This window comes from Marmota flaviventris, chromosome X (assembly GCF_047511675.1).
Source record: "Marmota flaviventris isolate mMarFla1 chromosome X, mMarFla1.hap1, whole genome shotgun sequence".
Taxonomy (NCBI): domain Eukaryota; kingdom Metazoa; phylum Chordata; class Mammalia; order Rodentia; family Sciuridae; genus Marmota; species Marmota flaviventris.
The window spans coordinates 121,217,080-121,793,795 of NC_092518.1; the positions used below are offsets into that span (position 1 = coordinate 121,217,080).

At 37.4% G+C, this 576,716-nt stretch overlaps 5 protein-coding genes, 1 non-coding gene and 2 pseudogenes across 10 annotated transcripts; 4 read left to right on the forward strand and 4 right to left on the reverse strand.

Moving 5' to 3' along the window:
* The first annotated feature begins 1,838 nt into the window (after positions 1-1,838).
* On the forward strand, positions 1,839-31,823 carry F9 (coagulation factor IX). Its single transcript, XM_027940182.2, has 8 exons — positions 1,839-1,926; positions 6,960-7,123; positions 7,324-7,348; positions 11,599-11,712; positions 19,213-19,341; positions 21,396-21,604; positions 30,804-30,918; positions 31,276-31,823. The coding sequence occupies exons 1-8, from the start codon at positions 1,839-1,841 to the stop codon at positions 31,821-31,823; spliced, it is 1,392 nt and encodes a 463-aa protein (XP_027795983.1).
* Positions 31,824-51,263: 19,440 nt separating this feature from the next.
* On the reverse strand, positions 51,264-189,042 carry Mcf2 (MCF.2 cell line derived transforming sequence). Its single transcript, XM_027940171.2, has 29 exons — positions 188,978-189,042; positions 126,416-126,484; positions 120,260-120,374; positions 119,114-119,204; positions 103,480-103,599; positions 102,574-102,690; positions 100,841-100,990; positions 98,928-99,061; positions 98,508-98,622; positions 94,700-94,819; positions 85,628-85,819; positions 84,414-84,605; positions 83,029-83,200; positions 81,195-81,242; positions 78,087-78,124; positions 74,729-74,817; positions 72,509-72,575; positions 71,711-71,826; positions 71,544-71,613; positions 69,279-69,371; positions 66,126-66,218; positions 65,204-65,329; positions 64,307-64,528; positions 59,978-60,070; positions 58,299-58,377; positions 57,524-57,590; positions 55,776-55,885; positions 54,103-54,215; positions 51,264-51,966 (listed from the first exon to the last, which is right to left on the reverse strand). Exons 2-29 carry the CDS (start codon positions 126,438-126,440, stop codon positions 51,934-51,936), a joined length of 3,000 nt encoding a protein of 999 aa, XP_027795972.1. The 5' UTR covers positions 126,441-126,484; positions 188,978-189,042; the 3' UTR covers positions 51,264-51,933.
* Positions 189,043-201,222: 12,180 nt separating this feature from the next.
* Positions 201,223-385,856, reverse strand: Atp11c (ATPase phospholipid transporting 11C). Of its 5 annotated transcripts, none has more exons than XM_071606840.1 (30): positions 385,683-385,856; positions 296,752-296,871; positions 290,494-290,583; positions 288,128-288,208; positions 285,583-285,690; positions 276,369-276,497; positions 274,528-274,631; positions 272,173-272,223; positions 271,164-271,228; positions 270,766-270,847; positions 269,696-269,846; positions 268,557-268,754; positions 260,022-260,183; positions 258,991-259,142; positions 258,289-258,360; positions 256,025-256,098; positions 254,263-254,366; positions 253,343-253,524; positions 251,320-251,583; positions 245,773-245,947; positions 241,281-241,383; positions 239,763-239,908; positions 233,374-233,433; positions 228,424-228,551; positions 221,630-221,765; positions 219,219-219,284; positions 216,869-216,972; positions 212,846-212,999; positions 206,506-206,610; positions 201,223-203,847 (listed from the first exon to the last, which is right to left on the reverse strand). In XM_071606840.1, the coding sequence occupies exons 1-29, from the start codon at positions 385,707-385,709 to the stop codon at positions 206,509-206,511; spliced, it is 3,390 nt and encodes a 1,129-aa protein (XP_071462941.1). In that variant the 5' UTR covers positions 385,710-385,856; the 3' UTR covers positions 201,223-203,847; positions 206,506-206,508. The 5 variants fall into 5 exon arrangements, with proteins under 5 accessions (XP_071462941.1, XP_071462942.1, XP_027795966.1 ...); XM_071606841.1 differs by lacking the exon at positions 206,506-206,610 and adding an exon at positions 212,663-212,728; XM_071606842.1 differs by lacking the exon at positions 201,223-203,847 and adding an exon at positions 212,663-212,728 and having other exon boundaries at positions 206,527-206,610.
* LOC114096662 (U6atac minor spliceosomal RNA) lies at positions 345,055-345,179 on the forward strand. Its single transcript, XR_003583467.1, has one exon. It is a non-coding gene; the product is annotated as a U6atac minor spliceosomal RNA (small nuclear RNA).
* On the forward strand, positions 351,626-352,398 carry LOC114096625 (small ribosomal subunit protein eS6-like; annotated as a pseudogene).
* Positions 385,857-421,844: 35,988 nt separating the features above from the next.
* Positions 421,845-425,948, reverse strand: CXHXorf66 (chromosome X CXorf66 homolog). Its single transcript, XM_071606098.1, has 4 exons — positions 425,861-425,948; positions 424,302-424,458; positions 422,552-422,788; positions 421,845-422,499 (listed from the first exon to the last, which is right to left on the reverse strand). Exons 1-4 carry the CDS (start codon positions 425,946-425,948, stop codon positions 421,845-421,847), a joined length of 1,137 nt encoding a protein of 378 aa, XP_071462199.1.
* A 37,927-nt stretch (positions 425,949-463,875) lies between these two features.
* Positions 463,876-466,287, reverse strand: LOC114096660 (NTF2-related export protein 2-like; annotated as a pseudogene).
* Positions 466,288-546,971: 80,684 nt separating this feature from the next.
* On the forward strand, positions 546,972-547,802 carry Hapstr2 (HUWE1 associated protein modifying stress responses 2). The gene has a single exon (XM_027940160.2). The coding sequence runs from the start codon at positions 546,972-546,974 to the stop codon at positions 547,800-547,802; it is 831 nt and encodes a 276-aa protein (XP_027795961.1).
* The last annotated feature ends 28,914 nt before the right edge of the window (positions 547,803-576,716 follow it).

Genomic DNA, 576,716 nt, shown 5'->3' on the forward strand with positions numbered 1-576,716 from the left:
GCACTATGCTGGATGAAAAAATCCACCTCAAGAAGCATTCATATACTGATTCCATTCACATAGCATTCTCATGGAGATGATAAGAGATTAGTGGTGCCAGGAGTTAGGGATAATTGCAGGGGAGAGGGGAGTATAGTAGCACAAGCCATATCTTTGTAATGGTGGTTATAATAACCTAAACATGTAATAAAATGACTTGGAAATACATATATATATATATATATATATATATATATATATATATAATATCAATGTCCATTATCTTTTTTTAATATTGTGCCATATGTATATAATATGTGAACATTAGGAGTAACTGGGTGAAAGGTACATGGATTCTTTGTGCTGTTTTTTTTTTTTTTTTTTTTTTTTTTTTTTTTTTTTTTTGCAATTTCCTGCAACTCTAAAATTATTTTAAAACTCAATGATAAGGGCCAGGTGAGTTGCACATGTGTATAAGCCTAGCAGCTCAGGAGGCTGAGGCAGGAGTATCATAGTTCAAAGCCAGCCTCAGCAATGTAGCAAGGCCATAAGCAACATAGCAAGACCCTGTCTCTAAATAAAATATAAAAAGGGACTGGGGGTGTTGCTCAGTGGTTAAGTGCCCCTGGGTTCAACCCCCATTACCCCTCCAAAAAAATCAATGGTAAGAATATTTACTGACTCCTAGTTGGAAACAATCAATGCCAGAAGAGAATGGGATGGTGTCTTTAATATGTCCCCCAGAAAAATGCACAACCTAATATTCTCTATTCAACCAGATTGTTTTTTTTTTTAAATGAAAGTAAAATGGAGACATTTTCAAATAAACCCAAATTGAGAAAATGTATCATGAGATCTACACTGTCAAAATTGTTAATAAAGCCAAGTGCAATGGTGCATGCCTGTAATCCCAGCAGCTCAGGAGTCTGAGGCAGGAAGATCACAAGTTCAAAGCCAGCCTCAGCAACTTAGCAAGACCTTGTCTCAAAATAAAAAGTATTGGGGATGTGGCTCAGTGGTTAAGCATTTCAGAGTTCAATCCTTTGCATTGTAATAGATAGAAACCTGGATCTACACAAAGAAATGAAGGGTATTAGAATGATAATAAATGATTCCAATATAATAGATATTGCCTCCTTTTTAAATTTCTCTCAAACATTGTTGATTGCTTAAAGCAAAAGGAATAACAATATAGGATTTATAACATATGTAAAAGTAAAATGTATCACAACAATATCACAAAGAATAACAGGTAAATGGTAGCATACTTTTATATATTTTTAATACTATGTGCAGTGGTATAACACCATATATGAATATATACTATTATATATAATATTCACAGATTTACTTGTATATATTAACATATGTTTGTATGTGTATATGCATGAATATGTGTATGTATGTAGACAGGCATACATATGTGTATATATGCACATATGTATAGACATATGCACATATGTATAGACATGTGCACATATGTACATATACATGCATACATATATTCTGAGACAAGGTCCATATGTTTCACCATACAGATACTTGACAAAGATAAAATGGGTCCTACTGATGGAATTTGCTCCCATAGCAGTTGTACCACGGCACCTATCCCTACTCTGAAGATGTGTCACTTTCTGCTTCAGCCTCTAGTCAGCCACTCTTGCAAAAGGTATGAAACCAGAGTTGAATTTGAATGGTGACCACTGCCCATTCTCTTCACTTGACCCTTGAGGCCACTGGAAAAAGCCCAAAGACCCACCAAGGGAGATGAACATTATTCCCAGAAGTCAATAGAGCACTGCTTGTACTTTGGAACAATTGATCAACCTTGCCACTTGCACAATCTACTAGCAAAGGTTATGCAGTGCCTGAACACGATCATGGCAGAATCACCGGGCCTCATCGCCATCTGCCTTTTTGGATATCTACTCAATGCTGAATGTACAGGTATGTTTCCTTTTTAAAAATACTTGGAATACACTTGTATTTTAGATTTAAAAATGTCTGGTGCTGTCTTCTTCGTTAAATAATGATTATATGATTTGATAGATTTAACATTCTAGCAGCCAACATATGGATTGATAAGTGCTGGCTCTCTGCTAGCTGGGTCTTCATTTTTAAAACTAAATAGTCTTACAATGCTTTTGATGCACTTTTATTTAGTGGACACTCTTGAGCTTATGATTTTATGATGTAATTCCTCTTAGAAAATGTTTGTCTCCTTGGTTTAAAAAAAATTGGAAGTAGGAAGATATCTTAACAAAGAAACATCAGAATATGCAAAAAAGTTACTTTTTTATTCACCATTTTAAACCAAAATGGAAAACATCAAAACTACAAATGATTTTATTTACAAAAAAGTCTTATCTGAAGATACACGATGAGTTTCAAAATTTTAAAACTATATAATGAGGTATATCTTGAATTGTAAAAGTTATACACCATCCATTTAAAGCTTTAGTTAATACCAAAAGATTAACCTTTCATTAGTAAGTTGTTATTTGCCATGAAAGTATTTTTTTTCATGGATTAGGAATAAATCATATTTTGTTTCTGATTTCATAATGTCTCAGAGTTGATATCTGATACTCAGATAAGCTCCCTAGGAGACAAAACAAATCCACAAATTGATGAAAAGAGTAGGAACTTAGTTAATGCAATATATATCACTTCGTTTTTTCACAACTACAGTTTCTTTATATACACTCTAGGGGATGGTACACAGGGAATAACTTATTCCATTTAAGCAAATGGCATGTTTTCACAGGAAGCATTTATCACACTTACTTGTCAACCTACTAGAATCAACACTAGTAGCTGACAGTGCCAGGATCAGGGGTGCCAACCCTAAAGCATCACCAGAAAGCAGACTGGTCTTCTGGTTCCTATTCTAGACATGATGTCAGCTAGGGAATCAGACTAAAATACAGAAATAATGATATGAGAATGCAAAGGTTAAATTGAACTAGCAAAGGGGGTAGAATTAAATAAAAAATATGTTGGAAAACTCACAAAGCAGGACATAAAGCCAAGTCATTAGACATATCTCATCAGTGAGACATATGGGAGGACAAAGGATTCAAACCCTTCCTTTGAAATAAATGGTGAGATGATGGAGGTTATAAGAGAGCTGTTGACTCCCTGAAAACCTCAGGGAGTTGGGAAAAAATGATAGAAAAAAAGAGAGAAACCAGGGTTTCAGAACTGGGAAAGCAATGACTAGAGATAATCCTGAAAGGGGGTTTAAATAAGCAATCCCCAGACAACACTAAGAGAAAGTCAGTGGGATTCTGGAGTCACTGTTGTAAAAATTAAAAGGCCCTTGAGGAAAGGACTAGGATAACTTCCCTAACTATGGACAACATTGGTGCAGTACTCTCTTCTGTTAAACTGTTACTGGCTTCTGAAAGGAGGAGATATTGTGTTTTCATAGCTGATGCTCTTAAGTATTATTGCATCAATCTGGAATTTGAAAATCAAAATCATTCTATGAAATCAGTTCAGTTTTGAAAAGTATATGGATTGAAACTGTCTTTCATTCATTCAGACATTACTGAGTTACTGTTATGGTTCTAGGTACTATGGCATGGTACCAGGGGCATGGGCATAAATCAGACTCTCTCTTTGACCTAAAGCACCATGAGATTGGGTGAGATATTTTCATATAGTATTATAAAATGTGTAACACATGCTAAGGGAGTACAGAGTAAGGGACACAATAAATGGGGAAATACCTGAGAAACAGACAATATTTGGAGCTGGGTCTTAAGAGATGAATAGGAGTTCACTGTCCTTAAATGTCTGATCTGGGGTGTTCTATGCAGAGGGGATCCCTCACATGCAAAAATCCAGATTCACAACAATGTGAGGTATTTCAAGAGCTCCATCTTGACTATGACAAGTGAGACAGGAACTAGGCAGGACCAGGTCATCAGATAATAAAGACCCTAAACTAAGAAGACTGGACAAATAGAACATAATATGAAGGTATCATAAGTGTAAACATAAAGAGTAACACTAATGGCTGAGTTCAGATGCTTCATCTGATAACACTCTAATGAACTAGTGTGAGGGTAAGACTGTGAGACCAGTCCTAAGATTACTGTAATTATTCATTAATTGAGACACAAGGGCTGGAATCTGGATAATAGCTGTATAGAGAAGAGAGAATTTGCAGATTTTAAGGAAGTAGAACTGATATGATTTAATAACTACAGGGTTATGGAAAGTTCTGGGGAAGTGTATAGAGCATATCTTGGGCATTTTGAGTTTGATGTGATCACAGAAAGAACACAGTGCCTAAGAGCACAGATTCTGTAGTCTGACTGCCAGAGTCTAAATCCTAGCTCTGATGCTTTAGTGTGGTACCTTGAGCAAATTACTTAATCTCTTAGAACCTTGGTTTTCCTCACTTACAAAAATGAGATGACAGTACCTAGCTCATGGGACTGTTGTGAGGATGAAGTGAGATAATGAATGCAAAGTACTGAGAAGTATCCAGCACAACAGAAGCACTGCATAAACATCAGCTATCACCAGCCACATTATAGTGTACAGTTAGGAAGCTTGAAAGATGATCTGGGATTCAGAAGATATATCTGCCTAGAGATGGATATTCAGGAATCAGTGTGGTGTAAGCAGCAGTTATAGCTACATGTATGTAAGAAGCTAGGGAGTCAGAGAGTGAGTGTGGACATTGTGGCACCTATCCAGTGTCTAGAAGTACTGATTGGGTACTCAATAAATTTTGTTGAAAAGGTTAGAGCCAAACTAAGGCACAGCAAATGAAGCCTATAGGCCACAAATGCACTTGTATATCTAGAGGTGTGGGAGTGGATTCCTTCAATGTTGTACACTACACATCTTGTAAACCTTACTCTAGCCCCAGCCCTGGCAACAATGTATGAAGTTAAGTTAAAAAGCTAAAATCCTGCAGCTGAAGCCTGGAGCAGCCCTGAACATTTAAGGACCAGTCAGAGGAAGGAAAGTCAATTGCTTCAAGAGGTAGATGGATAACAAGAATTAGAGTAAAGACAAGAACCAGAATAGAGGGCTTTCATGGAAAGAGTTTCCTGAAAAGGGAGAGATCAACAGTTAGAAACGTTTTAGAGTAGTCAGGAAATACATAAGTTAAAAATTATCCTTTATAAGGTCATTACTGATTGTGACAGTCTTTTCATTATATGGATGGGAACATGGAAGGAAAAGAGCTGCCAAAGTGCATTAGAGCTAAAGAGAACTGAGAAAATTAAGAAGGAAAGGAGGGCCAGATGAGAGAAATAGGAGAAAGAGAGACAACCAACATACACTGGTCTACATGCTATCTAACTGATCCTGTCAACAATATGGTAAGGCAGATACTCTTTTTTTAATAACTTTACTTAATTTATTTATTTTTTATATGTTGCTGAGGATCAAACCAGGTGCCTCATACATGTTAGGCAAGCACTCTACCACTGAGCTACAACCCCAGCCTGGTAAATACTCTTATTACATAGCTATTAATCCCATTTTACATTTCTGAAAGTTAAGGTACAGAGATCATGTGACTTGTCTATAGGAGTCAGATATGTGATTCAAAACCAGGTCCGTCTGATCTGATTCCAAACTGTTTTTTCACTCAACCACACTATAAATGAATGCAGAAATGGATTCTATTTACCAGTACCTAGGGCCAAGTAAATGAATTACTGAGCAAAGAGATGGACCTGGAGGCGTTGTGAGGCAGCAGTATGTGATGGTACCCATGTGCAATTTGGTGATCCATAGCCCTAAGTACTCAGCTGCCTCAGAAAAAGAAAAAGGCAAATGGCTACACTGTTCTAGGATATGGGATTGCAAGGATGGTGCAGCAGTTACAAGGAGTGAAGGGAATTTGAGAAAGTTGGCAAATGTAATGGGGAGGAGAAAAACCTAGGCTAAATTCAGAAAAAAAAAAAAGTGAGCCTAAAAGGGACAAGGGTATCAAGACATTACGTTATGAAAATAAGGTACTTTAGTTCATTTCTTTTTCTTCCCTTTGATCTTCCCCTTTCCTTCCTTCTTCCCTTCATTCTTTCTTTTCCTTTTCCTTCCTTCCTTCATGATCTCCTAAAGAAAGAAACAACTACAGGCAGATTCTTGAGTTACTAGTATTAATTACATACATGCACACATACACATACGAGAGTGTATGTGTATATATATATATATATATATATATATATATATATATGTGTGTGTGTGTGTGTGTGTATATACGTGTGGGGGTGAGAAAGAGAGAGAAAAAGACAGACACAGAGACAGAGACAAAGGCAGGGAAAGAAGGAGGGAAAGGATTTGGAGGCCTCAATCCTTCAGAGTTTATGAGTGTCCCTATAGACTAGGCAATCACAGTTAAAATAAACCACATCCTGAAATCCAAATGCTTACAGCACTGGAATTTCTATAACATATGCCAACTGAAGGTGTAATGTATCTGAAGATTAAAAAATAATAATGATTCACTGGTTTTATTTTAACATCAAATGAGAGGCATTGGGGTCATATTTGCAGCTGAACCCACAATTAGGCTCCTGCTCTTCAAGAGATATTTGTTGCAAAGTCACTGGGCAACTGCATCCTGAAAACACAGCCCAGCCAGGGTGATGGATCACCTTGCAAGGATCTGCAATGAGCTATTTTCAAGTGATGACAAAGTGTGAAGTTAACTGCTTATTTGAGAACTTTCTTTTTCATCCAAAGTAAATTCAAATATGGTTGGAAATCTGACCTTTTATTATTGGAGCTCTCTTAACTAAAAGTAAAATTGAATTTTAATTCCTAAATCTCCATGTTTATATAATACTGTGGGAGCATCACAGATTTTGGCTCCATGCCCCAAAGAGAAATTGGCTTTGGGATTACTTGGATTAAAAACAAAGCCTTTCTTAAGAGATGTATTTAATTTTCATGATGTTTTCTTTTTTTTAAAGCTAAACAATAGTTCTTTTAAATTTCAGTGTTTCTTGATCGTGAAAATGCCACCAAAATTCTGAGCCGGCCAAAGAGGTATAATTCAGGAAAATTGGAAGAGTTTGTTCGAGGGAATCTTGAGAGAGAATGCATAGAAGAAAAGTGTAGTTTTGAAGAAGCCCGAGAAGTTTTTGAAAATACTGAAAAAACTGTGAGTATTTCCATATAATATCCTTCAGTTGCAGACCAAAGACAGAATACCTTTTAAAAAGAAAAAAGGCAAAAACTTTTCTTTGGAATTTTATGACATTCATGCATATATTTACATTATAAATGTTATATAAGAGAAGGAATCAACATCAAAGCACTTTAAATACTACTATTAACTTGTCCTCTTTTTATTCTTTATAGACTGAATTTTGGAAGCAATATGTTGGTAAGTAATTCATTTTATTCTCAATTATGCATTTTTTCTCTGAATAAAGAGATCATATAGTAAACTCTGTCAAAACAACTCAGAAAAATAAATCCAACTCTTTAACCCAAGATTGAATAGTGATATCCTACAGGGTTATGCCAGTGTGGGAGGGATCAGCTGGAAGATAAGTAAACTCTCTGCAGGGCTTCACAAAGATCAGCATTCCACCCCAGGAAGCTGGAAGGAAGAAACTCAAGTGATTGGATCTTGGGACTGAATAATATTTTATAATCCTCAGTAGAGATTCAGAGAATGCTAATTGAAAAGTCTTAAAAGTCTTCCTTGTAGCAGGGTACCGTAGTGCATGCCTGTAATCCCAGAAGCTCAGGAGGCTGAGGCAGGAGGACTGAAAGTTCAAAGCCAGCCTCAGCAAAAGCAAGGTGTTAAACAACTCAGTGAAACCCCATCTATAAATAAAATACAAAATAGGGCTGGGGATGTGGCTCAGTGGTTGAGTGCCCCAGAGTTCAATCCCCAGTACAAAAAAAAAAAGTCTTCCTCGTTATGATGGCCTACAAAGTTCCTCCACCATCACCCTTTTTTAAAAAATATTTTTCAGTTGTTGATGGACCTTTATTTTATTCATTTATATGCAATGCTGAGAATAGAATCCAGTGCCTCACATATGCTAGGCAAACACTCTACCACTGAGTTACAACCTCAGCCCCCTACCATCACCCTTGTGTGCGTGCCCCTCTAACATCCTCTCCACCTTGCACACTGGGCTCCTTTTTCACTCTATGATGCTCCCACACTAGAGACTTTACCTGGCTATTTTAGCTGGCTTGTCCTAGCTTGCCCTCGGCTCACTCCCTAGTCTCCTTCAGGTCTTTGCCCCAATGTCACCATCTCAATGAGGCCTACTTTAATCATCTATTAATACTTCAACCTACCCCCAAGAATCCCACCACTCCAGACAATAATATCCTGTTATATTTTTAGTACTAAAGGTTGAATAATCCTTATCCAAAATGTTTGTTTCAGATTCAGGATTTTTTTTCAGATTGTAGAATATTTGCTTATATGTAATGAGATATCTCAGGGGTAGAACCCAACTCTAAACACAGGACTCATTTATGTTTCATATACCATTATACACATAGCCTGAAGGTAATCTCATACAACATTTTTAACCATTTTGTGCATGAAATAAAGTTTTATGGGGTAGAATTTTCCACTTGTGGTGTTATGTTGGTACTCAAGAAATTTTGGATTTTGAAGCAATTTCGATTTTAGATTTTCAGATTAGGGATACTCATCCTGGAACACTTTTTGCCATGTGATGTATCATTTTCTTACTTATACTATTTATCCTTGATTTCCTCCACTCCCCTCCCACCCCATCCAAAAATGCAAGCTTCATTTTGGCAGGGATTCAATTGTTTCATTTATTTATATATTCCTAGCACCTAGAACAATATCTTGAACAGAGGCACTCAGTAAATATTTGTCTACAAAATTGAAGAAAAGGAGTAAAAGATATACCTTAATAACAACTCATTTTAAAACTAACTTAAAAGCCAGCAGGATTTTGAGGCAAGGGAAGCCTCACAGATTGACTTACCTAAAACCATCTTCATGGTCAGGAACAAATTAGCCTGAATCACAAATTCACTGAGGTCCATTAATTCAAGTCCCTTTCTATTTGCTACAGTTCCCATTCTGAAGACATTATTAGATATTTTTATACCTTCCTAACTCATAATTTCCCTGTTTTTGTTTTCAAGTCATGAGCAAAGACAACATTCACTCTGTTACATTGCTTTATCTATCTTGCCTTATTCTTAGGGATGAATGCTACCATGACTGTTTCTATGAAATATTCCCCATAACATTCATCCAAATAAGTCTTTTTAATGCTTTACTCCTAATGAATTTAAAACTTTGACTCTTGGGACATATTTTTAAAAGCAAATCAACATCTGTTTTTCCAAAAAACAATATTCTTAGTTGTATTTAAATCCCCGTGATTCCTTCATTGCCCACCCCACATATACCACAGTTTCAGTAGCATATTTTGAAGTTGGGTGCCTGCCTTCTAGGTCACACAGGTACATTGTTTGCTATACCTCAGGCTTAGATACCTGGGAAACATCAAGGATATGCTTCTGTCACTAATACTTTGTCTACCAAAAAACAAAACAAAAACAAGAACTAAAAGGAAACAAACTCCATGTCTCTTTTCACATGCAGCTGGGATTCCAAACCACCACTAAAGTAGCCTATGCTGTTTCTCATATATAGCAAGAATCCAGGCTCCTCACTGCTGTCCTGTTCTCTGCCTTTAACTCATCATGCACAGACTTGGTTGAAGAAGAATCACCACCCAATCACATTAATTGGCATCTGTCAGAAACTTTACAGAATGCTATTTTCAGAAGCAATTTATAGCATTCCTATAACATTTAACCCTCACACCATCCCTGTGAGCAAAGCATTATGAATTCCATTCTGCATAGAAGGATACTGAGGCTTAAGGAGGTAAAGGGACTTGCCAAAGGTCACCCAGCTAGAAGTCATGAAGCACAGAAAAGAACCCAATCCCTTGCTTTCTATTATACTTCATGGCCTTCAAATCTAAACACAGTTATTCATTAAACAAGAACCTAGTAGTCTTAAATGGGAATCTGTCACTTGGCAAGGCCTTGTCTCTTGTTGTCTTTGACCCCTACTGACCGTGGCTTTGTCTAGGCCCAAAGTACACACAGACAAGGACCTAAAAGAGGACCAAATGCAGGATAAAATGACACTCATTTTAAAGATATGTCTCAGCAAACAAGTTCCTGTGTAGCTGGCTGCAAGCCCAGACCCTTTCAGTGAAACATCCTAAATAATTCAGATTTGTTGGTCTATAATATAAAGTGCAAATGTAGCTCGTTTTTTAGACCAGTTCTGAACATTAATAATAATAAACCAGAGATAACATATTTTGTTTTCATAGAATTGGAACAAGTTGAAGTATCCACGCAAGAGCACATTGGATCAAGGGGCAGAGGGGACAAGGTCTCATTTTTACAGCAAGCAGATTTTCCAAAGTGACTACTTCTGAGAAAGGGATATTAGTCCCTTAATTAATGGAACCTGAATACATGCTTCATCAGAGAGGAGGGAGAATGGGCAGGCATCCACACATTGGATGTCAGAGAGTTTTGCTTTGAAGTATAATTAATAATTAGAAGTTTCTCTTTGATTTTCCCTTTTTTTGGCTCTTATTGTCATCATTGTCTCTTACTCTTTTCTTACTCATATATCGAGTCTTACTGATCTAGCTCCTATTTTTTCCTCAGGGCTATTTTTCCTGAGCTCAAAGTGCGCACCCACTCTCCCTTCTGTTTGTATTCATTCTTTTCTCCTGAAGCTTCCTTGGAAGTATGCACTGAGACAGAGAATGAAGAAATCAGACTCACAGAGTCCCTTCTCATCCTGATCCTTCCCCTCTTGCTTATGCCTTCCTCCTACTTTCTTAGTACCAGTGTCTTCAAAGACTTTCAAGAAACTTCAGAAAAGGTATAATGGAAGTAACTAATCTATGCATAAATAAAGTACCTTGCAGAATCTTTTTAAAATTCCATATGATATACTGAAAATTGTTTTTCACTTTACCTAAATCATTTGGAACCTAACTTGTAAGACGGTAAACTATCTTTAAGTAGTAAGAGATGCTTCCCGCATCTTTTCTATTGTCTTGAACCCTTACTATATATGATACTTAAAGGTTAAATGATAATACATTTGTTCCATGCCTAGGTCACCAGTTCCTTGAGTGCAAGCACCGTTTATTATCTAGCTCAGCTTGCTCAGCAAGACCTGCAATAAATCAGACTTTGTATGATATGTAGCTAATATTCATTGAAATGATTTGCTTTGATGTAGAATTAACTGCTGTAATTCTATAAGAAAGGACTGAAAATTCTTCTCATCCTATGCTGATATGGTACATTTCTTATACAAAGATATTCCTCTACCTCTTTCCTTGGATTGCATAAACTATGTACATGCCTTCGTTGGGGCATTTTCCTGGGACAGTATTAACCTGAAAACCTTTGCTGGAGTGTGCTTTAGAAACCAAGTAAGACAGAAGCATCAACTGGCTTCCAAGTCAGTAATCCTGCTCTAGTCCAAAAATCAGACTCTTATCTCCATAGGGGAGGACTGGACACTCTAAGCAATTTATCTGATAATTTTCCATTTCTTAACCTGTCTCAAAGATGGAGATCAGTGTGAGTCCAATCCATGTTTAAATGGTGGCAGTTGCAAGGATGACATTAATTCCTATGAATGTTGGTGTCGACTTGGATTTGAAGGGAAGAACTGTGAATTAGGTGAGTAATTATTTTTTGATTATTCGTGGTTCAAAGTTTCCTTTTGAAACCAGATAAAACTGGAAAATGCAATGGTTATGTATCATAAGCTTCTCTTAAAAACATACTTTCAGGCTCAGTACAGTGGCATATACCTGTAATACCAGCAACTCAGGAGACTGAGGCAGGAGGATCACAAGGCCAGCCTGGGCAATTTAACAGGACCCTGTCTCAAAATTAAAAAAAAAAATAAAAAATAAAAAGGGCTGAGGATGCAGCTCAGTGTCAAAGTGCTACTAAGTTCAACCCCCAGTACAAAAAAAAACTTTCAAAGATTATAAATATTTACTTCATCTGTAGTCACAGTTTTCAGGATATAAGCTCAAGCAATTATATTCAGAGCAGTAACACTATCTGGTCACTAACATTAGATGATAATATTGTTTCACTCACTTTATTTATTAATCCTCAATACAACCATACGTGGTTAGTACCATTATTATCCTCACTGTTGCACATGAGAAAACTACAGCTCCAAGAGCTCAAGTGGTTCAGCATAAGTGGTTGAGCTTGACTTGAATTTCAGTTTGATTAAAATCTGTGCTTCTGACAACTATGCTCGAAACTCAAAGAAAATTGAACCCATAAAATTGTTTGAACTCATGACTAAATTGCTATCAGCCTAGGCAGTAGAAGTCAATTACATACAAAACTAGTGGTATGATAGGCCAAGTATTCCATACAATAGGAACTGCTCTACACATACAGACCACTTCACATATTAAACTTGTTGACAAAAATTACAGGTCATTCACAAGTTTGACCATACTAGTCACATAAAAAAATCTAGGATTATTATATACTTATACCCTAGAATATTTTTCAGGTTTTGGTAACTGGAACAAAGCCCTTTACCTAATTGATTATTAGCTCTGGATGCAATAATACTGGTATTGTGACCATGATTGGCACACAATTCTGCAAAAGAATACTCTTTCTACTCTAAAACTCTAGAAGAATAGAGATGCAATCCCAGGGAAAGAATCTGATACCACAAGCTACATGACTACTGTCAAAGAGTAGAAAATTAGCAGGACACTGTTAAGGCATCATAGCCAGCCACCTGACAGATGAAAAAGGAATAAAATGAAATGAAATGCACTTGTCCTATTGAGAAAGGTGGAAAAAGTCACCTGAAATGTTGTTCAGAAATCCTTTCAGTACTAAGGAGAAATTGATTGATCATCTTCCTTTAAGATCTAAAAGATCTTAGAAGAAAAGAAAAATGTAACAGGGAAAAAGCAGGTAAAATGAAAGAAAATAGCAAATGCAGGTGGATGAATTAGTATAAACTGTGGTGGACTCCCATTCCCTTAGGTTTCCCAGTGTGGAGACAAGCCAATTTCTGGGTTAACTTTCCTGTGGTGTGTTCATGGGTTTAACATATCTAAAGTGCTATTTTCATCTGAAAGATTATAATTTCAAATTCAGATTTATCTAGATAAATTTGATCCTGCTATTATGGAAACCTACAGAAATCTTTAGAGTAGTCATTCATTATCAGCTTAAATAAAAAAAAACTATTAGAGCTGAGGGAATGAATAACTCAATTAGTCTCAGGTACTATGTGGTAGTAGACTATCTTGAAAACATAAATGTCTATATCTAGCTTAAATATACAGATGTTTTTAAAAAAGAAAGAGAATCACTTCAAGCAATGTAAGTAAATCTAAGCACAAAATTTCTGTAAACGTATTTACTATATGTGTGAGGTCATGGCCCACAGAGAAAAAATGCTAAGTCTACAACTGGCACTGTCTCAATACTTTCAAGTTCCCACATTTCCGCAGCCAACACAACACTTGGCCTCTATGGTATATTGATTTCACCCAATCAATCTGATCAAGGTTTAGAAAAATCTTTTCAGCTCTTTTAGTTCACAAACAAATTGGGAATTCTTTCAAAATGTTCTTTATCTCAGACACTCTAAGAAAGCAACAACAAAAGTATATACAAACTCCCATTTTAGCTTGTTGCCTCCAGCTGAACTAAAGACTAATCTCAAAAGCCACTAGATAGCACAGTTTATAGAGTATCTGTGCCCCAAGTGTCTTGCTTTACCCTGTCTTGGAAAAGAAAAGGAGATTTCCATTGTCAAGACCTTTTTGTTTTCTTTTTCCCTTGCAATCAAGATCTTCGTCAGGGGAGAAAAGTACAAACATTGAGGGCATGATTTCTAGTTAGAAGAATAGCAATTAATTGGTTACTGGGTCCTTTTGACTAGAATAAAGACCTCCATATGTTCCCAGCTGCACATCAAATCCAAATCTCTTTCAAAGAGATCAAGGTCCATAAGAATTCAGTCATCTCTGCCACTTCTAAAGAATACAAGAAGCATTTTCCCACAGTAAGATAGGGATTAAAAGAAAAAACTCACAAGCAATAAATATTTGGTTTTGGGTTTTTTTTCACTTTTGCAGCACATCACAGACACTTCTTATTTACTGTGTATTTCTGTGCGGTGGTAGGGATGTTGAATTTAACTGAAGAATGTTGAATTTAACCATTTTGTGGTAAACGTGTTAAATAGAAAATCTTTTGTTCAAGTTTTTCTTGGCACATCAGTAGATATACCAGGGAAGGTGAAAGCAGGGTAAAATAAAACAGAATGTGATAACTTTTATCAGTAGGCACAAAAGGAATTAGAAAGTGTTCATGGTAATATGCTTGTACTGTAGTGATGAGCTTGATGCTCTTCAACAGAATGTCTAGGCACAGAGACCAACTTCAAGATCAGAGAGAACCCATGCTCAACATAGTATGTGACATCTAAGTGCTCAATAACTGATGAATGAGTGCCATTCTGATTGTTTCTTAGGTCCTACCTTATTGACTCTTTATTGATCCAGAATTCCTTATGCTATTGTTCTGTTTCTAGAATCCTGAGCCTTTTACCTGAAGGTTAAAAAAATGCTGAATAGGCAGCAATATTTCCCATCACATGCACAAACCAAGTCAGAGATCAAGAGAGGCAGTAACATTCAGGTTCACAAAGGGCAATGACAAATGTTCCTCATTTTTCCAATGATCAAGAGGTCTGGTTACTTAGTCAAGGACACAGAATGGGAATTGGGAAAAAAAAAAAACACACCACATTTATTCATTCCCATTGTGCATTCCCTGGGACAAAACAAGGCTACTCCTACCACCCACCTCTGTTAACTTATCACAATCTCATATTGACTGAACACTTTCCACAGGTGGTATTTGATTTGGCTGAACACCTTAGCATTTCTTGTAGCAGCAATATGATAGCCAGAAACAAGCAAAGAGCTAGGGATATTATCAGCATTTGTTAAGAAAAATAGTCCTAAAAATAAGTAAATAAAAAAGACAAAATGTCATCTTTTTGGATCACACACTTGGTGGATTATTGGTAGCAAAGATTAAAGCTCAGACTGGTACCTTTGTTCACCTGATGAGAGCTGATTTGCCTCCCTTTATTTCCTAAAGTATCAGTAAGGACTATGAATTAATTATTAATTTAGCTGTGTGCTAGCATATATAAATGAGAGTTTTAAAATTTAGATTTACCACTTAAAATTCATGATATTCTCCAATACCATATAGTCACTCTGCTAGCTTGAGTTCCCCCATAATAAAGGACCTCTTAACATAAATTTATTTACTAGAATGTGAAGTCCTAGGGGGAAAGTGTTAGGGACAGGAGAGTGAGTCTGTGAGGAAAGGAGAACCAATAAGAGAATCAGTAATACGATTACTTGCCTATAACTGTAGCTGTCTGCTGGATCTCCTGGGATTATCTTCAAAAGCCAGGTGCACTGATCTCAGGATAGTCCACCTGAAAGACAAGAAGAGGTGAAATAATTTATCCATCAGCATCTCTCCCATTGGTCAAAAGTTCAGCCTATAGGACATTACCATTTCCCAACTGGGTATGCTTGGGCACCCAGAGAGTCATATAGCATCCCACACCTCATCAGGGAAGCCCCAAGGCAAGATGTGAAAGGCACCTAGACCAGATATAAGCCAAGATGATTCAAAGCTGCTCTCATGTGAAGTCAGTAGAAGTACATGTAGAGCTCATCACTACAGTACTAGTAAAAGACAGATAAGGTTGAGAGGTGGTAATAAAGGTGGTACACGGAGGCATCTAATATAGTCACTCATTGTCAAACTGTCCATGATAACTGCACCAAGCATTTCTAAGCATTTCTATTGAAAGGTGTACAGTAGTTGAGTATATAAGTAGAAGGTGTCTTATATTCACTGGATTCTGATACTGTGCTAGAGATAGAGGCCTAAGGGCAGAGCCTACTTTTCTTAACTCAGCAGGTCTCACTAGTAAGCCCTGAACCATGCTACTTTCTGTTATTGAGATGGCATAGGAGAAACAAAAGAAAGCACAATAATCTGAAAATGCAAAATAAGATGGCAGGAATAAACTGACTATACTAAGAATCACAATTAATGTGAATTGGGGTTCAACTAAACTATTAATGACAATGTTCAGTATGGAGTTAAAATTTAATTGCATATTGTTGACAAAAGAGATCCCTAAAATAAAATTACACCAGGAGACTAAAAGAAATGGATATAAAAAGAATTATCAGGTAAATGTTAACAGAAAGAAAACCAGCAAAGCAATTCTAACATCAGACAAAATAGAATCCAAGATGAAAAGCTTTACAGGAGACAAAGAAAGATATTTCATATTAATATGGGAGATTTCACAGGAGAGTAAGAATGGAATGCTTAGCACTGTCAACACATAATATCTTTAGCATTTAAAAAGATCCTATTTTGTCCCCTTGTGTTTTATACTTATCTTCACGTTGCTTATAGGCCCTTATGGACTCCCCAACACTGCTATTTCTAGAGATCTCCAGCTTCTACTTCTGGAGGTAACTTGTCAAACTGGCTAGCTCTGGAAGCCAAGCAACTTCTAGAATAACTAAGCAACAAATACTACACCTCAGTGTAGACGGCAGTATCTACAGAAAATTAAGAGATTGTTGCTGCTTTTCTTGTTTGCTAAAAGTAATAAAAGTGTAATTTTCAGAAAAATGATCGCACATATAGAAAACCCAAAGCACCTAAATAATTCAAAGAAATATATAGAAAGGCTGCTGGACATATAGTCAACATACAAATATTGATTATGTGCCTATATACAGCAAGAATTTAAAAAGAAGTTTGTTTTTTTATTTGCCTGATATATTTTATTTTCTGTAGTATGCAATACAAATTTACATGTGTATGCAATATAATTGTCACCAACAAATTTAAATAATATTTTTAAAAGCACTGAGTACATGATTACATGTTAGTAAATATCAGTTTCCAGGTATTTATGGGAGAAGATTGAATGTTAATGTATGCACATGTAGCTTTCTTATACTGATATTTTGCGTTTCAATGTGGAGCTAGTAAAAATGATTCTGTTGACAAAATGGATCAAACAAACAATAAATAACAAAATAAAGGCGATATCACAGAGTATTGGTTAAGGTCACTAGCTTTTAAATCTGGATGGAACTGCATATCAATTTAACTCTCTGAACTTTTAATTTTCCTTATTTGTAAAATATGGATATGTTCTGACTAGATTTTTTTTGAAACTTAGGCAAAAAATAAATATATTGGAAGGAGAATTTACAGAATTTATGAGAAGTCTGGAGAACTGTGCTCAGAAAATAGTATAGAACAATGTTAAAATGAAGGAAAGAAATACAATGAAGTCATACACAGGACAGTTGGATTAGGGGTGTCCCTTCTGCCCTGGGTTTGAGCTCTATGATGTGTCAGCTTCTTTGATCATACACTCCAAATTCAGAGGCTCAGATGGGAGCATCCAGTTGTCCAAGCTTGGTTACATGGTCAAACCAAGACTAAAAAGAAGTTTTATAATAGAATAAAAAATTAATGCTTAGGAATGAAAGTAATACATATGTGAAAAAATTCTACACAAAAATATGGAACATTTTGAGAAAATTAAGGAAGATCTAAATAAATGAATGGATAGGCTATCTTCATGGATTAGTGGATACAATACAGTAAATATAACAATTATCTCCTAATGGATTCAGTGCAACACCAATCAAAATTCCAGCAGGCATATTTTTTGTATACATGGAGTAGGACTACCAAGCTAGTTCTAAAATGTAAATACATGGAAATACAAAGGGCCAAGACAATTTTGAGAAAGAATAAAATTGTAGTAGTAAAAGTACTACTACAAGAGTTAGAGAGACATGTTAATTAAGATGGTGTAGTATTAACACAAGGGTAGACAATAGATCAATGGAACACCAGAGAGTACAGAAACATACATACACTCATATGGAAACTTGATTTATGACAGAGGTGCCACTGTAGGGAATGATTGCTCTTTTAACAAATAGTGAGGGATCAATTATATATCCATAGAAGGGCAAATACATCCCTACAACATACCATGTATCATAATCAAATACAAGTGGATTCAAGATCTATATGTGAACCATAAAACACTAAGCTTTTAAATTCATGAACTTGGGATAAGCAAAAAGTCTCTTAAATAGCATATAAAAAGTATGCACCACAAAGGAAAAAAATGATAAAATGACACTAGAGAGAAAAGTCAAGTCACAGAGTGAAAGAAGATATTTGCGCCCCCCCCCCCCGCCCCGCCACACACACACTGGAACTCTTATACACTGATGGTAGAAATTTAAATTTATACAATTGCTTCAGAAAATTGTTTGGCAGTATCTACTAAACCTAAACATATGATCCAATAATTTGACTGATACACATAAATCCAGTAAAATCACATTCTTATATTACCAAATATATGTACAAAATGTTGATTAAACCATTATATATAAAAGCCAAAAACTGAAAACAACACAAATATCTATTAATAGTAGAATGGCTGAATAAAGTTGTAATAGTAATGATGGAATACTACACAACAATGTGAATAAACTGTAGCAATACAAAATCACATAGATGAATCTATAGTTAAAATGTTAAATGAAAGATACAGAAGAGTACATATTGTGAGTATTTATATGAAGTTCAGGAACTGGTAACTTTTGAAAAGGAAGAAAGATGGAGTGATTAGGAGGGAGTGTCAGGAGAATTTGGGGGGTTTTGATAATGTCCTATGTATTGATCTGTGCAGCATTTAAACAGATTCATTTGCTGTGTGAAAATTCATACAAAAGTTTTATATTCTTTTCTGAATTTGTGTTACATTTCAGTAAGTAGGATTTTAATTGCAGTCCATGATTTAATGAAAATAGAATATCTAGTCATTTAGCTTTACACCAAATCTAAATACTACTGCCACTATTTTATGCCTGAAAATATTATTTTTCTTCCCGTTATTTACTCCAGGCTCCCAAGCTTCTCACCATAAATACTCCCAGCTTACATTTGACCCATATGTGAGTCAGTAGTTCCATGTACTTTTCAGAAAGGCGTGTTAAATAGTGCTATTTTGCTTTCTTCCAGATGCAACATGCAACATCAAGAATGGCAGATGCAAGCAGTTTTGTAAAACAGGCACTGATAGTAAGGTGGTTTGTTCCTGTACTGAGGGATACCGACTTGCAGAAAACCAAAAGTCATGTGAACCAGCAGGTCAAAATCTAAATAAGTTTTTTTTTTTTTTTTTAAGAAAACATATACTTTAACCTTTGGCATTTTAACTCCCTAATTTTAATCACTACTTGCACGTACTTCCTTTGAAATCAAACAAAAGATCAATAGCATGAAATGGACAAATTATTTTTCAAAATTATATCATCAATTTAAATATAAATTTTGTTATTATCCACAGTCTTTTTTGTGTCAATTTTTTTTCTCTGACCTTTAAATCACAAAGCAATTGATTTGTGAGATTTCTGTATATATTTGTAATTCATCAAGTCAAATTAATGTAGTAATATAGTACTGTACCAGAAAAGATTCACAAATAATTGAGTGATGGACTTCTAGTAGAAGGCTGGTGAATTTTAAGCATGAGACTGTCAGGGCCTGACTAGTGTATTCTAAGAAAGTTATTTTCTGACTTTGAGCCTTAAGCTGAGTTTATACAGAGTGTCAGAATGTTTCCAGCAACTAACTGTTTAAGTTCTGCTAGGCTGATCAGCACTATGTTACAGAAGGAATAAAGCAATGTTTCTCAGTCATGCTGACCATGCCACCACGTTGACAGTTGATTGGTATATTCAGCACATCTGTACTCCACTCTCATGCTGCTCTTCTCTGAAGACAAAGGCAGTAGAAACTTTGTTCTGAAAAACATTAGGCTTTGCATGATTAATTATATTTGATGAATGAGACACTTTTTTGAAGCAAGCTACATATAATTTCTTTTGCATTTCTAAAGCCTGCTATTTTATTAAATTGGTGCATTAAATCATGCACCATTCCTATGTAATTGGGTTCAATACCTAATTCAGCAATGCATCAGGCAGAGGAAATTAAAGTAAAGACCAGAATCCAGGAATATACATACTGCAACTAAAATAAAGAATCTCTAATGCTTTAGGGCTTGTCCACCTAATCTTCTGCCTGGTTCTTCACATATACTGCCTTAAAGCTTTCCTTCCTGGGAGGAGTGTGTGTATATATATGAGTGTACACACACACTTGTGTATTTAACTTTAAAAAGCTACTTTCCAGTGTAGACAAATGGCATAGTAGCTAAGCCCTTATAAGCCCTTCTATAAGAGAGAAAAAGAATTGAGAGCCACCTCCAACTATTATGAGTTATATTTGAATGTAGCCTTTGCTTTAGCAGAATAAGTAGGCCAAACCTAAAATAAGCTTTTCTGCCTTTTCAAAGATAATGGTCCCTTTTCTCTCACCATTGTTGATCATGTATATTTATACATAAGTATTTTGAAACTAATTTCCTGTTTTCTCAACCACATGCTGCCTTCATGATACTTTCCCACAGCTGGTTGCTATAGAAATGTCTGTTATAAGGAAAGTGGCTAGGAGGAAAGTGAGAAATGAAAATGAAGTATAAGGTGACTTTGTTTGACTACAAATTTCCATTTTGGTAGTCCCCAGTGTAGCTGTAGATGATTGGGGGCCAGGGGACAGGGAATAAACCAACTCAAAGAGGTGTTCAGGTTCCAGGTAAATACAGCTGTGATAATCATATTAGTAAACTTTTTGGTTAATAATTGACAGCCAGGTAATTGAACCAAAATGATCTCACTTCAACAAACACATGAAATCCACCTTGGATACTAGAGGGCATTCTAGTCAAGAAATCCTGTTAATGATAACCAGCAGAAGTGCCATTCACTAATTAGTCCCATTAATCTAATGGCACAAAGCACTCAACTTCCATTCAGGGACAGCACCTGGAAGTACAACGTTAGTAAAGAAACTAAACAAAGTCATTAGACTTTTTATAAAGTCCTACCAAATTTGATTCCAGAACACCTATTTCCATCAAGATGATGGATTCTGGAGCCAAATGTTCTTTCCATGAAGGTTTTGAAAACTTTCCATGAAAATAATGCAATCAACTATATTCATTGATTAGATTTTTTAATGTTGATGGGCCTGCTTCTCAGAAGTGACAGGGATCGGCCTCATTCTCCATTTTCATAATATATCTTCCATTAGCCAATGAAAAATATTGGAATACTAATATTTTTTTTCTATTTTTCTAGTGCCATTTCCATGTGGAAGAATTTCTGTGTCATACACTTCTAAGAAGCTCACCCGTGCTGAGACTATTTTTTCTAATATGGACTATGAGAATTCTACTGAAGCTGAAGAAGGCATTTTGGATAACATCACTCAAAGCACCGAGCCATCTAATGACTTCACTCGGGTTGTTGGTGGAGAAAACGCCAAACCAGGTCAATTCCCTTGGCAGGTACTCTATACTGATAGTGTGTCAAAACTGGAGTTCAGCTGGCAAAAGACAGGCCAGGTGGGAAGCTGAAGCTAGGCCACTGGCAAGACCTGTGAGGGTGAGACAAGTATTTAGTTAAGTTTCAGCAGTAAGCAACATGACAGTCCTGATAGATGAGCATCTGGGGAAAGAGAAGTCCAGGGACAGCTACCATTAAAGGTCAAGAAGAATTTGGCACCAAAGAAAGAACACAGCAAGATTCCAGCAAGCAATTAACTGGTCAACAATAGGGAGGTCTGGAAGAGAGGTCACAGGTACTAGAGTTCAAGGTACTGCTCCAGCTCAGCCCCTGGGGAAACTGGTGAGAGTCAAAAAGTTTCTTGGCCCAGAGAAACTGGATTATTTTTAAGGGAGCAAAGGACTCGTGTAGGAAGGATTAAGGCAAGAATAGTTCTTAGAGTCAGGACATGAAATGGGGGCTTGATCCAATACTCACCTGGTTTTCAGTGTGGTAGCAGTAGAGTCACCTGGGAACTTATTAAGAATGCAATTTCTCATGCTCCACCACAGATCTACTGAATCAGAATCACTTGTGTGGGGCCCAGCATCTGTGTATAAGCAAGCCCTCCAGGTGATTCTGAGGCACACTTACAATTTGCAAAGGAAACAAACATATTACATAATCCAGCATTCAAAACACCAAACAGTAGACTCTTTCTACCTAGTTTCTTCCAGGGTGTTCTACAGACAACCTACATAAACAGAACTACCTATGCACATTTTTATGTAACTACCAACAGCTAGATTTGTAGCAAAACCAGGGTTGTAACTATGCCTATAGCTAAAGCCTAAGTGATTCCATCTGTGAGAAGGGATAAGCCACCTCCTCCCCACCTCAAGGCAAGGAGCCAGGCTGGTCCTTATGGAAAGTTGTGCTGTCCAAATGGTAACCACTAGCCACATGTGGTTACTTAAATTAATTATGAGTAAGTAAACTTACAAATTCAATTCTTTAATTACACCCACCACATTTCCAGTGCATAATAGCCACATGTAGTGAGTGCTACTATACTGACCAGGGCAGGTGTAAATAGAATACTTACATCACTGCGTAAATTTCTATTGGAGAGTGCATATATATATTAGTTTAGTCTAATTTAAAACTCCCTAGTGGCCACGATCATATTTGGTAGTTATTTCAAGGATGCTTCACTCCAAAATATTTTCTCTACTGAGGTTTGAAATTCTGCCATCACAGAGTGGTAGCTTTAAAGACTTTGCAATCATCAAATGGGTAACAATTAAAGCCAGATAAATGTCTCCAGGTTTAACACCACTGAAATTTTCTTAGACTAGCTATGTATCTATCCATTCTTCAGAATACTTGCCATTTTCCAACATAATAAATGAAAGATATTAAACATAGACCTCAGGACATGGGGACATTGTAGAGAAAGGTACCACAGGGTAATACAACATTACAACCAAGACATATTTTCCTTCCTTTTGTCTTTGCTTTTTTTAAAAAAACAGTATTTTGTTGGACCTGATCTTCTAGCCAATAAATTACACTGTATGTCCCTGTGTCCCCACTTAAAGGCACCCTACCAGTGCCCTTTCCCTCACCTACCATACCGCCCTCCCTTTACTCATCCACGTCTTTACCATTCTTTGTAGTCCTGCTAAAATTGACCTTGTCCACTCACCTTTCTTTGAACAACCTCTTTTTGGTACACTCTGATTATATTTTCATTCTACTTAACATCCACATATCTCATTCTCTTTTTCTTATTTGCACTTTCATTCGTTAAGTATGTGATTTACATGAATAAGGTGGTTATAGGGCTGGGATGTAGCTCAGTGGCAAAGCGTCTGCCTTGCATTCGCAAAGCCCTGGGTTCGACCCCCAGTTCCAAAAAAGACAAAAAAAAGAACCCCACCAAAAAAAAATAAGATTAAAAAAAAAAAACCTTAAAAAAAAAAAAAAGAATAAGGTGGTTATAACAAAAGATCCTACTTTATGACAATTATCCTCCTTGGGCTTGTGGGACATAAAGCAGTGTTTATAGTAGAGAAGCCAGGGGGCCTGTGTTATTAGTTCAGAACATCACTTCCTTTTTTTTTTTTTTTTGGAGTGCTCTACCACTGAGCTACATACCTAGCCCCATTGCTTTCCCGTTTAAAAAATCCAACTTCTTTTTAAATCCCAGGATGCATGCATTGTGAGTTTAGCATTGCCCCCTTGTCATCCCAGAAATGAAATGGCTAATATAATTAAATGAGAACCAAAACAGGAGAAGGGGTGGATAAAGTCTCTATTTAGTCACATAATGTCTATTTCCCACCAATCCTCTTTAAACCAGATGCTTGGCAGTGTTTTAACAAATACAATGCCTTTCCTAAAAGAAAGCAACTTGGGCAGACATTTTATTTCCTTTTTAAGTAGAAAAGACTAATAGATTGTGGTTGCAGTTCTGTGAGAAGATATGATACACATCATTCCAAATCTTTTCGTATTCTTCTCACTGCACACTTACAAAAGACCTGTGGTCTTTTCCTGTCCTGCCTAGCTAAGATCATTTGGAATGTTCATGATTACTCACAAATTCATGTGTGCACACATGTTCACTCCCTATTTCTCCCATATGCACTAAGACTACTGACTATGGGTGTACCAAGCACTAGATTTTCTTCTTTTCTAAAGGCAAAGTACTAAGCTTTTTCTAGTATACTTGAGAAAGACTCTACACTGTTTCCTTCCTCAACAGAGAATGTTCTCTCCACACCTACCCAGTTCCCCAGGAAAGGTTATTGGTTTTCAAAACTTGGAGATTACCTGAATGTCCAAAAGGCACTTTTAGACAAAGATGAACAGTAAATAAAACAAGCCAGAATCTTTCCTCCTTGGTGGAAAGGCCATCTCGGCCACACCATGGTTAATGTATAGAATGGGAAATACTAGATGTGTTGCAGACAAGATTGCAACCAGGGTCTGGGGTTGTAGCACTGTGATAGAGCACTTGGGTAGCTTGTGTGAGGCACTAGGTTCAATTTTCAGCACCAGAAATAAATAAATGAATAAAATAATCAACATCTAAAAAAATTTTTTTAAAGACCAAGAGAAAGGAAACAACAACTGAGGTTTCAGTGGCCACCATATTATACTTCTGGCTCTGAAATATGAAATACTACTTAGAATATCATCTGGAAAAGAGTGTGTTTGGAAGTGCTCATGTTTCATACAAGCCTTTCTATTCAGAATTGATTCTTTCATCTTTCAAATTGGCAGGGGTGAGGGATAAAGTGATCACTCAGGGTGAAGAAATCCCACAAAGAAGGACATAGAGTTCACTTTCACCAGGAGTAATGAACAGTTTGAATGGACTGAGAAAGCTTTTTTTAGTCTGTCAAAAGAAAAAGGTGTTGGTGAGCTGTCAGCGAGACCCACGGGGGGCGGGGGGGGGGGGGGGGGGCGGGTTCACCCTGCGGTCTTAGCGGGAAGTTTGCAGGCAGATTCCGGCCAGTGCTGGGTGCTAGGCTGGGTGGCTTTGGGAGGAAACGTGGGTAGAACAAATATTTGTGGAACTGCCTACGGGAAAAGGTGTTCTGTTCCTGGGAACAGACAGCAGAGGCTGCGTGGCCCCGGGAGGAGTTCATAGGACTTGGTTCACCCGGCTGGAGACGAGAGCAGGCTGAGGGACAGCAGGGACGCCGTCCCAACCGTAGCCTCATTTTTTTACCTCACTCTCCGGCTTCCACCTCAGTCTGCTGGGCCAGAGGAAAGGGCTAACCCAGCCGCATCGCAGGAGATGGTTGCCTCCCAGCAGCCCCCAACGGTTCTAGAGCGGTGCAGCCCGCCCCGTTCTGGGCTCGAGCCCGAATGCCAGAGGCGCAAGTGCTTCGGGCGCTTCCCCCTCGGAGAGTTGTTAGGCTGGGAGGGGTGGGCTGGGGGGGAGGAGTCACAGCTGGGGTCTTCTTCCATCTCTCTCCTCCGCCCCCAGCTGGCTTGGGCTGGGAGGGGCAGGATGCAGGCCCCAGAAGGGACACTTAAGAAGAAGAAAGAAAGTAAAAGGTTAAGTGCCCTACATGGAAACAGAAAGGAGATTTTCTTAGAGTTACCATATCTCGTGGAATGGGAAACTGAAACAAGACTTGAATTTCCCAAGTTACAAAGGGAAGAAAACCTTTGAACATTATAGAGAACAGGGAAATTACAACGCCTATATTACCAGATTGGTTTCATCAACAGCGCAAAACTGAGACGTTTGAGCCGAATGCGGCTGTGCACGCCACTAATCCCAGTGTCTCAGGAGGCTGAGTAGGTGGATCGCGAGTTCGAAGCCAGCCTCCGAAAATTACCGAGACCCCTTCTCTAAAAATATCTGGGGTTGTGGCTCAGTGGTTAAGTGCCTCTAGGTTCAACCTCTTGTAACAAACAAACAAAAAAGGTTAGAGGTTTGAGGCAGGAGATGTGGCTCAGCGGTAGGGCACTTGCCTAGCATGTTAGAGACCCTGGATTTTATCCCCAGCACTGCAAAACACATACATATGTGTATATATTTCATATATACACATGTGCTTATATAAGTGTGTATATACATACAGACGGAGAGACGACAGGTTTGAAAGAGTGATATGTTTTTCAGGGATTCTAGAGCTTTAATTTGGTTTTGGTCCCAAGCCCATGATCCTGCCATCTGACAATTCTGAGCATGCACAAACTGACCCAAGAACTGCTTTGGGTTAAGATCTGATTAGCTCTGTAGGTGAAGTACCTACTCTATTTTCTGTCTTATCATAAGTCTCAGTTCTGTATGAAGCATATTTATTCCACATTTAATAGTCTGAAGATCATTCTACCACATTGAAAAAAAGGAATAATATGGAAGCCAAGTGTAAGCTGTCCTCATATTATGTTGTATCATATGCATTTCCTAATATTTAACTATTTTAACCTATAGAAAATGTCTGAAGAAGCAGTTTGTCCATTCTTTATTCTATTCTTGGCCTAAATCTTTAAAGTATCTTAACATTTTCCCCAGTCTCAGCTTCCCTCAGCTCTGGCTTTCAGCTATCTTTAAATTTGCCTGCACTCTTGCCCTATACTGCTAGCTACAATGATTCAAATAGGACACATGTCAATGGCAGATAGCGGGTGGAGTTACCATTTGTATAAATCACAGCTTTTTGTGTGGAGGGGTATCTTACATGAAAACAGAAAGATAGTCTCTTGAAAAAAAGATAACCCTGTATTATTCCTAGCTCAGGTGATAAATAGGAACATGATATATATAATCACACCAGGCCCCACAAAGCTAGTTGGGACAGAATATTTAGACTATTATACTCTAAGATTGTTTGATGAAATATATTTCAATATTAACTAATTGAAATAATGGTATATTTGAAATAATGTCATATTTCAAGTTAACCACTAAAAACCAAAGTGAGTATCCCCTCTATGCCCAGCAAAATGACATAGGGCCATGGGCTGACTGAATCATGCCTGTGGGCATAGCAAGTTATAGGTCATGTAGAAATGGTTTTACTTTGTATATGAGAGAGTAAAGATACAGAAAAAAAGTGTTATTGAAAAGTTGGAGTGAGTGACAGAAGGAGAATAAAAGTTTTGCTGAAATCACAGGGAAAGGCTAGGTTGGAATTAACACTTGGAAAGAGAACAACAGGGCAACCACTGGTACTCTGGACTGGCATTTTCAGGAAGAGTATAAGTGCAATTTTGTGAGTATGTATTTTGTAGATGAATGTATTTGTGTTTGATGTGTATGTGTGTGTGTGTCCAAAAGAGGAAAAACAGGCTCCTGTTAGGCTGTGGCTACCATGAAAATGTTTAACAGATCAGAACTCAGGTATCTTGCTCACAACATATGCCTTCCCATTTCCTCCATCATTCTCTGAAGTGGTGTCTTAACATGAACTTGTCCTTGGCCAAGTACAAAGCTCATCCCCCAAATATCTAATATTTATATAGATTTGGTCCAGAGGTAGCCAAGAAAGCATTCCAAAACCATACCAATTGTAATATCTTTAAATGCAAAATAATATATTTGAGGTCTTTTTTTTGGCAAAGATGTTTGCTAAAATTTCTAACACCCATCAGGGATTGGCAAAGAATTCTCTTTGGGCTTAAAAGAACAACCGTATTTCTCAAACATCCACTGGAAAGCAATAGAAACATCAGGCAGCGAGTCTTTGGCAGGAGTCAGACAAACTACATCACAGTCTCTGTGCCCAGAGGCTGTGGATTCATTCAGTCTGACCTAAGTAGCCCACTAAACTGAGAGATTCCCAGCTTCCACAAACAAACCTCTGCCCTGCCTCAAATAGTGGCTGGAGGGGAAACAATGTGATATCCAGGCTGGTAAACTCTTATTTCCACCTGCTTGAACAGATGCATTCAGTTGTAATCATCATGTCCATTATAGAATCATGTTGCCCACATTTTCTTGGTGATAATAATCACTTGGGGTCAGAGTTCACACATGGTCTTATAACCAGTATGCTTACAGAAGGCTCTATACTGAGAAGGGTGGCATATCTAGAGTTTAATACATTGCATTTGTGCTGTGTAACTGAAGTCTGATGAGACAACAGAGCATGCACTGGGGCCTTGGAACCTGGGATTACTGCAGTTCCACCTCTCACCACTTCCTAGAAAGTTTCTTCACCTCCTTCTCCTCTACCCCTGGTGCCTTAGCCAGCCCTGCCTCTCCCTTCCACACCTGCCCAATGACCACTGCCACCCCCAACCCCTGGTGCCCAGACATACATCTCCTCCTTGTCTCTACCCAACTACTGTTGCCACCCTTCTCCCCTGGCAAGGACCTGGGCCCAGACACAAGGAGGATTGAGGTCAGGTGCACACACTCTGTGCTATCTGGGGAAGGGACATGGCCATAGGCATCTCTGGACCAGGAATGGGCTACAGAACAATTAAAGGATTAATGCTAGGGGCAAGCCTCTTGCCAGTTTCCCTTTTGGGTACATCCTGACATGAATGTTGCAATCCCTTGGGAATTATCTCTCTGCCTTGATTGCTGCAATAGGAATACCAGTAGTACCGTAGGCCCCCTGGCAAAGAAAGATTGACTTACCCTCCCATGATAGAGTCCAGTGACCTGTGGCTGGCAGACAGGGAGTGTGTGTGCTGAACGTAGAGTGCCACCCCTGGGCACCTGTAAAGGTCTACACTCTCCTAGCAAATATCCCCATGCCAAAGGGAGCATGATATTAAATATCAAGCTAAAAAAAGAAAAATAAACAAACATTTCAAGAAACATCACTGAAGAAAAGAAAAAAAATTGTATTTTAGTATCTTCAGTGACACTTTTTTTTCCTGGCTTTGGAACAAAAGACTTCACATTTCTGTTTCTCATACCCCTCCCCCCACAAAAAGTATGTTGATACAATGGGGTGAGCATTATTAAAACAAAGATTACCAAGCCTTGGGAATTCTGATCCAGTAGTGCAATACACTTGTCTAACTTAATCATACGTAAGAATATTCTAGAGAGCTTCATTTTCCCCAGCCCCTAGCAGTAAATATTTTAAGTCTCAATAAGCTCGCAAATCTGCACTTTACAAGCACTCCAGGTGATTCTCCTGCCTTGGTCCATAGACCATATTTAAAGAGATACTGGAGGTACAAATACTGGAGTCAGGCAGACTTGGTTCTATATCCTGCTAGCTAACTTGAGGGGAATTAATATATATCTCTAAACCTTAGTTTGAACATCTATGGATGGATATATTACTATCACTCCATAAGGATATTATGTTTTTTTTCAATAAAGATAGTTAACATGTATTATCTATATACTGGCCAAAGTGCTGGGCAATTTACACAACTTATCTCCTTTAATCTTCAAAATAACCCTGTGAGATAGCATTTTTTTTATTACTGCCTTTCTTTGAGGATGTTATGTTTTGATATAAAATGTATACAAAACAGTACAAGGATTGGCCCCAAATAAGCACTCAATATATATTCAAAAAATTAGAATAATTGTTAAATCTGGGTGGTGGACACACTGATGTTTATTATATTATTATTTGAGGTTTTTCAGTAGTTTTACAGCTTTTTTAAGATAAAAAGCAACGGAAAGGGAGAGCCAGAGTTTGGAAAAGATCATGAAGCCTGTTATGAGCTGTGCTTCAGTGCTAGCACATAGTAGGTGTTCAGTACGCTGAATTCAGGACTGGAAGAACTTTCAAAAGAACATGCCCCAGGGACTATCTCTGACCAACACATAAAGGAGTTGACCATCTGCTTTCCCTTGTTTATGAATGACTTTATGCCTAGGGCTACCAGTGCCTTAGGAATAGTGCATCCGTTCACAAAGAGCTCATGGGCTCCTGAAGAGTTTACTGAATGTTGAGTGTGCCCTCTAGTGTTCACATATCTCAGCTTTATTTGGGAAAATTTAGATGGAGAAAGGCCCTCACTTACATTGGACCTGAAATTCTCTAACTTGATCTAGACCTTAAGGTGCTGGAAATATTCGTTGTCCTCTGTGATTGTGCAGCAAATATACAGATGAATGAATGGACATCTTTGCCCAGCTAAAATAAAGCACAGCTAACTAGACCTTTTAAGACAAAGGCAGATTACATATTCAGCCAGGTAGGGTGGGGTATGGATAGGAGAGAATGGAAGGAGCTTGCGAGTCCTGCTGTGCCCCACCGCTTGGGTGGCTTTATGCACAGCCCTGATAGAGGCATTAAGTCTAGTTCATACTATTCCAGTTTGGAAGGGGCTTGAAAGTACTCCTGGAAGAATATATCATCTTTTCTTTTTCAAATTATCTATAGCAAAGAGATCTCCACACACACAGAGACAGGAGACTCAATATCCCTATTCATCTGGAGGAGTTGTCAGTGTGTTTCCTAAAATACATGCTGTATCCCATGAAGCAATTGTGCCATCCGAAAATCTGACTCACCTGGGAAAGGAACTCGAAGGCCCCAAATCTCTCCTGTCTCTCAGTGTGCATTTTCCTCAAGATAGTTACAGAAATGGCTTTTTGGTTTGAGTTTCAGAAACACTAATTCATCCACAAAGGTGACACCTTGCAGAAATTCGCCATTTCTGCCAGTGCCTACAAGCCAACTTTCTGCCTACTCCTGTTAATAGCACATGTATTTATTTTGTTCTGGAACAAATATATTGTGCAGTAAGATTCTTAATTTGTTTCCACAGGTCCTTTTGAATGGTAAAATCAATGCCTTCTGTGGTGGCTCCATCATCAATGAAAAATGGGTTGTAACTGCTGCCCACTGTATTGAGCCTGGTGTTAAAATCGAGGTTGTTGCAGGTAAATAAACAAAAGGATAATAATCTATGCAATTGCTAAACCTTCTATGTGATTGATACATCATATTTTACTAAGATCCAATAGGATTGTTACTAATTAAGTTGGGCCAGTGGTAGAGGGGATATAATTTCAAAACTTGCTCCATCCTTCAAGCCCCATAGTTCTTTTGATGAATACTTAAAGCACTCATCTCAATAGGATACAATTATTTATTGTGGTATCAATTTCCCCATCAAACATGTAAGATTTGGTAACATTTTGAGACTTGGTTGCCAGTTTTCAGTGATACCAAGTAGACACATGGAAAATCTGTTTCTATGAAAAATCTGTGACTGAAAATGAAATTTATTTCAATAGGTGAATATAACATCGAAGAGAAAGAAGATACAGAGCAAAAGCGAAATGTGATTCGAGTTATTCCTCACCACAACTACAATGCAACTATTAATAAGTACAACCATGACATTGCCCTTCTGGAACTGGATGAACCCTTAATACTAAACAGCTATGTAACACCTATTTGCATTGCCAACAGGGAATACACAAATATCTTCCTCAAATTTGGATCTGGCTACGTGAGTGGCTGGGGAAGAATCTTCAATAGAGGGAGATCAGCTTCAATTCTTCAATATCTTAGAGTTCCACTTGTTGACCGAGCCACATGCCTTCGGTCCACAAAGTTCACCATCTATAATAACATGTTCTGTGCTGGCTTCCATGATGGAGGTAGAGATTCATGTCAAGGAGATAGTGGGGGACCCCATGTTACTGAAGTGGAAGGGACCAGTTTCTTAACTGGCATTATTAGCTGGGGTGAAGAATGTGCAATGAAAGGCAAATATGGAATATATACCAAGGTATCCCGGTATGTCAATTGGATTAAGGAAAAGACAAAGCTCGCTTAATGAAAAATGCATTTCCACGGTTGATTCATTGGGATTGGAACTGGATTGGGCCCTTTAACTTCCTTGTGTCTTGTTGAATTTAAATATATACTTCTATAAACATTGCCTTTTCTCTTTGCAGGGGAGAATTCCATCTAGAATTTATATTTTACTAGAAGAAGTAGATTAGAAAATGTAATCACTAGAGAAATGCAGTGTGGTAGGAAATCATCACCATTTTCAAAGGGCTCAGCCCTTACCAAAATTGTGAAGTTCTCCACCCTGCCCAGCAGGTTCTATGGTTCTCCATTGTGGTAACTCACCTGATTCTCCCTCCTTAACAGCATTCCATGTTCTAAATCTTCCATGCCTCTCTCATCAAAACATCAACATTCATTAGGTCAGTATCCAGGATCTTTACTTGAGTCCAACACAAGGCCAACACCACATTCATAAAGAGAACATAGGAATAGTTAACAGGTCAAAACTTGTTGGAAGCACTTCTTATTTTTCTCTGTCTTTATTCCTGAATCCTTTATCTTTTCTGACTCCCAATCTCCAAATCAACTTTTCTCTTTCTTACTCCCTCTCGGTCATTTCCCCTCCACAGTCATTAAAGGTGGTAAGGGGAGCATTCTGTTTCACTGCTGTATATAGGTGTATGTGTCTATTAAAACCTGGCTTTCTTTTATTTTAGTCTCAGATTGACTTTTATAACATAGGGATGAAGGAAGGTGACTGCAGAACATGTGGGGAAAGTTCCTTTCAGAGCATTAAGCTAGTGTGTGTATCTCAATGAGCCATCCAGAACAGTTCTCTAAGAGTTTGTCACTAGGTGATTATGGCAGTCTGGCTGGGGATGGTTCCATCAAGGCAAGGCTGGCAGGTCACTAACTAAAAAAGCTGACATCAACCAAGGTATTTTATCCCCTGTCTGAAAAAAATAATGCTAACAGAAAGAACATTCCATTTGCAACCAAGAACTAGCAGAGTCTTTAAGGAAGAAACTAGCAGCATATCTCCAACATTACCTGGAGCCAAGCAAGAAGTTTCCTAGACCAGAGACCATGAGCATCATCTTCTTGGCTAATATATACATCAGTGGAGAAGGGCACACAGGCTCAAAGAGCTGAGTCATTACACCCAGATAACCAACTCCCCCTTTTTTGATTCCATGTTTACCAAGGAACTTTGTGATTATGATTAATCTTTCTCTACTGAATTTCCTAGAGGGCTGCTGACCAACCAACATGTCATTCTACTTATGAATTAATAAACTGGTGTTCTAGTTCCTACTGAGTTTTTGTGAGTTTATTTGATGTGACTCAGTCACTCTGGATTGATGTGGAACTACTGACAAAATCATGTTTGGAACCCACCCCCTGCCCCCGCCATACTCTCAGACACACCTCACTCATTGATTTATTTAAAGTCCTCCTACTTTAGTCTTGTAAACATAAGTATCAATAAAATTTGAAATATTTTCAAATGTCTCCATGTTTCTTGTTAAATAGTTCACATAGAGGTATCCCAAATGCTACATTCAGCAAAACACTCGGAACAATGTGTCTGAATGCAATACACCTAGGATGGCATGGGTTCTAATTAGCTGTGAATATCACCTGGGAAAAGTCACAACCCCTTATGGAATTTGATTTCTCCATTTGTATAGAGAGTTTAACAGGATACTCTCCAAAAGCCTTTGTGACCTTGAAAGTCTGTGATTTGTTTTTTTTTTTTTTTTTTTTTGAGTCTTTGTGTATGTATGTGTGTGAGAATGCTCACATGTGTAGTACTGAGGATTGAACCCAGGGGTTCTCTACCTCTGAGCTATATCCCCAATCCTTTTTATTATTTTGAGACAAGGTCCCCCCCCTAAATTGCCCAGATTGGCTTCAAACTTGTAATCCTCCTGCCTCAGCCTCTTGAGTCGCTGGGATTACAGGCATATCCTGCCATGCCTGGCTTTTTTCAGTCTTTTACTCAACAAATGACAGTGGATACTATGTGCCAAACACCAATAATGTTGATTAAATGTGAGTTAACATGGATATATTTGGGGACTTAAATAATGTATGTGAATTATTTTATGAAATGCCTAACACATTAATAAACAGTAGGTGCTCAAGAAATCCACAGTATCTGAATCCATGTTTATTGCAGAGTAGTGATTAGTCTTACATTGAGTATCACAAAAAGAGAACATATTTAAATGAAAACAATGCCTGAGATTTAGGTTTCAGGAACACATGAAAGAAATTACTTATGTTATTAATGGTTAAAGGAAAGAGGAGACACTACAATTGTCAACCTTATGTTTAAAGAGGATGCCAGTAGATGTGTGAAATATTTTACTTCAAATCTAAATAACTAAAGCTCTACAGCCCCAGGGCTCTGCAATTGGGAAAGAGACGCTCTGGCCTTGTTGCCATGGAGACCACCCCTTACAAAGAGAGCAGTGGGGAACTGGCCTCATACCTCCTGTGATTGGCCTTCCCTGTGGCAGAGGGAGGAGCTTTTGGGCCCACAAATTACTGAGCCACGGTTATCCCTTTTCCTATGAGCTCAAAAATGACTGAATTCATCATAAGTCTCCTGTGGCATGCCATCACCACTAAACATGTGGGAGCTGTAAGCCCACCTAAAAGAAGCAGCAGTCTCTGAGCCAGGACCTGGCTGGGCTCTGCCTAGCTAGGGCATTTGCAGATGCCGTATAGGGATCATTAGTGCTTTCAAAATCGCTGTAGCTACTTAACCTAAATAGACTGAGACATGCTGCTATAATATTATAAGTGACAGATTAAAATAGAACCCTTGCTGTGGGAAGAAAAGTGTGTTAATATAGTGCAGTCATTGTGTTTAACTATGATTGGTTTTAGTTTCTTTTTTTTTAATATTAGGTACTTTATGGTGACAGAAGTAAATTTCCTTCTGATTTTCTTTCAATTCCCTTACTCTCCTGGATCGTGACATGCCAGTTTACAAAATTGCTTAATTACAAATTCTAAACAATTTCTGAATGCTTACAATCTAAGAATGTTAAAGAGGAAAGGTCCATTAAACAGTATCCAATTCACTCCACCCTTATAGATGTGGAAATTAAGGCCAAGATAAAGCCAAGGTAACACAATTGCCATTGTGTTACCAGGAATAGAACTCATCTTCCAACCTGTGCTAAGAAAGTGAAGTGCTTTCAACTTGAGTACATTAACTCTGTCTTTATTTTTAGGGCAGCTGGGACTTTCTGCATTGATGGCAATGCATTCAGCAGGGGACTGAAAACTGCCTGGAATTCTTACTAGGTGCTCTAATTGATAAATAAGTGATAAAATCAAGAAGACCAACAGGTTCCTGGAATGCAGAGTGGCAGCAAACTGAATCACAGCAGGTACTCAGTAAACACATGTAGCATGAACATGTGACTCTGATGTCTGGTGTTTATTCTGGCTGTGAGAACTGGGCTTTCCAGATGTGACATTTGACTTCTAGAGCATATCCATACTTATCATCTGGCAAACAACCATTCCAGCAACATTTCAACTTTATTCTTTGCAACCATGCTGAGGAAGACATGTGCAGCTCACCAAGACTGCAGGATACTCCAGGAGCTGTAGTTGGAGGGTTGAAGGAAGCCATCAAAGGCCTACTGAAAGACAGGTATGGTCCCAAACATTTGAAATCCCAGCAGGTTGAGAGGCTTAGGCAAAAGGATTACCAGTTTGAGGCCAGCCTCAACAATTTAGTGAGGCCCAAAGCAACTAAGTGAGACCCTGTTTCAAAATAAAAATATAAAGAGCTGGGGATGTTTCTCAGTGGTTAAGCACCCCTGATTTCAATCTCCAGTACAAAAAAAAAAAAAAAAAACTAAAAAAGGTTCACTGAATCTAGTACAGTACTCACTGAGTCTAGTACAGCTGTGCATGAGTTAGAAACATACTACAGCTGGTGACAGGCTTGAGTAAAGCAATCAGAATCAGGGCTCTTTCTTAAATGTGAGGTGTGTAAGATTTAGAACTCTTCAGGTTGCAGCCACAGACATCTACATGTTCTGCAAACTATGGAGACTGGTGAAGGAGTCACAACAGGCAAAGGACTATTGGAACCCACTCATTTCAACCATCCAGGTCCACAGATCACTCTCCTCCTTTTCTCCTATAGTAGTTTCAAGGCAGACCTTTTTCATCCTCTCCATGGGGCCACGGATAACTGCCTTGAAATTCCCAAATTAATCTCAATTTCTAATAAGGATAAAGGTATCAATGGGAAAGACCAGCAGACAGACAGACGACACACACACACACACACACACATATATGAAAGTGATAGAGAGACAAATGTTTCTGCAATAGGGTAAAACATTTTCTCCATACTCTCACAAAATATGACAGAGCTATTTCAAAGTCTTGGTCAGATCATTTCATTCTAGTAGGAAAGCCACCTTTTTGGGTAAGAGAAGGTGGAGATAAGAAACAGAGATATTCCTGATTCCAAAGACTTCATTCAAAAACTTGCTTTGTGTTAAATACGAGATCCTAATCTCTAAAAACATACCAACATAGTGAACCTCCCCACAGCTGTCACTCTTAATCTTTTAGAATGGTTATAGTATTCAACTTCTCTAGCTCAATAACTGTGACATGGCTTACGTGCTGAACTCAGAAAGATAAATGGGTCCCGTGATGTACATATTATCTGCTTTAGTAAAGATCTATATATAAAACCATATTTTCCTCCTGGATTATATTACCAAAAAAAAGCATACATTTTCATGAGATTAAAAACCAGTTCTAAAAGAAACCAATTAGGAATGCAAAAACTCTCTGAGAAATTCAGTGCATGTTTGTTAGATGAAGAAACCAATGTATGAATGAAATGGAAGGGGGGAAAATCTATTAGTAACCACAATACTGCACAAAACTCCCTCCCAGTCTTCTAAAATAGGCATATTTGTCTTGAACATATAAGGGATAAACCATAGAAAGGAAGGCATATATAAAAAGAACTCCTACCTTCACTTTCTTCCCAGGATGTAAGGAATGATCACAAATTTGTAGGAAATACAAATGAGCCTAGAAGACTGTGGTCCCATCCCCGTCCTTTGCATCTGTTGTTCTTGTGCTTATGATCTCCAGCAGCTGTATTTGCCTCTCTCGTTTGTGCTTTCTGTCTTCATTAGGTAGCTGTTTTGTTGTTGTATCTTATTTTTAAGGATTTGGTTCTTGGCATTTTTCAGATTTCATTCTCCCTAGAGTTATCACCCAACAAATTACCTTTCAATGACGTTGAATATCTCCAACGGTTGTTCTTGGCCACAGGAATGTAATGTTTTCTAATATGCCTCCCCCACTTTTCATTGTCCCTGCTCTCTTCCATATGCTGTTTTTAGTCCTAGATGATCATACCTAAGATTAGCATCTCTGTGTCCTTTATATAATGCAAATTGAATCATAGATATGCTAACAATACGGTTGCACATTACCTAGTGGTTGAATTTTTATAATTTCAAAATCACAGCACACATGTAATGAAGAGTTTTACTGAACATTTACTATGGGCCTACTGTATGCATTTCATCAGATACAACCAACGGCATGCTAGAATTGGCATGTACTAACTCACAAAAGCCAATGTCAATTGAAAAACCTTAAACAAAATAAATTTAATAGTTTACTTGAGCAAAGAGTGATTCATGAATAGGGCAGTGCCTGGAACCAAAAGGCTTTGAGAGTCCTGCTGCAGTACCAGGAAGACACAAAGGAAGATAAAAAAATATATTTCACTGGTTAGAGTGAAAGACACTGTTAGATGTTAGTGGGTGGCTCTGATGGGAAAGTCCTCAATTTCATTTTACTGTTTATGTTGGGCTTCAGTTTCCTTATGAGGGAACTTAAAAAGTTAGAGCAACCTAATCCAGTGGCCCCAAATTCACTTTTAACAACAACTGGGTACATCTCTTCCCAACTCCCACTTCACCAACTTCATGCTAATAGCTTAAAATCCATCATGATCAGGGTAGTTACACTACAGAAATCAGAATGATACTAACAAGGCTTCGGGATGTTTTTATAAGAGTCTCCATTGTTTAAATATTTATCAACACACCATTGGACACTATGTAATTATTTGACTAAAAACTCACCATTTTTGCAGTCCAGCTACCCAATTATTGCTAAGAACAAGCACTAAATGAATACTCTAAATTAAAATAGGTTCAAGAAGCAGAATGTTCATGAAATAGAAATATTGAGATAGCACAGCTTTAAAGATGTTCTCAGATGGTACAGGTAATCTTTTTGACATAAAAAGCATGATATTTCTTCAGTACAAATATTTCTCCTACAATAAATCTTTATAAGATTTATTTTATGGTAGTTTTCAGCTGTGCCAATGTTACTTCATAGCAATTTGTAGATATTTTATAAATATTGTGGAGAAGAGTTTTTGACTGTTATTTTCAGTGAGCATGTAAGAGAACTTAAAAAAATAAAACCCCACAGGGATATATGGAAGGTAAATTTGATGCAGTTTTGCTACATTTCAATCACCAGGAGATGAGACATTTTATTCCACTTTTCCAGTACTGAATTAAAGTGAGCAGAATGTTTTGCAGCATGAAATATTACAAACATAAAATGTACAGAGAATAACATGAATTTCCATGTGCTGACATCCATCCATTTCTCATCATGTCTCCAGCTGCCTGTCCATTTTCAGAGGTAGTTACCATTCTTCATTTAGTGCTCATCATTATCCAGAAGGTCCATATTCTTTTGCTCTAAATTTCCACTGAAATATACATTGTTCTACATATTTTATAACTTTGTACAAATGCTTCCATATTATTTCTGCCTGACATTTTGTCTTGTGAGATTCGTTGATGACATTGTGTTTGACTCTAGGTCATTCATTTTCTTTTCTATATAGATTTTTATTGTATGACCTTCCATAATCAAATTATATGAACTCATGATCATGATGTTTCCAAATATTTTTCTCTCCCAAACAATGCTGCTATAACTATTCTGGCACCTATGTGTTTATCTGGGTCACATACTTAGGAGTGGAATTGCTAAGCCATAGAGCATTTATTTCAATGTTACTTGGTATTACCAAATGGCTCACCAAAGGATTTTACCAATTTATGCTCCCAGTAGTAGGGCATGAGAGCGTCTTCTTTCATGCCCTTGCCAAAACTTGGATTTTTAGAAATACATATAGACTTTTACAATACTAACACTCACATGTAGAATGCTATTTTTCATTGAGTCCAGGTATTTTAGAACCAACTACAATTGTTAAAATACATGTCCTTCTTGGGTATAATTCCACATCCTTCCCAGGGTCAGGAGGAAATTATTTTGGTGTCTAATATTAGAATCCAAAATGTCAGGTCACCAATAAATAGTGGTGGGTAGACCCTCATCAAAAGCAAGGAAAAGTTCAAGACTTGAATATGCCATGAACTTTCAAAAAATGCATTTCAACTTAAATATCAATTAAGTAGGTTACTTTTTTCTTTTCTTTTTTAGTGGGGGCCTGTTATGATGAAACCCAGAATCTTATACTTGCTAAGCACACATTCTAACACTGAGCTACGTCCCCAGCCCTAAAAAAGGAATTAATTTTTAAAAAACTTTTTAAAAATACATTTATTTATTTATTTTTATGTGGTGCTGAGGATCAAACCCAGGGCCTTGCACGTGCTAGGTGAACGCTCTACCGCTAAGCCACAACCCCAGCGCCAGGAATTAAATTTTTTAATGAAAAAAAAAAAAAAAAAAAAACTACTAAATGCTACTTCTCTTAATTTCCTTTTCAGCAATATAAAGGGTTTAGGTCTTAACACTGGGTTTCTTCCTAAGCATTTTGCCCCATAACTGACCATTCCAAATTAATGTGGAAATGTGTACTGAAATGCAATTAAAATGATGTGTTTTGCTACTTAATTGCTGAGACTTGGCTCATTAAGCACTGTAGTCTGCTTCCCCTTGGTAGAAGAAGGTTCCTGGGTATCACAGTACCTATTTTATAATAAGCATTTTTCTTAAAGAAAGTCTGTAACACTAATTTCTGACTAAACCCAAAACAAAAGCAGACTTAATTTTTACTTCAAGTAGACTATTTCTTCTGCTCCCTCACAAACTTTACAAAACATAATTGAGATTTTTTTCTCTTAAGAAAATATTGTAGTCCAGATATTGGGGGGCTTTAAGAACAACTGTGAATTCTCTAATGTGAGAATTACACATAATTTCGGAAATATCAACAGTAACATTGCTACTCAGCCAATATGGTAATAAAAATTGAACACAGGTTTTAATTTTCAGGGAGGTGGATTGACTTACTGATTTAGTGTTTTACTGATGGTGCTTCCTCAAAAGAGCTCAAAATTGATGGGCTACTCACTAAGACATCAAAAACAATCTCAGATTTAATTAAAAAAGGAAGATTCAATGAAACCAACATACTTCAAACCAATGTTTGCACACCCCCCCCCCAGTATTAAACCCTAAGTTCTAGCTGCCAAATGAGCTATGAAGGAGACCAATAGGTCTGGCACTCTGAACTAAAGAGCCCTTTGCAAAGCAAGTGATAGTTTAGAAAACAACTGCAAATATCTAGGTGTTCTTTGGGCTCCATTATATGGAAACAGACCTTTCCACTGTGTGGAAATATCCACTCACAGACATGGCTATCAAAGTCCTGAAACTTCTTTTATTAATATCTTATAGATTTAAGCAAAGAGCCTTTTCTAAAAATATTTTTTTAGTTGTAGATGTACATAACTTTAATTAATTATTTATTTTTATGTGGTGCTGAGGATCGAACCCAGTGCCTCACACATGCTAGGCAAGCACTCTACCACTGAGCCACAGCCCCAACCCCGTAAAGAAACTTTTGAGCAAAACATTTTACTCTGGCTCTGGCCAGATCAATCCCCTCTCTCCCCCTCCCTCCCCCACCCCTCTCTCAGAATCATGAAGCAAGGCTGAAGGTAAACATTTAACTGAAAATACATTTGATCCCTTTAGGAGTTTATCACTAATACATGAGAGGAAAGGGATTTTCAACTACAAATGATACTACACTAAACTGAAAAAATACATGAAGAATTTAAGGCTGGATACTTTTAATGTAGAATTAATGTGACTACATTTACATTGTAAGTACATTTACAAAGTAATTAAATTTTGAAGACTTAAAGGGAAATTGCTGCTATGTTTTATAGAAATACACATTTATAGCCTAATAAAATTAACAAAGTGCAGTTACATTTGTATATACATTCAAATATGGCATTCATTGTACAGTGTTTAAAACAGTCAAGACTATAACTATACATTTGGATCTACAGAACTCAGTATCATCTTAAAGTGACTAAAATCCTCTAGTTTAATACCATGAAATTAAACATTTTGTGCAGAGGAGCTCCATTATTTTAAAATTATATCTCCTAATTCGGTTTCCTAATCACAGGATCAGTACATAAAAGAAATGTATTGTGACTTCAATTTATTGTTGCAAAGCAATAAGTGGATTATCAAACATATAAACATTTCCATGAATAACTTATAAATCCACCATAGTGAATTCCAGCCATTGGATATGAGAAGATTTACCGTTGATAGGTAGCTTTAAATAAAATACAATTGATTTGTAATACAAATTGTTACAACAAATGATACTATTGGCATAATCTGTTACCTTGATATAATACATAAACCTATTTGAAAGATAAATGATATATTACATATACTTACTGTGTTTATTGTTCATCACAAAGACAAACACAGGAAAATATGCACCTATAATATGCCACCTTGATAGTCCAAACAGCAAACCATGATTCCAAAGGCAGAAATCTCAAACTGTTGTCTTCAGTGGTCTAGAACATAAATACTCCAAGCATACATTGAACAGTAACCGAAACAAATGACCATGTGCTTCAAAAGAGTGATTATAGCATTTACATATCTAAAAGAAAGCCGTCAATTCATGCATTATTTTTAAACCCTAAAGACTTATGACATAATTTAAGAAAACCTATACTAGCATAGTTTTTTCTAAAAAATTCAAAAAGAAGACACTTGAAAAGTAGACCTTTGTTACAAGAACGTATCTATTGCAACTATGAATATTTAACTTAGTTGGTAGGCTTTTGACAGCCTCTTCAATTTCAGGCAATGAAATTCATTGCCAGAAATTGATCTATTTAAATTTTCTATGTCCTCCTGGATCAATTTGGATAGTTCAAATGTTTCTAGAAATCTGCCAATGTCTTCAAGGTTTTCTATTTTGTTGGAGTATAAGTTTTCAAAATAGTATCTAATTATCTTCTATATTTCAGTGGTATCTGTGATGATATTTCCTTTTTCATCACAAATGTTAGAGATTTGAGTTTTTTCCCTCTTTCTCTTGGTTAGCTTGGCTAAGTGTTTCTCAATTTTATCAATTTTTTTTCAGAGAACCAAGTTTTTGTTTCATGATTTCTTTGTTTTTGTTGTTGTTGTTCTTTCAATTTCATTGATTTAGGCTCTGATTTTAATTATTTCCTGTCTTCTACTGCTTTTAGTGCTGATTTGTTCTTCTTTTTCCAGGACCTTGAGATGTAATGTTAAGTTATTTATTTGGTGAATTTCTATTCTTTTAATTAATGAACTACTACAAGAAAATGTAGGCACAACACTCTATCATGTCATCTTAGGAACTGAATTCTTCTACAAGATTCCTAAATTGCAAAGAAAAAAAATAAATGGGATAGTATAACTAAAAACCTTCTTCACAGTAAATGAAACAATCAAGAGCACAAAAAAGAGAGCCTACAGAATAGGAGAAAATCTTTGCCACCTGCACCTCAGATACAGTGTTAATTTCCAGTATATATAAAGAACTCCAAAAAAAAACGTATCACCAAAAATATATATATATAATCAATAAATGGGCAAAGGAACTGAACAGGCACTTCACAGAAGAAATACAAATGGTCAACAAATATATGAAAAAAATTGTTCAACATTTCTATTAATTACATAAATCCAAATTAAAACTACATTGAGAATCCATCTCACTCCAGTCATAATGGCAATTATCAAGAATACAAGTAACAATAAATGTTGGCAAGGATGTGGGGATAAGGGTATACCCACACATTGCTGGCAGGACTGCAAATTGGTATAACCACTATGGAAAGCAATATGGAGATTTCTCAAAAACTTGAAATGGAACCACCACTTAACCCAGTTATCCTACTCCTTGGTCTACACCCAAAGGAATTAAAATCAGCATACTATAGTGATGCAGCCACATTAACATTTATAGCAGCTCAATTCACAATAGATAAACTATGGAATCAACCTAGATGCACTTCAACAGATGAAAAAAAAATCATTAAAGGGGCTGGGATTGTGGCTCTTTGGTAGAGCATTTGCCGCACATACATGAGGCGCTGAGTTCAATCCTTAGCACCACATATAAATAAATAAACAAAATAAAGGCACTGTGTTCATCTACAACTAAAAAAATATTTAAAAGAAAAAAATCAATAAAGAAAATGTTGTATATATACACAATGGAATATTACTCAGCCATAAAAAAGAATGACTTTATGACATTTACTGGAAAATGGATGGATCTGGAGACTATTATATTAAGCAAAATAAGCCAATCCCAAAAAACAAAGGTCGAATGTTCTCTCTGATATGTGAATGTTAACACACAATAAGGCAGGTAGAGGAAAAATAAAAGTTCAGTAGATTAGACAAAGAGGAATGAAGGGAAGGGAGGGGGACATAAAATAAAAGAAAGTGGAATGAATTAACTTTCCATATTTTTATAAATATGTCAAAATATAATGTCATGTATAACTAAAAAGAACAAATTTTTATAATAAATTTTTAATTAAAAAAACAAAAATATTTAACAATGCTGTGACATGTATCTAGATTTCAGTGCATAAATTGTATACTTCAGGGCTGGGGTTGTGGCTCAGTGGTAGAGTGCTTGCCTCACACATGTGAGGCCTGGGTTCGATCCTCAGCACCACATAAAAATAAATAAATAAAAATAAAGATATTGTGTTCATCTACAACTAAAATTTTTTTAATGTAAACTTCAACACATCAAAACTACAGAGTTTCATTGATTTTTTTAAAATAAATGACAGCAGAATGCATTACAATTCATATTACACATATAGAGCACAATTTTTCATACCTCTGGTTGTATATGAAGTATGTTCACACCAATTCGTGTCTTCATACATGTACTTTGGATAATGATGTCCATCACATTCCACCATCACTGCTAACTCACTGCCAAAACTACAGAGTTTTTTTAGCTTTGGATCTTTTTAGAATAAGACAACTCTAAAGACCCCAAGTATCAATGTGTAAGAGTTCCTTCAGACTGTATCTTTTTGGTACATTATAGTCATAGCTAACAGAATTATTAACAAATTATCAACAAAAAAGTTTAAAATCTCTGATTATGTTTCCTTTCTCTTTGAAGTTTTATTGTTTTGTACTGAAAAATTACCAAAAGAATACAGGTAAAGCCGGGTGCAATGGCTCATGCCTATAATCCCAGCGGCTCAGGAGGCTGAGGCAGGAGGATCACGAGTTCAAAGTCAGCCTCAGCAACTTAGCAAGGTGCTACGCAACTCAGTGAGACCCTGTCTCTAAATAAAATACAAAATAGGGCTGCGGATGGGACTCAGTGGTCTAGTGCCCCTGAGTTCAATCCCTGATACCAAAAAAGGAAATAAAAAGAAAGAAAGAAAAAAAATACAGGTAAAACATTTTATTTGTAAATGTTCTAAAGATTTGAATTCAGATTTTCAGATGGAATCTCACTAGATGTCATGAAAACATTTTAATTTCACCTGGAGAAAATGGAAGTTGTGAAGATGGCTTCTCGGGAAGACCAAGACAGCTATGAAGGATAAAGTCCAACTCTGTGCTAAAAACATTCTGTTTATCTATAACACATTTAGGAAATATAACCTACCTCACACCTCCTAAAGGAAATCTTTATTTTAAAAAGTCTATTCTGTCCTTTATTCAAGGGGAACTTAGTTTCCTTATGTTAGAGTAGTGTCTACAAAGTAATATGATGTTAATACTCAATTAAGGCCAAAAATGTTGTCTGTGCTATAACTTCTAAAAGTCAATGTGAGGATTCAAAAGGTCCAACGTAAATTCCAGACAGTACCTTCTGGTTGTTTATTTTAATGTAAAAGTCATTATTCAGTTCAACAATTATTTGTCAAGGCATCTATTTTATAAGACAGCTTCTCTGTCAGCAAAATAATCCGAATTTACATCTATGATCACATTTCATAAGTATTCTATGAATTATGCTTTGTGCATAAAGGTAGTATGAAATATGTTAACTGTATAAGTAGCAGGGAGATGTTTAGATTCAATTTGCTCAATTACAAATGAAGTACTCTATTTTTTAAACTAAATGCTGTTGACAGTTGCATGTATACTCCAATGTTGTTTTCTAATCCACTAATTGACAAACATTACAATGATTGTTTTTGTAGTTATAGATGAACAGAATGCCTTTACTTTGTTTATTTTTATGTGGTGCTAAGGATTGAACCCAGTGCCTCACCCCTGCTAGGCAAAAACTCTGCCACTGAGCTACAGTCCCAGACCTACAATTATTTTTATAAACTACAATATACTATTTTGCTCTAAACAATGTAATATCAAGACCATGGGATGTTAGAGGATTCAACCAATCTGTCACAAAGTATTGATTTATCATTTCAACATTAATTATAAATGCACATTATTAAAAGTATTATTGTTGTGGGATTTTTGTTTGCTTTAGATTTTTGTACTAAGGATTGAACCCAGGGATGCTCTACCACTGAGCTCCTCCTGAGCCACTGGGATTACAGGTATGCACCACCATGCCCCGCTTACAGTGCTGTTTATTTTAATAATATTTAACTCAGAAGCTTCTGAGAATAGGGACCAATAGAGAGACCTTGCCCTCTTATGTAGCAGCATGTCATACTAAGAAGAGAGAAATAAATGCTCTAAGTGATGTTGATAATATCGATATATTTTAGATTACATTTCAATTCCCCTAACAGTAATGCAAAAAATGGAGGGCTAGGGTTGTGGCTCAGTGGTACAGCGTTTGCCTAACATATGTAAGGCCCTGGGTTCGATCCTCAGCACCACATAAAAATAAATAAATAAAACATAGGTATTATGTCCAACTAAAACTAAAATATTTAAAAAATGGATATTGAAAATGTACACTCATAGAAAATAATGTGATTTCCCCCCACCCCAAAGTGTATGCATGTTAACAAACATATAGATTAGCTCTACACTGCCTGAAAAATGTGCACAGGCCAAAAGTAGATAAAAGTTGTTGTTTTGCCATGTATTTTTCAAACAATGTTAATATGCCCTAAGCCTACTGGGGTTACAGTAATGAAGTCATCTCCAATTAAAACTAATCAAATATGTAATTTTATATGTCCTTCATTAGTTAGAAAAAAAATTCATGTAATTAACTTTGTCCTGAATTAAGTATGAGGACATCTGGCTCTACATTTAAAATGATGATATGTTATGGGAAAAACTATACTAGGCCTTCTTAATGTTGAACAAAAATGACAATATTATATGGAAGCTAGATATATACCTATAGTGTTTCCACTTTAAAATCTAGGAGACACAAAAAGATCATTAATTTCTAGTAAACACATTATAGTGTTATTTCATGGATTTTTAAAATTGCTTTTTAAAACCTGATGTATAAATGTTAAACAGTTCTTGGAGCATGAATTTTAAGTGAGTTGTGTTTCTTCTCTTTCTTGTTAACCATTTCAAGTAAGCACAAAGTAGTTAGAATACTGCACATATTTATTTTGAAACTTAACTCTTCAATGTGTTAACATGGAACAAGTTAAATTGGGGGGAACGTGAGTTATTAGAATCAATTAGCTTTTGAAAGTGTTCAAAATGTCACTGTCTTATTTATCCTATACTAACAGGCATACATTTGTTAAGTTGTAAAGTGCTCAATTCAGCACATGTAATGTTTGTTTGTATTTGTCTAATACTCTTCTTTTATGGTTGGTGCTTTTTGTGTTGTATAAGACATATTAACTATGCAAATTTAGGAACATATTGTCCTGTGTTTGCCTTAAGATGCTTTATGATTCTAGCCTTTATGTTTAGATCTATTATTCAACTCAAATTCATGTAAGGAGTGAGGTATATGATGTAGGTTCATTTTATCTTCTATATGAATACCCAGTTGTTCAGGATCATTTGTAAAAACATCCTTCTTTTCCCATAGTTGATGTGGAATTTGATTACAAATTAATTTTTTAGGTTCCACATATGAGTGAGATCATGTAGAATTTTATTTCTGTGCCTGGTTACCAGGGGCTAGAGCAGTTGTGGGACTGGGCTGATGTTAGTCAAAGGATATAAAATTTCAGTTAGATAGGAGGAATGCATTCAAGAGAGCTTTTGTACAACATGATGACAATAATAGCAATATACTGTATTCTTGAAAACAATGAGAGTGAATGTTAAGCATTCTCACCATAAAAATAAAATAATTGAGGTAATATTTATGTGAATTAGCCAAATTTAGTTATTCTACAAACTTCAAATGTTGTACACAGTATAAAATTTAATCTTTCAATTTAAAAAAAAATTAAAAATTAAATATACACATGTCCATTTCCAAAATCTCTATTTTTCAACATATTATTGATAAATTATACTCATTAGTGTAGTATACATTAAGTTTTGAAATCAGATATGTAAGTCCTCCAATTTTCACAATAATTCTTGCCTTTTAATATGCAATTTAAAATAAACACATCTTTTTAAAATTTTTCAAAAGAGCTTGCTGAGATTTTGATATTTTTATTTTTTCTAATTAGTTACACATGAGATTTTGATTTTGATTTGCATTGAATCTACAAGCCAATTTGTGGAAGATAGATTACTTAACATTGATATTTCTAATCTATGGACTTGGTATTTGTGCCCATTTTTCTTAAGGTCATCTTAAATATATCTTAGCAAAGGTCTGTAGTTGTCTGTAGAAAAGCCTTTCACATCTGTTGTTAGAGGCATTCCTATTTACTTTGTTTTACATCTCTAACATTAATTTTTGAAATTTCATTTGTTCAATTCTTTGTTGCTAGGATAATTATAATTTATTTTGTATATAATTTTATATACCATGGCCTTGTAAAATTCACTTATTAGTTCTAGTCGGGGCTTCTTATGTGTAGATTCCTTATAGTTTTGTAATACATATAAACTGCTAATCATGATACTTTTGTCTCTTCTTTTTATCTTTTCATTCACTTAGGGCATTGGCTAGGAATTCCAGTATAATATTGACTGTCAGAATATACATCCTTGGCTCATTTCCAATTATGGGGGGAAACTTCTAATATTTCCCTATTAAGATGTCAGCTATGGGATTTTTTTCTAAGTGTACATGATCACATTGACGAATTTCCCTTTTTTTCTACTTTGCTGTGAATTTTCATAATGATAGAGTATGAGGTTTGTCAATTACTTTTCTGCATCTGTTGAACTGATTATATGTAATTTCCCCTTTCATTATGTTAATGTGGTGAATCACTCTGATTTTTAAGTGTCTAATGCAGGTATTTAAAGCTATGGGTTTTCTTCCATTTCCCTCCTCTTTAACTGCAGCCACAACTTTGGTATGTTACATTTCCTTTTTCATTCAATTTGGAATGTTTCTAGTTTCCCTTGTGCTTTCTTTTTTATCCTATGTGTTGTTTAGGTGTCTATTGTTTAATATTCAAATAATTTGAGGTATTGGTTTCTAATATAATATCTTGAGACTTTATATGATTCCAATATTTATAAACTTATTAAGACTTTTTAAAAGTTTTTTTTTTTTTTTTTCATTTTTGGACCTTTATTTTATATGCAGTGCTGAGAATTGAACCCAGTGCCTCACGCGTGCTAGGCAAGTGCTATGCCACTGACCCACAACCCCAGCCCCTTATTAGGACTTTTTTTTATGAAACAGTATATGGTCTATCTTGATGAATACTCCTTTCAGTCCTAAAAATAATGGTGCGTTTTGCAGTCGTTGGATATAGATTTTAAATATCTGTCAATCAGTTCTATTTTAACATTACAGATTCTTCAGGTTATTAATTATCTAAATCATTAAACAATTATCTAAATAACCCAACAATTAGTGCTAAGAACCTTTCAGAAGTGACTCGGATTAGAGTACTTAGGGTTTCCCATGTGACCCAATATTTACATTGAGCCTTATCATCCTTCAATTGGGTTTCATGTCATAAATGAAACTTGAGACCAAATAAATTACCCCTAGTCTATTAGATTCAATTGGAAACAGTATACCATTACCTGGAATTCAAACACAAAGCCAAACTAACATTTCAGAATTATGTATATATAACAATAATAATCTTTCTTTTTTGTTCTTTTTTATATATAGGTAAATATCACAAGAAAATCTGTAAGCACACTGGTCTGTAAGGGGACCAGGTGGAGGGAGGGAGGGAAAGGGGAAGTACTAGGGAAGGAAATTGACCAATGTTATGTACATGTACAAATATGTTACAATAAATCCCACTATTATATATAATTATAATGTGCCAATAAAAAAGAATACCGATTTGTATATAGATTATTTTTTCCTGAAGTTGAGTTACTAGAAACCAACATCAGGTTATTTCTCATTACTTCCTACTACCTTCACACCTAAGTCTTAGGTGTAGACACAGGTATATGTGTGTTCACATTCATGTAGCAGAAACCTACCATAGAGAAATAACATATTCCTAGGTCAAAGTAAAAAATACACACTGGTAAAGAATTCTTGTCCAGTAAGGCTGGAAGCTTAAAAGCATAACATCAGCATTTAACTCTGAAGGATCTCTTAAGACGCCACAGTATCTGAAATCTCTCTCAGGCTTATCAATGTTGTAGAGAAAGGTTTAGTATGTTTTAAAAAACTATTCACGAATATAAATCTATTGAAGGAAAAAAATTAAATCCTAGTTAAAACAATAAGTTGGCAGCTATATTTCTAAGTGCAGAGAGGTTCTTACTCTATGCCAGTGTCACATTTGACAAGGATTTAGAAATTTTAACCTTCAAACAAACATACTGTGTGTTCATATTATATTTATAAACTTTGGCATTCTAAAACCTATAGTCATAGATTAAAATCTGTACACTGTTCACTAGAATCAGATCTTGACTTCTGCTTAGATTTTTCACCAACCTAAATAATAAATGAATTAGTAGCCAACAATGGTGAGGTAAAAACAGATTGCAGTGCAGCTCAAATTTTCTTAAAGCTCTTGCATATGTTCAAAAAGACTTCCATTTCACTATGTTTGAGTTCTTTGAGTAACTTATAAAGGACTTAGAGTAATAACCAATTTTCTCTAGTAACCTAATGATCCATCATTCATTTCTACCATTGTGCATATGCTCTTTCACTTTTACAGTTAGAGAACAGTCAGTGTAGCATCTTAGTTCAAGTTATTGACACCGTAGATACAGAATTGTTTTATTTCTTCCTGCTTTGGATTCTCTCATAATTAAACAGTATATTAGGCAGACCCATCTTTACAATGGATGCTATAAAAAGTCAAATGCAAAAGAAGAGTATGACAAAGCTCAAAAGTTAATATTTGAACCAAGAAGAGAATTGTGGCTATGTTGTAAAGTAGGAAAGCATGGTCCCTGACACTTCATGGGCATTTATTAGATATGTGATTATGAATGACTTAATCAAATGTAATGTGATCTGTAGCCATTACAATGGCCAGATATATCAGCTAAATTTTCTGAGCCAAAGGCAAACCACAAAAGAACATGTAGACTCATTTGATTCTTTTGAAGCATCTTTCACTCACCAAAGGTTAACATTCCCTTCAATAAGCTATATAGGCATGGCTGAAGCAACAAAAATGTGATCGCTCTGCTATTGTAGGCTGTATAACAAAAATACAGATAAAGCATACCTTTTGATTAGCTGCCCCCATCTGCATCAGCCAGAAGTCATCAATGGCATTATAAACGCACCTATCATTGACCCACAGCATCTTCATGGAGAAGCTGAATGACATCTCCATTTCTAATTAGGAGGTCTTCTGAACCTCTCTTCCTGCAGTCTGCTAGGGCTTTATGTTTGCCTAGAGATTGTAATGGTGTTTTGAAAAATTATATTACAAACTTGATTGCAAAACTCCTTCAAGAACTGCCTGCTCTCTGTAACAAAGAATTCAGTCTTTACTTCAATGATAAATGGGGTAGCTGCAGTAGCTTTGCAGGAACCAAGTGGAGCAGTTTGTGATAGGGAAAAAAAAAAACAAAACATGTATTTATATAACCTGAAGAATTCTTTTTTTATTTGGAAAAAGAATTACAGCGTGAAATGTACAGAAAATAATAGAGCACAACTAATTTGTTACATGAATTATAAGCATAAACCCAGAAAAGAAAACAAGCATGAAAATATTAAATTTTAAATACAATTATTTGTAAACTACTGTCAGGAAAATTTTATCTTGGCACATACAAAAGGCAATAGCCCTGAACAAAATTTACTAACACCCCCCCAAAGGATTTATGAACTCTACCATTTTGCACAGGTTAAAGTAAGAGGCACCAAAGCTCTAGGTTCAATAAAAGCATATTAAATCATAATGTTGTGCTTCACTTGACTGTAATCATTTTGCAGCCATAATTTTAACTTAGTTCATAATAAGCTAAATAATCCAAGGCACACTGATTGCATTTGGTTACAAAGTAGATAGAGAAGAAGTGATTTTTCAAGTCCAAAAGTATTCCGAGATGAGAATTTTTGCAGCACAATATTTTACATGTTGAAATGCATGATTTTAGAAATAAAGAGTATCATAATTAAAATGTTGTAAATGAAAGTAAGGAAATAGTTATGTGCTGTTGATTCTTTGCATGTCCAAAGGAATCAACCTGAAAACAATATCCACATCATTTGGGCTGAATGTCTTTTGAGCAGTATTTTTTCCAAATGAGCTGAGGAGCGGGCAGGAAAGAGCTACTTGCTATTTGACATAGCAGCTTCATCAAAATAGGAGAGCCATCTCTGACACCGGTCTCTACAAGGGAAGTGGAACCCATTATTTCTCAATCATTTGACTTGATAAAGTGAAGCCAGAAGAACAGCTTATCCCAGCTTCTCTGGGGAGATGTATAGAATGCACAGTATTGCTCTTCCCCATGTTTTCCTTAGCACAACTCAGAAAATTATTTAGAGAAGAGAGGAAAACCAATAGGTTTTTCTGTATTCCTATCCACTGTGATTAAAGCATTAATCAATTTTGCATATTTACTTTATTTTTTGACTTCATAACTGGAAAAATGGCTACTTAAGACAGTTCCTGACAATCCTTTCATAAATCTGTAGCAAATGTTTAAACACAAATTGGGTTCCTCTAAAGGAAGATGCCTCTCACATCTGAACAACTACCTTGATCCACTTCATTCTCAGTATTAATTATGGAAATTAAACTTCTTTGTGTTATTAGTCTAAACCAGTGGTCCTCAAAGTGTAGGAGGCAGACCACTGGGGGTTCCTGAGACCTTTTTTGAAGGGTCTGACAGGTTAAGCATACATTAAGACAGCATTTTTTTTCACTCTCAGCCTCTCACAGTGGAGTCTTCTAAAGGCCACCAAGTACAATAGGTTAAACACAAGAGCAGATATGCAAATCCAGCTGTCTTTTACTAAGCCGCATGTTAAAGTAATTTACAAAAGTAAAACACCAGTCTTCTTGCCAATTGTTTTGCTTTGAAAAATATGACTCTTAAATAAAAATGTTGTTTATACACATTTAAAATGGGTTTATTAATTTAAAATAAATCTTATTTCTCAGTTTTAATTTATAGTAAGGTAAATATGAATAGATATAACTTCCATAAATAAGAGTTCTTTGGAGTGGTGTATTTTCTAAGAATGTAAAGGATTCCTTCATTCATGATTTGAGAACTGCTGGTCTAGACAATCAACTCTAAGCAAATCTTTTACTCACCGCAGTTTCTGCCTCTGTAAATTAGAGGTAATAAAGCTTGGCCTTTTTCACACTAATACTGGTAATATTAATTGATAAATCATTTAATAAATGTAAGCTACCATGCAAATATGTATAATGGTCATCATATCATTACAAGAAAAAAAAACATCTACTACTTTTTTAAAAAACAAGCATTTCAGAGTCAATGCTGTGCAGCTTTGTGATTACCAACGCCATTAATCTCTGACACCAACATTCAGCCTTCCAAAATGAATTGGTTCCTCTGAAGGGCACCAAGGAGCAGTCCACTGCAAAGCATCATTTCCACCCTCCAAGTTAATGACTTCAGAGAAGCAGGATTCACCCTAAGCAGTCAGTTCTAATGCCCCTCTACTAACTTGGTAGGATCCTAACAACTTGGAAACTATTTCTTCTATGAAATACTTCCACCCCAAACCCTTTCACTTTATGGGGTACACCCTTGCTCTAGCATGCTGACGTTTGATATCATGAGCACATTTTTTGAGAACCCACTAAAATATATTCCCCCCCAGGTATTATTAAATAGTTTTTAGCATGGAATTTTTACTTCCTATATTTTCTGATCTGGATTATAAATTGATTTCTAAAGTTTGTCTGAAGCTCCTTTATTCTCTAATTCTATCTTATACGCATAAATGGAAAACTCAGTGGTGGATAAAATTATACAGAACTATATATACACATAAATAGATGCATGGAAAATTGATGAAGTATAAACAAGGTCTGTGGATAGTACTAATTTCCATTTCCAGATGATATTACAGTATAATTATGTAACATATTACCATTGGGAAGCCTGGGTAAAGAATAAACAGGACTTTAATACTATTTTTGTTAACTTCCTATGGATTTATAATTATTTCAAAATAAAAACTTAAAGAAATTCTATATAATGGGGGAGAAAAATAATGAAAATAATTTTTTAAAAAAGATAAAATTGGTAAATTTGTAGAGATTTTGAAAGATTGACTATTCAATCAACTTCAGTAGGAACTCAAACAAATTCTACATAAAAAGAGAAGTACTTACTGAATGTTCATATGATTTGCTTCAAATCTTCTGGCTATGGAAAGTACCTAATGACTTTAAGGATGCTGACAAAAGATTGTCCCTATGGGCTCCATCTATTTCATCAGTGAAACTGCCTAAAGAATTTCAATTGAATATGCCATTACTAACCATTAGGGGCCTATCTTCTTCTTCATGGTCATCATAAGTAGAGTAGAAATAGTTGCTTGACCATTCCTCAGGCTCTTCAGAGATTCCTGCAGATTGTGACATCTCAGTCCAAACTATAAGAAAAATGTTGAGTGTAGCAGTTACTTATCAGTGCTGGTTCACTGCAAGGTGAGAAGTAAACTACCTGTGATATTCAAGGTTTTAACCTTCAATGGACCAAGATTTGTATCTTCATCTGTATTATAATTGTAGATTAGACCACACTCTTTTATAATTTTTGACGTTTCACAAAGGGGCCAGTTGTATACTTCTTTAATTTTTAGAATGGTCACAAGGTGAGATTGGTTGTAAGTTGTTAAAAGTAATAAGTTAAATATCATTTTAGAAAATATTTACCCTCTCTTAGAAAGTCACCTGTTATAAAAAATTCTTTCTACAGCATTTTTTAATTGGTTCCACTCAAATAGTACCTATCAGATTCTACTTGATATTATTATTTTGGGTTGGCTTGTCTCTCTCACTAGGCAGAGACTTTGTGTTATACACTGCATGTCTTGTAAGAGCCTGTATGTAGGAGGTGCTTAACTTAAAAAATGAATTTATTTAGATTAAGTAATCTAAGTCTTAAATTAACAAAATCTAATCTTGGCCATAGTAAACTATGGTATTCATGTGACATTGGAAATCACGTCAACCTTCTCTGACTTGGTTTTCTTACCTATCAAAAGAAGTCATTGATACTAGCTCCTCTCTTTACTGCTCCAGGGCCATGACATAACAACCTGAGTGAAGTGACATTTAAATAAAAACTGAACTAGGTTATGATTACTTGTTTCTCCTAAACTAGTGGATTACCCTTCCATCTAAGGACTATCAGATTAAAATACTGAGTCAGACACCCTAATTGGCATCTCTCTAGTGGTGTCCAAGTTGTTTAGGTAATACTGCTGTGCGCTTCTATAGCACCTTGTACCTCCCTGTTGTAACACTTGCCACATATAATTTTAATTGCTTGTTAAATTATCTCTATACCCTCCCAGCTATGTGAGAATGCAGCTGAGTGCATTTTAATTATACTTTAGGCCCAAACTTTTGCACAATTCCTGGCACACAGGTCATATTATATTATAACATTTGTTGAACTAAATAAACTATTTAAAATCATTTCATATAACACAATTTCCATAAGGACAATAAATATTCCATCTGTAAGTGATCCTTCCCTATTCATCAAACCATGGTAAGTGAAGGGTGCACTGGCACCAGTAGATGCATTTCATTCATCACTGCATCCTCTAATGCAGGGATTTCCAAACTTGAGCAGGGATCCGAATCATAGAGAGCTGCTCAAAATTTCAGTGGCTAAGCTTCACACCTGGAGTTTCTGATTCAGAATGTCTGAGACAGAGCCGAGAAATGTGCCTTCCATATAACAAGTCCCCAGGTGATACTAATGTTCCTGGGTCCAGGGACCATACTTTGACAACCACTGCTCTGTAGTGCCCAACAGAATGATTTGCATATGCAAGACAGGAGAGCCTGATAAAAATGGGTTGGCTTTATTTTCTTTAGACAAAAATAACAGACATAGATTTTCCAAATTAACAACAGGAGATTAAAAAAAAGAACTTGCACAGCCATGAATCTCATCTGAGGATGACCATGACACATACCTGCATTTGCTTCTGCCTGAACTGACACAACTGCCTCACTGACCGCCACCATAGCACTGGGTTGTTCCGATTCAGTCTCCTGGATACTTAGAAAAGCTCCCTGTTGCTTTCTGAAATAATAATGTATAAAAATAAGTGAGCTTTCACATAGTCTAAGAAATAGTAATAATTTAGAAATGGTATTTCTTCCATTCTCAGAGAATTCAAAGAGCAGATATTCCCCCCTTTTGAGATCTGTGTGATAGTATGCAAAAGCCTAAATCATAGGATTCAATCCAACAGGTTCTCTGTTTTGCAAAGCAAAAACTAATCCTGTCTAGATCCAAGGTAGGTACACTGTGTACAATCCCTGTTGCTCTGTGAGCTTCTAATCTCAGTGAATCAGATAAGTTTTGTATAAATGAAGATAAAAATTTAATTGAGCACACCCCTGAAATCCCAGTATCTTGGGAAGTCGAGACAGGATGATCACAAGGTGAAAGCCAGCCTCGCTAAAGTGAGCTGCTAAGCAACTCAGTGAGACTCTGTCTCTAAATAAAATACAAAATAGGGCTGGGGATGTGGCTCAGTGGTTAAGTGCCCCTGAGTTTAATCCCTGGTATCAAAAAAAGAAAAAAAAAAATAAATTCATTTGTATTGTCACATTTGTACCAGCTACTATTAAGTCAACTACTGCATAAAGCTAAAGTCTTTATTTCTCTAATATATGATAAAAAGACTGGGTATTGTAAACCCTAGAAGATAAAAGACTTTTATGATTTGTTATCCTAAAGCCTCAAATGAAACACCATGTGTTGCTTCTGATTTTATCTACTTCTAAAAATGATGTGCAACAAAAGAAAAAGAATCTAATAAGTCATTCAGAATGATCCCACTATCATGCAGATACTGCATGGTCAATCTCTGTGCCAGGGTTTTGGAATCAGTGTGGGAATTCTTACTGTGTACATGCGAATGTTCTGTGGACAGTCTACCCTTTAGAATTACTAGATGCAGGACATACCATCTCTCTTAAATCAGTAGCAGTGTGCTGTCATATAAGACTGCCACTTTCCTTAAAGACTTCCTGGCTACATCTAAGTTCAGTTCCTTGCCAGTATCCATACCTTCTTACTTATACAAAGAAAGAACAAATCACAAACAAGTGGCCTCCATTCAAGAGATTACAAAGCTAGCTGGGTACAATGGCAATCCCAGCAGCTTAGGAGGCTGAAACAGGAGGATCACAAGTTCAAAGCCAACCTCAACAAGTTAGAAAGGACCTAAGCAACTTAGTGAGACCCTGCCTGACTCAAAATAAAAAAAAAAAAAAAAAAAAAAAAAAAAGGCCAAGGATGAAGCCCAGTGGTTAAGCACCCCTGGATTCAATCCTGGGTACCAAAAAGAGAGAGGGGGTGGGAGAGGGAGAGAAGGAAGGACAGAGAAAGATTACAAAGCTTACAAAGCTATGAGCCAGTTCTTCATCTGCTTTGTTCCTATATTCTTACAACTCTGTCTCCAATTATCATGATATACTGAAAACAAAGCATTTTAATGTGTTCTAAATCCAGCCTGAGATATAACTGTTAGGGACTATTAGACTCCAATACAAGATTAGAACTGAGAAAATGATGTTTGTGGAATTTGATGAGTTATTGCTAAAATGATGGGTTGGTTCTTGTCTGAGATACCTTAATTGCATTGCTTCACATTACCTATGGAAAACAGAAGATTGCAGAAGTGATAGTTCTTAAAGAATTATCACTTACTCATCACTCTGCTGAGGAGAAAGCCGTTCCTGTTCTGTAATCGGATCTTGTTGCTTCCGTTTTTTAACTGTAAATAAAACAAACCTTATATAAGCATCATTTAGAAGCTGTACTTCCTACTTAAAGGCCAACAATTTTTTTTAACTTTTTTTTTAGTCATAGTTGGATACAATACCTTTATTTTATTTATTTATTTTATCTGGTGCTGAGGATCAAGCCCAGGGCCTCTCACGTGCTAGGTAAGCACTCTACCACTGAGACACAACCCCAGCCCTAGAAGGCCAACAACTTTTACAAACATACTCGCACACTTACACACAAATCTTTCAGAGACCTGAAATAACCAGAGGAAAGGCCAGTATGAAGGTAGAATTTGGAAAAGTCCAAATCATGTAATATTTTATTCAAGGAGTTCACATTTTGAACAAGTGTCTGTCCCCTATCCCATCTTCACCAGGTACAAATTACTTGAGGTCCTAAAATGAATCATCTCCTGGGAAAGACTAGGAATTAACACAGTCAGATCTCTGTGCTGCTTTTAAACAGCTTCTCAAGCAGAGGTTCATTTTGTAGTGTTTGAATTCTCTTGCTGTTTAATAAACCATTTCATTTTAAACAGAATAAAGTAAATATCAGCCCCATTCTCTGAAAAAAAAATTCACAAAATCTGAGCCAATGAGCTGTTACTATGCTTGTTCTAAAGAATATATGTTTGGAAAAAAATTTAAAAAAAAACAGAGAATGGAAAAAAAAAAGAATATATGTTTGAATTTACCTGTCATAAGTTCCTGTTGCTTCAACAAAATATTTCTTATTTCTTTTAACCATGACATCTTCACATCTACATTCGGAGCCTAAAGATTAAAAAGGGTGGAGGGTATATTTCTTCTAAAAAGAATGCTTTTATAATAAAACAAATGCAATTAAGTATATCAAACATGATCTACTCCTTAAAATACCATATTCAAATTCTAGTATTTTGATTCTTAAAACTTGTAGGGAAGGAGTAAATCATTAGCCATCAGATAGATGAAATAATGCAGTTCAAGCCATTATAAAATTGCCCTTAATTAATAACTGAATAATAACAAATGGATAGAATGCAAAGTATAAGTTCATACATTTTAAGTTTTTTTTTTTTTTTTTTTTTTTGGTAACAGGGATTGAATCCCATGGGGGTGCTTAACCACTGAGCCACATCACCAGCCCTGTTTATATTTTATTTAGATACAGGGTCTCTCTGAGTTGCTTAGTACTTGCTAAGTTGCTGAGGCTGGCTTTGAACTCATGATCCTCCTGCCTTTGCCTCTTGAGCTGCTGGGATTACAGGTGTGTGCCACCATGCCTGGCAAGGAGGGAGGTTCTTTTAAAAATATATATTTTTTATGTTTAGTTTTGGTAAAATAATGCTCTAATACTTCCAGAATTAAAATTGTTTGGAGAATGATCTTAGTGACTGGTAACATGAAAGCTTCCCTACATATCCTCCCATTACTCACAAGATACATTTGTTAAATGATTCCAAGCTTTGTTTGGTACTAGGGATTAAACACAGGGATGCTTACCTACTGAGCCACATCCCCCACCCTTTTTTTTTTTTTTGAGAAAGGGTTTCACTAAGTTGTGGAGGCTGGCCTTGACCTTGCCATCCTCCTGTATTAGCTTCCTGACTCACTGGGATTACAGATGTGCATCACTGTGCGTGGCCAAATACTATATCTTTAAGCATTTTTATGAACTGCAAACAGTACAGAATTAAAATAAACAAAAATTGCTGAGCACTTGCAACAGATTCAGTCACAAGTCAGGATACAAAGATTTATTAAATATTTGATAACATCATCTTGAAAGGATCTGCTTCCTGTCCCCTTCCGTAATGTAAGATGGACCTTATATCACATCTGGCCAGGGCTTTAACAATATTCTTTAGAAGCAGGGAGCAAACCTTAACTGTTGCATCTTGTAATCATGTACACTTCAAATAATGACAACAAGAGAACTCGGAACTATTACAATCTCTAACTCTAGAAACTTGATGAGGCAGGGAAGTACCTCCCAAACCATCAGCTACAGCTGATAAATCTCCTTGTGTAGTGGTAAAAACTTAAAGCCCTAAAAAACACCCAAGTTTACCTCAATTTAAAGAAATCATGTGCTACTGCACAAAAATGTTTAAATATACCTTAAAGAATACTCAAATAATAACAGTTGAGAGTGGGGCCTTTTAAAATGTGACCAAAATTATTTCCTGTGCCACTCAGACTTCTTCCTTTCATTCTTTCTTTCTCCCCACCCTCTTTCTGACAGGGTCTCACTATGCTGTCAAGGCTGGCCATGAATTTATGATCCTCCTGCTTCAGCATCCTATATCACTGGGATTACAGGCCCATGCCACTACTCAGATTTTATGTTAATGCAAATTACAGTTTCTAGAATAATTTTAAAATGACCAACCTGTATAATATAAACTTCTTCCTTCCCACCATACCAGATTTCAAACTTGCGGTTGTCACCTTTTACATATTCTGTGATTCCAACTTCATCCATCTATAAGAAATAAAATTTTCATGAGCATTTTATTTTGAATATACAATTACATTAAATATACCCAATCATATTCTTAGTTAAAGAGAATGTTTTATTTGGGCAAAATAAAAACAATCATAGGCACGAGTATTTGTTTTCATGGAACTATGCACTTTTGGTGTTCAGACTGAAAGCTCCATTCCAGTGATTGACACAAATGTTATAAATCTAAACATCCACACAGCCCATCTATGATTCAATTCTTTTATAAATTATCTGTGTGCTATTCAAGAAAATTATCAGTGAAATCTAATTAAACATTAGTGAGAAAAGCCACCTGAAATTAATGAAATTTAGTTTTTGAAATTATTATCTGTCAGATAAGTAATAAACTTACAAGATTAACTAATCTCTATAGTATCCCTACAAGTTATAAACATCCAATTTATAAGGCAAGGAAGAACTAGCTAGGAATCTCTCTACTTCCACCAATCCTTCAGACTCTATAGAAACCAAAATCTCTATCATAAGACAGTGATATCTTCCTATAGTCAGTAAAACTTTTGTACACAGTATCTTTTCCTTACCACAGCTTTTCTCCTCCTCTAAATGTCTGTACTTTGCACAATTTTCTTTCATCCTTTGCTGCTAATACCTCGGTTAATTACATTTGGGGCAATTTCACTCCCTTGTATGCACATTCTCTTTTAGCTCTTTTCTCCCTTTCCTCTTTTCTTTCAATTCCTACCTAATTACCTGAAAGACTATCTCATACTGTTCCACTTATGAGCCCCCCAAATGGCCCTAATTAAAACCGAGAATCATTAAGGGTAGTGCTAGTGAGACTCCCAAATCAAGGAAAAGGAAAGCAATTACGCTTAGAAATGAAATGCAACCTAATGAAAGAGCCTCTAACTCCACCCTGAATGTAGGTGGAAGTTACTTTCAAAATTTATATTTATATTCTTACTACATGACTGTAACCTACTTTTGCTCAAATATTAAGATGTAAGATGAATAATAATCTCACTCTGTATTTATAATGTGTCAAAATACACTCTACTGTCATGTATATCTTCAAAGAATAAAAATAATAATCTCACATTCAATCTTTTTTTTAAATTAATTTTGTTTCAACACACCATCTTCCCTTAATAATATGATAAGAAAGCAAATGGGCTTTGAAGTCAGAGAAGGCTGGGTTGGAAGTCCATCTCTACCATTCACTAGTGTTTCCTGGTGCTAGTTGCTGAACTTTTCTAAAATTCCATTTCCCTAACTATGCAATGGGAAGAACACCTATTTCAAGGAGCTCATTTAAGAATTAAATAGTGTACATTAAATGCTGATTACAAAATGAACTATTTAAAAAATGAATTCTTATGTTACATGCATGTATTAATCCCACTATTATAATGAACCAATAAAAATATGAATTCATTTCCTATTCCTTCTCTTATTTGAATTCCATTAGTTTTGTTATTTGTCATTGCTGGCATAGAGCATATCTCTAGTGACCAAATGAATTTTGGAGTTGGACAACACATTGTAAGAACTATGTGCATGTTTTTTTTTAATTAAAAGAATTGGTGATAATAGTAACACATGAACTGAGGAATCTGAAGAACTCAAATTTCTTCCTCTGGTTAACTGTGATCTTACATAGAGTTTGTCTTTGCATATAAGTGGCTGGCTTAAAATATAGCATGTGTTCATTAGAAAGACATGATCAAGCCATGAGACTCCAGTTTGCTGTGATGCAGTCAAGACAAAGAGTCCATTTAAAGTGAGCGACAAGTTGCTCAGCAGTAGCGTGTCTGTACTGGGCAAGCCCACCAAGGGTAAGACTTTAAATTCAATTACCCTGATGGTTCACTAACAACATGCTGTCTAATAATACTAGCAATTTCTTAATGGTGGAATCTCCATGGTACATGAGCAAGAGGAAGTAAGCATAATAAGACCTAAGAAATACCCTGATTTCTCAGTCTAAAGCATCACCAGTTTACAAGGAATCCTGGTTTAAAAGCTTGCAGCATCAATGTCTCATTTTTTTTTTTTTTTTAATTAAGGATACTTGAAATTGTTGGGGAACCAAAGAAGAATCTGACAGATTTTCTTTCTTCAAATGTCAAGTATTATTTATTTCTTGTATCTAGCAAGTCACTCAGCTCAAGTCTACCTTCCCTTGAAATGTTTCCTTCATCTATCCCATGCCATTTCCATGGTAACTATTGTATTTTCAATTCCCCTGACGTCATTACTTCATATCAATCCCACCTTACTTTAATGTACTTGAAAAATATTATGTTGGCATGCCCATCAGTATGTCAAAATACAAGTAAAGTCAGGCATGGTAGTGCATGCCTGTAATCCCAGCAACTTGGGAAGCTGAGGCAGAAAGATGAAAAGTTTGAGACCAGCCTCAGCAACTTAGTGAGACCCTGTCTCAACATAAAAAATAAAAAGGGCTGGGAATGTGGCATAGTGCTTCAGTACCCCGAGTTCAATCCCCAGTACCAAAAAATTTTTTAAAAAAATTAAAAAACTAAAATAGAAAAATCAATACACATCAGAAGTGCTACGTTAGGTAGTAACTAGGTCACCTTACAACTAAAAAGTGAATCAAATGGATTTGGGTAAAAATATGCCTAGGAAAGCAAAGTACCTTCCCAAGGAATAGGTACACACAGCAAAAGATCTAAACCCTGTCTGAAATAAATTATGACTCCTTGGCTCTCAATCAATGTTCATTAGAGTCATAAAAGACCCTTAGAGATTTGGGGTTTTGGACGTAGACTGCAAGCATCAAAGTAGCATCTGGGCATTTGTGATAATGACAGCTGGAATCCTAAAGAAGCTATGAAGCTGGGCTGGGGCTGTAGCTAAATAGTAGAGTGCTTGCCTAGCTGGGTTTGAGCCTCAGCACCACATAAAAATAAAATAAAGGTATTATGTCCAACTACAACTAAAAAAAATTGGAAAAAAAAGAAGCAGGGCTGGGGTTGTGGCTCAGTGGTAGAGTGCTTGCCTAGCATGCATGAGACACTGGGTTCAAACCTCAGCACCACATATAAATAAATAAATAAAATTAAGATATTGTGTCCATCTACAACTAAAAAAATGATAAAAATTAAACGGTGAAGCTGCTGTGGATACAGAAGTGAAGAAGGGAAAATAGTGGGAAGGGTTCAGAGACCCAACCCTGCACAGGAATCTTGTTTGGAACAGCAAGAGGCAGCTGACCCTATGGGGAGAATCAAAAGCAGACTCTGCTTATCTGGTAGCCTTCTTATATTATTTCCAAAGGCCTATCACAGGACACTGCCTGTCCTCTTTAAAAATGCTGAAAATTCTACTGGTTCTCAAATATACTAGTAATGACAACTATGATAAAACATTTTCATGAAAAATGACTAAATGATAGTGACTGCAGAATAAAGAATAATAGTTTTCTGTATTTTGCAACTTCTATGCAACAGATATCATGTTGCTTTTAGAATTTAGAACTTGAAAAACATGAAGCACAGAGAAATCAAAACCAATTACAGCCTCATGTGAATTGGATATTCCTCCGGTTCTGATAGTAAAACCAGCTGGAAGTATTACTGGGTTGTCAGTGACTTCCTCAAGTAATTTACTGCTCCCACTTTAATACACACTAACATTTTGGCAGAATGAAAACTTGGTTTACAGGAAATAATATATAATTTTAAGGGATACGAAAGAACAGGTATGGAATGGATTCAGCCATAGGTAGCTTTGGACACACAGAAAGCATGATGCTTGGGAATGGAGGAGGAATACAGAAAGGAAAGTATGCTGAGTATGAAAGTCCTTCAATTTTAAACTGCTTTGAGGAAAAGGGAGAAATCCTTTCCTCCTTGCCTCTCCTAAAATATAAAGGTCCCTTGCTAATAAATCAAGAACTGCATCTGGTACCACTGGTAAGAGAGTGCTCATGGGGGAATGTGGATCTCTCCCTGTCATTTCAAACTGTGCTCTGCAGATTGCTAGAGAGCCCCTTGGAGAATACCCGGGAATGCTGCTGAGAGGGAGAAAAGAAGGTATACAAGTTTTGTACTCCCTCACTCTCATTTTGAGCAAAGAAGTTCTGCTTTATTGGACTTCAATAATACTTCTACTGAAGATTCCTTTTAAACAAAGTATAAAACCCACCCACTTGAACCAAAAAAGTGTACAGAATGAAACATATATAGAGAATGCTATTACATTACACAATCCAAATTGTCTTACTTTCAAACAATGCTTAAAACTATATGATGGGTATCTATCAGAGCCTTCTCCAGATTCAGTGCGCCTTTTGCAGAAAACAACAGCTTTCTCATACAAGAAGAGGTGTCGCTGCATTGGTTTGAATCTAGCAAAATCCTTCATTTTTGTAGCACCTTTCTTGTGCCCTATCCAGACACTGAATCCACCGTGCATTATCATCTTGCCAAGCTCATTTAAGTTTCCCTAGAATAGAAAATCAAATCCCATTAGTAGAAGGCAAAGCTACATTCAAATCTCTGACATCAGCATTTAGTGTTTAGCTTGACCTACTAAAACCCTGAAGCATAATTTGTATGTTTTTAAAACTGCATTCATTATAACTTTTTAAATTAAAATGTGCCATGCATCACATCTGTATAAAATTACTGTAGGGGTGGAGGCCAAAAGAAATTTCCTTTTCCCTGGCTTCATATCAATTCCATGAGAGATGACAAGGTAACTCCCATAGATTCCTCAATCCGGTTAGGTACCTGACATACACCAGGTCCAAGTTTCCCCACTGGGTGGAGCTAATTTATTAAAATGCTGCAAGCTCCAAAGATGTCCTCTTTTTATTAAAACCCTATCTTTCCTAGGCTAGGGCAAGCAGCAGTTCTGGGACAATATGACTCTTTTGGTGACCCAAACATTCTTTCAATCGAAATCTCCCTAGGTCTGGACTTGGGAACAGGCTGTTGAAGATAAGAACATTGCAAATCCACTTGATCTGTAATGATGCATAATGAGTAATGATGCTAATATTTTGATATCCATTTATCTACCTCTTCTATTTTCTTTTTCAGGTGATTTCAGAAGGGTAAGAAAGTGATGGTGACAAGCTTACTCCCTAAAAATTCATAGTCTTAAAAGTTTACTTACAATGTAGCCATTTATTGCAATCTGATGCATGGAGTCATTAACTGACTTCAGTAAATCCAGCATTGTGTCAAGGGCCTCCTTTAATTGAGTAGATCCTTCACAGTCCTTGCTATATTTTAATAGCTCCTGTAATTAGAAATCAAGAATTAATCTTAATATTAAGCACATATTAACATAGCTGCAGAAAATGAATAAATTTTTGGCTAACATGCTCTCAAGCAGGAATCAAAGATAATGGCACTTTTGGATAATTTCTTTCATATGCTCTTTGTCACATTTATCTATTTAATCAGTGTCAAAATTGGGAAAGAAGTAGAAGACTGACTGAACTCTATGCAACAAAGACACCCAATGCTTTTGGAGCTGAAAAACAATAGCTATTTAGTCACACTAGATATTATTTTTAAAGCAATTATATATGTGGGTTTTTTCATTCTCTACGTACAATAACTTGTTTTATCCATGATGCATTCAGGACAGCATAGGACATTATGAAAATACATTTTAAAGCAAACTATGTTATATCCATACTTAGCTCAATATTTTAGTAATCTTTTTACTAGAAGAGCAGCATTGGCATTGTTGATTGAGAAAGCAATATGAAGTACAGTTTCAAAGAAATGTTTATTTAGATCTTAATACCAAAAGTTCTTTAGTAAAACACTGTACATAAATTAAGTAACTTGCATGGAGAATTAAATACTTAATCCTCCAGATGTTCTCAGCCTGTTATCTATGCCTGTCCTCTGCACTGCCATCGTGAAGGAGCACACTGCACTGTCTACTGCCAACTACTGCCTACCCACTCAATGAGCCTACCTATTTCTAGCACTTCCTAGTCAGCAACTTCCTTTTTAATGGCTTTTTCATATCTGACCCAAAAATGTGAGTAAAAAAGGAAAGAAATGTTTCATGTAATTACCTTTAAGAGTAACTGATATTTAGTGATTCGCTGTACTGGCTTGAGCAAATAGGAATCCAGACCAAGTCTGTGTTTTAATTTTCTCTGACATTCCTGCCATTAAAAGATAATTATCAATAAATTTAAATTAACACATGTACATGTAAAAATACCAAGTGTTCTTTGATGAGACTCAATGCATGAATGTTGCTTACATCTCAAAGAACATTTATCAGAAAAATTAGTATTACATATGGTACAGAAATTTTAAGACATTATAACTGAGAAACAATAAACAGTATTTCAAGGACTTGGGAGGTAGAAAATTCTAACATTCTGAACAATAAAAAGGTTTGACATGTAAATTCTTATTGATGTGTAATGTTTAAGGTGAGAAAGCAAGGAATGACAATAGATTAGCAGGATAAAAAGTTCTTCAATATATTCAAGAAAATTAACAAAAGACTCAGCTCCACAGGCCAAGGCCCAGAAAAGAAATAGGTTGTGCTAAATCAGACTGGGCATGAGAACAGATTTTTTTAAGATCACAAGAAAAATACAGTCTTTATCAACTGGTGCTATATTTCATTCAGTAATTGGCTCACTGCCACTATAAATATAAGGGTCATGACATTGGGTCCTGGGAATAGTGGAGGGCCCATAATTAGGGCAAGATGGGGATGGTGAGGAATAAATATACATATAGGAAATTCAGAACATAAAATGAACTAAATAAGATCCAGGACCCTCCACTGGATATGGATAAAATATAATATTCAATCTAATTCAAAGAATAATTATTAATAATGTATGGTTAAAGATAGTGGGCTGGTGCATGCATACGCAGCTCCTCATTCCTGAAAGCTAAGTAAAATGATGGAAAAGATACTTTTCAGAAGGCAAAAACCCAAAGATGAGAAACTAGAAAATATTGTCAAATTTGGAAAATGAAAACCACACCAACAAGTGGTAAACAATTGAGCATGCTTGAGAAAAACAAATCTCAAGTTGGCAGAGGAAAAAGCCGAGGAAAGGATCAATCTTTTATAGACCATTTCCCCCGCACCACCCACCACAAACACACACATACCCCCATTACAAAAACTCAAGATTACAGACATGAAGTAACTCTGAAGACACAAAATAAATCTGGGGTTCAAAAAGAATGGTTGTTCAAAGCCCATTTAAGAAATAATTAGATATTAAGGAGTGTTGGTAAGGATGTGGAACAATCAGTACCCTCATACATATTGTTGGCAGGAATGTGAAACAGTGTAGCCAGTTTGGAAAACAGTCCAATATATCCTTTAAAAGGCTGACACAAAGTCACAGTATTATCCAGCAATTTTACTTACATGTATACAGCCAATAGAAATTTTAAAATAAACCACATATTTACACAAAAACTAGTGGAAAAGTTTTCCTAGCAGCATCATTCATACTAATCAAAAGGTGGAAACACCCCAAATGTCCCAGAACTGATGACTGGGTAAATGAAATGTAATATAATCACTCAATGAAATATTATTCTGACATAAAGAAGGAATGAAGAACTGATAAATGGTACAACATAGATGACACCTGCTAACAAGCTAAGTGAAAGAAGCTAAACACAAAGATCATATATTACGGGATTCCATTTACATAAAATGCCCATAACAGGCAAATCCATGAGAGACAGAAAGCAGAATAGGGGTTGCCTAGGGCTGTAGGGATTGGGAGAAATAGGAGGTGACTTGCTAGAAGGTACAGGGTGTTTTCTTTATAAAAGTAAAAATGTTCCTAAATTGACTGCGGCCATGGTTGTACAATCTTGTAAATATAGAAAACCACTGAACTATATATATTTAAACAGTGAATTTTATAGTATTTTCCTTATATTTCAATAAAACTGTTCCCCCCCAAAATTTAAATGGGCACAAAAGGCTAAAAATAAACATGAAAATCAAAATCTCTCAGATAAACATACTATTATGCTCAACTAGGTAGCAAAAATCTGATGCTAGCCGGGTGCAGTGGAACATGCTTGTAATCCCAGCAGCTAAGAAGGCTGAGGCAGGAGGATTACAAGTTCAAAGCCAGCCTTGGCAATGGCAAAGCACTAAGCAATTGAATGAGACCCTGTCTCTAAATAAAATACAAAATAGGAATGAGGATGTGGCTCAGTGGTGGAGTGCCCCTGGGTTCAATCCCTGGTACGACCCCCCCAAAAAATGATGCAATTTAGCAATTCCTTTAAATTTCTGAGGATTATCATTTCTTACCTAGAACTTTATACCCAGTCATGTTAGCAATCAAAGTGTTATGGAAGAAAAAAAAGATATTTGCACACACACACATTCTTAAAAACATTTACCTATATTGCACATTTTCTCAACACATTACTGGAAGATATGTTCTACCAAACAAGGAAATACAACAAGAATGATAAGGTTGTGGCACCTAGGAAACAAGAGAACCTATTCAAGAGACAAGTGAACGGTGTCTCAAAAATGATATTCACCAAGATCCTGAGATGAAAGCTATGCATCAGGCCTAGTGAGTCAAGATTAGCTGGCCAGAAACCCCTAGGAGATACTTCTTCAAGAAGATACAATTTAAAGAAAATCAATGTATATAAATATTGCAAGAGTATATTTTTATAACTCCTAAAACTGGAAGAAGTGTCGGTAGAATTAAGACAAGTATCTAGAAAATTATGTGAGTAAAAAAAACAACTGTAAGAAAAACAAAAAGGGAGGAAAAGCAATCATACTATATCAAATGGATTATTTAAGCAGAGAAATAACAGTCTCAACAATTAAATGCAGTACATAAATCTAACAAAAATTACAATATAACTGTATTGGAAATTTTGGAAGAAAGAACTATATGTGTATATGGTCAAGTGGCAGTGAAAGAGCTAAATCCTCTTTTTACAGGGTAGGAAGGAGGAGGATGAGCATGCTATTTGGAGATATAGAGGTAAATATCAAAAGAAGTAGTTAAAAGCACAGGAAGTGGTTGCTTCTAGGGAACAGAAAGTGTGTGCGTGTGTGTGTATTTTGGAGACAGGAGAATTGCTCTTTAACTTACATGCATATATAATTTACTCAAAGTAGAAATGAACTTATAAATAAGAAGTATCCCACTATCTCCCAGAAAAAAAACATATCCAATACTTAATTATCATACCTGGAAAAAGGCACATTCTGAATACTTCTTCCAAATTATCTCTGATCTAGGCTTATTCTGACAGTATTTTGCATATATCTGAAAATCATCCTTCTGTGATGAGAACAAATTCAAACATATTAACAATTTGCAAATATGAACTTTTCTTACCAAGAAAAGCTGAGTAAGAGTGAGTATGGCAAAGCATAACAGGGACTATGACCAAAAGGAGCCCTCTTCATATTCAAAGATCAGCATATGTGTTGGACCTGATGGTGGGACTTATGATTTTCTGAACTTCCACTTGCCAAGTTTGAGAGTTAAGTGGGGGAAAGGCTTCTCTGTCTGAATAAAAAATATTTTCATAGCCAAGTAATGTGCTCTTTCTACGCTATTAGTCTCTCAGTTCCCTAGTGAATGAATTTGGAGCTAACCTTCAAGTCAGCCTGCAGTCCTTGGTTCATCACTGGGGCATCACCACTGTAGCATAACCCATCTAGGTATCTGCCTATGCAATTTTCTCTCCATAATACTCATTTATGCTATATCCTACTCATTCTTTACCATTCATCTCACGAGTCATCTCTTCTATAAAGCCATTTGCTTATACCCCACAGATGCATAAGATGCCTGTTATGGTTTAGATCTGGAATGACCCCCAAAGGCTCATGTGTTGAAGGCTTAATGCAGCAATGTTCAGAGGTGGGGCTTTTGGGGAAGTAAATGGATTATTGGGGATCTGACCTCATCAGTGGATTAATCCATTGATGATAATAATTTGATATTAGTGGGAAATGGTGGAAACATTAGGAGGTGGGATCTAGCAGAAGGAAGTAAGATCACTGGGTGTGTGCCCTGGAAATGTATTGCTATCATGTCCCTCAAAACCTTCCCACCACACCTTTCTGCCATGATGTTCTACTTGCCTCAGGTCCAAAGCTATGGAGCCAGCTGATCATTAACTGAAACTGCTGAAGCCATGAGCAAAATTAATCTTTCCCTCTCTAAATTGTTTTTCTCAGGCATTTTGTTCCAGCAATGAAAAGCTAACATGATGTTCCTTATTTGGACTCCCACAGGACCCTTTGTTTATCTCTAATATAGGACAACTGGTGCTATATGAAATTAATGGTTTCCATGTTTTTCTACCTGAATAAATAGTCTTTGGCTGGGTATCCACATCACCTAGCACAGCACTTGGTACAAAGCAGATGTTCAGTGGATGGTTGTTTAATGAATAAACATTACCATCAATAATCATTTATTAAACCATTACTAGCTGCCAAGAACTCTACTAACTTCATGAGAGATACATATATAGGATATGGACCCTGTCTCAAAGATTTTCTCATCAAGTTTGTGAGAGAATACGTGTATACATGTAAAGATATACAGTAAATGTAAAATTTCCAGTGAGTAGTGGTCTTATGTAGTAATCCAAAGGGAAGATTCACCACTGTTGGGAAAGAAACTGTCCATAGTTCAAATGAGTTTCAAGTTAGAACACGTTGAGAAAGACAGTGATATGCAGTTCTTTCTTAGCCTTATTCTCTTCTCATTTTATAAACACTTTCTGGGACAAATACTCATTTTAAATGAGTTTCAACAATTATATCTATCAAAAATGACTCCCAAACCAAAGCAGAACTGATCTTTCAGGAAGAGGAGGAACTAGAAAAGCAAAACAGGGTAAGCAAAAATCTATTTCTGAGGGAAAACTCTAATGGAGGAGAACACAATCACTAACCTAGAAAGTCAATTTTACTGAGTGTACTCTTGGGACATGGAATAATGAGCCTCCCTGAATGACTTAGTCAAATTAAAAGAAAAGACAACTTTCTGTTTTGTGAAATTCCTGTGATAAATGCCTTGCTGGCTGAATGCCAGACTAGATCTAATTATAAGATTTTTACATGAATTGCAGGGGAATACCAAGGCATCTTTTAGGTTAAAAATAACCAAGCCCAGGGTGGTTTTGCTAAGACGATCCCAACTCTCACATTTTAACACCCAGAATGATCCCTGAATCCCTAGGATCACCATTCCTAGGAGTTGAGACACTGAAATATTTGCTACTATAGAATATGCAATGCATGCTCTGGATACCCCATTACATCAGTTTCTACAACAAAACTTAGTTTTGCATTAAGTACTTACTGGAGTTGATGTCACTTCTCCAAAAACAAAGATGTTTTAAAAACCTATTTTGACTCTGAATATACTCTCATAAGTGAGTTTTTATTTTGGTGGCCCGTATTTATATAACTTAAAAATAATTAGACTAACCCTTTCCAGGAAGCAAGGTCCCACTCTTTCTGGAGCATCAGAGCAATTTTCCAGACTGCTCATGAAAATGCTGTGAAATTTTCAGAGAAAAAATGTGAAAAATAATAAATTGGTCAATGGCCCTTTCAAAAATATCATGAAAAATATTCATTTTGACAACTACATACTTGTTATGGAATTCATATATTTCTGCCATATTTCCAAAGAGAACATCTTTTTTATTTCTCAGGACAGGTGGCATAAGATCAAACATCTCTGGATTATCCATCTCCGCTCGATAGCCCTATTCAAAATAAATATATTTAGGCTTCTTTATAATATTTACATTAATAGTTGATTGGGCAACTAAAGGTCTAAGTACAGTAGAATATATAGGGATTTGTGGGTAAAGTTGTTTGAATGTTAACTTTGGGATCTAGGATATTTAAATGTTATCTATAACATTTTTCTTTAGAAGGCAACATAGGGAAGTCAAGGATTTCCACTGGATTGGCAGAATAAAATGACCGTCTTTGGCCTTTCAAGATAGCTGCATTGTTGGAAACAAAATAGAAATCAAGTATGAAAAAGTATAGTACAGGTAATCAACTTCTTAAATTGGCAATATGTGTTTAGATTTTTTTCTGACCAAATAAATATTGTGACATTTATGTCAAATGAGTATTTTTATCCTCTTCCCGGTTCTTTTTACCACAATCTCTAAATAGCACCTTGGGATTAATTATAACAATCCACTGTATCCCTGAGAGAATAGCATTTCTCTTCTGTAATAAATTCTGAATCAACCATTCCCAGTACTGAGAGAGAATATAAATATACACATTTTAACATGCAGCCTCAAACAATGGGTGCCATACCCACTATTACCATGTGACAATTGAGGAAGGGGGCAAACTAGAAAATTGCCTTAAACACTTTCTAATGAATGTATCAAGGGACCATTCAGGAAAACGGGAGTCACTTACCAACAGAACAGTAAATAGCTCTCGAACATACACTCTCTCAGTCTGTATCAGCTCATTTAGGACATGGCTAAAATGAAAAGACCATATTTACCAGTTATTCTATTATTTAGAATTGTATAACATTGTTTCAGTTATTATAAGTCTTTGAAGGGAAAAATACTTAAGTCATTGGAACTACCAGTGGTTTGGGTTTTAGCATAAAAATAACGGAAAGTACCACCCACAGGGCTGTTTAAAATATATTCAAAAGAAACAGGGGTACTCAAGGGTTATTATTGACTTACAAAATTATTTCTAATTCACTAAGATTAAGAATCAATTTACTAAAAACTCACAAAATCTATTCCTAAATGTCTGATGTTTATGTATTTATTTTTGGGTGGTATACTTTTCTGAGTTCTTAGTACCCTTTCTCAAAAAAAAAAAAAAAAATAATAAAAGATAGTAGCATTCTTAGCATCATTTTTCCCTGTTCCAGGTAATATTCTGAATTTTTCTAAGACATGCAATAAATGTATTATACTGGTCTTCCCAAGTGTAAATCATACTTAAGTTTCTGTAGTAATTTTGTCTGTCTCTGTAAAGTAAAATACATTTCAACATCAATTGACTTTATATTTAATTTTCCTCTTACCAATATAAGTAATCCATTTAATTTAACTACTCTTTGGTTCTTTTTTACTTTCTTTTTGTCTTCTAACATCTTAAAGCATGTAGCATTTAAAAGTCCACATTCAACTTGCTGCAAAATACTGGCTACTTATTCTGTGACATAAAATTTAAAAGGCAAATATGCAAGTCTAGAATATTAATACAATATTGTAAAAGTTAGCCAAACAATGATTAATGTTAGTGTCTTTAAAACAGTATCTATACAATCCTTTTTCATTTCATTCATTTTCACCTTTTTTAAAAAAGAAGAAATGATGTTGACCAAAGGGTTTGAACTTTCACTTATAAGTTGAATCAGCTCTGGGGACTGAACATCCACATGCTGACTCTAATTTTTATACTGTATCATATACTGGAAATTTGCTTAGAAAATAGATCTTAGCTGTTACACAGCAGATATAGTGATCACTATTGAACTGCACACCCAAAATGGCTCTTAAAAACTTAAAGCAGATATTTTAAGAATGTTCAGTTTATAATGTCAGTTAACTTCAATAAGATATGGATATATGTGACTTTAAGAAGCAATAAAGAGGCTGGGCACAGTGGCACATGCCTGTAATCCCAGTGATACCAGCAACTTGGGAGGCTGAGACACAGGATCATACGTTTGAGGCTAGTCTAAGCAATTTTAGTGAGATGCCGTCTCAAAATAAAAAAAATAAAAACTGGGGATGTAGCTCAATGGCAAAGCATCCCTGGGTTTAGTCCCAGGTACTAAAAAAAAAGTGATAAAGTATACAAACTCCTAAATCAAACTTCTTGGCCTCAAACCCTAGACCTGCTGTTTACTAGTGGGCATGTTATCTAACTGTTCCTCAATGTTCTTCACCTAGCTTTTTATAAGTCCCACTTGGTTGGGGTAATATTTATAAAGCAAGGACATTGTACTAAATAAATGTAATGATCTATCAAAAAAATGAAAGTAGATCTTAGATACTTAGTAGCCTCACCACCAAAAGAAGCAAATTTATCAGGTGACAGATGTGTTAACTAACTCAAGTATGATAATCACTTCATAAAATATGCTTGTATCAAAGTCTCAAAGTATCACATTATATTCTTTAAATATATATAATGATAGTTGTCAATTATACCTCACTAAAGCTAAAAAAACAAATTAAAAAGAAAAACGTTTCATTTTTATTTCCCATCTGGAAAAAAAAAAGAGACATGAAAATTCTGAAAAATTCTAAATAATTTTCCTCAAGTAACATAAACAGACTATAGGTTGGTGAAGCCTAAATTCAAGACTCACACCTCAACTAGCACTCTTTATCACACCCAAGAAGAACCCAATTCTGTGAACACAAAAAAATTATTTTGAGACAGGGTCTTGCTAAGTTTCTCAGGGCCTCACTAAGTTGCTGAGGCTGGCCTTGAACTTGCCATCCTCCTGCATCAGCATCCAAAGCCACTAGGATTACAGTGGGCATGACATGCTGGAAATGTGCTCAAAATTCTAAGCACATTGGCTTTTCAACACTGAACCAAAGAGTCCTACGGGGGTGATGTGTATGTGAGTTTATGTAAATAAATAAAAGATACTTCTTTAAAACATCCAAGCTATTGTCATTGTCCAAACTGGAGGGTTGAGCAGAACTTCTCTTCTCCTGACAATCATGGACTACTTCAATCTGAAATTATGAAAATAAAAGTTATATTAGCATGTATGTGTATAGTTCTTCAAGGACACAGAGCTCAAATTAGGTTTACTTCAGGTCCTAACTGTACATAAACTGAAAAATAACAGATTTTTTAAAAAGTAGTTTTGATATATATTAGTAAAATGAAAGATTTGACTTACTTGGAAAGATAAGATTTAAGATACTAATTTATTTTGTATATTTTCATTTATCTGGCACTTTGGGGAAAGAAAGTCAATTCATAAAAGTATATTTTCCAGATAATTAAAATTTAGTCATTGAAAAACCAAAATGGCTTTTTAGTCTTAGTTTTTTACAGAAAAGCTCCTAGCAAATATTACATGCATCCTTAAGTTTTTTAATCAAAGGCATACAACATAAATGATTCTTTTCTTAATAACTCAGTGGTATCATCAAAAACTTAAATGTGATAAAATCTAATGATGCATTTCCAGGGCTACTGAGACACAGAACTATCCTTTTTCAAAATGGCTATACCTTGTACATCTCTGTCTCTCCTCTCTGTCACATGTTAGTTGTTCCTACAAATGGCTTCCCTGATCCTAAACTGTTGCCTTATTTTGCAGAATCTACAGAACCTGGACTGGTCTACTGAGTCAACTACATGAAATTTGTGATGGTTAACTGCTCTTCAGAAACATTTAAAATATATTCCTGGGATCCCACCTATATTAGACCTTTGAGCTTGCCAAAAACCTGACCTCTAAGTAAATGCAACATTACTTTGTGACAGCTAAAACCTAAAATGAAGTACTGGATTTATCAATTAAATATTTCAAAAAAATGTGGCCTATGCATGGCAATACTTGTGAACAAGAACATTTGTAACAAATTTCTACATATTATGCAGACACAATCCTAAGTGCTTGACATATATCATTGTAATCAATCCTCAGCAATTTAGAAAGCTAAGGCATTCTTTTTTCCATTTTAAAGATGGGGAAAAATGAGGCTCATAGAGGTTTAGTAACATGATCAAAGTCACATGCTTAAGGACTGGGGCTGTAGCTTAGTGGCAGAGGGCTTGCCTAGCATGTGTGAGGCACTGGGTTTGATCCTCAGCACCACATAAAAACAAATAAAATAAAGGCATTCTGTCCATCTATAACTACAAAAAAAATTTTTAAAGAGTAATTATAAGACTAATATTTTAAAAAGTCTCATATTTAATAGATGATGAGACAGTCAAGCCCAAGTGTCAAAGTCTGTGGGTTATCACTTTTATCATATTCCCTCCTGCGAATATGCTTTGTTACACCTGGCAAATGTACCAACTATTATCATCATTTTAATATTATACTTAACACTAAAAATGCTGCATACTACATTTATGAGGTAGGTATGTTCCATTTACTCCTATCAGATTTCTGAAATACATATGTGGAAAGATTTGAAATATAACATTATTTTCAAAACCTAAGGATTTCTAAAATTTACTTGAATCAAAAGAATGCAATTTGGAACTGTGTTTAGCTGGATGCTCCACCAAGAAAATGCACAGAGCCACCATCTCATGATTTTTCCATGGGGATATGGAACTGAATAAATCTAAGAAGAGGTGTCATGAGTTGACACTAGAATGGAAAGACATGGAAGACTACAGAATTTGGCATTCACTTCATTTCCTTCTTGAAACTAGTAAGTTGTGGCCCTACAACATGCTGACCAGGCCTTGTATACATCAATATAGGCCATTCACTAGCTTCACAATATTAAAATAAGAACTTAGAATATTACCATATGCCATACATTGTTCAAGTGCTTCATAAATATTATTTTATCTTTACACTAACTTCATGTCATATATTACTATCCCTATTTTATAAATAAGGTGACTGAGATCCACAGAATTTACCTAAAGTTATATCACTAGTAAGTGATGGAAGTGAAATTAAAAGCAATCTAGTTCTACAATTTGTACACCTATGCCATAAAATACAGCCTCTTGGAGATATGTCCTTATCTTATTTACCATCAAGAACACACAAATAAAATGTAGGCTCTTGTAGCTATCATGAGACTATTCTCTGCAGATCCCAGACTATCATGGAGAACTGAGAAGGGAGGACCATTGTACATATGTATGGCATATGGTAATATTCTAAGTTCTTATATTAATATTGTGAAGCTAGTGAATGGCCTATATTGATGTATTCTTGAGTGTGTACTTATCCACAGAGGATACATTCCAGAACCCCCAGTGGATGCATGAAAGTGAATAGTACTAATTCCTATGATTTTTTCCCCAATACATATGTACCTAGGATAAAATTTAACTTATAAATTAGGCACAGTTAAGAAATTAACAACAACCTAATAAAATGGAACAATTTTAACTATATATTGTATTATGTGCACTCCTCTGCCCCCACCCTGAATCTCCCTTTTTTCTATCTTTCCGTCTCCGTCTTAGATTATTTAATATTTTTTGGAGCACAATTAACCTAGGATAACTGAAACTGTGAAAGTGTGCCGCAGCCCGGCTGGGGGGGGGGGGGTGACGAAGAACTTGTGTAGATTGATACAGCAGGAGTAGGAGCCTTTTATTGTAGGACAGGAGCGGTATTTATACATTCCACACAGCTTATCTAATTAGCATAAACTAGATACAGCAGTCAACCAATCAGGAATCTCCACACTTAATAGCTCGCTTTTGTTACTTCTCAAACCACTCCCTCTGGCATTTTGCCAGGCACCATCCAGACTTGTTTACAGACTCTAACATTTCTCTGGCAAAATGCCAGGAGCCATCCTGACTTGTTTACAGACTCTAACAAAAGTGAAACTGAGGATAAGAGGTGGAGGAATTCTGTATATACGAAGAAATTAATGGATTTCTTTCTGAACCACGGTTAGCCTCTGCATGGTCCATTAGAACTTGGCCCCTGTCCTCCCTTCATACTTGAGGGATTGAAATCCTTCATGAAAGAAGTTCCTTCTGTAGAAAGGTATGATGTTATTTAGGTTTATGGAGGTGCGGTGTAGAGAAGCTGGAACTTAATACTCTACAGAAGTGATTCTGAACATGAGCCAGGACTTGAGAAATTGTTCATACATCTGTGGCTATATCAGTACTGCAATTAGACACAATGCAGCAGCAGCTTTTATCGTTAAGATAAAATCAGCCTTCAGATGCACAATATTGGTCGGTCCAGTGAGTGAAAAATATGGCTTAAGACCCATACCAATTCTGCAACTACAGCAATAAAATGAGTTTTGAATTAATTGATGATATTTACCTTTAAGTTGCTCTGATTTTGTCTCCAAGTCTTCTTCCCTGGTACAAAAATATGAAAGAAGAATTTCAAACCAGAATTAAAGTCAACACTTTTAATGAAAACACATGTAAATTTATTAAATAATTAGAGTTCATAGTCCAACATGTTTGTATTAGTATTTTTAAATCACACTATAGGAGACAGTTATTGGTTAGACATAACATACCATTTCAACTTCTTATTGAGCATGATTTTGCTAAGTACTCACCCATTTCCTCAAACATTCTCTTACTTGCTAAGCACAAAGCTAGGTATTAGTGCTCATAATTATTTGTAGATTTGTAAATATTTTCAGGTTTCATGGTCATTCTAACATGTAAACATTTAATCAGATTGTAAATCATATATGGATCAAAAATTCTCTTAAAAAATTCTAATTTATCCTAGAAATTAGAGAATCTAACATTTATTTGACACTTACTGCACACCAGGTACTGATGTAAGCCCTATGGATACATCCTCTTTTATAATCCTCATATCCTCCCTGGGAGGTAGGTAAGGACTCCTATACTCATTTCATAGATAAGGACTAAGGTCAGTATATTGTTCAAGAAGCAGAGGTAGTTGTTTAAATCCATATAGTCTACAATTAGAGTACATGTTTCTAACCACTATCTAAACTAACATTTCAAAAATATGTAAAAATTCCCCAAATAAAGAAACCCTTCATCAAAATTCAAAACTTTATTATTTTTTAGGTCTCACTTATGGCTTCTTTTATTTATCTCTGGAACATTTTCTGAAGGTGATGGAAGAATTATTCTTGACTGTGTACATAAAAATAAATTTAAAGATCAAGAAATTATTAATTGAGCATGTTTTTTGAAGCACAACTTTTCATTTCTCTGTTTGTACACAATGTAGTGCCATACCACATGTGTATTCATACATGTACCTAGGATAATGATGTCCATCTCATTCCAACATCTTTTCAACATTTTAATTTTTATTTTTAAATAATTTATGATATTTATAAAGGGTGAGCCCCTGTATTATTGAGCAATAAGTTAGATGTTCCTAAAAAGCCAAGGGCATGGTCCAAAGAGTAGACTAAGTTACCAGGGCTGCCAAAAGGCTGTCCCCCATATAAGTTACATGGATTCCCTTCTCAGCAAGAAGAAACACTGTTTATCCTTCAATTCTCAGTGGCAGCCAGGCACACTCAGGAAAAAGATGTAATGTTGTACTCTAGGTTTTGTATACTTCACTTTCGTTTATTAAAATATAAATCTATTGTGCATATGATTTTTATGCATGATTATTACATAATCACATATAAATATATAGCAAACTTGGTGGGAATTACCATGTAAAATCAGTTTCTCAAAAAAAAAAAAATCCACTTTGTGCCCCACTTTAAAGAAACCTGATATACAGAGGTTCAAACTTATTTCTAAAATTAACTTAGGAAATAATCATTGGTTTTACTAATCATTTTTTTGTAAATACATTAAGAGAGGCAAAAGGAATATATACACAACTAACTATAAAAAATATCTTTTGTGAAAATATATTCATTCTTTCAGCAATATAAATATATACAAAATGATGGAGTGCCATATGATACACTTAGCTCTTTGGGGATGCACAAAGATGAAGTGTACACAGTCCATGCCCTTAAAGAGCTTATAGTCTAGCAAGTGAGTCAGAAAACAAGCAATTATACTAAAGCTGAAGAAACTGGGAGGCCTGTTATCACGGCATGAACACCTAGCTCAGGGGAGGAAAGAGATGGAAAGGAAAAGCTTACCTGAAGGAAGAGGCCTAGAAATAAGAAATCTGAAGGAGAATTAGGAGCTAGCAAGGGAAAGGGAGGCAAGAGTGTATGTGTGAGTAAGACATGGAAGAAAAGGAAGGAAAAGCAGGCGGGGGAGTGTGGAGACAGGGAGACTGTTGCAGTTGTTAAGCCACGGATGTTAGCTTGGACTATGAAAGTGGCAGTAAGGAAAGCAATAGGGATGGAAAAGTAGATGGGTAAGAGAGGTACTTAGGGAGTAAAAATCCACAGGATGCACGAGTTTTTGACCAATTAGAGGTGGGGCAGGAGTAAGAAACAAGAACTGAGGTCCTAAGCTTGGGCAACTAGGGAAATCATAGTGCCATTTGCAGAAGAAGAAGAGGTCTGCAGGAGAAAGGCATTCATTTGGAGTGTACTGAGTTCAAGTTTCCTATGAGAAATCCAAGGAAGCAAATTGTAAGCATAAGTCTAAAGCTTATAACAAAGATCTAGACTACAGATACTGACTTAGAAGCTCAAACCACATTTAATGCTTTATCCCTCATTGAAAATGTCCTTCCAAGATTCCTCTCTGTCCTTGCTGATAATTCAACAAATATTTATTATATCCTGCTAGTTGCCAGTCACTGTGCTAGGTACACAATTCAATACAAAGAAAAAAATGAACAAAAACAAAGAACAAAAAAAAACAGTTTGACTCATTTTTATGAAAAATAAACACATTTTGATTTGGTTCAATCTTATATAATTGTCTTTGCAAGTAAAAGTCCTAAAGAACAGCCTGGAATAGATTGTTATAATCCCCATTTACTCACAGAGCAATGTAGTAAAAGGAACAAAGTTTGCAGCATAAATAATGCTTTGATTTCATTTACAAACCATGGTCAATAATGGATAAAATCATTTATGTGTCCATGCCATTTACTCATTAAGCTGCCTTCTTTCTCATAAATACATTAGGCAGTCTTAAATAAAGCAAACCCAAGCTACTTCCAACAAATGGCTAGGTTGTGGAAGGCATGAGAGTCTTTCAAAAAAATGAAAGCCGGATTCACTTTAACACTACCATTTTTTTTTTCTATTTTGAATGGTCATTTTATTACAGATTCTGAGTTTAGGAGCATAAGTTACTTTTTACATGTTCATTTTCAAAGCTAAGTTTAATACTGAGAATAATGGGTAGTCATTATGGAAAAAAAATGGAAAGAAAAAAGTTCCTTGTGGACAGAACTCAAGAATGAATTGCTGCTGAATTTAGATGCCAAACTGGTTTTTCACATGTACACAAACTCAGAAAATGTACTGATAAGTAATATAATAAAAATGGGTACCTTTTGAAAAAAGCTTACATGCTTGAAAGAAAGAGTATCCAATTCCCACTGCAGAAGGAAAGTATAATTAAATAAGAATATGAGAAAGAAAAATGAAACGATACAAAACAAAATTCTCTTTGAATGATTAATGATACCAGTGGGTCCTGGACAATCTATTCACAACCCTGATTTTCAACCTAAGATGCACCACTTCAGAGGACAATTAAGCAAGAAGTCTTAACTAGAGGGAAAGTACAGTTTATTAAATGTCCCTTGAATATTTAACTGAGTACTCTTATAGTCTACAATGTTTTTCACTTTGTCTTCACAATAACCCTTTGAAGTCAGGAGGTTATTATGGTCCTTATTTTACAGACCAAGAAATTAAAGCTAAAAAAGGTTAAGTGAACTGCCCAAGGTCACACAGCCAAAGGAGCCAGAAATCCCTAACAGTATGTCTTTTGCTTAGGAATATCAACCTGTTCTCATAGGTAGTCTCACGGCTCTTGGATTTTATCCACTCCCCCCCCCCATTTTTAATTTTTTTAAATTAGTTTTTTTAAATTTATATATAACAGTGGAATGCATTATAACTCTTATTACATATAAAGAGGTCAATTTTCATATCTCTGGTTGTATACATAGTATATTCACACCAATTTGTGTCTTCATACATGTACTTTGGATAATAATGATCATCACATTCCACTATCATTTCTAACCCCATGCCCCCTCCCTTCCCCTCCAATCCCTCTGCCCTATCTAGAGTTCATCTATTCCTCCCATGCTCCCCCTCCCAATCCCACTATGACCACTCCCCTTTTTTTGGTTGATTTTTTAAAAACTTTTTCCCCCAGTATGTTTGATATTTCTAGCATCTTCAATATAGGCAGCATTATTCATTTCAGGCATTGCTCACAGCTTTATTTTTAATATTTGTCTATTTCATAACTACAACTATTTAACTTTCATTGTCTTATCTTAGTTTACTTGCTTTCATCACCTCTTTTTAATCTGATCCACTTCTGTATTTTTATGTTCATTATCTCTGGCTCAAGCCTTCTCTGAATTTCAAAGCAGTTTCCCTACACTAGTGAAGTCTCTGATTCTACCTACATCAGAGAGACCAATTTTAGTCCATGTTCACCCATTTTACCAATTTAATGCCTCAAACACCAAATAACTTTCCCTGAAGAGGCCCTACAGGCAGCTCAAGGAAGTCCTTGGGGTAGTAGTTTTCATAGTAGTTCAAAACCATTATAAGGATAATTTTTTCTCCCACAGAACTCAGAAAGGAAGTGGATGTTACACAGTTAAATAGACTACAAAGATTAAAACTTGAAAGTGGACTCTATAACAGGAAATCGCCAATAAAATTACTGTTTACCATTACCTATTTAGAAAAGAAAAGCCATCCTATTATCTAAGCCATTCACATATCAGAAACATATAAGAACCAAGTAATAGTTGGACATAATAGTTTAACATAGTAATATTACTTATTCAATAAGTAATATGAACACATATGTATATTAGTTTCATATACCTTCTACCACCTACTGAAGGAAAGTGTCAGCTTGATGCCAATACATTTTCACACTCATTTTTAAGGGTAGAAATAATCACTCCTGAGATGTCCATCATCCTGCACTATTCTGTTACTACATTTTATGATTATACAATAGTCTCAATGTGACTCCTGCCTTTCGCAGTATCATTTAAATATGGCCAAAGATGCTAAAATAAAATTTTAATATATCAGGCCTGAAAAAAGAATTCATCATCAAGAGTAACAAAGTAAATAATAGTAAGACAAGCAGAGATAGATAAGTTGAATATAAGAGATTTTTACCATGTTTAGTTGGAAAAAATGGTGCTCTAGCTCTGATCAAATTTTCAGAGGCAGGTACCACAAATTGGATTGGCCTCACATGCTTATCTCTCAGGTTCCTGAAACCAGCCTGCTGATTCTCAAATATAGTTCTAATATTTTCAAGCTTGAGTTGGACAGTCTGCATTTGAACCTGTAGGTTGCATAAGAATTCTATGAAGTATATTGTGAAATGGGATCAGAACAAAAGCCCTATTACATTTCTCACATTCAGACAAAAACAGTTTAAAATACAACTAGAAGAAATTTAGGAAAATAACAGAAAGTGGATTAATGTATTTTCTTCAAATGGATATAGAGCCAAGACCTCAAAACAACACAAGGAAGAAATCTAACAAGCAGTCATGAAATTGTTTTAAAAACAATCAAATGAACAACATTGTCATAGTACTTTTTTACATCTTAATCTGCTCTTTAGTTCTCAGTGTGTTCCTGGCTCCTCAGAGCCACCAACGGGAAACATATCCTTCTGCCCCTCCTAGATACTTTGAGGCAATTAGAGTTAAGCTTGGTTGCTTCCAGAGAATCTCTTGGTTATTGCCAAAGCATGTTTCTGATCTTCTGGGGCAACCCTAAGGATCTGCAGCTAGGCATGGATTTACATCTTGCTCCAAATTTAGGGTCATTTACACATTTTATCAGCAAATAGTATCACAAATGCTCTTATCTACAACATAAGAGCATTTGTGATATTTCATGTTCTTCATGTTCCAAGGGAACAGTACCAAACCAACCTATAGCTCTCCCCTTTGACCATGCCAACTTCTACTTGCTCCCCCTCCTCCAAGAATACCCAGACCCTTCCTTTAATCCTTCATTTCAAACAGAGTAGGAAAGCCAGATCTGTGTTCATAGAGCACCTGTAGGTGGCCACTATGGCACAAAGATGCTTGAGGTACAGTGCTTCTGACATGGGCCCAACATTTTATATCAGCTTTGGCCCTGTCTGTAAGAGCTCCTAGTATATTTTAAAAGTTTGAAAATAATGAAATTGGAGCTCACAAAAGAAATTAGTCTTCATTATATACTAAGAACATGCCTTTGGATTTTTTTTAATATTTATTTTTTAGTTTTCGGTGGACACAACATCTTTATTTTTATGTGGTGCTGAGGATCGAACCCTGTGCCCCGCACATGCCAGGCCAGCGCTTAAGCCACATCCCCAGCCCCGCCTTTGGATTTTTTGATGCTTGACAGTGGCACTATTATCACCTCTTATTCTCAAAAAGGACTGCACACATTCAAGTTGACAAAGTTAGTTGTAAGATAAAAAAGCGCTTATGGTACAATAACTATGGTTTTCTTATTTGTTTCAAAAACAAAAACAAAACAAAACCACCTCCTACCTTGAGTTCAGGAGATAACATTACATCAAATTCATACTGCAGGGTTTCAGCATCATAATTGATAAAAGGTAGAGCCATTTCAAGAAAATTTTCAATGTCTTGAAGGGCTTTCTGGGCATCTTCTTTAGACTGAAACTTATCCACTTCCTGATTAGCTAAAAGACATTCCCCTTCATCACAGCACTGACGAGCCTAGTGAGAAAATCAAGAAAGCAAATATGAATAAATAAAGAGGAAACAGGTTTGCCGTTAAGAGAGTGGTCATCAGCCCTCACTGTTGTGAATTAGGATTGCTTTCAGAGCTTTTCAAAGATAAAGATATCTGGGTTCTGCCCCCAGAAATTCTAATTCAGCAGCTCTGGGCCATAAGTCAGACATTTATACTTTTACAGAGCTCCGCGGGTATTACTGATGCACAGTCAAGGTTAGGAAGCACTGCATTTATTTCATAACAAGTAATTTATTCTGCAGCAGGGGTCTGGCCATTTTCTCAATACTAACACTTTAGTTGCACACTATTTTCCCAAAGTCAATAACTGAAATATGAAACTTCTAGCAAACTATAAAGTTTAATATAAATGTTTATTGATTGCAAAGGACAAGAATAAATGTTTCCTTACCAGAAAAGATGTACAAATCAAAATGTTTGTGTTCAGATATGATGTCTGTAAGTGATACTCCTATTTTACATTCAATTGACAATGCCAGATCTGTATGGTGACTTTTCAATTCATTGCCTAATCAGAAAAGGGCTCAGATTCACAAACCATGGAGGAATATTTTCCAGTCGCTGTTTAATTTTTTAGAGCTGTACTATAAAATCTGAAAGGAATTTCAAGCTATAGAAAATGCTCCCCAGACTTTTAAAAGTGTTATGAGCATAAACTGTCACTAGCAGAGTCTTCAGAGACATACCCAAAGTAGAAAGGAAGCCATTACCACCACAATCTTGATATTCAGAACAGAGGGCAAAATTTGTACTGTACCAAATCTGCCATGAATACTGTTTCAGTAAATAGATAGACTGAAAAACCATAATCAAACTCAGTCCTTAAGACCCTTTGAAAATTAAATTCACAGCTATACCAGACTCTGATCCTATAGCCTCTGAAAAGATAAAAAGTGTGCCATAAAGGCAATTTATGTCAGGCCAGGAGGACCCAAGAATAAACTTACTCTCTTTTTCAGAAACGGATCATTTCCCATCACACTACCTGTTGTAGGAGTTTATGCATTTTGAAGGTCCTGCTAAGCTGAATCCGTTTTGCCTTGATCTCATTAACCAAAATATCAGAAAGGTAACGTAGCTCATTGCATCTCTGACAGATTAAATCAAGTGCATAATGGTGATTTGCTGCAAGCCTGTGTCCATGTAATATCACAAATCGGGCCTTTGTTAATAGATCCTGGTTTTAAGAAAGAAAGAAAATAATGACTGTATGACCTCTGTTCATACAGAGGAAAAAAAGAAAACAATTTAGAAGCAAATTGTTTGAGCAGAGGAGATACATGGCTAAAAAGATGATTTGATGCCATACTTCTGCAGGCTGCCAAAAAAAAAAAAACTTAGTTATAATAATTAGCTAGAGCAGAAGCTTATGCATTTCTGGTTACAGAAATTGAAAATTAACATCCCATCCCACTGAGAATGTAGAAGAGATTTACTTCTCCTGATATGTACAGATTTAAAACACAAACACATACAGCAATTGAGATACACACCAGCCAAGCAAAAGCTAATGTACTTCATATCATTCCAGGCTTGCAAATCTCCTTATAATCACTATTCACATGATTACTTATTTTTATTGGTGCATTATAATTATACCTAATAGTGGGATCAATCTCATTCCATAGTTACCTCCCCCTTTTTTATAGGCTTCACTGTGGTATATTTAAACTGGACACAGCATAATTTGGTAGACATTGTCGTCCAGTACTTCTCCATGCCCTCCCTTTCTCATTCCCTATTAATCCCCTTCCTCTACTCTGCTGGTCTCCCTTCTATTTCCATTAGATCCTTTTCCTCTCTCTAGCTTCCAAATGAGAGAAAACGCTCACCTGAGCACTTTTTTTTTAAATGTTTTTTTAGTTGTCAATGGACCTTTATTTTATTTATTTATATCTGGTGCTGAGAATTGAACCCAGTGCCTCACCTGTGCTAGGCAAGCACTCTACCACTGAGCCCCAGCCCCTCACCTGAGCACTTTTAACATACCTAATATAAATGTCAAAAGGGAATTTTGCATCATTGCTTCTGCTCTGTCAACTTCTGACTCCCCCAGTATAGTGACTAAATCATGGGAGGAGCTCAGGAAATGCACATCAAGGCAAAATAAAGAAAACTAAAGCAAGAAATGATAAAGGGACTAGCCTGTCTAGCTAGTGGGAAAGCCAAGATTAAAATGGGGAGTTGATGTTTAACGGGTCTAGAAATTCAGTTTCAAAAAATGAAAAAGTTCAGAAGATCTCATGCATAGTGACATGAATTTACCAAGCACTACTGAACTAAACATTTAAAAATGGTTAAGTTAGACAGAGCTTCAAGATGGCAGAACAGCCAGGTGTGGTGGGGCATGCCTATAATCCCTGGGCTGAGGCAGGAGGATGGTGAGTTCAAAGCCAGCCTCAGCAATGGCAAGGCCCTAAGCAACTCAGTGAGACCCTGTCTCTAAATAAAATACAAAATAGGGCTGAGGATGTGGCTCAATGGTTGAATGCCTGAGTTCAATTCCCGGTATCCTGGCCCCAAAAAGATAGCAAAACAGGGACAGTGGACAGTAGTTTGCTGCTGGTGGAGATAAGGAACCATGGATGAGCATTGGAAATTGATGGCACAGAAGACTACCTGATGGCCAGGAGTGTTGGTGCACGCCTGTAATCCCAGCAGCTTGAGAGGCAGAGGCAGGAGGATCCAGAGTTCAAAGCAACTTTAGTTCAATCCCAGTACAAAGAAAGAAAACAACATGGTGGAGTACGGAGAATAGCAAAGCAGGAGAAATGGAATATCCCAGCTCCTGGTACTCAGCAGCTTAGTGGGGAAAGTGTACTGTCCCCTCTGAAGGGACAAAGGTGAAAGAGTCACACAGCGTGGTGCAGAAGGCTGCACCCTGCAAATAAATAGTCTATATAAATAGGTGACCTGCATAAAAAGCTAGCTTTAGAGAAGGGACTCACTGCATCTCTCAGCAAACCCTCAGAATGGCCAAGAGCCATCTTGCAGAGGGTCCTATTGTTAGAGACTAAACTGCTAGGGGGGTCAGAAAACCTAGCAAAATCACATCTCAGGGACCCAGTGAACACCTCATCACATTGGGGAGGCAGCAACCACACAAGACAGGGCTTGAAGGAGTGTCTCTGATAAAAAGCTCACTGAGAGATATGTGCTGCAGGGGGAGCGTGGGCTGGGACTGGGGCAGGGCACACAGACATTCAGCAATCCTGCTCTCTGTGCCATAAAGTGACACTGGTCATGTATTGTTTCACATGGGGACCAAATCTGAAGGCACCAGGATTGAGACTAGCAAAATGCTTGGTTCCCATACCCTTAGAGGTATTCTGTGGATCCACAAAGGCATGGACATTTGCTTCACCTCAGGGAACACAACATAAAAGCCTCCAGAGCAAATATATACCTGTACAGCACCACACTCACCAAAATCCAGTAATGTAAGAAGGGCTCAGCACAGCACCAACATTTACCATTACCAGGGCACACAGTCTATAAAGCCTCCAGAGAGAATCTACTTCAGGTGTGGTGAACATTCCCTTAACTTGTTCATTGGGAAAGACAGAGCACAGCTTGCTTTTCTGCCCAACCTTCTGGGGGGACCTGAGAGGAATTATAACAAGCTGCAGCTGTGACCCATTACCCCCTCCTCCATACCTGGTGGATTTTATTAGAAGTGCCAGAGGGAAAGAAGTGATTCCAAGTGTGTTGCATTACAGAAGCTATTTAAGAGGGGGTTAGGGATGAAGATTAGTGGTATAATGCTTGCCTAGCAGGCATGAAGCCCTGGGTTCAATCCCTAGCACCACAAACAAAAAACCCAAGAAACCAAAAACTTCCTACATCCAAAAATGAAGAATGATAAACACAATCCGGACAGCATGGGAAAAAATAAATCTTGAAATAAGGGTAAAACAAATCTTCAGATAAGCCAATGAGAATTAGGAAAGAATCAAACATTATTAATACAGATAACCTCAAAATCTAGATGAGTAAGAGAACATGAACATAGAATATTCAAAACAAACAGAAGAAAAACAACATAACTGTAACCAACTACACACCACACAACATCTTTCAATAATAATCCTGAAAGCAAATATGTTAATTCTCCAATTAAAAGACACAGATTGGATGTATGATTGGATTAAAATTCAAGATCCAATAATCCATTGCCTGTAAGAAACTCACCTCACTGACAAAGATATGTACAGACTGAAAGTGAAAAGATGAAAAGTGATAATCCATGTAAAGAAAATCCAAAAGCAAGTAGGAATAGTGATTCATATCTGACAAAGTAATCTATGAGCCAAAATAAGTTAGAAATGACAAAGAAGGTCACTACACATTGACAAAGGGAACAATTCATCAACAAGATGATTATAAATATATGCACCAAACATTAGAGCTGACAATTTTATAAGGCAAACTCTATTGGACATAAAGGGAGAATTAACTCCCAGTACAATAATAGCAAGTGATTTTAATACCCTCACTGTCACCAACAGATAGATTACACAGATAAATAACAAAGAAACATCAGTTATATTATACTATAGATCAAATCGATCTATAGTATTATTAACATTTTGTAGATTAACAGAAATCTATAAAATATTTTATTCAACAACTGCAGAATACACATTCTTTTCATCAGTACATGGAACTTTTTCCAAAAATAGTTCACACATTAGACCATAAAGCATGTCTTCACAAATTCAAAAAACTGAACTAATTTCTTGCATCTTATTGGATCATAATGGGATGACACTAGAAGTCAACAGCAAGGGAAATTACACAAACACATGCAAAATGAACAACACACTTTGAAGGAACAGTGGGTCACTGAAAAAATAAGGGGTGAAATTGTAAAATTTCTGAAGTCAAATTAAAATGGAAACACAATGTACTATCAGAGGCAGTTCTTTTATTATTTTTTATTTGTTCTAATTAGTTATACATGACAGCAGAATGCATTTTGACATGTTGCACACAAATGGAACACAACTTCTCATTCCCCTGGCTGTACATGGTGCTAAGTCACACCACTAGTATAATCATACATGTATATAGGGTAATAATGTCCATCTCATTCCACTGTCCTTTCCACGCTCACACCCCTCCCCTTCTCTCCTCTGCCCAATCCAAAGTTCCTCCATTCTTCCCTAGCCACCCCTCATTATGAATCAGCATCTGCATATCAGAAAAAACATTTGGCCTCAAAGGCAGTTCTAAGAGGGAAGTTATAGCTATGAGTCCCTACATTTTAAAAACATCACAAATAAATAATCTAATGATGCATCATCTTTAGACCTTAGGAAAACAAGAACAAATTACTATATTTCACTGCATAAGCATCACCACTATATTAATATGTATTCATGAGTATTCTATGCATCCTAATCTTGCACCAAAGACATTTAGTGATAAATGATATTTAAGTAATACCAGCACATTATTTGTTTGTTTGTTTGTTTTGGTGCTGGGGGTTGAACTGAGGGCCTTGTACATGTGAGGCAAGCACTCTACCAACTGAACTATATCCCCAGCCTTCCAGCACATTTTTAAAAAGCTTTACATAATGGTTGTATCCTACTTTTTTTTTCACAAAAATAGAGCATAAAATCTGCAATGATTATGTAGTGAAATATGGTAAAACAAAAATAAGCAGAAAAAGAAAGATCACGACAAAAATAAAATGAAATAGAGACTAAAAGAACAACATAAAGGATCAGTAAAACAAAGAGCTGGTTCTCTGAAAAGATAAACAAGACTGACAAACCCTTAGACAAACTAACCAAGAGAGAAGACCCAAATACATAAAAATCAGAGACAAAAAACGGGATACTACCACAGATACCACTGAAATCCAGAAAGTCATTAGGAAATATTTTGAAAAATCATATTCCAATAAACTGAAAAGTCTAGAAGAAATGGGCAGATTTCTAAATACATATGACCTATCAAAATTGAACTAAGAGGATATAAAAAACTTAGAACATGAATAACAATGAAGCAATAATAAGAAGTCTCCAAACAAAGAAAAGCCCAGGAGCAGATGATTCACTGCTGAATCTTACCAGACTTATATTAAAGAACCCAGACTTTTATTAAAGAACTATTATCAATGCTCTTCAAATTATTTCATAAAATAGAAAGGCAAGGAACACATACAAACTCATTCTATGAAGCCAGTCTTAGCCTGCTACCAAAACCTCATAAGAATACAACAAAAAACAAAACTACAGACAAATATTCTTAACATATGCCAGTTATTCATCTGATGGAGAATTCATATGCAGAACATATAAGGAACTCAAAAAACTTAATAGTCCAACTTAATAAGTAGTCCAATCAAAAAAATGAACAAATGAGGGGGCTGGAGTTGTAGCTCAGTAATAGAGTGCTTACCCAGCACATATGAGGCACTGGGTTCAATCCTCAGCACATTAATTATATAAACAAATAAAATAAGGTTATTTAAAAAACAGACAGGGGCCAGGGGTTGTGGCTCAGTGGTAGAGCACTTGCCTAGCATGTGTGAGGCACTGGGTTAGATCCCCGGCACCATATAAAAATAAAAATAAAAAAAAACAAATAAAATAAAGGTCTTAAATAAATAGCCAAATGATCTGAACAGATACTTCTCAAAAGAAGAATTATAGATGGCCAAAAATTTATTAAAAACTACTTACAATTATTAGCCATCAGAGAACTGCAAATCAAAAACCACACTGAGATTCCATTTCAACTCAGTCAAAAAAAAAAACCTGTTATAAAAAAATAAGGTGAGAATGCAGGAAGGAATAAAGGAAATGTATACACTGTAAATTTGTATTATGGAAAATAGCATGGAGGTTCTTCAAAATTAGAACTAATATATGATCCAGCTGTACCATGCCTGGGTATTTATTTGAAGGAGATGAAGTGAGTATACTAAAGAGACACCTGCATACCTATGTTTATTGCTGCACTATTCATAATAACCAAGTTACTGAATCAGCCTAGGTGCCTGTCAAGAGAGAGACACATTAAAAAAATATGGTATATATACACAATGGAGTATTATTAAGCAATTAAGAATAATGAAATCTTATCATTTGCAGGAAAATGAATGGAACTCGAGAACATCATGTTAAGCAAAAGAAGCCAGATGCAAAAAGATGAGTATCCCATGTTTTCTCTTATATATGAAAACAAACAAAAAAGATGATCTGAAAATAAAAGAGGGATGACTAGATGGGAAGGGAAAGGAAGTGAAGGGAAAGGGAAAAAGAGAGGAGAGGAGGAGAAGATAGGTGAGGCCAAGAGAGGGTGGAAGGGAAGGTGGACATGATCAAAACACAATATGTACAAAGATGGAAATAGTGCAGTGAATCCCATTAATTTGTTCAATTAATATGCATTAATAGTTGTACTTTATTTTTTTCTGTTCTTTTCTTTTTTAATTGGTTTTATTTTTTTAAAATTCATGACAACAGAATGCATCACAATTCTTATTACACATAAAGAGCACAATTTTTCATACCTCTGTTTGTATATAAGGTATGTTCACACCAATTCATGTCTTCATACCTGTACTTTGGATAATGATGGCCATCACATTCCACCATCCTTGCTAATCCCCTGCCCCTTCCCTTTCCCTCCAACCCCTCTTCCCTATCTAGAATTCATCTATTCCTCCCATGCTCCCCCTCCCTACCCCCCTATGAGTCAGCCTCCTTATATCAGAGAAAACATTCAGCATTTGTTTTTTGGGGATTGGCTAACTTCACTTAGCATTATCTTCTCCAATGCCATCCATTTACCTGCAAATGCTATGATTTTATTCTCTTTTATTGCTGGGTAAAATAGTTGGACTTTAAAAAAAAAAAAGAATACTTTGCTACACACAGCCACTAAGTAATCTAGGCAGATGGAGCCTCACTCTCTTTATTGTTCACTCCATCTGGGATATGTCACATTTTAAGTCATACAGCATTGTATCTTAATTCTTTGGACTAATTGGTCACAAGTAATCACTTAGCCCACCAAAATATATGTGCCTAAATGAGATATAGGCAAGTAGTGCAAATCTCTACCAGAGAATTTATCAAGTCAGTGGTCATTTTTAAAAACTACTTTGAGGGGGCTGGGGTTGTGGCTCAGTGGTAGGGCGTTCACCTAGCACCTGCAAGACCCTGGGTTCAATCCTCAGCACCACATAAAAATAAATAAGTGAAATAAAGGTATTAAAAAGAAAAGAAATTTCTTTCTAAAAAAAATCTACTTTGAGTGTATAGAAGCAGATACTATGTAAACTTCACCTGTATCTTTCATGGTAAAACTTTTCCAGATATATGATTGTTCTTTCCCTTTGGTTTTGCACAATCCTGAACTGAGAACATTGGACTATTATGCTTCAATTGTAGTTAATAGATTTTAACATACTAAAATAAGACTGATGCCATATAAAACATTTACTGACATCTTAAATGGTTTTCCCAGATTAAATTCTAACCAGTTGTCCCTATACCACTTACTGAGTATTCTTTCTCATTGCTGATTTGAATTATCATCTTTGTATAATAAAGTTGCATGTTTTAGGCAACTGGTAAAGCATTACCTTGTTTTCTGAATTTTCCTTACTATTCATATGCATTTAGCCTTCAAGTGAAATTTAGAGTCATTTTATTATCTAATTTAAGATATCTGAAAAGATATATAAAGTGGTATCACCTCATCAATTTTATGCATGATTAATATAAAGCCTAAGAATGAGTCAGATGCTTCTCAATTTTACCAACCAAATGTAGAATGATTGGCAAAACCAGTAGGTCTTGTTTTTCAATTACCTCATCTATAAAATGGGGAGAGTTAAGGCATCTATTTTAGAAGGCTGTCATAAACATGAGACATGTATGTGTAAAGATTTTAGTGTAATGCCTCATATATACTAGGTTTTACATTCATATTCTTAAAATATAAATAATGGTGAATTAAATCATAATACTGTAATATAAAAATGGTTAAAATGGCAAGTTTTATGTTTTTTTATACCACAATTAAAAATGAAAACAAAAATGCAACTAGGGATGCAGTTCAGTGGTAGAGTACCTAGCATGCATGAGGTTCAATCCTTAGTACCACAAAAAAACCCCTAGTTTCCAAGTCAGCTTGCCTTCTTTTTCTACTATGCCAGAGGAAAATGTTAAATTAATACACACTCATGGAGATCTACAATCATAATGCCAGAACTGGTTACTACAATTGCTGTTTCTCAGTTTTTATTTTTACATATGTGTGTTTCACCCACTGATCTGTTTACTAAGAATACATCTTAGAAAGCATGGCCTTGCTCTCACGTCCAAGAGAGGCGAACAAAGAGAATCTGTTAAGTACTAAAGCCATAAATACAAGCTTTAAGACTAGTAGAAATAATGAGAGCTACTTCCTTTAAGTACTTCATAAACATCTCTGGTGCTGCTCTAATTACTTTATATACATCTGAATAAATCCTTATAATCACTCTGCAAAGTAGATCATTTTATTCTCAATTTATAGATGAGGAGGTTAAGTCTTAAAAATTAATATACCCAAGGTCACACAGCTAGTAAGACTCAGTAGACTAATTGTGTGAGTCTGCATTTGGTTCAACTGAATATATCATATGGTGGGCATTCAAGGAATTATGTTTTGGTATGTTTCCATCATTTCTAGGTACCTAATACCATTCTTTTTTTTTTAATTTGTTCTAATTAGTTACACATGCCCAATACCATTCTTGATGACATTTTTCTAGTGTTTCCAAAATGATTTATGCTGTTGTTCCAACTACTGGGGTTGAAACAGTTCAAGCCATTATCTCAGAGGCCTTCCTTTACAACTATATGTCATTCCATCAATGTCACATTGGGGCCAAATTGAACAAAACAAAATTTAGATCAATATCATTGTGCCAATTAAAACAGAATGCTGTTAAAAGATTAAGCACAATAAGGGTTCATATTACTTAGTTCCACCAAAACAAAACTATTATACTCAATAAACACAGTGGATATTTAAAATACAATCTTACCTGAGACTTTTCATCTAAGTTTTCCAATTTTTTAATTTTTTGTTTTACTTGAGCTATATTCCCTGTTACATCATCCAGCTCAGCTTGCTGATTTAATAGAAGTTCAACTTCAGTGACAAGCTAAACATAGGAAATAAAAGAAATTTTTTAAACATACAAATAATTAATCATTCTGAATTTATTTAGACTTATTTATTGGCTGGGGTAACTAGGGATTGAACCCAGGGTGCTCTACCACTGAATTACATTCCACAAACCTTTTCTTATCTTTTTCTTCTGAGACAGTCTCACAAGTTTGCTCAGGCTGGCCTCAAACTTATGATCCTCTTGCCTCGGCCTCTTGAGTCACTATGATTATGGGCCTGCACAACTGCACCCTCCTGGCATTCTGTCTTTATGATCAAGTTTTTTTTAATTTATTTTTATTTATATATGACACTGGAATGCATTGCAGTTCTTATTACATATATAGAACACAATTTTTCATATCTCTGGTTGTATACACAGTTTATTCACATCAATTCGTGTCTTCATATATGTACTTTGAATAATAATGGCCATCACATTCCACCATTTAACCCCATGCCTCCTCCCTTCCCCTCCCACCCCTCTGCCCTATCTAGAGTTTGTCTATTCCTCCCATGCTCCCCCTCCCTACTCCACTATGTATGATCAAGTTTTATAGTAAATGTCATTAAATAAGAATGTCAATATGAAAAACTAAACATATGAAAATATGCTCAGCTATTTTACCTACACAAATAGATGTAATCTGTTAAAATTTAACTTTCCAAGTATACTCATGATTCATACAAGATCACTATGTATGTGTACAGTCATATGTAGACATGTATTTGCATGTATGTATACAAACATATACATATGTATATATACATGCACACAAATTCCCCAGCTTTATGGTGAATAATCCTGCAAACAAAGCCCCTCTTATAGTGATAAGCACACCTGGCAAGTACTTTTTAAAAAAAAATAGTTGTAGTTGGACACAATACCTTTATTTTATTTATTTATTTTTAATGTGGTGCTGAGGATTGAACCCAGAGCCTCACACATGCTAGGTGCTGGTCTACCAAATGGTCTACCACTGAGCCACAACCCCAGCACCCCCGCCCCCAACAACTACATTTTAATCTTTAATGATGTTTCTCAGTAAAGAAAGTAGGGTCCCTAAGAAAATGTTCACTTCCAGGGGTTAATAGGTGCAGAATAGGTGCAAGATAAGTTTGAAATATCTCTTCATGCCAGAAAGTAACAAATGATTTTATTTAAAAAAATATTAGGGAACATCACAAGGATAGAGTAACCAGTTTCAATAATAAATAAAGTAGTGAAGAACAGTAAAAGAAGCAAGGCACATTGGTACACACCTATAAACCCAGCCACTTGGGAGTCTAAGGCAGGAGGACTATAAGTTAGAAGCCAGCCTCAGCAATTTAGACTCGGTCTCAAATTTAAAAAAAAAAAAAAATGAAAAGGAAAAAGAAAAGGACTGGGGATATAGTTCAGCAGTAGACCATTTGCACAGCATATGTGAGGCCCTGAGTTCAATTCACAAAAAAGAAAAAAAAGAAGAAAGAATAGTAATAAATTATAAACCATGATAAATATATGAATCAAATTAATAAACGAGAAAAAGGAAAGACTCTTCTTTTAGCACAGTTCCTACTGTGGATGGATAAGTGTTGGAAAATCATCATTTAACAATTACCATAGTAAAGAGTTGTTCAGGAAAGAAACAGATTGATGCTAAATTTATGGGAAATTTTGATTAGGAGCAAGATAATTGCATTGCTTTAAATTTCCTCTCAACACATATTCTACTAGTTATAGGACAAGGGGTAACTATAGAGAGGAGAAATTCAGTAACATTTTTCTGGTTAATCAAAATCCATATCAACAATGAGAGGCAGGTGTGATACCCTGAGAAGAGCACATCATTTATGTAGTCATCTAGTTGGTCACATAGACTAAAGCTAATCATGAGATGTCAAACTCAAAATGAAGAAATCTTATTTTAAAATAGACTACATTCTTCAAAATATCAATGTCATAAAATACAAAGAAAGGTTGTGGAAATGTTCTAGATTCAAGGAGACTAAAGAGACATGACAATTCAATACTGGACTCTAGATTAGACCCTGTATGGAAAGAACAAGAAATGCTATAAAGGCCATTATTGGGTCAATGGACAGAATTGAAATATTGATGGTAGAAAGTATAAAAGTATTGCATTATTGTTAAATGTACTGAATTTCATAACTGTACTGTGGATATATGAGAATAATTATTAGAAAACAAATGAAATATTTAGGGAGGAAGTTCATAATGTATAAAACTTATTCTCAATGCTCACAAAATTATCTGTATATACATATGAGCAAGGGAATAGAAATAATAGAGCAAATTCGGCAAAATATTATAAATAAGTTAATCTGGGGAGAAGATAAATGGGTGTTTCTACTTTCCTTATGTTTGCAACTTTTCTATAAGTTGAAATTTCCAAATGATTTTTTTCTTTCTTTTTTTCTTGCTTTGTTCTTTGTTTGTTTGTTTTGTTTTTGGTACTGGGGATTGAATCCAGGAGCATTTAACCATTGAGCTACAACCCCAGCCCCAAATAAGTTTTTCTTAAAAAAAAAAAAGAGGAACCTTCTAAACAAAAAAAACTTTCTTCAACTAACTATGAGATACAGACTGTCAATAAGGCACACTGTAAAACAAAAATACTGATTAGAGACAGCAATGACTTGAAGAAACTAACCACAGGACAAGAATGTCGATTGGATGCAAATTCACATACGAGTAGATAACATAGTTGGTACACTCAGGAAAGTCCTATTTTGTGAGTATTGGGTTGGGAATAAATGAGCCCTAAGTCCAGAATGCTGTGCTCCTCCAAAACACCTAATTCTTAGAGAACAAATGAATACCAGGCAAGTAAGCCATTCATGAGCAGAACACAAGCTAGACACACACAGGAGAGAAAAGAAATGGAATTTTCCTTGATGAGCATGACCAAGTACTATGTCTGTGAGGAGCTTCGACAGGGCTGCTACACAGATGGAAGAAACTAAAGTATGGGTATTGGCCACTTATGATGGATTATCCAGGTGGGTGAAACTGGAAAATACTTTCGATCTTTTAAATAATATGTAACTAGGGGCTGGGGATGTGACTCAAGTGGTAGCGTGCTCGCCTGGCATGCACAGGGTGCTGGGTTCGATACTCAGCACCATATAAAAATGAAATAAAAAAGATGTTGATTCCACTGAAAACTAAAAAATAAATATTAAAAAATTCTCTCTCACTCTCTCTAAAAAAAATATGTAACTAAACATGATTTAATTGCATCTGTCAGGCTTTTCATAGAAATCAAGTCCTGGATTAAAAAAAAAAAAAAAAAAAACCCTGGTTAAATCATAAGCTCAGCTCAGGTATATGGTATTTAAACACCAAGTAGGAAGTGGGTATTATTTCCTTGGAATGCTATCACACAGCCTACAAACCCTTAATATCTAAAATGAATAAGAAACCTCAAGGAAGACAGAAACTTTGTCCCTTTCATACATGTTGGCACCTAAGTACCATCTCATAGGAAATGGGTAAGTTGAAGAAGAGAATTCTGAGAATTCTAGTACAGGTTTTGTGCATTCTAAGTCAACGCTCACTTATACATGCTTCACAGTCTTTCTATAGGTATATATGGGCATATTATAAGACTGGATTCTGATGCTCAAGAAGTAAGAACCTCTGGAATAATGAAAAGAAATGCATAACTTTAACTCACCTTTTGAAAATCTTGCTCAAACTTCCACAGTTGCAGATACTGTTCCATTTTTAATTGGTGTTTTTCCCAAAATCCATCAAAAGCTGTTTCCATGTCATGCACTTGAGCCAGCAATCTTAACAAAGAAAAATCAAAGAATTTATTTAAAAAAAACACCTATATCACAGCTACGTCAATGGACATTAAGAATTATAGACAAGGTCACAGTCTGTGGCACTTGGTTAAGACAGAGACAATGTTCACAGAACTTAGTTCTGCAGGCAAGCTAATTTCTGTGGGATGACCCTGGCAAGAAGTTCTCAGATTTTCAGAGCTCCAGAACTACTTTCACACATAATGAATTGTAACAAAAATGTATAATTCCTTCTTGAAAATATAAATAAGTTAACTCTGAAGTAAAAAAAAAAAAAGTATACTTACTTATTAATAGTTTGCCAGTCACCATTTATTTGCTGATGACGTTCAATACTCGAACTGACAGCTTCTCCAGTGTCAGGCACTTCCAGATTTGTTAGAAGAATTTTTCCTTCTTTGGTTACAGCTGTAATATCATTCTGTACAAAGGCACAATGGGATATATCAGCTGATTAGTGATCCAACCTGAACAACCTGAAGGGAAGGCAATATACATTCATGGCATGCAGAATAGAAATAGCAGCTCTAGAATGGGCTTTCCTTGCACAGCTATCTGAAAAATCAAGGATATTTCAATACTACAAAATCCACAAGCTTTGAAGATCCAAGAAGCCCTTGCCTTAGAGATGGATGTTTCAATCACTATTCTACAAAATTGTTACCGGGAGAAGTACCATGTGTTCTCTTTGCTGCCTCCTTCTCTTGCTGGTAGCAAGTTCTAATCTATTCCATTCTGTTCTAGTAATGTTTTAAAGTGTTCAAATAAGGCAGTATTAGCACAATAAAAACTATCAAAATAGAAAACATAGAGTTACAGATGTCAAGTGCATATTCAAGAAGAATCATGTACCTTTCTTACTAATCCTTAATTGTTAGCAATCACTTCCCACCATAAGTCTTATTTTACTTCACATTTGGGGTTAAATAACACCATGAAGCATATATTTCTATTTAGAAGGTCTTATGATTGGAGACTGGTGTAAAAACATAGACTTTCTTCAGACATCAAAAAGTAACATAAGACTTTCTTCAGTAGTTTCAAGGGTCCCCTAAAATTATAAGTAAAAATTTGGGCCTAAGGGGCTGAAGGTATGACTCAGTGGTAGAGCACTTATCCAGCATGTGTGAGTCCCTGGGTTCAATCCCCAGGATTATAAAGAGAAAAAAGGTTGAATTTATAAAGCATGAGCTGTGTGCCAAGCACTGCTATACATACACCACACACTTTACCTCATTTCACCTTCACACAACCATACATAAGATATGCACAATCATCATCACCAACCTCATTACACATATAAAGAAACTGAAACTCAGGAGGGTAAGCAAACTGCCCAACATCACACAGTTTATAAAATACAGTTTTCTTTCCTTGGAAAAAGTTTGGCTTTTAGGTTATAGTTCAAACATTCAGTTTCTCTCCTCTTTTAACTGAAACATGCAACCTGTACACAAAGCTCAAATATGACAGTGTACCCAGTATGACTATTAACATATGAAGAAAACAGTGATAATTGGATATGTGGTATTTGTTGAGAATGTTATTAAACTTTTTGAGGCAAGAGACCCTCAAAGTACTTGCTCATTGTCAAAACTGTGCCTCAGAATCTTTCACAACCCAAACTCTATGATCAGAAATGAGTAGGAAAACTAAATTCATTTGCCACTCCTGGTTTACCAAAGAAAACATTAAGCACTAGTACTCTGTGGAGAAGAAAGCTCATAATCTACTGAGCAACATGGCCTTGGTCACAACACTAGATCATGGCAGAGATGGGAGAAGAAATCAGGCTTTCTGGATCCTCATCAAATGCACCTTCTCCCATTTCACACTGTACCTGTAGTGGAAATTAAAATAGAACACCTGTGAACTGCTGACTCTTAACACTTGCTTTCTGAATGAGAAGGCGTTTCCATAATATAAAGAATATGAGATAAACAAATGCCTGTAGATTTCTTATTCTGTATCATTTATAATATATTCTATTTTCAAATAAACAATTTCCCAAGACAATATACCATTTGCAGAAGGGACTTAAAAGTTCAGCCTATCCAGAACATTCTTCTCTTGTGGAATATTATTTTTATACTTTTAAATATAAATATACAAACATGTAACAATCAGTGTGAAATTGATGTGTCAAACATATTTCTGGAAAAAGACCATGTAAAACTTTTGCTTGTCCATTCAGACATACCTTCAATAAATGATACCTTTCGGCACGAATTGCCAGGATTTCTTCTATTGAAGGAATATCATCTGGTAGTTCTGTCTCAGCGAGTTCAGTTCCAAAGGACTGTAACATCTGAGCCATTTCTTTCACTGTGAGGGCAAAATTTTCTATAGCCTGCAAAGAGCCAGTGATTCTTTTATGGAAACTCTGCCAACATAGCAAAACCTGGACCAATAATTGCATTTATTTTTATTTGGGTATAACATCAAACATGTATGTTGGGAACTCTGGCATTACACTTGGCAATCAACTCTAACTTTGCATCTAAGGCTCTAAGAAACTAAGAGCAAAGTTATGGTTCTTCTTGGATGTCTTTTTTCTAAATTTATGAACTTTTGTCTTAGACACTGATAAAAAATTTGGGGGGGGGGGAGCTAAGAATATAGTTCAGTGATAGAGTACTTGTCTGGCATGCACAAGGCCCTGAGTTCAATCCCCAGCACCACCCCCAAAAATTATTTCTTAAAAGATGCCATGTACTGAATAATCCATTTTATGTCCTTAAAAATCACAGAGCTTTCCTTATTCTACAAACTCTGCAATGGGTAAAAGTGCCATAAGTTTACTGTTAAAGAGATGAGAACAGCAAAGTCACTTTATATTTGTTTATAAACACTTATGAATAGCATTAGCATTCCAAACAAGGTAATGGTCTTAGGAAAGCGGGAGGACAAGTTGTCACAATAATTCATTGCAAGTACTATTGAAGATCTGAAATGCCATACCAAAGGCTCTATTGCCCTAAAATGGCAAATAAGGTTGTGTTGTTAATTTGTTTTTTTTTTTTTTTTTTTTTTTTCACAAAATCCATTTCTTACAGAGAGATGGAAAAAATGTAGAGGTTACATGAACCATCTATCTACCATGCAGCTCAAGGTATCTGCTCCTTTAGTTTGGTTTTGTAGGTTATTAAAGGATAGATATTATTATCTTGACAACACACCTTCATGTGGATGAATGAATTGTTGAATGAATTATTAAATGAACTGTTGGATAAAGAAGCAGGATGAGGAAAATGAAACCCTGATTTAATGAAACATCATTATTTTCTTCAGAAAAATTCCCATATCTCTGGAATTTGAAGTTAAGACATTTAACATGGATTCCGACCTGGGAAGCACATAGCCTTCATTTATTCGAAAATTTCTAAAACAGAAGGACTCTGCTACAAATGTAACTGCCTCAGGAAAATCCCTAGGATAATGAGATTAATATTACTTGACTTGTTGAGGGTTTGTCATATGCTATGCACTGAGCCAATCATTTTGCATTAGGTATATTATTTAATCTCCCCAAGACTCCTATGAGGTAAGGTATTATTATTCCCATTTTATAGCTTGGAAAACTAGGATTAAGAGAGGTTGTGTATATTGTCCAAGGTCATACAGCTAAAAATCAGCAGTGACAGGATCTGAACCCAAACCCTTTGTTTCTTCAAGTTACTACATGACCACAGGCAGGGTTTGGCAGAGTAAGATTTCCTCGTTCTCTAGACCTCTCCTTCAACTGCTATCCCTAGTGACTCTTCATTTCTAGATATTGCCTATGGAAGAAAAATCAAGATGTTGAATTTTAAATGTATTTGAAAAGTAGGAGCCCCGAAAAATCTGTTTTTCTCAAATAGGAAAAAATTCTAGAACTAGATTCAAAGACTAATATGAACTATAGGCTCTACGGTAAGGGCAAAAGCAACATACATTTCTGAAGATGATCCATTCACTGTGGCAGTACTGCAAGGTGCCGCCTAACTCAGGGGTTAATTGCTTGTCATCAATGTATGCCAGCAAATCACTAACTGAGCTCAGCATAACAACCTATATAAATAAGCAAAAAAGATACTGTTAACTGTCCTTCATGACATCCCTCCATTAAACTGTAAAATGAACTTTAGCATACATTTAGCAGAAATTCATCTTCTATAAATGGTTCTAACAGTTCTCTCTTGTACATGAACCCCCACACGTTTGCATTACCTTATTTAGGTAATAAGTCTTTATTTACAAAACATTTCTCTACAGCAAAATTAACCTACATAAAAACCCAAACACTTAATTCTCTTTCATCTAAAAGTTTTCATTGTAAATGGCTCAGCTTGTGAAAGAATACTACACTCACAACAAAGTAAAAGGACAGTATATTGTAAGCTATAATTTATCAGGAGGGACTGATCTTTCCAAAAGTATCAAAATTTATGAACACTGTATTCCTAACAATAAAAAACATATAAAAACATCTTTTCAAAACAAAGAACGTGATACTCTGAACCAGCTCAGGATGTGAGTTCATGGGAGTTCAAATACATAAAACATACTCTTTTTTTACTAAAAATAAAAGTTTCTAATTATGCACACACATACACACATATACACATAAACACATACATATAACATTTATTCTTCAAAGAAATTGGTTTTGTTATAAATTGCTTGATCTATTTCTTAACAGTAGAAGCAGAAGACTTGGGGCCATTTGAAATTTGCATTTTTCAAAGAATTTTTTTTTTATTTTAAAAGCTGTATGTAAGCACATGTAAAAACAAACAGCACGGGACAAAATCTTCATGAGAATTAAAGGGACAAACCATTTAAATAATATATTCTTACTGGTAATTTGAGCATGAAATCCTCCTGACTAAATCGAAATCCAATGTCTGTGAAAGTTCGTTGAAGAAAACTGGTAGGACGTAAAACCAAAACTAAGTGCAAGTTCCCAGGGAAAGAAGCCTGTCGAAAGAAGGAACAAAAGAATGAGACAAAATTGGCAAAACCAAGCACTTGACTGAGCACATGTCAGAAAATATGTAATTGAAGGAATATAATTTAAAGTAATAAAAGTCAGTAAAAGGCCAATTCTTAAAAAAATGGATGCTGATAAAAATCCAAAAACATGAAAATAGAAATAAAAATACTATAAGGTTATTAGGTCAGATCCTTAGTGTTCCTGGTATGAAATTTTCTCACACTAGATAAATAGGTCCCAAGTTTCAAAGAATTATACTCTAACACTTCATTTTAAGTTAGTTTTGTTTTTATATTTTACTTTTTGTTTTTAACTGACAGAAAATTCATACTCATTTATGGGGTACAGTATTATAATTTGATACATATATAAAATGTGTAATGATCAAATCACAGTAATTAGCAGATCCATCTAATATTATCATTTCTGTATGTTATGAAGAATCAAACTACTTCCCCTCCTATGTGATCAACTTTTTTTCATTTCCAGAATTGTCTTCATACAATACTCTATGAGAACATATAATATTTCTTTCTGTCCTTGGCTTACTTCACTTAATATAATATCCTCCAGTTTTATCTACACTGCCAAAAAATGATAGGATTTCACCTTTTTTATGACTGAATCATATTCTACTGTGTATATATGCCACATTTTCTATATCCATTCATCCACTGATGGACACCTTGACTGATTCCACATTTTGGCTATTGTTGTTAGTGCTGTAATAAACATGGGCATACAGATTATCTCTTTGATATAATCATTTCAAGTCATTTGGCTATATACCCAGAAGTGGGATTGCTGAGTCACATGTTTTCAGTTTTTTGAGAAACTTTCATACTGTTTTCTATAATGGCTGTTCTAACTTAATCAAACCAAGAGTGTATAAGAGTTTCCCTTTCTCCACACTTTTGCCACCATTTGTTATTATTGTCTTTTAGATAATAGTCATTCTAGCTAGAGTAAGACAATACCTTATTGTGGTTTTGAATGCATTTCCCTGATGATTAATTTTATTGAACATTTTTTTCAATTATCTTTTGGCCATTTTTATATCTTAAGACATGTCTATTCAGAGGAGTCATCAAGAATACAAGCAATAATAAATGCTGGAGAGGATGTAGAGAAAAAAGAACACTTTTACACTGTCAGAAGAACTGTAAATTAGTACAACCACTATGGAAATCAGTAAAAAGATTTCTCAAAATACTAGGCATGGAACCACCATATGATCCAGCTATACCATTCCTTGGTGCATATCCCATCAAAAATTACAGTCATTATTCTATAGCAATACATGCATACCCATGTTAATAGCAGCACAATTCAAAATAGCCAAACTATAGAAATAGCATGGTTCACTCAACAGATGAATGGATAAAGAAATATGGTATATATACACAATGGAGTTTTATTCAGTCATAAGAAAAATGAAAGTATGTTAGTTTTCAGGAAAATGAATGGAACATAGAACATCACGTTAAGAGAAATAAGCCAAACTCAGAAGATCAAGGATTGTATGTTTTCTTTCATATGTGGAAGCTAGAGAGGAAAAAGTAAAAGAAAGGGATATTAAAAAAAAAAGAAAGGGATATTTTTACCCTACCTAGAATGACTATTATCTAATAGACAATAATAATAATGATAATAATGACTTGAGAAAGGGGAACACTTATACCCTGTTGACGGGGATTACATTACATCAGCCATTACAGAAAACAGTATGAAAGTTTCTCAAAAAACTGATGAAAATCAAAGGGAGATCAATAGAGTCAGGGAAAGGGACCAGGGAGAGGAAGGAAAGGGAAAATACTAGGGAATGATATTGTGCAATTTATATTGTTATATTATTTGCACCTCTGAATATGTAACAACAAATCCCATCATTATGTACATAATACACCAATTAAAAATACAGAAGATGGGAAGAATGGTAGAATGAGATGGACATTATTACCCTGTATACATGTATGATTACACTACCAGTGTGACTCTGCACCACATTCAGACAGAGGCAGGAGAAGTTGTACTCCATATGTGTACAATGTGTCAAAATACATTCTACTGTCATGTATAAATAATTAGAACAAATAATAAATAAGTAAATAAATAAATAAAATATGGAAAAATTAGGGAGAAATGACAATAATATGACCCAATATTAATAAATCACCTGGTATTAAATGCCTACTTTATGCCAAGTATTTGTCATAATTCCTCTTCACAATAATCCTATAAAGGAGTCTCCCCCTTTTACAAACAAAATGTGGCTCAGAGAATTTAAGTATAAATTGCCATAGCTGGCGAAATCTTAAATTGTACCTAGGTCTGTGCTCTTAATAGGTAAACTATCCCAAGTCTTGAAGAGATCACAGTCAAAAAAGCTAGAGGAAAGTGATGCTGGGAGATACAGGAAGATAGTGTTGGAAAGGCAGCCAAGAACCATATCAAGAAAGATCTTGGAGTCTTTCCTAGAAGTAAAGGGAATCTCTAAGAGGTTTCAAGCAACAGAACAACATAATCAGGTTTGCAAATTTTTAAATTTATCATGGTATTAGGAATAGAACCCAGGGCCATAGGCAAGTGCTCTACCAGTGATCTATATCCACAACCCCATCAGATTTGCATTTTAGAAAGATTACTTTGGCTTTAGGAAAGAAGTGGATTTGGAAAGGAATAGACACAGACAGATGCACTAGGAGGGTTAATATAGTAAAATCTAAGCCAGGGATTCTGAACCAGAACAAAAATGGCAGAAATGAGGGTAGAATTTAGGAGGTATAGCCGGGCATGGTAGTGCATGCCTGTAAACCCAGTGGCTCAAGAGACTGAGATAGGAGGATAGTGAGTTCAAAGCCACCCTCAGCAAAAGTGAGGCCCTAAGCAACTCAGTGACACCCCGTCTCTAAATAAAATACCAAATAGGGCTGGGGATGTGGCTCAGTGGTCAAGGGCCCCTGAATTCAATCCCCAGTACCAAAAAAAAAGAATTTAGGAGGTACAATCAGTAAGACATAAATATTGGATGTGTTAGATGAGAAAGGAGGGACTCAATCAAATCAATCTCAAAATCTGGGGCTTCAGTAATGGTGTGAATGGTACCACCCTCACTGAGATGAAGAGAACACGAGAAGCAGGTTTGAAGGAGGGAAGCAAGATTCTAATTCCCCTTTGTAGGCATGCTGAGCTGGAAGGGTTGCAGGACATCCAGATGACGTCCATCAGACAGCTGTTATATAGGAGTAAGTGGGTGGCGAGGGAAAGGTCTAAGCTGAGAGTGTAGAATCAGGAGTCATCAGTCTCAAGAGGGAAGATTAAAGCATAATAAAGCAAAATCTATCAAAAATGTTTCAAATGCACTCATATTCCAGGCATGCTATAATAATAGCAATTGAACAAAGCTATAAAACAAAAGTTAAAAAGATACTGGGGGGACAAGAACTCTATGAGAACTCTCTGTACTTCCTGCTCAATTTTGTTGTGAACCTAAAAACTACTCTCCAAAATAGTCTATTAAAAAAGAAAAGAGGGCTGGGGTTGAGCACTTGCCTAGCACATGTGAGGCACTGGCTTTGATACTCAGCACCACATAAAAATAAATAAAATAAATAAAGTTATTAAAAAAATAAACAGGAAAGCTTGGGTTGTGGCTCAGTAGTAGAGCACTTGCCTAGTATGTGTCAGACACTGGGTTTGATTCTCAGCACCACACAAAAATAAATAAAATAAAGGTCCATCAACAACAACAAAAAATATTTTTGGTAGTGGTGCTGGGGATTGAACCCAGAGCCCTGTGCATGTGAGGCAAGAACTCTACCAACTGAGCTATATCCCCAGCCCCCCCCAAAAAAATATTTTTAAAAAAGGAAAATAATAATTTTCACTAAAGTATAAGATATACTCTTCCAGAAATGTTATCTACAACTGGGGACTTTAAAAACTCAATTTGTGATGGTAATAAAAACCATAAACAATTAGGTAGCAATGAGAACTAGAGTGAGAGAAAGAGAACTGAATAGTCACAAGCACATAATAATTTACACAATAGCATAAATTCACACAAATTGGGATGACTGTTCAACCTACAATTCCCCTCTTCCTTTGAGAAACCACTCCTCCTCTTATTATTCTAAACATTGAGTCCAAATGAATACTGTTATTTTCCTCCATGACCCCACCCCTCCAACACAAAATGATTAGTAGTGTGTTAGTATAAAAATCTGATGTAAGCAGAAGCATAGTCCTGTCCAAGATTTTTAAAAACAGCACTAAGGTAAGGAAACTTTGAAGACATCATTCCAGAGCTACTGGTAGCCATGACCCCTGCTGCTGGAAAGGTCTTATTTCAAATCAACATATATAGAAATATCGATAAGAGAACACTCTAATGATAACGTATATCATACCCTCAATTATGTATATATTTTATGTTATTGCAAGAATTACAATAATGAATTTGCAAAGGTACTTCACAAACCCTAAAACATTAATAAGACAGTTGTTGCTGTTGTTGTTTGATTTACCTTGGATTCTTGGACCTAATGTCAAGCAAGCTTGGGCAGAAGATTTTACAAATATAAATAAAGGCTTGTTTAGAACCTGATGAGGACTTCTGAGAGCTGCAGTACTGATTCAATTTCTAGTCCATTCACTTTGGGTAAGTCAAACCTTTCCTTGTCCTTGTCCTACGTAAATTACCAGTACATTATAATATCTACTTTGAACCAGCTTAATTTTTTTCACTTTTAAACAAAATTTAAAGTGCCCTACCTTTACCAAGATTTAAAGCAAAATTACTTTTATTTGCTTTCAGGGATTCTAGGTTGATCCAGTTTCATTTTCTTTTTCTCTTTCACTTGCCTTAAGTTCATATTCTCTGGTATTGTGGTTTAGAAATTCTCTGGAAGCAAAGCCCTAGAATTGATACTTACCCATGTCCAAAATTGTATGTGGGCAGGAGCGAGTGAGAGGATACTATGGGAAGAGAGAAGACCATGCAGCAATTCTCTGCCTGAGGTAAGGCCCTGGTCTCTACCCTGCCATTCCTAGGAAAGCAAAACTGTCCCAGCACTCAGGTCCAGGTACAACTGGTCACACAGCAGGCAAAATAGCATAAAGAAAATAGAAGCAAAATCACTGTCCATAGAATCAGAAGTGATTTTAGGAAGGGATACGGAGTTTTTCACTGCTCATAATTTAAGGATTTTGTGGTGGATGTTTATTAAATTAGTTATTGCTCTGTTTGATAAAGTGGCTTATCCCCAACACTGACAGCTACATAAATTGCTTCTAAAGATAATTCTACATTCTAATTAGATCATTCTTCAGTAAAACCTTCTTATTATTTTTATTATACATTCTCTTTCCTTAACTCATTCAAAATGTTTTCTGATTTACTTGTCATAAAAAAAGTAGACAAAATTTGCATTTTTAAAGAAAATACACCACCAAAGGATTAAAACCTCATTTATTGCCTGTATATTTAAATTGACAATGCTTTTTATTTTAGGATTATTTAAGAATTCTCTTCCCAAATATTCTGCTAACTAGATAGCTACTCTTAAATTTAATAGCTATTTGGGGGCAATAGCTATACATGTACTAAATAACTGAGTGGCATACAATTCATTTGATTAACCAGTTACAGTTTCTAGCCTTCCTGCCCATATATGAATAGATATACTTGATTTTTCAATCTCACTCCCATTAGCTAATCTCAGACTTTAACAGGTATTTGCCAAACTGTCATAATAAAAGTGAATCTACAACAGTACATATATAACTATCTTTCATAGCTTCTCTCTCTCTCTCTCTCTCTCTCTCTCTCTCTGTGTGTGTGTGTGTGTGTGTGTGTGTGTGTCTGTCTGTCTGTCTCTCTCTCTCACACACACACATCCTGAAAATAAATACACACAATCTCACTCTTGCTCTCTCTCACTCTCACTCTCACTCTTGCTCTTCATTCAGTACTTTCAAAGCCTTAAAGTAGGGAAAGGAGATTGGATAGCAGCACAAGGCAGTGTCACTATTTATTAAATGCTTATTCCAAGAATTGTGCTCATAATGAACATTATTACAACACTGTACCAAGTGTTTGTAAATAGTAGGTTCATGGAAAGATTATTCTGATTTATCAGGGTGGGACCATTGTAATCAAAAGGATCTTTATTAGCAAAAGGGGGGCTAAGAATGTGGTTCAGTGATAGAGCACTTGCCTAGCAAGTTCAAGACCATGGATTTCATCCCAATACCACAGAAAAAGAAAAATAATGAGAAGGAGGCAGGAGAATCAGAAAAGGAGATGCAGTGACAAAAGCAGAGGTCAGAGTGATTGAAGGGCCACAAGCCAGGGAATGTGGAGTCTTTAGAAGCTGAAAAACTCATGGATATGGACTCTCCTCTAGAACCACTAGAAGGAACACAGCCCAGTTGTCTTCCTGGTTTTAGCCCACAATACTAACCTTGGACTTCTGACTTCCAGAACCATAACAATAAACTTTTTTTTTCAGGTCGCCAAGTCTGTAGCAATCTGTTACAGCAACAATAGGAAACCAATACACTGAGGTTTTGTGAGGTAAGAAATTTTTCCAGGCTGGGCATGGTGATTCACGGCTGTAATTCCAGCAACTCAGGAGGCTGAGATGGGAGGATCACAAGTTCAAAGCCAGCCTCAGCAATTTAGTGAGACCCTAAGCAACTCAGGGAGACCTTGTCCCAAAAACAAACAAAAAAAGGCTGGTGATGTGGATCAGTGGTTGGGCGCCACTGAGTTCAATCTCCAGTATTAAAAATAAAAAAAAGAAATTTTTTGAGACCCCCTAGCTTGTAAGAGGCAGCATTAAACCCGGGTTCACCTGATTGTTGAACCACACTCTTGATCAACAGGAATTTGCAGAACCATAGGGGGATAATACAACAATCAGATTCAAGGCTGAAACTCTAAACCTGAAACTAAACAAAGACAAACCCGAATGCCTACCATGTGTTAGGGAAATAATGTAAATGTTATGTAGGCAGGATTTAATTCAAGCAATTGACATGCTTTCCTATATGGTGAGAAACAATAGGAAATGGTGAGAACTGCGATGTACTTGAGAGCATCCAAAAGTGGGGAGGCTCTCTAGTCTGTTACAGCTAAATGTCATGTAGAAAAGTGTGCCCAGCAGGGTCCAATCTTTGCTTTCTCAAGAGAATTCAGAAATCTCTATGTTAAACATTTATTTTTAAAGATGGAAAACAAGTTGAAAGTTTGCTTAAAACTTAACAAGGCCCTGAGTAACTTAGCAAGACCTTGTCTCAAAAATAAAATATAAAAAAGGGTTGTATAGTATGTGATTCCCATTCACAATCTCTCAACAAAAACACCTCACACCTCCGAACATGGGCAAATACACATCCCTTTCTGTGATTGCCACCTATGATATTTGAATGGGACAGAGCATTCTGGAGAAATTTAAACCTGATAGGATACATGGATTTAAAATTAGTTTGCCTACTCAAAAGGCTGAGCAGGAGGATCACATGTTCTAGGCGAGCATGGACAATTCAGCAAGACCTTGTCTAAAAATAAAAAAATAAATAAAAGAGGCTGGGGATATAGTTCAATCTCCAGTAACACAAATAACAAAAGATCATTTTATGCATGTCTAAAGCATTTTCTCTATATACAGATATTTATATAACTAAAATTTTCAAGATAATCCATTTTAAAGCTGGTATTTAAATGAACAACCAAATAGCATATGGTTTCAGATGCCTATTATCACAGCAAATAGAGATCAAGTCAATTGAGCTTTCCCATTATACTTTGAGAATACATTTCTAAATGTTTTGGTATGATGCTTTAAGAATTTCTAATCTGTATGGTTATATAAACATGAAAAGGCATACTTTCTATTTTCTCCAAAATCAAACTCCAGATTCTAAAACCATAAATCATTTTTTGAGAACTTGTCAAAAAAGCAAAGGGATGTGGTCAAGGGTCAGCTTTATTTTATTTTTTTTGCTTTTCATTAAAAAAAAAAAAAGACTTTTCATGAGAGAGGAAACAGCATTGGTTTTAGCTTCTCGTATGCATTTTTTTAGAGTTCCAACATGTGACTGCTTGAAGGCATATCACTAAAAAGGAAAATGTTGCTCATCGTCATAAGGCTCAGAGCCATGTGTCCAATCATTGTACATAGCCCCACCCCAGGCCTCTGCAGCAGCTCTTACTGGTTCTTTAAGGTAACGGGCACAAAACAAGCTTCCTACCACCTTTCCCTCACAGACAACATATTTCTCTCCTTTTAGTTACACCTACCCTGACTGCCTAGGTACATTGTCTTTCAGCAATAATAACAGCAATAACAAGCATGACAGGCATAAACTCTATACATCATTTCACTATTAAACTCCAGAAAGTAACCTTATTTAATATTCTTTTGTGTGATATCTAAGTGAGGCAATTCACCTACCCTATCCAGTTTTTAATTATTCTAGTTATTTCTTTTAAAATATTTAAAATGCCTCATACAACATAAAATTTTGTGTACTTACAATGCAGTTTATATTCCCATATCTTTTGTTTTTTAACCTTCAGGGCAAATACAGGCAGTAAAAATAAGAGGGTCGCTTGACTGAAAGCCATAATATACCTGCAGGGCTTGTTATACACACTGTCCTATTTAGCCTGCATAACACTGCAATGAAGTAGGTATTATTCCCCTTTTACAGATGAGCAAACTGAAGCACAGCTGGTAAGCAGTAGCACTAAGGCCTATCTGGATCTGAAGCAAGCTCTTCCCAGTCACTTAACAGTTTATACACTGAACACTTAGACTTAATATTTTTCATTTATGAATCACTTGAGCTTGACTCTACAAAATAGAACCAATAATAACATTCAAACCAAGTTATGGGAAACAATTTAGCATCATGGCACCCACTGAATGGAAACTATTATAGTTTAATATCATGACAGAATAGAATGTTGAGATGCTGACATGTGATTGACCTTGATAAGATCTAAACCATCTTTATAGAACATGCTGGGGACATCTTATGACCTTAAGCTATAGAACATAGTTTTTAATGGCATGAGCCACTTCTACACTGTTCTCCCATACCCCCACCATTAAAGACTACAGAAATAATGAGTTACCGACATGTTGCCAAACAATTTGCCAAGTGACCTCAGGAGTAGGGCAGCCCCAACCGATATTCCTTCTTTGTGTTTGTCCTTGTTGTCACATATCTATCTCTTCATCCCCTCCCCCTCACTCAGCTACTATAACTGCAATTTCAACCAAGCAACCAGTTCAATCTTTTCATTGGATTTTTAATTTCATTGGACCATCATCCTTCTAGGCCTATCATGGTCCCCAGGATCAGCCCAACTCCAAAGATCCTTCAAGGTCAAACCAGTCTGTCACAAGTCGGGATTCAAATTTTTCACCTTGGTCAAGTCCTATCCATGCAAGTAAAACAAATTTGCCTGCCACTATAGTTCCAGGCTGTGGATTTAATTCAAACAGTTTCATTTCAGGACACCTGTTCCTAGAGGCCACTTAATTCATTTTTGAGGGGAAAAAACACAGATAAGAATCAAGGAAAGATAATAGAAACATATGGTTTTACTTAAGGTCCAAACAAATATCATCTCTTGTATAAGGTCTTCCCCACCAACCAGAAATTCTTCTGAAATAACTATTTATAAACATATTCCCCCTTCTCTACTAGTTGGGAGTTCCTTCAGCCCAGTAGCCATTCTAATATTGACCACTGAAACCCATGGTATATATATAGCACAGTACTAGACACATCTATTCCATAAGTACCTGTGTGCTATATTTATATGTGTATATATTAATATATATATGTATATTTGAAACTAAGCTTGGCATGGAGAAAACATCTATGTACAGAAAGGAATTGGGAACTTTCTGAAAGCTTAAGTCAGTTACCTTTGATAACAAAAGTACTAATATCATTTCCATACAATACTGCAAAACACATACACAGGCATTTCTTATGCACTGCAAATTGTTTGTTAAATGTCTAACAGTATTATTCTCCTACGACAAAATCATTGGTAGAGCTTAATACATAATTTTATCAAAATGAAGAGTCATACCCTAATTTTAAAAACAGCATTCTGTGCTAAGAGCTGTATTAAGAAAAATCATTTACTCGCCCATGATGCTCACTATCATGCAATAACAATGAAATTTATGCTGTCCCTGTCTTACTCTTGATTCAAAATATCATTTTTTTCCTATGGCCAATTTTTATCTTCTTACCTTTTTGTGTGTGCTATCTTGATTTTTTTCAGTAAACAAGTTTATATTTTACACCATAATATCAATAACAGTATCTCAGGTTTGAAAGAAAATGAGTGGCATTTAAAGCCTTGTGGATGACTAGTTTGCTATTAAATTGATTAGTGTTATTTCAACATTTCTCCAAAATATATATCTAAAGATCATGTTAGAAATTTTCTAGGCAATTTAGTATATGAATGAATAAATGAAGGAAAAAATTAGGTAGAAGAGTATTTGAAAAATTATCTAAGGAGAGATTTCCAAATTTTAGTTTATCCTGAATAAAGAGTCACTTTTTTTCCTTAAAAGAAAAAAAGTTGTCAACAGGCTAGAATTTTGCATCTTTAAACTTTAAGTCTGGAGAAGATCTAAAACCATAAAGATTTCAAATAATTACAGAATTTTATATTTTTTCACTTGTACAATAACACCCAAGAAGTCTGCCTTTTTAAGTGCTGATGAAATCACCTCCAACCCTCTCCATGATATCATACTCTACTTGATGATGGGCAAAGAGAGGAGAAAACCTTTTGTTATATATTATTGTAACTCATGATTTAAAGCTATACCGCCAAATGAATCAACATTGTTAATACACTCAAACAAATAACATGACGAACATGCTCCCTTATAAACTTGATGACATTTTGAAATCATATACTACCTCCTCCACTTCCTTAAATTACCCTACGCCACTATCACAGTAATCACATCAATGCAATCCATGCAAATACAAGACATCATTCTCTCTCCATCTGTCCTTAAAAGCCCCACTCAGCAGTTTGTGCTATAGCACCATGCTGCAGCATCCCTGCACTTGAACTTGGGAATAGGCTTTCCAGGACTGCAGGCAGAGTCCTTACCGCATTCCTTCTGAACCTCATCTTGCCTCTTGGGGGATTTGCTTCTGCCATCTCGCCTAGACACAATTACACTCTTCTTTTCCAATTGTCAATGCAACATTGATGAAATGTGAGCTGCTTCTGGGGTAGTATTTAAAAACGGCAGCCAAAAATCTCTATCAAACAAAGCTACCGTAGCTGCTTCCATTACCACCGTGGCAGCGCTGCAAAAAAATCCACTATCCCTGATTAGTCAGCTGACAGATCCTTCCCTGCTGCTCATTGTAATTCAGAGTTGACACATTCCCCCAATTACTTAGCCTGATTGAACCTTGTGGATTAGCTTGTGCTGGACTGCTCAAGAAGATCAGGCATGTCCTAAGAGTGGAGGAAGAAAAAATAATCAGTCTCTCCTCCTAGGAACAGTCTGATGGGACTGGCTTTCTCCCCTCTACGCAGTTGGATTTTTAAGGTGGAATGCTAAGAATCTCTGTGAAGGTAGTATTAACTGATAGATTTTACTCTTGTCCTACCCTGGTCTATGATTTAAATTACAAGCTGCATTGTTTAACTTTTTATTAAATTCTACCCTGGATTGGGAAAGGTTACAGTTTGTGAAATTCTGCCCTGATAGTAATCTAAAAAGAACAGAACATGTAAACTTCTACAATGGATAGGATTCTCACTCAAATTAACCTTTCCCCCAAAGAGCTAGAAGACAGAATTTTTAATTTTCTCACCACAAAGAAATCATAAATGTTTTAGGTGATAGATATGCTAGTTACCCTGAATTGATCATTATACAATGTATATATTAATTAAAACATCATATTGTGCCCCCATTAAAATGTACAATTATTATGTCAATCAACAATAATTTTTTTAAAAATCTCTTCTCATTAATTATAAAGTATAACCTAACTTTTTATTTTGGAATCTGTAAATTAAGGTCTTCAAATTGAATTGTATTATTATTTCATAGACACTTAAAGTAATATGCCATAGTTACACCTGCCTGCATAATTGTAACTTCCACTAAAAATTCTTTAGGAAGGTCAATTTACATTCTTGAAATGAGCTCATATTCAATACTTACCTTTATTTCAAACAGTGCCCAATTGCTACTGATGGTTGAGATATAATTAATGTGCTCTTAAGTATCAGAAACATTTAAAATGGTTGAAAAAATACAAAACAACCTATAGCCACACCATTCATGTCTACTTTGTATACAACAAGAGAAATGAAAAATTGTGCTCCATTTGTGTACTATGAACTGAAATGCATTCTGATGTCATGTATAACAAATTACTACAAATAAATTTTTTAAATAATATAAAAAATAAATATAGTAAGGGAAACTCAAAAACTATTAAAGAATTTCATATGGCTGGTAATAACTGATTCCTAGCAACTCTGGTCTGATAGAAGTGGGCCATATGAAATTTCCAAAACCAGTACCAATGTTGTCAGCTCATGTCACAAGCACCTGTACCCCACCTTACCCCCGTGCCATCAATTTGGCAGTTATGAGAACAAAAGGACCCTGAGCACTGAGCTCTTTACTGAAAATGGTTCATCCTTCCCCACTGAGAGAGCATTCCTAAGAAAACAAAAAGGAGAATATCACTCTTTAGGAATAAGTGGTATCCCTCTATTGGCCTCAAATGGATAGAATCCACATAATCTGTTTCTTTTATGCAAAATGATATATCTGTTCCAACCAACCTATTTGATTAATATAAGTAAAACTTTACCAAAAGACTGATGTCATGTGCCAAACAGATATTGAAAATTTAAATTAAGTATAGTGTTGGCCAAAAGAAAAAGAAAACCAGGCAGTAAAAAAAAAATATTTTATTGCAACAAGTGCTATACTTAGTATAAAAGAATTGATTATTGGCATAAACCAAAGACTATTCCACAAGCTCAAGGAAAATCCAAAAAGGCCACAGCAAGGAAAATTACTTTTACTTCATTTAGCCCCACTGATAGGACTCAATAATATATGGAGGGCAGATTTATCTTCTACAAGGCAAAAAAAGCCACTGAATTTAGTTGTTGTATATCCATATATCATTTGGAAAATGACACAAAGCAGCAAGTAGAAAGGGAACCAACTGAAATTCATGAAATTTCATTTCTTGCTTTAGCTATTTTGGTTACTTAGCTATCTGACCTTGGGTTCAACCTTTTCAAAATATATGTAGCAATGTAATTTCATCATCTATGAGATAATTATGGCAATACCTGCCTATAATACCTGCCAGGAAATAAGAAGAATCAACATTACTTAATAAGTGTGAATGCTTTTTGAAAAAGCAAAAATATACATGAAGGTTCTGCTATTTTATTTTAGTAACTTATTTGAAGCTGGTATTCTCTCCACTGCTTATGATCAAACAACTCTTAAAAAAAAAAAAACTTTGAAAATTAGCCCAAGATGAGGAATAATTCATGCTGGATTGGGAAAGAATAATGATCTCACTCATTTTACCATGTAAATGCTAGTATTTTACTTTCCCTTTGAGACTAGGTCTCACTATGTTGCCCAAGCTGGTCTGGAAATCCTGGGCTCAAGCAAGATCGTGTCTCAGCCTCCCAAGTGGCTGGGATTATAGGGGCATGCCATGCCACTACATTCTGCTTTGAGTGCTAATATATTTTTATACTAATTGGTAAAATAGTATAGCAAAAAGGAGTATTCACTTAGAACTCCAACAACCTATACTTTGGTCTTGTCTTTGCAACTAAATCTACTTCCTCTAGTGGGAGTGGCCTCCTAAATCAGCAAGGAGACAAAATTAGAATTTCTGATAGAACTAAGAAGTTCTTGTTTTCTAGGCATAGTAGGATAACTATAGATAATGATAATGCATATTTCAAAAAGCTAGAAAAAAAAGATGTTTTCACCATAAAGTAGTGATATACATTTAAAGAGATAATCCATTACAAAGTGCTGAGTTTTACATTATATAATGTATGTATGTATCAAAACATCACATGGTACCCTATAAATATGTAAAATGTTTTACAGTACTGGTGATTAACCCAAGGGTATCCTTACCACTAAGCTACATCCTTTAATTATCTCATAGATGATGAAATTACATTGCTACATATATTTTGGAAAGGTTGAACCCAACGTCAGATAGCTACATCCCTTTTTATTTTGAGACAGGGTCTCACTAAGTTGCTTAAGGCTTCACTAAGTTGCTGAGGCTGGCCTAGAACTTGTGATCCTTCTGCCTCAGTTGTCCTTATCTCGCCCCACCCCCATTGCTGGGATTATAGGAATGTACCACCACACTGTGACAATTTTTATATTTTAATGTATCAGCTAAAAATAAATTTAACTCCCCACTATATTATATATTGCTGAGTGTCCTTTTTTTGCAAATAAAGTAATGGATGTACACAAAATAGAGCCACACCATTTGTGTCTACTTTGTATACAACCAGAGAAATGAAAAACTGTGCTCCATTTGTGTACTATGAACTGAAATGCATTCTGATGTCATGTATAACAAATAACTACAAATAAATTTTTTAAATAATATAAAAAATAAACAAAGTAATGGAAACTCAAAAACTGTTAAAGAATTTCAGATGGCTGGTAATAACTGATTCCCAGCAACTCTGGTCTGATAGAAGTGGGCCACATGAAACTTCCAAAAACAGTACCAATCTTGGCAGCTCAGGAGGAGTCTGTGAGTTCCCCCTACTCATGTATGAAAGGAAAGTGTCACACAAAGTCACTATATCCTAGTGAGCCTAATAATGTAAAAGATCATCCTGGCTGTGGGCATGATTGTACTTCTCATATTGTTTCTTTTTGGAAAACTGTTCATTTACTGGGTCTTAGAATACTGGGGACTAGATTCCAATATGGGAGATTTGTTATTTTGTAGGTGACTCATCTCCCTACCTTATCCAAGTCTAGAAAGATGCATACTAAAATGTTATAAAGGGCTTATTTCTGGGTGGCTAGATTTATTCATTACATTTTAAACTTTCTTTATTATACTTTTCTACATACAATGAGTATACATCACAGCTTTTTTTTTTTTAAGTTCCCATAAAAACTTGCTTTGCTCTGAAAGGAATATAGAACCATGTGTCTTTGCTCACTTATAACTTGAACAACCAACTATTCATCCTTTCCCATTAAGATTTGCATTGGGGAGTTGTTTATTTACCTCTGTCTCCTCTACAAATCTTCTTCCTACATTTCCTCCTCATTATCTCATCTGCTTATTGTTTCTGTCAACATCAAAACAATCTACACCCCCAAAACAGAGAGTATAATGTAAACCAAAAAAGAAGTTACTATAGAATACAAAGGTACTTACAGAGATTTTTTGGAGAGATATCTTAAGAGAGGACCATGTATCCAATCTTCGATCCAAAATAATGGTAAACTGGGAATCAGATCCATTTTGCCTGCAAGGTAAGTGGAAATGATAACCTTGTCTTAGTAATTACCCAAATTTTCTCTATATGCCTTTATTTCTGATTATTTCATTTACATTTGATATTTGACTAAAACAGATTTATATTTTGAAATCTATTACAAAGTGCTTATATAAGCAGTTTAATTCTATGTTCCCGTACTCATGATTTAAAATTTCTTCTTCAACACTAATACCAATCTTTTAAATAGGAAAGTGATAGTGCAATGAAGATAGGTCACTAAAGTGGATTTCTTGGGGGTGGGAAAACCCAAAGATAACTGTTCTTCATCACAACCACATTTAACTTTTCATCAACAGCCAATGATCCATTCATTCAGAAAAATACTATTAAATATATTTTGCTACCTCTAGCTTGTTCCTTGAGAAGATAGTTCAGTGGATTATATAACATTTATTTGCCCTAAAAAGACCATTTTTAAGCTTCAACAGTTAAACTACAAATTTGCTCTTCTAGGATTTGATTTTTGCTCACAAGACTCTTCAAATGTTACATTCTAGATTTATGCTCTCTTATTCTTCAGGGTTAGTAAATGGAATATGTTTCCTTTAAAAAGCTGTCTTCAACGTTTAAAAAAATTTCTAAGGAGACTTTTCAATTTTTTATTGTAAAGCATTCTCGTTCCAAATGATTCTAATGTCAATTCATTCCTCCTAGTATCTCCCAATTCCACTACTGAGTCTACTTGAGATGCAGTCTTGTGATCCTTGGAAGAAATGAAGAAAGTCTATCCTCACTCTTAATGTAAATTAAAGTCTTTATGTAAGATTATCATTCTTAGTCTTCATGAGAACAAATACTTCTAGACTGCTAATTTTATTTTCATAGACTCTCAGTATAAGGTTTATAGCAATTAGGTAGCTGTCAGTTTCCTCTTTGGTTATATTTCTTTTCTACTCTGAAGGTAAGTCTGTTTATTATTCACAATAATAATAATAGCTACATTAACAAGCCATTTTCCTGGTATAACATTTGAATGGGTACTTGATATAAAACATATTGAAAAAAATAATAAAATGCTACACCTTGCAATAGATGTCAGGTAAGTGAGGACTTTTGCTATTGCTTCCTCTGGTATACATCTAAAATTACAGTTTTCTGGAAATGTAATGATCCAAGCATTGTCCTTTCCCCGGCCACCTAAAATAGTAAAACAAAATCAACCAAATTAGCAATTTATGTGACAACAATACAAGGAAAAAGATTCTAGATATAAAGGAGGGAAGGGTTTAGAAGACTGAGGTCAACAAAATTTTTTAGGTTATTAGTATCCACATAAACCAAAATGGCAGCAAGCTCCTCATACTTTAAGTTGAAAAAGTGGCAGGATGGCTTCTAAACGAAAAATCAAAGAAAGAAGAATGAATATAACCAGAAGAAAATTTCATGAAATATGTGTAATAAATATAGTTGAAGAAATAGCTGATCTCCCAAGTTGGATAATCAAGGGAGCTTAGGGAATAACTGTTTCTATTTCAGTGTTAAGAGCCTGAAATCCAAATGAGGGATTGACAGCAACTGGAGAACTTGAAAAAATTGACCTCATAGAATCATGGTAAGCATAAAAAGATGGAAGAAACAAACTAGAGGAAGTAAGTGATGGTCTAACGTATTTATGAAAATAACAACAAAATAAATAATAGCAGCAGTAGTATAGAGATTTTATTAACACAAAAAAAAACTCACAAATTCACTGTTAAAATTTAACATGGAGGGCTGGGGTTGTGGCTCAGAGGTAGAGCACTTGCCAAGCATGTGTGAGGCACTGGGTTCGATCCTCAGCACCACATAAAAATAAATAAATAAAATAAAGGTATTGTGTACATCTACAACTAAAAATTTAAAACAATTTAATGTATAGCCTGGATGGTGAATCAAAGTTCAAACAGGGCAAGGGGTTAAGATTCGGCCCCTCCAGGCTCCATCTCTTAGGCCCCCCACCATACTGTGAACCAGGAGAATTTCTATCCAGCAGTACCTCCTCCAGCTGTACCTCGACTAGATGGGTACCATGGGGAAGCTCGGGTCCCAGGAGTTGTAGGTGAGACTTCCCTTGGCCCATTTCCATAAGGACTTGGAGCAGGGATAACTGTCATTGAGATTCCTTGTGGAGAATAACTGGATTGGCACTGGGCTTTCATTTTGAGGTAAACTGCCATCTCTATATGTCCCTCTGCCAAGCCCTATAGCCTCCTATTCAGCCTGGGTGATGAAGTACATTGAGCATGAATGCCATGTAGTGCTGAAATGAGCTTTTACATGTTTAAGGTCCCAAACTGCAGCTGGCCTAAACACCTACACAGAGAATGAGTGATCAATAAAAATTAAGTGCTAAATGGAATTTGAACAATTATTTTAGGAAGAAATCTGCAGGGTGATCTTTTAATTTAGCTTGCTAATAGAAAAAATATAGACACAATTGTGATTCTTATTGGCTGAATCAAAGTGAATATGTAAAAGTATTTTTAAAAATTCAATGTATGATAAAATATGATAATGGCAAAGGAGATAAAATGGAGTGATAAAAATACTCAATCCAAAAAAAGGAAGAAATGGAGGAAAAACAATGAATGGGAGAAATATAAAATAAATAGTAATATGGTAGATTTAAACCCAACTATATGAATAATCACATTACATGAAAATGATCTAGACATTACAATTAAAAGTGAAAGATCATCAAACTAGATAAAAAAAGATCCAACCTGGGGCTGGGGTTGTGGCTCAGTGGTAGAGCACTTGCCTGGCATGTGTGAGGCCCTGGGTTCAACCCTCAGCACCACATAAAAATAAATAAATAAAGTAAAAATCCATTAACAACTAAAAAAAAGTTTAAAAGATCCAACCATATGCTGCCTACAGTAAATAAACTTTAAATATAAAAGAACAAATGTACTGGGGCTGTGATTGTGGCTCAGTGGTAGAGCACTTGCCTGGTAAATGTGAGGCACTGGGTTCAGGTCTCAGCACCATATTTAAATAAATGAATAAAATAAAGGTCTGTCAACAACTATTTTAAAAAAAAAAGAACAAATGTACTAAAAGCAAAAGGATAGAAAAAGATGCACCAGGCTAATAGTAGTCAAAAAGAATCTGTCTAATATTAGACAAAGTAGATTTAAGAGCCAAGAATATTACTAGCTAATAAGAAGTTCATTTGGTAATGATAATGTGATTAATTCATTAAGGGAACATAATCCAAAATACTTATGCACCTTAAAACAGAGCTTTCAAAATATATGAAGCAAAAACTGATAAAGCGGCAAGAAGAAATAGACAAATCTACAATTTTAGTCAGAAATTTCAGCTGGGTTCCATGGTGCATGCCTATAATCCCAGGTGGTTGGTAGGCTAAAACAGGAGGATTGCAAGTTCAAAGCCAACCTCAGCAATTTAGCAAGGACATAAGCAACTTTGTGAGACCCTGTCTCAAAATAAAAAATAGAAAAAAGGGCTGGAGCCAGGCACAGTGGCGCATGCCTATAAACCCAGTGCTAAGGCAGGAGGATCATGAGTTCAAAGCCAGCCTCTGCAACTTAGTGAGGCCTTAAGCAACTCAGTGAGATGCTGTCTCTAAAGAAAATACAAAATAGGGATGGGGATGTGGCTCAGTGATCAAGTGCCCCTGGGTTCAATCCCCGTACCAAAAAAGAAGGGGGTAGTGGAGCTGGGGATATGGCTAAGTGGTTAACCACCCATCTCTCAATAACTAATAGAACATGTAGCAAAACATTTGCAAGGATACTGTATAAATGAACAAACTCTCAACCAACATGACCTAAATGAACTCTATGGAACCCTCTACCAAATGAAAACAAGATACACACTTTTCTCTAGTGCACATGGGAAAAAACCAAATTAATTATTTATCTTAATCTTTACTAAGGGAAATTTGAGGGATAGTTCTCAAATTATCTTTTGAATTAAACAAATCAAGATTATTAAATCAAAAAAGCATTAATCTTTGCTATATGGTATACTAGAATTAAACAGCAAAGTGGAAATAATCAGTAAGAATAATGGAATCCACCTAAGAGTTTTCAAAGAACTCAAAAGAGAAACTGTACAACCCTGAACCAAAAGATTTAGCAAATCATTAAACAAAGGGCTTCTACAGGTAAGGCATGATATAGAACAAAGTATATAAATAATATATAATTGAATATATATCCTATATATAAAAAATATAACTATAATCTTGCCAAGAAAGCTGACGAGTACTCTAGTTTAGGACAGAACAATTTAATACTAATGCAAACTACACCCATCAAAGTAAAGGATATTTGGCTCCTATAGGGGTAAAATATCACTGATTAATCTATAAACTGTTACTACCACTCAGCACCTAACAGTACTATACTAGATGGTAAATTTGTGAGAAAAGAACAAAAGATATTTATACTCTAATCGGGAAGTTTTAATTATTTTTCTCTCTGGGAACATTTTCCTCAAAAGAAACCATAAACATTTTTAAAATAAATACAAAAAGTAGATAAGGGGGCTGGGGGCTGGGTAACGTGATTGCCTAGCATGCAAGAGGCACTGGGTTCGATCCTCAGCACCACATATAAATAAAATAAAGGCATTCTGTCCATCTACAACTACAATTTAAAAAAAAAAAAAGCAGATAAGGAATGAAAAGTGTGGAGAAGGGTAGGGAGCAGCAAACCCTGAGGAAGATTATAATTCAGAATCCTTTAGAAAACACTGAGGGGCAGGCAGTTGTAGCTCTGTGACAGAGCACTTGGCTAGCATTCATGAGGCTCTGGGTTCCATCCCCAGCTCAAAAAAAAAAAAAAAAATCACTGATAATCTTTTGTTTATTTCTTGCAGTGCTGGGGGTCAAACCCAAGGCCTCACATGCTAGCTGAATATTCTACCACTGAGTTACAACTCCAGACTGGAAAACACTGATAATCTTAAGTAAAATCTCTAAATCTTAAAAGTAAACCTAACATACCACTAAATTTACTAAGACAGAACAGTAATCCCCCTTTATCCATGGGGAATGCATTCTAAGACCCTGGGGGTCTAAAACCACAGGGAGTTCCAATCCTACTAAAAACGTTTTTTTGTTTTTTGGTTTTTTTCCTATATGCCCTGCAGGGTTGCTCATAGTCCCCAAGTTAATCTGTCCTTCCATGTTTTATGCCCTGGTATCACCTTTAGCATCATTATTATTTTTTGTTTTGGCGGGGGTTTGCAGTGCTGGGTATGGAACCCAAGGCCTCTACATGCCAAGCAAGCACTCTATCACTGAACTACATCCCAGCCCCAGTATCAGTATTCTTGTGCTTTGGGACTATTCTTAAGAAAAATAAGGGTTACTTAACATAAGCCCTGTAAAACCATGACAGCTGATCTGCCTACAAACATGGTTACTAATTGACTAACAAGCTAGTTACACAGCGAGGAGATACTAGACAAAGGGATGATTCACATCCCAGGTGGGACAGACTGGGACAGTATGAGATTTCAGAATGGTGTACCATTTAAAACTTAGGAATTGCTTATTTCTAGAATTTTTCATTTAATATTTTTAGACCATAGTTGATCACAGGTAACTGAAACTACAAAAAGTAAAATCACAGATAAGGAAGTGCTGTTATATACTTTGTAAAATAAAATATAAAACCACATTAAATAAATCACCCCAAATTCACAATTACAATAATTATGATCATCAAAAAGCAGAAGCCAGACTAAAGTGTCCGATTAGTATTACCTACAAAGTAAATGCTTATTTATTAAAATGAGCATGTAGGAGAAATAAATAAGATAGCTTCTTGTACTATCAATACCTAGAAAATACCATTTTCATAAAAGCAATGCATATTCTGGTAACTTTTTCTTTATCTGTTTAATATAATAAATAAAATGTAGGCCAGGCATGGTGGTATGCACCTATAATCCCAGTGACTTGGGAGGGAGGCTGAGGCAGGAAGATTGCAAGTTCAAGACTAGCCTCCACAAGTTCAAGATTAGCCTCAGCAACTTAGCACAACTCTGTCTCAAAATAAAAATTAAAAAGTGCAGGGGATATGCCTCAGAGGTAAACTGCCCCTGGGTTCAATCCCTAATAGCTAAATAAATAAATAAAATGTATAATGGTATCATTCGAATTACTGTAATATGTAAAAAATAATGTGCTTATTTTTAAGCAAAATTTTCTCTAGAATATGACCAGAAGCAAAAGGGGCAGAGTGGTTTACCATAATTATATCTCTAAAATATATATAATGCTACTTAGAAGCATTAAAAACAATAGTGAAGGCATGTATCCATCAATGGATGAATGAATAAACAAAGTATGGTATATACATACAATGAAATGTAATTCAGCCTTAAAAAAGAAAGAAATTCTGCCAGACATCATAGCACATGCCTGAAATCCCAATGACTTGGGAAGCTGAGGCAGGAGAATCTCAAGTTTGAGGCCAGACTCAGCAAATTAACAAGACCTTAAGCAACTCAGTGAGACCCTGTCTCTAAATAAAATACAAAATAGGGATGGGGATGTGGTTCAGTGGTCAAGTGCCCCTGAGTTCAATCCCCAGTATAAAAAAAATGGGGGGGAGGGTGTTTAAGATGGCAAATTTTATGTTATATGTACTTCACTGCAATATTTAAAAATTATAGAAAAATGCATATACCTATTTGAGAAAAGTAAATTTCATCATATGTAAATGAAAGCCTAAAAATAAACTTAATGCATGCTGCTTAATTAGGATCACCTGTCAACATATGCAGTAACCTTTGAGTAATAGGAGCAACAGTGAAGGAGAAAAACCTCAAAGAAGCTACCTCAGCCGCCACTCTCTCACCCTGTGCCTACCTACAAGATATATTCCCTGTCATGGATGTCTGAAGCCTTGTCTGAAAACCATAAGTATAAGAGTAGTTAAGGTTGGTTCTAATCATACATTTAAACATCTTTAAAACCTCTGATTAGTCTCTAAATGTCCATTTGGTTAGCAACTGGTGTACAATATATTCATATATGTTAAAATAATGCTTTTCAAACATACAGAGACACACACACACACATACACACGGGGAAAGAGAGACAGAGAGACAAAGAGAGGGGGGGGGGGGGAGGGAGGGAATTATAAGTGCCAAACTAACTCTGCTGATCATTTCATACATTTGTCTACACTAAATACATCAGAAAGTTTGCTTACCAGACAGGAAGGCGATGTCTTGCATTAAGAAATGACTGATGTCCTTTACACGGAGGAGCAGCTCTGTTTCTATAACAAATAAGAAATAAGAGGAAATAACATCCATGCTAAAATACAGCTGAAAACATATACATGATTTCTCAATGTGGCCAAAACAACCCTGGAGCTCCAGCAGATCTCCATCCACAGACACACTGCTAATCTTCTCTTTCCTCCTCTCAGCTATAAGGCACGGAAATTATGCTCTTAAAAATATCACCAGGCACGTAGGACACGCGACCTACTTCTCAATCTACGTCCGGGACATAAACTGCTCTCACTCACCAGAAAGCCAAGGGCAAAGATGCAAACTCCAGGACATCTGGAATTATTTCAAGGATGGATAGTCACATTGAGACATTGTAGCACATTGTCTTCTTCTGATAGTGCCTTTCATTCCACAAAGCTTTATTATTAACAACATGGCACCTTTAGGATCCTCAAAATAACCCTGATGTAGATATTTTTATGCATCTTATAAGTCAGGAAGGTGTTTCAGAGAGTACAATGAGGCAATTTACCTTGTGGTCTTCTGAGTCACAAAGGCCTGGATTCAAATTCAGCTTGTTGCATTTACTGGCTATATAACCCTAGGCAAGTTAAAGCCCCCTCTAAGTCTCAATTTCCTCCTCTATAAATCAGGAATAATAACATCTACCTCACAAGGTACTCTGCCAAGGAAATGTGAAATAGCAGGCATAAGAGTAGGTGTTTGATATACAATAGCAGGTTAACTCATTTTTTATCACTATAAATGAAACTATGCCTGTGCATTATTCAATGTATTTTAGTTGTCTCAGATCTTAAGTTCTAACCTGTAATGTTCAAATCTATGAAATTCTACAGGAGCCAAAAATCAAAGTCCATTATCTGCTTCTGGTCCATGAATAAGGATAACATTTTAAAAGAAAACAGGTCATCGAACCAGGCTATTTTGGATTGCTGAGTTTAGTGCCTGTAGTTCCATGTCTCTTACTGAAGCCATATTTTTTCACCTGCTCTCTGATAAAAAGTGTCTTCAAAGTCCTAGACTCTGGTGGTGTGAGACTGATGACACACTACCCTTGCAGTTTTCCTCAAATCATACCATTTGGATGTGGTTTATCAAAGTCAATCCTTCCCAAGGGAATTAAATAAACAGATTATTGATCACACATGAGACAGTGGAATAGGGTCTCTGTTACAGAATGACCACCCCACCCCTTGGTGAAACATAAATTAATTGACAAGAAGCTACAAGCCATTACAAACCTGCAATTGGTCAGAACATACAATCCATTCTTAAAAATGTCTTGTAATATTAGATTCTTGTCATGTCCTAAGCCAAAGCATACACACTGACATATGCAATTATTCTATCAATGTTGCATGTTTCCTCAGGTAAAAGAATGTTTCTAGCAGCCACAAATATGTGTCACACATTGATATTGTTAGGCATGGAGACATGGAGGAAGGATAGTGGAAAAAGGGCTCGAATTCTCCCTGTCCTCATAAGCCTATAAAACTGACAACACTCTAAGGTTTAAATGAAAGATCATTTGACATAAAAATTTGCCTATATAATAAGAGATCCAAATTTCTCCCCTGATTTATCAATAGAAATACCTATAAAGAGCAATTGATGCCAGGTACTCCAGCATGTACTGTAATTCCAACAGCTTGGGAGGGTGAGGCAGGAGGATCACAAGATCAAGACCAGCCTCAGCAACTAAGACAGGCCCTGCCTCAGAAAAACAAAAACAAAAACACCACAACTAGGGGATATAGCTCAGTGTTAACATGACCCTAGATTCAATCCCCAGTACCAAAAACAAAAATATATGAATTTTATGTCAGATGACAGATATGGAAGTACTAATATGTGCAAGTCAAGTCCTCCCATATCATTAGACTCTTGCATAAGTATAGAAACTATATCTATTTACTCTACAATTCAGACATTCATGCAATGAGAGGCCTCAGGGCATAAAATAAAAGGCTGTGGGCTAGGAGTAGGAAGACCAGGACCTTGTGTTATCTCAGCAATTTTGTTGCTCTATAATCTTAAGTAAGTCACTCCCCGCCACTCCCCTTATTATACCCATTCTATGAGATCCAACATGTGAAATCCACAGATATATAAAAAATAATGGTGTTTTCTATATCTCCCAGAATTGTGCCAACAAAATAACATTTCCAGTCAGGCACAGTGGCACATATCTGTAATCCCATCAGCTCATGAGGCTGAAGCAGGAGGATTGCAAGTTCAAAGACAGCCTCAGCAATTTAGAGAGGCCCTAGGCAACTCAGGGAGACCCTGTATCTAAATAAAATATTTTTAAAAAGGGCTGGGGATGTGGCTGAGTGATTGAACGCTGCTGGGTTCAAAAATAAATAAATAACACATTTCCATACTAATGAAAAAAGATGAAATCATGATTAAAAGAGATGTTACTGGCCTGGGGTTGTGGCTCCATGGTAGAGCATTTACCTAGCATGTGTGAGGCACTGGGTTCTATTCTCAGCACCACATAAAAAATAAATTAGGGCTGGGGGTGTGGCTCAAGCGGTAGCGCGCTTGCCTGACATGTGCGAGGTGCTGGGTTTGATCCTCAACACCACATAAAAATAAAATAAAGATATTGTGTCCATGGGCTGGGGATATTGTGTCCATGGGCTGGGGATGTGGCTCAAGCAGTAGCGCGCTCACCTGGCATGCATGTGGCCCGGGTTCGATCCTCAGCACCACATACAAACAAAGATGTCGTGTCCGCTGAAAACTAAAAAATAAATATTAAAATTCTCTCTCTCTCTCTCTAAATTTTTTTTTTAAAAAAAGATATTGTGTCCACCTAAAACTAAAAAAATAAATATTATAAAAAATAAATAAAATAAATTAATAGGACTAGTGTTGTAGCTCAGTGGCAGAAGCTTGCCTAGCATGTGCAAAGCATCGGGTTGGATCCTCAGCACCACATAAAAACAAACAAATAAAATAAAGGAACTCTGTCCATCTACAACTACAAAAAAATTTAAAGAAATTAATTAATTAATAAAAATAAAGTCCATCAACAACTAAAATATATGTGTGTGTATATATATCTATATAAAGAAATAAGTACTTTAAGAAATGATCAGGGGGCTAGGGATGTGGCTCAAGCGGTAGCGCGCTCACCTGGCATGCATGGGGCACTGGGTTCAATCCTCAGCACCACATAAAAATAAAATAAAGATTCTGTGTCCACCGAAAACTAAAAAAAATAAATAAATATTTTTAAAAATTCTCTCTCTCTCTCTCTTAAAAAGAAATGATCAGGTTCTGGGTTGGAAACACTGAACAGAGAGAAAATAACACAGGAGATATGGGGTCATCGCTGAGCAGTCACAGAGGTGACAGTGTTGCTGAAAATAAAGAGAAGTAACGAGTACTGGATTCTGAGAAAGTTATGACACTGAATTCTACCCTGCTTTGTATCTGGCCCTCTTGCATTTCCATGCGATTTCCTCCTGAAATGCAAAACTGAGAACAAATATGATTTATAACGTTTCTCTTGCTGACCCTTTAAACTCTTTTGTTCCAGAGCATGAGAAATAAAAGGCCTAGATCACCAAAGCTGGATCAAGCCACATTACAGCATGTTCCTTGCTGACCAGATGCATGTTTCATAAGAAGTTTGTCAAGCTGCCCCATGTTGAAAGTTCCATTACAAAAAAAAAAAAAAAAAGTGTGTGTTCTCCTTACTTTGCACTAGTTGCTAAGCTGAAATACTGCTGGTTGGGAAGGCAAAAAAAAAAAAGGTGTAACTCAATAAATAATCTTATAAATACCCTTTAATTAAAACACCTTAGTGGAGCAGATCACCATTTAAGAGCTCTGCTAAATAAGAGGTGGGACCTAGAGGGAGCTCCTTAGGTCACTGGGGAAGCTTCCCACTGAAGGGATTAAGGTAATCCTTATGGGACTCCTAAAGCTCTGGCTTCCTGTTTAGCAATACCATCTCTTCCTTCCACAGCCACACTCCTGTTGTGATAGAAACAATCATTAGATCCCCATCCAGAGCCAAAGCATAACCTTGAATCTGTAGAACTATGAGCTTTAATAAAACTCTTTATACTATCAAGTTTTTTTTAAAAAGCTCTGCAGAAGAACTTCATGATTGTACAATCAAACACAATCAAGTACAAACTGAGAACAAAAGATAAGAAAAGCACTTGCCGAATCATTTGTTCTACATGTATGATAAGAAAGCAAGAGTCAGGCTCATATTGTCTTCACCATAAACCGCTACTTGTTTCTTTTCTAATACAAAAGGTAGTTGTGCAAATGAGGATATAAGCTCAGTACTCAAATAAGAATTTTTAAAGTCATACAAGGTATGGAAATTAATATATCTGGAATGGTTCGCAGAGAGAAAGAAGGGATACCCATCCAATCAGTTGCTCCATTTTGCTTGTGTCACTTGCAGATATGCAGAACATGTGTCATAATAATACAGAGTGTACTGAAAATTTCATAAAGATTTATTTTGTATTCACTCACTTTTAAAAAATATTTTTTTTAGTTGTAGCTGGACAATACCTTTATTTTATTTATTTTTATATGGTGCACTGAAGCTCGAACCCAATGCCTCACATGTGTGAGGCAAGCACTCTACCACTGGGCCACAATCATAGGCCTCATTCAATTTTGTTTAAAAACAAGTATTTACTGAGCATCTAATATGTACCAAATATTGTTCTAAACTATTCCTGGATAGATGTTCTGGGCAAAAGTAAAGATTTATAATTAAATAAGTTTATGAAATATTTGAAGATTAAAGATGCTTCAATATGACACATTATGACTTTGGGTATAGGCTCTGTATGCGGTATTTTCCAAACCTATTTGACCAATTATTCTTTTGGTTGATTGGTTGGTTTGTGGGTTGGTTGGTTGGCTGGCTAGTTGGTTCTTCCACTCAAAGAAAGACAAACAGGGGGTTGGAGCTGTGGCTCAGTAGTAGAGCACTTGCCTGGCATGTGTGAGGCACTAGGTTCAATTCTCAGCACTGCATATAAATAAATAAAATAAAGGTCCATCAGCAATTTAAAAAAATTTAAAAAAGAATATTTATTGGGGCTGGGATTATGGCTCAGTGGTAGAGTGCTCGCCTAGCATGTGTGAGACCCTGGATTCGATCCTCAGCACCACATAAAAATAAATAAATAAAATGAAGATATTGTGTTCAACTGCAACTAAAAACTAAATATTTTTTTAAATTATCAATAATCTTTTATGAGAAACTTCATTATTTTTACAGCCTGAAATTCTTTACAGTGATACTTACTTTTAGCAATCATCTCTTTGAAAGTTCCCTACTGCTGATGTGTAAGGCAGATAAAATTAGCTTTGCTTGTGAGTATTACATCCTGCTGCAAAGCAGATGGGATTCTATGAGAGTAATTTCTCCTTTTGATTCTGAACAACAGATACTCTACACCATCTGTAAACAGTAATGACTTAGCACATGCAACAATTTGAAGTGCTGTCTTGACAAATGTTATGCTTTAAAAGGTGGAACAAATAAAAGTGTAATTCTGAAACCATCACAAAATGAATTCCCATTAGACTACAGTAGAACAAACTATGTAGTACTTTGTTCTGCAATAAAGACACATTATGAAAGACTAGCATAATTCTGTACAATATAAAAGCAGGAGTCATGCTAAATCCTTTTGCTAACACCTACTGGGGCCTCTTTCTAATCCATTGTAATTCAATTCAGGAAACATCTACTGAGTTCCTATTTGGCTCCTCTCTTGCTAGGTGCTGTGGCCCATGGAAATATGAAAAGAGTCCCTCATCTTACAAAGCTTAAATATTAACAGAATATATGACACATAAATTACTGGCCACAATTTTAGATACATGCTACAATAGAAATGTATATTACAGACCCAGGAGGGGAGAGATTATTACATCTAAACTGAGACAGGGAGAAAAAGGTTTCATAGATGATGTGACACATGAGCTGGGCCTCCAGAGAAGGAAAGCAGGCTTCTGGATGGCCTCTGATCCACAAGCAACTAGCTTGCACAAAGGTGTTATCCACAAGCATACAACCCTGACAAAAAAAATGGCAGGGATGTAGAAATGGTGGATTCTACACTCAAGTAGCTACTGACTTTTGGTATAAATTCAGGCAATTCACTGATGTCTTCCCCTAATTCAAGTTGTGTAGAAGCATGTATAGAACAACATGGGTAGGAATGGGAAGAGAAAAGCTCTTTTATGAGTTATAAAACTGTAAATAAACTTGGCATAAGTACTATTCTTAGGTGTCCATTTTGTTCAAATATTAACATTTCTGAAATCTGAATGTATCTTAGATCTGAATGTAATCATATTTGATTCAGTTTTTCTTTGCCCAAATCTCTGTACTGAGTTCCACAGAACCAATCAAATACAATAATAAAAAAGGAAATATAGAAATTCCAAAAATAAATAAATGTGCGTATACACACACACACACATATACATTTTTGTGATAAACATCAGGCATGAGTGTGACTATATTCTGAGTCTTCTGAGTCTACCTAGCAAATCATCTAACTTGCTATGGGCTTGGGGAACCCCCAATACATAATTACTTCCCCAAAAGAAAAAGCTAAACTACTTCTACTCACAAATGACATGATCTAGTATGTAGAAAATACTAAGGAATAAACACACACACACACACACACACACACACACACACACACACACACACCTGTAAGAATGAATTAACAAGTTCAGCAAGGATACCAAAAAGATCAATATAAAAAAATCAATTGTCTTTTCATTGTGCAAAGTATAAATGTAAAACATACTCAAATACTACAGAACATTATCAAAAATAATTAAAAATCAAAGAAATGGGAAACTATCCCATGTTCATTAATAAAAAAAAATTACTAAGGTGGTAATATACCCCCAAACTGACAAACAGGTTCAAACTGAAAGCCAGTTTTTTTCTCTTGCAGAAATTAACAAGTGGATCCTAAAACTCACACAAAAATGAAGGGAGCCAGATTAGCCAAAATCATGTTAAAACAAAACTTAGTAAAGAAAATCTTGATTTAAAAACAGTGAAAAGCTACAATAAACAAGATGGTGTGGTGCTAGCATAAGAACAGGCATAAAGATCAAAAGAATAGAGTAAAAGAGTCAAAAAATAGCCTTTATATGAAGGGCCAATTGATTTTTTATAAGGACAAGTTAATTCAATGGATAGCCACATCCATCACAAACAAAAATATAATTAAAAATGAATCAAAGATCTGGATAGGATGGCACATGCCTGTAACCCCAGTGGTTCAAGAGGCTGAGGCAGAAGGATCCCAAGTTCAAGGCCAGCCTCAGTAACAAGACCCTAAGCAACTTAGCAAGACTCTGTCTCAAAATAAAAAATAAAAAGGGCTAGGGATGTGGCTCAGTGATAAAGCCCCCTGGGTTAAATTCCTAGTTCAAAATAAGAAAAAAAGAATAGAAGACCTACGTTCAATTTTTGGAAATGTATGCTAAGGAGAAAACAGCAAAGGTTGTAAAAAAAAAAAAAAAAAAAAAAAAAAACACCATGATATCACAGTACCAATATGTTAACACAGTGGTTATATTTGTATGTTCTTCTCTTGGGTAATATATACACATTAAATTCTGGCTTTTCTGAACAAGTATTTCTTTTTTTCAATATTTTTTGGTTGTAGGTGGATACAGTATCTTTATTTTATTGATTTTCCTTTATGTGGTGCTGAAAATCGAACCCAGTACCTCACACATGCTAGGCAAGCACTCCACCACTGAGCTAAAACCCCAGTCTCGTAAGTATTTCTTATATAACTCAAACAGCATAGTGCTTATAAGTGCATACTCTAGAAACAGACTGCATGAATTTGAATTCCAGCTCTACCTACTGCTAGTTATGTGACCTTGGGCACACAGTTTAAACTCTCTGGTTATTTAGTTGGGGAAATGGTAGTACCTAATTCACAAGGTTATTATGAGTAAACTTTGTAGTATGTACAAAGCATTCATACCAGTGCCTAGTATATGGTAATTGCTCAATAAACGTTCACCACTGTTATAGAATAAAGAAAAACAGCATTATAATTTAAAAGGTTTAGTATAATGTGTGGATTCCTACAGTGTCTGACAATGATGAGCACAACATTATAACTGGGCAAAGACTTGAATTCTGCATCACCTTCCCCAATCACAAACTGCTCCAGACTCAGAACACCACTCCCATCTTTTCCCCATTAAGTCACCTGCAAATAAGGGTAATGGATCATGTTTTCTTATCTGTATCTTAAATCCTGTGTATAAGGAAAAACTCTAACATTGTTATCATATTTGAATATTTTTAAAAAATTGAACTTCAAAGTATGAAAAATAGGGAACTAAAAATCTTAGAAAACCTTCCTACTACAAAACACAAAAATAAGGTGAGAAAAATAAAATTAGATCACTTTTAATGCATACCTGAACTGGCAGGAAAGACAAGGAAATCCTCAGAGGCCAAAACTGTTACTCAGGCTAATATTATGAGGGAGAAGCCAACTAAGAATAGCAGAATGACAGTTGCGTCTAGGGCTTTTGGCAATTCCAGGTGACTGAGCTTGTTTTTCTTAGTCTGTTTGTTTACAGTGCTGGGGATGGTAAGCAGGGGCTCCTGCATGCTAATCAAGTGCCACAGAATTACCCACCTTCAGTCCCCAGACCTTGGTTTTAATGGCCATGCATTGGTAAGGATTCAGATCTTATAGCTCTGAGAGCCAGATGAGAGAAAACACAGAATATTATCTGTATATAAACTGCAAGGAGGATACATTTTTTTAAACAGGATACAAGAAGTACAAACCATAAAAAAAAAGTCTTTCACCAAAAGACATGATTACAAAAAATTGATAAGGGGTTGGAGGTATAGCTCAGTGATAGCGTGCAGGACTCTGTTCAATCTCCAGCAACGGAAAAAAAGGGGATGAAACAAGCCACAATGATAACTGCAACACGTGTACCTGATTAAAAAAAAAAAAAAAGCAACTAAAATCAAGGATATATAACATATTATAAGCGAACAAGAAAAAGGCAAATGACCTGATAGACAAATGGAAAAGAAAAAATAGGAATGGCCAAGAAACATTTGAAAAGATTTTCTGCTACATTCGTAATATATAAAATGTACATTTCAAGGGCAATTTAATAATCTCCTACCTCCATGACGTAAGCAGCATTTTTTAAAAATCTGACATTAGTAAGAACCTATAAATACAACAATATAATTATTATAGATGAGTTTTGGGATTTGGATTTGGCACTTCCCACAGGTTTACTTTTCATTTTTCACAAACCATTCATTTTGAAAGACATCTTAAAAATTCTTTAATAACTGTAAAAAAACGTATCATATACAGTTTCACATTGATAAGAGCTAAAGGATAAACATGGGTGACAACAGTCTAAAATGAAAAAAAAATGTTAGATGTGGCAACTAGGATCAAAGGAACTCTGAGATGGTATTCTAGACATGGGTAGTGTCAAAAACATATTCAGGGGCTGGGATTGTGGCTCAGCGGTAGAGCGCTCTCCTAGTGTGTGCAGGGCCCTGGGTTTGATCCTCAGCATCACATAAAAATAAATGAATGGAATAAAGGTATTGTGTCCAACTACAACTAAAAAAAATAAATATTTTTTTTTTAAAAAAAATATATTCAAAAGTGTTGCCTAGGACCAAATATGCATCCAACCTCATTTTACCACTTGCTTACACAGCACATGATTATGAACAGGTTCAAAATTAGGGAAGAACATCCACAGAGCTAGCTGCTCTCAGATGCTCAGCCTTTCAATTGTGATTTGAAGGAAGGAATCCTGGGATGATTTTATCCCCAGTAGCATGAAGCATAACTGTAGAAGATGAGAAATGCAAAGAAAGTCCAGGAATACAAACAGGAATCGACATTTCAACACAACTTCAAGTGTTTCTTTCATGTATCAGCCACTCAAATTATTCACGTATTTGTTCTTTCAGCAAATCTCTGTTAGGCTCCTATCTTATGCCCTGTGCGGTTCTGGGGTACTGAAACGAGTTACAACACTGGAACAGAACTCACTGGGCTCTTCACCTAGAAGCTGGAGGCAGTTCCAGGCCAGACAGATAAGTGTTACAATAGGATTGAGCCCCGGATGCTGTGAGCACACAGTGAAAAGACATCTAAACTGATAAAATAGATCACAAAGAACAAATGAAAAACAAAAACAGATTTATAGCTTAACCTATCATGAATCCCTCCTGAAATACTTTTGTACATGACTTTCTTTATAATTCCATACTATTCAAAAGTTTTCTGACCTGCTCCCAAAGAAGAGAGTAGTACCATAGCAAGTTTCCTCACCTTTACATGGATCATACATGTTTCCTTATGTTGCAAGTGAAGAAATAACTTTTGTAAACACTGATATCTACATGTTTATATGTATATATATATATAAACCAAAGACATGGAAATATGAAGTACTGTAATTAAAATACAAGATTCTGAAAGTTCATTCTCCACCTTTAAAACCACTTATAAAGTCCGTATACAATGTGAAGAAGCTCACAGATATGAAAATAAAAACCTACACTGTAGAGCCTTTTCTTAGTATTCTCCAGTGCTAAAGCTCTTTTGTGACTTGATCATGTTTTTTTTAAAATGGATACTTCATTGAAAAATGACAAAATCTTTGCTAAATGCCAGACCTATGGTAAAGGGACTTTTTAAACCATGTATTGGCATCATCTCCAAAACTATACATAGACATGAAAAAGACTGTTAATGAGAATTAGTCTCCTTGGGTAATTCTGAAAGCTCAATTTAAAAAAGAAAAAAAAAAAAACTTCATCACACAGTTTTGAAAGTTCCAGATTATTCCTTAACATTAGATGGAGAAAAAGGCATCTGAGGAAGGCATTATAAATCATCCAAATTATCATTCAGAACCCCAAAGTGCAAATGAATAGGTACATGGTTGAGCATGAGCTTAAAGATGTAATGATGGTTCCCAACCACTATAGCCACAGAAACCAACTAAATAATTATTAACATACTATTCAGTTATAGATATTTACATTAGCCTCTTTTTAATTTTTTATTATAATATCAGACCTTTGGAGAGCAGCTATTTAAAGCACAAGCTATAAAAGTAGACAAGATGACCCACTAATGTCAGAACTCACAATATCCATGCAGACATATGACTAAATGCCAGATCTCTTACTCTGTGGCTATTCAATGTCCGCTGGAGTTCAGAAAATCTAATTTTGAAATACCCAGCATCTGCAACAGTAAATCCAATTAAAATGACTTACTTTTTAGTTATAATGAATGCAGAAGAACACACAACACCTGTTAATAGTCCTTCCAACATATTAACAAAGGAAGCAAAACTAGCCCTCTTTTGTAAACTGACAACTGCAAAATGAAAAATAAAAAACAGGGCTGCTGCTCTTTGCTATAACTAATCCGTGATATGGTTTGCAAGTACAAACTCAAAACTGTTCCCAAATATTCCTTCTAAGTGTCATCAAAAAGTCTGAGTACAGGGCTGGGGTTGTGGCTCAGCGGTAGAGAACTTGTCTAGCATGTGCAAGGCCCTGGGTTCCACCCTTAGCACCACAGTAAAATAAAGGTATTGTATCCAACTATAACTAAAAGATTAAAAAAAAGTGTGAGTACAGATACCTAATCACACAATTTCACTTTATTGGGGTAGTGAGGATTGAACCTGGGGAGCTCTACCACTGAGCCACATCCCCAGCCCTTTGTATTTTGTATGTTGAGACAGGCCTCACTAAGTTGCATCCTCCAACCTGCCATCCTCCTGGCTATAATTTCACTTTTAATAGAAGAAATATTATTTTAAACAACTCTGTAAGGTTTTCCATGTCAGATGACTGGATATTCAACAGCTAATGCTTCAACCTAACTAGCAGCGCACAAGTGCACAAATGAAGAATTCACGACCAGCAGGGCATAGTGGCTCACGCCTATAATTCCAATGACTCCAGGATGCTGAGGCAGCAGGATCACGAGTTCAAAGCCAGCCTCAGCAACTTAAGTGAGGCCCTAAGCAACTCAGTGAACTCCTGTCTCTAAATAAAATACAAAAAAGGGGCTGGAAATGTGGCTCAATAGTAACACATTTCTGGATTCAATCCCTAGTACCAAAAAAAAAAGGATTGATGACCAGAGAACTCTCTACATCCTTGAATGTAAAGAACACTCCTGGCTGATAGCAGCAACTGACACTGATCCAGCTAGGTTAAATTTGCAAGTACCACTCAACTTTATCAGATCTTTCAAATACAAACTTTTTCAAAATCTGTGTTCTAGCCAGGTGAATTGGCACATAACTATAATTCTAGCAACTCAGGAAGCTGAGGCAGGAGGATCACAAATTCAAGACCAAACTCATCAACTTAGCAACCCTGTTTCAAAATAAACAAAAAAAAAAAAGTTCTGTGGATGCAGCTCACTGGTAGAACACCCCAGGTTAAATCCCCAGTATCACCAGGAAAAAAAAAAAAATTCTAGTAGCATCTATAAGTTTTCTCTTTCACATAGGATCTTCACAAAAAGAGTCATCAATGTCTTATTAAAAATGAACTGTTAAAATATTACTGAGCCCAGGATGTACTATATATATCATGTAGATCCTATATACACACATATATCCAGTACAGCCTATACACTATATATATATATATATATATATATATATATATATATATATATATATATATATATATATCTCCCAGTTATATAATGAGCTGGGTGCAGAGTTGCACACCTGTAATCCCAGTGACTCTGAGGCCAGCCTCAGAACTCAGTGAGACACTGTTTCAAAATAAAAACTAAAAAGGACTGAGGATGTACTCAGTGAAAAAGCATCCCTGGTTCAATTCCCAGTACAAATTTTAAAAATGAAGTTAGGGGGCTGAGATTGTGGCACAGTGGTAGAGTGCTCGCCTAGTACATGTGAGGCCCTGGGTTTGATCCTCAGTACCACATCAGAAAAATAAATAAAATAAATGTATTGTGTGCAACTATGACTAAAAAATAAATATTTTTTAAATGAAGTTAGTATATGTCATGCATTTTATACATACATCAAATATGTAGATTTTACATATATATATAAAACTTGATTTTAAACCTCAATTTCCAGAACTGAAAGTGTAGTTCAGTGGTAAAACACATGTTAGCATGTATGGGCTCTGGGTTTAATCCCCAGGACCCCCAAAATAACAACAAAAATTCTATTTCCACTGAAGAAAATTACAGACATAATTTTCTTGTTGTTGTTTTGGTATAATTGTTGGAGAGGTAGGAAGTAGACACCTAGATTTTTTTTTTTTTTGAAGTCCAAACTCCTATTTTTTACTAAAATTGAGTAAAAGATCATTGGACTATTAAGGAATTAAAGATTATAATAAGGGTGACACACTATTTTAAAACCACTGGCTCCTTACAATGATTGATATATTTTACACAAGCACTGACTCATTTATTAAATAAAGTACTTGTGAGAATTGCATTTTACCTAATTTTCTGATGGCCGGAAGTAGTCTAAATAGGAAATTCATCCAGCCTACAGCAAAGACAGACCAAAAGTAGCTTTTAAATTTCATCTGCTGATTCAGACAGGAGCAGTGTGGACAACTGCGTACAGAATGAATGTATCATTCTCAAAATGCCCCAGGTTCTCTGTAGGTTTACTGAAACTATAAGCCCACTAAGACAAAACTGGGCAAATAATTCTCTGTGCTAAAAGATTCTTCTCTGTGATCTATGAAAGAAACATTTAAAAATAACATAAGGGATTTTATATTATACATGTCATTTTCCTATAAACTTTTACATATGCCACAAAATTCACAATAAATTTTTTTATAATTTTATTTTATTTTATTTAGTTTTTATTTGGGGGGGGGGTGCTAGGAACTGAACCCAGGGCCTTATGCATGCCAAACCAGTACTCTACCATTGAGCCACATCCCCAGCACTATTTATTTATTTTTTATGTGGTGCTAAGGATCAAACCCAGTGTCTTACACGTGCTACTTAAGATGTGCTCTACCACTGAGCTACAACCCCAGCCCTGAATTTTTTTTTTGAAACAGACTTAAATGCAAGTCTTAGATAAACATGTAGAATATGATCCATTATAGTAAAGTATCTGCATATATGTGAATTCTTTATTATCATTCTCACCAGTTAGAAATAAGTTTCCTGAAGACAGGGATTTCATTTGTTCACTAAAATATTCTAATTGCCGGACATGGTGGCTCAAGCCTGTAATCCCAGCTATATGGGAGGCTGAAGCAGGAGAAGCACAAATTCAAGGCCAGCCTGGGCAATGTAGGGAGACCCCATCTCAAAAAAGAAAAAAAAAAAACAGAATAACCATATAACCATAAAGAGTGAAAGACAAAGAAAAGAGATCAAAAAATTTAAAAAAACTGCACAAGGGAAAATGAAGTGCAACTAGTGGCAAGTTGGAAACCTCCACCCATCAGCTTGGTTGCAACCTCTTGACCCTATCTCTTGCAGGTGTTTAATTAAGAGCAAGCAGTGCCATCTGACCCCCTCCCCCTCCCCCCTCCCCCCACACCCTGCCAGATTCAAAAGCACCAACAGAGATAAGAGATTTTCCCCCAAAAGCAGGAGGAGCTGCCACTGCCTTGGGAATCTGCCTAACAATCACAGTCTAATGAATTCACTACTCAAAACCAAAACAGGTAGTGTAAATTTTGAGAAGGTCTGAAATCATCCTATAAAGAACTACATATGTAAAAAATAGGGATAAGTAAATGATTTTCCTGCTTAAAGAATCAGCAAATCCACTGCAGAGCTCATCCAAGACCATCTGTTTAGCCACTGCAACCTATTTTCCTAAAAGACATTTCCTGCCACAGGGAGAGGGATTACACATTTGATTGACAAATGGTCTTGTCCAGCCTGGAAAGGTCTTTGCAGATTCCTGGTCAGTGTGATATCAAAACATACACTTCCAATTTTCTCTGTTAACTTACCCCCATCCTACACAGACTTGCCTGCCAAATGTTGAATCATAAACACAATGACAACTGAATCAGTGAACATATTTCACTGTTTTTGTTTTCATTTGTGTTTTTGTTTTGTCTTAGGAGAGCTCCGGTTGTTACCTTCTTGCCTCTAAGCCCTAGCAGAGTCTCTAGAATAATTAACATATTGTAATCCTTCTTAATTCATGACAAAAAAAAAAAAAAAGAGAAATAAGTATCCAGTATAAGCATTGGTGGGCAGAATGCAAATATCCATTAAAGAATTTCAAATACCTTAAAGTTAATGCCTCAAAGTTTGGGAACCCCAATTTGTATGACTATAAAACAGGTTCAAATATTTCCTAAACTGATATACAGATTCAACACAATTCCTAGCAAAATCCTAGCTGGATTTTTACATAGTAATTGACAAGCTAATCCTAAAATTCATATGGACATACTGGGGACCTGGAATAGCTAAAGCAATCTTTTTTTTTTTTTTTTCTGTATTCTCAATTTAGTTACCTAATTCTTTTTTAATGTTTTATTTGTTCTTTTTAGATACACATGACAGTAGAGTACATTTTGACATATTATACATACATGGAGTATAACTTCCCATTCTTGTGGTTGTACATGATGTGGAGTTTCACTGGTCGTGTATTCATATGAGAACATAGGAATGTATGTCCGATTCATTCTACTGTCTTTCCCATTCCCATTCCCTAGCTAAAGCAATCTTGAAAAAAAAAACTTAAAAATTCATACTTTTTCAGTACAAAATTTTGTACAAAGCTATAGTAATCATGATAGGTATAACAACTAACAATGGCAGGTGAATGGAATAGAATTTAGAGTCAAGAAATAAACCCTTATATCGAGGGCCAACTGATTTTCAGGATAACAAGATATTTTAATGGGAAAATAATATTCTCTTTAACAAATGATGCTGGGACCCCTGGATATGCACATGCAGAAGAATAAAGATGGAATCCTAACTCACACCATACATAATAGTAAACTCAAAATGGATCAACAACTTAAATGTAAGAATTAAAACTATACAACTCTTAGAGGAACACACAATTATAACTGTTTATGACCTTGGATTAGGCTATGTTTTCTTATATTTGACACCAAAAAGACAAGTAAAAATGAAGGCCTGGGTTGTAGCTCAGTGATAGAGCACTTGCCTAGCATGGGTGAGGCACTGGGTTTGATCCTCAGCACCACATAAACATAAATAAATAAAATAAAAGTATTGTGTTCATTTACAACTAAAACACATTTTTGGAAAAATGAAAAAAAGTTAAATTTGACTTCATCAAAATTAAAAATATTTGTGCTTTAAAGTAACTATCAAGTAAGTAAAAATATAACCCAGAAAATAAAAGCCAATGTTTTCAAAATCAAATATTTGATAAGGATCTCTTTCAAATCAAGAAAACATAAGGAACTTAAAACCCAACACTAAGAGAAGAATAGCCCAACTTTAACTTTGGGGAGGAATCTGCATAGACATTTATCCAAACAAGATATACAAGTGGTCAATAAGCACATGAAAAGATGCTCACTGGGGCTGGGGATGTGGCTCAAGCGCTGGCCTGGCATGCATGCGGCCTGGGTTTGATCCTCAACACCACATACAAACAAAGATGTTGTGTCCGCTGAAAACTAAAAAAAATAAATAAATATTAAAAAAAAAGAAGAAGAAATGATGCTCACTGCCAGTAGTCAGTCGGGAAATGCAAGTCAAAACCCCAAAGAGAAAACATTTCACACCCATTATGATTCCTAGGTTGGAAATCAAAAAGAAAGAGATTAACAAGGAAGGATGCAGAAAAAGTGGAGCCCTCATGCATTGAGAATGGGAATCTAAAATGGTGCAGCTGCTTTGGAGAAGGGTTTAGGAGTTCCTCAAAGAATAAACATGACCCAAAAATTTCCACTCCTAGATATACACCAAAGAGAAATGAAAACATGACCACACAAGAATTTGTATAAGGGGCTGAGGCTGTAGCTCAGTGACAGAGCCCTTGCCTAGCACATGTAAGGCATTGGGTTTGATCCTTAGCACTATATAAAAATAAACAAACAAAATAAAGGCATTCTGTCCATCTACAACTACAAAAATTAAAATAACTTGCATAAGAAAATTTGCATCAACATTATTCATGATAGCCAGAAGGTAGAAACCACCCAAATATCCATCAATTTATGAACAGATAAATAAAATGTGATGTATTTATATATTGCAATAATATTCATTTATATAAAAGAATAATGTGCTGATACCTGCTACAACACAGATGAACCTTGAAATTGCTATGGTCGGTGAAAGAAGTCAGAGATCATATATTACATGATTCTGTTTAAATGAAATGTTCACAATAGGCATTTCTATAGATATATAAGTTATTTCAGTGGCTTCTGGGAGTGGGGGTAAGGAACTATGGGGAAAAAAAGCAGGTGACTACTAATGAGTATGCGGTTTCTTTTTGGGATAATGGGCATATTCAAAACCTAGATTGTGATGGTTGCACAACTTTATGATAATATTAAAAACCATTGAATTCTCATTTTAAATAGGTTAAATGTATTGGAACATAAATTATCTCAATAAAAACCTTTTTAAAAAATAGGCTCATAGACTGGGGATGGAGCTCAGTGGCAGAGCACTTACTTAGCATGCATTGCGTTTGATTCTCAGTACAAAAAAAAAAAAATCAGGGCTCAGGTACAACTAAATTGAGATTCCATTTCTCCCACTTGCCCACTTGCCCTCTTGCTAACAAAACGTTTTTCTACACCCCCCCAGTAGGAATAGCTCTCATTTGCTTTTCAGATAATTGCTTTTCAGATGATGCCAAAAAATTATCTGTAAACAGAGCAGATATCCCTCAACAGGGTTGCTGGCTCATAATTATCCAGAGAGAATGCACACAGATAAATTTCAAAAAGTCTCCTTGTGGGGCTGGGGTTGTGGTTCAGCTGCAGAGTGCTCACCTAGCACTGGGCTAGATCCTCAGCACCACATAAAAATAAATAAATAAAATAAATGTATTGTGTCCAACTACAGCTAACAAAATTTTAAAAAAAAAAGTCTCCTTGTTGCTAAAAGTCTCCTTTCACAGCATCTGCCTGGTTAATAGGTAATTGTTATGCTAACTGTTATGCCTGTGGTGGTGGGGATCATCCCAGGGCCTCACAGAAGCTAAGCACATGCTCTACCAATTACAACCCTAGCACTACAGCTAATTTCTTCAATGATAGAGGTTACAATATCATTAATTTATATTTGAAAGAATATCAGAAGATATTCTGACTTTTTAAAAGTAAATCACTATATTAAAATGTTATTGTATTTGCCATCTAGGGTACCTTAGAAGGCTAAAATTCAACTATTTTACATGCTCAGACTTCACTAGGAGTGTAAAATGCTCCTTTTCAATTTGCCATTAGCCTTTGGCTTTTTCATTAAAATGTGGGGTTCTTTTAGAAAATTGTATCACACATTGAAAATTACAGAGCTATTTAAATAAAGGAGTTGATTGGAAGAAAAATAGAGGCTACTTAATATTTCTGAGGAAAGAATTAGATGGGAAAGGATTCATCTGCAGCATGAACTTAAACCACATGTGACTAAAGTACAGATTTTTCATATCTATAGGAAGGATTAGCTAACATTGAGGTTGTACAGCTTCCCTATTTGGAGAGCTTTAAACATAGACCCCATCTTCATCCTCAGGCGTAGATTAACTTGGTTCCAAATTCTCAGCAACTGAACATGAGTGAAAGTGAACTCTCAACCAATCTGAGAGCACAAATATTTGAAGAACAAACCATAGAAATTATTTGTTTTGGAGCACTGCCTTCTACTTTGTGCTCTCCTCCTTCCCAGGAAAAAAAAATGTTGCTTTGGGGATGTGCCATTGGTCAACCACAAGTCTTCACTGATGGGGCACAAATATGGCTTCTGATTGATTCCTTCTCTGTCTATCCTGTATTCATTTATCCATATTCCAAATGCATGTATAAGGCTGATGACTTCCAAGTCCATATCTCCAGCCCAGACCTCTTCCTTGAATTCTAGACTCTTGTGTGGAACTGCATACTTGTCATCTCCACATGAATATCTATGTAATAAAGACCACAAGTTAAGGGCTGGGGATGTGGCTCAAGCAGTAGTGCGCTCGCCTGGCATCGAACCCGGGTTCGATCCTCAGCACCACATACAAACAAAGATATTGTGTCCACCGAAAACTAAAAATAAATAAATTTTTTTAAAAAAGACCACAAGTTGAAAGGTCCTAAACTACACTTCAGGTCCTCATGTTCATGATTTTCCTCATGAACATGCTCCTCTTGCAGGCACCCCCAAATCTACTAATGAATTTCTGCCATCTGCTTGCTCCATCCAAATATCTTAGCATTGGTTTTTATTCTTCTTCTTTCTCTCCTACCAAACAATTATCAAATTCTTGTGGCTCTGTCTTCAAAATATATGCAGTATCTGATCACTGCACATCACCTCCAAAACCACCTCTCTGGCTCCAGCTATCATCATGGATCCTAAGAGCCACCTCATTGATCTCTGTGCTTCCATCTTTATATCACCATTAGCCTATTCTCCATACAGCATCCAGGGCATCTTCTTGAAACAGAAGTCACTACTTTGTTCAAAACTTTCCCATGGCTTCTTTATCCAATTCATGGTAAAAGCCTAATTCCTTACCAATCCCTATATGATCCAAACACTTTTATATTGGTTTTATGGGAAGGAAGGTTCTGGGACTCTAGACTTCTTGGGAGAAAACTCTTTGCAAAGTGACCTGGCAACAAATGAAAGAAGCCCTGGCCCTGTGGGCAATCAGAAGTGCCTTCTCCTTATGGGGATAGCCCCTGCTTCAGCCTTGGAGCTTGCTAGAGAAGACTCCAACCAGGGAAAGGGACATTTCTTTTCAATCTGGGGCCATGTTCTAAGAATGCACCAGAATTTACTGATAGATACTGAACACAGTTAATCTGTTTTATAAAGAAGTAAAAGATCACAATTTCACATGCTATAATATCTTAATATTACAAAGATTTTACTGATAACTTGTTTAAGAGCATCAACCCTCCAGAACAAAGCCAAGAACTAGGAAGAAAATAAAAAGTTTTTATGCCATCAGCATAGATATCAGAGTCTATGGACTAAAATCACATGTGGTAGTAGAAGTAAACTCTCTTAAGATCTTTTCACATTTGGGGGGGGGGGGTACTGGGGATTGAACCCAGGGAAACTTAACCACTGAGACACACACCCAGCCCATTTTTTTTGTATTTTATTTAGAGACAGGGTATCATTAAATTGCTTAGGGCCTTGTAAATACTGATGCTGGCCTGCCTCAGCCTCCCAAGCCACTGGGATTATGGGTATGAGCCACTGTGCCTGACTACTAACAATCCATTTACTCAAATTTTTCAGACAATTCTAACAAGTTTGCTTATCTTGTTCCCCTAATACATCAAAAGGAGCAATGGAGGTGGGAGCATACAACATGAGGCAATAACAGTTGGTTGGTATGAACAGGTAAAACAAAAGCAGCAAGAAATGAGAGCTAACAGAGAAGGAATAAGTGAAAAAAAATAGAAAAAAAAATAAGTATTACAGATTAAAAGGCAGAACAATCTGTGTCCATTTAACATAGGGACAAAGAGCTCTCCCCTGAAGCCTGTGGGTAGTACTGTATAATGTGCATTAAAACAACTAATACTATTGTAAAGACAATCTGAGTCATCAAAAAGGGTATGATTATTGACAGGTTCAGGAGCTAGGAAGGTAAACAGTGTCTTTGAAAAGCTTTCAGAGATTTTGAAGAGAAAGAAAACCAGGCATTAAAACTACTGAACTTCAATTACCCAGAAAAATCAGTTATGTAGAACAGTCAATATAATGTGGCCTGATAAATGACCCATTGTCACTGGAATACATTTTTATACTATACTGGATATGCACTGAATAGTTAAATACCATTGTGATTTAGAGATCTAAACATGTCTGAATGAGATAAAATCTGATGAAACAAAATTTTTAGTACTGGGGATATAGCTCAGTTGGTAGAATACTTGCCTTGCATGCACAAGGCCCTGGGTACAATCACCAGCACCAGAAAAAAAAAAATTTAGTGACCAGGTTTTCACAACTACTTCTGATTTTTCTGAGGTTAAGTTAGATAAATATGCTACTACATAGCCCATACATAAGTAGGTTTAAGGAAAAAACTCCAGTGCTACAAGTTGCTTAAAGGATCCCATAGATGACAGTAAGAAATAAGATTCACCTCTTACTTCTTCCCAGCTCCAGACCTGTTGATCAGTACTACCTGAAATAACACACTCAAAATTGGACCCCAGGGCTGGATGTAGCTCAGTGGTAAAGTACATGCTTAACAATTGCAAAGCCCTGGGTTCTATCTTCAACACCACAAAAAATAAAAAGAATAAAGTAAATTGAATCCCAAACATGCTTTCCCTCCTTCCTTTCCCTTTTGTAATGGGAATATTTGTAAAAGCATGATGTCCCATCATGTACAGTCACTGTTGACCACTGTGCACTTTGTGCATATACTGTACAGCCCTAGCCAGGGTATCATTTATGGTGTACTGTATATAAATAGAGCCTCTAAAAATGTAAGTCAAGGGCTGGGGATGTGGCTCAAGCAGTAGTGTGCTCGCCTGGCGTGCGCGGGGCACTGGGTTCGATCCTCAATACCACATAAAAATAAAAAATAAAGATATTGTGTCCACCTAAAACTAAAAAATAAATATTTTTTTAAAAATGTAAGTCAAAACTACACCGAGAGGCTGGGATTGTAGCTCAGTGGTAGAGCACTTGCCTAGCACATGTGAAGCACTGGTTTCAATTCTCAACACCACATAAATACATACATAAAACAAAGATATTGTGTCCATCTACAAATTTAAAAAATAACAAAAAATCTACACCAAGATTTTGTCTCACTCCAGTTAGAATGACAGTTATCAAGAATATGAGTAATAGGGGCTGGGGATGTGGCTCAAGCGGTAGCGTTTTCGCCTGGCATGCGTGTGGCCCGGGTTCGATCCTCAGCACCACATACAAACAAAGATGTTGTGTCCGCTGAAAACTAAAAAATAAATATTAAAATTCTCTCTCTCTCTCTCTCTCTCTCTCTCTCTCTCTCTCTCTCTCTCTCTCTTAAAAAAAAAAGAATATGAGTAATAGGCCAGGTGCAGCAGTGCACCCCTGTAATCCCAGTGGCTCTGGAGGCTGAGACAGGAGGATTGGGAGTTCAAAAGCAGCCTCAGCTAAAGCTAGGCACTAAACAACTCAGTGAGACCCTGTCTCTAAATAAAATACAAAATAGGGCTGGGGATGTGGCTCAGTGGTTGAGTGCCCCTGAGTTCAATCCTTGGTAAACCCCCCCAAAAAAATACAAATAATAGGCCAGGCATGGTGGCACATGCCTATAATCTCAGCACCTAAGGGAGGTTGAGGCAGGAGGATTGGGAATTCAAACCCAGTCTCAGCAACTTAGTGAGGCCCTAAGTAATTCAGTGAGATCTGTCTCTAAATAAAATACAAAAGGGCTAGGGATGTGGCTCAATGGTTAAGGGTCCCTGGGTTCAATACCCAGTATCAAAAAAAGAAAGAATACAAATACAAATAGCAAATATAATAAATGCTGGAGAAGAACTGCAGAAAAAAATGAACACTTTTACACTGTTGGTGGGATTGTCAATTAATACAACCACTATGGAAATCAGCATCAAGATCCTGCAAGGACTAGGAATGAAACCACCATATGACCCATCTATCCCATTCCTTGGTATTTATTCTAAAGAATAAAAGCCGTGCTATAGTGATACATGCATACCCATGTTTATCACGTGTAATTCACAGCACTCAAATTATGGAACCAGTCTAGGTGTCCATCAATGCATGAATTAATAAAGAAAATGTGGTATATATACACAATGGAGTTGTATTCAGCCTTAAAGAAAAAATTATGTCATTTGCAGGAAAATGGATGGAACCTCAGAGCATTATGTCAAGTGAAGTAAGCCAAACTCAGTAAGTCAAGGGTCACATGTTTTCTCTCATGTGTGGAAGCTAGAAAGAAAAAAGGGGGAAAAAACGTTTGGGAAATTCTCATGAAAATAAAAGGAAACCCAGTAAAATAGAGGAAGAGAACAAGGGGAAGAGAGAAGAGGAGAAAACAGGGCTATACTGGAGAATGTAATTGACCAAAATATACTATTATATAGTATGCATATACAAATATGTAATAAACATACTATTATGTATAATTATAATGCACTAATTAAAAAATGCTCACCAAAAGTAAATACATACATGGAGCCCCAAAGAATTCTGCAGCACACAACCCACACAACCATCCACAGCAGCCTTGATCTATTCTCCTGCTTAAACATGCTAACATGGGGGCTGGGGCAGTGGCTCAGTGGTAGTCCACTTGTCTGGCATGTGTGAGGCACTGACTTCGATTCTCAGCACCACATATAAACAAATAAAATAAAGATCTATAAACAACTATATATATATAAACTATGCCAACATATTCCCCTGTCCTGGAAATAAGGGAAAACTCTTTAACATGTTTTGCAAGGCCCTGCTTGATATGGCCCCTGCCTACCTCTCCAAATTTATTTCTCTCCTCTACCTTCCATACCTTATACTTCCATAATTTTATACAGTTTTTGTTGTTGTTTTGTTTTGTGGTACTGGAGATTTAACCCAGGGGTGCTCTACCACTGAGCAATACCCGCAGTCCTTTCTTTTTTATTATTTTGAGACAGTGTCTTGTTAAGTTGCTCAGGCTGGTCTCAAATTTGCCATGTTTCTGCCTCAGCCTTCCAGAGTCACTAGGATTACAGACATGCATCACCACATCCAGCTTTTTTTCTTTTTCTTTCTTTTCTTTTCTTTCTTTTTTTTTTTTTAAAGATAGGGTCTTTCTGTTGCCCAGGCTGGTTTCAAACTCATGGGCCCAAATGATACTTTTGCCACAAACTTCCTTCCAAGTAGCTGGGACTACAGGTGAGTGGCACTATGCCCAGCTCCAACTATTTTAAAAGCACCTACAGGTCAGGGGTTCGGGGATAAAGAAAAATAAATAAATAAATGCACCTACAATTCCCCAAATCTACTTATACTCTCCCCTTTCTGCTTGTCTTTGCACATCTTATTTCCTTTGCTAGAATATCCGTGTCCCCATCCCTTGCCCATCTGGAACTTTGTATGCATCCCTCAAGTCTGGACTCAGGCCAGGCATCCCTGTCTCCATGAAGTCTTCTCCTCTCCCTAAGCAAAGCTAATCATTCCTTCATAGCTGAAGTGATTTTTCAGAACTTTCTTTGCCACAATGAAAAGCTTTGTAAACATATTTGATATATAAATATTTTAAAATTTAAAGTTATAGCACATATTATAGTTTCCCATTTAAAGTTATAGTACAAACCAGGCACAGTGGCACATGCCTGTAGTCCCAGCTACTTGGGAGGCTGAGGCAAGAGGATCATCTAAGCATAGGAATTCAACACCAACCTGGACAACATAAAGAGATGATACCTCAAGAATAAACAAAATAACTTATGTACTAAAGTACTACTCAGGTGGGTACAATACCTTCATTAGGGCATGTTGGGAGGTAGAGGTTATGGCTGCAAATGCTGAAAGACAAAAGCACTGCCAGCCCATGCAAAAGCACAACACAGCAACTGGTGTAATTTAGGTGCCATGATGCACTGAAATGACACTGACAGGAAGGAGCCTGATAATATGCAGGAAGCATCAAAAGTTCACAAAGAAGAAACATCACACAACTCTAAAAATGGAGAAATCAGCAAACCAGCGGCAGTAGAAACGTCAGCTTGTGCCAGATGCAGTGGCACGTGCCTGTAATCCCAGCAACTAGGGAAGCTAAGGCAGGAAGATTGCAAATTTGTGGTCAGCCTCAGCAACTGAGTAAGACCTTGTCTCAAATAAATAAATAAAAAGGACTGGGGATGTAGCTCAGTGGTAAAGTGCCCCTAGGATCAATCCCCAGCACCCTCCCCCACCAAAAAAAAGGAAATGCCAACTTGTTTTTCAGTTTTGTGATTAAACATACATTTCTCCCATGAAAATGGCTTTTAGCTTTTGGGATGATGCAGGCAATAAATGAAAAGAAGATATAAAGTATTTTCCACTCCAGTGCACAGAAAGTGTTAGTGAAGTTCTTTTGTAGCCTGTGAAAACCATTTAAATTGTTCTGAAGGAGTTTGTGCCCCTAACCTTGCTCCCCTTAATGATTTATTATTACATACAGAAAATACCATTAACTACCTTAAAAAAAAAAAAACAGGCATAATAATTCTTGGACAAAGCCTTGAACTGTTTCCATGCTTTGACTAAAGAGATTTGCATGAATAGACTTTAATAAGGGGTGATATTTGGGACATATGGTGTGACTACGTGATTTGGGAAAACCTGCTACCATGTCTATTTTTTTTTTTTTAATATTCTTTAGTTGTGAACAGAGCTGTCTTCTATTTATTTATATGCGATGCTGAGAATCAAACCTAGTGCCTCACACATGCCAGGCAAGCACTCTACACTGAGCCACCACTCCAGCCCCCCAAGTCTATTTTTGGAATACCAAAACTTCCACTGCAAGGCATTGCACATGATAAGCTAAAGCTACCAAGGGAGCGCAGGAAGGCATGTCCATCAATTGTAGCACCTTGCAAATGTCCCCCACCCCAAGCCAATCAGAATGGTTCCATATGAACTTCTGGAAGCCACTGCTCCAGCCCTCCGTACCTTTGCAGCCATACCAATCCCAAAGCTGGGCAACTCTAGTTTGGTCAATGGTGTGAACAAGGAGTTCATTCTTACACCACTCTTGCCCCTTAACCAAACCGCAGTAGCGGCAGTGAAGGTTTTGTGAGTCCGTAGCTTTGGTTTTGTTTGTCCTGAAGGACAAACAAGAGCTTCTGCTTTGGTAGTGAGGACTCCGGGAAGCTCACGGAACAAGCTGGAAGGATGCACTTGTCGGAATGAAATGCCCAAATCTTTTGGCAGCAGTTGTTTCCCTACAACTCCTCAACCTGCAGTTCCAGTGGTTTCAGAATCTGGGCCCCCTTTTCACTTGGTTTCCCATAATACACGTGTTTTTTGGTGTGTGTGTGTGTGTGTGTGTGTGTTTAATAGCTTTTCCGCCTTCAAGGAATATTACAAGGGAAGCGCACTCTCAGGGCGCTGGGTTCTGGTGTGCCGGATGCGGAGCTGGAAGACAAGATTTATTCCTACCTCTGAGATGCGAGTGAGAAGCGGATACCAAGACCTGAATCAACCGCAAAGACAGTCCCACATCGCCTCTGGCCTTTCTCACGGTCCGCCTGCGGGGTCCTAGCTGAGACCAGACCTGCACGCCCGCAGCGCGGCGGCTGGCCAGAGGGACAGAGAACGATGGCTCAGCGAGCCCGGAGATGGGAAAGCGACTGCAGTGGGGATTTGCACGCGTGCCTGGTGTGGAGCGAAGACAAAGTGCTTTCTCCATGAGCAGGATGGGGAGGGAGCGGGTGAGGAGTGGAGCAAGCGAGGGAGGAGCCCGAGGCCGCCGCCGGGCGGGGAGTGTTAGGAAGGACAGGGCTTACCTGCGACGAAAACCGCTTGCAGGAGGCAGAGATAGCTCTTGCCATACTTCTCCTCAATTCTCACGCGCTGCAGGGCCATGGCCATGTCCACGTCCACCTGCAGCGGGACAGTCTGCGCTATCTGCATGAAAGTGTAGCCGACCGGGTTCCGCCGGAGGCCTGGAGTCCATAGCGCCGAGGCGGCAGCTTGGGGCAAGTGCCTGACCGCGGGCGCTGGCAAAATCAGGTGGGGCCGGGACCCTGCAGCCGCCATCCTCACGCGGGAGTCCCGGGCGGGCGCCGCTGCCCCAGCCCCCCAGTTTCCGAGCTCCGCCTGGAGCGCCGCCTTTGCGCCCCCGGGTCGCTCAGAGCGCCGCGCCGCCGCCGCCAGCGGCCTGCCGGAGCCCCCTCGCAGGAGCTGTGGGGCCAGCGGCCTGAGAGTGCAGCGCTCCGGGAGCCCAGGAACTTCCTCGGAGTTCGGTGAGCCCGCCCAGCGCTTCGGCCGCAGTCACCGCGAAGGCAACTGTTTCTGGGAGCGTACCCACGCCCCCGCTTAGCTTCGCGGAGGATGAGCTGAGGCGGGAGATGCGGAGGAGGGATGCTAGGAGCCAACAGGGAGAACCCCCGCGGAGACGCCCATTGTCAGGGGAGGGAAGGCCGGGCTAAGCTAGCGCACGTGGTGGGAGGAGACGGCCCGGCCTCGCACTCCCATGGCAACTCGTGCAAGTCTTGGTGGTTCCTTAGCATCCCAGCCGGTGCTGGCCAAGGCAGAGCTCCGCGGCGCGGGGGGTTTGCACAGTAAGGGCGCAGGCAGGTGGCCCTGTCAGGGCTGCCGTCTTTGAAGGCGCCAAGAGGAGAGGAGCCCGGGACAGTCTGAAAGAGCTGTGGCCAAAGCCGGAATGTGCCCTCCCTAACCCCGCCCCCACCAGCGCGCGCGCGCACTCCGCTCTCCGGCTGGGGGCTACAGAGCCCAGCGCCCTCCACATCCCTGATTCCCAAACACTGGGGTCTTAAGAAGCGCCAAGTAACACACACCTGGACTGCCATCTCTTGTGGGCTTGGAACTCTTGACGCGCTTTAGAGAGAGCACAAAAAAGCGGGAAGAGGAGGCGACCACTTAAAAAAAGCCAAATGGGAAAAGATGGGCGCCAGAGCCCTCTCCTCTCCCTGAGCCTAGAGTTCCCCTGGGCCTGGAAGGGAGGGATGGTGGAGGACCTACAGAAACCCAAGACACAGTAGCTGACTGAGAGGTCTGGGGTGTCACTGTAAAAACTAAGTCAGCAATTCGGTCAAACCTTAGGATTCGCCCCAATTTTATTCCAATGCTGGAAGCCCTTGTGGGAATTACAAATGCCACTCTTCTCTTTAATCCTTATTCTTTCCAAAATTTTCTGGCAGGAGAGTGGACTGATATTATATAGGCCAATCATTCGAATTGGATCTCTTAAACACTCTATGGAGGATCACTGATTTATACCTGAAAGAAAGTGAATGCAGCCAAATAAAAAAGATACAGTGAGTGGAGGAGGAAACACACATACATGCATACACACTCACACATAGACACACCTTTAAGTTGTCTAAATGTGTTAACAGGCAGAATGTTTGCAGGAACCTCTCTTGAATATGTGTGCAGTATAGAGGAAGCAGCCACTTATTATTTCCCCACTACTATGGATAGGATGATGTTAATTTTCTTTTACTAAAGCTACTGTTGTAAAAATAGTTAAAAATAAATAAGATACAAATGAGTATAGGAGGATATTATTATAATCTTGGGATGGGAAAGCCATTTCTTAGTGTAACTTTTAAAAAAACTATGAAATTGATATACATGTGGGAAAAATGCCCTGCTGCATTTTCAAGTGAAAGAAAGTAGGTTCTAAACAACATTTATAGTTTTGATCCCACTTTTTATCTTCTGTTCATGTGTATTGCATAGAAAATGTTTGGGAAAGATACACACTTCTAACACTGTGTTCCTTTTTGCAGTGAGCAATTTTTGCTTTTTAACTTTAAAAAAATAGTTGTAGGTGGACACACAACATATTTATTTCATTTTTTTTTAATGTGGTGCTGAGGATGGAACCCAGTGCCTCATGCGTGATAGGCAAGTGTTCTACCACTGACCCACAACCTCAGCCCTGTTTTTTAACTTTTTTTAAGAAGAATAAAACAAGTAGAAAATAAGTTTAAATGTAGAAAGTTATTAGAAAATTAACAACATATTTTTTCCAAATATAAAATAATACAAAAATCAAAAAGGAAAAGATTAATAAAATCAGAAAATTTAAAACTTCTAGGTTGGTATCTTCACAGTTTTGAAGGCTGGAAGAGGGACACCTCCCTACCCTATGATACAATTGATACATAAGAAGGAATTAATGAATGACAATAAATTGATAAAATATCAGTTTAGTTGACCAACAAATAAAGGCCTAGTATGTGGCTCAATATATATCTCCTGTATGCTCAGTAGAATATCTTAAAGTGTCACTATTTTTACATGAGAAGACTTCTAAGAAAAATTACACAAAAGTTGGAAAAAGGCAAAGACTATTGCACATTTTTGTGATTTTAATAAATCTGGTGCCATATTGGAGCATCATCCAACAAATATTCCCAAGGATTACCTAATTTTCTAGAAAAATGCAACTTTGTATATGGTAACTAACATTTATTATTAATTAGGGCACAAATGGTGCAGACTCATACCTTAGCTTGAGAAGGATTGATAACCTAGAAATAATTTTGTTCAACAGAAATGCAAATCATTTTTCTCCAGTAGAAAAGATAGCACTAGTACAGTTATTGCCCTATATGATATTCACCCACTTTTATATGTCACTTGGCAGTTTAATTACAATATTCATTTCCCAGCAAACTAAATATATATTTCTAAATGTCTTCAATAAATGTTTTGAATACTCTGAACTAGCTTTACCATCCTTCCTTCCTGAGTTAAATAAGTCTTTTTTTCATACAAATATGCACTGTATGCCTGTATGTGGTTCATGTTTATTAAAATCACATTTTTACAAGAATTGGAAGGAGTAAAACTTCTGTATAGGAAAAAATTATAAAATCAAATCACAAATAGACATTTATTTGCAAAGATAGTTGGTGATCAAAAGAATAATATCATTCCAAGAATCCAGATAAATCAAAACAACCTTGAGAAAGAATAAAGTCATAGGACTCACTTCCCAATTTCAAAACTTAACAAAGTTGCAATAATCTGATCAGTGTGATACTGAGTAAGAAGATATACTTATAGATCAATGGGATCAAATTGAGAGCCCAGAAACAAACACCTCCATCTAAGATAAATTATTTCTGACCAGAGTGCCAAGACAATTAAATAGAAAAAGAATAGTCTTTTCAAAAAATGATGCTGGCACAACTGGATATCTACGTGTAGAAGAAAACAGGCATGGGTCTTCTTGGTATTGGAATAGGCAGTGGTTTCTTAGATATCACACCAAAAGTACAGTCAACAAAAGAAAAATAGATAAACTAGATATCATCACATTTTTTAAATGTACTTCAAAGGACCCACTGAATGGGAGAAAATATTTAGAAATCATATAGCTGATAAGAGTCTTATATCAAGAATAAATATATAAAGAACTCTTACAACTCTATATTATACTCCCATGGTGCATGCCTATAATACCAGTGATTTAAAAAGCTGAAGCAAGAGGACCACAAGTTAAAGGTCAGCCTCAGCAATTTAGTGAGGCTCTAAGCAACTCAGTGAAACCCTGTCCCAAAATAAAATGTAAAAAACAGGACTGAGGATGTGGCTCAGCAGTTAAGTACCTCTGTACCCACTCCCTAAAACAAAACCCTCTAAATTATAAGGAAACCAAATTATAAAATGAATAAAAAGTCTGGATAGGCAACAATACATGCAAATGGCCAATGAGTACATGGAAAACTGTCCACCATCATCAATACCATCATGAGATACACTTCATATCACTACAATGGCCACAATCAAATCATGGACAACAAAGTTAGGTATCGTATAGATGCCTGTAATCCCAGTGACTCAGTAGGTTGAGGCAGGAGGATGGCCAGTTCAAAGCCAGCCTCAGGAACTTAGCAAGACCCTGTCTTAAAATAATTTTAAAAATGATTGGGGGTGTTTCTCAGTGGTAGAGCACCCCTGGGTTCTATATATATATAAAGATTCTTAATATGTAATGAGTAAGAAAATGCAATGGAAATGGTCAAAAGATCAGAACAGATAACTCTCAGGAGAAAATATGCAAAAATTTAATTTTATATATAACTCTTTTTTTTTTAGATTTATTCTTGAATTCTAATTTCTTCCTTTCTTTTTTTTTTTTTTTTTAGGTGGTGCTAGGAATTGAACCCAGAGCCTTGTGCATGCCAGGCAAGCATTCTACCAACTGAGCTATATCCCCAGCCCTTATATATAACTCTTTACCTCCAATAATTATAAAAAGTAAAAACCCCTGCCATGCATAGTGGCACATGCCTATATTTCCAACAACTCAGGAAGTTGAGGCAAGAGGATCACAAGTTCAAAGTCAGCCTCAGGTCTTAGAGAGACCCTGTCTCAAAATAAAAATTAAAAACGGGCCAGGGCTGTAGCTCAGTGGCAGAGCGCTTACCTCACACATGCAAAGCCTTGGGTTTTGTCCTCAGCACCACATAAAAATAAATAAATAAAATAAAGGCATGCTGCCCATCTACAACTTAAAAAAAAAATTAAAAAGAACTGGGGATGTAGCTCAGTGATAGAGCACCCATGGGTTCAATCCCCAGTGAGAGAGAGAGAGAGAGAGAGAGAGAGAGAGAGAGAGGTGTGCACTGAGGTACTGGGGATGTAGATAAGTAGTAGAGCACTTGCCTAGCATGTGTGAGGCCCTAGATTCAATTCCCTGCCCTGTAAAACAATAAAAACAAAAATCAAATTAAAGAGTATATTAAGTTTCACATTTTATTAGGTTCCCTGCCATGTGCATAGGGGACATCTGTCACTTTTATCCACCTAGTTAACATTGTATTCCTACAGGCAACCTCTGTGCTCACACTAAATCCATGTGATGTAGGACACACTGCCAGCAAACCCTTGCTACAGGGTTGGAAGGTGGCCCAGGCCCAGTACATCAGTACATTCGGTCTCCTTGGCTATTGTGATAGGCTTAAATCAATGAGATATAATCCCATGACTTTCTGAATCCAAGAAAAGGTAAAAATTCTCTTCAATGGATTGTTAGTGATAAGAGAGTATTAAGCCTGAGACTGTAAAGATGGCCTCATTCTTAAAACAAATATGATGGAAAAAGAGCTGACATAGAAAGAGAAAGATTCCTAATGACATTATTTGCATATCTGGATCCAGCCATGCCTGAAGAAATATCCACCACCTAGATTTTTCAGTTATATAGATCAATACATTTTCTTTTGTGCTTGGGGTTCTATCATTTGCAACCAAAAGAATCCCAACAAAAAAATAGAATCTCATTTAATTCCAGATTGGCATCATGGAATCTTCCAGATATATTTATAAATCCTGAAAAACATATTTGGCCATGTTGACACTCCAAGCTAAGTATACCCAGAGAGGTTGATAAACTAATTGGTCATATCAATCCCTGATATTCCCTTCTCAGAAAATTCCTCCGAAACCATATTGTCCTTTGTTTACATTTTGAAACATTTTCTATTTGTTGCTATCTTAAAGTCCAAAATGTTGCTTTTTGAGGAAAACATTGTTTCATAGGTAAATATTTCGATTTCTGTTGTTTATTAAAAGAAACACCTCCTTCAACATTTGCTCTGTTCTGATGGCAAAATACTTTATTCCCAATGCAAACCAGGCATGTAAGTGTATGCCTATAATCCCAGTGACTCAGGAGGCTGACCCAGGAGGATCACAAATTCAAGACCATCCTTGGAAACTTAGGGAGACCCTGTCTCAAAAAAGAAAAAAGAAAGCTGGGGATGTAGCTGAGAGATTAAGTGCCCCTTGGTTCCATCCCCAGAAATTAAAACAATGATAAAGAATATTTCCAATGCAATTACACTTGTAAAAGAAACAAATGCTTCTTCCAAAAATGTTGACATTCCTTTTATGAAATGCTTTGAGTGCTTGATCAACCCATAATAATATATTGGAAATGTAAATATTAACTGCTTGAGGTAAAATTGAGTCTAGAGTAGAAATTTAAAGTCAAAACTTTGCAACTCTTTAATTTTTAGCTAGGATTGCCTCTTTCCACATTAGCCATGAAAGTTTAAGCCTAAACAATGAAATGGAAATTGGAGATTTACAGGTAAATTTCTATACTACACAATAAAATATTTACAAAGCTAAACTGGAATTCAAGACTGTCACCTAAAAACAATTTAATTTAGAAAAATGTCTCACCAGACTGGTTAGAGGTTAAGTGAGCATAAAAGAAGCATAGATAATAGACACAAGCGAAATTCCCTCATTGTACATAATATCTGGAAATCTCTCTCTCTCTCTCTCTCTCTCTCTCTCTCTCTCTATATATATATATATATATATATATATATATATATATATATATATATATATAATCTTTGGTAATAATGACCAATAAAAAATGTACTTAGCTTGTAAAACACATTTTTTTAATTTCTGTAAAGCCAAATTAAAAGAATAAAGTTTTTACAACATTAGCCAGTGACATCTTAATTTGATAGTTATTAATACTGATAATAGCAAAATGAACAAGTGAACCGTATTCATGTGCATAAAACATATAAGCATTTTTTATCTGTCCTTTCATTTTATCCTCCGCAAAAACCTACAAGGGAGGCTGAGTTTATTTATTCTCAATTTCCAAGCAAGGAGACAGGTTTTGAGAGGTTGAGAGAGTTGTTCAAGTTTATGCTGTTAGTCTGTAGCATAACTAGAACTTGACTGTAAATTGACTAACTCTAATCTTTTTTTTTAAAGAGAGAGAGAGAGAGAGAGAGAGAGAGAGAGAGAGAGAGAATTTTTTTAATATTTATTTTTCAGTTTTTGGTGGACACAAAATCTTTATTTTATTTTATGTGGTTCTGAGGTTTGAACCCAGCGCCCCGCGCATGCGCTACCGCTTGAGCCACATCCCCAGCCCAACTAACTGTAATCTTAATTGTTTTTTGTTTGTTTGCTTTCTGTTTGGTGCTGGGGATTGAGCCCAGGACCTCACACATGCTGAGTGCATGTACTAACAATGAGATATACCCCTAGCCCATTAGCATTTTTAAATATTTTTTAATTGTAGGAGGACACAATACTTTTATTTGATTTATTTGTTTGTTTGTTTTTATGCAGTGCTGAGGATCAACACAGTGCCTCACTTATGCCAGGCAAGCACTTTACCACCGAGCTACAATCTCAGCCCCCACTAGCATTTTTGAAGTGAAAACAACCACACCAATGTATTGTGCTGAAGGAATATTATGCCAAACCAAAATTCTATAATTTTCAGACCTCTACTGTCTTAAAGGAACCTTAGTGCTCATAAAGTCTAGGGTCTCAATCCATAAAGAAATTCAACTCTTAGCAATTATAAATTGTAAGAATTCTAGTATTCTAGAATACCACACTTTTTTGAAGTAAAAGCTTTAAAAAAAAAAAAAACTATTTTTTTAGCTGTTGATAGATCTTTATTTTATTTATTTATATGTGGTGCTGAGAATCAAACCCAGTGCCTCACACATGCCAGGCAAGTGCACTACTGTTAAGCCCAACCCCAGCCCAAATAATAGTTTTTTTGAGATATAATTCATATACCATATAATTCTCCCATTAAAAGTGTACATTGCAGGGCTGGGACTGTAGCTTAGTTGGCAGAGTGATAGCCTAGCATGTAGGGCACTGGATTTGATCCTCAGCACCACATAAAAATAATGTGCCCATCTACTATAAAAAATATTGAAAAAAAGTGTACAATTCAATGGTTTTAGTATATTCACAGAGATGCAAAACCATTGCAATCTAATTTTAGAACAAGTCTACCCTCAAAAGAAACCTATACCGTTCAACCATCATCTTCCAAATTTCCCATCACCACCAGTCCCAGGCAACTACTAATCTGCATTCTTTCTCAATGGATTTGCCTATTGTGAGCATTTTGAATAAATAGAATCATTCAATATGTGGCCTTTGTGTCTTGCTTCTTTCACTTAAATCATGTTTGTTTGTTTTTTTTTAAGTCTCTCTGTGTTCAGTAGAGATGCATTCTTTTTTTTTTTTTTAGTTGTTGGTAAACTTTCATTTTATTTATTTACATATGGTGCTGAGAATTGAACCCAGTGCCTCACTCACACCAGGCAAGTGTGCCACCGTTGAGCCCCAGCCCCAGCCCCAGCCCCTAAATCATGTTTTTAAAGCTCATTAAAAGGCAGGGGATATAGCTCAGTGGTAGAGTGCTTGCCTAGCATATGGTAAGGCCCTGGGTTCAACCCTCAGTACCACAAACTAAAAATAAAAAGGTTCATAAGGTTTGTGGCATGTATCAGTACTTAATTTATTTTATGGCTGAATAATATTTCATTGTATGTATATATCACATTTAGTTTATCTGTTAGTTATATAAATATTGAAACCATGATAATTTTTTTTTTGTACCAGGGATTGAACTCAGGGGCACTCAACCACTGAGCCACATCCCCAGCCCTATTTTGTATTTTATTTAGAGACAGGGTCTAACTGAGTTGCTTAGTGCCTCGCCCTTGCTGAGGCTGGCATTTTACTTACAATCCTCCTGCCGCAGCCTCCCTAACCACGAAACCTTGGTAATTTTAAACTAACAAAATGTTTTTTCCCCCCTAAGGCCACTGTCTTTTCTGTCTTTCTTTTTCTTTTTAAAAATTTTACTTGAGATAGGATCTCACTAAATTGCCCAGGCCAACCTTGAACTCACCATTCTCCCGCCTTGACCTACTGAGTAGAGTAGCTTGGATTACAGGTGTGCACCACCATGCCCTGCTTGAACACTGTTGTTTTTTCTGTGAAATATAATCTTGAGATGTGCACAGAGAATATCCTACATTAAAATTTTAAACCAGAGATACACACATTTCCGTGTGTGTGTACTGGCGATTGAACTCAGGGGCACTCAACCACTGAGCCACATTCCCAGCCCTATTTTGTATTTTATTTAGAAACAGGGTCTGAGTTGCTTAGCACCTCACTTTTGCTAAGGCTGACTTTGAACTCATGATCCTCCTGCCTCAACCTCCTGAGCCACTGGGATGACAGGCATGCACCAATGCATCCAGCTGAGATACACATTTAAAAAATATTTGTGGGCTGGGGTTGTGGCTCAGTGGTAGAGTGCTTGCCTAGCATATATAAGGCACTGGGTTCAATTATCAGCATCACATATAAATAATTAGTTAATAAAGTACATCAACAACTAAATAAAACATGTTTTGGACAATGCTTCCAAGGCCTCTTAGTGTTGTTGAAATGGCCAACAATGGGTTCTGGTGGGGCTGAATATCTTTTTTCTGTTTCCTAGTCATCTGTTCTCTCAGAGTCTATTTGTGCCCTTGGTCTGTTTCCAGAAGTCTCTGATACAGTAAACTTAGAATAGAGTGTGTATTAAATTAAAAGGTGATGAAAATGGATTTGTGATAGGGGAATAACCAGAGGCAAAGGATGGGTGCCTGAGATTCTCATGCCCAATTCCCAGTCCTTTTCTCTCAAAGGCTACCACTTCCTTTCCTATGATTTAAATTTCTTCTGCTTCTTTTCCCTTCTTCATCCAGGTCAGATTTCTTTTCTTAGGATCCTATCCATTCTCCTCTATAATAATTCATTCTATTTAGAACCTTATTTTTCATCTTATCTAGAGGCACTCAAGCCAGAAGGACAGAACAACCTCATCTGAGCCTCCCCAAGGAGGAACAGCATGCAGTATTGGGAAGATGATAACTATATCTCAATTTTAATAGAATACTGATATTTTGATGTGAGTTGACATATCTTTGCATCTGAAGGAGAATTTCACCACTGCTACTAGTATTCAGAATAAGCCATAGAGCCAGAGGTCTTGTGCAAGCTCAAACCTGGATGTTCTGCAATCCAACTGAATCTCAGCCATATGCTCTATCACTGTAGCAGACCCCTCCCTGGTGGCTGTGGCACTCTCAGATGCAAATAAAGACACACCATTCCCCACTTTCTCCCCAACATTTAAACAAGGCTATTTCATGTAAAAAACAAACAAAACAAAACAAAAACAAAAAAACAAACGAACAAACAAACTAGCCTGAATGGTTTGAAATGGCAGGTGAAACACACATTAATTCTAGTTTTTTAAAATATTTATTTTTTAGTTGTAGTTGGACACAATACCTTTATTTTATTTATTTATTTTTATGTGGTGCTGAGGATCGAAGCCAGGGCCTTGCATGTGCTAGGTGAGTGCTCTACCACTGAGCCCCACCCCCAGTGCAGTTCCAGTTTTTTGTTTTTTTTTTTTAATGTATGAATAAATCCACAAGAATAATATTTTGGCAGGTCAAATGTGAATAAAGGCATGATGAGATGTTGAGGAGCCACAGCTTAAGTGGAGTGAGGATGAAGTTCACAAAAAGGGCTATGGACCAAAAGGAGCCAGCATGCCCTGCAGAACCCTGGAAGCCGTGGGATTTTGGCAGGAGGAAGACTTGGCCTTAAACACAGTGACACTGGTTGAAAGATTCTGATGTGGGTGAAATCCCAACTGCATCCACAGCCCTGCCCCTTACAGAAGGACTCCCACACACAGCATCCCCCTACTCTTTGCAAGAGAACAGAAACTCCAGATACTTCTCTAGGGAAGCCAAGAGCCTCCAGGGAAAAACTTCCAAATGCTGGTATTTTTAGGGGACTCCCATCATATGTTTCTGTTCCTCCCCTTTATCATACTAAAGCAAAGGCTTCTGGTTGGCAAGACCCTCCTATGAGCTCCCCTATTAGTGCTTCTGGGGCTTAACTTAAATATGAACAGCCAAATGTTTGAGGTAAGTCACTGTGCTGGTTAATTTTCTGTGTCCACTAGGCTAAGCTGAAGTTATTCAGTCAAACACTAATGTGAATGGTGCTGTGAGATTTTTGAAACCATGCTTAACATCCACAATCAGTTCACTTTAGGCAAAGGAGATTATCTTGAAAACCTGGGTGACCTCATTCAATCAGTTGAAAGGACTTTAATAGCAAAGCTGAAATTTTCATGAGGAAGAAGAAATTCTGCATCTTCTCATGCCTCAGAGTTTCCAGCTTACTGGTGGGCTCTCCATGTACACTTGCCTATCCAGCTCTCACTTCTGTGTAAAGTCCTGTCCCCTTACTCCTGCCTGCTCTGCTTCTCGGAGTGTGCTTTCACTCTCTAGCTCTCTGTGTGCCTCTGTCTCCTGTCTCTCAGTCCATAGATTTTGTATATATGCATAGATAGTTAGTTACATATACATATAGCTCAATGGTTCTATTTCTCTGGTAGAACTGTGACTGACATCAGTTACCAAATGGAAAAGGAGACTGAGACACACAGTGAAAATTTCCTGGCCTCTGCTTGTCTTGACAAACTCATCTCCTACCATTGACCTCCCAGTAGGCTTTGCTACAGCCACACTAGCCTCCATGGTATTCCTGGGACCTAGCACATTGGTTGTCTTCTCAGAACCCATAACCCCTGGTGCTGTCTCCCACCCTGATGGTCCACCTGGCCTTCTCCCCCATTATATTCAGGTCTCTGCTCAAATGTAATCCCCATAGAGACACCTTCCCAGACCACTCTAGAAAAAGACATCCCCCTACTTCCACATGCTCCATCCTATCACACTGAATTTCACTCATTAGTACCAATGACAACTTCCTTAGATTATCTTATTTATTTGTACATTTACTGGCTTATTGTCTGAGTGCCTTCACTATCATGGAAGCTTCTCAATGGAAACCTTTTGTGTCTTGTTCACTGTGCTATCACCATCACCGAAAATAGTGCCTGGGTCTCTACAAGTTGAAGAGTTGATGTATGGGCAGATGGGTAAGTGGAAAAATTCCCTGGAGGAAACAGACACAATTTAGGGAACATTAAATTTGGAAAACAATGCTCATTGGCTATACATCGAAAGATCCAAGTCATTTTAACTCTTGCACAATAATGAAATACTATGAATAACTAGAGAAGAAAGAGTTCTGAAGGCTAAAAATGACTGACAAAAATTTTTAAATTCCACAGCAATGTTGATTTAATATTACCAACTTAATGTCACCAAAAGTCAAATTGGAAACAGAGGTGCAGAATTGGCTCTCCCTAGATGGCTTGAGCCAGTTGCTGCACAACACTGACACACTGACAGGTGTGCCATGAGGCTGATATGGTAGAAGCTATGATGTGTCATTCAGACTCTCCTTCAGGAATGAAGGTTCCCCTTCCATCTTTTTGCTCAACACTGGGGATTGAACCCAAGGATGCTCTACTACTGAGCCACATCCCCAGGCCTAATTTTTTGAGAGAGACAGGCTCTTGTTCAGTTGCTGAGGGCCTTGCTAAATTGCTGAGGCTAGCTTTGAGCTTGCAATCTTCCTACCTCAGCCTCTCCATTTGCTGGAATTACAGGTGTGCATCACCACACCTGACACTCTCTTTTGAGAATGCTGCCAGATAAGTCTTCTGCTGTCAGTCCCCTTCAAGGATTGCCTTAGCTGAAGAATGCTGCCTAGTTCAAGGTCACAGCCCCTTCTAAGGGCAGCCCATATCCAATGACATAAGAGGTAAATCCATTAGAAAAGATGAAGAATCAAAATGGCATTCAACTTCTCAGTAGAAATGCTGGATTCTATAAACTAATGGAAAAACATGTTCAAAATCATGAGAGAGGGTGCTGGGTATGTGGCTCAGTGGTAGATTGCTCCTCTAGCATGCATGAGGCACTAGGTTCAATCCTTAGCACCACATAAATGTAAAGTAAAGATATTGTGTTCACCTCGAACTAAAAAAATTTTAAAAATTAATTATCCTTAAAAAAATCACAAGGGAGGGTGGCAATGTGGCTCATTAGTAGAGTACTTACCTACCATACATGAGGCCCTGGGTTCAATCCCCAGCACCACACACACAACAAAAAAACCACAAGGGAAAAGATTTTTAGAGCCAACTTTCAAGTAAAACTAACAGTAGACAAAAAAGTCAATCACTCATGAACATTAGGAAGTTACTAGAGAAATAAAAATGGAGAAATCAATAAAGAAGAAAACAAGGGATCTAGGGAATGATGATCAAACATAGGATCACAAAGGAAATTCCAGAAAGAGATGAGCAGCTATCTTGGAGAAAAACTAGCTCAGATGTGAGAAGGACAGAGAGGCTGTGAGAGGGAACTGCTCCCATACCTTTCTAGCTCTTTCTAGCCAAATTTGATGAGCTTTCATTAGAGCCTTCTTGGTCCACCTAAACAGATTGCAAGAACTTCACAAATCAGAAAAAGAAATAGTTGTAGTTTCGAACTCTCTTGTTCTTAAAAACTAACAAACAAACAAACAAAAACAAAAAAACTTTACAATCTCCTTGCACAAGCATTCCCACTCCCTCCCCAGAAATTTCACAAATTAATACCATGAGGTAAGAGTAAAATGGGAAATTTTGCTCCAAAAAATGTGATAGATGTCACCATACTATATTAGAAGACCACCCTTAAGACTTCCAAGTCTACATTTTCCCAGTTACTTTCTGGGGACCACAGTAGTTTCCTTTGGTATGGAAAAATGGTGTGCCTAAAAAGCACTGGACATAAACAGTAGAAAGGTCTTTTCCTCACCAAAAAATATATAATTTGTTGTCCAAATGTACAAGTCAATGCCATGTATGTATAGGAAGCACAAGGCAGTCTCTGCTGTTCTGATTACTATAGAGCTCAGAGACAGAACAGTAGAGAAATAACTATCAGAGAAACTTAAAGTCTGTTATTGTAGTCTGCATGTAAGGATTCAATTTTACAAGAACTGCATATCATGGGTCCTGGAACAGTAGGACTCTGGGGAAAAGGAGGATTCTACTACAAGAATGGCAATGACCAGCTATGGCAAATACTATTTGATATAGGAATATTCCAATTCAGACGCCATCATGTCTCAATCCATTTCTTACATTAATCTAAGGTAAAGAAACTCTTACCACAAATGTTTGTCCTGGATGATCGTGGTTCATTCTGTTTCCTCAGGCAAAATAAACCACAATACATTACATCTTGTCTCTCAGACGGCTCCAGTTGCTACTCCTCCTCCTCCTCCTCTGCTGAGGGCCATTGCTAAGTAAGAATGACACATGGCAATTTATTTGTCAGCCTACCCAATGTTGCTTAGAGGAAGGACTCTCCATATTGACCCAGGTCATTTGCAGTGTCATTGCATGTAAGGTGACCTTGCTCAAGGATCAGGGCGGATCCGGGTTTAGGGCTGATCCGGGTTTAGGGCATTCCCGGTTTAGGACAATCCGGGTTTAGGGCGGTTCCAGGTTTAAGGTGTACCCTGCTGGGAATAGGGCATATCCTGCTGCCTCAGGCGTGCTTGCTCGTTGAGTTCTCCTTGAGTTCTCGTGGGATTCAGAGAGTATTTGGGATTTTGCCCAGAACGTGGTTTGGGCAGAGAACGTGGATTTCCCCAGAACGTGAATGTAGACGGCTGGTGTGAGTTCGGGAATAAAGAGTTGCTGTTTGAATCTACAAGCTGTGTGGTGGCTCGTGATTTTGTGCCCAGCCAGACTGCGGCATTTGGTGGTCCGTACGCGGAACGTCTGAAACTTGGAGGTAAGTGAAATTGCTCGCCCCTGAGGGAAGGCGAGAGAATGGGTGACCATTTCAAAAAACAGTGCGTTCTTGTTTTGATTTATTTTGTTTTTGTTTCAAGCTGCCTATCCCTAGAAATTTCTCAGGCAAACTGGAAAAAATGGTTGACTAAAGGTTTGAAGTTTGTCGGCCCTGAGGAAGAGAAAATTGATACAACGATTTTTTATTCCGTTTTTGTTTCATTTAGTTTCGGTTTTGTTTTGTGTTATCTTATTGGGTTGCGTTATCTTTATAGTAGATTAGAAATTAGTAAAAAACAAACCGAAAAGATGTTAAGTAAATTGTTAGAGGTTCAGACCATGGAGAAAGACATTTTAGATCAAGCAAAAGAGAAGGTCTCTCGAGCTAGTCAGACAGAGGAAGAAAATTTAAAGGAAAAGGGGTTGTTAGGAAAAAGGCCACAACAGGAGGTTGTTACTAACTCCGTTTTATCACAAGAGGGCGTAATTCAACCAACAGCCCCACCGATGGAGACAGCTGAGTGGCCCTCAAACCCCGTAGTTGATAAATGGGATCCTGAGACAGGACCTCAAAGATTAGCATGCCCTGTACTTGAACAGGTAGGAGGGCAGCGAATTCACCGTGCTTTAGATTTTAAAACAGTGAAGCAGTTAAAGGAGGCTGTAACAACCTATGGTCCCCAAGCTCCCTTCACGGTAAGCATGGTCGAGTCCATTACTAACTTGGACATGACGCCAGCAGATTGGGCTAGCATGTGTAAATCTGTACTAAATGGAGGACAATATTTGTTATGGAAGGTTGCCAATGAGGAATTTTGCGTGGAGACAGCTAGGCGAAATGCAGCAGATGGTTACCCTCAAAGAAATCTAGATATGTTGTTAGGAAAAGGACCTTATGAGGGTCAACGGCAACAAATTGAATATGATCCTGCTATATATACACAAATTGCTGCAGACGCAGTTAGGGCATGGAAGACTTTACAAGGACATGGAGATTTACAAGGTCAGCTATCTAAGGTAATACAGAGAGCTAATGAACCTTACGCTGACTTTGTAGATAGGCTAATTCAAACGGCTGCCAAAATTTTTGGGGATACAGAACAAGCAATGCCATTAATAAAACAACTGGCTTATGACCAAGCAAATCGTTGCTGCAGAGAGGTTATTAGACCATGGAGACATGAAGATTTAAACACATATATTAAATTATGTAGAGATATTAATGAACAAGGGCAAGTCTTGGCAGCTGCAGTACAACAGGCTTTAGATGCCAGGCCAAAAACATGCTATGATTGTGAACAAACAGGACATTTTAAAAGGAGTTTCCCCATAGGAGGAGGGTTTAACAAAACTAGGTATCAAAGAAATAGAAATACCGGGTATTTGCCCACGTTGCCGTAGAGGGAGACATTGGGCAAATGAATGCCATTCTCAAACCACCATAGAGGGTACTACCTTATCAAAAAACGGACAAGGACCAGGTATTTATCCATGATATTGTGGAGAAAGGCATCAGGCTCCATTGCCAAAAAACGGACAGGGGGGCCCAATGCTCCGGGGCCCACAACCACAAATCTACGGGGCAGTGGAGGAACCCAGCAACACCATCAGGGTAGTGCCCAGGACACATTGTCCATTAAATCCCTCATCAGACAAACCCAAGGGAGCGCAGGGTTGGACATCTGCGCCTCTGCCAGAGCAGTATTAACTCCAGAGATGGGAGTTCAAATCATTCCCACAGGAGTAAAAGGACCTCTTCCCCAGGGAACAGTAGGCTTATTATTGGGACGTAGTTCATCTACATTAAAAGGACTTATGATAAGTCCTGGGGTAATTGATCCCGATTATGTAGGTGAAATAAAAATTATAGCTAGTTCTCCAAGAGGTATATCAGTAATTTCACCTGGAGATAGAATAGCACAGTTGTTAATAATACCCAGCCTACATAATAAATTTCCTAGTCGTAGTGTAGAAAGAGGTTCCAGGGAATTAGGCTCCACAGGTGTAGATTGGGCTATGTTGTCTTTAAATTTAGATTCTCGCCCAATGCTAAAACTAAATATTCAAGGACATGAGTTTAATGGCCTACTGGATACAGGTGCTGACCTTAGCATCATATCTCGTTAAGAATACAACAAGCCACTCAAACGCTTCGAGGCCTAGGAGTGGCGACTAATCCCCATAGAAGTTCAATGACATTAGATTGGAAGGATCCTGAAGGATGTGAAGGAACTATACAGCCATATGTATTGGATCATCTTCCTATAAATTTATGGGGACGAGATGTCCTAGATCAATTAGGTTTGACGTTAACAAATAACATCAATCCTAATGCGCCCACTACTAGGGCTAGACAAGGCTTTAGGAAAGAAAAAAGATTAGGAGAACAAGAACAAGGTATAGCAGCACCAATACAAATAGATCAAGGAACAGACAGACATGGGTTGGATTTTCAGAAAGGGCCACTGAGACAATCAAAATTACTTGGAAATCAGAAAGACCAGTGTGGGTTCCTCAGTGGCCCCTCACTAAAGAAAAGATTCAAGTAGCCCATGATCTGGTCAAATAACAATTAGCGGAGGGACATATACAACCTTCCGTATCTCCCCATAATACTCCCATTTTTGTCATCAAAAAGAAATCTGGTAAATGGAGATTATTGCAAGATTTAAGAGCCATTAATAATGAGATGGTTATTATGGGACCTGCTCAATCAGGGATTCCTCAATTGTCTGCTTTTCCAAAAACCTAGCATGTTTTAGCTATAGATATTAAAGATTGGTTTTTTTTCGATTCCAATTCATCCCGAGGATAGTCCACGTTTTGCATTTACTATCCCTGCATTAAATCATGAAGGTCCTGATCAGAGATATGAATGGAAAATACTCCCTCAAGGGATGGCTAACAGTCCAACTATGTGTCAAATCTATGTTAACAAAGCAATCCAGCCACTTAGAAATCAAAATCCTGAACTACAAATATTTCACTATATGGATGATGTGTTATTAGCACATAAAGATAAAAACACATTGCTGGAATGTTATGCCACACTTACAAACTTATTAAAAAATTATAATCTAGAGATAGGAATAGATAAAGTACAATTAAATTTTCCAATTAATTATTTAGGAGTTCTATTATCCTCAACCATGGTCCATCCACCAAAAATTCAAATACGAGTAGATCAACTCAAATCACTTAATGACTTTCAAAAGTTATTGGGAGACATAAGTTGGATAAAGCCTTATCTAGGTATACCAACAGGAGAGTTGGGACCTTTATTTGATATTCTAAAAGGTCCATCAGATCCAAATTCACCCCGCATGTTAACTCCTAAAGCAAGAAAGGCATTAAAAATTATTGAAACATATATGGAAAATATACATTTGGATAGAATTGATATAAGTTTGCCTTTATTATTTATTGTACTACCAACAAAAAAATATTCCTACAGGAGTATTTTGGCAAGAAGGTCCATTATTGTGGATACATTTATCTTATTCTCCTAACACTATTCATACTAGGTATCCTGAGGCTGTAGGACAATTAATACTCAAAGGAATAAGAGCAGCAAAGGGAGTGTTTGGAATTTCTCCCAATAAAATTATTACTCCATATACTATGTATCAAATTGATGAGTTAGCTAATGAGTTAAATACTTGGGCAATAATCATGTGTAAATCTAATGTTACATTTGATAATCATTTACCATCTAATCCTTTGTTGTCTTTTTGGTCTAAGCATCCTGTAGTTTTTCCTAAAATGACAAGAAAAACACCTATCATGAATGCTCCAAATGTATTCACTGATGGGTCTAATAATGGTACAGCAGCAGTAGTTACCCCTGATCAAACTTTTACCCTTTTAGTACCCAAACAATCAGCTCAAAAGGTAGAGCTTAATGCAGTTTTACAAGCTTTTGTGATGTTTAAAGATTCTGTATTTATTTTCTGATAGTCAATATATAGTTAATGCTATTGTATCCCTTGAAGATGCTGGTAGGATTTCCCCTTCCTCTACTGTTTTCTCTTTGTTTTCCACTATACAAAGTCTAATCTGGGACAGAAAAGATCCATTCTTTATAGGACATATTAGGGCACATACAGGATTGCCTGGAGCCCTTAGTTTGGGCAATGATTTAGCAGATAAAACTACACATGACATACATATTTTCTCTACACTAGAAGAGGCTACAAATTTTCATAAAAGGTTTCATATTAATGCTAATACTTTACAAAAGCGTTTTAAAATAACTAAGGAACGACAGGGAAGATGGCAGCGAGGGGAGTGCATTGCCCAGGTGTGCTGCTTCACTGTGTGGGAGTATGACAAGTCAGGACGGCTAAAGGATATCTTGTTAGGAATTTCCAGCAATAGTGGGGTGCTCCGGAACCTGGAAGAAGGATTTCCATCGCACGAGGATCAGCTACGGGGACTCAAACGCGAGAGGTTTGTCGCACGGAGGGTAACACTGCTTATTCAGCAAATCGCCCCGCGGCTAGAATCTGCAGCGTGCGCTGGGATAGAGACGCAGGGTTACAGCGCTGCAGTTTCTGCCAGCCGCGCAAGCACCGTACTCAGGGCTGAATTCTGGGTTCGAGACGGGGGAAGGAAGCGGTCCATCTCGGTTCTCCACACCGGTCAGACCACAGAGGAGGCCAGCAGCCACCATGTTGGTAAACTGACGTCACCACCCCTGTTTTCGACTGACCGCAGCTCATTCAGCCATAGAACAGGTAATTTCAGGCTGCAATTCGCCTGCGGCTTGCAGACAGATTGCTAGGGCTCAGCGCCTGGGTGCTTCTTAGAACCTGATCATATCGGAGTGAATACCGAGTGCGGGGCGGCCGAGTTCCGGCTCCCGGAACCGCCCTGGCCCAGGGCTGCTGAGCCTGCGGAGGCTGCTTCTTGGACCCTGCTCCTACCAGAGCATACAACAAGCACTAAGCAGCCGAATTACGGCTCCCGGAACTGAGCCCGCGGGGACTGCTTCTTGGAGCTTACATTTATAGGAGCTTACACCGAGCACGGAGTGGCCGAGTTCCGGCTCCCGGAACTTCCCTGGCCCGGGGCTAGGAGCCCGCGGAAACTGCTTCTCGGTCCAGGTCCTGCTGAGGGCCGGTCAGGACTCACCCGGTGCTTTGGTTGCCCGGCAAGGGGAACGAAATGCTGCCATTCGCATAGGATACCAACATGGCAGAGATCTGATGTCTGCAGAAAGCGGCGGAGGAGGGAACTTCATCAATACCAGTGGTGACATAAGCAGTTGGTCTCCTGGTAGGGGGGGTGAGGCACAGTCACCCGAGTCTCCTCAATTTGTCGTCGAGCCAGAGGGAAGGAGCCGGGCTGCCGCCAGCGCCCGGAGCAGGCCCAGCGGCTTGCCAGCGTGGTGACCGCGTGACCCCAATTGGAGAGGGGGTGGAGCGGAGCCGCCACCCGCAACCGCAAGGTGGGCAGACCCGCGACCCAGTGGTACATGGGCGTGGTAGGAGGGGCAGGGCAGAGCCGCGGTTCGCGCTTGCAAGGTAAACAAACCTGTGACAGCCTGGCGGGTCAGGCCCAGTGGCCTGCCAGTGTGGTACACACGTCACCCCAACTGGAGTAGGGGCAGAGCAGATCCTTCTCCCACGCCCGGATCAGGCCCTGCCGGTGTGGTGGTCACGTGACCCCAATTGGAGTGGGGGCGGAGCGGAAACACCACCCGTGCCCGCAGGGTGAGCAGACCAGTGATCAACCTGCAGATCAGGCCCAGGGGTCCGCAGGCATGGTAGGAGGGGCAGGGCAGATCCGCCGCCCGCGCCTCCAAGGTAGGCAGACCTACAACCGACCGGCGGATCAGGCCCGGTGGCCTGCCGGCGTGGTACACTCGTCACCCCAATTGGAGTAGGGGCAGAACAGAGCCGCCGCCAGCTCCCAGAACAGGCCCAGTGACCTGCCGGCGTGGCAGCCACGACACCCCAATTGGAATAAGGAGAGAGCAGAGCCGCCGCCCGCACCTGCAGGAAAGATACGCAAGCAGTATGAAAACACAAGGAAAGAAGGGACCACAAGCAATGCAGGTCAACGCAACTTTAGAAGAGGTAACAGCTGCAGCAGATGGAATGTCAGATAAAGAATTCAGGATATACATGCTTCAGATGATCTGGAGTATCAAGGAAGACATGAAACAGCAAAATCAGACAATGAAAGATCACTTCGACAATGAATTACGCAAACAAATCCAGGAAGCAAAGGATCAACTATACAGGGAGATAGAGGTTATAAAAAACAAACAAACAGAAATCCTAGAAATGCAGGAAGCAATAAATCAACTTAAAAACTCAATGGAGAATACTACCAGCAGAGTAGAACACTTAGAAGATAGAACATCAGACAATGAAGACAAAGTATTTCAACTTGAAAAGAACATAGACAGCTCAGCAAGACTGTTAAGAAACCATGAGCAGAACATCCAAGAAATATGGGATAACATTAAGAGACCAAACTTAAGAGTCATTGGGATACAGGAAGGTACAGAGCTCCAAACAAAAGGAATGAGCAGTCTATTCAATGAAATAATACGAGAAAACTTCCCAGACTTGAAGAATGAGACAGAATCCCAAATCCTAGAAGCCTACAGGACGCCGAATGTGCAAAATCATAAGAGATCCACAACTAGACACATTATAATGAAGATGCCCAACATACAGAATAAGGAGAGAATTTTAAAAGCTACAAGAGAAAGAAAGCAGATTACATTTAGGGGTAAGTCAATCAGGATAACAGCTGATCTTTCAACACAGACTCTGAAAGCTAGAAGATCCTGGAATAACATATTTCAAACACTGAAAGAAAATGGGTTCCAACCAAGAATTGTGTATCCAGCGAAATTAAGCTTCAGGATGGAAGATGAAATTAAAACCTTCCACGATACACAAAAGTTAAAAGAATTTGCAGCTAGAAAACCATCTCTTCTAAACATCCTCGGCAAAACATTACAGGAAGAGGAAATGGAAAATAACAATGAAAACCAACAGTGGGAGGTAGGACAGTAAAGGGGGGGAAAATAATCAAAGAGGAAAACAAACCATGTTTAGTAACAGAAATAAACAAATATGGCTGGAAGAACAACCCATATCTCAATAATAACCCTAAATGTTAATGGCTTAAACTCACCAATTAAGAGGCACAGGCTAGTAGAATGGATCACAAAACAAGACCCAACAATATGCTGCCTACAGGAGACGCATTTGATAGGAAAAGACATACATAGGCTGAAGGTGAAAGGTTGGGAAAAATCATATCACTCATATGGACTTCGGAAACAAGCAGGAGTGTCCATACTCATATCAAATAAAATAGATTTCAAGCCAAAGTTAATCAAAAGGGATAAAGAGGGACACTACATACTGCTCAAGGGAACCATACACCAACAAGACATAACAATCATAAATATTTATGCCCCAAACAATGGTGCAGCTATGTTCGTCAAACAAACTCTTCTCAAGTTCAAGAGTCTAATAGACCACCATACCATAATCATGGGAGACTTCAACACACCTCTCTCGCCACTGGACAGATCTTCCAAACAAAAGTTGAATAAGGAAACTATAGAACTCAATAACACAATTAATAACCTAGACTTAATTGACATATATAGAGTATACCACCCAACATCAAGCAGTTACACTTTTTTCTCAGCAGCACATGGATCCTTCTCAAAAATAGATCATATATTATGTCACAGGGCAACTCTTAGACAATATAAAGGAGTAGAGATAATACCATGCATCCTATCTGATCATAATGGAATGAAACTGAAAATCAACGATAAAAGAAGGAAGGAAAAAGCATACATCACTTGGAGAATGAACAATAGGTTACTGAATGATCAATGGGTTATAGAAGACATCAAGGAGGAAATTAAAAAATTCTTAGAGATAAATGAAAACACAGACACAACATATCGGAATCTATGGGACACATTGAAAGCAGTTCTAAGAGGAAAATTCATTGCTTGGAGTTCATTCCTTAAAAAAAGAAAAAAACGACAAATAAATGATCTCATACTTCATCTCAAAATCCTTGAAAAAGAAGAGCAAAACAACAGCAAAAGAAGTAGAAGGCAAGAAATAATTAAAATCAGAGCTGAAATTAATGAAATCGAAACAAAAGAAACAATTGAAAAAATTGACAAAACTAAAAGTTGGTTCTTTGAAAAAATGAACAAAATCAACAGACCCTTAGCGATGCTAGCGAAGAGAAGAAGAGAGAGAACTCAAATTACTAGCATAAGGGATGAAAAAGGCAATATCACAACAGACACTTCAGAAATACAGAAGATAATCAAAAACTATTTTGAATCCTTATACTCCAATAAATTAGAAGATAGTGAAGTCATAGATAAATTTCTTAAGTCATATGATCTGCCAAGATTGAGTCAGTAGGATGTAGACAACCTAAACAGACCAATATCAATTGAGGAAATAGAAGAAACCATAAAAAGACTACCAACTAAGAAAAGCCCAGGTCCGGATGGGTATACAGCAGAATTTTACAAAACCTTTAAAGAAGAACTAATACCAATACTTTTCAAGCTACTTCAGGAAATAGAAAAAGAGGGAGAACTTCCAAATTCATTCTATGAGGCCAACATCACCCTGATACCTAAACCAGACAAAGACACTTCAAAGAAAGAAAACTACAGACCAATATCTCTAATGAACCTAGATGCAAAAATCCTCAATAAAATTCTGGCGAATCGGATACAAAAACATATCAAAAAAATTGTGCACCATGATCAAGTAGGATTCATCCCTGGGATGCAAGGCTGGTTCAATATACGGAAATCAATAAATGTTATTCACCACATCAATAGACTTAAAAATAAGAACCATATGATCATCTCGATAGTTGCGGAAAAAGCATTCGACAAAGTACAGCATCCCTTTATGTTCAAAACTCTAGAAAAACTAGGGATAACAGGAACATACCTCAATATTGTAAAAGCAATCTATGCTAAGCCTCAGGCTAGCATCATTCTGAATGGAGTAAAACTGAAGGCATTCCCCCTAAAATCTGGAACAAGACAGGGATGCCCTCTTTCACCACTTCTGTTCAACATAGTTCTTGAAACACTGGCCAGAGCAATTAGACAGACGAAAGAAATTAAAGGCATAAAAATAGGAAAAGAAGAACTTAAATTATCACTATTTGCAGGAGACATGATTCTATACCTAGCAGACCCAATAGGCTCTACAAAGAAACTATTAGAGCTAATAAATGAATTCAGCAAAGTGGCAGGATATAAAATCAACACGCATAAATCAAAGGCATTCCTGTATATCAGCGACAAATCCTCTGAAATGGAAATGAGGACAACCACTCCATTCACAATATCTTCAAAAAAAATAAAATACTTGGGAATCAACCTAACAAAAGAGGTGAAAGACTTATACAATGAAAACTACAGAACCCTAAAGAGAGAAATAGAAGAAGATCTTAGAAGATGGAAAAATATACCCTGTTCATGGATTGGCAGAACTAACATCATCAAAATGGCGATATTACCAAAAGTTCTCTATAGGTTTAATGCAATGCCAATCAAAATCCCAACGGCATTTCTTGTAGAAATAGAGAAAGCAATCATGAAATTCATATGGAAAAATAAAAGACCCAGAATAGAAAAACAATGCTAAGCAGGAAGTGTGAATCAGGCGGTATAGCGATACCAGACTTCAAACTATACTACAGAGCAATAGTAACAAAAACAGCATGGTACTGGTACCAAAACAGGCGGGTGGACCAATGGTACAGAATAGAGGACACAGAAACCAATCCACAAAACTACAACTATCTTATATTTGATAAAGGGGCTAAAAGCATGCAATGGAGGAAGGATAGCATCTTCAACAAATGGTGCTGGGAAAACTGGAAATCCATATGCAACAAAATGAAACTGAATCCCTTTCTCTCGCCATGCACAAAAGTGAATTCAAAATGGATCAAGGAGCTTGATATCAAATCAGAGACGCGCCGTCTGATAGAAGAAAAAGTTGGCTACGATCTACAGTCGGTGGGGTCGGGCTCCAAATTCCTCAATAGGACACCCATAGCACAAAAGTTAATAACTAGAATCAACAAATGGGACTTACTCAAACTAAAAAGTTTTTTCTCAGCAAAAGAAACAATAAGAGAGGTAAATAGGGAGCCTACACCCTGGGAACAAATCTTTACTCCTCACACTTCAGATAGAGACCTAATATTCAGAGCATACAAAGAACTCAAAAAATTAGACAATAAGAAAACAAACAACCCAATCAACAAATGGGCCAAGGACCTGAACAGACACTTCTCAGAGGAGGACATACAGTCAATCAACAAGTACATGAGAAAATGCTCAACATCTCTAGCTGTCAGAGAAATGCAAATCAAAACCACCCTAAGATACCATCTCACTCCAGTAAGATTGGCAGCCATTATGAAGTCAAACAACAACAAGTGCTGGCGAGGATGTGGGGAAAAGGGTACACTTGTACATTGCTGGTGGGACTGCAGATTGGTGCAGCCAATTTGGAAAGCAGTATGGAGATTTCTTGGAAAGCTGGGAATGGAGCCACCATTTGACCCAGCTATTCCCCTTCTTGGTCTGTTCCCTGAAGACCTAAAAAGAGCATGCTACAGGGACACTGCTACATCGATGTTCATAGCAGCACAGTTCACGGTAGCAGGACTGTGGAACCAACCTAGATGCCCTTCAATAGACGAATGGATAAAAAAAATGTGGCATTTATACACAATGGAGTATTACTCTGCATTAAAAAATGACAAAATCATAGAATTTACAGGGAAATGGATGGCATTAGAGCAGATTATGCTAAGTGAAGCTAGCCAATCCCTAAAAAACAAATGCCAAATGTCTTCTTTGATATAAGGAGAGTAACTAAGAACAGTGTAGGGACAAAGAACAGGTGAAGAAGATTAACATTTAACAGGGATGAGAGGTGGGAGGGAAAGGGAGAGAGAAGGAAAATTGCATGGTAATGGAAGGAGACCCTCAGGGTTATACAGTGGAGGAGGTAGAGAGAGAGGAGGGGAGGGGAGGGGAGAGGTGGGGAGGGGGGAGGGTGGAGGATGGGAAAGGCAGCGGAGCACAACAGACACTAGTATGGCAATTTGTAAATCAATGGATGTGTAACTGATGTGATTCTGCAATCTGTGTATGGGGTGAAGGTGGGAGTTCATAACCCACTTGAATCAAAGTGTGGAATATGATATGTCAAGAAATTTGTAATGTTTTGAACAACCCACAATAAAAAATTAAAAAAAAAATAACTAAGGAACAAGCCAGACATATAATAAAACAATGTCAAAATTGTGTGACATTTTTACCACAAGTTAATCTTGGAGTCAATCCTAGAGGACTGATACCTAACCATATTTGGCAGATGGACGTCACACACTTGCCACAATTTGGAAAATTAAAATATTTACATGTTACAGTTGATACTTCTTCCGGATTTTTGATGGGCTCCCTTCATGCCGGAGAAAAAACTAAAGATGTTATAGCTCACTGCTTACAAAATTTTGCCACTGTGGGCGTTCCTAAACAGTTAAAAACCGATAATGGTCCTGGCTATACCTCTACCTCTTTTAAACAATTTTGCTCATCATTTGGCATTACTCATATAACAGGAATCCCATACAATCCACAGGGACAAGGCATAGTTGAAAGAGCTCATCAAACTATTAAAACATACTTATTAAAGCAAAAAGAGGGAATTGGAAAGGGGTATATATCCCCCAAAGATAAACTTAAAATAACCCTTTTTACTCTAAACTTTTTAAATTTGGATTCATCAGGACTTAGTGCTGAGGAAAGGCATATGTATCCAAAAAATGTACATAAGCCTAAAGTACTTTGGAAAGATATTCTAACAGGACAATGGAAAGGTCCTGACCCAGTGATTGTCTGGAGTCGGGGGTCTGTTTGTGTTTTTCCACAGGGAGAACAGCAGCCGATTTGGATTCCAGAGAGATTAACTAAAGCAATTTCTACAGTCCAAAAAGCAGATGATTTGACTCAAATCCATAACAGCTGATATCCAGAGCTCCAGCTTGGCTATTCTTACATCTACGACAGTGATTAACCAGGGTGCTTTTTTCAACATCTATTTTATTATTGCATTTTCCCACATCATAAAGTTCTATTTTATTTTTGAGATCATACAGACCTAGGTTAATGTTTTTCTGATCAGTTTTATTTTTTGACTGTGGAGTTTTTAAACATTGCAATGGAGATTTCACCTAGGTAAAGCTACAAGGCCTTTACTATTGTCTTATGTGTTGTACGTTTGTGTGCACATTTTTGTTTTGTGTTGTATGTCTATGTGTGCGTATGTCCATAGATCTTATATGAGGAGCGCTCATGAAAAAATGGATCCGAATTATTATTATTTTTTTTTATTCACGTGATTTAAATGGTTTAATTTAAATTAGGTAAACAGCTGTTAAGGATTGTTTTTAAAGGAGGTTAACAGATCTGTTTGTTTACTTTCACCTTTCCTTTTCATCATATTTAATAATTCTGTTCAGGATAATGTCTCTTTAGCATCATTGCCAGAATTCCTATCTCCATCCCAGTGCCGGTGAAGACAAATATAAAACCAGACTACAGCTTCTATGATAGCTATCACAGTAAACTGTATAAACTGATGCATCAATGAATATAACTCAACAAGTGATGCTCAATCAAGGAGTCAATTTACTTTGGGAGGAAATGGACATATTGATAGACTCCTCTGCTTTGAACTGCCTGCAGAACTTGCCTGGACTATGTATCACTTGTATACATTGTGAACTATCGTTTGGTGCAGCAAATTGTGGTAGTTCTGGCATATCTTTGCTGATGGTGTCACCAGTGATGCAATTTTCCAAAGGAGCCGTCAATTGGCTTGGTGTCGTCGCATTTCTGTATCCTCCTCCCTTCTGCTAGTGATGGTCTAAAATTTGGGGGCCAACAGAGGTGAAGCAAAGAACCTCACCCCCCCACTGGCACCAAGGGCAAAATTGGGGGCCAACAGAGGTGAGGCAAGAACCTCCCCCCCCCCCACTGGTGCATAGGCCTATCCACAAGTATGGCTGTATGCTGGACCGGTAGTCAGTGACGGGTATGATCCAATTGCAGTGGTATCAACCTAAGACAGGAGGCTGACGCCTAGAGGTCAGTTTTTCCCATGATGGGTAAGAATCATATGTTGAATTGGACAACCTACCAGGCATGGTCCTTAAGCCACATTGCTTGTTGTTTAATTAATCAGAAGGGGGGAGATGCTGAGGGCCATTGCTAAGTAAGAATGACGCATGGCAATTTATTTGTCAGCCTACCCAATGTTGCTTAGAGGAAGGACTCTCCATATTGACCCAGGTCATTTGCAGTGTCATTGCATGTAAGGTGACCTTGCTCAAGGATCAGGGCGGATCCGGGTTTAGGGCTGATCGGGGTTTAGGGCATTCCCGGTTTAGGACAATCCGGGTTTAGGGCGGTTCCAGGTTTAAGGTGTACCCTGCTGGGAATAGGGCGTATCCTGCTGCCTCAGGCGTGCCTGCTCGTTGAGTTCTCCTTGAGTTCTCGTGGGATTCAGAGAGTATTTGGGATTTTGCCCAGAACGTGATTTGGGCAGAGAACGTGGATTTCCCCAGAACGTGAATGTAGACGGCTGGTGTGAGTTCGGGAATAAAGAGTTGCTGTTTGAATCTACAAGCTGTGTGGTGGCTCGTGATTTTGTGCCCAGCCAGACTGTGGCACTTCTCCTCCTCCTCCTACTACTACTTCTTCTTCTTCCTCCTCCTCCTCCTCCTCCTCCTGTGGGTGTGTACCAGGGATTGAACTCAGGAGCACTCGGCCACTGAGCCACCTCCCTAACCTTATTTTGTATTTTAGTTAGAGACAAGGTCTCATTGAGCTGCTTAGCAGCCTGCTTTTGCTGAGACTGGCTTTGAACTCATGATTCTCCTGCGTCAGCGTCCTGAGCCACTGGGATTACAGGCATGAGCCACCGTGCCTACATATATGTCTTATTTTGACAAATGTCTATATATATGTTCTTTGCCCATTTTTAAAAAACATTTTCTGTAGTTGTAGATGTATATCATATCTTTATTTTATTTGTTTATTTTTGTGCGGTGTTAAGGATCAAACCTAGTGCCTCACACATGCTAGGCAAGTGCTCTGCCACTGAGCCACAACCCCAGCCCACTTTGCCCATTTTTTAAAATATTTTTTTTAGTTGTCGATGGACCTTTATTTTATCTATCTATCTATCTATCTATCTATCTATCTATTTGTATATGGTGCTGAGAATCAAACCCAGTACCACATGCATGCTAGGCAAGAGCTCTACCATTGAGCCACAACCCCAGCTCCCCCTTTAAAAAAATTTAGTTGTAGATGGACACAATACCTTTATTTTATTTACTTGTTTTCATGTAGTGCTGAGGATCAAACCCAGTGCTTCACACATGTGAGGTGAGCACTCCACCACTGAGCCACAACCCCAGCCCTCTCTTTGACCATTTTTTAAATCAGGTTTTGTTTTGCTGTTGAGTTCCTTGCTTATTTTGGAAATTAACTCTTTATCAGATGTATGATTTACAACTATTTTCTTTTATTCCATAGGTTGTCTCTTCACACTGTTGATTGTTTGCTGTGCAGAAGCATTTTAGTTTCATGTAATCCTATTAGTCTATATTTTTTATGCCTGTGATTTTGAGGTCATATCTAAAAAAATATTTACAGAGACCAGTGACAAGGAAATTTCCCCATTTGCTCCTGGTACTTTTACTGTTTCAGGGCTTACATTTTTTTTACCTTTATTTTATTTGTTTCTTTTTTTATGTGGTGCTGAAGATAGAACCCAGTGTCTCACACATGCTCTACCACTGAGCCACAACCCCAGCCCCTCAGGGTTTACATTAAAGCCTTTAGATCATATCCATTTGAGTTAGTTTTTCTTTAATTTTTTTGTAGTTGTAGATGGACACCATGCCTTTATTTTATTTGTTTATTTTTATGCAGTATTGAGGATCAAACCCAGTGACTCACACATGCTAGGCAAGTGCTCTGCCACTGAGCTACATCCCCAGTCCCTTGAGTTAATTTTTTATCTGCTGTGAGATAAGAATCGAATTTCTTTTTTCCTTATTTATATATTTATTTATTGCAGTACTAAAGATTGGACCAGGGCAATGATGCTGACTGGTTTTGTCCTGTGAGTCATAGTTTTGCCAACCCCAGATTATTGTGAATGACTAACAACGGATAACACTTAATACTTTGAATGGCGAGAGTAAACTGGGTCACTATTGTTAGAGACATTGATTAAAACAGCTTTTCTGAGGAATAGGCTATCAAAATACATAACAATGTTAGATATGCACATCCTTTCTGGGCATGGTGGCGCATGCTTAACCCCAGCAACTTGGGAGGGAGGCTGAGGCAGGAGGATCACAAGTTCAAGGCCAGCCTCAGCAACTTAGCAAGGCCCTAAGCAACTTATCAACACCCTGATTCAAAGTAAAAAATAAAAAGAGCAGGGGATGTGGCTTAGTGGTTAAATGGGTTCAATCCCTGGTACCCCCAAAACGAAACAAAACCAAACATGTACATCCTTTGCCCTAGGAATCCCACGTTTGATTTTCTAACAAGGAGGCAATCTGGGAAGAATGCAAATGCTTCTGTACAGAGTATATTGCCACATTGTTCATAACAGCAAGCAGGGAAGGAGAATAAAAAACCTAAATAGCCATCAGTTAGGGAAATGGTTAATTAACATCATGCATGAATCAATGAAATACCACTCAGCTATTTATGAGAGTGCTTTTTCCAGGTGCAGTGGTGCATGCCTGTAATCCCAGCAGCAGGAGGATGGCAAGTTTGAGGCAGCCTCAGCAACTCAGGGAGACCATTTCAAAATATTAAATAAATAATGGCTAGAGATATAGCTCAGTGGTAGAGCACTTGTGAGTTCAGTCTACAGTAACATAAAATAAATGAATAAATAAATGAGTGTGATATATCTGAATTTATTAACATGAAAGGCCTTGTCGATTTTTTGGTTAAAAAATATAAAATAGTGTGTATAACATGGTTTCATTTATATAAAATTATATATGCATATACATAATAATATAAAGACATATATAGAGAGACATACTCCAAAGAATAGGTTATCCCTGGGCTGGGGATGTGGCTCAAGCAGTAGTGTGCTCGCCTGGCATGCGCGGGGCGCTGGGTTCGATCCTCAGCACCACATAAAAATTAAAAAATAAAGATGTTGTGTCCACCTAAAACTAAAAAAAAAATATTAAAAAATTCTCTCTCTCTCTCTCTCTCTCTCTCTCTCTCTGTCTCAAAAAAATAGGTTATCCTGAAGGGGGTTGGAACATTAAATGTTTTTCTTTTTTATTTTTTTCTTTTCAGTGCTGGGATGGAACCCAGGGCCTCACAGGATGTTGGGCAAGTGCTCTACCACTGAGCTACATCCCATCCCCCATGACTTTCTTTTTAAATTACATATTGTTTGATTTTGAGGAGGTATCATTATTCTAATCAAGAAAAAGGAAAATTCTTATTGAATTTAGCAAAACTTCAGGTCAATCAAAATGGACTTTTATCCCCCAATTTTTAACCCCCAACTTTGTAAAATTGTCTTCTGAAGTTACTCTTACAACAGGATAATGGTTAGATATTTTTTCACAGTTTGAACAACTAGGTTTTATGGGTTTTGTTCACTTTTCAACTTGTTTCTTTACTAAAAGGACAAAGTTACTCATTAGCTTCTCATCTTATAAATATTCTTTTGGGGAATCTAGGATCATGCATTTTAATTTCTGCTACCTCTTTTCTCCAACTCCCTGTAAGAATTCGTGATCATTAAGACTAGAATTATATTCTCAGCCTAGGGCACAGACACTGGAGGTATAAGGAAATCACCCTATGGACTGTTGTGGTACAGAAGCTGAGGAGTAGAAGAGTAGACAGAAGAGATGGGGAAAAACATTTGAGAAAGCCCTCACTCAGAAAGTGCCCTGGGAACTGGTTTTACTACCCTGCCTACATCATTATCTTTGGTGTACAGACAGGCAGTCCTCAGTTTTCCCATTATGCAAGATTGCCTCTTTTGAAAATGCCAATGTAGCAGTTATGGTGATGCACAACAGTAATCTCAGTGACTCAGGAAGCTGAGGCAGGAGGATTACAAGATGCAGGGCAGCCTCAGAAACTTAGCAAGACCCTGTCTCAATAAAAAAGGGAGGTTGAGGATACAGTTTAGTGGTAGAGCACCCCTGGGTTCAATCAATAGTACCAAAGAGGGAGAGGGAGGGAGGGAGGGAGAGAGAGAGAGAGGGAAAGGGAAAGAGATATCAATTGTAAGTCAACAGAGGTATCACAGCCATGGTGTTCTGCATAACATTTCACTTGTACCAGGTTTTACCTAAAGACAGCTTTGATGGATCAACAATGTATATTTCAGTATTCAACTAGATAGGGTTCACTGACACAGTTACAACAGGACTCCAGATTAAAGCTCTGTTTAGAAATGGGAGTGCTAAATTGCCCCACCACATTATATGTTTCTTTGAGAATAACATTATTATTATTATTATTATTATTATTATTATTATTATTATCATCATCATTATTATTATTTAGCCCGGTGCTGGGGATTAAAACCAGGGCTCCTCCCCCTAGCCCCTGCTTTTTTTAAATTATAAGAGTACTACATGTTCATTGTGAAAGATTTGCAAAGTATGGTAATGCATAAAGAAACAAAAAAGCAAAATCCAGCCTCAATTGTATCACTCAATAGCAATCACAGTTAATATTATGGTATTTTTTCCAGCCATTTTGAGATCATACTGTTCATAATTTTGAATACATTTTTACCAAATATTAAAGCATACTCATTTCCCACTGACAATAGCTTTTTAATAAGTGTGAAGCAAAACATGTCTAGGCTTTCAGTATCAAACTAGTGCTGAAATAAGATTAACAGATTACATTTGCACAATTTGTTCTTTTATACCTCTATCATTAAAAATTCCAAATAGATGAAATTGCATTTTGAATATCACGAGGATAATCACAAGTTAAAAAAAAAGTAAAATACAGAAATCTTAACCTTCTGACCAATCAGATGGTCAGAAGATTTCTCATAATCAAAAGTAGGGTCTTCTACTTTGGAGGCTGACATACGCTCAAGGCCATCCCGGGCAACTTAGTAAGACTCATCTCAAAATAAAAATTAAGCTAGGCATGGTGGTACACACCTGTAACCCAGTGACTCAGGAGCCTGAAGCAGGAGGATCACAAGTTCAAGATCAACCTCAGCAACTTAGGGAGGCCTTAAGGACTTAGTGAGACTCTGTCTGAAAATAAAACTCAAGAAAATGGCTGTAGATGTGGCTCAGTGGCCTAGCATGCACAAGACCCTGGGTTCAATCTCTAGTAGTGCAAAATAAAATTAAATTAAAACTAAGTAGGATCTTTGGGGGGTGATATTAAATATGCCATCAGTGAAGACAATATTACACACTTTTTTTTGGTACTGGGGATTGAACTCAGGGGCACTTGACCACTGAGTCACATTCTCAACCCCTATTTTGTATTTTATTAAGAAATAGTGTCTCACTGAGTGTCTCAGGGCCTCATGGTAGCTGAGGCTGGCTTTGAACTCTTGATCCTCCTGCCTCAGCCTCCCAAGCTGCTGATTATAGGCATGCGCTACTGCACCTGGCTATACACATCTTTTAATGACACATCAATGATTGATAAGAAAGTTAAAATCACTATCCAAATTTTATGTACAGACCAACTTTAAGGCATGGAAAGAAAGCAAGATAAAAATCTGTCATCCCATCTACTTACAAAATTATCCAATAGAACAGATAATTTAAATGTCAGGACAAGGCTTTTCAAAAGCTTCCAGAAATATTAACAAATTGTACAAATAAATTTGGCCTAATATTTTTATCATTTAAGGTGTATTCATAATTTATTTAAAAATATCACTCTGAAGATTTCACATTAAGTTTACCTGTTAAACAATAATACTATTCAATTAAAATGCAAAGTAAATTTATATTTAGATTTCAATTGTACATGTTCATCCTTAAAGGTTATAATTTGTTTTAAATAGCAGACCATCTGTCCTGTGATGGCTTGCATGAGTTTAATTATTGGAGAAGTCTAAGTGGAATTTCTCTCACAAATATGCATCCTGCTGAACTGTACTGAAAACTTGATATTTGTTTGACTCTGATACTTCTTTTGTGTGGGTGTGTGTGGTGCTGGGGATTGAACCCAGGGCCTTGTTCATGTGAGGCAAGCACCCTACCAACTGAGCTACATCCCCAGCCCCATCTGATACTTCTATTTTATAAGGAAATTATAGCTCCAGTTGACTGTGAACTCATCAATGTATTCAATATTATGTTCACTACTTTTCAGTGGTATAAATCACTAGTAATTGCCACCCTTTAATTAGCTCTCATCATGTATTCATAAAGCTGATATTCTAGAATTTCCTTTCATGATCATTGACCAACCATTATAAAAATTATATATTTAGGTTTATCCTAGACACAATTTTCAATATATAGTTTATATAATTTCTTGCAGCCAAACAGTTTTTTACTTTGAATCAATGACTTGAACCAAATATTAAAAGGTATGTCTATGAAATTTGCAGTTGTCACAGAGTTGGAGGTAGCATTATTACTAGAGTTTATAATTTATCAGGATTGAAATTAAATCATCAAGTTGAGATATTATGTTAAAACTCAGTCTAGTGAGTACTTGTACATACTACTGTATTTATGTACTACTTGTACATAAAACTGTGCTTTCTCCAAGATTCTTCCATAAAGCAGCATGTCTGGAAGTATAGCTGGTCTAGATCCAGAGAAAGGGCCTGAGGTGCCTCAGAGGAGGGAAGTCACTTAAGAGAGAGAGAAAGATTTTTGAATATATTGGTTCATGAGTTAATTTCTTCACTCATTCAATAAATACTAAGGACATACAATTTTCTGGACACTGTGCTAGTCACTGACAGATATGTAGGGAGAAAAACCAGATGGGGGTACTGTCCTCAGGGAGCTTACAAGTATAATTGGAGAAATACATAAACTGATGAAATATAAAGTTATTTCATCAAACTTTGGGCCACACACTATTCTAAGTGCTTTACATGTGGTTTACCTACATGACAACCAAGTGCTGTAGGTTCTATTATTGTTTATTTTTGAAGCCAGGGGTGCTTTAACACTGAGCCACATCCACAGCTCTTTTTATTTTTAAGATAGGGTCTCACCAAGTTGCTTAGTGTCTTGCTAAATTGCTGAGGCTAGTCTCAAATTTGCCATCCTCGTGCCTCAACCTTCCAAGTTGCTGGGATTACAGGCATGCACCGCTATGACTGGCCTTGTACTTTCTGTTATTATCTGTAGTCTACAGATGAGGAGTCTACTACACAGAGATGTTAAGTGACTTGCTCAAGGTAACCTCACTTTTAAGTGGCAGAGTCCACATACCATGGTGCCTTGGGATAAAGATGGGTGAGGGACTACGACTCTTACAACTTTCTCTTAGGTGATCCAGGGCCAGTTGTTCAGTACTTGTTTACTCAGAAAGCATTTACTGAGGGTCCTACTGTGTGCCCAAGACTGCAATATATAATGAGGACACAGTGATAAACAAGAGAAGGAAGATATGGAAAAAAATGACATGGAAAGGGAAGTACAGAGAGCAATGGGAGAAGACAATCTGGAACTTTAGCCCATATCAGGAAACACAATCTCCATCACTCAAGGTGTCCTTTGCCTCTGGACATTTGGAGAGCAAGTCTCATGGGATTTTCCCCTCCTAGAAAAATATGGCATTGCAAGTTATCTATGTGAGATGAAAGAACAAAGGAAAAATTGCTTAGGGACCACAAAAGAGATGGAGAGGGATTTCTCACCTTCATCTGGGGAGATAGCTTCAATCACATGATGGCATCCATGGTAGGAGGTAGTATTAGGATGAGCAGGCAGATGTGAGGTATCTTCACAGCAGCTCTGTGTATATGGACACCTCAATGGAGGGAGGCAGATCAGGAGTAGAAGAGATCAGAAGAGACTATTAGATGCCACAGGGAGAGAGCTATGTCCATGAGTCCTTATGTAGAACCTACTGAGAGATGACTTCAAAGGGAGACAAGAGGTTTTGCAGTAACAGATAAGCAAAAAATCAGTAAAACACCATACTTTCATAAGTTAGGTGTAATTTTACAACAACAGTAAATAAAACATAGGTTAAAAAAAAACCCTACCTTCCTGCTCCAAAAAAGAAGTGTAAAATTATAAGATGGGATAATAGAGTGGATGGAATAGTAGTCTCCACCCCACAATCTATATCTTAATTCCTGGAACCTGTGAATATGACCTTATTTGGTAAAAGGGTCTTTGCAACGTACTTAAATTCTGGATCTCAAAATGAGATCATCCTGGACTATCCTGGTGGGCCCTCCATTAAATGACAAGCACCCTTAGAGACTTTGGGAGAAGACGTGTCTGTGTGATGATGGAGGCAGAGATTGGAATTATGCAGTCACTAGCCAAGGAACGCCTGGAACTGCTGAAAACTGGAAGAGACAAGGAAGGATTCTTATAGAATCTTCAGAGAAAAGTGAAGTTTTTTTTTTTTGAAGTTTTGGCCTTCAGAACTGAGAAAATAAATTTGTGTTGATTGAAGCCATCAAGTATACAGTATGGTGTGAGTAATGAACAAAGTAAATGCAGTTTTGGTCATAGCAAAGGTGAAGAATTAGTAGAGGAAAGCATTTTTCCTACCACTTAGTTGTGATATTGCTCTGTTCTTAGTGCCACATTTCTTTTAGGAGTGTCGTTGATTAGTGGGAGCCTAGCCAGAGACAGGTGACCAGGATAGTGCCAGTTCTAGGAAGCTTTCCGTACACAGGATGAATTGATAGCATTGAAGATGGAAAAGGAATGGATGGATGAAGATGATAGCAACCCTGGAAAGAGAAAGGCCTTCCTAACACTGAGGAAGTCATGGTGTTTTGTATCGCTCTGGGAGGAAAAATTGGGTCCTGCAGGTGGAAAGTTAAGAGTACAGAAAACTAACAATTGCTAATTACAGGAACTCAAAACATTAGAAGCATTTGAAGAGGGAAAACATATTGGCTCCCTAAGCCCAGAGATACAGCATCTGGTTTTGCCTTTGCAGTTAATTGGTTACGTGACTGGACTATAATTTCCCCTTCTTTGGACCTCATTGTTCCTCTATGTGAAGTTAAGGGGCTGAATTGGATGCTCTGGGAGAACATCTCATTTCTTTACCTTTGGTTGCTTCCCATTTTATGGCTTAATAAAAATGTTAAAATGATGTACAATTTCTGAGTGCCTCATATGTGCTAAAGCTAGGGTCTGTGCTTAGGTGTCTAACATGCATACTCTCTTATTAGCATCTCCATTCTCCAGAGTAGATATGCCACACCAATTAAAAATTAGGAAACTAAAATTCAGGGAGGTTATGACTTGCCCAATGTCATAAAACTTGTACATGCCTGAGCTAAAACTTGAACTCAGATTCCCCTGTCTCTGGTACTCTTTCTACTACATTATGCTGCTCCCCTAATCTATTCCACACTGACCCTTTGCCACATCTGAATTTAACAAATAATAAACTTCAATGCCAAAAGTGTTCTTTGGAAATCACTTATCAGGCAATATTAACCATCTCAATCACACTGAAGAGTCAGAAGTTTCTGAGCAGTCAAAATGGTCATACCAAAGTCTATGTATCAATGCCCCAAAACTTTCTTCACAAAGTCCTCAGGGCCTCCTTACTAAGAGCCTTTCCTCAGCATTTTGTATACATTGTCTGATCTCCCTACTTGAAGAGAAGGGCAAGCTTGAGGGCTTGTCAGCAGCAGCCTGAGACAGCCTTGGTTGTTGGGCTGTGGAGCATGGAGGGGAGGCAACAAAGAATAGCAAGTGTCCCATGGAGTTTCCACAAAAGGGGATGATAAATGAGAAGGCAAGTGGCTCTAGCTCCTTAGAGTTCCACAAATGAAAAACTCAACACAGGAAGCAGTGAACGAGGCTAAAGGAAAGTCTTGAACCAAGGAGAACTCAATGAGCTGTGGAATTTTTTACATGGTTCCTGAGGCTTTGAGGAGGGATGACACCACCCTGCAAGTGCACCACTCACCTTGAGTTTTAGTCAGTTATGAGCTATACTTTAAAATCAGTGAAGGTGCCTGACTACTGTCACATGCCCATAATCCCAGTGACTTGGGAGGTTGATGTAGGAGGAGTATAAATTTTCAAGGATAGCTTCAGCAATTTAGCCAAACCCTGTCTCAAAATAAAAAAAAAAAAAAACTAAAAAATAACTGAGGATATAACTAAGTGGTAAAGATCCCCTGGATTTAATCCCTGGTACCAGTAGTAGTAGTAGTAGTAGTAGTAGTAGTAGTAGTTGTAGTAATAATAATAATAATAATAATAATAATAATAATAATAATATCAGTGGGGGAAATCAGGGAGAAGGAGGTAGATAAGGACTGATAAGTGTAGCAAAAGGTAATCATTGACAATGAGAGCAATGAAGATGACAAGACTATAAAAATACAATATCTTGCTAAAGTCAAGCAGTATGGAGATATTTATTTAAATGTAGGCACTACAATACTGATCACTGAGTACTGTAATCAATATCCACATGATGGCTCAGTGTCTTCAAAAGAAGGTGAGGTTAGGCTGAGCATGTTGGCACACACCTGTAATCCCACCAGCTCGGGAGGCTGAGGCAGGATGATTCCAAGTTCAAAGTCAGCCTTAGCAACTTAGTGAGGCCCTGTCTCAAAATACGAAAAGGATGGGGATGTGGCTCAGTTGTTAAGCATCCTTTGGTTCAATCCCCTTGTCAGAAAAAAAAAAGGTGAGGTGGTACCTTGCACTTTCTGCATATTAAGGCAGCAAATGCAGCTCATTTTAACAAGAATGTCACCAAAAATGATCTAAAGAAAACATTTTGATGCCCAAAGTAGTAAATTGCAATTATCTAGCAAATCCAATTCTGAAGAAATTTACAGCAGGATCAAAGAAATAATGCTTTAAAAATAATATGAAGGCTGGGGGCATAGCTCGGTGATAGAGCACTTCCCTAGCATGCAGGAGGCACTCAGTTCCAGCCACAGTTCCAGAAAAATAAACAACTTTCATCAATTAAATGAAAGGTAGCTCTTAAGGAATACAGCAAATATGGGAGAAAGTGCTCAATAAATACATTTTTAAAAATAAGCTCAATTTCTGATCCTGCCTAGCCAGCATGTTGCTGAGTCACCTAAATAAATGAATGAGTAAACAAATGAATGAATGAAAATTGCCTTTCCTGGGGTTATCCTTTCTCTAGGGTTGTTCTATGGTTCTTAGAACAAATGCAATATCAAATTGCTGGAGATGGACAAAGACAACTATCTTTTTTTAAATATTTTTTTTAGTTGTCAATGGACTTTTATTTTATTTACTTATATGCAGTGCTGAGATTTGAACCCAGGGCCTCACATGTGCTAGACAAGCGCTGTACCACTGAGCCACAAACCCAGCCCACCTATCTGGTTTTTGATCATTATACATACATATTACAACCCCAGAGAGCCATCATCCTGATCTGCATAGTGTCTTCTGGGACCAGAAGCTCTGCTGTATTCTCACCACATTGGAGTATGGAAGTCTCTGCCTGGATAGAGCCTGTCTACCTCAAGACACCTTGCAGTTGTCTCTTCTGTTCTTGTTGTTTCCCTGAAAGTGCTGCTGAGCGGGAGAGCATGTCTTGCCTGCTCTTTCTACTCAAAGATCTCTTTATTAATCTCTTCCCTATAACCTTGGGACATTCTTTTCTTCATTTAGGGAAAGGGTTCTGTAATCATATAATCCCAAGACACTCTATGCCCATGAATTGCTCTTTCCCTCTCCTCCGATAACCTTTAAAAATTTTTTTTTTGTAGTTGTAGATGGACATAATGCCGTTATTTTATTTGTTAATTTTTATGTGGTGCTGAGGATCAAACCCAGTGCCTCACGCATGCTAGGCAAGCACTCTGCCACTGAGCTATGGCCCCAGCCTTCTGATAACCTTTTGTATTCTGTTTTTATATTCTTTTTTAAGTTTATTTTTTTGCAATGCTGGGAATCAAACACAGCACAAGCTAGGCAAGCTCTGCACCACAGAGCTACAACTCTGGCCCTCTACATTCGTCTTAATGATCCATTTTTGGAATATAAAAGCCAAGAAGCTGTGCAGGCAATCTCGTGTGTTCCCAGTGCTTTTCTATACTCATGAGCATGTGGCTGGCTGTTTGACTATGGAGAAGGTAAAGGGGAAATGCTGCTTATATTGTTATATCCCTCTCCCCCAAGGTCAAAGCCAGTTAAGAACCCACTTGAATCAAAGTGTGGAATATGATATGTCAAGAAATTTGTAATGTTTTGAACAACCCACAATAAAAAATTAAAAAAAAAAACAAAACAAAAACAGATCATCTTAACCAATTTTAAGTGCACAATTCAGTGGTATTGCTACCAGGAAGAGGTTCCTTGTTCCTTGTCTTCCTGAAAGAAAGATTTCAGTAGAGAGACACAGATAGAAAAAAGCATAAAAGGTTTATTTAGCTTAAATGAAAGTATGTTCCAGAGAACGTGGATTTTCCAACTGGTGGGTTTTTATATTTGGTCTGGAAACATCCCTTCCTCATATATTATGCATTCAGGGCAGTTACTACTGTTTCCTTTCATGGTATAGCGTACCTGTGCTGATTTTGCCATGTTGGAAAATTTCCCATCAGTATCTAAGCAAAACCCATGAGGTGAGGGTGGGATAGGTGCTTTATGAGTGGGGTTCTCAGTCACCCAAGGTGGAGTGGTCTTTTGTCACTCCAGATAGAGTGAGTCCTATTCTCTGTCCCTCTATCCCAGATACCACAAGAAAAAAAAAAGTGCAAAAGAATCACTGCAGGTTGTCAAATAAAATTATGAACCAAAACATGCCAAATAAATCATTGGGGGTGCAGAGCTGTCAGAGCAGGGCACTTTTTCTAGTCTAGGATCCAGATGTAGGCAGTTTTGCAGTTGCCACATCAAACAGGGAGATGGAGCTGGGGACAGAGAGTTGCAGATTAGTCACTTTGTGCTACATGTTCACTGGATGATCTGTTGGTGGGTCTGTGTGTGCCACCACCAGGCTTGGTGCTCCTCCTTTTATGGGTCCCAGGGGAGGACATTGCTTCGTCTGGTGTGTTCAATAAGTTCATGGGCCTGGATTTTCTGATGTGAGTTCAATGAGCCCATGCATCCACATTTAATTTAATAAATTCTGTTTTAATTTGAAAAAAAAAAAGCCAGTTAAGAAAAAAGTCCAGACATCTGGTAAAAATTATTCACTTATAACTAATTCAACAAGTGTCTTCTTCTTCCTCCTCCTCCTCCTCCTCTTCTTCTTCCTCTTCTCCCTTCCTCCTCCTCCTCCTTCTTCTGTTGGTACTGGGGATTAAATCTAGAGGAGTTTTACCACTGAGCAACACCCTCAGCCCTTTTTAGTTAGGGTCTGAGTTGCTGAAGCTGACCTTGAATTTGCCATCTCCTGCCTCAGCCTTCTGAGTTACTGGGATTATAGGCATGTGCCATTGCACCTGCCTTCAACAAGTATTTATTTTTTTAATTAAAAAATGTATTTTTGTACCAGGGATTGAGCCCAGAGATGCTTAACACTGAGCCACATCCTCAGTACTTTTTATTTTTAATTTTGAGGCAGGGTCTAAGTTGCTTAAGGCCTCACTAAGTTGCTGAGGCTGGCCTTGAGCTCGCCATCTGACTGCCTCAGCCTCCAAAGTCCCTGAGATTACAGGCTTGTGCCACCAAGCCCAGCAACAATTATTGCTCCAGCACTAAGAAAGTGACACTAAGGCAGACAAAATAGTAAAATATTATCTGTAAAGATGCATTTTACAACTTGGCCTAGTCTGAGGCCAAAATGACCTTCTCATTCCCTCTCCCCTGAATTAAATTTATCCATTTAGTCAGACTGAATATTCAGCTGAAAACTGAAGCCACTTCCTCCACACTTTCAGTCTGGTTCCCTGCCTTCAATGAGCAGAATGCACTTGGAGAATGCAAGAGTGGGAAAAAGAGCAGAATAGCCTGTGAGTTGGTGATGCAAAGAAGGGTCAAACAGGGCTGAATCTCACATATGGAGTGACCTCTTCTCCAGTCTCACCAGTCACCTACATGAGGGGATGGAAAAAGGAGCAGAACCCTTAATCCACATACTTCATGAAGGGTGGTGGAGTTCCTATTTTATGAATAGGGGCAGAAGCATGAAGAGAGGAAAAATTATTCCCTTTGCAATTAATATTGCAGTTTTTAATTTATTCTTGAATTTTTTTTTTTTTTTTGGTTCTAGGGATTGAACCTGAGGGTGCTCAACCACTGAGCTACATCCCCAGCACCTCCCCTTTTAGTTGTTGATGAACTTTTATGCATGTATTTATATGCAGTGCTGAGAATTGAACTCAGTGCCTCACACATGTGAGGCAAGCACTCTACCACCGAGCCCCAATCCCCTACCCCTTTTGAGACAGGGTCTTGCTAAGTTGCAGAGGTTGGCTTTGAACTTATGATTCTTCTGCCTCAGCCTCCGGAGTAGCTCACAAGCATGTGCCACTATGCCTGGTTTATTCTCGAATTTTGATTATGATAAAGATGAATTTATCTAGATATGCCAAATTGGTTTTTTTAGTGCTAAGTATCATTATTATTGCTAATTGAGATGGCTGTAATATAGAGGGACACTTTACTTCCATTAATTAATGCATCCATAAAAATTAATGTCTAGGGGCTGGGGTTGTATTGTAGCTCAATGATAGAGCACTTGCCTAGCACATGTGATACCCAGCACACATAAAGATAAACAAAATAAAGGTATTGTGTCCATCTACAACTAAAAAAATAAACAAAAATTAACATCCATATCGTACTTATTACAGAATTGACTTCAGAGTTCTTTCTACAAATTTGTTTTCTTCATATGGAAAATATAAAAGATGACATTTATAACAGGGCTAAAATCTAGCTCCTTCAAGTTTTATCTTTGTTTATATACACTAAATCATAATATTAAATCTGAACCTGAGTCCTCAAATCCTTACTGTGTCAGTCCTGGGCCTGTTTACTCTGAGATGCATTCCTCATGCTTCCCTGCTCTGCCCTGTACTGTTTCCCAGGGTCTTAAGTTAGCTGGTTTCCAGCTGGGTTCTGTCAATGGAAGGTGCTGACTGCAGGCTTGGAGGCAGAAGCCAGGATATTTTTGCCTCAGGCTTCATCTGCTTCAGACAGGGATTCCATGATTCCCACTTGTCAAGTGACCAAGCCATAGACCCCAGAAACTCCACCTCCTCCTTTTATCCCCCAGCTTTCCGGTGGTTCCAGCCCCCTTTTCCTAATCTCTAGGGTGCTTTTCAGAGTCCTCAGTAAATTTTTCAGCTGTACCACCTCTATAATCAATTACTTGTATTGAGTTCCACCACTTAAAATACACGAATGGTCTGTTTTTCATTTTGCAACCTGACCGATGCTCTGGGCTTGAGAAGATTTTCATTAATATCTTCCTCAGATCATGAAAATGAACCCACTCAAATGAAAGCAGGGAGGAGGGGGTGTGATGTAGACCATTACCAGGTTAGGAAACCTAGCTATAGCTGTTTTTTCTTTTCAAAGTGCATCATAGAAAACTTGTGTCCAATGATGTTAGTAGATGGTCATTGCAAAAAAGGGTTCCTTGGCCCAATGTCTGGAACACATTGGGTTAAACAAAGTCAAGTGCAATTCTTCAATTTGAGGTTTGTCATGTAATGTTCTAGTATGTACTATAATTTCTCAAACAGGAGACTATCATACACAGAACTTCTCAAATGCATCTAACCAGAGAACCTAATTTTTCAAGGAATAGCTAACATTTCCCAGGACTATCATTTCACATAACAGTTTGGAAAATGCTGAGCAACGATGACCTCATCCACTTTTATTTTTTTTTTGGGGGGGTTAGTACTGGGGATTTAGCCCAGGGGCGCTCAACCACTGAGGTACAACCTCAACCCTTTTTGAGACAGGGTCTTGCTAAGTTGCTGAGGCTGGCTTTGAACCTGTGATCTTCCTGCCTCAGCCTTCTGAGTCACTGGGATTACAGGTGTGCACCACCATGCCTAACTTGGCCAGACTTTTAAAAAATATTTTTCATTGTCAATGGACCTTTATTTATTTATATTCAGTGCTGAGAATCGAACCCAGTGCCTCACACATGCTAGGCAAGCAGACTGATCCACCGCCCCAGCACCTTGGCCAGACTTTTGATATGAGTTGAATCATTTGGGATAGAAGAGTGCTGTCAATGTTCTTGCTTTTTTATCTACATACTTTAGATATCAGGGTTAAGTAGCTAATTTGATTCTCTTTATTAAGATTATAGAAATTTGTGTTCTTACTCAAAGCGTGGGAAGAAGGGATAGGATATTAAAACTTGCATCTGCATCTGTAGAAGTACCAGTAATAAAAATGAATGAAGGGAAGGCCCAAGACTAGGCTATTGGAACTACTCATCTCAATCCTAAAGGCAACAGCATGAATCCAGCCTATGGTTTAATTTGGGGCAGGAATGGTAAGCCCAAATGAAAATCACCACAGTAAGGTTAGTATTTTATTTATTTCAGAATCCAGCAGGAAATGCTTTAGAAGTCCTAGACAAAGTGTGGCAAAGCAGGAACAGGAAACAACATGGGTCATACCTAAGTTCTGTTAAGATAATTATCTTGGGCTGGGGTTGTGGCTCAGTGGTAGAGGGCTTGCCTAGCATGTGTGAGGCACTGGGTTTGATTTTCAGAACCACATATAAATAAATGAATAAAATAAAGGTCCATCAACGTCGAAAATAATTTAAAAAAGATAATTAGGGCTGGGGTTGTGGCTCAGTGGTAGAGTGCTTGCCTTGAATGTGTGAGGCACTGGGTTCGATTCTTAGCACCACATATAAATAAAAAAATAAAGGTCCATCAACAACTAAAATAAATAAAATAAAAAAATTTAAAAAGATAATTAACTTACCTGAGCATCATTTAAAAAAATATTTTTAGTTGTCAATGGATCTTTTGTTTTATTTATATGAGGTGCTGGGGATCAAACTCAGGGCCTCATACATGCCAGGCAAGAACTCTATCACTGAGCCACTACTCCAGCCTCATGAGCATCAGTTTCTTTACCTGTAAGAATCTGGAGTTCAGTGATCTCTACATAAGAGATATAAAAACATAGCTGTAAAGTGCTATGCAGATGTTACCTAATAAACTATATTTTAGTCTTATGTGTTCAGCTTAATTGTATGTTCTTTTCCATTAATTTTTTTGGGGTGTACTGGGGATTGAACCCAGGGGTACTTTACCACTGAGCTACATCCTTAGTCCCTTTAAAACAAAAATCCCACATTTTTATTGGTGCATTATAGTTGTAAACGATGATGGGATTTGTCACATATTCATACATGCAGGGTTTTTTTTTTTTCTGAGACAGGGTCTCACCAAGATACTGGGGCTGGCCTTGAACTTGTTATCATCCTGCCTCAGTCTCCAGTGTCTTTGGGATTATAGGTATGTGCCATGGTCTCAGCTCCACATTTTTACGCTTCATTGTTTAAACATTTTTAACTTGTAATTGTGAAATAACTTCAGAGTTGTTGTAAAGATAGTACAAAGAATTCTCATTTAGCTTCCAGATTCCCCCAAATATAACACACAATCACAGCTCAATTTCAAATATCATAAACTTAACATTGAAATGCTACATATATAACATTAAAGAATCTACATATTATAGTCAAATTTTGCTAATTATCCCAACAATGTTCAATATGGTCCAAGATCTGGTTGATGATCATATGGTGCATTATTGTCATCATGTCACTGTTGTTTTGGTTTCTGTTATCTGGGATAGTTCCTCAGTTTTGGTCTTTCATGGTGTTGATGAACTTGAAGATTGCAAACCAGTTAATGAGCAGAACACCCTTCAGTTTGGGTTTGTCTGATGTTTTCTCATGGTTTGTAACATTCTGGTGGTTTGTTTATTCATGCCATCAGGGGGTGGTATAATAATGGAAATATAGTGTCCCAGTTAAGTGTACAGATTCTACTCAGAATACCTGGGTTCCACGTTCCACATTTGGTTCTACCAGTCTGTGTAACCTTGTTTTATATTTTTATTTTTTTGACTCAATTTCTTTACCTTTCAGATGGAAAGGTGTCAGTACCTATCTTCTAGGGCTGTTGAAATTATAAAAGGTATGTACATACACACATAGTGGTTGGAACACAGAGAGTATAATAATTCCTGGCACACAGTGAGTATAATAATCTTAGCTAACATTTCTTCAGCACTTTCCTTTGCACATCAGATGCCGGGCAAAATGTATTCAATTAATTTTAAAAAAGTTACAAAATAATTAAACCCCCCTTTTTTTCTGACAACTATTCCTAGAACTCCAGCCCTCATTAGCATGCTTCTAGCACTTCACCCATAGATGCATTCACTGAATAACCATAGTGATAACCTCAGCCCTTAACCTTTCCATATGCTTCTTGTTGAAGGGGCCAAACCACTCAGACCCTCACAACATCCATTGTATTGGCCAATCCTGGGCAGACACAGCAGGGAGGCAGAGAGGGAGTTGCCTACAATGCTGGATAGGGGGGAGGGAAGGAAGCCTGAACAGATTCCAAGAAGCTAGAAAGCATGTAAAACACATCTGTGAACATTTGGTAAAAGACAACTGTTCATTAAAAAGTCAAAGCAACAACAACAAAATCCCTCAACATAAAAATAACAATGCAAGGCTGGGGTTGAGGCTCACGGGTAGAGTGCTTGCCTAGCATGCTCAGGGCTCTGGGTTCAATACTCAGCACCACATAAAAATAAATTAATTAATTAAAAAATAACAATGCTTCCATCTGAGTAGCAAATGACATTTTACAAAGCAATTTTGATCCTTTACCTCATTTGATTCTTACCCCTCAAGATACCATTTGTATGGATAGGGGAATGGGTCTAAGTGGCAACCTGAAGCTTTAATTCAGGCTTTGCCTCTGAATGGGGGGGGGGGGGGAGAGGAGGAGGGGGGGGAAGGGGGAGGGGGGAAGAGGGGGAGGAGAAAGAGAAAGAAGAAAGGAGGAGGAGGAAAAAGATGTAGTAAATAGAGCTCAAAGACAAACAGGATTAAAATCTAACAAAATGCAGAGACTGAAGTATAAAAATGCAATCAGTATCACTGTAACAACTTGGCAGTCAAGGACAGCAGGGTTTTCCAAGAAAAGGTACATTCATGAGGCCTTGGGTGCAGATTAAGCAATGTAAGGAGAGTGGGAAAAGTATATATGCATACTTAAAAAAAACAATTTTGTAGTTGTAGGTGGACAGCATGCCTTTATTTCATTTGTATATTTTTTATGTGGTGCCGAGAATCAAACCCAGTGCCTCACACATGCAAGGCAAGCGCTCTGCCACTGAGCTCCAGCTCCAGCCCTATATATACTTTTTAAAAATAAAGTCTATTTCTGGCTATTTAAGAATCAAATCGTTTCAATAGGTTGGAGACAGACCATAGCAACAGCAGCATCAAGCACTGCTACGCACACAGTAGAGTCATTCCCTTATCACTATTTATTTCCTGATCAGATTGCACATTTCCCCCTTTCATTAGTGCATTAAAGTTGTATATAATTGTTGGGTTCATTCTGACATAATCATCCATGCATGGAATTTTATTTAATCCATTTCCTGACTGGATTTTTTAAAAAGTTTTGGTACTAGGAATAAAACCCAGGACCTCCCCCCATGCTAAGCATATACTCTACCATTGAGGAACACTTCCAGCCCCCTGGCTGGACTTTTATTTATGCAATAATAAGAAATGGTTTTTAAAAAACTCCCATGAATATCTTACCCTCTCCAAATTAGTTGTTACCACAAAATGCCAATTGAAATTATGTAGTAATGGTCAGCCTTGTGAACTATGTGAAAAGAGAAAACTTATTTCCCATCACCAAATTGTTCCCATATTATTTTGATGTCAAACTGAGACCTTTCCAAAAAAGACATTAAAATATCAATCATATCATACCAAAGTTTATTGATTACACCAAAGAAAAATTCTGTAATGAAAAAGGCAAGTTGCATTGATAAAAAGATGGCATCACATTCGTTTTAGAAAGCAACATAGATGTAAAAAATTGCTTATGTGAAAAATGTAATATTGCAGTTCCACTTTGCAAGCTGAAAAATGATTTTTGTCAACATTTGCATAAAATCTGAACATTTATATGCTGCCTGTTACTAAAAAAATTTCATCACTAGATTATGAATTTTGCAAATTTTAGGCTTACATTTATACTGTTGCTGGTGTATATGTGGTAGATATGGAATGAATAGTTTCAGTTTAATAGGCAACAACCTCAAACAGTGTACAACAGTTGTGAAAATGATCAGGACATTTTAATAGCTCAAGATTATTCAAATTATAAATATGTGGTTCTGTTATTACATTTCCTCCCCTTCTGTCACAAAATAGGGTGGTCAGATTGTAGGAATACTAGATGGATTATTCCAAATTATTTCATCTGTTAACTTCACACTAGCCATTTTATAGCTCATTAATAAAAATACCTTTCAAAAAAAAGCCAGGTCCTTCTCAAGGGTCTAGGCCACGATCTTATATATCATTGCCATTCTAAATTTGACCTGTAGTGCTCAGTGTAACATGTAGCTGAAACATGACTCTAAATCTCCTTTACTCTTTCTTGTTGGCAGCAACACATTTTACATGCAACCAATTTTATTTCTACTATGCTGAATATTCTAATTATGCCAACTCTTTAATGGTTCTGGCATTATACAAGCCTACTTTGGCTCTCTTATTTGTATTCAGTCCCTACAGTTCTTCTGAAAAACATAGCAACAACTATAAAAACAACAACAAGAACAAGAACAAGAACAAAACATCAAAAGCTTTCCTGGGTTAGACATTTTAGCTCTTTGGGATAGGCAAAGAATTTAAAGACTTTGTCTTTAGCACATTACCTCAAATACAGGCTACCAGAAAACAGCACACTTAGGCAGTTGTGAATGACATCTAACAAAATACTCAAAAATAATATTGACAGAGGAAAACAAATTAAATAATAAAAGGGATAAGTAATGATGAAATGGTTTCTGATAATTAAAATTATGTCCTTTCTAGAATTAAAAAAAAATACACCTAAACATTAACACAAAATATATGTGGAAGAAAACTACACCTAAACATTAACACAAAATATATGTGCCATATGGACTATATAAAGATATTGGTAGAGACTGAATCCAGTACTTTTCCAAATCAAGGTACAATCTACACATTAATAATAGTACAGGCATGCCAGAAAGAAAAAGGTAGAAATTGATATGAAAATATTTTAAAAGATCATTTTAATTTAGCAGTCAAATCTGAGACCATTTACATCCAAAATGTGTCTGATTTTACCAATGAATAAAGACATTTCATATTTAGTTTTAAGTGAACTCATTAGGAGCCTAAAGTCTTCTAAGTCCAGCAAGTTGAGGCCCTAACCAAGATCAATTTAACAGTTTAGAATTATACCACTTGCACTGGTCAAATTAGCTATGAGAGAGACACAGAGTCATACCTCTACAGGCAGAACCAGCTTGGGATGGATGTCTCCTCTTCCCCAAATTGGCAAGTTAAAAAAAAAGGTGCTGCATTATATGCATGACTGCAACCTCTTTGAAATAAAAACCGTTTAAAATAAGTTGTTCTTTCTAGTCTCTTTACATAAAATGATAAAAGGCTAATGTTTAGAATGGCTTTATTTTTGTATAAAAATGATCTTACCCACTTTGCCTCAGTTTCCAGTAAAATAAACAATGGAAAAAAATCTGTTTATTCTCTATTTTGAGGGACTACTAAATGACTGAAATGTTTTATGCTTTATTTTCAAGTCTAGTAGCCTTACTAGTGGTACTTAATTCAGAAAAACAAAAACAAACATTTTTTTCTGTTCTCACAATAACAACCAGAGTCAACACTTCCCACACAAGTGTTCAAGGTATTTTTGGGCAAAGATATTCTACTAAGACACAATTAGCATGTGGGTGAACAGAAAAGATGAACTCTCCCATCTGATGCATCGATACCATCTAGTCCTTCAGTATTCAAGTATTCCTTTTGTTTGAAAAAAAATAATTTAAGATGATCATTCAGCAGGAATGAGAAATGTGGTCCAAACACTCTATGTCTTCTGCCAAGCAAAAAATGTAATACTGTATTTTAGTAAAATCTATTCATTCCCATTGCATGACTTCTACTTTATACTATTGTATTTAAATCCATTCACAAAGTCAATGGGTTAAAAGAGCACCCATTTGGTAGTTAAGATTATTCTAACTAAAGCCAGAATTTTAAATATTCTTGCTTTCAACTTCATATAATTCTTAACTTAGAACTTTGGCCATAATGGCTAATTATAATAACTGTAAATGCTTAGGAGAGTATTTTAATGGACATTTATTCTGAACCCTAAGACATAAGAGAGTGGTTTAGTTTTTGTTGCATATTGAGTATCCTGAGATGATAACTTTTTTGGTGGTTTCTTCATGTTTTCTTTTTTTTTTTTTAGCTGTAATCACTGTCAATATGCTTGTAGGACAATAACATAGGCAGTTCAAGATTCGGATTCTGAAAAATTTAAAATATACAGTTAAAAGATGTATTTTAATAATAATATAAAACCATCTGTTTAGCATTTTCAAAAATAAATCACATAGTAAATTTTGTTATGCAAGTAAAGCAACTGTCTCAACAAACTGTCAAGTTTTATTCACATGCAGGGGAAAAAAAAAAAAAAAACAGTGGCACAATTACCAGATTTTAACCCTGTCTTCATTTGTCAGCTGAGTAGATTCAGGCTTGCTTTTTGCTTTTGGATTGCTCCAGGTTTCTCCTAATAATACTACAGCAGAGTTTTAACATACTTTGATCCCTTCCTGTAGGCTGGAAGCTTCTTGAAAACAGGTACATTTTATTTATCTTTTTATCTCTAGTATCTAGTACAATGTCTGGCACATAGTAGATGCTCAGGAAATGTTGAATGAATGAATGAATGGGTTAGTTTTTTTGGATGTGTGAATTTTGACAGGAACTCTGAAGATATATTCAGTTTTAGAAGAGTTCTGAGAAAAATTTCTTCCTTTACTGACGGAAACATGCTCCCCCCCGCCCCAAACTACTTAAGTTATTTTCCATTTTGGTAGATCATGGGCTATCAGTCAATTGACTCTTCTACTTTTCTTATGTATCATCTTTTTAGAAAATGAACCAAAGAAATTTCTGTAAGGAATCTGTAGATTCTTTTCTGTGCTTTATACATCATAAACTTCTATAATCAGAATGGAGTATAATGGACAAACTGATCACTGAATGTATTTCAGGTATATTGAGAAGTAGAAGTCATATGCCTAACTTTGATTTTCCACTCAAACTCAAGCTTTTTCAACCTGAGTAGTGAAGGTCTTAAGGAAAATGCTATTTCTTTCCATTTTGGGATATCATTCTTGACATGGACATTACAAATCCATTAGAATAGAATATCTTTCATTTCTATTTATGTTCCATGTACTTCAGAACCACTACTTGGTATTCAGGCAGCTTTGCAGGGTCATGGTGACTCTAACTAAAATAAGGTTGCCATTCGCATTGAGAGAATATCAAAGGAGTCAGCTGGTTCCCTTACAAACCAACTCAGTGGCTTTTTATCAGCCAAATATTCTCCTTGGAGGAGAAATAATGTTACATGAAAATCTATTCCTGGAAGAAATAACTACATTAAAATTAAAACAATTATTAAAAAAAAAAAAAAAAAAAAAAAAAAAAAAAAAACTTTCCTTGGTTCTATGTTAGCCATTGTAGGAGTTAAGGCCCTGGAGAAGCCAAAAGCTGTAGCAGTGTCTGCTACTCAGCCTAGTGCCCCAACCATAGACCAAACTAAAGAAAGCAATCCAGGGGGATACAAAATTAACTGGAAACAGTACAGCTAAAATGCATCTTACAGTTTAGGACAAAGTAATCTGGGACAAAGGGGTCAAAGACTTTGAAGGTTACTGAGAAACAATTCATCACTGAGGGGAAACATACACATGAGTCATTACAAAATGGGTAAAAAGATGAACACAGCAAAAGGAGTCCACTTCCAAAATAACACTGCAGATGCAGACTGTGGTGAACTGCAGGAGGTAAAAGAACCAATGGATTCAATCCATTAGTTTAATTTTCATTCTTTTCCAGAGAGAGGGAGATTTGATAGCTGATGAAAAAAAAAATGGGCATCTGAAGTAGACTCAATCATTAGCCTCAAAGTGAACTGACCCAGAATCTTATGATGATCATTAATTTTTTTTGTGTGTGTGAAAGATGGCCCTGCTGTAAGCTGTACAGAGTTGTTTCCAACCTGATATTGTAAGTCTCGTTCATGAATTACTCTAAATTCCCATAGATGGATAAAAGACCTCTAAAGATGTGGGTGCCAAAACCCCTGCAGTAGCAAATGTAGAGTGAACATAAAGAAATCACTCTGAGTTAAAGGGCTCATCCTATGGTATTTCAATTCCCCCCAAATATATATTTTGGGGTCAATGATATAATATGGTATAAAATAAATTTACACATTTTTGGAAATATGAACTGTGAGGCATTTTATATCATTAGGCACGCATCCCCCTGAATGGCTAGGAAAGATTTTACCTCTGAGAGTTGAAACATTTAGCTTGAATAAAACTTGACATTAAAAATGTTATGATTAGAGTAGACTGGTTCATTAACATGTATTTGGGGATCAGACAGTTACAAAGACATTAAGTGTATACCTGCAAACACACAGACACAGCACATGAAGGTACAGACACATTTGATTATTTTTACAAAATTCCGAGAAAAACATGCAATGCTAAACTGACTTGATATTATACAGATGCAATTTTGGAATATTTATTTTTAATTTTCAAAATTGTCTTTATAAATCAGAATTATATTTCATAATGATTATCAATAAGCATTTTCACATGATGGAACAACCATGACAACTTTCCACTTACAAATTAAATATATTGTATCACTAATTCAGTTTTGAAATATGTCTAAAATTTTCTTAGGGGGTTTAGCAAATTTAAAATATATATTTCCTATATTCCAAGTAATGCATCTTTATATTTTTGCAAAGAATAGTATAAAGTTCACCACACCAACAGCAGAGACAATTTAGAGAGTGATATTTTCATTTTTTCTTTATAATGCTGTTAATCTGTTTCTTTAAAGCCAGCCCACTTGTTTAACACTAGGTACCTGTTACAATATATTAGATTCGTCTGAGAATGTTCGTAAAAGAAGAGGTCTGACTGAAGGTCTGGTGGATAATGAGTCAGATGCCCTTCTACAGCTCAGATTTCTCTGTAATAGTGAGGCAAAGATACTTAAAGCATTTGAAGATTGGTTAACCTACCTTGTGATAAAAATGTAAAAGAAAAAATCATTTCCTATAGACTACACTCTTGTGGCCAAAGGTACAAATGATTAATTACACTACATAGCAAATGAGTAACATTCAAATGAATACATTTAAAGGCCTAAGAAAGTCTTCAACTCATATTGTTTCTTGTGGAAGAAGTAAATAGAAATTAGTAGTATGTGGCAAACTTGGGTTTTTGAAATGGTACTGGTAGGTTATATGGTAAGATGAGTCAATATGGTTTGATTAGTAAACCTTACCATCCTTTTGGTGAACACCTCTGAGAGTTGTGCTGGTGCTGTATGTCAAAGAGAAATTTGTGCAAAACTCCTGTTCTGGTGAAAATACTAGCTTCTACATGCTATGGTTACTACTTTATACCCTGGATCAATGAAACTGTAGATTATAGTCAAAGCTTTTGAAGATTACTTCCTCTTTAGTGAGACAATTTGGAAGGTGAACAAATGATTCTAAAAAAATGACAAAATACTGAGTATCAATAGAAGATATAAAAATGAGTCATGAGAAGTAATTTTTCATAAAGAATCAGAAAATGATGTCAGGCAAATGAGAATGCAAGCAAGTTGGTACATTAAGAAAGGAAATCACCTTATTCACTCCAAGAGAAACTGTGATTGCTGGAAGTTTGAGAAAGCATGAAGATAGTAGATGTTCCTGAGGAAGGGAGGCGTTTCGTTACCTTGTTCACAATTGCACAAAAGGTGGAAAATTGCAGTAGAAAAGAGAGAAATGCAGAAACCAAGGGAAAAAAAAGAAAAGAAAAGTAAATATTCTCTTAGATGTAAGACATTTTAAAAGAAACCTTGAGAATTGGAAGCAGAAATGACATGTTAGTTTTGAAGACGTTACTTCCTGAAGTAAAAGTAGAGTTAAAATTAATCTATTATATGTGCCACCCACTATTTATCTATGTACCAATTTTAAATTATTTTGTTAATGGGAAGGTATTATTTTAAATAAAATATTCTAAAATGTTTCTCATTAAAATAAGGCTTATCTTTAATCATAATTCACTACCCTACATTTGTTCAAAGTTCATTGGTCACAGAGCTATGTCCAGGGTCCATCCTCAATTATCAATCTACCTTGAAGTTACTCTTACCCCTATCCAACTGCACAGATATATTATGAATGGACTGATTGCCCTTGGACAGCTGCAAGTCAAAAACCTCACCACAACTAACATAATGGGAAAACATTTGGTGGCACCATCATCCCATCTGACTTGAACTTCCTTTGTTTTAACATAATTTTATTGGTTTCCCCATTTTTCCTTACAGAGATCTCTTTAGAAAGGTAGGTTAAATTTTACCTAGGTGAGATGTTTCCTTCAAAACCCAGAAGTTCAAAATTAATAAACTATCTAGAAAAATCTAATAGGTTATTTTTTCCTTCTAATTTTGTTTCTGAAATTATAAGGAAACATACAGACTTGGTTTTGGCTTTGCCCAAACAAAACAGAAGATGAGTGGTCAGCTATGAGGATAAGTTGAACAACTGTACTGATCAAGATTATCCATAATATCTTCTTAGTGACTAAGGAAAATAGGTTTAGGAAAAGATACCAGCTCAAGTAAAATATGTATCAGACAGAATCTAATAAGAAAAATTTTAAAGACAAATGCTTCTATTTACTCTTTTTTGACACAATTACACTTTTTCCTGTTCATATTTTACCTTAAACAAAGAAAGGTAGTCATATATTGGTAACATGCAAATCACCAACTGATAAAACTAGAGAAAAAAACATTTTTAGGTTCCAAGAAAAAAAAATTTAAGTTCTTTTATATTCTATTTTGTGGGCAAAAACCTTGCAGCAAAACTAACATGATACCAAGTCCCCCATCAATGTGTTTAACACGTATAAGTCTATTTAAGATCGAAACTTAAGCACACTTGGTGTGCTTAAAAACTTGTATCCAACCATGAAAGATAAAAGTATTCTGGAAAAGCACAGCCTTTGAGATAGAAGTCCCCTGCTTTTCTCCTTTGCTAGCAAAGCAATAAACCATCTTTTCCCTGTTTCTCAATTTAAAAAAGTATTCTGTGAAGCAGAATTTTAGGAGTTTAACATATTAGGTGTTAAGGTTAATTTATAAGGGGAAAAAGGAGCTATGAAAGTACAGGAAGCAGTAGAAAGCATGAAAAGAGTATCTAAAGCAACTGGTAGTAGGGTACGATAAGGATGACAGGAGATAATGAGCTGAAACAGTATGAAATTTCCACATTTCTTTGCAGTCATCTAGAGACCTTTCACACCAGCTCAATTAGCAGCATGTCAAAGAGGCCAATGGATAAAGGCCCATCTTAACAGCCACAACATTAGGATTCAATTTCATTATTACCATTATTATTAAAATGATAAATTGTATTCTCCAATATTTCCAAAGTGCTTTCTTGGGGAATTTTGTTCAGAAAGCTGACATTCTTGTTTTTCCTGTGTTCTACTCAGAAAGAGCTCACTACACAATGAAATATTTCTTCCTATTTGTGCAGATGTCCCATGTTAGGCATGGTTATGTTCCTAGATCCATTCCCATTTGACCATTCTTCCCATGTTTGTCAGGCAAAGTCAATCCTCTTTCTTCTGGCTGTAGTGGTTTACATGAGAACATATTAAATAAGGACATGTGGAAATATCAAGTGATATTGGCTAGAAGGTCCAGGTGTATTTCAATAATTTACAGATAGGCAATGACTATGGTTACTTAGATAGAACAACTTTGTGAAATACCAAAAATCCTTAACTTTAAACTACCTTTGAAGTGTTATCTTGCTGTTTCACTGTTCAAAGCTCAATGGTAGTTCCATCATACACTGTCAGTAGCAGTACGGTTATGCAGCTTTGTCACTTTATATGCTAAAGAAAAGCTCTATGGTTCTTAAAAATGGGATTTTTGGGACAAAAATTAACCTCACTGCTGAAATTTCAGCTGAAGGTTATGTCCTGAACTATAATCCTTGGGTTAGCTACTTTTGAAGATATAATTCTTTTTAAAAAAATATTTATTTTTCAGTTTTCGGTGGATACAACATCTTTATTTTTTATTTTTGTGTGGTGCTAAGGATCTAACCCATAGCCCCGTGCATGCCAGGCAAGTGCGTTACCACTTGAGCCACATCCCCAGCCCGAAGATATAATTCTTTATAATGCAAACATCATGACAGATCTTGGCAGTGTTGGAGGCTGCCATTTTTTTATGGAGGCTTCAAAACTTGAATAACTCAGTTTTGTTATAAAAAGTCTTATATATATATATATATAATTGATTCTCCTATTCTGTTTTATACCTGCTTCCTGAAAAGAGTTCAATAAGAATGTCCTTTATAACTTAACTAGAGTGAGAGCCTTGTTTGATTCATTCCAGAATTACTAGCATCTACTACAGGAGCTAACTCACAGTGGGCCCTCAGGCAATGTATGCTGAATTGAATGGAATTCAACATAAGGCTTATTCTATAACTGTTAAATATAAATGGCTTAGCCTCTTTCTCAAATGCCATAGAGACATTTTCACTATCCATTTCCAAGTCCCGTTTTTAAAGCAGCTGCCAAGAGCCACATGTGGATAGCTTTGGCACCCCAATTTCCATAAGCATTTCTGGATGTGTACCCAGGATGCCTAATGATTGAAGTCAGGGCTACCTTCTACTCTAGATTAGGACACAAATCCCATTACAGAGCCTATCAGGATATGAAGAAGACCCAGTATAAGAGAATCTTTTGCCTCCCTTTAAAATGGAGCCAATGCCTTAGCAAGGAATACTGAACAAAGTAGGAAGCCTCTCAAAAATGTTAGACTCTTGATCACTAAGCATAAAGACTAATACATTTTAGGGAAAGTAAGATACCCATTTTCCTTTATTTAGAAGTTGGCCTCTCCTTTTTTGATATGGTCAAACAGGGCATTATGCAAATAGATGTGACTTATCAGAATCTCTGTGGCTGCTATGATTCGGTTGGCCTTTATCCATTCATAGGCAATACAATGCTCTTGCATTTTCTCATGAAAAAAGAGGCAGCACTGCTGAGTGCCCACAACTATTTTGCCTCTATGCAACTCTCAAAATCCCACAGAGTCTGAAAAACCATTTAGCCTTTCAGACATAGGATATAAAGAGAGATGTTCATCAGTAGGTGGTTCAACAAATGTTGATTCATTCAGTGAGCATATGAATGAGTGAATGAATGAATGAATGAATGAAAATGATTATGGAAAATTTCCTGATTCTTCTAACACATTAGCATGCCAAGCTATAGCACAGATACTAGAATTCCTCCCATCATGGATATAACCCATGGTAAATTTGATCTTAAATCCTTGGCAACATTGTATGCTGCTAAATAAAAAGGGCTGCAGTCCCAGAATTTCATACTTTCAACAGAAGTTTGGAATCTGCTGTTTGCATGGAAAGAAAATGCTCTAAGTCTTTATCTGTGATTTCTTAGTAGCATCCCTCCAATGGCCTATATAGATATCACCTCCAGCCAGTGTCTATTTTTTTAAAAAAGAAGACCTAAGTAAGAGGATAAGATGATATGCTAAAAATTTTTGATTTCAGAGATTTTGTACCATCTTTAGAACATGAAGCTGGATGTGAGCCATTATTTAACATAGCTCCATTATCCCAAATAAGAAAAACTTCTAGAAGTACCCCCAAAAGTATATTATCAAATAAGGATAATGAAAGAGCAACTCAGAGATCCTCCTTTACAAATTCTTCATTATACAAATAGGCACTAAACCATTACTGCATTTTTTATTTGGCTTCATGCAAATTGCCACTTACACCAGTCTGGGAGGAACCTGTTGTATTGACCTGTTCAATTGATATTAAGGTATAATCAGATAATGAGAAAACCACTTTTCCATCCTAAAACTAAAAGCCAGGCTGGAGGGAGTTAGCTAGAGGGCTATTGGAAGGATTAAAGAGTGAACTAACATAGTCTTATCTAGACTAACATTACTGTGTCCAGTTTCAACCTATAAGGCATACAAAATCAGAGAGTTCAGGGCAATTCTGACCACCTAACTATACAGACTGGCCTTAAATAGGAAGAATCAGTGTAGATTATGCCACTGACAGTTCCCTTTTAATTGGGGCTGACACTGACTTGTTACATGAAGTTCCTCTTTTGTACTTCTAACCAATGAAGATTTTCCCACTGTATTAATTTTAGATCTTCATGTCTACCTAATGTCAACCACTGGATTCTATCAACAACAACAATAATGCTCCATGATCTATCAGTTTCGTGGCCTGGTTGGCAAATTTGATCAAATACCTTAGGTAGTTATAGCTTCGAATATTTCCTGAAAATACTGTGTTGAGGAGCTATAAGACCTAGGTGATGTCAACATAACAGAAACAGGGTTTTATTATAGCAAAGCTAGCATTGGCAGAAATATGACATATTTGGTCAAAATCTACCAGAGGTTTTATTTGCTAGGCTAATCTATCCTTTTCACCTTAAAGGCTTTTTAAAAAATGTTCAAAAGATATCAGATAATGTGACGGAAGAAAATAATTTCTCATTCCCAACAGGAAATTTGCAATTTAATAGGAAAAAAAATAAAAACACACTCATAAAACAATCTTGAATTTTTATAAGTGTGTTTGGAAGGATAAGGATGTAGAAACCATATCCAGGGAATTTTCTTTGGTTTAAGTATACTGCTGGGAAGACAGGGCTAGAAGCAACACAGAGATTAAGCAGCACTATAATTAAAGGAAGGGGAAAGGTTTAAAAGAGGCAAATTGGGATTATCAACTTAAAAAATCTGCAAACAACCCACAGGGAAATTTCTAAAGTTAAAGCTGAAATGTTGGTGTGGAAATTCCTGGTGGGAAAATTCTGGGATAAATAAAAATGAAACCATGTTTTCCTTTTTAAATTCCATATGGAGCATATGAGATACTCCATATGGATTGCTAAAGGTCACATAGAACACTATTAAGGAATCTACTTACCACCTGCATTGGATAACGAAGTTTTTACTATACTTTTTATGCAGAAGAGGAAATTAAGTGATGAACCTGCAAGGAGGGGTTTAACATGCTGTAACTAATGCAATTCTCTAAATACAGTTTTTAGTTCATGGCAGATATTGAAGCCCCTTCCAAAAATTAGGTTAAATTTTAAACAGTTCTTACCCTGGCACTTCTTCTTTTTACATTCTTTAATACTATCAGGAGAATCTCAGGGAAAAGGCTGATAAATATTAGAAGAATTATGGCCAGCCATGTGGATACAGAAGATAGCATTTGAGCAAATACGAAATACATTCTCTGTTGTTTGAGAAAAGGCCTGGAGTGGAAAGAAAATACATAATGGAAAAACAAATGAGTTCCTGTCAAGTGAAAACAGAAGTTTAATTGAAACTGTCTTTTGTATTTAAAAGAAATCTTCCTTATACACATTAATAAAAGAAATTTCTCTAGAATGTCCCCAAAGTGGTAACCATATTTCATTTACCAAATGTTTGGAAAGAAAAGGAATGAGAATCAAAGGGGAAAAATAATAAAATTCATCTGACTTGAAAACAATCAGGCAATCAACTATAAAGCTGCCAACTGGTGAATATTTATGTGCATTAGAAAATGCTTGAGCTTCAAAAATATTCAAGAGAAATGATGGTTAATTTTTATCCTAACAGGCATTTTATTTCCTCAGCTGTCTTATTAATATGAGAATGAATTTATGTTCCTCATTTAGTGCTCTTCATTTAGAAGTTTAAAAGACATTTTTATACCACTCCCCTTGAAAATCCTATGTAAATTCAAAAAGGACTGTAAAGCTTACAGTCTCTCACAAATGAGAGTAATCTGTCATTATCATCTGCAAATGTACATTCGGCAAAAGGTTTCTAGACAGTAAAATACCACTAATAGGTCAGTAAGCCTTGAAATCCAGAAATCCAGAGGACCCCTCATTCTGAAGTTAGACTTCATTCCAATTCATTCACTGAACTGTTAAGTGGCCATTGAGAAGCCCGGTCTCCCTTCTCCTGTCTAGAGCTGAGCCATAGAGAACCTCAACAGGCTAACTTAATTTTGTTCTAATTTGAGGGGGAGGAAGAGGCTCCTTAAGATCAGAATGCACATCATATACTATCTTCGGATTAGGAGCTCTAGGTAGATAACCAGTTGGTCCCATTTACTAGATCACAGATTATATACCGTATGTGCTGAAGGTAAATTGGTTTCTTATTTAAAAACTTACACTTGTGCTCCCTTATACATCTCAATAGAAATCAAGCTTGTGGCTCTACATATATAAGGACTAGATTGTGGAATAAAAGTTGGTAGATTAGTAAGGTAGAGAAATTCCTGAAGCCTAAATAGGCCTAAGAGGCTAAACAGGCTTTCTAGGAAAATTCTATCATACAGAAAAAAGACTGTTGCAAAACACCACCCTACTCTTAATTCTACAAAGTGGCCTGAATTAAAATTTTAGGTAATTAATTGAGCCATACCAAAGGTCCAACAGACAAGTAAGAGCTAGCCATAGGGTGTTCCTTTGCAACATACCCCCGATACTCTGATTAATATCTCTAGTTTTTTTTCTACTTTGATGTCATCTGTGGGGCTTTGCAGGAAGGATTGGATTTGGGGTTCAGAAATCATCATTCTCACTGCATAACCCCAAAGAGGGAATCTCAGTGCTTCAGGGTAAAACATGTCCAGGGACATTAACTGCAATTAACATTCAGCTGAAGTTTTGCATAATTTCATACAGTAGCATAATATGGCTAGCTCTGTAAAAGGACAGCATTGCAGGCAACAAAATATACATTTGCTCCTCCTTTATTCATGGGGAAGAAGTCCTAAAACCCCCCTGTACATGCCAGAAACCATAGATACTACCAAACTCTCTCTTTCTACATATTATTTTTTCCTAGAATGAATGCCTATGATTAAGTTTAATGTATAAAGTAGGCACAGTAAAAGATTAACAATAATAAAATAAAACAATCATAACAATATACTGTAATAAAAGTGCCAGTATCATTATTCTTGTGTTTTGGGTCATTATTAAATAAGTGTTACTTGATACCATGAGAGCTGATAGAATAAGTGAATAATGGGCAGGCAGGTGGTATATACAGCCTGGATACACTGGAAACTCATATATTTGGCAGAATGGAGCTGGGTGGAATGAGAGTTCATCATACTACTCTGAACAGTGTTCAATTTAAAACTTATGATGTTTATTTTTAGAGTTTTCCATTTATGATTTTTGAGCTGTGGTTGACCATAGAAAAACTGAAACCTCAAAAAGTAAACCTGTAGCTGGGCGCCAAGGTGCATGCCCGTAATCCTAGTGGCTGGAGAGGCTGAGGCAGGAGGATCATGAGTTCTGAGCCAACCTCAGTAACAGAGAGGTGCTAAGAAACTCAGTAAGACCCTGTCTCTAAATAAAATACAGAATAAGGCTGGGGATGTGACTCAGTGGTTGAGTGCCCCTGAGTTCAATCCCTAGTACCAAGAAAAAAAAAGTAAACCTGTGGATTAGGAAGAACTACTGTATTTAATTTTTATTAAGTATCACTAATGATTAAACAGGTATGACAATGTCTTAATCACTTAAATTATTTACTTTAATCAATAAGGAATAGTCTGTGGAAAGGATTCGAAACTTGTTAAGGTTGCTAGAAACATTTTAATCTTGTGGAAATTTTGCATAATTTTCAGATGTTAATTATACAATTCATAGAATTATGATACTGTAGGCAGATCTACAATTGCATATTGCCTTTGCTTAATCAGCTTTGATTCATTTGTATATTAAAGAAAATAGACTTTCTTCAGTTTTGATGTTCTCAATCATTACCTATAGAGGTGCCAAATATATATACTTTCTTAAGTGATTAGGTTGTTCATATTTTCATTTCTTAAGGCTTTTATAAGAAAAGCTTTTCAAAACAGAGTTTAATTAATCCTCAAGGAATATAAACATAGTCTTCACATCTCTGTGATAAAAATGTTTTATATGTATATAAGATTTTGCACAAAGCCGTCAAAATATGTAATCTTGGAATCTCATCCCATGGCTTACTCCAGCTTTGCTCCTTGTTGCTGGCATCCTTATCAGAAGAAGCCATTGATTAATGGAAACAAATTTGATATTTAAAAAACAAATTATGGGCCTTGGGGAGTAAGGAATGGAGACATAAACACAACTTATTTTCATTCCTTATCCCTCCCCTTATCACAAGTTATGGGTCTATCACTGGACTCATCTGAGGTAGGATACACTCTATTTATCTCTGTCCTATAGAGTACTAAGCACAAAATGGATTCTGAATAAACACCTTCTGAATTAGGATGAACTAAATGAATTCTGAGGCTAAGCTGTAGAGTCTGCCTACCTCTATCCCAAAATAGTGAGATGATGATTAAGATAAAACTGAGTATTAAGTGGAATACATCCTATACCCTTGAGCACATACGTTGTGACATGAATGACAGGTATAGAGTCAGCACTCATATCTATGGGTTCTGAATCTGGCTTCAAACAACTTTGGATCAAAAATACCTGAAAAATAATATTTGTCTATACTAAACATATGCAGACTTTTTCCTGTCATTATTCCCTAAACCATATAGTCTAACAACTATTTACATAGCATTTTCATAGTATTAGGTACTATAAATCATCTAGAGATGATATAAAGTATATAGGAAGAGATAAATAGGTTATATGCAAATACTGTGCTATTTTAAATATATAAGGGACTTGAGCATCTGAGGATTTTTGTATACACAGGGAGATCCTAGAACCAAACCTCCACAGATACTGAGGGACAACTATACACTTTAAAGAGAAAATAGGGTCCAGATGGATTAACAGTATATAAGGCCAAATTATCAGGCAGAAAATTCAGAGGATTTCTACTGGAGATCACATGGGAGGTCTTGGTAGAAATTAGTTTCATTTTAAAGATTTGGACAGGGGCTACCAAAGGGAAGTCCTTTTTGAGTGACTATGTACTCCATAGACTTGTATTTGAAATTTTACCTGAAATTAGTAGCATTACAAACTGTAAGTAATCTCTATTCCATTAATATTAAAGACTTGCTATCATATATAATCAAAACTTTAATAAAAGTATAATGTTTACATAATATACATATAGTTATTTATATACTGCTCACAGTTGTATAGCTGCTTACCAAATAATTCCTCCCCAGAAGAATGAGAAAAATACATAAAAGGCTAAAGAACCCCAAATCACAAAGTGATTTATCCATGTCCAGAATCGAGTATCCAAGGCGAGCTGAAAAGATGGAGCACAAGGGATTTTATGATGAGTACAAATTATACTAGGCAATAAACAATGATATCTGATATCCTGCACACAATATGATAGCTATGACAAAACCTAGCTTTGGCTAGAGATTCAAGAGAAAGTTAAACTAAAAGAATAGAATGCAAGTCTTTCAAAGAACTAAGGTGAAACAGTTGAACACTATACTAACACCTCTCAATTCTACACTGTGAGCACAGAGGTGTGGGTCAAGTCATATAGCTAGTAGGTGTGGGGCTGCAGATGCCTCAGAATTCTGCAATGGGTGAGAAATAAAGTAATGGTAGTATCCAGGGAGCTGGAGCCCCAAGTCTTCAGGTAGCAGTGGTAAGGGAAATTAATGAGAAAAGGAGGCCTAGTTGGTAGAGACAGGTATGCTATAAAGCAACAGGAGTGGGAAGGGGCTGCTAGGAAGGGGAGACATATTATATAAGGAGTCATGAAAGCTCAAATAACAGAGTTGTCATTAAATGTAAAGATAACTAGCTGTATGCATTTTACATCATGTAGCAATGGATCATGGGCCTGATTATATTGCATGCCTTTCCAATTGTAAAACGTGTATCTATTCTATGCGTGCAGCCCGGGTTTGATCCTCAGCACCACATACAAACAAAGATGTTGTGTCCGCCGAGAACTGAAAAATAAATATTAAAAAATTCAAAAAAAAAAAAAATAACAGAATGTTCAGTTGCTTTGGATTTTAAGTTCTTCATGTTTTTGTGAGGAATGATTGTAGTATCTAAGGTTTTCAAATATTATCTAAAAACAAAGTATGTTCTGGTCTGCTTGCTTAAAACTTCTGGTTCATATATCCAGAGCATTTATTTCTTGTAGAGAAGGTGGTGTTTCCACTTTGTTACTTGCTGTGACACCATGGCCCTCATCCCTCTGTTACAGTTTCTCGTTTGTACACAGGATGTTGATAACATTGTTAAGGCAGTCTCATCTTGAATTCCTACCCTTTCACACTGCTAGAGAAAATGTCACAATAGTATTCATCCAAAGGAAGAGGAAACGGATATCTTTTGAGTTACACATGAAAGATGCTGCAGTAAGGTTGACTTTAACTATGAAGGGTGCTGGGAAGCCCTGAGGCCATATTCAAGGTGGGGGGGGGGAGTCGATTTAAAATCATGATCGTGTGAAGCATAACAACAAATAACAACCAATATTTGTTAAAATGAGCACACTCAATGTGCCAGATGTCATTCTAAATGCTTTAAATACATTTATTAGTTGACTCCTAAGAAAGGAAGTTGCTACTTTTGACTCCATTTTACAGAAGAGGACACTGAAGCACAGTAGTGAAGTTACTTGTCCAACGACACAAAGCTATTAAGCAGCCAAACTGAGATAAATTTTAACATTTCCTTTTAAAGTCAACAATCTGAAAGAAGTGATAAGCAATGTAAACATGTTAGTTATATTGGGTATGAAAAATGAACCAGGATAAAAATTTAGACAAAATGACTAGAGAGGTCCTATGACAATTATACTTCTCGATGTTGGTTCTGACCACTGGACATGTTCACTTTAAGGTATTTGTTCTTGGGCCCTAAAGGTGTTTATTATTAGAATGATCAAAATAATTTAATTAAGTGTTCAACTATAAAAGAGTTTCTACTCATAAGCTTCATGGTTGCATGTAAATACCAATGATTTTGCCAAAATTAACCTTCTTATATGTAATCTTATCTGCTATCTGCTATATGTACTTATGCACTTTTATCACTAACATGGATAAATTTCAGTGGTGAATACGTTTTGTAAAATTTCTTTACTACTAAACCCTTTTTATACATACCATGCTCATGGACACCTATTTAAGTGTTTTAAATATTCAATTTCTTCTTAGGCCAGGGGTTCTTAAACAAAAGTCTCAAATACTTAATATAAAAATATACACACATACACTCAGAAAAATCACAGCCTGTTTATATGCCACTAATCATAATGTCTTAAAAACAGCAATTAAGAAACAGATTTTCAACATAAAACAAAATATAGAGGATAGATAATACACTAGAAAAATGGATGACAAATATATAGAAATGCCCAAATCCTCAGCATCATGTACTTTTTAGTAAGCATTCAAAAGGCTGAATAACAAGCAGCAACAAAAATAAAGATCAGGAGACAAAAATGATATTAGAATTAGACCAGACCTTATTACAAAAATGGTCTCAATGTACTTGAATAAATAAAAATCTAACCTTCAGAGTTACAGTGAATACTAAGACTGTAAAGACAATAGTCCCAAAAGTCCAGTTTCCGTATACCTGAAAAACATTAAATAATTACATGTACCATAAATATACAAGCCTGTTTTAAAAAATTAAAAAGTCAACTTTAATCCTGCATGTATCTGACACAGATTTTTATATGAATTTTGTTTAAGAAAACAACTCATCAATAAGATCAAGTCACAATGCTGGATTTTCTTGTGCCCTAAATTTTCATGAACAGGTATAACACTGTGGCTGTTAGGGTTTATTTCCATTATTCCATGCAGCATGAAACATGGAACTCACTGGTTTGATAAAGACGAGAGAGAGAGAGAGAGAGAGAGAGAGAGAGAGAGAACGAGAACCTATTCCATTAACAGTAATATCCATCAAAACAAGTCATTTAGATGACTTATATCTCTAAAGAGTTTGATATTGGCCTTTCTTATAATATCACTAAAGTTCTCACATTAGCAATAATTTGCAGACAAATGGACTCACATTTTTTTAAATTAGTAATTTTTTGGCTATAAATACTAGAGCTGTCAGCATATGCACATTAAAGAAAAGCAAATACCACGTATAAATCCAAACGATGGCAATGAATGGCACATATGCTTACCAAATGCTGTCAAGATCTGAATGCATAACATTAAAACAGAAAATGAGATGTAAAAGGTTTTTAAAAAAATAAAAACAAAACCTTAAGGTTAATAGAAGCAAAAAATGGATTCAATCAAATCATACATGGATGTTAATGTTTAGTTGCTGATAGCAGTTCTTACCATTATTATAATTTTAACAAACACTTAGAAGGATGGTAACATATACAGTAAAACCTTATTACATTGGACTTTGTGAACTCAAAATGGATAATGAATCAGAAAGAGGCTGAGTTGATGCTTCTTATGTCACTGCCCAGAAAATTTTCTGGGCAAATGAATCGTGTCAACAGGCCTGGAGAGTGGAAAGTATGTGCCTAATTTGGAGCAAATTCTTTTTTTGGTGGGGGTGAGGGGAGAATACTGGGGATGAACCGAGGGGTGCTTACTACTGAGCTACATACCTAGCCCTTTGTATTATTATTTGTTCTAAAAACGAGACAGGGTCTCACTAAGTTGCTGAGGCTGGTTTCGATCCTCCTGCCTTAGCCTCCCAAGCCACTGGGATTATAGGCATGTACCACTGTGTCCAGTGGGAGTAAATTCTTCTTAAGCAGTAGTCATCTATATATAATTTATGTGCCAAAGAAAAGTGAAAGTCACAGAATCAGTCATAAAGCTGAAGGGACCTGAGAAATCACAAAACTGATTTGTTCTTATTGACGGGCAAAGTTTACTTGGAAAGCTGATGTAACTTTACTAAGATTTAGCAGGACACTTTCCTTGGCAAGGGCTACATGTATCTACTCTAAAGCAGAACTGCATTTCCCCAACAATTACTTTAGAATTAATAATTTTCATGGATTCATACTACATTGATTTCTGCTAGTCTAAACTAGAGAGGATTTGCCTAATTTCAAAGTATGATACAAATTCACTGAGTCCATCATTTTTGTAATAGATGTTAATTGTGTAGGTTCCAGACACAGTTATTATAGTCTGTAAATTATTTTTGAACCTTACCTTTTGCTTTCAATTATGATTATAAAGAATGACCAAAAGGGGCTGGGGTTGTGGTTCAGTGGTAGAGCTCTCGCCTAGCACATGCAAGGAGCTGGGTTTTATCCTCAGCACCACATAAAAATAAATAAATAAAATAGAGGTATTGTGTCCAACAACAACAACAAAAACAACACCATAAAAGAGGAATACCAGAAATGGGAAAGAAGAACATAGTGAAAGCAGCATGCAAGGCAGTATGCTCAGTTTCCCCCTCTGTAGCTGCCATGAAAAAGGCATCCTCTGTCCCCCACAAGTAATTCTCTCCTAGAGTACAGCCAGGGCAAAATCATTCTAATGCAGCTGCTGACTGATACAGTCATTTGTGAAGAAGGCACTGGCAGGACCAGTGTAGCCTTTCTGGGAGAACACTAGGCTCCCAATTAGAAGGAAAGAACGGAAAGAAAAGAACTCTCTCTCTTCACTGCTTGGTGCAACACTCCATAGATATTGCAGAGGTCCAAAGTCTGAAGTTCCAAGAACTCTGTTCACCTAACAAAAATCATAGCCAAGTTAAGCTTCTAGAGGGTTTGTACATAAGCTCTCTAGTTAGCACAAAAAGTGATTTCTTATTGTAACACTTCCATTACTTTAAAGACATGTGAAAATAAATATTGTATTTTGAGAAAAATAGTTTCCAAAATGATTATAGCAAGGTATAAAGACAGAACCAATGCCTAAGGAAAAAAGAAAAGCCATGCTTATAATACTTAAAGATGTAATGACATTTCTTTTTACCTTTCCATTATCTTCTAGGGATGCAGTCTGAAAAAGAAAGTAAGTCCCAAAGAAGAACACTGTCCCTTCAAAGGCAGCCAGAAATGTCCAATACAAGAAGGGGACCAACTGTAGCATAGCATTACCAGAAATTTTCCTATTGAGAAATGGGGGAAAAAACAGGTTAATCAATCTCTGTAGGTTGTTTGTTTAAAGATGAAGTGAAACACCAAAGGTGGGCACAGGATTTGATCCTTTTATAATAAAGAGAGCTACCCCAATGGATTAAAAGTTTTTTGGTAAACACCCAGACTAAGCTGAAGGTTGATCTTCATGTAATCACTCCCTGACAACTAGACACTACAGTAAACTGTCAAAGTGCTTCTAAAATTCTGGCTGTCAACAACAATAACATCATCAATAATAATTACCTCACATTTAATGATTTATTTATTATATGCTAAGAACTGGGTTAAATGTTTACATACATATTAACTATTTTTATCCACATAAAAAAAAGGGGGCGCTGGGGTTGTGGCTCAGTGGTAGAGCACTTACGTAGCATGTGTGAGGCACTGGGTTTGATTCTCAGCACCCAATATAAGTAAAAAAAAAAAAAAAAGGTCCATCAACAACTAATTTAAAAAAAACTATGTGAGATAGGTATTATTATTATTACTTCCATTTGTAAACAATAAGGAGCCTCAGAAAGGTGTAACATAATGGTTCCTAAACTTTGATGTAACTTATAATCACCTATGGATCTTTAAAAGATACTGAAATTAAAATACTGCATATTCTCATTCATTTGTGAAAGGCAAATGAATGAGAACTATAGTAGAGATCATGAGAGGATAGAAAAGGTTGGGGAAAGGAGAAGAGTGAGAGGGTAGATAATGGGTTCAAAAACACAGAAGGGGAGAAGTAATTCTTATGTCTACAGCACAGTATGGTAACTAAGTCCAATTAATTAGATATTTCACAATAAGTAGAGGAGAAAAGTCTGAAGGGTACCAGAACAAAGAAATGATAACATTTGAGGAGAGAGAAATGCTAATTACCTGATTTTATCATTATACATTTTATATATATGGATTATAATAACCCCATAAATAATTACAAATACATGTCCATTTGAAAATAAACACTGATGCCTGGCTCCCATTCTCATTATAATTGATCATTTATTTATTTATTTATTTTTGTAGTACTGGGCATCTTAGTGAAATCCTGTCTCTAGGATTTCACTGCTGAGCTACATCCCCAGCCCTTTTATCTTTTATTTTGAGAAAGGGTCTTGCTAAATTGCCAGGATGGCCTTGAACTTGTGATCCTCTGCCTCAGCCCCTGGAGTCACTGGGATTATAGGCATGTACCATCATACTTGGCTTTATTCTTATTTTGAGACAGGGTCTTAGTAAATTGCCCAGACTGGCCTTGAATTTGTAATCTTGGTGCTCTTAACCTACCAAATGGCAGGGATTATCAAGCATGCACCACTGCACCCAACTTTCATTCTGATTTAATTGGCATGATCTTGACCACCAGGATCTTTTTAAAGCTCTCAAAGTAATTCTATTTTATTTTATTTTTGGTGACTCTGGGGGTCAAACCCAGGGCCTTGTATATGCGAGGCAAATGTTCTACCACTGAACTACACCCTAGCCCTCCCAAATTAATTCTAATGTGCAGTAGAATCTGGGAATCATTAGTAGGAGCAAGCCAAAGTTCACTCAGTAAGAAACAAGAGCTATATATACTGTCATGATCTTAACTGCTACTAAGCTTTCTAACTATAGTTGTTAAAATGTTTCTTTTAATCGAGTTTTCTTCCTTGAAATTTAATCCTTAAATCTTAGTTTTCCATCAAGTAAAATAACATGTTTGAACTGTATAATGATGTTTTATAAATGGCAGTGAACAGATCAAAGTTTAAATCTGTCAAGAAAAATAGCACATTCTAGTCGGGCATGGTGGTGCATGACTGTAATTCCAGCAGCTTGGAACGCTAAGGAAGGAGGATCATGAGTTCAAAGTTAGCCTCAGCAACCAAGTAAGGCCCAAGCAACTTAGTGAGATCCTGTCTCTAGTCTCTAAATGAAATTTTAAAAAAGTCTGGGGATGTGGTTAAGCGCCCTTGGGTTCAATCTCTAGTACCAAACATACAGGAAGAAAAGAAAAAAAAAAAAAAAAAAAAAACCACAACAAAAACCAAGCAAGCAAACAAACAAAACACATTCTAGCTGCGTGCACATGTGTACACCTGATAATCCTAGCAACTCAGGAGGCTGAGGCAGGAGAATCTCAAGTTCAAGGCCAGCCTCAGCAACTTAGCAAGAGCCTGTTTCAAGAATAATAATAATAAAAAGTGGAAGGGGCTATTTCCAGTAAAAGTCAGAATGTGAAATAATGCAACTTTTATCTATTACATTTCCTAGGTGCATACAGTAATCTGCAATTCTGCAGGTGCTGTTGAACTAAAAAAAATGTCATGAGAAAGAAGTGGCCACTTCACAAAAACAAGCTCTCCCCACAGCCAGTAGTCATGTTTCCAAGGCAACCAGGAACCACGGGGAAGGGACCTTCCCTAAAGATCCTTGCAGGGAGTTCCCAGCAACTAACGGCTACCAATGTGGCTTTTAATAGTCACTAACTTGACTGAGGCAAAGAGGGCAAAAGCAGGAAATGGTTTCTGTCTTTACAGACCATCTGTGGGAGTTACATTACAAACATTGGGAAAAACAGCAGGGATATCATAATATGTTGGATAATAGATCAGGCTTTCTTGCTGCACTCTGATGAGTGAAGAAACTCTTGAAAATACAATAGGGCAGTCAACACAAAGGAAAACATGAATGAGAATGAAGATTCTGGCAAAGGCTGACCAGCAGCACTGCCCAAGCACTCTTGTACAGTGACATGTAGCAGATGTACCTTTTAAAGCTGCAGAAGAAACAAATTACACCTGTTCCTTTCACAGAAAATTCATGGTTTACTTTCACAATTTCTCTTAATATGAAAATATCCAATTATGTATTATTTCACATCAAAGTGTTTGGAAATGCCTGAGTCACTAAATCCACAAAGGTGATATGTATACTATGCTATGTAGTACTACCATAAAAATTAAGTGGTTCACTAAAAAGAGCATCACATGCAGATAGACCAGTACTTCATGTTCACAAAGTAATAATCAGAGTAACTGAACAATCTACAATCCAGTGATAGGTTGAGAGCACTGTTTGATCAAAGCAGGCACTTACTACTTACAAGTAACAAGGTTAGGAAGGAAAATTGCACTTTGGTCTGGGCAATAGGTATACCATAATCTTCATTTTTGCCTAATTCATAACTTATAGCTGCAATGCAATAATTAAAATTTCATGGAAATCCTTTTAATATTTGCACCCAACAGCTTTTTTCAGGCTCTCAAGATTTTTTAAAATATATTTTTAGTTGTAGATGGACACAATAACTTTATTTATTTATTTATTTTTATGTGGTGCTGAGGATCAAACCCAGTATCTGACATGTGCGAGGCAAGTACTCTACCACTGAGCCACAACCCCAGCCCTCAACATTTTTAATTTATAAAAACACTCAGCATAGTCCAGAAAGTATGTGGAGGAAGGCATTAGAATGAGATTAACAGCTATACCAACTGAAAAATGATTATGTGTTACTGCTTTTAAAGTTCTTTTATATGTAGTAACTCATTTAATCTTCACAAACCCATTGTTACTACTGCTGCCCATGTTTTACTAGAGATAAAATTAAGACACATTCTGGGTAAGTAACCCATATAAGGTCACACAGTAAGTGACAGAGGCAGGATTTGAGCCCAGGTTATTAACCTGAGTTCTGAGTGGCACTGAATGGGAGGGATTCTGTTCACTGCATCCAAATCCTACTTCAATCAGAAATGGGTACACTACTGGATTTCACTCTAGTGATTGAAGACAACTGTAGTTCAAACAATGTTTGAAAACCTCTGGCCTGTTGGAAAGAACAAAGGGCTGGTCATCAGGACTGAATTTTGATCTTCATTTTACCTCTGGTTATACCTGTGTCCTTAGGAAAGTCATTTCTGGGCCAACGTTCCTCATTTTCTGAGGGTGTGATAGTTGAACTCTATATATCAAGGTTCCTTTTTTCCTTTTGTGGTACTGGAGATCTACCTCACGCAGGCTAGGTGTGTGCTCCACTATGAGATAAGTCCCTAGACCTTCAGCAAGGTTTCTACCATTCCCCTCTAGATCTAATCATCCATTTACAACAAATACAGGAATCAGCAGAACAATTAAACAATGCTGTTAAGATGCAATCAGCAAACTCTAGATTGGCAGAACTTTACAACATAAAGGATCTGATTTTGTCAACAAATTATGAGGTTAACCTACAGATTAAGAGAGATTCAAGAAGCATATTAACAATTGCAATGTGTGGAACTTATTTGGACCTGATTCAAATAAGAATAGTGTTAAAAAAATGAGCCAACTGAATAAATTTGAATGACTGGATATTTGATATTAAGCACTTAAATTTAAGTGATAAGGTATTGTTATTTTAAGTCCTTATCTTTATGAGATACATACTAAAATAACCTTTATATAATATTTGCTTCAAAATAAACCTGGGATAGAATAGATAAGAGGTTATTAGTGGAATAGGCTTATTGATAAATTGACAGCTATTGAAAGTGAATGGTAAGGTCAGGGAAGTTCATTATATAATATTACTCTCCATAGGGTAAATGCTTTAGGACATTGGAAAGGATGACGATTTTTTTTTTTTTTTTTTTGGTACAAGACCTAAAAAGCATAGGAAACAAAAGCAAAAATAAACAAATGGGATTGAAACAAAATAAAAATACTTCTGCACAGCAAAGGAAATAACACAGTGCAGAGACATCCCATGAAATGGGAGAAAATATTTACAAATTATACATGTGACAAGGGATTTATATTCAGAAAATATAAGAAACTCCAAAAACTCAATAGCAAAGATAGAACAAAACAACCCAAGTAACCTGATTTAGCAACAGATCTAAACAGAGATTTCTCAAAAGAAGACATACAAGCCAACAGGTATATGAAAAATGCTCAACATCACCAGCCATCAGGGAAATGCAAATCAAAACTATAAAGATACCACCTCACTCCAGCGAGAATGGCTGCCATCAAAATAAATAAATAAATAAATAACAAGTGCTGGTGAGGATGTGGAGAAAAGTGAATCCTTGCACATGTTTGGTAGGAAAGCATATTAGTAGAGCTATTATGAAAAACAAAATGAAGTTTCTTCAAAAAAATAAAAATAGAACCACTAAATGATCCAGTAATCCCACTCCTGGGTATATATCCAAAGGAAATAAAATTGGTATGTTGAAGAGATATCTGCACTACCATGTTTACTGCACCACTATTCACAATTGCCAAGATTTGGAATCAATGTAAATGTCCATCAAGGGATGAATGGATAAAGAGAATGTGGTACATATACATGATTTAATACTCATCCATAAAAAGAATAAAATCCTGTCATTTGTGATAACATAGATGAAAGTGGATGTGATTATAAGCCAGGCACATAAAGGCAAGCACCATATGATCTCACTAATATGTGGAAAAAAGTTGATCTCATAGAAGTTGAGAGTTAAATGATGCTTACCAGAGGCTAGAGAGAAGAGGGGGAAGGGAAGGATATAGAAAGGTGGTTAATCAATGCCTAAGTTATAATGTAATAACAGTAAGAATCTCTGGTGTGTTATTACATAGTAGGGTGACTATAGATAACACCTATGCATTGTATATGTCAAAAAACACTAGAAGAAAGAATATTGCATGTTTTTACCATGAAAAAAATGATAGGTAATTGAGGGGACAGATATCTTTAGCCTGATTTAAACATTATATAGTATATGCATGTGAGAAATAGCAATTAGTATGTACGATTTTTATGTCTGATGTATAAAACAGAGTTCTGCATACTTTTGTATATATTTGAATTGTTCCTTAATACTTTTAAAATTATAAATCATGTAATTCTAACAATTAATAAATTATAAATTTTATGAGTCATAATGTTTAAAGAAATCTCTTAAATTTGCATTTTCATTTCATACAAATAAACCACCTAAGTCTCTCTACTGCACTTGGTATCCATTATTTAGCAATGTTTATAATCTGCTGTAAATTAACATCTTTATCTTAAGCTGTAGGCTTAATTCCTAAAAATCCAATTAAATCACAGGTTAAACAACTGGGGCAAGCGCCAAGCTCCCCATTCATACAGAAAAGCATCCATTTCCAACTGACACAGAAAGAATATAAGGGCTTCATGAGTTAACTATTTCTTTCCACAAAACAGTTTTAAAATGTAGCTAATGAAGAGTGGCAGTTAACATTTTATATGCAGTTTATAAGAGAAAGGGTAATATAACCTCAGGTCAATCTACTAAATGTAGGAATTGGTATTCTGAACTACCAAAAATCTTTGTGTGCTTTTCTTTGGGCAGGTAAAAATTAAAATATTGTGTCTTTCTATAAGGCTCTGGGGATGCTATGACAATATAGGCTCAAACAACAGGAATTAGTGATTCCAGATTAAAAGTATGCTTCACATGCACTCAAGCATAGGACCTACACATAGGAAATATGTTGTTTTCCTGTTGAACAATCTAGTTTCATCACTAGAATTCAAAACAGAACCACGTAATCAAACCACATGAACAGTTCTGTCTATCCAACCTGCAAATTGAATGAAACCCACAACTTAGAAAGTCTGAGGGGGTTTTAGCTATATCTTCAACTTACATATACAATCGCGGGTCTGCGGTCAGAGTGTCAATGTTGATGTGCTGTTCCAGGAGACTGTAGGCCAGAATAGGCAGGGATGTGAAGCAGATATTGTACATTGTAAGATAAGTAGCATCATACAGTGGCTGAAATGACAAATATTACAGAAAAGAAACATACTATAACAATTATCTATAAGATCATACTTATTACTTTGGAAAAATCACTAACTAAAAACAAGACAGTTTCCTTTCATGATTTTTGGGACAGCAAAGGAAACTGTGGAAATAAGGTCCTTAACTGGTAATTGTAAAAAATAAACTAATACTTTGTGATTTGTTGTATTAATATGATATCTTCCCCTCATTAGGATCTGATTCAGAATGTTTATATGTTATAAGCTCTATTTCTACTAGACATTAATAATTTTTCACTTGCTAAAATTACAGGTATTCAGTAGCTATTTCAGCAAAGACTAAATAAGTCCTTAGAGAAACTAAATACAGGTAGTAGCACTAGCCTGTGTCGCAGGTTTTTTTTTTTTTTTGGTTAATATTTTATAAGGTTGAATCCGACAATAAACCATTTCTAACACCCTCTTCCTGAGAAGCCCTATAGTTCCTCTGGTGTGTGTTCTTCCTCCCTGCACTGAGTAATAAAACCTAATTTGATCAATTACAAATATGCTCCTGGTGGTCTTTGGCTGTGTGCTTTGACAATCTTCAGCTCCCAAAACAAAACTTGGCATATAGGAAACATTCAATAAATATTGGATGAGTGAAGGGGTACAAACTGAGAGCTATGACACATTTGTAAAGAACTGATCTGATATTATAAATCTTCTTTTATTGAAAAAAGTAAGGTATTTTATGAAAGTATTTATTGAGTTCCATATCTACAGTGCTAGATATTGCCATATAACTATTTTCTGTGGCCTAAATAAAAAGCAACCCATCTCATATGTATTTTTCACACATATAAATGTAGTTTGATTAATAAAATGCATTTAAACATGACACCAATGAATACAATTATGTATTTTTTAATATTTATTTTTAGTTATAGTTGGACACAATATCTTTATTTCACTTATTTATTTTTATGTGATGCTGAGGATTGAACCCAGAGCCTCGTGCATGCAAAGTGAACGCTCTACCGCTGAGCCACAACCCCAGCCCAACAATTATGTATTTTAATTAATAAAGATACGATTACTATTAAAATGGAGATTGACTCAAAAAGGTTGACAACAACTCGAATAGAGCTTTAGTTTATTCATGAGATGACTTCAGAACACTTATTGAATGCCTACTAAGTACCAAATACCAGGACAGAGATGATCCATCCCTATCCACCAAAGAGTTCAAGAGAGGGAGGCAGAATGGGGGATGCACAAGTAGCTACCAAACCCAAAGGAGCCCTGGCCTGCAACTGAGAAAAACCAAGAGATAATCAGTACAACATTCTCAATGAAATTTTAAAAAAATGGCTCCACATAGACCATATGTATGTAGACCAGGTACTATGTAGACCAGGTACTTCTCAGATTCCATAAACAAAGATTGAAGCTCAGCAAAAATATTCCAGTGGATTAAAAAGTACATAAAAGGTGTTACATTCCTATTAATTATCAAGTGTGAGGACTAGTCTGGAGCACCAACACTATATTTGTTTTGGAAACTACCCATTTTCACTAATGAGTAAATGAAAACAACAACAATTCAGATTGACTGGTGTGTAATTTAGTCTTACATTTCATTCAAACAAAAGAAGCATCAATCTACTTTTGTTTTATTATGGTGCTTTAAGGTAACATGAGAGATAATTGCAATTCTTAGATGCAGTAATTAGAGGAGATAGAATGTCCCCAAAACAAACAGGTTTAGTTGATAATACTGTTTCTTGTTAAACCTGTTAGAAATGTTTCCTTTTCATGGAAGAAAAAAAAAAAGACAAGTACTATCTTAGTTTTTCTAAAGAAAGAGAGGCTTTTGCTTAAAGAACAGGAACCCTGGACACATTTCTGCATTCTTCATAGCCTGCTCTCCAAGTTTCAGAGAACATTTCATGTGGCTCTGGATTGAAAAAAGCTGACCACCCATGTGTCCAAAAGATACTTTGTAAGTGTCCAAAGATACTTACAATAAAGGCTGCTATTTTCAGCACTAGCACAAGGCCAAAATCAAAAATAATGATTTCACACTTCATGTCACCTCCTCAGACCTTCCTTTTACCTGTACACTTTTCCTCAAAGACATCTGCACAGTTCCTCCCCTCAGCTGCTCGGATCTCTACCCAAATGCTACCTCCTTATAGACAACTTTCCAGATGATCTTCTATAAAGCAGCAGTCCTTTCCCCTAGTTGCACACTATCTCTTTATTATGCTTTCTATCAGCACTTATCAATATTCCACATCATATATTTGATTGTTACATCTTTCCTCCATTACTACACTGCAATTTCCAGGAAGATAAGGGAGTTTTGTCTAATCACTGCTATATCCTCAGCACTTAGCCTAGCACAAAGCAGGGATTCAAGAAATATTTGTCAAATAAATGAACCCACAAGCTCAGTGAATGAGGAAGGGAGCTAAATATCAACTTCTGTGGAAATCTAAGCTATTAGGTAATCTAAGCAGACCAAAGACAATCCAGGGTCTGAATTTCAGTTGACTTTAATTAACAGTCCTTTCTTTCTTCATACAACTTGTACTTGGTAAGCATGTTTTAAAAAGGTAATAAAACAAGACCCCTTTCAAAATAAAAACAAACAAAAAAACCACAAGATCAAACAAATTTTAAGTCTGCTAAAAGTAGTTAAGAAAGGAAATTTGAAATATTTTTTTAATACCTGCACCCATCTAAGGAAGTGAGCAGCAATTAGCAGTATTTTGATTAATAGAAACATGAACATTCAAGAAAAGCAAATTAAAGAATTTGTAAAACTATCTTAACTAATTATATTAGTTTTTAATATAAGAAGGCTTACAGCACTTCCTACAACTGAAAGATGCTTAGTTTATAACATGATCTACTTTATTGGTACTACCATGCTAATGACATGGCACTGATGTCACAGACAGCATACCAGGAATGCATTCTCTTAAAAATACTGCCAATGAATAAGAAAAACATTACTTTTACTGTGAGCAACCAAAAAAAAAAAAAAAGAAAGAAAGGAAGCTTGCTTTTGAAATTTAGAAACTCAGTCTTTAATACCCATGAAAAAGTGGTAACCAGCATGGAAAAATCATTGAAGTGCACAAATTTTGGAGTTACTAAATCCCTGTATTTGGCTATACTGCCACTGGAAGCAATGTAAAATCCATTTCAGTTATTAAAACAAAGGTGCCTTTCCACCCCACCACTTGTGTCCAAGTAATATGTAGCATGTATTTTTATGTAATAACTGTTCAGAAAACAAGAAGGAAAAACAAGGAAAAACATTTACAGTTGATTTCAGTAATTTAAGGCTTTATATAAGAATCACAGCTTTCAGACCAGCTTCAAAATCAATGTTCTTCTATTAAATAAAACCAACCTGAGAAACTGCAAAGGTGTAAGGTTTTATATGATGAAAGCCTATAACATTTCAGAACCACTGGAACACATTTTATACATTGATACAAAGGAAAAAAATACTTTTTTTTACAAGAGCAATATAGTTATTCCAATAAATCAAGATGCTCTTTTAAAATGCTTTTTTCAACTCTGACAGGATGTATCAAATATCTTTTATAAAAAATTCTGCAATGACGCAGCCACATCAGTGTTTATTAGCAGCTCAATTCACAATAGCTAAACTATGGAAGCAACCAAGGTGCCCTTCAACAGATGAATAGATAAAGAAACTGTGGTATATATACACAATGGAATATTACTCAGCCATAAAAAAGAATGAGATTATGGCATTTGCCAATAAATGTATAGAACTGGAGAATATCATGCTAAGTGAAATAAGACAATTCCCCAAAACCAAAGGTCAGATGATATGCAGATGCTAACTCACAATAAGCAGGGGTGGATAAGGGAAGAATAGAAGTACTTTGGATTAGACAAAGGGGAATGAAAGAAAGGGAGGGGTAATACAAATAGGAAAGATAATAGAATGAATTGCACACTATTATCCTATGTGCATATATTATTACATGACCAATGTAATTCTACACCATGTACAACCAGAAGAATGAGATGTTATACTCCATATATGTATAATGTCAAAATATATTCCACTATCATGTATAACTAATAAGAACAGATAAAAAGAAAAACCCAAATGTCATAGAACAGGTGAAATGAAATACGGTATGTCAATCCAGTAGAGTACTTCTCAGCAACAATTCACACAATAACATGAAAGAGTATAAATACAGGTTGAGCAAAAGAAGTCAGACACTGAAGATTGTAAGAATCCATTATGGGGCTGGGGTTTTAACTCAGTGGTAGAGCACTTGCCTAGCACACGTGAGGCACTGAGTTGAAACCTCGGCACCACATAAAAATAAACATTCTGTCCATCCATAACTAAAAAAAATATTTTTTTAAAAAAGAATTCATTCATATGAAATTCTAGAATATAGGTCTATAGTGAAAGAATGTAAATCCAAGGTATTTGGGTAGGAGGACTAGAGAGAGGAATAGGGAAACCTTTTTGTGGTATATACATCAATACATTCTCATCAATCAAGGAAAAATGCACTGAAGTGGGAATATTTTATAGTTGTACCCATAATAAATAACCTCCAATAACACTGATTTAAATACTTAAAAAAGAAAGAAAAAAAGAAAGAAAGTTAGCAAAATGATTTGTTAGTATAAAACCAGGTCAAGGGGATCAACTTTTGAATCCAAAAAGAAATCTTTTTACTTTGGACACACCTCTCTAATGCTTCTAATCTAATACCTAAAAGGTAACATACTAACAGTAAATTTAAACTATATTATAATAAACAACACAAGACACAAACCTGTTGTGAGAATCCACAGAAGAACTGGTACAAAAACTGTGGCAAAATGAAACAAAGGTTCTGGAAAAAAAATTAAAACAAGGGTTAATATTATCATTTGACCAACTTTCTATACGAAAGCAGGAAACTGCACCCCAATGGTTTATAGTTATTCTCAAATCCTTCTAATGTCAAATGAATGAACCTACAAGCTCAGTGAATGAGGAGGGAGCTAAATATCAACTCCTGTGGAAATCTAAGCTATTAGGTAATCTAAGTAGACCAAAGACAATTCACTGATGTGGCTGCGTCATTGTAGTATTTTTTATAAAAGATATTTGGTACATCCTGTCAGAGTTGAAAAAAGCATTTTAAAAGAGCATTTTGATTTATTGGAATAAACACAACTACTACTATACTGCTCTAGCAAAAAAAAGTATTTTGATTTTTTTTCCTTTGTATCAATGTATAAAATGTGTTCCAGTGGTTCTGAAATGTTACAGGCTTTCATCATATAAAACCTTACACCTTTGCAGTTTGTCAGTGATGTAAAGAAACTAAAAACTTTTTTTGTGTCGTACTGGGGATTGAACCCAGGGCCTTGTACATGGGAGGTAAGTACTCTACCACTGAGCTAAACCCCCAGCCCTAGGAAACCAAAACAAAAGATGAAGTCAGATTAAGACAAACGTCTGTCCCCCATCAAACTTACTTTATGAGAATCTCTTCCTAGTCTCCTTCCAAGGAAGAAATGAGCTCATCCAATATGAACACTTAATGATACTATACCCAAATACCAATTTAAGAATCACCGCAGACTTATATAATAATACATGTATATTTTAAAGTTAATACCAATAAATAGTTAAGAAATTGTTGTAGATTATACTGACACTAACAGTTATCAACTAATGCTTTACCCTGCCTCTATTACTCCCTCATCAATTGACATAGGGTTGTTGAGAACCTACTAAATGCTTCTTGGGCTTGGGTTGTGGCTCAGTGGCAGAGCGCTTACTTAGTATGTGTGAGGCACTGGGTTTGATTCTCAGCACCACATATAAATAAATAGAATAAAGGTCCATCAACAACTAAAAAAAAATATTTTTAAAAAAGTAAACTTTTCTCTCCTAAGGGACTTATCATTTAACTGGAAGAATTAAAACATACAGATGCACACTGGGAATTTATAAGGCAGTTAAAAGGTACCAAGTATGACTATAAAACACTGGAATTAATGTCTTTGGTAAAAAGCTCCAGACTTTTGACCAAAAAGACTGCTATCTTTCAAAGTAGGCAGTAAACTTATTTATGTGCTACTGTCACTAGTTCACCACATCTCTGAACTTCTTCTTTGGGAAGCACTTTTAAGAGCCTTTTTTGTGGGGAATACTGGGGATTGAAGTCAGGGGCAAAGGCAATTGACCACTGAGCCACATCCCTAGCCCTATTTTGTATTTTATTTAGAGACAGGATCTCACTGAGTTGCTTAGTGCCTTGCTTTTGCTGAGGCTAGTTTTGAACTTGAGATCCTCCTGCCTCAGCTTCCCAAGCCTCTGGGATTACAGGCGTGCACCACTGCGCCTGGCTTAAGAGCCATTTTTGAACCATGTCAGAAAATCAGTGCCATTTCTTCTGGTACATATTATCAGTAGTTAATTCACCAGATTAGCTCTGGGAGACTTGAGGCTGTTTTGAAAGATGAAATGTATCCTCAATGAATAAGCTTCTGCCACAATGAGGTGATTTAGATAAATATACTACAGGTTCTAGAGGATATACCTAAAGAAACATGATCTACATGTTTTGGATCATCCCTGCAGCATGAGAATAAATGTCATAGCCCACAATGTCATCATCTGGAAAAGCAATACTCATTAGTATGTATCAGTTCTAACACAATGCAAAATACTGCCAGCAGCATTTCCAGAGTCAGGGGTCTTCATGAGGAGGACTCTGCCTCCCCCACCAGAATGTAAACTCCATGAGAATAGGGACATTGCCTGTCTTACTCCATGGTGAATTCCCAGGGCCTAAAACAGTGTTTGGCACATAGAAATACATTCAAAATATATTTGTTGATGGATAGAATAAAGAAGTTAGAATTTGAACTAGGTCTTAAAGATAAATAAGATATGTAGGGGGCTGGGGTTATAGCTCAGCGGTAGAGCACTCACTTAGCACATGCAAGGCTCTGGGTTCAATCCTCAGCACTAGCACCACGTAAAAATAAATAAAATAAAGGTACTGTGTCCAACTACAACTAAAAAATAAATATTTAAAAAGATACATAGATGGCAAGAAACGGCAAGACAGTATGTATTTTAAGTATAAATGGTAAGAAAGGGTCAGATGGGGGAGTGCCTTAAAAGACAGACTAACACAAAACAAAAGTAAAGTTTCAGAGGGACAAGATGAAGAGTAGAATTTTCTAAACTTTGGTTGGATTATGTGAGAATTTAATGGGAAAACAGAAGGCAGGAAGACATATTATTGAAGTACTCTAGGATACACCAGGACAATTTGAAGATGTAATAAGAAAAGAGGAAGTAAATATCTGATTTCACCAAAGAGGGTTGAAAATATTAGAAACCCCTTGGGATAAAAGACTGCAATATAAAATAAATAGTGCTGTCAGTAACCAAGATGATAATGGACATACAAATACAAATGAAGGCAGAGGGCATTATCTACAAAAATAATCATCAATCCCCTATGTTGGCAACAGGGATGTGTCAATTTCTGATCACTGGCCAACATTTGCCAAGCTAATTCTTGTTTTATTTCCCTTAACAGAGCATTCCTTCCATCTGGTGGCAGTTATTTGAATTGCAAGCCAAAATCCTAGAGGCAAACCAATTTTCTGGAATAGGATCAGATTACCAGGCAGATCTGCATGACAAATTTTAACAGGGCCTCCTACTAGGGGGAGGTTAAGAGAAAATAATGTGAGGCTATTAATTATTGAGTGCAAGGCCCAATACATCCTAACTATGATGTAGAAGGAGTCCTAGACTTAAATAAATCTATAGTAGATATACACTAAGCCCCACTTTCTACATATGCTAAATTATGTTTGAGGCCAGCCTGGGAAACTTGGTCTGACCCATCTTAAATAAAAACAAAAGAAAGAAGTGAACAACAAATTCCTATTAACAATGAACTTGATTGTAATGGAAATAAACTAACCACACTGTAGTGGTAGAAAAGAGAAAAAAGGGAAGCTTTATTTTTAATTTTTTATGGATGAATTATAATTTTATATAATAGCAGGCTTCATTGTAAAATATTTGCACATGCATATAGCATAACTTGGTTAACTTCATTTCCTAGTTCTTCCCCTTTCTTTCCTTTCCTCCCTTTCTTAATCCCCACCCTCTGCCTACTGGTCTCCCTTCTATTTTCATGAAATCCCTTTCTTTCCTCCTTTTCTTTCTGGCTTCTATATATGAGAGAAAACAAACAACTCTTATGCTAAGTGAAATAAGCCAGACTTTCTGAGTCTGGCTTATTTCACTTAGCATAATGTTCTCCAGTTCTATCCAGTTTTTTTGCAAGTGACATAATTTCATTTTTCTTTTTGCTGAGAAAAACTCCATTGTATATATTTACCACATTTTCTTTATCCATTCATCTGCTGACAAGCACTGGGGCTGATTCCATAACTTGGCTATTGTGCTGCTATGAACACTGTGTGACTGTATCACTATAGTATGCTGATCTTAGTTCTTTTGGATAAATACCAAAGAGTAGAGTAAGTGGGTCTTATACTGGGTCCATTCTCAGTCTATTGAGGAATCTCCATACAGATTTTCAAGGTGGTTGTACTAATTTACAATCACACTAACAATGTGTAAATGTTCAAAAAAGAAACTATTTTCTAAATAGTATTTTGATATACATATTTTAAGGCTAAAAAGAAATGCACCAACATGTATGACAACATGGAGAACCCAGAGGACATTATGTCAAGTGAAAAAAAATCAGATACAGGTAAAAAAAAATACTGCATGATCTCACTTATATGTAGAACCTAAAAATGCAGAGAGTAGAATGGTGGTTCCTAGGGGATGGGGGTTAGGTGGGCTGGGGAGATGCTGTTTAAAAGGTGAGAAACTGCTGGGTGTGGTGCACATGCCTATAATTCCAGCAACTCAGGAGGCTGAGACAGGAGGATTGCAAGTTTGAGGCCAGCTGTAGAAAATTAGTGACATCTTGTCTCAAAATAAAAAGCAAAAAAAGGATGGAGGTAGGGGAGGAGAAGAGTGGTGGGGAGAGGGAGAATATCTAGAATGAACTCTGTGGTTCTGGTATCAAAGGTATTAGTATGAACTGAATTCATACACTGATTCATATTGGTACTTTTGATTCTGGTCCAACATATATGCATATGTACACACACACATATATATACAGATATAAATAGTTTTTTTGTCTCTATGTATTTCCTAGTTCTGTTCACTGAGAAGGCATAAAACCAAGGTTTAGCTCAGTTGTAATGAATATAACTAGCACTGAAATTTAACTTTCTAAATACTATTTGCAAATAAAAGAAATCAGTGTTCCCTGAAGAAAAGTCTGAATCCAGGGCTGGGGCAGGAAAAATACAAGATGAACCTGGAATAGTATGTAGAACTAGAAAACAAAGACATCTTCAAAAAATTATGAGGCTATGCTGGAAGGACCACACTCCTCCCAATGGTCAAATATGAGTCAATTTGAGTAACAAAACAAATGATGAGAATAAAATTTAATTCATAGAATAAAATAGTTGATTTAGTAGCAGAATCATATTTTCAAATGACATTTTACAAAGCAAGGTTGAGGGATCTTGAAACCTTCCAAAACTTTATTTGAATCAAGTTATCAAACTTAACATCAACAGTAAGGAGACATATTGACAACATGTGTCTCGTAATAAAATGTAATAACAAGGTCATAATATGACTTTTGTAGTGTTTTTTAAAATTTTTTTCTTTAGCTGTCAATGGACTTTATTTATATATGATGCTGAGAATTAAACCCAATGCCTCACACATGCTAGGCAAGCGTTCTACCACTGAGCCACAACCCCAGCCCAACTTCTGTAGAGGTTATACCAAAAATGTATAACCTGAATTTAATAATAAGCAGATGTTAAACAAGTCCAAGTAGAGAGACAGCCTACAAACTAAATTAAATGGCTGGTACTTTTCAAAAATGTTAAAATCATAAAGACAAAGACAGGAACTGCTCTAAATTACAGAAGCTTAAGGAGACATAATAGCTTAAATGAAAGGGTGATCCTAAAAAGAAATAGATTACAAAAAGGACATTAATGGAAACTGATTACAGTATATAGACTTGCTAATAATTATGTGCTAATTAAATCAAATTTTTGATTTTGATAACTGTTGTGGGTTTGTCTAAGGCAATAACAGTTGACAAAGCTGGGCAGAATACGTGAGTATCTTGTTTTGCAACTTTTTTAAGAGTCGAAAATTATTTTAAAAAAAGGTAAAAAAAATTAAAATCCTATTGCATAGAACACAGAACAGGACATCAAATTCTGGTCCATATAAATGACAATTATTTGCTTACTTTAACTGTTTCATCTTCATGCATGCCAAGTTCGTTATGCATAAAATAAGTGACTTAAACTAAATTCATTGATTCTATATTCTGAGGAACCTTTAGGACAGGACAGGGGAGCTGAATAAGGAATTGTCCTGGCCCAACCTCCTTCATTCAATGTAGTCCTGCTTCAGTCTGCTTTATGTGTGTAATTTCACATGAGGATTCTGCTATTAAAAAGTGTAGTTTGAAATACTACTTAGCATAAAAGGGAACTAACTATTAATACATGAAGCTCAAAAACATACTAAGTAAAACAGGCCAGACACAAAAATATACAAATATTCCATTTATATCAAGCCCCAGAGGCAAAACTAGTGTGCATAATATTATTAATATTATTAGATATATTTTACATCTATATCTACAGGTTCTATATCATACATATTAATATGTATGGTATAATAATATAAGTCAGTTTACTTGTTGGGGGAGGGATAGAGGACACTGAGAGAGAGCACATGAGAACTTTTGGGGGAAATGGGAATGTCTATTTTTTTATTGGGGTAATAGTTGCATGGATGTATACATTTGTCAAAACTATATACATTTAATAGGTAAACTTTATTATACTTAATTTGCCAATAAAAATAATTTAAAAAATTAATTTCAAATCTCTTATATCTAATGGAATATCTTGTTTTGGATTCATTAAATAGACAACCTTTGCTTCACTGTGTACAAATTTCAGTATCAGAAAAGCAAAAGAAACATAAAAATGGGGGAACAAAACCGTGACTAAGCTAAGCCCATGCTAGATTAAACAATTATTAAATTACAAATACTTTATCACATACCTTATAGAAGAAATACTGTACAAGATGTGCTATTCTCACATAGTATAGATGTCCGTGAGCCAATAATAGTTTCTTTAAATGTTTAAACTTGGGTACAGAATAATCACTGTTCCGGGCTGCTTGGCGGCCTTCTTTGCCTTTAATACCTAAAAAGAGAATATATAGTGTGAGTATTTCAAAGAATAAGCAATCCTGTGATCTATTTTCACATTTTCTAATTGTTGAAATGTTATAGATCAATTGTATAGTTTATCTTTTCTTTTTTAACTAAAAAGGGCTTTCTTTAACTGTGATACTGAGAGTTACCAAATAAAATTATCACTAAATTTAATTGGAAACTATCAATTTGTAATACAGCATGAAACAAAAACAATCATTATTTCAATTTTTGCAAGGCCAAAAATTATCTGAAAGAAAAAAGTCCACCTGAAAATTATTTTTAAGTCACTCAGTAAGTGCTTGATTGTTCATGACATTAAACTAGGTGCTATATATTAAGGCAACTCAAAGACCTGGATTTTGTAGTGTGGTTTAGATGCTCAATTAGAAGATAAAATTCTTCATGAAATACTGACAAGCTACCGAAGAAGTCTATAAAACCTCAAGAAATTTTAGATAGGCTGGGGATATAGCGCACTTGGTAGAGTGCTTGCCTTGCATGCACAAGGCCCTGGGTTTAATCCCCAGCATCACCAAAAAAAAAGTGGACACAACATCTTTATTTTATTTTTTATTTTTATGTGGGGCTGAGGATCAAACCCAGCGCCCCGCACATGCCAGGCGAGCGCGCTACCGCTTGAGCCACATCCCCAGCCCCTTTAGACAACTTCTATATTGGATAATCAATGAACAGAACTTAAGATTTCCATATTAAGCATGTCTACTTCCAAATGGGAAGAAGAATTTGGGAAACTAAACTGCGGTAAAGCAATTCCTAAGATACTAATTACACATGTACCTCAAACCTTTTGCCAAAAAATAAAAAAGGTCAGGGTGTTAGGTGCATTGCCTAAGAGCAACCTGACAAGGAAAAAAATGGTACAGGTAGGTAGAAAAGCTGTTGTTACATGTCGACATATAAATTCAACACTATTCAACACTATAACCCAAACCACCCATAAATACTACTATACAAAATATGAGCCAAACAATGATAATTTCTTAGCCTCCAAAAGTCAATAATCTCAGAAGATATAGTGCAGCAACATAAACAGGCAGTCTTGTCAGGGGCAGGAAATCAATAAAATTTCATGCATGCTGTCAAAATGAGAGCTAAACAATCTATTGTATTGCCAGTAGGTTTGGGAAATTCAATTTACTTGGCTAATACAAAAATATCCTGTAACTTTGTTTTGCCACCTTCCCACAAGAGGTGGGACCTTGATCAGATGAGGCCCTTCATTCTATTAATGATTATCATTCTCAAATTCAAGATGAATAACTAAAACAATCTTTCTAGAATGTAAGAAAATTGTACCTAAAAGCAATACTGATACCATCTCATTAGATGTTTCTTACCTATTCCCACATGGGATTCCAAGATCATGCTAACATCATTGGCACCATCACCAATTGACAGTGTTATTGGGCTGCCTTTTAAATTCTTCACCATTCTGACAATCTAAACAATTTCAAAAGAGACATAGAAAAGATCAAAGCAGAATGTTAGAATGGAATATATTAGGGGTTTTATGCTTAATTCACACTTGCAAATGGAGGCTTTGCTAACAGAAAGGTAGTGTGTGTGTGTGTGTGTGTGCAGGTGCGCACGCCTGCACACGCGCACACACATACATATGCAAACACACACATTTTGAATTCCCACATGCAGAATATAGTGATTCAAAACGTAACACTGGCACCCACCTGATTTTTGGTTCTGTGCATACATGGACTCTCAGAAACTTTTGCCTTCTATGCAGATTAGAGGTAAACGTGTTTCCCTCTTTTTACCATTATTCATATGTCTTTTCAGATCATTAGGTCAGAAAGCTAATTTAGAGTAATTTATATAAGGCCAGCAGAACAAAAGTGGAAAGTCAGAGAACAATGTTATGGTTATGTCTTACTCTCTCCTTCCTGGTGACACTCCTATCTCCCCTAGTAGCATCCTAACACTTATTCCCAGGAATTTGTATAAAATTCTTGTACCCATCTAGCTGCCAACTAAACTTCACTAAAATCTTCCACTGGTTTGCCCTCTCCCTATAGGTAGTTACATTTTAAAAGGGGCATCTTAAAGGAGGTGAGATTTGCAGAAAAGTGCCCAAGATATACAGTACAGTCTGTCACTATTCCCTGTGTATATCTTCTAGCTGTGAAAATAATACTGTGTAGCTCAGTGTTGCTTTCATGGATGGTGTTGAATAAAATGTTCATCCCTGGTGTTAAAACACTTCTGTTTTGGGCTGCTCCAAAACCTTCTCCTGCTGTTACTTGTGGAAAGTGTACTGGGTAAGCAGCTGCCCTACCCCTCTAGGTTTTAATCTCTACTCATTAAGTCAATTCACAAAACTCCTTGGAAGTTAGCAGCCTTAAAAATGCTTAAATAATTCAGTAACTAAAAAATGCTTTACAAAAATCCTTTATTCACAATTGTTCTGACTAGCTAACATAAATAAAATCCATTTCAACATAACTGACATGATTATAAATAATTTATATGAGGCTAAGACACCCCACAGTCTTTTAAAGAAGATCCAGTCAGGTTTTAGTAGTATTGAATAGCACAAACTGCCCCACCCATATACTCAACTCCATCTAACACAAAAATTATGTTACCTAAAACGCCAACTTTCTCCTAACCCCTTGCCTCTCTATGGTTCTTCTTAAAAACTTTTTGAAAGACTATTAGAAATAATCTGTAAGTAAAAGTGTCAAGGACAAACTTTTCAAAACCCAAACTAAATTTATTTTTGATGGGCTACAATAATGGTTAACTCATTGTACCTTTTACACTACGCACAGCAATGATTTGCACCTCAGGGATTAAAAACTGCAGCCAGGGAAGGTCTCCAAAAGGGCAATAAAATTATAAAGGATGACAGTCTTTGCATGAGAATATAGATTAGATTAAAAGACTAAAATCTGTCTTCATGGAAAGATAAAAGGATATGTGGTCATGAACTATAAAATCAGGGAGGATTTAGTTAAGTACACATAGAGTTTTTCACTGATTCCCAGGTCACCCAGATTAAGAGATTCTCTTCAAATCTCTATGATAGCTTTCACAAAAAAATAATTTCACCAAAAATCTATTTATCCATCAACTATAACTGCATGTAATAATACATTTTTCAAAGAAATAAACTATGATCCAAAAAAGATACAAGGCCTGGTCACATACCTTAAGAAGAATTTATTTAAGAAGTAAAGATCTGTTCATGAACATAAGTACTAGGCAACCAGATAAATAAAACTTAAATAATGAAATATACTATCTGTGCAAGAATACATGACATTGTCATTAAAGTTGTTCACATAAGAAGGCCTATCATATCAGAATGGAGAGGACCCTATATGCCAAAATGATTGAGCACTGTTTTACAGAGTGGTTTAAATCATGAAGTATTAATAAGATTTACATGGATGGGAAGAAGGAAGCATTGCAGAGTAAAGGAATGTCATACCCAAAGGCAAACAGCCAGATAAGTATAGTATATGCCCAGAAAATTGATCTGGTATGACCAGATAGATCAATGAGTTTTCATATAGAGAATATGGACAGATGTATATGGAGCCAGATCAACTGGGAGTGATATTATGAAAGTAGGAGCAGGATACAGGAGGAAGTGAAGGAAAGAAAGACTACGGGCAAAGAGAGATGTTGGGTGACTAGTTATAGGTAGAGTTTAATGAGCTATTAAAGGTCTGGCCTTGGAAGGTAATGGAAAGGAAGGAATAGAAGGAAAAGAGAATGTACTAGAAAGTGAAAATTTGGTAACTGACACCACATGAAAGAGTAAAGGCTGGGCTGGGGATATGGCTCAAGCGGTAGAGCGCTCGCCTGGCGTGTGTGCGGCCCGGGTTCAATCCTCAGTACCACATACAAACAAAGATGTTGTGTCCACCGAAAAAAATAAAAAATAAATATTAAAAAATTCTCTCTCACTCTTTAAAAAAAGAAAAGAGTAAAGCCTGGGAGAAATTAACACAGATTTCAAGTTTCTGAGTCTAGAAACCGGGAAGAACAATGAACTTAGTCACAGAAATAAAAGATGCTGAAGTTGGAGAAGATAATGCTAAGTGAAGTTAGCCAATCCCAATAAACCAAATGCTGAATGTTTTCTCTGACATAAGGAGGCTGATTCATAGTGGGGTTGGGAGGGGGAGCATGGGAGGATTAGATGAACTTCAGATAGGGCAAATGGGAGAGAAGAGAAGGAAGGGGGCATGGGGGTAGGAAAGACTGTGGAATGAGATGAACATTGTTACCCTAAGTACATGTATGAAGACACGAATGGTGTGATTCTACTTTGTGTACAACTAGAGATATGAAAAATTGTGCTCTATATGTGTAATAAGAAGTGTAATGCATTCTGCTGTCATATACAACAAATTAGAATAAAAAATAAAAATAAAAAAAGAAATAAAAGATGCCAAGAAAATTGATGATTGGGCTGTAGAGAATTCTAAGAGTGAAAAAGATACATCTCCAAGAAGACGGGTTTGGTAAGCAGATGAAAGAAATAAAGTAGAATCCCAAAGGTCTGGACTACAGACATTAAAAGTGTCTGAAAAAAAAGAGCATGATAGGAGTATAGAGGGAAAGATTGCAGGAAGAAGGTGAAAGCAAAAGAGACCAGTGAGGACACAAAATCAAATAGTCTATGTGTAAACTTTTGAGGGTTTGAACTAGGCTGTCAGTAAATGGTTTCAAAAGATGGCACGAAAAGTAGAACTAAGACAAAAAGCAGGTAGAATCAACAGAATATGGCATCTATATAGAGGGAGAAGATAAGATCAAAGGTAGTTTTGAGACTTAGGGAGCAAAAGAAAAATGGCACTGGTAACAGGAAAGGTAAAAAACAAACTGGTCTGAAGAAGAATATCATAAGATCTGTCTTAGACGCTAGAATTTAATGTGATGGTAGGAAATCCATATGGGGCTGTCTAGCAGACAGCTAGAAATAGATTAAAATCAAGAAAAACTCAGGACCAGCAAAACATCACGGAGAGTCAGAGAAGTGCTAATCCAGAAAAAGAGTTCATAAAGTAAAAAGCAGAGGAGAATTTATTAGAAGCAACTGATAATCAGGGAGAATATAGACAATAAAGCAAACTACAAAGGAAACTAGATGTCCAAAGAGGGAAGAAAATGTCAGGACTACGGACCATCACAGAAATCAAGGAAGGAGAATTTTGAGGAGGATATAATTGATAGTATCAAATGCAGTAAAGAAATGAGGAAGAGAATGAACACAGCACACGAAATTGGGTCAGGTTTGCCAGCAAGCAAGTCAGTAGAGTATTAAAAGCAGAAGAAGCTGGGCGCATGCCTGTGATCTCAATAGCTAGGAAGGCTGAAGCAGGAAGATCCCAAGTTTAAAGCCAGCCTCAGTAACTCAGTGAGGCCCTAAGCAACTCAGTGAGGCCCTAAGCAACTCAGTGAGGCCCTAAGCAACTCAGTGAGACCCTGTCTCAAAATAAAAAAAATTAAAAAAAAATGACTGGGGATATGGCTCAGTGGTTGAGTGCCCCTGGTACCAAAAAAGAGCAAAAGAAACAGGATGCATGAGGCTAATGTCATAGGGGAGAGCAAGGAGCAGTGGAATGGAGGCAACATAGAAGTCCAGCAAAGTTTAAATCAATTTGGGGGAAAGAATCTTTCTTGATTTTGACCCCAAAAGGAAAAAAGTTAAGGTTGAAAAAATTAGATGATAACAATGAAATGATTTAAAAGTAAATTTCTAATTAATTTGTTTAATTAGAAGCAAATTAAAAGTAGATCAAACATTTGCACATATGTATATATAGAAACCCAGAATAGAATATTAATATCCACAGTTACCTGGGCTTTCTGTAATGGTGCCATCCGGCAGCAAAGCACTGCAGTGCACTTCATACAAATTTGTAGGAAAATGCTTTTGTAATTATTTGAACTAGAGTCCTGACTAGAATTTAGTATGAGTGACAATGTGGAGCCATCGATGATTAATCCATATTCTTGATGTTCTGTCCATGCTCTGAAAAAAGAAAAACAATGTTGTTTTTGAAATTATCATACCTTTGCATTTAGGGTACTGATTTTTTAACTATAGAAGATGAGTCATCAATCTGGTTACTTGACGTATTCATTCCAAAGAAGCAATTGCCTCTAATAATAGCACAACAGTGACTTTAAGTAACACCTCAGAGACCTAAGTTGCTCATATAATTGACTATAAGTTCTAAAAAGTACAAAATAAAGGAGGTTTCACAATCTGCCTCTGTTTAAGAAATTCAAGATAAATTTTGGGAATTATAGATGAATTTGGGAATTATAGATGAATTGAACAAGTATAAAATAACATTAGTTCTGACATGAATACAAATTATCAGTGAATTCGATACTCCTTAAAGACTGAGAAAAAACAAAATGGCTTTAGGGTAAAGAAATCATAAAAGACTTCTCTCTAATATCTTTATCTGAATGACAAAACCTATGCATAAAACATGGCTTCTCAAATATGACAGAGCATCTAAAAGACATGGTTCTCATTAAAGAATGTAATAATATAAAATATTTCTTAAATAAGTATCATGTTTTACTACCAGGGGTTCTCAATCCTAGCCTTCCCATTAGAATCATTTGTGTAACTTTAAAAAGTTGCCCAAACCTGAGGCCCATCCTTAGACCAAATAAATGAGAATATTTTGGTTGGGGCTTGATTATGTTTTAAAAGCTCCCTAGTTTGCTCTCATGTATGGCCAGGACTAAGAGGTATTCTAAGTGCCAAAGAAAACAAATGTAACAAGGTGTCAAGTTTTTAAGAAAACAAATGGGGGCTGGGTTTGGTGGTGCATACATATAGCTATATGGGAGGCTGCAACTTAGCAAGATCCTGTCCCAAAATGAAAAATAAAAAGGGCTCGGGATGTGGCTCAGTAGTAAAGCATCCGTGGGTTCCAGAAAGAAAGAAAGGAAGAAAGGAAAAAAAGAAAACTACATGGGGGAAATTTGCAACTGAGAAAATCCTACCAATTAGACTTTTTTTTTTTTCCTTGCAATACAGGAACAAAACAGTGGTTATTCAGTTTTTGCTCAGGGAATTGGGTGCCCTTTGAGAATCACTACAGTGGATGCAGTAGATACAGCAAGATCTCGGTTATAGATTCCATTGTCTAATGCTCCTCAAAAAGCTTAATGTACAAAGGAAATCATCTGAGAATCCTGTTAAAACACAGATTCTGATTTAGTGAGCTGAGGTCCGAAATTTGCATTTCTAACAAGTTTCCTGGTGACATCAGAGCTTCTTTTCTATGGACCTTTCTTTGAGTAGTGAAAGCCAAATACACCCCATCATTCCCTTTCCATATTTCTTTGCTGTATACTGCTAACACTATATTTGTACTTATCTCTATCTGGCTTTATAATACTGTAAATATAATTTATTTTTTTATTTTATTTTATTTTTTTACGGTATTATCATTTTTATTATTATTATTATTTTTTATTTTTAAATTTTTTATTGTGGGTTGTTCAAAACATTACAAATTTCTTGACATATCATATTCCACACTTTGATTCAAGTGGGTTACAACCATGTGCTCTTTGCTTACTTAACAAGAGCTGTCTTACTGGGCAGAAAACAGCAGCTCAATAATCAAGGAATATTTGTAAACACTAAGTATAAGTATGCTATCTGGAGGAATAAAGAATTACAGGCTAGTCTTTCCTTGGAGAATAGAAAATCTCCTTGGGAGTGACAGAAGCATACATGGAAGAACATATATAACCAGATAATAAACAGTCAATGCCCAATCCTTGGGAAAATAAATACACACAGGAAAGAATAGTGGGTTCTTTGTGAGGTATGATATTTAAATTGTAACTTGAAGGCAGGGAAGAAAGAGATGAAGGGAGAAAATGTATGTTGGGATGCACTGGGAAAGCAAATTAAAGGTCTCTTGAGGGCTTTGGTGTGAACTGAATTAAGTAATGGAGAACAACTAAAAGGTTTCAAAGTAGGATTATGATGTGTACTGTAGTTTACTTAAAGACCACTCATCTGGTAGAGGAGATTAAGAGATTCCAAGTGTAAAGTGCCAGTCCTCAGATTTGGAGCACTAGTGGTGATGACTGGAATCTGAATAAGGCTTGGGAGCTGATGTGAACTGATGTGGTCTTGAATATGCTATCCTTCTGCCTCAGCTTCCTAAATCCCTGGGATTACAGGTGTGTGCCACCAAGCATTTCTGTGAACTGGAAAGGGTAAAGGAGCAAAGGTAATTTTGGATCTAAATGAAGCCTATGTAACTAGGAGCAAGACCATGCCAAACCCCAAACAGATAACCAGAAAGAGGGAATAAGCTGAAATGGTGATGATTTGTTAATTTTTCCATAATGCCTGACTTTTACAAAAGCACCACAGAGCCGGCGTGGTGGCACTTGCATGTAATACCAATGTTTCAGGAGCCTGAGGCAGGAGGATCTAAAATTCAACCTACCCTCATCAATTTAGCAAGACCATGTCTCAAAAATATAAAAAAAAAGGACTGAGGATATATCTCAGTAGTAAAGTGCCCTGGGTTTGACTGCCAGTATAAAACACGCCCCCCCCCCCCCCAAAAAAAAAAGTACCAAATAGTTGCTCAACAGAGATATGGACTAACTATGTCCTTTCAAAATTCATATATTGAAACCTTATCCTCAAAGTAATGGTATTTGGAGATTGGGGGGGGGTCTTTGAAAGGTGATTAGGTTTAGACAAAGTCATAACCTATGGTAGGGCCTTCATAATGGCATTAGTGCCTGTTATAGATTGAATTGTGTCAGCAAAATTCTTATGTTGAAGCCTAACTCCAAATGTGATAGCATGAGAAGATGGCGCTTATAAGATATAACTGGGTTCATGTGAATTTATGAGAGTGAGGACACCAGGATGGTATTACAAAGAAGAGACACTAATACTCTCTGCCACATGTGGAGGCAAAGAGAAGGAAGACATCTGCAAGCCAGGAAGACTACTCTCACCAAAACCCAACCATTCTGAAGTACTCTGGTCTTGGTCTTTCAGTCTCTAGAACTGTGAGAAACAAATTTCTGTTGTTTAATCCACCTAGTCTATGGATTGCTATGGCAGTCCAGGCAAAATAAGACAAATGGACAAATAAAATGCATGTAATTTGGACTGACTTTATTTTACTTTTTGGTTAACTAGAAATTGAACCAAGGGGAGCTTAACCCTTGAGCCACATCCCAGCCCTTTTTATTTTTTGAGACAGGGTCTTGCTGTGTTTGCTTAGGGCCTTGCTAAATTGCTGAGGCTGATCCTCTTGCCTCAGTCTCCTGAGTTGCTGGGATTGTAGGCATGCACCATAGCACCTGGCTTTGGGATGACTTTGTAAGTACCATTTGGTTAAAGAAAGGAAACATTTCTCAGAGGTAATTTAATAACAAGTATTTTTAATCTCACCTAAGTAACAGAAGAAAAACAGTTGTTTTACTATTATCCATAGCCTTAAAATATGGCCCATTAATTTTCAAGTTTGGTTAAACATGAAAGATGAGGACAGAAATATAGTATTGATGTTAAAAGCATGGGCTCTGGAGCTGGCAGACTTGCTCAATCCCTCATTAGTGGTATGATCATAAGCAAGTCAGTTCATATTGCTGAGCCCACTTCCCTATCCATAAAATGAAGAAAACAAGATTTCCTAACTGGGTTGTTAATGAAGATTAAATGAAAACAATCATACAAAGCACTTAATATTGTTCCTAGAATATGAAGTGTGCTCAAGAAATGGAAAGTAATATTGTCTAAGGTACTCTGCAGTTAGTGCAGGTGATCTGGTAGCACTCCAGAAAAGGAATTAAGTTTACTTATGGTCAAGATAAAGTCAAGTCATTAGGTTAGATGAGGACAAAACTAGGTCAATATGAAGTATAGATGATATACTCCTGGGCATTGAATTACTGTTGATCATTGGCTTGCCCTGAGGTTCTATAAGTTCTTTGTATGTAATTAGTTGAAAGCAGAATCAAAGCATCCATGTTAATAAGTATTTGGTTCCCTCTGGAATACTGGGACATAAGAGTCCACATCAGAAATAGCTCTGGGACCTCAAAATGCATTGAAACTGTAATAGAGATTGATTTTATTACATACCCAGACCCTAAGCATTTAGAAGTTTAACTATTTTTAACATTTCTAAAAAATCAAAAACAGAACTGCCATATGATCCAGTAATCCCACTACTGGGTATGTATACAAAAGAAATTAAATCAGTATGTATAACAAGGAGACATTTGCACTTATTCATTGCAACACTATTCCTAACAGCCAAGAAATGGAAACACCTAAGTGTCTTCCAACTGATGAAAGAACAAAGAAACTGTGAGACATATATGACATGGAATACTACTATAAAGAATGGAATCCTGTCATTTGTTTCAACATGAATGGAACTGAGATCGTTATGTTAAGTGAAAAATAACAAATATGTGAAATAAGCCAGGAACAGAAATACAAGTATAGCATGATCTTGCTCATATGTGAAATCTAAAAATGCTAATCTCATTAGAAAGTAAGAGCAGACTAGTCGTTACCAGAGGCCAGGGAGATTAGGTAGTGGAAGGGATAAAGAAAAGATGATCAATGGGTTCTAATACAATTAGACAGGATAAAAAAACACTGATGTGCTATTGTACAGCAGGGTGACTATTGACAACAATAACGTAGTATATATTTCAAAAAGCTATATGGATTTTAAATTTTTCCATTAAGAAATGATGTTTGAGGAGGTATGTTTACTATGGTTTAAACATTACAGAATGTATACATGCAGAACATATGGTAAAGAAACATTATATGGTAAAGTTACTCCACTAATATGTACAATTTTATGTTTTTCATGTATTAGCTAAAAATAAATTTAATTTTAACAAGAAATCGAGGTAATTTTCTGCTGGGCATGGTGGCACTCGCCTATACTCCCAGTGGCTCGAGAGGCTGAAGCAGGAGGATCACAAGTTCAAAGCCAGCTTCAGCAATTTAGCAAGGCCCTAAATAACCCTGTCTCAAAATAAAAAAGGGCTGGGGATGTGGCTCAGTGGTTAAGTGCCCTGGGTTCAATCCCTGGTAACCCCCGCACCAATTCCCCGCAAAACAAATTGAGGTAATTTTTTAAACCTTGAGAAATGAAGTTTTCTTTTAACTTAAAAGAGAGGTGTAAAGTATCAAGTAACCTCAAATGTGCCATTAGCTAAGCCCTCAGGGAAGGTTTTAACTTATAAAGAAAAAAATACCTGCAAACAGAGAATGGTAAATTATAGAAAATGGAGCCTTCTGCATAAACAGTTGTTCTTTACATCTGTACCAATGTCTAAGTATAAGAAATTGATGTACTTGCTTACTTTTTAAGGCTTCTAGTACTTTTAGGAAATTCATGCAGCAACTTCTTCCGATATTCTATCAACAATTCATGTAATCGATCTTCTTTCCTTTCACTTTCTTCAATAGTTTTTGTGGTGAGTTCTAAGAGTTCAGTGCCAGTTTGGAAAAGACGGCAGGCATAGCATGTGGATTTGGCTGTCTCCATCTTGTCACCAGTAAGCACCCAGACTTTCAGGCCAGCTGCATGCAGAGCTTCAATGGTCTCTGCAGCTTGATCTTGTAGCCTGGGAACACAAGGAAGCCTTGTTATCCTTTAAAATACCTGACAGGGATTCTACAAGAAAGCTTCCTAAAGAGAACATTCTTTACAATTCACTATAATTCTACAGTTGTGACAACTTATCACAGTTGGTTTTCTTATATACCCTTTACTCCTGAGATCGTTATCTTTGGTATAGTTTTAATTATTAAAATGAATTTCAAACAATGAAGTCCAGAAAAGTTCATGCTATCTCTTGAGGTAATTAATACCTAATGGCAAAACTGAGAATCATCACTCAGAAACTCACCATATATTTGTATTCATTGTTAACCTCATTATATCTTATATATTACCATACATATATTTTTATATTATATATACACACATATGTATGTATGTATGTATATATATATATATAAATTCTGAAAGAAAAATTATACTTCTATGAGATTCCCTCCCGCCTTTTTCCCTTATTTTGAATGGCTTCTGCATATGTGAGTAAACATTCAACCTTTGACTTTCTGAGTCTGGCTTATTTTGTTCAGCATGATGTCTTCTAGTTCCACCCATTTACTAGCAAATGCCATAATTTCATTCTTCTTTATTGCTGAGTAAAACTCAACATTTTCTTTATCTGTTGATGGGCACCTGGGCAGTTTCTATAATTGATTATTGTAAACTGTGCTGCTATAAACACTGATGTGCCTGTATCAATATAGTAGGCTTGCTTTAGTTCTTTTGGATAAATACTAGAGAGTGGGATAGCTGGGTAATTTGGTGGTTCTATTCCATGAAAACAGAAGGGAGATCACTGAAGCAGAAGAAGAGGATTGAGGGGGAAGGAGGAGGGATGGGAAAAGGGAGAAACTCCAGAATGAAACTAACCAAATCATGCCATCCATGTGTGTGTGTGTGTGTGTGTGTGTGTGTGTATATATATGAATATATTATAGTGAATTTCACATTTAGATATATCTATAAAGCACTAATTAAAAAATTAGAAAGAAGACCAGTAGAGAAAGGGAAATAGGGGAAAGGAAGAGAAGAGGGAAAGGACAAGCACTAGGACTGAAGTGGAGCAAATTATATTCCATGCATGTATGACTATGTCAAAATGAACCCTATAATTATGTATAACTATACAAACTGAATATATGTTTATAACTTTTTGTTTGGTTATGTCTCATAATTTGCATTTATATTCCTTAGAAAACTCCTAAAATATTAAGAATCTAACACTTATTCTTTCAAGAAGATCAATGCAGAGTCCTACAATTATGTTTGGCAGAGTTCAGCTTGTATATTTAAAAGAATATGATTTTAAAGTAAGCAAAACTATACTCTGGTCTGTGAAACCAGGTTAGATTAAGCACTTGTGCTGTTCACTTTAGGTTGGATTTTCTTTCTGTTCATCTCTGTCAAAATCTTACCCATTCTTCCAGGTATCATAGCTCTACTGGCGGCTCTAGCATCCCTCTTTACACATAACAGTCTACTTTATAAATATCTACATAAATAAGTAGTTGGCTTAAATATCCAAAGACTTTAGTACTAACTGGTTCATTCTTCTAAGTCACATGTATTTAACTTTAAAACCATTCCTACAAACAGATCAAAATTTTGTAATTTTTCATACTTGTTAAAAATAAATGAATCTTTAAGCCCATTTAGACAACAAAGTTAAATCAGAGATTTCAAAACATGAATAAATTACTAATTTGGGACAGATGCCACCGTAAATGCCTGGTCATTAAAATAACAAGAGTATCATTTCTAGTTACTTGTCTTCCACTGCAGTGGCTCCAATTAAATTCATGTTTGTCTCAATATCATCAAAAACCTTTTCCATTTTTTCTTCTCTGTCTTGTAAGGCCATTTTTGCCTCTATGAGCTGTCTGTTAATTATTTCATAATCATCTGGAGTAATTTCTTTGAAGGCCACACAGAGTGTCCGGTACCCATCCTAGAAGTAAAGTAGAAGATTTATAATTATCCCCATAATAGCTGAACACACACACACACACACACAGATACACAACCTCTTTAAATACTCTTGCTTTGTATAAAGAGAAATTCTGACACATTTGTAGTTTAAAAAAATGAACAGAATGCAACTGAAAAAGGTAACATTGTTAGGTTTTGAATAAATAAAATAGAGCTTTTAACAAAGATTCTGGAAAAGTTTATAAGGCTGCAAATTCTGATCAAATGTTACTCCAAGGATAATAGTTTATATTAAAATAAAGAAAATAATATTAAAACTGCCAATACAAAAATACACAATAAAAATAAAATTCACTTAAACATCCACTTATTTATATTTATGTGGTACTCGGGATTGAACCCAGGTACATTCCACCACTGAGCTATATCCCCAATCCTTATTTTTATTTTAAGGTACTGACTCTTTAAATTACCAAGGCAGATCAAGCTCCCATTTTATTTTAACCTCAAGCATGTGTGAAATATTCACCAACCAGTGGTTAGCTCTTGAATCCCTTTGCTCAGAAGTCACTCATTTGTCCTTCTCTCCCTCTCTTTAATACCCAGAACTTAAGGTGCTCCTGCCCTGGTCTGCCCAGGAGTTGTGATCAGAAGCATGCATCACTATGCCCAGCTTAAACGTCCATTGAAAAAGTAATCCCATAAACATTTGCAGCACTTCTCCATTTACTTATTGAGGGGAGGGATGTAGGCTCACCATTGCATTACGTTCCACATGGGCTTTAGTTAACTCAATTTCATGGTTTTGCACCCTGGGAAAAACTGCTGAATCTGCTCCTTTACAAAAAAGAAGGATGTCTCCTAAAACAAAGAACCAAAATACTCAACTTAGAATTTTAAGAATGGTATTGATATTTTAATAAGAGAATTGTTAAGGTGACCTCTCCCAACCAGATGCTATGTATTCCAAGCCTGCCTTTCAACACACACCCAAATGAAATTAGACATCTTAAGTTTTAGTCTGTCAAGAGAAATTTAGACCCTTATGGACACAATAAATAAGCCAGAATTTACAACATGCGACTTGGTTAAAATACATTTCCTCCCAGTGAATCATGGAGGACCACACTTGTATCAAGGAGAGGCAATAGGATTATTTTTAAAAATGTACTCAGCAATGGCCTAGAGTGCACATAGGGCATCTATGAACGTGAAAACCAAACTTAAGTTCAAACAGGCTTCAATTATGAATAAGCTATACAAAGCTAGCTTTTGAAACACTGGCTTGACAGCTTTTACTAGGAACTTGAAAATAGCTTTGTAAAATGCTTATACTGGTACAAGCACAACTTTAGATTAGTTCATATACCTGGGAAATATTCACATTTGAGCACTAAGAGACACTTAACCCTTATAAAGCAGATAGTTGAATTCAACAAATTAAAAAGCAGAGTTCTGAGGAAAACAACCTTTGCAGGCCACTTTTCCAGACATTTCATCATATGTAGGAGAACATATATGTAGAACAGTGGGTAATTCAAAAGTTAAATGTGCTTTTTGGTTTTTCCTCATACATCCAAAATGTATTTAAAAGTCATATGACAAAAAATTAAAAATAAATAAAATTATAAAACAGATCCCATTGCCATACATTAAAATCAATTTAATGTCTTTGCATTCATACCACAAGTTATGAGGAAAAGTGTGTCCGTCCTCATTCTTACATTAATGAATTTGGAACGGATTTATTGCTAAAGTATATTACTGGGAAATAAAACAAGGATATTTAGAAAACAAACCTCCTGGGCCAAAGACACATGTGTGCACACATACACACACATCTGAGAGTGCTCCCCATGGGACTTTCAGAATTTGAGAAGACAAATCACCATGGTGCATCTCAAGGACATTGAGGATCTGGGATGATAGTACTGGTTCCTTTGCAAAGAGCAAGCTATATTTTGTTAAAGATCCTTGAGCTCTGGAATGAATCCAGTATGCCCTACCCAGAAATCTGACTGAATCATCTCTAAGTCACCAAATTCCAGAGAGCAACAGGGGAACTAGGAAGGTCTGGGTGATTGAAGCAGGAGCTCTCTACACTCTAGGCTTCCTACTGTTGGTAATTCTAGACCATCTAACTACATCTGAGCTGCTGTCTCCAGTAAAATTACTATAGCATAACTTTATTGGTAGTGACTACCAATAATACTGTGACCACAATAATGAGTATGGTTGGTATACTGAACCATAAGTCATTCTTTCAGTTCCTGTCTGGATAGCCAGTGCAAAGGAATACAGTTTTATTTCCAAGAAAATGCATTTACTATCACACCAGGCATTCTGCCATTGACAATTTGACAAACTGAACATGTTTCCAAATAAATACATGAAGGCATATTTATAAATGCCGCTGTTTTGCAAAACTTTACCTAATCCTAAGCTACTACCTACAATGCTTAAATTTTCTGAAATAGTTTATCCTACAAATGGAAAAAGTCAAGTATGAAGAGGTATACCTCCTTGAGTCTTCACAATTACACTCATACGTCGGCGGATGGAATCAAAGTTTAAGGTGTGAAGAAGTTCATACCTTCAAAAGAATAGAAATGAAAAAAGTAAAATACCTGGGCCATGTTGAGCAAAATAAAACACAATAGAAACATCTAAATATATTTAAAAATCTTAAATGAACAGATAATTCTCCTCTTTGAATGAGGGTAGCTAGTTGTATACACAACTGGTACTTTCTTTCTTTTTTAAAATTTCTCTGCATATAGAACCTGCTGTCACAGGATATCTGAGTTGGTAGGGTATTTATATCCTTTTATTATATTACTTAAAATAGTAAGGAGAGCGACTACATACGAATGGAGAACAAAAAGCAGTCCCACCAAGCCATATCTGGAAGGATCTAGAAATAGTTCTGCTCTTCTAATTATTTTACTATGTTCTATGAGTGCCTCTTAAGGGCCAGTCATAGTGCTGTGTGTTGGGGAACAGTGGTGAATCTGCCTGAGCCCACTCCCTCGAGGAGTTTACCACATTTAAAAAAAAATCTATTTTTTAATTGTAGTTGGACATAATACTTTTATTTTATTTATTTTTACGTGGTGCTGAGGATTGAAGCTAGGGCCTCACACGTGCTAGGCAAGTGCTGTACCACTGAGCCAAAATCTCAGCCCGAGTTCACCACATTATAATACAGAATAGGTTAAGATACAATTACTCTCCCAGTTGTCAAATAGTGAAAAAAAGGCACTTACAAAGGAGAGATAAAACTACAGAAAAAAAAGCCATCAGAAGGAAGGTTTTCTGAAAGAGGTGCCTGAGCTGGGTTCTGCAAGAATGAGATGCAGAAAGGGGACAGGGCATTCTGATAGTATAGACTAAGATCAGATGCAAAGGCATAGCAAGGACTTTAAAGTTTCCCTTTGTATGGAAAACTCATTCACAGGCAAACAGCAAGAAATGAAGCAAGAAAGGCAAGCAGGAGCTGAAAACAGAACTTTGTGGGCTGGTTAAAAAATTTGGCATTTTGTCTTAAGAGCAACAGGAAGCTAATGAAGGGTTTAAAGAGTGGATGATATTAAGAGACTGATCAGATTTGTGTATGTATGGCTAAACTATTAATCAGATGTAAGGATACAGAAGAGTTAAAATAAGAGGCAATTATAAAAAAAAAGCATGATGGAATTTTTTAAAAAATAAACAACTTAGATACATATATTTAACATAAAAATGTTGGGATGGACTGTAGTTCAGTGGCAAAGCACTTTCTTGCATGTGTGAGGCACTGGGTTCAATCCTTATCACCATATACAAATAAAATAAAGGCATTCTGTCCATCTACAACCAGAAAATATTTTCTTAAAATGTTTATTATATAGCTTGATTTTGGTGGGGGTGAGTGGACCAATTTTTGCTTTTTGAGGTGGGGAAGGGAGCTGTGTTTAAGACATCTATGTGTAGCATTTCATTTGGTGTTGGCCAGACAGAGGTACTGTTGTGGACTGACTAGAATCTGGATGGTCATCATGACTCCAGGTTGCTGGCAATCAGACCACAGAGCCTTCCTCTGGACTGCTGAGCATCCCACCTCAAAGGGGACTATTACCCAAGGGCCTTTACATGTATTATAGGTTTCTGAGATGAATCTCATGGGATTTTCAGGGCCAGAATGGAAGTCAAATAAGATAATTACATTTCAAGTTCAAATGAAAAATTTGAATTAATCACTGAGCCTATTTAAACTCTGTCATTAAGCCAAGGTGGCTTTGTTCCTTGGGGTTTTGTAGCAAAAACAGAAATACTAAGATCCTAAGATACTGCTGTACCAGGGTACTTGCCCTTAGGCTAACACTTGAATTTCTAAGAACAAGGCAAAGGTTCTATTGAACACCAAAGCTACTTTGGTGTTTTGAATTGCTGGGCTTGTAATCCCAGAGTGATTTCTTGGGCTCTAGATAGCAGAAGGTTTCATACACATTCTCTGATTTTTCTTGTAGCATGTGTTAGAGAACTAAAATGGTATCTAAATTTCAGGAACAGTCCAGGCAAATTCTCATTCTGGCTACTGGACCTACATGTGAAACACATCCCAGTTCCTGCCATTGTATTAAAAACAGCTTCTACTGCTACATTTATTATATAGAACTCTGAATTGAGAGAGCAGAGTTCTACATTTATAGGTTCATTAGTTTCCTTTGTAATCCTTCCTAAATCCATGTAAAGTTGACTGGGGTTGGGAGTGACGGACATAAGACAACACAGAGCTACTTACTCTTCTATTTCTTTTCTTTGGTTCTCTAGTATCATATGTCCATTCCGATTTCCTAAAAATGTGAACCCGTACCTATCAAAAACAAAAAAGAACCTTTGTGTGTCTCTAAGGAACAATTAATTTCCCCTTGTAATGAATCTATTCATCCTTGTTAATTCTTCTCTCTTACATGATCTCAACCTACAACTGCACTTACCATTCCTGGATCAGTTGATAGAACAGAGCAAGTCAAAGCCCAGTCACAATTATTATAACCAAGGTAAAGACAATTTGTAATTCCAATTCTGCAGCTAACATATTAAGTGATCTTTTACCACTTAATCATCTTGAGCCTCCTGGGGAAAACTGGACTGTCACTTATCAAATGTCGTCAAAATTGCTGGCAGTACTTTAAAAATAACATGTGTTGTACAAAAAGTGGCCACTGCTATTTGGTATTGGCCAGACACATTATATTGCAAAATATAATGTGAAAATTCAGACTCGTGGCTAGCATACATAAATAATAGGGCAAATTACATCTATGCATCACTATTTTCTATTTGGATGTAACTGGTTATATTTGGGAATTTTTACAAACTTTTAGATAGCACTTAGAGAAGAGGTACACAATATGGTTATCCGAGCAAATGGAAAAAAACTCAAATTAACTCCTGTCATCCTGTGATTTCACTTTCTTAGGAGAAGTACAAGAGTTCTTACTTTTTAGCTCCTTTCACCAAAGCTATTTCATCTGGTGAGGAGGAGATATAGGTTAATTCAGCTGATTCTGTAGCTCCATCAACAGTATCATTTGTTTTAATTTCTACAGTATGACATAAACACAAGGCACGCAGAAAGAGTTCTTCTCGGTTCTGTGGAAAAGCAACAGAAGAATAACTGCATTATTTTCACTTTGATCACTAGGCACTGAACACATAAAATGTATTAATGTGAGAGAATATTATAACCTCTAGAGAACTGAGTAACAAAAATTATAAATTCCTAGGACTCAAATGAGCTATATATTCCCTCAACTTCTAACAGAATTTCTGGTCCCTAGCCAGTATCCCTAGAGGATGCATAAACACATTCAGGTTACTGTAGCGCCACCTATAATAAGCCACTGACTTCTTAATGGACTAAAGGGAATGCCATATATTTATTGGGTGGGGGGTGGTGTTAACGGGAATTGAATTTGGGGCACTCACCCATGGAGCCACATCCCCAGCCCTAGAGTCTCACTGAGTTGCTTAATGTCTCACTTTTGCTGAGGCTGGCTTTGAACTCACAATCCTCCTGTCTCAGCCTCCCGAGCTGCTGGTATTACAGGCGTGCACCATCAGGCCTGGCTAAGGAATGCCATTTGATACCTAATTCATAATTGAGCAATAGCTCAGGTATAGGGACACTCTGGGTCATTTAATGTCTACATACTCCTAGGACCTAAATGATTTGAAGAGATATCATTCTTTGAAGGAGCTCATATTTTAAAAAATAATAATCAGATAGGCAAGTGAAATTTTTACTTAAATGCTACTTCCCATAATTCTCTCTACTTATGAGTTCTACTAATTTATAAATTCTAGTGGTATTAGTAAAACAAGAAATGGCAAAGCAAAAAGAAAAATCAAATGGTTATTCAAAATTTTAGGTCATTTGTCTACTGGAAAATTGTTTCTACTATGCAGGGGGAAGTACATGCTTATATAGACTGAATTCTCAGGTAAAAATGGTAATGCAGAAAATGTCACCTTATCTGCTTTGTCAAAATATGTTAAAGGTCCATCAGTCTGAGATAATCCATCAACTTCCTGAGTTACACCTTTATATTTGTGCCCATCTATGCAGCATTCAATGAATTCCATGCTATTTTCAGTAAGTGTTCCAGTCTTATCTGTAAATACATAATCCACCTGAAAACAAGGACACAAACATATGTTTCTTTAGTGTGATAATTATTTTAAGGTTCTGGGGATTAAACCCAGGGCCTCACACATGCAAGACAAGTGCTCTACCACTGAGCTGTATCCCTAGACCATGAATTTTTTTTTTAAATATTTGTTTTAGTTGTAGATAGATACAATATCTCCATTTATTTTTCTTAATGTGATGCTAAGGACTGAACCCAGTGCCTCACATGTGCGAGGCAGGCGCTCTACCACTGAGCCACAACCCCAGCCCCACCCATGAATTTTTATTAATTAAAAATTATTAGTTTTTATTTAATTAATAATTTTAGTTATTAAAATTTCATATCTATAGGGGAAAAATCACTTCTAAGACTTCTAGTCAAATGTCAGGAATTACAGAGACAATCCTATTAAACAAATGTGGAATGAATGTTTTTAAAGACACTGAAATAGTGACATATAACTAAGGTAGACCTACTTAAATGTAGAAGATCAATAAGAAGAAAAACCATGACTTTCTTATCAAACTAAAAACTCTTTAATTTAACTATTTAACTTAACCTGTTTCAATGTATAGAAGCTATATTAATTTTCCAAGGGGGAAACGAAAATATACTAATATACTGAGCATTTACTTTACACACACACATATACATACACATGCGCGTGCACGACATACACACACACACACACACACACACGCACAAACACACATTCTTTTTCTCTCTTTATGGGCTGGCATGTAAATAACCCATTGGAAAAAAATTTAATAGGAACCAAAAATTAACTGGATGTAACAAAATAAAAATAAAAACTGATGAGCTTCTCCCCCCTGAAAACTAAAATTTTCTGTAAAAAAATTGAAGTAATATGTATTATATCATATAATACCATAAGAATCACAGAATATAGACTAGAAAAGTAATCTAATTAGGAGACACAATAGGTCAATAGTGATTAAAAAAACACTACTGTATTTCTTTCTACACAGTATGCACATTTTTCAGACACTTCTCTTAAGTTTCCAAATTTATAAAAAAAATTTATATAAACAGTTTATAATAATAGGTTCATGTATAACATAAGCATATTTTAATAAATAATGGGAGAATCAGCTATAAAATAAATTTTCCATTACAATAGACTATTTTAAGCATTTCTATTTTATCTCAGATTTATGTCTTCTATTTATAATATCTGGCTTTGAAAACCCACAATTTTATTCTCCTTTTTGGCAATTTATGCTTAAATAGTTAAAATTATGGGCTGACAGGAACAACCATAAGCACAAGATTAAGGTTTTTATTATGTAAAGGAGAAGGAGATGAACTCCAGCAATAGTTGCTTTCTAATTATTTTTCAAAGCTTTTCACAGTTGTAGCACAGGCACAAATATAGCATTCCAATCTTTCCTTTTTTTTCCCCCGTTACCCAGCCAAGTTTGAATTCTCTCTTTAAATTAATCCAAGTGTTATTATTCATGTAGATTTTTCAGTTCAAATGAAATTTTTTGAAGCTTTTTTTTCTGATCCAAATTATTAACTTTCATTTTCTCCTGAAGGCTATGCCAGGTTGTTTCACATTCTGCAGGTGGATTAGCATTAGCCCATTCAAATTTTCTCATTAGTGTCAAAGGTGATAACTTCGAAATATAAAATACAATTTCTTCACCTATGTAACAGTTTGGGTAGTAGAGGTCTGAAAACACTGACATTCACAGGTAGAGCCAAATAAACTACACCAGAATACATCAATGATCAAACTAGAGCATGTGTTACCTGTACTTGGATGGCTTATTAAAACTCAAGAGTTTTGGGTTCTGTTTTCCAGTTCTGACTTAATAGGTCTGAGTTGGGGCTGGATAATTTGCTCTCCTAAATTCCTAGGTGATATTGATATTATTGGTCCAATGATCAGACTTAACAACCAGTGCCCCATTATATAACATATACTCTGGGAAAGGAAGGGGGAGACCAGATATGATTCTTACCAATAAAAAAATATATATATTCTTGCCAGACTTGGTGGTGCACAGCAGTAATTCCAGTGTATCAGGAGGCTGATGCAGGGGACTGCAATTCCAAAGCCAGCCTCAGCAACTTATGGGGCCCTGTCTCAAAATAAAATATAAAAAGGACTAGGGACAGGTGCAGTGGCACACACCTGTAATCCCAGTGGCTTGGGAAGCTGAGGCAGGAGGATCACAAGTTCAAAGCCAGTCTCAACAACCTAGTGAGGCACTGTCTCAAAAAAATAAAATGAGATGGGATATGACTCAGTGGGTAAGAACCCCGGTACATCCTCACCCCTACCACCCACAAAAAATAATCTCAGGCCTGAGGATGTAGCTCAGTGGTGGTATACTTGCCTAGCATGCATGAGGCCCTGGCTTTCATTTCCAGCAACAGAAAAACAATTAAAACAAAACAACAACAATCAAACAACTCACATTTAAAGGAAAGGATGCCCCTTGGCTGCCTGACTCTCTCCCAAGCAACCTCTTCCTCTTTAAGGACAACTTTGAGCCTGTTGAACAGACTCCCCTATATCAGCAAGTTAAAACTTACCATTTTATGGCTATTGTGAAATGTATACTTGGCCATCTCTCATCTCCATTTTTTCCTGATGCATAGCTCCTAAAATACTTGGCATCTCCAGAGTGATAAGACCTTATGTTGTATGCTAATGAGATGACTGATAGCTTATATTCAATAAGAGAAGGACTAAAGCAGTGTCCCCATTAGATTTTCCTTTGTTTTTCTGGTGGATTTGGGGAAGTGGGGGAAGGAGGGTATCCTAATTTGACTATGCAATTCTTTTTGTGGGGAGGGTACTGGCATTGAACTCAGGGGTGTTTAACCACGGAGCCACAGCCCCATGTTAGGTAGTAGCTAGAAATAAGCAGTGAAACATATGGCAAGTGTTCTTTAAAGTACTTTAAGGTCTTCTTTAAAGTACTTTCAAAGTGGAAGAGAAAGCAAAGGGTTGAAGTTAATTTGCAGAAAATAAACAGGAGGCTAGTTGAAAAATATGTCAATAGAAAATGATTAATGGGACTAACTCTTGACAGGATCCATTGAGGCTGGTATCAAGCTAGGAATTATGGCTATAGGTGTTTCCACTTGTCTGGGAAGGAAGATTCCTTTGGTAGTACAGGTGCACTAAACTTCTGACTGGCCACTGACTCCAATTCCCACATTAACATGGGACTGACTGGTAGATGAAGCCTCCCTGAATATGATGGCTGCCATGACAGCTGGAAAGGACCAACTAAGGTCAAAAAATGCCTCTGCTCCAATTACCAAAGTAATCCTCAGCCTTAAACTATACTAGAAAGCTACAGTAACAAAAGCAGCGTGGTACTGGCACCAATGTAGACTTGGAGAACAATAGTACAGAATAGAAGAGACAGATACAAACCCACATAAATACAGTCACCTCATATTAGACAAAGGTGCCAAAAACATATATTGGAGAAAAAAAATAGCCTCTTTAACAAATGGTGCTGGGAAAACTGGAAATCCATATGCAACCAAATGAAAATAAGCCCCTATCTCTCACCATGCACAAAACCCAACTCAAAGTGGATCAAGGACCTAGGAATTAAACCAGAGACTCTGTGTCTAATAGAAAAAAATAGGCCCAAATCTTCATCATGTCAGATTAGGCCCCAACTTCCTCAATAAGACTACTAAAGTGCAAGAAATAAAATCAAGGATCAATAAATGGGATGGATTCAAACTAAAAAGCTTCTTATCAGCAAAAGAAACATCAATGAGGTGAAGAGAGAGCCCACATTATGGGAACAAATTTTTGCCACATACATGTCAGATAAAGCACTAATCTCCATGATATTAAAGAACTCAAAAAACTTAACATAAAAAAAAAAAACCCAAACAACCCAATCAATGAATGGGCCAAGGAACTGAACAGACACTTCTCAGAAGATGATATACAGCCAATCAACAAATATATGAAAAAATGTTCAATATCTCTAGTAATTAGAGAAATGCAAATCAAAACTACTCTAAGATTTGACCTCACTCCAGTCAGAATGGCAGCTATTAAAAATACAAACAACAATAAGTGTTGGTGAGGATGTGGGGAAAAAAGGTACACTCATATATTGCTAGTGGAACTGCAAATTGGTGCAACCAATATGGAAAGCAGTATAGAGATTCCTTGGAAAACCTGGAATGGAACCACCATTTCATCCAGGAATCCCACTCCTTGGTCTATACCCAAAGGACTTAAAATCATACTATAGTAATGCAGCCACATCAATGTTTATAGCAGCAAAATCACAATAGCTAAACTGTGGAAGCAACCTAGATGCCCTTCAATAAAGAAGGATAAAGAAATGGATAAAGAAATCATGGTACTTAAACACAATGAAATATTGCACAGCATTAATGTTAGGGTCTGTAAACAAGTCAAGATGGCACCTGGCATTTTGCCAGAGGGAGTGGTTTGTGAAGTAACGCCAGCGAACCATTAAGTGTGGAGATTCCTTATTGGTTGACTGCTATGTTATGTTAATTAAGATAAGCTGTGTGGAATGTATATATACCCCTCCTGTCCTACAATAAACGGCTCCCACTCCTGCTGTATCAATCTACACAATTTGCTCGTCACCCCCGGGTTATTTTGCTGCAGCCGGACTGCGGCACATTACAAGAGAATAAAATTATGGTATTTGCAGGTAAATGGATGGAGTTGGAGAATATCATGCTAAATAAAGTAAGCCAATCCCCCAAAACCAAATGCCCAATGTTCTCTCTGATAAGTGGATGCTGACCCATAAATGGGGAGCTCAGAGGATGATTCACTCTCTCCCTTTAGTGTGTTCTCTGCTTGAGCCTTACTTAGCTTTTACTTTATTTTCACCTCACTTCTACTCAACTGTTGCTTATAATAAAGTTGTCTTGCATGGCTTTTGGTGTCTGGCTTAAAATTTTCTTTCATTAGAATTAAAAAACTGAGGTTTGGAGTTTCAACTCCCTGCTTTCCTGTGACACCCAGTCCTTTTTATTTTTTTATTTTGAGACAGGGCCTAAGTTACTGAGGCTGGCCTTGAACCTATGATACTCCTGCCTCAGCCTCCCTAGTAGCTGGGATTACGGTATGTGCCATCACACCCTGTGCATGACTATGTAATTCTTGTCAAGGGAAAAGTATGCTGGTGTAACAACTATACTGCTTTCCCTTTTTCCTCAGATCACTTCAACTTTTCTTCTTCTTCTTTTTTTTTTTTTTTTACTTTTCCCTCTACCTGATGCAGTGGTCATAGGACCAGGGATACAACTGTAAGTGCTAGAAGCAGGGATGAGCCCTAACCAAGAAACTGTTAACTCTTTTTTTTTTTTATTATGATGCTGGAAGTAGAACCCAGGGCCTCAAATATTCTAGGCAAATATTCTATACCTGAGCTATATGCTTAGCCAGTAACTATGTTTTTATAAACCCTCTGTCAGAATTCCTAAGGCCCTGATGGGTGTGGGTTATACCTTCACCTCATCTAGCAAAAACAAGGTTAACAGTGAATGCAGCAATATTATCTGGGGATGCAAACAGCCCACTAGTTCTTTTTGTAACTCTACCCTGTCTGCATGGCAGTGGACTGAGTGGAGGGTGGTTCCTGCTAGATTAATACAGCCACAAGACTAGGAGAGGATATACAGAAGAAGGCTAGTCTCATAATTTTTTCAAGATGGACTGAAACCATTTGGTTGTATAAGATTGGTGTCTAATCATAAAAGACCCCACTATTTTCGAATTAAGCTGAATAATCTAATTTATTTGGTTCTCACATCAAACACTGTCCTAAACATATCTTTCTATTCATTTTTTTAATACCAGTACCTAATTTTCCCTCCTGGTACTGGGGATTGAATCCAGGGCACTTAACCACTGAGCCACACACACACACATACATTGGAGACAGGGTCTCGTTAAGTTGCTTAGGGCCTTGCTAGTTGCTGAGACTGGCTTTAAACTCGAGATCCTCCTGTCTCAGCCTCCAAAGTCACTGGGATTTCAAGCGTACACTATATACCCTGCCAGTAGGTCACTTTTTAAAGAGGTTAAGCAAATATTTGACATGACATTGGTGGGAATGAACTGATACTGCCTTTAGTAACATAAAAAGCCATATAGATATTAAATTATGACTTATCAAGGAAGAAACTGGTTACACTTAATTTTGTGTATACCGGTATACACAAAATGCTAAATTGTCTAAGAAACTATTCAAAGACTTCTCTGTATTTTCATTCAGGTAGCTTCTACACAAACAAGCTAATAATGATGGCAAGTTGTTTAAGACACTGGGTGTGATCTGCTATTGAATTAATGATTTGATTAAAAGATAATCACACCCAGACACACAGGGTCTGGTGGGCAAAGGGAGTGGGCACTGAAACAAAAATCATAGCTCCTTGGGCTGGGTATGTGGCTCAAGTGGAAGCGTGCTCGCCTGGCATGCGTGCGGCCCGGGTTCGATCCTCAGCACCACATACAAACAAAGATGTTGTATCTGCCGAAAACTAGAAAATAAATATTGAAATTCTCTCTCTCTCTCTCTCTCTTAAAAAAAATCAGTTCCTTTTCACAAGCCCTACTTTACTTTTTACAGTCTTAATAAAGTCTATATGGTAATATAGAATCTGCTGAAGTAGAGATCTGAAAGAGATGAGTCACATCAAGGAGAACCTGGTCTGGAAATGCTGTCTGTCTCTGCACAGCAATGAGTGTCACACATGGAATGGTGGCTAGTCTGTTTGCAATAGTTACTAGAGGCTAGCCCCAGGCTACTTATGCTCACCCTTGGTAGGTGAATTCACACAATGAGGCACCAAATAGAGAACAGGAACATTTACTCAGCATCTAGGATGAACCACTAAATTAATTGTCAGGGGAAAAGGTTCATCAGAGGTGGCATGTACACTCAAAAATGTTTTCATGCAATAAGCCTTCAGACTGATGCCTTTTATCAAGAACAGAGTACTTTTATTCAGATAGCTCTGTCCATGGATGAAAATTTGTAGCTTAAAAAGGTTAGGGTCAGCTATGGAAGCCCAACTCATGAACAAAAGAATCTTCTAGGAACAATAAGAGAAAAGCCATCGGTTCTTTCAATTCTTGTCTTATTCTTAGTGCTTCAGTGTCTATATGGAATACAGGTTCTAAGGTCTGGCTTACTAGTGTTCTGAAGTCAGATCTAAACAAAATAGTATCTGGAGAGTCCTTAGTTATTAAAAGGGTACTCTGGTTAGGCAAAAGATTGTGTCAAAAGCAGAAATAGAGAGTGCGGGTAGTGGGAGGGCTAAATTCAGGGCAAGGGAATTTTAAGGTATTACATGCAAATCAGCCCCATTTAAAACAAGTGTGAGGCACTGTTCCAGCCCACAGTTTCATTAATCGAGTTTGCATTTCCCAATCACAGAAATGACATTTCCACATCCTTGACATTCTAAATATCATGAGAATTAAATGCATGCCAGAAAATTCCCTCAGCCTGTGATGATCATTACATGATACACTGTAAATTCAGACAAAAGGGGGAGAGTATTTCAATATTAATGAGCAAAGCAACTAAGAGGTCATTACTTGGAATTACAGTTAGACAGCATCACAACAGAAAATAAATGCACCTGGGTTAGAAACGAGGCCACAGACTTGGCTATATTGGTATATAAAACAGAAAGCATTTTAAGGAGTACGTGCCTTCACATTTTCCCTTCATTTAAATTCACATACCACAATAATTAACTCTTCTTTCTAGGTCTATATTCCTTCTAATCAGAAATATACCAAGAAAGGTCAATAGCACAACTCCAGTCAATTTTGTTTATTGAACAACATGCATTTATAAAACAGCAATATTTACTACTCTGTATTCTATCCATAAATGATTATAGATAGTAATGAAGACTGTATGTTTCCTATTCTAAAGCAATAACTTAGTAATCTAACAACATTACTTGGTGAATTTTAAAAAGAATTTCTGGGGCTGGGATTGTGGCCCAGCGGTAGAACTCTCGCCTAGCACAGGTGGGACCGGGGTTCGATCTTCAGCACCACATAAAAATAAAGGCAATGTGTTGTGTCCATCTACACCTAAAAAATAAATATAAAAAAAGAATTTCTGCAACATTCTGATTTAATATATAACTTGCATCCTTCTCAAAAATGCCAGCAAAAGAACTGATGCTATGGTGATGAAAACTGCTTACCTTTATTACATGCCTGCATAAAAGAACTTTTAATCACATTTCTAAATGTGAAATGGGGACATATATTGATAATCTATACTACACACACACAAAAAAGGAATTACACTACATTAACTTATTGTAAGCAAAAATGTGTTCTAACCTGACCAAGTTCTTCATTAAGGTCTGACGTGTTAACCAAGGCTCCTTCGTTAATTTCTTCATCATAAAAGTCTTTATCCCATGAAATGAAGAAGGAGCCCAAGAATTTCTGCATTTCTACTGTGACATACATGGAGACAGGGATGATAAAGTTGAATAGGACCATAAATGATAGGAAGTCGGTGAACATTTTCAGAACCTAATAAAATAAAAGAGACCATTAATGCTAGTTAGATGCACAGCTCCATCAGATGAATATAATGTAAAGAAACAGTTGACTTTCTTTTTATCCATCAATGCTGAAAGCATTGCTCTTGCTATAGAGAAACTTACCAAAGATACTACATCATTGTAGTGAAAATTATCACAATGTGAAAACATTTAGGAACATTTTCAATTTTATCATTGTTGTTCAGGGTATGTACCTTCTTTTTTTAAATATTGTTTTAGTTGTATACGGACATAATAACTTTATTTTATTTATTTGTTCTTTTATGTGGTGCTGAGGATTGAACCCAGTGACTCAGGTGTGCTAGGCAAGTGCTCTACAGCAACAACCCCAGCCCCACTACCTTCTATCTTTACACTTTTTTCACTTTCTTAAGTCCTCTGCTCCCTTCATCCCTATATATGAATGTGAGATAAAAATTTATATACAAATATCCATTATGCTATCATATCTCACAAGCTCACATTGTATTAAAATGCCAGCATTTCTTGCCAGTTTACTTCAAAATCTTAACTAAAGAGCTCAAATCAAGCATAGATGTCAGGTGCAGTGACACACTTCAGGGACTCAAGAGGCTGAGGTAGAGGCGGGAAGAGTGCAAAGTCTGAGATCAGCATGGGTAACTTTGTAAGACCTTGTCTCCAAATAAAAGGTAAAAAGGGATAGGGACATAACTCAATGGTAGAGTGTCCCTGGGTTCAATCTCCAGTAATGTAAAAAGAAAATTAAAAATCATGGATGATTTATGTAAAATTTAAAAAATTAAAACTTAAATATTTAATGCCATAGGGCTTTAACTAAAAAGAAAACATAGAAGCTAACAAAGGTATCATTTTTCTGACTAGTATTTCCATAAAGGATGAATGGTTACAAAATCCTTGAGCTACAATTTTCAGTGGAAAACAAGTTACCTTTAAAGTCTCCCGTTCTTTCTGAGTCTTTTGGTTATACCAAGGTTCATCATTATATGGGGTACTCTGCCATACATACTTTAGAGTAGTGCATACTGCAGCTTTGGTCAATAAGATAAATAAATAAACCATCAAGAAGGCATTAATAGATCTGAAAAAATAAGAGTATGGGTTTTAAAACTATCTAATTAAGACATCAAATATAAATTCAACTGTTCAGTTATCTAACATTTCTCTGTGAATGATGTTCAAACACAACACAAACTTTTACATATGAAACTCAGTTATCATAGCTGCAGCATGGCTATAGAGTGACAAAACTTAAAAGCTAGCCCTGAACTATTTATTATTATCACCAGTGTTCCCCCAATCAATGGCTGGCTAGATTAACACACTTTTAGTAAGGTTCCTATAAAGGAATAGGAGATGATGGAGACACACATAATTACCTATTCAGCCCATAAGGAGTAGCTTGTCTCCATGTCCCTAAATTCTAAATATTTGGAACTGAGGGCAGGTAGCCATGTGAAATCCTCAAGTTCAGATTATATTCTTTCTCAGCATAGTTTGAAAGTACAGCTCTGGAGAAGGTGCCATTGAGATACTGGATATCCATGCCCATGATAGAGAGGTCTCTGTCAGTTGTACCTGGCTTGAAGGTCTACTTTATTTGCTAGGAGATTATTATCTATATTGTAGAACCAACTTGAACACAGCAATGAGACACCTCCAAACCACTAACTACAATAACGAAATGAAATGAATTTATTATTCAAGTAAATTCTACCTTTAATAGCTATGTAAGCTTAGGTAAGTCACTTATTCTCTTAAAGACCATTTTCTGGTGTGTAAAGTGGAGAAGCTAATACAAATTACTTTTTAAGGAGTTCTTCAGCAGATTAAATAAAATCTGACATATAAACTATTAAGGACAGTTTCTGGAAAATAAACACTCAAAATGCTAGCTGCTATTATAACTGAAATAGTTTTTTTGTTATACTAGTTTGGAATTACTGAGGAAGTAACTATGTCAATCAATAATGACTAAAGAAATCATGGTGCACACTAACTTTTCAACAGCAGAACGTTTTTGAGATTTCCCTTGGTAGTTCAAAGCCATTTTGGTTTCCATCCCAGTGTAAACAGCAACTCCTAAGGAATAAAAAGTAGGTTACAACTGAATTTATCAACCAACTTCCTACCCCTTGGTTCTATAAATTTTCAAGTCTATAAATGTAAAAATCCTAAGTCCTATTCTACTCACTAGTTAATACATTATTTGATATAATCTTAATTCTGTAAATTATGTATCATATTTCATGTTTGTTTATCATCTTGTAAATTCCCAACACATAAATATAGCCGATAATAAATACAACATCTGCCATGTTCATTTTTAAACATGGACTATTTATTCACAGGCCTTATATAACTTATTTCTGGTAAGTATATTTTTAAAATTGTTTACCATATATCTTCTTGGTATTTTTTAGTGTAGCTCCTTTCAGCAAGAGATTTTCAGGTCCCAAAGACCTAATCAAAAAAAATGAACACAGCTTATTAAAAAAAATGCATGGCATCATCAACTGTGAGGACAGATTTTGCCCTGACACATATCTATCTCCAAGGGTTTCAGGATGTATCTGTCTACTTCTACCATATGTTTACTCCCCAGGACAAGCTGAAAGATCCCTCCCTCTGAAGTGACTTGAGGGAACAGCACAGATGGAAGCACAGCACAGGAGTAGCTAGCAACACGCAGAGGTAAAGAAATGCACAAAGGGATCAAGTGATTATGAGTCACAGATAGCAAGCCAAGAACAGGACAGAGCAACAGACAGTGAGGAACAGAAACAGAGGGTCACGAATAAAACACTGTGAAGACAAAGTCAAGGTGAGAAAAACACTGACATCTTTGTAGAGAGTAATAACCCACCATTTGCAATATCACCCTTCATTTCCTTAAGTCACTTTTAAGCATGACTAAAATGGCCAAGTGGAAAAGTTGAGGTAACTAACTGGGTGACAGAAGAGGAATAAAATCAACTTCCTTTTTATGAATTGGCTCATTATAAATTACTGGCCTATCATTTTACTTAGGTCCAAGTAATGTACTCTATGATTTATTTACTGCATAGTTCTTCAATTACTCTCCTTTAAACCACTGTTCGCCATGTGTATTTCCTACCTTGTCAGCCACTATATAACCAAGTACAATAAACACAGAGCCTAGAACAGGTCTAGGAATATTAGTCAAAGGGTATAGAGGTCTGCTGTTTTGGAAATCCTAAGCATTAATTTTCAACAACCCCTACCTCTATACACAGAGACCCCACAACTCTGCCAATCAGAAGGTTAGTTAATTATTTATTTTTATATCCTTTTCTATTAAGAAAGGTAGTTAACTATTTTAGTAAGTTTAAAAAGAAATATATCTCCCCTCCCATAAGAACAGGTTAAAGGAATAACAAACTAACCTGGCAACAGCCTCAAGACTATTACTATAGATATTGATTCGCCCAACAAACCTGTAAAAGAACATAATAACAGGTGTATTTTCTATGTCCAGGTGAAGTCCAAATACCACCAATAAGGAAATAAATCAAAATACAAATAATGCAAAAGATAAGATTCTGAATAAATGACAAAATCCTATTATATTTCTGAGGGAAAAGTTATATTCAATCAAAAGATGTACAGCATTTTAATCTAATCTCTAAAATAATATTATGGATTGTAAGAAAATAAACAAAGATTCTAAATTGATTTTCAAGCTCTATTTGGCACTATGCATGCACAGGATATCTCTCTTCTTTATGCCTTTATATAAATAATGTGACTTCTATTTTAGATTCATGTGAAGAAAGGTTTCTGGTGCTAAAACATAACTTTCAAAATCATTAGTCAGTAGTTCTTACACAGGAGCATGCCATCAAAATTACGGGAGCGTTCACCAGATGTGGTGATCTCACCACACATCTCATCAGATGTGGTAGTGCATGACTGTAATTCCAGCAACTTGGGAGGCTAAGGCAGAAGGATCACAAGTTTAAAGCCAACCCCAGCAACTTAGCAAGGCCCTAAGCAACTTAGCGAGACCCTGACACAAAAACAAAACAAAACAAAAACAAACATCTATGGGCCCCCATATTTGAGTTCCTAATTCAAGATCCTAGGTGATGCTGATGCTGCTGGTCCCAGGACCATCTTCTGAACCATGGCAGTAGTTTTAGACAATGAATACTTGATTGCCACCTTAGAAATGTCCAGCCTGCATCTTGTAGCTGATCTCAATACTGAGCTTCAGCCAATCATTTATATGACTGGACACATGGTAATCTGCATTTCTGCCAAATTTGGTAAAAATGCCCAACTTCTCCTTAATAAGAGTGCTTTACTGTGTATTATTTTTATTTTTAATAAATGTACTTTACCTTTCAAAAAAAGTGTTTTGTAATTTCCAATATAAACATTGTTTTCTTTATAGAACAAGAGAAATACTTTAAATTACTATAAAATATGAAAATCTATTCCTTCATTCATTGTATATTAGTTATGCCAGTACTGCACTAGGTGCTAAAGATATACTAATAAGTGAAAAAGACATACTCCATTGTTTTAATAAAGATAAAGGAACAATCAAATATATGCAAGTGATTATTACCAAGAGATATAATTTTGTCTAGGGAAATTAGGAATAATCTTATCTACCCTAAAATTCTCTTTCATATTTAAAGCAACTTTTCAGTTTCTCAATAAATATACAAGAGTATATATATATTGATCTTTAACTTATAGGCAGAGTAAGTCACTCCCTTTTCTGTGATTCCATGGGTTTTGGATTATATCTATTATTACACTGTAAGCTTAGCTTTACTATTTTATCTACTTTGCTCATTGTGAGTTCCTTGAAGACGGAGAATAGCTGTTTTACTTTTGGCTCTAGTTCTTACTCTCAAGGTGAATATAGAAGATAGGAAAGGAAGGAGGACAGAAGAAATAATGGGAAGGAAGGAGGGTAGTATTCTCACAGTAGGATATACTTTGTTTTCCTCCTATTAGGTGTCAATATATTCAACCATATGGTCCCCATTTTAAACAGTGTGCACTAACAAAGTGGATGGCCTAGGTAATGGATGCCATGTGTAATAGAATGACATTAATTGGACAACGTGGGGATAAAAACTGTTACTATATCCTCATTAGCAACATGCTCTAATCAACCCAACTAACCAGTCTTAAAATAAAATATCAAGTTTTTAAAATCTACAATAACTGTTAACCAGCAAATCTATTCCAGAAAGCCTAAGTATAGAAAAACAGAAGAAATTATACCATTTTACTACTCCTTCAACTTAACTGTTCACTGTGATCAAGAAATAGCATATTTGCAATCCTCAGTTCATTGTGATCACTTCAAGAAAGGACAGAGTGCCTACTAATTGCATGGCCCAATATTGTCTTCTCTTTTTAACAGTGGATGGCATGTAAAAAAGGGTTTTATTTCTATTTTAATTAACACTGGGCACTCCATTAGTCTGACAGATTAGCCCTTTGGGATAACATCATTTAAAATTTTGATAGATGGTCATGTTTACAAATAACAAAAATAAACAAAAGAAAAAATATAGGATGCCCGGGCTCACAATAATTTATCTTAGGCTGGTAGTGAACAAGGCTGATTTAATTCATTTTCCTGCCAGAAGGAAGAACAGCTCATAAAAACATACATGTGAGTAGGCTGGCAAGTGGTGGGCGTTTCTTTGCAATACGGGTGGTGAAAAGCATCAGAGCTAAGAGGTAGCAATATAGAGAGACCAGGTGATTCTTACTTGTACAGGTCAGGTTGAGGCTGTTCACATTCAATTGCTGCTCGGAGGCTATCAATGGACTCGGCTGTACACATTGCAATGGTATCCCGCACGGCATAATGTGTCTAGATGAAAGCAGGGGAATAAAGCAAATTAAAAAAAAAAAAGTGTTCCTTTTCATTATCCTACACAACTGTGTTCCAGAAATGGTATGTTTTAGTAAGAGGCTTTGGCAAAATATTACAAATATTGATGCACATTTCCCACCAAATAAATTGTATGGTATTAATCTTAAAATACACGATAAATAATTTAAAAGATAACCCTGCTATAAGGGGATTTCGAAGATAATAGAAAAAAAAACAACTAAAAGTTCTTCTTGATACTGACGTCAAGAGCATTCCATTTGCAGCAGGCATATAATTAACTAAAAAAATGAAAATTTAATACATTTATTCTTCTTCCTATTTATAGAACTGAGACTTATTATTTTGCTTACTATAGTGTATAGCTATGCAGATTTGCACATTTGAATGGAACACAACCCTTTTTGGTCATAGCAATGTAAAAATTTTGTCAATAATAAGAAAAAACTCATTAATGTTCCATTACACAAATGCTCAAATCACTACATTTGGTATGAGGGGCAGGAAGAGGATATCTTGTTAGACAGAATATTCTACTAGAGTATATTACACACTTGATACATCCAAAACTGAAAGTAAGCTTCAATGAATCCATATATAAATCATCAAACAAAGGCTAATACTGATTCAAGGAGTACACTGCTTAATGCAGAAGGAAATGCTGTTGACATATAGTCTTTAGGTAATATTATGGCACTTCCTGAACAATATTTAAAACTATTGCCTGATTTTTGAAAACTTCTGTACTTTTAGCTGATGTGATCAAATCAATGTAATAGAAAAAAAAAAACTACCTAAAAGTTTTCTTCTTCTAAGTAACTTTTTCACTATTAGGGAATCTTTAGGTAGATTTATTGATTTTATCTTGACATTCCCTAAAATATAGCTCTTTTTAAACAGCTTAAATGCTACTAGTTCATCTCATAATGTCCTTGAAATACAGAATCAGCCATTTAAATGGTAAATTTCCTTTTTCACATACTAAGTACTAGTCTTCAACTCCAGAGGGAATAAATGAGAAAAGAAATTCTCCAAGGATATACTCAGAGGTCAGCACTTTAATATCATTCGTTAAAAGCAGCACTGAGAGGAGTTTAACTCCCTGTTACTGCTCATCATTCTAGATGATGGCCAAAAACTAACTGCACCAGAAAGTACCAGGGAAGTAACTTATTACTCATTTAGATGCGACATTTCACCACACTTAAAATTCCTCCTAGTTGTAATATGTTTGCCAAAGTATATCCTAACGTATTTTTTAAAAGGCAATCAAATTATTCCAGGTTAGAACTCCTAAATCCCAGGAATAAACATATTTTAAAGAAAATATACTTTGTCATTACGTTAAAAATAAATCAAGTTGTAAGATTAGAGCTCATAAAGTTATTTTTATACAGTTTCAGCCTAAAATTACTTGCATTTTAAAAAGTCTAAATAAAATATTGCATGGATTATGTTAACATTAAATTCAAGCAGTGATATAAAAATTGTGGTGGCTTTTATTTGGGGCATGGTTTTTCCCTGCCCAACACCATCCCTATCCCCAAAGATGAGAATATACTTAGGAGACAAAGACAATTATATAACAGCTCTCTTCAAATATAAAACCTACATGAATAGGGAAAATAAAGAGTTTAGGAAGCGTTTTTTTGGAAGCACTATTGTATGATTAACTATCCTGAGCTCAAAATGCTTAGGCAAGGTTCAGTCTCTTACCTTACAATTAGATTCCCCATCAAGACTAGCTGTAGTGACATAACAGGTTCCATCAGTGGTACAGGATGATAGAAGAATAAGATCGCAGGGAAAGGTTTCATCTGCACTAACTTCTACTACATCACCAACCTAAAATGGAGAGTAAAATAAATATAAATATAAATGTTTTGAATTCCAAACTAAACATCATTAAAACACACACTAAAGTTAAAACATTAGTAGGACACAACTCCAGCCCTTATGCTTTGGGGGTATCTCAGGATCCTGCACAATGTAAAAGGTGATAAAAATAATATTACTTAACATCCAGTATTCTCTTTAAGGTCACAAGGATTTAGGATGCTTTCAGATTACCGTAGTATTGACCTTTACCTCTAATAAACAATTCTGACACCCAATTGTTCTGATATTTCTGGAACTAATGTTTAATAAGTAAATGACCTTATCATCTCATGAATGGATCAAGAAAATGTACATATCACAAATTAGGCAATTCATGAACAAAACCTCAGTTAATTATAGAGGCATCAATCATTTCCCCATAATATTTAAATTTTTTTCTATAGGTCAACCTAAAAATCCATCTGCTATCAGAAGAATTAATCAATAGAGCAATGAAAAACAATTTCCTATCAGCAAATATTCAAAACTCAAACTCGAGAAAAAACCCGAGAGAAGAAATCAGGAATGATTTTATAATGTAAAGAGTGAATCATAATAGTTAAAAGCTTGTACTTTTTAATCTCAATTCACGTCCCAGATCCGACACTTAACTATATGACTTTGGGTAAATGTCTTAGGTAAGTTGATTACATCACAGGATTACTGTGAGCACTGATAAATAATAATACAAGTAAATATTAAGGTGCTTGGCACATGTTAATCATTTAATGGGTGTTAATTATAACTGTTACAATATCATGCAAGCAAGTACTTTACTCAACTTATGAATAACTTATAACATTTATTTTGGAAAGATGTAAGAAATTCTCCAAGCACAGCTGGGGTTGTAGCTCAGTGGTGGAGTGTTTGCCTAGCATGTGTGAGACACTATATTCGATCGTGAGTACCACATAAAAATAAATAAATAAATAAATAAATAAATAAATAAATAAAATAAAGGTATTGTGTTCATGTACAACTTAAAAATATTTTTAAAAAAGAAATTCTCCAAGTAATACTTCTCAATATTTTTAATGGATGGCATACACAGAAAATGATAAATAATGATTTTGTACAGCACAGTCAGATAAAGGGAGGCGGCTCCTGGTGGCAGAAGACAACTCACTTTAGGAAGAAATTGTTATTGTTTGGATGTGAGGTGTACCCCAATCCCAATAGCTCATGTCTGAGATAATGCAAGAAGTTTTAGATGAGAAATGACTAGGTTAGGAGAACCTTAATCCAATCAGTGAATTGATCCCAAGGTGGGATTAATGGAGTGGAAACTGAAGGCAGTTATGGTGTGGCTGGAGGAGGTGTGCTTTGGGGGTATATATTTTGTATCTTGCCAGCATAGTCTCTCTGCTCTCTGATTATCATGTGAGTCACTTCTCTCTACTACCATGATGCTCGGCCTCACCTCAAGCCCCGAGGAATGGAGCCTGCTCTTCATAGACTGAGATCTCTGAAACCATGAGGTCTCAAACTTTTCCTCCTCCACAATTGTTCCTGTCAGGTCTTTTAGTTACAGCAGTGAAAAAGTTGAATAAAACAGAAGTCAGTATCTGGCACACCAACCAAGACACACTGGCAGTGAAGTGCTGAACTACATGAAACACCTGTCTTCTATGTGCAATATTTTGAGACATAGTCAAGAACAATTTTATTCTCTTTGCCAATCTTAATTAGTAGCCAAGAACAACAGTGTCAATATCTAATTTGTAAATAATATTTTATATTGTTGATCTTTCCTTCCTCACTTACATAAACACTTATGTTTCTTACAATAAAACTATAAACTATGCTTAAAGTATGCAAAAGAAAAAAAGAATCAACAAAATCTTAACATGATGACTGATAGGCACTGATAAATAAAAACCACAAAGAAAACATTTTTTTCTTCAACACTTAGAATTTGCTCAGATACAAAATTCGTGTATCTACAATACAAGTTGAGGCTGGTGAGGTAGGCAGGGGCCAGATGGCAAAGGGCTTGACCAGCTAGGCTAAGGGATTTTGGCCTCACCCTAAAGACAAAGGTAAAAGACAATGGTAAAGAAAGGGAATGTTATGACCCAGTTAGACAATCAACTCAAGTTACTTGTTTCCATTCACTATTTTAAAAGCCGCAAGAGAATGTCACTACCACTCCCATCACAAATATTAGGAAAAAATAGATCTACAGAATAATATTTTTAGAGCATCAGAGGGCTGAGAATGCAAGGCAACCAAGTGAACTGAATTTCAAAGGGTCCCTTTGAGGAGAAACAGGACAAATCAAATATTTCACAACTGACAGAGCACAAGGTAAAAGATGGCTACCATAAAAGAGGATGAGAAGAAAACAACTGTGTTTTCAACCAATTCTTAAAGGCTAGGAGTGAATCACCATGAAAATTTTGAATATCTACAAGACTGAGAGACAAAAGAAAACCATTAACACATGCTAGCTCTCTCTACAGGTTTCCATTGGTGCTCACGAGAAAGCATAAGGTCGGAACATTTAAAATTACCCTTCTCACTGGTACAGGCATACAGATAATGATCAACTACTGTGGAAAGACAGGCCAAAACATGCCAGAATGGTGGACTCCTCTCTCATATGAAGCAAAAGAAGAAAAGCCACCTGCACTGGGAGAAAGGCAGGAAACCTTCTTTGGCGGAAAATGACACTGCTGCTACAGAGGAGACAGAAACAAAAGGGAACTTGCTTGCAGAGACAGAATAGTAAAGACATTCTTATCAAACATTTGACTGCCATAGGAGGAGGTGGGGGCAGCAATAGAGAAAATCCCACATTGAGGCTCAGGTTCATATATCCTAATACAACTCAGGTTCATATATCCTAATATGGAGATTGGAATGGGAGAATGATTAAACCATTCTGTTCCCACCAGGAGCCAACACTGAATAACAAACAATAAATAGCAATCTACTATAGGGTGAGAAGCAACAGAAGAGGGTGAGACAGACACTCTTTGTAGCTCAGGATTCTAGGATGTGTTAAAAAAGGGTGGTGGGACAACAAACCTGGCAAAACCACTAAAGCACACCAAGTCTCACACAAAGTTTAAGGTAATAGCACAAAGAATCTGAAGTACAGTGATACACTGAAAATATCAATAATGCAATAATTACAACAAAAACCAAAGTCAGCCCATCTCCTGACTACATTAACTCAACCCTCAATAAATACTAAATGGCCTGATGGAAGAAGCAGGCCCATTTCAGAACATACATAGTACTGACCTCACAGTCTCTGCCATTCTTTTACGTACAATGTCAAAACTCACTGAAAAAAAAATGCACAAAAATCACAAGAAAAAAGCAAGTTATTGTTGAGGGGAAGGAATCAACAAGACCAGTTCCTGAAATGTGTAAATTTTTAAATCATCAAGAAGGGTTATAAAAATAGCCATGATTAAGATATTGAAATACTTAGTGGAAAAGGTAGGCAACATGTAAGAGTGGATGAGAATTTTGGCAGAGATGAATTTTAATAACAAAAAAAGAAAGGAAAATGGAAAGTTAGAAATGAAAAAGCATGGTATCAGAGATGATTCCCTTCAACCAGCAGACAAGATACAGCAAAGGAAATAATCAGTAAACAAGAAGACACATCGATCAAAATTATCCAAAATTATATTCAATGAGAAAAGGAGTAGTTAAAAAAAAGGACAGATCTTTAAGAGGTATGACAAAATATCAGTCTTAGTCATGTAAATGGAGTCAAAAATAGGAGAGAGAAAATGAACCACAAAAAATATCTGAAGAGATAATGGTCATGAATTATCTAAACTTAATCAAAACCAACAAATAATAGTTCCAAGAGAATTTCAAGGAAGATAACTAGAAAGAAAAGCCCAAGGCATAACGTAGTCAAACTGCTGAAAACTGAAAAGGAAAGACTTAAAAGTGATCCAAGAAATACCATATTTGGAGAAACAAAAATAAAAATGACAACAAACATACCAGGAAATATGCAAACAAGATGACAATGGAGAAACAACTTTTTTTTTTCAAATTTAGAATTTATATATTATTTAGTTGAATTATATACCTGACCTGAGAAAAGAAGCTTTTCTATGAAATTTGGTGCTATTTATGTTTTTTATTTTGAATATTATTGGTTCTTTTTAGTTATACATGATAGCATAATTCATATTGACATGATGATAGTGGGTGTACTCAGTGGTGAGACTGACTGTGGTACATTCATGTATGTACATAGGAAAGATACATTCTATTATTCTTCCTTTACCCATACCCCCTTTCTTCCCTTCAATCTCCATTGCCTACTTCACTGAACTTCTATTCTCCATCCCCCCATATCAGTGAAAACATATGACCTTTGGTTTGTTAGGACTGGCTTATTTCACTTAGCAAGATAGTATCTACATCCATCCATTTTTTGGAAAATATCGTAATCATTCTTCTTTATGGCCGAGTAATACTCCACTGTGTATATATACCACATTTTCTTTATGCATTCAATTGTAGAAAGGAACCTACTTTGGCTCCTTAGCTTAGTTACTGTGGATTGTGCTGCTATAAACATTGATATGGCTGTGTCACCATAGTATGCTGATTTAAAAATCATTTGGATATATACTGAGAAGTGGAATAGTGGGTTGAATGGTGGTTCCATTCCTAATATTTTTGAGGAATCTCCATACTGCTTTCCAGAGAGGTTGCACCAATTTGCAGTCCCACCAATAATGTGTGAGGGTACCCTTTTCCCCACATCCTCGCCAACATTTATTGTTGCTTGTATTCTTAAAAACTGCCATTCTGACTAGAATGAGACTTCTGATTGGAATGAGATGAAATCTCAGTGTAGTTTTAATTTGCACTTCTCTGCTAGAGATGTTGAACTTTTTTTTTCACATATTTGTTGACCATTCATATTTCTTCTTTTGAGAAGTGTTTGTTTAGTTAATTTGCTCATTTGTTAACTGGGTTATTTGGGGGGTTTTTTGGTGTTAAAGTTTTTTGAATTCTTTGTACATCCTGGATATTATCAGCCTATCTGGTGGCAAAGATTTTCTCCCATCTGCAGGCTCTCTCTCTTCACATTCCTGATTGCTTCCTTTGCTGTGAGGAAGGCTTTTAGTTTGACACCATCCCATTTATTCTTTTTTTTAAAAAATATTTTCTTAGTTGCTGATAGACCTTTATTTTATGTATTTACATACAATGCTGAGAATCGAACCCAGTGCCTCACTCGTGCCAGGCAAGTATGCTACTGCTGAGCCCCAGCCCCCATTTATTGATTCTTAATTTTACTTCATGTCTGTTTTGGTACAAAACCCATGCTGTTTTTTGTTATTATAGCTCTGTAGGATAATTTAAACTCTGGTATTGTAATGCCTCCTGTTTTACTTTTCTCGCTAAGTATTGCTTTGGCTATTCTGGGCTTCTTATTTTTCCAAATGAATTTCATGACTGCTCTTTCTATTTCAATGAAGAATATCATTTGGATTTTAATAGGAACTACATTAAATCTGTATAAATTTTCCTGTAACCTCCTGGTGCAGTTTCGGTAGGTCATATGTCTCTAGAAATCTGTTGATATCTTTAACATTTTCTATTTTATTGGAGTGCAGATTTTCAAAATACTCTATCATCTGTATTTTGGTAGTGTCCATGGTGATATTTCCTTTTTCAATATGGTATGAAGATTCCTCAGAAAATCTGGAATGTAACTACCATTTGACCCAGTTATCCCCTCTTCGGTATACACCCAAAGGACCTAAAAATCAGTATACTACAGTGATGAAGCCACATCAAAGTTCGTAGTGGCTCAATTCACAATTGCTAAACTATGGAACCAACCTAGTTCCCCTTTAATAGATAAATGGATAACAATGTGGTATATAATGCACAATAAAATATTATTCAGCCATAAAGAAGAATGAATTTATGGCATTTGCCGGTAAATGGATGGAACTAGAGACTATTATGCTAAGTGAAATAAGGCGATCCCCCAAAACCAAAGGCTGAATGTTTTCTCTGATACGTGAATGCTGACTCACAATAGGCAGGGGTAGAGGTGAAGGGGAGGTTCATGGGATTGGACAGGGTGGAGTTGGGGGAAAGGTGAGGTGATGGAAATGGGAAAGACAGTAGAATGAATTGGAAAGACATAAATTTCTATATTCACATATGAATACACAACCAGTGTAACTCCATATTACAAAAAAATACAACCACAAAAATAGAAGTTATACTCCATACGTATACACACACACACACACACACACACACACACATACACACACACACATTCTACTGTCATATAAAACTAAAAAGAACAAATAAAAAAATAAAAGTATATTATAAATTCTGGAGAAATTTAAAAAATTACAACAGATATAATTAGTTAGCCAAGGGAAATGATCCAATGGAATAAAAAAAAAGTTCAAATAATCTAAGAGATGAGACAGATAGCCAAACCATATCAACTATTACATTAAAAGTCAATGGCTGAGCTACCAAATTAAAAGCAAAGATTTTTAGACTGGGTTTAAAAAAAAACAAAAATAAAACCAATAACCAGGACCAAACTAGAAATGCAAAGATATAGAGAGATTAAAAGGATGGAGCATACCATGCAAACAACAGTTAAAAGAAAGCAGGATTTACTATATGGGATTGATTGTACTATCAGAAAAATTTACGTTCAAAACTAAGATTACTACCAGGGACAAGGATTACACAAGGATAAAGGGGCCAATTCACCAAGAAGACATAATAATCCTAAATAATTTTGCACTTCATACTATAAAGTACATAAAAAATTGATGGAACAGAAAATAAAAATAGGCAAATTCATAGTCATAGTTGGGAATTTTTTTTGTCTCCTTTCTCAATAATTGATAGAGCAAGTAAGAAAATATTAAATGTAGAGAAAACTTGAAAACATTATCAATGAACTTGACCTAATTGACATTTACACAAAACTCCTCAACAGCAGCAGAATGCACATTCTTTTTTAAAATTCTCAGGTGCACGTGGAACATTCACCAAAATATACTATATTCTGGGCCATAAAACATATCTGAACATATTTAAAAAGACTGAAATGATACCAAGTATGTTCTCTGAATACAACAGAATTGAACTAGAAATCCATAATCAAAACGTATCTAGAAAATTCCCAAATATTTGAAAATTATAACCAGTTGTAATGCATGAATCAAAGAAACATATGGAAAAATGGTCCACATCATATGTTATCAAGGAAATGCTAATTGAAGTAAAAATTAATGAAATACAGCTATACACTTATTAGAATAACCAAAATCTAAGATGCTGACAACATCAAATACTGGTAAGGGCTCATTCAGTACTGGTAGAAATGCAAAAATGATACAGCAATCCTGAAAGACAGTTTGGCCGTTTATTATGAAATGAAACATACTCTTACCATACAATCAGTCCCTCAACCTTGATCCCTTGTATTTACTAAAATGAAATTAAACTTACACCCCATAAAAACCTGAAAACAGATGTTGACAGTAACTGTATTCATAATTGCCAGAACTTTAAAGTAAAATGCACTCCAAGAAGTGGATATACAAATAAACTGTGGCACACTAAAAAAATGGAATATTGGGCTGGGGATGTGGCTCAAGCAGTAGCGCACTTGCCTGGCATGTGCAGAGTGCTGGGATCGATCCTCAACATGACATAAAAATAAAATAAGATGTTGTGTCCACCGAAAACTAAAAAATAAATATTAAAAAATTCTCTCTCTTTAAAAAAAAGGAATATTATTCATCACTAGAAAAAAATGAGCTATCAAACTATAAAAAATGGAGGAAACATGAATATACATTACTAAGTTAATGAAGTCAATTTGAAAGGATTACATATTTATGATTCTAACAATATGATATTCTGGAGACAAAGTATCAGTATTTACCAGAGGTGAAGGCCGGGAGTGAGATAAATAGGCACAAAAAAAAAAAAAAAAAAGATTTTGAGGGCACTGAAACTATCCTATATGATATCTCAATGTCAGATACATGACATATATTTGTCAAAACCCATAGAATATAACACAGAGAGTGATCACTAATGTAAACTATGGGCTTTGGGTGAAAATAGTGTGCCAAAGTAGATTTATTGATTGTAAAAAACATCATTCTGGTGTGGGATGCTGATGGAAGAAGAGGATATGAGTGTGGCTGCACAGTGGGCATATAGGTTACTTTCTTTGCTTTCTGTTAAATTCTGCTATGAACCTGAAATTCCTCTAAAAATAGTTGATTAATTTAAGAACTCTACTGAGAACCAAAAAGATCTGATACGGACAAGTCTAAAATGCTGACAGGGGTCCTACTGGGTAGTAATAATAATGACTGGTTTTAATTTAAAAAATGAACTGCCTGGCATCTTAAAAATATAATAGTACTGTGGAACTCCCATACATTGCTGTGGGAATGTAAATGATACAGCCACTATGGAAAACGGTTTGGTGGTTCATTAAAAAGTTAGCCATAAAATTACCTTAAGACCTAGCAATTGTCTTCTTAGGTATATATCCCAAAGAATAGCAAATACATGTTAAACAAAAACTTGTCCTAGAATGTTCTTAGCAGCAATATTCTGAATAGCCCCAGGGTAGAAACAACCCAAATATTCATTAGCTATCATAAGTAAACTGTGGTATATCCATAGTGGAATACTATTTGGCCATCAAAGAAATGAATTGTTAATACATGCTACAACACAGATGCATTTAAAAAATATTATCAAGTGAAAGAAGCCAGATATAAAAGGCTACATAGTATATGTTTCCATTTATAAAAATTATTAAATATGTAAGTCCATAGAGACAAAAAGTTGTTTTCCCAGGGCTTGGGTGGAGGGAGAAATGTGGAATGACTATTTAATAGGTATGGGGTTTCATTTTTGGTTGAAAAAAATATTCTGGAACTAGATAGTGTTGATAGTTGCACACCATTGTGAATGTTCTAAAGGACATTGAATCATACACTTTAAAATATACATTTTGCCACAGTAAAAAAAGGATACTAAAAAATACCTTAATTTTTTCACTTTCTTTTTGCACTCGCTTTGCATTTTCAATAATGTAAACAGTGCTCTTGTTGACTTCATTGTCAGCTCTGTGTCTCAGCCAATCCTCATATCCCTAGAAGGATAAAAATAACTATATAATCAAGTTCAAACAATAAAATAAACTGTTAATAAATCCGTATAATCCTCCCATGAATCAACAGCAGATATTTAAAATTAGAGTATTAATTTCAACTCAGAATGCTAAAGAGACAATGATGCATATTTTAATGGCAAATCTAAGACACTTTTTTTTCCCCTTTGTGAATGCAAGGCAAATACTCTACAAACTGGAGATATATCCCCAGCCCACACTTTCTTTCTTTCTAATATTTTTTAGTTGTAGATAGACAATACCTTTATTTTATTTATTTTTATGTGGTGTTGAGGATTGAACCCAGTGCCTTACATGTGCTAGGCAAGTGCTCTATCACTGAGCCACAACCCCAGCCCCATAAGATACACATTCAAACTATCCCATAGGTAAATAGCTTTATGGTATTAAAAGTTTCCTCCATTATTCAGATAAATATTAAAAGAAATGCAGGCATTAGAGCTTTGATATTCGTTATCTGGAGGATTAAAATTTATTCTTTTATTTCTACTCTTATTCAAATTAATGTTAAGTATCTCCACATTTTTAATATGAGAAAGAGCCATTTGAGTTTTTATTTTCTTGTATACTTAATCTTTCAATATTTTGAAGTAGACTGTTGGGCTGATTACCTCCAAGGAAATATTATAATTCTTTTCCACAAGCCAAGAATAGTAAAAGCAAGTTAGGATTGGTTTGGCAGAGAATCCACTATAAATTGTAGAAATTAACAGCTAAACTTCTCCGCTTAGTGAGAAAATGAAACGTGGTGCTCAGTTTTTTAGGGTTAAAAGTAATCAGAGAGTGCTGAAATTCAATCATTAATGTGGTAGCATTAAGAGATGATCCTGCGGCTGGGGTTGTGGCTCAGTGGTAGAGCACTTCCCTGGCATTTGTGAGGCCCTGGGTTTGATCCTTAGCACCACATAAAAATAAACAAATAAAATAAAGGTATCGCATCCATCTACAACTAATATATATATATATATATATATATATATATATATATATATATATATATATATATATATATATATATATATTTTTTTTTTTTTAAGAGATGGGTCCTTTATATCATTAAGTCATGCCAGTAGATCCCTGATGGATTGGATGAGGATCCTTACAAAAGGCTTGAAGGAGTGGATTCACTCTCTTTTGCTCTTCCCATTTGAGTACACAACATTCCTCTATTTTGACTGTTTCGCCCCTTCTGCCTTGTGAGGCTGCAACATGAAGGCCTTCACCATACCAGCACTTTGATCTTGAACTTTCCAGCCTCCAGAAGCATAAAAATAATTTTTTTGCTTTTTGTTGTTGTAATAATGTCTGTACTTTTTTTTTTAAAGACAACTGAAAATCTCTTGATCACCTTCTTTTCCTTGTCTCTTTTTATGACAAAGCTAGTCTATCACTTCATAGGGTATATTCTGTAATGGTGGTGAAGAAAGAAAGGCCCTACAATGAAGTAGTACTGGGAGTAGAATGAAATCTGTAAAAGCCTTTGCAAATCATACATACTATTCTTAGAACCAGTAATTTTATGACATTAAAGAAAATAATCCTAACAGTCTGAGGAAAAGAACATTCCAAGTCTTTATTTAGCAACCAAACACTTGATAAAATATTTTTACAGTTGTTGGTAGGCAAGATTCAAGACCAGATAACCCCAAGAAGAAAGGTAATCTTATTCCTAAAACTGTTAAGTTGACCTTCATTCTGCAAGTCTCCATGGGGTACTTTTTAAAAGCACTTTGATAAGTACTATCTAAATGTATGTTTTAAATAATCAGATCCTGTGGACTGTCCCAGTACATGATAAATACTTTTAACCCACCCCTTCACCTCCAATTTCTTGTTCCATTTTCAATTTCACGGGCAAGTTTGGTACTAGCAAACAAAATGCTCAAAATACTTCAAAGAAGTCCACATAACCATCTGTGGCATCTCATCACCTCTGACTAGAAGTAGGAATAAAAGCTCTCTTTACCCACCCATGCCTATTAGCACCATCAGGAAATTATAAAATTCAAATATTTGTACCTCAAGTCCTGTGCTATAGGCTACAATGACAAAAAAAAAAAAAAAAAATCTACTGGCGTGGGAAATTTTCATTCAGACTTACTACACTAGAACAATTAATCCATGATAAAAGCCTGCTTCCCATTTCCCAACTGAGCTATATCTTCTACCCACTCTTTTATTTTCACATACCCCCACACAGATATAGAGGAAGAAAAGAACAAATAAATTAAGGATGTGCCTTACTATCATTTAACTAGGTTTTCAATGGGAACTAAATATAAACTAAATCTATCAAGGATACTGCCCACAATATATAAATATGAAAACGAGCCTTTGACAATGAAATTCAAATCAACATAGACTGAAATGCAGACATAAATGTAAATAAGAAAGTTACCTGCTTGATGGCTGTAACAGTTATAACAAAGAAAAGTGGAAGTCCACTGGTAACTGGGCTAGTTGGTGTGTCTACTGTGACCTAGGTGAAGAAATTAAATTGAAAGTAAAATGAAAATTAGCTATTAATTCACATGCAGCACTTACATGTTGTAAACATTTCAGACAGAAATGCAGACAAAACACAGTCCAGTAGCAGAGTCAATGTTAATTTTCATTAAAACAATCCACATAGCAGTTAGTTTTAAGAAACTTGGTCCTTTATTGAAATACATCCATTTATTTACCACCTATCTGTTGAGTAGCACTGTGTCGGTCCCTGTGCTTCAGCTAGTCTCCAGAGATCCTACTTTAAATGAGATAGAGGCAAGTCCCTTGCCTTCATATAGCAGAAAGCTCACAGGGAAAAATCAGACATTAAAGTAAGAGTGCAGATGGTGAAATCTGAAGGGGAAATCAAAGTTAACTAGATCAAAGTTGGTTTTTCAGGTACAGCAAACAGTATATACAAAGTATCTATGGTAGGAGGGAGAAGGGCATATGTAGGAAAAAAAATAAAGGAAGCCATTAGCAAGAGAAAGTGTGGCATGAGATGAAGCTGGAAGAGGAAGAAGGGGCCAGACTGTGCAGGGTCCGCTGGGCCAGGGTAAGCTGTTTATTCTTCATTCTGTGAACAGTATGAAATCCTTGAAGGTTTGGGGTAGGGAGATATCACATGAATAGAACTGCATCTTGAAAAGATCTTTCTCCATGCTTTGTGTATGATAGATTAGAAAGAAACAAGAGTAGAAAGACAGTCCATTTGGGAGGCCACTGCTATTATCAAATGAAAGATGATGGCTTGGATTTCAGTGGAAACAACAGGCATGAAAAGAAGTAACAGAGAATTTATGAAAATAGCAAAACTGGTAAGGAACTAGATGTAAGTATTGATTAAAGATGTCTGCCAAGAATCTGGTTAACATGCCTGTGTGGACATTGTCATTCACTGAAATAGGATATATTGAAAGAGAACTAGATTGGAGGGAGAGAGATCATGACTTCAGTCTGCTCTCACAACTCACTGACTCTTATCTCCAACCTCCAGCCAGGCCTGCCTCTGCCACAAAGAAGTGTACATAAGAGGTTTTTACATGGTTCCATGTCTTTATGTAACCTCTTCTCTACTAAATCTTCAAGGCTCAGTTTGGATACTAACCTTCCTTTTGAAGCCTTCTCAAGCTCCTCTTGGGTAGGGAAAAAATCATAACTCCTACTGTATACTCATACCATTTTGATCATTCACATAAATGATCCTTACTACATTAAGCAAATTCATGACTGTCTTCTCAGCTATAAAATTCCTTAAGAGTAGAAAAGTCATAGCTTGATCTTCATCATAGCTGCAATCACTTTTGTTGTCTGGACTGCTACATAGCACACAATAGGTGCTTGGTACACATTTACTAAATGAAATTGAGAGGTACTACCCACCAAGTAGAATGACTCTCATAAGCAGAATCCACTATGTTATTTATTTTAGGTCCTTAAGACATCTGACTGTGGTTCTTAAGTACCTACTTTTCAAATATTCCATCGTTTGTATTCAAATTGGCTCTTTCATATATTATGTCCCAGACTGGTTTTAAGTAGCAGGGCTAAACTCAATTATAGTATCATAGACTAAAAGCCTAAAAGTGGATGAACAGAACCACTTAACATCAACAAGTATTTGAGCAATTTCATTGAAATTTTTTGGCTTTATTTAAAAATGAGACAAGAAAAACACAGCACCTTTAATGCAGTAAAAATTTTCAGAGGTAAATACGGTGACCGAAAGAGTTTAAGAGTTTATAGACTTAAAGACAGAAGACACAATTTAAACTTCTAAAATTTAAAATGCAAAAGCATAGTAAGAACACAGAAACAGATCAATCTACTAGGCTCTCATGCTTCAAGGGAGTAAGTGAATGAGGCAGAGCAAAACTGGTAATTATGATGATAAGTGATTAAGTTTTCAATTAGGCTGGCACTGATGTTTAACAAAATAAAACTATTAATGTAAATGAATTTTGATTTTCATGTATATCAACTTGTTTAATGATATGAGATATATCCTTCTTGGATGAACAAATATATGAAATTAATGAAAATTTAAAAGAAAGAACAATGAAATAAAATCTCCATGAATTTCCTAATAAAGATGCAACTTCAAAAATCTATAAAATCATATAAATCTTTAGGTAATTATTTCTACTTTAAAACTGCTATTATAATCAGTTTTGGAACATCTTTGTTTTTAATCACAGGGCATAAGGTTAGAAATTGTTTGAATCAATCAAGACTCTCAAATTCTCAAAGTTGAACAGTTGTTTATGGAGTTCTTACCTGTACAAGGAAAATGATGAGAAAATAAAAATTTGCAATCCTTCTAAACTGTTCAAACAGGTTCTTTGGGAGGAAATTCCAAAGTGTATACTATAAGCAAGCAAGAAAAAAAATATTAGAAAGGAAAGTTGAAAAATCCTAATAGTAAGGACTTATATGGGTCCAGGTCATCCTGTAAACTGATATTTAGTATATACAACACTTTGAAACCCAAAGCTCACATATATGCCTAAGAATATAGTTAAAGGTATGGTATATAATTTTTTTTTTCAGAAATGAAGTTTCATTCTGAGCATTACAATGGCCATTTAGTTTCATACTTTTGGTTTATCTAAGCCAATCTAAAATAGGTTCCTTATTATATGCTCTCAGATTATCCTATAGTGATACTTCCTTGAGGGGACTCATTACAGTGAAGTATAAATGTATACATTTTTTTATTTAAGTTTCTCCCTCAAAAGACAATGATTTCTATGGAGTAGACTGCTCATCTGTCTTATTTACTAATTTTTCCCCAACACCTAGCACAGTGCCTGGTACAAATAGATTATTTGAATAAATGAATGAACAAATTCCCATGGCTTCATTAATTTTTGGAGTCTTGAACATTATTAGAGATAAAACTGTCCTTACCAGTACCTCCCGTCTTCATGACAGCTGAGGAGATGTACAGACACATAACACTGAATCATACAGGGCTGTCACTTTAAACAATAGCATTCTACCCTTGGGTTTTTGTAAAGTTTTCAATGCCAAATTCTACATGGAGAGAAGGACAGAATGACAGAATTTTTTGGCCAACTATCAAACCACATATATTTTCTCACTGATACTTTAAGCTCAAGGACAAGGTCATATAAAAGTCACCTTAAGAAATGGGACTTTATAGATATATTTTTTTAAATTTTTTTATTTATTTTGAGACAGGGTCTTATTAAGTTGCTTAGGGGCTTACTAAGTTGCTGAGGCTGGCCCCCAAACTTTCAATTCTTCTGCTTCTGCCTCCCAAATTGCTGGGATTACAGGCATGAACCACCATGCCTGATTCTAGATATCTTAATAACGACCAGAACCTAGAAAGTAATGATTCTTAACATAAAAGGCTAATTCTAGACTTGAAACATCTCCACATCAATTATTTGCATAATATGAGAACAGATCCATTAATAAGGTGAAAAGCCACTCACAAAGCATGAGACAAGGAGAAACGTACTATTTATAGTTTTCTAATTAGAAATGCAAATAATTAGGAAACTATTTTTTATATGTTCTCTTCTCTCCTTCATCAGGGCATTAGCTATTTAGACCTCAGGGTGCCATAAGTTCCCTCATCAAAAGTGCCTAGCACAAAAAACAGAGATTTTTTAATTAAGAAAAAAAAAAAAAACAAAACTTCTATGGTGCTGGGGATGAGACCTAAGGTCTCACACATTCTAGGCAAGTGCTCTACCACTGAACTATATCCTCAATACCCCTTTAATCAAGAAATTTTGATTAAAACTTGTGCCTTGGCTGTTTACTAACTTAACTAAAAGGCAAATTAAGATTTAATCACACCTTTTTATATTGTAAATATAATATAAATATATAACATATTGTAAACATAATATAAAATGTAATATTATAACAGAGAAAGGAGAAACCTACTTTTTAGAGTTTTCTAATTAGAAATGAAATTGCATCAGAGTCATGTACACCAAATTATTCAAACTGTTTATCTAAAAAGTGGACTCTCAGGCTTATTGAGTTGCCACCAACCATAAAAATATGTTAATCACAGCAAGAAAATGTGAATAGGAGTTGTTTAAAATACAGTGATGAGAACTGAGTGTTTCTGTCATAAGTTCCTTTTGAACTTATGACAGAAACACAGGGACACTTAACCACTGAGCCATATCCCCAGCCCTTTTTATTTTTTATTTTGAGACAGGGTCTTGCTAAATTGCTTAGGGCCTCCCTAAGTTGCTGAGGCTACTTTCAAACTTTTAATCCTCCTGCCTCAGCCTCCTGAGTCACCAGAATTAAAGGTGTGTGCCACCACACCTGATGTAAATTCTTGCAAAGAAACCAGGTGCCATGGCCCATTCCTATAAACCCAGCAGCTTGGGAAGCTGAAGCAGGAAAATCCCAAACTCAAGGCCAGCCTTAGCCACTTAGCAAGGTACATTAATTGCATCCATAATGATTTTTTAAAAGGGGCTTTGGATGTGGCTCATTGGTTAAGTGCTGAGAGCCATAGCTAAGTAGGAATGACACATGGAAATTTCCTTGTCAGCCTACCCCATGTTGCTTAGAGGAAGGACTCTCCATTGTGGAAATGGGCTTGCCTTGGACCCAGGTCATTTGCAGTGACATTGCATGAATGTTTGAGAAAGGTGACCCTGCTCAAGGACCAGGGTGGATCCGGGTTTAGGGAGGATCCTGCTGGATTAAGGTGGGTCCAGGTTTAGGGTGTATCCTGCTGGGAATAGGGAGTATCCCCCTCCTTGGGTTTAGGGCGGTTCTAGGTTTAAGGTGGACCCTGCTGGGAATAGGGCGTATCCTGCTGCCTCAGGCTCCTGCCCACTCCTTGAGTTCCCATTGAGTTCTCAGCGGGATTCAGAGAGTATTTTGGGATGCAGAGCCTGGTGGAGGTGTGGATTTTTTTCCCCAGAACCTGCATGTAGAGTGCCGGTGAGAGGTCGGGAATAAAGACTTGCTGTTTGAATCTACAAGGCTGTGAGTGGCTCGTGATTTTGTGCCCAGCCAGACTGCAGTTAAGCAGCCCTGGATTCAATCCCTGGTATTGCCCAGGGGTGGGGGAGGGGGGAGAGTGGGGGAGAGGGGGGAGAGGTAGAGAGAGGTGGAGGTAGAGGGGGTTAGGAGGTAGAGGGGGTTAGGAGGTAGAGAGGGGGGAAGGAGGGAGGGGGGTGAGGGAGGTAGAGAGGGGGTGAGGGAGGGAGAAAGGGGTGAGGGAGAGCAGGGGGGTGAGGGAGAGCAGGGGGTGAGGGAGAGCAGGGGGTGAGGGAGAGAAGGGGTGAGGGAGGGAGGGGGAGAGGGAGGGGGAGAAGGGGAGGGAGGGAGGGGGAGAAGGGGAGGGAGGGAGGGAGGTGGAGAAGGGGGAAGGGAGGTAGGGAAAGGAGGTGGGGAGGGAAGAAGGAAGAGGGAGAAGGGGGAAGGGAGGGAGGGAGAGGGGCGAAGGGGAGGGAGAGAGCGGGAGGGAGGGGGAGAGAGAGAAGTAGAAGTAGAATAAATTCTGTTGATGATTTTTTTTTTTTGATACAAGGGATTGAACCCAGAGGGGCTTAACTTACTGAGCCACATCCCCAGCCCATTTTTAAATTTTGAGACACTGAAGCAAAGCCAGTGGAGGCACCAGCCAGTTTGCTGCATAAGAGAGTGGTAACATTAATAGATTAAAAAATACAGCAGACAAACTTTCTTTAAAAAAATGTAGAATATCAAAACAGTTTGAATCTAGCTGAATCAAAGGTTGTACAGCAAGCTGGGGTCTGAAAAGTGCTGTTTCTCAACTGGCAAGTAGATAGCTGAGGTGGGGAGCCATCTTGAAGATCTACACTGCAGTTTGCTGCTACAGGAGCCCAGGACATACCAAACTTTCCCAGCAAATGCTTACCATATGCCTTGGATGCACCTATAAGAATGTGATTAAAATAGGCACAGAGAAGACTATACCCTAGGGGCTTCAGGTCAAAGATATGGATGGGAGTGAAACTCACTTTCCCTTTGACTCTGGTGACTCACATGACCAGGTGGAGAAGGTCAGGAAACTGAACAGGTAGATGTAATTACATTCAGACACTGACCCTGGAAGGCCACATTCAAGGGTGGTACAATGTGCCAGACCTGTGGAGGTTGGTTACCCTACCCTATGAGTAGAATTCTCAGTAGAATCCTGAGATCCAGATGCCCAGTAAAGATCAGCATTGGCCCAGCCCTAGAGATACCACCCAAAAAAGTTCCAATGTTCTGATCAGTGCTAAACATCAGCCACAAAAACCTCCCATTAGGAACTCTGCATCAGCCCTGCTCTGGGAGCGCATGAATCTAGTGTGTCCAGACAAAACTCCAATTGACAATACTTCCCATTCCCTCCTACCTTATACTAGTGAGAAGGGAAGCTGAGAGCTATTTCAACCAGCTTTGATTCCAGGAGGCTCCAGCTGGTAGTTGCTGAGCAACACCAAAAGAGGAAAGGTTTAATGACCTCCCAGCCTTTGCTTTCTCTAAGTGTTATACAGTGCAAGAAGAAATAAAAGGGCAGTCTGGCATAAGCAGTGAATATCCATCCTTGTCAACAGCTTTAACCAACTCAACACATGCAATGTTTTCAGTAAGAACCCTCCACCCTTTTGGTGTTCTTGCTGTGCTGGTTGGTTCATGCCAGTACATTCAAAGCTCAGTTCAGCACATTATTTTTTGCTTGTTTTAATCTTTGTGTGTGTGTGTGTATGTGTGTGTGTGTGTGTGTGTGTGTGTTATTTTGCTTTATTTTCTCTGTTGGGTATTAAGATTTCTTATTTCTTTTGTTTTTGTTTCTCTTATTACTCTCTTCCCTTTCTTCTTCTAATAGCCAAATTCTCTCTTGAATATACAAACAGCATAATATGAAAAGGGCTCTTTTTTTTTTTCAGAGCCATTAGACTTTATAAAGTAGTTGTGTTCCCAGCTTTATCACTAACTCTCTGTGGTGACCATGCCACTAACTTAATTTCTGTGGGATTAGTTTCTTGTTCTGTAATTCGGCAAGGTGAACAAGATGACATCTTAGGATCTTTCAGCTCTGTAAGTCTGATTCTGAGTCAAAGGTTTACACTAATTGTTTACTTGGATAGCAAAGGATGATTCAATATTTCCATTGAACAGGCTATTTATTCTCTTGAGCATAAGTATGTAAACCTCTGGCTGATGATTAAATTTGTGCCATAGGGTTTAAGAATAGCAGGAAGCAGACATTTTATCCAAATATATTTATATTTTTTCTATAGGCCTATAGATCTCATTAGACAATAGTTTTCACACGTCCTGTCTACATTTTACATGTTGATCTTCCAACTAAAAATCTCTTATATATTATTACCCAAAAGAGAAATCAAACGCATGTTTAAAAATCAAAATATTATATTTTTTAAGGAAAGTATAATTCTGTTGTTTTAGGTCATAAGTAGTTGCAAACACACAAATGTCACCAACATTTTAGCTCTGCCTTGCCAGGCTGCCTGAGGAAGTAAGGGAAAATTTCTTTTTTTTTTTTTTAATTTTTTATTGTTGGTTGTTCAAAACAATAAGGGAAAATTTCAAGATCTGTTCTATGCTGTAAGAGACAGCAGTGGGCCAGCCATTTACCACCTAACCCAGTCAGCCAGGAGTAAAACTTAGCAAAATAATGCTTGTAGAATGATGACTCCTGTGTACCAGTACAAGAAGTGTTTTTACATATGGAGTATTTACATATGGAGTTTTTACATATGGAGTATTTCACAAATGAGGACACTCAGACTCAGAGCAATTAATTTGGCCAAGGTGAAAAGCCAGTAAATGGATGGGTCAGGATTTAAATGCAGGTATACAAAAATTCCAGACCAGTGCTCTTAGCATTATGCTATTCTGAAGTAAGAAGATTATTCAAATGGTGACACAGCTATAATGACTGAACTCTCAGCAGGTCACAGGTCAAACCGCATACTGGGCAGAGTGTACCCTTTTATTGAGCAGAATGTACCCATGAATGTATGTGAGAAACAAGATAGGGGAGGAAGGGGAAAAAAAAAGAGATACAAATGAAAAACGTACCAGAATAGCACACTCCAAAAAGAATGCAAATCATTTATATCCTAGGCCAGCCAATTTAGGACGCTTTGCACAAGTGAATAATTACTACCCATCCTGCCCAGTTGCTAGAGATGAAACCCAAGGCCTCACACATTCTAGGAAAGTGTGCTATCACTGAACCCTACAGCCAGCCCAATAATTACTACTTTTAGCACACTTTAAGGCTTAACATTATATGCATAATCAACAGGCACTGTGAATCATAATGGGAGGCAAGTGAATGAACTTTCAGCTATAATAAAACAAAATGATGAGCTTTAAAAAGATAAGCTATCTTTCGGGGAACACTTACCCGAAATAAAATCTGTATAATTATATAACCATGTATGCATATATAAATGTACCAGCTTCCTAAGAATAACAAATAATTATGTAAATAAGTACATTATCCATGTGAACATCCATTGAGTTAAAAAAAAAACTTACCTTAGATGAGACTATTCTATTATCACAAAATCTTTGTGCAATGTAAGCTTCTGTTTCTGAAACTGGATGATTGCCAACAAACACTGTGCGTGTACCAACTCGTTTTTCCTCTCCAGCACACTGATCAAGAGAAAGAGGGAAAAAGTCAACTTTATATCACATTTTTCCATGCTTCTACCAAGCTTAAATTCTTGTCTAAGCATGTTTGGCTATAATCTGGGGAGAGACAGTAGTAGGGAGAGGAGAAATCCTTGTTAGGAAATTCAAAATCCACTAAGCTTTTAGTTGCTGATTTTGGGAAGATTAGTAAATGTGTTGTTTGAACCCAACACATTGTGAGGCCAACAAGTATAATTCTAAAATGATGAAAGAAAACATCCAAAGGAGTCCAGGGAAATTCTCCCCAAAATATGGCACAGTTCCTGAAAGCAGTAAACAATACCTTTACCAGAATAGTAGCTTTGATTCATTGACTGTCTTCTGTCTGCAACCATAATATACAGGGTCTAAAACAGTTTACTGATAAAAGCAGTAAAAATTTCCCATAATATCCATTTTTCACCCCAAAGTGAACAAAACTGCAAGATTCATACTTCATTTGGCTTCACCCCTACTCCTGTCTTCTGTTGTAGTCTTTACAATAGATCTGATCCTTATAATGCACCAATTAGAACTACAAAGAAGTCAAGTCCATACATACAATGTAATTTGCATTCTTTAATAGTCATATGGTTGTTTAGTTTTACACACAGCAAGCAGTAGCTATGAAGAAAATAAGGAAGAGCTGCCTTTCAAGCAAGTTCTCAGGTTATTCTACAAGTGGAAAGGAGCAAAGGAGGTAAAGTGTCAGTGAGGCAGGATGTTTCTTGCACTGCTAATATAGATTTCTCTCCTTGATTACAGTGGCCACCAACTGACTTAAAATAAACATGAACTAGTACTTTTCCTGATTCTTAATCATCTATGATTTCTTCTGTGCCAGAGAACATAGAAAGGAAAAGCCAAAATGCAATTTTCCAGGCATATGGTTTTGTTTATGAATTCCCTACATTTCAATGGCATTTACAGAATAAGGCCTAAGTGACCTCCATCTCAATAAATTGGAGAAAATGGATTGAAATTACTATGTTGGTAGAGGTGTGTATGTTTGAGTGCAGATCCTGGCAGTGACTGTTGTTAAATGATGATATTGAGGTCTGAAGGAAGCTGTAGAATGACCACTTCTGAGCATTATTCAAAATAGGGCAAAACAGTTCAGGCAGGTTTGCGTTTGGAGCTGCCTGGGGACTGGGGGTGAGGTAGCATGAAGTAGATGACTTTCCCATGCCTGTTTCACCCTAAAATCTGATGAACATGCAATCTCTGGGTAGACTTTTCTACAACTATTTAAAATTGTTTGGTTTACATAAAAATGGAAATCCTGAACTCATAAGTAAATTCACTATAATTTTCCACTTGCTTCCAATGTAGAGTGTTAAAACAGTGACATTAGTTTTTTTGATTTTGAACAATACAGTACCTTTGCCAGGTAGAGAAACTCCAAGGAGGAAGCATTAAAAAAAAATTCCCATTTGGATGGTACCCAATGTAGTCTAGTGAAAGTGTATGTATGATTCCTGCCACCTCATAAACACATTGTAATTCATTAGTAGAGTCCATCCTGGACTGATTCCCATTCAAATGTCCTTAGAAACAGCATTTAAAAAAAAAACTGAAGTGTTAGCAAAAACTTTTTTTTTTTGTACTGGGATTGAACTCAGGGGCCCTTAACCACTGAGCCACATCCCCAGCCCTTTTTTTGTATTTATTTAGAGACAGGGTCTCGCTGAGTTGCTTAGGATCTCACTAAGTTGGTTAAGGCTGGCTTTGAACTCACGACCCTCCTGCTTCAATCTCCCAAGCTGCTGAGATTACAGGCATGCACCACTACAACCAGCACAAACTCGGGTTTTTTTTTTTTTTTTTTTAGTTGTTGATAGACCTTTATTTTATTTATTTACATGCAGTGCAGAGAATTGAATCCAGTGCCTCACTCATGCCAGGCAAGTGCACTAGCACTGAGCCACAGCCATAGCCAAAGCCCCACAAACTCGGTTTTAATGACACATCACGTGCTACATAAAAAGTATCAAAAATATTTAAACGTATACTTAAGATATAGGAATTAACTGAGAAAGTTATTTAAATTTCTTTGTAAAAGATAAAAATCAGGGGCTGGAGCTCAATATCATCAAGGTCCTCAATATCATCATCTAACAACAGTCACTGCAAGGATCTGCACTCAAATATACACACCTCTACCAACATAGTAATTTCAATCCACTGGGCAGGGTGCTTGTCTAGCATGTGTGAGGTACTGGGTTCTATCCTTGGCAGCACCACATAAAAAAAATAAAATAAAATAAAGGCATTCTATTAAAAAAAAGATAAAAATCACCCTCTTGTGTTCTTGATGTGTATCTTTACAGTATAATCTGAGTATTGTTTTTAAAAGGCAAAAAATAACCTTTCAGTAAAAATCAAATGGTACTCTTATTCAACTATTACCACCTTAAAATCCCATGTATTCACTAATTACAAAAAATGGACAATTGTTGGAAGCACAATTTGTTTCCTGATTGCCTCTAGACCCATAAGTAGAAAAGTACTGAACAAAAATAGAGTCCTAAATACAAGATCATCAGACACAAGATTTTAAACAAAGCCTACGTCTTCATCCTTTCCAGGTGTTGGCAGAATTAAGGGCAGTTACCCATAGAGTCTTTCTTCTTTGGGGGAGGAAGGGCTGGGGATTTAACCCAGGAGTACTTTACCACATCCCCATCCCTTTTTATTTTGAGGCAGGGTCTCACTAAATTGCTTAGGATCTTGCTGGCCTTGATCCTCCTGTTTGGCCTCTCAAATTGCTGGGATTACAGACATGATTCACCACACCCAGTTTAACTATAGATTCTTAATCCTGGCTATACACTGGCTTTAAAAACACTGATGTCTGAGTATTTTAGCTAGTATCTAATTTCTCTGGAAGCTCCTCAGGTGATAATCCTAATTTGCAACCAGGGCTGAGAATTACTGGCAGACTCTGAATTAGTGATTGTCAGCAACTAACACCCTACAAAATTTTAATGTATCAGTCATAATCCTACATTTTAGCTGTGATTAAAATAATTCAAACAATTTGCTTTTCAATGAATAAAAGTATAAATTACCCCTAACCATTTTAAACTGTTCATGAATTAAATTCTCCTTCACTGTTTAATTTTGCATAGTTAATCTCCCTTCAATTATTTAGATCAATGCTAATGAAATTATAGGCCCTGATAAAATACAAAGCTACTTGAGTTATCAACAAAAAATCTTAACTGATGTCTTCCTCAGCAATTACAGCATTATTTTTATTGGTCATCAACTACTCTCATTGAATTCCTATAGAAAATAAAAGTGAACCAAAAATCCTTATTAAAACCTAAAGACCTGGCAATGATTTAAGACTGGTCATACTCCAGGTCCAAAGATATTCTTTTCTCTCAAGCACTAGTGTTTTTGAACTGCATAATCAGTCTCAAAAAGAACAAATGAACTTAAAATTGAAAGAAAGATAGGACATTTCATCAAAATTTCATACGTCTATTAAAATGCTCCCAAAGTCAAATTACCATATTAGGATTTGGAGGGCTGGGTTGTGAAGGGAGGAGAGTGTTAAAGTGTCAGGGAACATTTCCAGCTTAGTAAGCATCTTGGTTAAAATCACTACCAAATAGACACTAGTATGTATATACGTGTCTGTATAACCAATGTGATTCTGCAACCTGTACATTCAGAAAAATGAGAAATTATACCCCATTTGATTCAAATGTATGATATGTCAAGATCATTGTATTGTCATGCGCAACTAATTAAAAAAAAATCACTACCACATATTCGGTGGTCAAACTGCTCAGGTTTCTAAGCCCGCATTCCATTATAACAAGCAAGATGAATAATCCTGATACACAATTTTATTTGTAACTCTAAAATCTCACTTTTGAGATTTTGCCTTTACTGCAACTTCTTAAGTAATTAAGCTGTGTCTCCCTCTGTGGCCAGAGAAAGTGAAAAAAGATGAAGAGGGCATTTTTGTGGAGACAGGAAATTTTCTGTCATTTTCCCTTTAAACTTTAATATGGTTATATTTACTGAAACTCTTAGACATACAACTAAGACAAATATACAATGTTAATCCCTATACACAAAGATTCTCTCTAATTAGATGCTACCTGGTGGCAGTATATTTAATTGAATAAAAACTACTATAGGAAATAGATACTAAGCTCCAAATACTTAAATTAGCAAGCACAATACTGAGGAAAATGCACAGACTGTTAGAATTGGGTAAGAATGACACCTTTTTGGAAGCTCAGAATTATTTGAGATTCCATTATATCAAAGTGATCCACTGAGCCATTTAATTTCACCAGGGATAATCAATTCTAAGTGTTTCCAATTTGATCCTCCCCCAAGGTCCTCAATGGCTATAGAAACATGTCTCTAAATAATGAAATGCAGCTTTTCTACAGGATAATAATCAATAACTAAAAAATGTAAGCATTTTTTGATTAAAAATTCTAACAGGGATTTTTAAAAATATTTATTCTTAAATTTTAGGTGGACACAATATCTTTATTTTACATTTATAGCACTCTACCACTGAGCCACAACCCCAGCCCCAGGTTTTTTTATTTTATTTTTTTAAGATTCAGAGGTTCTTTCATTTATAGAAAGTAACCTGAAACCTGAGACTCTCAAAATTTCTACCAAGACTCAGCAACTCAGCTTTCCTTGGTAACAGTATCTTTCCTAACCCAGAGACTGACAATATGCATACAAGTACACAAGTCTAGGAGGTCCTAAAGTTACTTTTCACTTTTGCTACAAATATCTCTATACCACCTTTCATTCCAAATATGTAACAAACTTTAAAACTCTAAATAGGAAGGTACTCAATTTCTATTGATGGGGAGCAATTGAGAGGAAAACTGACAATCCAGCTAAGCATTTATGATTGCCCCCAGGAAAGAGATAAAAATACATATAACCCTGTAAGCCAAGAATAAAGAAGTCCCTAGGACCTCTAAAACACAACCTATATAAAAAGAAAACAAAATAAGATAGATTACCAACCCTCAGAGGCTGGAGGGAAAGATGGGACCATCTGCAGAGTGACATGTAAAAATGTGCTGAGGTGAGGGCTGCTAAATCATAAGGAGAAAGCTGCAGATTACCAAGCAACTTTTACAAACCCCTGTGATCTTTGCAATGTTTCCCAGAACTTGGGAATAGAGCCAACTATGGCTTGATGAGTGTATGTACTTCCACTGGAGGCAGCAAAGGAAGCATTAGATGACCTGGTCTACTCCTTAAAAGTTGGAAGCAGAACTCTGATGGCTTGGTCTTCATTATCACACATTTCACACCTTTTCCTCAATTTTCTCCAAAAACTTGAATTTGTCGTGGTAACTTTTTGCCTTCCTGGTGCTGGAAATCAAATCCAGGGCCTTGTGCATGAAAACAAGCACTCTACCACTGAAATACACCTCCTGTCTATGCCTTGGTAACTTTTATATTTTAAAGTAATATTATTTTAAAATATCAGTTGAAGACCATAGCATCCTCTCCTCTTGGAAAGTTTTTTTCCCCTAATCTCTAACGATAATAAATGGAACATGATAAGAAATGTGGCTAAACATTAAACTTCTGAGGCAAATTCAATTGAACTCTTGCTTGTAGAGTGGTAAATACTTTAAGAGGAAGAGATATAATCTAGGTATTTGTTAGGATATGAGTTTCCCCACCCCAGGAGAGTGACTGTAACACTTGAACAACTGAAGTTTCAAAAATATATTACAAAAATATATGTAAGGCCTAAGCAGTTGGTTTCTGTGGAAATGTCCCTTAGGGCTGGAAAAATCTTCCTTAATCTCATAGGTAAGAAAATTTTATGTCTCAAGAACAAATAGTAGTATCTAAAAAGGGCAATAAAGAGCCACTGGGTATGGGTAGGGGGTAGTGCCTTTACCAATATCATTAGCTAGAACAGAGAAATTCTCATGCAAAAATTAGTTTCTAGATCATCAGGAAAGAATTTTTATTATAGTGTAAGAGGATAATAAACTGTTGAGAAATTATATCTATATATTGTAAAATAGGTACCGCATAACCTGAACAAGGTTTTATTGCCTGTTTTAGTGATAGTGTCATTATTACAAAAGTGATAAAAAGTTTCCTAGAAAGGATAACAGTTCAAATATATTCTGGAGTGTGACCAATAAAACCAATGAATGAGTTTTTTCAAGTAAATCTTTAAATATCATACAGAAAGCAAAACAGAAAAAAATGTCCATTTTTAAATGTAATTAATTTGAATAACACATCCAGGATATATCATTTTATTTCTTAACATCCCTAACACAAAAAAGGCAGGTTAAAAAAAGCAAGTTTCAAGCATTGCTTGATTGAATAAGCAAAGAAAGAAGGGGGAGAAGGCTCTGAGTTCTGACTCTCATAAGGCAGCCATTTCTCCAATAAGGCATTTCTAATCTTCAATTCAATAATTACAAAATAACCAACTTCTCTGCTCAATTTATAATGTCTTAAAGAAAAGTTTGAAAAAAAAAGAAAAAAGTCTGTTCTTGAATAAAGCATCTTCTCTATAGGTAAAGGTTTTCAGAATAAGGTTTGCAGGGGACAGGAGAAGCAAGAAATATATAATCCTGGAAAATATTACTTATACCTATGTTTTCTTCAACATGAGATTTGGGAAAAATAGTTTACTTAGTTGAGCCTCAATTTTCTTATCTTTAAAATAAGGTCACATAACCTAAAGATTGCTTATAGTAAGATTAATACAAACATCTGGAGATTACTTTCAATGACTTCAAACTGTTCATATGAATAAAGGATGAGTTTTAGAGATATTAACTGACTATGGGAATATTAAAACCCCAGGGGCTATAGTCATAGCTCAGTGGTACAACACTTGCCTAGCATGTGTTAAGGCACTGGGTTCAATCCTCAGCACCACATAAAAATAAATAAATAAAATAAAGGCATAAAGGGGCTGGGGTTGTGGCTCAGTAGTAAAAGCGCTCACCTAGCAGATGAGAGGCCCTGGGTTTGATCCTCAGCACCACATATAAAGAAATAAAATAATTTTTAAAAATAAAGGCATAAAAATACAATATATTATGAAAGAAAAAATTGGGGGGCTGGGATTATGGCTCAACGGTAAAGTGCTTGCCTAGCACATGCGATGCCCTCGGTTCAATCTTCATTACCACATAAAAATAAATAAAATAAAGATATTATGTCCAACTACAACTAAAAAATAATTATTAAACACAACAACAACAACAACACTCCAGCAACTGGTCCAGCACAGAACAATATCCTCTCCATAATCTATGAATAAATTTCTTTTTGGTACCAGGGATTGAAACTAGGGGTGCTTAACCACTGAGCAACATCTCCGGACCTTTTTTATAGTTTATTTTGAGACAGGGTCTCACTGAGTTGCTCAGGGCCTCACCAAGTTGCTAAGGCTGGCTCAAACCTGCGATCCTCCTGCCTTAGCCTCACAAGCCGCTGGGATTACAGGTGTGCAACTACTGTGCCTGAAAAGTGTAAAAGTTTTATTTAAAGCAGTGAAGTTTCTGGTTCTACAGGAGGCATATAGGCAATTCTGATGCCGTCCCTGACCAAAGAGACAGAGTGAGATTTCATCAACGGGCAGGCAGTGCTTGGTGTTAAAAACCTTGTTCTTTAGTATGAATGAACAGGACTGGAGTTGGCAGACAAACATCATGTTGGCAATGGAGGGCCACTGGAACAGCTCTGTAGGCTATTGTCTATAACATATGCCACTGGTCTTTCAGAACTGTTGATCTGACACCTGGCAGTAAAATTAGGAATTAATTTCTCCCTTTGTGGCAAAACAGATGCTCACTTCAGAATTGTACCAGAATTGCTGACATTGTCTCTAAATCTCCATTTCCTCCCCCAAAGCTCTGGATTTGAAGCTGCTATGCACTATAGAGACTGAGTGTTGCCATAAATTTAACAGATAATCTGATTGTAATTATTCTTAAAACATGCTTTAAAGAAATCAAAAAATTATTGATGTTTGAAGTATAATGCATAACTTTTAGTACACTGAGGCACAAAAAGAACACATAAAAACAGTAAATAATGGATTGTATATTAAAAATTTTGTTTGGATTGTTAAATTTTAGTATGATTTTTGAGTACTGCTAATTAGGAATTTCATATGAGAGATGAATTGGCAAGAATATCAGAACATAACACTGAATGTTTCCAAACTGCACTGCATGGAACAAGTTAACAATGAGGTTCCTTAGAAAAGGGGGAAACTTGTTCCTGTATTCCCTCCTCCTGGCATACTCATAGAGCAAAAGCTCTAAAATGCCTAGAAGAAACCCCTTAACTTCATTCAATCAGTGTTTCCCAAAATTATGTCAACATAAAACTTTTCTCCCCCAAGGATGATCCAATGGTATCACATTCAGTAAAACACAATTTTGACAATATGACTCTTATTTCTTACCTCATCAAACATGTCTACAATATCAGGCTATATCTATGGTAGGATCTATTGGTAGGGAAAACACAGAGTATACACAATTAGCTATACTATCACAGTATTCAAAGATATAAAGTAAGATAACCAGTACAACTGTGGCAATTTCTATCCCTGTATGCCAAAAATAGGTAAGTAATGTTAAGTATCTGGCCAATGTCCCAAGTGGTATTTTGCTTCTTAGATTTAATTATGAGAGGCAAAGGACCAGAAGATCTTGGTCTGTGTGTGTCTTGGGGAAGTACTGGTATTGGCTTCATCATAGGTAACTTGGAAAGGGCTTTACTAGAAAGTCTGATCTACAAGGAGGTAGAGGAATTGGGGCCATATCTAGGCAATAAAACTTGAAATGTGGTTTCAGATATGGCATCATCTGCCAACTATTTCAGCCTAGATTTCTGAAATAAAATAAAAATTTTCAAGGGTGGAGAAAAGATCACCTGTTTGAAAACAAAGAATAATTTACAAATACCCATGAGAAGATATGTATTGGGGATGAAACTTGTTTGTAGGCTTCAAAATATAAAAGGAGAAAAAAGTAGATAAAACATTAAGGAAATTCACAAAGGACAGGGATAGGCCCATGTGCTAATGCTTTTTAAAAATATTTAAATACATACAGGGCTGGGATTGTAGCTCAGCGGTAGAGCGCATACCTTGCATGTGCAAGGCTCTGGCTTCAATCCTCAACATCACATAAAAATAAGTAAATTAAAAAAAAAGGTATTGTGTCCAACTACAACTAAAAAATAAATACTTAAAATACATTCAAATACAAAATGACTAGATTAGACTCCTTCAAGATGCTAATTTTGGTATACTAGAAGGTACATTAGCTCTTTCAGACTTCAGACTCTTAAGAGTGTCCATTTAAAGCACAACTGCAGCAATTTGTTTAGTGTTAAACTTTAAAAGTGATGAAAATGAATGCCTTCTCAAATGTGCCTGTTACTCTAGGGAAAGTCCTCTGATAAAGTAAAATGAAATACATGTTCTTGTACCCAAGGTACAAAAAACTTCAAGTTATAACAAGTTAGGATTATCTGCCATGAGGACAATTTTTTAAAATAACAAACCACTTAGAATTAAAAATTTTACTTGCACACAGGGGTTTTTTCCTATGTAATATTAAGAAAAACACACATGAGATATGAACCAATTGAAAGAATTTTTACTAGAGTGGATTCAGTCAAAATGTATGACTTCTCAAAAATAACAACACTAATACTAAAGGCCAAAACACTCCCAAACAATTTTGAGAAAAAAATTTAAACAAATGGCACAAACAGTAGTTTTGAAGTTCTATTCAAGTATAGAACTGAAAACAGCAATGAGTTATTTCTAAAGCACACATAGGGGTATCTAGAACAATTATAAGAATTTAAAGCCAAAATTCAAAATACCTGGCAAGCTTTGAACAGGAAAAATGCTTTCAGCTCAATTATGAAACAGCACAATGCACAGTATTATAGATTTCTTCATTAAAGGACTGTTGCTCCATGGAATGCAAGCAGATTAGTCATAACCAGTACTCAAAAATTAGTGTTCATAAGGACTTTAATTCTTCTAATTACAATGCATTTGAGTACATTTCACATTATAAAGGGTGTGTATGCATGCAAATATATTAATACATTTCTAAGTTCATTCTTACTCTACTTTGTAAACTCAAATGTGATGTAAAATTTTCTAAACACTGATTAGCAGAAAGTAATTCCAACATTAATCAAGGCTTAAAAAATGGTGGAACCCAATGACATTCAGGCAGTACTCAAAACTTAGAAATTAAAGTACATTTGCACTTTTTAGCATTAGTAATATCCAATTAATAGTGGACTGGAAGAATGACGACTTCATAGGGGTAGGCAGTATGGAAAAGGAATATAGAATCATTGTACTTGACTACTCAAGATGTCCTGCCAATGTCCCAGCTTGGTTTCCAGTCACTCACTATGGTTTCAGATTTAAGGCAAAGGTAACTCCTCCCTGCATGCCAGCACAGCTTAACTACAGACAGGTGGGGAATGAAGAGAACTGGAAAGAAGCATGGTAGAAATACAAATATGTCAACCCAAAAGAAAGCAGCCTATGAGGAAGTTCTGCTCTAAGACATCATGGGCTTCCTCATCACTCTCAGTGCAACTCTCAGAAGATCTCTGGAAAGAAGAGTTTTTTAAATGCTTTAAGCAACACATACATTCAGAAAGAAGAAAGTTCTTTAGATGTGAGATTAGTTCTTTAGACTTCATCTTCAGTCTTAATAGCAGTAGATTAGAGAAAAAGACAGGATCCTCCTAATCACAGTAGGTCTTTTTTAGAAAGCTATATGTCCGAATGCTGTTGAATACAGATTTTATGGATTTCAAATCCAATCAGTCCAGTATACCTTTGAGCTCTACTATAATTTTCCACATTGTTAAGTAACAATGTGATGAGGAATCAAAGAACAAAATATGCATTGCAAATAAGGAGAGGTTCATTCATGCATTTTAAAAGTAACTCTTCTAGGATGGCTAGAATAAGAAATACACAAAATATCAACTGTTGGTGAGGATGTAATGAAACTAGACCTTGGTATTCTGCTGGTGGCAATGTAATAAGGTTCAGCTGCTGTAAAATAGTTTGGTGGCTCATCAAAGAGTTACCGAATTACTACATAATCCAGCAATCCCACTCCTAAGTATAGAACCAAAAGAATTGAAAACAAGTGTTGAAACAAAAATTTGTGAATGGGTGTTCATACAACACTACTTATAATAGTCAAAAGGTAGAAACAACTCAAAAACCAGTGCCTGCAATTCCTATAAAGATCCCAATGATGTTCTTCATAGAAATAGGAAAGCGAATCATGAAATTCATTTGGAAGAATAAAAGAGAGGCCCATAATATCCAAAGCAATCTTGGCATGAAAAGTGAAGAAGTCATCAAAATAGTAGACTTTAAATTATACTACAGAGCTATTAGTAAGAAAAACAGCAGGGTATTGACACTTAAACAGGCATGAAGAAGACCAATGGAACAAAATAGAAGACACAGAGACACAACCACATAAATACAGTTATGTCATCCTAGAAAAAGGTGCCATAATCAAACATTCAAGAAAAGACAGCCTCTTTAACAAATGGTCCTGAGAAAACTAGAAGTCCATATGTAATAGAATGAAATTGAATCCCTATATCTCACCCTACAAAAAACTCAACTCTAAGTGTATCAAGGACCTAGACATAAGACCAGAGACACTGCATTTACTAGAAGAAAAAGTAGGACCAACTCTCCAGCATGTAGGCTTAGGAACTGACTTCCTCCATATGTCTCCTAAAGTGCAAGAAGTAAAATCAAGAATCAATAAATGGGATGGTATCATCTGAAAAAATGATACCTGAAGCTGAAATGATACCAGAAGCTGAAACGCTTCTTCACAGCAAAGGAAACAATCAAGAATGTGAACAGAAATCCTACAGAATGGGAGAAAACCTTTACCAAGAGTACCTCAGATAAGGCATTAATTTCCAAACAAATCAAAAAACACCAGAAAAATAAATAAGCCAATCAATAAGTGGGCAAGGGAACTGAACAGACACTTCACAGAAGAAATATGAATGGTCCAAAAATATATGAAAAAATGTTCAACAGCTCTAGCAATTAGAGAAATGCAAATAAAAATTACATTGAGATTCTATCTCACTCCTGTCAGAATGGCAATTATAAAGAATACAAGTAATAATAAATGGTAAGGATATGAGGGGAAAGGAACTCTCATACATTGTTGGTGGGACTGCAAATTGGTGCAACCACTCTGGAAAACAGTACGGAGATTCCTTAGAAAACTTGGAATAGAACGACCATTTGACCCAGTTATCCCACTCTTCAGTCTATACCCAAATGACTTAAAAACAGCATACTACAGTGATGCAGCCACATCAATGTTAATAGCAGTTCAACTCACAATAGCCAAGCTATGAAAACAATTTAGATGTCTTTCAACGGATGAATAGATAAAGAAAATGTGGTATATACATACAATGGAATAATACTCAGCCATAAAGAAGAATGAAATAATGGCATTTGCTAGTAAAATGGATAGAACTGGAGAGTACTTGCTAAGTGATTAGCCAATCCCCCAAAACCAAAAGCCAATCAGTCTCTCTGATTTTGGTTGCTAACCCAAAACAAGGGAGGTTGAGTAGGGGAATAAGAGAAATCCATTGGATTAGATAAAGAAAAATGAAGGGAAGGAAGGGGGAGGGAAATAGGAAAGACAGTAGAATTAATGAGACATAACTTTTCTAGCCTTGTATTTGAATACACAACCAGGGTAAATCCACATCATGTACAATCATAAGAGTGGGATCCTAAATAGAATAAGTTATATTCTAACTATGTATAATTTGCCAAAATACATTCTATCGTCATGTATAACTAAAAAGAATAGATTAAAATTTTAAAAACTCTATCAACTAATATCTCAATAATCAAAATGTGCTACAGCCATACCACAGAATATTACTCAGCCATAAAGAGGAAATGAAGCACTAATATATGCTACAATACGGTTGAACTTCAGAAACATTATGCTAAGTGAAAGAAGCCAGAAACAAAAGTCACATATTCTTCCATTATATGAACTACTAAGAATAGGAAAATCTATAAAAACAGAAAGCATGTTGGAGATATATCTTTGGTACCACCCTCCCAAAAGTTTTTCATATATATCAGATTGGTGGCTACCAGGAGAGAGAGAGAAAAATGGACAAATGGGGAGTATGAAGTTTCCTTTTTGGATGATGAACTACAACTAGAAACTACAACTAGAATTGGAACTAGAGTTGGTGATTGGAAAATATGTGAATGTACTTGAGTAGAAAAAACAAACTCAGATTCAGTTTCTCCTACTATACTCTCATAACACACAAAACTTTATTTTATTATTTATTTATTTATTCATTCATTCATTCCATTCATTTATTTATTTTTATGTGGTGCTGAGGATCGAACCCAGGGCCTTGCACATGCAAGGCAAGCGCTCTACCACTGAGCCATAACCCCAGCCCCCACATACCACTTTTGACACCTGATTGTAAGGAACCACACACCAAGCAAGGAATCAGTTCTGCAGCAGACATGACAGATTCAAGGTTCCGTCACCAAGACTGCTCCTTCCTCTTTAGATGCCAGTCACAAGCCCCAGGTTGTTTGACCTGGGGCTTCTGACTGATAAATTGGGGTTCCTACAACCTTCTCCTCAGATTCAATTATTGTGTTTCAGCAGCTCACAAAATTCAGGGAATTTTTTTTTTTACTGGTGAATATTACAAAAAGTACAGAGAGAGAGATACATAGCATGAGGTATAAGGGAAGGGACACAGACATCCTTTCCAGAATCTACACATATCCAGCTATCCAAAGCTCTCTAAACCCTGTTTTTTTACTTTTATAAAATCTTCATTGCATAATGCTGAGAGCCATTGCCAAGTAGGTATGACGCATGGCATGACCCAGGTCATTTGCAGTGACATTGCATGTAAGGTGACCTTGCTCAAGGACCAGGGCGGATCCAGGTTTAGGGTGTATCCTGCTGGGATTAGGGAGTATCCTGCTCCTTGGGTTTAGGGCAGTTCCAGGTTTAAGGTGTACCCTGCTGGGAATAGGGCATATCCTGCTGCCTCAGGCCCCCCCCCCTCCTTGAGTTCCCGTTGAGTTCTCGAGGGATTCAGAGAGTATTTGGGATTCAGAGCCCGGTGGAGTGGGAGGATTTTGCCCAGAACGTGGATTTGCCCAGAACGTGTGTGTAAAGTGCCGGTGACAGTTTGAGAATAAAGAGTTGCTGTTTGAATCTACAAGGTGTGTGGTGGCTCATGATTTTGTGCCCAGCCAGACTGCGGCAGCATAAGCATGACTGAAGCATGAAAACAGTGTAGAAACATACGGCAAAAAGGCATGATATAATACTAATAGATTGGATGGGGAAATCCAGCAAGTCCTGATGGTTCAGATTCTTCTTGTTGTTTCAATGCAGCATTCCTTCCTCCATGGAATGTGGCAGGATTCCTCCTGAAATTGGGATCTTATGATCTACTATAAAACAAGATAGGTCAAAGAATTTCTTTATGGCCAGCTCCAAGACAGAAAGGTGGGGGAAGATCAGTTTCTATAGCCTGCCTCGGGGAGATAAAGTAGCCAGGAGCCATGGACATAAACAAAAACTACATATCATTATATCACAATACTAAATGCCAATAAAGTGTTCACTTTAAAATGGTTAAATTTATATTAGGTGAATTTCACCTCTATTTTTTTTGTTATAGATGGACACAATACTTTTACTTTATTTATTATGTGGTGCTGAATATTGAACCCAGTGCCTCACACATGCTAGGCAAGCACTCTAACACTGAGCCACATACCCAGCCCTCACCTTAATTTTTAAAAATGTAATCTTCTTACTTAATAGCAGGTCATGAGGCAACTTTTGTTAATGTGGCTGATGCATCCATCAACCAGTACTTATTAAGCCTATACTATGTGCAAGGCTCTAGAAATAGAGTGATGGATTTTACACATTTGCTGTCTTCAAGAAGCTTAGAGAGTGGGAGGGAGACCAGACATTAATCAAATTCTCACAAAATTTCAGCAAAGTGTCAAGAATGGTGGCTATACAGTACTTAGAGCTAACCCAGCTAGGACCACATAACAACTAAACCTGAACATATAATTCCTTCAACCCCTGCTTTGTTTCCCATTGATCTTAAAATACTTGCTGTTCCACAAGGTCTTACATATAGTTGAGTCTCTTCCTCCTACTTGTCCAATGCTACCTTGCCCTATGCCTCTTGTTTTCACTATCTCTGTTATAGCCCATTGGCATTCTTTCCATTGTGAGCTCTAGAACTCACTCTTCCTAAATCCAGTACTTCTATTCCACCACTCCTCTCAGCATCTATCTTCTATCACCTATCTTCTATCACCTACTTATAATCACCCTTCAGATCTCATCAACTATCACTTTCTCTCTAAGCCTTTTCTAATGACAACTTAAATGAAGAGAGACCAATAACCTGTTTTCTAAAATCTTTGTCTGCTATAGGAAATTTACAATGAGCAAAGTAAAGCATGAAGAAAGACTCAATTCAGTTCCTCAAAAAGCCAAAAACCCAAGTCCCCCCTTAAGTCTCCACAACAACAGTTGTCAACCTCGACCTAAAGAAATCCTTTGTGAATTCCTTGACTCTTCAGAAAGTGTTTTTTAAACCTTGTGATTAGTTTCAGTAAAAACAAGGCAGTGATTGTGACAACAATAACTTTGTATAGTCTACTATGACACTTAGCTCATTAAACATAATTTAATATGACTGGTTATTGTGATGCCTCATTAATTGATTTATTATACTTCACAGAATATTTATCCTGGGTAGTGTTCAGATTCATCATTTCTAGCTGTTTAAACAGTTGATTAAAAATGGTGCTTATGGTTATTTCTATTTTTAAAACAATCAGGCATTAGGCCAGAAATATAATCCCCGATGTAATATTGTTTCTGTGAAGAAAATCAGATTATATTTTTATTACTTTGACTTATAGGAAAATTTCCATGAACATAACCTTCCATAAAGTATAAGGGCAAGTTGTAAAAGGTATTCAGAAGGACCTATCACCCAGAGGTAGTATGTACCATAGAACACAGGTCTGGGACCAAGGCAAACATGATTCAAATCAGCCAGTCATGTGCTATTCTCGTTTCACACCTACCTCATTTAATAATCATAAACCAAGGCAGAGTTATTGTTCAAAGTAATGATTTCTCTACAAGCAGCAAGAAATTAACCAATCTATAGACTGTCCCATGAAAAAGACTTCACCAAAGCTTTCAAAGGGCATTTATACAATAAAGCACATCTCTGTGCTTTTTGGAATCTGAAAGTAACTTACATTTTTAAGAATAACAACTCAATGATTAACAGATACTATGCATTTATTTACATGACATCACAATTAACAAAGATTATAAAAAATTATTAATAAATGAGTAAGCAATAGTAAGTAATTACCACCATTATTTCTTGTATCATAGTTTCCAACTATTGGGCAATTAATTGACTATCTATATATCCCATTCCAAAAGGAAAAATAAGACTAGTATGTTTGTTTTTAGTGGTTTTCATCTACATCCTAAAATGCTTTTAACTATGAAATATTAATTCATGATGTGTGTTAAAACCTTACTAAAATCAAAGTATAGCTTCTATTTGGTCTTAGTAAATACTGCCTCCTATGAAAGAACCTGCTAAAGGGTGGTATGGAGTAAGGAAGGAGAACTGCAGGCTGAAAGAGTTTTCAGTATGAGCTGTCACAAGCTGAGCGGTCCGTGGGATGCATGTGGATCACCATGCATGGAAGCCTAGTGGATAGAGACATCTGGTATCTGGGAATGGCCAGTGGACATTTCCTCTGGTCAACTGCCCAGGGACAATGTGAATGTCTTTCCTACTCTGCAGTGCCCACATAGCAAGTGAGATGGGTGTGACCTGCCAAGATGTCAATCAACCTGCTGACTACAAGAAATCATGAAGCAAGACTCTGCCCTTGAAACCTTACCCCTGCCTTTGATGTACCCCCTTAAATAATTTTCCCTTTGTCTAGTTCCAGAACCCATGTGGACTAGATCTATCAGGGGCTTCATTTCCTGTAAATATATTTCTGGGTATCTGTGCTTTGTTATTTGCTAATTATCTGAGATTGTAAGTTTTAGGGTGGCTTGGATTCCCATGGGCAAAAAGAACCCCGCAAAGAGACACTGGCCATTGTCCCCTACTCCAAAAATTGGCCAGGAAAGAAAGCTTTAAAACATTAAAATCCAAAATTCAAGGGCAGCATAGCATAGCAATAAGGAAAACCTTTCATCAATATTAAAAAAAAAATGTATGAATTTTATCCCTTCAGCTTTTCTATCCCTATGCTGAAAGAGTGTGTGTGTGCTCTGGAGTTGACAAATAATAAAACCCAGAAAAATTATTTTTAAAAATTTATTACAGATTATAAGTGGCTTGAAGTCATTCTTCCCTTCTAGTTCCCCTAGCTATATGTCCCTGCTACTAGGCCTGATGGTTACAACTCAAAAAGGACAGGATCCCACTTATCTTACCTGATTATGACCAGAGTACATGAGCAGGTTTTTTATTCCACATCCTCCTCATGCCCTCCAAAGCTACCACTTTGCCACTCTCCCATCTAACAGCTCTTACCCTCTTTCTTCACTCTTTAACCTTCTGCTATTATACAAGGTTATCAGTTGATAAATAGGACCAGATTGTGGTGAAGTCTAGATCACTTTGCTTCTTTTACCTGCATACTACGTCTCACTAACCTCTGAGCAAGGGCTATGCCAGCTCCTGCCATAAACAAGTGGACAATCTCGCGGGGTTGACATAAAACCCAAGTAGGATGTCAATGAAGGAAGTGTATAAATACATTTGTAGCACACTGATAAGTAAACAAGTAAGAAGAAAGGAATAAGGGTTACTAAATTCAGAGACTAACTAGGGCCAGATAAAGTTAGTCTAAAATTTCCATAAGATTAATGTGTATCTGTTGCCTCTTCTAATCCAGAATATGACCAAATTATTTTTAAACATGTAGATTTCACACATGCCATGCTCCAAAGCTAGAGTTTACATATGACAACATATGCTGTGCTTGGTTTCAGGGATAATCTAAGTAAACCTGATTTTCTTCAGCTATTCTAACTGTATTTTTTTACTAGTGATCCACATTAAGAAGGCTCTGCTATCATCACACTGGTTTCCCACTTGATTTTCTTTACAAATATCTCAGTTTATTTCCAACTGCTGTTCTCTTAGACTGGAACTGCCTGCATGGATCTCCTTGAAAGTAACCTGAAGGTTCAACTAATGCCAAATTCAGCAGCCTGATTAAGAGTCCCTGCAAGATATGGAGGGTTATAGGTACATAAAACTGGTAAAAACTTACAGACTGGATTTCCCCTTCAGGTGATTATAGCCAGTGATTCTTGGAGCTCTGTGTCTTATTCTCTTAGTACAAACTGGAATATGCAACACCTAATTGTGTTATGAGCAGACGAACAGTCTGATAGATACATAGACAGTTGCTAGCTAGCTAGCTAGCTAGCTAGTTGGTTGGATGGCTGTATGAAGGGAAGGAAGTATTAGAAATAAACATGGCTTACTGGTTTGACTAAAACAGCGTGGGCCCCAAAATGTTAAAAAAAAAAAAATCAGAGGTGCTATGATATTTGTGATTATAATGACCCTCCTTCAGAGATCATAACAATTACCAAGTTGTTCCAAAGTGGCCATATAAAGGACAGTGAAGTAGAACATAATGGCTAAGTTTGTGGGTTCTAGAACCAGATGTCTGGGTTCAATTCCTGATTCTGCCACTTACTAGCTATATGACCTGGGGCAAGTTCCATAACCACATGGTAGGTATCTCAGCTTCTTCTCTAGTCTAAATGGGGATGATAATGATGACTATAAAGTGACAGTGAAACAGTACAAACAATAAGTACTCAAAAAATGTTAGTTACTATTACATAGCACAATAAAATAGTAAATTCCTTTGCCAATAACCAGTTGCCTCCAATACAGATAAAACATACCATATAAAATATGTAAAACTAATACAAATACTGAAATACATCTGTAAAGTTATTATACATGAAGCTCAGTGGGCACAAATGGAATCGACACTAACATTTTTTTCTAACTAAAATAAAGAGAGAAAGATGGAAGCAAAGAGAAAGGAAGTTTGCAAAATCAAAATGACCAAGAATATTTCTGTAAATGAACAATGCAACACTAACCTGATGACACTTTTTCACAGAAAAAAAGATAATGGTACACTGTGATTTCACTCAAGACTTCAATGTAACATTCAAAATGCTTGCAAAAGGGGAAGAAGCAAAACCAACTCCTAAAGATTTCTTTAAGGTTATTATAAATGACTCAGTTTAAAGTTGAATGTGTGTTGTAGCTGAGAGTAGAGGGCTCTGGGTAGGCACTAGGTAGAAGTAGAAATAAACAGCAAGCATAATCAAATGTACACAGCCTGGCATAGCACGTGACTCTGCAATGCTTGCCTTGCGAGAAAGGCTGGGTGCTGGTAGTGAAAGTACACAAACAGGCAGGCAATAGGAAGAAACCGCCCATCCTGACCTGGTGGCACCCTAACTAAAGGAGAGAAGATGGTCAAAACTGTGAATGGCTTTGGACAAACAGAGGGCTACAGATTAAGAACTGGAAAGAAATAGCTGACCTCAGACATTCATCTTCTATTCTTTTCAAATTAAATCAAATGGTCTATGTGTATAGACACATGCACACTTGTGAAATTACCTAAATTAAAGGACTGCCCTTTATATTGGAAAAACACATGGAATGAACACAGCAATAAGCATCATTTCCATGCTAAATTAGGAAGCTTATTTTACCAGAAAGTCAACCATGAATCTTAGTTGCCCCTGAGTCTCAGTTTTCCCATCCATAAAATGTGAGAGCTGAATGAAAAGTTTCCTGTGGGTATCCAATATTCTCCGGATTTACCAAAAATTTAGCAAGTTAGAACCCTGAAGCAGGAATGTTCAAAATGGTTAAATGAACACAAACAGCATTTACCTTAAAAAATGTCAGATGATTAAGTGGTTAAAGGATCATGACCAGCCCAAGGTTCTGGTAGATATAGCTATCTTCCTCTTCCTCAGTTTCTCCAGTGTACCTCATCTCACCAGGAGTTAGATTCATTCCTTTCTCCTTGTCACTGATAAGCCTCAGGCTCAAGAGACCCTCTGCACTGGAAGCCCATATCCTCCAGTCAGCTCAAAACTAGCTCTCAGCTGGTATCCTGGCATCAAGCATTGCTAGAATACCACTTCTCTAAACAGCAGTGGCCCTGTGTTTGATTTTGATGACTAGTGAGCAACGTGCGACAGAAGTGAACCAGGAACTCCTCCGGAACTTCTGGTTTTAAGAAATTTAGAGAAATTGACTTAAGTATTTCTGCATTTTCATTAATGCATTTACTAATAGCTAATGTCTAAGGCAATTTACTTTTATTTTTTTAAGAGAGAGGGGGGGAAGAGAGAGAGAGAGAATTTTTTAAATATTTATTTCTTAGTTTTTGGCGGACACAACATCTTTGTTTGTATGTGGTGCTGAGGATCGAACCCGAGCCACACGCATGCCAGGTGAGTGCGCTACCGCTTGAGCCATATCCCCAGCCCGCAATTTACTTTTAATATCAAGAGGTCAGGGATTTTTTTCAGAGAAAAATGTATGAGTATATGAATGTAGGGGGTGGAGCAGTAGGAAGAAACCTAAATATAGTACACATATTCAGGTGAGTAGAGAAAATGAGACCTCAATGTGCCTCAGTATACTAAGTACAAACTGCATTAATAAGAGCTGTTAAGCACTAAGTTTCTTGAACTGCCATAGCAAGAGGGAAGCTGTGACCACTATGGAGATTACTCAGACAGTTGAAATTTCATTATAGATTTTTTCTGGTTTTACTGTGATCCTCCAAAATTGTTTATCTTACATGTTTATATTTAAAAGTTTATAATAAAAGACCATGTGTGGCTTGACCTTGACAAACAGTGCCTCTTGCATGAACCCTGGTAACCTCTGACTGTTAACCAGTATGTTATATAACAAAATGAAATACGATTTGCTGAGGGGTATCAACTTTCCAGTTGTTTCCAACCTGGTAAATACTGGGTTTCCTTCATAAATAATTTTTCCCCAAAAGAATTCCTAAACAACTAAATTATAAGACCTTCATTGTGTTGGTGGCTATAAATTTCAGTAATCATCACTTCTGAACTTAGTTGAGCAGGCTGGCATCTATTTGATAATCAGGATTAAATAGCTAATCAAAACCAACTTTGTAAATGTTTAAGTAAGGTTAGGTTGAGCAACTGTCCATAACTTAAGGCATGCAATCCACCATGTAACCACTAAAGTTTACTGTACTTTTGCCACTGTTTTTTTTTTCTTTTCTTTATAAATAAATAAGTAGACAAATATATGAATAAACATCCAGTCATCCATCCAATATAATGAAAGCAGGATTTAAAGCCTATTGACAACCATAAAAGACTACAAAGAAATGCCTTCATTCACTACTGGGAATACACGTTAAAAATTTTAAGGTAATCCAAATAAGTATATCATAACTAAAGGATTTTGGCTGCATTTCTAAAATAGCATGTTCATTTTTAGAGTCTGTTGTTTACACAAAACAGACTCGCTTGGAATAAATGCCAGAGGGGCTGGGGTTGTGGCTTAGTGGCAGAGTGCTTGCCTAGTATGTGTGAGGCACTGGGTTCGATCCTCAGCACCGCATATATTTAAATAAAATAAAGATCCATTAACAACTACAAAATACTTAAAGAGAATAAATGCCAGAGTTTGGAGTAGGAAGCACCTAACCTAAAACCTCAGTCAGACTCAGACTCCTGACAGTATCTGCAGAGGGAAAAGATTGGTGAGAGTTATTGCCAGATATTCCTGTGGCATTTATACAGAAGATGCCTTTGAAAAACTAAATGAAACCCAAAGGCCAATCACATCCATGACTTCCATCCAACTGCCCATCCCTATCATCATCTCTTATGGCTGTTTCTTCTACCCTACATTTGTACTACTACTCTTCCCCTCCCCTACTCCTCTCATTTAATGATTAAATTATGCTCTGTAGAAGCTGACATCTATATTAATCACATCTCTATATCCTTAACATCAGAAACCCTTTCCTACAACTATCTACATTTCTTGAGACTTGAGTCTTCTGAAGACTCTTCACCTTTTATCTACATCCCAGAGAGCCAGAGCTTACTCTTGCCTCCCCAATTGCTTGCTCACACCATCTGGAGATACCAGCTTCCTCATCATGGTCATCTACTCTTCTCCTGGACATTTTTTTTCTTTCATTTGGGTCACTGGCAGCGTCTCCATTCCATCTCCTGCTATCATGTCTATGTGCAACACTTATTCCATAGTTATTGGGACTTTCTTGTCTCTAGTGACCTTTACCTTCCATCATCATCTCTATGAAACATAGATCTCTGTCACTTACTGACACTGATGAAAACACTGAAACTTGAACTTGGCTTTTGGTCCTGTTTTTTATGTCAGCTCTTGCTATAGTACTTGGAAATTGCATTATTATGAACCCCTCACATCTAGAAATCTAGATCACCAAGTCCCAGAACTCCTTTCATCTATGGGTCTTTACCTCCACGTACTACAGCCAACAACTCCATGAGGAGAGACCAGGAATTGTTATTACCTTACTGCTTTATCTTCTAATTTGTTGTTTTTTGGTACCAGGGATTGAACCTGAGGGCACTTAACCATTGAGCCACATCTCCAGGTCTTTTTATGTTTTGTTTTGAGACAGGGCCTTTCAAATCACTGAGACTGTATTTGAACTTGTGATCCTCCTGCCAAGCCACTAGGATTACAGGCGTGTGCCACCATGCCCAGCTCGACTTTTGGCTTTTTTTTTTTTTAATTGGTTGTTCAAAACATTACAAAGCTCTTGGCATATCATATTTCATGCACTTTTGGCTCTTTAAGACATCTAGTTTCTTGATCCTACTCTTGGTTTTTCAAAGTCCTTTTACCTGAACTTTCCCTATGACATCTAAACACTATATTCACTCATGGAACCTATTTTCTCACTGGCCTTCTTGATTTCTTCCACACCTGGCTTTCTGCCATAATTGACCTATCTGTAGCACTCAAAATCTAGGACCACTTTCAGAAACGTCTTTTTTCATTTCTTTTTTTTTTTAATATTTATTTTTTAGTTGTAGTTGGACACAATACCTTTATTTCACTTATTTATTTTTATGTGGTGCTGAGGATCGAACCCAGGGTTTCACATGTATGAGGCGAGCGCTCTACCACTGAGCCACAACCCCAGTCCTTCATTTCTTTATATAGGAAGCCAAGGACAATTTTGATAAAACTGCACTAAAGTAAAGATTTATCACAATTACAAATTCCTCAGTGCTTCCCCCACACAACTCCCACATATCCTTATTCATCTTCCTCTTTACCTACCCTAAGTTCTCATTTAAAACCTTCATGACTCTTTTCAAGTTTCCTACTATACTCCTCTCCATGTGGGAAACACTGCCCCTATATCCTTTCCAAAAATCAAGGGTATTCCCTTACACTTCCCTATGTGTGAATTGTCAGCTCTTGCCCTCCAGTTTGAGAAGTTGATATCTTCTCCTGTTCAAGACTCATAAAGAGCCTCCCTCCACCTATGTTCTTGATCTCTCTCTTCACATCTTTTTGCCCCAGTGTTATCCCATCTCCCCTATAGTGTCAACTAATGCATCTCTGCTTTCTATCTCCCCATGGTTCCTTAACTATGCTTAAATACTTCTTAAAAAAAAAAAAAAACATGACTTCCTTGACAAAGGACCTTCTTTCTATAGCTGCTTCTTTCTCTTCCATCTACAGGGCCCAGTGTAAAGGTATATTCTTTAGGGCAAAAGATTTTTGTTTGTTTTGATACCACTAACACCAGCAATATCTGGTACATAGGAGCTCAATAAACAAATGCTAAAGAAATTACTAGCCTCCTCAAAAGAATACACTATATTTTCTAACATGCTCCTCCCCCCCATTCCCCCCTCTGTAAAATGGTTAGTCCCTGGCTCTATATGCCCCACAACTTTAATTTGCCAAATCCAATGGAAAGTTCCTATCTTTAACTTTTCTCTAAGCACTGACACTATTAGCTATATTAGCCCTGAAAGACTGTTTTCTCCTTTGCTTCTATGATACCACTATTCTCTGGACATTCCTTTTGAGTTTCCATTGTCAGATCAGGTTGTCCTGCCAATAATAAATGTTGGTATTCCCCTAGATATACTAAATACTACATATTGGTATTTCCCTCAGTTATTCTCCCTGAGTAACCTAATCCTTATGTGTGGCTGTAATCACCATCTATGTGCTGATGACAACAAAAAGGTATACCTCCAGTTCCAGACTTATCTTCTGAGCTCTATACACAATATAAAAATAATGACAACCATTAACATTTGAGGGTTTATGTCCCAAAACAGAATTCTATGCTGTTTGCATATATTTACTCATTTAGTCCTTACAACCAGCCCATAGGGAAGATGTCATTATTCTTACCGCTAATGTAGAGATGAGGAAGTGCAAGCACAGAAAGAAACTTGCCCAAGGCTACACAGCCAGCCAATAAGTGGTAGAGAAGGTATATAATGATATGAGTACCCTTTATTTAAGCAGCTTTATTTATACATAATTAACAGACCATAGAATTTACTCATTTAATGTAACTGTTTTTAATATATTCATAGCACTGTGAAACTACCAACAAAATCTAATTTTAGAACATTTTCATCACCCCCCAAAAAAATCCAGTACCCACTGGTGATTGCTCCTTTTTCATATGTTTTAACTTTGATTTTAGAAACTAAAACTTCAAGATAATTTATTGTGGCACTACTCACAATAGCTAAGACATGGAATCAGCTTCAGTGCTCATCAACAAATGAGCAGATAAAGAACATGTGGTATATATAAACAATGGAGTTTTACTCAGCCATAAAGAAGAATGAAATCCTGCCAACTGCAGCAAAATGGATGAAACTGGAAGACATTATATTAAGTAAAATAAATCAGACTCAGAAAGACAAATATGCTTCCTCTCATATATAGAAACTAAAAAAAAGTTGACCTGAAAGTAGAATAGTGATTACTAGGGATTAGGACAGGTGTATCATGTGCATTAGGAGAAGAGGTGGGGAAAAGGAGTTGGATTTGATCAGTGCACACCACATGCATGTATGGAAATATCACAACGAATCCCATATATGTATAATTAATGTTAATTTAAAAACTTAATAAAGAAATTAAAAATACTAAGCCAATTAACACAAGTAGTTTCCTTTTTTAACATTAAATGTACATATATTGGTTTTACAATACAAGATTGTTTTCATGTGTTTAAAGCTTTCCACCAGGATTAGATTCATCCATATGTTATGCCAGATCTAAACATGAAAAAGTCAAATATTCCTACAATTAGACAAATATTGCAGCATTAATAATGTTACCTACCAGAAGGCAGATATATTCAACTCTCACATGAACAACAGTAAAAAAGAGAATACCTCTGAGAATGAATAAAGCCTGACCTCTCCTTACAAACACAATTTTACATAATGCATGTGTCTAGTTTTGTGGAGAACAGAACCAAATGTTTAGCCAGAAGGATATATAAATGGCCATTATCAATAACATATACAGCATAAATGATAGTGCTTAACAAAAGAAAATGTATCCTAATTAGAATAAGTCATACTCCATATATGTTAAAATACACTGCAGTGTCATTCGTAACTAAAAAGAATTTTTTAAAAGACTGAAAAAAATAACACAAGAAAATGAAAAAAGCTTTGAAAAACAGGTTCATTAGGCTTTTATTGACTATAATTAAAAGAGGTATTTCCCATGCTGCTCTGGGTAAAGAGATGTAGCAAGAGTAAAACTGCATTGCTGATGTCAGCTCTCCTTGCCCAGTGACTGCAAAATGCTAATGAATTATTTCCAAACTAATTTTCTTCTTGAGGACTTGGAAGAGATCAGGAAAGGAAATACGTAGATTGTAAGAAGTAAGGGAAAAGAATGACCACTGAAGAAAAGCATCAATATCCCATTGTACAAAGGATAATTTTTTCAAATGTCCATTTCTGTCCAAATGTCTTTCCCTTTCATATACCTTGCACCTAACTTGAGTTCTGAAATGTGTCATTTTAAAATAAGCCAGGTTTCTATTTCACAGCTCCCAAAATAACCTTGAAGGCATCACTGGTGTGAATGTACAGCTCTTTGTGTGTATCTGAGATAAAGGTATATAGGGTGAACTCATCCCCTAGATCACACTATGTACTCTTTGCTCAAGTCAAGAATCATTCATCAAGCACTACTATGCCCCAGAATCTATGATGCACAAGGGATATCAACCAGAAAGGAAGAAAACATCATCCCTTTCCTCACAGTTAAGTAGGAAAAGAGAGATCATCTAATGAGGCAGAATATCAGACTATGATAAGTAGTATAATCTGAACTTAATAAGACTATTTTGGTTTTATTCCAACTATCCCAAATTTTTATTCTAGAAAACATAGTCCAGCTGAAAATACCATTACTCATGGGAGAAAGATCAATTTCAAAAGAAATAAGAAGGAGGAAAAGGTATTTACCTGAGAAACATGGAGGTAGTCCTTCACCCACCAACTAATTCATTCTATAAACATTTTAAATTAAGTACCCATATGTGAGCTTCAAAAGATTTGAAGAAGATTAAGATTCTGGCGAAGCTGTCAACAATCTTTTTGTTTAGGGCTAGGAATATGGTTCACTGGTAGAACATTTGCTTGGGTTTGATTCTCAGCATCGGAAAAATAAAAATAAAAAAGTCTTACTTTAATGAGCTTATAAATGTATTGATCTTGTATACCAACAAATTGACAAACGGAGATAATAATATTGATAATTATAATATTGGTTAACATCTACTGAAGACTTACAAGGTATTGTTCAAAATGCTTCATATATATTGACTTGTTTAATCCTTATAACAACCCTATAGTAGGTAGCTATTAGTCTTCCCATTTTATAGATGAGAATATTGAGGTAAAAGAGGTTTATATGGCTTATTCTAGGTAAAGGGACTAGAAAGGGGCAGAGTCAAGATTTGTATTTCAACAGACTGAGTCTCAAACTTTCATCCTTAATCATGATACTACTCATCTTTTTTTTTTTTTTTTAGGTGGACACAATATCTTTGTTTTATTTTTATATGGTGTTGAGGATCGAAACCAGCACCCCACAAATGCCAGGCGAGCACGCTACCGCTTGAGCCATATCCCCAGCCCAATATTACTCATCTTAAAAGCACAAGTTGAGTTTGTGTAATCCCAGATAACAGTCCTCACAGTAAAGCTATGATGTAGGTTTTGCCATCCCCAATTTAGAGGAGAGAAAACTTGAGATACAGAGAAAATAACTAAATCACTCAAGGTCTTCCACCTAAGTAAGTGGCAGAGCCAGAATTCAAATCCTAATTAGCCTTGGTTCTTTTTCTATATTAGAAATGTCATCTCTAACCACACTGAAAAATAAATACACACACACACACACACACACATATACACACACATATATGTGTGTGTGTGTGTATATTATTATATTCCTTCCAGAGCAGCACTATCACATGGAGAACATACTAGAGTTTTTAAAATGCCTTAGGTACATAGTACCTTAGGGAAGGAACTGCTGCCACAATCTGTGACTGCACTAAACAGCTACCACAGAAACTAATAATTCTTGAGGACCAGCAATATACACTGTACTCTGACTTGTTGAAAAGAACAGAAACACCTCAGAAGAGAAGATGAATAGGACACAGGACTGACATTATAGTTTTCATGGCAATACAGCCAGATCTGACATAATTATAATGTGTGTAGCATAATGATTTCTTCGGGGAGAAAAATTCTATTACCTGTGGATTTTAATTTCAAAGTGATTTTATCTATTAATTCTACCACTTACAAAAACACATTTGTTTTCATCATTCCTGAGAACTTTATTAAACAGTCCTCATCGGGGCCACACAGCAGCCAAAGTGGTATGCAATTACAAAGATGCTTTATTCAAATGTAAATAACTGATGACACATACAAATCCAGGTAGAGTCAGAGTAGAAACTAGGAACATTTCACTAATAGAAAATGCAAAATTTCCAAAAGAAATATTCTAGCAATACAGAAAAAAATTCCTATAACATTTTTTACAAAGTATCTGCCAAAAAATAAATATTTTTAAACAATTAAGGATCTTTACACATCTAAAATAATTCTGTATTTTATATTGCATAAAACAAATCAGTGTACATATTATAGACATAGTTTTATAGCTATTAATTTTTAATTTTTTAATTATAGATACTTTGTATTTTTAGGATTTTCCTTCTTACAAATGGAGCTAGAAATCTTTCACCTTTAAGAAATTCAAGCCCCCGCCCCTTAACATTATGCTGAAATTTTTTAAATAACAAGACCTGGGCAATAAGACAGATTCTCAACATTTGAAATGAATAACAATGGTAATGCCAGATATGGTAGTACATGCCTATAATTCCAGCAGATTGGGAGACTGGGTCATCACAGGTTCAAAGCCAGTCACAGAAACTTATCAAGGCCCTAAACAACTTAGCGAGATCCTGTCTCAAAATAAAAAATATACAGAGATGGAGATATGGCTCAGTGCCCTTAGGTTCAATCCCCATACAAAAAAAGAAGAAGAAGAAGAAGAAAAAAAAAGGGTATGTTCTAGATATCTGCCGTACAACACAGTACCTATAGTTAACAATACTGTACTGTGTATTTTAAACAAAAGTTGACAGGGTAGAGCACACATTAAATGGTCTTACAAGGACAAAATCACACTAGAGGCACAAAGAAACTTTTGAAGATGATAGATTAGACTTTCCTATTACCTTAATTGTAGTGATGGTTTCATGGATTTATGCAAAAGCCCAAACTTACCAAATGGTATACGTTAAATGTTCAATTTTATATATTCAACTATACTCCCCAATAAAGCTACTTTATAATGGTTAAAAACCAGTACCTACCCCATAGTGTTGTGATACAGAAATAAAATCTGTGATCATTAAACCATAGCTGCTATTATTCAAAATAATATCTACTCACATTTTTATACTTAAAAGTATAAACCTTTCAATCTTAGCATTACTAATTTTTCTTTGAAAAAACTGTTGCATGATTCTACAAAAGTAAACAAAAACATATGGACTGGGATTGTAGCTCAGTGGTGCAGAACTTGCCTCTCACTATGAGGCACCAGGTTAGATCCTCAGCACCACATAAAAATAAATACATAAAGATATTATTTCTATCTATAACTAATTTATATATATATATATATATAAACATAGAAGGAGGTCCAGGGATACAGCTCAGTTGGTAGAATGCTTGCCTCGCGTATATAAGGCCCTGGGTTCAATCCCCAGCAGTAAAAAAAAAAGAGAGAGAGAAAGAAAAAAAGATGTTTATTAACTGCTGTTTATAATTTTTTAAAACTAAACAACCAAATGTCCACCGTAAGAGGACTGTTTAACTATGGAATATCCAAACAATGGACTATTTATTGTACAACTGTTAAAATACGAGTAGTTATATAAGTACCAAGCTGAAATCATCTGCAACATATAAATAGATGAAAACTAATTTTGACTACAGTAACTTTCAGAGTAACAATAATAATACGTAATATTGCCTACATGAAACTTTTGATAAATCTCCCCAAGATACAAGGGGAAAATCCAACCATAATAACACTTCCTACAATCTTACCAAATACTTTTCTTTCCTAAAGGATCTTCTATGGTTACGCTGTACTTTCATTTAATCACCTGCTTTAGAACAAGGTTTGTAAAAAAAGGAAAAGAAAGTTTCTAGGTTCAGGATTTTCACAGAAAGACAAGAGAAAGCCTGAGGGAAGAGGGGGAATATGACTTTAAAAAGTGTGAAATCAAAGTATTATACCTGTGTAACAACACAAGTCAGTTTTCTAAATTAGTAACTTCTGGATGATTGACTTAAAAAAAGTGATGGGAGCTGGGGATATAACTGAGTGGTACAGCACCTGCCTAATATTGCAAGACACTGGTTTCAATCCCTGACAGAGAGAGAGGAGGGGAGGGGAGGGAAGAGGAGAGCAACCTCTCAGAGAAGGAAGAGCAGAGCAGAAGAAAGCAACCACACACGCTTAGAAGAGGAGAGCCACCAGGCTGCAGCTCCCCATCCACCAACCCATGGTTCTCCCAGCTGCTTCCATCTTAGGACACTGCAGCCACCTCCATAGCCGCCCCCCTCAAGTATTGGCCACCACCTTGGGACAACAGACAGAGCCTGGAGGCAGCAGCCCTCCACAGCACTGCACATCAATAGTGCTGCATCACCAAATGGCCTGCCCTCTCAGTCCCATCTCTAAAAGCAGTCACCTCTATCTTGGGACATCTCCGCTGGCACCACCACCATCTTTAGTTGGGGCAGCTTCCATCTTAGGACACTAGCTAGGGCCCGAAAGCCTAACATCAGGTACCTACAAGTTTGACATAGCCACCGCCACCAACCAACTAGGGACAAAGACACCAACAAATTTCTAGAGGCATATGATCTGTCCAAACTGAATCAGGAGGACATACAGAAATTTTTTTAGGTCCATTTTGTTATTAGTTCATTATAGTTGTACATAATCATGGGATTTATTGTTACATATTTGTACATGCACACATTATAACATTGTAATTTGGCCAATATCATTTCCTGGTATTTCCCCTTTGTCTTCCATCCTCCCTCCCCCTGATTAATTTCCTCTACTCAACTGATTTTTCTTCAATTTTCATGAAAACCTTTTCCTTTTTCTTCTCTAGCTTCTACATATGTGAGAAAACATATAACCCTTGATCTTAAGTTTGGCTTCTTTTTCTTTTTTTTTTTTTTGCTTTTTATTTATTTTTTATTGGTTGTTCAAAACATTACAAAGCTCTTGACATATCATATTTCATACATTAGATTCAAGTGGGTTATGAACTCCCATTTTTACCCCAAATACAGATTGCAGAATCACATCGGTTACACATCCACATTTTTACATAATGCCATATTAGTAACTGTTGTATTCTGCTACCTTTCCTATCTTCTACTATCCCCCTTCCCCTCCTCTCCCATCTTCTCTCTCTACCCCATCTACTGTAATTCATTTCTCTCCTTGTTTTTTTTCCCATTCCCCTCACAACCTCTTATATGTAATTTTGTATATCAATGAGGGTCTCCTTCCATTTCCATGCAATTTCCCTTTTCTCTCCCTTTCCCTCCCACCTCATGTCTCTGTTTAATGTTAATCTTTTCCTCCTGCTCTTCCTCCCTGCTCTGTTCTTAGTTGCTCTCATTATATCAAAGAAAACATTTGGCATTTGTTTTTTAGGGATTGGCTAGCTTCACTTAGCATAATCTGCTCCAATGCCATCCCTTTCCCTGCAAATTCCATGATTTTGTCATTTTTTAGTGCTGCGTAATACTCCACTGTGTATAAATGCCACAATTTTTTTTTATCCATTCATCTATTGAAGGGCATCTGGGTTGGTTCCACAGTCCTGCTATTGTGAATTGTGCTGCTATGAACATCGATGTGGCAGTATCCCTGTAGTATGCTCTTTTAAGGTCTTCAGGGAATAGTCCGAGAAGGGCAATAGCTGGGTCAAATGGTGGTTCCATTCCCAGCTTTCCCAGGAATCTCCATACTGCTTTCCAAATTGACCGCACCAATTTGCAGTCCCACCAGCAATGTACATGAGTTCCCTTTTCCCCACATCCTCGCCAGCACTTGTTGTTGTTTGACTTCATAATGGCTGCCAATCTTACTGGAGTGAGATGGTATCTTAGGGTGGTTTTGATTTGCATTTCTCTGACTGCTAGAGATGGTAAGCATTTTTTCATGTACTTGTTGATTGACTGTATGTCCTCCTCTGAGAAGTGACTGTTCAGGTCCTTGGCCCATTTGTTGATTGGGTTATTTTCTTATTGTTTAATTTTTTGAGTTCTTTGTATACTCTGGATATTAGTGCTCTATCTGAAGTGTGAGGAGTAAAAATTTGTTCCCATGATGTAGGCTCCCTATTTACCTCTCTTATGACACACAGAATTTAAAGAGAATCAATTTCAAGCAAGGAAATAGAAGACACTATCAAAAGCCTACCAACCAAGAAAAGCCTGGGACCAGACGGATTCACAGAATTCTATAAGACCTTCAGAGAGGAATTCTATTTCATTCCATGAAATAGAAAAGGAGAGAACCCCTCCAAACTCATTCTATGAGGCCAATATCACCCTGATTCAAAAACCAGACAAAGACACATCAAGAGTAAACATCAGACCAATATCGCTGATGAACATAGATGCCATAGATGCAAAAATTCAATAAAATTCTGGCAAATCACATAAAAAACGTAATAAAGATATAGTCCACCATGATCAAGTGGGGTTCATCCAAGGGATGCAAGGTTGGTTCAATAAATGGATATCAATAAATGTAATTCACCACATCAATAAACTTAAAGGTAAGAATCATATGATCATCTCAATAGACGCAGAAAAAGCATCTGACAAAATATAGCACCCTTTCATGTTCAAAACACTAGAAAAATTAGATATAGAAGGAACATACCTAAACATTGTAAAAGCTATCTATGCTAAGCCCCAGGCCAACATCATTCTAAATGGAGAAAAAATTGAATGCATTCCAAGAACTGGCACAAGACAGGGATGCCCTCTTTCACCACTTCTATTCAATATAGTCCTTGAAACTCTGGCTAGAGCAATCAGATAGATGAAAGAAATTAAAGGGATACATATAGGAAAAGAAGAACTCAAACTATCACTATTTGCAGATGACATGATTTCATATCTAGAAGATCCAAAAAAATTCCACCAGAAAACTTCTAGAACTAATAAATGAATTCAGCAAGTAGCAGCACATAAAATCAACACCCATAAATCAAATCAATTCTGTACATCAGTGACAAATCCTTTGAAAGAGAAAGTAGGAAAACTACCTCATTTATAAAAGCCTCAAAAAAAATTAAATACTTGGGAATCAACTTAATGAAATAGGTGAAAGAACTCTACAATGAAAACTACAGAACACTGAAGAAAGAAATCAAAGAAGACTTTAGAAGATGGAAAGATCTCCATTGTTCTTGGATAGGCAGAGTTAATACTGTCAAAATGACCATACTACCAAAAGCACTTTACAGATTTAATGTAATTCGAATCAAAATCCCAACAACATTCCTCATAGAAATCAAAAAAGCAGTCATGAAATTCATTTGGAAAACTAAGAAACCCAGAAAAGCCAAAGCAATCCTCAACAAGAAGAGTGAAGCAGGTGGCATCACTATACCAGACCTTAAACTATACGACAAAGCTATACTAACAAAAATAGCATGGTACTGGCACCAAAACAGACATGTAGACCAATGGTACAGAATAGAAGACACAGAGACAAACCCACATAAATACAGTCATCTCATACTAGACAAAGGCATCAAAAATATATATTGGAGAAAAGATAACATCTTCAACAAATGGTACTGGGAAAACTGTAAATCCATATGCAGCAAAATGAAATTAAGCCCCTATCTCTCACCATGCACAAAACTCCACTCAAAGTGGATCAAGGACCTAGTTATTAGACCAAAGACCCTGCGTCTAACAGAGGAAAAAATAGGCCCAAATCTTCATCATGTCAGATTAGGCCCCTACTTCCTGGACTACTAAAACGCAACAAAAATAAAATCAAGACTAAGTAAATGGGATGGATTCCAACTAAAAAGCTTCTTCTCAGCAAAATAAACGATCAGTGAGGTGAATAGAGAGCATACATTTTGGGAGCAAAGTTTTACCACATGCATGCCAGATAGAGCACTAATCTCTAGGATATACAAAGAACTCAAAAAGCTTAACACCAAAAAAACAAACATCCCAATCAATGAATGGGCCAAGAAACTAAACAGACACTTCTCAGAAGATGATATACAATCAATCGACAAATATATGAAAAAATGTTCAATATCTCTAGCAATCAGAGAAATGAAAATCAAAAACTACTCTAAGATTTCATTCTCACTCCAGTCAGAATGGTAGCTATTAAGAATACAAACAACAATAGGTGTTGGTGAAGATGCGGGGGAAAAGGCACACTCACACATTGCTGGTGGGACTGCAAATTGGTGTAACCAATATGGAAAGCAGTTTGGAGATTCCTTGGAAAAATTGCAATGGAACCACCATTTGATCCAGCTATCCCATTCCTTGGTTTATACTCAAAGGACTTAAAAACAGCATATTATAGTAACACAGACACATCAATGTTTATAGTAGCACAATTAATAATAGCTAAATTATGTAAGCAACCTAGATGCCATTCGGTAAATGAATGGATAAAGAAACCGTGGTATAGGGGCTGGGGTTGTGGCTCAGCAGTAGAGCACTCGCCTAGCATGTGCAAGGCACTGGGTTCAAGCCTCAACACCACATAAAAATAAATAAAATAAAGGTATTGTGTCCAAAAATTACAAAAAAGAAACTATGGTATATATACACAATGAAATATCACTCAATATTAAAAGAGAATAAAATCATGGCATTTTCAGGTAAATGAATGGTGTTGGAAAATATTATGCTAAGTGAAGTAAGCCATATCTCTGATATGTGGATGTTGATTCATAATGGTGATGGGCGGGGAGCATGGGAGGAATGGAGGAACTTTAGACTGGGCAAAGGGGAGGGAGGAGAAGGAAGGGTGCATGGACATCATTACCCTAAGTACATGTATGAAGACACAAATGGTATGACTCTACTTTGTGTACAACCAGAGACATGAAAAATTGTGCTTTATATGTGTACAATGAATTGAAATGCATTCTGTTGTCATGTATAACAAACTAGAATAAATACATTAAAATACAAATAAAAGTTAAAAAATAGATTGTCTGAATAAACTTTGTGTTCTCCTAACTAGATATGTGACTCTGGCAAGTCTTAACTGTCTGAGCCTCAGTTTCTTACATATAAATGAGGAAGAAAAAAAAACAGTACATATCCTACTAGGTTTTCTAATGATTCAATGTGATAATAAGTGTATGGTACACATCATAGGAACTAGAATATAAAAAGTACTCAACAAATCTGAGTTATGGGGGGCTGGGGTTGCAGCTCAGTGGTAGAGTGCTTGCCTACCATGTGTGAGGCACTAGGTTCAATCCTTAGCACCACATAAAAATAAATAAATAAAAGTTCCAAAAAAATATGAGCTATGATTAGTAACCACATGAAAACAAAAAGTTGATTTTGCCAAACCAAAGAGAGATGCATTTGCTCCCATTTGGGCAAAGGTATAAGAGGATAAGTGGATGTATGTGGCTGTATATCAATGCCCATTTTGGTATTCTACTCTGTAGTTGACCAATTATGGGGATATGTGAACCCTAGTTTAAATTCAAGTTTTCTCAAAGGGTTATTCTGAGAAGGTCTGAAAGAGAATCCCCAAAGAATTTGTCCAAAATGCAGAACTCTGCTCTAAAACAAACCCAGTGAGCCCCAGTCTCTGGGAGAAGGCTCAGGACTCACACACCCGACTGTAAACAGACACAATGAGGGGGATTTGAAGGAGGAGAAGGAAGAGGAAAATGAAAAGGATTGCTCTACAGTGAGGATTCCTAATTTGTCTCATTTTAAATTTATCAGAAAACAGATGAGGATTCTTTTTTTTTTTAAAAGAGAGAGGGGAGAGAGAGAGAGATTTTTTTAATATTTATTTTTTAGTTATTGGCGGACACAACATCTTTGCTTGTATGTGGTGCTGAGGATCGAACCCGGACCGCACGCATGCCAGGCGATCGCGCTACCACTTGAGCCACATCCCCAGCCCCAGATGAGGATTCTTGACATCTATCTCCATGACTAGACAAATGCTTTGTCTAATTTAAATCTTCTTCCCTCTCCTGATTTCTTCCCATCCCCATATAACCCCTTCATGGAAAGACTATACCAAACAAATTTAGGACTCAATCCTCTCCCATCATACCATTTACTTATATTGTGGAAAAAGAATATTAAGCCAAATTTCACATTCTCAGATTAAAATTGCACAAATATAGGTATTATAAGACCTATATCCTAGGATCTGCCTAGCCAAGAAAAGAAAAGCACCATTGAAGAACATTCTTAGGGGTTAGAGGATACCAAACTGGGATTCTTTTGAAAATAATAATCCTGTAGTATTAATATGGAGAGCAGACTGATATGGAATTTTCTCAGGACATAGGAGGACACGAATGGGAAATGAAAAAGGAAAAGTCATAGTTGAGAAATGCTTCTAGCTCATTCTTCCTGTCAAGTTGAGCAGTTGGTTTATACACTTTACCTTACAAGAAAACACGACTTTATCTACAGTATAAGGAACTGACAGGGTTGGGATTATGGCTCAGGGTGGAGCACTTGCCTTACATGTGTGAGGTACTGGGTTAGATTCTTAGCACCATATACAGATAAATGAATAAAATAAAGATTCATGAACAACTAAAAAAGAATTTTTTTTTTTTAAAAGGAACTGACAAAAGAGTCAAACTGTTGATCCTCAATCACTAAATCCTTCCATGGTGCTTAGACTATAACAGAAAGTGGTCTGGGAAAAGAAACAGCAATAGCATGTAGCCCTGACTCTCATTTCCTCCAGAAACAGCTTAGAAAAGTTACTGATAAAGCATTGATATAAAGAAAATACTACTGTCACTTTAACAAAAATAGCAATAAAACTGTTTTTTTTTTAACCTAAGTGATTATGGATAACTGACCCTAGAGAAAAATCACTATCTCCAGAAGGACCCTCCCAACCACACTGATGATATTTCAAGTGCGCTTTCCAAACAAAGCAGTTCCTGAGGCAGAAAGTGCAGTTTAAAACCTAATACAGCAGATTTCTGTAGATCAAGAAGTCCACTAAATTTGCAAGTGATACCCCATTTGTATCCTAAGCTAGAAAGCAGGGATAATAGGGAGGTAAGTGTGTAAAGTGTCTTAAACAGCATCTGACATTTGTTAGGGGAACAAAAAAATGTTAGCTGCTACTACTGTTATTGTTGTTTTTTTTTTTTAAAGAGAGAGAGATTTTTTAAATATTTATTTTTTAGTTTTCGGCAGAAACAACATCTTTGTTTGTATGTGGTGCTGAGGATCGAACCCGGGCTGCACGCAAGCCAGGCAAGCGCACTACTGCTTGAGCCACATCCCCAGCCCTATTGTTAGTTTTAAGAAAGAGTTACAGGACTGGCGCTGGGGCTGAGCGGTAGAGCACTTGCCTAGTATGTGTGAGGCCCTGGGTTTGATCCTTAGCACCACATAAAAATAAATAAAATAAAAGGTATTGTGTTCATCTACAACTAAAAAAAAATTTTTTTAAACAGAAAGTGTTATACCCAAAACAGTTTTACACAACCTCAAAGTCTTGATAAACCTTGACAATTTATGGAAATGAAAAGCTAATTTTAACAATAAAAATGAAAGACAATTATTTAAAATGGACAAGAAGCCAGGTGTGGTGGTGCACGCCTGCTGAGGGAGAAGGATCACAAGTTTGAGGCCAGCCTTAGCGAGGTAGAAAGATCCTATTTCAAAATAAAAAAAATAAAAAGGTCTAGGGATGTAGACCAATGATAGAGTGGCTCTGTTTAATCCCCAGTACCTCATTCATGCCTGCATGAATATATATGTACATATATACACAAATATTAAAATAAAAAAATGGACAAGAAAGGCTAGCAGATGAACAATATCACATGTGGGACAGTTTTAAGAGCAAAGGAAAGACTACAAATTCTGCCCTGGGAATGTTGACTCACTAATGAGGAAAACAGGACAAACTGTCACTGCCATATACACATGTGTGAGACCAGTCATCATCACCATACTACTCCTGCCCACCTATCAATGGCCATTAATGAATCACCAAATGGTTGAGGCTCTACTGCTGATGTCTTAAACCCAACTGCTTGGGGGTCTTTAGTCTGGGTTTCAAGTCCCACAGGCCTATGTGTGGTATCAACTATTAGACCATTCCTGAACTGTTGTTATTCCACCTAACTGCTTTATTAATTGTTCATACTTAGATTTCCTCTTAGCGCATCAAAGGAAAGAAACAGCAATTAACATATATCAATACCATTTTAAAAGACATACCTTCCCAGGCACAAGGCAAAACATTTGAGGTGGTAACAACCTTTAAGGTAGCAACCATAAGCTAAATACATGTGCTGAAAGAAGACATGTCAATAGAAGAGCAACCTACTTATTTGTGGATCACCAAAAGTCATTAATAAAACTACCACACATTTGCCACAAGATATACACCTAATGTCAGTAGAGTTAGGGCCATGCAAGGGAGCAATTTAGGGAAGGAGGAATTAAGACATTAAAGACCAGACAAGAATCCAATTAAAGAATGGGAAGGAAACACATTGCCACAGATGGCCTGAGTTCAACAGATACACTGCAAAATTCTACTGCTCACTACTGAAAACTATTACTTTTCTTAATAAGAAGTAACAAAATGGTATTTTTTCAAAGCAAGGTTTTTTACATTTATAGGCAGACTGCCTATACTTGTGTGCCCTGACTCTACTCATTTTTGGCTTCATGACCTTGCTTAACTTCTCTAAACTTTATTTTCCAACCTATAAAATAAAGATAATAAGTGATTATGGTGAGTAGTCAGTAAATAAATCACAGACAGGACTTGGCACAGTGCCTGTCACATAGTTGGCACCGATAATTATTAGGTATTATCATGGAAACAATAAAAATAGTGCATAGGTAATCAGAAAAGCCCACATGGGCTGTTTTACCAATTATGTGGTTAAAATAGCAAACACTTTCAAAGAAAACATTGTAAAACCAAATATTGGCAATATTAGTCAAGGACAGCAAGTGAAAAAAACATCTGTTTTTATTTTGTGTGAAATAGGAAGGTCTAAGGAAAAGCAAGATTGGTCATATAATTAAATATGAGATTTCTAGTGTCAATAGCAAAAAAAAAAAAAATTGACACCCTGAAAGAGCTTTAAAGATGGATGACATGGGGCTGGGGTTATGGCTCAGAGGTAGAGCACTCGCCTAGCATGTGTGAGGCACTGGGTTCGATCCTCAGCACCACATAAAATAAAGATATTGTGTCCACCTATAATTAAAAAATAAATATTAATAAAAGATGGATTACATGGATTCATTAATTCAAAATTTACTGAGCACCTACTCTTTATCAAGCAATCTGTTAGATATAAGAGACTATGAAAAATGATTTTTAAAAGTACATATAAATGCTGTAATGAACATGGAGCACAGTGATGGGAAGGATTCACTCTGCTCCAGGTATGTCAGAGGAAGTGGGATCCAGGACAACGCATCACAGGAACAGGAACATTTGAGTTAGTTAAAGGCCTTCACGTGTAAATGGTAAGAGTGACAACTCCAAAAAGAGGAAAACAGCAGAAGCCAATACCTGGAAGTATTTTGCAAACACGTAGAGGCATCTGGCAGCTTGTGAATAATGTAGTATGGCCAGAGATGAACAAACTGGGGAGGAGAAAAGGAGTCACAGAAAGAAAGCAGTAAAGGTAGGCCTGAGAAAACCTGTGAGGACAGGTGTGAAAGTTAACAAAATCAGTCTATTAAAGTCAAATCTGCATCTCCATATCCACTGCAGCATTGTTCATAACAGCCAAGCTATGGAATCAGTATCCACCAACAGATGAATGGATAAAGAAAATATGGTATATTTATATAATGGAATATTATTAAGTCATAAAAAGAAGAAAATGCTGTCACTTGTGACAAGATGCATGAACCTGAAGAACACCATGCTAAGAGAGGTAAATACTATATGATCTCATACGTGAAATCTAAAAAATTGAACCAGAAAAACAAAGTTAAAAGATAGTTGGCAGGGGCTAGGAAAGATGAGGATGTAGAAATGTTGATCACAAGGATTCAAATGATCAGTTATAAAATGAACAAGGTCTGGGCCTCTAATGTACAGCATGAGTGGTGATAAATGAGTTGATTTGATTGTGACTATCATTACACAATTTATATTGGATCATCATGTTGTATACTTTGAATATGCAACTCTTATTTGTAAATTAAATATTTCAAAATAATTTTTTAAAAAACAAATATTAGAAGCTGGGGGTATAGCTCAGTGATAGAGCATGTACTTATTAGCATGCCTTAGGTTCAATTCCTAGCACCAAATACCACCACTGATGATGATGATGATGATGATGATGATGAAGAAGAAGAAGACGACGACGACGACAACAACTACGACGACGACAACCACAATGACAAGGAGTGAGGGAATTTTAGATATAGTGTCCACCTATAATAGCAACCCTAGGCTATAGCATTAAGGGAGCCCAAGACTGATATTTTTAATAAATACTTTCCAGATAAAGAAATACAAGGAAATAACTACTTTAAAGTCAGGATACTGGTTATTTTGGAAGGAGGAAGGGTTTTTGATTGAGATAAGCTATCTACAGGGATTTCTGGGATGGCTACTAAGTTCTATTTCTTGATTTGGATGGTGATTTCCAGTACATTTGCCTTGTGTCATTGGTTTAAGTTTCACATTTTTTTTAACCTTGTCTCAGTTTACAATAAAAAAGCACACCCTTGTGATACTCTAGGGCAGAAAGGGAACTAGAAGAAAGATGAAGAAAGAAGTTATTGCCTCCAGATGCAAGATGATTAGGGCCAGGGAAAGGACAATGCAAATCAGAAGGGGGAAATAAATTGATTTGAGAAATATCTTGGGAGTTGGCTGCCAGAAAATTCTGAAGGGACCTCAGTAGAAGATAGCTTAGAGAAGAAACAGTGAGCAACTGCAGATTTAGACATATTGAATATGAGATGCTTTTAGGAATTCAAATGCTACTCTCCCCATATCTTTTTAATTTATGGCTTTCCTTTGTTTTAAAGGTATACATCTATATCAACAGTAATAATCTATTCTTCTTTAAAATATTTTTAGTTGTAGATGGACACAATACCTTTATTTTTATTTATTCATTTTTACCTTGTGCTGAGGATTGAACCCAGTGCCTCATATATGTAAGGCAAGTGCTCTACCATTGAGCTACAACCCAAGCCCCAATAGTCTATTCAGTCATAATTTAATTCATGTTTCTAGCTTTCAAATGGGATAGAGAAATGAGGAGGGACTAACTCTTGACGTAACAGGGCAATACTTGGAAAAGAAAGAAGGAAAAAGGTTAAGCAATGTGTATGGAGGATCATGATCTGAAATCAACTTCTGTGCACGTGTATCAGAATAAACCCAACTACTATGTATAAACATAAAGCTCTAATTAAAAAGAGATAAAGTAGAAGAGATAAAGGAGAAGATCCATGGAGAAATTATCAACTCTTCTAGTAGTAAAGACAGAAGTTAAAGGAATAATATCCCATGTGAACTATTTCACTAAAAGTGAAGAACAGATAAGAAAGGCAAAAACTATTAGGTCAAACAGTTTTCTAACCTGTTCAGCAGTATTCAAGGAAAAGGGTATTTATTACACACATAGCTTATTTTCACATGTTTGGGACTTTTTAAAGTTAGGCATATGAAACCTAGAGAAGAATTGTAAAAGAAATTTAAAGGGGGGGGGGGAGAGAGAGAGAGAGAGAGATCGATCAATGAGAAAGACCACAAAAAGTATTCCACACTAGGTTAGAACACAGTCAAGAAGCAAGCAATATTGCTTATCTACAAATTTTTCACTTGAGAGAAGAAATTAATATTAGCAACTGAATTACAATATGGGTCACAGTGATCCAGGTTCTTAAGAGTCTCATGCTGCATTATCTCAGAACAGATGCTTGATAAATGCATGAACAACTTTGATAATGCTCAACTGAAAATATAAAGATTTTATACTCAGACTCCTATTGCATAACAAAAAAAACCTAGATAGCATTTACTGAGCACATTATTTCAAGAATAGTTGAAGTTCTCACCACACATTCTCTGATTGAAACCTCAAAGCAAGCCCACTAGATAGGTGCCATCATTCATCTCCACATTACAAATGAAGAAAACTTCTCCTCAAGTGGTTAACTCTTGGGAAATAAGACATGAGGGAGACCTCATAAGAAAGACTCGGGCCTGGGCAAAAAGGAGCTCCTTATTCATATCTGATCCAACCCAGGTCACAAAAGTAGAACATTTCATAGTGAACAAGGGCCAAATCCCAAGCTGCTGATAAGGAGTGATTTTTTTTCAGGCCTTTTCCTAAGCAGCATGTTTTATTTCCTCTGACAACTTGTGGCAATGGTAGGCAGCTGGCAGTGATGCTGAGATTTGGGATCCTGGCCAGTTTGCTGTTCCTTTCCATCAAAAATATGACCAACATCTGGTAGAGTCAGCAAATGTCAAGATGAATGAGCCTTCACTAATTCATACATTACAAACTGGATTGTCAAAATTGGTCAAATTCCATTACAGAATTACAATTCAGCAGCACTGAATACTAAATACATATGAGCCATTAGCTGGGATTTTGAAATCTTTCTGCTCTATGGAAATTTCTATTCTGGTAGTAGTAGTTGTATGAGATTTGATCTTTATCATACTTTTCCTGGCAGCAGTAAAATTCCATTTCCATCAACTCTGTTTCCTCTCAGGAAAGAAGTCTCTCAGGAAATAGTCAAACATTGTTTTCAACGAAGTTCTCAAGCATGAATCATTTTCAACTGCCAGGAACACACTCCTTTCCCTCACTCTTTTACATCATGATATACTTTCCCCAAAATGACAGCTTAAAAAGAGAAAAATATATTTCTTTTTTATTAGTTCTTTTTAGATATACATGACAGTAGAAATCTATTTTATTATATTTAAACAAGGATGAAATACATCTTATTCTATTTAGGATCCCAGTTTTGCATATGTATATGATGGTGAGATTCACTGTGTTGTATTCATATATGTATACAGGAAAGATATGTCAAATTCATTCCACTGTCTTTCCTTTACCCATTCCCCTTTTCCTCCCTTCATTCCCCTATATTTAATCTACTGTACTTCTATTCATCCTCTTCCCACCCCTTAATGTGGATTAGCATTCATATATCAGAGTGAACATCCAACCTTTGGTTTTTTGGGATTGGTTTATTTCACTTAGCACAATAGTCTCCAGAGCCACCCATTTGCTATCAAATGTCATAAAGTCATTGTTCTTTATGGCTGAGTAGTATTCCACAATTTTTTAATTCATTCATCTGTTCAAGGGCATCTAGGGTGGTTCCAAGGCTTGGCTACTGTGAACTATGTTGCCATAAACATTGATGTAGCTGTGTCACTATAGTATGCTGATTTTTAACTCCTTTGGATATATATATATTGAGGAGTGAGATAACTATCAAATGGTGGTTCCATTCCTAGTTCTTTGAGGAATCTCCATACTGCTTTCCAGAATGGTTATACCAATTTGCAGTCCCACCAGCATGTATGAGCACACCCTTTTCCCACATTCTCACCAACATTTATTATTTAATTGTATTCTTGATAATTGCCATTCTCACTGGAGTGAGATGAAACCTCAGTGTAGTTTTAATTTGCATTTCTCTAATTGCTAGAGATTTTGAACATTTTTCATAGATTTGTTGACCATTTATATGCCTTCTCTTGAGAAGTATCTGATTAGTTCCTTTGCCCATTTTTTTAAAATTTATTTTTTAGTTATAGATGGACACAATATCTTTATTTTATTTTTATGTGGTACTGAGGATAAAACCCACTGACTCACGCATGCCAGGTGAGCGCTCTACCTCTAAGCCACAAACCCAGCCCCATCCTTTGCCCGTTTTTTGATTGGGTTTTTCTTTCTTTTTTTTTTGGGGGGGGGGGTGTTAAAGCTTTTTGAGTTCTTTGTATCAATCTTGATAATTAACTCCGTATCTGAGGTGCGGCTGGCAAAGATTTTCTGCCATTCTATAGAATCTCTGTTCATGTTCTTGATTGTTTCCTTTGCCATGAAGAAGCTTTTTAGTTTGATACAAACCCACTTACTGGTTTATTTTACTTCTTATGCTTTAGGAGTCTTATTAAATAAGTCGATTCCTAAGATGATATGTTGGAGTGTTGGGCCTGCATTTTCTTACAGTAGGTGCAGGTTTTCTGGTCTAATTCCTAGGTTTTTGATCCACTTAAGTTTTATGCAGGGTGAGAGGGGTTGAATTTCATTCTACTATATGTGGATTTCCACTAGGAAAAGACATATTTCTTAAATACAAAATAAATCCTTCATTCTTCTCCATCTATGGTCATGTTCAAGCAGTTCACTTTGCCTCACTTATCTTTCTCCCTAGATCTACCTACATTCTTCCCATGCATTATTTCAACAAATATTTCCTAAGCATCTACCAGATGTCTGGTCCTGTAATAAGTGGTAGATGTACAATTCAAATATACGAGGAATTTTCCAGGCAAAGATTAGGGGTGACCAATGTAGGTAGTATAATTATCATGGACATTCTGAGATTATCCTTCAAGGAAGTTTTCTGAAAGAAGAAACTTTTAAAGTTGAAGGAAAGGTAGAAAGAATCAAATGGAAGAAGAAAAGGCATTTATGACAACCAAGAAGACGCAACTTTAAGGCTTTTGACTACTAAGAGCACAACTGATCAAGGACCTTATCTGCATCAGAAATTCATCCTAGTGTTTGTGACGATCAAACCTACAATGGGGTGCCTTCAAGTCAATCACTCAAAAAAACAGGAATACTAAGAACTGCTCCTGGAGGATACAGGACACCACTGACAGATGACTCTCAACTCACTCACAGCTTTGCTGAACCGTTCCCTAGACTGCACAGCAGTCTAAACAGAAGTCTAAAACCTTTCTACCTAACTACCTCTCTGTCCCCTTCACTAGGGGTCAGACTTGCATCATGAACTGATGGCACTCCCACTATTCCCAGTCCCTCACCACTGTCTCTTCCACGGGCATTTTTCCCCAATGATTCTGTGCCAGGTTAATCCTGAGTATCTCTTTTCCAGATGATCCAGACTAATATGTCATTCTAGAAAAGCAGCTTAGCATAAGTAAACACTAGAGGTATAAAAAATTATGGCCACCTTTGAGCACTTCAAGGAGAGGGTCATGTGCCTGGAGCACTCTATGGAGATGTGAGCATGCAAGAGGAAGCTGGGTCAAATCAGAGAACACCCTGTATGTCCTGATAAGAAAGGGTATTCGATTCTATAAGAAATAGCAAGCCACCAGAAAGTTTCAGGCATGTGTTCAAAAAACTGTTGTACTGGTGTAATGGAGGAAGAACCAGATGAAGCCAAAATCAGAAGCATCTCTGTAAATTCTTTCATCTAGTTTGCTAGCTTGTGAGATTCTGAAGAATCAAATCATATTTTTATTTGTTTCATTTTAATCCTTATTCCCCAGTGTTTAACAAAGTAACTCCTCAAGAAGCCCCACTAAATCTACAAGGCTGGGCCTCACCACACTGCCCAATAGTTTATTAAAATTTAATTAACAGCCTTTGGACATGGCCACTTGGACACTGGAAACATCCATCTAGTCAATCTAGAAAATGACAGTTACACATATGAAAGGTAGAAATTACTCCCAAAATTTTGTCTCTTGCCAACTAGTTATTTCACAAACTCCTCTGAAGATGAACATCTAATCACATTTGTTGATCCTAACTGTGGGGACAAGGGTGCTCATTACACATTAGTTTTTGAATGTTTACCAGATAGATGAAGTTTAGAGAGCCAGATCCGGCTCAATGATCAGAGGGCAATGGGCAAAAGACAAAATCAAGTTCTGAATACTCTTTCAATATCTAATGGTGATGTGAAAAAAACACTTATCTTTGAGGTCTATTTTTCTCACCATAAAATGGAAATAAGACCTAACCTCAACTAATGTACCAAGTAAAGTAAAAAGTAAATGAGAGATGTGGCCAATATGCTTTGAAAACAGTAAAATAAATGTTACAAATTTATATCACAATTTATATCACACTTCATCATCTGAATATATCACTGGGGGAGGTGGGTACAAATCCAAAAGATCAAAACCAAATATCATCCTAACACAAAGACATCTGGATTGCTGAACAAATATGATCAACATAACTTTCTTATCACATTCACTTCAACATCAGCTTGTTAAGGTCATTATTAACCAGTTTGAACTTGAAGCTTAACATATTACATAAGAGCTTCAGGGCTAGAAGAAACATACTCCAAATAAAGACTGATTAATTCTGATTTTCCACATCAAGGGATAGTGATATTATTCAAAAATTTTCCATGTTCTCCCTCACTTCAAGCCTAAAGAATGGAGCTGAGACCTCTGAACCTAACTCCTGAACAAGCTTTTCCTCTAAAATTGTTCTTCCGTGAAAAAGCTGAAAAACAGTTTTATTGGAACTGTCTCTCATCATTAGTAGATAAAATTAAATACAATTATCATAAAAAAATTCTCCAAATACAACTGATTTTTTTGCGGGGGAGGAGTACTGGGGATTGAACTCAGGGGCACTAGACCACTGAGTCATATCCTCATTCCTATTTTATATTTTATTTAGAAACAGGGTCTGAGCTGCTCAGCACTTGGCTTTTGCTGAGGCTGGCTTTGAACTTGCAATCCTCCTACCTCTGCCTCCTGAGCCCCTGGGATTATAGGTGCACGCCATCACACCTGGCTTATAATTGATTTTCATATTCCAAGCAACACATCTTTGATTGGAAGGGTACCACCATGAAATCAAATAATCATGGGAATCAATTCCCACAAGGGTATCAGTTGATAGAGCTCGAGCTAACAACAACTATCCTGAACTGTCCTATGCTCTAAAGGGTAATTTAATGTTAGTGTGATGCACTTTCTAAGAATCAGCCTTTTTTGTTTTCCATTCCTACCTCCCTGACTGAGGAAACACATAAAAGCTCTTGGACCCTACTTATGATAACCAAAATAACTTTACTGGAAAAAACAATCATTACCTCAACACAGCCTGAAGTGGTTTGTGTCTGTTAGAGAAGATAGTCTCAAAAGTCAAAAACTATCAGATCTACATGACTAAGGGACTAAAATGGCATCTCCACTCCTATGGGCCAAGGCCCAAAGCACTCAGTAGTGTTTTTTAAGATCTTTCAAACACATTTAGTAAATATACCAGTGGTGCTCTCACTTGGAAAAAGGAGAATGAAAAGTAGAGAAAACTGTATATTTTTATATAAGGTAACTTGGTCTACACTATATCAGCAAAAGACGTGAACAACTATTAAAATCATTGTAAGTTTCATTTGACATTTTTCAAAAACCCAAATTAATTATTTACAGTTATCAAATGCATTTAATGGTAGAAAATCAATAATGATAGTAAAACACTATTATATTGAGCATACTGCATGTATAAAGCAAACAACCCCATGTTAATATTTTACATTTCAATTTTTACAAATGTAGACCAGAGACACAAATGTGTCACAAGTAAATATCATAGCTGATTTCCAAAGGTATCTAAAAGCCCAGATGCATAGATGGCAATCTATAAAACTGTTTCTCTTTCCAAATCTGTCTTTCTCTGTTACATACACACACACACACACACACACACACACACACACACAAATGCACACATACATCCACTCACTCACTTTCAGAGAAAGAAAACAGTATAAAGTGGATTAATACTAGATTTTTTTCCAAAAAGTCTGAAACTTAAATACTAACTCTGCCTTTTACTAACTTCAAGACTTGGGTGGTACAAATTACCTGATGCACCTCAATTTCCCATTAATAAATGAAATAAATGTATACACTGCATATTATACACTATCTTTGTAACCTTCTCCCTGGCTCTTTTTTGATGACCTAAAGATCAAATGAAGATGAAGCAAAAGTATATTACATGACAGGCAAGAAGATGAGCACTTTCCCTAAATAAGATGGAAGAGAATATGACCTATGCAACAAACACATGGTTAAGGAATTGCTATCTACTTCATGGCATCTATCCAAAATTTCTGCCCATAAAATACAACAGAATAATATATATTAGTCACATATAATTTAGTCTAGGAATGAAAAGGTAGATCCAACACTCATAAACACAATACCACCCACACTATCAACAGTCTAACCAAAAAAAATTGTGTATATCTATAAGATGCAGAAAAGGTGTGTGATATATGCAGCAGACATTCATGATTAAACACACATACACACACCCACAAATAACTAGAAATTGAAGGGAACTTCTTCAGTCTGATAAAGGGTATCTATGAAAAACCTATGGCTAATTAGTATCTACTGGTGAAAGACTAAATGATTCCCCAATAAGATTAAGAACAGGCAAAGAACCCATTCATACACAAGGAATTCACTCTTCCCACTCCAATCCAACATTAACCAGGACAGAAGTCCTAGCTAAAATGTAAATTACAGAAAAGAAATAAATATTTATATAGATTAGAGAGGAGCAAAACTGTTTATTCATAGAAAACATAATTATCAATATAGACAGTCCACAAAAGAATCTCCAAAAACTAATAGACCTAATTACTGACCTTATCAAAGTTGGAGAATATAAAATCAATATATAAAAATTAATAGCCAGAGGCTGGGATGTGGCTCAAGAGGTAGCACGCTTGCCTGGCATGCGTGCGGCCCGGATTCGATCCTCAGCACCACATACAAACAAAGACGTTGTGTCCGCCGAAAACTAAAAAATAAATATTAAAATTCTGTCTCTTTCTCTCCTCTCCCCCCACCTCTCTCTCTCTCAAAAAAAAAAAAAATAATAATAGCCAGGCATGGTGGCACACACCTATATAATTCCAGAGGCTCAAGAGCCTGAGGCAGGAGGACTCCAAGTTCAAAGCCAACCTTAGCAACTTAGTGAGGCACTAAGCAAATTTGCAAGAGCCTGTCTCAAAATAAAATAAATAAATAAAGAGGGCTGGGGATGTGGCTCAATAGCTATGTGCCCCTGGGTTCAATCCGTGGTACCAATAAAATTAAAATGAAAAATAAAAATCAATTATTTTTTTATATGGCAGTGAACAAATGAGGAATTAAATTTTTTAAAGAAGCATACAATACTCAGGATTCAATCTAACAATGTATTGTTAGGATGTATGAAAAATACTGATGAGAGATATGAAAGACCTAAACAGAGAGATACACTTTGTTCGTGGATTTGAGGACTCAATATCATAAATATAGTTGTCTCCCCTCATGGTTTCTCTTTCTGTTGTTTCAGTTATCCATGGTTAAGGCATGGTCATGACTTGATAATCCATCCTTCTTCTGAGGTATCAGCAAGAAAGTCAATGATAGCCTAATGTTGTCACAATGCCTTTGTCATTTATCTCACTTCATCTCATTTCATACACATGGTATCATCTCACATTACCAGAAGAATAATGTGAGTACAGTACAATATTTTGAGAGAAGGACCACATTTGCATAACTTTTATTATAATCTATTGTTTTAATTGCTCTATTTTATTATTGTTGTTGTTAATCTCATATTGTACCTAACTTATAAATTAAACTTTATCACAGGTACATGTATGTACAAGAAAAAGCATAGTATGTATACGGTTGAGTACTACCTGTGGTTTCTTCTTAGAATGTATCTCTTGTGGATTAAGGGGGACTACTGTATTTGGGAGGGGGGTACCAGTGATTGAGCTCAGGGCACTTGACCACTGAACCACTGAGCCACATCCCCAGCCCTATTTTGTATTTTATTTAGAGATAGGATCTGAGTTGCTTAGCGCATTTGCTATTGCTGAAGCTGGCTCTGAACTCACAATCTTCCTGCATCAGCCTCCTGAGCCACTGGGATTACAGGTATGCACCACCATGCCCAGTTAGGACTACTGTATGTTAATTCTCCCCCAAATTGATATACAGGATCTAATTCACCCCAAATAAAATCACAGAAGGCTTTTAAAAGAAATTTGCCAGATGATTCTAAAAGTTATATGGAAAAGCAGAATGACCCAAACAATTTTGCAGAAGAAAAGTAAAGTTGGGAGTATTCATGTCAATTAATTTCAAAACATACTATAAACTGGGTGCAGTGGCTCAAGCCTGTTATCCCAGGGACTGAGGAGGCTGAGATAGGAGAATGGCAAGTTCAAGGCCAGCCTCAGTAACTAACCAAGAACCTTAGCAACTTAGTGCAACCCTGCCTCAAAATAAAAAGTAAAAAGGGTTGGGGATGTATTTCAGTAGTAAAGGACCCCTGGGTTAGATCCTAAACAAACTATTCTATAAACTACAATATTCAAGATAGTATGGTATTGGCAAAAGGATAAACACAGATCAATGGAACAGACTAGAGTCCAGCAATTGATCCACACTTATATGGTCAATTAATTTTTTACAGTGTCAAGTTAATTCAATAGACAAAAGGTAATCTTTTTAGTCTTTTCAACAAATAATGCTGGAATAACTGGGTATATGTGTATTTAAAAAATGAACTTCAATCCAAATATCACACTATATATAAAAACTTTAAAAGGGTCATAGACTGAAATGTAAACCCTAACGTTATAAAACTTCCAGGGAAAAAATTAAATCTCTGTGATCTTGGGTCAGGCAATAATTTCTCAGATAGGACAGAAAAATCATGAACCATTAAAAAAAATCCTGAAAAACAGAACTTCATCCAAAGCTTAAAACTTCTGTTCTTTGAAATTTTTAATTTGAAAATGGAAAGACAAGTCACAAACTGGGAAAAACATTTACAAAACACTTATTGATGAAGGACTGATATCCAGATATTTTTAAAAGACCCTCAAAACTATATAATTTTTAAAACCCTGCCAATCAAAACAATGTTAACAGATACTTGCTCAAATTCATTATTCATTTTAGGAAAAATGCAGAATAAAATTTCCCTATCTGCCCATAAGAATTTCTTGGTGGGCCGGGGCTGTAGCTCAGTGGCACAGTGTTTTCTTAGCATGTGTAAAGGCCATTTCTTGGCTTTTTTTTTTTTAACAAGGGATCAAACCCAGTGCCTTACATGTTAGGCAAACACTCTACCACTGAGCTACTGCCCCAACCCTGGGCTAAAAAATTGAAAGACAGACAATAACAATATCAGTGAATATATGGATCAAGTAGAACCTTATATGTTGGTATTAGGAATCAAAATGGTATGGTCACTTTGAAAAACAGTTTGGCAATTTCTTAAAAGGGTAATAAGCACGCTTGTCATAAAATCCAGCCATCAAACTCCTATGTATTTACCTAAGAGAAAAAAAAAAGATATGTCTACACAAAAATCTAAACTTAAGTATTTATAGCAACTTTATGCATGATCATCAAAAACTGAAAACATTCCAAATATCTTCCAACTGGTAAATGGATACACAAATTGTAGTACATCCATATAGTAGAACTCTACTCAACAATTAAAGGTAGAAAATGTATAAATGCAATGCCATGGATTATTCTTAGAAATATTATGTTAAATAAGCTGGACTCAAAAGGTTGCAAACTTTGATCCAAGTAGCATGAAATTCCAGAAATGGAAAAAAATAAGGACAGAAATCAATCAGTAGTTGCCACAGACTGGCAATGCAGGGAGGATAGTAACTACAAAGGAGCACAGAGTTGACAGAAAATTCTATTATTTTGATTTCAGTTGGGGTTACAAACTATAAAATTTTATCAAAATTCACTGACTTATACACAGCTAAAAAAGATACCTTTTCCACACGTAAACTATATTCAATAATACTGCAATAAATTGTATATCATCTCAAATGACCAATTTTAGGCAGAGGTTTATAACTAATTAAAACTAAAATGCTGATTTCTGATCATAAATTTAAGATCCATGAAAAAGGAACAAGAAGAGATGGAGGGCAGACGAAGTTCATATAAATTCTCTATGTGTACTTTCACTGCTAATTGATATAAATGTGTAAAAGGGGGCTCTGGAAAGAAGGTGATAAATGTATAATTTAGAACCAAAAATGCACCCATAAAACAAACTAACTGAAGATAATAAATAACCAATAACTGTCCTTATCAATTACTTGAGTTTGTAGATGAATCATTCAAAGATCTGCCTAATGATACAGGAACCCATTCAAGTACCAATTTTCCTCATTTTACAAGTGTTCTGGTTTAGAAGATCAGGGAAGAAGCATTTTCATTCTGTGCAATCTCTTCTCTTGATCAGAGTTCTGAAGAAACACAGTAGATGCTTATCTTGGCAGTAGAGGCTACAGGATGGGAGATGGTAATGATCTGTCCAAAACCCCTGAAGGACCTTTTTCACTGTTTGGTAGGCTATTCAATGACAGTTTCAAGCAGCTGTCTAGCAATGGATAAGCCAGTGTGCATGGTCCTGGATTTGTAGGACGCTATGGTCAAAAAATGGTAGGAGTCATATAACTAGCATTCTCAGAGGCCCAAAGAAGATTTAAACTGAAAAACACACTACAGAACACTTGTCTTCATTTATTCACTCATCTATTCATCCCACAGATATTTATTCACTTCTCACTCTGTGCCAGGTTCTGTTATTAAGCTGAAGATAAAACTTGGTCTAGAGTACCCAATGATCTTCACATGGGCAGTGGTGGGGATAAATGAGGTACAGAAGCAGCCAACAAGCCAGAGTACATCTTACTAGAAGAGGAAAACTAAAGGTGTGATTTAGTCCTCCTTGTACACCATTTTCTATCAGGTACTCATGCCCCCAGAGTTTACCAGGAAGAGCAGTAGTCACTGCAGGCAGCAATAGAAATATAGTAAGTATGGTATAGCCAAGAAACTGCACAAAATTTTGGGACACTGAGTACCTGATGGAAAATGGTGTGTGGGGCTGGGGATGTGGCTCAAGCGGTAGCGCGCTCGCCTGGCATGCGTGCGGCCCGGGTTCGATCCTCAGCACCACATACAAATAAAGATGTTGTGTCCGCCGAAAACTAAAAAATAAATATTAAAAAAAAATTTCTAAAAAAAAAAAAGAAAATGGTGTGTAATGAGACAGGGAAGTATGAATTCCAATGTCCGAGGGCTCTGTAAGTTGTGCTAAGGAGTTAGATACTAAGTCTATGGAGTATAAAATAGGCAGGCTATGAATAGGGGAGTAACAAACTAAGATTTCCATGTAGAAAGATGACTCCAAGAGCAAGTCATGGATAAGCAAAGGAAAAAGGCAGATGTGGAATGTCCTCTCTCTTTTTAGGAGGGGGTAGCTAAAAATCTGGTGATGGACAAGAAAGTTGGTATTAATTGGAATGGCAAAAAGAGTTCCCCCACAACCTCAGTCAGCAGAGGAAATGAGACATTCTCCTGACTACTGCTCATCCCTTAGCTAGGAATGGTGATTGCTCTATCTCCCACTAGGCTAGAAGCTCCCAATGGAAAGTAATGTGCTTGCTGGTATTCATTCTCGCTCTCTCTTACTCTCTCTCTCTCTCACACACACATACAAACACACACACACACTCAAACACACACATACCCTGTGACTGGCTAAAGGTAGATGTTCAGTAACTGAACAGACTGAAGGAATGAGTGAATGAATATATGAATGAATGAATTGAAGGTTTTGGCCCAAGAAACCAATGGAGAGCTACTACAAAACGTGACTGATGAATTATCTTGGGAGTTGATAAGGTATCAATCAGATGGAAAGCTAAAATGGATGCCTTTGAAGATCTCTTCCAATGTCAAGATTTTAAGATTTTAGTCCCTGTCCTGCCCCTTGTAAAAGTACCAAGTAGCTGCAAAAGGGATATGTGAGGTTTGTTTTAAAGACAAAAAAATTAATATTTTTAAAGTTCCATAAAGAATATCCAAGGGTAAGTTTATATCATGAAATAATGAGCTAAAAGCTGATGGTAGATTTCTTATTAAAAGATTTCCAGAAAAAAGGAAAACAATGATTGTCATAATTAAGCTTTTGAAAGCAGGCAGTATGGTAGATGAGATAGTAGAGTCTGCAGAGACCCCTCCACACTGGAAGGATATGGCATCAGATGCTTGGAAGTCATCCTAACAGTAAAGTCTAGGAAGAAAGTGAAACAGACAAAGACTGTGTAATTAGAAAAGAAGATGAAAGGGCTGGGGTGGTGGCTCAGTGGCAGAGTGCTCGCCTAGCACATGCGAGGCCCTGGGTTTGATCCTTAGCACCACATAAAAATAAATACATAAAATAAAAGTATTGTGTCCAATTACAACAACAACAACAACAAAAATTCTTTAAAAAAAAAAAGAAGAAGAAGAAAAGAAGATGAAAGGTCAGCACAGTAGCACATGGCTATAATCCCAGCAACTCAGAAAGCTTATGCAGGATGATCTAAAGTTTGAGGCCAGACTCAGCAACTTAGCAAGACCATCAACAACTCAAGAGAGCCACTGTCTCAAAATATACAAATAAAAATAAAATTGAGCTCTTTTTCATGGTGCCTTGTGGGTGATCAGCTGCTCTAAGATGAAGGTGAATATCTCCTTCCCAGCTACTGGCTGTCAGAAACTCATTGAAATGGTCAATGAACACAAACTTCGTACTTTTTATGAGAAGCATATGGCCACAGAAGTTGTTGCAGATGCTCTGGGTGAAAAATGGAAGGGTTATTGGTCCAAATCAGTGGCGGGAATGACAAACAAGGTTTCCCCATGAAGCAGGGTGTCTTGACCCACGGCTGTGTTCGCCAGCTACTGAGTAAAGGGCATTCCTGTTATAGACCCAGGCGAACTGGAAAAAGCACAAATCTGTTCTAGGTTGCATTATGGATGTCAATCTGAGCGTTTTCAACTTGGTTATTGTAAAAAAAAAAAAAAAAAAAAGGATAGAAGGATATTCCTGGACTTACTGATACTACTGTACCTCGTAGACTGAGACCCAAAAGAGCTAGTAGAATCTGTAAACTTTTCAATCTCTCTAAGGAAGATGATGTCCACCAATATGTTGTCAGAAAACCCTTAAACAAGGAAAGGAAAAAAAACCCAGGACCAAAGCACCAAAGACTCAGCGTCTTGTTCCTCCACGTGTCCTGCAACACAAGCGCCAGCATACTGCTCTGAATAAACAGCTTACTAAGAAGAATAAGGAAGAGGCTGCAGAATATGCCAAACTTTTGGCCAAGAGAATGAAAGAAGACAAAGAAAAACGCCAGGAACAGACTACCAAGAGACTCAGGCTGTCTTCTCTGAGAGCTTCTACTTCTAAGTCTGAGTCCAGTCAAAAATAAGAATTTTTAAGTGTAACAAATAAATAAACTTTAAATTCAAACTTTATTGACTTGTCATTATTGATTTGATATAATCAGAAAATGGATGGAAAAACATATCATAGAAAGGGAAGCAGTGGAAGAAGTCTACCTACAGGAGACACATGAAATGATGTTCTTCAAATTCAGAGACTGACACGATACTAGATGGCCAGCAAAGGTTTCTTTTTGAAGATGAGTGGCTCAGAAAGGATACTTAATATAAAACATTACCTTTGCAGAAAGTCATAACTAAGGTAAATAAAATAACTACCACCATAAAAAATAAAATAAAATTGACTAGGGATATAGCTCAGTGGAAAAGCATCCCTGGGTTCAACTCCCTACTTAAAAAAAAAAAAAAAAAGATAACGAAGATGAAGATGAAGGTGGAGTGGTAAGAAATAGAACCCTAGGCACATGAACAATAAGCATTGAGATACTCAGCAAGAAGAAAGCAAACAGAACACAACAAGGAGAGCTGTAAAAGATAATTAATTGATGAGCACCAACAATATAGGATTAGACAACAAAGACCCAACCTCATGGTCTAGGTAGAGCTCATGCTCCCGAGCAGTCTGGCTAAAAGAAAGGATATTCCTACCCTGGAAGGAACTGGAATAACAACTACTGCACCCAGACCAGGACTTCACAAGGCCAAAAAAAAAAAAAACCCAGAACAAAGCCTAGTTTCTGGCGCACACAAAAAATACAAGGCTAGTCTTAATTACAAAGAATTAGGTAAGATCAGTCTTAAAAAAAAAAAAAAAAAAACTGAGCTCACAAAGTCAGAATAAGACTAGCACACATGCTGAACTGCTGAGCTAGTAGCCTGAACTTCCCAAAATTTAACTCCAACAGGCTGGGGCCCAAAGCCTTGTTCAAGGCTGACCTGCTTCAGCTCTGTCCAGTGGAAAGCTGTACAGAAACAGAAACCAGAAGGCCTTCACAGACCTCCCAACATCAGAGAGTATGAGGCAAGCCCATGAGTAGCACAGAGTTGCTTTAAAATCCCAATGAAAGAGAAAGAAAGTATGTCAAATGGGAAGAACCAGAAAAAAGGATGAATATGAAGTTCAGTGTACAGAGAACTCTGTTCATTTTTTCCATCCAATCACCAGTTCCCTAATCCAGAATACATCTTTAAAAGCTCTATAGCCCATAGGCATTACCCAGAAATCTATTCATTTTTATATTTGTGGCTATATCTACAAAAAAATAATTTAGCATCAAGTCATTAGTCAACACCATGCCCCCAACTATACATAAAATGTTTTGTGAGAAAAACAAATACCTTTTATATTTTTACCTCTTATGCCTCATCATGAGCACAACATGTTATTGAGAGGATAGCCCACATTGCAACTCTCATTTCCCATTTTGAACCACAGACTTATATCATCTTCAGAGATCTAAATAATGTTCTTGCCTATCTAAATATTCTTAGCATACGGCTGAAAATCTTGAAGATCATTAAGAAAACAAACTACAAAAAAATTACACAACAAACTAGTGGCAGAGACAGCAAAGAAACCTAGAGGCCTCTGTTCTTTCCATGTTTGCAATGTCACTAAATCTGGTAAAGTTGCCTATTATTTGGAAGCAAAATCCAGTTAAATGAATTCATTCATAATTCTTAACCCTTCCCATTGAGCTCATGTACAGCCCAACAGAAAATTCTTCCTCTCCATCTGCAAAGACAATCCTTGCTACATGACAGAATAGAAATCCACTAGAGGTTACTCAATTTAAATTATCCAACTCCAAAACAAGAGAAGGCCTCAAGCAACACCATCTGATTATGAGATTTTGCTGCTGTAGAGAGTTAAATCAAATTCATCCTAGAGGCTCATCTGCTGCATGATATTTTCATTCCTTAATATTGAACCTCACTAACAAATTCCAAAACAAGATGTGCCTGTGACGTTTTTCCCCTAGTACTTTCTGATTTTCATCTGCTACTGTGACTACTATTTGAAGGAATGTATTTATGTAAGTCATTCAATGTCTAGTATCTATACAACCCTGTGTATTTACAGTATATTAAAGATAGAAGGATAGAAAGGGTCTTATTTACGGAAATAATTTACACTCAGAAGTAATGGTGATAAGTGAAGAAAGAAGGTGAGGAAGTCTGATATACTGAGAAACCACAAATAACTGAGTTGGTATAATATATGAAAAATATGATTTTGTTACTTTATGATATTCATCTGTAATAAAACAATTGTTTTTTAAAACCTTATATATTTAGAAAAGCTAAACAAATACACACTATATACCAAAAACTTGACTTTGAGCAACTTTTGTTACCCACAAAGTATAGGCTGCTCCTTAAATACAGCTTTTCTCAATTAGAAGGAAAAAAAATCCTAGAATTGACCTAAAATAACATTTTCTTTAACTCATAATAAATTCTGTTGAATAAATGAAAATAAACACCTTTCTTCCCAGAAACAGACAAGAAAATCAATAAAAATCTCTATTTTAAAAAGGAATAATTTAACTGTCTAGAAACTTGACAACACTGCTTCATACAAGTGATCAAATTATTCAATGACAGGGCTGGGGTTGTGGCTCAATGGTAGAGCACTTACTTACCTAGCATATGTGAGGCATTGGGTTCAATTCTCAGCATATAAATAAATAAATAAATATCCATTGACAATTTAAAACATTTTTAAAAATTATCAATGACAAGTCATATAAATACTATGCAATGTGGATATGTGATGAGAATAGCTCTTCGCCTGATCTTTCTCCCAAAAAATCATGACTCACATTCTAATCATGAGATAAGTATCAGATAATTGTTAATTGAGGGATATTCTATAAAACACCTGAGTAGTACTTCTCAAAACCATCAAAGCCACCAAAACCAAGGAAAGTCTGAGAAACTGTTACAAACAAGAGGAGTCTAAAGAAACAAGATGACAGAACACAATATGGTATTCTACATGAAATTCTGAACAGAAAAAGGACATTAGAGACTAAGGGAATCTGATTAATGCATGGAGTTTAGTTAATAATACTGGTTCATTAATTTTGACAAAAATATCATACTAAGATGTTAATAATAATAGAAATTGGGTGTAAGGCATATAATGGGATCTCATTGTACCATCCTTGAGAATTTACTATAAATCTAAACAAATTCTAAAATAAATTTACTTCTGGGTATGGCGGCATACCCCTGTAATCCCAGTGACTCAAGAAGCTAAGGAGGATCACAAGCTCAAAGCCAGCCTCAACAACATAGTGAGGGCCTAAGCAACTTAGCAAGACCCTATCTCAAAATCAAAAACAAAAAGGGTTGAGGATATGGCTCAGTGGTTGAGAGTCCCTGGGTTCAACCCCCAGTATCAACCAACAAACAAATAAATAAATAATTAAAAGTTTACTAATAAAATTTTAAAATGAATTTTAAAACAAGTACTAGAATCTTCCATTAGGCAATCATAATGGACAACAATACTTAAAAAATAACAATGTAAACCTGAATATTCTTTAGTTCCCTGTTGGCATCTCTCTCCAATTCAGAAAGTCCCCTTAAGATCCCATTAGTGGGCTGGGGATGTGGCTCAAGCGGTAGCGCGCTCGCCTGGCATGCGTGTGGCCGGGGTTCGATCCTCTGCACCACATACAAACAAAGATGTTGTGTCTGCCGATAACTAAAAAATAAAATATTAAAATTCTCTCTCTCCCTTTCTCACTCTCTCTTTAAAAAAAAAAAAGATCTCATTAGCCACAACTTGGATTAATAAATTAATGCAGCAAAAATTTCCACTTTTTGTCTATTTTTTATGGTAGATGTAATACCTTCAGTTATTTGCAGTACATCTAAACATAGTATGTCATTTCCTACTTTTTAAAATGACAATCTTTATTTTATTTATTTATTTATACATGGTGCTGAGGATCAAGCCCAGGGCCTTGCATGTGCTAGGTGAGCGCTCTACTACTGAGCCACAACCCCAGTCCTTCCTACTTTTTCTACTGACAAGTCAAACTAGAATCCAAAACTACTAATAATATACTCTAAAGGTTAACTTCAATGAAAAGTTAATTGCTTACTTTCTGTGTACCTTTTCTTCTAGAACAGTCTTTCTGGGAAGTGCTTTAAGTGCATGTTAGGAGCCAAGTACATGAATTATGGGTGAAGTGGGTAGAGAATGAGTGGGCTGCTGGAAACAATGTTCCTATGGTGCTGACCTTGGTCTTCAGTCCTTTAGTAAATACTGTCACTTATTTGAATTCCTTCTCCTTCTCCTTTGCATCTGATGATCTCTAGCAATAAACCTTCTTCATGACACAATACTATATATTATTTAGTTTGAAGCAAACTATGTGAAGTAATGTTCTTTTTTAAAGCTCTCAATTCCTAACATACCAGAACCTGCCAAAAGCAGGTTGTTATTCCTTTCCAATCAATAGCTCACTCACAGCTGAAATATTAAGAGAGGAATTAGGACAAACAAATCTTCAGGGTTGCATCTATTCTGGCAAAAGACACAGAGTAGAGCTGGTGCAGTGGTTCACATGTATAATTCCAGTTGACTCTGAAGGCTAAGGCAGGAAGATCCAAGTTCAAGGCCAACCTCAGCAACTTAGTGAGACCCTGAGCAATTTAGCAAGACCCTATCTCAAAAAATAAATAGAACTGGGGATGTAGATCAATGGTAAAGCACCCCTGGGTTCAGTCCCCAGTACCAACAAATAAATAAAGCAAATATACACTTTATTTAAAATAATTTACCAATATTGGTTTATTTACAGAGAAAATTGTACTTTACTAGCAACAAGATATTAATAATACAGGAAACTGGGTCTAGGATTTATGGAAATTCTCTGAACTATCTTTGTGATAGTTTTTTCTGTGAATCTAAAAATATTAAAAATTCTTTTTTAAATCTTGTTATCTCCCTTGCTCAAATCTTGTAATTCTAACCAAGTACAAGAAAGAGAATCAATGAGCCTTGGACACTTGTTTTGAGAAAAAAACCTGTAATTAATTTTCTATAGTTACCTAACATATCCAGGAGGAAATGGTTTGATTAAAATAGTGCCCTTGAGTCAAACACAAAGCAAATTCAGAGTCAATGGCAAAATCTGGGATGAGTGACCTTTACCAATGTAGTCAATCCATTAGCAATGACAGTTTGATGGTAATAGCACAGCCCTGGCGAAAAAACACAGCCCAGAATATGCACATGCAAAAGTTCCTAATGTTTCAAAATACTTTAGTTATAAAACCAGAAACTTAGGTTGTTATACCTAAGATTTAACAAAAAAAATTGAAAAATTTTTATACATTACTATAAAATCATGAGCATTATTGGTTTCACAATCATTTCCCAGATTTGGATAGCACTAGATAAAAATTAAAAGTTAAAATTCAGAGGAAATGAGAGTCAGAAAATAACTAGAGTTAGTTTTAAAGTACAGGTTTGGGTTGACCAGATAGACATAGACTTTGTTTACATTGCAGTTGATGACTGAAGACATCAATTGAAAAATGAGATGGGGAGGGGCTAGGGTTGTGGCTCAGTGGCAGATCACTTGCCTTGCACATGTGAGGCACTGGGTTCAATCCTTAGCACCACATAAATATAAATAAAGAAAATAAAGATATTAAAAAAATAGATCCATTTAAAAAAAATGAGACAGGTGGGAATTGTTCATTACACACTTTTGGCCAGAAATAAACCCTAACCCCAATGTGAAAATAGAAGGTGGAGCTTTTGGAAGTGATTACAGTGATGCCTCATAAATGGGATTAGCGCCCTTATAAGAGAACTACAGTTTGTAATTCCTCTCCCCAGACCTACCCTAGCTCTCTGCCATGTGAAGACACAACCAGAAGATAGCTCCTGTAAACCAAAGAGTGTCCTCACTAGATGCATCTGCCACAGCCTTGATCTTAGACTTATCAGCCTCTATAACAGAGGAAAATAAATTGATGTTATTTATGCCAACCAGTCTGTGGTATTCTGTTATAGTAGCCTGAACTAAGGCAGTCAACCTTAGTTTAGTCAAAGTACTAGTCAACAGTTTCATAGAACACTGGTTTTTAAACTGTATTATGTATCAGCATCACCTAGAGAGCTTATTAAAACATACATTGCCAGGCTTTATTTCCAGGGTTTCTGATACAGTAGGTCTCAATCAGAGGTCTGAGAAATGTATTTCTAATAATTCCTAGGTAATGATGATACTCCCAACTCTTGTCCTATGTAAACATTTTAACAACATTAAAAAAAAAAAAAAAAAAACCCTATGATCAAATTTAAGGACCTAGCCAGGCACAGTGGTGCACGCCTGTAATCTCAGCAGCTTGGGAGGCTAAGGCAGGAGGATCACAAGTTCAAAGCCAGCCTCCCCAAAAGTAAGGTGCTAAGCAACCCAGTGAGACCCTGTCTCTAAATAAAATACAAAATAGGGCTGGGGATGTGGCTCAGTGGCCAAGTGCCCCTGAGTTCAATCCCTGGTATTTCCCCCCACCAAAAAAAATTAAGGACCTAAATAAAATCCAAAACCACATTACATGATTTTGCAACAAATATTCTTTGAGGATTCACTCCATTGATCAGCACTGTACTAGATGCTGGCACTAGCTAGAGTAGTGAGTAAATAAAAGGACACATGTACTTTTAGACCGTACTCCAGAGGATGAGGCAGTTATATGTACAATGTACCATGAGACCCTGCAAGACAGGATAGTCTAACCTCATCCGCAGTCAGAGACGATTTCCTTAAGAAGTAATACTTGAGATTAGTTCTGAAGGAGAACTACTAAAATTATTTTCCTTAAGGAAGTGGTGCTTGAGATTAGAAATGGGGTCCAGAGGAGAGCACTCCATACAATGGGAGCAATATGTACAGTGGGAATGGCATGCAATAGGAAGGTAGCACCCTAAGGGAAGGCCAGAAAGACTACAGTACTGAAGGTCACAGATATTAAATAGGCCAATAGGGCCTGGCAGGCAAAGCAGAGTGTGAACTGCATTTTCAGTGTGAAAGGAGTCACTAGGGATTCATAATATGACTTAATGTATGTTTTGAGAATAATCAGCCTAGTTGCTTTGCAGAAGTGCATTAAGAGTGGACCCAAAAAATATTCAGGAGACACAATCTTTGGAATTCATTAAAGAACTGGGTAGGATGGAATGAGAGAGAAGGAAGATTAAAGGCCAACTTCCATGCCTCCATAAAATGCTATGAAGTGATCTGCAGTGCTTTTTCAGCCTGACTTGAGTTTTTTCCTATGGTGCAGCATGAGAAGCAAAAAAAAACCAGGTATTTTATTTATGCCTGGAAAAAGACTAGGCTTATAAAAATACTTAAACAGTAGGATGATAGATCAAATGCTTCCTTTTTCCAAGAATGGAAAATTCCTTTTCAGAGCATTATATATTAAGCTCAAAGTTAACCTAATTGTCTCCTTTTGCAATTGTGGAAACAAAGACTGACAGGGTTACTCATCTCATTCCACTGTATTCAGACTAAAGAAGCATCTTATTTTTAGCTCTCTAATGATATTATTCATTTTCTGTCTTGTATTTTCATTATATATCTATCTTATCTCTCTAAAACTTAAGTTCTCTAATGCAATATAATGATTATTACAAAACTAAAAACACCCAAAGATAGTATGCACTCCAACCTATGAAAGTTGGAGGTAGGAAAGTATTAGAGGAAAAAAAGGCAGAAAATTATTTTACTACATCTCATAAACAAATAAGTTGCCCTAAAGCTAATTCAGAAGGAGTAAAAAAAGTTCTTATTATGTGTTGTCTAAATATATTGTTATAAATACGAGGTGTCCTCCAAAAGCTCACGCATGATAAAATGCAAGAATTTTCAGAGAAATAATTAGGTCTAACAACAAGTAGATTAATTCATCGATAGAATTAATAGGGTGGTAGCTGTAGGTAGGTAGGGTGTGGATGGAGGAAGTAGATCACTAGGTGTGTTAGTTTGGGGTTTATATTTTGTCCTTGGTGAGTAGAGCTCTCTTTCTACTTCCTGATTGCTGTGTCCTGAGCTACTTCCCTGTCACATCCTTCCACCATGAAATTCTGCCTCACCTTTCGGGCCCAGAGTTATGGAGCTGGCTGACTATGGACTGAACCTCTGGAAACCATGAGCCAAAATGAACCTTTCTTCCTATTAGTGTTCTTGTATCGTTTAGTCATAGTGATAAAAAAGCTAACTGAAACATCTACTTAAAGCAGCACTCAAACATAATTAAGTAAAACAGTAAAAAGTTGGAAAATGTTACCTTCTATAACTAGTACTGCTAAGCAAAATTTGGATAATCAAGGATAAAGATGAAAATATTTCCACTATGTCTCCACATCCTTAAAACCACATTGACAATGGCCAAATGAAATTAACTAGAGTTCTAAAGCAGATTCACATCATAATTTCTAATCTAAGAAAAAATTCTACCCCAACATAACCTTGAAAACCAAGTATGTTGCTGGGCACAGTGGTGCACATCTGTAATCCCAGCAACCTGGGAGGCTGAGGCAGGAGGATCACAAGTTAAAAGTCAACCTCAGCACATTAGTCAGACTCTAAGAAACTCAGCAAGAACCTGTCTCTAAATAAAATATTTAAAAAGGGCTGGGGATGTGGCTCAAAGGTTAAGCACCCCTGGGTTCAATCCTCAGTACCAAAAAAAAAAAAAAAAAAAAACAACATGTAGGGCTAGGGGTTGTAGCTTAGTAGTACAGTGCTTGCCTTGCACATATGTGTGAGGCACTGGGCTCAATCCTCAGTACCACATAAAAATAAATAAATAAAGTAAAGGTATTTTTAAAAAAGAAATAACCCTATATTTAAAAAAAATACCAAGTATGTGCAACATTCTGAACTATAATTGCAGATGGGTCTTAGTTATTTCCTTCTTCAGGATTTAAACTTACTGTCTATCAAAGAGCCAAGACAAAAGCACTCAGCTCAACATCCTGTACAGAGGCTTTGTCCAGGTCCTAGAATTATAACTCATTAATTTAGCATTCATTGTTTAAAGGTTTCTTGTTTTGCTTGCTTTAAGTGAAATTCTGACATAAAGAAGCTTGCCCTAGACTCTTTTCCTTCTTGCTGGCTAGAAGTTGAAAAACAAATGCTGAAGCCAGGTGCAGTGGTGCACATCAATAATCCCAGTGACTTGGGAGGCCAAGACAAGAGGATCTCAAGTTCAAGGCCAACTCTAACAACTTAGCAATATCCTTCCTTCAAAAAAGAAGAGAGAGAAAAATACCAAGGTACACAGAATTAACCCACTTAGCCTGAAAACCTAGATGGCCTCCTGGAATACAGGTTTCCCACTTGCCCTGGGCTATTACATGCCAGAAAAATAAACACCTAAATTTTTTCTAGCCACTATATTTTGGAGCTCTTTGTTATATCAGTTTACCCTCTAACCTAACATCTTCCCCTATATTAAACTGTAAGGTAAATGAGGGCAGAGATTTCTGAGTATAGAACCTGGCACAAATTAGAAAACTCAATAAATATGTGTGAATTGATTACAAGCAGACAACTTTGTTATTATCACCCTCCACATCACCAAATCACCTTCATGACTTCAAGAAATTGAGTTTACAAGATCCAAATTGTTCCCAAGACAGTGCTCCAGAAGTTGCTATATCCCATCTTCCCCTTCCTCTACTGAGTGTGCCTTTCAGCCCTATTATCCTCCTTTCAGTTTCTTCAATGTGCTTGGATTTTGCCCAACTCAAGGACTTTGTGAAAGCTGGTTCCAACATCTACTCCCAACTTCCTTTTCTGAACTAGTCCCCCATTCCTTTACGTACCTGCTTAAATATCATCTCATCAGACAGAATTTCTCTGGCCATCTCATCAAAAACAGATCCTATTTCTGTTATTATCTCTGAGTTTCTATTCATTTTATTCATAACATCTATGAAAATGAGTATCATGTTAATTTTTTTAATTGTAAATTAGATTATAAGCTCCATAAGGACTGAAATTACTTTTGTCTTTATTCGCCACTCAGATTTTTTTGCCTTACATAGTATCTGCCTGGTCCTAAAAAGCCAATAAAGATACTAGTTTGGATCTGGAATGTCCCCCAAAGGTCCATGTGTTTAAAACTTGGCACTGTTGAGAGGTGGCAAAAACCCTTGTGAGACAGAGCCTACTGGGAGGTCTTTGGGTCACCAGGGCTGTGCCCTCAAAGGGGATTGTGTGACTTCATTCTCCTCCTTTTCCTCCTTTGCTTCCCAATCATGAGATGAGTGGTTTTGCTCCACCATGCACTCTGGCCATGATATACTGCCTCCCCACAGGCCCAAAAGAAACTAAGTCAACAAATCATGGACTATAACCTCTAAAACTATAAGCCAAAATAAATCTTTTCCCTTAAGATGTTGATTATCTCAGGTACTTGTTACAGTGATTATAAAGCTCACTCAACCAAGGGATAAATTAATAAACTGTACTAAATATTTTCATTGTTTGTGCTTCGTATTTTGGGATAGACTTAACTTAAACTGTATGTACCACTCCACAAATACAGTCTTCAAATGCCCTTGACTAAGAATCTGACAATAATGTAAGTTTCTATTTAGGAGGCTATATAAACCAATGTACACACCGCCATGCTCTTAATTGCTTTCTTAGTAGAATTACCATTCTCCCTCTCCACTCCTTGTTTTTAGTTGCTAATAATTAGATAAAATTTTAGTGATTCCTACTGTTATGATGGACTAAAAGTAGTTTTTACCAACATGTCTCAGATGCAGGTTCATAAGGCATGTATGATTGAAAACAAATGATTATTATACTTTGAGGGCATGCCAACTGCCCTGCATGGACCTCAGACCCAGGACTAAATTTCCTCTGCTTTCTCAGGTCAAGGTCTCAGCTTATCAGTTTGATTCTAGATTATATAACCAGAGGTGGCCCTCTACAACTGTGTGGGCATCAGCCAAACTGGGCACTGTGGAACAGTCTAGGGGAACTTAGTGACATAGATATCAAATTATGTCATTTTTAAACAATATTTCCTTCTGTAGCTTTTCTGTGTCTGTGGTGGTAGATACACAAACCTACACATGGGATAAATCTGTGTATAATTAAATACATACTACATGCACAGACATATACACACAAATAAGTATGAAATGCATCAATGTCAATATCCTGGTTGTGACATTATACAACAGTTGTGTAAGATGTTATCATTGGGAGATACTGGGTACATAAGATCTTTTTTTTGTACAATTGCATGCATATTTACAATTATTTCAATAAATATTTTTAAATGCTATTTCATCATAGAAACTCTAGGATGCTCCAGAATTCAGCTGGTTACTTTTCCGAAGGAAGAAAAAAGCTGGGAAATGAAAGGCAAGTAGCTGTGAATATGAAGCTTCACAGAAGAAAAGAATATTGCAATCTCTGAAAACATACATAATCTAAATCTACTTCAAATCACAATACCAAAGAGCAAAAGATTGTTGCAGAATACCTAATTCAATCCCTGCATTTTAAAGACCTGAAAAAAGAGTCTAAAAAATTAATTTGTCAAGGGCTGGGGATGGAGCTCAGTAGTAAAGCATTTGCCTAGCATGTGTGAGGCCTTGAGTTCGATCGCTAGCACCACCAGAAGAAGAAAAAAATGTGTCAAACTTTAAAACTTCTTAGAGAAAAGAATTGAGAGACTAGTTTCCAACTTTGGTACAGGGATGGACTGCTTGAAACGAGATACATAATGCACTAACCCTAAGTAAAGAGACCCCAAAATTTAACTACATTAAAATTAGAAACTTGTTTATGAAAACACAAACACACACACACAGAGAACAATAACAAGCCACAAACATAGAGAAGATATTTTAAATATATATAAACAAAGGATTACTGTCCTAAGTATGAGAAGGAGTTTAACAATGAGAAAGATAACCAACCCAAGAGAAAATAGTCAAGAGACATTGATGAGAAATACATAGCTCATATAGAGATGAGTAAATCAAATTCCATACATGTCTGATTTTGTCAAAAGGAACCCAAATATTATAACTATAATGCTCTAATAAAAGAAAAATATGCAGATATGCTTAACTTCATTAATAATCAAAATATGAATTAAGATCAGAGTGAAATAAAATTTCATACACAATAGGCAAAGAAAAGTCAAACAATATCAAATGTTTCAAAAACATGGAGCAACAGAAACTCATACATTGCTAGTGGGAGAGTATTGATACAACTACTTTGGAGAACAAACTTTATCTCTTCTTATAAAATTGTGTATTTCAAAAAACGTATCATTACAATGTGTATGAGACATCTTATATATATGCTTGCCTATATATTTTATATATACACACACACACACATGCACACAAAGTGCATGTGTGTATATATTTTTTCAATCCCTAGCAAAGTGTGTGTGTGCATCCTGCACACAAGCACAGGAGTGAGGGAAACCTTCAAATACACATACACCAAAAGACATATACTTTTCATAGCAGCACTGATCGTAACTGGGAAAAAAAAAAACCTTCAAACAATTGGTCTATCAAAAGCAGAAAGAAGCACCTGCCTTGTATGCATGAGGCCCTGGGTTTAATCCTGTTTTATTCACAAAGTAGAATATTACTCAGTTGTGACAATGAGTGACTTACAGGTATATAAAACCTTATAAAGAATTCTAGGGGGCTGGGGATGTGGTTCAAGAGGTAGCGCGCTTGCCTGGCATGCGTGCAGCCCAGGTTCGATCCTCAGCACCACATACAAACAAAGATGCAGTGTCCGCCGAAAACTAAAAAATAAATATTAAAAAATTCTCTCTCTCCCTCTCTCCCTCCCTCCCTCCCCCTCCCCCCCTCTCTCTTTAAAAAAAAGTATTCTAGGAATATAATGAGTAAAAATAAAGCAATATATAAGCCATTTGTATAAAGCTCAAAGTAAGAAAACTAAAAACATCATCTAGATTGCATATCAATGTGTTCATGTGACTTTTTAAAGCAAAAGAATGATTATAACAGAAATAAAGTCAATGGTTACAAGGTGAAATGGTGGCAGGGAGATAAGAAAAAAGCACACAGAATTGAGTTGTTAATGTTTTAATTTTCTAGTTGGGTAGTAGGTGCACAGGTATTCATTTTATTATTATGCATTATATATATTCTACATGCACTAAATATTACATTTTTAAAACGTGGCTTTTTAAAAATGGTAGTAATGGGGCTGGGGTTATAGCTCAGGGTAGAGCACTTGCCTCACACATGTGAGTCACTGGGTTCGATCCTCAGCAACACATTAAAATAAATGAAGTAAAAATATCGGATTCATCTTTAAAAAAAATCTTGAATAAAAAATGGTAGTGATTTTCCCCAGGCCAGTTAGTAGAGGCCCCATAATAAAGCATCCAATTTCATACCTCCAAAAGCTTCCATTAAAAAGCACATATTAGGAACTAAACAGACATTTGCTAATGCAGCATGAATTTCATAATTTCTTAACATTATTAATTCTAAATATGGGTCCTATAAATCCTTTATAAGTCATCTGATCTGATTACATTTGATTTTATTTTGATTACTGCCTTCATTAGTACCTTTGATAAATAATACATTTGAATTTATATATGAATCTAATTGCACTACCTTAATTTTCAAAATAAGGAAATATATTCTACTAATAATTTTCAACAAGGTTCTAGGCCTAGCATAAGTTAACAAATGACTTATTTTAAGGTTTGGTTTTTTTGTTTGTTTTGTTGTTAGTACTGGGGATTTAATCCAGAGGCACTATCACTAAGTTACACACCCAGCCCCTTCATTTTTCATTTTGAGACAGGGCCTTGCTCCAGTGTCAAGGCTAGCCTCCAATTTGCAATCCTCCTGCCTTACCCTTCTTATTTGGTGGGATTATTGGCATGCACTATCATGCCCAGCAGTTAACAACTTTTAAAACAGATTTTTAAATCCAGGTGCAGTGACACACACTTGTAATCCCAGAGGCTTGGGCAGCTGAGTAGGAGGATCTGCAAGTTCAAAGTCTGCCTCAGCAACTTAGTGAGACCCTAAGCAACTCAGGGAGACCATGTCTCAAAATAAAAAACAAAAAGGGCTGGAGATGTGGCTAAGTGGTTAAGCACCCCTGGGTTTAAGCCCTGCTACAAAAATAAAATAAAATAAAATAAAAATAAAACAGATTTTATTTACAGAATTCGCTATGGCTGTTATCCTTTGGCTGATAAATGACTATAATAAACATGGCATTCATTTGCAGGGAAATGGATGGCATTAGAGCAGATTATGCTAAGTGAAGTTAGCCAATCCCCCCCCCCAAAAAAAAAAAATGCCGAATGTCTTCTCTGATATAAGGGAGGTGACTCAAAAAGCGGTAGGGAGGGGCGGTAGCGTGGCCGAGTGGTCTAAAAGCGGTAGGGAGGAAGAGCATGAGAAGAAAATTACCTCTAGATAGGGAAGAGAGGTGGGAGGGAAAGGAAAGGAGAAGGGGAATTGCATGGAAGAGGGAAGGAGACCCCCTTCATTGTACAGAATACAGGTATGACGATGTGAGGGGAAAAAAAATAAGTGGGTCACATTAGATTGGGTAGAAAGAAGTGATGGGAGAGGAGGCGAGGGGAAGGGGGTAATGGAAGGACAGCAGAATAAAATAGACATTATTATTGCTGTGGGTATATACGTGACTGCATGATCAATGTAATTCTGCAACCTCAGAAAAATGAGAAATTATATCCCATCTGATTCAAATGTATGATGTCAAGATCATTGTACTGTCATGTGTAACTAATTTAAAAATTAAAAATATATATATCATTGAATTCCATCCAACCAAATTACTACTGGTTCTCAAGTAGGTATACACAAACACATACAAATTATCTACTTACTGTTGTCTACTGCCTCCTAGCAGCTGTCACTCAGTCAAATGTACCATTCTATAAGTATGTTCATGAGTGGAGTTAAGTAAGTGCTTTTGGGGATAGTAACAGATAGCCACTAGCAAAGGAAATAGTATTGCACCCCAGAAAACCTGCTCATAATATTCTAACATCAAAAACAAAAATTATCTCCTCTATAATGCTGTTAGCTAAGTAGGTAACATAATCAGGGTACTGACAAACACATGGGTCTATATTTGATCCTCAATCATTCATGCCAGTGTGAGCTAAGAAATATAACCACTACTAAAAGCACCCGAACAAGCTAGTTACAGTGGCACACACCTGTAATCCTAGCAACTTGGGAGGCTGAGGCAGAAGGATCACAAGTTCAAAGTTCAGCAACTTAGTGAGACTCTGTCTCAAAATAAAAATAAAAAGGACTAGTGATATAGATCAGTGGCATAACACCACTGAGTTCAATCTCCAGTATCTTAAAAAAAAAAAAGCTCACTGTTATAGTTTAGATATGAGGTGTCCCCCAAAAGCTCATATGTAAGACAGTGCAAGAAATCTTAGAGATAAAACGATTGTTAAAGAGATTTAACCTAATCAGCGCACTAATCCCCTGACTGGGATTAATTGGGTAGTAACTATAGGAAGGGTGAGGTTAAAGGAGGTGGGTCTCTGGGGGCTTGCCTTTGGGGTTTATATTTTGTCCTTGTTGAGCAGAGCTCTCCCTCTGCTTCCTGGGGTGATGACCTGAGCCACTTCCCATGGCCACACTCTTCCACCATGTTCTGGCTCACTTTGAGCACTGAAGAATGAAGCTGGCTGTCTGTGGATTGAGAACTATGAAACTGTGAGCACCCAAATAAACTTCTCATTCTCTAATTGTCCTTCTCAGGTCTTTTTGGTCATGGCAGTAAAAAAGCTGACTAAAGCATTCATGAACAGAACTTCCTTAAATTTGTCATTGTTCACATCCAAAGTATAGATAATTCAATTCAAACTCATTATTATTAATAGGGAAACAAATTTGGGGAAGAGTATTGGCACATAGGAAATCAAGAGTTGGAGACCTCTGCTGGGCGCAATGGTGCATGCCTATAATCGCAACAGCTCTGAAGGCTGAGGCAGGAAGATCACGAGCTCAAAGCCAACCTCAGCAAAAGTGAGGCTCTAAGCAACTCAGTGAGATCCTATCTCTAAATAAAATACAATATAGGACTAGGGAATGTGGCTCAGTGGTTGAGTGCCCCTGAGTTCAATCCCCAATACCCCCCCAAAAAAGTTGGAAACCTGAAAAGTAAATAGATGCACAACTCAATAGAAAATCGTCCAAAAATCCACTCCTAGATTGTGAAACCTAAATATATAGTACAGAAAGAATTTAGATATACATCACCCAGGAGCCCTTGTAACTCAGATAAGGAAACTGTGGACATAGGTAAAAGAGCTAAGTCTAGAATTCCATATTTCTTCATTACATACATCTTAACTTCCATTCTCTAAATATTATTGGGCAAGCTACTTACCCTTTCTCACAGCTATAGTAAAGAGACTGGACCACTAAATGGCTTTTAAGGTCTTTTATCAATTCTAGGACTCACTATGCAAGCCCTTCATTTTACACAAATACAGATGTTAACAAACTATAGATATTTATTGTAAGCTTTTCCATTCCTGATCTATAGACACTTTACATTTAATTATTCATCTTCATACAATCCTAAAACATAAGTGTGATAGAATTTTATACTTCACTGGGCCACAGAATACCCAGATATTTGGCCAAGAATTAGCCTGGATGTGTCTTTGAGGTTGTTTCTGCATGAAATGAACATACAACTTAGTACACTGAGCAAAGGAAATAACCTTCCGTACTGTGGATGGGCCTCATCTAATCAGTTGAAGATCCAAATAGCCCTCCCTTAGAGTAAGGAAGAACTCTTCCTGTCTGATTGCCTTCAACATGGGACACTGATTCTTTTTTCCTGCCTTTAGAACTGCACTGAAACAGTGGCTTTTCCTGGGCCTTGAGCCTTTTGCCTTCAGACTGGAACTTACACCACTGGCTTTCATGTGTCGCTAGCTTGCCAACTCAGATCTTGGGTCTTGTCAGCCTGCATCATTCCGTGAACCACTTCTTTATAATATATCTTTTTCTATATATATGTATGCATCCTATTGGTATATTTTTCTGCAGAATTCTAACTAATGCAATAAGAAAATGCACATAGTGAACTGATGCTTGTAAAGCCTATAGAACATTTCCTGGAAATTACCACTCTCATTTTTGCTGTTTTAATAATAGTAAGAAGGCAAAAGAAAGACAATTTACAACCAAAACGATTCCATAAACATGCAACATACCAATGAAACCATGGATCAGCAATTCAAGGCAAACTGATTGAAATAATTTCTGTACACAAACATCCTAACAAAAGACAAATACCTACATTGGAGGTAGAATGATCAAAAGAATTAAAAAGAACACTTACTTTGGGGAAGGGTATGTAGTTCAGTGGCAGAGTACTTGCCTAGTGTGTGCAAGGCTGTGGGTTCAATTACAAACAGTGTAAAGAAAAAAAAAAAAGCAAAGTATGGTGAGGCATATCTATAATCCCAGCTACTTAGGAGGCTAAAGCACCAGAATCCTAAGTTTGAGGCCACCCAGAAAACGTGGTGAGAACTTGTCTCAAATTTTTAAAAGGGTTGAGCACTCAGTAGTAGAGCTCTTGCCTAACATACATTGCAAAGCCCTGGGGTTCAATCCCCAGCACCCACCCCCTCATTTTTCAAAATGTTATCCATGTAAATTAAACTAAGATTATTTTCTTCTTTGTGTAATAAGGACTCAAGCAAGACAATATTATCATTTCTGAATATCTACCCTCCATTATAATTACAATAAAATGGGGCTGGGGTTGTGGCTCATTGGTAGTGGACTTGCTTAGCACATGTGAGGCACTGGGTGTGATAAGGAATAAATAATAAATAAATTACAATAAAGTCACAAACATATTAAAAGCACTCACACTTCAATAAAGGTGTTTTTAAAAAATTATAAACAAATATCTGCAAAAATCATCTAAATTTATAAAATGTTTCAAACGGATTTGCAAAATGAAAAAAAAATAATCACCCCATTTAGTATTTATAATGAAGTGAATACTTTTAAAATATTATAGCAAAATGCTCAAGAAAATGAATGTTATAAGTGTAGAACCATTGTGATACTCATAAATATAAAAAAACTATTCGTTAACTACACCAGAGAATATTAAATACCTAAAATGAAAATGAAAAGAAATCGTTATATACATTAAAAAAAACACAGCATTAGCACCTGGAGGAAAATATTTTTCTAAAGTATAAATAAAGATAGTTTTTAAATGAAAAACACAGTGATAACTGTGGACTGGACAATCTGATCTCTCAAACAAGCTCTACAAGTCTATGATTACAAATGGCAACTATGATTAGAAATATATAAAATAGGAGTCCTATTTAATTCATTTGGCAAACATTTACTGAGTATATAGCATATGTCAGGCATTAGGTATCAGGAATATAGCAATGAGCAAAAATAGTCACATTTTTTACCTTCCTGGAACTTACCAAGTAGAGGGAAGATAGATATTGAATAAGTTAACAAATATACAAATATAAAGCCAATTGCAAAAAGATTTATTAAAAGTTTTGTATGAGGGGCTGGGGTTGTGGCTCAGCAGTAGAGTGCTCACCTAGCATGCATGAGGCACTGGGTTTGATCCTCAGCACCACATAAAATAATAAAGACATAGTGTCCACCTAAAACTAAAAAACAGATATTTAATTTAAAAAAATTTTAAGCTTTATATGAGAACCTGGGAATGAGGCATTGTCTGAGAGAAGAATCAGCTTCCTTGGGGGAAGTGATTAAGCTGAGTTCTGAGAAATAAATAAGATTGGAGGCAACTGACAATAGCAGAAAAGTATACCAGGCAAGAGGAATGATATATACCAAAGATTCTGTGGTGGATGGAACACCAAAAAAGTGATGAAGATTTTTTGCAAAAAAGAAAAATCCATTACAATATCAACATGGAACCACAAAAACCCCCAAATAGTCAAAAACAATCCGAAAAACAATAAAGTTTGAGGTCTCGCCTCTGATTTCAAAACATATTACAAAATAATAATGTAATCAAACCAGACATGGTGGTGCACACTTGTAATCCCAGCAACTCAGGAGGCTGAGACAGGATGATCCCAAGTTTAAGGCCAGACTCAGCAACATAGCCAGATCCTTAGCAAGGTACTGGGCTGAAATAATTTTTTTTTTAATTAAAAGGGCTGGGATATAGCTTAGTGGTAAAACACCCTAAGTTCAATTCCCAGTACTGGAAAAAAACATATATATGTAATCAAAACCATATGGTACTGGCATAAAGACAGACTTACAAACCAGTACAATAGGGAGTCCAGACATAAACCCTCACTGTTATGATCAAATGATCTCTAACAAGGGTCCAGATCACTCAGTGAGGAGAGTCTTTTCACCTAATGGGGCTGGGAAAATTGTGTACCACATACAAGAAAGACAATGAAGGTGAACTGTTACTTTACAACATATAAAAATTTTAAATCAAAATGGATTAAAGACCTAAAACTATAAAAGTCCTCAAAGAAAACTTAAGGGAAGGGCTGGCATTATAGCTCAGTAGTAGAGTGTAAGCTCAGCATGCACAAGGCCCCAGGTTCAATCCCCTTCAATGAAAGAAAAGAAAAACGTAAGTGGAAAATCTTCATATTTAGATTTGAAAATAATTTCATGGACAAGACACTAAAAGCACAGGCAAAGACAAATGGGACTACATCAAACTTTGCTACTACTGCTCATCTAAGGAAACAATCAACAGCCTATGGAACACAAGAAAATACTTGCAAATCATGCAACAACCATCAAATGCTTTTAATAAATGGGCAAAGAACTAGAGTAGACATTCTTCAGAAGATGATATACAGCTGGACATGGTGGTGCATGTCTATAATCCCAATGGCTTGGGAGGCTGAGGCAGGAGGATCACAAGTTCCAAGGCAGCCTCAGCCACTTAGTGATGCCCTAAGTAACTTAGTGAGATCCTGTCTCAAAATTAAAAGTAAAATATATATCTCAGTGGTTAAGTGCTTCTGTGTTCAATCCCCAGTACTGGGGGGGGGGGGAGGGGAGATGAAATCAAAACCACAGACAGTTATCATGTCACACCCATTAAGATAACTACCATAAAAAATAACAACAGCTGGGCATGGTGGCACATAACTGTAAACCCAGCAAATCAGGATGCTGAGGATAAGGACTGGAAGTTTGAGGCCAGCATGGGCAACTTAGCAAGACTCTGATCAAAGTAAAATAAATAAAAAAAGATCTGGGAGCCAGGCGCAGTGGCACATACCTATAATCTCAGCAGCTTGGGAGGCTGAGGCAGGAGGATCCTGAGTTCAAAGCCAGCCTCAGCAACAGCAAGGTGCTAAGCAACTCAGTGAGACCCTGTCTCTAACTAAAATACAAAATAGGGCTGGGGATGTGGTTCAGTGGTCGAGTGACCCTGAGTCCAATCCTTGGTTCCTTGGTACAAAAAAAGATCTGAGATGATGCAGCTCAGTGATATAGCACCCCTGGGTTCAAGCCCCAATACCACAAACTATAATAACAGTGATGATGATGATGACCATTGACAAGTGTTGGTGAAGATGTGGACAAACTAAAATCCATAGGAGTGGGAAGGATGGTTGAATGAGACAGACATTATTACCCTATATACATGTATGATCACACGAATAGTGTGACTCTGCATTGTGTACAGCCAGAGAAATGAGAAGTTGTGCTCCATTTGTGTATAATAAGTTAAAATACATTCTACTGTCATGTACTAATTATTAGAACAAATTTTAAAAATGGTAAATTTTATGTTATATGAATTATATCTCAATGTTTAAAACCAAATTTTACAAAGTAAGGATAAGCCAGGCGCGGTGACACACATATATTCCCAGTGGCTGAGAGGCTAAGACAGAAGAATCTTGAGTTCAAAGCCAGCCTAAGCAAAATCCGAGGCACTAAACAACTCAATGAGACCCTGTCTCTAAATAAAATACGAAGTAAGGCTGGGAATGTGGCTCAGTGGCCATGTGCCCTTGAGTTCAATCCCTGTTACCTTCCCCACCCCCCACCCCCCAAAAAAAGTAAGGAGGAGTAAGAGTGATACCAGCAAAGTCTTTATTCAGAGAGCAGTGGAGAGTCACTGAAGACCCTCAGGTATAAAAGATCCATCTCAGGCTGGGATGTAGCTCAGCAGCAAAGTGTTTGCCTCACAAAGCCCTGGGTACAATCCCCAGTTCCAAAAAAGAGGGGAAAAAAAAAAAGAACCGTACAAAAAAACGATTTAAAAAAACCTTTAAAAAAAAAAGATCCCTCTGGTCTTGTGTGCAAGACAGATTAGAGAGCACAGGAGTAAACAAGATCAGTTATTGCAATGGTCCAGGCAATAGTAGCACCTTTGACTTGGATGGTAGAAGGGGTGGTAATGAAGAGATTTGAGGACATTTAAATATAGAAACTATTGGATATGCTGAGAGATTGGACATTTGGGGTGAAAGGAAAAAGGACTATTAAGGATTACTGGTAGGTATCTAGCTTCTACTACTAGGTAGGGGACAGTGCCATTCATGGAAATGGCAAAGACTAGAGGAGAAACAAATATGAAAGAAATATCGATGACTTGGACTGGAGTGGCAGTTGTGATGATAAAGTAGCATCAATTGGGCATGGTGGTGCATTGGTTATGAGGGAATAAGATGCAATTCACATTCTGGTAATTCAGAATAATGTTCTCAGGTCTGGAACCAGTGCCTATATATGTATGTTTAAAAAAAAAAAAGACCGCAGAGGTACTGGGGTTGTGGTTCAGAGGCAGAGCACTTGCCTAGCACATTTGAGGCCCTGGGTTTGATCCCCAGCACCACCTGTAAATAAAGAAAATAAACATATTGTGTCCAAATACAACTATAAATATAAGACCACAGAGAACTCTTTCTGTCATATGAGGATGCAAGAGGTCAGTCATCTGCAACCCATAGAGAGCACTCGCCAAACCTGACCATGCTAGCATACTGATCTCATACTTCTTTGAGAACTGTAAGAAATAAATTTGTTATTTATAAACTACTCATCTATGGTGCTTTGTTAGAACAGCCCCAATAGATCTGGAGTTGGAATCTATGTTCTCTAAACTAACATATCCCCCTGCTATGAATGTCATAAACAATAACCCTGCACCGCTGCTCATATAATTTCTTCCTCCTGTAATAAGGTTCTCCTCCCTAAAAATCCCACAATCTTCAGTCCTTTGGATCCCCAAAGGCCCAGCTCACATGCTACTTCCTCTATAAAGCTCTCCTGAACCATTACAGCCATAGTGTGAACTAGCACCTCCTGCACTTAATTATGTGTACTCCCCTAAAGAATGACACTGATGGACTATTAGAATTGTGTAGTGATTGGTCTTGTGTATATGTCTTCTGCCTCCTCTACCAGAGTGAGGGAACAGGGCTATACCTGTCTATAACACCTGGTAGGGCACGAACTTAGTATTTATGTGTTTTCAGAAAAGAAATCTATGTCAGGCATAGTGGTGCACACTTATAGTTCTAGCCACTTGGGAGGCTAGGGCAAAAGGATCATTGGGCCAACATCATAAAACCCTGTCTCCTAAAAAGAAAAGTCAGCCAAAGTAAATTATGCCCTATACTATGGATCCCTTAATCCATATTACTGCAAACTACATTCATCGTGAAGCTTAAAAGACATTACCACTGCTTACACAATAAGTGTAGTTTACATAATCTGCTCTACCCAACTGTTACTTTTTTGTGACAATTCCCTCATGGCTTCTGTTCCCTGTGGATCTGTAGGATTACTTCATCTTCCAGCAAGGCTTTCTTATTTATTCCTTGATTAAATTTAAGAAGAATTGCTAATTTTCCTTTATAATAGTAAAAATGACCAATTTTGAGAAGAAACAGATATTCATGGGGATTTCCTCGAATGTGAAACTCAAAAGCAGCTGGGTGTGGTGACATATACCAGTAATCCCAGCAACTTGGGAGGCTGAGGCAGAAGGATTGCAAGTTCAAAGTCAGCCTCAGCAACTTAGTGAGGTCCTAAGCAACTTAAAAAAAAGTGGGATGGGGCACAGTGGTTAAGCACCCTAAGTTCAATCCCTGGTACCAAAAAAAAAAAAAAAAAAGGAACTCAAAAACAGTTCTTAAATAAAACAATATTTGTAAATATTTCATAAAACTCATTTTTTTAGCCCAAGAATATATTCTTTCTCCCTCTCCCTCTCTCCCACATAGACTTCCTTATTACAACACTCTTCAGTGTGCCCTCTGTGGGGAAAGATTTTTATATCAGCTCCCTATGAGCTAAGAGCTAGCCATGTACAGAAGGGGATGAGGTAATGATAAAATGAATGCTGGGAATATGGGCAAATGAATGGAACAAGGAGGGGTAGGAACAGTAGCAAAAAGTCCCAAAGTCAGGAAAAAAGAAAATCCACGAACTTGGTGATGCTCCAGAGAGGAAACCAGCAAGTGTTGACGCTAAACTGGCAGAAACATCAATACTTCCTGGCTCCCCCACTGGGTGCATCAATTTAACACAGGCAGTCTGTTCTTCTGCTGCAAGTAACAAATAGTGAATGCTGTCAACAATATGAAAAGAAATGATCCATAAAAGAGAAGCATGGCTGTGGGCAGCAATGAAAAGAAGGTGTGACTGCTAAAAGTATTTAGACTGTATTTTGCAGCTGATCAGCTTAATGATCTTAGGCAAGTCATTTCCCTTAGATACAAGTATTTCATAGCAATAGTGTAGCAAGCCTGAGGTTACAATTCATTTTTTTCCCTTGTGGTCTGGGGATTAAAACCAGAGGCACTGAGCTACATACATTCCCAGACCTTTTAATTTTTTTATTTTGAGACAAAGGCTCACTAAGTGACCCAGAAAGCCTTGAACTTGTGATCCTCTTGCCTTAGCCTTCCGAATCAAGTCACAGTACCTAATGAGACTGCTAATTTTAAAAAAGGCCTACTTTGGCCATTGGCTGGTATGGAAACTTGAATTTCAGGGGGGATTCCTATCACCCTAACTGATAAAAGTGGTTTGCTGTGCCTAAACTCTGTACAAACAATATTTATGTTGAATATCTGCCTTCCTTCTTGGAATATAAAATTTTGGTATGTGCCAGGTGTAAGGTGCCTAAGTGAACAAATCCCAATAAAAACCCTTGGGTGTTGGGCTGGGGATGTGGCTCAAGAGGTAGCGCGCTTGCCTGGCATGTGTGTGGCCTGGGTTCGATCCTCAGCATCACATACAAAGATGTTGTGTCTGCCGAAAACTAAAAAAAAATAAATATTTAAAAAAATTCTCTCTCTCTTAAAAAAAAAAAAAAAACCTTGGGTGCTAAGTCACTAATGAGTTTCCCCAGTAGATAATATTTTATACAAGTTGTCACAACTTGCTAAAGGATTTAAAGCATACCCTGTGTGATTTCAGTGGAAGAAGACTGTTGGAAGCTTGCTATGGTTTTCTCTGGACTTTGTCTCCATGTACCTTTTCCCTATGCTGACTATGCCTTGTAATTTTTCACTGTAATAACAATAAGAATACCTACATGCTGTGTGGGGTGCAGGGGCACACACCTGTATTCCCAGTGACTTGGGTGGCTAAGGCAAGAGGATCACAAGTTTGAGGACAGCCTCAGCAACTTAGTAAGGCCCTGTCTCAAAATAATAAATAAAAAGGACTGGAATGTAGCTCAGTGGTAAAGCACCCATGGACCAGGCATGGTGATACACACCTGTAATCCCAGCAACTCAGGAGGCTGAGGCAGGAGGATTCCAAGGTCAAGGCCAGTCTCAGCAACCTAGCAAAACTGTCTCAAAATAAAAAATAAAGAGCTGGGAAACCTGGCACAGTGGCATACACCTGTAATTCCAGCAGCTGAGGAGGCTGAGACAGGAGGATCGCGAGTTCAGCCTATTTCACCTAAGAAACTCAGTGAGACCCTGTCTCTAACTAAAATACAAAAAATAGGGCTGGAGATGTGGCTCAGCAGTCGAGTGCCCCCAAGTTCCATCCCTGAGGCCAAAAAATAAAAAATTAAAAAACAAGAAAAAGGGCTTGGGATATAGCTCAGTGGTAAAACAACCCTAGGTTCAACCCCCAGTACCAAAAAATAAAAAACACTCCCCTAGAATCAATCACTAGTATAAAAAAAAAGAATACCTACATGCTAAGTATTGTGATCCCTGCTAGTGAATCATCAAACCTGAAGGTGGTTTTGGTATAGTATTGAATAGTACAACAAACATCTTTCCAACAACTTTGTGAAGTAGGTTTATGATACCCATCCTACAGAAGAAGAAACTGTAGTGAGGGAAACAAAGAATGTGCCTAGAAAATAAATATTTCAATTCTTACTATATAATATATGGATGTTCCCCAATTTTAATAAGCCTAAGACCCACCTGAAATGCTTGTTATACTATAGTTTTCTCTTATCTGAGACTTGGACTCAGTAGGTTTGAGACAAAGATGTAATAAGGATCCAAGGTGATTTTGTGCAAATAGACTAAGGACCATATTTTGAAGAAACCCTTTGATGTATACAAACTATGGCCTGCAGTACCCCATTTCTCAAGCTAGGTAGTAAATTGCAGAAGTAGGGCTTGCACTAATCCTTTTTAATAAGGATGAAGTTCATTTCACAACATCTGCTTCCAAATACCTCACACTCTATAGTTTTTCTTGTTTGCACTGCCTTCTTGCTACAGATATCCATTAGCTGATTGGTGACTGGGTGCAGATACATATTTTACATTCCTAGTAACAAATACTAACTAGTATCCTAAATCCAAGTAATGTATACTTACCGTGGTAAATTGAATAACAAAAAGCCCGTGGAGAATTAACACTTCAGCTTTGGTTTTTGAAATAAGTTTGATGCAATGATGATAACAGAAAATATAAACTGAGTGCAATACAATGGCACATGCATGTAATCCCAGCAATTTGGGAAGCTGAGGCAGTTAAATGGCAACTTAGCAAGACCCTGTCTCAAAATAAAAATAAAAAAGAGAGCTGGGGATGTAGTTCAGTGGTAGAGTGCTTGCCTACCATATATGAGGCCCTTGGTTCAATCCCCAGTATGGGGGGTGGATGAGGGCTAGAGGTGTAGCTCAGTGGTAGAACACCCCTGGAAAAAGAAAACACCCCTGAACAAAAGAAAAGAAAATATAAACATTATCAGCTACCTTTAACAAAAGGAATACAAAAGTGCTGATAATTTTAGAAGCTGAGGACAGTATATTCAGTGTTCTATGAATGTCCAAGAAGGAGCAATGGGTTAAAGAGCCTGGCATGGGGGCACACACTTGTATTTCCAACAACTAAAGAGGCTGAGGCATCACAAGTTCAAGACCAATATTGGCAATTTAGTAAGACCCTGTCTCAAAATCAAAACTAAAAACAAAAACATTATTTTTCTCGTGAATAAACAGTGTCAGTAAACAGCAGACTTATTATGATTATTTTTTTATATTTTTTTAGTTGTAGATTGACACAGTATCTTTATTTCATTTATTTATTTTTTGTATGTGGTGCCGAGGATCACACCCAGTGCCCCACACATGCAAGGCAAGTGCTCAACCACTGAGCCACAGCCACAGCCCTTATTATGATTATTTTTTTAAGCAGTCATGTAATTGTTTTTTTTCCTCATTTAAAGTAAGTATAGGGTAGTATTCTGTCCACTGAAAAGGAAATTATTTTCAGTGCTATAGAGTTTTCTGTAGGACAGTCTGAAATGCAGAAGTTTCCTGGTGGCTGCTTACTCAAAAGATCATTTTTCACCTGTTATTACTGACTCAGCCTGTGTTGTCAATTCAGTTCAAAACAATTCAGCAAGTATTTGCTGAACATTTAATGTTTACGTGATGCTATGCTAGCTATAAGATCATTATCAAGAATGCTATTCTGATTTTTCCAAGAACACCATGGTGAAGAGGAAGAGACCAGGAAGGTATTGGTACCTTAATACTTTAAGACAACATGTAATAGAAGAGCCTAAAAAAAAAGATATCTGTTTGAATAGGATAGGCCTCACCAATCCTCCCATATTCTATTAAATAAATATGGGGCAAGAAATCAATGACAATGCCTGTACCTCACAAGTACAGATTACCCTCCTAAATCTGGATAACCCTGATACAACATCACTATAAGCCACATCTTCTATAGTCAAGAAGTCAGATGAACCAGCAATCCATCCATACTCTGCAGTAACTGAGGGGCTGTCTGCCAACGTGCTGGCGTAGGGCATCCCGTACCCATATCTGCAGTGCTGAGCACTCATTCATCATTAAGCTGCAGTAGTGTTAACGTATGCTGCAGCCATACTAATGTTTGTTTTATGATCACTGCTGACCGACACTTACAACAGGTCAAGAAGGTAAACATTAAGTGAACTGAAATGTGAGAACAGCACACTCAATTCACTTGTGGAGGAAGCCCAGAACCTTCATCCATTCAACCAGAACGTATTCTCCAATCACGGCAGGAATCATTCCAGGGGTTAAACTGTATAAAGCCCTACAGATACATAGGAAACCCTATCACCTTAAAGAAAATAAAAGAAAAATTACATTTTTACTTTGTATCCTATACATTTATCCTTCTTTTTTATATTGTATTTTTTAGTTTTATGTGGACACAATATCTTTATTTTTATTTTTATGTGGTGCTGAGAATCAAACCCAGTGCCTCACGCATGCCAGGTGAGCACGCTACCACTTGAGCCACATCCCCAGCCCCCCTTTATCCTTCTTGAGAAAACTGATCAACCACTCTAAACAAGCAGTCAGCCTTGATGATTTTTTCCATCACTCAAAAAACCAGTATTAGAATTCATACAAGGAGCCAGTTCTTTGCACATCATGCAGACACAGGAAAGTTAGCTGAGGTTCTTCTGGAGGTCACTGGTCACACTGCCCAGAGGGTGGTCCACTAGCAGCTTGGATAAGGAAACAAGCTCAGCTACATTAAACCTGCACAGCTACATCAATATGAAATTGGCCAGCTTCACATGTCCAAATCTCACCTGATAAAAATCCATTAGGAACGCTGGAAACTACCTGATATATAGACACTCACCCACTAAAGGATTAAATTTTTAAGAATGCTCATAAACAAAAGCAACAAGGGCTGGGGATATGGCTCAAGCGGTAGCACGCTCACCTGGCATGCATGCGGCCCGGGTTCGATCCTCAGCACCACATACAAACAAAGATGTTGTGTCCACCGAAAACTAAAAAAATAAAAAAACAAAAAACAAAAAACAAAACCTTACTGAAGGTATTTAGGAGACACTGAGAGTTCCATGTTGCCTTCATCAGTAGTAGGCAGATCAGGGGGAAAAAAGGGACAAAAACCTATTTTCACTAGTGTAAAGATTTGTTTCAAGGGCTGAGGTTGTGGCTCAGTGGTAGAGCACTTGCCTAGCATGTGTGAGGCCCTGGGTTCGAGTCTCAGCACCACATATAAATAAATGAATAAAATAAAGGTCCATCAACATCTAAAAAAATTTAAAAAAAAAAGATTTGTTTCAAGAGGTAATAGTTCATTCCTAAATAGGTTTCCCACCTTTCACAGGATTAGCATAGCATCTATTGGCAAAAGAGCAATTTTCCATGTATATGTCATACTGAAGGTATCAAATACAACTCCTTTTTATCTGACATCCAAAGAATCAGAAAGTAACTGAGATTATACATCTACTTTTAGTAGAAAGACAGATGATGTGTATATAACAATAACTTATTCATAAAGATCAGATTTTGTGGCATGTCACAAACTAATTAAATATAATACAGTCACCATGCCCTCTAAATCTATTACTATGAATATAATAATTAAATTTCCTCAAGACAGGAATCTTGTCTTGCCTACAATGTGTCCCCAAGATCTACTACAGTGCTCAGTGAATATTTGTTGAATAAAATAATGTTCTACAAAACCTAAAATGACTGAATCATCTAAGCAAGATTATACTATAGTCAGTATAGCTTCAGCATTAGATACCAGTTTTTAATTCTTAGAAAACTGGTATCTAGGATATAGTATACCCCAATTAACTAGAACTTCTCATTCTGGATACAAGAGAGGTTTACTACAAATCACTTTAAGTAAAGGCTATTATTTATATAAAACATATAAAATCTGTTCTTTCAACAAATATTTATTAACCACCACTAGGCATTAGGCTAGGAGGGAGCTAAGAATATACTGTGAACTGACCCTACCCCCAGTTACATTCAGTCTAAGACAGCCTTTCTCAATTGGGGTTCCTCCTCCAGCTGTGTAGGAAAGAAGTGAATTTATTACACATTATGTATGCCCTAGGGCATTAGGGCTTAATCTCTCCCAGTTGGGAAAGACTGGTCTAAGGGAGCCACATAAGTTAAAAGGCAATTGTAATGCAATATGATAAAAAGGTTGCTTTTAGGCAAGGTCAAGTTTAATTATTAGACCTACCTATGTATGAACTAGCTGGTAGAAGCCAAGCTGCACAGACTTTGGTAAGATTTATATAAATAAATGCAAAAATACTGAAATACACACATGCAGGTATATTTATAAACATAACAAAATAAAATCAATATATTCCACACTCAGCAACATCAGGCCGAGGTTATTAGGGAAGTGAAACAACAACAACAAAAAAAAGGCTTAATTACCCTGATAATTTAACAAGGAAACCAAAAACTTCTTGCTTCTGGAAAAAGAAAAAAAAAAAAGCAATTACCTGAATTATTTTGTTAATTGCCTCCATATATTCTTTCATTAGACTGGTCTTGCCTTGAACTCAAAATAATAAGTAACCACCTACCTATTTCATTAATTCTTATTCTGTACTTCTAGTCTCATTTTGAATTTTCATTCTTCCTTATGCAGTATCTAATATTTTTCTAGTCTCTTCGGTAAGATTTTTTTTTTATAATGTCATTACTACATACAACATGCTTTATGGAAACAAAGCAGTTAGAGAGCTTCTAGAATCAGAGATATAAATTTACTCCAGTTTTTCACACTTGCAATAAGTTTTCACTATCAATAATTTAGAAATTCAGATAAGCTAAACTGATAGCATCCACTTGCCAAGTGCCTTAACGTACTTCATCGAGAAATGTCTCATTTGAATCTTTAGTGTGAAATAACTTAATAAGCTAAAAAAGGGAATTCTTACTATTTCAACTGCCAATAACCCTTTAAGTCTATGTGAAAATGTTACTATAATCACTAAGAACTTTACCTGAAGAGTAAAAGAAGACAGGATAACATAAAAGTCCAAGATCCTTAACTCTCATCTAGTCCAGATTTCAATTAAATATGCCTTTGAACAAAATACTGCATAGGCAAAGCCACTATTATTTATTTATTGTTTATCAAAATGTTGACCAAGAACAGGCAGTGCTTTTACTGCATTCTGCAACATCCAACTCTTAAATCTTTCAAGACACTCCCTATATACCTAAATCCTAAAGTGCTGTACACCAAATCCACCAATTTCTTTATACCTCAAAACTGTGAAAAGGAAAGTTATAATATATCAGAAAGGAAGGACCACAGTTATTAATGGTAAATACGTCAGAGCCATATCTTTAAAAACTACTATTTCTTTTAGCTGGAAAATGGAAAACCCAGGAAAACAAATGGCATTTTTAAAACGACTCAGCAAATACAACTGAACTGTAGATGATGAGACTCTTAAGAGATTCTTACTTCCCACATCTGGCTTACAATGTAAAGAAAGCCATCGTCTAATACACAGCTCGCTAGTTTTTAATGATCAAGAACTACAATCAACACTACTGTAATTTATTTAACATTTAAAGCCTGTCAGAAAGTATAGCTCTATCAAAATAGCACAATAGATTCTGAAAGGAATTCACAGCCCTCATTCTAAAATATTAAAACAATCCAGAGGTTAACACAGAATTTAGACTACATCTACCTTATGTTTAAGTCTCAAAGTCCCACCTAATCTTTAATTTTATCCTTCTAGTGATTTAAATGTGAATGGCCCTCAAAGAATCTGAACCTGGGCCAGGCAAAAGACAAGAATAGCATATGGTTTACTGGGATCTAAAATTTGCGCCCACCCCAATTTTTAAAGACATTTTTTAACAAAGAGAATTTGATAGGATGTTTTGCATTCAGTTCAACAGCATGTTGTTAATCCCTTGCCCTAGGCCTAGTGCTCAGACAGAACTCCTAAGAACCTTCCAACATACTATACTGGCACAAATTCCCAGGACTTACCATAGACATGGCTACTCAGGAAAATGTGAGCAGTTGCACATCCCAGCTGAAACAACGAGGTTAAAAAAGCTCCTTTTGGTGTGAGCAAAAGTGATTTTCTGCAGAAATCTTGGTTAGGGATGCAAAGTACTAGCCTCAAACCTGCAGGCTGGCACCTCAGCAACTGCTGCAAATTCTACTGCATGCACTGGTTTCGTGGCCAGCACTGCTTAATTACTAGACTGTGATATAATGCAGATCAGTCTTATCAAGAAGAGGTAAAGGGGGCTTTTAGTCCAATACTTGAGTTGTTCAGTTTCAAATGTTAAAATCTCATTTTAAAAAATGTGATTTTGACATCTCAAATTTAAGCTAAATGAATTTAATATGATCCAGAGCCCACTGTTACTGTTCTCCAATGTAACAGTGCCATGTGAAAAGCTCATCCTTTTTGCAAATATTACAATTAGCTCTTCCTGTCACCTTTCCTTTTTTATCACTCAAAACAACACCTCATGATCACAAGAACCTATGTGAAATAGAATATGAGGTACAATGATCTTTTAGAGGCTAAATGTGAGAAATAAATTTTAGATACTTGCTTCAGCAAAGCATCCAATAAAAGCTATTTCATACGATTTCAAGATCCTTGACATGTACCAACCTCTATTGCTCTATGCCACAGGTAATAACCTGCTCCAATTTCGTATTGCATGTCTCAGAGTGAGGTAAACGTTTAGAAAAACATTAACATAGCAAGACTGTGGTGATAATACCCTAAAAAGGAATTGTGTTCAAGTATTACTTTTAACCAGGGTACATTTGTGAAAGTTTCAAATGCAGAAAAAAAAATGAGAACAAATTTCATCCGCCCTATGAAAAATGTTAGCAATGCTTTCATTAGGAGTAATCGAATAAAAAGTTCTCCAACACGTACAGTGAGGGCGATGGGGGAAGCGCTCAGCACTCAATCCTTTTGCTTACGTGCAGAAAAATCAAAATTTGCAGATGAACCCTTTCTTTCACATCGTTAGCAAAAATAAACCCGATTCCCGCCACCTCCTCCGAAAATTAAGGAAGTTGCTACAAATAGCACATAAGTCAATGGCCCCTACTTTGCTCCATTCCTCACGTGCCTTCTAGGAGTAAACAGGTTACTCAAAAGTCCAGAAGCTAGAAACCGCTTTTCCCCCATGCCAAACTCCCACGGAAATACAATTCCCTATTCTGGAGATTTGGACGGGGGAAATGTGGCCGCAGGAGCCGAGCCGCAGTCTGCCCTCTCCCAAAGGTTGGATGTCTGGGGCATTCAGCCCTCCGCGAAGCTTCTTCAGACCCGCGCTCCGCAGCGCCTAGAGCGCGCTGCAGACTCCCCGCGGCTCCACATCCACCAGCCCATCCTGACCATCGCCCTCGCGTTTACAGTACCCTAAAGGTGAGCTTCGCCGGCAGGGTCTCTAAAGTTTGCCCCGCCTCGGGTCAGCAGCCGCCCGCCCCGGCCGAGCCCCCGGGCAACGCTGAGTCCCGCTCCAGCCTCCGGCTCCCTCAGCCCCCAGCTCTTCTTTTGGGCCACAGTGACAGGTCTACATTTACCTCCATGTGCTCGTGGCAGAGGAAACAAAAGAAGGCTTCCTCCCGGATAATAAAACGCCATCTTCGTCTAATTAGCAAACAGAGGGCCCCCCCCGGGCTGTTCTTCCACAAGACCCCCCACCATCCAGCTCGAAGGCGGCCCCCACTCCGAGACAGAGTTCCTGGCAGCCCCGGAAAGCCCGGGATAAAATGTCCTGGGGGCGGGGGGTGAGCTACCTCGAGAGCTCTACCTGCCTCCCCACCCTAGCCACCAGGGTAAGGCGTTTCAGTTCAAACAAGGGTGGCGTCTCCCAATTACCCCATCAGAAATTGGTTGTGAGGGACCCGGAGAAGGGGCTGGGAACAAGCCACCCGGTACGCGTGGAGCCGCAGCGAGTGTACTTACAAAACGGTTAAAGCTCTGACGGAACATCGCGTCGAAGGCTGCCGGGCACTCAGCTGGACTCTACAGGGCTGTCCGGGAAGGCGCCGTCCACAAAACACACTGCGGCGTGGGCCGGCGGCGCAAAGCGGACAGCTAGGCGGGCTGCCCTCCTCGCCTCTCGGCGCTCCCCCGCCACCCCCCCACACCGCCGTTGCCCGCGCCCTCGCGCCCGAGGCCCCGCCGCCGCCGCCCCGCCTCACTCGCCCTCGCCCCCGCCCCCAGCCCCGGCCCGCCCGGCCCGGGGGCGGCGGCCCCGTCGCTCCCCCTTATCTGGCCCCAGCACCGCCAGCCCGCGGCTGCCCGCGGAGAAGCAAACCCGGCGCGCGGGGGAGGGATGGCGGAGGAGCGCTAGGCTCCTCCCGCGGGGAGGGGGGCACCCCAACCTCTTCGCTGGCGCCGGGCTCAGCACCCCGCTGTCCGTACTCTCCCGGGCGCAATGCCCCCGCCCGTCTCCCAGCTGGCTTCCGCGGACGCCCCTCTCAGGGCACTGGGGACCCTTTCGAGGTTCCCCCGCGCCTCGCCTCACCTCACCTCACCTCGCCTTGCCTCGCCTAGCTTCGCTTCCTCCCGACACTACTCCCGTGTCTCTATCTGGAACCACAGCCTCCCTAACCCCGGCCCTAACTCGTCCACCGCTCGGCCCCGCGCTTTCGTCCCGCACTCGGGTTGGGGAGCCTCGGCGCAGCCCACTGGCCGGCTCTGAGCCTGAGAGACGGCTGGGCTCCCGCTTCCCGGCCGGGAGTAACCGCGCTCTGAGGAAGAGTAGGCACTGGCGGGGCACTGTGGAGACCCTGGCGCGGGAGGGGCGCGGGCAGGGGGATTACTGATGAAAGCTGGCCCCTTCTCATCTACCAACGTGAGGGTCTCCCCGCTCTGCTCCCACCTAGGCGGCTTTCCCTTCGCGTTCTTTCTCTTGTTCAGCTTCCCCACCTAAGCCCTCTTACTTCCACTTTCTCTGTGAGGTTGTAAAGTCAGGCTTTGTGTCGTTGCTGCTGCGCAGCGGGGCGGGATTTCCCTGCCACCCCCCCTCCCGCTCGCCCCCTCCTTCGCAATGCTCCCGGAGCAGCCTGGGAGTTGTAGTCCAAAGGTCCCCCTATTCCGCCTGCTACTGCGAGCTGGGAGCTCCCCCATACGCCCGTTCGGGGTTTGCCCGGAGGGTTGAAGAAGGAAGCTTCTCAGCACAGATCCTATGTGCAGGTCGGGAGCACTCGGTAGATTACTAGCTGTGGGAAATGTGCAAAGGATAAGTTAGGCCAATTCCCGAATGCTGGGAGACTTCCTAGAAGTCGAAATTTGTGCCGGGAAACCCTTTGCATCCTCCGCCCCTAGCTTAGAACTGGAATCTGCCAAAGCTTAAAAACGAAAACTGAAAGCCAAATCTAGAATAGCCTTTAGACTGGGCATCCCTCCCCCACTCCCGTCTTGCACCGCCCTCAGGCGGGGCCCGAAGCTGTAGGAGAAGAACTTGCAGATTCTTCTATAAAAGTAAAGAAATTAGTAAAGGTAGTTCAGTAACATTTGCCAGAGGCTTTTGTCGCACCACTTTCTCCAGCCAGTACAGAGCTGGGGACAGGCCCTGCTAAACCACCGGCCTCCCCTGAGATCGTGAAGGACCTTTACTACTGGGCACTATCACTTCTCCTTTTCCCTTCTAGGGATTAAATTCATTTCAACAAATCTTACTCGTTATTTTCTTTGTACCAGGCACTGTGCTAGGCGCCAGACACAGTGAATTCTTAAACGACCTCCCAGAGGGTGATCGCAGTCTGAAAAGTGAATGTAATGGCTGCTAGAGTAGAAATGCGAACTGCTGAAAGAAAAGGGAAGTTCATAGTGCCTCTGAAAAAGGGGTCTAGGGCAGCTGCCCTGAAAAATCTGAAGATTTAACTGTGTCATGGATCCTGGGAAGGTGTTGAAGGAACCACTGGGGCAAACTCCTGAGTGGAGAGAGAGGTCCATGAGAAAGTGCAACACAACCTAAAAAAAGAGCACACCATATTTGCTGATGCCTAAACTGTTTGGGTGGGGGTGGGGTAGAGTCTCTGGTGAAAGCTAAAACCCCAAAAGATCTTCAGAAACATGCTTCAAAGTTTGCACTTGATTCTTTGATCAACTAGGAACCCATCCCCAGTAAAATGCAAATGCAAGAGACTTAGGGTTTGTTCCCAAAGTGTTTTAACTGCCCAGAGGTAAAACCAACAGTTTAAAATTCTTCCCCAAGATGGTTCCTTTTAGGCAATATCTAATGATTGTTAAGATTTAGGTTAAATCTGTATTAATCAGATATTAGGACATTTGTTGACAAAATAGATCTAAACTTTTACTCTCTACCACTTCAAAGGTATGTTTTCAAACAGTTTATTTTCTGGCTTTTGTTGAACACAGCAACTACCTTAATTTCATTTACTAATTATTTGCTGAACAACTACTGCGTGGCAGGCACTATTCTAGACACTGGACTTGGGGGATGGAAGAGGTTATTGTCATTCACTCTAGACATAAATCTAGAATCCTTATCAATAAAATAAATAATAGAAACCCAATTTAGGTATTTGGGGATACAAGTACTTACTAGTAAAGAATATCTTTTCTTATTAGGTTTTGCTAAGCAAATGGGAAAAATGTATTCTGCTTATGGATTCAAACAGATCAATCTCAAAAAATTAGAGACCCAGAATTTTTCTTCTGCAGTAACCTCTCACACTTGCCCATGGTCAAGTTGCTTCAATGTAAAAGCAGTGATTTAAGCCCCTTCAAAATACAAGGAAATTGTTATTTGAGTTTTCATTTGTTATTCTAAGTCCACTCTTTGTCCTCCTAATTTATTTCAGCAGGACACCTATACTCATGTGTCCAGAGTAATTTGCCCTACTATAGAAATGCAATTCCATACAAATCAAAATATGCTCAGCAAAACATGAAATTTATGCAAAGGTGATTTTTTCCATATCCCAAATTCAACCTTAAATTAGAGCCACTCTCACATATATCCTTTAGAGTCACTCCTTTCTTATTTTTTAAAAAAACTCCTTTGTGAGTTTTTTTTAAAACAAGAAAAATACATTTTTTTCTTCCAGTGCCTCTTCACAGTTTTCAAAGAAATCCCAGGTGTTGTAAAAAGCTGTTGTCGATGAATATGAAAAGCAGACCATCAGCCAGAATTTTCATTGGACCAACTCCATAAACAGAGCTGCAAAAACTAACTTCCTCCTGCCTAAACTGTCAAAACATGTGGCACATAATACCAACTCTTCTGGTGTATCAGCTGACTCTACAGACACCCTAGTCTCCAGCAGGTAGTAATTCAGGAAGCTATCTTCTATCGTTATTTCTAACTTAACTACAGATAATGCCTATTGCCCCTTTTCCGTGTAAGCCACTCAGAAAGTCCTTCTTCTTCACTGCCACTCCCTCCCCACCCCCACCCCTGTACTCTTTCCCACATTCTTCCTAAACCCCTCAAAAATCTCACCATGCTAAATGGGCAGACCAATCAGTAGGGCACAGGAGCAACCATGATCCAGCAAGAGAGCAATGATGAAGAAACACAATCACTTCTTCTACCCAATGCTAAAAAAAAAAAAAAAGAAAGAGAGGGGTATAAGGTCATTGCTTAGCATCTAGATACCCATCTTAAGTGATAGCCGCCATTTTAAGGAAAAAGTTTCTCTTTCCCACCCAAGAGCCTTTCTGAGAAAGGCTCACCACTCCCTCATACCAACCCCACCCTTAACTACCAGCATTAGGACCCACCCATCTCCAATCACTGAGCCTGCCCCATAAAAAGTGAAGGAACCCAAGTCTGTATTTGCCTCTCTCCATCTATGGAGACATGGCCTTTGTTGTCAGCTCTGACAAACTCTCATGTGTATATCGGCCTGGTCTGTCTTTCATTTCTCGCTCGCGCTCATCTCCTGGTTCCTGCTTTCCTTTCTAGGGGGAAAAATTGAAACTGTTAAATCTGCATCTAAATCACACCATGAGGGGCTGGGGTGGTGGCTCAGTGGTAGAGCGCTTGCCTAGCATATGTGAGGCACTGGGTTTGAGTCTCAGCGCGGCATATAAATAAATAAAATAAAGGTCCTTTGACAACTAAAAAATATTTTTAAAAATCACCCCATGATCAGTAAGTTAAAGAAATTGAACTATACCTGCTGAGCTTTCAAACACACCTCATGAAGCTACCTTTTGTCCATGTGAAATATCTTTCCCCCTTTCAAAGCTTGCCTTGGTGTTGATTTAAGACCAATTTTACCCATATCTTCCTAACTATTGGTCCTTTGCAATCCTTTCTCCACACTGCAATCAGAAATCTTCAGAAGACAAAAGAGATCAAATCACTCCCCTGCTTATGCCTTTAAATTTCTGCCTTAACATCATGTACAAGGTACTGAATTCTCTGACCCCTTTCTTCCTCTCTAGCCTCAAGTGGACAACTGTCCCTCTTGCTTACTCCAGTGGCCACCTTTCATTCCTTGAGTTCCCAAAGCGCCTAACAGTTTATGCACAGGCAGCCATCTCTGCTAGAATGCTTTCACTGCGTTTGCTATTCATCCTTTAGATCTCAGCTTAAATGTCACTTCCTCAGATGAGATCAGGGCTCCCTGTTATTGTGCTCCAAATAGCCCATATTAATTACATCCTAGGGTACTGACATATGAGGTTAGTAATCATAGAGAATGGCAGAAGCCCAAGAAGACCGGGATGATCTAATATTGTTTTGCTTTTCAAAAAGGGGGAGTAGGTGTATTCTAGCAATCATGATATCAAAGGCAGGCTAGGTTCTAGAACTGACCACTAAAAGGATGAAGTTGGACTGCGAGTAAAGTTTAGTGGTGGAGTACTTACCTAGTGTGTGTGAGAACCCTGGATTTGATATCCAGCACCTAAAAACAAGGTTTTTTGCTTTGTTTTTTAATCTTTATCACAGTAGAAGGGAAGAGTCAATCATTAGGATCCACAATGATTTCACTGAGATGGATTTTGTCCTTCAAGATTCTGAGTAAATTATTTCTAATTCAGAATTCTGACCACTACCAAAATATGTTGGGAGTATAGATATGTCACCAGAGGAGTTCCCTGAGCCTACCTTGACTCAGGGCAAGAGGGGTCCTTGACATACTTGATGGAAAAGAATTTCATCATGTGCCAGTCAGAAACAGATTTACTTAGGAAAGCAGATCACATTCAAGAAAGAATGCAGGCTGGGCATGGTGGCACAGCCTATAATCTCAGCAATTCAGGAGGCTGAGGCAAGAGGATTACAAGTTCTAGGCCAGCCTTGGCAACTTAGTGAGACTCTATCTCAAAAAATAAAAGGGGCTGAGGTTGTGGCTCAGTGGCAGAGCACTCATCTAGCACAAGTGAGGCACTGGGTTTGATCCTCAGCACCACATTAAAAATATAAACAGATAAAATAAAGACATTGTGTCCATTTATAACTAAAAATATATATATTTTTAAAATTAATAAAAAGGGCTAAGGGTGAAGCTCAGTGGTAGAGTGTCCTAGCTTCATTCCCAGTACTGAGAAACAAAACAAAACAAAAAAAAATGCAGCCTATCTAAGGGGAGAAATGTCTTTTAGGGTAAAGTAAGAAGTATACATTCAAGGAAGAATGTGGGCCTTCTCCAGAGGAAGAGACAGCAAGTGGGGTGTTAATATTTATAGAGGGACAGTTGCTAAGAGCTGGACTAGAAGTGGAGCCAGGACAGAGTTACAAAATTTTGCACCAGTTTTTCTAGTGTTTGCTCATTGCCCTGATGGTTTTCTTGGTTTTATTTGTTGTTGTTGTTGTTTTGGTTTTGGGTACTGGGAATTGAACTCAGGGGTGCTCTACCACTGAGCTACATCCCCAGCCCTTTTTATTTTGTTTAGAGATAAGGTCTCCCTAAATTGCACAGCTGGCCTCGAATTTGAGCTCCTCCTATCTCAGCTTCCCTGTCCCTATTACAGGCATGTGCCTGGACCCTGGCTCACATTACTTTTTGCAGGGAAGGACATAGATCAAGGGCACAGGCCAAAGGCACTGGTTGAGTTGGTCCAGAATGCTTGTTTTGCATTTCAAATGTTCAAATGGCATTTCCTGAATTCCAACAGCTCAAGGGTGTTTCTTTTTGAGAAGTGATCTTTCCTCTATCCCCAAATTCCTATGTCACAGAGAAGTTAGAAAGGATATGACAGAAGATTAACTATCTCTGATAATAAGAAGTCATTAGGTCAAGCTGGAAGTGATGGATCATGCCTGTAATCCCAGCATCTTGGGAGGCTGAGGATCCAGAATTCAAAGCCAGCCTCAGCAATTTAGTGAGGCCCTAAACAACTCAGTGAGATCCTGTCTTTAAGTAAAATACAAAGGAAAAAGGGATGTGGCTCAGTGGTTTAGCAACTCTCTGGGTTCAATCATGGTGGTGGGGGGGAAGAAGTCATTAGGTCAAGATACATCATAATGATTATTTTTCTTAGAAACAAGGAGGTAAATAGCTTAAGAAACAAACAGCTAAAATAATTTGTGTGCCTGTAAGAAACACAAATTTGGAGAGGCAAGAAAGGGATAAAGGACTTTTGTTTTTCTTTATAAGCCTTATTCATATTTAATCTTTTAACTATGTACATGCATTATTTTCATTAAAATTATTTTGAAGATGCAAATAGATATTTGGAAACATAGACAATAATTAAGAGACCATTCTATCCAAGAAAAAATGGACTAGATATGCAAGTGAAAATATTCCAGTAAATAATAAGTGAAGGGAAAGCGAGGAACGAGAAACAGGAAAGCGAAAAATGAAAGACTGAGACCAGGCAGAGAGAGACACAAGAGTTTATTTGTCAGAGCTGACAAATAAAGGCCATCTCTCTATGGGAGAGAGAGGCAAAACAGGCTTGGGTTCCAGGACTTTTAGGGGGCAGGCTCAGGAATCAGAGCTGAGCAGGTCCTAATGCGGGAGGTTAAGAGTTGGGTTGGTATAAGGGGGTGGTAAGCCTTTCTCAGAAAGGCCCTTGGGCAGGAAAGTGAAACTTTTTCCTTAAAATGGCTGCTGGCACTTAAGGTGACTATCTGGATGCTAAGCAAGGACCTTATATTCCCCCCCTTTTTTTTTTCATTGAGCCCCTTAGGGAACAGGGACTTAGGTGGATCTTCTATAACTCCTGCTGGGAAGGGGCAGCATTTGAATCCCTCAGCAACTTAGCAAGGCCTTAAGCAACTCAGTGAGACCCTGTCTCTAAATAAAATACAAAATAGGGCTGGGGATGGGGCTCAGTGGTTGAGTGTCCCTGAGTTTAACCCCCAGTGCCCAAATAAATAAATAAATAAATAGGGGCTGAAGGGGCTAGGGTAGTGGCTCAGTGGTAGAGCGCTCACCTAGCATGCATGAGGCACTGGGTTTGATCCTCAGTACTATTGAGGGCCACAACCAAAGGGGCCCCAGCAAACTTCCAGCTGCCAGCAAACTTCCAGCTGCCAGCTGATGATTGGCTCACAGTGGCCCCAGCAAACTTCCAGCTGCCAGCTGATGATTGGTGTTGAGAGCCACAGCCTAAGGGGCCCCAGCAAACTTTCAGACTGCCAGCTGATGATTGGCTCACAGCAGCCCCAGCAACATCTAGCTGATTGGCTCCTCTGCGGTGATGCTCATTGGGCTGTTTCCCCACCCTTTCAAACTATGGAGCTGCTCATTGGGGGACTTTTTTGGCTCCGCCCACATGACCCAGCCAATCGGCCTCAAGAGCAGGAGGAGGGGGGTAGGAGGAGAGGCTTGTGGGAAGCCGGTGGTGGCAGTTGGGCTCTGAGGGTTTTTCCTGAGGAGCTGTTTTGTTTGGCGTGTGTGGTTCTAAAAATAAAGTTCGTTTCTTTTGACAAGTGGCTCCTGAATTGTGCCCAGCCAGACTGCTGCAATTGGCTCACAGCAGCCCCAGCAAACTTCTAGCTGCCAACTGATTGGCTCCTCTGCGGTGATGCTCATTGGGCTGTTTCCCCGCCCTTTCAGACCACAGAGCTGCTCATTGGGGGACTTTTTTTGGCTCTGCCCACATGATCCAGCCAATCAGCCTCAAGAGCAGGAGGAGTGGGGGGAGGTTGAGAGGCTTGTGGGAAGCCGGTGGTGGCAGTTGGGCTTTGAGGGTTTTCCTGAGGAGCTGTGTGGTGTGGTGTGTGTGTTCTAAAAATAAAGTTCATTTCCTTTGACAAGTGGCTCCTGAATTGTGCCCAGCCAGACTGCGGCATTTGGTGGCCCGTACGGGGAATGAACCCACGACCTTGGCATTCTAAAGTGCTGACCCAGTGATTGTCTGGAGTCGGAGGTCTGTTTGTGTGTTTCCACAGGGAGAACAGCAGCCGATTTGGATTCCAGAGAGATTAACTAAAGTCCTGACCCAGTGATTGTCTGGAGTCAGGGGTCTGTTTGTGTGTTTCCACAGGGAGAACAGCAGCCGATTTGGATTCCAGAGAGATTGACTAAAGCGATTTCTACAGACCAAAAAGAAGATGATTTGGCGCAAATCCATAACAGCTGATATCCAAAACTCCAGTTTGGCTACCTTTACATCTGTGACAGAACCAGGATGCTTTTTTCAATATCTATTTTATTATTGCCCTTTCCCACATCATGAAGTTCTATTTTGTTTTTTGAGCTCATACAGACCTAGGTTAATATTTTGCTGATCAGTTCTATTTTTTGACTATAGAGTTTTTAAACATTGCAATGGAGATTTCACCTGTAAAAAGTTATAAGGCCTTTACTATTATGTTATGTGTTGTATGTATTATATTATATGTGCACACTTGTGTTTTATGTTGTATGTTTGTATGTACGTATGTCCATATATCATATATGATGAGTGCTCATGAAAAAATGGATCCAAATATTTTTTATTCACGTGATTTAAATGGTTTAATTTAAATTGGGTAAACAGCTGTTGAGGATTGTTTTAATATGTGAACAAAAAAGGAGGTTAACAGATCTGTTTGTTTACTTTCACCTTTCCTTTTCATTATATTTAATAATTCTGTTCAAGATAATGTAAATTGTTCAGAAAATTGTTTTCTTTTAGTGCCTTCTGGAATGTTAAATAATTTTTTCTTTAGCCATTATTGCCAGAATTCCTATCTTCATCCCAGTGCTGGTGAAGACAAAGATAAAACCAATCTACAGCTTCTGCAATAGCTATCACTGAATTGCTTGCAGAACTTTCCTGGACTATGTATCACTTGTATGCATTGTGAACTCACTTGTATGCATAGTGAACTATCTGTTGGTGCAGCAACTTTTGGTAGTGTTGGGGTATTTTTGCTGATGGTGTCATCGGTGGTACAATTTTTCCAAAAGGAGCCATCACTGAACTGCTTGCAGAACTTGCCTGGACTATGTATCATTTGTATGCATTGTGAACTCACTTGTATGCATAGTGAACTATCTGTTGGTGCAGCGACTTGTGGTAGTGTTGGGGTATTTTTGCTGATGGTGTCATCAGTGGTACAATTTTTCCAAAAGGAGCCGTCAATTGGCTTGGTGTATCCTCCTCCCTTCTGCTTGTGATGGTCGTTCAGCTAAAATTTGGGGGCCAACAGAGCTGAGGCAAATAACCTCACCCCCCTGCTGGTACAAAGACCTATCCACAGGTGGGGCTGTATGCTGGACCGGTAGTCAATGACGGGTAAGATCCAATTGCAATGGTACCAACCTAAGACAGGAGGCTGACGCCTTGAGGTCAGCTCATCCTATGATGGGTAAGAACCATATGTAGTATTGGACAACCTAAGGCAGGCATGGTCCCTAAGCCACATGCTTGTTGTTTAAACAGAGAGGGGGAGATATTGAGAGCCACAGCCGAAGGGGGCCCAGCAAACTTCCAGCTGCCAGCAAACTTCCAGCTGCCAGCTGATGATTGGCTAACAGCGGCCCCAGCAAACTTATAGCTGCCAACTGATTGGCTCCTCTGCGGTGATGCTCATTGGGCTGTTTCCCTGCCCTTTCAGACCACGGAGCTGCTCATTGGGGGACCTTTTTTTGGCTCTGCCCACACGACCCAGCCAATCAGCCTCAAGAGCAGGAGGAGTGGGGGAGGTTGAGAGGCTTGTGGGAAGCCAGTGGTGGCCGTTGGGCTCTGAGGGTTTTCCTGAGGAGCTGTGTGGTGTGGTGTGTGTGTTCTAAAAATAAAGTTCATTTCCTTTGACAAGTGGCTCCTGAATTGTGCCCAGCCAGACTGTGGCACAGTACCACATAAAAATAAAGATATTGTGGGGCTGGGATTGTGGCTCAGCGGTAGAGCGCTAGCCTAGCACCGGGGGGGGGGGGGTTCTATCCTCAGCACCACATAAAAATAAAGGCATTGTGTTATGTCCATCTACACCTAAAAAATAAATATTTAAAAAAATAAAGATATTGTGCCTATAAGGTCATTGCTTAGCATCTAGATGGCCATCTTAAGTGACAGCTGCCATTTTAAGGAAAATGTTTCTCTTTCTCACCCAAGGGCCTTTCTGAGAAAGGCTCACCACTCCTTTGTACAAGCCCAACCTTTAACCAACAGCATTAGGACCCACCCAGCTCTAATCACTGAGCCTGCCCCATAAAAGTTGAGGAACCCAAGCCTGTATTTGCCTTTCTCCATCTATGGAGAGATGGCCTTTATTTGTCAGCTCTGACAAATAAACTCTCATGTGTAGCTCTTTGTCAGATCTTTCACAGACAGAAAAGCAGCTTGGATCCTGTGCTTCAAGTCCCACCATGTATATCAAAGAGTTTCAATATCTGACTCAATCATATGATATGACCTTCCAAGATGTCCATATGACCTTGTCTAATACCCTCCTGCCCGAGGAGCTCAGGTGAGTTTGGGGGCAAGCCAAAAATTATGCTGATGAGGTACATCAGACATCCCCTGCCCATCCAATTGGCACTGAAGTGGTCCCTGACTGGGACCCCAGTTGGGATTATAATTCGCCTAGTGGAGTAACTAGTAGAAACCAATTCATTACTTCCCTTATTGCAGGACTTAGAAAGGCAGCCCATAAGGCTATCAATTATGAAAAGCTCCAGGAAATCATTCAAGACAAGAATGAAAACCCTTCAGCATTTTACACCACTGGACCAAGGCTTTATTACAATATACTAATCTGGACCTTGAGACTCCAGATGGGAGACAACTACGAACAACCTAATTTTTCTCCCAGAGTTTCCCCAATATTAAGGCCAAACTAAGGTGCCTTGAGATGGGGCCCCTAACTCCCCAAGCTGAGGTTCTGGGAGTGGCCTTTAAGGTGTATAATGAGGGAGATCAGAAGGCCCAGGAGCAGAAATATCACATGCTCACTCAAGCCGTCTGTCCAGCCTCAGCATCTATCTCTGGTTCCACCGGTCAGTGGAAGGGTCCCTTGGGACTACCTACATCCTGTTTTAAATGTGGTCAGATGGGTCACTGGGCTCTTACATATCCCCAATGCCATTGTCCTCAATGCCATCAGGAGGCACACTGGGTCATTCACTGTCCCGAGCTCATAGCTGACCCTGGCCACCCAGCCCTTCTGGTTCTGCTTTTCAATTCTTAGGACTGACTACAGGGGACGGATGAGGCCCAGGTCCCCATCACCCGACCACTACCATCACTCTTTGGGAACCCATGGTAACTGCGTATTTCAGGTAGGTCTGTCTCCTTCCTCCTAGACACCAGGGTGACATATTCAGTCCTCAAGGAGTGCTGGGGCCAACTACTCATTCTATGACCTCTATTGTAGGCGTAGAGGGTAAACCCTACCAACCCTTATAGACACCTAGCCTTGTTGGTGCTTTTGGCGCTCTAATTTTTGCTCACTCCTTTTTGGCCATCCCACAGTGCCCTGTTCCCCTCATGAGAAGGGACATCCTCACAAAGTTGAGGCCTACGCTTTCCTTCTCCCCTCATATATGCTTCCATCCAGACTCGCCTGCCGCTCCCCTGATCCTCACCCTGACCTTAGGACCATCCCCTATTCCGTCTGCCAGTGCCTCCCCATTATCCACTTCTGAGGTGGACCCTAGTGTCTGGGATGTTTGAAGTCCTTCTATCACCTCACACCACAAGCCCATTCACATTTGTCTCAAAGACCCCCTCCATTTTTCTGGCCCAATCAAAATACCTGCTCTTCTGACAAAAACTCTTAGGCTTACAGCCTATCATTCGAGACCTCTTGCAAAAGAGATTCCTTAGACCTACTAATTTCCCTTATAACACCCCCATCTTGGCAGTAAAAAAGCCTAACAGTTCCTACCACTTGATTCAAGACCTCCCTTCCATCAACTCTGTGGTCATCCCAATCCATCCCGTGGTAATCAATCCTTATTCCCTTCTCTCCTCCATTCCTTCCAGGACCTCTTACTGCTCAGTAGTAGACCTGAAAAATGCCTTCTTTTCTATTCCCCTCCATTCTGACTCTCAAGACATTTTTGCCTTTACATGGACAGACCCTGAGTTTTATAACTCCACTCAGCTGACGTGGACAGTTCACCCCCAGGGGTTCTAAGACAGCCCTCATATCTTCAGACAGGCTTTGGGGTCCTTACATCTCACTCAGTCTATGGTGCTACAGTATGTTGATGACCTCCTTCTTTGCAGTCCCTCCTTTGAGATCAGTCATCAAGACACCTGTAAACTTTTTAACTTCCTTTCTGCACATGGCTATAGGGTTTATTCATTCAAGGTACAGCTTTCCTTGGCAATGATAACATACCGAGGCCTCCTCTTGACCATACACACAAAGCCATTACGGTTGGTAGAAAGGGCTTTATTGCTGATATACCAACACCCTCTACTAAAAAAGAAATTCTCTCCTTTCTAGGTATGGCAGGATTCCTCAGAGCTTGGATTCCTAACTACTCTATATTGGCTAAGCCTCTATATGATGTGGCCTGGGGCCCACTCTCTATTACACTCTGTTACAAAGCTCCAGCTCTGCATCTCCCTGATCTCACACTCCCGTTTTACCTTTATGTGGCTGAAAAGCAGGGATTTGCTCTAGGGGTCCTCAGACACATGCTGGGCCAACTTTTGCCCCTGTGGCTTATCTATTGAAGGGTCTTGACCCTACTGTTCCGGGATGGGCCCCTCGCCTACCAACATTGGCCATAGCCTCTCTACTCATTAATAAGTCAAAGAAACTCACTTCTGGGGCCCTACTCACCATCCCAGTTCCTCATCACCTAAAGGAACTCCTCATCTACAAGGGCTTACATTCCTTACTCCTGTCACCTTTTAACTCTACAGGTTTCCCTGGTAGAAGATCCCAGTCTTATTTTCCGCTTGTGCTCACCTTTAAACCCTGCTACTCTCCTCCCTGCTCCTCAGGACTCTTCCACCTCTCCTCCTCTCACCCATTCATGCATTGAAACACTGGAGGAGCTTCTTCCACATCCTTCCCACATACAGGAAGGCCCCTTGCTCTAGGCAACATACACATGGCTCACAAATGGCTCCTCTTTCCTTCTGGAGAGAGTTCCTAGGGCAGGGTATGTTATGATCTCTAACCTCAGTTGTGGAAGCGGCTCCCCTCCCCAATAACACATTCAATCAGCAGGATGAACTTGTTGCCCTCATCAGAGCCTTCACTTTGGCAAAGGGAGCCTCCCTCAATGTCTACACTGACTCTAAATATGTTTTCCACATATTTCTCTCTCACTCTGCTATTAGAAAGGACTGTGGATTCCTTACCACCAAGGGAACTTCAATTGCTAATGCCCCTTTTATCTCCAATGTCCTTCAGGCCACAAAGTTTCCCACTGCCATCGGAATCTCACATTGTAAACCCCATCAGACAGACATATCCTTTGTGACACTCTCAGCAACATCAAGGCAGACTCTGAGGCAAGGACCTCTGTCTTCCAACAGCTACTCTACCTGCCGTCTTCTGTCTTGGTAGTCCCCCGATGGACTCCTCCCCACCTGACACTCAACAGATGCTTAACTTCCTTCACAACCTCTTTCACCCTAACACCACATCTTTAAAACAATTTCTCATTTCCCACCTTAAACTCTCTCCAGAGAACCTACAATTTCTCTCTACCCTCTCTGCCTCCTGTGAAATCTACAAAAAACCAATCCCACCTCCAATCTCCATCCACCTGCCTTCCCTTTACACTAGGCAGGAGGACATCTCCCTTGCTCTGATTGGCAGCTGGATTTCCCCCATATATCCCGGGTTAAATAGTATAAATTTCTCTTGATACTTGTTGAAACCTTCTCTGGATGGGTCAAGGCTTTTCTTCCATCAATAAATGTGCCCTTATGGTGGCCAGCATCCTTGTTGAACAATTCTTCCCCATTTGGCCTCCCCTCCCCCCTCCAGTTTCATATGGTCCTGAATTTACTTGCCATGTTTCACGGTCTGCAGCTAAGACATTTAACATCTCCTGGAATTTTCATATCCCCTACCATCCTCAGTCCTCTGGCAAGGTGGAATGTACCAACTGGACCTTGAAGAACATTCTCACTAAACTATCCCTTGAATTACATTTAGATTGAACTAAACCCCTTCCCTTGGTTCTTCTTAGGTTATGAGCCCTCCCAAAGAAGCCACTTGACATCTCCCTTTTGAGCTTGTATATGTATGGCCTATCTCCCTTCTCAGCTCACCACCCTCTGATTCTCCAGTACCTCTTGCTCCTCATCTATTCTGGACACTTCTTGTATACATTAGAAACCTTCTTTGGCAATACAGCAATGCTGTTCTGGCAAAACCTAGTTCTGCCACTTCCCCATCTCCCATTCTGTCTCCTGGTGACCTGGTACTTTTAAGCCACACCCCAACAGGCTCCCCTCCACCTCTCAACTCTCTGAAAAATGGACTGGACCCTATTGGGTCATTCTTATCACTCCCTCGGTGGCCCACCTTGAGGGCATCCCATATTGGGTTCATAACTCCCATTTATTTATTTATTTATTCATTCATTCATTCATACCGGGGATTGAATTCAGGGGCACTGGACCACTGAGCCACATCCCCAGCCCTATTTTGTATTTTAGTTAGAGACAGGGTCTCTCTGAGTTGCTTAGTACCTTGCATTACTGAGGCTAGTTTTGAACTCACAATTCTCCTGTCTCAGTCTCCCAAGCCTCTGGGATTACGGGCATGTGGTCACCACGCCAGACCATAACTCTCACTTAAAATGGTTTTCTCTGCCCTTTTATACAGTGACACCCACAGGCCCTCTCAAGCTGCATTTCTCTAAGGCCAGAACCCACAATATTCCTTGGTCTCTGAGGACCACGAGAACACTGCAGAACCATGAGTACCATCCTTCCCTTTTTCATTTTCACCCTCCTCCCTTATTTATCACTCATCTCCCAAGGGTACTGCTACTAGGGATTATCATTCCAATTTCAAGGAGATTTTCAGCAACTTGCTGAAACCATACTAACTATACAATCCCAGCTTGATTCTTTAGCTGCTGTGGTTCTGCAGAATCGAAGGGGACTTGGTCTTCTTATGGCTGAAAAAGGCAGAGTTTGTATGTACCTACAGAAGGAATGCTATTTTATGTCAATCAATCTGGTATATTAAAGAACAAGATAAAACAACTGCAACAGAACCTTGAACATCAGAAACAACAGCTCTCCTCTGCTGAAGGATGGCAGTCATGTAACCCGCTTCTCCAGTAGGCACTTCCTTTCCTGACCCTTCTCCATGTCATAGGCCTTCTCTTAATGCTTGCCCCCTGCATCATTAGATTGGTTCAAGACAAGATCCAAAAAATCTCTAATCAAACTATAAACCAGCTTTTGTTACTGGAATACCAATCCTTCACCAAAAACTGGGGCACTGGGGAGAGCATTCCACCACCACTCAACCTCTGTCAGTTCCAATGACATCCTACATCTGTAATGAGGGATTCAAATGACACCCTTCCCCAGCAGGAGCAGTTATAGAAGATTGACCTAAGTCCCTGTTCCCTAAGGGGCCCAGTGAAAAAAAAGAAGGGAGGAAGGTCCTTACTTAGCATCTAGATGGCCATTTTAAGGAAAAAGTTTCACTTTCCTGCCCAAGGGCCTTTCTAAGAAAGGCTTACCACCCCCTTATACCAACCCAACCTTTAACCTCCCGCAATAGGACCTGCTCGGCTCTGATTCCTGAGCCTGCCCCCTAAAAGTCCTGGAACCCAAGCCTGTTTTGCCTCTTTCTCCTATGGCCTTTATTTGTCAGCTCTGACAAACAAACTCTCTTGTGCATCTCTGCCTGGTCTCCATCTTTCATTTCTCACTTACACATTTCTTGTTCCTTGCTTTCCCTTCAGTGTCCACCTATAATTAAAACATTAATTTAAGAAAAGAGAGGGGAATTGTATCTTAATGGTAGAACACCCATGGGTTTAATCCTCAGTCTGTCTCTCTGTCTCTCTCTCTCTCTCTCTGTCTCTCTCTCTCTCTCTCTCTCTCTCTCTCTCACACACACACACACACACATACACACAGATTCAAAGAATAGAAGTTGAAGTTCAGAACTGAAAATTAACAAGCCTGGATGCCCCATTTTAACCCCTTTTTACTGTTTTAAAATAAAAGCAAATTGCACGCTCCTCCAGTCTTTCTGATTGATTAATTCAAATTTTATCTCAACTAGGCCAACATTTAGGTACTAAAGCTCAGGCAGGATGCCATCAAAATCCATTAAAAATGGCTGTCTTCCCAGCAGTGATAGAGATGCAAATTCCCCTTAACAATCAAATCCAACCTTGAATTAATTAATATCTCTGTTGGTGTCTGTTTTATTTTTAAGTCATATAGTTTTCACTGGCTCAATTTCTAGCATTTGTAATTCCATTTGGCACCCTTCAGCAAGTATTTAGTCTGCCCTACTTGCAAAAGTATTTGCCATTTTGGTTCCATTTATTTCTTGTCACAGGATATGACTGTGCACAAATACACCCCAGTCACCAAAAATACAGCAACATTCACAGCACACAAAACAAACACCAGAGGATTTTTTGTTTGTTTTTTTTTTGTACTAAGTATTGAACCCAGGGGTGTTCTACTATTGAACTATATCCCCAATGCTTTTCATTTATTTTGAGATAGGATCTTGTTAAAGTGCCCAGGCTGGCCTGGAACTCAAAGTCCTCTTGTCTCAGACTCCTAAGTCACTGGGATTTTAGATGTGTGCCATTATGCTCGGTACCCAGCCAAAAGAGGTTCTTGAGGGAAGGAAACATGCAAACTTTGTGTAAACCAGGCTCATGTATTTCTTATTTACTTTAGTGCCTATTTCCCAGGGAGGAGCATGGCATATCATAGAAGTTCAGGAAATGTTGACAAAGGAATGTAGAATTGTCTAAGTGCTGTTAAGAAGAGCACCCTAAACTGAGATCCAAGGGATCTAAATTCTAGCTGTTAACTAGAGTTTCTCCTCAAACAAATCACTTACACTCTCCGTATCTTATTTTCTCCATGTGAAAATGAAGGATTTGGTTAATTTTGTTTTTGTTTTTTTGTTTTGGATGATTTATTAAATTGCTTCTGACTGAAATTTTATGAATTTTACATGCTTTTCTTTCTTTTTTTTTTGTACCAGATGATTGAACCCAGGGGTGCTTAACCACTGAGCTACATCCCTGGTCCTTTTTATTTTTTATTTTGAGACAGGGTCTCACTAAGTTGCTTATGGCCTTGCTAAATTGCTGTTGTTGGCTTTGAACTTGTGATTCTCCTGCCTCAGCCTCCTGAGCCTCTGGGATTACAGGCATGAGCCACTGTGCCTGGCTACATGCCATTTTAAAGTGAATAATATTTCAAATTTCCAAGTAACTAAATTTAGATTGCTATGAGAAATTTGTTCTAAATCCTTGAATAACTTGTTGGCTATTGCCTGTGAATCAGAGTACATCTATCCCTCAGGTCATCCCTCCTAGACATGGTAGACAGCTAAATATGCTACTCAAAGTTCTGTTGCCTGGGAATATATCCCTTCCCCATCATCTTTTAGGGCAACTCCATGGTTGGGTTATAGTGCTGCAGCCATTCGCTTTCAGATGGTGCCAGCCTAACTCTGCAAAGTTATGTGTATACCAGGCTCATGTATTTCTTTTTTTTTTTTTTTTAATCTTTAGTCATTTGGTACTAGGTAACTCACCATATGGCTATGGGTGTGGATTGAGGGAGGGGCTGTGGTATGGCAAGCGGAAGCTGTAGGACAAGAGTCTAAACCACCTGCTCATCAAGCTAATTCTTGCCTTCAGAGCCCTTCTAGGACCCATCCAATATATACACCTTCTATAAGATGATGGAATTGTGCTTGGCACACCAGACTTTATGGCCAGGTAGAGCAGGTAACGCTCAGTTTGTGATAGGTAGCCAGTAGAACTCATCAGCAAACCAGGAGATACTTGTCCAAAGGAGAGCTTCTAGCAAAATAGAGAATCGAGGTGAACAGGGAAGCCATCTCAACAGGCATCTACTAGATCCTCAAGAACTCCTGTCATTCTCCTTTTAGTACTGCCTTTTTCTAGCCCCTGCCTCAGGTGGTTAGGCCTCTTCTATAGTCTTTTCCTTATGAATTGGGGTTCGAGCCACTAAATCTCTTCAATCTAAGGAATTGGGGATTTGAAAAGAAGCAATGCTGAGCCAAAGTAATGAGTCTACAGTGATGGAATTTTGAGTGTCAATAAATGAACTTTTGGAGTGTGTTCACTAACCTACTCCCTCTCAAATCACACCTTGGTAAGTGACTGCCAACTATTCTGCCCAATGTCTTCTGTCTTGCAGTTGTGGGAGAAGCCAAGTTTCCTCTTGGTCTTAAATGGAGTCCCTTTGAATATTCAATACCTCCTACTTACTCCCCTCTCTTTATACTATACTTCCACAACCGGTGGCTCATGCGAATCTTTCAAATCAATCCTGAGGGAAGCAGAGGACATCCAGCAATAAAAGAGAAACTAAACCCATCAAATAAATTAAGTACTTACATGGAATATTTCATTAAAATTCAGAGTAAATCTGAATTCACTATGTGTATGTATACATATAGATTTCCCAGAATCACCCAGGCAACCAGATAGAATGTTGGACTTCAAAGACACAATGGTCTTGTCATTCTTCACAGGAAGTTAATTAGCTTCTCTCCTGCAGAACACTACTAAGATGATCTACTAAGATGATGATTGGTAATGTCTCAACTCCTGCTCAGCTATAAGTCATAATTAATAATTAGGCTCTTTCTCTGGTAACTGTCATTCCTTGACTGCCGAGCAATCGCCTATCATTAATGACTGTTGTACTTCACCAGGGAGCAGGCATGTTTCCAATGACCCCCAGGCATCCACAGGAAGTTTAAACTGTTCTAATCACTGCAAGTCTCTAGCAGACCCATACCCTCCCTAGCCTAACATTGTTATCCAAATAAAATTTCCTTAAAGCAACAGAATAATCACAAAAGGGTGGAATGGAGTTGATAGACCAATGGGTGTGTGTGTGTGTGTGTGTGTGTGTGTGTGTGTGTGTATGTGTATTGTCCTTTCTTTAAGTACTGGGTAGTTAGGTTCCTTATCTCTTTCAGGCTGCCTCTCTGAGGTTATTTCTTTGTCCACCAGCAAGGGGTGTTCGCTGAAGCACAGGACTCTTGATAACTGCCCTAATTCATCTACTTTTGAGATCCTGCTTCTGGATGATATACATATTTGCAGTAAGTACAGGATCCCTGATTCCATTAATTGTATATTTGACAAAGGAACATGACTTTGACAGTCTGTAAAGTGACATATTTGTATTGGTTATTGTTTGATCTAGTGGGAAAAAATTCAAAATCATGTTTGGTTTTAACAACAGCTTGCCTCAGGAACATATGGTAATTTTCCTAGTCAGCTTTTGTTCTTACTCCAAATCATAAACAATATTCCTGATCTCAAATGTACAGAGAACTCATTTATAGCTTTTACATATTTTCCATGAATGGTTTAAATATCAACATTGTCTAAATGAAGCCCACCAAGAAAAGAATAGAGTCATTTTTATTTCTATTGGTGATCTAAGGATTGCATAAGTATAAAGAATAGACAGAGGGGCTGCTGGGGTTGTGGCTCAGTGGTAGAGCACTTGCTTAGCATGTATGAGGCACTGGGTTTGATTATCAGCACCACATATAAAGAAAAGAATAAAATAGAGTTTCACCAAATCTAAAAAAATATTTATAGAAAAACAATGGATATGGTGGTGCACACCTGTAATCCTTGCTACTCAGAAGGCTAAGGTAGGAGAATTGTAAGTTCTGAGTGAGGCCAGTGGGGCAATTTAGCAAGACCCTATTTCAATATAATTTTTAGCTAGCAGCAGAACACTTGCCTAGCATGCATGAGGCCCTGGGTTCAATCCCCAGCATCAAAAAAAAAAAAAAAAAAGAAAATAGGATCAGTCAAAAGTTAAGCAAACTGCTATGATTATAGATCATGAGGATTATGTATATTTTGGGGTCTTTCTTTTTTTTAATTTTTTGGTTTTTAGTTGTAGTTGGACACAATACGTTTATTTATTTATTTATTTTTTATTTTTATGTGGTGCTGAGGATCAAACCAGTGCCCCGTGCATGGTAGGCAAGTGCTCTGCAGCTGAGCCACAACCTAAGCCCCTATTTTGGATCTTTTTGCATACCTCATATTTATCTAATGTAATCACACAATGACCTTTGGCACTTTTTAAAAGCAGTATCTCTATCTCAGTTTCTTACTTGATTGCAAGGATGGCAAATATATGGGACTTTTTCACCACTTCCCATTCCCAAGTTCATACCAGATAGTGCTAGTTAATCTTGGCAATCTTTGTCACTGAATTTGGAAGTATTCCCATTTCTTTTTCAATCTAGCCCTCTACACAACCATGTCAACAGATCAGACTGTCACCTGAGATGAAGCTCATTTTTCATTTGTGTTCTTATCTTTTTTTTTTTTTTTTTTTTTACAATATCTTCATTTTGTTTTTATGTGGTGCTGAGAATTGAACCCAGTGCCTTATGCATGCTAGGCGAGCGCACTACCACTTGAGACACATCCCCAGCCCCATGTGTTCTTATCTTAAGAGGTCATATGATGCATTGTCTTAGTCAAGGAACAGGGATAGCAAGGAGTATAAACTGATTCAAACTAACTCAAGAAATGGAGATTTATTAAGAATACAACAGACACCAGGCACAGTGGCACACACCTGTAATCCCAGGGACTTGGGAAGCTAGGCAGAAAGATCACAAGTTCAAGGCCAGTTTCAGCAACTTAGTGAGATCCTGTCTGAAAATAAAAAATAAATAGGCCTGGGATGTGGCTTAGTAGTAAAACACCCATTGGTTCAATTCCCAGTACTGGAAACAAGAAGATGAAGAATACAACATATCACATTACAGATGTCTGGACTATGAAGTATAGCCAGGCCACAGGGTGATCGAAACTGAAATTGGCAAACAGGGACTGAGATTGTTTGCTCAACCCCTGTATGAGTCAGGGTTGTTCAGAGAAACAAAACCAATAGGATGGGTCAATCTATCTGTCCACCTGCCTCCCTATCTATCTATCTATCTATCTCATATTCAGAAAGAAACTATGTGTTTATGGAAATTGGCTCTTGCAATTATGAAAACATGAAAAGTCTCATGATCTGCCATCTGCAGTCTGGAGAATCAGGAAAACCAGTAGTGTAATTCAATCTTAGTCCAAAGGCTTAAGAACCAGAACACTAGAAGGTGTAATTCCCAGTCCAAGTCTAGAGGCCTGAGAACCTATAGGGGAGTAAGAGCTGTCTAATGACAAGAGATAAATATCTCAGCTTCAGAAGGGAGAGGAAGAATTTACCCCTCTTCTGCCTTTTTGTTCCATTTAGATTATCAACACATTCTTTGATGCCCATCCACCTTGATGAGTGTGGTTCTTTTTTACTGAGTCAACTGATTCAAATGCTAATCTCTTCCAGAAGCATTCTCATGCATATACCAGAAATACTGTTTTACTTTTTTATTAGATATCTGGACATCTCTTAGCCCAGTCAAGTTGACACATAAAATTGACCACTAAAACCACATAGTCTTTCTTTTCTGTGCTGCTCTCTCTGTCTCCTCTTCCTTTTGACTACTGACTTCCACTTTCTACTTAACATGCCATCCCAGATCCATTCTATACATTATTTAGTTCAAATATCTGCATAATTCTCTAGTTCTCTCTCTCGAGAGCCTGTGTCTATAATTGAAAATTCTCAAGAAACCAAATCTGAGCTATGGCAGGGAGGTGCTTCTAGGGAGTCAGGTGTCTACTTTGGGTTCAGTTAGCTATGGTTGGAGATATGGAATCATGTTGTAGGAAGGACTATTTCTTCGGGAGCTATGAACATGCCAGGCTAAACCTGAAGAAGATGGGTTATGGTAGACTAATTGACTAATCCACTCACATTGTTCCTCTTATTTATCCTCCATGATTACAGTTGCCAGATATAATTCAGGAGGCCCAATTAAATTTGAATTTCAGATAAAATATGAATATTTGTTGACACGTATTTAAAAATTATCCATTATTTATTTGAAATTAAAATTTAACTAGCTATCCCATATTTTTATTTGTTAAACCTATCTCTGAGTCCTGTCTTTTTTAAAAAAATATTTTCAGTTGTAGATGCACATAATAACTTTATTTAGTTATTTTTTATGTGTTGTTGAGGATTGAACCCAGTGCCTCACATGTGCTAGGCAAGCACTCTACCATTGAGCCACAACCCCAGCCCTGAGTCCTGTCTTTTTTAATTTTTTTTTTTTTTTTTTTTTTTTGGTACCGGGGATTGAACACAAGGGCAAGGGCACTTAACCACTGAGCCATATTCCCAGCCCTTTTTATAAATATTTTATTTAGAGACAGGGTCTTACTGAGTTGCTTAGAGCCTCACTAAGTTGCTGAAGTTGGCCTTGAAATTTCCATCCTTCTGCTTCAGCTCCTACAGCTGCTGGGGTTATAGGCATGTGCTATCATACTCGGAAAGTCCTGTCTTTTTATTAAAAAAGAATATTGGTGTATTATAATTATACACAGTTGTGGAATTTATTGTGATACATTTGTATATGGACATAGCATAAACTGGTCTATTTCATTCCCCCTTACCTCCCTTTTCACTCCCTTCCTCCTACCCCTGATCCTCTTTCTGTACCTGGATCCTGTCTTAAACTTGCCCTTTGAGCTGGTGCAGTGAATTTATTTATTTGTTTGTTTGTTTGTTTATTTATTTACTGTGGTTCTGGAGATAGATCCCAGGGCCTTGTGAATGCTAAGCAAGTGCCCTACCACTTAGTTACATCCCCAGCCCCAGTGAATTTTTTTTCCTAGAAATTCAGTAGTTGTTACCCTTAATGTGTAGGTAAAAATCCTAAAGTAGAATGTCTCTGGCTAACAAATTCAGCTTAGCCACAGCAATAGTCTGAGTTCAGCTAGTAGTGGTGCACAACTGTAATCCTAGTGACTTGGGAGGCTGAGGCAGGAGAATCACGAGTTCGAGGCCAGCCTGGTCAAATTAGCAAGACTCTGTCTCAAAATAAAAAGAAAAAAGGGCTAAGGATATAGCTCAGTGGTAGAGTACCCTTGGATTCAATCCCCAGTACCAAAAAATCATCTGAGTTTAGAATATTGTATGTTTTACTCTTATTGGTTCTTTGTTTATGAAAGCTTAATTTTTCCCTTTCTGACTGATTTTAGTTGAGATTTTTTTTTTTTTCATGTAGGGTCTCTTTTCCACAAAATAGAAGCTATTTGAGGGTAAACTCTAACCAATATTAATATTATGTATGTCCCTGTTTAATCAGCTTTTTTGCTGCTGTGACTAAAGGATCTGACCAGAACAATATTAGGGAAGGAAAAGTTTATTTGAGGGCTCACAGTTTCAGAGATCTCAGTCCATCAATAGATGGCTCCATTTCTTGGGGCTGGAGGTGAGGCCGAACATCATGGTGGAAGCTAATTTGTTAGCCAGAGGGAGGCAGGTCACATGATGATCAGAAAACTGAGAGAGAGACTCCACTCACCAGATACAAACTATATACTCCAAAGTTATGCCCCCAATGCCCACCCCCTCCAGCCACACCCTACCTGCCTTCAGTTACCACTCAGTCAATCCCTTTCTATCAGGGGATCAATTCACAGATTGGGCTAAGGCTTCTACAGTCCAATCATTTCTCCTCTAAACCTTCTTGCATTGTCTCACACATGAGCTTTTGGAGGACACCTAATATCTAAACTGTAACATTCCCTCAATAGAGTATTTGGAGCATCATGAATATATAAATAAATGTTCAATTTCAAAAATATTACTTTCTAGGTAGAGTTTTTTTCCAAAAGTAGTTGGAGTTGCAGTTTCTAGGGTTGGAGCTCTTGGGCAGGGTTTGTTTAGGGTTTTCAGGACAACTCATTTCTCTTTAATAACCAAAAGAAACAGAACTGATTATAAAAGAGTGATTCACTCATAAGTGGCTGGTTGGGACCCAACAAGCCAATACAAAGGTGCTATTAAGTGGTAAATTGTGGATTCTATTTAGACTTGAGTCTTAAGAGGGGTGCCCTTAAATTGAAATCTTGGGAACAAGCTTCATGTTCATATGCACTTGCAAAGAGAGGGAGACAGAAATGAATAGGATTTAAAAACAGATTCTAGTCCATTTACCCAACCAGTAAAATGGATGAGGACCATAGAGCTGTCTCACCTATTCATTCACAGATTGTACGAGAGTGTGTAAAACATGCATCTCCCTCCAAGGCAGTGACCTTACCCACTAGTGAATTGTAATCTAATGCACATTAAAATCTGTACAGATTAGATGCAAGGAATGGAGTATGAAAGGACAATTTCTCCTTTAATGTCACCCACCTCTTATTTTTCTATTAATCTTAGTTATTTCTAAGACAATATCAAACTTCACCAAGAGTATTATCCTCATCGGGCTGTCATAACAAAATACCACAAACTAGATGGCTTAAACTACAAAAATTTTTCATCTCACATTTCCGGAAGCTAGAAGTCTAAGACCAAGGTGTCTGGAAGGCCATGCTCCCTCTGAAGATGCTAGAGAAGGATTTGTCCCAGCTTTTCTCCTAGCTTCTGGTATAGTTCCTTGGTCTGGGGGAGCTTAACTCCAATATTCACATGGCATTCTCGTCTATGTGCATGTCTGAATCCAACTATCCCCTTTTTGGTAATATTGAATTACTAAGTAATACTGGTAATATTGGATTAGGGGTCTATTCTGTTCCAGTATGACTTCATTTTAACTAATTATCTATATCAACACAGCTTTTAAATTAGGTCACATTTTGAAAATACTGGGGGTTAGAATTTCAACATATGAATTGGTGGGGGTTGCAATTCAACCCATAACACCAAGGTATTCCATCACTCTTAAACCACATACCCCTTGCAGCATCTCTTTGATTTTTTCCTCTTATTTGAGTAATTTTTTATAATGTTTTTTAGTTGTAGTGACACAGTCTATTTATTTTTATGGGGCGCTGAGGATTGAACCCAGTGCCTCACACATGAGAGACAGGCGGTCTACCACTGAGCTACAGCCCCAGCCCCTCATTTGAGCACTTTTTACAAGTGTTTTCAATATGGGATATTTGATTAGCAGACATTCAAAGGCTTTCTATGATCAAATAAAGCTTACTTCATACTATCTGTGATGCAAAAGAGGTGTACAACAAAATGTGAGCTTTAGAAAAAGTGAACACAAAACATGACATATCTCTAGGACCTATGAGATGTCATGATCATATATATATTCCTTCCTGTCCAGCATCCAGTCTAGTTAATGAACAGGAAAGGAGTTCTTTAGGAGACTGGTTGTAATATAAAAGTGGTTTAAAGCTCCAGAGAACCATAAATCTCTATTTTAGACTTTTATTGTTTGTTTCATAGTAACAGTGATAAAAAAGAGAAGTGGCTTGAATTAAAGTATAGTACTCTTGGCTGGTTTGCTGGCAGCCCACTAGCCTGAAACTAGCATATGAGCCTGCTAAGTTTCCAGCTTACCTGCATTTAATTTTTAAAGTGTCTATGTAATATGTTCTTATTGTTTCCTATAGTAACCACAAGAGATCAGCACAGATAGCTTTATTTTTGACAGTTCCACTTTGTCATCTCTGATCCTTCAATGAAACTAAGGTTTACAAGAGACTTGTTTACACAATAGCAATGTATTCCTTTTTCAAACAAATATCACTTTCAGAAGTTGACTATCTTTATTATAATGGCATATTATATATGCCGTTAGTTCTGTAGTACTTAAGAATTTTACTTAACCTTTTTCTAAGCACCTTAATGTCATTTAGATGAACATGTATAAATTAAAAGCAAGAAGCTTAATAACATTCTTGTTCCAATTTGTAGCCAAGCAATTTGACATTGATTTTTCTCATTTCTCAAAATGGCAGAGAAAGTCTATTTATGATAGATACAGTCAATTCTAAGTATTTCTAGGGCTAAATATTAGAGTCGTAGATTACCATGTGCACTAATTTCTTCTTTGTCTCTTTCTAGTTACCTGCTTTTTGGTAATTTCAATACAATATTCAAAAATAGTCCATTTTTCTGTGAAAGGATGAAAATAAGGGGACAGATTGATGAGAGAATATATGCAAATTTTTAATTATCAAATAATTTCTATTGTTCAGAGAAAAAGAACTATATTATTTCTGTTTTATTTCTATGTGAATTACTTATTTTTTTTTTAAATTTTGTTTATTTATATGCAGTGCTGAGGATCGAACCCAGGGCCTTGCACGTGCTAGGCGAGCACTCTACCACTGAGCCGTAACCCCAGCCCCTATGTGAATTATTTATATATGACAGATTAATGTCAATTTATTTCCTGATCTCATTCAGCAATCTTTCCAATGTGTTATTTTGATTCAACCACGTAAGTGGATAATTCTAAACAAGTAAAACTCTGAAACTTCTCAAATGTAAGTTATAATTAGCCATTGTTTATTTGAAATATGCCTCATTCTATGCATTATATAAATAATTGCAAAACTAATTAATCATGCTTAACCTTTGTTGTCTAAGTGCAGCACAGGAATAATTTTGGGTTGTACGTGGATTACAATTAAGGAGATACTTGGCTGAAGCTTCCACAAAGCTTGTTTTCTACTTCTATGTTCCTTCCTTTGCTGTTTTTAATTCTTAGGGGTTGCCCACAGTATGGCAGTGCATTCCACATCTGGTGTTATCACTTCTTTGTTGCCAGTTAAAGATCTGTTATCCCCAGCACAGTGCCACTGCCACTGACCCCCACCTTTGGTAAAAAGTGGTCTTCTTGTTGAATGAGCATTCTTTTTATTTTTTTTAAGTTGTAGATGGGCACAATATCTTTATTTATTTTTATGTGGTGCTGAGGATCAAACCCAGTGCCTCACACATGCAAGGCAGGCACTCTACCACTGAGCTACAGCCCCAGTCCCTGAATGAACATTCTTTACCTCTTCACATGTCTTCCCCACAAGAGGGTGGGAATTGAGGATTTGTTAACATCATTTCAGGTCCATGCTTATATAATTTCATGTAGAAAATATACAAGAGAAATATTTGAATTGTGACCTTTTAGCACTTTCTAAAAAAAAAAAAAGGTAATGGATTTTTAGAAAGGGTTGTACTGAATAAAAGGAACAAAATATAAGTCATTTCATTCCCATAGCTATAAGCAAAGTATGAGTTTTGTAGATGAGTGTAAAGAAGATGGAGTTAAGCCAGGCACAATGGTGCACACCTAGTGACTCAGGAGGCTGAGGCAGGAGTATCTCAAGTTCAAAGCCAGCCTCAGCAACTTAGCAAGATCCAGTCTCAAAAGAAAATGGGCTGGGGATATAGCTCAGCTGTCCTGGGTTCAATCCCCAATACCCAACATTTAAAAAAATGAGAGAGAGAGAGAGAGAGAGAGAGAGAGAGAGAGAGAGAGAGAGAAAGACAACGACAATGATGGAATCAAAAGAAAGAGGTTAGAACTGGCCTGAGAAGGAAGAGCCACACTTGAAACTGGCTTCACAATGCTCCCTGAAGAAGGGAAATGTAAGGAAGCAATGGGAAGACAACTAGGATCCTTTTACTGAACAGATTTTTAAAATGGAGAATGGGAGAGAAGGTAGTAGAGTATCATAAGAGATGAGCCTGCAGGAAGGCCAGGAAGTCAAAATTTGAGACTCTTTTACTTAAATCAAGATATTTATGAGAAGCTTTAAAGATTAAAAATTGGAGTGATAGGGCTTCTGTTTAAAAATTATTAATTAGCCTAGGCAATTTCAATGGTCAATTTTCTCCTCTTCCGTCTTTTCTTGCTAAAATTCTATGACTTATGCTACATATATTTTATTACATATTTTATACTGGTTTTATGTGTGAAGCCCCTATTAATGCACTTAGAAATGTGCACATTGAATGAGTTCCAAATATTCTGTAGACTCCTACTCTGTAATTAAGTGTGGTTTAAAAAGGAACATACATACGCATTCAGATAACTTGTTCTTAAAATGTCATTATCATTGGTTGTCACTGGCAGTTAGTCATTTTTATTAGATATTAATATTCACAGCTTTTAAAGTATTACATGTCTCTAGGTTCAAAATGGAAAAGACAATAGAACTTAGATTATTTGGCTTTTTCTGCCAAGAGATCTGTTGAATTTCAACTGAAAACTATACAATTTCGACCTTTGCTATTTTCCAGGCTAGCTCTGATTAGTTCTGAAATCATCCTAAATTACAAAGTCAGATTAAGCAATAAAATTGTGATTTTGATTTAAAAATTTAACTTTAGATGCTTTTAGACATGAAAAAATACATTTAAATGAAACAAATGCAATAAATTTGAGAAACAAGAAATTTAAACATAATATCTAGATGATTGTTATAAAGGTGTCATAGTTAGATATGAGGTATCCCCCAAAAGCTCATATGGGAGAAAATGCAAGAATTTTCAATGGTGAAATGTTCAAATTTGAGAAGTATAACCTAATCAGTGGATTAATCCACTAAAATGGATTAACTAGGTGGTCACTGTAGGCAGGTAGGGTGTGACTGGAGGAGGTAGGTCACTGGGAGCTTGCCTTTGGGGTTTATATTTTGTCCCTGATGAGCATAGCTCTCTCTCTTTGCTTCTGGTTGCAATGCCCTGAGCTGCTTTCTTCTGCCAAACCCTTTTGCCATGATGTTCTGCCTCACTAGGGGCCAAAAGCTATGGATTTGGCTGGCCATGGACTAAACCTCTAAAATAGTGAGCCAAAATAAACTTTTCCTCCTTTAAGTTGTTCTTGCCAGGTCGTTTGAGCACAGTGACAAAAAGTGAACTAAAACAGAAATTGGCTTATGAACCATGTGGTTTAGAAACCTGTGGATCTAATTTGCAAGGGAAGAATTTTATTTATTTTGGTACTAGAGATTGAACCCAAGGGTGCTCAACAACTAAGCCACATCCCCAGCCCCATTTATTTTCTATTTTGAGACAGGGTCTCACTAAGTTGCTTAGGGCCTCACTAAGTTGCTGAGGCTGGCCTTGAACCTGTGATCCTCCTGCCTCAGCCTCCGGAGTCACTGGAATTACAGGCATGTGCCACCATACCTGCCAAGGGGGGAGTAATTTTGAAAAGTTTAGAGATACAAGCTGGAAAAGCTTTAGAATGTTGTAAGCAGCGTTTAGTGCGAAATTCTGGAGGGAGCTCAGAAGACCAGAATACTGATAGGATTGCAAATAGTAAAGACTTGGCTAATGAGGTTTCAGAGGAGGACTCTATTGGAAATTGGGCTAGAGGCCATTTATGTTACATTCTGGCAAAGAAGTTCTCTACATTTTCCCCATGTCCTGAGACTTTTTGTGAGATTGAATTTAAAGGTGATATACTAATTAATCTGGTAGAGGAAATTTGAATGTAGCACAGGATTCAGGGGGCGGGCATGGATATTGCTGGTGGCTTTTAGCCAAGTTTACTGTGATATTTAGGAGCAGAAAGTAGAGCAGAAAGATTCAAAAAACTTGCTTTTTGGCCAGAAAAGTGTGAGTAAAACTGGGGTTAAGGAAGACATGATTAAAAAGATTATAGCCACTAAAGAGATGCTAAGTACTTTACCCAGAAACAATAGGAAAGATGGCTTGAGGGCCTCTCAGGAATTGGCAAGAACAATACTCATCTCAGGTTCAAGGGTATAAATTTAAAAATTCCTTTGAGAAGAGACCTGGGGGCACCTTGTTTTCACAGGGTGACCTAAGAGGTTGTTTCACTGTGATTAGCCACCCAGGCACACAGAGGCTGCTGCAGTCCTGGTCCCAGGAGGTTTGTCTGTTGCTTGAGATGGTGGTGGATCTTGGTGTCAACCACCTGGTGCTAGTTTTTCAAGAATGCAAGATGCTAGAATTAGGGAGTCCTGGAGGCTTCCATTGAGATTTCAAAGGAAGGCCTAGGAAGCCAAGAAAAGTGTATGAGGGTCAGAGCCCATTGCAGGCTGCCCCTGAAAGGGTGATGCATGAAGATGTGAGAAGGAAGCCAAACCTGCAGTGGAGACCCCTAAGATTAAGAGATGCCAGTAATATGTAATATATTTTGAGGAAAGCTGCAGAAATCAAGCAGAGATAAGCCAAGAGAGAAACCATGTGGACTGCAGCCAGCAATACCATAGGGGCAGAGCTACACAAGCCCTTTGGAGCAGACATCAAGATGTCCCATGCCGCAGATGCTGAATATGGAGCTATAGGACCTGTGTGCCTAGCTGGATATCAGTCTTGCTTTGGTCTCATCTGTTGTTTCTATGCCCTTATTTTCCCCTTGTGGAATGGAAATGTTGTCTATACCAATATGTATTGAATATATGTAACTTGCTTTTGATTTTTGCAAGGGAAAAGAGCAAAAAGTATGCCTTGAATCTCAAAAGAGATTTTTGACTTGGATTTTTGGGCAATGCTGGAACTGTTTAGACTATTGGGACTCTTGGAAATGGACTATTTTTTTTTTTTTTTCAGTACCAGGGATTGAACCCAGGGGCACTTAACCACTGAGTCACATCCTCAGCCCCCTTTTTTCATATTTTATTTAGAGACAGGGTCTTATTGAGTTGCTTAGGGCCTAAGTTGCTGAGGCTAGTTTTGAACTCACAATCCTCCTGTCTCAGCCTCCCAAGCCACTGGGATTACAGGCATGCACCACCATGCCCAGTGACTAAATGTATTTTGCATTGTGAAGTTGGTATGAGCTTTTGAGAGCCAGAAGCAGGATGTTATGGTTTAGATATGAGATTTTCCTCAAAAGCTTAAGTATAAGACAATGCAAGAATTTTCAGAGATAATATGATTAGATGATGAGAGTTGTGACCCAATCAATGGATTAATCCATTGATACGGATTAATTGGGCAGTAACTGTAGGCAGGTAGGATTTGCTGGTGGAGGTAGGTCACTGTGAACATGCCTTTGGGGTAATATTTTGTCCCTGGTGAGTGGGCTCTTTCTGCTTCTGATTACCATGTCAGAGCTGCTTTCTGCAGCCATGCCCTTCTGCCATGATGTTCTGCCTTACCTTGGGCCCAAAGCTATGGAATCAGCTGGTCAAAGACTAAAGAGACCATGAACCAAAATAAGCTTTTCTTCCTGTCAAGTCTTTTAGTCACAGTGATACAAAAGCTCATTAAAACATAAGGTATTATTATTTTCTAGATGGAATAATGGTTTTGTGTTTGTACATTTTTAAAAGTTATCTTTTAGAGATACAAATGGATAATAGATAAAGTCTAATTGAAAAAAGATTGGCTATGTCATGATAATTGTTTAATCTGAGTAACAATTATATGGTAGTTCAGTATGTTACTTGCCCTACTTTTGCGTATATTTTAAATTATTTCATGATAATTTAAAATTTCATTATAACTTTTGCTTCTATTTGTGTATTTTTAAAAGATCAGGCTTTTCTAATTCAAAATAATTTGTAATTTATTCCTTTTCAGTTTGTATTTTTAAAATAGCTAATACCAGTAAGAAATTCAAGTCTACAGCTCCCACGATGCTTTTTATATGGGGGGATGTGGGGAAGTTGAACCCAGGAGCTTGCACATGCTATGCAAGTGCTCTGCCACAGAGCTGCATCTCCAGCCCTTTTTATTTTTATTTATTTATGTAAAGCAGAAAGGGGTGCATGAGATCATGGAACAAGAATGAGGTACCAAAAGGAGGTTTATTGGGGGGCACTTCCAGTGAGGTTCACTGGTCCCGTGAAAGGGTAAGGGCCCGGGAAGTTGCAGGCGGGAAAGGCAAGAACAATGCTAATAAGGGAAGCTGGAGGTAGGAGGGCCTAGTGATTCTGCAACCTGTACACTTGGAAAAATGAGAAATTATACCCCATTTGAGTCAAATGTGATATGTCAAGATCATTGTATTGTCATGAGTAACTAATAAAAAAAATTAAAAAAAAATAAGAATCAAGAAAGAGAATATGAAAAAAGAAAAAAATAAATAAAAATAAATTGCAGCTACGGACAGCAGGTTGGCTGAGCTGAGTTTAGGGGGATCATGTTTGTCCCAGTTTGGTCAGGGCTATTGAATTGACAGGGTAATTGCTTCCGTGGGTGGGGGTGGGGGGGTTGAGGGGGTTGGGGGATTCGGGGGTTGGGATGGGGCAGTGGTGGGGGGGTCCCTTGCCATGTCTGCTTCTGATTGGCCATTTCGGGTCTCCTCAGCTAGGTGGAAAGTCCCCACCCACAGCCACCATGAAAGGGGACCAAAAGGGAAGCCTCCTGACCTAACAATTTATTTTTTGAGACAGGGTCTCATTAAGTTGCCTAGGCTGGTCTCATGTTTGTCATCCTCCTGCCTGAACCTTCTGAGTAGCTGGATTACAGCTGTGTACTGCCATGCCTGGACCACAATGCTTTTTTTTTTTTTCTAAATGAATGTACTATCAATACTTTTATGCATAAGCAACAACATTGTGCCATCTATAAATGTTATGATTACCTTGTAGGCACATACCTGGGGGAACTATCTATAAAAAGACAGAAGCCATGGAGAGGTAGGATATGAATAAGCATAAGACATCTTTATATACCCCCAGCAGAGTGGGAGAATGTCTCAGACTAATTTATACTCAGGTAGGGGTTTTAATCATAGGAGTGGATTGGTTGATCTGTAAATAATCACTATGCTAATAGCTGGTAGTGAGAAGGCAGTATAGCATAAGTGAGCATAAAACCACCATAGATTCAAATCTCAGTTCAATCAATTACTACATGTGATCTCCCCATCACCACCAGGGATTGAACTCAAGGGCAGTCAACCACGGAGGAGCCACATCCCAGCCCTATTTTGTATTTTATTTAGAGACAGGTCTGAGTTGCTTAGTCCCTCATCATTGCTGAGGTTGGCTTTGAACTCATGATCCTCCTGCTTCAATCTCCCCAGCCACTGAGATTACAGGCATGTGTCATCGTGCACAGCACTAGATGAGCTCTTGATATATGTCAGAGTTTGCATATATGATACCCCATGTAATGGGGCACTGTTGAGTTTTTTTTTTTTAAATAGCACGTATGGAGTGTGAAGACAGTGTTTGTTAAGTTGATCTTGTTGTTCAGTCCTTGCATGTCTTCAAGGAAATCAAGAAGCATGATTGACCTTTGGCCAACCCCTGGGAATGTCGCCCTCAGAATATTCTTATGTTCCTGGTTGATGATTATATCTTGTATACCTGGAGCAATGGACCATGCCATTTCAGTCTGTCAGAATTGTTTTGCACATATATTAGCATACTTGATGTGTTTCTGGTTTCATCATTGGGATTCTAAGTTTCAATTGTTATAACTGTCATATAGCATGATGTCTCTATGTGACTGACTGGCTTTCAATAAAAGCCTCAGACCCAAAAACTTGAACAGTTTTCTCTGGGAAGAGACATTCTGCACATGTCCACATAGTTTACTGCTAAAGAGAAAGCATGTCCTGTGTGGCCCCAGATGGAGAAATGATCAAAAACCTGTGCCCAATTTCTGGTTTCCTCCTGATACAAATCTTTTTTCCTGATACTCTTGATTTATATACTTTTGTTCTAATAAAACTTATCCATAAATATAGCCTGGTATTGAGTTCTGTGAGTCCTTTTGGTGAATCTGCAAACTTCAGGGTAACTTCAGGACCTCTGAGTCATAAAGAGAATAATTTAATATTCCATTGTGTATATTTTTAATTGCTTTTATTTTTTAAATACATGACAACAGAATGCATTAAAAGAGAATAGAATCATGACATTTGCAGGTAAATGGATAGAGCTAGAGAATATAATGCTAAGTGAAGTTAGCCAATCCCAAAACATCAAATGCTGAATGTTTTCTCTGATTAAAGACTGCTGATTCATAATGTGATGGTGGGGGGCATGGGAGGATTAGATGAACTCTAGATACAGTAAAGGAGAAAAGGAGAGGGAGGAGAAGGGAGGGGGCACGGGGGTAGGAAAGATGATGGAATGAGATGGACATCATTACTGTAAGTACATGTATGAAGACATGAATGGTGTGACTCTACTTTGTGTACAACTAGAGATATGAAAAATTATGTTCTATATGTGTAATATGAATTGTGATGCATTCTTCTGTTATATATAACAAATTAAAATTTAAAAAAAATTAAAAGAAGAGACTAAAAAAAGATAAATGATACATTTAGTATATGTTAGCTACTGACATTTAACTTACATTTGTTAGATGTTATATGGAGCAAAGTATACACAGCTAGAACATAGACTGGGAATGCATGCATGACTTTGCCTGCTTTTCTCAACTATGCCCTTGGAAGAAGTATAATGTTTCATTAATGGGGAAGTTAAACTATATGACTCCAAGGTTTTCCACTTATCTCTCTTTCCTGCTGATTTAGAGTGGGGAGGTACCACATAGGAAAAATGGGTAAATGAGTGGACCTCCAACTGTGACCTTTTGAGAATGCACACACACAAGGGCAACTCTTTAACCATTTTGAAGGGTAACAAAAAGAATGAGCAGAGTTGTTGAGAGTATCTAAGATTAAAACACTTAGACTAATATGGAGCTTCAGATATAGATGCTGCAGGCTGCACCCTCACTTTAGGTAGCAGTCTATGGAGGCAGTGGTGTTAGAAATAATCATCAGAAATTTTCCCAACATAGCCAGAACCAAATATGCAGAGTGTCTTAGTCCACTCAGGCTGCATAACAAATACCACAAATGGAATGGCTTATAAACAACAAAACTCTATTTCTCACACTTCTGGAGTCTGGGAAGTCCAAGATTAAGGCACCAATTAATTAAGGGTCTGGTGAGGGCTGGCTGTATTGTTGATAGATGGAATCCTTTTGCTGTATCTCACATAGTAGAAATGGTGAATTATTCAGCAGTAATCCCATTCAATAGGGCTCCTACCTTCGTGATCTAATTACCTCCCAAAGGCCCCATCTCCTAATACCATCAGATATGGGATTACATTTCAACCACATGAATTTGGGGGGAACACAAACATTCAGTCCATAGTACAGAGCTATTTCCAACTCAGCACAGAGCACTACAGAAAAAGAGAATATTAAAATATGAAGATTGTAAATAAATATTTCAAAATAGAACTGGGGGTGTAGCTCAGTGGTAGAATATTTGCCTATCTTGTGCAAAGCCCTGGGTTCAATCTCTAGCACCACAAAAGAATTTAAAAATAAACTTCAGGGGTTGGGGGTGTAGCTCAATGGTAGAGTGCTTCCCTAGTATGTGTGAGGTCCTGGGTTTGATCCCCAGCATCACAAGAATAGACAAACAAATAAATGAATTTCATTAGATTGAGATTTCAATTGAGAGCTAATCCAAGGGAAGGAAGATTCCATCTTTTAATTCATTTCTAGGTTTGGGTGTGCACATATATTTATGATTTCCATTCAAGTGACAACATCTGAAGTGCCTCATGCCTCAAAAATACAATGATAAACACAATAATAATTGTTACGTATGTCAAGCATTTAATTTCTGCTTTTCAAACAAATTGCCTTCAGGATGGATAGGTACGATATTAACAGTGATCACAAGTGGATTTTCTATTAATAGAAAAGTGATGGTAAGCATAAAATAGGTGCTATAAGTTTGCTCCTTCATGGTTGGATTTTATTTTTACTGAGCCCTTATTTTTTTGAAGTGCCATAAGGGACAATATGATTGCTCCTTATGTTGCAAATAATGATTATCTCCCTCTCACTGTCATAAGTCATTATATCACTGTCTGTCACATTATCACCATATACATCATTCTTGGAATCTACCTTCTGAAAGGACCTGGTAAAACTCTTCATATTACTTGAACTGAAAAGATTTCCAGCATTTTCCTTCTTTGACTCAGAAATATGGACCAAAGTCTCAGAAGTAGCTTTGCAAACAAGGCATTTTTCCCTGTAACATTGACAAGTCTTGGCTAATAGAGGCTTGGCTACCAAGACTGTCTTGCCTATACTTATTGACCTTTTAAGATGACGATGTCTGGGTGCCTTGACTGATTTTCTTAGCCTTAATGGCTTGGATAACAAGATTTGGTTTTGTGGATGAGACAGAAAGTGTGACTTGACTGGTCTGGCTGAAGACTGTAGACTAGCTGGCCAAGGCAGCCTGACTGGCTTATCTAGATAGGAAGTGCTGACTCGGCTGACTATCTTGTGGGCATGGGCTAGCTTATATGACTTTTCTAGGCTATATGTCTTACATGACTTTTCCAAGTGAGATGACCTGAGATATCTTTGGGGACTTGCTGGCTTACGTGAGTTTTGTCGACTCCGACTGGATTGTCTGAATAACAGTCCTACACAGAATGGTAAGAATGACTTCATGAGTTGATGACCTGATTAACTTTTGCTTACTGTGTGGTCTACATAACTTTTTTGCCCCCGAAGATCTGACTAACTTTTCTGCACTGGACGGTATGGATGACTTTTCTGGACTTGAGGGCCCAGATAACTTTTCTATACTGGATAACATGGAATGTTTTTCTAGACTGCACAAATTTTCTGTCCTGGATTCACTGAATGATGTTCTGGATGGCCAAGCTGACTTGTCTTCAATACATTCGTCCTTGTCCCTGAAATGTAGAAATTTTGGAGTATAACAATTTCAAACAAACAAAAAATCCTACCACTACTATCAGAAAACAAAGAACTATGTCAACTTACACTTTGGATTTTTTCTCTCTAGTAGAAAAAATTGAACAAAGTAAGAATTGAACAAAGAGTGTGGTTAAAAAGTATAATTCAGGTTATGGATAGGAATTCATGTTGAATGCTTTTCCTGAAGAGCACTTTACTGTTTATATGCACAGGGCCCTGAGTTCAATCCCCAGCACCATGAAATAAATAAATACATTTTATTTATTTTACTGTTTCAACCACATTAGATAATCTTATAGTTTATATGTGGAATGACACAAAGTTGTTTCAAATCTACTATTAAGAAGGATAGAAATTCCTTATTCCAGAAACTAAATGTTTTATTTAAAATGTCACAAACTAGTCAAGCATGGTGGTGCACACTTGTGATCCCAGCTGTTTGGAGGCTGAGACAGGAGGATTGCAAGTTTGAGGCCAGGCTCATCAACTTAGTGAGACCCTATCTCAAAATGAAAAATAAAAAGGGCTGAGGAAGTAATTCAGTGGCAGAGCATCCCTGGATTCAATCCCTAGCACCAAAAACAGAAAAAAATGAAAGTTGGCTGTGGATGTGGCTCAGTGGTATTGCCCTTCCCTAGTATGCACAAGGCCCTGGGTTCACTCCTCAATACCCACCCCCAGAAGAAAAAAGTCACAAACTGATAACATAAGAAAAACAGTTCCTTAAACCAAAGTCATTTTTTTCCCTATCATATTCACAACATCCAGTTATCTATACATGTTTATATTCATAATATCCTCTATAATTAAGGAACTAGAGTACCAGGACCACATTTTAGTCACCAGTCCTCAGACTAGGAAATTTATAGGGAACTAGTATATCATGGCCAGCCTAACCCTCCTATATGAAAGGCAGAGACTGAGGTCATGAGAGTAACAATTTTGAGTAATATTTTATGCTATTAAATCTTAAAATGATAGAGCATCCAAATGTTTAATTGCCTTTGGAAAACAGAGATCCAACTCCCTGCCTCTCTCTCTCTTGATTTTCCCTCTCTGATTTTACTCAGATTCTCATGTTCTCTTTTCTTCTTCTTAATTTATAATGAAAGTAATAGCCTGGGGGTTCAGTTGAACCCTGAGTGGGAGACAGCTTTGGCCAACATTAATAATGTATTTGAGAATATTTAAGAGCTGATATAATTTAAGTGAAAGTATCCCACCAACAAGAAGTTGGTAGTTCTTTAGAGATCTAGAGGTAATATTAAGTAACCTGGACAACAACGAAATCTCTGTTATATGTATATGTATATATATATATATATATATATATATATATATATATATGTATTTGCATTCTTAATTTAAAGATATAAAACTACACTTGGGTGTAGCTCAGTTGTAGAGCACTTGCCTAGCATGTGCAAGGCCCTGGGTTCCATCCCCAGCACTGCTAAATAAATAAATAAATAAATGCATCAAACTTACATTCCAGCTTCATGGGCATCTTCATTCATGCAGTTATAATGCAGAAAACAAAAACAGGTAAAGACGAAGGCTATGATCATAACACCAATTATACTGATGAGTAGATGTCTCCTAAAATTGTCTATTTTTGATTCCATTGATTCAAGTTGCTTAGCTCCTGCAAAGACATTGTATCATCAGAGAATGTGTTAGATAACCAAGTTTCCTTCCACTTTAACAGTGGCTTGGTACTATAGGTCAAGATCAAATCTCTTCATCAATGATGTTTTAAAAACTAATAAAGGTTCCACTGTAACTTTGTTGGCTGGAATACATCTCCAACTACAGTATATATGTGTGTATATAATATACACACATATATACACATATAATACACACACACACACCCACACACACACACACCAGAAACTGAACTCAGAGACACTTAACTACTGAACCACATCTCCAGCCCTTTTTATATTTTATTTAGAGACAGGGTCTCACTAAGTTGCTCTGGGCCTCGCTAAGTTGCTAAGGTTGACTTTTAACTTGTGATCCTCCTGCCTCAGCCTCCCGAGCTGCTGGGATTACAGGCATGTACCACCATTCCTGACTGCCTCAGCCACAGTCTAGAAGTCAAATCTGAGAGGCATGTCTAGCTAATCCATACAATTACCTGGGTTACCCCTGTATTGTGGCTTGCTCATTATAGTACTTAGGTTTTTGAGGGTGTGCATGCCTTTGAGTGTTAATGTGTATAAATATGTGTGTTGGGAAAGCGGAGGGGACACAAGGATCACTTGAGCCCAGCAACTTGACAGCAGTCAGGGCAATATAATGAGACCTGTCTAAAAAAACAAAAAACAAAAACAAAACAAAAAAAAAACCCTACTTTTTTTTTTTTTTAACTCTTATGCCAGAGTCATCCACATAGTATTATCTAGTGTGGTTGGGGCATTGACTGAGAAAGGGGAATGAAGAGGGATCAGAAATCTGTATTCTTTTTTTTTTTTTTTTTGGTACTAGGGATTGAACTCAGGGTACTCAACCACTGACCCACATCCCCATCCTATTTTGTATTTTATTTAGAGACAGGGTCTCACTTAGTTGCTTAGGGCCTTGCTGTTGCTGAGGCTGGCTTTGAACTTGTGATCCTCGTGACTCAGTCTCCTGAGCCTCTGGGATTACAGGTGTGAGTCACCATGCCCGGTAAATCTGTACTCTTTGTGCTTATAGTTTGCTTGGATTTTACATACAGAAATAAAAATATCTGGCTGGGGATGTGGCTCAAGCAGTAGCATGCTCACCTGGCATGTGTGGGGCGCTGGGTTTGATCGTCAACGCCACATAAAAATAAAAAAAATAAAGATATTGTGTCCACCTAAAAACTAAAAAAAAATAAAATATTAAAAATAAATAAATAAAAATATCAACTGTTGTGCTATAAATTATTGAAGACCTACTAATAGTAACATCAAAGTAACAGCAGATTTCCTAAATGTGGCTAGCTTTTGTAATTAAGTGTTTAAATGAATAATATAATAGATCATAATTTATGAATTTTAAGGTTAGGCACATACCTATGGTAGAAGATCCATCACTTTCGCTTGTATTTAAACAATTAATTGTCCAAATGGACAAAAATAGGACATAAATTAAAAAATTCATGTCCAGGGCTCTGCTCAAATGTTTCTTCTGCCAAGGTTACTACGGTATTTTATGTGGTTCACCCTGTTCTAGGGTTTATGACATCACTATCATTTTGCATCATCATCTGACATCATTTTGCTATGGGGAAACATTAGTTTCTGTAGACAAATTTTATCAAATGACTTTTAATCACTTATTTGCCTTCATGTCAAATACTCTATCAAATTCAAAACTGCTGAGAGCCATAGCCAAGTAGGAATGACACATGGCATTTTGGGTTGAAAGGTGACCCTGCTCAGAGATTAGGGTGGCTCCTGGTTTAGGGTGGATCCTACTGGGAATAGGGCATATCCTGCTGCCTCAGCCCCCCCCCCCTCCTTTGGAGTTCCCGTTGAGTTCTCGCGGGTTCTGAAAGAATTGACACGCAGAGCCCGGTGGAGGGAGTGTATTTTACCAGAACGTGCGTGTAGAGTGCCGGTGAGAGTTCGGGAATAAAGAGTTGCTGTTGGAATCTACAAGGCTGTGTGGTAGCTCTGTTATTTTGTGCCCAGACAGACTGCGGCACAAAACAAGGGGCTGAAGGTGTAGCTCAGTGGTAGAGCACTTGCCTAGTATGTGTGAGGCACTGGGTTTGATTTTTTGCACCACGTATAATTAAAAGTCCACTGACAACTAATTTTTTTTTAATAATTAAAAACAAGAAAACTGAAGCATTATTGTTGAGAAGGTGGGTGGAAATGGGCTAGTTCTAGAAATTGAAGCACTATTTCAGGAAGCACTTTATAGCCTTCTATGGACTAAATATTTCTGCCTTCCAAAAATTCATGTTGCAATCTAATCCCAATGTGACAGTAGTAGGAGGTGGACTCTTTGAGAGACAATTGTGTCATGAAAGTGGAGCCCTCATGAGTGAGATTAGTGCCCTTATAAAAAGAGGCCAGAAAACTAGCTCCTCCTTTTCACAGGATGAGGACATAAGGATAAGCTAGCAATCTGCATCCAGAAGAGGACTTTTGTCAGAACCCAACCATAGTGGCACCCTTATCTTGATCTTTCAGTTTCCAAATTGTGAGAGATAGATTTCTGTTGTTTTATATGTCACCCAATCTATGATAATTTGTTATAGAAGCCTGAAATAAGACAGAAATTATGACTAAGAAGTGAGGTATTATTATCACAAATACATAAAAACGTGGAAGCAGCTTTAGAACTGATAATGGGTGGAGACTGGAAGAGGTTTGAAGAAGCTGAGACCATTGTGAATGGACTAAGGCCTGTCTTTTTTTTTTTTTTTAAAGAGAGAGAGAGAGAGAGAGAGAGAGAGAGAGAGAGAGAGAGAGAGAACTTTTTAATATTTATTTTTTTAGTTTTCGGCGGACAAACATCTTTGTTTGTATGTGGTGCTGAGGATCGAACCCAGGCCGCACGCATGCCAGGCGAGCGCGCTACCGCTTGAGCCACATCCCCAGCCCCAAGGCCTGTCTTTCTTTCTCTTAACAGCAGATTTGAAACAACTTTGTGTCATTTCATAAGTAGACTATAAATTTATTTAATGTGGCTTAAACAATAAAACACTCTTAAGGAAAAGCATTCAACATGAATTCCTATCTGTAATCTGAGTTATAGCTTTTACTACATTTCAATTCTTATTTTGTTCAGTTTTCCTATTAGAGCAAAAGAAGGCCAAAAGCCTAAGCTGACATAGTACTGTGTGCTTTCTACTTATAGTAATAGGGATTTTGTTTTAAATTGTTACACTCCAAAATTTATTTATTTATTTATTTACCTATTTATTTATTATTATTATTATTATTTTGGTGGTACTATGGACTGAACCCTGGGGTGCTCTACCACTGAGCTACATCCCCAGCCCCTTTTTATTTTTATTTTGAGACTGAGTTGCTGAGTCTGGCGTTGAACTTGCAATCCTCTCATCTCTGCTTCCTGAGTCCCTGGGATTACAGGTATATACCACTACACCCAGCTTCCAGCCTTATTTCTTGATATTTTAATTTATTGATAGCATTTTTATTATGGAAGACAAAGATTTAGAGCTCATACAATAAGTCCTATACAAGTAATCCCAGTCATAAGAGTTCCCTCCTGACCTAATCACCTCCCAAAAGCCTGCCTCCTAATTTCATCACTTTGGGGATTAGGATTTCAACATGTGAATTTTGGAGGAACATGAACATTCAGTTCACTATAAGAACCCAAGGAGGACATTTTGTAAAATGGAAAAAACCAGCTCAGTTAAAAATACATGGGAGCTTGGTATAGTGGTGTACATCTATAATCCCAGGTACTCTGGAGGCTGAAGCAGGAAGATGGCAAGTTCAAGACTAGACTGAGAAGCTTGGCAAGACCTTGTCTCAAAATAAAAATAAAAAGGGATGGGAGCTGGGTGCAGTTGCTCACTCCAGTAAACCCAGCAATTTGAGAGGCTGAAGCAGGAGGGTCACAAATTCGAGACCAGCTTCAGCAATTTAGCAAGACACTCCACAAGTTAGTGAGATCCTATGTAAAAATTTAAAAAAAAGAGCGGGGAATGTAGCTCAGTGGTAAAGCACTCCTGGGTTCAATCCCCAGTACCAAAACCAAAACAAAAATAACAACCACAATAACAACAAAAACCTGTGGGCTGGGTACAGTGGTGCATGCATGTAATCCCAGCAGCTCAGGAGGCTGATGCAGGAGGATCATGAGTTCAAAACCAGCCTTAGCAAAAGCAAGGTGTTAAGCAACTGAGTGAGACCCTGTCTCTAAATAAAATATAAAATAGGGCTGGGGATGGGGCTCAGTGGTCGAGTGCCCCTGAGTTCAATCCCTGATACTAAAAAGAAAAAAGAAAAGAAAAAAAAAAAAAACTATGGGAAAGAATATGGGGGAAGATATTAGATGTTGAAACCATAAGAAAGAGTGGGGATAAGTAAGGGGCTAGCTCCACAGAGGTTAGGAAAGAGGGCCATAGTCAGAATATCACTGTTCAAGGTATATAGAAATGTAGATCAATAGATTGGAGTTTGGCATAGATCCAGTCAAGATGGGGCTAGAGTAGACAGGAGGGGATTGTGGGGAGGCATTTGAAGAATTTCTGTCATATGGCTGCTATTTTCTTAATGAATTAAGAGTAGAAATAATTTTTTTAAATGAGGTAGGGCAGAGTTTTGAGGACAATGGGGAAGGTTTGAAATAGATGCCTTTGAGAATGGAAAGACAAAAAAAAACAATCAGATGTGAGGTGGTTGGGAATTTTGCCTTTCTCTGGCTAATGATAAAAATGTTCCCTTTAATGATAAAGCTATTTCTGTGATAGTTGATGTGTTCATTAAGTTAAAAAATTAATCATCCTAATGAATACTACTTGGGAAGTAGATGTTAATCAGGGCTGCTACATAACAGGGCATTCGACTTGCTGAAGAGGTTTTCCTGAGAATGATAGTGTCAGTATTTAACTAATGGACCAGTACATACTGTTCAAGGAGCTGACTCATCTCAGAGCTCTGAAGCCTAGGCCCCTAAAGTAGAGCAACCATGAAATCTTTTGCTTGAGCACATGCTCCAGTCTCTTTTTGTTTAGCCTATCTCTCCCTGCCCTAGTTTCTGAATCACATATGAACAAGGGCAGCCTAAGGTAAGATATTTTTCCTGAAGAGGTATGTACAGATATGTGCTGATAAGAAAAGCACACTGTATCCCCTCAAATGGACTGGCTCTTTCACTTTTGTGTTGTATCAACCTGAATTACCTATGTGCCATTCAGAAATATTTTATGAAGGTTTCCTATGTACCATTGAGGCCTTGTAGGCTAAGTTAAGAATGTTGGACCTAGCCCAGTGTGGTGGCACAGGTTTGTAATCCCAGCAGCTTTGGAGGCTGAGGCAGGAGGATTGTGAGTTCAAAGCCAACCTCAGCAACTTTGTGAGGCCCTAAGCAACTGAGTGAGGCCTAAGCAACTTAGTGAGGCACCAAGCAACTTAGTGAGACTCTGTCTCTAAATAAAATACAAAACAGGGATGGGGATGTGGCTCAGTGGTCGAGTGCCCCTGAGTTCAATCCCTGTACCCCTCCTCAAAAAAAAAAGTTGGACTTTAAGAATAAATGGAAATTACTGAAGAGCTGTTATCTAGGGAATGACATGATATGATGGGGATCTGAGAAAACCCACTCTAACCATGGTATCAGGAATAGATTGGAGAGACATACAGGAGTGAAAGAAAGTAGCAAGACAATTAGAAAGCTGTTAGAGAGCTCCAAGTGAGAAAAGACAATGGCTTGAAGCAGGGTGGTAGTGGTACAGATGGAGAAAAATGAACTACTTTGACTTTTTTTTGTGGTGCTGGGGAGGGAACCTAGAACTTCATGCATGCCTGGAAAGTGTTTTACCACTGAACCACATCCCCAACTCTACTTTGAGAAATATTTTGAAAGTCAAATGAACAAAAGTTAATGATGAGTAGGTTATATGGTGTGAGGTCAAGAGGTAGCAAGGATGATTCATTCATTCCACAGAAAGTATTGAGTGTCTATTGTGACTAAATTGAGTGTCTATTTGTGCTAGGTGGTAAACATTCAAATAGACAGAATTTACCTTCAAGGAGTTTGAAATCTAATGGGGGGAGAGAGGTATGTACCTAACCAATCACTAGGCACTGTGTATTATGTGGTCTCATGAAGCTGGGGTGTCACAGGGTACAGCACCAGGCCACGGGAGCATCTATTCAGAATGTCAGCTCTGAGGGGATGATCCTTGAGCTGAGGTGGGAATTTTTATTTGTTTTTTTTCATATGAATAGGACTTCCTTGAATCTAGAAAGTAGGGAAAAGGCATTGGATTGAAGACAAAGAAGTCAATATGTGCAGAGCATGGTTGAAGGGACTTCATTTCCACGTGGCTAAGATGAAGAATGTCCAAAGGTAAGGGAGGGGATGAGTAGCTAGAAATGAGGCCAGAGTGGGTAAGCAGGGGCCAGGTTATAAAAAGGGCCTTTCTTTAAGTCTATTTCCTCAACCCTAAAACGAATAGAAGAGATGAAAGAACATGTTCTATAGGGGTTTCAGTCTTTGAAATTATGCATCTGGGACCATTGGAATAGAACAAAATTAAATATTCATTGGAAAATACAACCCACTTTTACCCTGAAGCTCTAAATAATCCTGTTCCTCAAATACCTTTTAACTGTATAAAGATCAGAAAATGTTATTTTGCTTTTGGAATAAGTGGCTTTTAAAATTTGAGCAGCACCTTTAAAGTGAAAGAATGTATCTGTCAACTCTTTTTAAAATCAGTTTTTTTCCCCCCAGTGATGGACAGATGAAACAAATATCTTAAAGCCAATATTTCAGAAATAGTTTCCATATTAATTTGACATTAATTTCATATTCACAGTGGAATCAGAAATCATTTACTTTTTTCTTTTACAGATTTATATGGTTTTATTTGCAAGTTCACATAACTGGCATGTTAGAAATCATTTTTCTTTGAAATTGTGGGATAAAATTCTAATTGAAGTTGTGCATATTATATGCATTTTAAAATTCAATTTCTTGTTTTAGATTTGTTGTTATTGTTTTTATTGTTGTCAGGGAACCAGTTATATCCAAGCTCTTCCCAGAACTAGGACACAGTGAATTTGAACCCTTGCCTTCTTTCAGGCCAGAGGAATAATTTTTCGGGCATTACAGCCTTGTGACTCTCTACTGCCCTCCTCTGGTGCTCAATGGACAGTTCAATCCATCTTCAGCCTTAGAGTTTTTCTTTTCCCAGTAGGTATTTTTAATTAAAAAAATAATATATGCACCTTATGAAAATTTTAAATCATGCAGAGGTAATTCTGATTACTTTATCCCTTGAGTTATTCTGACCTCTTGAAAATTGCTTTAAATATTTGTTACCCACAATCTGCTAACGTGTGTGAAATCTTTATTTTTAATTGCATTTTTAAGAATTAATTAATTTATTTAATTTGGTGTATATGACATCAGAATGCATTTTGATTATTGTACACAATTTCAGCACAACTTTTTATTTCTCTGGTTGTACATAATGTAGAGTCACACCATATGTGCAATCATACATGTACCTAAGGTAATAATGTCCATCTCATTCCACCATCTTTCCTGCTGCCATGCACCCTCCCCACCTTCCCTCTCCTTTGCCCAATCAAAGTTCCTCCATTTTCCCCACGCATCCCCCCTCCCTGTTATGGATCAGCATCCACTTATCAGAAAGAACATTCAGCCTTTGGTTTTTTGAGATTGGCTTACTTCACTTAGCATAATATTCTCTAACTCCATCCATTTACCTGCAAATGCCATAATTTTATTCTCTTGTAATGCTGAGTAATATTCCTTTGTGTATATATATCACAGTTTATCTATCCACTCATCTATTGAGGGGCATCTAGGTTGCTTCCAGTTTAGCTATTGTGAATTCAGCTGCTATAAAAATTGATGTGGCTGCATTACTATAGTATGCTGATTTTAAGTTTATTTTTAATTGCATTTTTAAATTTGCATAATAAATATATTAATCTATTCTCACTATTAAAAATAAAAAATAAATAAACATATACAGAAAAAGAAGTTATGGACTCCTTTCCTTTCCTGTCCCACTCTATTCTTATTCTGAAGATAATCATACATGATGAACACAGGTTCATATTATACACAAATAGGATCATTCTGTCAGCCTTATTTTTCAGTATTAAAAAAAAAATCACACAACTATCTGTACTCTGATGTTCCTAGCACCAGTATTCAAATAGCCAAAAGGTGGGGAAACCCAAATGTCCATCAGTGGGTGATTGGAACATTATTCAGCCTTAAAAAGAAATGGAATTCCAATACATAGTACAATATTATTGAACCTTGAAGACATGATAAAAAATAAGACACATCTGATTCCATTTATATTGGGTAACAAGAGTGGTCAAATTTATAGAGACAGAAAGTAGAATAAAGAATAAAGTAGTTCTGAAAAGAGCTAGCAATCACAGCATCCCTTCTTCCTGTGTGGATATGTGGATCAGAGTCATAGTGATTGGTCATAGTTGGGCATGAGAAGTGAGACAGGCCAATTGGAGGTCTTCCCCCAAGATTTTCAACCATATGGGCTAAAAAGTGCTCTTACCACCAGTGTCATTAAACCTAGGGAGGATGTGACTCCAAAGTTGCCTGTGGAATGCCCCTATAAACAGGAGTAAGTTAAGGGGAGAGAAAAAATGGCATAAAGAAAGACCTAAAGATGAAAGATGGAGGTAGATGCAGTGGTGTATGCCTGTAATCCCAGCAGCTTGGGAGCCTGAGACAGGAGGATTGCAAGTTCAAGGCCAGCATCAACAGTTTCGCAAGGTCCTAAGCAACTTAGTAAGACCATATCTCAAAATAAAAAATAAAAAAGGATGGGGATGTAGCCCAGTGATAAAGTGCCTCTGGGTTAATCCCCATTTAAAAAAAAAAAGAAAGAAACAAAGAAAAAGAAAGAAGAAAAAATTTTTGAGAAGAGCCACAAAGTCCATTGTTCCTAATGCTGTATGCACCCTCTGCCTTTTGGGAGGTTTCATTGTATGTATCAATATATTCCTTCTTTTGTTTCACTAGTTAGAATTGAGTTTGTGTCCTTTGCGATCTTGACTTGCAAATTGGTGTGTCCTCAGCCACACCTATGTAGCACAGGGTATACTGCTGAGGTAGATTGAGGCCGAGACCAAGATTTACTAGAATTTCAAAGGTCCCCTACCGGCCATTACCAGCATACCTCCTTTTTTCAAGCTTGGGCAATGCTGGCAAGAAGGCAATTGACAGTTTTCCATTCCTCTGTTTCAGAGGTATGGCTGGGGACATACTAGTTAGTTGTTGGCAGTGCAAATGAATGTATGTTCTTACTTGTACATGCTCACAATATGTGTACACATATGTGCCTTCAAGTGTGTTCACAAACACATATACATGTATACATAAGATCTCAATGAACAGTCTGTAAGAACCTGTAGGAAGTATCTGTAGTACTAGAAATTATGTTTTGCTATATGTCTATTAATGTGCTCTGGGAGCTATCCTATTAACTGGTGAGAAGCAAGTTTGATCTGAACTGTCTGACCAGTCTCAATTTATTCAGTAATAGACATTAATGGAATTATTAATAGGGTCGCTTTCTAGAAGGTCTTGACCATCCTCAAAAGGAACTCTTGACATGCCATTATCGGTTTCACAATTGTTTGCCTATCCTGCCCTCATGTGGGCAAAGAACACAAAAACCAAGGTGACAATGATCCAAAATTACATTTGAAAGGACCTTAACAATTGGTCAGATATATTCTCTTGCAGAGGAGAAGTGGGAAGGACACAGGAGAAAAACCTGAGTCCCATATCAAAAATGACAGCCTGCTTGCTGGGCGGGTGTGGTGGCACACACCTGTAATCCCAGTGGCTTGGGAGGGTGAGACAGGAGGATGGCGAGTTCAAAGCCAGTCTCAGCAATGGTGAGGTGTCTCAGCAATGACAAGACACTAAGCAACTCAGTGAGACCCTGTCTCTAAATAAAATACAAAATAGGGCTGGGGATGTGGCTCAGTGGTCAAGTGCCTGTGAGTTCAATCCCTGGTATCACTCCCCCCCCAAAAAAAGAATGACAGACTGTTTTCCCTGTTTCTACTAAACCTTTATAACGGAGGTTGGGCTACAGAGTTTGCTATTCCAAATGCAGTGCCCCTTAGAGGAGCTACCATTTATTAGCACTTCCGGGTGCCAGGCATGAAATTCTCACATCTGCCTTATAAACTTCATTTTATGAATGAGCCTACTGAGGCTTGGAATGGCTAAACAGGATGCCCAGGTTCCCATAGATAGTAAGTGGCAGAGCCAAGGAGGTTCTGAAAACAAATTGAGAATATAAATTGAAAATAAAAAATAAAAGGTTTCATTAGGAAATTACATGTAAAGGAAGAGAGTTGATTTATATATAATTTATGAAGCTAAATAATAAAATGAATACTAGTGAATCCTTCAACTAATGAGAATACCACCAAAGCCACTGTTTTCCCTGTCTGTTCCTGACCCAATAGCCTTGTCTTTCTCCCCTGAGATAGTCACTCTCCAGACTTTTTTTTCATTCCCTTGATTTTTATTAATGTTTTATCTCATAAACATAGTTTTGCTTGATTCTGAAAGATGTAAAAATGAAGGGCTGAGAATATAGCTCAGTGATAGAGAATACTTGCTTAACATGTGCGAGGCTCTGGGTTTAATCTCCCACACCATAAAAAGAAAATAATTTTTTTTTGTACTGAGGATTTAATCCAGAGGTGCTTTACCCCTGAGCTATATCCTCAGTCCTTTTTATCTTGAGACAGAATCTGGATAAGTTGCTGAGGGTCTTGCTAAACTGCTGAGGCTGCCCTTCAACTTGCAATCCTACTGCCGTAGCCTCCAGCCACTGGGATTACAGGTTTGCACTACTGTGGCTGGTTAGAAAGATCCTTTTATATTTCTCCTGTAACTTGCTTTGAGAGATTTATCTGCATTGGTGTGTGTACCTTAAATTCTTTTTTCACTGATGTATAAGATTCAATTATATGAATGTGCCAGATTATGATCCCCCATTCTCCTCTTGGTGTACACTTAGCTTGTTGCCAGCTTTCCCCCATTGCTGGCAGTGCTGCTATAAATGTCCGTGTACATGACTTGCATTGTATGTGTAAGAGTTTTTCTAGGGAACATACCTCAAAGAGAATGGCTGCATTACAGGGAATACAAATGCTCAAATTTTATAGTACAATCTCCCCAAAGAAGCTGCATCAGTTTACCTTCCCACTGGAGTATCAGAGAGTTTCCATTGGTTCACACCTTGTAATCATTGCAAGTTGCCAGAATTTTATATTTTGGCCAAACTAGGGAGTGTAAAATGATAATGCCATTGTGTTTTTCGAGGAATTTATCAACCTTGTACATCTTCAAGTTTTGTGGCATTAAGTTGTATCACTTTTTGGGTCAGAAGGAGAGAAGTACAGATGGGGGAATCACCAGGGAAAGGGTTCTGTGGCAGGTCAAAGGTTGGTGCACACATGGAACAGAAGCAAAGCCAGCCCAGGAGGAGCATAATGAGCTCACCTTTGCCTGAGGTGGCTGACCTGTGTACCTCACAAGTTGCCTCACTTGACCTGTTGCCTCACCTGCCAGTCCTGACCTTTCCTCATCAGTCCTCAATTACTGCACCATATGATGTGGAGCAATTGTGTTTTAGTTTTAACTAAGCTGATTCAAACTGTGTCTTGTGCTTTTTATCTTTTATCAGCTAGCTCTTGCATTTGGATGAACTTCCAGAAGGTTATTTCAAAATAGCTTTCTTGCCATTTCATCACCAGTTCACTGTCAATTCCTCTTTGATCATCAAACAACTTTAAAATTGCTTTTTGAAATGCATGGAGCTCTCTCATAGGCTTCTGAAAGATATGTGCGAATGAATTTGGGGGAACTTATTTTAGAACTCAAAATCAGCTTCAATTTCTTTGACCTAGAGACCCTGTAAACTTAGCAGCTGTGAATTATGACCATCTTTGTTCTTTCAGAGATTTAGATGCTGGGAGAGTCTGATGTTCTAAGTCAGGTTTTTCCCATTGGATTACAACATATGGACATTAAAAAACAAAACCCAAAATAAGGATTTGAAAAAAAAAATTTAGTTGTAGATGGACCTTTATTTTATTCATTTATTTATATGTGGTGTTGAGAATTGAACCCAGTGCCTCACACATACTAGGCAAGTGCTCTACCACTGAGCCCCAGCCCAAGACTAAATAAGAATTTTGATTATCATAAAGTAAGTGAAGTTTGCCTTTCACCCTCTATGATAGCTAGAATCTGATGATGGCCTCCAATGAACTACTGTTACTTGTAATCTTCTGTAATTCCTGCCCATATTGAATATAGGCTGGCCTGTGACTAGGGCTGACCAATAGAATGCTGTCACAACGATGCTGTGTCAGTTCTGGACCTAGTCTTAAGAGGACCGGCAGTTTCTGATTTGTCTCTCCAAATGCCAACAGCCCTCTGTATTCTCAAGTTCTGCATTCACAGATACAACCAACTACAGAAAAAAAAATATTAGGGGACAAATTGCATCTTTATTGAACATATATAGATTTTTTTCCCAGTCATTATTCCCAAACAATGCAGTGTAATGACTATGTGCATAGCATTTACATTGTATTACACATTTTAATTAATCTAGGAATGACTTAGAGTATACTGGAGAGTGTACATAGTTACATGCCAATGCTGCACCATATTGTATAAAGGACTTGAGCAGATGAGCATTTTGGTGTTAATGGAAGGGCCTGGAACCAATCCTCTGCAGATACTGAGGGATGACTGTATTCACTTTTGGTAATCCTGAGTCAATATGGAAAATATCTGGCTACCCTTCTGCAGAGTCCACATGCAAAGGTCACGTGGAGAGAAGAGGCCTGAGACCATAGGCTAGACAGAGCAGATCAGGTATAAGAGTGTCCCAGTCAAGTTTCCAGATGACTCTGGTACTAGCTATCATGTGATTGCAACTGCACAAGAAACCCCATGTGAGACCAGTAGAACATTGCAGCTGAACTCAGTAGACCTATAGAACCATAATAGATAACCAATGAAGGGTTTAGGGTGATTTTTTTTAATGTGATGATAGATAACCAAAATAAAAATTGGTATGTGAAAGGGAGTGCAGATATTACCAAAATCTAAAACACGTGGCAGCAGCCAAAAGCCAAAACAGTCTTGAATAAACTATTAGTGAAGGCTGGAAGGAAGTGTCCACTTTGGGGAGCTCTTAACCACCATGAAAGAAGTCAGGTGGTTGGAAAGGCTACCTGGAGTAGAGAGGTCTTAACCTGCAAGGAGGAGAAAGGCCTAACCTTCTCAACATCTCAAGCAAGCCTCCAGATGACTCCAGCTCACTTGCTTTCTTGGTATCTAACTTTGACCACCTCAGGAACTGCCCAACTCAGCCAAGTTCACACAGGAACCAGTGTGAGATAAATACAATAGTTGCTGTTTGAAGCCATCAAGTTTTGAATGATGTTTGTTTTGCACATGGGCAAACAAACACCTCTTTTGACCCCTGGCTTTCATTGTTCATCAACTCCCATATACAAAATGATCTTAAGCTGCTCTATACACATTCAAGATCCACAGTTATAAAGGTCTGTCTCAATCTGCTTTCCCTTTGGCAGTGCCACAGATGGTCATTAAGGCCTTGACTTCATCGTCAAATGGCCCTCAGGTCAATTCCCTGCTCTTTTATTTGTTAACTTGGTAAGTCATTAAAGCATTTTTGTACTAGGGATTGAACCCAAAGCCCTCTACCACTGATCCACACTCCCAGTACTTTAATTTTTACTTTAAGTAGCAAAGGCAGGCCTCAAATTGCCTCAGGTTTGTTATATTCCTGCCTCAGACTCTGAAGTCATTGGGATTACAGGCATGTGCACTGTGCTCAGCCATTATTATTATTATTTTTTGAAACTTTGAACTGTTAATGTCTTAAATTGGGTAAATAGTATTTGTCTCCTCCTAGGCTTGTTATAGGGATAAAATGATCATAAACATCTTCAATACTTCAAAGCTACCGGCATAAATGTGTTTTATTTCTATCAGATAATCAGGAATCAGCCATACTAGCTTCCTGAAGACTGCACATTAATCAAACTACCTTTCCTCAGTATGCCAGTTTATATCTGCAAAATGCTGCTTACCACCAACCAGTAGTCTGAGGAGTCACCCCTCACTTGGGTTCCTGTTATCCCTCTGCTTTTCTCCCACTATCCTTAGCCTTTATCTTTGCCAGTGTCCCTCAGATACCGCATCTCATTTGGGGGCCTGCTTCATGTTCACCTCCAAGCCATTGTCCTGAAGTTATTTCATACAACCTGGGCTCACTTGTCCATCATTAGCTAAGACAATTTTTTTTCAGATACTTGTCACTCCTCAAGAAACTCCCTGATTTGCAACTTTGCTCTCAGACAAAGCAGGATCCCCAACTGGGCTCAAAAAAACAAACAAAAAACAAAAAACAAAACTCTTCTAGGGTGGGAGATGTGGTTCAGTGATAGTATGTGCTTATCATACACGAGGCCCTGGGTTCAATGCCCAATACCAAAAACAAAACAAAACAAAACAAAAACCTCCTCGGGAGTTCAGCTTCCAAATGAGATAGAGCAATATGGGCTGTTTTTCTCCCTCACATGAAGCAATGGGAAAAAACATACAAACTATTTTAAACAGTCTCAACATGCAAGACATCAGGAAATAAAGGACAGTGACCCTGGGAGATGGAAAATAAACAAGATGAATACTACAGTGTCTCTTCTTACTATTCTGAGATTTTCCAAACCACTATGCACAAATGGGGAACCCAGGCAAAGACAGGCAGACTTGCTGTGGGTTTTCTAATACAGGAAAAGTATGATATATGGCAACAAGAACACCAAGGAAGGAGACGAGAAATGAAGGTTTATTCCTGTGGGGTTTACTCTGTATGTGAAATGACACATTAACAATTGGAGATGAAGATGGAACAATGAGATGAAGATGTGTCCAACAAACTTTAAACCAATTGCTACACAAAACAGAGGTGTAACCAAGATGATTCTGCAACATTTACACTCAGAAAAATGAGAAATTATATCCCATCTATATCAAAGTGCATAAATGCATTCTATTGTCATGTATAAGTAATTAAAACAAATTTAAAAATTAAACAAACAAACAAAAAATCCCAGAGATATAGCTGGGCTGGGGCTGTAGCCCATTGGTAGAGCGCTTGCCTTGCATGTGTGAGGGACTGAGTTTGATTCTAAGCACCACATATAAACAAATAAAATATTATGTCCATCTACAACTAAAAAACAAATTAAAAAAACAGAGGTATAGCTAATAAGTTAACAAAGGAGCTAAAATAACATAAAAAATCAATAATCCAAATTAAGGCAGAAGAGAAGTGTGAAAGAGAACAAATGGAGGAAAACTAGTAATGAAATAATACAATTAAACCTAATTATATCAGCAATCACATTAAAGGTGTATGGTTTAAATGCATATGGTTTAAATACTCCAATTGAAGGCAGAGATTGAGATGCTGGATTAAAAGGTTAAGACCCAGCTATATTCTGTCTACAAGAAATCTGTTTTTTTTTAAATTAGTTCATTTTAGTTATACATAATATTAGGGTTCATTTTGACATAATTGTACAAGCATGGGTTATAATTTGCTCGAACTCAGCTCCTAATACTTATCCTTTCTCTTCCCTCTTCCTTTTTCCTGTTCTCTTCCTTCTACTTTACCAATCTTTCTTCTATTTATTTATAGTTTTTCAAAAAATTAATGCCTTGAAGATATACATAAAGATTCCCTGTGGTATATTCATATATGTTCATAGGAAAATTTAGTCAGATTCATTACACCATTTTTGCCTTTTTGTTTCCCCTCTCTGTCCCTCAATCCCTTTCCTCTACTCCACTGATCTCTCTTCTATTTTCATGGAGTCCTCTGCTTTTTACTCTCCGCCCCCATTTTGGTCTACTTTCCATATATTAGAGGAAACATTTGACCTAGGACTTTCTGGGTCTGGCTTATTTCGCTTAGCATAATGGTCTCTAGCACTATCCATTTATTGGCAAATATCATAATTTATTTCTTCTTCATGGTCAAGTAATACTCCACTGTGTATATATACTGCATTTTCTTTATCCATTCATCTGTTGATAGGCACCTATATTGGTTCAAATCTTGGCTATTGTGAATTGTGCTGCTATAAACATTGATGTGGCTGCATCCCTATTGTATGCTTGTTTTATTTTGTTTGTTTATATATTTATTTATTTATAATTTTTTGGTCTTGGTACTGGGTATTAAACCCATGTGTGCTTTACCACTGAGTCACATACCCAGCCCTTTTTTTATTGTGAGACAGGGTTTCTCTAAATTGCTTAGGGCCTCACTAAGTTTCTGAGGCTGGCCTTGAACTTGCCTTCTGAATGTATTATTTTATTATTAAGGATTACAGATGTGTACCACTGCACTAAGCTAATTTGCTTATTTTAGATCTCTTGGATATATATCAAGGAATGTGATAGCTGGGTCATATGGTGGGTCCTTTCTTATTTTTTTGAGAACACTTCATACTACTTTCCAGAATGGCTGCAATTATTTTCAGTCCTACCAACAATATACAAAATATACCTTTCCCCCCACATCTGGCCAACATTTATTATTCTATGTAGTTTTGATAATTGCCATTCTGACTTGACTGAGATGAAATGTCAGTGTGGTTTTGATTAGTATTTCTCTGATTGCTAGGTATGTTGAACATTTTTTTCATATATTTATTGGTCATTGGTATTTCTTCTTTTGAGAAGTGTCTGTTTAGTTCTTTGGCCCATTTATTAGTTGAGTTATTTGGTTTTGGGGGCGTTAATTTTTTTAGTTGTTTTTATATTCTAGATATTAATAACCTATCTGAAGAGCAGATAACAAAGGTCTTCTCCCAATCTTTAGGCTCTCTCTTCACACTCTTGTTTCCTTTGCTGTGCAGAAGCTTTTTAATTTGATACTATCCCACTTATTGATTTTAGGTTTTGTTACTTACACTTGTTAAGTCTTGTTAAGGAAGTTGATACTTGTGCCAATATGTTAGAGTATTAAACCTATGTTTTTTTTTTTTTCAAGTAGTTGCATTGCTTCTAGTCTAATTCCTAGATATTTGATACATTTTGAGTTGACTTCTGCACAGGGTGAGAGAGAAGGATCTTGCTTCCTTCATCTATGTATGGATGTACAGTTTTCTCAGCACCATTTGTTAAAAAGAGTGTCTTTCTTCCAGTGTATGATTTTGGCACCTTTGTTAAGAATCAGATGGCTGTATCTATGTGGGCTTGTCTATGTGTTTTCTATTTTATTCCATTGGTCTCCATGTCTGTTTTGGAGCCAATACTGTATATGCTATAGCTCAGGAGTATAACTTGAAGTCAGGTATTGTTATGCTTCCAGCATTGCTCTTCTTGCTCAGCATGGTTTTAGCTACTCTGGATCTTTTATTTATTTTTATTTGGTGCTGAGGATCGAACCCAGTGCCTCATACATATAAGGCAAGCACTTTACCACTGAGCTACAGCCTCAACCCCTGGATCTTTTATTCTTCAAAATGAATTTAAGGACTGTTTTTTTTCTAGTTCTGTGAAAAATATCATTGATATTTTGATGGGAATTTTATTGAATATATATAGAATTTTTGGTAGTATGGCTGTTTTGACAATATTAATTCTGCCTATCCAAGAATATGGGAGGTCTTTCCATTTTCTGAGGTTTTCTTCAATTTCTTTCTTCAGTGGTCTATAGTTTTCATTGTATAGGTCTTTCACTTCCTTGGTTAGTTTTATTCCCAGGTATTTTATTTTATTTTATTGAGGTAATTATGAATGGGGTAGTTTTCATAATTTCTTTTTCAGCAGATTCATTATTGGACTGTGGGAAAGTGCTTGATTCGTGTATGTTGATCTTGTATTCTGCTACCTTACTAAAATTGTTTATCATCTCTAGAAGTCTTCTGGTGGAGTTTTTTTTTTTTTTGAGGGGGGTCTTCTAAATATGAGATCATGTCATCAGCAAATAGATAATTTGACTTCTTCTTTTCCTATTTGTATCCCTGTAATTTCTTTCTTTTGTCTGATTGCTCTGATTGGAGAAGAAACCTGTTTAAATGTAAAGACACACATAGGTCAAAAGTAAAGGTTGAACAAAGGTTGGTCAAAAGGTACAAACAAAGTAAGAGCACCATGGACCAGGTATTGTCACCAAGACCTTCGGGTAATATCTTACTCTTACATCATACTCTGTAGTTCAGAAAGCCTCCACGGAATGCTTGTGATCTGTTTTACTCTGGGCTGTATCCCTGGAAAAGAAGGAAAATTATTAGTGGAATTTTATAGATAAGGAAACTGAATTTCAGAAATCATAAATAACTTGCTCAAGGTCATACAGGTAAAAATAGACAAAGCTGAGATATAACTCAGAACTTCAAGTTCTTAGGCTGAGCCTGATTTACCATATAACACCATACTTTTTCTGGGCTCAATATGGAAGATACAAAAAGGGTAGTGAATTGGGCATCAAAATGAAAATGAAAGCAACATAACATGAAGACTATTAATACATGGAAAATGCAGGAAGCTCTTTAACAATGAGGGGTGAATGTTAAGTGGATCTTTTCCATTTTTAATAATAATGTACTCAAAGGCCAGTTGCAGTGGCACATACCTGTAATTCCAATGAGTAGGGAGGATGAGATAGGAGGATTGCAAGTTTGAGGCTAGACTCAGCAACTTAGCAAGACCATGTCTCAAAATAAAAAAAAATAAAAAGGACTAGGGAGATAGCTCAGTGGTCAAGTGCCCCTGGGTTCAGTCCAGTATCTAAATAAATAAATAAATAAATAAATAAATAAATAAAATAAAGGTACAAGCTTGTAATTCTGAGATAAATAAGTTCTGGAAACCTATGCGAAACATGGTTACTTTAGTTAATAATGATGTATTATATGGGGTACTCAAAATTTGCTGAGAATAGATCTTAGGTATTCTTATCACACACACTAAAAGGTAACTATATGACACGTGACATGAGCAAATGTCAGTTAGCTTGATTGTAGTAATTATTTCACAGTTTATACAATATATTAAAACATCGCATTGTACCTTTTAGGTATATATAATTTTTATTTCTCAATTATACCTTATTAAAGCAGAAAAAAAGGTAAAAGAGTAAAAAAGATACACAGTCATGAGTTGTATAATGATATTTTGGTCAACAAAAATCGTAGATAGAATGGTATTCCTAATAAGATTATATCAGTTAGTGGCTTGACTGTTGTAGTTGTTTAAGCATGCTCTTTGCTGTTTGTGAAGTGATGAAATAGCCTAACAGCACACTTCTCAACATATCCTTGTCATTCATGATGCATGGCTATACTGTGATAACACCAGTCACATAAAAGCTGGAGTTGATATATTAATATCAAAGTACATTTCAAAGCAAAAATGCAGCCATCAATAAAATAAGTTGTTTCATAATGATAAAAGGGTCAATTAATTCAGTGGAAATAACAATCCTAAGTGTTTATGCACCTAAGAACAGAGATCCAAAATGAAAGAGGCAAAACTGAAGGATGTTAAAGAGAAACAACAATTGTCAGAAATTTCAATACTGCTCTATCAGATATTACTAGAGTGAGCAGGAAGAATATGGGAAAGAATATAGGAAAGTTAACACTCTCAACCAATTTGACCTATTGGCATTTATAGAAGACTGCCCAACAACAGTAGACTACACATTGTTTTCACATGTCCATGGAACATTTACCTATATAGTTCACACATTGTGCCAAAAAAATAAATCTCAACAAATTTAAAATGATTCAAACCATATGGAGCATGCTCTCTGACAAAAATAGAATTAAATTAGAAATCAATAACAAGACATTCTCATGAAAATCACCCACATATTTGGAAAGAAGAAATTTCTAAATAACTTCTGAGTCAAAAAAGATATAAAAGAGAAATTGGAAAGCATTTTGAAATAAATGAAAATGAAAAGCATAATATATCAGAATTTTTAGGATGCTACTGAAATAGTGCTTGGGGAAAACTTATAACAGTAAATACGTATGTTAGAAAGGCAAGAGGTTGGGGTGGGATGTGGCTCAGTGGAAGAGTACTTGCCAAGCATGCTTGAGGCCCTGGGTATGATCCCCAGAACTGAAAAAAAAAAAAAAGGTATAATATTTCTACTCAATAACCTCATCATTTATCATTAGAAAAAAGGGGAGAAAATTAAACTCAACATAAGTAAAGGAAATAATAAAGATCAGAGCAGATATAAATGAAATTGGAGACTGCAATAATAACATCCAAAACAACAGGAAAAGTCAATAAAATAAAATGCCGTTTTTTGAAAGATCAATGAAATTGATAAATTTGTAGCCAGACTTTTGAGGGGGAAAAGAATGCACAAATGACAAATAATAGGAATGGGAAATATTATGTTGCTATAATTTCTACAGATATTAAAAGGATAACAAGGAAAATTTATAAACAAATCTATGTCTATAAACATGACAGCTTAGAAAGACACAAACTTCCAAAGTCCCATCAATTATTCGATTATGAAACCTTCAACAAGTTACTTCAAGTATCTAAGCATCAGTTTCTTTTTACTCTTTCCATATTTTTATTGGTGCATAGTTTTAGATTTTTGAGAGCTTCCATACTGATTCCCATAGTTGTTATAGTAATTTACAATCCCATCAACAGTGTAAAAGTGTTCCTTTTTTCCACATCCTCTCCAGAATTTATTATTGTTTGTATTCTTTATGGCTGCCATTCTGACTAGTGTGAAATGAAATCTCAGTGTAGTTTTTTTTTTGGGGGGGATACTGTGGATTGAACTCAGAGACACTCGACCACTGAGCCACATCCCCAGTCCTATTTTGTATTTTATTTAGAGACAGGGTCTCACTGAGTTGCTTATCACCTCGTTTTTGCTGAGGCTGGCTTTGAACTCAAGATTCTCCTGTCTCAGCCTCTGGAGCCACTGGGATTACAGGCATGCGCCATTGCACCCGGCTCAGTGTATTTTTTTTTTTTTTTTTTAGAGTTTATAGAATTTTTAATTGTAATGGGCCCCAACTAAGAAACTAGCCAAAAGTCTTTCAACAGGTGAATGATTGAAGATATTATGGTACATTTATACTATGGAATACACATGAGCAATGGGAAAAGAACAAATTTGTCATTGCAAACAATATACATGTATTTCCAGTGAATTAGGTGTGAAAAATAAAATACTGAAAGTTCATATTCTGTATGATTTCATTTATATTAAATTTTGGGGGGGTGCTGGGGATGTGGCTCAAGCGGTAGCGCGCTCGCCTGGCATGCGTACGGCCTGGGTTCGATCCTCAGCACCACATACAAACAAAGATGTTGTGTCCGTCAAAAAACTAAAAAATAGCCTTTCGGAGAGCAACTACCTAATCTGCGAATACCACCGCAGGAGCGTGAGCTGTCGTCTACCCTCTCTTCCATTCACCATTGCAACCAATAAAAGCTGTTCTTACTGGTAAAAAAAAAAAAAAAAAAAAAATAAATATTAAAAAACTTTCTCTCTCTCTCTCTCTAAAAAAAATTTAAAAAAAATTCTTTTTGGCCTTCCAATTTTTTGGGTACATTATATTTGTACTAATGGTGGGATTTATTGTTATATATTCATACATGCACACAGTATAACAATATAATTGGCCAATATCACTCCCCAGCACTTCCCCTTCTGTTGCTGACTCCCATCCCTTTGTTTCCTTTCCTTTTCTGGTCTGCCTTTGATTTTCAGGAGATACCTGCCCCACCACCTTTCTTTTCCTTTTTCCTCTCTAGCTTCTACATATGACAGAAAATGTATGACCCTTGATCTTCTGAGTTTGACTTATTTCAATTAACATGATGATCTCTAGTTCCATCCATTTTCCTGCAAATGACATAATTTCATTTTTTTTAAAGAGAGAAGAGAGAGAGAGAGAGAAGAGAGAATTTTTAATATTTTTTAGTTTTCGGCAGACACAACATCTTTGTTTGTATGTGGTGCTGAGGATCGAACCTAGGCCGCACACATACCAGGTGAGTGCGCTACTGCTTGAGCCACATCCCCAGCCCATAATTTCATTTTTTATGGCTGAATAAAACTCCATTGTGTGTGTGTGTGTATATATATATATATATATATATATATATATATATATATATCACTTTTTCTTTATCCATTGATCCATTGATGGACACCTAGGTTGGCTCCATAGTTTGGTTGTTGTAAATTTTGCTGCTATAAACATTAGTATTCATGTGTCACTGTAGTAAGATGACTTTAATTCTTAGCATAAATATGGAGGTGGGGTATAGCTGGGTCATATGGTGGTTCCATGCCTAGTGTTTTGAGGAACCTTCATATTGATTTCCATGGTTGTTGTATAATCCTACCAACAGTGTAAAAGTGTTCCTTTTTCTCCACATCCTCTCCAGCATTTATTATTATCCTCTCCAGCATTTATTATTATCTATATTCTTGATGACTGTCATTCTGACTGGTGTGAGATGAAATCTCAGGGTAGTTTAGATTTGTATTTCTCTAATTGCTAATGATGTTGAATATTTTTCATATACTTTTGGTGTTGATTTTTTTTTCTTTTGGGTACTGGGGAATTTAAACCAGGGTGCAGGGCTGGGGATATAGCTCAGTTGGTAGACTGCTTGCCTTGCATGCACAAGGCTCTAGGTTTAATCCCAGCACCAAAAAATAAAATAAAATAAAAACCAGAGTGCTGAGTCACATCCCCAGCCCTGGCTAAGTTGCTGAGGCTTGCCTCAAACTTGCAATCCTCCTGCCTCAGCCTCCCGAACCACTGGAATTATGGATATGTACCACCTCACCCTGCTTGGTAAAGTACTTTCAACTGGATCTCTGAACTTGTTCAATATTATCTTTCTATTCAAAAAGTTTTCCTGCTCAAATGAGTATACTTACTTGTACCTTAAGGTTCCTTGTACATTAAGGAGATGACTAATCACTATCAATATATTGGGCTGATAAAGCATTTCCTATTTAAGTAACTGGAAATTTCAATTTATAGGACCCAGGGAAAAGTAGTCTTTAAAACTTCTGTGTAGATTTCTGGAACCTACATCAGAAAATTAATTCAAAACATTTCATTAAGCTATGCCTTAAACTGAAATATAAGACCCTTCTAATCAAACGATCAGTTCAGCGAATTTGTTTGATCGCTGTGTGGTCTTTTGCAACTGGAATGGATCAGTTGAACTGATGAACACAAAAAAAAACTGAGTGACTATTTATTCAGTTCCTTGAATTTCTCCAAGGAGAAATGATTAGGACTACTCTACGTGCACAGGAAAGAAGTTAATTAATTACATAGGGTGGATGCCTTAGATGTTAAGCCTTAATTTCTTTGTATAGCCCCAGTTGAAAAATGCTGATATACATTAAACAGACACCATCTACCACCTCACAGTGTTGCTCTGGTGAATATCAAGATAAAGTCTGTGCCTGGGGCTGTAGCTCAGTGTCAGAGTGCTATCTCTCACATGTGAGGCACTGGGTTCAATCCTCAGCACCACATAAAAATAAATAAACAAATAATAAAGATATTGCATCCATCTACAACTAAAAATATTTTTAAAAGATAAAGTCTGTTAAACTTTCATGAGAAATAAACTTAATGCTACACTCAAAGGAAATGCCAAGTTGCTGATTTTTTTATGATTAAGTTGAACATTTTAAAACTGCTTTTTTTTTTCAAAATAAAGAATTTGTGCTGGGTATGGTGGCACATGCCTGTAATCCCAGTGACTCAGGGGTCTGAGGCAGAAGGATTTCAAGTTTTGAGTCCAGCCTCAGTAATTTAGCAAGCCCTAAGCAACTTTGTGAGAACTTGTTTCAAAAAAAATTAAAAAAAAAAAAAAAAACAATTTGTGCCTCTATTTTTAAAGTAGAAAATGCAAACAAATAAAAAAAATTCAGAAACCCACCATCGACAGAGGTCAGATTAACATTTAAAATGCATGTATATATTCTGGCTTAAAAAATTCATTTATGGGGCTGGGGTTGTAGCTCAGAGGGAGAGCACTCGCCTAGCATGCTTGAGGCACTGGGTTTGATTCTCAGCACCACATAAAGTAAAATAAAGACATTGTGCCCACATATAACTAAAAAATAAATATTTAAAAAATTCATTTATATATAATTCTTAATACAAAAATGGATATTTTAGAAGATTGACATTTCAAGAATAACTTTCTCTTCAGTATCATGTAGCACATAGACTCTTTCTCTTTCTCTCACTCTCTCTCTCTACATATCGCTCCCCACCCTGCTGGTACTGTGGATTGAACCCACTGGACTCTATCACTGAGTTATATCCTCAGCCATTTTTATTTTTATTTTGAGACAGGGTCTCACTAAGTTGGTGAGACTGGCCTTGGAATTGCAATCCTTCTGCCTCAGCCTCCCCAGTAACTGGGATTATAATCATGCACCACCACACACAGCCAGCATATACACTTTTGAAGTTTAAAGGGATTTGAAACTAAAAGCTGAGACCCAGAGATTGGAAATGGTTTGAATGATATAGGGTAGAACCAGGGCTGAAACTTCAGACTTCTGCTGTATAGCCAGAGATCTTTGTTCTCTTCACCATACTGTCCATTATGGGGGTCTGTTAGCTTCAGGCTTAAATCAAACATCTTTTTCCTTAAAATATCTTCTTTTCCTGTTAAGCATGCTTAAGAGAAATCAGCTAGAATATAGGGAAAGAGGGAATTTCGTTAATTCATTTTTTTTTAGTTAAATCGTAATATTGTCCATCCATCCAATAAACAACTTTAGAGAACCTGGTTAGTTAGATTTTTGTCTGGCCCATCTTTTTGTTGCTGTTAGAAAATTGGATTGGCAGGTCAGACATAGTGCTTGTGAGTGAAATCGGTCTCATTGCTTCATAACATGTTTTTAATTTAATGTTCAACAAAGGCCATTTACCCTACATGCAAATCAATAAACAAAACCAAAGCTGATTGTTGAGCAACTAGAAAACTTCAAGCTGATTGCTGGCTGTCTGGTTTCCTAAGCATGGTCTAATGCAATTTGAGATAACCTTGAAGCTTTGCACAAGTCTTACTGAAAGAGCTATTTTGAAATAGTTTAGTGACTTGTAAACAATTTCAGGTAGCATATAAATCATGTCAAACATTTCCAACACCTTTCCAGATTCTGACCATGTTTAGCAGGAGCTGAAGATCAGGCTCAGAAATGGATGTATAAAAACAAAGAAAGTGGGAAGGATCAAAATGGTGTGGTTTAAGGGGCACCTGGCAGGCTTTCTTTCCCAAAAAGTTCTTTCCCATCACATGTCAAGTGTGTGAAATTCTTTTATTATAGACTGGAGCCATACAACCAAATAACTATCTTAGTAGGGATTAGTTTTAGAAGCTAAGGTGAGGGGAGTAAGAGGGGAGCAATTGCTATGAAGGGCAGGTGGCTTCACCTGGTGGAATCTCCAGGTCCTTTCCAGCTCTATGGAGACAAAGGTGCAGAGGATTTTGTTTAAAATTCATTTCCTTCTAGATGCAAGTCATATCTAAAACAAGTTATTTTTTTTCTTAACAGAGGTATGCTTTGTTTAACATGCATTTCTCATAAACTTTGTAAAACTCTTGTGCTTTGAAACTCAAATTGCTCAAATGTAGTGTTGTACAAGTTTAATTTTTGATTTGTTTGCTTGAAGTGAGAACTATCTTAATATGTCAAAGAGGAATGCATTTCAGAAAAAGAAAACAGTTTTATTCCTACCCCAACCACATAGATCTCAAAAGTCTTTAACTGCTCTATTGAATCCCTGAAACATCACAACAAAATTTATCCTTAGCCAGACATGGTGGTACACATCTGTAACCCAGTGACTCAGGAGGCTGAGGCAGGAGAATCAAAAGTTTGAGGCCAGCCTTGGCAACTTAGCAAAACCCTGTTTCAAATCAAATAAAAAGGGTTTGGAGGGTGTGGCTCAGTGGGAGAGTACCCCTGGATTCAATGCCCAATATTTTTGGGAAAATTAACCTTATAGCAATGATATAGCCTCTGCTACAACTGGGAGAAAGTAGAACAACATTAATGCTTAAAGGGTTAGGATTTGACCTGTGGTCCATTTTTTAAAAATATATTTTAGTTGTTGATATACCTTTATTTTATGTATTTATTTATATGTGGTGCTCAGAATCGAACCCAGTGCCTCACACATGCTAGGTAAGTGCTCTACCACTGAGCTACTCCAGCCCTGTGGTCCATTTTAACAATGTTTTCCTTCCTTATTAGTCTTCATTTGTTCTTCTTCTTCTTCTTCTTTTTTTTTAACAGTGTGAAGACATGGATTTTAAATCACCCATTAATAATATAATGGGGCTGGGGATATAGCTCAGTTGGTAGAGTACTTCTTTCACATGCACAAAGCCTTGGGTTCAATCCCCAACAATACACACAATAAATAAATAAATAAATAAGATATAATAAGTTACAATATAGAGATGTTCAAAATATGTGAGAGTGCAGATATGAAATGAAGACAGGCAGAATACACTACTTTAAGAAAAGGAGAGCTTATAAGGCACATAGTGAGGAGCTGAAATTATGCTACTGTCAAACCACTACCAAGATGCTGTATTAGGACAGTGACATTATACTTTTTTCCCCTCTGCTTTGCATGCTTTCTGTAATGCTATTATAACATTTTTTTGTTAGTAGCTACATTTGTAAGTATGCACTTACATCTTACTTTGATTCTCAGAATATGACAATGTTTTAGCAAATTACATTTTTAAAAATTGTCAGCAGGGAGGCATTATGATGCAGTTGAATGAGCACTAGTTTGAGAAATCAGGACAACTGCATTTTAATCCCAGTTCTTGTCACCATGGTGGAAGGTTGTTCCCACTCTGTGCCTTGATTTCTATAAGTAAGGCAAGATTGTCTCCATATTCCTTTTTCAGCCCTCAGTCCTTTAACTTCTGTCAACATGTGTTTAATGATTACTCCATTCAAGCTCAAAGTATTTAAGATTTTACAAGGTCCATTGAAGTTTAAAGACTATTTTTGCCAGGATTTTTTCTATTTGATTTAGAACAGGAAAATAAACTCTATTTACCTTATGCCCATACTAGCCATCTCACAGTAGCTCCAATAATAGGCAAAAGCCACAGAGGGAGGAAAGAATTGATAGGTCCTTCCATTTATTCCCTATACCCATTGAAAATGGTTACTAACACTGAAGAAACAGCAGCAAAGAGGAAGAAAGGGAGCCAATATATAAACATCAGCAAGGTATTTGCCCAGAGAGGTCAGAACAGAAACATGAGACTGGGCATGTATCTGGATGAGTTCCATGGAAAAACTGCCCTCTTTGACATTGGTATGAAAGAGGGTGTGGACTTTAAGCCCTGTGCTGACATGAAGAAAGTGTTATCTGATGATAGTAACATTAAAGTTGGTACTCTGAATCCAAATTCTAAAATTTGAGTGAAGAAAATGACAATATGTGCTTCTATGTGTTGACTACTGAAGACATATTTGAACTCTGCTCATCTATTTTGGCATCAGCATCAAGAACAGAAATCAAAACTGTGCTTCCAGGACAGTGTTATTCCTTGAAAAGACCTACTGGCCACTTGCTATATTAGGGCAGTGACATTATACTTGCTATACATTATAGCAAGATGGCTATACTGGACCTTCTCATCTTGAAGCAGGGTCCATAATTCCCTTCCAGATTTCCATCCATTCCAATGGATCAGGAATTCCATAAGCTGACAGATAGTGGTGCTGGCTGAGGCTCTACAAGTAGGAAAGGCAAACTCATACCTGGATAAATATCTGTCCCTGTGAGGATGAACTGTAACTTTCCAGGAAAGGAAGACCCAATATAGTCACTTTGCCACCAAGTGGCCAACAGGTCTTTTCCAGATATACTGCCATATTGGGGGCTCAGTTTGAGTCTCTGTTGCTAACAAGTTAGGTTCAGAGGCATTAATACTAGACTGGAGTATGTAAGTAGGAGTATCTGCTGCTGGCCCCATATGTAATTTGTCTTTGCCACTATGACCATTCAATTTATGTGCCTATTAAAAATTCTGGAGTGTTAACAACCGCTGGCTAATGTTGACTGGCAAAATTATTTTGTCTACTTGGTAGGTAAGTGCCACTTATTTTTTAAAAATTTTTTTAGTTGTAGTCAGACATAATATCTTTATTTTATTTATTTACTTTTACATGGCGCTGAGGTTCGAACCCAGTGCCTCACATGTGCTAGGTGAGTGCTCTACCACTGAGCCACAACCCCAGTCCTAGATGAGTGCACCTTCTATGGTGCCTATTTGTACACATTCCCATATCTCTGGGTAGAACTACTTTTCTCTAATCTTTGAGTCCTTTCCCTTCTAAGTCCTTGACAGATGGCTAACCATTGACTACTGCCCAGTAATCTGTATCTATATTTTTTACCTCAGGCCAGCTCTCCCTATATACAAATTGGTTGACCAAGATTATTGCTTGGTCAAGTACATTCCTCATAGTTGATTGTCTGAGGAATAGTTACTTTATCATTTTCTCTCTCTCCCATGAACTGTTTGAAAGTAACTTGTAGACATCATGCCCATTTACCCCTAAATACTTCAGGCTGTGTTTCCTAAGAACAAAGACATTCTATATATAACCACAATATGGTTTTTAATATCAGGAAACCTAACATTGAAATAATACTATTATCTAAACTACAATTTAGTCTCAAAATTTAACAATTGTACTAATAGTATTCTTTATATCATTTTCCTGGGTCCTGCTTTCAACTTAGGATCGTTCATTGCATTTAGTTGTCTTGTTTCTTTAATCTGGAACAGTTCTTCTGTATTTTTTTTTAAATTTTTTTTTATTGTTGGTTGTTCAAAACATTACATAGTTCTTGATATATCATCTTTCACACTTTGCTTCAAGTGGGTTATGAACTCCCATTTTTACCCCATATACAGATTGCAGAATCACATCAATTATACATCCATTGATTTACATATTGCCATACTAGTGACTGTCATGTTCTGCTACCTTTCCTATCCTCTACTATCCCCCCTCCCCTCCCCTCCCCACCCCTCTTCTCTCTCTGCCCCCTCTACTGACCTTCATTTCTCCCCCTTGTATTATTTTTCCCTTTCCCCTCATTTCCTCTTGTATGTTCTTTTGTATAACCCTGAGGGTCTCCTTCCATTTCCATGCAATTTCCCTTTTCTCTCCCTTTCCCTCCCACCTCTCATCTCTGTTTAATGTTAATCTTCTTCTCATGCTCTTCGACCCTACTCTGTTCTTAGTTACTCTCCTTATATCAAAGAAGACATTTGGCATTTGTTTTTTAGGGATTGGCTAGCTTCACTTAGCATAATCTGCTCTAGTGCCATCCATTTCCCTGCAAATTCTATGATTTTGTCATTTTTTAATGCAGAGTAATACTCCATTGTGTATAAATGCCACATTTTTTTAATCCATTCGTCTATTGAAGGGCATCTGGGTTGGTTCCACAGTCTTGCTATTGTGAATTGAGCTGCTATGAACATGGATGTAGCAGTGTCCCTGTAGCATGCTCTTTTTAGGTCTTTAGGGAATAGACCAAGAAGGGGAATAGCTGGGTCAAATGGTGGCTCCATTCCTAGCTTTCCAAGAAATCTCCATACTGCTTTCCAAATTGGCTGCACCAATTTGCAGTCCCACCAGCAATGTACAAGTGTACCCTTTTCCCCACATCCTCGCCAGCACTTGTTGTTGTTTGACTTCATAATGGCTGCCAATCTTACTGGAGTGAGATGGTATCTTAGGGTGGTTTTGATTTGCATTTCTCTGACTGCTAGAGATGGTGAGCATTTTTTCATGTACTTGTTGATTGATTGTATGTCCTCCTCTGAGAAGTGTCTGTTCAGGTCCTTGGCCCATTTGTTGATTGGGTTGTTTGTTCTCTTATTGTCTAATTTTTTGAGTTCTTTGTATACTCTGGATATTAGGGCTCTATCTGAAGTGTGAGGAGTAAAGATTTGTTCCCAGGATGTAGGCTCTCTATTTACCTCTCTTATTGTTTCTTTAGCTGAGAAAAAATTTTTAGTTTGAGTAAGTCCCATTTGTTGATTCTAGTTATTAACTTTTGTGCTATGGGTGTCCTATTGAGGAATTTGGAGCCCGACCCCACAGTATGCAGATCGTAGCCAACTTTTTCTTCTATCAGACGGCGTGTCTCTGATTTGATATCAAGCTCCTTGATCCATTTTGAATTAACTTTTGTGCATGGCGAGAGAAAGGGATTCAGTTTCATTTTGTTGCATATGGATTTCCAGTTTTCCCAGCACCATTTGTTGAAGATGCTATCCTTCCTCCATTGCATGCTTTTAGCCCCTTTATCAAATATAAGATAGTTGTAGTTTTGTGGATTGGTTTCTGTGTCCTCTATTCTGTACCATTGGTCCACCCTCCTGTTTTGGTACCAGTACCATGCTGTTTTTGTTACTATTGCTCTGTAGTATAGTTTGAAGTCTGGTATCGCTATACCGCCTGATTCACACTTCCTGCTTAGCATTGTTTTTGCTATTCTAGGTCTTTTATTTTTCCATATGAATTTCATGATTGCTTTCTCTATTTCTACAAGAAATGCCGTTGGGATTTTGATTGGCATTGCATTAAACCTATAGAGAACTTTTGGTAATATCGCCATTTTGATGATGTTAGTTCTGCCTATCCATGAACAGGGTATATTTTTCCATATTCTAAGATCTTCTTCTATTTCTCTCTTTAGGGTTCTGTAGTTTTCATTGTATAAGTCTTTCACCTCTTTTGTTAGGTTGATTCCCAAGTATTTTATTTTTTTTGAAGATATTGTGAATGGAGTGGTTGTCCTCATTTCCATTTCAGAGGATTTGTCGCTGATATACAGGAATGCCTTTGATTTATGCGTGTTGATTTTATATCCTGCCACTTTGCTGAATTCATTTATTAGCTCTAATAGTTTCTTTGTAGAGCCTTTTGGGTCTGCTAGGTATAGAATCATATCATCTGCAAATAGTGATAATTTAAGTTCTTCTTTTCCTATTTTTATGCCTTTAATTTCTTTCGTCTGTCTAATTGCTCTGGCCAGTGTTTCGAGAACTATGTTGAACAGAAGTGGTGAGAGAGGGCATCCCTGTCTTGTTCCAGATTTTAGAGGGAATGCCTTCAGTTTTTCTCCATTCAGAATGATGCTAGCCTGAGGCTTAGCATAGATTGCTTTTACAATATTGAGGTATGTTCCTGTTATCCCTAGTTTTTCTAGAGTTTTGAACATAAAGGGATGCTGTACTTTGTCGAATGCTTTTTCCGCATCTATCGAGATGATCATATGGTTCTTATTTTTAAGTCTATTGATGTGGTGAATAACATTTATTGATTTCCATATATTGAACCAGCCTTGCATCCCAGGGATGAATCCTCCTTGATCATGGTGCACAATTTTTTTGATATGTTTTTGTATCCGATTCGCCAGAATTTTATTGAGGATTTTTGCATCTAGGTTCATTAGAGATATTGGTCTGAAGTTTTCTTTCTTTGAAGTGTCTTTGTCTGGTTTAGGTATCAGGGTGATGTTGGCCTCGTAGAATGAATTTGGAAGTTCTCCCTCTTTTTCTATTTCCTGATGTAGCTTGAAAAGTATTGGTATTAGTTCCTCTTTAAAGGTTTTGTAAAATTCTGCTGTATACCCATCCGGTCCTGGGATTTTCTTAGTTGGTAGTCTTTTGATGGTTTCTTCTATTTCCTCGATTGATATTGGTCTGTTTAGGTTGTCTATATCCTCCTGACTCAATCTGGGCAGATCATATGACTTAAGAAATTTATCGATGCCTTCACTATCTTCTAATTTATTGGAGTATAAGGATTCAAAATAATTTTTGATTATCTTCTGTATTTCTGAAGTGTCTGTTGTGATATTGCCTTTTTCATCCCGTATGCTAGTAATTTGAGTTCTCTCTCTTCTTCTCTTCGCTAGCATGGCTAAGGGTCTGTCAATTTTGTTTATTTTTTCAAAGAACCAACTTTTAGTTTTGTCAATTTTTTCAATTGTTTCTTTTGTTTCAATTTCATTAATTTCAGCTCTGATTTTAATTATTTCTTGCCTTCTACTTCTTTTGCTGTTGTTTTGCTCTTCTTTTTCTAGGATTTTGAGATGAAGTATGAGATCATTTATTTGTTGGTTTTTTCTTTTTTTAAGGAATGAACTCCAAGCAATGAATTTTCCTCTTAGAACTGCTTTCAATGTGTCCCATAGATTCTGATATGTTGTGTCTGTGTTTTCATTAATCTCTAAGAATTTTTTAATTTCCTCCTTGATGTCTTCTATAACCCATTGATCATTCAGTAACCTATTGTTCATTCTCCAAGTGATGTATGCTTTTTCCTTCCTTCTTTTATCGTTGATTTTCAGTTTCATTCCATTATGATCAGATAGGATGCATGGTATTATCTCTACTCCTTTATATTGTCTAAGAGTTGCCCTGTGACATAATATATGATCTATTTTTGAGAAGGATCCATGTGCTGCTGAGAAAAAAGTGTAACTGCTTGATGTTGGGTGGTATATTCTATATATGTCAATTAAGTCTAGTTTATTAATTGTGTTATTGAGTTCTATAGTTTCCTTATTCAACTTTTGTTTGGAAGATCTGTCCAGTGGCGAGAGAGGTGTGTTGAAGTCTCCCATGATTATTGTATGGTGGTCTATTAGACTCTTGAACTTGAGAAGAGTTTGTTTGACGAACATAGCTGCACCATTGTTTGGGGCATATATATTTATGATTGTTATGTCTTGTTGGTGTATGGTTCCCTTAAGCAGTATGTAGTGTCCCTCTTTATCCCTTTTGATTAACTTTGGCTTGAAATCTATTTTATTTGATATGAGTATGGACACTCCTGCTTGTTTCCGAAGTCCATATGAGTGATATGATTTTTCCCAACCTTTCACCTTCAGCCTATGTATGTCTTTTCCTATCAAATGCGTCTCCTGTAGGCAGCATATTGTTGGGTCTTGTTTTGAGATCCATTCTACTAGCCTGTGTCTCTTAATTGGTGAGTTTAAGCCATTAACATTTAGGGTTATTATTGAGATATGGGTTGTACTTCCAGCCATATTTGTTTATTTATGTTACTAAACATGGTTTGTTTTCCTCTTTGATTATTCCCCCCCCCTTTACTGTCCTACCTCCCACTGTTGGTTTTCATTGTTATTTTCCATTTCCTCTTCCTGTAATGTTTTGCCGAGGATGTTTTGAAGAGATGGTTTTCTAGCTGCATATTCTTTTAACTTTTGTTTGTCGTGGAAGGTTTTAATTTCATCTTCCATCCTGAAGCTTAATTTCGCTGGATACACAATTCTTGGTTGGAACCCATTTTCTTTCAGTGTTTGAAATATGTTATTCCAGGATCTTCTAGCTTTCAGAGTCTGTGTTGAAAGATCAGCTGTTATCCTGATTGGCTTGCCCCTAAATGTAATCTGCTTCCTTTCTCTTGTAGCTTTTAAAATTCTCTCCTTATTCTGTATGTTGGGCATCTTCATTATAATGTGTCTAGGTGTGGATCTCTTATAATTTTGCACATTCGGCGTCCTGTAGGCTTCTAGAATTTGGGATTCTGTCTCATTCTTCAAGTCTGGGAAGTTTTCTCGTATTATTTCATTGAATAAATTGCTCATTCCTTTGGTATGGAGTTCTATACCTTCCTGTATCCCAATGACTCTTAAGTTTGGTCTCTTAATGTTATCCCATATTTCTTGGATGTTCTCCTCATGGTTTCTTAACAGTCTTGCTGAGCTGTCTATGTTCTTTTCAAGTTGAAATACTTTGTCTTCATTGTCTGATGTTCTATCTTCTAAGTGTTCTACTCTGCTGGTAGTACTCTCAATTGAGTTTTTAAGTTGGTTTATTGCTTCCTGCATTTCTAGGATTTCTGTTTGTTTGTTTTTTATAACCTCTATCTCCCTGTATAGTTGATCCTTTGCTTCCTGGATTTGTTTGTGTAATTCCTTGTCGAAGTGATCTTTCATTGTCTGATTTTGCTGTCTAATTTCTTCCTTGATACTCCAGATCATCTGAAGCATATATATCCTGAATTCTTTATCTGACATTCCATCTGCTGCAGCTGTTACCTCTTCTAAAGTTGAGCTGACCTGCATTGCTTGTAGTCCTTTCTTTCCTTGTCTTTTCATACTGCTTGCGTTTCTTTCTTCTTGGTGAAACTGTTGTGTTTTTGAAATTTTCCCCCCCCTATATATTTATATTGCTCTTGTATAGTTGAAAAGTCTCCCTTGCAGGTGCGGGCGGGGGCTCTGCTCTGCCCCTCCTCCAATTGGTGTGAGGTGTCTACCACGCCCTTGGACCCCTGGGCCTGATCCGCCGTTCTGTCGCAGGTCTGCCTACCTTGCAGGTGGGGGCGAAGGCTCTGCCCTGCCCCTCCTACCACGCCCGGGGACCGCTAGGCCTGATCTGCAGGTTGGTCGCAGGTCTGCCCACCTTGCGGGCACGGGTGTCAGTTCCGCTCCGCCCCCACTCCAATTGGGGTCACTTGACCACCACACAGGCGGGCCGCTGGGCCTGATCTGGGCGCGGGCGAAAGCTCTGCTCTGCCCCTACTCCAGTTGGGGTGAAGTGTGTACCACACTGGCAGGCCGCTGGGCCTGATCCGCCGGTCTGTCGCAGGTCTGCTTACCTTGAGGATCGAACCCAGTCCTGCCCATGTGAGGCGAGCGCTCCACCGCTGAGCCACAATTCCAGCCCCAAGGCAAGTCATTTTGTGCATTATCCCTAAATTTGTATTCTGCTGTTTCCAAATAGTTAAATGAACATCAATAGCAAAAACAATGTTGTGTCCTCGGTTTTTCGTATCAGGAGGGCCATGATGTCTGTTTGTCTCAATACTGTTCATGTTAGCTTTGATCACTTGGTTTATGTAGTAACCACAAACTTCCTCCAAAATACAGCTAATCTTTACCCATTGTAATCAATAAGTAATTTCTGCTTTGATATTGTATTATCCTTTCCCTAATCAAATTTTTACCTACTAATTCTACCACCCATTGATGGCTTTCTAACTCCATCATTCCTTCTAGGTATATTAGTTTGCATCCTACTTTCAGGAAGAATTTTCCCTCTACTTCATAATTAATCTAATAACCTAATTATCAACTATTAATACTAATAATTTAACTAATAATGTTATTAATTAATAACCATTAACAATTAAACTAACATCAGTACAGAATTATGCATGCTTCTTATATTTAATGCACTATAATGCATTACTACCATTATTTATTTTGATGCACATATGATTCCACATTCCTTTTTTTTTAAAGAGAGAGAGAGAGAGAGACAGAGAGACAGAGAGAGAGAGAGAGAGAATTTTTTAATATTTATTTTTTGGTGCACACAATATCTTTATTTTTTAATTTTTATGTGGTGCTGAGGATCGAACCCAGCGCCCCGCGCTCGGTTACCACTTGAGCCACATCCTCAGCCCCCACATTCCTTTTTATTTATTTATTTTTTTAGTACTGAGGATTGAACCAAGGGAAATTTAACCACTAAGCATCATCCCCAACCCTTTTAAATATTTTATTTAGAGTCAGGGTGTCACTGAGTTGCTTATTAGGGCCTCACTATATTGTTGAAAGTGGCCTCAAACTTGCAACTCCTGGCTCAGGCTTCCAAGCCACTGGGATCACAGGCATGCACCACTGTGCCTGGTATTATTCCACATTTTACCATTGAGAGCCCACAGATTGTTTTGCTATATCCCATCATTCTCTGACACTTGACTTTTTAGTATCACAAGATGCTTCTTTTCTAGGAAATTGACCAGTTCTTACCCAAGTAAGAACCAAGCAAGGTCCTATCAAATCAACAATTATCCATGTAGCCAGGTGTGGTGGTGCACATTGTAACTCTAGCAACTCAGGAGGCTGAGGCAGGAGGAATGCAAGTTCAAGGCCAGCCTGGGCAACTCAATGAGATCCTGTCTCAAAAAAAAAAAAAAAAAAAGGCAAAAGGGCTGGGGATCTATTCCAGTGGTACAGCACCCCTGAATTCGAAACCTAGTACCAAAAAAAAAAAAAAAATCCATGCACACATAGCTTCTAAACAACATTTTAGGACTTCATTTTTTTTAAAAAAAATTATTTGTTTTAATTGGTTATACATGACAGTAGAATGCATTTATGCACTTTGATATACATAGATAAGATATAATTTCTCATTTTTCTGAGTGTACATATTGTAGATGTACATTGTACATTGATCATGTACATTATCATGTACATTGATCATGCACTCACATATATACATAAAGTAATAATGTCTGTTTCGTTCTACTATCCTACCTATCCCCACATCCCCTCCCTGCCCCTCCCTTCACTTCCCTCTACCTAATCTAAGGTAACTCTATTCTTCTCTAGTGCCCCACACCCCTTATTGTGAATTAGCATCCACGTATCAGAGGAAACATTTGGCCTTTGGTTTTTTGGGATTGGCTTACTTCACTTGGCATGATATTCTCTAATTCCATCCATTTACTGGCAAATTCCATAATTTCATTTTTCTTTAAAGCTGATTAATATTCCACTGAATATATATACCACATTTTCTTTGTTTTTGAGAAAACTTTTCACAAGGCAAATTTTATTTTTCAAATTATAAAAATATGAGCATATCAAAAATAGTCTAGTCCATATAAGAGCAGTTTCAGCCATTTAAAAGTTATATAGGTTTTGGGGCTGGGGCTGGGGTTCAGAGGTAGAGTGTGGGGCACTAGGTTCGATTCTCAGCACCACATAAAAATAAAATGAAGATATTGTGTCCACCTATAGCTAAAAAATATTTTAAAAAGTTATACAGGTTTTGGAGAAAGCAATTCAGAACCATTCAGTTCAGTTATTGCTAGTTATATGCAGCTTTTATTTATGACTATTATCCACAAGAGAAAGGGCAGCATTTGGGCATTTTGTTGCTGCTAAAGCTGTGGTTTTTTAAAAAAAAACAATTCAAAATAAGAATAAGCTTGCTTTAAGTAAGAAATAATGTGTAATCTTTGATCAATACTAAAAGAAGGTGTAGTTTAAATATCAATTCCACCTCCTTCTCCCATTTAATTCTATTTTAATAGTATATCAGAAATATAGTGTGTAGCTTTGGGCAAGAGTAAATGAATTGCTGGTTTAAAATTAAGTGATCAAAAACATTAATCTTGGTTGCAATGTAGAAACAAAGCTGGTATATCTAGCTTTAAAACATTATAAATTGCAAATATTTTAAAACATTAACCAAGAACCAGAGCTAGGTTATTTTTTTCCTCTTTAGTAGTCAAGACATAAAATTAATCAATTTGTTCTTGTGAAGTTTATTGTGAAGATCTGTTGCTCTCTATTTTTCTCTCAAAAAAGACAATGAGATAGTCATGTAACAGGAACATGTTTTAAAATAAATGTGCCTAATGTCATATGGAAGAACAAATCACAAACTAAGTAATTTTAACTTTAAATGATAGATAATACAGTTGACACCACAAAACATCGGGGTGAAGAATCACTCATTTTGGGGTGGGTGATACATAGGAATTTTTGGCCTTAAATTCACTGGAAGACTTAGAAGTTAAGGGTGTCACAAAGAGATAGCAATCACTTTGTTTCCAACTTTCCTTTTAGACCCTGTTACAGGTTAGGCTTATTGCTGATATTTTACCCCCATAAGTTCTTGAATGAACAGATATATGATGGTGAAACTATAAGGTGAAGTATAAAGACCTTAAAAAATCATTCTTTAAAAATTTTTTTTTAGTTATAGTTGGACACAATACCTTTATTTTTTATTTATTTTTATGTGGTGCTAAGGATCGAACCCAGAGCCCTGCAAGTTCTAGGCAAGCACGCTACTGCTGAGCCCCAGCCCCAGCTCTAAAAAACCATTCTTAGAACAAATGTGACACTCATGACATTTGGCAAGGATACATTTTTTTAGAAAGAGAGAGAGAGAGAGAGAGAGAGAGAGAGAGAGAGAGAGTTTTTTTAATATTTACTTTTCAGTTTTCTGTGGACACAACATCTTTATTTTATTTTTATGTGGTGCTGAGGATCGAACCCAGTGCCCTGTGCATGCCAGGCGACTACGTTACCGTTTGAGCCATATCCCCAGCCCACAAGGATACATTTTAACTTAGTGATTTAAATCCTAAAAATAGGAGGTAGTAGTGAATTAATTTTTAGGAGGTAGTAAACAAGTACAAAAATTTTACCATTTGGTCACCCCCCTCACTTTTGGTTTCAACCTTGGATATTTCTGTATTTCTCACTACCCATTCTCCGACTAAAGCTATTAGTTCCTATAGCACTCATTACCAAAATTTCTAGACTTGGAGCTGCAAAGATATATGTTTTTAAGAAGTTTTAATCCACCAAATGCACCCAATAATCAGGTGTCAATTTAAAACATTTTTTACCTATTTAGTTATTAATTAACTTATAAAGTAACAATGCAAAATAAGAAAACTTTTTTTTAAAGAGAGAGAGAGAGAGAGAATTTTTTAATATTTATTTTTTAGTTTTCGGCAGACACAACATCTTTGTTTGTATGTGGTGCTGAGTATCGAACCCTGGCCACATGCATGCCAGGCGAGCACGCTACCGCTTGAGCCACATCCCCAGCCCTAAAATAAGAAAACTTAACATGAAAAAGTCTATTAAATATTCCACATACAATTCTTAGATGTTATAGTAGTTATGAACTGGTAAACTGTATTATATATTGCAACTGCATTACCAGTGTTAACTGAAAATAGGCATGCGATTTACTAAAAGTTTAACCTATTAACAGCAACAACAAATTCTACTTACGCACAGAGAGTTATATTGTGCTGATAGCCCACAGATAGTATTACAAAAGGATTCCATTTTTGTGATAGACTGGGTTCACAGTGAGTATGTTAGTAGCAAGATCATATGTTTAACATTACTTTAAGAATGTCATTACTGGAATGTCTATAAGGCATGTAAAAAACTAGCATTAAAGCTCTGAAGGGCAACAATCCAAACTGGCAGCTGCTAGAAAAGTGATGATAGGAATAAAAAAAATATATTGAGGAAACTTAGTTTCAGCACAAACTGGGTTTACAATGCTTTTTTTTTTCTAATTAAATGAATTAATTCACATAGACTTCTGCTTCAGGAACTAGCAGAAGAAAGAATTGACTTTTGCCACTTTAACTCCTAGCCCAATTTTGAAAATGGAAGCAATCATTAGCAATCTTCTACATGGTGCTATAAGGAGTGGATTGAGCAGTCAGCAGAAAGTTCTGGTTGAAGTAATGTTGTTTGTTTTCATCAAACTTCACAGTTCCAGTGGTCCCAACAAGAACTGTAGTCTGGGACTAGGTAGCTTGCTCATGGACTTGGTGGCAATCTACCATATTGACCTGGAACTCACTAGAAGGCAACATCTCAAAAAATTACTTAGGGCATCTATCCCTGTAACAACATTTCCATCCCATATTAAAGTGGCCTTGTCCAAATATAGCCTAGTAAGTGCCCTTCTTCTTTTGTCTATTGTCTCATAGTAAATATTGACAAATTCCTCAGTAGCTCTACATGCCTGATCTACATAAGTCAGATCCAACATGGTCCTAGGGGAGCTCAAATAAGTATGATCCGACAGTGGCAGCATCACTATGTCTGCGTGTTTCTGCCTCACTGGGCTGCAGGAAATATTTAGGAAAGCAGTGAAATTCGCCAAATGCACACAATTTTCTACCTGCCCATTCTTTCCTGGAAGTCCACATTTTTTTTTTATCCATTCATCTACTGAAGGACATCTAGGTTGGTTCCACAGTTTAGCTATTGTGAATTGTGCTGCCATAAACATTGATGTGGCTGTGTTCCTGTAGTAGGCTGATTTTAAGTCCTTTGGGTATAGACTGAGGAGTGGGATAGCTGGGTCAAATGTGGTTCCATTCCCAGCTTTCCAAGGAATCTCCATACTGCTTTCCATAGTGGTTGCCCCAATTTGCAGTCCCACCAGCAATGTATAAGTGAACCTTTTTTCCCCACATCGTCACCAACATTTATTGTTGCCTGTATTCTTGATGATTGCCATTCTGACTGGAGTGAGATGAAATATTAGAGTGGTTTTGATTTGCATTTCTCTAATTACTAGAGATTTTGAACACTTTTTCATATATTTGTTGATTGATTGCATTTCTTCTTCTGTGACGCGTCTGTTCAATTCCTTAGCTCATTTATTGATTGGGTTATTTGTGTTTTTTTTTTTTTTGATGTTAAGTTTTTTGAGTTCTTTATATACCCTAGAGATTAATATTTTATGCAAGTGGTAAAGATTTTCTCTGAATCTGCAGGCTCTCTCCTCATATTATTGTTTCCTTTGCTAAGAAGAAGCTTTTTAATTTGAATCCATCCCATTTTATTGATTCTTGGTTTTACTTCTTGCACTTTAGGGGTCTAGTTAAGGAAGTCAGATCCAAGTCCAATATGGTGAAGATTTGGGCCTACTTTTAACAAATTGCCAAAGATCACCATATATAGAAGAAAGCCCCTTAGGTGAAATATGGAGATTATTTCTTGAATGAACTTTGTTCTGAGATACATTAAATTACTTAGAAATAGTCCTATCCTTTCTAGTCTTGCTTTTAAGTTTGTTTGGCTGGAGCAAACTAACATTTAGTTTTTTACCCCCGTGAATCAAGGCCCTTCTTAATATTCTACATGCTGTCCTGAGAATTTTGAGATTTTTCTGTTCTGACTGGTGGCAGCAGTTTCTCCTTGTGGCCATGTGTGAGTGCTTGGCTGCAACTTCTGACCCTTTCACATGCCCTTCTCCTGCCTCAGCTGGTTTCCTGCTCAGTACTCATTTCAGTACTCAAGGGGAATCTCCGCAGATCACCTAAGTTCATTCTCTCTCTCTCTCTTTCATCTTCCCTACCTCCCTCCAAGTTTAGAAATTTTATTAGCCCATAATGAAACCCAGTAGCCACTACCAGTCATTTCTTCTTACCCTGTCACCCAGTTCATGGCAACTACTTCCACCGCGCGACTAGCATGCAGCTTCATACAAGAGGTTCGTAGCATAGAAATTAAATAGTGAGATCAAAATAAACACACAAACTCAATTTACCTTTTTCTTTGACCAGGTCTGAGACGGCCCTCCCTCTGGCTCCTGCCCTGAGCCACCCAGTGGGGTAGCGAGGCTTACTCAGGACTAGCAGGAGAGAGAGAGAGCATGTCAGGGAGTGGCCTTTTATTGGGGAACAAGAAATTCAGGGGAAAATTCCATCCAATAAAGGTCGAGGGGGACAGCATTCCAAGGTCAGGGTCAGTGATTGGTCTCAGGGTCAATGGTCAGTCACACCCCCACAGGGATGGGCTCTCGCACCTAGAAAGGGTGGGGATTAGTTCTGACACAGCTTGGCCAGAACGCCTCACACCCAATCAGGGAGGTGTCCAATCACGTGCGAGAATGGCTTCCCACAACTACTAATCCACTTTCTGATTTTATGGGTTTTCCTGAATGATTCATACAAGTGGAATCATATAATATATGGACAGTTATGTCTGGCTTCTTTCCCTTAGCATAATGTTTCAAAGTTCATCCACATGAACATCATGTGTTAGACTTTTCTTCCTTTTTACTTCTAAGTTATTTTTAAATTTTTTTTAAAATTTAAAAATTTGTTATCATTAGTTATACATGACAGTAGAATGCATTCTAACACATTGTGCACAAATGGAGCACAACTTCTCATTCCTCTGGCTATACATGGTTTAGAGTCACAGCACTAGTGTAATCTTACATGTATTTGGGTATTCTATGTTTTCTTTTATCCATTCATCAATTGATGGACATTTATTGTTTCAGGTTGTTATGAATAATGTTACTATGAACATTTGTGTAATCGTTTTGTGTGTATATATTTATTTTGGTACTGGGGATTGAACCCAGGGGCACTCTACTACTGAGCTACATCCCCATTCCTTTTTATTTTTTTATTTTGAGACAGGGTCGTTCTAAGTTACTTAGAGCCTCACTAAGTTGCTGAGGCTGGCCTCAAACTTGCCATCCTCCTGCCTCAGACTTTCAATTCACTGGACACATTTTTAAATTTTTCTTTGATATATACCTAGGAATAGGAATATTTTATATGATAACTCCATGTTTAATATTTTCAGGAACTTCCAAAAACAGAGTGGCTACACCAATTTACATTCTACCAGCAGTTCACAAGAGCTGTGATTTCTCTTTCTATACCTAGTTTATTAAGTGTTTTTATCAAGAAAGGGTGATGAACTTTGTCAAATATCTTTTGTGCATCAATTGGGATGATCATGTGTATTTTTCTTTATTTCATTGATGTGGTATATTACATTGCTGATTTCAGTTTGCTAGTATTTACTGTGATTTTTTTCTCCTAATTTTTTGTGGTGCTGGGGATCAAACACAGGATCTCCCTTATGCTAGGCAAGCACTGTATTACTGACCTACACTCTAATATATTGTTTATATTCATATGCAACAAAAGCACACAAATATGTGCAAAAATGATGCATGATAACTGCAGGACAGAGGTTACCTGAGGAGAGATAAATGATGAAAGAATCATGAGGTGGAGAGTTTTGTGTGTTTCTTTCTTCTTCTCCTTCTCTTTGTCCTCCTCCTCCTCCTTTTTGCTGAGGCCAGCTTTGAACTTGCCATCCTCCTGCTTCAGCCTCCCAAGTAGCTGAGATTGCAGATGTGAGCCACCACACTCAGCTTGCTTTGTTTCTAATACATTCTTTTTTCTTTTGGAATTGCTAGGGAGTCAATTTTAAAGATTCATACTACAAAAATGAAAAAAAAATTATATGAGGTAATGTTAATTAATTTGATTTAATCATCTCAAATGTATACATAGAAAAGCATTACATTTTACCCCATAAATACATACAATTACTGTCAAGAAAATATAAAATTAAAATTAAGTTGAACATATATCCATATATCTTCTATGACTTGTGGACAGTGTTTTAATTCATAATTGGGGTTAAATCAGGAGTCTGGAACCTCTTCTTTTTTAACATTTGCAATACACATACTTATTTACAAAATATACAAAGACTGGAAAACTCAACAATCAGGAAATAATGTAATTAAAAATTAACAAAACACATAAACAAGTATTTCACTGAAAAAGATAATCAAGGGCTGGGGTTGTGCCTTAGCGGTAGAGCGCTCATCTAACACATGTGAGGCCCTGGGTTCAAGCCTCAGCACCACATATAAATAAATAAACAAAATAAAGGTGTTGTGTATAACTAAATAAGTTATACACATAACTTATTTTATATATATAAAAGGATAATCATATGGCAAATAAGCATATGAAAAAATATCCAGCATTACTTATTGTTAGAGAAATTCACATTAAAACCATAATGGGATACCTAAGAGATTGCCTATGGCTCTATCTATCTACCCATATCCATATATGATTTTTTATTTGCATATGTTATTTTTCACATATATTATTTTATATTTATATAGATAAATAATTTTTGCATATATTATTTGCATATATATTTTTATTTATTCTAACTAGTTATACATGACAGTAGAATGCATTTTGACTCATTGTACACCATTCATGCAATCATACACATACATAGGATAATAATGTCCCTCTCATTCTACCATCTTTCCCACCCCCATACCCCCTCCTCTCCCTCAGTCCCCTCTGCCCAATCCAAAGTTCCTCCATTATCCCCCCCATTATGGATCAGCCACATATCAGAGAAAACATTTAGCCTTTGATTTTCTCGGTTTGGCTTACTTTGCTTAGCATGATAATCTCCAACTCCATCTATTTATCTGCAAATGCCACAATTTCATTTTTCTTTAAGGATGGATAATATTTTATTGTGTATATATAGCACAGTTTCTTTATCCATTCATCTATTGAAAGTCATCTAGGTTGGTTCCACAGTTTACCTATTATGAATTGAGCTGCCATAAATATTGATGTGGCTGCATTACTATAGTATGCAGATTTTAAGTACTTTGGATATAGACTGAGGAGTGGGATAGCTGGGTCAAATGATGGTTCCATTCCAAGTTTTCTCAGAAATCTCTATACTACTTACCAGAATGGTTGCACCAATTTGCAGTCCCACCAGAAATGTTTGAGTGTACCTTTCCCTCCACATCCTCACCAACATTTACTGTTGCCTGTATTCTTGATGATTACCTTTCTGAGTGGAATGAGATGAACTCTTAGGGTAGTTTTGATTTGCATTTATCTAATTGCTACAGATGTTGAACGCTTTTCATATATTTGTTGATAGATTGTATTTCTTCTTCTGTGAAGTGTCTGTTCAGTTCCTTAGCCCATTTATTGATTGGGTTATTTGTTTGTTTGTTTGGTATTAAGTTTTTTGAGTTCTTCATATATCCTAGAGATTAGTGCTCTATCTGATGTGCATGTGGTGAAGATTTTCTCCCATTCTGTAGGCTCTCTCTTTACATTATTGATTGTTTTCTTTGCTGAGAGGAAGCTTTTAAATTTGAATCCATCCCATTTATTGATTCTTTTTTTGCTGTCATAGAAAATAGTGAATTAAGCAGAATTGATTTCCAAGATCTTCAAAGATTATTACAAACACAAAGTATCCTTCTAAAAGTATCCCAAATTAAATCAAAGGCACATCATCAACGTCTAACACTTGTGACATCAAGAATTCTTTTAGATAATAATATTTTCACATTATTTTGTTTTTAGCCATTTGCAATGTTCTGTATGTAAGTCGTATTTTAAACATTTTTAAAGGCATGAAATAATGTAATATCTTTTTAAAAGTGCAACCACAACTTTAAAGAAGATATCAAATCTGCTTCATACTTAAGATGGGGCAACCTAATATACATCATAACATGAATCTTCCAAGTATTCTAACAAACATTTCCTGTGTTTAATGTTAAAAATAAAATAATTTTCTCACTTAGAAAAAAATCAAGGCATCATTTGATTGGTAAAGTCTATTCTTCCCCCTAATTTTATACTTTTTTATATTCATTTAGTAATTGTAAAATTATGACAGAAGGACAACTTTTATTGTAGTATAAAAATCTTAGGAACAACAAATTACAAACATTCAATTTTTAAAATAAACAATGTGTTTTCCTTCCTAAAATGTAAACATTCAGTTAATAGAACATACATGGTATTCTAGGTATAGAAACACCAGTAACTCACTTTAATAAGAGGTGTATTTTGGTATATTTGGTGGTAAGGTTTTTGTTTATCTTAATACAAAGCACTTCACCAGGAGAACCAGGCCATTATTACTAAAACAATTCTATTTCTTCACTCAGTTTCCTTGAGTAGAAAATCATTAGTTTCTGTAGAATTTGGGCTGTAAAACCAGGACACAGAAAAAGTCTGAAAGCGGGGGTTGCTGGGATTATGGCTCAGTGGTAGAGTGCTTGCCTAGCATGTGTGAGGCACTGGGTTCAATTCTCAGTACCATGTATAAATAAATAAAAATAATGTTCTATCAATAACTAATTGTTTTAAAAAGAGAGGGTACTTTACTGAAACCTAAAACTGGACATTTAAAGCACATTGGGGGCACAGGAAGTAGAATATAATAAAATAAGGGAAAAAACCCCCAGCAGCACAGCCTTTGCCAGAGCCAACCCAGAAGCTCCAGCCAGAGAGGTCCCTCTATGAGCAGAGTAGAGGGATAGGGAATTAAAGGAACCTGCATTTTTGAGAGGCACAAGGCATGTCTAGGTATGCAGTGTTTAGAGACCAAGGACATTGCCCAACAAACCTGAAGTACACACTGTACAATATCTGTATGTGGGGAAAGAAGCCACCATCTCTCTACGCAGTGTGCAGAAGACAAAGGAAGGAACCATTTTGTAGTTGCAGTGCAAGAGCTAGCAAAGGAGGAAGCCCATTCTTGGCAAACCTGAGTTTGGCCTGAAATATAGGTCCAATAAACACATGCTACATGACATAGAGTGTGCTTAATTGACCAGGAGAAATCAAACGTGGAGAGAGGTTTACACAGGGGAAAACTGGTCATGGACACCCATGAGAGAGACGCATCTGGCCAGGAACTTGGAAGGGCAAGGGTGGGAGAAATTGTTTGGGTACTGAACCTGAGACCTGGAAACATGGAGTCTGCAGGTGACATAGGGGCCTAAGAATTGGATCCTTTGCCACAGGACTAGAATCCAGGTGAGCCCCAGGGTAAAGAATTCCAGTGTGGACCAGAAAGTACTGGACTCTGGCGGTGCACTGATTTAAAATCTCCAGACCAATTAGCATTCAGCAAAGAGCCTGGAGCCCACCTAAACCTAAATCCTGCCTTCAGGAACCCCACCTTTAGCATTACCTTAATCCAGCAATCCAAAGGGTGGTGCATCACACTCTAGAAGACCCCACCTAAATCTGCTGAGAAGAGAAGTTGAGACTCCTTTGAACTCCAATGGAAATAAATCTTTAACTTTTCATCAAGTTTTTTTAAAAATTCTTTTTCACTGTTTAATTGTGACTTTAATGGTACACGGACATTTATACAGTTTACTATTTTTTTTCTTCTCATCTCTAGCATTCTAAAAAAATATTTATTTTTTTAGTTATAGGTAGACAAAATATCTTTATTTTATTTTTACGTGGTGCTGAGGATTGAACCCAGTGCCTCACAAATGTGAGGTGAACACTCTCCCTCTAAGCCACAATCCCAGCCGCTCATCTCTAGCATTTTTGAAGCCAATTATTTTACATGGATTAGTTTTTTTGTGAACTAGGATGTTTGGTTAGTATATTTTCATTTTCTTTTGTATTCTTTTATTTTAATTTTGCTTTATATATATTTTTCTCCTACCTGTTTCCCTTTATACTCTCTTTTCTTCTGCTAACAGCCAATCTCTATTGTTCTCTCTTTCACTCTTCCTTTAATCTTTATTTATTTTTCGGTACTGGGAATTGAACTCAGGTGTACTCGACCACTGAGCCACATCCCCAGCCCTATTTGTATTTTATTTAGAGACAGGGTTTCACTGAGCACCTCACAGTTGCTGAGGCTGGCTTATGAACTCACGATTCTCTTGTTTCAGTCTCCCAAGACTCTGGGATTACAGGTGTGCAGCACCACACCTGGCTCTCATTTAATCTTTTACTTCTGTCTTCTCTCCTCCTCCCTCATAATCATCACAACCTATATCACTTCTGTTCTCTCCCTGTCCACCATTGGAAAAATGTAAACATTTTTTGCAAACTTGCTATTTTTATTATAGACATACAGATCATATCATTTCTGTTTATTGTGATAATTATCATTGTAGATGTCATAGTAGGAAGTATTTGGTTTAATGCTGTATAATTTTTGCATTGGTTGTTATTATTATTTGTCTCCCCCTAAACTGTGAGGTGCTGGAAACCTTCACAGACACTATAAGTCCACAAGGTAGAAACTCTACTGCCTCAAATCCATACTGTTAGATGGGTAGACACACAAACAACATGAAAAATCAAGGAAACAAATCACCCCCAAGCAAACCAAGATTCTCCAGTAACAGAATACATCAATACCACAGTGGAAGAAATGTCAGAAAAGGAGTTTAGAATGTAGAAAGTTAAACTGATCTGTGAAGTAAAGGATGATATAAGAGAGCAAATACAGATAGAAAAAGATCACTTCAATAAAGACATAGAGATTCTGAAAAAAAAAACACAGAAATCTTTGAAATGAAGGAATCAGTAAATAGGATTAAAAATTCAATAGAAAACATCACCAACAGACTAGACCACTTGGAAGACAGAACCTCAGGCATTGAAGACAAAATATATAATCTTGAAAATAAAGTTGACCAGTGAGAGAAGATGTTATAAAACCATTAACAAAACTTCCAAAAATTATGGGATAACATGAAAAGACCAAATTTAAGATTTATCACAATAGATGAAGGTACAGAGATACAAATCAAAGGAATGCACAATCTTTTCAATGAAATAATGTCAGAAAATTTCCCAAATCTAAAAAATGAAATGGAAAATCAAATAAAGAGGCTTACAGGACCCAAAATGTGCAAAATTATAACGGACCCACACCAAGTCACATTATAATGAAAATGCCGAGCAGACAGAAAAAGGATATAATTTTAAAGGCTGTGAGAGAAAAATATCAGATTACATATAGGGAGAAACCAATTTGGCTCGCAGATGATTTCTCAACCCAGATCCTCAAAGCTAGGAGATCCTGGAATAACATATACCAAACTCTGAAAAAAAAAAAGGATGCCAACCAAGAATCCTATATCCAGCAAAAGTAAGCTTCAGATTTGAAGTTGAAATAAAACATCCCATGATAAACAAAAATTAAAAGAATTCACAACTGGGAAGCCTGCACTTCAGAATATTCTCCACCAAATACTCAATGAAGGTGAAATGAAAAAAAAAAAGTGAAAACCAGTGAAGGGAGGAACTACACTAAAGGAATAGTTAATCAAACGAGAAACTAATCCAAATTAAAACCTAGCAATAAACCAAAATGACTGGGAGCACAAATCATATATCAATAATAACCTTGAACATTAATGCCCTAAACTCATTAATCAAAGGACATAGACTAGCAGATTGGATTAAAAAACAAGACCCAATAATATGCTGGCTCCAAGAGACTCACTTCATAGGCAAATACATCCACAGTATGAAGGTGAAAGGATAGGAAATAAACATATCTCTCACAAGGATCATGTAAATAAGTAGGGGTTTCTATCCTCTAAAATAAACCATGTTATGTAAGCTATATAATTGTGATTATACAATTGTAATATTACCTTAATATATTCTAGCATCTGTAGGGTTGTTTGATAGCTCCCTTTCCATTAATTTTTTCTTAGACTTGTTAGATTTTTAAAAAAATGTTTTTTAGTTGTTGATGTACCTTTACTTTTTAAATTTATTTATATGTGGTGCTGAGGATCAAACCCAGTGCCTCACACATGCTAGACAAGTGCTCTGCCACTGGGCCACACCCCAGCCCCTAGACTTGTTAGATTTTTATCAACTTTTAGCAGTATTATTTATTTTCTATTACACATTTTTCTGCTCCTTTTATTTTTTCCTTCCTATTACCTAATTTGAAAATGATTTGTTAATCTAGCTTCTTTCTGATTCAAGAACTTTGTTATAAGTGTTCATCTGAGTACTATTTTGTCCCAGAGATTCTGATATTTTAACCTTTTATTATCACTTAGTTCAAAGCACTTTTTATTTACCTTCCTTGTGCTTTTTTCTTTTATCTGGGAGATATTTATAAGTGTGCTGTTTAATTTTGAAATAGTTGAGATGTGGGGATGGGGTTCTATATATTTTTTATATAATATCTTTAATTTGCTTATTTATTTTTATGTGGTGCTGAGGATTGAGCCCATTCCTCATGTGAGAGACAAGCACTCTGCCAACTGAGCCACAACCTCAGCCCAGTTCTATATATTTTAAGGTGATTGATTTCTAATGTAATAAATCATGCAGGAAACACATTCTGCATGATTTCACATTTTTAAATTTTCTTTTTAAAATTTATATTATTTTCTTAAAATTAAAAAAAAATTAGTTGTAGATGGACACAATATCTTTATTTTATTTATCTATTTTTATATGGTGCTGAGGATTGAACCCAGGTCCCCACACCTGCAAGGCGAGCAGCTCTACCACTGAGCCATAATCCCAGTCCCAGATTTTTAAAATTTCTTAAAGCTTATTTTATGAAAGAATATAATCTATCCTTATTAATTTTCTACTTGTCATTTTTGTGTATAGTTCTCTATAAATAACAAATAGGTCAAGGTGGCTGATAATGTTGTTAAGCCTTCTATATCATTACTATTTCCAGCAAAGTGAGGGGGCTTAAAATCTCCAAATATGATTGTGGATTTGCCTTTCTATTGTTATTAATTTTTACTTCATGTATTTTGAAATTTCATTATTAGGTACATACACATTTAGGATTGTTATACCTTCTTGAAGAAGTTACCCTATTATGGTTATGAAATGTTCCCCTTTATCTCTGAAAATGATTTTTATTGAAATTAATTTTATATTAATAGCTCTACTTCAGATTTCTTATGCTTATTTTCCCCTTCTTTTGCTTTTAACCTATTGGTATATTGATATTTAAAGTGTGACATATGTGTAGAACATATAGTTATTATTTGCTTTTTCTACATGTTGAACATTTATACCTTTTAATTACAATATCTAGTTCATTTATATTTAAATTAATGACTGATATTGTTGGAAAAAACAAGAACACCTGACATGGAGGTCAGTGGAAAACTGAGTAAATGATAGGTTTGATGATGTAATATTTTGGAAAATGGTTTGAGTAGCCCTGCCATCAGGCTCAGAGAGAAGATTATTGGAATGTCTTTGTTGCAATTATTTATTCTCTCATTTATCATATGGTTCACAGCAACAGATTTTATTGTCTGTTAACACTTTTTGTTTTTCAAATAAAAAATAGTCTATATAACATATATGCAAATAATATATGCAAAATATATTATTTTTTTACAGTCAGTTACTTGGTCACATATCTAGACAATGGCAGAACTTAGATTTTCATCTGGGCATTCTGACTCTGAGAGTTGTCCTTTACCCTTCTCCTATATTGACTTCAATGTCATACTTAATAAAAAAAATTGCATGAGAGAATGTGGCCATTGTGATTATTAATATGGATTGTCAACTTTATTGGATTAGTAGATGCCTAGGATGAAGATGACTTCTGGATGTCAGTGAGGGTGTTTCTAGAGGTGATTGGCATGTGGGACAGCAAACTGAAGGTACACCCTGAATGTGGGCAGCACAGTCCAATGGGCTGGGAGCCAAGATAGAACAAAAGGTAGAAAACGGAGCCATTTTTCTTGAGCAGGGCATGGGAAGGGGGGATTCATTGCTGATGCTATCACTTCAGGACACTGGATTCTAGTTCCTTCACTCTTTCAATGTGGACTCTGATCACTGATTCGCCAGAGAGTTCCCAAGCCTTCAGTCTCAGACTGTGGCACATCATTGGCCCTTCTTGTTCTGAGGCTCCAGCTTCTTAGACTAAGCAGCTATTTGTTCCTTGCTCTTGTGTGCAGACAGCCATTGTGGATGTCCAGCTTCTGAGCATATAAACTGACTTCTTAAATCCCCTTGTATAAATACACACACACACACACACACACACACATCCTATTGGCTCTGTTTCTCTAGAAAACCCTGACTAATACAGTCACTACACTTTAACTCAAAACTTTATGGTGAACATTTTGAAAGCATAATACCTTAAAACAGTCATACCTAAAACAGATATTGTAGGAAAATGTTTTTCTTTGTCATAGCTCTAGCAAGTAAGGTCTCCATAAATATGACAATGGAGGATGAGACATTTGGATCTAAATAGATAAACCTTTGAATGGACTCTTGGATATTTGTGATTATTAATATGGATTGTCAACTTGATTGGTCAAATGCTCTCAAAAGGATGAGATACACTACAATTTACTCCTTGAAATTATTTAATTAAGTCAGAACACAGGGACTTAGATATTTGCATGATTTTATTTATTCTGGGATCATGAAAATAATTCACATATCAAATTCTTGGTAGTTCATATTTAATGGTGGTAGTTGGGGGAAAGGAAGATTTTGCCTTCCAAGTAAAACATTAAGGTTGAAAACAGGATAAAAAGAAGAAATATTACTTTAGACCTGTTAAAATTATATATTATTTCCACATTTTTCTTAGTATGCTATTAATTTTTGCCATAAATTAAAATATATTTACATCAATAAATACTCATAGTCACAAGAAATAACATCTATATATTTATTATTAAAATTATGTATTATGGAAAAGTTCTTGGTAGCAGACAATAATGGCAGCCACCGGTGTCCCAATATCTCAATATTCTCTCCAAAAGCAATACAGAACAACAAGAAGAGAGAAATAAAACTCAAGTCATACCCTCATAATAACTGAGGAGAAAGAATACCCAAACTTCAAAATAACTAATTAAAAGGAGAAGTAACACCAAATTACAGTGTACTGTCTCTCATGCTCCTTTCCTCGTCCCACATGCCCTGCTACCAGGCTTTGTGGTGAGCACAGCACACTGACAAACCCTGGGTGGAAAACAGAAGAGGAAAAATAGTTAAAGGGCTTAAAAGTATGTAAAATCACCACCAGAAAGACTCAGTTCACCTTAATTAAAAAAAAATGTCAAGGTGGATCATAGCATAGACTTTAAGGAAGAGATTTAAAAGCATGTGTGATTTGAAGGAGCCGTCTTTGAAACAGATAGCTTATGGTAAAGAAAATAGGTAAAAAGCAATGAAGAAGAACACTTTGGCAATTTAATGGTGAAGGAAAAAAAAAGAAAAAGACAAAATGTGTGTCCAAAAAGACAAAGGAGAATCACAATAAAAGAGAACACAAAAATACTCCCCCATCACCAAAGCCTAAAAAATGTACTAGATACATGGACTTTGCTGTGCTGACGGAAGAGGGCGCCATTAAAGTGGGAATCTCATAAAATACCATAATATCACAATATGAACAGCAAGAACAACAATAAAAAGATTAACAGATCTATACAGAAGTGTTTCTGAGAGGGAAACTTTTGGTACTAAATACTTAAAATAGAAGAGAGGAAGGACTCAAATCAGTAATTCAAATGATCTCTCAGAAAACCAAAGAAGAGAAAAATAAACCCAAGGAAAGCAGAAGAAAGGAAATAAATAAGAGCAGGAATAAATGAAATTGAAAATAGGAAAACAATACAGAAAATCAATAAAACAAAGATAGTTCTTTGAAAATATCAGTAAAATTGATAATTTTCTAACAAGCCTAAATATAAAGAGGAAAGACACAAATTACCAAGATCAGGAATGAAATAGGGGTTATTACTTGCCGCAGTCTGGCTGGGCACAAATCAGGAGCCACTGAAGCAGGAACTAACTTTATTTTTGAACTCCACCAGCAACTCCTCCCTAACCCCACGCTGCTCCTCCAGGAACCAGCCACCAGAAATATCTCCTCCGGAAATCCCTCCTCCTGCACTTCCCCAACCAATGGGAACTCTCGGGGAATCCCCGGGAATCCCCACGAGAACTCCAAAGTAGCAGCGGAGGCGGATAGTAATGCCTCGCCTGCCAACTAATACTGTTGGCAAAATGCCAGGGGCCATACCAACTCAGCTGTGGCTCTCAGCAATTACTACAGATCCTTCAGCCATTAAATAATAGTGAAGCAATATTATAAAAACTCTACTCATTTAAATTTTTAAAACTTAGATGAAATGGATCAATTCCTTGAAAAATATAAACTACCGAAACTCAAACAATAGAAAATAGAAAATAAATAGTCCTATAATTATTTAAAATGTTGAATCCATATTTTAAAAGCTTTCATAAAGAAATCCCCAGACCTCAGTCATTTCATTGGTTAATTCTCCCAACTATTTGAGAAAATTTAGCATCAAAAAATGGAAAACTAGGAACTGGAGCTCAGTGGTTGAGTGCTTGCCTAGCATGTGGGAGGCACTGGGTTTGATTCTTAGCACCACATATAAATAAAATAAAGGCATTCTGTCTGACAATCTACAACTACAATTTTTTTTTAAAAAATAGAAAACTACAGATTAGTGTTTGTTATGACCTTAGAAACAAAAATTTTCAATGAAATACTATAAAATCTAATCAAGCAATATCTAAAATGAGTTATATACCATGATTGAATGGGGTTTATTTTAGGAATGCAAGGCTGGTTCAATATTAGAAAATAAAGGTAAACTTCCATATCAATAGGAAAAAGGAGAAGATTTGCACAATCATATCAACTGATACAGAACATTCATTTGACAACAGTTGACACCATTCATGATACATGATGTGATATATATATATCATATATCATATATATATATATATATATTTGGTACTGGGAATTGAACCCAAATTCCTTTTTTTTATAAAGAAGTGACAAAACTTCCCCAAATCCTGGACCACACATTTTTCTTTTTTCAGAGAGAGAGAGAGAGAGAGAGACAGAATTTTTAAAAATATTTATTTATTTATTTAGTTTTTTTTTAGGTGGACACAACATCTTTGTTTATATGTGGTGCTGAGGATCGAACCTGGGAGGCACGCATGCCAGGTGAGCATGCTACCACTTGAGCCACATCCCCAGCCCCACAAATTCCTTTACCACTAAAAAGATAGAGAAAAAAAGACATAAATTACCAATATTAGGAATGAAACAGGGGATATTATTACATTCCCAGTCCTTTTTAATTTTTATTTTGAGACAGGGTCTCACTAAATTGCTGAGGCTGGCCTCAAAATTGTGATCTTCCTGCCTCAGCCTGCCAAGTTGCTGAGATTATAGGCATTTGCCACTGCACCTTACCCATTCATGATTTTTAGAAGAACTTCTTAGAGGGACTGAGGATGTAGCTCAGTGGTGAGTGCTTATCTATCACGTGAGGCTTGGGATCAATCTCTAGCACTGGAGACAAAAAAAGAACTCTCAGAAAGTGGTGAAAGACTGAGTATTTATGAATGAGAGCAAGTACCTTTGCTTTCACCATTTTTATTTATCATAATAGTGGAAGCCCTAGCCAGATCAATAAGGCACTAAGGGGAAGTAAAAGTTATGCATATTGGAGAGGAATATTTTCAGGTTATGTGATTGTCTTTGTAGAAAATTCCAAGGAATAGACAACAAAGTTTGTAGAATAAATGAGTTCAGCAAGATGACAGTATATGAGATCAGCACACATAAATTGACCATATTGCTATATATTAGCAAAGAACATGTAGAAACCAAAATTAAAAATATGTTACCACTTATGATCACCTTAAATAATTGGAATACCTAGGCACTGTCCAAGGATCACTACTATCTAATTTCAGAATATTTTCATCACCCTAAAAAGAAATCTTGTACTCATTAGCAGTCATTCACTAATACCCCACTTTCTCCTTCGTTAGCTGCGTTGTATTTCTTGGATATCTTTGTTCTGGACATTTCATAGGAATGGAATTTCATAATATGTGGTATTTATGTCTAACTTTTTTCTACTTTGGGCTATTATGAATAATACTGCTATGAATATTTCTGTACAAGTTTTGTGTTGACATATGTTTTGAATTATCTGGGAGTCAAAATTCTGGGTCATATAGGAACTCTGTATTTGACATTTTTTGAGGAATTGTCCAACTGTTTTACAAAACTGACACATTATTTTCTATTCCCACCAGTACTGCTTGAGGGTTCGAATTTCTACACATTCTCATCAACACTTGCCATTTTCTATCTTTTTTATTTTATACTAGTGGGCACAAAATGTTATCTCATGAGGGTTTTGATTTACATTTCTGTGTTGATTAGTGATATTGAATATATTTTCATGTGCCTGTTGGTTATTTGTACATCTTTGAAGGATTGTTTACTAAAATCCTTTGCTACTTTTTCAATTGGGTTATTTATATTTTATCATTATTTTTATTTATTTTTTTAGTTGTAGTTGGGCACAATAACTTTATTTTATTTATTTATTTTTATGTGGTGCTGAGGATCGAACCCAGGGCTTCCAACATGCTAAGCTAACACTCTACCAATGAGCCACAACCCCAGCCCCATATATTTTTATTATTGAATAAAAGTGCTCCTCTTTTTTTTTTTCTACAGTGCTGGGTATTGGACCTAGGACCTCACACATGCAAGGCAAGCATGCTACCATTTGAGCTATATACCCAGCCCTGAAAGTGCTCTTTATATATTTAGGACACAAGTTCCCTGTTAGATATATGATTTTCCATGTTTTCTTTTGTTCTATGAGTTGAATTTTCACATTCCTGATATTGTTTTTTGAAGCAAAAAGGTATTTGAATTTGATGAAGTTCAATTTATCTATTTCTCTTTGTTTGCACTTTGGGTGCCATATCTAAGAAAATTACTTAGTCCAACTGAACAACTTAAGGGGGAAAATGAACCTACCCTAAACCTCACACCATATACAAAAATTAAGACAAAATGGATCATAAGTTTACATGTAAACATAAAATTATGAAACATTTTACATAAAACAGTAGGCTATCTTTGGGAAGTAGGGCTAGATGAATAATTTATATAAGAAAAATTCTGATGAGTCTTCTTTGCCTGTAAAAGCAACCTACTCACCATAGTAGAAGCACCTTTTCCACACCAATCTGAGGGTCTTGACTATATATTACCTAAGGAAACTGTAATAGCTTCTTTTGAGGTACTCGCCATGTATGAGAATATTTATTCTCCTTATGACCCACCCTCACCACAGCTCTTTACTTTTAAACCTATAACTAGACTTAAGTCCCAGCAGGCACCTAAAGGTGATGTACAAAATGTGACATGAGAATATTCACTACATTATAAAATAACTATTTGAGTGTTCTAAGTTAAAAGACAGAAATATGGGGAACATATGTGGGATAATGGTGGAAGGAACATAAAGTTGAATTAGTTTAAATTTATTCTAACATGAGCTCAGTAAGCATAGATTTACATTTAATGTTGCAGCTTGTGGAGTTAGAAGGATTTTTAACAATCTGCTTGGCTTGTTGACTGAAACATAAACCCAAAGCAGGACCATAGTGAATGAATATGAAATCTCAGAACTATCTTGGTTAACGTAGTAGAAGGCATTGAGAGGCTTTGGGAGATTGGAATGTTAGAGTGAATTTGTCACTTAAGACTTACTCAATCATACTAGGAGAAAACATGTTCACCATAACTTTGAGAAATAAGTTTTTGAGAAGAACACAGGCATCTTTGAAGAACTCTGTGATAGCTTTTCTGTAAATCTCAAGCTTTATAGTGGGGAGAGCAGTCACTAAATTGGGAAATGCAACAGGAGTAATTGGATTCCTAAGGGGTAGGAGTTAAATGTCTTTCAATTGTTAAAGGCAAGCTGTGAGTGGCTACTGTAACAAATAGCAGAATCAAAGTATTAGTCAGAATATACTAGCCTGCACAGACCTATAATATTGGCTAATTGATCATGGTATTACTGGAATTAGAATAGATGGAAGCCTACTAAATTTTTACATGATCTATATAAGAAAAATTATATATATATATATATATATATATATATATATATATATATATGCATGAATCATAAAAGCAGAGTCATGGTCCCTTCAATCAATTTCCATACTCCATCCAGTTAATAGACCCATAATCTCTTGAAGGAAGCAGAGGCTGTGTTTCCCTAGAAAGGACCAAGTACACTACCAAATTTTATACTGTTAATCCTTCTTCCAGCCTTCCTGTCTTAGTCTGTTTTCTGCTGCTATAACAGAATGCCACAGACTGGGTAATTTTAATTTTGGAATCTGGGAAGTCCAAGAGCATGGCACCAACATCTGATGAAGGCCTTCTTCCTGTATTATAAACATGAGCAAGTGAGCATGCACAAAACAGAAAGAGGGTGGGAGCATGAAAATACAGTATGCAAGATATATGTCACTTTTATAACAGTCACTCCTATAGTGAGTAATCCATTCCTATGATAATGCCATGAATCCATTCATGACCTAATCACCTCTTAAAGATTCTACCTCCCAGTTTGGTTAAAGCAGAAATCAAAATTTCAACATGGGTTTTGGAGAGGCCATTTGAATTAAATTGGCCCAGAGGAACCTAAGGCATTTTACCAGGGTAACTGTGCATTGAGAAAAAGGAAATAATCTGACCTACTAGACACTTGTTCTGAGCTGACATTGATTCCAGGAGACCCAAAATGTCATTTTGGCTAACTGGCTTATGGAGGTCACATGAACTATTAAGTTTTAGTTCACATCCATCAAAACCCACTGAAATAATCACAACACAATTCTGTGGTTCTTTCTTAACATCCAGAATATATGATTGGAATACTCAGCAGCTGGCTCAATCCCCACATTTATCCTATGACTTGTGGAGTAAGGGGTACTAAGGAGGAAAAGGCTAAGTGGAAACCACTTAAACTGCCTTTACTTAGGGAAATACTAAACCAAAAGCAATAATGTACTCCTAGAAGGATTGAAGAGATTATCGCCACCATCAAGAACTCTAAAATACAGGTGTGGTGATTTCTATTATATCTTCATTCTGTTTGCCTTTTTGGCCTTTGCAGAAGACAGATGGATTTTGGGCATAGAAAATAGGTTATCATATGCTTAACCAGATGGTGAATTCAATTGCAGCTGTTACACCAGATGTGGTTTCATTGCCTGAGCAATTAACACATTTCCTGGTAACTTGTATATAGCTACTGATCCAGAAAATGAAAGAATAAAAAGGAAAAGAAAAAAAGGGCATATACAACACCTCTATATTATATTATTCAGATGACTCAGTCCTCAAAGTCCTATTTCATGCAAAGTTCTTGGTTTCACATATGTTGGGGATGTGAGGGCGGGAGGGTGGAGGGGTAGAAGAGAAAAAAACCAACCAACCAACCAATAAAAAACTCAAAGGAAGAAACCAGGGTTGAAGCTAGCTTTAGAGAGCTATATATTTCCTGCTTCTCTTCTCATCCAGTAGGTGGCGTAATCTGTTGTAAGCAGGTGTCTCTGCCCTCTGGATGGTGGAGGTAACCAGGGTGGGAAGACTGGTCCTTGCGCAGAGCGTTTGGATGCAGGGAGTGGCACCCGCCAGTCCCTGCAGAAAGACTCCATCTCGCGGGTCTCTTTTTGGGACTGCTCGCTCATATGATGTGAGTTCCTGGTACTATCTCCCTCTCTTGCCTGGAGATTTCCCAGTTCCTGGTCTCTCCCTTTCCCCTAGCAGTTCCCAATTGAGGAAACTCTCACCCCGGGGCTCCAGTGGGCATCTCCCTGGTCACACTGCACACCTGTGTTGGGCAACTACAGTGTTGGGTTACCGCCACTGGGGAGGGGGGGAAGGTTGGAAATCTGGTACCTGGATGCCCATCTGGGAATTGCCCCCAGCTAAATGGTGAGAATGTTGAGGAAAGATGGTGGTGGTCTGCTTTCAGCTCCGGGTTGCCTGGTGAGGAGGAGGGAGCCTGGTGAGGTGGGGGGAGCCAGGTGATGGCATTGTGCTGTGGGTAGGTAGCAGCTGAGTGACTTGTTTGGGAGTGGGGTGAAGTCTTGGCGGTCTATAGATGTGTTGATAGGTGGTTCTTGAAAGGCCACTGACTCTCCCGAGATGGAGATTCAACTAAGAGATTTTATTGGGGGGCTGTCTGAAGTGGAAGAAAAGGAGAGGAGGAGGGCAGAGAGAAAGAGAGCAGAGAGAGGAGAGAGAGAGAGAGGAGAGAAAGAAGAGGAAGAGAGCAGAGAAAGAAGAGGAGAGAGGAAGAGGGCAGAGAGTGTGAGCTTGCAAGCTTGGGCTTAAGAAGGTTGCGTAGGGGACGTGGCAGGTGCTGATTGGCAGGGTGACTCAGGAACAGCGAGCGGACACTGTGTCCAGTGGGAATGGTGGAGGAAACCTTTGAATTTGGCGCTCTTGCTCCTCGGCTTGGTGTCCTTCAGAGAGGAGGGGGAGGGGTAAGGGATTCCATGATGTTCTCCAAGAAGGGGGAGTCTCCCACAACCCAACACTCCTCCCTTTTGTTTTTGTGTTGGGAGCAGGGTGACGAGATCCTCTGGCTTTTTCCTGCTGGAGGGGGATGACAAGTGTGAAGGAAGGGAGGGATGGTCAGGGTGCGGGGACAAGAGAAGCATAGCTGTGAAGGCCAGGGCGCTGAAGATGTGAATTTCCTCGGGGCTGAAATCGATGGAAGTTCCTGGAAGCCATAGGTCATGGATAGTCTCCATCCAGTCCTTGTCCCTGCAGATGGGGGAGTCAGCCAGCTGTCCTGTCGGAGGGCCTCCATGAACTCCATGAACCAGCTGTGCTCCATGTGAGCCTAAGAACACCAAAGGTACCCGAGGCAAGGAGAAGAGGGAGGAGGAGACACCACATTAGCTTCTGGCTGGAGGTCCAGTGAGAGGGACTGGCTGAGAAAAGACCAGCGGCCAGGAGGAGGCACACGAGAGCGAATGGGCCTAGAAACCCTGGGTGACAGGCTAGTGACGTTCCCAGTCGTGTTTCCGCCGTCGGTGAGGCCTTCACTGTCCTCTGAGGGAGCAAGTAGCTGGAAATCCCTGAGGAGAGGCTGGCTAAAGGTCTGGTTAGACATGTTGCCTGCGCGGTTCTGCAGGAGCTTATGATGCGTGGGAGAAAGGCCCCAAACAAGAAATCCCAGGGAGAGGGCCATCTGGGGTGTCTGAGGAAGCAGACGGAGTAGGAGTGAGGAGGTGGGTGCCAGGAGGGTGGCGAGGAGCAGGGGGGAACGAGAGTGAGGCCTGCTGTTGTGAGGGTTTCTCGGGTTGAGGAAGGTCCTCCTCGGGAAGGGGAAGGAACTCTCAGGCGTGAGAAGGGGAGAAGGAATCCTCAGGTGTGAGAGGTGGAGCTTTAGAGGATTCTCAGGGATGGTGGAGGAGGTGGGAGGAGGACGGTGGACGGTCAGTCTGGGCTCTCTTGGTTGGAGGTGGGGCCAGTTTCAGCCTGGAAATGTGAATTCATGAAATCAGTTTGCCTGGGGACTCCTGTAGGCGGACAGCGTTGGGAGTGCACAAGACAACCCTTAGGGGGCCCTTCCAGTTAGGTGTCAGGGTAGGCATGTCACCAGAAGGAGGAGAGAAATATACCCAGTCGCCTAGGGTCAAGGGGAAAGAGAGACGTGACCTGGAGGGATCAGGTCATGGAGTTTCCTGGTGTTTCCAAATCTGTGTTCGGATGAAACTAAGAAGGGGATGACTGAGATGTTCTGGAAGAATGCAGGGTGAAGGGGTCCTCCCAGGTGGCAGGGGTGGGCCTCCATACATCACCTCAAAAGGGGACATTTGACTTGGCCTTTGGGGAGTGCCCGAAGGTGAGACAGGGTGACCGGGAGAAGTTTGACCCAGTTGAGATGTGGTTCGAGGGGGAGCTTGGGGAGGGTCTCCTTTAGGGTGCGGTTATGGCGTTCTACCTTTCTGAAGAGGTGGGGTGATAGGGATGTGTAGATCCCAGGGAATGTGGAGAGCCCCAGCAATGCATTGTGTGATTTGTGAGGTAAACTCGGGGCCATTGTCTGATGGCAAGGAGGTAGGGACCCCAAATCTTGGGATGATATCTGGGAGCAAAACAGAGGCGACCGTGGATGCCCTTTTGGTGGTGGTTGGAAAAGCTTCCCCCCATCCTGAGAAGGTGTCTACAAGGAGATAGAGATACCTCTAGACCCTGGGCGCATGTGTGAAATCCAACTACCAGTCGGCTCGGGGAAGTTGTCCTGGAGCCTGGTGGGCAGGAAAGGAGCCTGGCTTGAGGGGGTATTTGGACTGGTTCTTTTCGGCCCAAATTGGAGTGCTGTAAGGGGAGTGGGTAGGTCTTATTAGGCCCTTGCGCTATTGGTCTTAATAATGGGCTGTAGGCCCTGAAGACTGCTAGTTGGAAGAGGGTATTGAGGTTGACAAGGGAAATGCTGAGGTCCTTAAGATGAATTCTGACAGGGACACAGTGAGCCAGAGACGGGGTGGAAGTGTCCCAAACTTGAGCCTTTACCTCTGGAGGGTGAGAAGGAAGGGAGCCTACGGACATGTGTATTGCTTCTGCAAGGGCCAGGATAAAAGAAAGTCTGGGGTGGAGTGTGATGGAGGCATGGAATTTGGCTAAAATGTCCCTTCCCAATAGGAAAATGGGGCATTGGGGCAATACCAAAAACTAGTGGGAGAAAGGATGGTGGTAAAACCTACAAGAAAGCATGGGGGTTTTCAGGGGAAGGATTGTTTGTCCCCCTATCCTGACAATGGGGGAACAGGATGGAACAGTGGGTCCCCAAAACGCTCTCAAGACTGAATAAGTGGTCCCTGTGTCTAAAAGGAAGTTAATCAGGCGCCCATCCACCATAATAGTGACCCTAGGCTCCTGAAAGGTGATGGTGGTCATCGGGGAGGGAGTCCCAAGGCCCCTTCAGTCGTCCGTTGCCAACCCCAAAAGATCTAGGTCTGGGCTTGGGGCGGATGTGGCTCCCCTTCAGGGCCAGGGCAGTCCATGGCCCAGTGACCCCTTAATTGGCATTTAGGGCATGGACGCGTAGGCGGCCTGGGATTGGGGCACTCTCAGGCCCAGGGGCCATCTTGGGTGGTGGGTGTTGGGCCGGAAACGGGGCCCGTGGGGTAGGTCCCCATAGAGCCTGCGCCAGCATCAGGCTTTTTTGCTCTCTGGCATTCTCATCCCGGTTGTGGCACACCTTAAAGGCTATGGCCAGGACTTCAGTCTGAGGGGTCAGGGGTCTCCATTCCAGTTTTAAGTTTCGCCCGAATGTCAGGATGGCTTTGGGAGAAGAAGTAGGTCCTTAGGAGCTGTCTGCCATGGGTTCTCAGGGTCTGAATTAGTGTATTGCTCAAGAGCCTTAGTCAGTCTATCTGGGAAGGTGGAAGGGCTCTCATTTTTGTCCTGAATGATTTCTTGGAGTTTTTCAAAGTTTACTGCCGTCTGAGTTGGGCAACTAGGCAGGTGGAAAATGTCCCTCGGGGCTAATCCTGACAAGTTATCCTAGTTCCAGTTAGGGTTCTGGTCAGGAACTGACTGGGCGCCTAGAGGGGGGGGGGCAGGTGTTTTGATGGACCTCATCAGCATAATTACAAGCTTGTTCCCAGACCCGCCTGCTTCCTCTGGGACAAGGGTATTGGCCAGGATCCTGCCACAGTCTGGCTGGGCACAATCAGGAGCCACTTGTCAAAAGAAACTAACTTTATTTTTAGAACCACACACACCAAACAAAACAGCCTCTCAGGAAAAACCCTCAGAGCCCCAACTGCCACCACCGGCTTCCCACAAGCCTCTCTCTCCAACACAATCCTCTCTCCACCTCCCACAATCCTCCTGCTCTTGAGGCCGATTGGCTGGGTCATGTGGGCGGAGCCAAAAAAGTCCCCCAATGAGCAGCTCTGTGGTCTGAAAGGGCAGGGAAACAGCCCAATGAGCATCACCGCAGAGGAGCCAATCAGCTAGATGTTGCTGGGGCCGCTGTGAGCCAATCATCAGCCGGCAGCTGGAAGTTTGCTGGCAGCTGGAAGTTTGCTGGGGCCCCTTCGGCTGTGGCTCTCAACATCTCCCCCTCTCTGTTTAAACAACAAGCATGTGGCTTAGGGACCGTGCCTGCCTTAGGTTGTCCAATAGTACATATGGTCCTTACCCGTTAGGTTGGTACCATTGCAATTGGATCTTACCCGTCACTGACTACCGGTCCAGTATACAGCCACACCTGTGGAGAGGTCTTTGTACCAGCGGGGGGGGGGGGTGAGGTTCTTTGCCTCACCTCTGTTGGCCCCCAAATTTTAGCTGGACGATCATGACAAGCAGAAGGGAGGAAGATACACCAAGCCAATTGACGGCTCCTTTTGGAAAAATTGTACCACCGATGACATCATCAGCAAAAATACCCCAACAGTACCACAAGTCACTGCATCAACAGATAGTTCACAATGCATACAGGTGAGTTCACAATGTGTCCAGGCAAGTTCTGCAAGCAGTTCAGTGATGGCTATTGCAGAAGCTGTAGATTGGTTTTATCTTTGACTTCACCAGCACTGGGATGAAGATAGGAATTCTGGCAATAATGGCTAAAGAAAAAATTATGTAACATTCCAGAAGGCACTAAAAGAAAACAATTTTCTTAACAATTTACATTGTCTTCACCAGCACCGGGATGAAGATAGGAATTCTGGCAATAATGGCTAAAGAAAAAATTATGTAACATTACAGAAGGCACTAAAAGAAAACAATTTTCTTAACAATTTACGTTGTCTTTAAGAGAATTATTAAATATAATGAAAAGGAAAGGTGAAAGTAAACAAACAGATCTGTTAACCTTCTTTTGTGTTTACATATTAAAACAATCCTCAACAGTTGTTTACCCAATTTAAATTAAACCATATAAATCACGTGAAAAAAAATATTTGGATCCATTATATCATGAGCGCTCATCATATATGATATATGGACATACGTACATTCAAACATATAACACAAAACACAAGTGTGCACACATAATATAATACATACAACACATAACATTATAGTAAAGGCCTTATAACTTTTTACAGGTGAAATCTCCATTGCAATGTTTAAAAACTCTATAGTCAAAAAAAATAGAACTGATCAGCAAAACATTAACCTAGGTCTGTAAGAGCTCAAAAAACAAAATAGAACTTCATGATATGGCAAAGGGCAATAATAAAATAGATATTAAAAAAAGCATCCTGGTTCTGTTGCAGATGTAAGAATAGCCAAACTGGAGTTTTGGATATCAGTTGTTATGGATTTGAGCCAAATCATCTTCTTTTTGGTCTGTAGAAATCGCTTTAGTTAATCTTTCTGGAATCCAAATCGCCTGCTGTTCTCCCTGTGGAAACACATAAACAGACCCCCGACTCCAGACAATCACTGGGTCAGGACCTTGGTTAATCTCTCTGGAATCCAAATCAACTGCTGTTCTCCCTGTGGAAACACACAAACAGACCCCCGACTCCAGACAATTACTGGGTCAGGACCTTTCCATTGTCCTGTTAGAATATCCTTCCAAAGTACCTTGGGCTTATGCACATTTTTTGGACACATATGCCTTTCCGCAGCACTAAGTCCTGATGAATCCAAATTTAAAAAGTTTAGAGTAAAAAGGGTTATTTTAAGTTTATCTTTGGGGAATATATACCCCTTCCCAATTCCTTCTTTTTGCTTTAATAAGTACATTTTAATAGTTTGATGAGCTCTTTCAACTATGCCTTGTCCCTGTGGATTGTATGGGATTCCAGTTATATGAGTAATGCCAAATGTTGAGCAAAATTGTTTAAAAGAGGTAGAAGTATAACCAGGGGCATTATCTGTTTTTAACTGTTTTGGAACACCCACAGTGGCAAAATTTTGTAAACAATGAGCTATAACATCTTTAGTTTTTTCTCCGGCATGAAGGGAGCCCATCAAAAATCCAGAAGAAGTATCAACTGTAACATGCAAATATTTTAATTTTCCAAATTCTGGCAAGTGTGTGATGTCCATCTGCCAAATATGGTTAGGTATCAATCCTCTAGGATTGACTCCAAGATTAACTTGTGGTAAAAAGGTCGCACAATTTTGACATTGTTTTATTATTTGTCTAGCTTGTTCCTTAGTTATTTTAAAACGCTTTTGTAAAGTATTAGCATTGACATGGAACTTTTTATGAAAATTTATAGCTTCTTCTAGTGTAGAGAAAATATGTATGTCATGTGTAGTTTTATCTGCTAAATCATTGCCCAAATTAAGGGCTCCAGGCAATCCTGTATGTGCCCTGATATGTCCTATAAAGAATGGATCTTTTCTGTCCCAGATTAGATTTTGTATAGTGGAAAGCAAAGAGAAAACAGTAGAGGAAGGGGAAATCCTACCAGCATCTTCAAGGGATACTATAGCGTTAACTATATACTGACTATCGGAAAATAAATTAAATACAGAATCTTTAAACATCACAAAAGCTTGTGATACTGCATTAAGCTCTACCTTTTGAGCTGATTGTTTGGGTACTAAAAATGTAAAAGTTTGATCAGGTGTAACTATTGCTGCTGTACCATTATTTGATCCATCAGTGAATATATTTGGAGCATTCATGATAGGTGTTTTTCTTGTCATTTTTGGAAAAATTACAGGATGTGATGACCAAAAAGACAATAAAGGATTAGATGGTAAGTGGTTATCAAATGAAACATTAGATTTGCACATGATTATTGCCCAAGTATTTAACTCATTAGCTAACTCATCAATTTGATTCATAGTATATGGAGTAATAATTTTATTGGGAGAAATTCCAAACACTCCCTTTGCTGCTTTTATTCCTTTGAGTATTAATTGTCCTACAGCCTCAGGATACCTAGTAAGAATAGTGTTAGGAGAATAAGATAAATGTATCCATAATAATGGACCTTCTTGCCAAAATACTCCTGTAGGAATATTTTTTGTTGGTAGTACAATAAATAATAAAGGCAAACTTATATCAATTCTATCCAAATGCATATTTTCCATATATGTTTCAATGATTTTTAATGCCTTTCTTGCTTCAGGCGTTAACATTCGGGGTGAATTTGGATCTGATGGACCTTTTAGGATATCAAATAAAGGTCCCAACTCTCCTGTTGGTATACCTAAATAAGGCCTTATCCAATTTATGTCTCCTAATAACTTTTGAAAGTCATTAAGTGATTTGAGTTGATCTACTCGTATTTGAATTTTTGGTGGACGGACCATGGTTGAGGATAATAGAACTCCTAAATAATTAATTGGAAAATTTAATTGTACTTTATCTATTGCTATCTCTAGATTATAATTTTTTAATAAGTTTGTAAGTGTGGCATAACATTCTAGCAATGTGTTTTTATCTTTGTGTGCTAATAATACATCATCCATATAGTGAAATATTTGTAGTTCAGGATTTTGATTTCTAAGTGGCTGGATTACTTTGTTAACATAAATTTGACACATAGTTGGGCTGTTAGCCATCCCTTGAGGGAGTACTTTCCATTCATATCTCTGATCAGGACCTTCATGATTCAGTGCAGGGATAGTAAATGCAAAACGTGGACTATCCTCAGGATGAATTGGAGTTGAAAAAAAAAACAATCTTTAATATCTATAACTAAAACATACCAGGTTTTTGGCAAAGCAGACAATTGAGGAATCCCTGATTGAGCAGGTCCCATAATAACCATCTCATTATTAATGGCTCTTAAATCTTGCAATAATCTCCATTTACCAGATTTCTTTTTGATGACAAAAATGGGAGTATTATGGGGAGATACAGAAGGTTGTATATGTCCTTCCGCTAATTGTTGTTTGACCAGGTCATGGGCTGCTTGTATCTTTTCTTTAGTCAGGGGCCACTGAGGAACCCATACTGGTCTTTCTGATTTCCAAGTAATTTTTATTGTCTCAGTGGCCCTTTCTGAAAATCCAACCCATGTCTGTCTGTTCCTTGATCTATTTGTATTGGTGCTGCTATACCTTGTTCTTGTTTTTCTAATCTTTTTCCTTTCCTAAAATCTTGTCTAGGCATAATAGTGGGTGCATTTTGATTGATGTTATTTGTTAATGTCAAACCTAATTGATCTAGGACATCTCGTCCCCAAAAATTTACGGGAAGATGATCCAATACATATGGCTGTATAGTTCCTTCACATCCTTCAGGATCCTTCCAATCTAATACCATTGCACTTCTATGGGGATTGGTCGCCACTCCTAGGCCTCGATGCGTTTGAGTGGCTTGTTGTAATGGCCAATGTTTTGGCCACTCTTGACCAGAGATGATGCTAAGGTCTGCGCCTGTATCCAGTAGCCCATTAAATTCATGTCCTTGAATATTTAGTTTTAGCATGGGGCGAGAATCTAAATTTAAAGAAAGCATAGCCCAATCTACACCTGTGGAGCCTAATCCCTTGGAACCTCTTTCTACAGCACGACTGGAAAATTTATCATGTAGGCTGGGTATTATTAGTAACTGTGCTATTCTATCTCCTGGTGAAATTACTGATATACCCTTTGGAGAACTGGCTATAATTTTTATTTCACCTTCATAATTGGGATCAATTACCCCAGGACTTATCATAAGTCCTTTTAGAGTAGAAGAGCTGCGTCCCAATAATAAGCCTACTGTTCCTTTGGGAAGAGGTCCTTTTACCCCTGTGGGAATGATTTGAACTCCCATTTCTGTTGTTAGTACTGCTCTGGCGGAGGCGCAGATGTCCAACCCTCCGCTCCCTCTGGTTTGTCTGATGAGGGATCTGATGGACAATGTGTCCTGGGCACTACCCTGACGGGGTTGCTGGGTTCCTCCAGTGCCTCGTATATTTGTGGTTTTGGGCCCCGGAACATTGGGCCCCCTTGTCCATTTTTTGGCAATGGAGCCCGATGCCTTTCTCCACGATATCGTGGATAAACACCTGGTCTTTGTTCGTTTTTTGATAATGGAGTACCCTCTATGGTGGTTTGAGAACGGCATTCATTAGCCCAATGTCTCCCTCTACGGCATCGTGGGCAAATACCTGGTATTCTACTCCTTTGATACCTAGTTTTGTTAAACCCTCCTCCTATGGGGCAATTCCTTTTAAAATGTCCTGTTTGTTCACAATTGTAGCATGTTCTTGGCCTGGCATCTAAAGCCTGTTTTACTGCAGCTGCCACAATTTGCCCTTGTTCATTAATGTCTCTGGCATCTAAAGCCTGTTTTACTGCAGCTGCCATGACTTGCTCTTGTTCATTAATATCTCTACATAATTTAATATATGTGTTTAAATCTTCATGTTTCCATGGTCTAATGATATCTCTGCACCAACGATTCGCTTGCTCATAAGCCAGTTGTTTTAGTAATGGCATTGCTTGTTCTGTATTTCCAAAAACTCTGGTAGCTGTTTGAATAAGCCTATCTACAAATTCAGCATAAGGTTCATTAGCTCCTTGTATTACCTTAGATAATTGACCTTGTAAACCTCCATGTCCTTGTAAAGTCTTCCATGCCTTAATTGCATCTACAGCAATTTGTGCATATACACCAGGATCATATGCAATTTGTTGCTGCTGATCCTCATAAGGTCCCTTTCCTAACAACATATCTAGATTTCTCTGAGGATAACCAGCTGCTGCATTTCGCCTAGCCGTCTCCTTGCAAAATTCCTCATTGGCAACCTTCCATAACAGGTATTGTCCTCCATTTAGCACAGCTTTACACATATTAGCCCAATCTGCTGGCGTCATGTTCAAGTTGTTAATGGATTCGACCATGCTTACAGTGAAGGGTGCTTGAGGACCATAGGTTGTTACAGCCTCTTTTAGCTGCTTCACTGTTTTGAAATTTAAAACATGGTAAAATCGCTGCCCTCCTGCCTCAAATACAGGGCATGTTAATATCTGAGATCTTGTCTCAGGATCCCAACTATCAACTGCGGGGGTTGGGGACCTCCTAGCATATGGAGGTGGCCTTATTAGTTGGACACTTACGTCCTCTGGTGATAGAAAGGTGTTAGTAGCAGTCTCCTGTTGTAACTTTCCCCCTGATGGCTTTTTCTGTTTTACACTTTCTTTCTCTGTCTGACTAGCTTGAGAGGCCTTCTCTTTTACTTGAATCTTTTCCTCTGTCTGACTAACTTGAGAGACCTTCTCTTTTACTTGAATCTTTTCCTCTGTCTGACTAACTTGAGACACCTTCTCTTTTACTTGAATCAATATGTCTTCTCCTTCCTCTACCATTGTCTGAACTGAAGGCTTTGGACTAAGCAAACAAGATATGAACGTCCACAATGGCAATGTGCCAACTGGCAGAGTCCCTGGGCTTTTCTTTTCTATTCTTTTTAAATGTTGAGAGCCACAGCCAAAGGGGCCCCAGCAAACTTCCAGCTGCCAGCAAACTTCGAGCTGCCGGCTGATGATTGGCTCACAGCGGCCCCAGCAACATCTAGCTGATTGGCTCCTCTGCGGTGATGCTCATTGGGCTGTTTCCCTGCCCTTTCAGACCACGGAGCTGCTCATTGGGGGACTTTTTTGGCTCCGCCCACATGACCCAGCCAATCGGCCTCAAGAGCAGGAGGATTGTGGGAGGTGGAGAGAGGCTTGTGTTGGAGAGAGAGGCTTGTGGGAAGCCGGTGGTGGCAGTTGGGGCTCTGAGGATTTTTCCTGAGAGGCTGTTTTGTTTGGCCTGTGTGGTTCTAAAAATAAAGTTAGTTTCTTTTGACAGGTGGCTCCTGATTGTGCCCAGCCAGACTGCGGCAGGATCCAGTAAATGTCATGAAAAGTGAGAATCTAGGCTTGGAGCAAGCACTGAAACTCCTTTATGTATGAAGCAGAGTTGGTGGTGTAGGGGCCCAAGCGGTTTCCAGTCTGTGAAAGGTCTGCTATGGAGAAGGGCACGTGGACCCTAAAGGTCCCTTCTGCCCCAGGAACGTCTCTCAAAGGAGCCATAATTGAAGTAGGGTGTGGCTGGACAGACTGCGGGCGGAACAGGTGAGGGAGGACTGAAGGAGGAAGTGGGGACAGGGCCGGAAGAAGGAGGAGCCAAGGGGCAGGGACTGGCGCAGTTGAGGCAAGAGGAGCGTGGGGGAGGGTTTGGGCAAGATATGACAGTGGCTCGTTGGCTGGATGGAAATCCGTGGATGAGGAGGCAGAAAGAGAGGAGGGTTTAAAACCAAGAGGACACACTTTGGGTTGCAAGAGGTACAGAGAGACGGATTCCAGCGAAGGAGGAAGAAAGACTGGATGTATAAAATCTCTGCCCATTTTTTCGATCGCACACAATAATTGTAGAGATCCCGCAAAATGGCGGGGTCTAAGGACCCATATAGGGGGCCGTTGGTTTTGGTCAATCTTGGGATTGATCTCCGTGGGGTTAGGCTGAGGGTGTCCAGATTGCGGAGGAGGCATTTGAGAGGGGAGTGGGCCGGCAGGGAGGAGGCCCCGCCCGCCCGCTCGCTCCTGGGGCTCTAAGGAAGGGTGTGCTATGTTGACTGGAGGGGCGCCCCACTAGAAGGAGACCTCAGGCCGAGGATAAGGTCGGTCGTCACCAAAATCCTATGGTGAGGGGCCCTCCCGGAGGGCCCTGGGAGCTATGGGTCACCAGGCGCCAGGGTTTTGGACCCAGAGAGGGGGAGGAGGAGACCCACGCTCGAGGAGGGGAGGGGGTTTGCCACTTCTCAAGGCAGCCGAGGCTTGTTGGAAGGGGAAGACTCCAAGAGGAACACCGTGATGGTGAAAATCCGTGGATGAGGAGGCAGAAAGACAGGAAGGTTTATAAACTTTACTTCAGCGGGGACTCTCCCACACCCCCCTCGAGAAATTTTATTGGGGGCTGCCCGAAGGGGAAGAAAAGGAGAGGAGGAGGGAAAAGAGAAAGAGAGCAGAGAGAGGAGAGAAGGAAGAGAGGAAGAGGGCAGAGAGGGTGAGCTTGCAAGCTCTGGCTTAAGAAGGGTTGCATAGGGGACGTGGCAGGTGCTGATTGGCAGGGTGACTCAGGAACAGCGAGCGGACACTGTGTCCACTGGGGATTGGTGGAGGAAACCTTTGAATTTGGCGCTCTTGGCTTGGAGCCCTTCGGAGAGGAGGGGGAGGGGTAAGAGAGTAGTGATGTACTCCTGAGATGGAAACTTTACTTGCGCGGGGACTCTCCCACACACCCAACAGTTCTGCTAAGGCGCTTGCCGAGTCTTGCGTGGACTGGAACTACGGGCTTTGAGTCCTGCTCCAACGCCCGGCATCCTACTGAAATGCTGAGGCCTGGAGCTCTGAATGGGGTCACAGGACTGGTGATTTCTCTGAAGAGCAGCTGGATGGGGGTCCTCTAACACTCTTGGAGATGTAGTATTCTAACTAGGCAAGATCTGTGGGTCTGGCTGAGCAGGCACAGGGCGGCTCACTCCCTTCCTGCCACCATAATGGATCCTCTCCCCTTTGCCTATTTATTGATTGTACTACCCTCTTCTTGACTTTGAGACAGCACCTTGCTAAGTTGCTGAAGCTGGACTTGAACTTGTGATTCTCCTGCCTCAGTCTTCCCAGTAGCTGGGATTCCAGGCCTGCACCACCACATCTGACAATAATTGCACACTTTATATATGTAAGTTTTGTGTTATGTGAATTATAGCTTGATAAATTTTTAAAAATATTTATTTTTTAGTTATAGTTGGACACAATACCTTTATTTCACTTATTTATTTTTATGTGGTGCTGTGGATCTAACCCAGGGTCTCGCACATGCAAGGCGAGCGCTTTACAGCTGAGCCACAACCCCAGCCCATAGCTTGATAAATTTGCTATAAAAATTACATAGTGCTTGCTATCTTTTACAGTCTAGTGTTGCCATTTAAAGTTTTCTCCTCTACATTTTCCTAGCCTTTCCCTTGGGAATTTTTCAAAGAAATGGTATGATTATTGCTTAAGTGCAACATTTTGAAACCAGGCTACTAGACTTCAGATCCTGGATTTACCACTTTCTAGTTTTGTCATCTTGGACACGTTGCTTAGCCTTTGTGTACCCCAGTTTTTTCACTAATAACACGTAGATAATAATAATAGTGGGCTGGGGTTGTGGCTTAGTGGCACAGCGCTTGCCTCACAAGTGTGAGACACTGGGTTCGATCCTCAGTATCACATAAAAATGAACAAATAAAATGATAAAGGTATTGTGACCATCTACAACTAAAAATTTTTTAAAAAATTAGTAGCATCTACCCCATAGGGTTGCTTAGAATATTAAATGACTGACTCCATAGAAAAGTACCTATAGGGGCTATGTCTGTAGCTAAATGATAGAACACTTACCTAGCCTGCAAAAGCCCTGGGTTGAATCCCTGGTACTGAGAGGGAGGGATGGAGAGAGAAAGAGAAAGAGAAAGAGAAAGAGAGAGAGGGAGAGAGGGAGAGAGAGAGAGAGAGAGAGAGAGAGAGAGAGAGAGAGAGAGAGAAAGATAAAAGCAGAAAAGCAAAGTACACCTACAGCAGTAATAAGCATAGCATTGACAATTATTATTTGTTAGCCAAATATTAGACCTGGAAGGGCTTCTAAACTTATAATTTTTCCTCCTATATTCCATTTCTTTGGTTTAGTGTGTGTGTGTGTGTGTGTGAGTGTGTGTGTGTGTGTGTGTGTTTTACTGGGAATGAAATGAAATGCATGCCAGGTATGCCCCAGCCCTGGTTCTTCCTACCATTCTCTGTGTCTATTTTTTTTTTTAAATCCTTCTTGAGCAATTTTCTAGCTTTATCTTTCAACCTTTTTATTCCAGCTATCATGCAAACAATTTTTTAAAAAACATTGGTACTGAGGATTGAATCCAAGGGTGTTCTACCACTGAGCTACATTCCCAGACACCTTTATAAAATTTTTATTTATTTTTATTTTGGGGGGATAGGGTCTTGATAAGTTTCCCAGGTGAGCCTTGAATATGGGATCCTCTTGCCTCAGCCTCCCAGTTCATTGTGTTTACAGGCATACACCACCACACCTGGCATCCTGTGTATAATTTTTGGGGGGTGGTCCCAGGGATTGAACTCAGGGGCACTTGACCACTGAGCCACATCCCCAGCCCTATTTTGTATTTTATTTAGAGACAGGGTCTCAGTTGCTTAGCACCTTGCTAAATTGCTGAGGCTGGCTTTGAACTCGCAATCCTCCTGCCTCAGCCTCCCAAGCTGCTGGAATTACAAGCATGTGTCATCGCTCCTGGCTCCCATTTTTATTTAGGTAATATTTTCTTTTACTAAAAACTCATGAGTATTCTTTAGATACAAGTCTGATATCAGATATATTTGTAAATATTTTCAACCATTCTATGGGTTTTCTATCTCTTTCTTGATAGCATCCTTAGAAATACAAAAGTGTTTAATATTGATAAAATCCCATTTGTGTATTCATTATTTGGTCTCTTGTGTTTTAGGTGTCATATCTAAGAAATCATTGTCTAATCTAAGATCAAGAAGATTTATATGAATGTTTTATTCTCTAAGGACTTTTTAAATTCTAGACTTTAGCTCTTGCATTTGGGTCATTCATCCATAGGGGAGTTTCTGTGTATGGTGTGACTTAAGGGTTCAGCTTCATTATTTTGTTTGTGTTTGTCCTAATGTCCCAGCAGTATTGGTTGAAAAGAATACTCTCTCCCCGTTGAAGAAAGAATCTTTGCACCTTTGTAAAAATCTATTGAGTATAAATATATATACGTGTGTACACACACACACACACATATACATACATATATATGTCTGTGTGTGTGTCTGTGTATGTGTGTGTGTGTGTGTGTGTGTGTGTGTATATATATATATATATATATATATATATATATATATATAATATTTTTCATCTTAAAATTTTATGGCAATCCAGACTGGGGATGTGGCTCAGCGGTAGAGTGCTTTTCTAGCACATGTGAGGCCCTAGTTTTGATCCCCAGAACCACCCCCCCCCCCCAAAAAAAAAATAAAAAAATAAAACACAAGCAAAAACAAAACAACAAAATTTTTTTGGCAATCCAAACATGCTCATGTTAATCTAAACATGGTCATGTTCAATATTAGAGTGAAATATTCAAGTTTTCAAAAATTTTTCCTAAGAATCCTCCCTCTGGAAGTTATTAGAGGTTTTGCTCTACTAAAATGGGGGAATAAACCAAGAAAATAGAAGACACAGTGTAAAGAAACGAAGGTGCAGGTTGTGCAGATCAAGTATACTTGACTCCACTCTCCTCTCAGTGTAAATTTTATATGAAATAAAGTCACCAAGCGACAGTTAAAAAAAAAAAAAAGAAAGAAAGAAAGGCTCTAGCTCCAGGGGATGAAGAGAAGTGGCAGGAGGACAGTCCCTTTGCAAGCCTGAGTCCAATTAGTTATAGCAGGAGAACAGAGAACTGTGAGAGAGCCATCTTCAGAGGGAGTATGGAACCATTCATTAGTAGATAGATCAGAGTGAAAAAATTATTAATAGGTATTTTATAGAATTGTTAGGACACCTGGGAATAAATAGCATTAGAAATATAGAAATCTCAAAAATGAAATACAGAAGCAATTGTTAAGTTCAGAAAAATCAAAAGACTAACAATTATATGCTAAGACTAGCAATAATATCCTACTTTTTTAAAAAAATACCTGTATTGGTTTATTTATTTATTTTTATGTGGTGCTGAGGCTGGAACCCTGTGCCTCACATGTGCGAGGCAAGTGCTATACCACTGAATCACAAGCCCCAAGCAGTCAGCAATATTTACATAGTCATAATCCTGTAGACCTAGATACTTATTTAACCAAGAATTGTTATAGAAGAATTGAGGAAAATAAAAGATCTGGGGATGTGGGGTGGGGGACCAAAATAGAAGAAAGTGAAATTCTCAACTATTGTAAAAAAAAAAAGTCAATAGATGGTATCTCATACTGTTAAATAAGTAGCTCTTTAGGCATGGTATTTAGATGTAGAAATCAAAAGAAATAGCTAAAGTCACATAAAATGACTGCTTCTTCTTTTTGAGAGAGAGAGAGGGAGATTTTTTAATATTTATTTTTCAGTTTTCGGTGGATGCAACATCTTTATTTTATGTGGTGCTGAGAATCGAACCCAGCGCCCTGCACATGCCAGGCGAGCGCGTTACCGCTCGAGCCACATCCCCAGCCCAGAAAATGATTACTTCTCAGAAAAGTAATGCAGGGGCTGTGACTCGGGGAACTGCTGTCATTTGCTGTAAGTCATGCTTTGGTATTATTTTATGTTTAATTTTCTCTCTCTCTGTCTCTCTCTCTGTGTGTGTGTGTGTGTGTGTGTGTGTGTTGTGTGAGATACTGTGGGAAGAAAATGTTTTTTCTTTGATTCCAAGTGAAGAGGAATCACAAAGAGACCACCACTTCATATCATGATTCAACTACAAACTTAGACCTCACCTTTGATTATCTGAGCTTAGCCTCTGTGTGGGTGAAGTAGGTGGCAGAGAGGAAAGGGCCTTGAGTCTTCTAGATGCTAACCTCTGATGATGTGAATTAATGTGTGCAGGTGGCTTTCAACTGGACAGCTAATTTCTGCAATATAGGAAATGACTGTAATTTCTGTTTCTGCATCTGGCCTCAAAAGAAAAAGTGGCCCCAATTGCCTATTGAATTTATGGAGATGAGATCTCAAGTATCTTAGGATAATTGTTGGATGAAGGGACAGGCTTTGCCAGAAAAGCAATTTTTGTACTTCCCCCTCTCATAAGGTACTTTGAAACAATTTTTCTATTTAAAATTTTTAAAGTACCATATTTTTAAAAATCTCTGTTCTCACTGTGACTGGCTTGTCGTTGTTAATGCACTTTAGCTTTAATCCCAGTTTAGTTAGTTTACCACGATAGGATTCCATGTGGCTAGCAGATTCCTTTCTTATTTGTCCTGCTTTTTTTGTGTTTGTCTTTCTACCTAGGTCCCAAGTACATCTCCTGATCATTAGGAAATGCTTCTATGCTTCTTTTTACTGTTACTCATCTATCTCTTTTATCACCTCCCTAAACCATTTGTGTGTGTGTGTGTGTGTATGTGTGCGCGTGTGTGCGTGTGTGCTCATGAGCCTATGTGTGTGCATATGTATGTGTGGTTGTTTTGCTTCACACTCCCACATTTTTCTCTCTATTGTCCATTCATTTAAGAAGTATTCATGGAGCAGCTATAATATGCATTAAAACATGACACTCCCTGATACATGGGCTCTTAACAGTCTAATTGAGGTGACATACAAATGATGAATAGAAATAGTAATTAAGTATAGTTAATGATATAATGACAAAATTATTTCTATACATGATGAATGCTACAGGATTAAAAAAATAAAGATAATATGTTCTTATTGTAAGAAATTTGCAAAGTAAAGAAAGTATAAAAAGAATAAGAAAATCAAACTAGACTATGTAGGTTGGAATCCCTACTCTGTCATTATGAACTCTATAGCCTTGGGCAAGTTGTATCACTTCTTTGAGCTCCACTTTCTTTACCCGTTAAATGAGGATAATAATATTATGTCTACCCCAGAGGGTTAATTGTCTGACCACAGAGCCTAGTAAACACAGGTAGTACTAGTCACAGTTATTACTACTGCCATCAGCTTTTTGGTACATGGTCTTCATTTTTTTTTCCCCTGGGATATATTTCACGCCTCTTTGTTGTGTTTTTATCTATATTTCCATTTTCCTAGTTTATTCTCTATTTGCTAAGCTTGTTAATGTCATTTCCCCTCTCTTTTATAGTTTCTCTAATTTCTCCTTTTCTTTTCTACCTATAATTGTTCCTTCTTCCCATTATTTTGCAAGTAGTTAGATATGCAAGAACTATTTCATGAACTGCTATTAAGTCCCAGGGAAAAAGAAAATAGAAGGTGAAAAAAATTCATTCATTTTCAGAATATTTGCTTATATAGGGAAATGCTTTGGTATAGGAAGTAAGAGAACTGGGCTCTAGTCCCTCAGTCTGTCATTCTCTAGGTAGTGTGATCTCTTCACTTTCTTATTTGTACAAATGGGCATACATGAATACCATATGTCATTAGGCTGCTGATCATGAATGTCAATGAGTTTTATAAACTAGACATGTGGGAGAAATGACAGGACCTGGTTTTAGAGAGAGATTGGTTCCTACTGTCTTCATAGTGGGCAATACAGGCTGTTCTGATTTCTTTTATTTATTTGTTTTTATTTCTTCTTGAAGATTATAATTTTATTTATTCCTCTTGCCTTCACTCACTTTTAGGAATAGTTGAATATCAGGTCAGAATTACCCTTAAACCAAACTGTTTTAATACACTAAAACATTTAAATATTTGATATTTTAAGTATGGTTATCGTAAAAATGAAAATGCTAGCCCAGCATTGTGGTATAGTCCTGTAATCCCAGCAACTGGCAAGGCTCAGGTAGGAGGATACAGTTTGAGGCCAGCTTCAGCAATTTAGGGAGACCCTATCTCAAAATAAATTTTTTAAAAGGGTTGGGGATATAGTCCAGTGGTAAAGTGTCCCTGAGTTCAATCCCCAGTACCCAAAACAAAAAGGGAAAGAGAGAGAGCAAAAAAAAAAGAAAAGAAAAATGTGTCCTCTGTATACAGTAGCTGGAACATTCCCTCATCAGTTTATTCTCCATAGACAATTGGAGTTCACTAACCCTTGGTCTGGACTGTCAAACTGATGTGTTACTTAAATCAGACATTCATTATCTGAGACATTTTAAAAACAAAGTATCAACATCTGGTTAGATTTTACCAGATTTCTTTTTCTTTCTTTTTTTGGAACTGGAGATTGAATCCAGGGAGCTTAACCATTGAGCAACATCCCTAACACCTTTTTAAAAAAAAATATTTGAGACAGGGTCTCACAGAGTTGCTTAAGGCCTTGCTAAGTTGTTGAGACTGGCTTTGAACCTGTGATCCTACTGCCTCAGCCTCCTGAGCCACTGAGATTATTGATATGCACCACTGCTTCTAGCTTCCTATGACATTTTTAAATTAACTTTTTCCTTAGGATTTGAGAAAATCAAAACTCTTTGTTATTTTTGTCATAAAAAAGGACCATATTCATATAATGTCATGAATTTTTTTTTCAACTAAACAGAAATATAAAATGTTAGGGAACTATATAAAACGAAAAAGGCAAAGTTGATAATCATTGAAGCTGGATGATAGGTCATGGGAATTTATTATTTATTCTCTACTTTTGTGTATGTTTGAAACTTGACATAAGGAAAAATACAACACCAAATGAAATAAAGACACGACTGCAGTTTTTTTCTATACACATTTTTCTTACCTAAGAGTTTTGATTTGTTAATTGAGAAATTGGTAAAATCATGTGATTTGTGAACTTTTCCAAGCATTTCAGATATTTTACTGAAAACCCTGTGAAAGGCATGACTAGGAAACTTCATGGTAAAGTGATTTATCCACGGTCACACAACTCCCTAGCACTAGAATTTGCACTAGAAGCTGGGCTTCTTGACTGCCATAGTAAAACTTTTTTTTAAAATTGATGCATTATATTATACAATTATACATAACAGTGGGATTCATTATGCCATTTTGAACGTCTTTTGCCACAAACTACAGATGGACAAAATAGTTCACAGTTAAGTTTAAATAAGCCTCCTATGATTACTGGGATACTTTGTTATGTGATGCCAACATGTTTTATAAATATATAAAAAAATTAAGTTCATGAAGCGTGGTGACAGGTCATAGATGAGAAACTCACATTTATCAAACCAGGCACTGTTTTAGGTGTTTGTATTTGTTTAGTTTTCTTCAAATTCCTGGATTTCAAATTCAGTAGCTACAGGACCTTGAGCAATTTATCTGACATCACTTGGCCTCAGTTTCTTTATCTGTAAAAGGGGTGTTGTAATAACAACTTAACTGGGGTTTTGACAGAGTTAATGATATTATATTAACACCCCCACACACACACACACGCACACACACACACTGCCTTATACGGTTCCTGGAACATACCAGAAATTTTTAAAAGATGATGTTGAGGGGGTATAAGGCAGGAGGAAGATGCCTATGAGAATCAGAAAAGTACACAATCATTAGAGAACTGTAAACTGTCTGGCATGACTGCCTCTAAACTCTCACTCCCTCTGAGCTAGTCTCATTCTACATATATTATAGTCACCTTGTTTTAATAACATAGGCATGATCATGTTAATTCCTCTTTCAAATGTCTTTTTTGGGGTGCTGGGGATTGAACCTAGGGGTGCTTTACCACTGAGCTACATCCCCAACCCTTCTTTTTAATTTTAGATTTTTAAAATTTTGAGGCAGGGTCTCACTAAGTTGCTGAGGCTGCCCTTGAACTTGCAATCCTCCTGCCTGCTGAGTCTCTGGGTTTACATGAATGCGCCACTGTACCTGGCCCCATTCAAAACTCTTAAGTGACTCCCTGTGAACTCTCAAAATTCCAGAATCTTTTTCTTTTAATTTTTTAAAGTTGTAGATGGACACAATGCCTTTATTTTACTTATTGATATGTGGTGCTGAGGATGGCACCCAGGGCCTCATACATGCTAGGCAAGCACTCTACCACTGAGCCACATATCCAGTCCTCAAATTCTAGAATCTTTTTGTCAGCAAAAAGCAAAATATTTCAAAGTTTACTGCAAATGTTGAGCCTTTTCAATTCTCTGTAGAGCATAAGGTTATGTGAAATACATGCTGGTGATAATAATAATTTATTTTCAAATATATCCTCCTTTCTCACATTTTACATCAGAATCAATTTCAAGTGGATAAAAGATGAAAATAATGAAATGAGAATCAAAAATTAAGAATATAGGACTGGGGCTAGGGATCAGTGGTATAGTGTTTGCCTAGAGTATGTGATGCACTGGATTTGATCTTCAGCACCACATATAAATGAAATAATAAAAAATTAAGAATATAAAATATGAACATTGTACCTCTGTATAAAGGACACCGTAGCTTAAAAGCAATAGGAAAAAAATTAAAAGAAACAAAGTATTTGACTATATAAAATGAAAAGTTTCACATGTCAAATATAATAAAAGAAAAAAAAACAAGCTTGGAAAGATATTTGCTGTAAAATAAGAGGAAAAGATAATGTCTTTAATATCTAAAGCGGACTTACAAGATAATGAGAAAATACAAAGGCTCTCAGTGGGAAAATGACATTAACGAACAAGGCACAAAAGAGGAAATCTGAATGGCTAATAAACATATGAATAAATGTTCACCTGCACTAGTAAGCAAAAATGCTAATGGAACAAGAGACCAATTTTCACCTATTAATTAGCAAAGATGAAGAAAGACAATACTCTGTCTTAGCCAGGGTGCCATAAGAATGGCCTTCATAGGCTGATAATGGGTAAACTGGTGCAGGGCTCTTGGAAAGCCATTTGGCAGTATGTTGCAGGAGCTTAAATATACTAGTACCCTATGACCCATAGTATTCCACTGTTGATCAAAAACACTCCCCAGAAAGTAAGCTGATATCCCGACAAAATTTATGCAAAGAGATGCTCATTTATGATAACAAATTGTCAATCATCCTGAATGTCCAACAATGAGATTGTGGGTAAATCAATTTTTGTATAATCTTAAAATAGAATATTATGCAGCTATTAAAAATTGCACCTACGATAACTATTAAATGATTTAGAAAAATCTTAATGTTTAGAAATATAAAGATAATATAGCACCGTGCATATATGTTATCACCTGAGTAGAAAGAAGACAGATACATAGAAACAGAAGGAAGAATTGGTAATGCGATAGGCATCTCAGGGAAGCAAAATTGTACGTGCTTTTTTTAAAAATATATATCATCCATGATTGTTTTTCTGGGTTCTACAAGTGTTTAGAAACAGCTACGTATTTTTTGTTATTTTAAAAAGGGTATTTGGAAAAGACCATGAAAGCCGCTGTGGAGTACAAACATGCCGTTATCGATGTTCACAATTATGATTAGTATGTTCAACGTCCAGCAGGTGGAGCCACATCCCTTAACATTCAGCTTGTGCTACGGGAATTCAAAAACTATGGATACGTTTTCATTTGTTTTGTATTGTTTAAAGGTAATCCCTTCTATCCTCCTAAAGGTTTGGTAAAACATATGTCCTTAAAAAATAGATTATGTTTAAAATTTGTTTTGAGAATTTCATGAAACCCCCTCTGAGATAATTGGAGACACCCTGGAGTGTGGCAAAAAGCAGGACTATGCAATGGATTTGGGAGTCTAGGGAACTTGAGAGATTAGCTGATTGTGTGGGGCCACACAGGGAGTCAGGGCAAAGCCAGGAAAAACAAGCTGAGGGTTCTGTTCACTGTGCTTCATTTGTTGTGTAAATGTAAAGGCAGGGTAGGAAATTGTATTTTGATTCGTAAGGGCACAGCTTAGCATTTCAGCATAATTTCAGAATTAATGTTTTCATTGATCCTCCCACACATTTAGAGTAGTGATTAAAAACATTGGCTTTCATTGGCTTTGGAGTTAATAAGAGCTCCATTCAAAGCCTAATTCTACAACTTCCAGCTGTGTGATTTGGAGCAAGTCACTTCACCTCTCTGTGCTTTACTCATTTGTAAAATAGGAAGAGTAATAAAACCTACTCACAAGAGTTCTTCTGAGGGTCAAATGAGAAAATGCATTTCAAAGTATTTGGCATAGTGCCTGATACATGGTAAACAGAAAGGAAATGTTAGCTCTGATTATCATTCGTTCATTTATTCAACACACATTTTGGTACTATGTACCAGGCATTGGCTTCTGCACGGCGTGCCAGCATGCCAGAGAAAACAGTGCGACCCTCTAGGAGTTTAGGAGAAGAACAGCAGCAGTGTTGTAAGAGCAGCAGTGTGAGAAAGCTTTGAACCAGGATTTCTGGGTCTCTCTGTAGCCTTGATTTATTTTAAAATGTCAGATAAATCACTTAATCTCTCTTTTGCTCTCAGTAAAACAAGCGGTTTGGATGAGATGATCTCTAAAATATCTTCCAGCTCTGAAGCATTCTATGACTGTATTTCAAAGAACATTACTGAATGAGATCAAATCAAAGTTATTATCTTTTAAATATATTCACATTATGCAGTCTCTTCTCAGGAGGTGCAAAATTCTCATAATTAGGTAAAGGTCCAAGGGCAAACAGAGTGATTACAGCAGAGGCTGGATGAGACACCCATCTTTGAGAGGTTGAAGAAGAGAAAAATGAGTCTTCAAAAAAATATATTGAAATAATTCCTTACCAAAAATATAGTATTTATGATTGGTTTAATTGCTAAAGAATATAAATGGTTTGATTTCCATTTCTCAAACTTCACGGGGCATCAAAATTTCTTTCCTATTTTCCCCTTACAACAAAATGGCATTTAATTATTATATTTTGTGTGTGTGCATGTGTGTGTATGAGCATTTCTGTACCTATGAATGTGATTGTTTTTGCTCTTTGTTTTATTTACTTAAATCATTAATTAACAATCTTTTCGTATAAAATACCAGGTAGCAAATGTTCTGGGCTTTGTGGGCCACATACCACCATATCTATGGCATATTCTTCTTATGTTTGTTAGAACCATTTAATGATGTAAAAAAAATTTCTTAGATTCCAGGTTGTATAAAAATAGAGTGAGGGATTTGACCTGTGGGCCAGTTTGTTGACCGCCATCTTAAATCAACAATTTCAGTCTTCTGTTGGCTTCATGGAATCTTTCCATTCCCATCCGACTCCACCTAACTCAGAGCTTGAGTCTTTTTATACCATAGCCTTCTTTATTTGTTCTCATCTAACTGTGCACCCTCACTACTTCCCATGTAGTTGCTTCACTCTAGTTCTAGTGACCCCCTCTCCCATGTACAGTGTAGCTCTAGCAGAAAACATCACCCAGAACCAAAATGGTGGTTGGTGGTCTGATCTAAGAGATTGACTGTCCCATGGACAGGGAATTCTCAACACATCTGTCCCACAAAACAATTTGTCTGGTTTCCTGGGTCCAGCTCCTTGGCCATTGGCAATGTCACTGACATTTCATTATTCACTAAATATCTACTGAGCATCAATTATGTACCATAGTGAGGGAGAAAGATATGGAAGGACTTCTATGTAATAATGCTGGCATTTCTATGTAATGTTATAAGAAGTATAGAATATTATGGCAGCACAGAGGAGGGTGTCTAATCCAGCTGTAGAGGTCAGGGGAGGTGGCTCCCAGAGGAAGTGACACTTAACTCTTGCCTCTAGGTAAGAAAGATATATGGAACCCTATATTAGAGCTGATTAGAGCTGTAGGCACCTTAATCTCCTTAGTAAATGGGTCTTGAGCTCTACTTAAACCTTGCTGACAGTAATCCTGCTCAATCTAGCCTTATCACCTTGGACTGAGCTCCTGGTTTCAGTCTTATTTCCTAGACTCTGGTCCCCAGAAACCTCATCTTATCACCTCTGGCCATGCCCTCATGTCTAGTGACCTCAACATAATCCTCAAGGTCTTCCAGGGAAAGCAGTTTTTGCTAAAGTGATCTGAATTGAGTAAGCAATTACCAGGAACAGTGATGATCAACTTTATCAGTGTTCAATGATCAATTGATATCAGCAATTACTCTTTTCAGATTTTATACATTTGAATTTTTTTTCAGTGGGATGGTTAGTTATGGAGGAGCATCTAGATTTAAATGAATATTTTTTTACACTCGACTTTTAAGTTGGAATTCTGAATCCCCAAGAAAATTGGTCTGAAAAGGTCCTCTTACTCTTCATTAACTGCAAAATGAATAAAAGGATCTCCTCCTTCAGTGCCCCCCCACCTCATGCAGGGGCTTCTTGGGAGGTATGTTCGCCTATTCATATGTTAATTCTGCAGAGCCCTCAATCTTTTCACAGAGGCCCTGTACAATGAGGGGGGAGTCTGCATATTTCAAAAGAGCAGCATATGCTCCTTAAGGTGAACGTGCAATATAACACTGCAGGGGAAATACAGTGCATTATTCTTTGCCCCTTTGCTGAGAGAGTTTACAAGCAACATTTGGAAATGGATGGCATTTTTCTCTATGGAGATTGAACTTAACCATGATTGACAATTAACCATGACTTTTTTTTTCTTTAATAGAGAGGTTCAGGTTTTCTAAACTATGTTCTTTTTATGTAAATAAAAGAAATAAGAGAAAATTTCAATTCCTGGAAAAGCACCAGAAATGCCTTTCCCTGAAGCTGTTTAACTGTTCTTTTGAAAATGAATTCCCCTCTGAAAAAATTCTGAGCTGGCAGGGAAGTGGACAATATATAACTTAATATCTGAAATCTCTCTCTCTTGCTCTTGCTCTTTTTTCTGTTCTTAAGCCTAATGTATCCTATCACAAGAGTGCTTAATGTTTAGGTTATAATTTCAGATATGCAAATGATTCATTAGTCGAGTATTTGATAATCATATTTCAAAAAAACTTCTGATAGACATTAATTGCTTCTTCTAGAATTATGTTCTAGTGCTCAGTAATGACAAACACTGTGTATTAATTTCACATGTATTAGAAATAATGATTAAAGTAAAACCTATTTGATGTAATGACCATTAGTTCAGAGCTGTTTGAACGATGCTGCGTGGCTTAAAATGAATAATAATGGCCCATTTTTCATCAGACAGATGTTCCATCTTATTGTAAAAAGAAGTTACGTCATTGAAATAGAAAATCTAAAATAATTAGAATATACTATATCACTAGGCTTGATTAGCCAAATTGAACAATTAATGTCTGAAAAGCATTAGCATTTGCAGTGCACTCTGAGCTGTTTTTGTCATGTTTTCTATGGGATCAATTTTGAAGAATGTTTAACACAAGAAAAAAAATTTTTAAATTAGGGAAGAAATCTATAATAGCATGGTTCGGGTTTGCAATGTCAAACCATAGTTTTGTTAAAAAAAAAAAAATTAAGCAACTGATAATAGTGGTTGTCCCTTGGGCAGGTTACTGGGTGGCTGAAGGACAGAAAGGGGTGGCTGAAGGACAATTCTAAAACAATTTTAGAATTGTTTTTCACTATTTTATTGTTATCCTTTTATATTACGTACCATAGAATATATTACCTAATTTAAAACACCTCATTATAAACAACAACAGCTTATGACCATATAATGCAGTATTAGAAGCTACGGGCATATGGCTGAGAACCCCCATCCCAATGCAGGGGTTTATTTCTCCATTCTGCCTGTTTCTAGTTATGGGCCTTGGGAAGGTTGCTTTCCTTTTCTAAACTAAGAGAACCTCTCTCCTGGGCTTGGTAGGAGATTAAATAGTTTGTAGAAGGCACCTATTATGTGTAAAGTGCTTGGTGGATATTGTCTAGTACTATTATTTTTTATCATACTAAAAATCTTAACAAACACAATTGTGCTATAACAGCTTTTTCTGTTCTTTTCATGATAGCAATTTTTAAAAGTTAGTTTTTATGTGCACTTGCATTTATTTATTTATTTATTTTAGGGTACCAGGGATTGAACTCAGGGGCACTCAAGCACAGAGCCACATCCCCAGCCCTATTTTGTATTTTATTTAGAGACAAGGTCTCACTGAGTTGCTTAGTGCCTCACTTTTGCTGAGGGTGGCTTTGAACTCACAATCCTCCTGCCCCAGCCTCCTGAGCTACTAGGATTACAGGTGTTGCCCCCCCACCCCCAACCCGCAAATGCATCTGTGCCTGGCTACTTGCTTTTATTTATAGCCTACCGCATTCCATTAAGATGTGAGATAGGGCTGAGGTTATGGCTCAGTGGTAGAGCACTTGCCTGAGATGTGTGAGGCACTGGGTTTAATCCTCAGTACAACATAACAAATATAATAAACAAATAAAATAAAGTTATAAAAAATGATGTGAGATAGGTTCATTCTTCTTTTTTCACTTCTTTCCTTCCTACCATGATCTTTTCCTAGGTACCATCAGGCACTGTGCTAAATGATCAGTGCTGAGTGTGTACAAAACCTTAGAAATTATCTATTCTAATTTTTCTACTGATATAACAGTTGATTTATGTCACCTGCCTTAAAGATGACCCAGCTACAGTTTTAACTTAAGTAACAGAGATCTCACTGTTCTCTGAATGACACCTTTCCTTTGCTGAACAATTCTAAGTAATTAGAAAGTTCTTTTTTTACATTGAGCCAATAATTGGTATTCATATGGCTTCCACAGTTGGGTAGATCTCCATCATCCTCCTAACTCTTCTTCTCTTCCAAAACGTTAATTTCTAATTAGCTTCAATGCTGGAATTAGAACCCAAATCTCTTGACACCTGATCCAGTGCCCTTTAGGGGTTCTTTATTAAATAAAAACCTTTATTAAATAGAGATTTTTGGCTGCTTAGGTCCTATTGATCATCCTGACCTTGTCAAGAAGACTGACTGTGCTGATCAGAACTTCATTTTGAATACAAAGGAAAACATTTCAAGAAAGCTTTCTAGTCAAGACATAGTCAAAGTGCCCACAATCTAGTGGCCACCCTTGCATTGCCTATTATTCCAAGGACAAGAATATGAGGAGAACAATTATCCATGTGATTTTTAGTTACATCAAGTCAAAAAGTACTTTACCCCAGTGATTCTCAACATAACATCGAGACACAAGACAAGGTCCCTTGATGTTCTAGTCTGATTTTCAGACAGTCTAAAAATTTACCACAATTTAATTTGAATTGTTCAGTGTTTCCAATGTCCATTGGGAATAAAATATCTCAACTCTAGTCACTTTGTCACTTAGTCATGTAATTATCAATGCAGAGACAGGTGATCTTAAGAAGGGTTGTTGAAATGCGCAACTTCTAAAATAGGTGCCAGGTTCAGTGTCTGGAAACACTTTGTCAAGGTCAAATGTAAGACATATGAATTGTTCTTTTTTCCAGACTTATTGGTTAATAGGCCAGCTGGGTAGGCTGGGATTTAGGCTGCAAAGGAGGGAGGAGATACCTTTCATTACAGTGGCACTGGGGCAGGTCCTAGGTTAGGCCAGGAGGGGGCAGCAGAGAGCTGGCCTAGCTATGAGACAAGTGAACCCAGGTATGAAGTGGAGTACAATGGAGACCCCAGAACTGCAGAGTATGGGATTGTTTGCCACATGAGTAGAAAAGATGATGAAAGAGTAAGAGGCCTAGTGAGAGGATTGCCAGATCAGGGGGAGACAATCAGAGAAGAGGCACCTTCCTGGGTGTAAATTCAAAAACAACTTAAGTCAGGGCTACTCAGTTTAATAGAGTGCCTGTTGGCCTGACTTTAGAATCAAACAAACCTTACCATGAAACTAGGCTCTGGCTTGGGCTGGTTAACATCTTTGGGCCTCGGTTTCCTTGTGTAAAAAGGGGACTGATGATAGTACTTACCTCCTATGATTGTTTTAAGATGCTTCTGGCATGTACTGAACATTTAAAACCAGTTAATAAGAACAGTAACAACCTGCTGTTAAAAAGACACCAGCTTAATGAAATGAGGTTTTGAGGAGCCACTAGCTAGAACCTTCTGAATAGAAAGGCCAATGGTCTTCCCTGTCCCCCTTAAAAACCTCACATTAGGGCAACAGACCTGTACTCATGACTTGCCTCTATTCCTGGTGTTTTTCAGATCATTTTAAAATCTGAAGATAAATCACCCCCATTATCACCATAAAACATGTAAATGTTTGTATGGTTCCAAATACCTGTGTTCAAACAGTCTCCCAGACTGTCATTTGCACCCAGAATTGGTACAATATCACCTCCATTGAACCTTAGGTCAGATCCATGGCTTGGAAAAGTAGGCTCAGCTTAAAAAATTTTTTTGTAGTTGTAGATGGACAGCATGCCTTTATTTTCTTTAGTTATTTTTAGGTGGTGCTGAGGATCAAACCCAGGGCCTCACACATGCTAGGCAAGCACTCTGCCACTGAGCTACAACCCCAGCCCCCAGGCTCAGCTTTTTGAAGGGAGTGATCAGCCTGTGGTGAGCTTTGTGGGGAACGTGGATGGAAAAAAAATACTTTACCCCTCAGATCAGCTCACAGTGGGGGTGTCCCCCTCCCAGAGTTCATTTAAGAGTGCAGATGTTCCTGAAATGGATGATAAAATCAAAATAATACAGATCCGAGTGAAAGCGCTGGGCATAGTACTGGAAGGGATTAATCAGAGTTGGAGGGAAAAATGAAAGAGGGAAACTGGGATCACTGGAGTGAACCTGGTTCAATGATCAGCATTCCTCAAGGCTGGTCCAAATCCAGAACTCTGTGTACGTATTTAATAACTTTCTTTTCAAAGTTTCTAAGTTAAAAAAAATAAAGGTTGAGAGTGGTTACCCATGCTTGAGTAAGATGTTAAAGGAGAACCTTGATGGAAGAAGAAACATAACAGCCCCTCTAGAAGTACGGTAGCCTTGAGGAAAAGCTCGAAAGAAGACCAGTTGGGGATGTTGAATGAGAAGAAGTTCCCAAGAATGACCTCTTATGGGTCCTGTGTTTGAAGAGCTATTCAGATTATTTTTCCGGGACTGGATTTATAGTTCAGCGGTAGAGCACTTGCTTCATATGTGTGAGGCACTGCATTTGGTTCCCAGCACCACATATAAATAAGCAAATAAAATAAAGGTCCATCAATAACTAAAATATAAAAATAAAAAATATTATTTTCCTACATGCATATCAATACATTTTATATTCCTATTTTGTGTAGATTCTCATATAACATTTTATGATTGTCTACTTCCTACCAGTTCTGACACTGGGTCCTAGGGACAGGAAAATGGAAAAAAAAAAAAAAAAAAGAGCTTCTCCTTTCAAGGATATAAATCAGTTAAATTAAAGAGAAATTCTTTAATATTTATTTTTTAGTTGTAGTTGGACACAATACCTTTAGTTTGTTTATTTATTTTTATGTAGTGCTGAGGATCAAACCCAGGACCTTGCACATCCTAGGTAAGCACTCTACTGCTGACCCACAACCCCAGCCCCAAAGAGAAGTGTTCTGATAGAGACTTGGACAGGATATCATAGCTTCACACAGGAGGAAACAAAGGAAAAGACTTGTTAAAATTCCTGTGAGCTCTTGTCCTAAAATGATTTTTTAAATATTATGTCTTCTTGTCTATATCTAGTAGACCACATTTTATTTCTTGGCACCAGGGATTGAACTCAGGAATGCTTAACCAGTGAGCCACATGCCCATCCCCTTTTTATTTTTGTTTTGAGACAGGGTCTCACTAAATTGTTGAGGCTGGCTTTGAACTTGCGATCCTCCTACCTCAGTTTACAGAGTTGCAGGGATTACAGGCATGCACCACTATGCCCAGCAAACACATTTTACATGTAAAAAAATCTAGGAATTTTAAACTATTTTAAGAAGATATTCTGGCTATCCTATTAAAAGTCTCTGGTAAGGCAAATAATAATTTATTTATTATCATGAATCGAATATAATGTTCTAATTGTTAGTTTGATCCCTATGTCTATTGCCTCTCAGGGGTTTACAGGTAAGTTTAAGGAGGTCAGGATGTAAACAAATAACTCGAATAGACACTATGATTATTTTTAACTCCTTCAAAGAAATGGGGTCCCTGAGCTTCGGCTTTGGAGGCTGGTATGGGCATATGGAGGCACAACTTTTCCATAGAACCTCAGTGTTTAGTATTAGGACACTCATGTTGGTAGTATCCTAGGGAAATGCCAGTTCAAGGCCAGTCATCCAAATGAGGCACCAATCCACATAGGCTAGGAAGAATCTGAATGTAAAGAAATGAGATTAAAACCAGGAATACCAAACAAGAGAAGGAAGTTTTCAACAGCAGGATAGAAGGCAGATCATGGAGCTATTCCCCACACTGTGAGCTGTGGAAAGAAGCTGAGATAGTCATTGAAGGGATACTTTTGATATTGATTGTGGTGAAGTGTCATTAAAAATTGTTTTGAAGCCTAAATATCAACATCCCCTCAGGCCTTACTTCCTTCTCTACTGAGATAGTTGGCATTCTTACATCTACCTGGCTAAAGGCCTCCATATGCACTAGAGAATTCTGAGATGGGAGGCAGGGACCATTCCTTCAATCCATATCTTTTCCAGGAGCTTGAGTTGAAGGATCTAGTCTCACAGACATTTCCAGGAAAGTCTGAGGTGATTGAGGAGTTGGGGGGGGGGGAATCCACGTTGTGTATTAAATTGACCTGAATTCTGGAAACCCAGGCAGTACCAAAGTTATCTCCCCAAAAGGCTTACACACTTTCAGAGCTGCCCTAGCTGGCCTCCCGTAACTACCATACTCTTTGACTATGTGAATTGCTAGGCCAAGTGGCTACAATAAAGAAAACACAAGCCTAAATTCATAAATAAGGTATACACACACACACACATGCACGCACGCACGCACGCACATGCACACGCACACGCACATAGATAGATGTTGATATAGATATTTAGATATATATGAGAGAGAACATTCCACCCTTGACTTTGAGTCTGGCTTTATTTAGCATAATGTTCTCCAGTTGCATCCATTTATCAGCAAATGATATAATTGCACTCTTCTTTATGGCTGAGTAAAACTCCATTGTGAATATATAACACATTTTCTTTATCCATTCATCTGATAACAGGCACCTAGCCCAGTTTCATAACTTGGGTATTTATGAATTTCACTGCTGTAAACATTGGTATGAATGTGTTGCTGCAGTATGCTGATTTTAGTTCTTTTGAATAAATGCCAAGGAATGGGATAGCTGGGTCATATGGTAGTTCTGTTCCATGACTTTTTTTTTTCCTGGTACTAAGGATTGGACTCAGAGGCCCTTTACCATTGAGCCACACCCCAGGCACCCCCACCACTATTTTTTGTTTGTTTGTTTGTTTTTGGTACTGGGGATTGAACTCAGGGGCACTTGGCCACTGAGCCACATCCCCAGACCTATTTTGTATTTTATTTAGAGACAGGTTCTCACCGAGTTGCTTAGCACCTCACTTTTGCTGAGGCTGACTTTGAACTTGCGATCCTCCTGCCTCAGCCTCCCCACCTGCTGGGATTACAAGCTTGTGCCACAGGCTCCCTAGCCATTTTTATTTTTTATTTTGAGGCAGGGTCTAACTAAGTTGCTAAAGGCCTTGCCAAATTGCTGAGGCTGACCTTGACCTTGTGATCCTCCAGCCTCAGGCTTCCTAATCACTGGGATTACAGGTATGTGCCACCATGCCCAGGCTGATTCCTAGACTCTTTTGATGAATATCTAAATTATTTTCCAAAGTGGTTGTACTAATTTGCAGTCCCACCAACAATGTATAAAGTGAACTTTTTTTCACTTTATCACCAGCATTTATTGTTATTTGTATTCTTAATGATTGTTCTTATAACTTGACTGTGATTAAATCTCAGAGTAGTTTTGATTCACATTTTCCTGATTGCTAAGGATGTTGAAACTTTTTTAGTATATGTATGTGTTGACTATTTGTATTTCTTCTTTTGAGAAAAATATGCTTTGTTCTTTTGCCCATTTATCGATTGGGTTATTTGTTGGTTTTTTTTTTTTTCTTTTTGGTGTTATCATTTTTTTGTTCCTTATATAGTCTCGATATTAATCTTCTGTGGGAAGAGTAGCTGGTAAAGATTTTCTCCTATTCTGTAGGCTCTTTCTTCATGCTTTTGTTTTCTTTGCTCTGCAGAATCTCTTTAATTTAATGCCATCTCACTTATTGATTCTTTGTTTAATTTCTTGAGCTTTATGAGTCTTTTGAAGTTGATGCCTGTACCAATATGTTGGAGTGTTGACCTTGGGTTTTCTTCTAGCAGTTGCAATGTTTCTGGTCTGATTCCTAGATCTTTGATCCACTTTGAGTTGATTTTTGTACAGGTTGAGAGATAGAAATTAGTTTCAGTCTTCCACATATGGATGTACAGTTTTCCCAGCACTATTTGTTAGAAAAGTTCTCTTTTCTTCAGTGTATGCTTTGGCAACTTTATCATGGATCAAATGACTATCTGTGAATTTGTCTCTGTGCTTTCTATTCTATTCCATTGGTCTCCATGTCTGTTTTTATGCCAATGACATGTTTTTGTTACTATAACTGTGTAGTATAATTTGAGATGTGGATATCTATCTCATTCCTAAGGATTGGAAATTTTCCGTTATTATTTCACTGAAAAGGTTTTTAATGCCATTAGTTTCTTCAGTCTTTTTTTTCTTCCATACTTTCTTCAATCCCAATGACTCTTAGGTTTGGTTTCTTAATGTTATCCCAGAGTTCTTGTATATTCTTTTCTTTCTTTACTGCTTATTGAGTGTTCAAGCTCATATGCCCTGTCTTTGAGGTCTGAAGTTCTGTTTTCTATATAATCTAAACTGTTGGTGATAATTGCAAGTAAATTTTTAATTGGAGTTATTGTGCATTTTGCTTCCAGGAGTTCTGATTGGTTTCTTTAAAAAAAAATCTCTCTTTACTGAAATGGTCTTTCACCTTATGTATTTGCTCTCCTAATTTGTTACTTAGATCTTGTTTTAACTCATTAACCATTTAATAATCCTTTTTTATAATCTTTCTCTGAATTTTATCCCCTTCAATATTTGTGGGTTCCTTTGTTGGGAGATTTTTAAATTGTGGAGGAAGATTTTTTTTTGTCTGTTTCTTCATATTTTCAGAGGTCTTAGATCTGTGTATGTACTGAGATGGATTCCTTTTCTCATTATGAGGGGTCCTTTGGTGTAGTTGTCTCTTTTGTAATGAGTCCTATACTGTCTGTGTATCTTAGTTATAGCACATAAGCTCAGCATAATCCAAGCATTAATTTCAACCTCCACTGCCTCTTAGTTTGCCACTACAGAACTGATAATTTTATTCATTCTTAGAGAGCTGCTACAACATTATGGATTCCTCTGAACCTCTGTCTTGAAGCCTCTCTCTGTTTTTGCTGTAGGCGCAGATGTCCAAGAGTGGGATCTAATGGCCCCCTTTGTTATTCCTACTTGAGGCCTGGCTGTCAGTTTGGAGTTTCTCTCCCTATCCTATATGTTAAAGTACCGTCAAAGTTTGAGTGGGGTTAGTTTGTGTATGAAGCAATGTATGCTGCCTCTGGCTGGGTTGTGGGTGTAGCTCAGCAGCAGAGTATCTACCCTCTAAACTGGTATTGTCTCAGAAAATTTCCAGCAGATCTCAGAAAAGGAGGAAACAGGCAACAACAACAGGAACAATCAATATACAGCATTAAAATAAATATCCAGTGCCTACTATGATAGCTACAACACTAATTACCACAAAAAGTGGAATGGAAGGGTGAGCAATTAACAACAGCAACAACAATAAATAGCCATAAACTAGATTGAGCCTTAAAGTAAACAGCAGGTGCCAACTATGACATCCACAGTACTAATAACTGCAACAACATGAATAGTAGTGGGCAGAAATTATATATATAAACTTAAATAGTTCTAAAAGATGGTAAAATGATGGTTCACTAAGAGAAGAGAAAATGGGGTAGGAAAGCAAAAGAAAGTTCAGAATATTCAAAATGTGAACAGAGAGAAAGCAGAAGAGTGGTAGCAAGTGATGGCTATAAAAGAAAAAAATACATAAAAGGGGACAAAATAAAAGAGAGAGAGCAAAAGAATTCGGCTATTTGAGAGAGAAGAAAGGAGAGAAAGAATATAAAGACAAAAACAAGCACAAACTAAAACAAACAAAAAGCCCTAACCCTCAAAAGATAAAGCAAAATAACAAATGGATGGAAAAATGATAAAAATGAAAAAAGAAATATGCATATATGTTTAACATGAACCAATCAGCACAAGAATACCAAAAATGAAGAAAAGATTCTTCATGAGAAATCTCCACTGTGGTTGTTGAGACTGTTGACAAGGATGGATATTCACTGTGGGTGCCATACTGCCCTTCTTTCCATTCCTTCTTGGGCTATATACTCCTTAGAGAAAGAAAGGGTTGGGGGTTGTTCATCAAGCCTCCAGCTGGAGTGACCTGCAACCAAAACTGGCTATAATAGCTCTCAGCTTCTCTTTTCACCAGTACAAAAACAGAATGAGAAGTATTGTCAATTGGAGTTTTGACCAGATGGACCAGATTGATGACACTCCCAGGGTAGGGCTGATGCAAAATTCTAGACATGGGAAGTTCTGGTGGGTAGGATTTAGCTCTAATTGGAACTTTAGAACAATGTCAGGTGGTATCTGCTCTGGAGAGATTAGATCAACGTATCCATAGAACCAAGAAGATGCCAATCTCAGCTGGGTGTCTGGATCTCAGGGGCTTGTGAAGAATTCTATTCATAGGGTGAGGTAACCAACCCTCCACAGACCTAGCACATTTCACCACCCATGAATGTGGCCTTGCCAGGTTCAGTCACTGAATGCAATTGTTACCACCTGTTCAGTTTCTGGACCTTCTTCAGCTGGTTCTGTGAGCCACCAGACTAAAAGAGAAAGAGTTGCACTCCCCTCTATATCCCTAACCTCAGGCTCCCTGGGTACAATCCTCTCTATGTTTGTTTCAATTACCCTCTGCTAGGCACACCCTAGGCCACAAGTTAGGTGCATATCAGGACAGTATGACAATATTTGCTATGATCTCCTGGGCTCCCACAGAAGCAAGTTGCAATATAGCCTGTTCAAGTTGGCTCGCTCGGCTGTCCACTTGCCAGTTGAGAAACATTGAATAGTTTTCAAACACCAGCTTGCTATGCATCCTGAGAAGTTCAGACTGAGTTTCTGTTCTATAAGTTTTCCTGTGCCTCATGTGTCCGCTGTGTTTCCTGTCTCTCTGTTTGTGTAACCCTTTCCCTCTGTAGTGAAATGGTGCTACTGCTTGCCAGCAACTTAAATCCAATGTATTCTTTCTTATCCTTGTTCAAAGCACTCAAATTTTGGGGTCTCTATGATTCTCTCTCTAATCCTGAACTTCAATGTATTACTTCTTTTACCCACCTCACTGAGAAGCATTACTCCTGCTGCATGAATCCCAAGCCTTGGAGCAACTGAAAGTGCAGTCATCCTTTAATCAGCAATCTTTAAGTGCCCTCCATTAATTCTTATAAGAAAAATGCGGTAAAATATTCCAATATATGTCCAATGGATACTGCTAAACATACAGCTTCAACACTTTGAATTTTTTTTTGAAACTTGTTTGTTCTCTTCAATCATTCATTTATTCAATATATTCTTCCTGAATGTTCTTGCCTTGCTCTTTGCTGAGTGCTGTGCTAAGCAGTGTGGATACAGCACAGAACAAGACAGACCCTGATGTCCCCATGCTTGTACTCTGACAGTAGTTAACATGAAACATTTTTGGCACCAGTCTGCACCTCTAGAGATTTCTCCAACTTCCACACTCAAACTTTAGAGTTCACTGAACCTAATCACCTATTTCTAAGCATGCATCGGGCTTCCCCTCATCACAATGCTCTTCATTCTGCCAGTAATTTGCTACTGAATTTCTAGTAATCATAATGTCCAAACATTGTTCTAAAGTTCCAATTAGAGCTAAATCCTAGCCACCAGAACTTCCCATGTCTAGAACTTTGCATCAGCCCTACCAAGTAATGAATTATATTGAAGACTCAAAATGAAATCCCAACTCTTTAAGTAGAGGGTTTCTACATCACCTCTGCTGTACATGGTGTCTTCCTCATCTATATTTGTAGAGCACTGGACACTATTCCTGAAAATGACAATTTATGCCCTGCTTTAGAAGTTCTAATTATTATTTTCTTTCTTTTTTATACTTTTATTTTATTTATTTATTGTTTTTATGTGGTGCTGAGGATTGAACCCAGGGCTCACACACGCTAGCCAAACATTCTGCAACTGAGCCACAACCCCAGCCCCTCTTCCTTCCTTCCTTCCTTCCTTCCTTCCTTCCTCCCTTCCTTCCTTCCTTCCTTCCTTCCTTCCTTCCTTCCTTCCTTTCTTTCTTTCTTTTTCTTTCTTTCTTTCCAGTGCTGGAAATTGAACCCAGGGGCTTGCATATATACTAGGCAAAAGCTGTACCACTGAGCCACATCCCCAGCCATGATATTATGATAATAATGTTCTAATTATTATCATATACATATTGCCTAAAACAGAATATTTGAGGGCAGAGTCTACTTCTGACATGTCTTCATGTGCCCTGTACATGTCAGGGTGCTTCAAACGTAGAAAGCATGGAACATTGCTCAGTAGGGGAATGAGCTTCTCTGGAACTGTTTAATTTAACAAGCACTTGGATAACAGTTACTGTGCATCAGGCATTAATAGCTTATGTAGCAGTTACCATGACACTTTAATGTTGGCAATCACCAACACCCTGGATTTTCACAAGAAACCTACCAGGTAGATACCATTAAGAGCCATGATTTTAGATAGGCATTGAGGCTCAGAGAGGCCCAATGTCTTTCCTGTGCCTAAGGTACCCCACCTGGTATGCAATAGAGATGGGATTCAGACATGTGCAACTTGCCTCACACCTGAGCACCTTGCCTTACTTTTGTAACAAGACCTGGGAATGATTGGCCATTTGGGATCTGTAGCTTCAGGACAGCAAAGATGGAATCCAGATCGGATTCTTTATGGCAGACCATGGTGCCATTTTCTTGCTCATGTTCTTCATAGGAGCTATACTTCAAAGGGGTGCTAGGATCAACTAAGTTACTAGAAGTAATGAATTATATTGAGTCTTTCTAAAGCCTTTCTGAAGGACAGAACTTCTCCAGCTCTCTATGTTAGCCTCTCGACCTTTATTTTCATCCTTATCATCTCACCCTATGAGTCTTTTTAGACATTTTTTCCTCATTACCCCCTCAAGAAATTTTGCCAGCAGCACAGATATACCATATGTCTATTCATGTACTACATGTATATCTTGACTTATGTAGAGTGAAATTTTTTTTTTGACATCCAAGAACTGATGTTCTCCCCTCTTTGGGGATTATAGCACACCACAGAGAATGCATGGTTGATTGACAAGCTTTGCATCCTTCTGATATCTAAATGGAGAGCTTAAGCTTATTCTTACCCCTGTTTGACTGTGGGGAACTATAATTTTTCTGGAACAGTTTAATGAGGTAACACCCATTTGAAACACTACCCTAGAGTTAACAATAAATACAATAACATCCCCAGTGGCAATAATCCTGTGGTGGACATTGGTTGGAGAGACTGGATCATCAGATCCCAGTCTCAGGTTCTGGAAGACCAGGTAATCATGAGTAAAATACATTTCAAAGAACTCTCAAAGACTTAGTTTCTTTCTTTGTGAAAGCAGCTAATTAAACTTTAAGTACACACCTTAAGGAGCTTTTGTGGAACCACTATTTGACACTCTGCAAATTATAAAGCACCATGCAGGGTTACAACCATCTAAAGGAAAATGGGCTCAATTATTTTAAAAGCTGTATTGAAAAACCAATTTTACTTCATCTTAACTTATAATAATAAATACCGCAATGTCTGCCTGAGTATTTGGTTCCTTGTATAGTAAAGGCATCTCCTGCCTGGACTAGATTCTCTAACTGCAACCACAGGAATGAACCTTACTTAATTAAAGGTTAACTAGGATCCTCCATTGTCATCTTTTCAAATGTAAATCTTACAGATGGATAACTGTAAGATTTAAAATTAAATGCTTTTCCCTAGCATTTCCCAAACACTCCCAGGCTCTGGAGCCAGCCTGTGGAGGTAAGCAGGTGCAGATCAGAAGGTTTATGCTTCCTTCGCAAGTTCTACAGGTGAGTCCCATTGTCAAGTTTTAGGAAACTGCTTTCATTTGGTCCCCTGGTCTTCCAATCCTTGTTCTTTTTTCTACCAATTCAGTTATTCCTTCATTTATCCCACAAACCTTCTGAAGTTTCTCCCACATAGTAGGACCTGTACATGTACATTAGGATACAATCCCCCTTGCCCTTCCTATTTATGGAGCTACATGTCTAATGGAGAAGACTAACACTGAGCAAGTCATGTCAAAGCAAAGCATGGCACCAGAGGGGAAGTCTTGAATAGAGAGTTGAGGCTAAAGGCTGGTGAAGGCTTGGAAGGAAATGTGAAGGTTTCAGAAGGTATCCTAAAGATGTTCAAAAGGAGGGTGGCATGATCAGCTTTGTGTTTTAGTAAAAGTTGACATTCACTGAGTGTTTATGATGTGTCAGGCAACACTTCATATGCAATGTAAACTCATTTAATCTTCACCATAACCCTATGAAGTAGATACTACTATTTTCCCTTTCTTGTAGATGAAGAAAATGAGACACATGAGGGAGTTAACTAACTTGCACAAAATCACACAACCAAGCTTGTAACCAAATCCTGAGCTTGTAAGCAAACCAGTGTTCGTGTGCTTAACCACTATCCAGCCTCCCTTATGGATCCCCCTACACTGTGAAACTGGATGCTACTTGGTGCAGAATGGATTGGAGGAAAAAGAATGGGTATGGGGAGAACCTGGGAAAGCTGTGGCAGCTGTCCAGGTGAGAGGTGCTAATAATAATAGAGAAATGTGTAGACTTGAGAAATGTTTAGAAGCAGAACTAGCCGCTTTCAAGTTTGGCTGCCCACTGAATCACTTGGAGAGCTTTAAAATCTACAGATCCCTGGGTTGCCCCACTCCTTAAAGTTCATATTTTATTAGACTAGGCACTGGAATTTTTTAAAGCTCCTCAGGTATTCCAGTGTACAGGCAAAGTTGAGAACCACTAGTCTAAACCAGTACTTCTAAGACTCTAATGTGAATAAATATAACTTTACAATCTTGCTAAAATGAGGATTCCAATACAGTTGGTGGTAGGATGTGGCACTTAACTGAGATTTTGCATTTCTAAAAAGCTCCTGAGTTATGCAGTTGTTGCTAGTCCATGGACCACACATTGAGTAGATTTCTTATGTTATATACCAGTTATGTGTATGTTGGAGTTATTAGTATCATCAGTCCTGGGGGTGACTGGGCATACTCAATACTTGGACTGGTCACCTTCCAGAAACAATCGTTTTCAGGGCTCCTTGCAGCTGGTTAGAAATGACTAGTTTCTGATGGGTGTAATCTTGAGAAAAACAAAGTGTTGGTAATACTGGTTTTGGCCATAGCAATATGACAATAGATTGAACATTAAAAAGCTATCTCCAGCTTCTAGATTGGCTACTTGGTGATATTAACTTAAATAGAGAATAATGAACAGCAGTCTAGGTGTGTGTGTGTGTGTGTGTGTGTGTGTGTGTGTGTGTGTGTGATGAGTTCACTTTTGAATATACTGAATTAGAGATACCTGTAAGACATCCAAGTGGAAATATCCATTAGAAGATTGTGTGGGAGAAAATATTTGGGGAGAAGGAGAAAAAGCCAATACAAAGATAAAATAAGAAACATTCCGATAAAAATGAGAAATTCCAGAATTATGTGTTGCTCTGGGAGACAAGAAAATTCTGAGGAAGATGTGGTCAGTATGTTGAATATTACAAAAAAGTTAGGTAGTTAGCTTTAGCAACAAGGAGATCATTGGCCACAGTGGTTTCGTGTGGCCGGGGTGAGGAGGCAGAAACAAGTTTCTGGTGGATGGAGATTGATGCGTGTGAATAAGAAAGTGTGGGGAATGTTTTAAAAAGATGTTTGGTTGTGAAGGTCAAGATACAGGGCAGTAGTCTGGCAGAGAGACAAGGGACCAAAGAGTTATATTTTAAAGATAAGTGCACATTTTAAATACTGATGGGAAGAAGTTGATAGAGGGAAAGAGATATTAGATAGAGCAAGAAAGTAAAGCAATCAATCAGGCAAGATTCTAAAATGGGCAAGAGGGAAGATAGATCATAGCAGGAAGATGACAACTTATCCTAACATGAAAAAAGGATGCAGGTAAGATTATAAATGTGGTGCAGGATATTTGAAGACAGTTGTGTTTGATGGCTTCTATTTTCCCTGAGAAGAGATCTAAGTCATCATCTGTGAGTGGGGATGGAGGTGTGGTGTAGTAGGGTCAGAGGATTCAGGAAAGTAGAAAAGGTTTAAGATGGTTATTGTATCTTTGCTCTCAGGGTCATGCCAGCTGGTTTGGAATCTAAGAGTCAGTGCTCCCTTTTATTTTGTGCAGAGGGAAGAGAAGGTAGCAGTGAGGCTCCCTGGTCATGAAGAATATTGACAGGAGAGTAATTCTAGTAAGGAGCCATGTTACATAATATGGAAGGAAAGAAAAATAAAAAAAAATAGGAGAAGGTGGAGGTGTGAGGCAGTGAGGGGAAACTGACTGAGTCAACTAAAAGGCGAGAAGTTGTAACCAGAGTTGTGATCTTAGAGGTGAAACAAGTTTTGGGCCATGAAAAGTTCCCAGGTGAAATAGGAGATGTGTGTGGCTGAGGTAAGGTCAAGGAGTTTCAAGACCAAGGTATTGGATGGGTTTTACACATAGCTTTTCATTTTGTTCAGAATGTATGGTAAGACTTGAAAAGAGAGGGGGAAAAGAATCGGCCTACTGCCAAAGTTTTCAGGCCTCCTTTGGTCAATACAGTGGTAAATCCAAGAGGCCAAAAGATTACAGTGCCAGGGAAGGTTAAAGAGCAGTTGAACTTGGTAGACAGCAAGATTTTTTTGTTTTGTTTGTGGTACTGGGAATCAAACACAAGGCCTGTGTGTGCTAGGCAAGCACTCTACCACTAAGCTATACCCCAAGTCCTTTTAACAATTTCATTTTGAAGGGCTAGATATGTAGCTCAGTGGTAAAGTGCTTGCCTGCTATGTCCAAGGTCCTGGGTTTGATTCCCAGTACTGGAATTTTTTTTTGAGACCATGTTGCTAAATTGCCCAGACATTCCTCAAACTGTTGATTCTCCTGTCTCAGCCTCCTGAGTAATTTTCCAAGGTATTACACTTTGACAAGACTGGGTTCATGAGATCTCCATATAATCACTTAGATCTGCATGTGAATCTAAAGTGATGTTAAGAAAGATTTTGAGAAAAGTATAAACAATGACAGATAAAGTGTCACTAACTGGAAAACCAAATCTGAAAAAGGATTTAAAAGAAATGAGAGAGAAGCTGTGATTTGTCACCCATTCTGTGCAGAGTGCATTTCTAACAATGGCAGTGGGCCATTGTGACATTGAGTGCAGGTGGAATGTGGAGGTAGCAGGGCCTGTTTAGTGCAGCACAAACCCCACCATTGTAGGCCACTCCCTTCTAGTGCAGCTGGGATCCACTAGCAGGTTCCTTCAGGGGCCAGGACCATGGCTAATCCTAACAGTAGCTGCCATGCTCTGAACGCGCACTAGGGGCCAGGCCCTGTGCTAAGAGCTTTCTGTGAATCATGGGCTTCCTCCTGGCCACAGCCCACTTGCCCTTTGCAGACCAGGCTTTGTGGTTTTCAGAGGCCTCAACCCCAGCCAGTCGGGTGTTTGGTATGTGCACTGGATGCCTGGTGGATGCTGTCTTCCTAGAGCTGAGAGGAGCTGGAGAGTGGGCTCTGGTCAGCCCCTTCCCCAACCTCCTCATGCCTGTGCCCCAGGACTGCTGGCCAATGAGGAATGGTCAGGAGTGATCATGTAGGGGTCCTGGGCTCCCTTCACCCCCACATCCTGTGGTCAGACAGCAGGGCTCTGGGGAAGGGTTCTTGGGCAACCATAGCTGACACCTCTGAAGCATTTTGGGTGCCAGACACTGCTCAGAGTGTCACCCTCATCCTCTCATGCCATCCTCCATAGCATCCTATGAGGTTGGTGGGATTTCCATCTCCCTGTTCTCGGTAAGGAGATGGAGCCTGACACAGGTGAAGTTGCCGGGGGACACCAAGCTGGTTAGTGGTGAGCAGTGTTTTGCACCCAGGCCTGGCTGACCCCAGAGCCCATGATCAGGTTCATGCCTGAGGTCTAGATAGGCGCTCAATAAATGTGTGTTGGATGACAGAATGGCTACTTCCTGAAGCCCACCCTCTAGAAGGTAGTACTAGTAGGTATTGGATGCATGTCTTAATGTGAGGGAGCAAATCTATGATGGCTGTGATCCCAGCTTCTTGTTAAAGGCTCCTGTTCATCTAGACAGTAGTATCAAGGAAAGATCTGTTTATGTTTGTTGAGTACCTGCTGTGTACCCAGCATTGGGTTACACATCAAGAATGAATGAGAGGGCGACTGGGGTTGTGGCTCAGTGGTAGAGTGCTTGCCTCGCACATGTAAGGCCCTGGGTTCTCGATCCCCAGTCCCACATATAAATAAATAAAATAAAGTTATAAAAAATAAGGCAAGAAAAAGAAATAAAATCATGTAAAGGGAGAAATAAAAAAGTTTATAAAAAAAATAATGAATGAGAAGCTGGGCACAGTGATGCATACCACTAATTCCAGCAACTTGAGAGGTTGAGGCAGGAACAGACCCCATAGCCCACAGTGGGCTCATAGTAGATCTCACAATAAAGTTCAAGGACCTGCCTGAACTCTATATAAGGCCTCAATAAATGTGTGTTGGATGGCAGAACAGCTAGTTGATAAAGCCCATCCTTGGGTAGTGCTGTTAGGTCTTATGATATGTGTCCTGAAATGAGGTTGCAAAGTTGTCAATGAGCTATGGTAATCAGCTTTTCATCAATGTGACAAAAATGCTTGTCATAAACAACTTAGAGGATGAAAAATTTGTTTTGCTATGGTTTCAGAGGTTTCAGTCTGTAGTTGGCTGGCACTGTTGCTCTGGTAGAGGAGTGTGGTAGAAGAAAGCCTCCTATCTTGGGCTGGGATTGTGGCTCAGTGGTAGAGTGCTCACCTAGCACCGGGCGGGACCTGGGTTTGATCCTCAGCACCACATAAAAATAAAGGCATTGTGTTGTGTCCATCTACACCTAAAAAAAATAAGAAAGCCTCCTATCTCATAAAAACCTGGTAATGGGGCATGGTGGTGGTCATCAGGGACAAGATATAGACCCCAAGGACAGGGCTCTAGCAACCTACTTCTTCCAACTATGCCCCACCTGCCGATTTTTCCACCATCTCCCAATAGTCCATTCATCTATTGATAGATTAATCCACTCATCATGTCAGAACATTCATAATCTAATCACTTCCTAAAAGCTCCACATCTGGACATTGCTACATTGAGGAGCAAGACTTTATCACATGTGCTGTTGGGGAACATTCCAGATCCAAATCATATTAGAGGGAGTTTTAGTCAGTTTTTTTTTCTGCTGCAACTAAATGACCTGACCAGTACAACTGTAGATGAGGAAAGGTTTATTTGGGGGTTTATGGTTTCAGAGGCCTTAGTCCATAGAAGCCCAGCTCCACTCCTTAGGGCACAAGGTGAAGCAGAACATCATGGTAGAAGATTGTAGCTGAGGGAAGCAGCTCATAGGGTGATCAGGAAGTAAAGAGAGAGACTCCACTTGCCAGATACAAAATATATACCCCAAAGGCATGCCCCCAATGAACCACTTCCTCCAGTCACACCCTACCAGCCTTCAGTTACCAGTTAGTCAATCCCTATCAAGTGATTAAATCACTGATCTGGTTAAGGTTCTCACAACCCAATAATTTCTTCTCTGAAACTTCTCATCTTGTCTCACACATGAGTTTTGAGGGACATCACATCTAAACCATAACAGGGGATAATAGCTGTGACCACAGTTTGTGCGAAAAGACTCCTTTCCTTCTAGATGAAGAATTGTTCATGTTTGTTGAGCACCTACTGTACTCCCAGCCATGGGCTACACATCGAGGATTAATGAGATGATTTCTTCAGTTTTAGAAAATGCTCACTGTTCCTGGAGAGATCACTGTCAGTTGTGATCTTCATGTTTTTTACCTGATTTTTCCATCTTGTGATCCTCTTCCTCCTGGCCTGCTTGCTTTTGTGTGTTTGTGTGTGTATGTGTGTGTGTGTGTGTACATACACATGCATGAGCACATGTTTTACTGGACATTGAACCCAGGGCACTCCAGTACTGAATTACATCCCCAACCTCTTATTTTATTTTGAGATAGAGTCTCACTAAGTTGCTGAGACTGGCTTTGAATTTGCCATCCTCCTTCCTCAGCCTCCCATGTTGTTGGGATTACAAGCATGTCCACCGTGCCTGGTGCTTCCTTGCTTTTGATGACCACTTGGACTTGTCTGGTAGGCATTTCCATGATGAGTTTCAGTTATGGGTTCCAGACTGCTTTGTAATTAGATTCATTGGCCTGCTTCAGATGGGGGCTTAACCCTTGTTCTGGGATGTATGTGGAGGTGTATGGGAAGTGAGAAGATACTTTGTGTTGAGAAGATAAGCCCTCTTGCTTCTTTAGAACCTTTCTACATACTCCCCTAAATGGTAGTTTGTTAAGTAGGTAGTTCTCAAAGTGTGTGCCTTAGACCAGCACTACTACTTGGGGATTGTTAGAATAGAAATTCTGAGGTCCCACCCCAAAAACGAATCAGTCTCTTGGGGTGAGGCCCAGCCATTTTTGTTTTAATAAGCTCTCTAGATGATTCTAATGTAAATTCAAGTTTGAGAACCATTAATTATATAATGGGTCTGGCATATGCCCAGTGCTTTAAAAATAGTCATTGTTAGTATTATGATTTGGATATGAGGCATTCCCTAAAAAGATCATGTTAGGCAAGGTAGTAATGTTCAGAGGTGAAATTATTAGATTTTGAAAGCTATACCTCACCAGTGGATTAATCCATATGATGGATTGATAATTTAAATGGACTACTGGCTAGGAAATATGGGCAGCTGGGGCATGGCTACAGGAAGTAGGTCACTGGGGGCATGTCCTTGAGTTATATCTTGTCCCTGGATCCTTCCCCCAACCCTTGTCCCCCCACTCCATCTCTCTCTCCACTTCCTGGCTACCATGAGCCAAGACACTTTCTTCCACCATCCCTTTCTGCTATGATGTTCTGCCTTACTTCATACACAAAACAATGGAGCCTGCTGACCATGGATTGAGACCTCTCAAATTATTAACCCAAAATAAACTTCCTCCTCTACATTGTTCTTGTTAGGTATTTTGGTCACAATGATGAAAAACTGAGTAACAGTTACTTAAAAGGATTCTGATACTTTATAGAGATGACTGGTCAAGAGCCTGTGGTTCCTGAAGTAGGTGACATAGATCAGGTACCTATACTGGTTTGCCCAGGATCTTCTTGGATTTAGCACCAAAAGTCTCACATCCTGGCAACTCAATCTGAGATATTTGGTCACTTTATTGGTAAAAGACAGAGTAGTACAAGGCTATGTTTTTCCCATTGTTGCCAGGGTGCCATTATTTGCCCTAAATTTATTAGATGGGGAAACTTTACTGAAGGGTGGTCATGCAGTCATAAAGGAAGTGGTCATGCCAGAATTCAAATCCAGGTCTGTTTCACTCCAGAGCCAATGCCCTTAATAAATTCCTAGACACAGAATTGGAATGTCAAAGAGTATGTACATGAAAAATTTCTAACACTGTCACTAAATTCTTGTCCAAGAGGCACAACATACTACCTCTTATTCAACAGGTACAACTACACATGTTTTATGAGTTATCATATATATTAACACAGGATATATTTATATATAATATATATAGATACATATATAATAATAGTGTATACAAATATGTGTTTTCTTCATATATCCACCTTATGAGCCTATTTAATTTTTGGAAATCTGATATACAGGTCTCATTTTATTTTCTGGTACACATCTTTTGATCTTGTCTAGTATGCTGAGTTGGACAACAGAGCTGAGTGTAATTTGAGACAGGAAATTGAATAGGGCATGACTCTCTGGGCTTAGTATGAAATTCAGTGAAGTAAAATCCTGATGTCCTACAGAGGCTCCTGGGGGCACCATGGAAGATAAATATGTAAATATCTTGTGAGGATGAGCATTGGCACTTTGTGTAGAAGATTGATGGACATTTTTCTTTTCTTTTCTTTTCTTTTTTTCTTTTTTTTTTTTTTGTACTGAGGATTGAACCCAGGGGCACTCAACCACTGAACCACAACCCCAGCCCTTTTTTATTTTTTTTTTATTTTGAGACGTATTTCACTAAGTTGCCTACAGTTTCACTAAGTTGTTGAGGCTGGCTTTGAACTTGTGATCCTCCTGCCTCAGCCTCCTGAGCTGCTGGGATTACAGGTGTGCACCATGGCACCTGAGTTTGCTGGATCTTTTTAAGCTTCCAATGATCTCTTCCTTTTCCTAGTTGCTGTTGCACTCTTGAGGCTGGGCTGTTAAGCCCTTTACATTAAGTGAGGAAAAACATGCAAGGAGTTTAGGATACATTCTCTATCCCTCCAGGCAATTTGTCTCTATCCTTTTACCTCCTCAAAGAGGTAGTAGAGTGGTGGGTCATTTAAACTGTCATATGAATAGAAGAGGATACAGGAATGCAAAAGTAAGAGGTTGGGAGAAATACATAAATTTACAAATGTAGAGGACCATGTCAACAAGTAAGAATGGGCTGTCTTCATGGATGGATTCCACAAAAAGTTTGTGACTGAGGTGTCAAGAATACAGAAGTGGAAGGAAAAAATATAAAAGGAAACTAAAGGTCTAAAATATATATAGCTTAGACTCTGAAGGGAGAAAGGAAGTCTCAAGAAAGGTCCAGAAACTGAAGGAAGCACCATCACAGATGGCTGAATTGTAGAAGAAAAGAAAACTTCCATATGCCATCCTCCAGGGAGGTAATCTGCATGGGTTGTTGATTCCCTGTGCCTCTAATGTGGTAGCTTTTTGATGTGATTGTCCACTTGGAAGATTTTTTCCAAGTGACTTTTAAGTTCATAGCAGGTAAGCACTCTGGGCAACTAGCAACTGGCAAAGTGCAAACCCCTACAATCTTTCCTTTTTAGAAAATGTCCAGCTTTATCATGCTGCAATTTACATAAGATTCACCAACTTAAAATGTATAGCTGGGTGAATTTCAGTAATTTTTATACAGTTGTGCAACCACTACCCCAGTTAAATTATGCTACTGTCCCATAGCTCTAAAAAGTTTCCTTGTGCCCATTTATGCTCTTCCAAGAACCTAGCTTCAACCATCCACTGATTTGCTGTCACTATAGTGGAGCAGAATAGGAATAAAGTGTTATACATAATTTAGGTTCCAGTTTCTTTGGGGGAACAGAAAAAAAAGATACTCATTGCTGTGTTAACTTTTCTAAGGTAACAGAAGACAGATTTAGAAAAATTATTATAGTGTTAACTTTTCTAAAATGATGGTACATTTTCAAATCTACCACTGTAAATGGATAAAATCCAGTGAGTACTTTCAAAAATATTTTATAAGTTGTTGATGGACCTTTATTTATTTATATTTATATGTGGTGCTGAGACTCAAACCCAGTGCCTCACACATGCCAAACAAGTGCTCTACCACTGAGTCACAACCCCAGTCCAATTTTTAATAATGCTTTTACTTGTCAGTAGACTTTATTTATTTATATGTGGTGCTGAGAATCCAACCCAGTGCCTCACACATGATGGGCAGGCGCCTTAACACTGAGCCACAACCCCAGTCCTGAAAGAATATATTTTTAAATGTTAATGATTGACTTTGGCAAGGAAGACATGGAGTCTGGAGTTCAAGGAAATTTACTTTCCGCTGTATACCATTTTGTATTGTTTGAATCTTGTGACCCTGTGCACCTATAATATTTTTAAATGATAAATGCCTTCTTTTGAGCATCTATTACCTAGAATAGAGTCCTACATTTATACTTTGTGCACAGTTTGAATTTGAGGATGGAAATTAATCAGTTTCCTATCTTAGACATAATAATGTTGCTGACCTTCCACCAGTCTTCTGATTCTGAATTAGAGGAAGGATAGTTTGGGCAACAGAAAGAAGCAGGAGAGCAAGAAAGAGTATAAACTTAGGAATAGCATCCTGAGGGGACTTAGAGTTTAAGGATACCACAAGTGGAACCAATGAGTTTAGGGACTTCAGACCAATACACAACATGCTAAATAAACTATTTATCTTTACCTATCTATGAAGATCTCCAAGAATTTGGGGTATAATTTAGCTCAGTGGATGTCAAACACAGTCTCATCAGAATCACACAATGCTTTCAAATGTCTTCTGTTTTTATAAAATGATCATAATTCCATACAGCTTTTAAGAAATTGAATAGTATGGAAGCAAGACAAAAGTTTTCCCATTTATTTGCTAGTTTCCAGTCCAGAGGTAACTGCTTTCAACTATTTTTAGTTTGTTTTTTCTGGTAATATCATTATTCTAATATGCTCATTCCTCTATGTCTTGCTTTAGCAACATTAGACAGTATTTATTGATTCTTTATTAAGAAAGATGAAGGTTTTAACATAATTATGCTACTTCTTTTTCTGACTTCTGACTTTCCTGAGATTTTGTTATACTATTAAATTTTTCAGGACTTTTAAATGGTTGCCTTTATAACTTTAAATAATATACTTATTTCTGAATTCCTTAATTTCAGACAATATTTATTGGTGCTCATTTCAGAATATTTACCTCCACTCTCCTTCTCTTCATTGTTTTTAAATTCTGTCAGCTATAACATTATTTGTACATTGTTAATCTTATAACAACTACTGCCTGGGTTCAAATCCCAGCTCCACCACTTGCTACCAGTGTAATCTTGGTTAAATTGCTGAATATCTCTATGCCTTCAGTTTTCTCAATTGTCATAATAACAATAATATCTACTTCATAGGGTTTCCATAAAATGAAATTTTATTTATGTTGAAATAAACATTTCAAAGCACTTAAAATATTATTTGGCATATTGTAAACATATTTATTTATTGTACGTAGAATTGAATCCAGGTCCTTGAGTATGCTAGGGAGGTACTCTACTACTAAGCTACATCGCTAGCCCTTTGCATTTCATTTGGAGACAGGGTCTTGCTAATTTGGTCAAGCTGGCTTAAATCTGTAGTCCTCCTGCCTCAGCCTGCCAAATAGCTGGGATTACCAACATGGGTCACTGTGCTCAGCTTTGAGCACTTTTAAGTGTAAAATTAAAAAAAAATTACAATTAAAAATAAAATCAATAGTCTTCAGTTTTAATGAAATCTTCAGTGTTTTATCTATAGCCTGATTACAAAAATCAAACCAAATGACAAAAGACATGAAGAGACATTTCACCAAAGAGGATACACGAATGGCAAATAGACACATGAAAGTATGTTCAAAATAATTAATTCTTAGAGAAACATACATTAAAACAACCATGAGATATCAAAATGCATCTAATAGAAGGGATAAATTAATAACAAGTGTTGATGAAGATGTGGTAAAACTGGATCACTCATATTGCTTATGGAAGTGAAAAACAGTACTCTGGGAAAACATTTGGTAGCTTCTTTTTTCTTTAAAAAAAACTAAACATGCAAATACTATACAGTTCAGCAATTGCACTCCTGAGTACTTATCCCAAAGAGGTGAAGACTTAAACCTACACAAAAACCTGTAATCTAATATTCAAAGCAGCTTTATTTATAATAGCTTTATTCATAAACTGGAAATAACCCAGATTTCCTTCAATAGGTGAGTGGTTAAACAATCTGTAGTACATCCATGTCATGGAATACTACTCAGCAATAAAAAGAACAAATTATTGATATCAGCAATAACCTGGATCAATCTCCAGAGAATATGTTGAATAGAAAAAGCCAATCCAAAAGGTTACATGCTGTCTGATTGTGTTTATATTATTTACATGCATTCTTCAAATTATGAAAATGGAGAATAGTTTAATGGTTGTCATGAGTTAGGGAGGGGATGGAATGGGAGGAAGTGGGTAGAAGAAGGAAACACAGAGATCCTTGTGATGGAATTGTTCCGTATCTTGACTATATCAAAGTCAATATCCTGGCTGTAAAATTGTGTTATAGTTTTGCAATTTGTTTTCATTGGAAGAAACTGGGTAAAGGGTACACCAGATATCTTGAATCTCTCTTTATTATTTCTTATAACTGCATGTGAATCTTCAGTTACCTTAAAATTAAAAATATAATTTAAAAACTTGAACCCATAAACAGCACTTCCAACAATAAATTTTATGTGAATATTATTCACAGCAAGACCAAGTAGTGTGATTGGACAGAGAAAAAAATGTAATCATATGGCACTAAAGAATTGCTGCTGAAAGGATAATATTTATAATATTAAATTCAAATGTTATTATCTTTTCCACAATCCTTTGATAACTCAGAATGATAACACACTTTTATATGCTTCGTGTAAGAACCAGGATCATTATATAGCTTTTTGTTGTCCTTAGATTTCCTAATTGTTCTAATTGCTTTTTAGTTTTTATTGTCAACCAAGAGCACATATAAATAACCTTTGGTTTCTTTTTCTTTCTTGGTGTGGAGTTGGAAATTGAACTCAGGCTTGTATGCTAGGCAAGGGCTTTACCACTGAACTACATTCCAAGTCTAGCTTCTGGATTCTTAATTATAGGGATTGATTATGGAAATTTTGTCTATCTTAGGAATATTCTTGCTGGGTGTGGTGGTGCATGCCTGTAATCCCAGCAAACTCTGGAGACTGAGGCAAGAGGATCACAAGTTCAAAGCTAGACCCAGCAATGTAGAGAGGACTTAAGCAATTATTGAGACCCTGTCTCAAAAAATAAAAAGGGCTGAGGATGTGACTCTGTGGTTAAGCACCCCTGGGTTCAATCCCTAGTACCAAAAAATAAATAAATAAATACATAAATAAAATAAAAAAGAAAGAAAGAATATTCTTTTTTTTTAAAGATAGAGAGAGAGGGAGGGAGAGAGAATTTTTTTAATATTTATTTTTTAGTTATCAACGGACACAACATCTTTGTTTGTATGTGGTGCTGAGGATCGAACCCGGGCCGCATGCATGCCAGGCGAGCGTGCTACCACTTGAGCCACATCCCCAGCCCAAGAAAGAATATTCTTTACCGAGCCCTCTGACTTCCTGTTCTAATTATGATCCATTGTTTTTCTCTTTCTTTCTTGGTTCTAATCAGTCATACAAGACAGCAGAATGCTCTTTGATTCATGTACACAAATGAAACACAATTTTTTACTTCTCTGCTTGTACACAAAGTAGGGTCACACCGTATATGGAATCATACATGTACCTAGGGTAATGATGTCCATCTCATTCCACCATCTTTCCTATCCCCATTCCCTCTCCCTCCCCTCCCTCCCCTTTGACCCATCCAAAGTTCCTCCAGGCATCCCTTGCACCCCCCCCCCCCATTATGGACTAGCATCCACTTATCAGAGAAAACATTCAGCCTTTGGTTTTTTGGGATTGGCTAACTTCACTTAGCATGATATTCTCTAACTCCATCCATTTACCTGCAAATGCCATGATTTTATTCTCTTTTATTGCTGAGTAATATTCTGTTGTGTATATACCATAGTCTCTTTATTCATTTGTCTACTGAAGGACTTCTAGTTTGGTTCCACAGTTTAGCTATTGTGAATTGTGCTGCTATAAACATTGATGTGGCTATGTCACTGTAATATGCTGTTTTTAGGTCCTTTGGGTATAAACCAAGGAATGGGATAGCTGGGTCAAATGCTGGTTCCATTCCAAGTTTTCGAAGGAATCTCCATACTGCTTTCCAGTTTGGCTGTACCAATTTGCAGTCCCACCAGCAATGTGTGAGTGTGTCTTTTCCCCCACATCCTCACCAACACTTATTGTTGCTTGTATTCTTGATAACTGCCATCCTGACTGGAGTGAGATGAAATATTAGAGTAGTTTTGATTTGTGTTTCTCTAATTACTAGAGATTTTGAACATTTTTTTTCATATATTTGTTGATTGATTGTATATCTTCTTCTGAGAAGTGTCTGTTAAGCTCCTTAGCCTATTTATTGATTAGATTGTTTTTTGGTGTTAACTTTTTTGAGTTCTTTACATATCCTGGAGATTAGTGTTCTGTCTGACATGCATGTGGCAAAAATTTGCTCCCATTTAATAAAAGAGGTGAAGAACTTCTACAATAAAAACGATAGAACACTAAAGAAAGAAATTGAAGAAGACCTTGGAAGATGGAAAGATCTCCCATGCTCCTGGATAGGCAGGATTAATATTGTGAAAATGGGCATACTACCCAAAGCACTATACAGATTCAATGTGATTCCAATTAAAATCCCAACGTCATTCCTTATAGATATATAAAAAGCAATCATGAAATTCATCTGGAAAAATAAGAGACCCAGAATAGCTAAAGCAATCCTTAGCAAGAAGAGTAAATCAGGAGGCATCACAATACCAGACCTTAAACTATAGTACAAAGTGATAGTAACAAAAATAGCATGGTATTGGCACCAAAACAGACCGGTAGACCTATGGTACAGAATAGAGGACACAGATACTAACCCACATAATTATAGTTATCTTATATTAGACAAAGGTGCCAAAAATGTGCATTGGAGAAAAGATAGCTTCTTTCACAAATGGTGCTGGGAAAACTGGAAATACATATGCAACAAAATGAAATTAAACCATTATCTCTCACCATGCACAAAACTCCACTCAAAGTGGATCAAAGACCTAGGAATTAAACCAGAGACACTGTGTCTATTAGAAGAAAAAGTAGGCCTTAATCTTCATCATGTCAGCTTAGGACTTGATTTGACTTCCCTAACAAGACTCCTAAAGCACAAGAAATAAAAATCAAGAATAAATAAATTGGATGGGTTCAAACTAAAAAGCTTTTTCTCAGTGAAAGAAACAATCAAGGAGGTGAAGAGAGAGCCTACATTTTGGGATCCATTGTTTTTCTTGGTTAGCTTAGTAGCTGTCATCTTGGGATTTCTTTTATGCATATCTCTCTGATGTTTTAAAATAAAGATTCTCTCACCTCACTGTGAACCTCCTCAATTGGAATTTCTTCAGGAAGGTATGTCTAGGGTATGCATATCTTTGGAAAACCCACCTCGAAGTTATTTTACTGGTTGAGGAACCCATTGGATATGGAGTGTCCCCCCTCAACAGGCTCATGCCAGACAATGATGGAATGTTCAGTGATGAAATGATTAGATTATGAGAGCTTCAACCTCAGCCGTGTATTAATCCATTTAATTAATCAATTTCATGGATTGATCATTTAAATGGACTAACTGGTTGGTAATTGTAGGCAGTAGAGCATGGCTAAAGGAAGTCACTGGGGGCATGCCTTTGGGGTTTATATTTTATCCCTGGCTCCTTGTGTTCTCTCTCTGCTTTCTGGGATGCCACAAACTGAGCAGCTTTCCTCCACCGTGCCCTTCTGCTATAATGTTCCATCATCATCTTCAGGCCCAGAACTATCGAGTGGCCAACCATTGACTGAATCTCTGAAACTATGAGTGCAAAATAAACTTTGCCTCCTCTTAAATTGTTCTTCTCATATCTTATGGTTGCAGAAATGAAAAGCTGACTAACACACCCATCTACCTAATCCATAGAGTTCTGTAACTAATCATACAGCACTAAAGAAGTGCTGCTGGAAGAATAGTGTTTCTAGTGTCAACTCTAATACATAGAGTTTGGTATTATTATTAGTGATAGTAATAATATGTATATTCTGTTTATTGAGGATTTACTATGTTCCAATCATTATTTTAAGTGTGAATGCTGTATCATTTGCTCTTTATAAAAATCCTATCAGATATGTACTATTAATAGATTAATGCATTTTCATTAATGTAATGAAGTAATTGAGACAGGCAACTTTTTAAAGAAGAGAAGATTATTTAGATCATGGTTTTGGAAGCTGAAAGACCAGATGTCCTGGTGCAGGGTCTGGTGAAGGTACCCCCTTGGCCACATTACATCAGGATGTAATGTAAAGGCAAGAGCATGTAGGAGAGGATGAAATCACATAAGAGGAAACCAGAGAGAGGCAATCCCTTCTGGGGGCATGCCTTCAATTAACCTAAGGACCTCCCACTAGACCCCTTAAAGGTCCATACCACCTTAACCCTGCCACATTGAGGACCAGGTCTCCAACATGGATCCCTGAGGGATAAACTACATTCAAATATTGCAATTATCATCCACATTTTAGAGAAAACTGAGTATTAGAGAAGGTCAATCACATCACTTTCAAACTTTTGAGCCAGGATTAGAATCTAGGTTTGTCTGACAATAAAAACTTGGACTTTGACCAACAAATTTTGTTAATTTAAAAATGGATAGACACAGTTGCTCCATAGAAAATATCCAGAAGTCGAAGAGTTTGGTATTGGAACAATACCAAATACAAAAAATGCAGGCAAAAGGATTGTGTACTTTCAATTAATTTTACAACTAAAACCTGACATCTTTTAATCAGATAAATCAATTAGATAAGTTTATTTTTGAGAGATGCCAGAAATATGAATAGACCACTGATCTATTGAAAAGCTTTAAGGACTTATTTTGAACTCTAAATATTTGGGCTTCCATAAAAACAATTTGCAAAATCTATGAAACAATTTGTAAAAGCTATGAATAAATATCTTAAAAGTATTCCCATGGAAGCATCTCACATGAATCAGCTATTCATCGCTGTGATAAAAATTCCAGATAGAATAACTTAGAGGAGGACAAACTTATTTGGGGCTCATGGTTTTAGAGGTTCAGTCTGTGGTCAGCTGACTCCATTGCTGTAGGCCTGAGGTGAGGCAGAATATTATGGCAGAAGGAAAGCTACTCAGTTTATGGTAGACAATCATAGTGTGAGGAACCAGGGACAAAATCTAATCCCAAAAGGCATGCCCCCAGTGACCTCCTTCCTCCAGCCACACCCTACCTACCTACAGTTACATCTCAGCACAGTAGTCCTTTCAAATTATCAATCCATCTAATGGATTAATCCACTAATGAGGTTACAGTTCTCAAAATCTAATCATTTTGCCACTGACAATTTCTGCATTATCTTATAACATGACCTTTTAGGGAACACCTTATATCCAAACCATAACATTCTGCCCTTGGCCCCAAAAAGCTTATATCCATACCACAATACAAAATGTATTTAGTCCATCTCCAAGAGTATTCATAGTTTTAACATTTCCAGCATTGTCCAAAAGTCCAAAGTCTAATCTGAGACTCAAGACAAAAACTCTTGGCTGTGAGCCCCTGTAAAGATCAAAAGCAAGTTACCTATATCCAATATGTAATGGCACAGAGTGAATGTTCCCATTTCAAAAGAGACGAATAGAAGTATAGAGAGAAATGATGTGATCAAAACAAGATTGAAACTCGGATGGACAAAGAAGTCCTGTACCTGTGGGGCACACGGTAGAGAGATGTGATCACTAAAAGGCTTAGGCAGCCCAGCCCTTATGGCCTTGTTGGTTGCAGTCCACTTGGTGTCTCTCTTGGCTTGGCTCTGTCTGTAGCCAGCAGCTTTCCTCCGTAGATTTTCCACATAACTGACATCTCTTAATTTCTGGGGTCTCATTGTAGTTTTTACTTCATTCACACAGTTTCACACATCACCCTCTCAGAGGCTGCCCGCAGGGATTCCAACCCTGCTACACTTTGCCTGGCCTCCTAGACCTTCCTTTGAATTCTTGTGGAAGCCTCCCTGACCCCTAACTTCAGTATCTGCATTCCTGCAGAACCAGCATCATGTGGGTGATGCCAAGGTCTGCTGCCAGCTGGAACAGCAGCTGGCCCCCCCTTGGACAATGGCTGCAGTGGCCTCTGAGTGCCTGGGTGACTCCTAGGAAACCCTGTGCGAGCAATGTGCCCTCACAGTCTCTTAAAAGAGTTTTCACTTTTACACCCTTGAGCCTGCCATGGGTGTGGTCTTGCTCATTCCTGAGATGTCTTCAAGGCATCTTTTCTGTTTTCTCTATGCAAAATACTTACCTCCTCTTCCACACCTCCCTTGACCCCAATTTTATATGAATTTTTTTTGGCCAAACTGCAAGTTTTAAAAATTCTTTAGCTCTGCTTTCTGCTCCTGGTTATCACAGTAAACTTGACTAGAAGCCTCCAGTAATACCCATGCCACTGCTTGAATGCTGTGCTGTCTTAAAATTTCCATCACCACATTAATTAATCCATTAACTTTAAATTCAGTGGCACACAAAGTCTCCTCAGGACATAGACAAAATATAGAGAAGTTCTTTGCCAGGATATAAGATGAATGGCCTCTAGTCCAACTTGCAATAGAGTCTCCATACCGCTCTGAAACCTTATAAGCACAGTCCTTTTTATTTTTTATTTATTTATTTTTTTTGTGTTGAGACAGGGTTTCATTAAGTTGCTTAGGGCCTCACTAAGTTGCTGAGGCTGGCCTTGAACTTAAGATCTTCCTGTTTCAGCATGTGACACCATGCCCAGCTGAAAAGCCTTTACCGTCCACATTCCAATCAGCATTCCAATCTTCTGAGCTCTCAGTCAGCTTTTTGTCACTGTGACCAGAATTTCTGACCAGAACAACTTAGATGAGGAAAAGTTTATTTTGGGCTCATGGTTTCAGAGGTTCTGTCCATGATTAGCCAAATCTATTGCTCTGGGCTTGATGTGAGGCTGAATATTATGGCAGAAGGGCATGGAGGAGCAAAGCTGCTCAGATCATGGCAGCCAGAAAACAGAGAAAGAGAGAAAGTTGCCAGGGAGAAATATATACTCCAAAGGCATGCCCTCAGTGACCTGCTACCTCCAGCCATACCCTAACTGCCTACAGTTACCACTCAGTACATTGTCCTTTCAATTACTAATCCATCAAATGGATTAATCTGCTGATGAGGTTACAGTCCTCATAATCTAATCATTTCACCTCTGAACATTTCTGCAGTGTTTTGCACTTGAAGTTTTGGGGGACACCTTGGATCCAAACCATAATACATCTCCATCAAAGGTTATATCTATAGGTTATCTGTGATTTTCTCCTCTACATTCTCTCTGGTTCCCATTTAAATGTATATTTGAAATTAACTGTACTAATTTCTGAGTATTTGAAATGAAATTCCTCATGCAATCATTCGTATTAAAAATCATAGTAGTCTCTGAATGGCTTGATCACTTCATTTTTTAAATGTTGGAATAATATGTATTTCCCGCTGTTGAACTGGAGTCTTAATTTTTGCAAAAACCAATTCAAAATTATTCACATTTAAATTAATGTTTTTAGATGGGGTAATTTCCAACATATATCAGGTAAAAAATAGTGGATGACACCATTTAGAGGAAAAAGAGAAACCATACATATTTATATTTGGTAAAAGCACATAAAAATCTCTGAAAGGATACATATGAGGGAAAGAATCATGCCCTAGTGATGGGTGCAAAAATAATGTTTGAAATCTAACTTTAAATTGTGAATGATGTGTGCAAAATAACTACACCCACACACAATGAAATAATGAATTTTGTGCTACATTAGACCACTGTATGCTTTCATACTGTATTGATTTTTTTGTGTGTGTGTGTAATTTAAAAACCCAAACCAACTCTGCTAATTAAGCTCTCCCTGGCCAGGAGCTCCCTTGGATCTCTGACAGTTCCTAGTTAAAGCCTAGTTTGTGGTTTTTGACAGCAAACCAAGACCCTCTTGTTTGCTTCAGGAAAACTGGCTGGTTTTAGTCCCTGGCATTATTCTGTGGCATCTTAACAAGTCACCGATTGTCTTGACCATGACTTACACTTGTGCCAGATTTTTCTTAGCCGCTTTGTTTTGGAGACAGGTAGTAATACTAGCGATAAAATTATTATTAATTTGGCTTTAATTTATGAAAAATTATATTGAAAACAGAAATAGGTGGTATATTGAGATGACCAGGTAAGATCAAAAACAACTGAATCAAATTGTTTGAATTAATACATACATGTGTTTTGATACATATTTTAACTCTTCTACTTGTTGCTTCTTAGTCCAGAACTCAGAAGATAAAAATACTGCAGCAAGTGACATTTTACAGAATGAAATGCTTAAACTGTACTTTTCCCAATGATGGTACTTAATGTGCATATCATTTAGAAATTTTTACAATTTCGTTTGTTTTTTGACACTTTTTAGAATAGAAAAAGAGGCTGTCAGAGACTTTCAGTACTTTGATTATCGAATCCACCTCATTTCCCTTTTAGTATCTCCTTGCCAGTAAAGAAATGGCCTAAAATTTTCCATCTGCTTGGTATGGTATTTATAGGAAGATTCATAATACTTTGATTTTGCTAATATATTATCCAAAGTAACTAGTTTTTATAAACCTTATCACCTTACCCAGTCCAAAATTACGCTCAAAAGGAAATCACAAACCTTCTTTTTGAAATTAGAAATATTCTTTTCTTTCCCTGTATGGTCTACTGGTGTCCCTTAACTAAAACTCCTCAGTCTGTGACCTTGAGAAACCTAGAGGAACAGCAGAGTACTGAAGATCGTCCCCTCCACCGTTACCCAAAAAAGGGAGCAAATACTCATCCTAACAGGTAAGTGTTTTTATAATTATGGCAGATGGTGATTGAAGCAAAAGCAATTCAAAACTGCGAAGGGGGGGGGGACATGCGAAGGCAATAATTTTGAATGTTTGACATTTGTTTTGAAACTACCTTACTACCCTATACCCTTTACCATCTGTCTGTTATCCCTCCCAACACCCACCTCTGTCTTCCCACAGGGTTCCATTGTCTGCAGTTCCTGTTTCTCAGGGGCGGAGCTGTGGGAGGCAGCCATGGGTGCCATAATAGGCACCTGCGGCCAGCACAATGGGCTGTGGGTGCTTGTGGGAGAGACAGATTGATGTATTGTGCATGGGGGAGGAGGGCTGTCACTTGAATCCATGTGAACCCAGGCTTTAGGGGCAAGGGAGATTGACAGCTTTTGTAGGTTGCATTTCTTTTTCAAAGCTTGGCTTTAATAGACAGTAAGTTTGGGGCCCCAGGCTTTCACTCCCATAATTCTAACAGGGCAATCACGAGCATTCAGCATTTCTTTTTACCCCCCTTGTTACGCATTAAATGATTTCAGTAAAGGAATGTGCAGCATTAATTAGAATTTGCTAGCAGATACCAAGGGGAAAAGTTTCTTCACAACAACTATAGGAGGTGTCATTTGTACAAAGACTTTTTTGTTTTCGTTCCCCATTACATTATCACTGCAATATGTAAGGTAGTGATTCTTTTCATTTAAATTAAGTGGAAAGCTACTAAATCTTGTTTTATTCTCCAAAAAGAATAAGGTCCTTAACACTTATCTTTTAACTTCTTTCATTTCCTAAGGTTGATGTTTACTTTTGCTTTCAGTCCGACCCATTTACTGGTCTGTGTGGTTGTGTATCCAGTTTTGTGTACCACTTAGCTTTCACAATTACAGGCAACCCACTATACTGATATATAAGGATTGTTACAAGGAGAAAATAGCTACCAATAATATGGGAAATCATTGACATACCGGTTCCTTTTTGGTAATGGTACATTGAGAAATGTTAAAAATTTGAGTCTTCTAGGTTTGTGACCTAACTTATTTTCTAAAACTATTATTTTTCTAGTTGATATTTAACCTTAGCCATGACATCAAATTTATGGATGAATGGGGCAGCAGCCAAGGAATATTTTTTCTCATAGAAAACTCATTCCCAAGCCATGTCAGTTTAAAAAAATTAAATGCGCCCCTACACACACAGATAGCATCATTTCCATATAATTAGTAACATATATATATATATATATATATATATATCTTTTTGTTTTGTATCTATTTTTTTATTCTTGACATTTTAGACTTATATAGGAACAAAACTAATCTCAGATTGGCTATATCTTGTAAATATATGCTTTGCCATCTGGGTAACTCATAAAACATTAAAATCTTGGTGCGGTTGTTCTAATATTTCTCCTTTGTGAAATCATTTTCTCAGTGGAAGGGGTTGAAGGCTAATTGAATTAGAATTTTTCCCATTTAATTGTTTTATTTAAGTATGTTAAGGGAAACAGTGAAAAATATTGATTAAGTCTACCATTATTTCTCAGAAAGAACATATTCCCACAGAGTAGCCTGGCTCTGTCTATAATAATAATTTGGTGCAATGGCTTTAAAAGTAGTGGGGTGATAATAATTAGGGTGTGCGACAGAAATTTCAATGCTGAATTCAACATTTCACCATGCAGGGCATGAAAATTGCCGACCGGGGGCTAGTCAGCTGTAAGTACTAATTAACTAATTAATCAGGTGCTGAAACCAACTGAATGGAGGGTACCAGCCAGACAACTCATGCCCAAGCAGAGGGTTGTGCTCTTTAAAGACAGTGCAGTCTTTCTTCTTGGGTTTTAACCGAATCAGACGTGAGGAGGGAAAGTAGGATATGGTGTACTACTGTCAGTCATTTCTGTGCAAGCTTTTTACTTACAGAAAATAAAATAAAAACATGTGCCTCTGATAATAACAGTGAGGCACCATGTGTAGGGCAACCCTGAAAGCTACTGACCCCTTGGCCATGAAGTAGTTCATGCCTGGTATGGGTGGGTGGGTGAGGAAGTGGTCTGGCTTCCTGGAGTTTACTTCTACAATGTATTTTTTAACATAGGAGAATGAGAAACATATCTCTTCTTTTGGGCTGATCTTGGGTCTTTTGCCTCATCCTTCGTTTATGTAAATGAGAAGAGTCCAATTACACATATGGAAAAAGGGTTTAATGAATCGTGAAAAAGCCCAGTTTGCAGAGAAAGGGCACAATCCTCTCTTCTTCTTTTTCTCTTTTAAATTTAACTTAGAAACATGTATTTCTTTTAAGGAAGATGATGAAGCCTAATGATTAGATCATTTTATTTTATGTACTAATTTTCATACTTGGGAATTAAATATATTTTGCTGGAAGATTTAGCTTCCTTTATCTTTGTAAGGTTTTCTGGATACTTAGCAAACATTCTACAAGAGATACTGTAAAATTCTGACTGTTTTTCCTGAATTAAAAATGATTACATTAGTTCCTCCCTTTTTGATGTTCAGTGATAATTTTTCTTAACTGTTTGTTCTGGAATTGTGTGCAATGAAAAAGGACTGCATGGTTATAAGGGATTTGTTATTGAACCCAAGGAAAAGACGTTATTTCCCATACCTTTTAAAGCTTAACTTCAGTATTGTGATGTTTTAACAAGGCAGAATTTTTAGGGTGTTGGTAATTAGGTGCACTTTTTCTTTCCAAAAAGAATCTATATTTTATACTACAGCAGAAAATTCTTCTTGGGTCCCCCCACTTTCTCCCTCAATCTTGGGATTTTCAGTAGTCGAGTGTAGACCACACAGAACCCCTCCCCTATAATTCTTCTTCTTATTTTTTAATGATAAAAGTCTTTACAAGAATCCTGGGGGTGGAAATCAATACCATATTCTGACCCTTACTCTTGGAATCTGGTAACTTTTCAACTGGCCCAAAGAAGTGCCTTTCGGGGGCAGGAAGAAGGTTCTCAATCACGACTTTCAAGTGCTTTCCAGAAACCTTATCTGAGGACCTCTTTGGGCATGTGGGGAAACTGAGGCCCAAGAAGCTGGGGTGGTGGGGGCTGGGCGCTTTTCCAGCTGTGACTCCACCCCTTTCTAGAAAAGGGTCTGCTTTGGTCCACGCAAAACACTTTATTCGGGCACCTAAGATGTGCAAAACTGCTGGGGTCCAGACTGCCTGCCTATTCAGGAGGGCTGCGGTCTTTCCATTCTACCCCCAGCCTCCCCGGATCAGCGCCCTGGATGTGATCGACACCATGAAGTTGCCCCCATAATCCTCTCTGGCAACATAGGATGTAAAATTTGATCAGCTCATTGGATGAAACCGACAAGTCCCAAAAATGTGTGAAAAGGGGGCCAAGCAGTAGGCAAGCGCCGCTTTGAGGCAGCGCTCCAGCCGGCCCCCCTCCGAGTTGTCAGTGCGGCAGCCGTGGCGCGAGCGGGGGCTGGGGTCGAGCGGCTGGCCGCTGCGGCTGCAGCGACTAAGGCGGCGGCAGCGAGGCCGCGGCGCCATAGGGGGGCAGTAGGAGCGAACCTCGGGGCCGGAAGGGGGCAGCGCGGCGGCGCCTGCGGCTGCGGGGTTATCTCCGCGGCGGTTGAGACAGCGACCGCGGATTTGCCGGGGGCCGAGCCGGCGGGGCTGGGCGGGGCGTGCACCCGGGCCGTGGGGCGGCGCGCGCCGTAGCAGTTAGCCTCAGGGCCCTGCCGCCCGCGCGCCCGCCGGGCGGCGCACGCGGAGGAGGCGGCGGCGTCGGCGGCGGCGGCGGCGGCGGCGTCGGCGGCGGCGGCGGCGGCGGCGGCGGCCGCGGAAGGAGGAGGGGAGCACGGAGCAGGAGGTGAGGTAGAGGTGGAGGAGCGACAGTAGGCGGCGGAGGAGGAGGAGGCGGTGGTGGAGGAGGCGCGCGGCCTGGAGGAGGAGGATGGAGGAGCAGCCGAAAGAGGGCGAGGCCGAGGTCGCGGAGCACTGGTTCTCCAAGTGGGAGCGCCAGTGCTTGGACGAGGCCGAGCAGGACGAGCAGCTGCCCTCAGAGCTGCCGGAGGAGGCGGCCGCCGAGGCGGCAGGGCTCAAGAGCGAGCAGCAGAGGCTCTGGCACCTCTTCCAGATCTCGGCCACCGCGGTGGCCCAGCTCTACAAAGATTCCGGGTGCCAACAGCCAGGACTGTCTATGTGGGACCCCTTCCAGAATGCAGCCATGGCCGTGACCAGCCTCTACAAAGAGAGTGGAGATGCCCACCAACGAAGTTTTGACCTGGGAGTCCAGGTTGGCTACCAGCGTCGCATCAAAGATGTGCTGGAGTGGGTGAAGAAGGGCCGGAGCACCATTCGCCGCGAAGACCTGATTAGCTTCCTATGTGGCAAAGTGCCCCCTGCCCCTCCCCCGCCGCGCACCCCTAGGATGACCCCGAAGCCACCCTCTGGGGCCGCTAGCCAAGCTGCGGCCACCGAGTCCAGCTCTTCGGTTGACGTCGACCTGCAGCCTTTCCACGAGGCCATTGCCCTGCATGGCCTCAATGGCGCCATGGCGAGCATCAGCGTGCGATCTGGCGCGCCTGGTTCCCCACCTCAAGACAGCGGTATGGCCAGCAGTGGGCGACGAAAAAGTAGTTTCCTCGAGGATGACCTGAACCCCTTTGGCTCCGAAGAACTAGCCCTCCACCTGGACAGTGGGGGGATCCGCAAGCGCACTTCGGCCCAGTTCGGTGATGGTATCACAGACTCCCCGTCCCACAAGCGCAACCGAATGGTCTAAACTGCCTCGATGGTCTCCATCCACCATATTGCTTGAGAGCCAACTCGACCTTCAATTGCTCGTGGGAGGATCCTGGAGGCCATCCTTCTTCTCTAAGTTAAACAAAGATTTCTATTAAGTTTACCATAAAGAAACTTTAAAAGTATTCCAGAAGAGGCCTCTCGTATGACTCTGACTTTCCAAAAATATAATTCTATTAGAGTACAACAAAAAGTACGCAGTAGTTAGCAAGATCATTTAAAGCAAAAGTATCCAGTCAGGGCGGGAGCCTGGTTTATCTTGTTCACAGTTATATTCCTTAGCATCTAGCTCAGTTGCTGGTGCTCAATAAATGTTTGTTGAATGAATAAATGAAATCTTAATTTAAAATCTTAAATGGAAAAGACAACAGGTGTTTACTTGGTTATAGGATAATTTTATCCTTTTTTGAGAGGTTGTTGGCTTTAATGGTCTTTGCCAATTTTATTACATTATGCCAAAATGTAAGATTTGACATCTTTGTGAAATCTGCAGTCTTCCACATTTACTCCACTATACATTGCACCTAATTTCTAGAAAAAAACTGGAAGTAATACATTTTGGGCTGTGATTTGCTTTGAAAAGTAGTTGATCATTTGGAGCTTATAATGGTGTAAAGAGGTGCCATGGTGGTTGGGCAGGTAATATGTGATATTGGGTGGATTCAGTACTCTCTTTAGGAAAAGAGAACAGAACAATTGAGATCCTGATAAAATAAGTTTGTATCTCTAGTGGCCGGGTGGTGCTTCTTTTTCACAGGAATGTCAAAAGTTCCTTTCTTGGAGGTTATGTCTCTTTGGTGATCTCTATTTTGAAGTGGAAGACCAGTTAGCCAGAATGAACTTCTGGTTTACTTTAAGGGTGCAGCATGGTATAACCAAAAGACTATGAGCTTTGTATGAAAAGAACCAGTAATGGAATTCTTGCTTCACAAATTATGATTTGGGGCAAATCATATAATGTCCATTGACCTTAGTTTTTCATCTGTTAAATGGAACTGTGTGTCTGTTAAGATCATTGTAACAGATGAAGTCCATTCAAGTGTCTAACACAGTGCTTGGCACCTGGGGGTATTCACTTAATATTCTCCCCTCTCTGTAAGTAAAAATAAGTAAAGCAACAAAGCCCATAATATCTTAACAAAAGCAGCAAAATAGATCAATTTAGAAATCAGCAAATATAATCTCTATGTTTGATCTAGAAATTACTGTTACCTAGTTGGAATTTGCTTAAATATCACAGGCCTTGTATTAATTATGAGTGTGTTGAACTTGTCACTCAGGATCACCACTTTGGATTTGAGGGCAGCCTTAGAGTTCCTGAAACTGCATGAATAATACACTTTGCAACCAGGATAATGAAAACTTTACCTCTTCTGATCTGAAAGAATATGGGGAGGGAGGTAAGGGTGGAAAGTTTTGAAAGTGGACATCCTAGGCACCTAAAAGGCTAAAAGTGGTTTTGAATAAGGGTGGGTACAGTGCAGGTAATAAAGGAAGTGGAGCAGGTAGGAGTAAGATTATGGGAGGAGTGGTGAGAAACTTAAAAAACCCAAATCTCCTTCAAGGTCTCCCCAAAAATCCAATGCACAAAACATTATCAATTGATTAGTAAAACTTTGTCTTCATTTCAAATCAGAGTTGTTCCTGCTTCATTAATATGACCATTGGAGTAAATTTATAGCTGACTAATGCATTAAAATAAGGTAACAACATAAAGTGAATCCCCTGATAGAATAAAAACCTTGGTGTCACACTTCACAAATACTGAGGGACTGTGTTAGGTCCTGAGAAGGGATTTTTAAAAAATAACAAAAAAAAGCAGCAGGAAAACAATCCTTCTCCTCAAAAAGCACACCCTGCCTTGGAAGATAAATTACGTAGCCAAGAAAGCACTTCTCTATCTGTGAGGAAAGCACCCAAGGACTTTGGAGAACTCAGAGGACAGAGGCTTTCCTTGCTGAGAGGGTCATAGCTTCTAGACTTTTAAACCAAGCCAAGAAAAATGGGTAGGAAGGGAGTTTGCAGATGATGCCAACAAAGGAAGGATATCCTACAATGTTTGAGGAGGAAACAGTAAAGAAGGTAGGGGAGGTAGGACCAAAGTGTAGAAAGTCTCCAATACCTGGCCCAGTGCTTTAGATTCTTTCTTGGGGCAGAGAGTAATAGCACCCATACTGCTTTAGGAGTGGTTTGTCAGAATACTTGCTCATCAAAAGGTGAGACACTAGAGCAGAAACAGCATGGCATATCATAGAATGCTCTTCACCGGGGATATTGTTATTTGGTTAATCCAGCTTGCAGAGCTGTGTACCTTGAATAGGGCTTTCTCCAGGAAGCCTTTAGCTCACATCTTCCCATATCACAAACCATACAAGGTAGGAAGCACCTTCAGTGTATTCTTCAATGCTTGAAGGTTTGAACCTTTAGTTCCAGCAGCAGTATCTCTCTCAGGGCTTGCCTTTTTTCATTCTTCCTACTTGTGCTGGAGGGCCCTCATGCATTGGAATCATTGGAGCATTTTGGGCTATAGATTTGACTGAGGAACTGCAGCAATTTTAAAAGGTATGTAGGGACAGTTGTAAGAAGCTATGTTAATATGAACTCAGGGACTTCGTTTGTCTTGCTTGCTTTGGTAATTCCTACTGTCTGGTCCATATAGACACACAATAAATATTAAATGAATGGAAGAGTACGAGACCTTCCAGACCCACTTATAACTATACCTCTTCCCCTTTTCTCTGTTCACTTACTGCCTGGAAAGGCACCTGAAGCCTATGCCCTAATTCCTAGATCACTGCCCCCTGCATGCCTGTACCTTATTCCTGACTATTAGATTCAACTTTTTGTCCCATGACCACCTCCCATGAGAATTTCCCAAGGAGCACGTGAGATACAACTTTGAACAGCCCTGCAGCTGAATGAAAATCTCAGTGGGAGGGTTCTGAAAGCTACCTCCCCCTTTCAGGAGAAGTTTTCGGTAATTGTGATGCATGGTGAAGTCTGAAAACCAGTCTTGGCCCTGATTGTGAGTTTTGTGATTGATTCAAGGAGCTTTTTTTTTTTTTTTTTTTTTTTTTTAATTAGAGCATTATGGTTACACATAGCAGTAGGATTCATTTTGACAAAATCATACATGCATGGAATTTGATTTCAGTCCCTGTGCCCCTCATTTTCCCTCCCCTCTTGTCTCCCCTTATCCTTCCTCTACTGATCTTTAAGGAGCTAATTTTAAATTGATTATTGTTGGTGAACTTTCTGTGCATGTGTAAAGTGAATCTTCCTATTCATAAATATTATATTTACCATCATTTTGCATATTTCACACATTTTCTTTCTAGGAATATAGACAGAAGCTTCCTCTTTGTTTTGTTGCTCCCCCCCCCCCCTTTACAGGGGCCTGAGAGAAAGCTGTGATTTCCTAACCTGTAGCTGAATATTTTATCCATTTGACCAGTGCTTCCTAATAAAAATTACTTGTCCAACTGATAGTTAGGAAACATTGCAATTGGATCACATGGCCTTTTATGAAGTGATGATGGAATAAAGGCCAGGGAGGTTTGGTTGCTGATTGGCCTGTGCCTTTGTGGAAGTCTATAGACCTCTACATTTAATCTTTTAGTAACTTAAATCTGGTGGGGTCCTCACAAATACAGAGCCAAAAGGAACCTTAAAGATCACTCAGGGCATGGTCAACTATTCATTTTGGAAATGGGGCAGCTAATCTCACTAGGGAGGCCCACAGTAACTAACTGGTAAGTTCCAGTCCATTGTTTCCTTCACTGTACCTCCATTAGTTATATTGTATATGAACTTTTATTTATTTATTTATTTTTTTAATATTTATTTTTTAGTTGGACACAATATCTTCATTTATTTATTTTTATGTGGTGCTGAGGATCAAACCCAGGGCCTCGCATGTGCTAGGTGAGCGCTCTACCACTGAGCCATAGCCCCAGCCCTTGTGTATGAACTTTTAATTAATAAGTTGATGGTTGGGTGGTGTAGGGGAACTTATATTATGGGGCAGCTCTGGCATGGCAAACATGATCTTTTTACAGTTTGTGTTTGCTTGGGGCAAGCCATTGGAATTGTTCATTCAGAGAACACAAGTCACCCCTTGCCACCACCACAGAGCCACCAGCCAAACTGGACCACTTGAAATTTCCAGAAATTTCTATCATCTCTGCCTCTGGGCCCTTTTACCTGGTAGCTCTCTTGGTCAGAAATGCCTGCTCTGCCTGCCTAACTCCTACTCAACTTAAAGCCTTAGCTCAACTCAGCTTTTACCTTTCTAATTTTGGGGGATACTTCCTTGCCCTTTCAAGTTAGGGTTTAATTCCCCTTCCCACTGAAGTCCCCACTCTGGATTCATCATTGTAATTTTCAGTTTGATATTTTGTCTGCCCCACTAAACTGTAAAACCATTCATTATCATCCCAAGGGGTTCACTTCCTTAGAGAAGTATATAAAAATCTTCTACAATTGCACTCATAAGTTGAAAAAGCATATTTAGTATTGCACAATACTTATATGTTTTTAATGAAAAGATTTTGAAATTATATTAAGGGAGGGAAAGCTCAAAACAAAACTTCAAAGGAACAGTTTATTTTATGGGGCACTAAACATGCTTCCCCAAAGAAGTTGTGAATTTTCTTTTATAGACAAGGTTGCTGTGTCTCAGGCATCGATGGTAAGCACATGGGATCTAAGTTTAAGCCTTGACTTTCACAATAACTGGCCTTGATCAAGTATTTCTTTTCTGGGCCCTTTTGTGCTTGAACTATGAAATAAAGGAGTTAATTGTGTTAGACAATCTTTAAAGTTCCCATGAGCTCTGCAGTTTAATCTGTGATGTCATTCAGTCAGCAATGGTAGTGATAACCTTCTTTCTGTGATATTCTCATTTTAGCAATTTAGCATCTGACCAGTTGAGCTCTGTGAACTCCTTAGAATAAGAACTGCTAATGTGAAGTGATTCTAAGCTAGGGGACTCTCTAGATGATATGGCATAGCCACTTGTATGATGGGAACATGTGCACAGTGCAGACTTCTCTCTGGTTCCATCTTCCCTCAGCAATCAAGAATGAAAAAACAATTCTGAATGCTTAAGAATCACATTACAACGAATGCCCTCTTGTTTTAGCCACTGTTCTTCTTTGAAAATATGAAATTGAATAGGATGATGTTACATAGACAGATGAGTTCCTAGACTCATTAGACTAAAAGAAAACTTGGAGAGCCAGTGATTCTAAAGGCCCCAACTTTAGGGAGAACTGGAATGGAAACCATCCTGATCCATGAGCTGCTTTCCTCATGTTAAAGAGCTTTGAGAAGAGTCCAAAACCTTCTTCAGGAGCTGCCAGGCAGATCTTTCTAAAAAACACCCCAGATTTCAGAATGCAGCCCAGTGTGCTATTCTACTTCTATTGTGACCAAATGTAGACAAGTTGGCTGTCCAGCTCAGTGAAAAAATCCTGCCTTTTTGGAAAGCTTTCCTCTCCTAACCTTGGCTTCAAACATTTTTTTTTTAAATCTAAATCTTCTTTTTTTTTTTTTTCTGCCCCCTCCACACTGGTGTGGGGATAGGACCCAGGGCCTCATGCATGCTGGGCAAGTACTGTACCACTGAGCTATAACCCCAGTCCCTCTTTTCTCTCTCTCTCTCTCTCTCTCTCTCTCTCTCTCTCTCTCTCTTTAAGCTCCCAGCTTCTTGGTTGGATGTAATACTTTTGTTTCTTATATTTTCTAATGCCCTGCCTCCAAACCCTACATATGGCATGTATTATATAGTCTGTCTTACATTTACTCTCCTACCCCAGCTGCAATTTTGTCATTCTTTACTTCTTGAAATCCCAGGCTTTTTTTTTTTTTTTTTTTTTGACACCAGAACCCAATTTTGTATTTAAGTGTGAAAGTCTTAAATTGGAAGCTTATGGGAAAGTTGGGGGAAATGTTAGATCATTAAGAAAATCATGTGCCAAACCACGTGGGAGCCTCTTAAATACAACTTTGGTGGTCATGACCCTGGCCAGAGGGGGGGAAGTCTGTGATGTCACCTCTTCCCTGAGTCCCAGTTTCACGGATAGTATCTCTGAATGGAATTGTCTGAGGGAGATTGTTCCTTGTGAAAAGTTCACATGATGGAGTCTGAAGAGCTTGTTTTCCTCAGAGCCCAGCAGGATAGAGTGGTTTGGAATGCAGCATTCAGTGTGTTCTGTTTGGCTGAAAGCTGTCACAGGGAACAAGTACTTAGCAAACAGCATGAACAAGGATTTGAACTAGAAAACGAGAAGAGCCTTGACAACATTGTAATAGTGGCTTGTGTCCTAAAAAAACTGCTCAATGGTACACAAGGAGGTGATAAAGAAGACTGGGAAAATACATAAATAGATTTGGGTCTCATTCAAAACTACCCAATGGAAGAGCGTCCTAATATGGGTAAAGTTTGAACAGAGGTTGCTGGGTCACTGTGACCATCCCCACTTGACTATATCTGATGGGATTTTTGCCTTTTTTAAGGCAATAGCCCATAGACTAAGTCTGTGCCTATAGGATGTCCATACAAGTTGTTGAAAATAGATTGATCAATCAACTGTTTAGTCTGTTTTCACAACGCCAAATGCCTGGGTTGAATGTTTTTTATATTTCACTGAATTAACTGAATAGACCTCTTGATACCACTTTTGGCTTTTCAGGTTTTAAGAGGAATTATGTGCTATTAACAGGGCTATTCTTTCAGTATTTACATTCCATTTGCTTAAAAATCAATTCTTCCTGTTTCTTAAAGCTTCTTTTTAATACTCCAATTTCAGGTGATATCTATACCTTCTACATGGAATCCAGATTTTTGTGGATGATAACACTTACTGCAGGTGGGTGCAATAGCCTGATGCTCTGTGATGCTGCTTCCCCAGGAGCTATGCCCAGGAGCCCTCCTGTTTTAGGTGAAACAGATATAAGAAGGTATTTATTATATAACAGAGGTCCAGTTGATATGTAAGTCTGCCCTATAGCAGCTAGTGCTGAAGCAAAGGTACAGTAGTTGCTGTATAAAGGGCAAAGACAGCATGGTATCCAGCCATGATGTGTGTTAATCGACTCAGTGGAGAGTTTTAAGGTTGTGTATGGACACACACTGGTTACATTGACTTTAGTTTAAAGAGAAATCAAAATCAATTAGGCAGCCTCTTCTAGACTCAATTCAATTCAACAAACACTGTTAGAAAGTAAGGCACTGCGCCTCCTCATGCAAAGCATGTGAAGTTTGTTTTACCTTTTTGGTTTGTTGTAGCATCATGTTAGCACAAGTTAAATTGGAAAATACTGATATTTCATTGTTTACAATTTCAAGAATGCCTTTACTTATTTACTTGTAGCTCTTCTTGAAATTTTTATAATTATCTTTGCTTGGAAGGACTTCATCAAGAGCTTCTTGTTCTAGCTCAGAAATTTTGAAGACAAAGAAGTTGTCTTTTATCTGTGTCACGGTCTTTTGGTTTTGGGGGCCCTGTTTGCCTCTCGAGGAGAGGGTGGATCTTCTAATTATTAGCATTTAGGTTGTTTTAAATGTAGAGTCTTGGGGAAATTCCAGTTTAAGTCCTTTGTGGATCATCCTGACTCCTTTGATCACTTAGAGCAGTGCTGGCCAATGGAAATAAAATGCAAGCCACATAAGTAATTCTAAATATTCTATTAGCACATTAAAAAAATAAAGAGGGCTTAGGGTGTAGCTCTACCAGTGATAGTATGTGTGAGACCCTGGGTTCCATCCATAGCACCAAACAATAAACAAAAGGAATTTAATTTTAAATGTTTTTGTAGTTTTAGATGGACAGAATGCCTTTATTTTATTTGCTTATTTTTACGTGATAGTAAGGATTGAACCCAGTGCCTCACACATGCTAGGCAACTGCTCTGCCACTGAGCTACAGCCCCAGCCCCAAAAGAATTGATTTTAACAATACATTTCATTTAACCCAACATATCATTTCAATGTGCAATCAATATAAAAGTTATTAATAAGATATTTAACATTCTTTTTAAAGATCTTATCCTAAGTCTTTGAAATCCTGAGTGTGTTTTACATGTATAGGATATCTCAATTCAATCTTGGCACATTTCACATGCTCAATAGGCACATGTTGCTAGTGGCTTCTGTATTAGACAACATCACCCCAAATGGATCTCGCCTCCAGTTGGCATGGGGGGATTGTGATAACTCAAGTGTGCTGACCTCCCTCGAAGGATTTAATAATCCTGCTCTTCTCAACTCTGTCCCAAATGGGAAACCCTGTTGTCAAATCTGAGCTTGTCGACCACTTTGCTTCAAGAACAGCAAATATGTTTTTTATGCTAAGTACTAATTTTTCAAAAATATGTTAGCTGTTATTCCATGGATTTGTTCCCTAAATTACAGGATTCAATCAAGAGGGGGCTCCATATGCTTGAAGTAGATAGTTTTAGGGCACAGAGAAAAGGAAATATTTTATCTCCACAACAGTAAATGTATGGTTCTCTTTCCCTTTAACAGTCAGCAGTGCTTATTGGGCAAGTAATATGTGTAAGGCAATATTATAAATGTTGTGAGGGATTTATAATAATTTTCAAGACCTGGTTTCTGCCTTCAAAGAGCCATATTCTTGTGAGCAAGTCAATACATGCACATTCTTGTCTGTGTATGCATGTATACACACATATATACACACAAACTCTAAGATAAACTAAAGGTGGATGAGTACTGTACTAGGGGCATACCATGTACATTCGGGGCACAGACTGTGGAGGGATTAATTCCAATTGATGGGACTCAGTGACTGGTCTTAGAAGAGGTAACTGAACTAGGCCTTAAAGGATCAGTATTTTCAAATTAGTTAATCAAAAAATTCATCCCCAATATATCAATGTGTTCAAATTTGAAACAGATCCTGAAACAGTTTAAGTTCACTGGTCACCTGGGGATGTTCTGAATACTTTATCCACACTGAGTTAACCTGGAATGAAATTATTTTCTATTGCCACAGTGTGCCCCTTGATGCTATTGTCAGAGATGCCACACAAGCTGTTTGTTAGCTTGAGTCAACCTAATTTGACTTTTTTTTGATATTACTTGACTATATTCTTTTCTAATTCAAGCTAAGGCTTCAACCATAGGCTATAGGTTGAAATTCTGTTCTTCAATGTGGGACTTTCCTGTTAGGGAGCTGCTGATTATTATCTTCCTTGCTGGCTTTGCAATGGGAGAGTGGGGACATATATTAATTATCAACTTTGTTTAGCATTTTATAGTTTACCAATTACTGTTGCGCAAATGATTATATTTGATTCACACAGTTTGTTGATCTGACAAAATTGCAGGTAAAGAAATTTAGGCACACAAGGCATGATGGCACATGCCTATAATCCCAGTGACTCCAGTGGCTGAGGCAGGAAGATAGATTGCAAGTTCAAGGCCATCCTTGGCAATTTAGCAAGGCTCTAAGCAACTTAGTGAGACCCTGTCTCAAAAATAAATAAAAATGGCTGGAGATGTAGCTCAGTGGTAAAGTGCTCCTGAGTTCAATGTGCAGTATCAAAAAGAAAAAGAAATTTAGGTTTAGAAAGATTTATTAAAGTCCTGCCTTATTTATGGGAGATACTCATTCTAAGATCCCCAGTGGATACTTGAAACTACAGATAATAATAAACCCTATAGATACTGTGTTTTTTCTTACACATATATACCTATGATAAAACTTAATTTTAGTTTTTACTTCAACACAAGCAGTCTGATACTGTGATAGTTGATCTGATAACCAAGATGGCTATTAAGTAACTAGGCAGATAGCACATACAAGATGGATACACTGGACAAAGGGATGATTCACGTCAGAATGGTGCACAATTCAAAGTTTATGAATTGTTTATTTCTGGAATTTTCCACTTAGTGTTTTCAGTCTGTGGTTGACTATGGGGAACTGAAACCATGGAAAGCAAAGGGATAGGGGTGGGGGACACTGCATGGATTTGCCTACAGTACTTTGGCCACTGAGTGGTAGAACTGGGTTAAACCAGCTCTTTTCACTTCCTAGCCAGTGTCCTTATCTTGCCTCTGTCCCGATTTTCTGCTTTCTCCAACTCTTATCCTTTAAGTGCTGAGAAACAAGGATACTCAAGCTAACTCTATGTTAAGAAATTTAATAAACAAAAATCAAACCAATAATAATAGAGAGGGATTATTCATATTGAAAAATAATTCTCCTATTGGTTCAAAAAGCAAGCTCCCCTGGAAATAGTAGCATGTAATTTCATTTACAAAAAATAATATTGCACCCAATAGCTAGAGAAAACATTTATTAGGTGAAATAAAGTATACATAGCTCCATAGGGCAGGTCATTACTTGAAGTTGGCAAGAGTAATTTCTTCATATTAGTCAGTTTTCTATTTCCAGAAATGTGTTCTAACCTGAAACCTCTGAAATCAGTGCAGAATTACAAATTGGGTACTTTGGTTTTTTTTTTTTTTTCCTTTTTTTTTCTGGTAAAGCACTTTTTCATACTCAACGAGTTTCACAGGATGGAATGCATTTTATTTTCTGAACCATAAAAGTGAAAACCATCCCTCTGCCCTTAGGAAATCTTGCTTCTTCTTTTTTTTTTTTTTTGTAAAAACCCCTTCCAGTTGTTTTCTTTTTAGTGGTGTTCTGAAGAATCATCAGCCTTAACAATGGTATGGAAGAATCAAATCTGACATACAGTGCAACCAATTAAGGGGGGCGGTGAACAAAACAAAACAAAAAGTAGAAACAGCAAAACCTACTGGCAAGGGTCACAACCTTATATATTCTGTATCTTATTACCATTTGATGTACATCCAGATGAGGCAAATAAGCAATTTTAATGGGAGAGAAATGAAACTTGGGCTGAATTAACTATTGACCTATAACATAGCCAGAAATGTTATTCATTTTCTTCCAGATGGCAGTGTTAATGTGTGGTTTTCATTAGCAAATAAAGACCAGTAAATAAGAAAAGTTGGGGAAGAAATGTACTATAAAAATTCTATATGATTGGATTTCTCTAAATGCAGTATAGTTATCTAAAAAGAGCCCTACGCTTAATTGAATATAGTCAAGCATTATCAAATGATTACAGGTAGAGTGCTGAGTAGCTATTTCTAGGGAGTTCTGTTCTAGCACATAGAGGTTTAAGTACCAGTTCTACCTATTATTAGCCTTCCCGAACATCCATTTCCCATACTCAGAATTCCTGGAACAGTTTTAACTGAAAATATAGCATTTTTCTGTGAAAAGAAAGCAAAATGTTGAACACAGAGGTACTGTGCTTTTAAGTTAGACTAAGTCCCAATAATGTACCCTGGGATAATATGATTCACCTCACTATAAGCCATGTATTTATTGCCAAAGGAATATCACATAAGCTGAAACTTGTGCAGGGGCAGGAACTCTGGACCAGGAGTCAGGAGACCTGAGTTCTCAGCCTTGTTCTGGCCTTAACTAGTTCTGTGACTTTAATCTCTTTATGTGTAAAATGAGGGCAGGGTTGTACTCAGAAATCACTTTCTTTGGATCTTTAAAAATTATACCTCTTCTTGTCCTTCCACTCTACTACTATGCAGTGATCTATGCCTCTTTATTTGTTGGTCAAGTAATTAACAGTCCTTCAGGTTCACAGTTGGGGTAAAAATGCTACTTTGGGGAAACTTGCCATAGTAACTAAACTGCCATTGAAAAAACAGAACTGTGAAAGGGCAACATTTCCTATGTAGTTCTACCCCCCAGATGCCCTTGAACTATACGGGCACTTGCATATATTAGTGATGCAAATCTTGCAGAAGAACAAGACTAAGATGTTATGACCAAGACACTCAATTTGCATTGGAATGCCCCATGCAAACAGAAGATCAGAACTCATGAAGTGGCATTTGGCTTGAACTCTTGGAAGGCATGCCAGTCTGCAAAGAGTCCAAACGGCAAATGTTGGGATGAGAACACTCCATTGTTCTTTTCTAAATGTAACTTGATACTGAATCTAAAGAGATTGGAAAAAATATGAATTCGATCATTTAACTAAAGCACTTCCCCTCTGTGGGCACCAGTGACCTTATCTGTAACAAGAGGGCATAAAACTCAGAGAAAGAACTTCTAATCCTAACATTCTGTGTTTCCTTTTTTTCTTTTTTGAAGGAGTGGGTTTAACATTCTGTGATGAAGGGAAAGGAGAGAGAAACTTCTGAGATGAAGGGGAACTCTGAAAGAATTAAGGTTCAGGGCTGGGGATGTGGCTCAAGCGGTAGCGTGCCCCTGGCATGGGCAGGGCGCTGGGTTCAATCCTCAGCACCACATAAAAATAAATAAAGATGTTGTGTCCACCGAAAACTAAAAGATAAATATTTAAAAATTCTCTCTCTCTTAAAAAAATTTAAGGTTCAAAGATATTTCATTGCTTCCAATTTTGTTCAGTGCTAGACCCTACTCCTTGCTTCTTTCCTTTCAGGTTAAAGGGCTCATCAAGATGATGAATATCCAAATGTTACCATGTGTCAGTGGGATATTAAACCAGAAAAGTAAGATACAATACTAACTTTTGTATTTCTGGCTTCCTCATTGTTTCTTCTCTCCAGCCTCTGATCATCATCTTGCAAAGCTGATACAAAGTTCAAATACATGATGACATTGAGGGCAGATGGTAATAATGTCAGGGCAAAATGAATGCTACTAGTACATTACAGGTTTTGCTTAAGGAGGAAATTTATATGAAATACTGTTGTCAGGCACTCTTCTAGAAGTTTTGCAAGTATTAACTCATTTGGTTTTCATAATATGGATGATCAATTAGGACCAGTTATTATCCCTATTTTACAGAGGAGGCTATTGAGGCATAGAGAGGTCAAGTACATTGCCTAAAGTGAAACAGCTAGTAACAGCAAAAATTAAAATCCAATTAGTTTGGCTCCATAGTCTTTTTTTTTTTTTTAGTTGCAGATGGACACAATATCTTTATCTTATTTTATTTATTTTATGTGGTGCTGAGGATAAAACCCAGTGCCTCACACATGCTAGGCAAGTGCTCTACCACTGGGCTCTACCACAACCCCAGCTTCCACAGTCCATTCTTTAACATTTATGCCCATGAGATTCTGAGTTGTCTGGTGTGATTCTCCATGTGCCTCACTTCAAATGTGTGGCAAGTTTTGTGAGTAACTTGTGGACGTTGGCAGCTGGACAGGTCCCCAGGGCTTCCCCAGTCCCATCAACCTGTCTTAGGACTAGATCCCAGGAATGGTACGTTTCTGCAACCCTGGGTTTCCTGTGGTCAATCTCATTCCACCCTTCCTAAACTGGAACTGTGTATTTTCTGATCTCTGTCCTATGGGTTTTCACAGATTCTAAGATTTTATCTGTAGATTAGAAAATATATTCTTTTTGTTTATTCAACCAGCCAGTAAATTGAATGAGGAAAGACAGTCATGCTAATAATAGCTATTGTTTATTAAGCACTTACCGTGTGCCAAGCACTGAGAAAAATGTTCTGTGTGATTTTCTTCTAATCCTCCCATTAACTCATGAGATGAATTCCATTATTATCTTCATTTTAAATATGAAAAAAACCCCAAGGTTCACACAGGCTGAGTAGTCAATCTAAAGTCACACTTTTAAGTAGCTAGCAGAGCCAAGCTTTTGACTTTGGGACATACCTGATCCAGAACTCTGGGATTTAATTACTGCTTTATACTGCCTTTAGCATTTTTGGACCCAATACCATAGGTATAGACAGTATATTCTATTTTGCAGCTGCTTATCTGTGGTATTACTGATATGCCCGGTTTGCCTCAGTGGGTTATCATTTTAATACAAGTATATCATTTTCTTTTTTTCAGAATTTTTTAATATTTATTTTTCAGTTTTTGACGGACACAACATCTTTGTTTGTATGTGGTGCTGAGGATCGAACCCGGGCCGACCGCATGCCAGGCGAGCACGCTACTGCTTGAGCCACATCCCCAGCCCACAAGTATATCATTTTTTTATAATAACACAAAATGTTTTGGGGGATGTGTGGGAGCATTTGCCTTCCCCATAACTGGCCACCTTGTGCAATGCATCCTCATAACTGCCAACTTGTCTTGGAAAGAGAGTGTGAGAGGATTTAAGTAGGCCAAGGGGATTAGGGCATGCCATATATAATATTCCTATGGGCTTTTCGAATGGGAAATTTGGGTCCTCTATTGGAATGGATCTGGATAGAAAGAAAAATCAGAGTGTTGTGAATAAAATAAGAGAATCTGTTAGGATAGCAGATGGAAACACATCTAGGGCTTGTGATTATATGATATTCCCAGATGTACTTTTTTCTAGAGCTAAATGATTGATGTTCTCAAATGAATGCAGTTTGGTTTGAAAGTAACTGAGATGGTATTAGAGCTATGGATGATGCTAGAATATCCATACAAGCCACCCAAATTAACCAAGCCAGACCTCAAAACTCATTTGACTTTATTAATCTTTGTAAACTCAAGTGACACCCCCAAACAGAAAGAATCTTTTATGCCTCCAGGTCCAACTCTAATTGCCAGTTAATAAAAATGCCAGGGTATCCTTAATCAGCCAATTAACTGACCTAACAATTATAATAGGGAAGGAAGGTGGGAGGGGTTGAGACTGGGAATAGCAGATCCTCAAGGTAAAGTAGAAATTCTTTAGGGGTTAATGGTGGACACCCTTTAAAGTAAAAAGATTTTCTTCTACCTTGACTGGCTTCCCATTTTCTTTCCTTTTTCCCTTCCCTGACACTTGCAATTGTTGGAACCCCTAATTGGCTGATTAGCTAATTGAGAGAGAGAGAGAGAGAGAGAGAGAGAGAGAGAGAGAGAGAGAGAGAGGGAGGGAGGGAGGGAGAAAGGGGTAGAGATGAGAGAGATGTGTGGGAAGGAGGAGGAGGAGGAAGAGAAAGAGAAGGGAAATAGAGAGAGAGAGGGTCTTAAAGAGGTATAGATTTTAAAAAATGGTTCTTTACTCTCAATATTTACGTGAAGATAGTTCTCTATAGTTAAGAGTTTATTTGAGATTTACAGTATTTTTTAAAAACTGGAATAGTTAGTTACCTCCTAATTTCTGAAAAACCACAACCTTAACATGCAAAAGTCTGATATTAAGGAAGCTGGTTACTTTTTACCTGAATATATCTTCATAAAAATTTGAATAATAATTAAAACAGAAACTGTCATTAGTAAAAGAGCATATAATTGGGGCAGAGTTATATTTTTATTTCATGAAAATTATAATAGATTAAGAGTAAAGTGTATATGTCAATGAAATTCTCTAGGTATTATTTGCCGTTTTATAAATATTCTCAGAAATTGATGATTAAAAATCAATTTGGAATGAAAAGAACTTCTTTGCTCCCAAGGAACTCTCAGTTGCTGGGGTTTTCCTTTGCAGATGCAAGCACATGGGTTTTTTATATAGTTGGAAACAGTAAATTATAGAAATCTGCCAGAATAAATTCAAGGATGATTTTTTATACCAACCCAAGCCACAGTCCCAGAGTTGTGAGCTTTAAAGTTTATGAATTAACCAGGCATGGTTGTGCCATCTTGAAATCCCAGTTATTCTGGAGGCTGAGGCAAGAGGACCACAAGCTGGAGGCTAACCTGGGCAACTTAGTGAGACCCTGTCTCAAAATAAAAAATGAAAAAGTGCTAGGGATATAGCTCAGTGGAGAGCACTTGCCTAGCAGGTAGGATACAAGCCCCTGGGTTCAATCCCCAGTACAGTTATCAGTCAGTCAATCAAAGTTATGAATTATATATAATAATTTAGTACCTTTATTACTTAGCTCATCTAGTATTTTTTCAGTAGCCTATGGAATCACAGAATTTTAGAGTTGGATAGAACTTTAGAGGTTACCTACTTCTATTTTTTCATTGATCAGAAGAGGAATCAAGAGATCCAGATGGGGGAAGGGACTTATCTAAGGCCACATAAAATATTTTCTGGCTGAGCCTGAAACAGGTCTCCTGAATTCTCAGTTTTGTATTCTTCCTTCCAATCTTCCCCTTATATAAATGATACCAAAGGCCAGAGGGCAAATGCAAATCACCATATTCTGTTAGAGACCGCTTTAATGCAAAATTCTACTGCACTCCAAGTCTGGTTGCATTCATTTTAAAATCATTCTTCAATGGCCAACTCAGAAAGCATATGTCTTAGTTTTATTCTTATGAGTCCCATCTTTCTTTCACTAATGTATTATTAACATGTCTTCTTTCTGTTCTGAAAAGTTCTCAGGGGAATAACTGTGTCCTGAATTTGGAAATGGAAATGACTGTAGGATCTATTCCTTTTAATCTGATGGCTAGGAAATGCTGCCTTTTCAGTTCCCCAAGATTCTGCTTAAAAGGATTGTTCAAAGTAGCTCTAGCACTGTTATAAACTCCACTCAGCCCTATCAGGTACATGTGCTTACCTTGATTTTTCTTTTTCTTCTTCTTTTTTTTAGAGGGTGGGATGTTTGTTTTCTTATTTCTCTACTTTGTTTTGTTTCCAATCTGCAAGCTTTAAAATTTGTGTGTGTAGAAAATTCCCTTTTTTTTTCTTACTGGGGGCTAGTTTCCCTTGATCCTGAAGGGTTCATCACAAATTGCTTGTAAATCAAGATCTGATTAGGAAGTAATATATTCATCTGTAACTCCTGCATAAAAGTTATTCAAGTATTGTGACAAAATAAGTGTTGTTTACTTTATACATTTTCTGCAAATTCTAAAGATTTCATCTAACTTAAAGGCTCTCATGGAATCTTGGGGATTGTGGCTTGCCCACTGAGAGTATAAAGGCTTGCTAAATTAAGTTGATTTGCCTGTGAAAGAAATGCTTCCATTATTCATGTCAGAAGCCTGTCACATCAAATTGAGGGAGTAGAGAAAACCCTTTTTTATCAACATTTAGAACCAAGAAAAATCAACCATTGAGGGCCTGAATTTCAATTGGGGAAAAAGTCAAGCTGAAAGCAGGGTTCAAAAAAGGAGTGGGGGGGAGCCGGGTATTTGTCTAATGTTGAAAATCAGTAGAGGGGATTGATTTAACTTTGGCTGAAACTTTTATATAGACAGACAGAATGAAACTTCTTAAAGCAGCAAGTAGTACATACAGTCTTGGTGTCTTTCATGTGTAAACTTGTCAAAAGTAGTTAAGCTAATTCAAATTTAAATCTCCTTGAATTCCTATTCTTGGACTCTTAATTTGTTTATTTTAAAGGATTTAGGAATGCATTTCTTAGAAGTTACTTTTCAAACATTGGTGAATGTATTTTGTTTTCAAAAGTTCCAGATTATAGGCTCTGGTGTGTGATTAGTCCTTGTATTAATAAGAAAAACAAGACAGGCCAGTCAAGCACCAGCCCCCATGTTTGTGTCAGGTATGTGGGCATTTGTCTGTGGGTGTTGTGTGTATGTATGCATATGTGTGCACATACACACATACACACACCATGAACTTTAAATAAAAACCAGGTCATTAAGCGAATAACATGACCTAGAACAATAAAGAGAGGACCGTTCCCAAGACAAAATATCCTCATGTAGTATTCGTTGATCTTAGGAAGATTCTCTTATTTTTGTCAGGATACTGGATTTTGTTAAATTTTAATTATTTGAAAGACAAGTATAATAGAGGAGAAATTATTTTATTATTTATGTAAGAAAGTTAATGTTCATTTTTTTTGCAGTCTTTCATTTCAATTAATATGTATTTCAAATGATTGTATGCCTAACTGAAGTCAATCACAAAAACAGTTTCTTTTTTTGCAGATTTAACAACCCTTATTTGCCTTAAATATGTTTCTGCCATTATTATCCAAGTGTATCTTTGGTATGATTTTAAAAAAAAATATCTTTGGAGCAACTGAAAAATATGAAATATAATTTTTTTACATTTCTTAGATATATTTTTATTGTTTAGTACCAAAAAAATTGCTCCAGAATTTTTTTAAAAGGACAATTTAAACTAAAGGGTTTCCTGCTTTTTTCCTCCTTTAAAAAAAAAATAAGATCTGAAATCCTCTTCAAGAATTGCAATGAATATCTGCTCCCCCTTTCTTGGTTAGAGGTTCTGTAGCACTTTACCCCTATGTTAAATATTATGCTTACTTGAGACTTGTGTCTAGTGGAAATAAGAGCTGGTCTTTGGTGTTCTTAGTACAAAAATAATTACTTCTCCGTTTGACTGCAAATATGTGCAGGTTGTAGATGGGGGAGCAATGAATGAAATAGAGAGGCAATTGTACTATGGAGGACTGGAGAAGACAAGGATTAATGGTGAGCAGAATTGTGTTTTGGTGTTCTTTCAGCAAAGTTACGATCTCAGTGAAATGAATGCTGTTAACAAGGAACCTATGGGGCAGGGGGTTGGAATAGGGGTGGGAGGAGGGAATGTGGGGGTTGTGAACTGCTAAAACTAGAGCCCTATGTCAAGGCAGGAATTGAATAGCTAATTTATGTGTATTTACAAAGTACAAACAAACAAAAAAAATCCAAAAACAACTTTTCCAATTTGACCTATGCTATTTTTAGATCATGACCCCACCAGAGGTCATTCCTTTTGTGCATTACTCCAGTCTCTCTATTCGCAGGCTGGTTTTGGTGAAGGAATCCAAATGGGCATACAACAGGATGTAAGGATGGCAACAGTGAATTTTTCAAGGTTTTTTTCCTCCACCACAAGACATTATCATTTCTAGACATTCTGCAAATGCTGGTAATGTTATTTTTTAAGGAATGAAATTTGAATTATGTAGAATTATAAAATGGTAGGTTTTTAGAGCTGGGAGAAAGTTTAGAAATTGAATGAAGTTATCCATCCTTATGCATAAGAAAACTGGCAATGCCGAGATGAAAAGGGATATAGTGGGCACTGGAACCTAGATTTTTGGATTTCCAGGCCACTGAACTTCCTACTGACTTACACATGACTAACAGGTATAGTTTAGTTCCCCCTTTAGATTAAACAATGCAGCAGTGGCCCATATTAAATAAAAAGGCAAAGGCCCTGTAACTCTGAAGTGCAGAGATAACCACAGCCTCTACATACAAATATAAACACTAGTATTTCCACTTCATATTATTCATATTTTCTTGTAGTGTATATATGTTTTATAAAAGTTGACATATAAAATATATAATCTGCATGTAATTCTGCTCCAAAAATAAATTATAAGACAATTTAAATAGGGGGAAAGGAATGCACACTACTTTAAATCAATATTTTAATAAAATTAATATATATATTTAATTAATTCTTTGTTTAAATTAGTCATACATGACAGTAGGATGCACTTAGATACTTTGATATATCATACATAGATGGGATATAATTTCTCATTTTTTCTGAGTATACATATTGTAGGATCATATTGGTTAAAATTAATATATATGAATTTTAAAGTACATGCACATCGGGGGGTAAAACTACAAATATCACATGCAACAGTAAGTGAAACTATCTCTCCTTCCCCTTGTTTCATAATCCTGCTTCTCAAAATCTCCACTATTAACAATTTAGGTATATTTTCTAGGTGCAGCCTATGCACATTTAAAATTTATGGTAGGTTGGGATCTGACTTAAGATAGAGCTCTGCAGTTCAGTCACACCTAGTAAATATATTTGTGAATTCAAATAAATTTACCTTAAGGCTTTCAGAAAATTGAATTGTGTTTCTTTTGATAAAACTGAATATCTTTTTGTTTCTTGATATTTAGTAGATATCTTCTGTGAACTCATTATGGTGTTTTGTTGTTTTCTACATTACACGTAGAAGCTTTCTGCGTTGTTATGGCTAGTAACTGTTTTTCATAAATATTACAAATATTTCTGCTATTGTCATTTTTCTTTCACTTTTATCTCTTGTGTCTTTCTATTCCTAAAACTTATTACTTTTATGGTCTTAATTTTTCACAGACTTTAATCATAAAAGAACTTTGTATTAATAGCATGGGTGCGAGGTAGGAAGAGCGATATTTGAGTTAATGCTCTGCTGATTTACGGTTGTGTGACCTTGGGTATGTCACTGTTCCTCTATCTTGATTTCACCATTTATAAAATGGGGATATTGATTAACAACAACAAAAAGTCCCAAGACTGGCTTATTTAAGCAACTACGTTGTATTACCTGATTGGTACAGTGTTGGGCATTTACCTTATTGGACATAATATGGCCGCTTTCAGCCTGGGATTGGCTGACAGTTTGCTTGCTACCAAGGCTAGGTTGCTTGGCAACTAGGGCATGCTTAGGTTATAACAAGCCACACCTAAAGCTAAAAGGCAGTTCCTTATTTACAGAGGCATCAGGCTGGAATATTATCACTCAACTACAATAGTAAGGATAAGCCAAATTTGTCAGAGGTAATAGAGTCATTTCCAAAGACTAAAGAGCCCAGCGTGTTAGTACCTCTACAGTCTTAGCATTCATGAGGCTGAGGCAGGAGACTCACTTGAGCCCAAAGGGGCTTGAGCTCAGGAGTGCAAAGCCAGCCTGGGCAACAGGCTCAACATAGTGAGACCTTGTACGAAAAACACAAGTCGAAGTTTACAATTGTAAGATCCTAGCAGAAGCTCAGCGAATAGTCCACAGTAAGTTTTAACTGTTACTTAAATCTCTGATAAATCCATAATTTACCAAATTGACTCTCCTGTGTAAGACTTAGGGCTTCTTTCACTGGAATTTAATCAATGGAATTTTTATCATTTTCTTGGTAAATGAATACTTACCTTGTTTTCTCTAGTTTATTCTTGGATATATTCATGATTTATATTGTTATTGAGATCTAGAGTAATTTTTATTGTTATTGACGTTTTTTTTCCCTTTACATTTGCCAGCAAGTTTTTGCTGTTATGGAGGAAAGTGCCTGTTTTTTTTCTCCTTTTTAAAATTGGTGCATATTAATCACACGGTATGGTGGTTTTCATTGTAGTATATTGATATATGGATATAACATTATTTGATCAATTTCACTTCTAATAAATCCATTACCCTCCCCCATCTCCTTCCTGTCCCCTACCAGTCTCTCTTCTAGGAAAGTACCTGTTTTTGTACATATGTAATTGGCCACCTCACTGAATCCTTTATTAGTTCTGATAATATATTTTCTTGAAGATTGTTGTATCATTGTCTTCTCCCCTGCTAACATTTATTATTCATTTTTATTATCTTATTGCATCAGATACAGGACATTGTCATTATCCCAATAGATAATACATTGGTTTCTGATATTGCTTTTGTATTAATAAAGCTGTTTCTATTATTTGGTTTTTCAGATTTTACAATTAGGAATGGCTGTTAGAATTTACCAGATCCCTCCCACTTTTGGCATCTAATGGATGACCTTTTAATTAAGCTAATAATTAGGCTATCTGCATCTAAATTCATAAGTAAGAAAGCATGAGTATTAGCTTCATCAGGTTGGTACAAATGTTATGAAAACCTTCCAAAATTACCAGAGAAAATATCTTTTTCTGTAATTTGGAATAATTTAAATAACATGCCAATTGACCATTTCCGGAATGTTTGAGAGAATGTAAGCTTTAAAAAAAAATTGAGACAGATCTTTGATAAACGTTTTGAATTCTTCTGTGGCTATTGTTCTAGTTTAACCGTTTTTGAGTCGGTTTTGAAAATTTATAGCTATTTAGCTTCCCACTATGTTTTTTTAATTCAGCATTTTTAATGATTGTGTTATTTATTTTTAGGCTTTCTACTTAATTATAATTTAAGGCATGGGGTTTTCTTTTGAGTATATTTTCATTGTGTCTTTATTTCCTTCGGATTCTTAAAAATTCACACTTCCTTTTTTTTTTTGATACCAGGGATTGAACCCTGGTGCACTTAACTACTGAGTCACATTCCCAGCCTTTTTTATTTTTAAAAATTTTTAGTTTTTTTTAGTTATACATGGATACAATATTTTTATTTGTTTATTTATTTTTATGTGGTGCTGAGGATTGAACCCAGGTTTCACACGGGAGAGGTGAGCGCTCTACCCAGTCCCAATTTTTTCAAAATTTTGATACAGGGTTTTGCTAAGTTGCTCAGGGCCTCGATAGTTTTTTTTTTTTTTTAATTTTTTATTGTGGGTTGTTCAAAACATTACAAATTTCTTGACATATCATATTCCACACTTTGATTCAAGTGGGTTATGAACTCCCACCTTCACCCCATACACAGATTGCAGAATCACATCAGTTATACATCCATTGATTTACAAATTGCCATACTAGTGTCTGTTGTGCTCCACTGCCTTTCCCATCCTCCCCCCTCCCCCCTCCCCTCCCCTCCTCTCTCTCTACCTCCTCCACTGTATAACCCTGAGGGTCTCCTTCCATTACCATGCAATTTTCCTTCTCTCTCCCTTTCCCTCCCACCTCTCATCCCTGTTTAATGTTAATCTTCTTCTCCTGTTCTTCGTCCCTACACTGTTCTTAGTTACTCTCCTTATATCAAAGAAGACATTTGGCATTTGTTTTTTAGGGATTGGCTAGCTTCACTTAGAATAATCTGCTCTAATGCCATCCATTTCCCTGTAAATTCTATGATTTTGTCATTTTTTTAATGCAGAGTAATACTCCATTGTGTATAAATGCCACATTTTTTTTATCCATTCGTCTATTGAAGGGCATCTAGGTTGGTTCCACAGTCTTGCTATTGTGAACTGTGCTGCTATGAACATCGATGTAGCAGTGTCCCTGTAGCATGCTCTTTTTAGGTCTTTAGGGAATAGACCAAGAAGGGGAATAGCTGGGTCAAATGGTGGCTCCATTCCCAGCTTTCCAAGAAATCTCCATACTGCTTTCCAAATTGGCTGCACCAATCTGCAGTCCCACCAGCAATGTACAAGTGTACCCTTTCCCCCACATCCTCGCCAGCACTTGTTGTTGTTTGACTTCCTAATGGCTGCCAATCTTACTGGAGTGAGATGGTATCTTAGGGTGGTTTTGATTTGCATTTCTCTGACAGCTAGAGATGTTGAGCATTTTTTCATGTACTTGTTGATTGACTGTATGTCCTCCTCTGAGAAGTGTCTGTTCAGGTCCTTGGCCCATTTGTTGATTGGGTTGTTTGTTTTCTTATTGTCTAATTTTTTGAGTTCTTTGTATACTCTGGATATTAGGGCTCTATCTGAAGTGTGAGGAGTAAAGATTTGTTCCGAGGGTGTAGGCTCCCTATTTACCTCTCTTATTGTTTCTTTTGCTGAGAAAAAACTTTTTAGTTTGAGTAAGTCCCATTTGTTGATTCTAGTTATTAACTTTTGTGCTATGGGTGTCCTATTGAGGAATTTGGAGCCCGACCCCACCGACTGTAGATCGTAGCCAACTTTTTCTTCTATCAGACGGCGCGTCTCTGATTTGATATCAAGCTCCTTGATCCATTTTGAATTCACTTTTGTGCATGGCGAGAGAAAGGGATTCAGTTTCATTTTGTTGCATATGGATTTCCAGTTTTCCCAGCACCATTTGTTGAAGATGCTATCCTTCCTCCATTGCATGCTTTTAGCCCCTTTATCAAATATAAGACAGTTGTAGTTTTGTGGATTGGTTTCTGTGTCCTCTATTCTGTACCATTGGTCCACCCGCCTGTTTTGGTACCAGTACCATGCTGTTTTTGTTACTATTGCTCTGTAGTATAGTTTGAAGTCTGGTATCGCTATACCGCCTGATTCACACTTCCTGCTTAGCATTGTTTTTGCTATTCTGGGTCTTTTATTTTTCCATATGAATTTCATGATTGCTTTCTCTATTTCTACAAGAAATGCCGTTGGGATTTTGATTGGCATTGCATTAAACCTATAGAGAACTTTTGGTAATATCGCCATTTTGATGATGTTAGTTCTGCCTATCCATGAACAGGGTATATTTTTCCATCTTCTAAGATCTTCTTCTATTTCTCTCTTTAGGGTTCTGTAGTTTTCATTGTATAAGTCTTTCACCTCTTTTGTTAGGTTGATTCCCAAGTATTTTATTTTTTTTGAAGATATTTTGAATGGAGTGGTTGTCCTCATTTCCATTTCAGAGGATTTGTCGCTGATATACAGGAATGCCTTTGATTTATGCGTGTTGATTTTATATCCTGCCACTTTGCTGAATTCATTTATTAGCTCTAATAGTTTCTTTGTAGAGCCTTTTGGGTCTGCTAGGTATAGAATCATATCATCTGCAAATAGTGATAATTTAAGTTCTTCTTTTCCTATTTTTATGCCTTTAATTTCTTTCGTCTGTCTAATTGCTCTGGCCAGTGTTTCGAGAACTATGTTGAACAGAAGTGGAGAGAGAGGGCATCCCTGTCTAGTTCCAGATTTTAGAGGGAATGCCTTCAGTTTTTCTCCATTCAGAATGATGCTAGCCTGAGGCTTAGCATAGATTGCTTTTACAATATTGAGGTATGTTCCTGTTATCCCTAGTTTTTCTAGAGTTTTGAACATATCAAGTAGGATTCATCCCAGGGATGCAAGGCTGGTTCAATATACGGAAATCAATAAATGTTATTCACCACATCAATAGACTTAAAAATAAGAACCATATGATCATCTCGATAGATGCGGAAAAAGCATTTGACAAAGTACAGCATCCCTTTATGTTCAAAACTCGATAGTTTTTGAGGCTGGCTTTGAACTTGAGAACCTTGTGCCTCAGCCTCCCAAGTCGCTGGGATTACAAGAGTGTGCCACCACACCCAGCCTGTTTATCTATTTCAGAAATATTTTTAAAATATTTTTTAGTTGTTTATGGATTTTTATTTTTATTTATTTATACGTGGTGCTGAGAATCAAACCCAGTGCCTCACACATGCCCCAATTTCTAAAATATTATTAAATAAATGATAGCCAGGCACAGTAGCACATACCTGTAATCTCAGCGACTCAGGAGGTTGAAGCAGAAGAATTACAAATTGGAGGCCAGCCTGCCAATTTATTGAGACCCTCTCTCAAAATAAAAATAAAAAGGACTGAGTATATATCTCAGTGGTAGAACATCCTGGGGTTCAATCCCAAGTACTATTCACACTCATAAAAATTAAGTTATGGATATAATGATATTAACTTGAACATATTTTCTCTATATATCAGTAAAAGGGGATTTTTTTCTACATAAACTACAATACCATTTAATTTTTAGTCATTCAAATAATGCTGTTATGAACATTTGTATACAAGTATTTGTGTGAACATATGTTTTCAGTTCTCTTGGATAAATACCTAGGAATGGAATTGCTGGATCATCTGGTAAGTCTTATGTTTAACTCTTTGAAAAACTGCCAGACTGTTTTCCAAAGTGGCTGCACCATTTTCCGTTCCCACCAGCAGTGTATGAGTGTTCCAATTTCTCCACATCCTGTACAACACTAGTAATTGTTGTCCTTTTAATTAGATTCATTCTAGTGGGTATGAAGTGGTATCTCATTGTGATTTGGATTTGCATTTTTCTGGTGGCTAATGGTGTTGGGCATTTTTCAGTATGACTTTTGTTCATTTGTATATCTTCTCTTTAGAAATGTTTATTTATGTTTCTTGGCAATTTAAAAAGTGGGTTGTCTATTATTGAGTTGTAATAATTTTTTTTTTATAAATCACTTTTCAGTTATATAATATTCATTTTTTTTTCACATTCTGTGGAGTTTTTTTTCCCATTTTTTTGACTGTGGGCTTTGAAGCACAGGTGACTTTTATTTTGATGACGTCCTATTTATTTTTTCTTTGTCAGTTATTGTGGTGTTGTTCAGTCTAAGAAGTTGTCTCCTAATCCAGGATCCTAAAGACCTAATCTATTTTTTCTTCTAAGAGCTTTAGAGTTTTAGCTCTTACATTTAGATATTTGATCCTTTTGATTTAATGTTTGTATGTGGTATTAGTATGGACCTCTTTTGCATGCAGATATCCAGTTATCACAGCAGCAATTATTGAAAAGACTTAATTTTCCATTGAACTGTCTTGTCATCCTTGCCAAAAATCAATTGAGCAGGGCATGGAGTGTAGCTTAGTGGTAGAGCTCTTGCCTAGCATGCATGAGGCTTTGAATTTAGTCTCTAGCACTACAAAACCCCTCAATTGACCATATATGTCAGGGTTTGTTTCTGGACTTAATTCTGTTCCATTTATCTATTTGCTTATCTATGCCAGCACCACACAGTAATAATAATAACTATGCTAGGTTTCTGAAATTGGGAAGTATAAGTCCTCCAATTTTGTTCCTTTTCATTTTTGTTATGGGTATTCTAATACCTTGCACTTTGGTATTAATTTTAGAAACAGCTTTATAATTTTTATAAAAATACCAGCTAGGATTTGATGAGGATGGTGTGGAATCTATAGATCAATATGGGGGAATATTGATACTTTAAGAAGATTAAATTTTTCAGTCCTGAAACACAGGATGTCTTTTTATTTATTTAAAATTCTTGATTTTATTCAATGATTTTTTCCCCTGAATACTGGTGATTAAACCCAGGGGCACTCAAAGGAGGTGGGGAAGTGGAATTTGGACCCATCTCTCTGTAAGTCTTAAGAATGATCTGAATGAATCAGTAGTATCTGGCCTGGGGCAGGTTACCTTTGTTCTAAATTAGAGTTTAGATCTCATTTGTGTCAACAATAAGGAATATGAAATTTGAGATGCAAGCCTCTATTTTCTCCTAAGTGTTTTGTGGTAGCTATGAAAGTTACCTCTCATATCTTTGTTCTAAGCCCTACAGTCCTCTTCTGCATTTGTGTGAGGCCAAGCTTCCTATGTATTTTAGTAATTTTTTGTTGTTTTTTTGCCAGAAGACCTGACAAGAACAAGATAGAGGAGGAAAAGTGTATTTGGGACTCACATTTTCAGAGGTTTCAGTCCATAGATGGTGACTCCATTGCTCAGGAGCCAAGGTGAGGTAGAACAGCATGGCAGAAAGGCCTGGTAGATTAACATAGCTCAAGACATGGACCCAGGAAGCAGAGAGAGCTCCTCTCATCAGGGGCAAAACATAAACCCCAAATGCACACCCCCCCAGTGACCCACCTCTTCCTCCTCCAGCCATATCCTACTTGCTTATTGTTACCATCCAGTTAATCCATTTAAGTGGACTAATGTATTGATTAGGTTAAGGTTCTCATAACACAATCATTTGATCTCTAAACTTTCTTGAATTGTCTCACATGTGAGCTTTTGAGGGATACCTAATATGTAAACTAATACCATGGATTGCTTCCAACTAATGACTTGGTATATCAAAGATACTAAAGCTCATCCACTGCCCAGGTACAAAATTTCTGGAAATAAGACGAAAAGACCAACCAAATAGGTAATTCCAGGAGAATGGCTGCCAGAATGGAAATATCAAAGAAAAACAAATGGGGGCTGGGGCTGTAGCTCAGTGGCAGAGCTCTTGCCTAGCATGCATAAGGCACTGGGTTGGATCTTCAGCACCACATAAAAAATAAATAAAATAAAGGTGTTCTGTTAATTTACAACTACAAAAAAATTTTTTAAAAAGAAAGATAAATGGCAAGTTTAGTATATACTCCAAGTAGCAATTTTTAGGGTATAGTATAATAATAATTTTTATAGGTACTAAATTAATATGAGTATTAGCAATTACCAACAAATAGTTTGATTAAAAACTTATTTGAAAATTAAAAGAAATGTAATGCTTCTTGTTTGGGCACAAACGGAAGAAGGCACAAATTCTGTAAAGGTTCAAAGGAATGAAGGTCATAACTTTGTATCATTTATCATGGTTGAAAGAGTTCCCCAATACAAAGTTTCATTTTCTCTATTCTGGGATAAAGAAGGTACACCTGTTTTAGAGTTTAAGGCTGGATTCTATATAGTATTATAACTCTGGGCAACTGTATAGTGGTGGTTTGGAAAGAAGAAGAAGGGTAGAAGAAGGAAGATGTAATATAAATTTCTGATGTGGTATTTGGATAGGAACCAAGCACCATATACTCTCCTTTGTAGAATTGGTAGCATGCAGATTTTGAAAGCTTATTATAAGATCAGCTTAAACTTCTCAGTAGCCATGAATAACAAGGATACAGTTGCAGTCATGTATTTAAATTTCTAAAAATGCATGGGAACTTAAACATAGTATTCATCTAGTGCCCTACTCTGTGCATGATAGTTTGTCAGGAAGCAGGGGTATTGCAGAGAGCAAGACAGACAAAGAAAATTTATGCAATTGACTTTGCTTGTCTGTGGCTTTTCTGTACTATTTCTGTTCTTAATAAAAATGAAAGTACACAGTAGAAATGTTCAATTAATTGTTAAACATCCTCCTCAATTAAGAGATCATTTCCAAATCTGATGGATAAGTTAAAAATATCCAATTCATTCTAATCATCAGGTGGAAGAACAGTCCAACTCCAAAGGACAAGAGAGCAGATAAACATGTAAGTGAACTCACAAATATTTTAGAAGTACTCTGTCTGTAATGACTAAGTATTAATGCACAAAGTTTTCAATGTGTTAAATTAAAAGCAGAATCACAGTAGCCATAAATGTAACAATGTAACATTCAGTGGTAATCTAATTAGATTTTATTTTGTAGAATTATTTTGTGGGGGGTGGGTACTGGGAATTGAATTCAGGGGTACTTGACCACTGAATGACATCCCCAGCCCTATTTTGTATTTTATTTAGAGATAGGGTCTCACTGAGTTGCTTAGCACCTTGGTAAATTGTTGGGGCTGGCTTTGAACTCATCAATGATCCTCCTGCCTTAAGCTTCCCGAGCCTTTGGGATTAGAGGCAAGCACCACCACACCCAGCTATTATTTTGTAGCATTTTAAAATCAGTACTAGATTATAAGAATCAGGCATTGGAGACATGGCTCAGACAAGAAAACTTCAGTTGAAAGTTCCAAAGTCTTAAGTCT

Coding starts and splice junctions, on each gene's coding strand:
- F9 (XM_027940182.2), top strand. CDS start 1,839: ATGCAGTGCCTGAACACGATCATGGCAGAATCACCGGGCCTCATCGCC. Junction 7,349..11,598: donor ATTTTGGAAGCAATATGTTG/GTAAGTAATTCA, acceptor CCTGTCTCAAAG/ATGGAGATCAGTGTGAGTCC. Junction 21,605..30,803: donor CAGGTCAATTCCCTTGGCAG/GTACTCTATACT, acceptor TTGTTTCCACAG/GTCCTTTTGAATGGTAAAAT.
- Mcf2 (XM_027940171.2), bottom strand. CDS start 126,440: ATGCAAGACATCGCCTTCCTGTCTG. Junction 71,827..72,508: donor AGCTATTTACTGTTCTGTTG/GTAAGTGACTCC, acceptor TATTTTGAATAG/GGCTATCGAGCGGAGATGGA. Junction 60,071..64,306: donor GTTTTAAGCATTGTTTGAAA/GTAAGACAATTT, acceptor TATTTCTTATAG/ATGGATGAAGTTGGAATCAC.
- Atp11c (XM_071606840.1), bottom strand. CDS start 385,709: ATGTTCCGTCAGAGCTTTAACCGTTTT. Junction 269,847..270,765: donor AAACGTTCTGCTGTTGAAAA/GTTAGTGTGCAC, acceptor TTATTTTTTCAG/ATCTATTAATGCCTTCTTGA. Junction 254,367..256,024: donor AATTGTGAAGACTCAAGGAG/GTATACCTCTTC, acceptor TCTTTGTTTTAG/GAGACATCCTTCTTTTTTGT.
- CXHXorf66 (XM_071606098.1), bottom strand. CDS start 425,948: ATGAATTTTTTAATTTATGTCCTATTTTTGTCCATTTGGACAATTAAT. Junction 424,459..425,860: donor TGATGGATCTTCTACCATAG/GTATGTGCCTAA, acceptor ATGTCTTTGCAG/GAGCTAAGCAACTTGAATCA. Junction 422,789..424,301: donor GATGCCCATGAAGCTGGAAT/GTAAGTTTGATG, acceptor TCTACATTTCAG/GGACAAGGACGAATGTATTG.
- Hapstr2 (XM_027940160.2), top strand. CDS start 546,972: ATGGAGGAGCAGCCGAAAGAGGGCGAGGCCGAGGTCGCGGAGCACTGG.